At 42.3% G+C, this 554,519-nt stretch overlaps 27 protein-coding genes across 38 annotated transcripts; 13 read left to right on the forward strand and 14 right to left on the reverse strand.

Annotated features, from left to right (window-relative positions):
* Positions 1-2,127: 2,127 nt before the first annotated feature.
* On the forward strand, positions 2,128-9,565 carry aspa (aspartoacylase). The gene is made up of 6 exons (XM_070917791.1): positions 2,128-2,431; positions 4,815-5,010; positions 6,065-6,158; positions 6,291-6,398; positions 8,119-8,228; positions 8,418-9,565. The coding sequence occupies exons 1-6, from the start codon at positions 2,190-2,192 to the stop codon at positions 8,607-8,609; spliced, it is 942 nt and encodes a 313-aa protein (XP_070773892.1). The 5' UTR covers positions 2,128-2,189; the 3' UTR covers positions 8,610-9,565.
* Positions 9,566-13,102: 3,537 nt separating this feature from the next.
* Positions 13,103-135,067, forward strand: abr (ABR activator of RhoGEF and GTPase). Of its 4 annotated transcripts, XM_070916911.1 has the most exons (24): positions 13,103-13,305; positions 13,414-13,889; positions 57,839-58,020; positions 65,969-66,067; positions 68,573-68,758; positions 74,965-75,072; positions 76,501-76,561; positions 81,989-82,041; positions 82,887-83,027; positions 84,310-84,431; positions 86,460-86,628; positions 88,557-88,676; positions 88,968-89,043; positions 89,185-89,289; positions 91,824-91,898; positions 97,488-97,585; positions 97,682-97,813; positions 129,239-129,298; positions 129,667-129,776; positions 130,013-130,152; positions 130,671-130,805; positions 130,980-131,085; positions 131,678-131,831; positions 133,476-135,067. In XM_070916911.1, the coding sequence occupies exons 1-24, from the start codon at positions 13,103-13,105 to the stop codon at positions 133,563-133,565; spliced, it is 3,201 nt and encodes a 1,066-aa protein (XP_070773012.1). In that variant the 3' UTR covers positions 133,566-135,067. The 4 variants fall into 4 exon arrangements, with proteins under 4 accessions (XP_070773012.1, XP_070773011.1, XP_070773013.1 ...); XM_070916910.1 differs by having other exon boundaries at positions 13,103-13,889; XM_070916912.1 differs by lacking the exons at positions 13,103-13,305; positions 13,414-13,889 and adding an exon at positions 31,092-31,152.
* Positions 135,068-142,185: 7,118 nt separating this feature from the next.
* Positions 142,186-144,958, reverse strand: timm22 (translocase of inner mitochondrial membrane 22 homolog (yeast)). Its single transcript, XM_070917843.1, has 4 exons — positions 144,700-144,958; positions 143,873-144,069; positions 142,773-142,845; positions 142,186-142,689 (listed from the first exon to the last, which is right to left on the reverse strand). The coding sequence occupies exons 1-4, from the start codon at positions 144,956-144,958 to the stop codon at positions 142,613-142,615; spliced, it is 606 nt and encodes a 201-aa protein (XP_070773944.1). The 3' UTR covers positions 142,186-142,612.
* A 1,209-nt stretch (positions 144,959-146,167) lies between these two features.
* specc1 (sperm antigen with calponin homology and coiled-coil domains 1) lies at positions 146,168-211,240 on the forward strand. Its single transcript, XM_070917014.1, has 15 exons — positions 146,168-146,214; positions 160,575-160,759; positions 160,877-161,012; positions 180,668-182,235; positions 184,087-184,294; positions 185,081-185,154; positions 186,702-186,877; positions 190,798-190,961; positions 192,186-192,286; positions 192,414-192,489; positions 193,313-193,457; positions 196,118-196,220; positions 206,555-206,671; positions 208,522-208,581; positions 211,151-211,240. Exons 2-15 carry the CDS (start codon positions 160,598-160,600, stop codon positions 211,238-211,240), a joined length of 3,180 nt encoding a protein of 1,059 aa, XP_070773115.1. The 5' UTR covers positions 146,168-146,214; positions 160,575-160,597.
* A 2,409-nt stretch (positions 211,241-213,649) lies between these two features.
* Positions 213,650-220,882, forward strand: adora2b (adenosine A2b receptor). Its single transcript, XM_070917474.1, has 2 exons — positions 213,650-213,972; positions 220,150-220,882. Exons 1-2 carry the CDS (start codon positions 213,653-213,655, stop codon positions 220,880-220,882), a joined length of 1,053 nt encoding a protein of 350 aa, XP_070773575.1. The 5' UTR covers positions 213,650-213,652.
* Positions 220,883-223,443: 2,561 nt separating this feature from the next.
* Positions 223,444-235,684, reverse strand: zswim7 (zinc finger, SWIM-type containing 7). The gene is made up of 5 exons (XM_070918014.1): positions 235,594-235,684; positions 233,902-233,923; positions 232,393-232,495; positions 226,282-226,386; positions 223,444-223,936 (listed from the first exon to the last, which is right to left on the reverse strand). Exons 1-5 carry the CDS (start codon positions 235,667-235,669, stop codon positions 223,826-223,828), a joined length of 417 nt encoding a protein of 138 aa, XP_070774115.1. The 5' UTR covers positions 235,670-235,684; the 3' UTR covers positions 223,444-223,825.
* Positions 235,685-238,731: 3,047 nt separating this feature from the next.
* Positions 238,732-283,098, reverse strand: ncor1 (nuclear receptor corepressor 1). 2 transcript variants are annotated; one of them, XM_070916956.1, is made up of 45 exons: positions 282,988-283,098; positions 280,567-280,661; positions 279,268-279,475; positions 278,708-278,884; positions 277,393-277,506; positions 275,620-275,676; positions 275,412-275,464; positions 274,565-274,631; positions 272,396-272,568; positions 270,996-271,086; positions 270,546-270,724; positions 270,342-270,396; positions 269,767-269,868; positions 262,560-262,690; positions 261,417-261,712; positions 259,156-259,221; positions 257,383-257,519; positions 257,198-257,294; positions 254,991-255,438; positions 254,752-254,875; positions 254,091-254,268; positions 253,231-253,398; positions 250,747-250,913; positions 249,325-249,439; positions 247,811-247,896; positions 247,493-247,661; positions 247,260-247,385; positions 247,087-247,170; positions 246,735-246,985; positions 246,288-246,594; positions 245,774-245,998; positions 245,358-245,558; positions 244,769-244,918; positions 243,642-243,851; positions 242,967-243,102; positions 242,266-242,783; positions 242,029-242,145; positions 241,489-241,637; positions 241,165-241,382; positions 240,927-241,061; positions 240,292-240,395; positions 239,963-240,016; positions 239,665-239,868; positions 239,393-239,569; positions 238,732-239,280 (listed from the first exon to the last, which is right to left on the reverse strand). In XM_070916956.1, the coding sequence occupies exons 1-45, from the start codon at positions 283,096-283,098 to the stop codon at positions 239,063-239,065; spliced, it is 7,248 nt and encodes a 2,415-aa protein (XP_070773057.1). In that variant the 3' UTR covers positions 238,732-239,062. The 2 variants fall into 2 exon arrangements, with proteins under 2 accessions (XP_070773057.1, XP_070773056.1); XM_070916955.1 differs by having other exon boundaries at positions 240,250-240,395.
* Positions 283,099-287,074: 3,976 nt separating this feature from the next.
* Positions 287,075-300,079, forward strand: pigl (phosphatidylinositol glycan anchor biosynthesis, class L). Its single transcript, XM_070917490.1, has 7 exons — positions 287,075-287,333; positions 288,423-288,522; positions 295,191-295,281; positions 296,429-296,496; positions 297,605-297,636; positions 299,125-299,258; positions 299,593-300,079. Exons 1-7 carry the CDS (start codon positions 287,075-287,077, stop codon positions 299,719-299,721), a joined length of 813 nt encoding a protein of 270 aa, XP_070773591.1. The 3' UTR covers positions 299,722-300,079.
* cenpv (centromere protein V) lies at positions 300,006-301,660 on the reverse strand. Of its 2 annotated transcripts, none has more exons than XM_070917492.1 (6): positions 301,559-301,660; positions 301,284-301,402; positions 301,110-301,202; positions 300,810-300,879; positions 300,616-300,730; positions 300,006-300,273 (listed from the first exon to the last, which is right to left on the reverse strand). In XM_070917492.1, the coding sequence occupies exons 3-6, from the start codon at positions 301,199-301,201 to the stop codon at positions 300,119-300,121; spliced, it is 432 nt and encodes a 143-aa protein (XP_070773593.1). In that variant the 5' UTR covers position 301,202; positions 301,284-301,402; positions 301,559-301,660; the 3' UTR covers positions 300,006-300,118. The 2 variants fall into 2 exon arrangements, with proteins under 2 accessions (XP_070773593.1, XP_070773592.1); XM_070917491.1 differs by having other exon boundaries at positions 301,284-301,405; positions 301,559-301,591.
* Positions 301,661-303,779: 2,119 nt separating this feature from the next.
* ubb (ubiquitin B) lies at positions 303,780-310,117 on the forward strand. Of its 2 annotated transcripts, XM_070917928.1 has the most exons (3): positions 303,780-303,860; positions 304,506-305,939; positions 309,410-310,117. In XM_070917928.1, exons 2-3 carry the CDS (start codon positions 304,524-304,526, stop codon positions 310,049-310,051), a joined length of 2,058 nt encoding a protein of 685 aa, XP_070774029.1. In that variant the 5' UTR covers positions 303,780-303,860; positions 304,506-304,523; the 3' UTR covers positions 310,052-310,117. The 2 variants fall into 2 exon arrangements, with proteins under 2 accessions (XP_070774029.1, XP_070774030.1); XM_070917929.1 differs by lacking the exons at positions 303,780-303,860; positions 304,506-305,939 and adding an exon at positions 308,556-308,613 and having other exon boundaries at positions 309,354-310,117.
* A 2,651-nt stretch (positions 310,118-312,768) lies between these two features.
* Positions 312,769-317,761, forward strand: p2rx5 (purinergic receptor P2X, ligand-gated ion channel, 5). Its single transcript, XM_070917930.1, has 12 exons — positions 312,769-313,001; positions 313,753-313,903; positions 314,109-314,180; positions 314,297-314,372; positions 314,757-314,868; positions 315,061-315,141; positions 316,064-316,205; positions 316,651-316,784; positions 316,891-316,984; positions 317,074-317,139; positions 317,296-317,384; positions 317,491-317,761. The coding sequence occupies exons 1-12, from the start codon at positions 312,871-312,873 to the stop codon at positions 317,759-317,761; spliced, it is 1,419 nt and encodes a 472-aa protein (XP_070774031.1). The 5' UTR covers positions 312,769-312,870.
* Positions 317,762-318,934: 1,173 nt separating this feature from the next.
* emc6 (ER membrane protein complex subunit 6) lies at positions 318,935-320,728 on the reverse strand. Of its 2 annotated transcripts, none has more exons than XM_070917779.1 (2): positions 320,575-320,728; positions 318,935-319,725 (listed from the first exon to the last, which is right to left on the reverse strand). In XM_070917779.1, the coding sequence occupies exon 2, from the start codon at positions 319,691-319,693 to the stop codon at positions 319,361-319,363; it is 333 nt and encodes a 110-aa protein (XP_070773880.1). In that variant the 5' UTR covers positions 319,694-319,725; positions 320,575-320,728; the 3' UTR covers positions 318,935-319,360. The 2 variants fall into 2 exon arrangements, with proteins under 2 accessions (XP_070773880.1, XP_070773879.1); XM_070917778.1 differs by having other exon boundaries at positions 318,935-319,728.
* Positions 320,729-321,316: 588 nt separating this feature from the next.
* On the forward strand, positions 321,317-325,040 carry shpk (sedoheptulokinase). Of its 2 annotated transcripts, none has more exons than XM_070917996.1 (7): positions 321,317-321,484; positions 321,562-321,703; positions 322,542-322,716; positions 322,808-322,960; positions 323,190-323,365; positions 323,746-323,946; positions 324,646-325,040. In XM_070917996.1, exons 1-7 carry the CDS (start codon positions 321,317-321,319, stop codon positions 325,038-325,040), a joined length of 1,410 nt encoding a protein of 469 aa, XP_070774097.1. The 2 variants fall into 2 exon arrangements, with proteins under 2 accessions (XP_070774097.1, XP_070774098.1); XM_070917997.1 differs by having other exon boundaries at positions 321,317-321,454.
* A 3,862-nt stretch (positions 325,041-328,902) lies between these two features.
* Positions 328,903-338,220, forward strand: trpv1 (transient receptor potential cation channel, subfamily V, member 1). The gene is made up of 16 exons (XM_070917154.1): positions 328,903-328,919; positions 329,999-330,229; positions 330,400-330,557; positions 330,652-330,804; positions 330,929-331,066; positions 332,919-333,217; positions 333,453-333,629; positions 333,707-333,862; positions 333,949-334,044; positions 334,156-334,226; positions 335,678-335,843; positions 335,933-335,999; positions 336,182-336,513; positions 336,600-336,721; positions 337,708-337,838; positions 337,950-338,220. Exons 2-16 carry the CDS (start codon positions 330,021-330,023, stop codon positions 338,045-338,047), a joined length of 2,373 nt encoding a protein of 790 aa, XP_070773255.1. The 5' UTR covers positions 328,903-328,919; positions 329,999-330,020; the 3' UTR covers positions 338,048-338,220.
* Positions 338,221-340,677: 2,457 nt separating this feature from the next.
* fam222ba (family with sequence similarity 222 member Ba) lies at positions 340,678-367,641 on the reverse strand. Of its 2 annotated transcripts, none has more exons than XM_070917173.1 (3): positions 367,583-367,641; positions 348,450-348,577; positions 340,678-342,710 (listed from the first exon to the last, which is right to left on the reverse strand). In XM_070917173.1, exons 2-3 carry the CDS (start codon positions 348,529-348,531, stop codon positions 340,990-340,992), a joined length of 1,803 nt encoding a protein of 600 aa, XP_070773274.1. In that variant the 5' UTR covers positions 348,532-348,577; positions 367,583-367,641; the 3' UTR covers positions 340,678-340,989. The 2 variants fall into 2 exon arrangements, with proteins under 2 accessions (XP_070773274.1, XP_070773275.1); XM_070917174.1 differs by lacking the exon at positions 367,583-367,641 and adding an exon at positions 366,301-366,588.
* Positions 367,642-372,420: 4,779 nt separating this feature from the next.
* Positions 372,421-378,933, forward strand: eral1 (Era-like 12S mitochondrial rRNA chaperone 1). 2 transcript variants are annotated; one of them, XM_070917367.1, is made up of 11 exons: positions 372,421-372,642; positions 373,512-373,670; positions 373,854-373,981; positions 374,088-374,165; positions 374,254-374,300; positions 374,406-374,467; positions 374,618-374,730; positions 375,908-376,213; positions 376,462-376,611; positions 377,067-377,147; positions 378,419-378,933. In XM_070917367.1, exons 1-11 carry the CDS (start codon positions 372,522-372,524, stop codon positions 378,539-378,541), a joined length of 1,368 nt encoding a protein of 455 aa, XP_070773468.1. In that variant the 5' UTR covers positions 372,421-372,521; the 3' UTR covers positions 378,542-378,933. The 2 variants fall into 2 exon arrangements, with proteins under 2 accessions (XP_070773468.1, XP_070773469.1); XM_070917368.1 differs by having other exon boundaries at positions 372,421-372,627.
* Positions 378,934-385,056: 6,123 nt separating this feature from the next.
* On the reverse strand, positions 385,057-403,510 carry LOC139294976 (flotillin-2a). Of its 2 annotated transcripts, none has more exons than XM_070917008.1 (11): positions 403,376-403,510; positions 399,162-399,243; positions 395,543-395,633; positions 391,766-391,889; positions 391,132-391,250; positions 390,883-390,996; positions 390,627-390,746; positions 390,326-390,540; positions 389,944-390,127; positions 389,283-389,432; positions 385,057-388,333 (listed from the first exon to the last, which is right to left on the reverse strand). In XM_070917008.1, exons 1-11 carry the CDS (start codon positions 403,422-403,424, stop codon positions 388,283-388,285), a joined length of 1,299 nt encoding a protein of 432 aa, XP_070773109.1. In that variant the 5' UTR covers positions 403,425-403,510; the 3' UTR covers positions 385,057-388,282. The 2 variants fall into 2 exon arrangements, with proteins under 2 accessions (XP_070773109.1, XP_070773110.1); XM_070917009.1 differs by lacking the exon at positions 395,543-395,633 and adding an exon at positions 396,159-396,249.
* A 2,766-nt stretch (positions 403,511-406,276) lies between these two features.
* On the forward strand, positions 406,277-412,296 carry LOC139294821 (sodium- and chloride-dependent GABA transporter ine). Its single transcript, XM_070916756.1, has 13 exons — positions 406,277-406,403; positions 406,839-406,973; positions 407,059-407,263; positions 408,381-408,513; positions 408,595-408,729; positions 408,891-408,994; positions 409,102-409,226; positions 410,137-410,249; positions 410,370-410,510; positions 410,615-410,714; positions 410,880-410,980; positions 411,085-411,252; positions 411,383-412,296. Exons 1-13 carry the CDS (start codon positions 406,277-406,279, stop codon positions 411,533-411,535), a joined length of 1,740 nt encoding a protein of 579 aa, XP_070772857.1. The 3' UTR covers positions 411,536-412,296.
* Positions 412,297-413,238: 942 nt separating this feature from the next.
* Positions 413,239-427,606, reverse strand: dhrs11a (dehydrogenase/reductase 11a). The gene is made up of 7 exons (XM_070917729.1): positions 427,284-427,606; positions 415,527-415,736; positions 414,520-414,614; positions 413,925-414,054; positions 413,631-413,723; positions 413,470-413,535; positions 413,239-413,350 (listed from the first exon to the last, which is right to left on the reverse strand). Exons 1-7 carry the CDS (start codon positions 427,413-427,415, stop codon positions 413,309-413,311), a joined length of 768 nt encoding a protein of 255 aa, XP_070773830.1. The 5' UTR covers positions 427,416-427,606; the 3' UTR covers positions 413,239-413,308.
* Positions 427,607-428,478: 872 nt separating this feature from the next.
* On the reverse strand, positions 428,479-436,508 carry ggnbp2 (gametogenetin binding protein 2). The gene is made up of 14 exons (XM_070917142.1): positions 436,437-436,508; positions 435,441-435,566; positions 434,467-434,547; positions 434,068-434,321; positions 433,690-433,788; positions 432,317-432,430; positions 431,998-432,207; positions 431,689-431,863; positions 431,393-431,581; positions 431,140-431,275; positions 430,104-430,229; positions 429,821-429,969; positions 429,524-429,736; positions 428,479-429,229 (listed from the first exon to the last, which is right to left on the reverse strand). The coding sequence occupies exons 2-14, from the start codon at positions 435,531-435,533 to the stop codon at positions 429,026-429,028; spliced, it is 2,043 nt and encodes a 680-aa protein (XP_070773243.1). The 5' UTR covers positions 435,534-435,566; positions 436,437-436,508; the 3' UTR covers positions 428,479-429,025.
* Positions 436,509-436,674: 166 nt separating this feature from the next.
* pigw (phosphatidylinositol glycan anchor biosynthesis, class W) lies at positions 436,675-438,737 on the reverse strand. The gene has a single exon (XM_070917957.1). The coding sequence runs from the start codon at positions 438,735-438,737 to the stop codon at positions 437,250-437,252; it is 1,488 nt and encodes a 495-aa protein (XP_070774058.1). The 3' UTR covers positions 436,675-437,249.
* Positions 438,738-439,924: 1,187 nt separating this feature from the next.
* LOC139295066 (unconventional myosin-XIX) lies at positions 439,925-452,248 on the forward strand. The gene is made up of 24 exons (XM_070917144.1): positions 439,925-439,984; positions 441,619-441,766; positions 442,835-442,983; positions 443,527-443,640; positions 443,804-443,936; positions 444,023-444,092; positions 444,223-444,325; positions 444,413-444,509; positions 444,593-444,669; positions 444,921-445,011; positions 445,226-445,391; positions 445,644-445,717; positions 445,827-445,948; positions 446,096-446,209; positions 446,808-446,984; positions 447,066-447,203; positions 447,318-447,425; positions 447,557-447,627; positions 447,717-447,796; positions 448,943-449,106; positions 449,317-449,446; positions 449,765-449,850; positions 450,423-450,746; positions 450,853-452,248. The coding sequence occupies exons 1-24, from the start codon at positions 439,925-439,927 to the stop codon at positions 450,964-450,966; spliced, it is 2,910 nt and encodes a 969-aa protein (XP_070773245.1). The 3' UTR covers positions 450,967-452,248.
* A 104-nt stretch (positions 452,249-452,352) lies between these two features.
* znhit3 (zinc finger, HIT-type containing 3) lies at positions 452,353-454,401 on the reverse strand. Its single transcript, XM_070917145.1, has 5 exons — positions 454,258-454,401; positions 453,684-453,715; positions 453,490-453,555; positions 452,902-452,979; positions 452,353-452,734 (listed from the first exon to the last, which is right to left on the reverse strand). Exons 1-5 carry the CDS (start codon positions 454,323-454,325, stop codon positions 452,553-452,555), a joined length of 426 nt encoding a protein of 141 aa, XP_070773246.1. The 5' UTR covers positions 454,326-454,401; the 3' UTR covers positions 452,353-452,552.
* A 2,422-nt stretch (positions 454,402-456,823) lies between these two features.
* On the forward strand, positions 456,824-462,401 carry vkorc1l1 (vitamin K epoxide reductase complex, subunit 1-like 1). The gene is made up of 3 exons (XM_070917746.1): positions 456,824-457,047; positions 459,797-459,906; positions 461,638-462,401. Exons 1-3 carry the CDS (start codon positions 456,824-456,826, stop codon positions 461,862-461,864), a joined length of 561 nt encoding a protein of 186 aa, XP_070773847.1. The 3' UTR covers positions 461,865-462,401.
* Positions 462,402-467,120: 4,719 nt separating this feature from the next.
* Positions 467,121-475,612, reverse strand: gusb (glucuronidase, beta). The gene is made up of 12 exons (XM_070917489.1): positions 475,397-475,612; positions 474,591-474,776; positions 474,280-474,461; positions 473,559-473,701; positions 473,180-473,367; positions 472,509-472,646; positions 472,164-472,342; positions 471,676-471,822; positions 471,007-471,091; positions 469,450-469,626; positions 469,141-469,276; positions 467,121-468,047 (listed from the first exon to the last, which is right to left on the reverse strand). The coding sequence occupies exons 1-12, from the start codon at positions 475,610-475,612 to the stop codon at positions 467,896-467,898; spliced, it is 1,929 nt and encodes a 642-aa protein (XP_070773590.1). The 3' UTR covers positions 467,121-467,895.
* Positions 475,613-501,862: 26,250 nt separating this feature from the next.
* Positions 501,863-512,084, reverse strand: ca4a (carbonic anhydrase IV a). Its single transcript, XM_070917817.1, has 9 exons — positions 512,069-512,084; positions 509,557-509,673; positions 505,788-505,832; positions 504,812-504,976; positions 504,569-504,714; positions 503,136-503,228; positions 502,967-503,033; positions 502,715-502,878; positions 501,863-502,042 (listed from the first exon to the last, which is right to left on the reverse strand). Exons 1-9 carry the CDS (start codon positions 512,082-512,084, stop codon positions 501,863-501,865), a joined length of 993 nt encoding a protein of 330 aa, XP_070773918.1.
* Positions 512,085-514,559: 2,475 nt separating this feature from the next.
* On the reverse strand, positions 514,560-541,634 carry mtmr4 (myotubularin related protein 4). Its single transcript, XM_070917160.1, has 19 exons — positions 541,590-541,634; positions 533,351-533,440; positions 528,673-528,789; positions 527,586-527,615; positions 526,910-526,992; positions 525,266-525,432; positions 525,021-525,117; positions 523,446-523,559; positions 523,125-523,324; positions 522,208-522,336; positions 521,414-521,525; positions 520,696-520,891; positions 520,186-520,371; positions 519,613-519,783; positions 518,837-518,991; positions 517,119-518,634; positions 516,846-516,956; positions 516,605-516,693; positions 514,560-514,813 (listed from the first exon to the last, which is right to left on the reverse strand). Exons 1-19 carry the CDS (start codon positions 541,632-541,634, stop codon positions 514,636-514,638), a joined length of 3,786 nt encoding a protein of 1,261 aa, XP_070773261.1. The 3' UTR covers positions 514,560-514,635.
* Between the last annotated feature and the right edge of the window lie 12,885 nt (positions 541,635-554,519).

Raw genomic sequence — 554,519 nt, forward strand, 5'->3', positions numbered from 1 at the left:
AAGCTGGATTTTGAGGAACCAAGCAGAACATGTGAGAGTGCTTTGCCTGAGACCACTGACACGGGGGTGAAAAGGAAAAAGAAACGACTGGGAAACAAAAGCGAGTTGGTGACCCCCGTGGAAAGACCGGAAATTGCAGCTGATGTGGGACATTCTCTGGCTGATGAGGCTGTGGTGATGAAGAAAAGGAAGAAGTGTAAAGACGAGCCATGCCATGTGCTACAAGAGAGTCCACCAAGGAAAGAAGGCAAACAGTTCACCTCTCCTTTGGTTGCAAATTGCAAACATGGTAACAGTGTTGAAGTATCTCATGATGGCAGTACGTCTGACCAAGCAACCAAGAAAACACTGAACATGGTTGCACATGCTTCACCATCTCCAGAGATGCCTGGAAACCAGGCATTATATAAGATCTCATATGATATGAGAGACAAGAAAAAGAAGAAAAAGATGAAATCCACTGATAATGTTTTGCTCGAGGGGAAATCGTTGACCGAGTCTGCTGAGTTAGAGCCCCAACAAAGCGAAACGAAGGAAAAGAAGGAGAGAAATAAGCAATCAACGGTGCCCAATGTCATATCCAGCAGCCCCATGTTATCAGAGACGTCTCTCTCAAAATCTGACATGTCGACTTCAGACAGAATCAAGAAAGAAGAGCACAAAAATGTCAAGCGAAGACTTCATAATCCAAGTGAGGACTTCCTTACAGACTATTAGTATGACCTTTCTGATTGGTTGTGTTTTAGAGTTAAATCAGCAGAGGAATTCTCAACAATCACTGAAACTGATGAAGCTTTCTCAGATGAACAGTGTTACAAGTGAAAATGTGACTTTTTAAAAATGTATACTGTTTTGTATCAAAGCATCTTCATTTACCCAGTTCTCAACCTTTTTGGTGTTGACATGAAATAACAACCTCACCACAACAAACTATGACAATTTTTATTTTCATTTTCCAAAATAAAAGCCCACGGATATGAAATATATGGAGGAAATATGTCACAAGTTTGTGAATTAGAACCACATTAAAAATGTAGTCACTTTCTTTATGAACACACTTTTTTTCTCATACTCTTGAATCATGACACAATTTTCTTCATTTCATTTGATGATAAAATTCCCATTTATTATCTAATGAGTCTTGGCACTGTTGTACAAACCAAGCCTACCAAATCCCCAGTGTGTACTTGTTCTGTTAATGGTGTTGGAAATTTCAATGGTAGCTACCTGTGCACGGGACCTGAGAGTCTGAGCGACTACTGGTGTTTGTTACAGCTGAAACAAAGTTCACCTAAGGCAAGAACTGTTGGTGTTAATATGGCTGATGAGATTAATAGGTGATACTGTTCCACTGCTGCTGTAAAACATTTTCAAGAAAGTAGGTACATTCCCTGGAATTTAATTTGTGATTCTGTTGTGTGTGTGTCTTTTGCAGACTAATATGCAAAATATTTTCAGTTTAATATATTTCAGTTTAATTCAAACGTGTCGTAGTTTAAAATCATCCAGCTTGTCTGATCCCATTTGTGAAGTAAGGGGAATCAATAATGGCATTCAATAAACTCTTGGAACAGTAAGGGTTGGGTTATATGTAAATTATGCTTTACTTAAAACGTGTTTCAATCCTTGGCTGCTGTATAAAGCAGGATTATGTAGCCATACTGTGAAATGGACTGTGTGGAAAGAGAAAAAAAGCTGTCATTGTAATTCAAATCCCCTTTTTCCTGCAATGTAATTTTATTTCCACTGGCAAACATGTCAAAAGGTTTTATTTTGAAGGCCATGCCCGGAAGTAACGTATCCCGCCAGGTCTAGCTTCATATACTTGAATAGACTACCTGTGAATGCTAAAATAATCAGTTTTGATTCTATTTTATTTTGGAAGAAGTTCGCCGGAAACGAAAAGGGCAGTCTTTCCCGCTGGTTTGACAGAAACATGTAAACAAAGGGAGGAACCTCGTTAACTGAAGTTTCGCCTGCAACTCGAGATGTCGTGCACAACTCAGCGCATTTTACGCACGGTGACTGACCACAACAAGCCAGCGGGCACGTTACGTAAGCGCGCAGCCACGCAGGCATTTAAACAGTGAGGCTGAGAAGCTCCAGCTGGAAACTTTTGCCCTGCTCCTGAAGAGCCCCCGAGTCCAGCGTGTCTTCGTCCGGACTCTGCACGGTGTCAGCGCCCCGACATGTCCTCCTACATCAACAGCGTGCGTTTCAACGAGGCCAGGCGGGTGGCGATTTTCGGAGGAACGCACGGGAACGAGATGTCAGGCGTGACGCTCGTGAACCTGTGGGTGAAGAACAGCGCCGAGATACAGAGGAAAGGGGTCGAGACCAAACCGTTCATCACCAACCCGAAGGCTGTGGAGAAGTGCACCAGATACGTGGACACGGACCTGAACCGAGCCTTCAGCCCAGAAAACCTCAGGTAAACGCAGCAGACCTCCGAGCTGTCATGTACAGCGTCGCTGTTGGACGTTGTTGTTTGTGTTGTTGTTGTTGTTGTTCCTGTGTGCTGTCATACATGTTGGATGGAGACTTTCCACAAAACAGATCCTCCTCTAACAACAGACCCTTATTTGATTTGACTTGTTAGGTTTTGAGCTCAATCTGATGAATAAAAAAAACAAAGACGTGCCACATGTGCTGTAAAGTGTGACACTGTCTGAATGGGCTTTGTTTGGACAGTAGCTACAGCTTCTTCTTCTTCTTCTTTTTGCGAATAAAATGACTAAAATCGAGGATCTGACTGGTCCAGCGTTAGATCCTTGACCACAGTTAGTGGAAATATGTTGTGAAATGTAGTGACAGCGCAATTATGTAACGTTATTGACACCGTTGACTACGTGTGTGCGCTCTGCCAGACAAACCCGAGCAAGACATCACAAGCTGTCTTGCTCAGAGAGCACAGGCTCAAGACAATAGAATAAGAAGAGTTTGGATAAACGTGGCCATGCTGATGGGAGAGTGAAGAAAGGGCTCACACTACACTAAAGGGTGGCTTGGACGCATTTACACTTGTTTTCTCCTCGGAATTCCTACAGTCAAACAGTCACGTGGACATTTCCATCAAACTGTTATTATCGCAGGTTGTGTGTTTACCATCAGCCATGCCCCCCCCCCCCCCCCCCCAGTCCCCGTCCCCCCCGTCCCCCCCGTCCCGTGCCCCCCTCTCCGGCCCTCTGCCAATAACAGAGCAGAGCGCCGTGTCCCCTCCTCCCGGACTTGAGCCGACTGTCCGCCAGCAGGAAAAACGTGAGCGGAACGTGACCGAGCTGCGAATGAATTAAGACGGCTATTTTTTTTTGTATTGTTATTGTTATTCGTGCCTCTTCGTGTGCACTACAGCGGAAAAATGGGAGTCTTACGCAAACGCCGGCTCATGTAGTCAGTGTGCATGAACACACACAGCAGCCTATTTACTAATGTGGTTGGATAACAACGTCCTATTCCACTATTCATATATCACCATAGGAATCCCATAATAACAGTCCCGTGGTTAATATAGTGTGTCAGTGGTACCCACTGGGGAAGCTGTATTTACTGTTGTTGTAGTCTTATTACTATAATATGTCTATGTGGGCCTAATCTTTCTCTGTCCTGATACTTTTCCTGTTATGGGGATATTGTCATCTGTATTGTGGATAGTGAGTATGTACAGTTGAGTGACAATAACTGGACTTAAAAGTGTTATTATTACAGACATGTATACCAATATTTTCACTATAGTTGCTTTGTGATGTTGAAGTTCAGTTGCAATGTTTCTGTGATTGCTGAAAATGTAGATTTTGAATGATCTTTAAAGATCTTCAGCTTACAAACTGCTTGGCCTCCCTCAAGGCAACATATAAGGAGATTAACAGCTCATGGTGTCCTTTCCCTCAACTTAAATAGACTGACAACTCTGTTCTTTCACATATTTACTATGTCCGAGTGACCTCTCAGTGGAGGCCGGTGTGTTGGAGACCACTTTATCCGCTGTACACTATATAGTTCACACTCTGCTTGTGTACCAATGCCCCGGCAGTCCAGACAATACCAGATATTTGCTAAAAATGGGGTCAAAAGAGCAGATGTGAGGGAAGCGAGACAATATGGACAGCAGAGGTGCTATTCTACAGTAGCTTTGAGAACGTCCTAGACTGGTGGTTATTTTGCTTTAAAAGAGCTAAGAGAAAAAAAGGGAAGCTCCCATTCTCTGCTCAGAGCGTGTAGAATCTGTCTGTCTGGGGGAAAAAAAGCTTAGCCCGGGGACAAAAAAACTACTTCTCAAGGATCCTTTAGTGGCTTGGAGAGAGTGGATCCCATTTCTTCTGAACGCTCACAAAAGGAACCCACTGAAGCTGAATCCAGCTTTTGTATTCTAGCATTGAACTTAATGGCTACCATGACTGTCTACATTAACCAATTAGGTGGAATCATGGTAATTATCAAGACATCATTTGTAGTTATTAATGTTCTTCTGTTATCCACATAGGACTGTAGTAAATACAAACCATACGTTCAACACAGAAACAAGAAGCTCTTGTTCTTTTCAGCTTTTAACGCATGTTGTACATACATATGTTAACCCCACAGTTACAGTTACAGATTTTTCCACTTATGGCCAACAGTTAGGTGAAAGTGTTACAGGGCATGTAGGACAAGTAGACAGCCTCGTGTAAATCATTAACATGCTTCATAGCTCATTGTTCCTTCAGCAGAATTGTCTGATAAGCTGTGAATGTTTTTTTTTATCGTGTGTGTGTGTGTGTGTGTGTGTGTGTGTGTGTGTGTGTGTGTGTGTGTGTGTGGTTGTGTGTGCTCTGCAGTGCCCTGGGAGGAGATGACCTGCCCTACGAGGTGCAGAGAGCCCAGGAGATCAACAGGATATTTGGACCCAAAGGAAGCCCAGAGGCCTACGATGTTATCTTTGACCTCCACAACACGACGTCCAACATGGGCTGCACTCTGATCCTGGAGAGCTCCAAAGACCACTTCAATCTGCAGATGATGAACTACATCAAGGTGATGGCCTTTACAGGCAAATGTGTGTGTGTGTGGTGTTCAGGAGCATTAGATATGCAACATTAGCTGTTCAAAATCGGTGGTGAGATTTGACACCAGAGCTCAGCAGGAAATGTTCCATGAATATGTTTTATGGCACATGCAGTACAGTATGCAGTTTTTTAAGAAGTAGGATTTTTAGACTCACTTCTCAGAATGAAAGAAAGTAAAAGGTGGGGGTCTCTGGTTTCCTCTCATTTCTGTCTTGTACATCATTGTGTGTGCTTTAAAAGTCAATGTTTTACTAATAGGTCTCTCTGGAGAGGTTCGGTTAACCTATGTTAATGATAAAATAATCAGTGTACCTCTACGTGTTGGACAAACTCATCTAAAGCATCAACCATCCAAATACACCAGAGGAACGCCTGTTTTCTTTGGTCATCATCTGCTTTGAGCCTGGGAAGACTTCTAGAAACACAAAATGCTACACAGAGATACATAGATAGAATATTGACTTCAGAAAGCACCCACTTACAAGTTCAGTCCACGATCATCAAACATCAGATAACAGGCTGAAACATCAGTAATGATGCTTAATCCTTGTGTGGGAAACTGGCTCATAGTGTTGTCTTTTATATCTTAATTCCTCAGAATAGAGAGAGTGTGCAGTACAGTACTCATTACTGTGGCTGGACTTAAACAGGTGGGTGTTGAGTTCATTCAGGCGACTCAGCCTCTACACTGATCCAGAGACTTCACTCAAAACAATGCTGTTTGTGCTGAAAATGATTTTAGCGAACACTAAGACACGCTATCAACTTAAACTTGATTCCTGCACATGCTCATTGCGTGTGTCTGGCTGTTATTGTACATGTCATATTTGTGAGCTGGTGCAGATTCAATTTTCCGTTCCGTCAAGCTGAACCTTGAAGCAGTCACTCACAGTTAGGTCTGCCTGAGACAGTCGGCTGATGTGTAGCTGTGTGACTATATTAAGATGTGTGTGTGTGGGTTTTTTTTTTTATATATATATATCTGCAGCTGAGATCTTGTTTCTGCTGGTTTTGTGTTGCAGAAAGCCATCGCTCCAGCCAGTTGTCTTGTTCTGCTGAATGAACATCCTCTTTTGCAATATTCCACTTCACGCTCTGTTGCCAAGCACCCTGTTGGTGAGTCTCTCAAGTCCAGCCAAATTGCTCTGTGGACAATGGACTTTGTTTAAGATATTCCCAGGGTGTCCGTTCAGCCGCTAGAGAATAGTTTCACATGTGCGAATGTGTCCTCTGGTTGTTTCATTGCAGGTCTGGAAGTGGGTCCTCAGCCTCAAGGTGTTTTGAGGAGTAACATCTTTGAAGCTATGAGGGTAATACTGAAACATGCCTTGGACTTCATCGAACTGTTTAATGAAGGTAGGGCAGGCATACCATAGCACCTTTTTAAAATTTTAAGCTATAACATACAGCGTCCAACAACAGGTCATGTCATAAGCACACATGGCCACTCAACGGGTTCATGTTTTCTAAAGTTTGCAGGATATTCTAAAGTATTAAACTGTCTCTAGAATCTGGGCTTGTGGACGGCTAATATTATGATTCATAATGTGTTATGCAATAGAAAAATAGGTTGTTCACAGCCAGTCTGCCTGTTTGTCAGCATCCTCGTGACGAGAAACATTTTGTGACAAAATGCCCATGGGTGCCCGTCTGATTCATCCAGATATACCTCCGCCCAGATCTCTAAATTTATCTGCATCTGGCTCATACTGCCTCCGCTCTGCCCCCCTTCTCTCCCCGAAGGCACGGAACAGTGTTTGCGATGTTTAGGTGCAAGGCAGCTTGTCCTTCCTCTTTTACGTAAACAAGCGGCCTGTGCCAAGTGTGAGTTGCAGTCTGTTGGTTTCCCCTGACTGGCCTGCTGTTGAATGGCCTGCTTGTTGGGACTTGGTCAGTTTCCATGTCATTAGAGTCTGGCTGCCAATGGCGTGGTAGTCTTCTGTCGTGGGGCCACACTGGTGCTGGTGCTGATGAATGCTCGGGCATGGTGATGAAGCACTCTTCCTGCACTTTGAAGCTGAGCAGCGTGAAGAGCTCGTTTAGCTGTAAGAGATTAGTTGTTACAGTTCTGTACAATAACAGTCACGCAGATTCAGTGAGAAAACTTGTTGTGACTGTTGGAACATTTGTCCTTTTGGCTCTGTGCTGCCGCTTGCATATCAATCCAGCTCAGTGGTCTTACACTGACGTGGTAAAGCGGTTCAGTGAGCACCTAAAGCTCTGCCAGAAACCACTGCACTTCCTGTTTAGTTCCGGAGATTGAATGAGACCACTTTGGCTCGGTGTGGCATTTTCCAGCTTCTTGTTCAACAAACTTAGAACAAATACTATGATGTAGCCAATATAACTATATAAGAAATTACAATCTGCCCGGGAGCACATTCTTTTTTTTATCTGCAATTACGCTCTGCCATGAAAGCCTGCGGAGTCCCATGGACAGAGAGTTTAGGAACCCATCCTTTGTTTCGTGTTATTTTAATGAGAGTTCGCTTCCAAGGCATTAACAAAGAAGCTTCTTTATAAGACTTTAGCAAATGACTCTGATTGAAGTTAGATATTCTTTCTTCTAGCTCAGGTCTTGATCGGAAACGATTTGGAAGAACGTGTCTTTGTTGCCTTTCATATTCTTACACAGAATGTATTTCTCTCCTTGTAGACTAAATTTAATGAGGGTTAGATCATCACTAGATTACAGCTTTTGTTCCTCTGATAAAAAATGATCAGAATATTCATATGATCTGGCATAGACTAACAGTATTCTTCTAATGAAGGGAGGCTCTATCTCTGTCTCTATGGCTGATTGGTCATCTGCTTTTCTTGATATTTTCTTCCTGTATTCTTTTTTTTTCCATTTCTTTTTTTTTTTTTGCTTGTTTCTTTTTCCATTTATCTTCTCTTCCTAAATTGCTTCATTCTTGTGTACACAGTTTTTGCTTCTCGTTGTTGGAAAATGATCGTGTGTCATTGTGCATTATTAAGTCATGTTTTCTGGTCAGTGTCCTCAATAGTCTTTGGAATACAGGATTTTACAGGATGCTTACAATATTGTGGATGTCGTTTTCTCTGTGGTCTTCAGGCATGGAGTTCCCTCCCTGTACAGTGGAAGTTTTCCGGGTCTCGGAGAGGATTGACTACCCCAGAGATGCCAATGGAAACATCATTGCCATGGTGCACCCCAATCTGCAGGTAAAGAATCGTCTGAATTACGGCTGCCTTCACTCTCTAGCCCGTATATCTGACCTATTGAACCTGTAAATATGAGCTATTATGAAAGAGGAAATGAGGCATCTTTGGTTGATGTGAGAATGTATTATTCTAATTTGAGCGACCCACTCAAGTTACTTTCTCTGTGGTTATTGCTTGTTGTTGTTTCAGGACTGTGACTGGGAACCGCTGAACCCCGGTGACCCTATGTTCCAAACATTTGATGGAAAGACCATCCACTACCAAGGCTCAGGCACCGTCTATCCCACTTTTATAAATGAGGCCGCCTATTATGAAAAACAACAGGCATTTGTGACCACTAGGCGAGAAACCTTGGTAGCAAGTTCCATCAGGAAAGCATGAAGAGTTGGATTGTGAGGCTAACAGCGATCATGAATATACGTTAGCCGCAACAACAATCTCTGTATAGATTTTTGCACTTTGTTCCTCACGTAATGACTAGATACCATCTTTTACACACTGATTTAGTTTTCTATGCATTTACTATCAGAAAATCTAATAACTATGCAAAGAACATTTGTGGAGGCTTTGTGAAGAGTCACTGTGAAAGTCTTTGATCTGAAGACTGGTATATTGCTGTGGTAAGTATTTATGATACTGCTGTAATTTTTAAAATATATTTACATTAAATCAACCAAGTTTTTGTAATATTAAAAGGCCAGGCCTAATCATTGATGGCTTATGAATCATTATACAACACTCCTACTACTGCTCAGGACGGCCATTGAGGATCATAACCTGCAACTTTTGACCCAAAACTGTAGTCGTTTGTCTTCTTCTGAAAATATATTTGTAACATCTTTGGGAGGGTGTTCGTGGCCTTTGATTCTACCTACCTGTAACTCCAATGGTTGCATCCGTGGTGCTGTCCTATCGTTGCCTTAATAGAGATTTCAGAGAAAATTGCACAAATAAATTTGGAGTGGAATTTGTAGATTATATGTGTTGGATAACAAGATATTATTTTGATAAGAAATGGCATATGTTCTGTTGTTCTATACAAATGGGATGCAGTTTGAAACATGTTTTATAATAATATATTTGTGTCTATTTTGTATATACGTGTACTGTATGTTTGGTTTTCAGTGATGTATAGGATGTGTTGAGTCTTGGAAAGCGTATGTACTTTCTAATATTTTTACGTCTTTGTTGTCTCGAAGTGCATCGCTGTGGTCTTACAGTAATTCATTTTTCATTCAGCAAAATGTTTGGTAGCACCATTGAAATGATTAGTAAAGTTTACTATCCTTGACGTCCTGTGGAAATTGTCCATTCAATAAATGTAGTACTATGCTGTTTATTGTTTTTGTGTGCCCTTCATTCTGTGTGGCTTTGACTCGTCATGCTCGTTTTGTCATGAAGGGAGGCACCTGCAGCCACAAGAGGGCGTCACATAACCACTGATTAAAGTCCTCCCCATGATGCACTCTGCTCCGGCATAGAACATACTGGAGCAGCCTGTTGCAGACAGTCAGAGCTGGATCTATGGCTCCTCAGTCTGCCCCTGGTGCAGTGCATGTGAACACATTGTAGCCAGCGTGCAGTCATTCAAGGAATTTACCCTTTAACTATTTCAATACCTGTCCCAGAACCAGACCTAAAGCTCAAATATGCCATCCACATTTTAAATTTTGACTATATTACTTCCATTCTATTTTATTCAATATACATGCTCCATTATGTTAACTATATCTGGAAGAATGTCCATATTGAAATTCTTTATGGTGACATTAGGGAGCAGATTTTTTGGGACATTTCTTTTTTTTTTTAAACATCTGTTAATTGACATTTTAGTTAACAAACAAGCAGTAAGCACTGTATTCAAATGATATAAAATATTACAAAAGAGTCCTGACTTCTAATTTTTACTATTATTATAATTTTTTTAACTAAATATTAATTTGAGTATTTAAAATCCTGACCAAAGCTTATTCTCGTTTGTGTCATTTTCAGCAAACCTCTGTGTCTTCTTTAGCACAGAACACACTACTGCCACTGCATTATAACACAACACTGGGTCACTTCTGTCTTGTCTATATACTGTACACAGCATGTTGCAGATTACATGTTGAGACAGATGTGTTTACAGTGACGCATCCTTTTTCAGAGTATACAGTAAATACTGCAGATTGTTCATGTCTTTCATCCTGTTTCTTTGTTGCTTCTCATTCGCAGCAGTGAATTCCCTTCCACAACTAAATTAGACGTTTCAGGCGCCCCGGACATCTGCAATTGAATGGGAGTGAAGCAGGTCGAGAGGTGTGGCGAAACATTTAACAATATGTTCAGCTGTGGTGTTTGAAGGGTTGGATGACGCAAAAATGTGCAAAAACACACAGTATATCATGATGGAGGTGTCATTTAATCTGCAGTACATGCACGCTTGGATCACAACAGTGGTGAGTTTGTCGTTTGATAAATGAGAATGAGATGTAAAGAATGTTGTCTGCCAGCTACGCTCTCTGTGCATTTACCCCGTCATGTCATTATCTTTGGAATGAACTCAGCACTGAGCCAAGAGTCATCAAAACCTTACGTCACCTTTTTGTTTTACTGATATGAAACAATGATATCAGTGAAGTATGAGACGTATGTCTCCAGCTGAGACATACTTCTGCATTCCACAAGCTGACTGTAATGAACACTTGTAAATTAACCAGAAAAGTACATACATTTCCTGCTATATCATGTCAGGCTTGTGATTAGTAATTCAGTTTCATGACTACAGGCTAGTTGTAGCCTTCCTCGTCTATTCATTACAGTAACCCAATCAGGGCTCTCAGGCCTGCAGCAAGTGCTGATCAATGATTCCTCCTGGCTACTGAAAGCTTTTAGGAGAATGACCTCTCAGTTCTGGGCAGGGATCCAAACAGGGAAAATACCAAGCCTCCATCTCTGCCTCCACCCTCTCCTTTCATTCTCTGTCTGTAGTGATAACTTTGTCCTCTGTTGTGAAGCATTACAACTACTGGAAGTCTCCTGCTTGTCTACGCTGTCTGTCTGGTGTGCCACACCAAAGATTATTCTCCAGTGATCAAATAGCATCAATCAAAACATGCAAGAGAATGAGGATGTGTTTATCTATTGTAAGTTATGACATGTGCCTGTATACTGGATGTTTTATGAGTCTGTGGTGGCCAGTGCTATCCTCTATGGCATAGAGGATAGCACTGGCTACCACAGACTCATAGAGTCTATGCTGTTGCATGCTGGGGCAGCAGGCTGAGGGTGGCAGACTCCAACAGACTCAATAAACTGATCCGCAAGGCCAGTGAGGTTGTGGAGGTGGAGCTGGGCTCTCTGACGGTGGTGTCAGAGAGGAGGATGCTGTCCAAGCTGCGGGTCATCTTGGACAATGCCTCACATCCTCTCCATGACGTACTGGTCAGACACAAGAGCACCTTCAGTGGGAGACTCATTCCTCCCAAATGTACAACTGAGCGCCACAGGAAATCATTCCTGCCTGTGGCCATCAGACTGTTCAACTCCTCCCTCTGAGTGTCAGACACTCAGAAGAAACAGACTGGAAATTTGGACCTCACTACTACCTCACTATTATTTATTCTTTAAACGTTCCAGTGCACATACACACACATACATACATATATTTTGTTGTGTATATTTTTTACTTCTATTTTTCACTTTTATATTGTAAATGTGTATATTTTTTATTTTCTATTTCTTATTTTTATATTTTGTACATACTTTAGTCCTAAATGTATGCTACTTTTCTCCTCTTGAATGGGAGCACTGGTACTGTACAATTTCCCCTCAGGAATTTCTGATTCTGATTCTGATCCAATATGCCTGTCCATGCTGTTAAAACCATAAGTGAGGTAATAGACCCACAAATGGACCTGTGTAAACCCAATACAGGAGGCTCCATGAGCCAGGGTTTCTCATTGTCTCATTGAAATAGACCTGAGATAAACTGGCAACCTGTCCAGGCTGTATCCTGCCTCTCGCCCAATGTCAGCTGAGATTGGCTCCAGCCCACCGTGACCCTGCAAAGGATAAGTGGTTGTAGAAAACGGATGGATGGATGGATGGTGTGAAACAGCCTGGTGGTTGATTGATTGTTATCAGAGCGATGAAGAGTGATGGACTCTCACTCGTCCACTGCCTCCACATCTAGTACTTGTTGCATTCACTTGCTATCGGAATTCTTTGGACTATTGAGCATGACAGGGGATATTCTGTGGTACTCAAGTCATATTAGATATTATATCTAGAGATATGAACAGTGTGAACATTTGATGGTAGAATGTTTGTGACATTACTATCATACAGTAATATCTACTCTGTTAAGAATATGAGCTAAATAATTATTGTGTTTCTATGTTCACTTTTGAGGTGTTTTTCTCTAAATGTTTGAGTTACATGAGCAATGTTATTGTTTTTTATTTTCCAACTCAAGCCAAACACACCTGCTTTAAAATCTGGTACAGAGGTGTGCTGCATTCATTTGATTTTCATAAAACAACATATACAACGTAGTTGTCCGAGCAGCACGTGAAGGCAGCATGTCTCAATACAGGAAGTCTTGAAACTTTTCAGCGTTGTGACAAACTTGTTATCCGCTCCTCACACACTCTCAGTGCACACGTACGCCTGCTGTTTGTAGCCTATGTGTGGGAGACTGAAGATGGTCAGAAAGTGCTCAAGTTAATATCGACTGCCTGTTTTTTTTCTTCAATCAGAGGAGGAGAGGAAGGTGGGTACATGCGACAGACTAACTGTCGGCGAAGACACACAACAGTTAGCTTCAACGTTTCTCTCTGACTGTTTCTCACTACGAGACTACGGTTGGCGGTAAGCCTGCTTTGAACATCGATATGTGGGAACAGGAGGAATTTGCGAAACACTGGAGGAATGAATTTCCCGACGGGGAAGTACCCCAAATGGACTTGAACTCTGTAGAGGACATCGAGTCGGAGCTGGAGGCATCTAAAACCAACCTGAAGAGGCTTCAGAAGGCTCTGGCGGAGGAGAAATTCAAGGTGATCTACCTGCAGACCACCATGGCTCGACAGAAGAGGCACGACCCGGAAAGGTTTGAAGGCAAAGATGAAAACTTTAACGCCGACACATTTGTCTTTTCCAAGACGGGGAATATAAGGAAACCGCATCGGCGGGATGATGAGAGCGACGGGCAGAGGACCAAGGTGTCTGACACTGGAGGCGTGAAGCTCCACGCGGCAGGTAACATAGCGGGTATCGCGAGCTCCTTCGGCCGGGAACGGAGCAGGTTCAGCGGCAAGACAGGTAAGCCCGTCCCCATCCCCGTCCCGCCAAAGAAACCCACCTTTCACAGAGGGAACACGGCCACATCTGGCGTCTCTCAGCTGAATGATAACGAGGTGGCCAGCGACCGAGAATATGAAGATGCGGAGCTGAATGAAAATTTCGTTAGGAATAACTTGTTGGCACCAAAGACCGTCGGCAGGGACACCCGGCGGCCTTTCCGCCACAGCAGGGACTTTGACTCCGGCGACGACGGCAGGCTGTCCCCATCCTTCCCGCAGATTCACCGCAGAGCCTCCCGCGGCTCCGGGTGCAGCACCCCTGACAGGAGGAGTGATGGTTACCTGAGCTCCGACCACGACGACTCCTCTTCTGCAGGTAACACGTTTAATGGCAAATGTGCTGTTAATGCTGGTAATAAAACGAGAAATAAGCATATAACGTCACAATATCACTACTTCAAATAGAATAATGTGACATGGCATAACTAACACAACATAACTGTGCAATTAGTGACTGTAGCCTTCAGTCTTGATTCTAGACAGATAAAAACCCTGTTTGAGGATCTGGCTCTTCTGGAGCTAATTCATTTTAAATGTGGCAAGGGCCCTAGACATCTTGACTGTAGCATAGGGAAAGACAAAAGGGAACTAAACCAGCTTAAATATGGCATGTTTTATTTGAGAAAATGTTTCAGCCAATCAAATGCAAGCATTGCATTATTTTTCGATGCCTCTGTGTGCCCACAGCCTCATTCGCTGCCCTGCAATACACAGTCTCTGACAATTGATCAACAATGTTATGTGATTTGTTTGTTTCTGGCTCTTGTTTCCTCCTGCCGTGACTAGCCAGCTTCTCCATTTGGAGCGGACATCATGGAACAAAAGAGAGCCTGCCTATGTTTGGCTGGGGACCAGATTTAAAGTAAACTGAATGCTGAAACCTGACTTAAAGGAACTAACGCCTTACTATTACCACAAAGCCTGCCGCAACATTTTTCTTCAGGTAGCAGCAAAACAGGAAAAATAAGCAACTGCAGTACTGATAAAGAAGTTATTTCCTGTCTAAACCACTGCTCCAGCATCATATTGTTTTTTTGTTAACCATGTAGATTAGTCGGCCCAAAGTGTTGTGTACTTTTGGTAAAGTATGTTAACCAATAACTTGTATGTTGTTGCATTAGTGTAAACTTGTGTTTCCAGTAGTGTACATTAAGTAGTCTATCTAAGAGCCGGACCTGTGGGAACTGGGGTCTGATCTTTGGGAACGGATTTCTCAATTGTAGCTAGGGGCCAAAAATGTTCAGCGTTCAGTTAGATCAGCCCCAAAGGAGCTGCAGGGTAGTTGGGGGTGGCAGCTAAGGGAGCTGAAGCAGTGTTGACACAGACGCAGAGCAAATCCAGTGTTTTGACAGTTGATATCAGTATCATCTTCTTTTTTTTTTGTTTGTGAAAAAACAAACCAGACTTTGGCTGCTGTCATATATTTTAAAATGTGGAGGAGATTGCGTTCGTTGCCATGTAACTCATTATATTATAATCAGATTCAAAGTCTTTCAGCCCGTTCTAACCCTCCTGATAAGATGTCAGGCAGGTGCTGCTTGACGTCATATCCCACGATGTAAACATAACACGTAAATAGTGAGCTGTAGGTACTGATAAGTTGGATTTTGTTATCTTCGGACAGAGCCTGACTAGCTGTTTTCCCCCTGTTCCAGTCTGTGTGCTAAGCTAAGCTAACTGTCTCCTGGCTCCAGTAGTTACTGTACAGATACAGGAGTGGTATTAATCCTCTCATCTAACTCTGGTCTTTAAGGTCTCAGTTCAAAAGGAAAACTCACATCAGTACGGAACAAAAATCAAGGCACTCACCAATGATTTGTTAGTAGTCATAGTTTTAAGACAAAGGGTAGGTACCCTGGTACACACAAGAACTATTTACATCACAGCTTTGGAGAAGAAGAGATCTTAAAGAGAAGAGAGTTAAAGTAATAATATGGAGGCTAGTCCAGGAAGCAGGATTCACACAAATGCTGTGGCATTACTTTGGGACTTCCTCAATAAAATGTGGCAATACTGACTGAGATTGTCTGCATGTCATGAGTTAAGAGTCGATGACTAACTCGGACATGAGAATAGATTTAAGGAAGGCTTTTTGAGCAGAAAAACTGTTTTTTGTGACACATCCTTCTACCCCAGTCTCTGCTACCATTAATATTTGAGGATTATGGGTGGCTCAGTACTACTTGTTTGGCTCATGGTTTCATTCTTTGTGGTCTGTGGATGGCATTTAATGATTAGTATTTGAAGTGAGGATCCCAAAATCTAGAAATATTAGCAGGTAGCAGGATGAGACCTTCAGGTTCAGTGCTTCCTCTCCATAACAGCTAGACACCAGTTCAATGAATACTGACACTAAAGCTTTTTCTTTACACAAAATTGACAAAGGAAGGCACCCAGCCTCTGTTTGAAAGGGAGTCATGATTAGATGTCATATTTGAGGGCAGTCTTTTAAAGACGCACCTTTTGTTGAAATGGAGACACAAGTGTGTGGGAAATGGCTCCAACAGAAAGTTGTTGGACATGACTCAATGTGAGAGCGTTTTATGTCTCAAGAGCTGGTGTCGTATCTAGCATACAAAATCAGATGAGCCAAGAGAAAGCAAACACCTGCACACATAGTTTATCTTCCATTGTAGTGGGTTAGGGGATGTATTTTCCCATAAACCAGTGGGTCAGTAAGGATAAGCACTTACTGCATGTCTCTTAATCTATTCCATCTCTGTTGTCCAACAGGATATTGATGTTGTGCTCAGACAACTGAGATATTTAGTGAGAAGGCTTGAAAAAACAATGGAGGGTGTGTAGAGCTGTGGGAAAAACTAGAAACATTTTTGGGGGGCCTCCTTGGCTGTGAGGTCAAGTTTTTTTAATTGAAGTAAGCAGCAGTTGTCCGGCTGCTTTTCAATTGGCATTATGGGATCCAGTCCTCTCTTACTCCCACGCACACCAGCAGTGGGCCCATGCCAGGGGTCTTGCTCATACTGAAGCCTTTGTGTAACGTGCGTTTGCTGGGAAGAGGTCACCCATCAGGTCATGTGTGTCTGAAGCCATAGGTCTGGCCTCTCTGTGTGGGTCCTGATTCACCTCTGATTCACGGCACAGTGTTGGTCTGAACCTGGAGTCATCCGCTGTTATTTCAAGACTGTTAACCTGAGCTTCATTGTCTTTTGATGATTTTGTTGAAAAAAAACTCACTGAGCGAGTCCGAAAATTGTGAATAGTTTTCACTGGTGTTTTGTTTTGCATTAGTTCAGTCCAGTCATGCCAGCATGCAGCAGACAACTATTAGGAGTGATGGGCAGACTCCAGTTTTCAGCTATGCTAACTATTTAAAGCATTTTAATGGAGTGCAACTAAGAGAAAGAGTGAGGTAGAATGAGAGAGAAAGTGTAACACCTTGTTTATTTTTAGCTCACAGCAACTTTGATCTGCATCGAGAAATATGTTTTTATTTCTGCACAGCTCGCACTAAACTGGGATGACTCACTGTTTAAATGGTGGTAAAGTTTCAGCTGGCAAACTAAACGCGCGTGATAGTTTACTTCAGTTTAGTTCATCTGGTCAATTCAGTAGGTCACTCTGCCAACAGGATGGCCCAGCTGAGAGGACTGTTTCCTCTTCCTCTTACCTATAACACACTTCTCTCACTTATCATCTGGTGGCTCAGAAAACAACGGGGCGAGAAACAAACTCTTTTTGTGCACAAAGTTCAGCACAGTTCACTTGCATTCAAATGTTCAGCAGTTTTTGAAAAGTCTTTGAAATATGAAATCTTGTATAACTGGAGTGAGCGAGGCCTGATAAGAGTCGTCATTTCCAAAGCCTTGCGGGCAACATATGAAGATGAGTCATCGCGTAAATAGTAACGCTAATAAGAGATATTCTGTGGTAACAAGTATTTTGGTTCTGGACTGCGGTCGTATCATTTTGGAATTAAAGTCTTTGGAGTGAAGTCCCTGTCAAAACATACAATTAGGGAACAACATGTTTAATGTTAGCACAGCAGTGTACAGACCGTGTTTGAATAGTCCCAGTAGACCCAAAGTGTAAAAGCACAGATTGTTGTCAGTGTTGTTTACAAGGTGAAATAATGATCAAATCCACTCCGCTCCAATCACCACTTTCTGTTCAAAGGAAGTATTTCATAAGAAATAATTTTCCCCCAAAATGTGACCGGTTTCTACTGTAGTGCTTTTTGGCATAATGAACTGCTGCTGTGATGTCATGAATAAAACTGTATCACCAGGCAGGCTTGGCAACACATGTTGTGTCATCCTGCTAATAGGTTAAATTTTCATGTCTGTGTGTGTTGAAAGCAAAATAAAAAAAAAAGAACATGCTGATTATTTTAATAAGGCTGTTACTATGTTGGCGTTGATAACTAGAACAAACCTGTTCTTGTCACTCAACTGGAGGGCGATTGCTGAATATGACACACATATTTCTCTTTTCCCCTGGGTTGGCTCTTTCTTCCCTCAGATAAGCAGGGCTTGTCCAGGCCCGTCCTGAATAGCATGCGCAGCAGGGAACTATGAGCCTGTCATATTGTTTCCATTTTAACACTCTATGGTGTTAATGGCAGCTCAGACTGTTTGATTTTGTTTGTGCGCATCTCATAAACCTGTGAATTAAAGTGTTCGGCCTCTGAGGCCTCAGTGTGTACCCTTTCTTCTAAGAATGTAGGCAAAACAATCCCCACAAATCAGGGTAAATCTCTCCCAAAACTGCGGCTCATCTGAGTTATTTCTGAGGCAACACTGCTGTAGAACTCCTGTGGTGGTGTGTGGACTCTTTATGGTAGCACATAAACATAAAGGTATAGTTCTCAGAGGATACTACTGTAGTTCTGAAACGTATGAATTGATTATTCGAAATGTTAGGATTTGCTTTTTTTTCAGTTTTATATAATTGAAAATCGTAAATCTTTGGGTTAAGGACTGTTGATCAGACAGAAAAAAGTCACCTTGGGCTCTGGGAAATCCTGATTTTTCATTTTAAAGACTAAATGATGAAGTGATTGACTAATCTGCCCTTAAACTTACAGTATACATCTGTTGAAAACAGGCAGAGCTATGTGGCCACATCATGGTTTAAACACTTTCAAAAGAAGAAAGCTGGCTTTGATAATCGCTTTACTGTTTCAATCACTTTTCAAGCAAAATGCCAAACATTCATTGATAATGAAAACAATAATTGGCTGCAGCCCTTGCATTGTTTTGTGTGTGAGATTGTGATAGATCACACATTCTGCTGCAGTTTTACTTTGATTTATTGCCCCTTTGGAAAGCTTTATTTTAACACTGTGAAGATTCCTTTAATGTTCAAGATTATCTTTGAATATTTTATGGCCACCATTCCTGTATAACATCTACCCCTGTGACCTCCTGTGGAGCCATATTGGGAGCAATGGGACAATTTTTCACATTCTGCAAATCTAAAATCTCCTCAAAGTGAAGGCCGTCAAAGAATCCATGGCTTTAAAGCTGTAAAACTAAAATACTATTTATGGTCTGACTTGTCCCTGTGTTACCTTGGTGATGAATGCGTCGTCTTGGTTGTGCAGGCAGCCAGGCAGACAGGATGTATCTGTGATAGAGGAGGAGGTGTGGGGTTTTGTAGCATCATCGCTTGTTTAGAAGGTGGATGCAGGAGTTGAATATGTGTCTGTGTGTCTAGACCTTAGTTATATATCTGAGGTGTGAAATGCAAGGGCAGGACTTGCAGTGCAAATAAGAGATCTCTTATCCACACATACATCTAGCATAGTATGTACACAGGCACATATACACATGTTACATATATACTTGTATATACTTTGTCCTCTGTTTTCTCTAAATCACTTGTGACTGTTCTATTCATCATAGCAATCTGCAGTTATAAACGTAACCAGACCATGTGAGTGTAACAGAAGTGTGGTTAGCTCTAAAGGGGCGTTTTTCATCATAGCAGGATTTCCCTCACTGCAATCCCAGGTTCAAATAATACTCAGTGTAGTTACTGTCACCCCACATACAACCCTGTGATGTGACCCAATCTTCTGTGGTCTGCTGACGTCAGCAGCCAACTGCTGAAACTGTGAGCAATGAAAGAGGCGGGGGTGCCAGACAAGATGCATGACAGCAATTATGACATTATATGGATTCATTAGATAATGTGACCAATTAAAAAGTGACACATAGTGAGCATTTGGTTTCATCTCTTTATTTCTGACAGTGTCACTTTTGTGGTTGCACCTACTGAGGCAGAAGATATTTTTTCCACAAAGTTGGTGGCTTCATTACAGGACAGCTCCTGTCAACAAATATGAACTCAATGCCATGAAAGTAGAGTGTTGTTAACGGTACCTGATTCCCCACCAGCTTACTGTTTCAGAGACATTTGCACACTGCCCTGTGAACGTGTGTGCGTCCATTCCTAGAATAAACAAAGGCGTGGACCTCCCAGGGGTTTGTGATTAGGCCCATAGCTATCCTGGAGAGGTTTTCACATTAAGAGGAGCAGGGAGAGGCTACAGGCTAGGAGAGGTGACGGTTATCTAGAAACAAAGCTGCGCCCTCCACCCACCAACAAAAGCCCCTGCTACTGTTCCCCTCTCCCCTGAGACGGGGCTGAGCTGGATTACCCCTCACTCACCTTTTCTTGCCCGAGTCAACGCATTTATCAACAAAGATTAGACAAACAAACTGAACCAGCCATCTCACTCACTGCGTTTCAGATTATGGCTCGGGGCGAGGATTTTACACAGACAGGAAACGCAAATGTTCTCAGTTCAAATCAAATTGAGATGAGCAGCTGCATTGTAAAGAGGCGGCTAAGAGTGGTGGTTTTCCTGTCAGTTAACTGATTCATATAGCTCTGCTGCAGCACTGATAAATGAACCAACCACACGTGTGTCCTAGATGAAAGTGACGTCAATAAATAGATCTCACTGGTGATGTGCTTCTGTTGAGGAGAAGCACACTGGCTACCAGGCTAATATGGAAAGTGGGCTAAACACAAATTACATTTAGCTAAAATAACTAACTCCACTGTAACTCCACTATATGACACTACTCTCCCCTGGCCTCCTTACTGAGAGTAGAGGAAGAGACTCATTTCATCCTGTTTTCTCTGAAAGGTTTCCAGTTTCTGTTTTCCCCTCAGTTCTCAGTCCATAAGGGCACTGTGACTCTGACCAGAGCACTAAATATTATGGTTGCTCAGAAAGTGGCTAATATAAGATTTGTTGGTATTTCAAAGCCCCCACTCGTTGTAAGTCTCTCTGGAAAGTAGTCTGAGCTACATGTTTATGACGAAAACTGTAAATGTCATTTGTTCTTGTGCTGTGAGAAGTGAGCTCAGTTCAAAGCACGTTCAATACATTTATGCTTTTCTGTTTGTCGTGGGAATTTCAGGAAAACAGAAGACTGGCAGCAAGGGAGTAGTTCTTGTGGTTTTATTCGGACGGCCCTGACAGCAACTCAGTTGCTCCTGCCCGGCTGACCGTACTGCATCTCAGAGTGGTCTGCTTTTATACGGCATGTACAGCAAGGAATGTGAACACTTGTAAGACATATGTCACTCTCTTTGACAATCATCACCTTGTAGGAAACAAAGCCACAATAAAAGGTAATTACAGACATCTGATAACACACAGCTGAGAATACGTAAAGAAGGCTATAGTCCTTTTGCTAGGGTCAAAGGGTACTACAACAAATCCCTGTGACCATAAATGAACTCTTCAGGGTGGGACACTGTTGTCAATTAATGACATAATCTAGATGCAGCTTGCTACACACACAAATAGCTCAACTTTTTTTATTTTCGACATCTAGCAAAAGGTCCTCTGAAATTAGAGAAAACACCAGGCCACTTCTGATTGGCTGACTGCTATGGCTGCCATGGAGACCCCAGGCCCACTGCATTCTTCTCTCACACACTGTCAGTGGGTGTGCATGGCCACATATATCAGTTCACTACTCCTACCTAATGGTTTTGCAGCTACTCCCACGTAGGCTGGAGGGGGTGTCTATATGCAACTATTTAATTATGCCCCCCCCAAAACTGTTGAGGTTGATGGTTTCAGTTCTTATTCCTGCATGTAGTGTGTGTTCAATATTAAATTATTATGAAGTCAATAATTACATATAAGTAAATAATGCATGTGATCAGTAACAGTACTCAAGTGAACTTGTCATAGCTTGTTTTTGTACACTAGAAAGAGGAGGAAATCGAAATGGTTATCAGATGTTATTGAGAAACGTTGTGCACTAGGCTAGTTTCCTGCCTTGTACACAATTAAGGTTTTTGTTGTTTTCTATCAGTTGTATGTAGCATTGTAGGTCGGTCTCTTGTTTCAGAAGGAAGCTGAATAAAATAGTTGGCCAGTGGGATATTTCAGTTCCTTGTTTAGCTGTTTCATATGATTTCATGGGTATAAGGTTGATGATGTTGACATTTGATAACCACAAGTTCCTAATACTTAGAAGACTTAGTGAGGGAAAACCACAGATTGGTTTGATGCTTAGTTGTCAATGTGCTCTTAACTAGTTTTAAGTCCAGATGAAGTAAAAAAAAAAACAATCTCAAACTATGTAGGATGATAGTGTACTACGATGTCCAGTAAATAAGTTGTGATGGAAGTCCTGGTCTTGTTCTGTCCCTGAATGTCGGCCTCGTCTTCTCCCTGCTGGTGTGTGAAGTTCTCATGGTGACGGTGTCAGATGGCAGCCATGTTCCGACCGGAGGACAAAGTGTCGTGGACCATCACCTCTGTTAAGAGGACTTGGCTCAGACTTTTAGCTTTCATAGCTGTCACAGCAGGACATGTTCTCATGAACAGACTTTTATTTTTGCCCCGAACACAAGGTTATTCTTTCTCAGCGCTACAGGACATCATTTGTCGCCAGCTTTAGTCACTCCTTCCCTTCTGTGTCCTTCTCAAGAAAGCTATTTTTAATGAAACACTGGCTGCCACTGAAGTATAGCGGCTTTAAAACACCTGTACTAAGAACATGAAGGCATTCTGCTGCTCTGGTTGTTATCTTGTGGACATCCTTTCCTACACATCACTTTCACTTCCGCTTATTGCAAGGTGGAAATAGAAACAGATGGACAATTAAACGGATGAATTCAAAGTTTTGTAGAATGGAAACCACTTGGTACTTGCTAACTATGCCACAACATAATATTATAACAGCTTGTTATGTACTACGACAGTCGGGATGGGAAAGCTTGCTTACTGGTTATCTGACTAAGTCAAGAGGAAGGAAAGAAGTGTTTGAGTTTCAGGTCACAGGAGCTCCCTATGTGAGTATTGAGTGTCATTATGTGTGTGATCCCATGTGCAAACACTAACTACAATGAGCCTGCAGGTCTAGGGTTAACACTCCAGTAGAAAGTTGTCTTCCTTTCATTGCTGTTTGCAGTGTTGAGGGACACCCTGGAGGACCAGACACTGTTTGTTTTTTGGTTTGTTAATGCATCATAATTACGGTTTGCTCTCTAATTCTCTAAACTCAGCCCTCATTTCATTGTATACATTGGATTTGTATGTGGTTTGCTCAGCATAAAGAGGGTTTCATGGATCATCGTTGATTCTGATGGCTTCTACTTTTTCAAGATATATGTTGTGTGTGTCACAGCCTCTACACATTCATAGTAGTCACCTGTTGGTTTGTTCTGCAGCTCAATTGGGGTGAGGTGGATGGTAATGCATACCCTCTCTGTAAGGGACAGGAACCAGGCCATGGAATGTTCATAAGACGCTTTATGTTTATGCTGTAATCCATAATGTCAAGGTTTATTTTGGCATTGAAGAAAGTTGCTTGTTTTTATCTTCGAGCAGAACTGTAAAGATGGTAGCAATGTGTGACAAATGACAGTGCCGCAGGTGGTTTTAAACATGTTATAGTGAATCCATACATTTATTAACAAGCTGAAAACAGGCCGATCTGGATGAATGGACTGATCTGCTGCTTATGCCTCGATACTGCAGCTTTCACTCTCTGCTTTGCAGTGAGTGTGCCTCTCATGTGTCAGTGTGTGTGTGTGTGTGTGTGTGTGTGTGTGTGTGTATATGTGTGTGTGTGTGCGCTGTAGTCTGATACAGTTAACCTGACTCGGGAGGTGTGCCAACTGGCCAGCCAATCCCTCTGCAGCTTCAGCATCGAGCTCACTCACCTGTGCCACATTTCATCAGCCACATCAGCTGTGTTTATGGAGCCTATAATCTAATAATCTAATAATCAGAATAGGCACACAATGAATTTCCTTTTTGACTTTGAGCCTTTGAGCATTAATTTGAGGAACTACAAGGAGTTCATGAAAAAAATGTTGAGACTGCTGCTGTTTTTTGTTTTTCACCCCTTCACCACTGTACTCACGTCATTGTCACATACTACATACTATCAAAAGTTACCCCAAAGGTAAACAGCTGAATGGTCCATCATGCAACACTTTTGTGACATCATGCTAGCGAGAGCTTACCCTAACTGTAGGGGATCCAATGGGATTGTGAGATGTTGGGGAGATGGACACAGCACCCTCTTGTGGACATCTGCAACAATGACAGTGGTTATGTTGTGGTGTGTTTGTTTTTAATCTGTAGTGTTTCAGTGTTTGTTTTCTGTTTGTGGTTAGCAGAGCAACAGCAGCAGCTTCATTGCTCCATGTGTGTCTACACAGGATGCCTTCAGGCACAGTATTGAGTTGTAGGTCACCCGTGTTTTGCAGAGGTCAGAGCCTAATGCACAACCACTGTAGTTACGTGCATACTAGGAACTAAAAGTCATGATATCTCAGCCTCTGGTGCTTTGACTTGGACCATCCTTTTTTTTTTATTTGTCTCTTGTGAGTTTAATAACTCTTAATAGGTTCAACACTAAATCGTAGTGTTTTTTATTTTACTGTTATGAGTGTCAGTTCAGAATATTACAGTTTTTTCTAGACCTCCACCATTAATGGGCTGTCCACAGAACTACAACAGACTAATGGTATTGGAAATACAGCTTGTTTGTCCGACACAAATATGTTTTTGCCTTAGTAGCAAGACGCTGAGTCAAGCTCAGTCTACTTCTCAAGCAGACACATTCAAAGTAAATTGTCTTTCAATCATTAATCACAGAGTTTTGAGAGGTTGGTAAACTTCACTAAAAATCAGCCATCATGATCCATCCATTCTCTGGTTCTGCCTTACTGGAAAGTTTGTTGGAATGATAGCTCAGTCAGGCAAAATATTATTTTCCTGTAATAATGGATGGATCTCAAATTCTTACTTATAATCCCTCCCCATCAATTCCTCGTCTAGCTTTATAACATTTCTGTCCACTACACACACTGAGGATCTTCGCTCGAGCCCCTGAACTTGTGTTGACAGAAACTGAACACTAGAGTGCAGTAGTTCTTTATTTGGACATCAGTACCTTCGCTGTAGTCCCTGTCCACCTTATTAATTGTGTGTGTGTGTGTGTGTGTGTGTGTGTGTGTGTGTGTATGTATGTGTGTGTGTGTGACCTGATGGTGGCATTACTATTTATAGGCAGGCACTTGAAGAAATCAGTCAGATCAGAAATCAGTGTCGAGTGGATAGACACGCGGTGTGTTTGTGTTCATTTACACACACTAAGTGTGTAAGTTAGTTAGTGTGTGTAAAAACACTAACTAATGCAGCTGTTCATAGACAGACACTGTTTTCTTATGGAGGAGTCTTATCTCCTCTGGGTTGGTTTCAAAATGCAGACAAGCTCCCCGCTCAAGTGTGTCTGTAAAAAAGAGGATGAATGAAGCTTGTCTGTGCAAGAAACAAACACTAATTACGAGCAAACAGCATAAATAACACTAGACATTTTACGGTGTGTGTTCACATTTGAGTGTGTGTGTGTGTGTGTGTGTGGAGGGGCAGTTCTCCTTATCTGGTCTCTGTCCAATCACAGCATGATTCAGATGATTTCCACATTGACCTCAATAAATCAAAGTGAATTCAGCTGGCATGGAATGCATACTCTCTCTCGCTCTCTCTCTCTCTCATTCACACACGCACGCATGCACGCACGCACGCGCACACACACACACACACACACACACACACACACACTTTCCTCGATCTCTTTGTCCCTTCCTCTGTCCTTCTCCTTGTCACAAACAGGCACATGATTGTGTTTAAGGAAGCTCTATCTTATCACAAATCAGGTTTAATATAGAAACAGCAGACACACAGATATGTCACAGTGGTCGGCCAGACAGGGTCGTTCCACATAATTGGATGGAGAAGGAGTTGGGGGGGGGGGCAAATGAGGTGAGAGGAGATCTCGCCTGCCAGAGCACATGCTGTGTTACTCACACACACACACACACACACACACACAAGCTCTCATGGTTTTCTTCTGTTCGCTGTAGCTCTGTCAATCAGATAGAATAGCTTAATAGTGAAAGCTGGAGATGTGTTGACAATCAAAGCCAGTAAAGAATATTCTTCTTCTAATAACACACATAGGAGTAGAGGGAGAAGGAATGAGAGAATCAAAGACGTAATTGTTGGATGAATGACTCTAAGTGTATTTTCACACTGATAAAACCTAGAATTGATGGAGAAAAACATACAGTGATTATGACAAACACAGAGGACAGACAAATGACTTATTTGTGCAGTTAAGATGAAAACAAAACCCATAGGGCTCATCACACAATTTCACTTAAAAAAAAAAAGAAACTACCAGACAATAACAAACAATAAAAAAAAAAAATGCCCCAGATGATTTCAGGCATTCCCATTTAACAAGCAGACATCATCACTAGTGCACTCCGGGCTTTTTAATAATGCATAGTCACTGCTCGTCCCCGCTGCCATCTCCCCCAACCCCCAAAACAAAAGGACATGTCTGAAAAACATATAGCTCAGGAATATCGTCATCCATCTCCAAGGTGCGTGTTCACACTCGCACACAGCTGAGTGCAAGTGACCATACAAATACAAACATTCATGATCCAGTGTTAGAAAGGAAGTTAAACTTTTGCCAAGTGCCAAATTATTTTGAAAGAAAAATGTGATTTGATACAATTTTTTCCCAAATTTACAACAGTCACATTTCTAACTGTGAATAGTTTTGTCTTTCTGGTGATGACTTCATTTCATCCTCTCTGTCTTTGCCAAGAACAATTTTATTTAGCCTAAATTATTGGTATTTGTGTGCATTCTGTTCCGCTCCAGCGCTTCATTAGGCTTTTTTGAAACCACTCATATGGAAACACGGCGGTCTACTTCCTGTGTGTGCAGCCCCACTCTCTCACTCTCGCGTACACACACTCACAAACTTGTAGTGCTGGAAAACATTTTGAAGTGTGTTGGGGGGGGGGGGGGGGTTGGGCAGGAGCAGGTTGTTACCGGCTTTTAACATTTGCAGTTTACTTTCTCATGTACGAGTCAGTTAGTTAAACGGGGGGGGGGGGGGGGATGCTGCCCCCGAGAGATGGAGTGGGGTGGTGACTGGAAAATTAGTGCTATCAACAGACCACCCCCCCCCCCCCCCCCCCATCATGCCTCCGGCCTGGGGTTGGGGTCGAAATGTTGGGGAAGAGTAAAAGGGGTAGATGTGGGTGGGGTTGGTGGAATGGGGTGGGGCAGGGGTATCTGGGTAGAACAGAGAGGATGGAGGGGTGGGAGAATGGTGGGTGGCAGTTTGATTGGCTGGTGGGCTGCTACACTGCCTAATTATACACACACACACACACACACACTCACACACTCACACACTCACACTGGCCTGGCGAGGACAACCATCTCCCTCCAGACTATATGACAGGAAATTTCAAGTTAAGAGCCTGCAACAGTTTTGCTCAAATAAATGTCTATTTTTTTCTCTTATTGACTGATATAACACAGGAAGAGATCGGCCTACTGTGGCTAAAAGACATTGCATCCATATCTGATTAATATTCTGCACATATTGTGTGTAGATTGTTTCATTCTGTGTAGGCCTAAACTGACACCATGATCTTTTTATCCACTTCTAATTTCGATTCCCTCAGGAATGCATAGAATAAGGCTTATTTACACCTTCAAAAGAAGGCTTTTTAAGGCGGCTTATTGAACAGTTTTTCAGTAGAAACAGTGAACTGAATAATCAGATTTCCTGTGGGGGTAAAATGGTGCAGAAGACCTCTAACTCAAATTTGACTTTGTGAAGCCTAAATATGCCTTTGAGCATCACGCAGTACAGTGGATCGCTCACAGTGGGATGACATGCATGATCAAAGGCAGGTATTGATTTTAGGCTTTTTTTCAGTTGTGGACCATGTGTCTCGCTCTACTGAGTAATGATGTATAGTCCTTTTGATTTCTGTTGGTGTTAATTGCACGCACTCTCATGATTCTTTGCAAACATCCACAAGAGGAGACTGTAAGAGTTGATTTTAGACTCCACCTGACCTGAAGGTGGTCCGACACAATGCACAGTCTTTCCTGGGAAAACCAATTTCAATCTGGAGACGTTTAAAATGATGATAACCTGAAGTCGAGATCTTATCCATCCACGCACTCCAACTGCTCAGCCTCTATGCCAACACACACACACACACACACACACACACACACACACACACACACACACATAGAGTGGAAGACTGTTGCTGAATGTTGACCTTTGTGGAGAATGAACCATTGCTGATGTGTTGAGCTTTGTTGTTGTGTTACAAAGAGCCAGACCATTTCCCCCAACATCTGCAACTAGACAGATACTTCAGCTGCTCTTACCTGAACCAACTGTACAAGCTGGTTGGCTGTGCATGTTGTTTTTCTCCAAATGTGTGTGTGCGCGCGCGTGTGTGTGTGTGTGTGTGTGCGTGTGTGTGTGTGCGTGTGTGTGCGTGTGTGTGCGTGTGTGTGCGTGTGTGTGCGTGTGTGTGTGTGTGTGTGTGAGAAAGGGTTGTAGAGACAGTTAGTAATGGCCCTTTTTACTACACAGCTTGACGGCCTATAAATATTTGATAAATGTAGGTTTGTGACGCTCCAGGAAGACTAACATGCAGCTTGGTTTGCATATACTGTGTGTGTGTGTGTGTGTGTGTGTGTGTTTTCTTTGTTTGGCTCTACCCCTTGAATGATGAGGCATTTAGGAGGGGGAGGTGGGCAGCCCAAAACCCTAGAAGACAGGTACATGTACACGCAGAAATGCACACATTGGTAGAGCTATAGCTGTGTGTGTGTGTGTGTGTGTGTGTGTGTGTGTGTGTGTGTGTGTGTGTGTGTGTGTGTGTGTGTGTGTGTGTGTGTGTGTGTGTGAGAAACACCCCATTGTCCCAGATTTAAGACAAAGGATATGTGAGGCTGTACAGTAGATAAATCTATTTTTGATGAAGTGCCACTCACCAACCCTGTGTTCTTCTCTGCCTGCTGGGCTTTCCCTTTACATTAACCCGTGTGTGTGTGCCCTCGAAACCTTGAGTTTGTGCATGTTTTTGTCATGCCAGTGCGATTTGCCTCCTTCATAATGACACATTTATATTCATTAATAACCCTGGCATACATTAACACATGCAGGCTTACATTAAATGCCGTGACACACCCCCAGAGCTTGTTGTGTGTGTGTGTGTGTGTGTGTGTTTCCTCCAGCTGGCACATAAGAGCTCTGTAACCAGACAAAGAGCGGTGCTCGGGGCCCGGTGCTCTGCCTGCTGAGGGTGGAGGAAGAGGGGGGTGCCCTCCTGTCAGCCTTTGTGTCCTAATTGAAGTTTTTCTGCCTCTCAACCCTCCCGTCTTTCCTCCCCCATGCTGGTTAGAGGAGGATGAAGGGGGGGAGGAGTGGACCTGACAGGGGTTTCATATCGGGCTTTGTTGCCGCTGGCATGATGCTCGTCTCTAATTTCCCTCCTCTGTAGCACATGCGTTCATAACCACAGAGATAGTTGGGCCCGATGAAAAGAAAGGGCGCTGCGTGGTGATGCTCTGTCTCCGCGAACAGGATGCAACAGGAGAGCTAATGTGCTAAACAAGCTAATGTGCCCATTAAAACCTGACAGAGTGATCATTGGAAAATCAATAAAGCAGACTATGAAATTCTTAATTGTGTAATGACAAAATGTTGATTTGTTTGCTTTCCTAACTTGATGAAGGTTGTGCTGTAACCTCATTTTACCTGTATTTCTGTTTGTTGGAGCTTTAAAAAATGTGCTCATCACAGTTGTCCAGTATGTTTTCCATTTTACCAATAAATTCTGTATTTTGTCAGCTGATATATCAGTATTCAGCTCTGTCCAACCATCCTTCTACAGTTGCACAGTTGTTAATGTGTCTCTTTCATGTTTCCTACAGAAGCCTTGACAAAAAACACACACAAACACATTAAACCATACTCAGGACAGGGCAACAAAATCTCTCCTTGAGCTAGTTCCTCCCCACCAGTGTACATATAGAGGAGGTTTTAGAAATCATGATAAATAAGGCATGCAATGGCATTCTCATGTTGCTTTACAGGAGAATTCAAGTCAGTTTTAAAGAGTCTGGAAAATGGTGCTCCTGATCAATGCTTCTGCTTCCAATGTATTGCTTTGTCTTACTTTGGATGGTTCTGAGAACTCAAATACCTGCATGTGCATCTTAACTGGAAATTGTTTGTGGCGTTTTGTAGCGTGTGGTAGTTGCTGTTGCCTGTTTATGTTTGTTATTTGTATTTATTGTTTTATGCTGCCTTCTTGGTCAGTTATCTCTTGAAAAAGAGTTGGAAAAAATGTTGTAATCACAGTGAGACTTGAACCTGGTTAGATAAAGAAAAAGCAAAAGAGGAGAAAAGCAGTGACTCGAGACAAAGATGGAAAATTTAAGAGTCAGGTTTTATAAAGGCACTTAACAAGAAGTCAAGGTAAAGCAAATGAGTTTTAAATTCTATAAAGAGAAAGAGACGGTGAAAGTAGCTTTGGATTTGGCATTCGTTCAATGGCACTTAAAGAGAGAAGGAAAGCGGAGAGACAGAGAATCTGCCAGTTAACTCACATTTGACACAAGCCTCATTGGTACACAGTCATTATTTGCTTCTGAATTCCTGCCTCTGCTCGAAGACGGAGAGAGACATGTCAGCAGTGAGGGAGGGAGAGAGAGCCTGATGAGCCATTCGCGCAGAATCGAGAGAGAGAGAGAGAGGGAGAGAGAGGGAGAGGGAGAGGGAGAGGGAGGGTGGATGGGAATGAGCGAGCAAGCCAAAGAGAGAGAGGGAGTGCTTCTCCCTTCCCCTAGCAACGGTCGGCGGTGGTCGTATCCAGCCTGTTGTTTTCTCTCTCTCTCTCTCTGTCATACACACACAGACACACAAACACTCACTCATACACTCCTTCCTCTGCTCGCTCGCTCGCTCGCTCGCTCGTCTGCCTGTTGGACCCCGGGGTGTCTTTTGACATTTTTTCCAAATGACTCTTTTTGCTTCTTCCTGCGAGATGAAGGCTGTTTTTCAAGGATAAGATAAGAAAAGAGACAACACGAAAAGCAGCAACAGAAAAGGACCAAAGAAATAAGGAAGAAGCAGAGTGACTGAGACAGGGAGAGAAAAGGAGGATGGAGCCCCTCAGTGCTCGTGGCCTGCCCCGGCTCTCCTGGATCGACACCCTCTACAGCAGTACGTATCTCTCCATCCATCTATTTACTCCTCTCCACTCACCGCTCACCGCTTCCCATTTATCTATGCGCTCGTCTTTACCTCTAGCCATTTTACCCAACACCCCCTCCTTCTCCATCTCACGGGCTGCCTGTTCGTGTTACAACCAGAGCTACATGCACACAGAGAACACTTTGCATTTTCCCTGGACTTCCAATTAGTGTGCATCACTGTGGCTGTCCATAACAAGATGGTCAACCCCCCCACCCCCTTCTTTTGCCTACGTTCTCCCATAGTGGTAACAACTCGTGTCTGCTGTTGTCGGGCTAGTTGGCTCAGAAGCAGGTGAAAGCCTGGAGAAATCCAGTGTGGGAGAGTGTGAGTCATGCTTACAACCTGGAGGTAGAACTTTATGTTCCATCCTATCGAGGACACAAGCTGTCTGATGTTGAATTTTTAATCTGCTCTTTATTGTGGTCTTCATGCTGCGCTGGAGACATTGTCATACTGTACGCTGGGTCACTTTGGCGCTGTTTTCAGACCAGGTGTTATGATGAGAAACAACGAGTTAGAAACAATTCCCTCTGCTTTGCCTCCCAAATTTGCCAGACCTTGATTTTTTTTTTTTTTACTGTATATGAGTGCAACTTTTTCTAAAAAAGGATTATTTTTACATAGAGCAGAATATGAACAATGTTTGTTTTTATGCTTTAATTCAGAGCAGTGAGTGTATACCACTTTGCAGCAATTATACACATCCCATCAGGCGCAGCTGTGATTCCCTGTTGCTGTGTGTGTGTGTGTTGGTAGTTTGGGGCACATGACACAGCCTTTTGGGATTTGCTCTGCTGTGTCACCATTGTTACCATGCCTTAATCTGCAGAGAGGGAGTGAATAGGAGAGGAAGAGGGAGACGGGGTGGTGGTGTTTGGGAGTTTAGTGATACAAAAAGAAAGAAACCCAAAGTATAAGTGTGCAGTCAGGAGTGTATTTGGTGGACAGCTGTTACTTAAGTTAAGTTCTTCAGAGCGGTCTAGGGGCTGTCGCAAAGACACTGAAGGCAGCTACATAGGAGTGAAAATATTATTATCACTCTGAACTGTCATCGGCCTGTTAATTTGGTTAATTATGAGCAATCAAGTGATTTTGTACATTACTATGTCTGTGACAGTGTTGCTTAGCACTCATCTTTTTGTTGAATGAGGTGTAAAAATGAGTGATTGCAAGAATTGAGCTACACATATTTTGTATAATGGTGATAAGCTGTTTCGCTTTTAGAAAGAGTTTAAAGGAATAGTTTGACTAGTTGGGAAATACACATTTGCTTTCTTCGCCAAGAGTTAGATGAGAATATTGATACCACAGGTCATAGTGGTCCGTTGAGAGTCTTGTGACTGGAAGGAGGAGGAAATAGCTAGCCTGGGATTTATTGCGCTGGGTGAAGAAATAGTCGCAATGTGTTGTTTTTACACTTCGGTGTACGTACGGGTGAAACAAATGAGATGTATCATTGTAATTAGCGAACTTTAAAAGGCGTTTTTTTTTTTTCTTAAACCTGTTTTCCCTGCTTTCCATCTTCATGCTAAACTAAGCTAATTGCCTGCTGGCTCTAGCTTCATATTTAGTGTACAGACATGAGAGCGCTATTGATCTTACCATCTAACTCTTTGCAAGAAAATGAATTAGCATGTTTTCAAGGATGTCGAACTATTCCGTTTTAAAGTGTCAAGGTTTGTTTTCTTTGTCTGATGGTGTAGCAATGTTTTGTTATACATAAGCCTTTTTATCAGAGACCATTATTTGCCAGTGACAGTGAATGCATCATAACACTGGATTATTTTAGCACTGAATTGCCAGTGAATGCATTAGTCCACTTCTCAAAAAATGGATCAGGTCAGTGTAACTGTATGCTAATGATTTTCTATCACCAGGGACTGTATACTCGGTCTGCGTACTATTTTAATATTGCTATTTTGGTTCTGGCATTGCTGTGAACAGAAACTGAATACATCATAACTTAACACCTGATGTGCTTTAACGCATTTGAGATTCTATGAGAGGCCGGATGTGCACAATAAGAGATAGACTATTAACATTACAACAGGCTCCTTGCACAGTCCTTTTATGCACCTGTCATTTCATCATCCTTTTGCTTTCTCACCATCCTTTATCCTATACTGTGTGTGCCTGTGTGTGCCTTGTATAAAGTAAATTGGTACGTCAAGGGCTGCTGACCCCCTTCCTCCGCTCAGGGGAATAAAAATACACCAGCGCATTTGTGAGCTTTTCGAGGGCTACTGTTGATTTTCTCCCTCAGTACCACCACACTGATCCTGAAACACCCATTCACTAGTTCACAGGCTATAACACATCAGCAGACCTAACTGTGGAAGATGACTCATACCTGGTTGTTAATGGTGTGTGATGACCCAGTCCCACCCTTCCTATAGTGTAGTGTAGTGGATTACCCAACATGAGGCTGTAATTGCATCCTTTCTCATCAGCCACTGAAACTGTGTTAATGACTCAATGTTAAGCAGTGACCACATCCTTAACTCGCTGAGTAAAGTGGGAGTGGATGCTCAAAGCCACAGCCGGCTTGTTCCCCAAAGGACTGAAGTCTCCACTGACTGGCCACAGCTGATCAAGGCAGCTTTTCTGTTCCACTGCGTCTTCTTGTTGTACAGACACTAGTTTAGGTCACGAAACACACACATAAGCATGTGCGTACAAGCTGCAGAAATAAAGAAAGAAAGAAAAAGAAAAGCTGCACATGCTTAAGTAAAGTTGCGGAGCTGTATGCACTCACATCAGTGTAAGCACACAAACGCACTCCCAAACAAAGTCACTGGCCCAGACCTCTCATCAGTCATCCTCTGCCCCATTTGTCCAGTCAGCAGCATAAGTGGTAGACTCCCAGGCGGCTGTTAGTGTTTGTGTGTGTGTGTGTGTGTGTGTGTGTGTGTGTGTGTGCGTGCGTGCGTCTGCGTGTGTGTGTGTCAAATTACAAATACTTCAACACAACCCTCTTATTTTCCCTCTCATCCTTTGCTTTTCCACCTCTTTTTTGTCTTTGTTCTTGTCTTGATCTAAGTAGTTCATAATTTTCTGAGTGTGTCTCCCACACATACACATGAGGTTTATGAGTTTTATTATATTCTGCAGCAGGGTAAAAGGTTTTTTTTGTTTTTTTTTACCCATGATCTGATTTTAGAAGCATTTTGGTGGTGCCATTGTCTGTCTCTAACCAGCCCATCGGCTAGCCCTGGATCATATTGGTTGTTTTATTTCTTTGTTGGTTCAGTTGGTTTATGTACATTGGAAATGGTCTCTAACAGCTCCTTTTTAATGTGTATCTGATGAAAAAGTCTTCATTTGTTCTGCCTAGTTGCACCAAATTTAGATTGATATGTGATGTTGACATGCTCTGCCAGTATTGGCAATATTTTTTTTTTGGAATATCAGATCAGATGTGATCAGCTCTGTGGCGTAGCAGTTTTGTCTACTACAACTGTAGCCACTGAGCTGAGACTCTTTGTTACACAACCTTTTCAGGGCGAGTGGGCTGTCTGGATGGTTGTGAATAAATGGGGACAGTGGTGAACATGAGTTTCTAATACAATGACCATTTTAATTTTAGCACTTTTACCCTAGTTTGCACTTGGTGAAATCACTGAATCACCGACAGGGGCATTTTATTTTCCCTTTTAATTACACATTAAATCCATGAGCTTTCAAGGCCATGTTTGTTCAAGCCCATAACTTCTGTGCCTAAACTGCAGTGTTACTGCCACGTCCACAGTCAGAGTGGCAGACTGACTCTGACTTCTGACTCTTGCAGCCTGTGCTGTAACCTTCAGAGAATTAGGCAGATCTCCTCTCTGGCTTGCTTCGGTGCCACGTGATGCTAAAGCAACATCAAAGGAAAGCTAGATTATGTAAGAGGCAGAATATGGGCATTTTGGCATGGCAAAGCCGAGGTGGCACGTGCACATGTCAAAACGATTTTCCCTAATCCGAGTCACAGTGAGGAAGGCTTGAATATATGTGCAGCTCTGAGGGAGCATTAAAAATAAGTCTATCCTCATTTCTGTACATACATCCTGTCAGTGTTTTTGGGAGTACTTGAGTTTAGCCCAGCAAGCAATGCTGAAATACCACTGTGTAAGTCAGGACGGGCCATTTACCAGTTGCTAAAGGGTTAATGTGTGCTGTATAATCCCTACTTTCTGCTGCCAGCACTTGCAGATAGTAATATGGAATAACATGTTTCTGGTGAGAAGTAATCAGCTGTCTGTCCTGGTGCCATCTAACTAGTGCAGAAAAACATGAATGTAGTTTTGACTCATAGGTCTCTGTTTGGAGTTGATGTGGGACAAATAAGCAGTAACCACCATGGCCAAACATCTAACATACCTGTCAATCAAACAAATACCTCTCTATCATCTTATCGGAGCAAAAACCTTCTAAATCGCTATTGGGACATACACAAAAGAACAACATCAATTCCTCCGCATTTCACCACACAACGATAGGGTTTCCCTGGCTGTCAAACCTTTAGTCTGGTTCCTCTCTGCAACTGTGATGGATGGCTAGCTGGCTAGCTGCCCCTTGGTGACTTCAATCCAGTCCCAGTTCTGTCTCTGTGTGTTTAATGTTTGTAGTTAGTTGGCTGTCACATGGCCTGCCTCAGCAAACAGGGCCACAGCAAAGTGATTCTGGATAGCTTCCCAGCAGAGTGTCGTAGGGGAGTTCGATACAACGAGGGATGTCTCATTTATCACACCCTGCAAAATCTATTTTGACCAAACCACCCACCTCTCTCCCTCTCAGTCTCTCTCTGTCACACTCTTTTTGGATAGCCAATGGCTCTACCCTCAGTGCCAGCAGAAACAAATCCAGATCAATGGGATCTGAAAGTGTTTCCAAACATGTCATTTGTGGTTTGACCACAGAGAAGAACACAACACAAGGCAAAAGGTCCACTCAAACCTCTGGCTCACTGTGAAGATGCCACGTTTTTATTGTTGGTACCAGGTCATAATGTTCGTCGCTTCATTTTACTTTGGCCATTGTCATTGCGCAAAAAGATTGAATATGATATGGAAGTAGGAGTCACTAGTGCAACAACAAGGGGAACTCTTGCTCGCATACAGTAATTTGTGTTTGATGGAAAACATGATAAAACTAAATTAATCATTATCGGGAATCAAACCTTAGATCTCCATGTTTGGAAGATTGTAAATGCTTAATCATACCATTATTAATCAATTCATTGTTGTTAGCACTACTGTTGCTACCACATTGTGGCACAGTAACTATAAAATAGCCACTATGTCTGTCCAATGTGCAGGCAGAGTAAGGTTTTGCTTTTCAGGAATTAAATTGTGTGTTGTGTAATTGAATCTGTTCTGTAGTCAAGCCCTGAATCATTGTCTTCCCACCGTACAAGCTCCCCCATTATCCTGATCAATAGATGAAGCTGTTCCTTCCCTTCACTGTACTGTAGCTATAGAAACAGACATTCGAATCTGTTCTCGCACACACATGCTGAGCGGGAGAAAGACTCTGAGTCAGCCTAAAGCAGTGTAGTTATGTAATACTGGCATCTCTACTGCCTCTTCCATGCCATGCTTCTCTGCTTTGTGCTCAAGCATCTTCCTCCCATCGGGCCTGGTAAGGGGGCTCATGCTTATGTAATCGGCTTCATGTTCACGTCTCCCAAACAGCGAGGAAACGGTTTTGTGATGCTGCTGAGGGAGAACCAAATGCTCAGTGCTTTGAGTGGCTGACAGAGAGAGAGACTGGAAGTACTGATGGCAAAGTAAACATTTTAACTCCAGCAAGACCTAAAACCCCACCTTTATCAACAGATATACCCAAAAGACATACCGACCCATAGATATTATTTCAGGACCATGTCAGGATCCACTTCAGAAGATACACCTACAAACGGCTGAAATAGAGAACAGCATCCTATAATCACTAAGCTGAATCTGTGTATTTGCACACTCTTGGCCCGGTAACATTCTTTTGTCTGGTGTTGTCATTCCTCCACCCAAAAGAAGTGACAAGTTAAGAAGGAAAAAAAAACAAGCTGCCAAAAAGCACTTCACTCAAATCATTTTACACAAGTTTTAGGTGTTTACGTCTGTAATTTGAATTCCTTGTCGCAGCCACATCTGGACCAATCTCAAACTATGTAATGCATTATGAATTGTGCAGCTGTCTTTTGATTGCCATACACAGCATGTGGATATAGACTAGAATTGTATCATTGAGTCAAAAGTATAGATCCTGACCTAATTTCATATTTTTCAGTCTTCATTTGGAATCATGATTAGTCTTGAAAATATTTTTTGGCATTGAATATAAATTTCCTGACGATGCGTACATAACTACAGATGGGCTTCTAACAGAACATATTTTGTATTTCCAATATCTCTGTGGTTTGCAGGTCTACATTGTCGAAACTAAGACACACACAGGTATACACACTTAGAGAGGCCATACACCTGTAGTGAAGCGGCAGCCCCATTAAAGTGTGGATATGGTTAATTTCTCATCGTTTCAAGTGAGTAAGTCCAGCGGAAAGGAGTGAAGGAGAGATTTGGCACTAAGTCATAACATTAACTTCACTGCTTGCTCGCCCACATCGCTGCTGGGGTTGTGCTCCTCTCCTCTGTGCCACGGCCGCCTGCGTTCGTTCAATGACAACCTTGTGAATAATAGATGAAGCTTTTGGCTCAGCTGAGTATGTTGTTGTGGCTCTTTCACACACAGCAAATACGCTAGAGCGAAGACCTCATGAATTACTGGGGCTGAACGATTTGAGGAGGATATCCGAATGCGGATTATCTGACCAATATTGCAACTCTGATATGAAATGCAACTCTTTTCAATAAACTAAATGCCAGGCTGCATAAAACATCATTGTCATTTTTCATTTTACTGCTAGTAAGTGATGTCTGACAGTAAAGAGCTACCTTTTAATGATATGTGACTGGCAAGACAGATCTGCACTTAAGCTGCTTGAGCTAATGTTAGCTTCTAGCTGTAGCTTAAAGTCAGAGCCTATAATATATATATACAAATCTGATAAAGTCTTTACATAATAATGTGATAATACAATATCTAGGTGATTATATGCTTACAAATACTGTATTCAGCATCAATATCCTTATATATTTGAAGAAAAACAACCTAGGTGGCGGATACGCTAGCTGTCTGAAAATGATCCAATGTTATTAGCTTGATTGTTTACCGAGACAAAAACTCTTTAGCTTTGAACAGCTAAAAGACAGTCCACATCTTTTCAAATATCACATGATACAAAATTTCTTCAAGAAAGTATTTTTTGACCGAACATACATAGTATAAACAAATACATACACCAACAGTCAGATGGCGCTAACCAGACAGCAGCCAAGAGTGTGTTTTTTTTTTTTGTTTTTTTTTTTTACTACTAGCTAAAGCTGCTAAAATTTGCCGGGGACAGTTTCCATTTACCCAGCAGGTAAGATTTGCATTTCTTGTTATACATTGTTGATAATGGAGTTCTTGCTGTTTGAACATTTTAATTGTGATTTTACTATGAAAACAAATTGTTCATCCCCAGGCCATCTTTCCACAGAACTGGGTTCGCTTGTGTTTCTTAAATGGCTGCATATATGTGTGCTTTTGTAATGATATTTTTTTGTCGTCTTTTTGACCCCAAATCAACTGTGCAGTCAGTGTTCCGCATAGAAATGAAGAAATTATGGAAACATGGTAGACTGAGCGTGGGTGCTCTTCGCTGGTTTAGCTGAGCTATAATCTAGCTGTAATACCTCAAATAGCAGCATTAACGAGATTCTCCTTTCAATGCCAAATATCTAGTCATCTTCACATGGGTGAAGCTCTGGAAATCCTTTGTTGTGCTTGATGTTAGAGGGTGTGTCATGTGTCTGAGTGTGTTTGTGTTCTGTGAATCTGTGGGGACCTTCACCATGTCCTGAGGGGCTAGAGCTGTGTGTGTGTGTGTGTGTGTGTGGTATGTCACTATGGACAGCAGCCATCCTGTAGGGCTATGGTAACCACCAACCCCTTCTTCTTTTGCCACCCATGCCCCCTTCCCCTCAGCCAATCGGCACAGAGTAACACCACCGTCCCGGCCAATGGTGTGACAGGCGTGTTTACGTGCTCCTGGAAGGCAGGGGCCATGATTAAGCATTCAGGGTAGTCGAGTGAAAGAGAGTGGAGGAAGAAAAAAGAGGGGAGGAGAGGGGGAGACAGGAAAGGGAGATGAGGCCATTATGAGTTGAGAGGGCTGATGGATGCACTCGAGCAACAACCGGTCACCCATACAGACTCAGGTGAGCAAACACATATAGGTCATATATCACCTCAGGTTTTCTTAAATTGAACTCGTACCACATTTCTAAAATCATAGCTATAAATCTCTATAAATGTTTGGTTGCATGTTGACAATGTGTATCAGAAGTACCAAGAATCCATTAACCTGCAGGAAGTCATCTCTCTCCCACTTTGTGTGTTTGTGTGTGTGTATATGTTTACGTGTGTGTGTGTGTGTGTGTGTGTGTCTATCATTAAAGATTAATGGCCCCCAGTAAGGATTGGCCTTCTGGTCTCAGTAGGTCCTCTTTCTGCTGGGGTCAAAGGGGGATGTTCACACTCAGCCTGGTTGTCTTTTTATAGAGACCCTCAGTGAAATAGAAATAGCCAGGCAGGTAGGCGGGTTAATACGTCTGTTGACAGGTGTTTCATGGAAGGTGATGGGACTATATTGGTAGGGAAATTTGGGATAGTATGGAGGGGGGGTGTAATTTCAGGGGAGGCTTAAGTGCTTGTAACCTACACTATAATTGGTTGAAATCTCACATATAGCTGATAGGTGGAGGTAGCAGAGAGATACATGCCTTTTTTTCCTTCCTCTGTAAATGTAAGGGATACTTGATTAACATTTGTGTTCAGTTTATTTTTTATGTTTGCACCCTGTTGTTGTGTTATGTTCTCCCTCTCCCTCTCTGAAATATAAATAGGATGCTGGCACCATTACAGACAATGATTGCCATGGCGAGGCCACTCTTTTAAATCACTGTCCGCTTTTTATTCGCCACTTAAATGTGACCTTTTGTAGATAGACCCAACTCTAAATCAATGGAGGGATATCCACAAGGTCTCTCTCTGGTGTGTGTGTGTGTGTGTGTGTGTGTGTGTGTGTGTGTGTGTGTGTGTGTGTGTGTGTGTGTGTGTGTGTGTGTGTGTGTGTGTGTGTGTGTGTGTGTGTGTGTGTGTGTGTGTGTGTGTGTGTGTGTGTGTGTGTGTGTGTGTGTGTGTGTGCACGCAAGCAATGTGCTGACACACTCATGCCAGATGGCTTTGTGTCTTCTCAGTTTATCAGGCATCATGCTGCATGCCTTCTTACTCTCTTATCTCTTCTGTCACGCTTTCCAATGTCTCGTTCAATAGAAATCTTCTTAAAATAAACCTCTAAAAACAAGGCCAGCCTCACTGTTTGTAAAGTCTGTGCATTCATTTGCATTCAGGATGGTGGGGGACACGTGAGACACCCTGTAGTGGTAAGAGTTGGCTAATGACTGGTGAGCAGAGCATCGCTGCACAACCCTGGGAGAAATAGGCACAGAGGCCCTGTTAGAATAAAGAAAGTTACTGAGAAGTCTCATTTACATTTGGCTGTAGTTTTCTTATATCCCTTATGCAGGTGTTTCTCTTTCTACCTGCACTCCTGCCATCAATGCTCTGGGGACGGAGGAGCTGCCACAACGTGGGATTGTTTTCAGCTTTCTTTTTGGAATAGCAAATGTTTTTTTCTCAACTTTTGACCCAGTCTCATAGACAGCCAAACACCTACTTCCAGAGTTTAGCATTCATTAAAAGTGTGCAGTTATTCCAATTTTGTATTCAAAAGGGTTTTATTTGACAAGCTGGCACTAACTTAACTAAAGTGTTCTGTTTTAAACCAGCAGCCTCTGGTTTTAAAAGCAGTAACTGTTTGGCCCCAGAGGTTTTTAAAGCTTGAAAGTAAAAAGAAGTACATAGATATCTGCTTGGTATGGTGCAATCATGTGCAATAGTTTTCAAGGTTTATAAGTGCTCGCTGATGCGGCAGACTGTTAGCATATTTCTATTTTAACATTTCAAAGTGACCACAGTGATATAATTCAACAGGGTGTCGACTAACTTTGAAAATAACTTGCTTAGCAGCTCTCTGACAAAGGCACCACAAACACTTAGATTCTGAAACTGCCTCCAAAATATCCCCCAACTCTGCTCAAATAAATTATAAAATGGCCTTGTAAGTAGTCAGATCCAACAGAAAGTTTTATGTATTCTCACTTGGAGTGTACTCCCACACACTACCACTTTGTATCTTCATGTCTCTTTTTTGCCTAATTAGTTCCAAGATTAATTCATTCCTTCTTCTTTGTCATAAACTTTTTCATCGATTTTTCTGCCCATTTTTACTCCCATAGGAGCGGAGTCTCTCCTCTTTTCTGCCTTTCATTTGTGGTAACTTTAATGGTGTTATTGTGATGTGAAACATTAACCTGACTGAGCAGCACACCACTGCTCAGGGCGTCCTCTTCTATCTGACACACCTAGAGTGTATAAAACTCGCTGCCTCTAATCTGCATCATATTCATCTAATTGGGCAGGGGAGTGCAATAAATAGACACTACAATCACTGCCAGGGTTGCCCTGAGGGCTATCGACAGCCGCTTGCATTTTAATAGCTTCTCTCGTCGTAGCTCTTTTGTTTCACTGCACGGTTTGATACACTTTCCATTAGCACATGCTCACGAACGAATGCAGAGGGTAGAGCTGCACACTTAGGTGTAGATGCCCACACAGTAGAGCTGCAGTACAGTACATTGCTGTGCTGAACGTGGGTGCGTGTTAGCAGTGAATAGCTCTATAGTACATGTGGAGGATTGATTTCCTTCGTGCCTGCTTACAAACACAAGGAGGGAGGTGCAAGGTGGGAAGTGGGAGATAAAATATGGTGGATTAGTAACGGTTGTGTAGATGTTTGTGTCTTTTTGTGCGTGTGCATGGGTGTGTCTGCACTTGAATGCCACCTCTTGTGTATGTGTGTGCAGACGGATGGAGCTTCGGGCCCCGTGTACGACAGTGGTTGTCCTAATCTATGCAAGCAATGGGTTGTATCCAACCAGTCTGAGCCTTGGGGATTTAAGCTGGCTAATTACAATGTATAGTGGCTGGCTGCCATGGTAACATTGGTTGGTTAGGTTTGCGGGCCGCAGGGACGTGGACGGGGTAACAGCAATTCATGCATGTGGCTCTGCAGCGGAGGGGGTTCTTATCTCTTGCTGCCTACAGGCATATGGCACGTGAAGATATGCAGCTGTAGTAGAATTGTCATTCATTTGAGGTATAAAGAGACAATATGGCCTTTTATCTGACTCCTCTCTGGCAGGGAAGTGCTCTGGATGTGTGCTCACAGGTTGTGGAGTGGATAATGGGCACACATCTTCATTAGCATCATCTCACTACATTTCCAGTGGAATGCATAGGCAGCGGAAAACATTACAAGTCTCACCCGTCTGCCTGTGTTAGATGTCACGTGCTGTTAAAGTTTTGATTTTGGATTGGCAACTCTCCTGTCATCTTCCATTAAAGCGCGAGGCTTTGGATCCATCTCTTCCTTTTTTCCTCTCCGTCTGTGCTTCCTTTCGTCTTCCTTTCTCTCTCCAGTAAGTAATGTGTAGGAGTCCTGCAGCTTATTGACCTTTAAAGTGTTCTCAGCCTGTTTCCTGAGCGCAGTGGTTAGCTGTATCCGAGGAGCCAACCCATTATCATCTTGATCAGACTGGACGAGGGAGAGGGGGAACAAAGACCCCGGCTTAACTGGATGACTCACAGACTTTCAGACCGCAGCTGCTCACAGCTCTTGACACTGGCTTAGTTAACTTATCATTTGGCATTACTTTAACGTCAAGTAGGTAGAAAGTAGCAGGGGAATGTCCCATTTGTTGAAACAGAAGGTGCACACACTGACATTTAACTGTAATTTTGGGTCTGAATCTCTAGAAAGGTCACTGTTGACCTTTCTTCTTGGGTAGTCGTATAATCTGTGGATTATATCTATACAGTAGAATGAGATTAAACTCAATAAAGAATATATTTCATTATTTTGGAAATAAATTAGTATTAATAAGAGGTAAAACTGTCCTATCTCTCTTGTGAAATTGGATTACACTTTAGAATTACTCTCAGAAGTGATCTGATGTCTTTAAATGGAATTGTCGAATTCACTCACAGGCCAATCACGCTTGATGTTCTGGTAGTTATCAGCGTGTGTTGAAGGTGAGCGTGACGCATTCACACCTGTCCATGCTGCAGCGTCCACACATAGACTCTGTAACCTGTATTTATTGCTATTCCTACCTGCCAAATCCTGCATTCATGTGAAATTCATGTACTTGGTTATTTTTAGAGCATTAAGCTCTGAACGCTCTCAGCTTTGCACCCAGCATTGCTTACATCTTCATCATATGCTGTATGTACTGTACAGATCATCAGTGTGATCATGCAGCCTGTAGTGGACTGCTGCTAAGTGAAGCCCATCAGGAAACCGGTCCTCATTAATCACAGTTAAAATAAGTTTAAATAAATGGGCAAATGAGAATGCCTACAACAATGGATGCAGGGCGGGTGTGTAATTTTGTTTAGATGGCGTTATGGGACCATGAGGTTGTTTCTGGGAAATTTTGCTCCTGCTGCTTTTATTCTTGTGTCTCTGTTCATATCAGAGATCTACACATTCATTGCCATTTTTTTGCTCACAAAAAAACAAGAAATACCCTGCAATACTCGTTTGCAATGTTTTGTGAATTAAGGTCTAGTAGTGAATTTAATTTAGTTTTATTTATTGTCCCTTTTGGAAATTGATTCTGCGTCCTCTGCAGTCATCAAACAAATACAACACATCTTTGCAAAGTAGCCTACTTATATGTACGATTTTCCAAAAGCTTCTTCTGTTTTTTGAGCAAATCCCCTACAAAGCTTCACACCGTGGTGCTGCAGTGAGTCATGCAAACTTACTTTAAAAGCTGATATTTTATTAATCAGAATCAGAAATACTTTATTGATCCCCGGGGGAAATTATACAGTACTGGTGCTCCCATTCAAGAGTAGAAAGTAGCATACATTTAGAAATGAGAGTATGTATAAAAAAAATAAGAAATAAAATAAAAAATATACACATTTACAATATTTAGTGAATATACAATAATATATATATACAATAACAATGTATATGTGTATTGCAATATATGTATGTATTGTATTAAAACGCACTCTGCTTAGCAAATCAGATGTTTCATATGTACCGTAGTGGTTTAGAGAATGTCTTGCACATCTTCTCGAATTCAACCCTTGACTATTCTTTGTTGTACTGTAGTCGACTATCAACAGACATCTGTTAACAAAACGCTTCACCAATACCTCAATCATCTGTGAGGTGCTGGTGAGTTTCTTTGTCAAGTACATTTCCAATTTAAGGCTCAAACAACAGGCTTGATTGAAATCTGTGGTTGTGCAACGAGACGTCTCTCTCTGAACATCTGCTATGAATGTAGTTGTGGATGTGTGTGTGTGTGTGTGTGAGTGTGTGCATAAGGAAGAAGGTGGGTGTGTCTGCATATTAATCACTAGCGAAGATGGATTGATCACAGTTGTGATAGCTCCTGGGGGAAGCAGCACGCAGTAAAGAACGCAATCTGTTGCTGCACATCTTCCTCTCTGGCCAGCGGCTGGTTGCTGTCAGACGGCAGGTTTACCTTTTGTCTCCGGATGGTTTTTGTCCTCTGAGCACCTGATGATTCTCGGGTCTAGTTCACAGAAAGAAAACAAAAAAATCTATTCAAAGTGAATGAAGCCGCAATTCTTGTGCAATAATTTTATTCAGAGGTTTCTTTTCTGTCCTTAGAGCTTAAGAGTAGTTAAAACTACTGCAGTTGTTGATTTTGAGTAATGTATATAAAATGTGACCGCTGCATTTTCACATTTAATGTGGCCAAGCTTCAAATACGTCTATGCACTCACCAAAGCTCCCCTCTTCATTTGAGAGCTCTTTATTTGAGGCATCTGCATATGCTGGAATTAAATTGGTTTCCAGTGATGCTGTATAGCTGCTGGTTCTGTCCTCAGAGTCTCATGTCATGTTGCTGCTGGTGAAATACTTACTGTTGATGAGTGAAGTATTGGGCCCGGGCTGTAAAGATAGACCTTCATAAAGGCTTTTAATTTCCCCAGTGTCGCCTCCTGATTGATGAGCGCAGGACAGGACAGGGAGGTGTAAAAGCCTACACGTACACCGTCAACGCACACACAATGACCACACATCTGTCAAGCCACTGATGTACTGTCATGGTGTCATGGCTCCACAGGGCTACAGGCTACACCAGGCAGCACTCTGTCTTTGTGTTTTACTTTCCCTCTCCCTGTCTTTTCTCCCTGTCTTTTATCTGGTCTTCGGAGAATTGGATCTGTTATGGTTGAGCTCACTCACATCTTTTGAGAGCGGCACTGAAGACGCAGAGGAATATCTTGTCAACCACGCAGAACGCACACACACACACACACACACACACACACACACACAGCATATATACAGTAAAGGCGATTGAATAATAAACACATGTACAGACATGTTAAGACTCTCACAGCCACTTTCTCCTTTTAATTACCTCCCCAAAGAAACTTGAAGGTGCACAACAGCCCTTGCTCGTAAACACACATCTCGACTATAAAAAAGGTGTGTGTGTGTGTGCTCAGTCACATGCACCCTATACAGAGGCAGTTTGCAGGGCTGCTTCTTGGTGCCCACACAGTGTTAGCTGGCTGCGGGGCATGATGTAATCCCTCTCCTTCTTAGGAAAAAAAAAAATGCTGAGCAAGGCAGCACATCTCCCTGATTGAATTCTCACACTGCAGCAGCAACTTTTCCCTCCCCTGCCTTTATTAGTTTGCAATTTTGCACTGCCGGTCCAATTTCCTATAGATGGACAAGTGAGAGAGCTGGGAGGACGCCAATATACACTGGGTCCTAAAGAGGCGTCTTTTTTTTTTATCTGTCACAAGGAGTTTCAGCATCTTTCTGCTCATCAGCAAAAATGAATGACCGTTCTACCACAGCTGCATATCTTCTTGTGCCATGTGCCTAACTCCACTGGAGTAAGCAAAGGGTTAAGTGTGGGCAACGTGACAGTAGTTGCTGAGCAAGGGAAAATCAGTGTGCATGTTCTCTCCTCTCACAATGATCAGTGTCCGAACCAGTGACATTTTGGTTCCAAGGCAGCTTCTCTGATCACTGGATTATTGCTACACTGAGGTTACTAATATTCTTATACCAATGTGGATTTTCTTGAATTCTTGAGAACATGACAAGATAATTATACAGGAATATTTTGAAAATGTGATTTTTGAATGGGAAAAGTAAGAAATCAAGACATTCACTTTGCTCTTGTGATTTACTTTTTCAGATTTCTTTTTAGACAAACTATTGGTCGTCACTCATCAATAAACATTCACAAATGTAATGTGAGATTAAGAGACATTCATTTCTTTAATCCATTTGTATAAAGAGGTGTAGTACTCATGTAACATTTTTACTGTATAGCTGCAACAATTGATCGATTTATGAATGAGTCAATTGACAGAACATTTATTGGCAACTATTTGGATGATTGATCAGTTGTTGAAGTCATTTTTTTAACTAATATGCCAAAAATTCACAGTTTCCAGCTTCTGAAATGTGAGGATTTGCTGCATTTCTTTTATTATATGATTGTAAACTGAATATCTTTTGGGTATCTTTGATTTGTTTGAGATTGAAGAAAAATCTAATTGACATTTCTGACAGTATTCTGACATTTCAACAATGAATCAATCAATCAAGAAAATAATTAGCTGCTTAAGTGATAATAAAAATAGTCGTTAGTTCAGGGGACATAAATACTTACTTTATTAGTGCGGACTCATCTGTCGTTAGGTCAACACGTAGTACTGTTACATACACACAATCTGCCGCTGTTGCTTTGTCCAAACCCACACACAGTACTTACATACTGCTGTTGCTACTACATTGTGTATTAGAGTTGATTCAGAGGGAGGCAACGAGGAAATGAGTTATCTCAGCATGCATGTACAGTAGCTGTGTGAGGACGGCTACATTTGCATACCAACATATCCTTGTTTCCCACATAGCAGAATGGTTTGCATTTGATGCAAATTGCTTATGTGATTTTTCTTTTTTTTCTCACAGACACTTTTGTATATGTGTGTGTGCTTTTGTTACCATTCATGTGTGTACATCTGTGTGTCCCTGCAGCTGTACTTGTGTGTTTGTGTGATGGCTGCCTCTGTAGTCCCACTCACCCATAACGTCACTGCGCATACCACTTACCTCCCTCTCAGACACACACATGCACACACAACCCGCTCTTAAAAAAGACAGATAAAAGAAACCCTTTTATGTCTGAGCATAAAGGTGAGGTTACAGAAGCAGCCATTTCTGTTGACTCTGGCCTCGCTTCAACTGAATGCTCAGTGTAGTTAAACAGCTGGAGACTGGCCCGCCCAACATAGCAGCTCTAAGCAGGGGTCTACGCGTGTGATGTCAGCTGTCACCCAGCTGCCCAGTGTGGGTGTGAGGCGATGCAGCACACTAGAGGTCACAATGTTTTAGTTCTTCAATCCCGTCTTCCTTTTTTTCCCCCTTATATTTTTGCTGTGCAGCTTCCTTCCTGGTGAGGAACCAATAGGAGCATGGTAGGAAATTATTATATGTTATGAATAAGTAAACGCTTTGCATAGCTGACACTGCCACTCTGTGAAATTTCAATTCTAAGCTGAGTCTCCGTCCTCTTGTGTCAGCATCCCACCCTCATGCCATAATGATTTTATCCCTTTACCCCAGAATTATTAGAGAACCCTCCTTATTTAACTGCGTTCGACACTAAAACACGCTTAAGATTTTTAGATCATTTGTAGAAGTTTACCCAATCTGTATTTTATTGCGGATGTTTTCTTCCAATAATTGATGAGCAGCAGCAGAAACAGGCATGCAGGCTGTGGCCACGTGAAAGAAGAACAAAACAAAAAGGAAGGCTGAAATGTGAGCCGTAATGCACATATAGATCTGTTATGTTCACAATGATAGATTTCTTCTTTTGTGCTTGGTTCATAATCAGTGTGTGCTTAGCTGGAAGAGAGCAATCCATATCATCCCTGCAGAGGGTTATTGTTTAGCGTGGAGGGGTGGGAGACTGAGGGAGTTTCAAACATCCGAGCAGCAGACGATATTCTCTCTCTCTGGAGCCCTCAGCTAGTTTATGACTCAGGCTGTTCAGTCTTAAAAGTTTCTCTTGTCCTCTGGTATAAATAGTTCAACTCCCCCAGGGACATTGGCTACCTCCTGACGTGGCCAAACAGCTTATTGGCAAGCAGGGAGCATTTGCATCAACCTGGCCGGTTGTCATGGCAGCCTTGGTCCTTGCCATGGAAACGAGGGCCGGTTATTGAGAGTGACAGGTGGATTTAGAGCTGTCCGTCAGGAGAGGTTAACAGTGAGAGTGATGTGAGCTGACATTGGGTGGAGGTCATTGGGTGGGTGAGTGGGTGGCGGGGTAGCAGGGGTGGGACTGCAGATTGAACTGATTGGTTATGCAACAATGTTTGGACTTTATTGCACAGCAGGCATAGTGGACCAACTCTACTGCCACACACACACACACACACACACACACACACACACACACACACACACACACACACACACACACACACACACACACAGCAGTGATTCTCAGGAGGACCTCTGGACTCTCTGCATCACTGGGATCCATTGTTTCTCTGCTGTCACAATCACATCAGAGGGCACTTGTTTATTGATAAAATGCTCTTCATTATGGGTTCTGTCACATTATGGTGTCTAAACACAAGCTTGCCATTCAGCCCTTCACCTCTGACCTCTTTAAAGGATCCCATAGGAGGTTTTATCCCAAATAACATATAGTTTACCTCCAACCGTTATCCAAAGCATATCATGAGTTTTTAGATTTTCTAGGTCTCAGGAAGGGACTTCACTTTGTGTCAGTATATGAAAATCATATTGCAGATACTTGAAACTTGCTTGATATAGACGATCTATCTCAGTGAATATTTAGTCTGCTGCTTTATGTGTCGTCAATGTCAACTTATTGTTGCAAGGCAGCTGCAAGCAGGGAGAACTCTTGGTTGGTGGAGTAGGCTGCTGAAAAGTGTCGCATTTACACGCTATTCTGTCTAAAAACATACAATAACCAAACTGTTCCATTATGAAAAAATAATATAAATTTGGTTTATTTGTATTTCCATTAAAGAGCTTATTGTTCAGCAGCTGACACTCAAATGTCACATTTCAGAGCTTCCTTGAATGCATCAGGGAAGAATACTTGAAGGTGTCATGTGGACATAAATGTCATCAGAGACTGAGGACCACTGTTCTTGGCCAGGCATTTCTGTTATTGCTCTGTACTGTGGGGAGAACATAGGCAGCATTTTGGCATTTTTATCATGTTTCTGATTTGTTTCATTGCATTCACTTTGATCCCTTTTGTAATAAATTTTCTTCCACCACAAGTGGAGCTAGTTGCTCTTAAACTGCTGAGGTAGTTTTCTACTCACAAGGCAGATTTAAACACCTGTCGTGTACACTCAAGACTTATGCAGTCACAGCAATTGCAGATGAGAGTGCTCTGTGTGTGTGTCTATGTGTGTGTATTTGCCCCGTTTGAAAGGTTTTCCGGTGCAAACCGTTCCTTATTAACTGGAGCCTCATTGATCTAACCCCATCATCACACACCAGAGCATAGAGTACTGTATATATCTGTGGTGTGAGAGTGTCTGTGTTTCCTCATGGGCTGCACTAATTTCCCTAAGCATTATGTGGAGTGCAAAGGAGGTCCAGAGAGAGAGCAACATCAAATACATGATGCAGTGTTTGGTATTAAAAGAAATAGTCTGAAACATCAAAAATGAAACCCTTCTAATCTTGGTGATGTATTTTTAACGTCTGGAGCTCTCGGTTTTTTTGTTTTTGTTTATATCCTGTGTGTAACTGGCCATATGGAGATGATGTAATTTCGGTTTCATAACGTGACCTTTTCAGTATTTCAGTATTATAAAACATCAGCGGAAATGTCGGGCTTTGGAGTCAATCCCTCAGAATGAAATATTCTCTCTATATTTGCTTTGACATTTTACACAGAGTGTTAATAGTTATGCAGGGAGAAATCCAACGTAGTGGAGATTAAATATCTCTGCTTCCGGTAGTCTCAATAAATCACATGTTTTGACTAAGGAGTGGGGTGACAATTGGACAACTGGACATGCTATAGATGCACCAGAAAAGTAAATTAAATAGAAATCACTTTTTGTATCTTTTCATTAACACAGATGACAACAAATGTGCCTTGTGTGTAGCTGTTTCACAATACAAACGACATTTTATAGAATAATTGTTCACATAATGTTTTACCTTGAAGAGGGCTGAGATTCAAAGGCAAAAGGGCAGTCAGTCTTCATTTTGTCAGTTGAGACAGCTGTGTTTGTATGTGCGCTAAAATGGCTTTGGTTAGTGGCTGTTCTAAGGTCACAGCAGCAAATGGGAAAACAAGCGGTTCTGCTTTCAAAAGGTAGTGGTAGCAACGTGGCACATCTACAGCTGCTTCGAACCATCCACACCATTAAATCCCCAATTTAATCCAAGCTTTTCTTTCTTTCAGGCATCCTGGCAGGCAGTCCTGCCTCTGTGAGCACATGCAGAATATGAACAGTGTACATGTGATCTTCCTCGTTGCTCTGTGGTCTCCACTGGTGGCATGTTGACCCAGCCTCTCAGTTCAGCTAATGGTGCTGTAATGGCCGTCAGCTCTAGCCCGGCATTTTAGTGCCACTGAAGAAAAATGTCTTTTTGTACATGGGTGGCTCTTAGCTCATTGTGAGTCTGTCCAGTGACTGTCTGTCAGGTCAATCGTTGGGCCCATGGAGGTCAACTTTGTGTCCGTTTGTCAGATACTGAACCCTTGTATATATTCACTCAATATGACCTTATAATTTTTACCTCTGCAACTACATCTGCAGTGCCACTCTCTACTACAGCTGACATTATTTATAATTGCTGCTTACGCATGTCTAGATAGACTTTCTACTGTGTCTGGATGACAATGCATGTGTCTCATTTGCATTTACAAATGAGTCAGTGATGTACCTGGTTCCCCATATTCAAATAGTCCTGTAACAGGTTAATCACAGTTCAGTTTAGCACAGCATGCGTGCTGGATACATAAATGCGTCCTTGGTGAGCTTGATTTGAATAATATCCAAATGTGAAAACTCCACTAATCCGCAGCCCGCTCCACTCCTGCGGCTGGTGGGCCTCAGCGTTTGGTTTGGGCAGTTGCTTTCTGTTGTGTCATTTAAATGTTGAATTACTGAACCAGAGATCCAGTTTTGGTTGGTTCCTCGTCATACAGTGCATGTAGTGTACCTAAAGTTCATGCACATACACCCACATTGATGTTTATGACTGCGTGATCCATAAACCATCACAGGACCCTCTTTATTGGCCAGCTGGGACGTGACGTGACAATATTCAGCGGACAGAGAAACACTTTGATGTACTCATTCAGCATTTTTATAGCTTCCATACAGTAACTGCTCTTTTTGTTGTGTATGAGTTTGTTGCTTCCTCCTAGGCTGTGGGTGTTGTTGAATACAGCATTGTTTCCTTAATTTGAAGGAGTGCTATCTGAGAGGTCCATAACAGTGGAAGTGTTCAACGGTGGAGCGCTCCAAACCAGCTCTCTTATTTTCATCGGCAATACTGTTGAGCCTCTCAGTTTGCGTTGTTGAATTTGAGTTGAAGAAATGGGACCAGCGGGACTTGAGTTGTGACATAACGTTTGCCCGACTGCCTTGGTGACATGGATGACTGCCAGTGAAGGTGTTTAGGTCAGACAACGCTCGCACACAAGCCCAACACACTCATGGCTTTCTTCTTTGATGCTGTGTGTGTCATTCGTTCTCTCTTCTCCAGCGATGGTAAGTCTGGTCGCCCTGCGTTTGTGTAGTTTCTCTGGTCTGTGAATGTGTGTGTGTGTGTGTGTGTGTTTGTGTGCGAACATGTGGATCGATCTCGATGGGTTCACTTCACTGTAGTGATGTGCCAGACCGAGGGTGTATTGATTAACAGGATCTTCCTCCCCTGCAAGTCGACCCTTTTTACCTGGTGTTGTCTCCTGTTTAATCGCATGTCATGTTGAGCATGTCCCTGTTTTAACTCTGTAAAGTGTGTGTGTGTGTGTGTGTGTGTTTAGGGACTGCTCTATTGAACAGTAATAACATGTTAGGGCCGATGAATCCTCTTCACAGAATGATTCCCTCTCCATGGACTGACAGTGCAGCATTGATTTTTCTGTTTGTCACGCACGGGGATTGTCAGGGTGCATTAGCTGACTTAGGCAGCCGACATTTCAGCCTGTCAAGAGTGTGTGCCGATTAACACGTGCACATGTGGACACATGTGAGCGTTGGCAGTGGCAGGGTTTAAAACAACAAAACAGAAATGCAACTGAGTGATGTTTGATGATATTGTGAAATCCAAGCTTCTGCGTAGTCTTTCATGTGCATTTGTATCTTGTCTGGGAAAACCTGTCGTATTGAAGCAGTTTGTCAAAGAGATCTGATGCAAAGCAAGAAAGAATATATTCTCTTTGGAGCCCAGCAACTGTAATATTCAACTTTATTTATAGATTACCAGGAGCAATGTTTAAAAGGAGTGTACAGTGCGTAGATACCAAGACTCCCATTCAGAAGATAATATATTATCTATACCAGTGGTATAGAGACCTGGGGGTGGGGTGGGGGGGGCATCACAAAATAAATCTCAAGGTCCCAAAATGCATAACAGGATAGACATACATATATGCAACATGTGAGGAGGGGTCCCATGTAAACATAGCTTTGTTTTTAGGGGGATGAAAAGTGCAACTTAATGAAACATTCAAAACAGGCACTGGACCACACTGCTGTCAACTTCAGCAGCTGGTTTGATTTCTCTTGCCTGGGCGCATACTCTGCAGACACACACATTTTCTCACACTTTGGTTGAAAAGCTGCATGTTTGCAACCTTTTTGGACAAATGCTGTTCCAACTTGTAGAATGGAAATCCTGTGACCTCAACATTAAAAACAAGAACATATACAATTGCTTACTATCTTAGTTAGTCCAGTAATTCTGTCCTCTGCAGATATTACCTCTGGTCAGCTTTGTCGTATGCTTGTATTTTGAAAAGTGTAATCCGATATTACGCACTGGTGCAGGTATTATGATGTGAGACAGAGCAGATTCAGTGAAGGAGTCAGTCATTTAGTTTAAGGTAAAGCCGGAGCTGCCCGTGTACACATAATTAACCTGTTACTTTAGTTTTATTTACATTAGATTTACAATGCCGACTGTAGTTAAGATGATATACAGTAAAATGATTATGTTCATTTTTAATTATTGAGATAATACTACTACATACTTATTTGTAATGGGGTTAGGGAATACAGGGAATACAGTAGAATGTGGTAGAATGTGGCAGCTTGATGGATTGGCACCACATTTTGTCCTGACACACATGAAGTTGACCCGTTTTTATTTTCTACTGAAACATCTCTACAAGTACTGGATGGATTGCAGTTTCCCTGAGGATGAACTGTAAACTTTGATCTCCTTACCATTCGTCTAGCGCTATCATCTGCAAATAATGTAATTCCCATCAGCCTTTAGGCAAATGCTAGCATGCTAACATGCAAAACTAGGATGAGCATGATGAACATTGTACCTGCCAACATCAACACGCTAGCATAATCGTTGTGAGCATTTAGCTCAAAGCGTCACTGTGTTTTGTATCAACATAAAATGGATTCTCACGGTCATCGCTTCGTTGTTTAGCCTTCCAGCTTTTGAATTTTTGATAGATTGCTACCTTTTCAAATGTACACTCTCTGGTTGTCCTCACTTCCTGGTCTTTAAACAATAAGCTAGCTGACCTGCTTTATTTAATTTCCTCCTTCTCTATATACCTCTCTTCCTCTGTGTTATGTGATGGCTTATATAGTGCAGCCCAGTCAAATCTACAGTAGCATACTGCTGTTTGCCTCTATACTGGGAACACATTTATGACTAGAATTTCACCCGTGAATACCAGTGTTGTTGAAACTTAGTACTGATTTGGGTTTTTTTCCAATTCATGCACTGACAGACCTACAAGAGGTAAAAACCAACTTCATGGTCTGAGAATTTAGGTGTAAGTGTAAGTGCATGCTGTATGTCCCTCATGCAGGGCTCTGCGTTGCCCTTTACAGTGTTCACAGTAACTTCCCCCAGAAGTCCATATTGTAAAGTTACACATCAATGATGAAAAAAACCAATGGAGACTCGTTCTTACCGAGTGCGCCCCTCCTGTGTACTTAATAGAATATATGCTACCATGTGTGAGTAGTCAAACTGAGAATACTGACTTGACTGTAAGTACCCCTCTGTGACGAAGACATGTCAATACAGAAGTGGATTTCAGTGGTTTCTATTTGAAAGTCTGGTAGAGTTGACAAATCAGACCCTGAACACCTTTAAAAAATATTGATGGTTGTGTATCCAGATGATGTACAGTATAGCTGATGGGTCCTGAGACTGATCTATTGAACAATGAAGGTGCTGAGCTTCTACACAGTAGCAGTTTGTGCATCTTAGTATCACCACCAGCATATGTGGCTTTTCCTGCTGTGTTATAATTACTATGTTGTAATTGTGTTACACCACATATGGCTCTAATCTGAGCGTGTCACTGAATACACAACCTTTATGTCTGTCTCCTTGATCTCCTCTGTTCTGTGACTGTTTTGAGTCTTGATCTCGTCACTGAGTGGCTCAGCAGCAGCAGCAGCAGCCAGGCGAAAGAGACATTTTCACAATTGCTCTTTTTCTTTTGTCTGTGCTTCTCTCTCTCTCTCTGTATATCTGTATCTCTGTATCTCTGTCTGTCTTGCATTAATATGGCTAATCAGACATAATGAGTAGAAATAATGACCACTCACACCCCAAATTGCTCGCAGGGAGATTCATTCAAACACAAAACGCCTCTAATGACTCACATTAACAGTTTAACACACAATACATACAAAGCGGACAATGAACCAGCAAATGCATGAGAGCTCAGGCAACTGTGAGTAAGCTAGAAGCACACAGCTTGTGCGTGTGTGTGTGTTTGTGTGCACACTGTAGGCTGAGCTGAGTGTACGTTCAGCCCATTTGCTCTGCTTTGTCTTCACTGCTCCACCTCTGTTCTCTGCTCAGCACAGCAGGGACTGCATTTCTGAATGATTTCTGCTGCCTATTGATGTTTCTGCAAATAGAAATGAATGGCCTACATCTTTGTAAAAGAGGGAGCAGACCTTGGTGCTGGGCTAGACCCGAAGGCTTTGTTGGGTGCAACATGTAGGGCATACTGTGCTGTCCATCCATCCTTCCAGCTCACAGTGGGCTGTGTGGACATTTGAGGATTTGGAGGCATTTTTGAGTGTTATACCATCACGTAAATATCTTAAATGACAAGAGCAGTTCTCTGTTTTGCTCTCATGCTCACACACACACACGCACACACTGACGCAACCAGGATTGGGACAAACTAGTCCGTCAGGAGGCCAGAAGGTGTACAGAGAGGGAACAGATGGAAGAGAGAGGAAAGAGAAAAAACAAATACATGCAACCACACGCTTATTGGAGTAGCAGATCTTTTCTATGGCATGATCACAGCACAGTTGGAGTTCGACAAATTACCATACCTCAGTGTTTTAACCCCATCCTCACCTTTTATGTCTAATGTTCTACTCGTGTCATCTTGCAGCGCTTCAGCACACTCTCGGTCTGCTTCTTTTTTTTTTTTTTTTTTTTACATGCTTCACTAAGTCAGCTGAGACCCAAATGCACTATTTGTCAGCTATTTGCCCAACAGCTACAAATAAACCAGATGGTAGCTGTGACTCTCCGCGGTCCACATACATACTCGCATGCAACTAACAGATGGAGGGATTTTTTTTGATTGGCAGGTGGGTGGTCCTGTGACTCTGGGTTATGGTACGTGTCAGAAGGTGACAGACAGGCGGTGTGGCGGCCACTCTAGGCACCCATCAACATTAGCTTGATGGTGTGTGTCGTCCCAGTGGGGATTGACCCCTGCATGTATTTTCCAATTAGATGTCGTTTGTGGCTTGTTAAGAGTTTTTTCTGGCATTCTTGCACACACGCACAAACACACACACACACACACCCTCTCGAGTGCATGTACAGTATGTCTGTGCAATGGTGGTGAATTGGCACGCATTTGTGTTTTAGAGTGGTGGTTGAGCTCAGCGTAGGTTATATGCAGTCAGAGAGGCTCACCTACGCACCTCCCACATAATTTGCTTTTCAAACATTTGGTTCTGCTTTTACAGCCCACAGCTATATGGCTTTTTGTAATAGTTACACAGGCTTCTCCTATTCCAAGTTATCGTACTGTAATACACTGCACTGTATCAGATAAACAGGTATCCAATCAGGGTAAAAAACAGACATCCTAGAAAATCTATAATCGTTGTAGAAGCATAAGCAGACATCTTTGCTTTCTGTTTGTTTTACTTACTTAAAATGAAGAAAATCCTCCCTTTTTCCATCTGAAATACACCTCTCCTCTCTAATAAGTCATCAGATATAAAAGGTGCCAACCTCACGTTGTTTATGTCTGACACAGGCTTTTTATGTCTCCCCATGCCTTTTTGTTATTCCACTGTTTTCTTCACCAGTGTTCTTTCGAAGGCAGGGCAGGCGTCGTCTCAGAGTCAGCGCTGTTCCCTTCCACTGGAGCTGTCACTGTTACTTAGCCCTGAACGCCAGCGTTGTCTCTGGACATGAATTTTGACCTCAATACCGACACTGAGCCTAATATATACAACTGTGATACCTTAGAAACAATATTAAACATGAATTAAGAAAGATGCATGTGTAATTTTTTGCTTTGTAGCATCCTCGGAACAGTAGTTTGGCCCTGAAGCCAGTTCAGCCATGTAAGACTGTTTCATGCAGTTGATACCATTGAGCTTTACACCAGCGTCAACAGTCCACAGTTAACTGTCAGTCTGTTATTCTGTGTATTCCCATCTTTATTCTTCTTTTAAATATTAAAAATCCACATGCCCTCTGGCTGTATAAACTGTCTCCAGAAATGTCAGCTTTCATTTCACCATTTTGTCTTTGTGTTTTTGTCACATGTGTAGCGCCTGAAATCATCAGAACTTTTAAAATGACGCCTGTACAACATACCTTATTCCCTCTTGGTTTAAGTTATTCCACATTTAATCCCCACACAGCTAACAGAATAAGTGGTGGGTATCAGGAGAATTCAATACTTGAAAACAGCATTGAGGAAATACTAGATTGTTCTCACTTGAGAGTTTGAGTTGTGGTTTGTGAGTCACTGGAGCTCAGCGATGGCTCTGTTCTCTGTGGTGAAATGCTAATCAGCATCTAAATCTCTCTTTTTCTCTTCCTCTCTCTCTCGCTCTCTCTCGCTCTCTCTCTCGCTCTCTCCTCCAGACTTTAACTACAACACAGATGGCTACGAGGGGGACGGAGCGGAGGACGGCAAGTCTCAGGATGGCTCGGAGACGCTGCCCTATATAGATGAATCGCCCACCATGTCGCCCCAGCTGTGCGCACCCCAAGGGCCTGACGGAGAAACGGTCTCCCCCACACCACCAGAGGGCCTGCTGCCAGGGGTGAGAGCGCACACACACACACACACACACACACACACACACACACACACACACACACACACACACACACAGAGGCAGGTACAAACCAGGAGCAGCCCTCCATGGATGTTTCACGCAACATGACGGATGAGCTCAGGTGCAGTTTTCCTCCAGGCAAGTGTCTTGAGTAGAATATCTAAAAATTGTGAAAAGCCTGAAGGTAGTTTTGTAGGCTTTAGTCGATCAACTATAACTAGTGTGTTATTAACAGTGTCTTTTCCCAAAGCATATTTTTATTAGATTAGCAGTTAAGCATCTAAGCAAGTGCAGAATAATCTACATATGTAAAGAGGTAATGTGTAGAATAAACAGTAAGGGGTAGATATGTTACTCAGTCTACACTAAAGTGAACTATTGATTTGAGATCATTTCATTATGATATGAAAAGCTACAGAGACTCGAATTTGCTTGAAATACATAATACAGCTCAGTGATGTGATCACCACATGTATTTATTTATTGATTGGTCAGTCTTATGTTGTTATTGACTGGTAGAGCAGCTGTGAGGAGCAACAGGAGTCCACATGAGATTTTTGTCCAGAGTCACATTATCCTGGTTTGTCCTCTCAAATGAAAATTCTCTACGCTAATTCAAATATCAGATGACGAAGCTTCTTTTTTTCCTGGAAGCTTCTTCTAAAGGATCACATTTTTTTAAGTCTATCTTAATACAATACTCACATTTGTACATTGAAAGAGTTATTGGTCACTGTAATCATTCCCCTGAAGAGATCCAATGTATGTCATGGGGGACAAAATCCACAGTCCCCATTCTGTGGATAGAGCTGCAGTGTATTTTACATTATGAACACATCCTGTTAGGAGTGTAATACAGTTAAAGCTGATATGTCATCAGCCAGCGTTTCTCCTTCACCTGGAATGATTTCACTCCAGGCTCCATCTGTGACAAATGTCTTTCAGTCTTTTCTGGGCTGCTGGTTGTTTCTTCTTGAAGTTAGCCGCCAGATCTTGACCCAGTTTAATTGTTAGCGATTAGCCACGATAGCTGGACTGCCTGCAGCACACTGCAGGTGGCGCATTCACAGCAGCAGGAAATGACCACAGACCCAGATGGGGTTGGGGGGAGTGCCACCAGCACCAACCTGCCAGTTCATGTGTGAATGCAGAATACATTCTCGGACCGTGTTCGTCACACCTTTTTTGTAATTATCATGACGTTTATAAGTTAGCTGTGTGTTTTTTATTTTGGATTTTCAGTGTATTACTGTCTATCTACAGTGCATAATTTAGAATTTAGATACAGTAGGTGGCACTCTTTTCTTTGTTTATTCGGTCCCAGTGGCCATCACTGGGCATGTGAAGAAGAAGACCAACACCTCCTCTGTTTACTTCAAATAAACTTCTGCTGCTAGATTTCCCCAGTTAAGTCCCACCAGGCACCAGGCATTTAGCTGATGCAAAAGCTTTCATGAAATGGAAATACATTGGGTCGTTGTGATATCAGTAGGTCGGTGTTTGCAGTGCTTCCTTCTATGCCTCACGGCTGAGTGTGTATGTGTTTGTATGAATGTGACTTGTGTGTCGTGTGTGTGAGTGGGAGCCGGGGAGGCTCGGCGGGAGTCGCGTTGACCCTGACCTGAACCGACCCTCCCACACAGACCCAAGAAGCTAGCAGGCTTTCACTTCACACATCACAGCAGCTTTGACATGCAGCATGAAAAAGGCTGAATGAGAACTATGTCAGTGGCTGGCTCAGACTTTTGTTATTGAATCTACAGCTTCAGAGGAATCTACCTTGTTTCTCCATTATACATTGAACAGAATTTGCCCCCACTTCCTCCATTTGCTCTTTAAATCAGCCTGCTCTCTCCCATTGGCTGTTTTTTTAATCTCTTTTCCAAGCAGCTATTATCATAGTATTGTAAATACACTGTAGCCTTGATCATTGACCTTCTTCTAAAAGTCATTTATAAATTCTTAAGCTTATTCTGTTGCATTCATTGGGAGTCGCTGTGTAGCCTCAGCTCATGTAAATGAAAACATGTCTCCATCTAGTGGCAAGTTGGGGTGAGAACAGATGAGTCAGGACATTTTGAACATGTTGAAAACCATTTAAAATGTAGCACCATTTGAAAGGAATAGTTCAATGACCTGTTGCTAGAGGTTGTCAGGAATTGAGTAAGCTTTAATGATATTTTCATCAACACAAACCACCATAAAGAAATGCAGTGCAAGTGCTCAATCAGTTTCAAATGCAGTGAATCTGGGGAACGTTAGGTTGCTCTCAAAGATGAAATAAGTCGGTCGCCAAAAGAGAGATTCTTCAGGTGGAGCAAAATAACATTTTGGCTGTAGATTGACTATTTTTACTTAGCTGGGTATGTTAATGGTCTCTTGACCCCTACACTTTAGTAGCAAATTGAGTCAGAGCAGATCATGTCAGACGCTGCTGCCTTGTGGACTCTAAAGGTCTTTCCACTGAGGTCGCCCTCTCCTCACCGCTTCGTTAAGTCGGCCTTTCTTTCCGCTGAGTTTGCACAGGCCTTTCATCTGCTGTCAGGAGAGAGCCAACGCTGGCACCTTCATGCCAAAATGCATTTTTGAACTTAGAGATGTTTCTGTTTGTATTTTGGGATGCTTTAAAACCAGAGTTCCTGTATCTCTGCCTGTGCTGGAAGAGGGATCCCTCGCCTGTTGCTCTGCCTGAGGTTTCTCCTTTAAGGATAACACCCTCTATCCTGTATGAGGCAAATTTGTGATTTTTAGTCTTCTTTGTTTTTTTCCTCTTCTTTTTATCCCCCTTGTTATATTTAAACTTTTTTTCCCACTCTGTCTTTCTTTAGTTCTAGTTTTCTTTCTTATATGATCCATTCTCTGCCCACATTAATGGCTTGTAATGATGGTGACCTAGAAATACAAGCCACAAGCATTAATTTACTCTCATTTATTTTCCCAAAACTCTTCCAAGCCCTTGGCTTGTAAAACAAGTCTGACCTATATAATATAGTTCAGGAGGTTAGCAACCTAGATTTTGCAGGATTTGCTTGCAAGAATGGCACGCGAAGATGAGGTGGGAGCCTGAAGACCAATTCTAAAATCATCGGCCAGAGAAATGGGGTGTGGGGGAATCTAGAGGGTGGTTGACAGTGCAGAAGTGGGTGTCACTCCCTGTGAAGAGGCATCTAAGGGTCAGGAGTGGGGTGAGAGGTTGTGGTGAGTGAACTGTTTTCATTCACAAAAACACACAAACTCAGAGTTGGATCATCACATCTTGATTGTGACCAGTCATTCGCATATTCAGTTTAATTTCCTTTCTAGTATCTGGATTTTCCTAAGAGGTTGTTTTGGGGCATGTGTGTCTTTTTTTTTTTTTTTTTTAAACACTACTTTATATTTTAACCATATGTTCTGCCTGTGCTAAACTGCTGTTCCCCACTGAACTATGTGACCTGTAATTAGAATCAGCCGCAGAAGCAGCACATTAGCTGGTCTCAGCTCCACATCCAAGGCTCTCAAGAAGATCAATAAAGACACAATGGCCACAGTGAAGAGAGAAGGAGACCGAAACGAACTCTGTAACACTCAGTAATGCAAGAAAGAAAGACACTGTGTATTTGAGGAAGTGGCTTTAGCCTGAAGATACGGAAGAAAGAAATAAAGAGACTGAAGCAGACCGACTCTCCCAGCGAAGCACAGACAGAAACAGCCTATGTAGCCATCAAGGAAGTGGCTGGATCGCGTTTGTTGTGAGGGGAGGGGCGGATGTAGAGAGAGGGCAGACCTCATCGACCGAGGTGGAACAGCAGCGCGCACGCACACACACACACACACACACATATATGTAGTACACACATACACACTCACACCAGGAAGCCCAGCAGAGGAAGGGGGTGGGGTTGTGTAGGCGGGGTCCTCTCTCTTTCTCTCTCGGTGTCCAGACGACTTGCTCTGAAGGGAAAACACTGATGTGTCCGGGCAGGCCCTGAAGAAGGGAGTCTCAGGCAGGAAGAGGAGAAGGAGGAGGTGAAAGAAAGGCACAAAAAGAGAGGGAGAATCATGGAGGAGGAAGAGGAGGAGGTGCTGTGCTACTTGGACAGGGTGCTGGAGGAGGAGGAGGTATTTGAATATGGAGATGGGGAGCTGGATCCCATCACTCCGCTACATAGACAGTTCAAGGTGAGACAGCGGCTGGACAGCTGGATGCAGGGAATTCACACACACACACACACACACACACACACACACACACACACACACACATGTATGCACTTATGCGACACGAACACCCTGACCAGGCTTGAAAGCTTGGCTATATATAGCAAAGTGGAAAGTCTTATTGGTGTCTTGGCGTCACTATGTGCTGCTACGTGTGCGTGTGAGCCATCTGTGCTGCAAGAGTGTGTGTGCACAAGTGTGTGTGTGTGTGTGTGTGTGTGTGTGTGTGTGTGTGTGTGTGTGTGTGTGTGTGTGTGTGTGTGTGTGTGTGTGTGTGTGTGTGTGTGTGTGTGTGTGTGTGTGTGTGTGTGTGTGTGTGGTAGTAGTAGTAGTAGTAGATGAACTGACTAAAAGCAGGGCTGCCTGCACTGTTCCCGGTCACTCTTGATATCAGCTCCTTTATCACAGAGGGAGACCAGAGGGCACAATAGAAAAGCACGCAGCATGTTTCTGGTATGAAATGCGTAACTGAGATGTGCACACTCAGGAGCAGGTTGCCATGGAAAAATCCTTTCACCGCTCATGTATTGCTCATCTTGCCCTCTCACCACACAGTAGCTCTTTGTACAGCAGAGGGAAAATATTCCCACTGTTGGAAGAAATAGTTTTCCCCTTCCTTTCCTGTCTTCTTTTTTTCTTTCACCCTGCTGTTGCAGGTTTGTCACAGAAGGAGTAAGCGTTTACACGTCACCAACACACACGTTTACTTTGACAGTAAAATGCATTTCTCTGCATTGTTTAGTTTGCAAGTATCAGGGCAACTACGCAGATCTGGCATCATATCTAACATCTAAAAAAAGCTAAGAAATCTTGTTAGAAGTAGCTCTGGATGTAATTTCATGACATTTATATAAAAAAACAAAATGTCTGGAGATGTGGATTGTGGTGCTTAATAAATGGTGGCAGTACTTGCCTATAAAAGAGGCATCTAAAAGTCTCAAGAGTGACTCATTTCTAGTGCTTTTGTTGTGAGTTTTAGTCACATGGATGATGATGTACGGAAAAGTGTCGCCACCAATCACAGGGAGGTTAAGCATCAATGCTGTCATCAAGTGGGGAGGTGCGTGTGTGTTGATGAACAGGTGCACATGTTTTGCGTTACCACAGAATTTTAATATGCGACTTAGGCTTTTTGTATTCATCAAAACATGAATTGACACAAATATTTCTAATTTCTCTCATAAATGTACTGTATGTTGTGTATTTTATAGGTAAATATCTTAAAGTGGGATGAAGTAATCGTTTCTGCTAAATCTCTACTGTTACTCCAACTAAATCTTAATAATCCTGTAATTAAAGTATATATTGTGCACATAGTGTACATACTGACATGGCTGTACAGTACACCTCCAGTCTTGAGGGATAACATCAGTGTCAGATGGTGGATGTCAGCTGTGATTGGGTTAAAATGATGAGGTCATGGCTCCTGCCTTGTCTTATCAGGTAGAGCTGGTGTGCTGATATGTTTGTAAGGATCTGGTGGTGTTAATAATTAATCTCCCTCTCTGCTCTCATGGCTGTTCTTTGGCCTCCCATATTTTACAATTCAACGTCACTTTGACTTCAATTATCCAGTTTATTGCAGTCTGTCTGCTGTGTGCATGGACGTGTGTCTGTTCAGAGGGCGGCGAAGGCTGAATGACAGCCAGGGAAAGTTTATGATTAACTGTTCGGGTTAGGGTATAATCCATATGGCTATAGATATATGGTTCTAGCTATATTCAAGGTTAATTAAGGAGGAATAATAAAATGAGGATTTCTTCAGTAGCTTTCACACATTTTAATTGTTTTGGTCAACACATTTGTTAATATGCTTTATAAATATAGTGACCTGACCTGAATTTGTTAGATTATATTAACACTACTGTGTGTTTCTGCCATTTACAATCTAGTGTGAATCATGCGGCAGGCGTCATTATGTCATTATGTCATTATTATAAACATATATATATATATATATATAAGAAATATATATATATATATATATAAGAAATATATATATATATATATATATATAAGAAATATATATATATATATATATATATATATATATATGTATACAACAATCGTTATCATCTTCACACCGTCACATAGTGTGTAGTATATTTTATCAATGGCTTGATGACTAGATGAGATGGCACAAGGGATGATACCAAACAGCTGGAATAATTCTGTATACGAAAACCAGTCTGCATGCTGATCTGCATACTGCACAGTTTGAGTTTGTATGGAGGATGTATCCACACAGACCTTTTCATTTCATTTCAAATTTTAATTTCTCAGTCACCTCAGTGTACACTTCCAACACAACAACAATGTAATACACATTCCATGATTGAATGATACAAATCAAATTTAACCTGCCTCCTTCTCAAAATAAGTAACACAAACTGTCCACTGTAGATGGTCTGCCAATACTTTCAACAACCTTTTAACTTTGCACTTTGACTCCACACGTGTGAAACACACATCCTCTTTAATGTAGTAAGTGCAAAACTGAGTTTTAAAATGATATTTTCTTCCATGATCATCACCAGCCGATCTTAACACAAACAACTTGGCTCTAAACATGACGAACAAAGGTTTAAATTCAACGAAATCCTTCAGCTTTATTAGCCTTGATGTGATAAACAGTCTGTTGGTATGGCCCCTTGAATCCACTTATTTATAATTTGTATTGCTCTTTTCTGCTGTGTATATAATGGATATATTGTGTATGTGTTGCCCTAACTCCTCCACACAGTAACTAAGATATGGGAAAATAAGTGAGAAGTACAACATTTCCAGTATATACTTACTTTTGTTTAGAAGAGTAATACTTTTGGACACTTTTGTCTTTATATAAGCTATGTGATGTTTATGGTCTATAATTATACCCAAAATAGACGAATTATTATATTTACTGTACCGAAAATAGACAGTTACAGATATGCGAATCGGGCAGATTGGATGGGTATGATAGAAGCAGAGTAGGGATTTCTGGCACAACTACACCCACTTCTAAGGTGCATGGAGAAGGGAAAGAGTCTGAAGAGGCCAAAACTCCAGTCAGGTCTGGTAATGAGGTTGTTCTTTATTCTACAAGTGTTGCTAGAGTTTTGAACTCTTCAGGATTGGATGGGTATAAAATGGCCAAAGGTCTTGGGCCTGACTTGTCTTTCCCATCCTATATCTCAGTGCTTTCTGCACAATGCATGCTGGGATAGAATTCACCTCACTTCAATAGGGATAAGCAGGAAGATGAATGAATGAATTTAACTGATGCGATATACATACATTATCAGGATGGTGACTCCCCCTGACATCGAAGTCAAAATACAACGTAGGAAGTAAGCCATTTAGATGTTTTTAGAGGAGCGGAGATTCCCAATAAACAGCTGCTGCTCATTCCTACGCACTTCATATGTGTGTTTATTAATCTCGTGTTTACCTGATGTGGAAACTGCAGTAACTGCAGTGGCATCATGCAGGAAGTGAGCTTGAGTCATTTTACTGTAATGTGGCATTGGTTAGAAATTAATCTAAATACAAATAGTTTACCAAAGGATCCTTGGTGTGTGTGTGTGTGTGTGTGTGTGTGTGTGTGTGTGTGTGTGTGTGTGTGTGTGTGTGTGTGTGTGTGTGTGTGTGTGTGTGTGTGTGTGTGTGTGTGTGTGTGTGTGTGTGTGTGTGTGTGTGTGAAATGTAAACATGTATAAAACATTATTACAGTCAGGTCTGTTTTATCTTGCAGGGAGACATAGAGAAAGGACTTGAAATGAAGAAACTGGTGCTGTCCGGTTTCCTGGCCAGCGAGGAGATCTACATTAACCAGCTGGAGGCCCTGCTACTGGTGAGACACACACACACACACACACACACACACAACTTTGACGGGGCGCTTCTATTTTAACCGGCGCAGCTTTTCTAGTCTTTACGGCACTGGTTTAGTGGATCAGGAAACTCACAGACGAATTGCATACAAGTTACGCCAGCCCACGCGATGCCACTCAGCCAATCAAATCTGTGCATTCCAAGCGATAAACATTGTGACTGAATACAGACAGACGAGAGAGGTGAGAGGCGAGTGACAGATGACAAGACAAGTGAACGATTCAGGGAGAGAAGACACCTTAGTTATTGTGAAATTGGTTGAGACTGTGAAGTCAAGATGTGAAACAGTTAACAAAGAAAAAGGGAAACTCAAGCTTCTGCGACACTTTATTTTATTTTTCTAAAATTAAGCACTTTATTTTAAGATGTACAATTTTTCAAAAGGCTTTATTTATTTTCTCTATTTTATTTTTAAATGCAGCCCTTCTTTTACTTAATGAGAGAAGAATATTATACACATCTATAGTATTATATTTCTATATAGTTCAACGTTAAATGACAATAAATATTGTCAAAATGTTTTTGAATTGTACTTTCTTTATTTGATTTGACAGTCAGTTGTTGATTACATGCAGACATTGATACAACTACTAGGCTACTTCAATATATATATATATATATATCACTAAATCACAATGCAAGTCAGACATTATGATGTTCCGAACCTTTGCTTGAGGACATTTTCTCTAACTGGACCTCTTTGAACTTTAGTTGAATACCCCTGCACTAGACAGTGTGTGTAAATATTGGAGTTGCACTGACGATAATCTAACTTTCTTTTAAATGTTCTGACACTTGTTTTTTGGTAATAAAATAGCATGTTAAGTAGCAGCATGCATGTTGCAGTGCTGCTGCTGCAGTGTATTGGTGCAGGCCTGTGTGAACTGTCAGAGCGCTATTGGTGGTTAATGGTCGTACTGAAAGCAGGACTGTTTCCTGAAACACTAACTGAACATGCCCCACCCCCTTGTTAAGCCACACATGTCATATCCTGCCGCTCTGAGCCACATGCTGCACTTTGACCGACCTGTGGTCAGATTGACACACTATAAAGTTGTTTAGTCACACAACAGTTATCAGAATCAGAGTCAGAAATACTTATAGTATGAAACCTCCAGTGTAGTTAGTAGTCAATCAATGAGGTAAACAAAAGACTGCAGTAACACTCCAGTTCTCCCAGTTCCTTCTCTTTCAACCCTCAGTGACGACACAACAAGTCATTATACGATTTGACCAATAGAGAGTTTGTTCCCATCCTTGTCCACTTCCTCAGTAATTGAGAGAATGTCTACAACACACTTTCTGATCGTGCTTTTCTTTTTGATATATTAAGCAGTTTTTAGTTTACACGACCAAATTCAAGGCAAGCCAGGAGTTTTTGACGGGCTTTTGGTAACCCTCTACATCATCTCTTGGTGTTAAAGATTATGGTGGTGAATTTGAAAAAAAAAATCTAGGGAGACTGATGTTGATACATGACAGCCAGCAGTTGCTTGTACTTGGATCTTGTGGTATAACGGCACATACACACTTTCCCAGCATGGCCTGACACTGTATGCACTTGCTCATACAGGGGGCTTATTATTAGTAACTATTTAGATATTGACTTCCTATTCTGTTCTCATTTGTTTGTAGATAAATGTAAAAAGTATAATTTCTAACAACTCTTTAACTGTAAATTGGCGCATGTGTCACTTGATGTATTTGTGCAGCTTTTCACTTTTAAAAATGAGTCAGCCTGTCTGATAAGCCTTCGTACAACCCCTGCAATCAGTGGGAGACTGACTCATCATCAGCCTGAGAGAACTTTTGCTTCCATGACGTGAAAGCCAAGTCCACTCCACACATTTCATTGATATTTTGACAGGACACCAGAACAGAACAGAACAGATGTTATAATGCGTCATAACATTCAACAGACATATTCACTGTCCCCTCTTTTTTAAACTGAGAACACAGATAACAAAACAAAGAGGGGTATAACAGACCTGAGTCCACAAACATTAAATTAACCCAGACTGCCATCATTCCACACATATTTATGATTAACTCAGCTGGCGTGCAGTCTGACTGGTCAGAAACTGCACAGCCGAGAGGAGAGTCACCCAATTGTAGAGCAGAGAGGCTAAGATTACATGCTTATCACTGGGTGACACATAGCAAGATCAGGCACTGGACCAATTAGGCCAGTGATTAGCTAATGAACTGCCCCATATTGTACCCACAATCAAAGCCTTCTCTTAAATTAGACACAACTTTGACCCATTTTATCATAATGTGTGTGTGAAGTAAACTTTCTACCATTGTAAAAGGCCTTATATAACTTATAAAAACAAACAGATATGAGCATAGGAAAACATTTATACAATATTATTATAAACTTTTTTTTGCTTTCCAGTTCGTATATTTACTGTAGCTAACCTTTCCTTGAGCCTGTCCGTTCTCTCTGTGTCCTATCGTCCAGCCCATGCGTCCTCTGAAAGCCACAGCCACGACCTCGCAGCCCGTCCTGACCATCCAGCAGGTAGAGACCATCTTCTACAAAATCCAGGACATTTTTGAGATCCACAAGGAGTTCTACGACGCCCTCTTACCCAACATCCAGCAGTGGGACGAGAAGGTCACCGTGGGACATTTGTTCCAGAAGCTGGTGAGTCTCACGTGGGCCCCCGAAAATTACAGTGTGTGAGTCTTTTCTTCCACTAACCACCATTTGCAGGGTTCATGTAAATGAGTGTTAAAAGGAGAAATGTCAGACTCTGACTATTTGTACCTATGAATCACTCTTCTAAATTAGAGTGTCTGTACGTAAGTGTGTGCGCGTGCCCCTGTGTCTGTGGTCTGAGTGCATTAGCAGAGATGTTGCAGCCTTCGATCCATCACGCTGTCATATTTGCACTGGATTATGTTGCTTAAACAGGCGCTCTCAGTACGTATTGTAACAACACCATTGTTATGTGTGTGGATGTGTTTGTGTATAGAATTAGCAAGGCTCCAGGCCTCAGCTAGTCTCAAAGTGAGTTAGTCCTCCTTCTGTGTCAGATCGTTACATTGTCAGTGGATAATGCAATTTGAACAGGGCTTCTCAGCACATTACATACTGTAAGAGATGGGCATATACAGTGTGTGTGTGTCTTAACATATTTGAGATCCTCATTACATTTGTTTGGCATGCAGTAGGCTGATGCAACATGCTGTAAGAGAGACTTTTTGCAGAGATGTAAGAAACTGGACTTCCAGTCAGAAAAACGAATCCACATAGAAATTTAATTTATAAGGTAATGCACATTTAGTGTGTAAAATCAGTAGTAGAGAGGCGGTAGTCAATAAAATGTGTTAACTTCAGTGGCCAATTTGAATGTCTGAGAGCAATAGTGTAGCTGGTATGACTAAAGTAAGTAAACCCTGGCGCACTGTGTCCTGTTTGTTCACCCTGAGTACGTCCCACTGTGGGAAGGCGGTAACAGAATATTGTGGTTTATAATTTTCCTGGACTGGAAACTAGACAGCCAAGCTCTCTATTTAGAAAAGTGGCAGTGAACTGCTGTAAGCCTCTCCTACCTTCTACCTGACAGTAACAGCGATGTTTTACTCTAAAGTTGGGAGCCTCACAGAACAAAATAATGATTCTTTTTATTATTATGCTCACATACAGTATATAAGCTATTAACAAGGTTCATTTTTATGACGTTCAAATTCTATTTTTTGCCACCCTGCTGTTCAAAATGTAATTACTGTGACTGATCAGGTTGTGATAGAATTCTTAAAAGATAATGGACAATAAATTCTTCGCTACTTTCTCTAGAATCATTCCACAGCAATACATGTCGTGCAGCTATCTTAGCTGAGTGTTGTTGTGGATTTGATGTTAAATTAGTAAGAAAACATAATCATAAATTTACACAGAAAACTCCTTGAGTTTTTAAAAGACATGATACAGCTGCAGTGTCAAACAGTAGTATTGTCAAAAGACAGAAGCTTAGAAATAGCCAACACGCCTTGAACATTGTCTTGGCTCATGTGAATTGACGTACTAGAAATCTCCCATTAAATGTTATGAGATTAACCACATTTTTGGATCAGACATCCCATTATAAGAGATCCTGTGACATTTTGCCAAGCCATGAGCACACTGTTGTTTTGACTAGAGCGCAGGAGTAAATGTCATGCCACCTCAGACAACTAAACTTTGGCATCTATTTTAGTCTGTCAAAAGGAGAAGTTACTGTATGAAGTTGTAAAATATTTCTGGCTCTACTGCCTGTGACTCAGTGTTTGTTTGTGTGAGCTGGCAGCTTTGATTTAGAACCGGAAGTGTTTTTAAATGTAGAACAGCATACAGTAGACTGTGGGTCTGATCTTCTTATCAACGTATAGTATATAATATAGTATAGACCATATATTTGTGGACAAAATCAAGGTGTCACATTGTTTGTTATCATGAGGTCGGATGTAAAGCTCCATTTACATGCACCAGTTCTGTTCATTCACACACCAGTGACTCAGCAACAGATTCCAACCAGCCTTTTGGTTCGACAGATTTAAAAATATCACAACTCTGCATGAATAACTGAGTACATTTCATGCTATCATTATGACTAACCCGATGAAGATGTCTGTCTTATTCTGATATGAAACAGGCCTCTCTGATCTTTCACTTTTGGTTTTCAACATCTCACAGGGTTTCAGGTACATTTTGACGCCTTCCAAACCCATGTCAGCCAGGGTTATTATTAGCAGTAACCCACTATCACTCAAAGATTGCAACTTCCAGTTCACTCAGGGGGTATTTATGACAATTTCAACTCAAAATATCAATTAAAGTTTTAGCTGGTTAGCAAAAAAAAAACAAAAATCTGTAACTACTAACTACTGCAGATTCTCCAGCACTTAACTCATGTATTTACAGCAAGACAGACTATGGTTAGCTAGCTAACTAGCTAACATCTCAATGCAAAACTGACCAGCCGTGCTGGCAAAATAACAATTAACCATGTCTAGTTATGTTGCAATGTACAGACTATGTTTAAAAGCAAAAACGGCTAACTAGAGCTGGCTATCAAACTTCTATACTTTTTTGGTACAAACTGAAATGTGTCAGTAGCACGAGTGTTGAAAACTGTCCTGAAGTACCTGAAGTTAGCATTGAATTTAATTGAATTTTTGGTCAGATTCTTAATATTGTTACTTATTCTTTGTGGTGATGTTTCCTTTTTTAAATTACACTTTTGCTATTTTTTTTAGACAGTGTTCCATATAGATAAAGTTATTTGGTTTACAGCTTTGTGTTCAAAAGTGAACGATTGCATTTCACAAGTTTGGCTTCATCTTTTCAGATATGCTTATTCTCCTCAAAATAAGGTTTTGAAAACAGTATCGTTTTGGTATTGATACTAAAAGTCAGCTATCATAAGTATCAAAACATTTCAAATCATGCCCACCAACTTCTTTCAAAACTTCAAATAAAACTTCTACTGAAAGCCCAAGGGTTAAACTTTTTGTGCAACAATGCATCAGTGTTTTTAATAGAATGATTAATGAAACATTTATTCAATAAAAGATTCTGTTGGACAGTCAGGGGAAAATGTGTTAGCAACTCGGGAGGATGGATTAGAAATGATTCATGAGCTTATGTTTAGTAGCAGAGAAAATGAACGGAGCTCTTGCGCGGAAATGTAATTCTTTTAGTAGTTTAAGTACCCCCCCCCCCCCCCCCCATGGACCACAGGAGTCACACCACCAAGTGACACCTATTAGTGTAGTCATCAGCTCCCATCTGTGCTGTGTATATGTGCGTACATGAGCATGTCATGTGGCAACTAAACATTTAGTCAGAGTGGCAGTGTGAGAGTACAGATGGTGGTGTAATTAGCTGGTGTACTCCCTACTGCTCCTTGTCAGCAGCATGGAGGCCACTGCAGCAACACAGAGGGGACAGGGAATTAAAGCCAGCCGCGGTTCCAGCTTTTCTCACCTTTTTCAGGCAATAAAATGGCTCAGCTGCAGCCTGTGACTGCCAGGATCACTTTTGACCAACCAAATTATCAAAGTCCCTGGAGGCATTAAGTGGGAAGAGTTTCATCTTGCTACGGTCATGGCTCTGAAGAGCTTTTGGGCTACTAAAAACAGGATTTGATCACATTTCTGAAGACGAGCATCCATCTTTTGACACTATAACTGTAATCCATTTATTATGTTATTGTGGTAAGTGTATTTCTGTTTCCCCATGGTGACCTTTTTAGCCATACTAGTGACATGGCTCTATGGATGGTAATGTCAGTGGTCGGTCGGTCCACCACTTTGGTCCAGGCCGAAATATCTCAACAACTTTTCGATGGATTGCCAGGACATTTGGTGCAGACATTCATATCCCCGGCAGGATGAATTGTAATAACTTTGGTGATCCCTGAACCTCATCATCAGGTCAAAATTTGTCCAATACTTTGGTTTATGATGTCACACCGGCAAAACTAATGACATTCCCATCAGCCGCAATTTTACTATGTGTTTAGTGCTTAATAAACAAATGTTAGCATGCTAACACATTAAGATGGTGAACATGGTAATATATCTGCTTTACAACAGTATTTTAGCATTGTGAGAATTTTAGCAGCCTCACAAAGATACTAGTGTGGCTGCAAACTCTTAGTCTTGTTCATTCTTGTCCTCAGGACCCAAAGTTCTACTTTTTAGTCTTGTTACTGGATTGTTGTATTTTATTTAGGATAACATTATGAACAGGGGAAGTCAGAATGTTGCATGATATTTACTTCAGCCCATTTTGGGTCAGGGTGATCCCACTTTGAGATTTGGATTTATAAGCTGTGGCCACACAGAGATGCTAGTTGTTGCACCATTTGAGAGTATGTACTGTGGAGAAATCAGAGTGCTGCACGTACAGTATTTTATTGTGCAATTGATTATATATTGGACTTTCACTCTGCAAGTCAGTTAGCTGTAGTCAAGCATGTGCAGAATACAGATATTGCTAATTGCTAAATATTCATCACGCTGATGCCAAAATACTTGAGAAGTGTTGAGTAGTTGGCTGCTTTCAGTCTTTCACTATATAGCCATTCTTTTCCATTCAGGATTAAAATTGTATTGTGTATGACAGTATTCCCTAATTAATATTGGTAATGGTGTAAACAGCCTGTCCTAAGGCTTAAATGTGTACAAAGAAGAGGAATTAGTTTCTTTTGGCTCCTTGGAAATCCCAGTCTAAGATACAGCTCCATTAGGTTTTGTTAGCAGTCTAAAAGTTTTCTTGCCGTGTTCGTCTTTGTTTCTCTTTTACTGATCATAACCATATGATTAGTGCTTAAACAGAGTGAGGCAGAGCATGCACTATGTGTTGTGTGTTACATTCAGAGCTGTAGAATCATGCAGAAGATATTGTTAGAAACATGGTCATGTCAGTGAGGATTTAAATTATCTACAAGCTCATTTATCAGCTAGAAAGTCAACGCTTTAGTTCTGGTCCCCCCTCTCTCTCTTTCTGTTTCCTTTTTTTCTTTCCCTCTTCATCTTCTCCTTCCCACCTCCACTCTCAAACACGAGCTGTTGTTTTCCCACCCACCACTTTGACCTGTGATCGTGTTGTTTGAAGTGTAGGCACTGTCTTCGGAGTGTTGCTCAAAGTCCTGCGTCGCAGTGACGGATAGAGCTGGAGGGGTTTCGTACCGGTCGCAGCGTGATGAGCGGATGATCATTGTGCTTGCTTTGTACTTTCCAGCCAAGCTGGAAGTCAAAAGTCTCTATCTTTGGAAATTCAGTAATCACACATGGTGGTTTCTCCAAGGTTTTGGTTTGACATAATGAAGTCTCCAAGTATGATGAGATGATATACAGACAGTGACACTTGTTTGGCCGACTTCTTGTCTCCTGGCTAAATGTTTGTGTCAGGATTGTGCCAAGATGACAACATTACAAAATAAATACATTTCATTTTCTCATCTGTTCCTATAAAGAATGTATTGATCTACAACATTATCTTTAAAGTGTCGTATGAGGCTGAATGATTCCCTCGTGTCCTCTCTTGATCCCAACTCTCCCCTTCACACTCTGAGGGGAAGTGGAAGGAGAGGAAATGAAAATCGGAGGAGGAGGGTGGGTTTAAGGACAAAAGTAACAAGTCTTACTCACTTATTCACTCTATTCAGCTGAATCCAATCTCATTGCTTTAATAGGGTGCAGTCAGCTCTTCAGCCTAGCCATTCAAGCATAGCTGTAGCAGGATGCATATTCATGCACTGCTGGCCTGCAGCTTGCCTTACAATGCACATACAGTGCAGCCGAGAGGGGCTGGTGATGAAAGGGACAAGGAAAGAGAAAGAGAAAGTGGCTCTGTTTCAATCAAGAGGACTGCACACAGCCACCGGTGGAGTGGCATTATGGGAATATGAGTATCCTGTGTGCATTGTCTATATGTGTATGACAGTGTGTGTGTGTGTGTGTGTGTGGGGGGGGGGAGTCATTTCATATAGGCTGATAGAGCAAAAGAGGGACTGCAGTGCTCTTTTCAACCCTCCACTTCAGGCAAAATTCTAATGGGAATAGAAATTAATTCCTCTGCCAGAGCTGTATATGAATTTTCTGTGTGACGTGCAAAACTATGGAAGTGATAGTTGAAGGTGAATGCAAGTTGTACTCACTCCACTGTATTTTGGTGTACTGCCATGACAGACTTGTAATAGTAAATGTATTAGACAGTAAACCAGTTGCTCATTGGGTCCCCAGTGTCCTATAAACAGTTCAGATCAAACAGAAGAGAGGTTCATGCCACTATCATTGTCTCTGCTTGTTTCTCCTGTACCTTAATGTCTCTCATTCTCTCCCTCTTTTCACATTCCCCAGGCCAGCCAGTTGGGAGTGTACAAAGCCTTTGTGGACAACTACAAGGTGGCGCTAGAGACGGCGGAGAAATGCAGCCAGGCCAACGGCCAGTTCCAGAAGATATCTGAGGTAAGTTCAAAGATGACTCAAGGAGCGGTTGGAAGGATGTAAGGAAGACATGTCTGAACAGCGAATATGCAGCATTCATTGCATTTTGGGCTTTTGTTTATTTTTATATCGTGAGGATTTGGTGTAATTTTGTCATATAATCAAAGTTGCTGTGTGTTGCATTTTAACATCTTTAAATCCTAATTTTTAGACACTAGTGTAATTACCATGAACGACACAATTGTTGCGAAGCTCGACAGAATGTCATTTCTACACTACATTTTAAATTGTCTGCCACGAGTTAGCTTTCATTCTGAATTTGAATTTCTCTATGACGCAAATACTTGCTACTACAGAAGACAGAAGACATTTCAACACGTCTCAAGCGCCTTTAACTATCACATTAATCCTCTTCAGTAAAGTGAAGGAGAAAACAAATGCACATGGAACGACAGCACAGAGGGGAAGTAAGTCGAGTCGAAACATCCTCTTTTTGACAGGAAGCAACAGCGTTTATGGGAAATGTGTTCTTATTTTGAGGAATACTAGTTTAAAACACAATCAACAGATATATTGATGTTGAAATATGCTACACTTTTACACATTTAATCTTATTAGTGTCTGGGCAGATGAGCAATTCACAACAGAGGGTTTGGACTATTGTATGTCAGCACATAGTTGCAGCAAGGTGGATATATTTAGTATTAAGAGCTGATGAGGAGGACAGGTGTTCTGGGGTGCTAAGACTCCTCCTGTTTGCTTTGAAGGTGTTAATTAACAAAACATCTGTGACATAAGTGACTCCTGATAATGTCAAACCCAGTCTCAGAATACTTAACCACCTCAAAACCTCTATCTACAGAGCATCTAAACTTTAAAGCATAGTCACCTGTGATTTCTAAACATAAAACCCTTCATTTCCTGTTATGTATTTGACCTTTTGCCACCCACTGTTCAGCTCGTGGGACACAAGCATTGTAGAACTTTCATAGACTGCATGAAAAGTTACATTGACATAAACTTAAAATATATATATATTAGATTAGATTATACTCTCGTCTTCTCTGTCATTGTGTTCATTTTCAAAAACAACGCTGTGACACTAATCCAAGTACATGTAGTAGTTTTAGGTTTTAATCAAATTAATATTATGTATGTAATATATAGATAATATTCATATCATGCGGTAGAGGTGTGGTGGTGGTTGTAAATATAATTTGCTGTGAGGTAAATTCGTGAAGGTTGCATGGTAATGCCTCCATCAGCTTCTCAGTCTGCTGCAGTGACCCTATACTTCTTCATTAGTTTTATCAGCCACAGCCAAGCAAGTAGAGAGCTGTGTGTGTGTGTGTGTGTGTGTGCGTGTGCGTGTGCGTGTGCGTGTGCGTGAGCGAGATCGGGTGTGTATAATTAATTCAATTGATCATTCCACTCCTCTGTTTCTTTCAGAACCTCAAAGTAAAAGGTCCTAAAGACTCCAAAGATTGTACCACAACTGTCTCAATGGAGGGTAGGTGTTTGTGTGCACACATGTGTGTGTTCTTGTCTTTTTGTGTGTGTATTTGTGAGTGTGCATGTCTGTCTAGGCTGGCTTGCTGCTTTAAGACTCCGATCCTGCCCCTTCTACTTGTGTATGCAGTGGCGGTCTTTGGGAGGCAAACTGGCACATGTGTGAGCTGTCACACACACACACACACACACACACACACACACACACACACACACACACTGTCTGTCTCTCTCTTTCTCTCTGTCTCTCTCTCTCTCTCTGTCTCTCTCTCTCTCTCTTTCTCTCTCTCTCTCTCTCTCTTTCTCTCTCTCTCTCTCTTTCCCTCTCTGTCTGTCTCTGCCTGAGAAAAGAGGCAGTGAGCAGGAGAACAGAGTGAAGAGAGGAGATGCGGGATATGGAGGTGCTTCTGGTCCTCAGACTGTGTTGTAACTGCACATACGGTAACGACTGCATGACGCGAACTGCTGCCGTTTGACTCAGATAACTTGGAAGTGTTGTTTTTCCTTTTTCCTGTCATTTGTCTATTTGCCAGGATGTCGGTGTTGTTGATTCTATGGTAGATTGGTAGTATACCATGTTTGCTGTGAAGTTGGGACAGTTATTAATGAGCTGTTAGATTGATTTGGGATAGCAGCATATGTGACAGGTATTTGGAGCTTTATGGACTAATGCGCATGATGCACAAATGGTGTCTGTCTGCAGGTGATTTCAGACCTTAAATTGATTTTTTTTCCCTGTGCATTTATGTGCTGTAGCCCACGCAATGAGGTGGTAAAATTAGTTTCTTTTGAAGCGTTGGGGCTTTGAGCTGTGTGGTTGCTGTGTGAGGATCCTCTGGAACAACATACAGAATATAGAGGATGGACCGCTTTTCTTTGTGTGTGTATGTTTGTTTAAACGCAGGGCACGTTTAGTCTGTATGAGGACTGCCGGACCCAGACTGCTCCTGATAGAGAATACTTATCACCAGAGGATCGGAACAAGAGTTTGTGTGTGTGTGTGTGTGTGTGTGTGTGTGTGTGTGTGTGTGTGTGTGTGTGTGTGTGTGTGTGTGTGTGTGTGTGTGTGTGTGTGTGTGTGTGTGTGTGTGTGTGTGTGTGTGTGTGTGTGTGTGTGTGTGTGTGTGCTCAGGGAGCTGGCACATACCTTTACTCTGTTGGTGTCTTGCAAACTTAAGTTGTTTTGGGGGGGATTTGGCTCAACTAAACCAGAGGGGTAGACCTCTTGCTGCAGGGGGAAGAATGACATGTTGTGGGCTGTCCAAATTATGCAATGTTAAGCAAACATGATGAGCAAATGGTGTGGCTTTGTCAGGCTGAGAGAGGGTGGGTGAGTGTGCGTATGTGTGTCAGTTTTCAGCAGCATGTACCTGTGAACTGTTTGTTAATTTATGCATCGTAAATGAGGATAAACCCAAACGTGCTGGTTGTTATAATCACATTTACTGCTGAGACTATACTATATTATACTAAACTACTATATGATGTGTTTGCTGTACCATAGGTTTCTGTGGTAGTGAAGTAGCATGAAACCACTTTCATATTCCCTCAACAATCAGTGTTTGTCAGCACCCAGGGCAGCTGCTTTGATTACTGTTGTTGTGTTGCGATTCCTTAATTACCTGGCGAGGTAGTCGAGGGATTTCTCTAGCTCAACTCTGAAACTGCCGCTTCCTCTTTGTTTTCCCTCCATATTTCTTTCATCGTGCTGTCTTCCTGTCTTCCTACCTGCCTTTTTTCCCTACACTCATCCATCCGTCCATCCTTCTTAGCTTCCGTATGATTTAACTGGACCCCAGCCAAATCAACTGACATGTGCTTTTGCGCATTTCTTTTTCATTGAAATAAGTCCATTTGTCAGGCTTGTTTACATACTGTATAGTAAAGCTCATTGTTTCATCTGCCTACCACCTCCTAATGAATGGATGCAAATAGCAACACAAGTGCTAAATCAAACAAGCATCTGACATCCTGTTTTACATGTAAATGGGGACTGTTGCTCCGCACCGCTACCGCTTTCTCTCTATGCCTTAATCCTTTCCCTGTCTGTCTTTCTGCCTTATTTATTTTCCCTCTCCTATCACTCTCGTTCCGTCCTCCTCGTCCTCCGTCATGGCTCATGCCTGGCATTGGTGGCTGAATGTCTTGCCAAATACTGAGGGCTGAAAGCTGGCACTCCCAGTGTCCTAGCTGTAGACCCGTGTGTGTGTGTGTGTGTGGTGCTTGTTCAAAGACTTGGTCCACACCGTCTATTCCCTTGTTAGCAAAGATGAATCCATGTCCATCAGCCAAGTCGTCACAGCGACCTTGAGAACAGGACCAATCAGAGGCACCTCGCTGTGAAAGGTCATCGACTTCCGATAATCCGCCTCTCTCTCTCTCTCTCTCTCTGCGTCTTCTCATCCTCCCTCGTCCTGACCCTTGACTGGACTTTGAACTTAGCATCTCTGTGCAGGTTCTGTCCTCGTTTGTAAAATACATTTAAATAGGATTCTCTGAAAACATGCAGCCACTGTAAAAATGATCACACATTTATCCTGCATTAGTACTGCAGACACTGAGTAGATTTCATACACATTGGCATCCTGACTATAATCCTTATCCTGTCTTTGATTGTATTCAGGATGTGATGTTTCCCTGTTTCCGCAGAGTAACCAGATTATTCATATCTCAGCGTATATAATTATAATGTTATGTATAGAAGAAAAGGAAAAGAGAGAGAAAGGGAAAGGGTAATTCTGGTATTTTCTGGTTTTTGGGGTCTAAATGAGGCTGCAATGACTGCAATGTAATCCTTACAGCAACTGTGCACGTGAAAAGTACGTCCACTAAAAGCGCTTGTTTTCAGAGATAGACCTTTTTGTTGACAAGTAAGATGACTTACTGACTCCCATTTCCCCCACCATCTTCCTGCAACAACTCACCTCTCGTGAGATTTCAGAGCAAGACTTCTGTTTTTTGGTGAAACAAAAAGGATCTTACTCTTCAACAAAATGGTCTATCTCTGTAGAGATCCCTTAATAATGTTGTCAGACACTGACACACAATCTGAGCCTGTCACTGGCAAGAACAAGCCCTTTTAGTTGACATACTTTTCACGTGCACAGTTGCTCACAAGGACTACGTTGCAGCAGCTGAGGCGATAAACTGGACCAATTCCAAAACTATTAGCCTTTTACACCCCAAAACTTTGTAAAATAGGGCCCAGGTTTAAAACTACTGGAAATCCCCTTTAAGGATGAACTAAGCTAGAATATTCAGGTCTCAAAAGCAGTAAAAGGTGTTATTGAGGTTTCTGGAACCATAATTTGACCTCATCCGGACTGAAATATCTCAACAATTTCCCAAATACAAATTTGTCCTATACTTTTTATTTAATACTTTGGTTTATGATCAAATACCTGCAAAACTAATGACATCTGACATCACAGCTGTACTGTGTTTAATGCTAATTAGCAATGGTTAGCATGTTAACATGCTAAACTGGTGAACATGGAAATTATTATACCTGCTTAACATCAGCATGTTGGCAAAAATACAACTGTGCCTCATCACAGCCTCTCAAAGCAGCTCACATAGCTGTAGACTGAGTTTCCACGTAGAACCAAGGTGTAAGAGTATTTCAGACATGCAAGACAAAGTAGGACATAAATAATCAATACAGCTGTACTAACTTATACAACCAGCTAACATACTCAGAACTTAGATGTACTACACTACTATGATACTTGAATTATACCCAAGGTAACCTGGTGTCACCTAAACTACCTGTCCTTGAGGTGACGTGCACACACATAATTAGAGGCGTTCACAGCCCCTGTAGTCGGTGCTGGTCCTCTAGTTAATCCTCCAGGAGGTAGCAGTATTGGTTCAGTGAACCACGACCATTGGTGGAGGCCGCATTATTAATGACCTGAGAAACTTCAAAGAGCATCAGCAAGAAGAAGATTCTCTTTGGTCTTATACAGTAGTCGTGTATGTATATCTGAGCATATGAGAGTGAGTATAGAGCGTGTATATGACAAGCTTTATCAGTAGATCTGAACATGTTCCCTGTAGGTTTCTGCTCTGGCGCTTTCATTTCTTTTAGTTGAAGGAGGAGAGTACAGAGGAGAGAAGAAGAGAGAGAGAATGTGTCTGCACTACTGTACAGTTGAAGGGAGCAATGTTGGGTGGTTTAAACAGATAAGTGTAACATTCGAGGGGAAGTGTAGCGCTGTTTCTACCTCTCTGTGGGAGCAGTCTGTCTGGGACGACCTGCCCTGCATACAGAAGGCACATCACTTCTCTCTGTCTCACTTGGCTGGCTTTTCTTCCCTTCCATTTAAAAATCAGTTGCTTCAAGTCTTTCACTTTAATAAATGGAGATTAGCTTGATCACTGAGTGGAACACTGTCAGCTGCATTTTTTATGCCTTTGTGGATCTGGTCTGTTTTTATTGCATACCCTTATGTTCTTTTCTTCTTGAGTACATGTGCAGAGCAACATTATTATACATCTTTTTTTTTTTTTTTTTTTTTTTTACAATGCTTCGTGACACCGGTGGCATTATTATTTTGAGACCTTGAGACGTTTTTGGCATTTCATTACATGTCAGCTGGAACCCAGGTCTGACAGAGGAAACCCAGAATAAAAGTCCTCTCTTCTCTTTTTGTACATCTACATGTGTGTTTGCTTCCCTAGGGGTTCTCACATCTGCCATGCCTACTGCACATCTCTTCTGTATATATTTTTTTCCATTTTCTTTCTATCTTTCTCTCTGTCCTATCTGTGGGAGTTTCTCACCTAGAGCTGTCATGTAGGTCAGACTGGCTGCTGTTCACACCACCTCAGCGGCAAAGCCGTCCCTCTGGGAAACCAAGCCAAGTGGGGTGTTGCAGGCTTAAACTGTGATTTAGAGACAGGAACGGTGGCACGTGTCTGTCTTTTTATATATGCATGCTTTTTATATACACATGCATTCATCTGAGCTGTTTATGTTTACATGCGTGTGTTTCAGAGAGACTCCCTTAAAGTCCAGTGTCCAGGCAGGCTGTAGTTTACCTAGTAGCAGCCTAAATATGCAGTGGAAGCAAAGTATTTCAGAACCAATAGGAGGCAGCAGCGTCAACCCGGCGATGGATTGCATGTTAAACAGCCTGCTTACAGACGTGTGTGTGTGTGTGCGCGCGTGTGCGTGCGTGTGCGTACATGCGTGTGTGTCTCCATCCCCTCATTGTGCAGTAACAAACTGCTGCATTCCCCCACACCAACCCAGATCAGATCACCGGTCAGACTATACGTTCTGTGTTTAACTCAGTGGGAGCTGAGTGGGAGTGTTTGTCCTTGAGGAACTGTGTCCTCCTGTGTATGAATGTGTGTGTGTGCGCATGTATAGCCCTGTGTGTAAACAACACTGACTCAGAGCCCTCCTCTTGTCTCTCCACAGCTCTCCTTTACAAGCCGATTGACCGTGTCACCAGAAGCACCCTGGTCCTTCATGTGAGTACACAACTTGCACTTCCACAGCATAAAGGAGGATTTCACCCAAGTTACAGAAATGACAGGACGCTGATTCAGGAGACGTTGCTGCTGACTTTGATGAATGTCATTTTTAGAAACTCCATTCACTGCTATTGTATTGGTGTGGAGACAATAACCACTGAGACAGATATGTCAATAAGTGGGCAAATAATACCAGTGCTGGAAAGTAACTAAGTACATTTACTTAAGTTCTTTACTTAAGAACAATTTTGAAGTACTTGTACTTTTCATGCTACTTTACTTCTACTCCACTACATTTCTAATGGAAATATTAGTGCTCTTTACTCCGCTACATTTATTTGACAGTATTAGTTACTTTTCAGATTAAGAATTATCATTAACAACATATTACACGCTTATGAAATAATACACATTGTTAAGATTACACCAGTGGTCCCAACCCTTTTGGCTTGTGACCCCTTTGCAAAGAAACTGTGTCTGGTTGGAGCCCCTCATCACGTTTCAGATGTTTGTTGCAAAGCTGTCAGAACAACATGTCCAGTCTGTGCATCCAAGGCTCGTGTGTGTGTGTTTCTATAGGTCATGTTCCTGTCATTCATGCAAAGAAAGCTGTGCATGTGCAGTGCAATTATGTTATTAATAAGAAGACAAAATGAAATCAGCGCTTCTGCTTGTGCTTGGATGGATTTTTGTTAGAAAGTGAGAATGGATTTCTAACAATACACAGAATGAGGGCTAAATTACATTAATGTTAAAAGACATTATTACACCAACAGTTTTCACAGGACAACAAAGTCTTATGCGTCTATGTAACTGTGCATGTGTGTGTGCTTGTGTTGCAGGACTTGCTGAAACACACCCCTAAAGACCACCCGGACTTCCCCCTCCTGCAGGACGCTCTGCGGATATCTCAGAACTTCCTCTCCTCCATCAACGAGGAGATCGACCCTCGCAGGACTGCTGTCACCACGCCCAAGGGAGAGGTGTGTGGGATTGTTTGTGTGTGATTATGTGTAAATGAATGCCCTTTTTATGACTTAGAAATTACCTTTTAATTGCCTGCAAATAACTAGATAGAGCCCACATACTGTACTTACTATAATAAACTCTACTATACTATAATACATAGGATAGTTATTGTTATCCCCAGTTCTCTCCAGTTTATCCTGTTTAGCTTGTTACAGCAGTAGCAAGAGCCTAATGTATGGATAACTGACTTTGAAGTTGGGTGCTGTGTCATATGGTGGAAGGCAGCCATTGATACTACTCTATATCTCTATAGTCTTATTTGTAAAAACACATTTCATACAATTAGAAATACTTTACAAATATGATTTAAGTGTGTAAGTGTACTTGATTTAACATTGCACTCCTATAACATTGTCGGACTCACGATGGACAGTTGAATCAAAAAGAAAAGATGCTGCAGAACAAATACCACACATTTCTTCTACCTTGTCATACCCTGGCGCCTACACTACGCCAACGGCTCGGTCGGACATTCAGGTGTGTTATGCTAGTCAAGCTAATGTAGCCTCAAGCCGCTAGCCTCAAGCAGAGATGAGGAGCAGGCTGCAAAGGTTCTCCACACTCTTCTTTTTTTTTTTTTTCGTCTTGGAGACTTCACATGAGGACATTCACCAGACTTCACACAGCTCCCTCTGGACCCACAAAAGGCGTTATACAACTTTTACCACACAAGCGGTAGCTATAATACTCCCCATGACCTGTTAATAGTGTTTGATGTGTAAAATCAGTGGAGGTCCCCTTAGTCTAACAAACGATTTGAATGCATCTCCTTCCTCGTAAAACATTTGCAAAGAAAGAATTTTTAATATTTTTAATCGTGCAATGTTTACATCCAAGTTGTTAGCTTACAGTCGTCTTCTTCTTCACTGCTGTTAGGGTTAGGGTTAGATCAGCGGAATAGCAGGACACTAACACCTGCTCATAAAAGCATTTCTCCTTAGTGCTCTAGAACTCCACAGGGTACATTTAAGTAAAAAACAAACTAAAAGGTTTGCATGCTTCTCTTTTTAAAACAAAGAGTTTTAGTGTCTGTTACTGTAGGGGCATAACGCTGTAAGTGCAACTGTTTTAGCTGTGTAGCTATTATGAGATCAAAATGCACCTGTCCGGCCTTCAGAAACACTGAACAAATGCATACTTTTGAAAAGTGACTGTAGAGCTGGTGTAGTGATTTTAGAGTTGGTGTGTTTTTCCTCGACTTGAAGGAAAAAGAAGTGACATCAGCTTTTCTCCTAGGCCCGTCAGCTAGTGAAGGATGGTTTCTTGGTGGAAGTGTCGGAAAGCTCCAGGAAGGTACGGCACGTCTTCCTCTTCACTGATCTGCTGCTCTGTGCCAAGATGAAGAAGACTTCTGTGGGGTGAGTCCGCTTTACCTTTCCCTCTCCATCCCGAGAATCAAAACAGTGTATGTACCACAGAGCCACTGGAACATGCTGTCCTCTCTATGTTTCTATCTGCATGTCATTCATTTTGCCTTCCACATCAGCACGTCGACCCCCGACAGTGAAACAGAAAGGATGACACCGGCACTTTACGAAAGATCCTGTCTCTCCTTCTGTTCCTGGCTCTGCAAAGCAGGAGGGCTTTTTGAAGCCTCGCTAACAAAGAGAAAGACTAGCAGGCATTTTGCCTCTGGTGTTTTGGAGAGTGAGAGTAAGCCCAAGCAGAGGGTTGTGTGTGTCAGGAAGCAATCTGTTTGAGTGTGATGCTCCGTCTAAAGGCTTGACACATGTCCATAGATTAAGTGTCACATCTACGGGATTGCATGTCGCTCGCTTCGTCAGCGTGGCGGCCGCTGTTAGCCTGATTGGATCTTATTTTGGTTGACATTCACCGTTCGTCTGTGTCATTTGCAGCAACCCCTCACTTGGAGGAACACATAGTGTTGCCATAACTACCAGACCCTGTAAATCAGACTATTATGGTCTAGGGTGTTATCTCAGCGTGCTGCCTACAGGCTACACACACATAGTGTGAGCAGAGCAACCATCCAGAAACTCAATCAGCTTGGGTTAAGTCACTGAGGATCCTTAATCCCCTTGTATCCTGTGATTATCTCTGTTCTATCATTTTGGAATTAGTTATATTTACATTGACTCTGCTGCCACATGCTCCTGAATACGCATTTTATAATTTTCTTTATGTATATTCCATCGCTGCTATTGTTACTAAAGGGCCAGGAGATTGGATATGATGATCTATTATGTATCTGACTGAGCCCCACCCTTTTATTTGTGTATCTGTATGCGATATCTGCAGTGGTGTGTTGATGTGTGACTAGACACTGCTAGGAGTGCACGAATGGAAGGTCTGCAAAACAGAGATTTCCCAAAAGACCAGAGAGCATTGAGATGCAAAGGGTTTGATAATGCAGATGTGGGGGGGGGGTGTACTTGGATGATAAAGAACTGAACAGCCCGTATTTCTGCTGCTGACGTCTGTGAATAAGCTTTGAATGCCAAAAGTGGATCGCTGTTGTTTTTGTTGTGGCTGAACTAAGGTGTACAGTCGAAGGTGTAAAGTTGAAACACATGTATGAAATAATAATAATGTTCACACCCATTTCCCCCTAAAAGCATCCTGTGTATTGCCATCAGAAATGTGCAAGAATCTATTTTAAATTAAACTTTTTGATGCTCTTGAATTAAGATTTTAGACCCAACAAGTGAGAGTTTTGTTTCCAGTGTGGATTCTCATTATCACGCTGCTCAAATTAGCCTTCTGATGAAGGTGTGTGGCACTGGTAATGAGTGTACAGCACCCAGGAATGCTAATGAAGGTCTCATTAGTGACAATGCAAATCAATCTGATAGAAGTAGCACTGTGCTGAGCGTGCATCATTTTCGTTAATATAGCTTTGTGACTTCATGAACAGGCTGAAAATGATTCCTTATTTTCATGTGTTAAGATCAAATTAGTTCTGAGGTAAAACTAGCACGCTTTTGAATGGAAAAGTAATGCATTCATGAGTATGACCTTAAACTGTAGTGCTCTCGATTGGCCAATTAGTGTCATTTATAAGGCTGGTAGGATGTTGCATGTTCTTTTTTTCTTTTCTTTTTTTATAAAACGGTGAATATTTTAACTTTTTTGTTGTAATGATGTGTGTCCATTACAGTAATGTCTTTTTCACCACATCACAGTGACGAATTAAATCATCTCTTATTAGGAACGCTTTGTCAAAATTAGTCTAGAGATATATTAATTATGGCATTTCAAAGCTTCCTTAAATGATGACATGTAGTGACATCTTACCTGGAAACCGTCCATCTGGACAGTTTTGTTTGCTATTCATTTGCAGGTGTTTTTTCACTGCCTCAACTGATTTATTGTATGATTGTTTGACTAATTGTGCTAATTGTGTTCATCCTCTCCCTCATCTGCAGTCGCCATCAGCAGTACGAGTGCAAGTGGTACATCCCTCTGGCGGACCTGACTTTCCAGACCCTCGACGACTCCGACTCTTGCCCCAGTATCCAAGTCCTGCCGGAGCACGAGATCGAGGAGATGAAGATCAAGATCTCAGTCTTAAAGAGCGAGATACAGAAAGAGAAGGTAATCCTGTTGGTTTTTACTGGCATGTGGAGCCAAGTTCAATGTACTCTGATGGCTTAGAATTGCATAGCTCGGGTTTAACACTGAGACAGGGGACTCAAACCGCTGTTAATCTGTATTAATACAAAAGAGTAGATAGAGTGAGAGTTAGTAGATATAATGTAGATGTAAAGCTGGGTCAAACAGGCGAGTGTCTGCTTGGGTGAGTGTGGGATACGAAGGCAGTTTGAAGGTACGTTAGGTCGGGGCACAGCCAGATACCCACTGCTGGGTCGACACATCATTTAACATGAATACCTAGGAATGCTTCCACATTTCACTATGTGTATTGATGGCTGACAGTTAGTTTGACTTTGAAAGCATTTCACAAACATGCATATGTGTAACGTCTTAAAACTTAAAACTAAAAAGCATCTAAGACTGATGCCACAGTGTTCACTCAGAGGACAGAGGAATTCTGGAGCTATTATTGTATGACGTGTTGGGTTCCTTAAATGAATCATTAGCTGGGTTCTTATTGTTCTAAGAAACACAAAGTGACTCAGGAGGGAAGTTTTGATTAATGTGTCCAGTGAAACTTTGATAGCCATCTATGTATTTATCAAGGCATACGCAGACTTTCATGGAAGACTCCCCCTTATCAGTTTTCCTTACTGGAAGCACTGCAGCTTCCTTTTAACTCAGAACTTGTCGTCCACACCTTTGTTTGTCGTAGACAGGGTTGAGGTAAGGTAGGGAAAGTCCTGCAGTTGTGAAATGTGTAAAACAAATACAGACAAAAAGAATACATGTGAAATCCAAACATGTATAATATAGATACTCAGACTGGGGAAAAACATGAAACTCAAAACAGAAATGTTCCTTTTCTCCTGAGTAAAAGTCTAAAAATGTCCCACCTAATCTCCAAATTGTTACTGTGATTTGCACCAGTGATCAAAGCGCTGCCTCACACTTATCCTGCCAAATGTTTGCCATTGCATCAGCCTTTCTCGTCTATTCCTATCAGTGCTGAAACTATGAAACAATAGTAACAGAGGTTGAAAAAAAAGATGCTATAAGCCTCCAACAGTTCCAAGTGTGTACAGTATAAAACCCCCAGGCCCCCCGGCTGAGACACTCTGAAGGCTTCAGGAGCAGAGAGTTCCTGTTATTCCTCTCTCACTGTGTTAAACTCACCCTCCCAGGGCACAGCGAGTGACCACGGCTGGTATTTAGAGTCAGGAGGCCAGAGCAGGCAGAGATTCAGCTGATTGTATCCAGGCTCTGACTCACGGTTTCCTGGTGAGGGCAGGGAGGGTGTGTGTATTTGTTTTCCTTCAATACTGACAAGAAGCTGAGATCCTTGAATTATATATCAAGACTCTCAAAGCACAGCGCTCTCTTTCAGGGGCTGATCTGCAGTCTCTCCTGGAAAATAGCAAGGATTTCAGTAAGCTGATACCAGGCTGACAAGAACAATAAGGACACAGTAGTCATGAATCTATAGGTCTAATTTTAACAGGTCGTTAAAAAATAGTGCATAAACGAGTTAGTTTTATTTCAGAATATACTGATGTTTGACGTTGTTCCTGTTGGATAACAACTTAAAGTTTGATTTCATGTCAGTACAGCATCCAACAAACCACGGGTGTGGATGCACAAACATTCAGTTCACATTATTATCACGCTTCAGTTTGCTTTTATGATTTGAGAGAATTGAGGGTGGAAAGGAACATGCACACAGATGATGATCAACCTTGAATTCAAGGCGACACAATCTTTTAGTGGAGTCAAAGAATCAGACTTCAGGTATCATATTAAAATGAAATTAGCCTCATATTTTGCTGATTTACAGCTATTCCACAAATTCTATATTATAAATATTCTATATGTCTGTTTGATTGTTTGTGTGTGTGTGTGTGTGTGTGTGTGTGTGTGTGTGTGTTTAGAAAGCACCGAAGGGTCAGAGCCGCGTGGAGCGTCTGAGGAAGAAGATGAATGAACAGGAGTCGTGGCTGCTCCTGCACTCCCCCACCATCCCCTTCCGCATCCACAACAAACATGGAAAGGTAATCTGTCCGTCCCGTCCTCTCACTCGCTGCATCCATGTAGCTGCAATGCTCGACTCTCACCACTGGAGGGAGACGTGTACCTTTCGAAAGAGTCCTTTGTAGTCGATCAGATTTAGTCGGATGGTTATAGCTGTTCTAGTGGTTTTTACATACATTTCTGCTTTCTACTTTCTGTACAAAATCTTCAATACTTTTCTAAGACTCTAATGCTCTTTCAGTAATGATTTTAGTGCAGAGGAGATTACCTTGATGTGTTTGTCAACCGTGCTTTTTTCTGTGTGTATCCAGAGCTACCTGTTCCTCCTCTCTTCTGATTACGAGAGGTCAGAGTGGAGGGAAAGCATCCAGAAACTCCAGAAGAAAGGTAACACTGCTTTTGGATATAATTGTTCTATTTCTGTCCTTAGAAAACACTGTGTGCTTCATCTTGAAGTTGTTTAAAACCACTGTTTGCACACTGTACCACAGAAAAGTGAAGGTTTGACCGTAGCTGTGTGTTTTTCAGATCTCCAGTCATGTGTGTTGAGCTCCGTCGAGCTCCAGGTCCTGACCAGCTCCTGTTTCAAACTCCGAACTGTCCACAACATTCCTGTCACCAGTAACAAAGACGGTGAGAAACACTCGCACACAATATCTTCTTTATCCTCGTCCTCTTATGTAACTTTCTCTTGCTTTCTCCTTTTCTTTCCGCAATCACAAACCCACAAAGTCTCCCATTGCTCCTTCCTCTCCTCTCGCTTTGAGTTTAGATTCACACAAAAGCATCTATTACACTCTCAGCACACAAAAAAAAGCCACATAATGAGAGAGGGGGGCCTTGCAGGAGAGAATCTAGGTTACAATATGTTTCTCATCTAGCTCGTAGCACTCAGTGCCACGCAGTGTGTCGGCGGTGGCCTGCGCTGAGCTTCTCAGCTCCTATATGTTTGTTTTTGCTCCGGATCTCCACGTTTCACGTTCGCTTTCAGAGGCTGGTGGTGACATTAAAGCCATCTGGCCGACCTACTCTGATCTCCCCGAATGGCACGTGGGGTTTCTGCTTTCACATGCACACACAATACACAAGCACAACCACAGAGCTGACAAAGAGCTTTCAATACACTGAGAGGCACACTGTCTTAATCTGTCTCACATCATACAGAAAAAAGATCCATGTTTGCTTCTTACACAATGGTATCTTGATGCAAGCCATTATTTTGACATCCAATACCTTTTAAAGTGGTGATCATAGGGATTCTTGCTTTTCATTTTAATTCTGTGTTCTGGTGAACGTCGAGGGAAACAAGAAGTCACTCAGATGTCAGTTGCCAGCTGAACAGTGAAGTATAGTACTGTGACTTTTTTTATTTGAGGGAGAAGTGCTTTTTTCCATTCATGCTCACTACCCAGTTCCTCCTTTAGAAAAAAACATCATATCAATTTACAATTTATTTATTTCTCTCAATTTGTTTCTCTCAAATATGTATAAGTTCAGAGCTCATTGATAAAGTAGTTTGGTTAATAATGTTAACTGCTTTGGCGACTGCAGGAGGTTTTAACTCACATGATAACTCGCTCTGCGGATTTGATTAAACCCTCACCTTTCTGCTTTGTAACAGGTCCGTCATTGTGCTTCAGTTTGTTGATATTTTCCTCTCACACACACACACACACACACACACACACACACACACACACACACACCTACACCTCAGTGACATGTCATGCAGGGAGCACAGTAGGGGTTTAAATGGAGACCAGCTGGTGAAGGAATGTTTCTCATAACTAAGAGGATGGATGATATAGAGACCCTTAAATATTCTCTTTCATTTGACTCCTTTGATAGGATTGTTATCAATTATCACACATTAGTTAATGGATTTCCACAGTTTGTTGTTGAAGTTAGATTATAACTGAAAGAAACAGATCTCAATTTCACTCTAAAAGCTCCACATAGGCCACCTCGAAGCTGAACCTTTGAACCTTCTCCCTGTGAAACGTCCTTGTCGCTTATATACAACACACACACACACACACACACACACACACACACTCACTCACTGACTGCTCTCCTCTCAGCTGCCTGCAGTGGAGCTCCAAACAGTCCCGCAGCCCTCCATCGTAGTTTATTTACCAGGAAACAGCCAGGCTTCACAGGCCTCAACCAAAGCAAGACTGTCTCCCCTTCATGTGGGGGGGGGGGTATATCAGGCCACCCAACAAATGTCCACCCACGAACCTGCATCGGCGGCCAGCTCAGTTGTTATGGCAGAAGCCTGCTTGTTGATGTGAGGTCTGATACCAATCTGACGAAAGGTTGTAATAACAGTTCATTTTCACTTAGTTCTTCAAATAAGTTACTTTCCTCAGCCTTTACTCTGGTGCGCTGCATTCAAGCCTTGGCCAATGTCGTCTAAAGTTTAATGTGTCTCTTTTCAAACACAAATTAGTAACTGGGTGTTGGTAACTCAGTTTTATGTTGATTAGCTGTTCCAAATGATTCCAGACATTGACATTACAGAGTTTAAAAGTGAAGGTTAAGGTGGTGTCTTGACTATGGGCCTGATGCAAGAACATTTCAGTATTATCATCCTAACTCTCTCTTAGGTTTTTCTTCCTGATGAATGCCACTAGTTCTTGAGGAGGTGCACGTTTCATTCCCAAAAAATGCTCCCAAAGAGTACAAAAAGAAGCTGCAGAGCTTCAGATCCTGTGACAGAAATATAGAAAGAATGGTTTGATATGAAGTTAGACGGTCCAGGATTAATGTGAGACAATCATGGAGGTATTAGACAAGAGAATGTTATAGGTACAGTAGCTGATGTTACACTGTACCAGAGGATCTGGACAGAGACCTGCACAAACAGCCTGAGGCAGCTGTTGGAGTGAGAGAACTTTCCAACAACTGAAATGTAGAAGTTACTACCAAAATATTCCAGTGAGATCTGCAGCAGGAATGTGATTGAAATGACATCAGCAGATACAGTAGTGCTCAGTGGGTGATTGCCTTTTTCTTTGTTTCTATCTGTGAATCTATCAATCCACAAGTCATGATTTGCAATGACTGTTTATCTTTGCATTGTTTTCTGAATTACTTTCAAATACAGTATGTCACCATATTCACACTAGGCTCTGGACTAACTGCTCTGTGCGCTTGTTTTCCAGATGAGGAGACTCCTGGCCTGTACGGCTTTCTGCATGTGATCGTCCACTCTGCCAAAGGATTCAAGGAGTCAGCCAGTAAGTCATCCAGAAAAGGCATTTCCCCCCACACACACTTGTGCACACACTCTAGCACAGCATCCCCTCACACATAGTTGCTGTGCATCTATGTGTCTGCCAGCAAAACACATGATCCAGTCAATCACTGCAGTCTACACATGCAGTTTCCATCATGCCGTGGCCCAATGCAGAGATGGCCAGATGGATGGATGGATGGAGGATGAGAGTATAGAAGACAGGAGAGAGTGAAAGAGAGAGTCTCAGAGGAGAAGTGGAAGCCACAGTGGAGTTTCTGTGGTTGTTTTCATTTAGCAGACATCAGAAATGACACATAATCACTCAAGACACAAAAAAGGAAAGAGAGAGAATGTTTAAAATCATGCACAGCAGGAGAGGACAATTTTGAAACTGAACTGCTGGCAAACATAATGCCTGTTGCCTCTGATATTGACAACCTTACACAAATGTTGCTTTGTATTATAATGTGTGCAGATACAGCTGTGTGTGTGTTTTATTATCAGCCGAGTGATGTTGGCAGGACGGTGCAGTTTCAGACGTGTCAGAGTAGTGGACAGCTGGTGCTGCGGTACACTTTGTGCCCTGTTGCACAAGCGCCAGTTCAAATATCAAATATCTGGAAACAGAGACTGAGATGAAGAAATGTGATTTCCTCAGTTACCATGACAGCCTTCAGTATATGAAAGCCAGCCTGCTGGAATTTCCCGGGTAATGGATTGGAAAGCTCTCTCCTCCGAAAGCCTGTTTGATCCTCGATGGAGTGCGGAGAACTGAAGGGTTTAAAAATGAAGAAAGAACGTGTGTGTGTGTGTGTGTAGAGGGAAGTTAGGTAGTTTCACTGATGCAGTTTGATGTCAGTGTGTTCAGTGAAGCGTATAGAGTCAGGGTGTGGCATACAAGCAATGGACGTAGTGTGGGCTAGTTGCTGTGTTGCTATTGTTAAGGGTCACTCGGGTGGTGGTGATGATAATGGCCATTACAGAAGCGTTTATCCTTAAAATACATCAATGTTACACACTCTGTTCAATGGACAAAGAAGCTTTTTAGCTGATGGAATCATTTGTCAAAATAAAATAAAATGTTCCTCTAAATGGGTCGGATGTTAACAAAATGTAATTATCAGGGTTGTAGTGGAGAGTGAATGCACCTCAACTCTTAAAATCTGAAGTAGCATTTACGCACATCCCCCGGGCTGCTTATGTTTAGTTTACGCTCGTTGAAAGTCTTTCTCGCACTTTTTCTTTCGTAAACTCTGGGATCGCTCACACCATCCACTCGTGCCAGGTGAAGAAAACAAGCAAACCCTCCTCTTCACTGAATCCAGCCAAAGAAGTGACTGATTTCTTTGTCAGACAGCATGGATGAAATTATCCTCCGTTAGATAAAAGACCATACGTTTGATTATCTGCCAAGGGTTTAGCTTAAAAGACAATACCAGAATAGCCATAATTAATTCTCATGTATGCACAGTTCTACATCACTTAGTGCTTTTTGTTCACAAGTGTTCACAACTCTCTGTCACAACATACCGGCTGCAGCCACAGTGCACCACTGCTGCCACCAAACACCTGTGTTTGTCGGTAGGAGTGTGCTGTGTGGGTGACTGTGTCTTACATATGTGTGTGTGTGTGTGTGTGTGTGTGTGTGTGTGTGTGTGTGTGTGTGTGTGTTGGTGTGGGGGGGGGGGGGGGGGGGGTAGTTAAGTGTTTTATGTGGGAGTATCCTGGCTGCACCCATGATGCTGAAATGAGAAAGTTTACCCAACGTTTTATTTACCACTACAGCTGTTCATCGCCAGTTAAACATTCAGCTTATTGACGCTTCTATGTTAGCTATGTTGTGCAATTAATACATTTTATTAATATAAACTTTTTACATTGACTAACTTTAATAAATAAATAGAGATTAATTAATTATCGTCCTGTATTGCATTATTAGTCACTTTAAGCATCTTCTGGTTTAAAGTTGGTTCATTGCACATATCAAGCTCAAACGCCATATTTGAGAAATATCTCCACCTCAGTGTGCCTTGAAATGCCCAACTTCTAATTGCGTTGAAGGTCAAAGGCGTGTAACAATTTGTGTCAGGAGTGTGTTGTTTTCACCCCTTTCAGGATGTTTGTAGTATTTCTTAATATCCCTGTAGAGTTCAGATTATTGAACCTGTCCAGCGCTGGCAGAAGTTCTGGGTTTTCTCACATACAGATGATGTGAAAACAGCCCAGAGATCAGAGTTGATGGGAGACATTGTGTTCGAAATACTGTTTCTTCTGCCCATATAATTCCTTCCAATACCACAAATTACTAAAATTACACCATTTCCTCCAGATGGAGCTTAATGATGGGATCAAATTTGCCTTTTTATGTAGATGTTGTGCGGCTATGTTGTTGTGTAATTCTGTCTATGTGTGTGTGTGTGTGTGTGTGTGTTAGAAGTTCGATGTGGTTTCAGTTGCACTGTTGATGTCTCCTCCACTATATGTTCTGGTCAAGGATTTTGTTGCTCTTTTGCATAATAGCATGTGTGTGTACAGTATGTGCTTTCTGTTGATGCATGTGGTAATTATTATCATATCAGAAGGGAAATGTGTAATGACTGGAAATAGCAGTCATTATTCAGTGGTTCAGATTGTTAAGTAGACGCATAATCGTCAGCTGCAGCCTCTTTTTGTTCCTTTTTTATTTTTTGATTAAAAAATCACATAAGCATGTAGTACAATATCTTACTGGAGCTCTGTTATTTATGTCACAATGACCCCCCCCCCTCTCCCCCCAGTGGGAAAGGGCTTTAAATTCAGCCCAGGGCAAAGTAGTCAAACTGGGTCACAGAGGAAGGAGCTGGGAGTTGAGCATCTCCCAAAAACTCTGTTGGAAAGAATAATATCAGTGGAAAACATGACCCAGTAGAGAGGTGCAAAACATGTTCACTTTGTTCTCGGTTTATTTCCGTGTGATGCATTGTTCGCCCCATATATGTATTCAACAGCTGCTGCAACTTCCAAACTGAGCTGCAACAGGTCTTCAAACTGAGAGACATCACAAAGGCACAGTCTGCAGTTAGTTGCATGAGCTTGTCCAACAACACCTAAAGAGATTTAAACTTCATATTCAGTTAAAATTCGATACATATAATTAATAATGGAATAATAGTGCAGTTGCTACCAGACAAAAGAAAGTTATTTTTATAACTCAAACTAGCTGTTTTTTACGCTTCAATCAGAACCAACGTTTTCATCACTCGTCACTGTTCCCATAAAAATGAAGGGCAGAACTCGGCCCGAAGTGTTCACATGTTCTCATGACTCTTGTGTATTCTGCGTGTAATCCAATCCGCCCATGGCTGCATGCATTCCCGTTCATTGTTTGGCATGCTTTTATTAGTTTCTCCTTCTGGATTCCATGAAAACAATTTGATTATGCTCGTTCCCTCCTTATTTTGTTTCTTAAAAGAATATTTTCTCCTGAAGCCTTCAAGCAAAACATACAGACAGTTAGCCGTTCTGGTGGTGGGGCCTTGTAGCTGCAGAGACACTTATTAGTTTAACTGATTATCACTTGTCTCCTAATTCTGTGAACCCGCAGTTTGACCAGGCATTCAACGCGGCCTCGGGCAAAGATTAGCCTCCTGTATAAGAACACACACACACCACACGGGCTGCAGGCCACAGTTAATTGAGATGGAAAGGGATGGTATCCATTAACCCCTGCATTTAAGGGTCAGAGACCCCATGCTGACCAATTTATCCCCCTCATACTTTGAGCCTGATGGTGACCTGCCAGGAAAATGAAAACTCATGGAGTTCCAGGCCTCTTTTAGTCTGTCCTACTTCTCAAAGCCCCCCTGGATCCACTGCGAGGACACAAAAAGACCTCTAAATATGCTCTCCCTGGCCTTGTTTGAATTTTAGGTCTGGGCACATGAACCCATTTCAGATGGAGCGGAAATCAACTTCCAGAGAAAACTGGGAGCTGCTCAGCACTATGAATACACTCTCCTCTTTACCGCGGCTAGATGAAAAAAAAATCTCAGTAGTGTCTCAAACAAATGCCCTCACTACTTTTTTTCTAAATTGAACTCAACAGCTGGTTTTGAGGTCATAAAAAAGTGCCAAACTGAATGTGTGCCTCAGTATAAACTAGCATCAGGATCAGTTTTGATACATCAAAAAAGTCGTCCCCTCTCTTCACTGAAGCAGACTCTGACAGGTAGTTTATGCATTTTCTGGGATGTCAGACCACGAGCTGTTATGCTCCCGTAAGTAGCGGAAGCGTACGATAACTGCTTCGTTTCATACATGCCCCCCAGAATTCCCCTCCGCTGAACTTCCCTCATACCACCGCCGCTAATCTCTTCCTCATTGGGAGTAATTATGCCAGAGCCTTTCAGGATGTTGAGAAAACAAACAAAGAAGGAAAGAAACCAGATGGAATGAGATGCACTGTATATTCCTGTTAGTGATAGCTGAACGTTTGCTCCACTTGGTCATAGCTCACCCAGGTGGTGTCCCTCCGTAACATTAACCAAGGCACAGGTCAGGCTGTTGTTTTTGATGATGCCATTAGTTTTGATGTTGCAGTGTAAACATTTTCTCTGTATGTGTTTATATGCATATGAGATTCAACCAGCCCCCCCTCCCTGCTTCTGTCTCCGGCTCCCTCGCCCAATCTCGGTGACTCTCCTGGTGAAAGGTCGAGCAGTACATCCATCCATCATGCTGTCAGATGGGGGTTAACCCCAGGGTCCAGGCTGCGGGACACACTATAGACACTTTATAGACAGCCGGTAGTGAGGTCTGCAGGAACCGCTCCAGCAGCAACGTGTTGTTCAAGAAACGCATTAACAGACTTAATTGCTCCGTGTAAGAACTGAGTGTGAGCTGATCCCCGGGGAGCCACGGCTGTGGTGTGAGGATGGAAAGAGTGGAGGGGCTGGGATGTGTACGCAGGCAGCAGATTGATGTCTTGTCAGAACAACATATTGACTATTTAAAGCGCTGTTTCACTTTGATGGAACGTAGCCTTTTTTAAATCTATTTTAAGTGCACATTCATTACAAATCTGATCCCAGACTCAGATACTGACTGTCATTGTGAAAACCAAACACTTCTACTTGGAAATAGGTTCAGGTGTGGATGACACTTTTGAATAAGGAATTGTATCTGTTTACATTTCTATTTGACTTATATGATTTTGACTGCTGATGAACTTTGATGGAGATATGCATATGCTACAAAGTGATGTCAGTGAAATGTTGCCTTTAGCACTGAAAGATGTTGATCCAGCTTTGGCAAAATGCAGCACAGAAGCACTTTGATTCCATGGGATGCGCCACTCTCTAGATTGTGAATTTATAAGATGCATGAGTGCAAAGCTGAAAGTAATTTTTTGAAAGCAAAAATAGAAAATATTCACTGGTTGATAAAAATGTGATTCACAGAGGCATGTAAATTGACTCCACAGTCATCATGATATCTCATAAAATGACACACAATGACAAAGCAGTCAAGAAACCTAAATGTTTATTGTTCAGTGGTCAACAAGGCTCCAGTTTTCTTGATGGATCTGTCTACCTTCTGTGTCTCCTCCTAGATCTATACTGCACCCTTGAAGTGGACTCCTATGGATACTTTGTCAGCAAGGCCAAGACCCGTGTCTTCAGAGACACCACAGAGCCGCAGTGGAACGAAGTCAGTCACCAAGACATCTTCTTTTGCTTTACATTGCTCCATTTTGCATCACTGTAAATTGCAAATATTTCATACTCTGTATCTGTCGTTGAATAGGAGTTTGAGATTGAGTTGGAAGGCTCCCAGTACCTGCGGATCCTGTGCTACGAGAAGTGTTACGACAAAAGCATGCTCAACAAGGACGACAACGAGATTGTGGACAAGATCATGGGAAAGGGGCAAGTCCAGGTAAGAGGACAGCTGTTGACAGGCCATCACAGGAACAAGCTGTGCACAGAGAGAAGCGCCTGTGTCCTCTTGGGGACATTTCCCAGCATGTGACTCATTTTAATTAGCTGTCTAGCCTCTGCACACAACGCAGTGGTTTTGTCGTGGTGGCCTCTAACTATGCTGGTTGGATTAATAGTCTGAAAGAGAGTTTATTTAAGGGGGGTTTCCCTTGTCTTGTTGTGAGAAACGTTCCTATAAAAACCCCTCTCAGCCCTGTTAACTAGACCCTGCCTACACAGTGGAATCAGTGGTCTTTCGGTATCGTGGCACAATGCTGTTCTCCACTCTGCGTCGTTGTTTAGGTTTTGCAGAGCAGCCTACGGAAGAGTCATATTTCCATTTTTCCAGAACTTCTTAGGAAAATCTGTTTGGTCAAGAGACGCTTGACTCCTGTCATTTTCCTTGCAATTCAGTCCAATTGCTGCTCCTGCAGTTTCCTCCTCTGTAATTGATGGAGCTTCACCGTCTGAATTTGTGTCAACTCTGAGGGCTTTAGTTGCTCTTGTCATCAATAAATGTCCTCATGTTTTTCTCAAGTGATGTGTCATGTGTCAGTGCCAGAGGTGAGCTTGAAGCAGGTTATTTTTGAAACTCCTTCTGACATGTTTTAACTCCCCAAACTTTACAGAAGGTATAAATCAGTTAAAACATTTCAAGGTTTATTTGCTGCCGTCGCATGTAGAATAATGTTTGGAGTCGCAGGTAAAAACAGTATCGGTGACAAGTTGCACTGGGATCACAAATCTCTTGTCTCACAGAAAGTGGGTCAGACACGAATCACTCACGTAACGTTGCATTTAAAAGGACAGGATGCATCTCAAAAATATCTTATAAACCTTATGTTCTTGAGTGGGTATGTTGTTTTTCCTCAGACATAAGTTCCTGTTGTAGATCTTCTAGTATTTGAATGGAAAAAAACACCGACATATTTGATGTAGCATTTCCTGTTTGTCAACACCACTTTCCATGCTTAATCTCATTCAGTTTGATGAGTGGAGTCCTTGAGTGTTGCCTTTGATGGAGTGTGCAGCGCACAGGCTTACTCTTGTTTTACCGTATCCGATCATATGCATCTTAACGTGTCATTGGGTTTATTCTTACTATAACCTTGGATGTTTCTAAAATATAACATGTATGGAACTCTATGGATAGTTACCAGTCAATCTTTGCCTCTCTGTAGTGTGGTAGAAAATGATTAACCCTTGCCTTGCTCTGTCCGTGTGATTGGGTTAATTGGGTCAGGAGTCGGCTCCTGATGAAAGATGGCCTGACCTATGAGAGGATTAAAAAGAATTGTGCGCATGTATGTATGTGTGCACATGTGTTTCTATGTCTGTGTGTATAGAGAGAGGCAGAAAACGGACTTCATCACAATCATACATTCAGTTAGTTGGTTAGTGTGCCCTTCATTTAAACAGGTGCCACAGATAATTGATTTTGTAATTGGTTTTACCTCTAATCCTCAAGCAGAACCATACAGATGAATAATATATAGTTTGATGCAATTTTCTTAGTGAAAGGGTCCATCTTTTCACATAAGGTACAGTGGTTCATCAATGTTTCAGCACTGCATCTTATATGAAAGTAAAACCCACCCTCTCTGGTGTGGCTGCCAGTCAGAGAGACAAACGCTGCTGCTTCTGCTGGGAACATCCACTTCCAGCCAACAACAGCCAAAAAAACAAATAAATACACCACATGTTCGCTGACTCTGTGAGAAGGGGAAAATAGAGAGGGGGATGGATATGGAGAGAGAGAATGGCATGTTCTATCCCAGACTCTGAGAGGGTGGGAATGGTGTGTGAGTGTGTGTGTACTTTAGAGGGGGTTGTTGGGATTGTGGGTGTGTAGTTGGTAGAGAAAGAAGCGAGCGATTTTGATAGAGAAATTGTCTCCACTGATTACATCAACTGTGTAGAGCTGCAACCATTAGTAATTAATTAAAACCAAAAATGAATTGGCAACTAGTTTGATAATCAAATAATCGTTTGAGGCATTTTTAAAGCAACAATGCCAAATATCTGCTGGTTCCAACTTCTTAGATGTGAAGATTTTCTGCTTGTCTTTGTCATACATGATAGTAAACTATATATCTTTGGGTTCTGGACTGTGGGTCAGACAAAACAAGACATTTGAAGATGTCGCCATGGGAATTCTTACAGGCATTTTTCACTGTTTTACGACATTTTATATTTTTTATCAAAGGCACTGATGGTCCAGGGTTGTGGTGGTAAAACTGAAAAATACATCTTTCAAGTACAACGAAGACACTTTTGCTGTGGATATTGTCGCCATCAATCAATATACAGTCGGCCTGTTAATGTATATCTACACTATAAATGAATGCTGGTCTCATTGTTGCCTCCCTTTACTATCATGAGACTCCGAATGCCAGGACATGTAATCCATGAACCATGAAATGTTTTTTCAAGATAAACTTCACCACCGAAGTTGAACGCTCACTTCCGTCTGGTTTTGGTTTGTCGTCAGTAAAACAAGATGAAACCCTGAGTAAAGAGTAATTCCTCTGACCGCACAGTGTTTATGTGTGGTTTAGTCACGGTGGGACTGATCCATATGACTGAGATCTCATGTCATATGGATATGACAGTATTGTACAACGTTTGCAAAGAATTGGCCAGAGGGACATCAGTCTACTCTGCAGTCCAAAGCGCATACCTAAAGAGACTTTCACTTGGACCCGAGCTGTTTGCGTTCCTGGTGAAGCTGATTTTAGAAAGAGCCTTCACTGTTTTGCTTTCGTCTCCGGAGACCCTCTGATTTATTTAACAAGCTCTTGGAATACTGAGTGACCGTAAATGGGCATATTGGGCTGGAAGTTTTCGTTTTTTTTACCCACTGCTGTTACTTCACTTTGTTACCGATGAGAAAGTTGATCGCCTCTGTCATCAGAAGATGTTGCGATACAGGCCAGATGTTTTATTTTGATTGCCTTTATACACAGGAGGTATATTGTTCGTGATGTCCACCAGTGAGCACATGCGCACACACACACACACACACACACACACAAACACAGTGAAGGAAAAGCATAAGAGAAAGGCGACAGTAGCACACTCATGTTAGCTTGATTGAGTTGCTTGTCCACAGGGGAAAATACCACTATTTATTTCCAGCCCGTCACCCGACTGACGTCCCCCGAGCAGATAACCTCTGATCTCTGAGGTCACGTTGCTAATCCTCCACTAAATGGAAACAATGTCGGGGGTTGCGCTCCCCCCTGTCTCTCAAACTGACAACACAAATGGATTCTTAAATGTCTCCGAGCAGACGATTTGGAAAAAAGATCATTATCAGCTTTCAGTTATTATAGTTCCCAGTTAGAGAAAAGCGCTGCCTCCAGTGTGTGATTTCTTTGGCATGTTGTCACTGATATCTATCCTCTGTAAGCATTGATTGTCCTCTGGCTAAACAAACTTTTTGTACACATGGTGTGACCTCAGGTACAATTGGAAACTTTGATTGTTTTTGCTGTCAGGTGTTGACACTAGATTGTACTCCATTGAGAAAATGGGACATTTTTAATTAAAAACTCATTCAGGATCAGGCTTTGTCATTTTCTGATAATATTTCATTGCCAGTGTGAAGCTTTTCAAATCTCTGGTTGCCTGGATTGTGTCAAGTCTTGCTATAAAAGGACAGCAAGTTCTCAACTGATTATGAGTGGAAAGTGCAAAAAAAAAATCTCCTGGTCTGCCTCATGCACTGAGCAAGTTCTCCCAAGTGACCCTTATGTGCCAGCTGTAGCTTGCAATACTTGTCTTCAGAGGACCAGTTATGTAACTGTTTAGGTTAACAGCCCCAGTGCTTTGTGTAGCACAAATGCGTCAGCAGTGCTTTCATCTGGTAACCCAGCCCTCATGCACCCCATCCCAGCCTCCCCTGGGCTCACCTCTTAGGGCTTTTATTTCTTGACTTATCAGGGGAGAGTGTGTGTTGTCTTTCATACACCCACCAGCACCATCAGTCGTTTAGTCTCTGTCGGCTGTCGCGCTGTTGAGGACTGGTTAGAAAGAGGAAATGGGTTTTCACTTCTCAAGGTCCTAGATTGACGTCCTTGAGGTGGTTTTCTCAGAGCAGAGGTAATCAAATGTGAGGTGAAACTGACAGGCGCATGCTGGTGTTCTGAAAACAACCGGAAGTTAGGTCTTTGGTTAGGTAGTTTGGCCGTCTTATCAACACGATCAGCAGTTGGAGGCAATTCAGGTTCTTTAAAACCCTGAACGCCTCATTGCCGCAATTTGCATCAAAATGCGTACTCCTTCTTAGAGTCATAGCTCAGACAAATCTGAACATACTGACAATGATATACATATTTTTAGATTCAGTGTGACTCACTTCCAGAGGATCATTATGTCTGCTGTGCATCACGAATACATATCCTTAAATCAGCTTTGAAATCATAGGAAAAAGACCCTCCTTATAACTGCAGGACTTGCTTGGGAATCATCATGTTTTTAAGTTTTCTTCAGAATCAAAGGAATCCAGTGATAGTTGTCTGTACGTTCATGGGTTTGTTGCAAACAGGAATTGCTGATAGCTAATTCAGCAAACTTGCATATAGGCACGTTATCAGATGCATATTGGCAGGTTATCAGCGACGCTGCAGCTGCATCTGAGAATCCTATTATTCCCTACATTCAGTCCTGTAATGTAATGTCCCCAGCAAAGGGACACCACCTCAACCTCTCAACCCCCTCCTTCCCCTTGTCCTCCCATCATCCCTAAGACTTGTGCACCTCCCCGCTGGGGGTTTTGTTTTTATTCAGGGGTGAGTGCATGTCAGCCCCCCCCCCCCCCCCCCCCCCCCCCATCGCAGCAGTGGGTCCTTCAATAAGCAGTATCCTGAACGTTTTGAACGTCTTCCCAGAGATAATGGGAGCCAGAGAAAGTTGGGTATTGGGAACAAAAATAGAAAGGGCGATGAAGCTGTTTGTTCCTGGCAGCTCTTAGCTCCCTCTTAGCCGCGGAGCTGGACAGGGGTGCACGCATTAGCCGGCGTTACTGTAACTACGGGTGCAGAGGGGTTGTAAAGTTTGAGGGCGAGCATCTTATCTGCACTCTCATTCCCACTTAACCGAAGCGTTTTCCTCTACATGAAGCATTAGATGCAAAGTTTGACATTTACGTGCTATGCGAAGGGTTTATTGGTGAACGTGCCGTTGTTCGGGGCTAATAGCAGGCTGGCCATCTGGAGAATTGGTGGTGAAGCTTGTGGACCTGTGGCACTCAGCCAGTGCAGGAAGTGCAGGCCTCAAACCCTGATCTAATCTCTCAGCACTCGATCAAACGTCATGCCAACATCAGGCTGTCATGGGAATAAAACATAGCCTGGTGAGTGCATTTAGTAATATGTGCAGTATGTGTAAACCGTGAAGGAAATGTCAGTAGAAAAACAGTGAAATTTGTAAGCAGATGAGGAAACTGGCAACAAAATCAGCTCAAAATGAAGATGTTTTTTTTGGATTCTTTATATTTTATAGTCATCTAAATAAAACTGTTGCATTGTGGCACAGAATTAACACTGACGGGAACACAATTATTTTTTCCTTTCTTTTGTTTTTCATGCCCAGGACTCCCAAATGGTTGGGGGTTTTTTTCTGTGTAATTTCTGTTAAAAAATGTCTTGCCTCTAGGGCGTACAGGGTGGTGGTATTTCATGTAGTATTTGTTTTGAACATGGAGCTCAGTGATTCTAATGAGGGTGTGTGTTTGTGTGTGAGTGTGTTCACGCTTCAGTGTGTAGGTATTAGTATAAATTAGATGGTGTCATCTATTTTGTTTCTGCTCCTTGTCATGTAGGGCTGTGATCTGTCATGTTTCCACCCTACACACCCCCTGCAGCCATACACGCATGCACGCACGCACACACACACACACACACACACACACACACACAGCTGTCAACAACACTAACAGATGGGACTCTGCTGTGTGTGTGTTCGGCCCCCCTGGGGACAAACCAGACTCATATACACACACCAATGGGTGATGGGCTAATGCATTGTAAATGATATCAATAACTTCAGCCTGCTACATTACCTGGTGTTTATTAGCTTGCGTCTCCTTTGTCTGGCTAGATGTGTGTGTTGGGGGGGGGGGGGATGTAGATGGATGGAATGTGTACATTCATTCAATAACAAAGACCGTCCAAACCCTCATTGCTCTTTTGCTCCTGAACCCGCTTATTTTATTCTTTAATGTACCCTATAGTTTCTATGTCTTCGCTATGGTTTTTAATGAGGCTCATTCCTCATATTCTGTCTGTGTTTGAGCATATGGTGCTTTTTTATTGATGAGCCCCAATTAAGCCGACTTCCTCATCAGACGATCCTTGATCAGTGGAGCTGATAGCAGCGTTTTGATGGATTTTTAGTCTTTCCCTGTCATCTCCCCACAAAGAAGCTCCTCCGTCACAACCCTCACTTAGAAAGCCTTTGTTCCCACTTAAAACATCCACTCGCTGCCACTTGGGATATGCATGCCCTAAATAACTACATGCGCTCCTGTCATTCAGCGTTCTTAGATCATGCAAACGTGCAGATACCCACTTTTTTTTCTCTTTGTGAGTAGAATAGGAAAAGCCTCTGACCTGCCAAATCTAGTTTCTGTGTGAGAGTGACGACAAAACAGACACATTTGTCATCCAGCTCGATGCTTTTGTTGGGGTGTTTTTTTGTTGGAATCAGATGTTCTAGGCTGGGAGGAAAAGGCAAGAATGAGTAATTCTGAAGTATTGTTATATTGCCATATTCTTAAAGTTGGTGTGTTGGACTGTCCTGACCTTGTATACAGTTGTATTCCTCACATTCTGATGAAGGCTGTGTACCTAAACATCAGTGGAATGATGTTAATCATGTAGAGCAAGTAGCCTAAATACAGTTGTATTGTGAGCATTAGTTGGTTGCACTTTGACTCGCAGTTCTGCTTTCAGTCTGTGTAGTCTGCTCCATCATTACTCAAATCACTGACCAAAGTATTGTAGGTACAAACTGAAAAACGTTAAATTGCCATGAATGTCTGTACCAAATTTCATGACAATCCATCCAATAGTTGTTGAGACATTCAGGAAAAGCCTAAACTGTCAACCTCATGGTGACACAAGAGGAAAAGTCACCACTAGGCTTCGACTACGAATGTCTACACAAAACTTATTATCTTACAAAATTCTGAATCGAACCAGTTATGAGTAAAGGGATGCCAGAACTGGTTAAAACCTCAGCTGCTGGACTCTGTACAAGTCGGAGGCGTCGATTCAGCCGAGGATAAAGCGTGAACCGTGTAGGAAGAGCAAAGCAGAAAGGCTTTGCTGTAGCTGTTGGATGTCTGGGGACCCCGTGAAAGAATAAAAACAGAATTTAAAAAGGCCATTTAAAGGCCAAAGGATCTCTGTGTGACCTCCTTCACATCTCTCTGTCGCCTTTTCCCTCTCCAACCCATGTATCCGTCTCAGTCTGTCTACAAACACACTGCTCTCCGAAGAACCTTCGAAGATGTCGAGGGGCAAGCCAGTGTTGTAATTTCTCCTCATTATAACATTACATAATGTTTCAGGGAAGCGTTCAGGATTGGCAACAGATGTATGATTTCCTACCATGAACGTGCATATGCAGCACACGTGGAGAGCGCAGAAGAGAAAGAGATGGAGGAGGACAATAGGAATGAGAGCCCCAGATGGTGGCCAATTATGTGATGCTGAGAGTTAAAGTGAGAACAAAGGAGCTCATCACAGCCTGAGAAATGAAATGCTCTCCAGAGAGACACAGTGAATCTCTCCACACATTTACTACCGCCCCTTTGTCTTGTGGAAGAGTCAGGGTTCAGAAATAATTGGAAGCAGTCTGAAGGGAGGGGGGGGGGGGGTCAGCTAATACAAAGAGTGTCATATTTGAACACAGAGGTTGTCCGTTCTACGCTCAGATAAAACCACGAGAGGTGATGAGAGCCTCTCAGTCCGGCTTTAAGAGCTTGAGTTTTTCTGTTTTGACCAATCAGGGTCAGTTATCTTGGTTGTTATTAACATTTCCCAGTGCCTCTCTTATTGTTTCAGCTGCTTAACAGCGTTGGAGCCTGAGACTTGAACAGAATAATGCAGAGGCTCTGCAGTTGGGAGACAAGAGCACAGAGAGAAGCAAGAAGTGGTCATTAATAATGACAAGTAGACTTTTTGTTAACACCCCAACTTCTCGCTGTCTTTGTCACCCTGCTGTGTTTAAAACAATCAGCTCTTATCCAGTTTTCATACTAGGGGACTACTGCTAGCACGCCAACAAAATATACTTTATTCAATATCAAAGGGAAATCACTCTTTCTGTGTTCCCTCTTTTGTGGTCTCTCTGAATCAACAGTTTTTCTTTCGTTGTATCCTGGGACCTTTCCTTGGTCCAGGGCAGCCATCTTTTCTTCCAAATCACATTTAAACTTCACACTCACACATTCCCTGGCTTCTCTCAAGCTGCGGATTTACAGACAACACATGACATTGAGGAAGAGATTCACCTCATCCCTCTCACCACAGTCCCAGTCTGACTCTGTGAGGGGCAAAGCTCATTTCACGCTCGGCTCTGCCTGCCAGCACACTGCGATGCTCAACTCATGGATTGTCTAGGTTTCACCTCAGCTGTGGGCCTTTGAAATCCCTGTGGGGTCAATGCATGAGTGTCCTGTGTGTTAAAGTCTGCATGGAGATGCGCCCCCTGTTTCTGCTCTGTGTTCTTTGATCTATTACCAGGGTTTACCTATTGTTTTAGGCTGGTATTTAAATCTTTATGAATAAATGATCTAAAAATAGTATCAGATCATGTAAATTGCTTTGACATCCGGGGTAGATAGTAAGATAGTAAGATAGTAAAGTCCTCAAAGTGTCATTTATTTTTTGCCTGTTTGCAGAGAATGGCCTCCCTGTTTCAGCAAATGCATGGACCAACAAAATATTGTGTCGTTTAATTTGGAGGACACATCTACGGTCACAGCGCTGGTTTCTGAGTTCTGCCATTTGAACTTCGGGCAGAAATTAGCTGCTTTGTAAAAGATTTGGAGATTATTGTATCCTCAGGTATCCTTTGCTCAGAGATAAAAAAAAAAAAAAAAAAAGGAGTAGTGTGACATTTTGGAAAATACCCTCATTCGCTTTATTTTTCGAGTTATATGAGAAGATCTCTACCACCTTTATATCTATGCCTTAAATATGAAGTTACCAGTAGCCGGTTAGCTTAGCTTAGCATGAAGACTGGAAACAGTGAGAAACAGCTAGCCTGGCATTGTCCAAAGGTAACAAAATCTTCCTACCACCACATCTAGAGCTCCCTAATTAACAGGTTTTTTGAGAGTGGGGTCTATCCCATAAATGTCAAACTATTCCTTTAAAGCAGCCTCCCCTCCACACCTACCTCCTTCGTCCTTGGTTGACCGGTGGGACAGCTCTACAGACTTAGTTACAGAGACACCCCTCGGTGTCTCTCTGCCTTCTTATCTTAATCAGATTTCACATCACTGCCAGAACCAAGTCTTTGACCACCAGATGCGACTGTCTATTTTATCCCCAGAAACCCAGTGAGACCAGAATACTTTCTCCCTCTCCGCCTCCCTCTCCCTTTTCCTCTTGCTGTTGTTGGCAGCCTTCCGGCACATATAAAAGTAAATAGGCCTCAGCAACACACTGTGTCCCAGCATGGAGACCCCGTTCTGGCTTTCAAGTGGCCAGTCGGGGGACCAGAGCTGTTCCTACAGCATTAAGATGTGATGAATATCCATGTGTAGCTGACGTTTGCTCTGAGCTGCTTTTGTTTTGAACCCCACACTACCCCGGGGAAGCTGGTGATCGAGTTGGACAGTTATAAAGCTGTAGCGTTTGCTCAAATGCCACTTTGTTAAAATGCTTTCCTCAGCTGTTTGTTTAGACGTGATGATTGTGCAGGAACTTTGATGCTTTCCACATGGCCATCGCTGGGGTCTGAGATTGAGCAAGCATTTGCCCACTGTGGTTCTGCACCTCATTATGCAGGATGGCTGATGTGCAGTGGGGCTTGTATGAGGTTTGGTTTCTTCTAGGAATTGTAGATATGGTGGGAAGGACAGTGGGGAAGTGGTCAGCACCAGGAATACATGGAATTACAATTATTGGCATGTGCTTTCTTGTTTTATGCTGAAATGCAGCTTTCATCCAAAGTACGTTATAGTATCTGGAGTAAACACAGTTTTAGCATGGTTGGTCTTTGTAGAAATTGGATGTTGGGGTCAGCTATCCAGCAGTATCATTTCAGTATCCTGGTCAAACACTTGAGAAGGACTGATGGGTACTTGTGTTGCAGGGTGTTCTCCCTGTTCACCACAATCCCCCGCTACATCCTGTCCACTGTGTGGCGTTTCACTCGAGACGTTTTTTCCCAGAAGTGTCCGTAAGAATCTGTCCGGTAGTATAGTGTGTCAGAGAGATTACTGACCTGGTTTTCCGTTCTACAACCTCAGGAGAAGCATTGTAAAACATCTGTGGTCCAATGACAACATTTAGTATCAGCAGAAGTGGTTCGGATCTAATGATGTTTAGACGAGATGGAAGAAACAGCAGAAAAACAGCAAATGGTTTGACCCTCACGGTCATACGAGGTTTTGATACTGTGATACTACATTTTATTGTTCATTGTTCATCATGTTGTTAATTTATTGCACATCGCTGTTGAAAATTCCAATAATTTTTGAAAGATGAGCCTCACTCCTGCTGCCTGCCAAGAGCTATGAGTGTGTCTGTGTACTCATTCCTAGGGTGCTCCTTGTCCTTGAGCCCCACAGTCTTTGTTGAAGCACCTATATATCTGTGTGTGTGTATGCCGCAGTAAGCTGTCAGATCTGTCTTCATTCGCTCTGCCTGGCCGATAAAGCCCCAGTAGCTCTCACACTTGTGAAGGTATACAATGCTTCTGCTAGTTGTAAGTGTGAGTGTTCGTAATTTGTAATTATTTTAGATGAAGATGAGCATTTACTAAGCCAGTCAGCTTCACAAATCTTTGGTTGGTATCTAGGGCTTAGCTTGTGTTTCCTCCACGCCATATGAAGATGAAACAGTAGCGGACTCTTAATCAGTAGCTTGAGGTACTGCAGCTGTTATTTTTGGGTTTCTACGTGCAGTTTTTGCATGTTAGAGTGTTGCAGAGGCATCTGCTCGGCTCCCGTAGTGCTCTAACTGTGTTCATGTGTGAGTCTAGAGAGAAAGCCCCTAGCCACAAGCACACACACACTGATTTTTGCCTTCTAGACGGAGAGAAAGATGAGTGGACATGAAGACTGCTGGCTGAGGGAAATACACTTATTAATAGTATTCTTCCCAGGCTTGTAGGGAGATTTAAAGTGAATGCAACATCCCTAAAATAGTGCTTTTAGCCTGTAGCCTTATCTAGACTGTGACCTTTAGCCCTAATGTAAGCATGAGCTGATGTACAGTGGCAGAGATGTGGTCCAGATTTCTCTCTAAACACAGCGGTAGAGTGGGTCAGGAGCAAGTACACAGGAACATCCAGGAAGTGTTTGACAGCTGATTAATAGTGTAGAATAAAGGTTTAGTTTGTGTTAGCTCAATGATTTTTCTTGCTAAAAGCAATTTATTTTGAGTGATTACTGGTTCAATACTAAACTAGTTAAAAAAGCACTTTCCATATAAGTACTATATGGACTTTTGGCATTTCTCATGAGGTGTTTGGGTCAGTAGTTTCAGGTCATAGCTCAAACCTTCGTGTTCATTTTCCCTCTCTTCACATTTCAGCAAGTCGTGATGACCTTTCCATATTCCTTCCACTCCACTTATCAGAGTGGTACAAGGCCTCTCCATGTTTAATGTAAATGCACAAGCAACTGGGCAGTCAGGTAGTATAACACTGAGATGACTGAGCGTTAGTCCCTTTTAGCTTCATGTACAGAATCTACGCTCTGCAAACCCCCAGCTACCTTCAATGGATCAAGTTTTCATGACTTCAGTTATTGCAGAGGCTTTGACTTGTTGTTGAGTCTATGACTTCCCATGACATTATGCTGTTCATATGGCAACAGGACCATGAGCAGTGCCAGGCGTTTGATCCTGCTTTATGACTTCCTGTCCCAGGGCAAGGGAGGGAACAGGAAATGTCCTGTGCAGACTGTGCGCATGAACTCCGAGCTCGCTGTTGTACTAATCGCACAGACCCTTATCTAATTAGTTTTTTGTTTTCATCATGATGTAAACATATAAAGATAATGGTTATAAGGTGGATTCTACGTATTGTTTAACCGTTTTGCAGCCGTATCTTCTTGATTTTCTGACCTGGGGCCTCAGTATTGGGGCGCCCTTTTGCCACCACAAATTAGGCTAATGATGATGTAATTGTTTTCATGTGGAGGAAATGTTTCTAAAGTCCCTCCAGACTCCACGCGCGGATGGTTTAAACTTGTCAGCTGTGTAGAAGATGAGGTCATTGGTCTTGTGTTTATGGCCTCACCAAATCCAGTTCTGGTGCTGCAGAGCAGACTGATGTCACATGGAACATGTCAGGGATCAAAGCATTTCAGCTTGATCTTCTGCCCTTTTCACACATTAAGGAATGTGAGTGTTTAAGTCTATGAGTCAGCCTTGATGTTTCTTCTAATATCAGTCATTTATGCAATCTCTAACTTTGCTTATGCTATTATACAAAACTTGAATAAGGCACAATTTGAAATTAGCCACTTTGAAATACTCCATGACTTAACCGCTGACATATACCGGTTTGAATAACCTTGGAGAACAACACTGTTCTCTCCAGCTCTTAGTGTTTCTCATATGACGAGTGCTCTCTGTGCATCACTTCGCTTGAAGCAGCCTGTTGCATAACCAGCGTGTCGTGCTGAATTCATCTGAGCAATGTTTGTTTTTTTAAACGTCCCCGGCAGAATCATAAAATGTGTTGATCCGGCGGGGGTGTGTACCTGTTCCCTCTGCTGGTCCTGCTTTCAAAGAGCTGAGTGGGTGTTTATGAGGGAGGGCACCTCAAAAGTCTATTTCACAGAGTCACAAATTGTTTGAATTATGTAATATTTGTTGTGTAATAGCCAGGAGATGGATGTGTGCTGTACGTGTGTGTGTGTGTTCCAAGAGCTGCAGAGGAACTGTTTGGGTTGATTGCATCTCTGCTCACTTGTATCGTCTCCTCTCCATCCAGTATAACCTGATGACGCTTCACACAGCCAGTGTGAAGGAGGCAGGTCATCTCTGGTTAGATAGAAGCCACCGTGATCCAGCCCTCGCTAATCTTGCCACTGGCTGCTTGCTATCGATCATTAGACTTGATTAGGTCCTAATCCGTCTTCTTTATCTGCGAATTGGAAGGAGAAAGGGCAGAAAGATCGAGGATCACAGTAGAAGAAAGAAAAGAAGTGACTTAGTGACAGAGTAGTAGTGTGTGGTACATCAGAGAGAAAACGTTTAGCTCCTCCTCATGAGCCTGAGGTGGTTGTCTGTGCTGCCCTGCGAACACTGATCATCATAACAACCCAATCATCAGGGCGCTTGTTAGGAGCTGGAGCTGGTGGATGATGGTGATTGACTAATTGATTTTCCACTTTCAAGTTGATGGCTTCTTCACCTGCTAATGAGGTTTTGACCGTACATTGATTTTTTTTTTTTTTTTTTTTACTTGTTATTGGGGCAAGAAAAGGGGGGGCTGGGATGGTGTGGACACTGCTGTGAATTAGTTACAGAATAGCTGACCCAGTTTTAAAGGAAAAGAAAATGTCAGAGTTTTTTTGATAATGGGGATTTCATGTCCCTCATTAAGGCATGTTCCCAGTTGTTTGCCCATTGTTGAGAAAATACACCACCTCGGTCACATTTTGTGCTAATGATCATTTTGAGAAATTTTAGGCCATGCAGTGCGTTATTTTGTTTTCATAGCTGCTCTGCCCAAAGAAATAGTCAGACATTTTGGGAAATACAGTATGTTTATTCACATTTTTGTAGAGAATTAGGTGAGAAGATTGATACCACTCTCATATATGTACACTGACTAAAAAGCTGCAGCTTGTTAGCTTAGGACAGCTAGCCTGGCTTTGTCCAACTGCAACAAAATCCACCTACTAGCACCTCTAAAGTGGTTTTACAGGGGGTTATGTACTGGACTATTTCCTGGCCAGGCACAGTGACTTCCTGGAGTATCTGCAACCTCACAGTGGCGACAAGACTCCAGTTAACGTTTGAGTTAAAACAGCATGAGCTGGCCTGTCTGCTGCCGGGTTTAGCATCAAACCTCACCTCCTCTTCATCATGATTGGGTGTCCTTGTAGACATGTAGTCATGCTCGAAATTGTTTTTCATCAGCGCTTTTCACTGTAACCTCCAGTTGCGTAATCTCATTTCATGTCATCCGAGATCATCCTGCCACCTCTTCCTCTCTGTTAGCCCGACCAGCCTCCCCCTGCTCGCGTAGTCTTCCAGGTGGCTGCGTCCAGTCGGCCGTGGGTTTACACTTTCGAGTGAATTATTCAAGCAGGTCCGTGGCAGCGTCACCCTGTGAGGCTGCTCTCTCTTCATCACTGGAACTGGGTCACGCTGCTCAGATGTAACACAGCCTTGTCCCAGTCACGCAGAGGGCACAACACGAAGATCAACTTCAGCGTGATGGGTTCATATCCACATCCACAGTTCCAAAGTAGTTGCTGAAACAGAGAAGAATATGTCATAGGACCAGACTTACTTCTTAGCTTTGCCCTATTTACACAGATTAAACTGGTGCCAGGTGTGACTGCAACTGGAAATCTTGTCCGTGTACACAGATTAATAAATCTAAAGCAAAATCCATCAAGCGAGTGCAAGTGCTCTATCCAGAAAAACCTGGACACAGCAATGATGGCTAAACCTGCTGTGGAAAGATTTCTTATCACAATCTCCTCCTTGCAGCTGAGGAAAAAATTAGACCCAGAAACTCAGGATTATGTGATTTCTTGACGTTATGGTGCTTTATGACTAACGAAAAGTCGAAAGTCTCGGAAAATTCCAAAAAGTTATTTTGCTTCACCACTTGGGGTTTCAAAAATGCAAATTTGCCTTGTGCAGCTTCCACTTTATTTTGAATCATGGGTGTTTATTTAAAGCAAACACAAGTTTCGGCTGGGCTCAGATTGGATGCTATGGTGTTTGCCAGGAACGGGTGGATGAGTTGTAATTAAAGAAAGTGCACTGTGTTGTTTAGCTGTAATTACCTCCACCAAGGAGGTTCTGTTGTTTGTCTGTTTGACTGATAAGATTTCTGTTGTTTGGTGAACAAACACACTTTGAGCCAAGGAAAGACACATTTGAATCTTGCTGGTTCACACACACAGAGCGTCAGCTGTCTCGCTCCTCTCTGTGGGAACACCACCTCCGAGTGACTTACATGATAATCAAATCAGAATGAAGAATTATGACAATAAAAAAATCGGAATAAATCTCGAGCAGAGAAATAAACAAAACAATCGGCAATGACAACAAATTAGGTGGAAGTACGTGAATGACACATGGAAAGAAAAGTGAAGAACAGCATGTATAGAGTGTGACCTGAATGCAGGGTTGTCATGCAGAACCTGCAGCGTTACTGCTGCACCATTTAGTCTTGCATCACTCTGCTTCTCAGCCTCTTTCTGTGCTTTGTGTCCTCTCACTCAGTTTGTCTTTCCGTCCTCACCTGCTTCCAATTTACTGATCAGACTCCAAAATACTCTTTACTGAAGAGAACACCAGTTATGAAAGTGTTGCCTGCTGATTTGTGGCTAGATCCTACCTTATCAGTAGGTAAATGTGAAGGCTTTAAATAGCTTTGTCTATTCATATCTTCTCATATCCTGAATGCTTTGCTTTTCCACCCACTCTCTGTCTGAAAGGACACACACACACACACACACACACACCTCTTCTCATCCCAACCACACCCAACAACACACAACAGGCTGGTGCTACATACTAATGAAACCTTCTCCTCGCTCCTTCTCTTTTCCTCCCTCCTCGCTCTCCATCACCATGTTTGTTCCAAAGTGCTTAATAAGTGATGGAGCGGTTAATCTGAGGAAGATGCCCCCCCCAACAGCTCAGATGAAAGAGAAGCAGGAATAATCTGTAGAGGACCCCTAAGGCTGTGATTTCCCACCCTGCCAAACCTCCTCCTGCCTCTGCACTCCCATTTTAGCACTCCCACTGTACCCTGAAGGACCCTCCCTCAAAAGCCCCCCCCAAGACACACACACTCACACACACACACACACACCTCCTTTTTTACTCTATTTCCCCTTCCTCTTGCCTAAGCTCCAGTGAAGGCAGCAGGAAAGATCAAAGAGGTGGACTGGGTCATCCTGTAAACATACTTATAGAGACTGTTCGAATGAAATCTGATTGAATTAACCGCTCACAACACGGCTCGCTGCTGTTGATGTCACCCAGCCCGTCATGGCAGCCAATCGCAGGCCTCAGAGAGACGCACATGATGAAGGCAGCACTTTGTCATTTTTGATGAGTAATTCAAATGAGCCCGAGTCTGCTTCCCCTTTCTTATTGATTTCATCATTTTTCGACACCCAAGTCCCAAATGAACACCTTTGTTCCTCCGTTAGCTGCTTCACAGGGATTAACAGTAAGAGCGTTACAGGGCTGAAGCCAGGAATATCAATGTACACACACACACACACACACACACACACACACACACACACACTTTCAGAGTGAGATTGTGAAGCTGCAGTTCAAAACCCACACAAACAGAAATGTTACTGTGAATCCAGTTTGTGCATGTAGGCTGTAAAAAACAGACCCCTGTGTGTGTTTACCATGACAGTCGAAATACAGGAGGAACAGTCAACAGTCTCTCTGTATTTTGGTGGAGGAAATACTTGCTTTGATAAAAATAATAAGATTGGCATGGCCTCCTTTTAAAAAATTATATCAAACGAGATTAATGTGAAAATCTTTTTTTTTTAAAGTTCTACCCTGGAGCTCATCAAAACTTTTAAAATCTATACTGATACACTCTGAAATGCTCTGTGGAGTTCAAAGCAATTTCCTCTTACTGTATAAATTATCAAAAAAATCCCCCAAATGTTCTGTATTAAAGGAATAGTTCAACATTTTAGGAAATACATTTCTTCTCTCGTGTCTGTGCATTAACTATAGAGCTAGAGCCAGGAGTTGATTAGCTTAGCTTAGCATAAAGACCGCAAACGGGGGGGGAACTGCTAGCCGGACTCGGTCCAAAACTCAAATGACAATTTGTGCTTTTTTTATAGGGAGTTATGTGCTGAAACTCTGAAACTGTCTCAATTTAGTTGTAATTATTGCGCTAATTATTGAGCTTTCCCATAATAAAATGTCAAAATATTATATCCATCCTACAGGTCGGGCAGGACAGGGCAGGACAGGGCAGGACATGCAAACACAGAAAGACCCCAGCTGGGAGCTGGATTTGAGCCCAGGGCATTCTTGCTGTGAGGAGAGCCACTGCTCAGCTTCCTATCCCAAACTCTGAAGATCTTGTTAATGTCAAATATTCCAGTTTTGACTCAGGATTGAATTTGTGGCTAAATGTCTTCTAACATAAAAAGAAATCATTGTGGACTGCTTAGCGTCACGCTCGGTTTGTTTCATATTATAAAGGGGGAGAACAGTGAAGGTCAACTGCGAAACATTAACAGGCAGATGTTTTCAGCCGGTGTACAATGTTCGCTGGATGTTAACAGTCACAGGGGCTCTTTACATGGCCAACACACTGAAACACCATCCCGTCCCATGTACATGGATTCAGAGCTACTCCATATTCATCTCGGTGCGCCGCAGCCGTTAAATTGATCATTAATTTATCTCCGGCTCTTGAAGGCCTCTGTGATTGGCAGAGCAGTGCTGAAGCCTGCAGGCGTGGAGGCCGGAGAATCGCAGAATCAACAGAATCACTGGGCTTGTCAGGGAGCGGCCGCAGTCCCAGATGGAGTTTGGAGTGGAATCCAGGACCTGGTTCAACACTCCCTTCCCCCCCTCTTGTCTGGTCATATGGAGCGGCTTTACGAGGGGCTGTGCCACCCAGCACATGTATAATTAAGAGCCAGGACCGGCCCTGATGTCAGAGCATAAGCACTCAGGGCTGAACCATCTGCTCTCTCACCTTTTCATGTCGTAATCAAATGGTTTTTATCTTAATCTTTGAAGTTAAACTACATTTTCAAAAGTCCATTATTCTGACCAACAGCGGAGTAGTGATTAAACTCCTTGAAACATTTTGCCCTTTTAAAAAATCTGGTGTTGTTGTCCTCGAAGAAAAATAGAAGAGGAATTGGGTCGTTGGTGTGACAGTTGAGGTTGGCCACACTACCACAGCAATGAGTGCTCAGCACCAAACTTGGCACTAAGAATCTCAAGGATTACCACCTTTACTAATTACTCTTTTTTTCCTTTCTTTCATGTGGTCTCCCATTCCCACAAGAACTCTTAATCTTATCTCCCTGTTGGACTCCCTCCTCCTCCCCTGCTTGCATCTTTCCTCGTTTTATCATTCCCATGTCTCCCGAGCTCAAGGCCCCACGCAGTTCATCCTCTCATACAGTTAATTTATCTCTGCAGTACATTTTTATCTACGCGAGGGCCTTTTAGGAAAATAAGGACCCATTATTCCACTCTTCTTAGGCACAGTAAAACCCCATCAACCAACTAAACCAGGGAGCTGAAATAGTTTGCCTCCAACAACATTCAGACAAACATTATCCCGGCACATCGCTATCCTGTTATTATTTAGCATTTAGATGTCACGTATGGAGCACATTTGGGTTTTGGGGAACTGTGGCGGTCTGTGTGCAGCCTGTGTAGAGCTGCTGGGAGTTAGTGTGAGTCCACAGTATTCTGGGTTAACATGTCTGCATGTACAGAATGTGTGTGCGTGTTTTTAATGCCATAAATAGCGCATGAGCTAACACCAGACAGAGTGGAGCACTGGATATATGAATGTACAGTATGTGTCTTCCAGGCCGAGGGAGTGCATTCGTGCATGTGTGCTCACTCCATGATGTTTCTGATGTGATGTGTTGTGAAGTGTTGGACTCTGGATGACCCGGTGGTATAGACGGCTGAAAGCTGCTGCTATACTCTAAAGAGAAGCTGCGCTCTTGTGTGTGACTGTGGGTGTTCGTCGAGTATCTTACCTGGTTCACCGAAATGATCAGTCTCGTGATTGTGGAGGTGGGGGAGGGGGTAACTTTTGACTTTCAGGCTTTCTTGACAGTTTAAAATGAAAGCCAACAGGCCCAAAAAACTTGCATGCATGTGCAGAGCAATGTTAAAATCTGGGAAGAAGATAGTGGCACCATCCTTGAAGTGAGACTATGTATCTTTTGCAGAGCAGAAACCACTGAGGCCACAAGTGACAACATACTGTGACCGACGCACAAGAACACAGCGATATCGACCTAAAGATTAGCTAACATTAGCCTCTGTAAGCTACTGAATTGCTGGACTATCCCTTTAAGGCAATGTAGCTTTCACATGTCTCCACTCTGGTGTTTCCAATGTCCAATTTGGACATTTGATGGTTATGATTTTTTTTTTCTTTTGTCTCTTTGATGGATGCTGTGGTAACAACATGTCTTACACACAAATATAAAAGTGAAGATATACACAGTTAAAACATACCCTTCTATTTCTGTCTTAACCTTCTGTCTCATCTTGCCCCAAAAATATCCCCCGTCTCCTCGTGGGTTTTTATTCCTCCCATTTCCAAAACATGGTTTTCCCAGACATTCTTTCCAAGATGTGACGCATGGAGTGTGTACGTCTCATAGTTACGAACCCTGGGAGTTAAAAATACTCTGTGGTGAGGGTTGGCTTAGGGCCCCCACCTCCTCCTACGTTGTTGGTCACAAAGTCAGACAGGCTGTCCTGCTCACCCTTCCTTTCTGTTCACTGTTTTATCTTCACTGCAGAACACACTAACCCACATGTTTTTACACCACGTTTTTACATACTGTCTCGTGCTATCTGAGGCGCCTCGTGATGACATGATGACCCTGTTTGGGATGTTAAGGTGTGTTCAGAGCCAACATGGACTTAAAAGTAACCACTGAATAGATTCTCTTACACTTTTTCTGCTAGTAACCATTGTCTTAGAGCGAATATAGAACTGACAAATCATAAAATGCTCGTCTAGAATATCAATAATCAATAAACGGTTTATATCTGATTCTTTCCATGAGTTTGAGCGTTGAGGTTGACAAATATAGCAGAGAATAATATTTTGTAGAGGTTTATTTCAGAGCACATATTTATGCATCTCACTTGCCATCCTAGTAAACACAGCTGTGTCCCACTATTTCACTAGATCAAGGAAACTGTGTTACATGCTCCTCGTTTCTTATCTGAACCCCTTTATGAATCACCGTACAATCAGCAGCCATCAGTCTACCCACCAGCAGACACCGACTCTCAGTCTTAACTACCATTCAGCCCAGCAGACAGTCTGTCTCCCTGGTCTGGTTTTAAAACGGTTTAAAATGCAGCCTCGCGTCCGTAACCTTTCCCGAGCCAAACATTTTTCCCCTTGAATTCAAATGGGAAAGGACACTGTGGATGGAGATGGGGTTTGACAGGCATACACAGACTCCCCTGCCCCTATCGATCCATTATACAGAGGAATACGCCTTTTAAGAGCAGCCAGCTCCGGCTGTCCTGTTGAATAAAGATGGTGATTCGCTCTGCGTGTCTCCCAGGATGTGCGAGCGTGCATGTGCATGTGGAAACCAGAGAACTGTAAGAGCATGGTGAGGAGAAGTCGCTACACAGAGAGGCACGATAAAAGGCACACAGACGGAGGAGGAAGAGGAGGAGGAGGAGGAAAAAAGGTGGCTCTTGTCATATTTTGAGAGGCAATGACAATGTAGAGAGGATGTTTTCCACTGTTATAGACATTTTGTCCTCAAATATTTAGTGCTCATTACCTGGCCACTTTTAAAGTCTCTATCTCTTCCTCTTCATCACATTCCTCTCTTTACTCACATCCTCAGTGTGCTGACCAGCTCTGGGAAAGGTTGACAAGGGGTCAAAGCACTGAACAAAACACAGCACAGCGTTTAGGAGTTGCTCCATCCCTCCCTCCTTCACTCTCCCTCTCTCTCCTCTGCCTCTCATTTCTCATTGAGTGTTTATTGTGCCCTCCCCTCGCTCCCCTCCCCTCCCCTCGCCTCCCTCTCTTTGGAGGTGTGTCCATCAACATCTGGAGGAGCCGGGCCACTCAGTGACAACGGGAGCTCATTCACTCCCCCGATCTCCCTCCCTCTCCCCCTCTCTCTCCCTCTCCCCCTCTCTCTCTCTCTCTCTCTCTCTCTCTCTCTCTCTCTCTCTGCCTCGCTCTGGCGCTGTGTATCTGTGTTTGCCGTTGTGGAAGTCAGATTGCAGAACGAGGAGATGTTGGCAGCTGACTGTGGAATGAGCTCACAGAGAGAGGCACCAACGTGGAATTATTATCAGACTTATCAAGGAGACCATGGCAGCATCTTGTCCTCCTCCCGTTCATCCCTCTTTCCTTTTTTGAAGTGAATATCTGACTGCTGTGGGAGACTTTTTTTTGTTTTTTATTTTTTTTTGCTGGTGAATTCCCGGAGCAGCTCTCCAGCACCTGGTCCTGTGATCAGCGAGAGGTTACTTTGGGACCCATCCTCCCCCCTTCTTTGTTGTAAAGAATCGTACTGTGGAAGAGGCTTTGGGATGACGGAGATCCTGGTGCCTGATGTAAACTTGAACTCGGTGTGCGAGCGACTGGAGCAGCACTGCTGCGTGGACCAGAACCAGCACAATCTGTCCAGCCAGCCTCAGACCCCTGTTCTCAAGAGGCACACCAACACCGGGGCCAAGCTATGGGGCCGCGTCCGCAGCAAGCTGCTCAGACAAAAGGTCTCTGGCTGACATATGCACACACGTCACACACACACGCACACACACACACACGTCACACACACACACACACACACACACACACACACACACACACTCTCTCTCTTTTATCATTTGTTCTCGCCTATTTATCACTCAGTGTCACCTCCATCTGTTTGTTCTGCCTCTCTTTTATGCTCAGTGTCTCTCTCCATGTGTGGCGCTCTCTCCCCGGGTGTCTTTCTTTCAGTGCAGAGTTGACGATTGTTCTTATCTGATGGGTCTATTGACTGCAGTGATGTAGTGCTAAATAAAAAGGTGACTAAACTGGGACCTGCTGTAACACAAGCCACAGTAAACATAAAAACATTTTTTAGAAAAGCCTAATTTAGGCTTTTTTTTCCTTCCTTAAATGATTTAATTATCAGTTTGATGCCACTTACTGTGATGCATATTGTAAATATTTGTTACTAAGCCTTATGTCAGCTTTAAAAAGTGATTATACCACAAGCAAGATACGAGAAAGGCTTATTACCTACCTGGATACTGGACTGTGTGATGTAATGTAAACCCCCGTCGCCTCAGAAACCACTGCTGTGATGGATGAGACATCATCAGTTTAACGTGAAATGACAATTTTCTCCCCTTTGTCTCATTCTTGCCACTTTATATTTCACCCTTTCTACATCCACCAATCTCTGTTTATGTCTATCTCTGTCTATTTGCAGATGCTAATGATGAGTAAATGGTATTTCCAATTAAATTGTGTTGGTTGTGAGATGTGTGAGTATCAGATTAGCTCCCCCTGCTGTTCATATGAAGCATTGCCCTCCTCTGGCTGAGTCGATCTAACGCCCCTGGCATTATTGGTCACATTATCCCAAATAACCTCCGAAACATGCGTGTAGCATATTTGCATTATGGTGTGGGTTTTTTTTGTATACAGTTAGCATTGCAAGGATAAAGATTTGACTAAACTTTGACATTTTTCCATTATGTAGCAAATTATCTGCAGTTTCTCCACTCTGTTTTCTTACTCAAACTATTGGAATTTCATTGTGTTTATATGAATTTCTAAGCGTGATCCTGTTTTTGCAGCATTCAAAGGCGGTATGTGGTTGGTTAATAATAATAAACAAATGAGGGTTAGAGAGACGTTTGTCTTTCCTGATTCACTGGAATTTTAGACAAAAGTTAGATGGAAAATGTAGCGATCGCTGTGTGTGCTACTATACAACTGAGGTTCATTCAGAAAGGGCAGTTGTTGTCATTTGGTTAAAACACTCAGGTTGGACTGAATGACCCTTGTGTTGAGGGAGGTTGAGGTGCACGCACACACACACACACACTCACAGGTCTGGTATGGCATAGTTTAAATGCAGGTTCTGGATTGTGACTCAGGCGTCGGGGGGGGGGGGTCGCTGAACGATAGAGAAGAAGCTCATGAGCCTGTTCTGGTTCTATGCATAGCTCTGCACACGCAGCTAAAACTATGACTCATTTTTTATTTCACTGTATGTTCGCTCTTGTTTATTCAGCAGCCCTCCTCATCTTCATCATGAGTGCATCGCCAGCAATTTGAGCTGTAATTTGTGTGCATAATAAACCAGTTCAGGACAAAGAATCCAAGTTGAGAGTCGGCTTGACCTTTGCTTCAATGCTTTCCATTATTCAACAGAGGCCTGAGGAAGGCTGACCACTGTTATACTGAGCGGGATAAAACAGGGATTACAAACTAAGCCCAGACTTTACTGCGTTGACCTGAAAGGTCCCGTATTGATTCCTTCTTCTCCTCTCTGTACACACTCTCCATGTCTTCATGTCAGACAACGTGATTAAGGAGGTTTCTGTATTTCATTGCTGTCCAAATTTGTCAACTTTGCAGTTAGGTGCATGTGATCCCTGCGTAGAAATCCCTGTTCACCAAACTGCTCTGTGGAGTCCCATTCATTCTTTCATTCATTCTGAATGAGGCTTTGAATTTTATGCATACACTCGTGTTGCAGTTTTTCTGCGCTCCGTTGCCTTTTGATCCTATCAGCTCTTATCCCTTTCTTCTCCCCCCGTCCAGCATTTCTGCCTCTACATGGTGGTGAACTCTGTTTGATGGAGGCGATAATGTTAAATGACGATGTCTGCCAGCATCATCTGACACAGTAACGTGACAGGCTGCCTGCGGGTCTTTAAAACAATCTGAAAATGTGTTTTTATATTAAGACAGGGCAGGGTTAATTCTGTGTTTTTCATGACATATATGTTTATAAAAACACATTGTTTCCTGTTAATAGTTGAATCAGCCTTTTCATTATATTAGTAATATAATCAGCTGTGTTCAAGTGCAAATGAATTGCTGTCCCTGGCTTTCTTTTGCGTTGAAATGTATCTTTAACTTGTCTCAAAAATCTTGTCTTGTGAATCTAAAAACGTGCAGATACCAAGTATGAGGAAGAGCGACTTCCAGTGTTTTCAAATAATTATTGAGGGGGGGGCAGGGAAAGCAGACTGTAGGGCATATTGCTTTTTTTTCTGTTTGTGTGCATCTGTGGCATGCATCATGTTATTTACAGCGTGATGAGAGGAATGTGGATGTTAGAGGATGCGTGAAGGTATGGAAGCACACCGGGGAATTGTCCTCCCTCCTTCAGCCTGAAGCGGCACCTAATTAAGACACGGTGTGATGAGATGGGGGCTGGCTGGGAACACTAATTGGACTAGAACCAGACATAATGTATCGTATGTGTCCCGGCCAAAGAACAAATGATGATTAAGGCGTTGCTCGGTTGTGGTCTGGGTTTTTCACAGTGTGTTTAACGTCATGTTCTTTTGGCTGGTGACCTGTCTGCTGGGCAGAGGCAGGTTTTATTTTCTTTGTGGAGTTACGGCCAGCTTAGTGGGGAGAACAATGGAGCTGTCGTGCCGGCTTAGCCAGGAAGAGAATCAGATCCAACCATTATCATCCGCCCTCCGCCTCCCTCATCCCACCTCTCGCCCCCACTACATTTTACCCCACATACGAAATTATGCTCTTCCATTTGAGTGTGTTGATTAGTGCAGATGAGATATTAGGGTTTCATCACTCCTGCGTGCCTAAAATGCCAGCCAGTCCCCTAATGGCCTGTTATATAGGCAACATAAATCTCCGTCTGTCCCCACCGGAGGGCATAGCCCTTTATTGGCCCCAATCCATCCCCCGTGCGCAGGATCTGCGATTGGTTAATGAGCTCCAGGAGGGGAGCGGCAGGTCAGTAAAGCATTCTCAGGTTGATATCCACAATGACCCCCTCTGGTATGAGTTCAGCCCCATCGCTTCTGGCCGTACAGCGGGCCGTATGCAAGGAGGCTTTAATCTCAGCAGGGTGACAACAAGGCATTAATCATGTAATTAGGTGGTGAGAGTTAGGAGATGTGGTCTTCTGGAATGTTCTTCACATGCTTTAACGGTTGTCCGGGCCTCAGGTACTGCCAGGAAAGTTGTGAGGATGACTCGGGGTTACCACATGAATTCAGGGAATTTAGTACATTTATCTGAAATAGTGGAGGGCAGTCCGTTTATGACTTGCTGTGCTGGTTTGTTCCAATAGATGTTGATTTTTTGCATTTTGTAGCTCCTGGAAGCGCTCCAACTTAGTAATCAAAACTCTCTCCCTGAAAAAGTTCATGAATGTTACATCAGAACTGAAGTGAGACCCCTCTGATCGTCCACCGCCACCTGCTTCAAGACTGACTCATCATACTTCACCACTGAGTAAACATACATAGAGATGATCTAATGGCTTACAAATGGTGCATGCCGTCAGTGGTGAAGATCACACATAACCTGGACGGTGAGGTAATGAGCGAGGCCATGACTACGCAACGTCCCCAAAAGGCCGAAGAGTGAAAAACATCGCTGTGGATCTGTCCAAGACAAACACGAGGGGTTCATCAGGGGACAAAAATGTGACATAGATCCCCGTCTCTTGATAGCACATATAAGTTCTGTCACCGCTGCACTAGATTAAATCAGAACTTTGGTGGTTAGTCTGTACGACAATCGAACAAAACAGTGTTCGCGTCTGTGACTTCACCATGTGGGTTTTAAGAGATGAAGGCCTGGGATGGGAGCTGACAGTTATTGGTTAGCGGAGAGTTTTCCTGAAAACATTTTTAGGTGGATATCAATCTTTACTGAGTCAATTCATACTGAACATCATACAACATAGCAACACCATGATGAGGAGATCATAAAAGAATAGAGTGTTTTAAGGAGAAAAAGAAGGAAGTGCTTATATTGAAGTCAAATTCAGAGCATTAAAGGGATGTTTCACTCTCTCTCTGCTCGTGAGTGTATGATAACTCAGTTCTGTGTGCAGGCTGCCGGCAGGGTTGTGTTGCATAAGTGTAGTACGCATCTGTGTGTTGCTGTTTACAGGCCCTATAAGAGAATCACACACTGCCTGCAGAGCTGCGAGACTACTCTGCAAATCACAGCCCTCTGCTGGCTGAAAAGCCCCGCCGATTGGCTCCAACAGGGAAGTGAGGGAAGAAGGCAACATGGCAACTGAGTCAAAGACCTCACATGGCCATGGTGACATCAGCAGCTGTTGAGTAAAGAGTCTCGCTATCACTGATGCACATGTAAACATTATGCTTATGTGATTCGTTTGTCTAAAAATAGTTTGTGCTCCTTGTTCTCTATGAAGCAAATATACTGCAGCGTGATGTGTTTGCTGGGGGGGGGGGGCTCAATCATTGCACAAACAGCTCCTGTAATCCTGCTAAAAACCAGGGAGCCGTGCAGTTTGAGCTACGTTCTAATTAAAGGACTAATAAAAAGCTCTCTGCAGCCGAATGAATATTTAATCAGCCAGAGAGCAGCACTGGAAAACTGTGCTGAAACACAAAGGACAAATTAAACAGAAATTCATTAATTTAGCATATCAAAAGATCAAGTTGTGTTTTGAATATTGTCACCAGCATGCATTAACTCTCCAGCCCGGCAACAATGGGCTAATTAAGTGTGTAGGGATTTTATTATTAAAGGCTTCAAACATCATTTCAGTAGCACAATGTCTTTTGCTGTTCTGCGCTCAGAACACACTTAGTTCGATTTTCTTCTCTTGGATCGACACAATCAGCCCTAGTTGTTAAAGAAATATATATTCATATGTGTGCAGAACAAACAAGTATCCAAACCACGTAATCTAATGCTTAAATCTGGGGTAGCATATGATATTGAAATGAAATGAAGACACATGCAGGATTTATGCTAATGTATAGGCTAGTCAATGATTCCCAGTTGTAACACACAGAAATCCCAAAATAAAGATGTAATGTAAAAACACTGATTGTGCACATATTGCATGTGTGTGTGTTTTTTTCACACACTGCATAGTAGAAATGCTTTCGTGTCTAGTACTCTGATGGATGGATCATACCACCGAGGGGCCTCTGGGCCAAACATGTTCATCGAGGACCTTATGCGTGGTTCTTGCATGGCCACTTGGCAACACATGTGCTCTTTTTCTGACAAACCAAGACCCTGGATAGATATTATTCTGCTGCATGCTCTGAAGCACGTCTCTGAAGCCTCCTGTGTGTTTTGTAGGAAATGTAAACAGCTCCAGAGGGACGAGGACCTCTGACTGTCCCGCTGCGTCAGTCTGTTGCTGCTGTCACTCTCACGCAGGCTGCAGGAGCGTGGCTCACATGTCTCATGGCTACCGAAGGAGGGCAGGATTGTGTTTGTAGAGTGGGGGGGGGAAGTAACTGTCAGCCAGTTCCCGTAGTGTAGTGGTTATCACGTTCGCCTAACACGCGAAAGGTCCTCAGTTCGAAACTGGGCGGGAACAGCACTTTATTTATCTGAAGACAACAGGTGGTGTATTTCTTTTTGAGCAAACTAAATCGAGGAACGAAGGTTTCTGTAGATTGTGTGTGAATGATGGATTTCTTTCTTGTACGCAGTGATTTAATGGTCAATAAAAAGGCAAACTGGTTACTCATAACCACATCTGTGACCAGTTGATTCATTTTATCAGAATAAGCAATTCGTCAAGACTTTTTTTTTTTTTTTTGTGAATGTCTTATTTGTCTTTTTTGTGTCAAACCTTGATTATCAAATTTTCAGAAACACTTTCAAAGGCATGCAAAAGTGTGAACTGACTTCTTGTTCTCCTTCACTGTCGAAATACGAAATAAAGACCATGTGGCAGGCAGGAAAACAGCATGACTTATCTTATCTGCTTTGTTCTGTCCCTGTAGATCAGTCGGGGCAGAGTGCGGGCTGTGTGTACATCCTGGCTCACGGCTGTCTGCTTCTCCTTTTGAAGTTAAGGCTCTTGGTCATGGTATTTCTGCCTGTGTTCTGGCTTGACAGACAGAAAGTCCAACCAGAGGCAGGAAAAGATACTGAGATCAACCATCAATTTTCTGTAGGGCCTACAAGTGGGCCGCATCACATGGCAGCCACATGCCTCCCGTCGCATTCGTATGACTTATTTTGGACGCTCAAACACACGAAAGAGCGATGAGACGAGGGTGAATGTGTGTGAGCATACAGCAGTCAGGTTTAGTCGGCCATACGCAGGGCTGAGAGAAAGTAAACGGGCAGCACTTTATCCAGCTGAGCCCCAAACCTGGTACACACTCAGACGTACATTATGAGCTGCTTACAGACCAATGAGTTCCCATGTAACAGAGCAACATGCTGTCCTCCACACACACACACACACACACACACACACATATATTTATCATGTTCTATATAAGGGAAAAGCTTCAAGTGTGTGCCCCAACTGGAATGCGTACAAATCGGTGTGTGCAGCGGTCGACTAAATTTAAAGTATTTCTTTGCTTTGCTTCGGGCTGTAGTCCGCTCCGGCCGCTGCTCAGCCATATATCCCTGATGGTTTTCACGGTCCTACAAAGAGAGCTTTGCCACTGGAGTGATGTGATCCTAATCGGAACCATATCAGCCTGAGGATGTCTCTTTAAAGAAAAAAACCACAAGACACTTTCTGACTTTTATCTTTTCCTAGACATGTGCATGAATGCGCAAACATATAGTAGATGCTCGAAAGCCCCTTCAAGCATTCCGATGAACGGAAATTAAACTTGAAAGGGGACTAAAGCTATGCCGGTTTGCTCTCTGCGGGTCCTGAAAAGGTCTTCAAATACAGTACATAAGCCAGAGGAGAGGCTTTAAAATATATCCTTAATATTCTTGTGGTGTATCTTATTTGCCTCGAAAAATACTCTTAATTCCTTTGTGTCATTTCCTACTATGTCCACGCAGCCCACCTTCAGAACGTAATTCTCTAAATTCAGTCAGATTTAGACAAATATAACAAGCTTTATTTCTTTATTTTTGTTTTGAATGGGCAAAGAGCCGTCACTCAGGATTAAACCTTAAATCCTCTTGTCCAACTGGACAGTAAGTCACAATTCATTTACAAGAACGGTGTTTCTTGTCATGCAACATTTTGTCCCTAATGCTGAGTGTAACATTTAGTATAAACTAAGTCAGTTTGCCTCCTGCTGCCCTCCTCAACCAAAACGTTTGCAGTCGACCCTTTAAGCCCACTCATTTCCCAGAAAAGGAAAGGGGGGGAACAAGTTCCTCTCTAAGTATTTTTAATAAAAAGGAGTCCAGTTGAGAATACAGTTTCAAGAGGGGTCAATGAGGGTAACCGCAGGATCCTCTTTGTTTTTACAACCCTATTGCAGGACATTCATTTTTAATCAGGTTTTTTAGGAATTAGCAGAGGGTAATAGGAAGGAAATAGGTGGTCCCTCCCACCTATTTCCATCCTGTTTTTATTATTAGTTTTAGTATTTTCAGTGAGTCCGAGGCATTAGAGGAGGCGTCAGCAGTGAGTCGTGGATCCCTGCCCAGTTCTCGTCTTGGCAGTAGCTGTGTAAAGACCCAATTGCAGTGATTACCTGTCCCTCTTCTCAAACTCGAACCCTGCTGGGAAAACAGACTTTAACGATAATAGGAATGCATGAAACCGATGCCAAATGGGCTTTTTACGAGGTAATGAAATACGCTCACTGAGAACTTTTAATGGTTGCAACCTAATGCTGACAATAAGAGAAGTGTGCTGCCCCTGTGCTCACCCAACAATCATTATTTTCCTCTAAGTTGAGCACATCACTATGCAGGGTTGTAATGACATAGCTGTTTAGTGCAGACGCTCAAACAGCCTATAAAAAAAGGCATTAGCTGGTGTGGCCTCACACAGCGGGCACTGACTCCAGAACAACAACAGGCTGCCATCTATCATGCCTCAGAGGGCATCATGGGACTTGAGATCCAGACTTTGAGAATGTGTGCGGTGAAGAAGGCCAAGTGTCTGAGCCAATCTGGAGCCCCTGTTGGACCCCCAAGAGACTGCCGAGGGCATATGTTGGAAACATAAGCGACATCTTTCTTTCCCAAAGTAGACTTTGTGTCTGTGTTAAAGCAGCAGTATCCGGGCAACAGCAGCGCCACTTTGATCTGAGTAAGAGGTTTGAAAAATGGAACGGCTACAAGGTGAACTCTGGACCCAGGTAACATTAATCACAGTCTCAAAGTGCCTTACCTCGCCTTTAAACTTGCAGAGACTGTGTTTGTAGAGTGTGTGTGGAAGCTATTAGCCAGTTCCTGTAGTGTAGTGGTTATCACGTTCGCCTAACACGCGAAAGGTCCTCAGTTCGAAACTGGGCAGGAACAGCAGTGTTTTCTCCTCCGGAAACAGCTGTTGTGTTTCTTTGATAGAGCAGCAAGTGTTGAAGTGACTGTTCATTTGGCTCAGAGACTAAAGCGTCCAGGTAGAGAGCACTTGAGCCAGTACCTGAACCGTCATGAGGATGGCTAGATGTTGAGTAAATACTTGGAGGCAGTTTTCAAATATTATTCATTTCTTACAAGAGTGACTGGTAAAAGGAGCTGTGCATAAATTGAATTATTTACTTCTTGGACCTTCTAGTTCAGTGTGATTCTTGTGTGAAATGCAAAGGGGTAAATCTGAGCCCCCACTACTCCCTCCTCACAGGGGGAATGCGTCACATTTCACTTCGCCATTTGTTTCATTATTTGGAATTTAACGCTACTTCCCATTCAGGGGCGCAGGGCAGCTGTCACTAAGAAGGTGACAGCTGGCTTAATTAACTTAAGAAGTTTTGTTGAAAACCTGTTTTGGTGGCTCCACTCTGGTGTGCTGCCCGATAGTCAAACCCTCAGCTTCCTCTGCCTGAGAGAGAAAACCCTGTCCTGTGGTGGAATCCAGCAAACGGTTTCCTTTTTGGTGACTGTACAGGTGGTGACTCTTGTGTTGTTTCTCAGAATGCTATCATGCAGAAATGTGACTTCTTCATGGGAACAACTGTTATCTGATGATGATGATGATGATGATGAATGTTTTGCTCTGTAGAAAATCCCTGTATGAAATAAGTCATGTGCCCTTATTTGGTCAAAGGCTTTGCAAAAATCTTATCACCCAATGTCTTTCTGTCTCTGTTGTGTCTTTCAGCTGGACCCTCAGACGGTGCAGTCCAAGAACTGGCACATGGACGTCATAGAGATGAACGGGGTGAGACACCACAAGCACTTACGCTGTAAAAGGACTTGTAGCTTACATTGCAACATATATACTGTAAATATTGTGATGGGATGTGTTGTGTTTGGCAAAGGCTGCTCAGTGTCTTTATTCAGCGGTATCTTAACAACACTGGATCCTCCTACATCCCTAAGTGTTGTGTCCTCTGAAGTCCAGAGATTTGTGTACACACAGATTTTTGAAGAATTTAGTTGGTAATATAAAGAGATTTGTTCAGTGTCATAACCTCTAAATCACTATGCAAACAACGACATCAAGTGATTCATGAGGGTCCCAGAGTTCCATTCTGGCTTCTGGGAGCGGTGCAGTTTACTTCAGCTGTGTTGTTTGTTCATCGTCAGATCAAAGTGGAATTCTCCATGAAGTTTACAAGTCGGGACCTCAGCCTGAAGAGAACGCCGTCCAAAAAACAGAGTGGGGTGTTTGGAGTCAAAATCAACGTGGTGACAAAGTAAGTATGATCCTGTAATTTTACCTCAAAGCTCAACTGCCAAACAATAAAAGGAGACTCTACAACTTTATAAACCTCCATTGATTTATAGTTTAGCCCGTAAACAAAATTCCTCTGATATGGATATGGACGGTCAATGAAAAGGCCCAGAATTGTTTCCATGTCTGCCGCGGTAAATCTGTATAACGTCACTCATGTCATCAGAAAAGTGACGTGGCCGCTGCTTATGTCCACAGGCGCGAGCGCTCCAAGGTGCCTTACATTGTCCGCCAGTGCATTGAGGAAGTGGAGAAGAGGGGGATTGACGAAGTGGGAATCTACAGGATCTCAGGGGTGGCCACTGATATCCAGGCCCTCAAAACAGCATTCGACACCAGTAAGACACCGCTCGCTATCCCTCCCATCATCTTGACGGGAGAGCAAACAATATTTTTTTACCACCATTATGGAGTACAGTATGTATGTTACAGTATATAAACCACAAACATATCTGACATATCTAGCAATGTGGTGTGTGCGTAAAGGCCGAATGTTTGGAAGTTTATAAGGTTTAGGTTTAGATGTCGAGGGGGTTTTGTACTCTGTAGGGAAGAGATTTGTGGGAACTGGTCCGTTTGAGCGGAGCAGCAGCTGTCAAGGGTCAAATTTTATGTTGCGTAAGAGTCTCTCAGCGCCGGTCGCGGCTGCTTTTACATCACCAAGATCCAACCGAGCTGAGCCCGGTATCACCTTTCATTTCTGTGTGTGATATTAAGCACGTCTGCATCTGTCTGCTTATCGAGAGATTACATCATTCCTGGAGACAGAGAGGAGACAGCAGCTGTGTTATTGTGAGCCTGTGATAACGTGGTGTGTTCGGCTTCTAATCTGTCTTTGTTTGTGTCTGACCTGCAGATACCAAAGATATCCTGGTGATGCTGAGTGACATGGACATTAACGCCATCGCAGGGACACTGAAGCTGTACTTCAGGGAGCTGCCGGAGCCTCTGCTCACTGACCGCCTCTACCCCGCCTTCATGGAGGGCATAGGTGTGACCTTTAGTCCTGGGATGTGTGTGTGTGTGTGTGTTTGTCTTCAGTGGGCCCTTTTAGAAGGGAGTTTCACAAGGGAGTTAAATGTGCCCAGCTGGAAGAGATAAGAGCTGAAGTTGAAGAGCTGTCTTGCCGTAATTAGATCTGACGTCGTTTTCCTCTCCCTCTCAGCGCTCTCAGACCCGGCAGCCAAGGAGAACTGCATGATGCACCTCCTGCGCTCCCTGCCTGATCCCAACCTCATGACCTTCCTCACTCTGCTGGAGCACCTCAAACGGTACACTCACACAATAACCCTCACACATACACAAAGACACCTACTGATCCCAGTTAGGCCACCTGTAAGTAAAAATGTAACCAAATCTATTCATATAATTCAGAATGTTAAGTTGATTTGTGCACAAACCTTTTATTATCTGTCCTTACTTCTCATACTGTCACGAACGTCATAAAAGTTTCCTCTTCCAAACTTTTCTTTAACCCCTCAAATTCTTGCACCCCAGCGATATATTCATGTTTTCCAAACATGTACATTTACATACAAGATACAAAACAAAGAGGAGAATCTTCCAGGCTGTTCAATAACTCACAGATTCACTCAGCCATCATCTAATCGTCATCTTCACGAGCGTCTCACAAGCAGAGGCTAATTTTCAGTCTGATGCAGGGCTCCTGAAATATGAAACTCTCTGTCTGATTTGGTTAAAATTACATATTAAAGTCCTACCGATCACATTCAAAACAGGCCTAAATCAGTGTTTTATAGTCTTTAGTTTTTTATGTCATAATGTCATGGAAACCCCTGGCTGTCTTTTTTCCACGTATTAACCCCGTCCTCCCCGACTGTCTGCTGGTGTTTGCTCCCACAGGGTGGCTGAGAAGGAGCCCATCAACAAGATGTCCCTCCATAACCTGGCCACCGTGTTCGGCCCCACCCTGCTCAGGCCCTCAGAGTCGGAGATCGCAAAGGGACAGCACATCACCTCTGCCTCTGACATCTGGTCACATGACGTCATGGCACAGGTACCTACACACACTGACTGAAGACAAATAACTGTGTATACATGTTTATCACTCACAAGATGTTTAGACAAAGTTTTATCTTTTAGTTTGACATTTTTTAATGTTCAGACCCAAATTACTCTCTGGTGTCCTCTGTCCCTTTGGCGTTCATGAAACAAGCGCATTGATAGAAACTGAGTAGGCATGCCTCCGAGGGTACGCTGTAGATGGCAGACTGGTGGGTACATGCACATTTCCTCGGTCGCTGCACGTGTTTTCCGGATGAGTTTTACTCCCATGTAGCTAACTGACCCGTGTCACTGCGGTCTACTCTCCCAGCTGTATTTAGGCTGCGGGCCGTCCATTCATCTCTACTGAGAGATGAGTTTCCTGTGCACAAATGTCTTCTCTTGGCAGAATAAACAACATCCAGAGTAAATGATCATAAATGGGGCAGCATGCACATGCAGGAGGCCCCGTCTGTCCATTACAGTGAAGCTGTGTGTTTGTATTGGGGCTTATTTAAATTCTAAATGTTTATTGCATAAGTATACAAAATGACAAATGCCAAAGAAAGATGCTTCCGGCCGCAACATCCTGAATATAATTTCATCTGGGGACGTGAGTGATGGATTCTCCCTCATTTTAATAAGAGTACCCCTCTGGTAATATTAAAGAGAGGGAAACAGTCAGTCCTGAAGACCACAGACTCTCAAAATACATCTTCTCTGAGAAGTAAGAAACGTATTGTAAATTCAATTTTCCTGGTAAGCTGATAGCAGCATTAAACAAACAGTCAATCAAATTAAAATTTCCAGACATATGCCCTTCTGGTGAAACTGATTAAAGGGGAGATTAAGGGAAATTTGTGGAGCAGTGCGGGGGGGGGCATAAAACTGATTCACCTGTTTTAATACATTTTCCAGAGTTTGTCAAAAACAATTGTTCTTGTTTCAACTTTATTTTACCAGATTAGTCACATTGATATCAGGAACGAGTATTTTTTCGTGGGAGCTAAGCAGTTTAGTATGAACTGCAGACAAATATCAATGAACAAAGGCAAAATACAGTCACAGAGAGATAACAGAGCAAAGTGAAACTTCCTACATAAGTGCTGAATTAGGCAGTAGTCCAACATCAAAGCAGCCAGCTCATGAGCCACATCTGCTTAAATATTAACTAGAAATTAAATGGTTCTTAGCTGTCTGCCACATAATCATTTAAAATTCACCACAAGGGACCCAAGTCTTTCCGTTTTAAACCATTCTGTAGTCATTTTTATGTAGAGAGGGGGAAAAAAGCATGAGAAGATATGTCTGTCTGGTTTACATCACGTGGTTGATTTTTAGGAGGAAAAAAAGTCATGAGGAAGCAGAGCCACGTGACCTTAGAGATGAAAAGTCGAAAAACGATGCTACTTTTGACTCCAGAACTTGCCTGAGAATCATCACGTTTTTAAGTTTTCTTCTGTGTCAGAGTAAGCCAGTGATAGTTGTCTGTACATCCATGGATACGCTGCAAACAGGAGCTGCTAAAAGCTAATTCAGCATACTAACCCCTGCATTAGATTGAGGAGTAGACGCAGACAACCAGGATAGTAGTGATTGATTTTGAATGAATTTAAAGGAATTTCTAATCAAACAAGCTTGATTTCTCTCTTCTCAGGTCCAGGTGCTGCTCTATTACCTGCAGCATCCTCCCATCTCCTTTGCCGAACTGAAGCGCAACACGCTCTACTTTTCCACTGACGTTTAATCCCCGCCACCTCCCTCAGGGCGCCGTCAGGAGAGGAGAGAGTGAGAGACTCCATACAAATCTTGGTCCTCCTGCCTCACCTCTCCTCCCAGCAGGCAGCTCATCTCGACTGTACAGCCCCCGCCCCCCTCCCCGACATCCCTCCTGTCTACACCCCCAAAACCGCCCACCCCACCCCCTTCCCACCCCCACCCCCGTCCTGAAAAGAGATGGAGCCGAGCACGTAGGGAGGTGGTGAAGGAGATTTCCTGGTCGTCTAGTAGTCACATGTCATGTCCTGTTTGTAATGTGAGGAGAGCAGAGCCGCCCCTCCCACCGACAAGACGACATGGCATTCTGGGACCACAGTGGGAAAGGTCAGGAAGGGGGGGGTCCGGAGGCCACAGCCTGGCGCGGTGGCACAGGATCACACATGTGAGTGTCGTGGTGTCTTCTAGTGAGCCGGTGTGATGATTTCAGAAACCAGGCGACTCGACCTCCAGCTTTGTTTTCCTGCTCAGAGGCATTCCAGAAAAATGGCATTTATATGTTTAATGATTATGTTCAACAGCTGTATCGTTTCCTTTTTTTTTTTCTCTCCGGTCTTTCTGGCTTTGTGCATATGCGTGGTGGAGGAGGCTGAGGTGTGTGAGTGACGATGTGGATGTACTTGAGTGTGTATGTATGTGTGTGTATGAGTGAGTGTGTGTTTAAAGGGACTATGAGAACTTGTGAGGTTTAGAAGTGGCTGGGAAGCCGTCCTAATAAATGGCTGGTGATGTGTCTCTCTGTACTGACAAACAAGAGAGAACTGCCCTCCCCACTGAGTCTTGGCCAAATTAGCCCTATTTATTTTGAATATATATAATATGTGTGCCTGTACAGTTCTGTGCAACTAGAGAAATGCTCTACGGAGTCTGTTTTTTGAAGTTTATTCAGGTAGTGATGTTATTTTTAGTCAAGATTTTCTTCATTCACCATGTCCATGCTTGGCTAATCTGTACTGAAAAGATCAACAGAAAGTCAATTAATTTCAGATCACTTTGTAGAGGAGAACGGGCACTCTGTGACATGAGGGTTTGTTGGGGAAAAAACACAATGAATGGAACATTTAGCTCTTCTTTTTTTTCTTGTTGTTTCATTGCAAGCCTGTTCCAAGTGTCTTACTGCACCAGTATAATCTGTAGGATGATTTGTGTAGTTGCCCTCATTGCATGTTCAGCTTGTCAATCGAACCAGGCCAGGTAACACAAAGGTAGGTTGTCTCTGCGAGGCCCTCTGCTAAGACTGGCAAACGCCCATCTCTGCTCTGTACAAAGCCAACCTTTCTGCTATCAAGCCTGCGACATATCCTAAAATACTGTAAGCACTGCTAGATGAGTACTATTTGATATTTTTAATATAAGATTAAAATAAAATAAAAAATGTTGTATTTTACTTCCTTTGAGAAGAATTTCAATATACTGTAATATTGAGGCTAAATGTTAATGTGAACTTTTCCCCCCTTTTTTTTAGTAAAATAAAAGTTACCAAAACACTCTCAATTTGTGTCTGTGTCTGTGTTGACATCCAGCACCTGCCGTATCAATGATACCGTCTCTCTGGAAACAGTGGCTCAATAACATAACTGATAATGATAAAAGTGCTACGTCATAACCTTTTCATATCAGCATATTGTAAGATGATGATGATGATGATGATGATTAAATGGAGCGTGTGAAGGTAATAAATACCCCGACTGTCTATCCCAGTTTAAAAACTGCACCGTGTGGTAATGTGCATTTACTCTGCATCATTTCTTGGGGAACACCGCTGTGACTTCCTTCTGTTTGTTTGTTTTTTCCATATGATACTCCTAAACCATTCACTACATCATCTGACACTGACAGATAAAAATGCATCTGAATATTTAAAGCCTCACACCTTTGTACATTGCGCCCTCTGGTGGTTAATTTCACAAACTGTTGAAAGTGACCCCCAATGAAAGTTAAGCACTAGTGGCTGTAAATCTGTTTTACACCGCTCCTGTTAACCCCTGATATGTTGAAATATTTAGGGTAGAAGGGCAAACCTGCTGGATTCTGTATATACAGATTTGTAGCCTATATCTCCCATAAAACCTCCTTTTAGTTCTGCAAACATCAACTCAGTGTTCCAGTGAGGTCCAAACTGAAGGTCTAAGTTAGTCGTTTGGTGTGACTGAACGTCTTTTAGGGAAGTGCATGAAAAGGTTGTAACAGAGAAACACAAGAAAACCTGCAGCCAAGGATATTCTTCATCTCTTAGATGTGTGTGATATTTGCTTGGATGGATTATAAAATGGACACGGATGCTCTTTTACGAAAGGGCCCACTGACTCTTTAGGCCCCCAGGCCTGTTCCCTGTTAAATAAAGTGTTCACCCTTGTTTTACTCCATCAGCATGGATCAAGCTGCACTGCAGGGTTAGGGTTACACAAGAAGCAGGTGTTCACCAAAATAAACCACATTAAAACACTGAGAAATGTTGTGTGATTCATTACAGGGAGAACAGAGTTTGGCCTTCAGTGTTCAATAGATGTTTTCTATCATAAAACACTTCCTCGTGTGAAAACTGCATGAAAATGTGTTGCATTCAGTTTAAGATTGAACTTATTGTGCCCTGACTCCAAATGGAAGGAGAAGGAGACTGTGTCATGTCTGATAGATCTGATCTGATCATGTCTATAGACTGCAAGATCACAGCTACACATCAACATGTACACACAAAGGTTGGACAGTTTAAAGTGGATGTAAATTATCTCTTTCTCAATTGCAATTCTTTATTCAGAGGATAGTTGAGAACATTTCACCAACTACAAAAAAAATAGCCTTGCAGTTACAGAGAGCATTAGAAGTTGAACAGCATGACTTGAAATCCTTCCATTCTCATCACATTTTCAAGAACTATTTACAGTCAAAGATGTGCATCAACATGTTGGGAGACAATAAAAAACAAATGGTTGGGAGACAAAGCAACCTTTTCTTTAGACAGCAGAACTGTGTATCAGATTATTAAAAATGATAATAATAAAAAACAACCCACAACTACAAAGGGTCTATTAACCTATTAACTAAATAAAGTGTGGCTGTGACTGTCGCCCATAAGAAACCCATTTTGACCACACTAGTAAATCTGTGTGTTTGTTGACGAAGTGAATCTCAGTTGTGTTTTCAATTTCAAATTCAGACTTGTTGTGCTGGAGTGAGTGTTGCCGAAGCAGGTTGTAAAAGATGTACAACATAACTATAAAACACATCGCTGCCAACAAATCACGGACAAAATACAAATCACAAGTAGGGATGAAATGAAAATATATGTATTTAGCAGCTGTGAGAAAAATATTAAGAATAATATCTCTCTGTCTGTGTCTCGGTCACGCACACGCGCGTGCGTCGACAAATGTCATGGAAACAGAGCGATGACCCGACAGAGGTCACGTAAGGGCCGCATCCCGTTCTGATTCTTCACTTTGCACTTGGACCGGGACACGAGTTGACCTCCTGCGAGGCCGGACCGTGGACGGCGAGCGAGCTAACTCTTGGAGAGGTGAAGCACTGGAAACAATCGACTGGATCAGCGGATTCTTGTGGGAAACCAAAGAGGATGGAAACGGACCTCAGCGAGGACCACCTGCTGCTGGGGGGCAATGGCCGCGCAGGTGAGACAACTTTTATATCCATTTGATCATTTTACCGCTGAGTCGCCCGGTTTAAAGCTTGAAGTCAGTGGACAGTTGACACCATGTTATTAGGCCTGTTGGAAAAACAGCTTTAGTGTCATTCGACCGTTTCTCCGTGTAAAGTGATTATCTGATGACAGAATGTGTGAGATATGGCGGGACAGCTGTGGAGTGCGTTAACAGCCAGCGTGCTGGTCTGAAAACACTGTCATTGTGGTTTGAGGGCATCACGTCTTCCAGGTTTTGCATCGAAATGAGAAAAAAAAGATGGCGACTGGGCCAAAATTCATAAAATGCTGAGAATTGTATCTTTCTCGCGCACCATGGAGACGATGGAACCAACCAAACTGCAGGTGCCTGTACCAGAGGTCAGAGGTCAGTTAACAACTAATTACAGCGTTAACAGTGTCCTGCACATTTTAACCCTTTCATGCAGGAATTATGACAGCCTCAGTCAGGATTATTGTCCCAAGTGTTTTTATTTCTCTTTAGAAAAATCTAAGAACAAGCACAGTATCATTGTGTGTGTGTGTGTGTGTGTGTGTGTGTGTGTGTGTGTGGCAGGTTGAGGGTGCTGACTCCTCATGGCTTTCCTCACAATTGCCCCTCTGCCTCTTCATACTTACCTGTAGCAGAGAGTGTGTGTGTGTGTGTGTGTGTGTGTGTGTGTGTGGCTGAAAGAGAAACATATTAGAAAGTGCTTTGGATTAAAGCACTGGTGCAAGACACAACCTAAGTCATCACCCCAGGTAACTTTCCCCCGCCAGACGCGTGTTACCTGGGGTAACACAAGAGGAGCTCGTGCGCTTTTACGCAGCCAACAACAACAACAACAACAACAACAGTAACAACAGGGCTTCTCCACAATAACAACAGTCAAAACTGCATGAAAATGTGTTGCATTCAGTTTAAGATTGAACTTATTGTGCCCTGACTCCAAATGGAAGGAGAAGGAGACTGTGTCATGTCTGATAGATCTGATCTGATCATGTCTATAGACTGCGAGCTCCCCAGCCCGACCAGCACAGAGGACGTTGTTACGTTGTCGACTTCTTCTGTGGTGGTGGGTTTGGGAAGCTCCTCACACACGTATACAGGAAGTTATCACCACCTCTTTGCATCTGTTTGGTACTAGTTTGGTCTGCACAGATTTGACTGTTGTTATTGTGGAGAAGCCCTGTTGTTACTGTTGTTGTTGTTGTTGTTGTTGGCTGCATAAAGGCGCACAAGCTCCTCTTGTGTTACCCCAGGTAACACGCATCTGGCGGGGGAAAGTTACCTGGGGTGATGACTTAGGTTGTGTCTTGCACCAGTGCTTTAATCCAAAGCACTTCCTAATGTTTCTCTTTCAGCCACACACACACACACACACACACACACACACACACACACACACACACTCTGCTACAGGTAAGTATGAAGAGGCAGAGGGGCAATTGTGAGGAAAGCCATGAGGAGTCAGCACCCTCAACCTGCCACACACACACACACACACACACAGTGATACTGTGCTTGTTCTTAGATTTTATTTTAACCAAACTGCAGGTGCCTATACCAGAGGTAAGTTAACAACTAATTACAGCATTAACAATGTCCTGCACATTTTTTTCCTAAGTGTTTTTATTTCTCTTTAGGCATGAAAAAAAAAAATTAACTTCATGTTTTTCAAACGTTCATTTTTCAAAGTTCTTCACAGCATGCGTTTGAGTTTTCAACTGAAGAAATATGTATTTAACACACCAATGAATAAAATGGAAATTTTAACAATTGTATTACTCCTTAGTTGTTACTTGATGTTACCAAATTTTATTTCCCTGCAAGGGTCTCCTACTATAGAAGGATTGGCAAGGTATTCCTGAGCTGCTCAGCGTTTCTGACCTTTCGTTGGCCATCTTGGTTTTGAGACATTTGTGTTGCACTTACAACAGCTGGCCAGTGGGTGGCAGTGTATGGGATGACGCACTAGCGTCCACTGTGGTGGTTGATGTGCAACTATACCATTAAAACCCATGCATAAACAAGAAAACAGCTTTTGAATAGCTGTCCACTGTAGTGACCACTATGCGTGAAAGGGGTTAATTTCACTTATTTGATAGTTCAGAGATAATACTGTTATTATTATACTGTTTTCTTGTAGTGTAGATGACTCTACCAGACAAGGTACGGTAAGTTCATACTTACTGACAACATTAACAAAAGTCTCCTGCAAGTCTAATCTCATTCAGCCATACATGTACATATTCCTTACTTGTTTTCTATTTCATAGGGCAGGACTCCTCTGTGTTTTTGGTGTTCCTGGGTCAGCTGAGAGTGGACGTCAACCAACCAATCATCTGGCTCCACAGCAGACCACTGAAACCACTCTCAGCACCCTGCTTGCTTCCATGCACCAAGTACTGTCTGAAGACCCAGTGAATGCAATCACCACTGCCCCCCCACGCCGACCCCCGACACCACCCTCTTCACGCACCAGCCAGGGCGATGAGGAGCTCCCCAGCCCGACCAGCACAGAGGACGTTGTTACGTTGTCGACTTCTTCTGTGGTGGTGGGTTTGGGAAGCTCCTCACACACGTACACAGGAAGTTATCACCACCTCTTTGCATCTGTTTGGTACTAGTTTGGTCTGCACAGATTTGACTGTTGTTATTGTGGAGAAGCCCTGTTGTTACTGTTGTTGTTGTTGTTGTTGTTGTTGTTGTTGGCTGCGTAAAAGCGCACAAGCTCCTCTTGTGTTACCCCAGGTAACACGCGTATGGCGGGGGAAAGTTACCTGGGGTGATGACTTAGGTTGTGTCTTGCACCAGTGCTTTAATCCAAAGCACTTTCTAATATGTTTCTCTTTCAGCCACACACACACACACACACACACACACACACACACACACACTGCTACAGGTAAGTATGAAGAGGCAGAGGGGCAATTGTGAGGAAAGCCATGAGGAGTCAGCGTCCTCAACCTGCCACACACACACACACACACACACAGTGATACTGTGCTTGTTCTTAGATTTTATTTTAACCAAACTGCAGGTGCCTATACCAGAGGTAAGTTAACAACTAATTACAGCATTAACAATGTCCTGCACATTTTAATTTCACTTATTTGATAGTTCAGAGATAATTAATCTTTTCTATTAAGTGCTAAATTATCTCACTCACATGTACATGTACATATTCCTTACTTGTTTTCTATTTCACAGGGCAGGACTCCTCTGTGTTTTTGGTGTTCCTGACCCCCGACACCACCCTCTTCACGCACCAGCCAGGGCGATGAGGAGCTCCCCAGCCCGACCAGCATAGAGGACGTTGTTACGTTGTCGACTTCTTCTGTGCTGGTGGGTTTGGGAAGCTCCTCACACACGTACACAGGAAGTTAACACCACCTCTTTGCATCTGTTGAAAGTATTTTGTTAGTCACATTCAATACAGTGTGTCAGTGTATACTGCGTGTGATGATTCAGAAATCTGACAATGTATGACATCTTGAATAATTGTGAAATAAATATTGTTAGTTATAATTTAGTTTGTATTGATTTTCATTTGACTCAAAGACATTACTGTTACAAGTGTCATTTTTAACTGTGATATTGAATACTTTGGTAAATGTACAGTATTATATGTGATACACATAATATTACATGTTGAAAAACCCTTTAAACTGATGGAAATATTAACTAGCCAGCCATATACCAGGTTTCCACCTAGTCTCGTTTGCACTTTGGATTGAAAGTGCGGGCACATTCTGTTTTAAATGTTACAAACACATAGTGTAGCATGGAGGCTCTCTGAAGTAAAACAACTTTTTCAGTATTCAGATCAGATCAGTAAACACCTTTGTGTTGTGTTTCCTCAGTCTATACAAACTAACACCCTTTTTGGGAAATAATTAATAGTCTGAGCTATTAATTTGTCTATGTTGTTAAATGAAAGTCTTTGCAAAAACAAACAAACATGTTACCTATACTGTAACTACTTGACTCCACTACTTTCAAATTAAAAAAATCCCATGGCCTAATGACTTGGAACAAAATATGTGAATTTGTTTGGGTTGTACTCATAATTTACGAAAACATCTGCCCTGCTGTATATATATAGTAGCTTTGTGAAGGCTCTGTTGGTCCTCCTGAGGCCTGGCTGGCTCTGGAAATGGAAACCCCTAAATAATCTTTTCTCTGTAAACTCTGTGAAATCAAAAGGGGTTCAGATAAATGCTGGGAGAAAATGTGGACAGTATGTTGGTAATCACACTCACATTTTGTGGCCATGCCCAAAATTGAAAGAATACTGGAAGGACGTATTTGACGCTCTTACAGACGTTTTTCAGTATGAGATACCTAAAGATCCTACAATTGCTCTTCGTGGTATATTCCCTGATGGTATTGTTTGCAGAGACAAGAAATATCTACTGCGAGTTATAATAGCAGCAGCCATTAAATGTATCACATTTAGATGGTTGAAACCTGAACCCCCATCATATAATGTCTGGGAGCTGTATGAAATGGAAACAAATCACATATACCTTGCAGCTTCAGAAGCCAAAACTTTTAAGGAGATGGATGCCTTTGTTACTGCAATAAAATAATGTTAGAGTGGGTACATTCTGATTTTTTCTTTATTTAATTTTTATTTAATTTTATTTATTTATTTCATTCTATTTTATTTATATATTATTATTATTTTTGGTCTTAATTATTGTATTATTTGTATCGATGTGGGTCAATTCTATTAATAGCTAAGGTGTAATTTGTCATTATGATGTGTTTTGTATTATGTCCTGTATGTGCTCTCATGTTCAAATAAAAAAACTGTGAAATGTGTACAAGTTCACCACACAATAAAAAGAATCATGGCCGTTATTAAAAGGCAATTTACAATTTTGTGGTCATGGACACTTCAAGAAAAAAGTCCTGAATGCACAAGTTAACAAAAAAAAACATCTTTAATATAAATAATCCTGATGTGGATTAGTTGCTGACAGGTCATACCGATGTTCTACAACAAGAACAGCGTTTATCTGAGTCTGATTGGAGGTGGTCGTGACTCAGAGTGAAGGTGATTTATGTTCAGCATTTCCATCTCATCATAATACCTTCAACACAGAAGCTGAACAAGCAGGCTCTGTTTCATTAGATTCTCCACATGAGGTTGGTTTGCTTTACTCAAACTGTTCATATCATAAAAGACACGAGACACTGGAATATGCCGCTGTACACAAACAGGAACCTGCCACTTCCACCAGACACATCAGGTCTGCTTTCGCAGCAATCCTCCATGTGCAGGCAAGTATTCACAAGGTTGGATTTCTCACAGGGTTCGTCCAGATGTGCATCGATCTCTTGGTCCACAGAGCCACTCTTTAGTGGTTCATCACCGCAAATAATATTCAATGGCAGCTGAGAATGCAGCAAAGCCTCCACATCCCAGGACCCCAGCCTTCAGACCAGCTACAAAGCAGAAAAATAATACATGTGAGGACAAGAGAAATATACCACGTTTAATTTAAAACATAAATACACTGGTCACTTACCACGAAATCCAATGGCTCCTCCAGTTACACACCCGCTGTACACTGCGTTCTTCCAGTCAGATTTGCCTCTGTGCTGCAAATGAAAGACAGGTACAATGTAATGTACTTGAGGTGGAGGGCCAAAAAGGCCCAATGAGGGTCTCCAATTAGAATTACAAGTCAGCATATTGCTCTATCTGAGTGAGTTATTCTATTTTGCAAGCTACATACTGCACATAGCTTTAAAAACAGTGAAGCAGTTTCGCACCAGAGGGCGCTATCACATCATTTTGAGGAGGTTAAAAAGGCAGAACACAAATACCATGAGGTTCCCTAAACCTCTCAAACATTCAACATGGGGATTACAATAACAATATGGGGATTAGCACTTCCTTCAATAGTCATCGCTTTATAATTTCTGCCCGGGTGCCCATCAGAGATCTGTTGAAGCAAGGCTATGTTGCCAAAGAATACATGAGGCCTTGTTAGATTATCCCTGCGCATTTTCACAACATAAAAGCAAATATAATACGGCTCTCAAGTCAATCCGTACACACACAAAAATTATATGAATGATTCATGAAAGATGAGAGCGTAATCACCATTACAAACATCAGTGTTTCAACCTGAAATGACTGTTCCTCTCTGCTGATGTGCCATTTGCCTTCATGATTTTCCAGGATTGTTCCAGTTGATCAAATAATTTTTGTGTTTTTGTGTTTTTTTTTACTGATGCCCCTCTAATTTGACCACAAATTACTTATGTGGTCTTTTGGGTGCTGTGTTAGTAAAATCATGCAACTGTAAAAACTCCCATCACGGCTTGTGTGACCCAGCCTTGTAGCAGCGTTTGTGATTGTATTTAAGATATTTGACGTTTACATTACGTTTACATTATTTTGTCTATTCCCTGTTTTGCTACAGAGAACAAGGGCCATTATGAGATCCTCTTAATCCCCTTTGTGTTGAGCTCCTGTCAGACATTTGGTTCAGTTTAGTTCTCCTGTACAGCAACTACATACAACAACTTCATGTAATCTGTGTGGTTATGACCGTATGTCACCCCACCAGCAGCAGCCCCACGTAATGAAGAGATAATGAAGAGAAGTGGTGTGACCTACTGATTCTATGATGCACTCTGTACAGGAGAACATGGCGCCCACGATGGCGAAGTTCTTGGCGTACGACATCCCCCTCTGGCCCATGTCTTTGAGGACTTCTCGTGCTGTTGGAGTTCTCAGGGGGTCTTTGGGGTCGAAGCCAACATTGGTATCGATGCCAGCTGTGAATACACCAAAAGCTCCTCCGAGGACAAACCCTGTGGAGAACAGAAACACCAACATGAGTGTCTACACAATAAATCACAACCATATTTACGCTTGACTTGAGGAATAAAAGATGCCTACTGTTGAGCTATTCGCCTCTGATCAGAGAAATATTACTGCCCTTGAAGTTATTGATCATGTATGTGTAATGTACAGGAAGCATCATAGTCGGCCTGCAACTGACAATTATTTTTTATTAATCGTTAGATCTATAAAATGTAAAAAAGTTTTTTTTTTTAAAAAGCCCAAAGCCCAAGGTGTCATCTTCAAATAGCCTGTTTTGTCAGACTCACAGTACAATGTATGTAAGTTTATTATCACATAAGACGAAGACAAGCAGCACATACTGATAAATGAGAGGCTGGGGCTAGAGAATGTTTGGCATTTTTGCTTGACAAGTGACCTTAAATTGATTATCAAGTCAGCTAATAATCCCACCTCTGCATTATGGAAATCCCACCCAGGAATCCCAGCGTCCTCTTCAAATCTCCCTCCAGGTGTACAGTGGGGCTTGGAGCTCTGACACCAGATAACTGCACATTAAAATAAATGCAACTGCCTGTCCCCTGAAGCTGGTTAACAAATAACATAAATAATGTTGTCATGTTAGTGTCACTGCTTACCTCCCACACAGGCCAGAACAGACTTGAAGGCGCAGCTCTCCATTCCCCTCTCGATCATCTTCTGCTCGTCGCTTTTAGGAGGCACCGGCAGTGCCCCCATAACGGCGGGGTTCAGGTCCTTCACGGGCCTCTTGTCCCCGATGAGATGGTCGAGAATCGCACTGTACTGAATAGTTGAGCTGTCCATACTCGCACCAGCCGAGGCTGGACCTTGGGAGTCGGAGGTAGCGGCGCTTGCTGCACCCGTGGAGGCGACCATGTTTCTCAATGACAGTGCTTTAGGGAAATGTAGTCGAAGACTAGCGGGTGCAGATTCGTCGTATATGTTGTTGATGTCTGATGATGAAGCATGTCTATGTATATGTATATATATATAAATGTACATAAATAAAAAGTAACATGTGAAGTGATACGCATTTTAAAGCTTTTGTAAAAATGATTTTATTCACTCGTCAAAAAATATATTTAAAAACGTGTCAGCACATTCGACACAAAGTCAATGTGCCAATCCGTCGTCACCAGCAGCACTGCGGTAAGTAGTACCTTCATGGGGGTTATACAATGTTGTTGTAGAAACTTTATGGTCATTTTGGAGGCTGTAGCTGGTGTGTTGTGTTATACATGTGTTTCTGACATTTTTTTCTACCTCACTTATATCAACAGGGGTAGACTAATTATTATGAACAATATTATGGTTTTAATATAAGATGTTAAATCTTATATTTGAAACACCTCTCATTCCTGCATTATATTCTACATTTGTGCCGCTTAAATGTAGGCTACCTATAGATTTTTGCTGCAACTGTGTCAGAGGCGTGATTTCCCCTTTTTAAGTAAAGGGAATGACAAAATCTTACAAAAACGCATGCAATCCAATACAACAGTGCCAAAAACTATTGTCTCCGAAATTGCCATTAAGCTCTCTCAGCAACATAAACCATGTCAACAAACACTAGTTTATAGTAAACTTCATGAAGGTTGCGATGGTAGGATTTTTAATTTTTTTGCTGGACTGTTGTATTTTGTTGAATTAGATAGTGCAAGTGTTTTCATCTTTCGTGTATTTCAGTGTGGTGTACAGTTTTGTTAACATATTTGTTACAGAAGACAGACTATCCCATGTCCAGCTTTCAGGCACAATCCAAACCAGATTCTCAACAATAAAGAAACAGACAATATAAGTAGTTCTGATACATACATTATGATTATGAAGAAAAACATCTCCTTGACACATTTAAATGATCTTGTCATGGAGTGGACACTTGGGAAATACAGGTCTGTGCACTGTATTTTGTTTTTATTTCTATTTTAATTCCTCGCATTCGTTTCTCTGTGGAAAGACTGCATTTCCCAGAAATCACCCCGAGCACTGCGCCAAACTCGCTTCACGCGCTCCACCTACCGGCTCCAGCACAGGCCGGTGGTGACACTTTAATGAGTCGCGTGCGTGAGGCGGCAGCAGCAGCACCAGCATCCTGATCAAACAACAGCAGCACCCGCCGCATTACTGAACAGGTGAGATGAAGCTAGCGGCTAATACTCGTGTATTCCTGACAGTCTACAGCATTTCTTCTGCCTTTCACCATTTTGTTGGGTCAACGTGTGTAAACTTTGCCGTCAAAGCCGTTGTGTTGTCGGTGGACATTAACGAGCTGTCAGAGAGTCGCTCGGGACCAGTTGGTTCGGCCGGTGGACAGCAACGACAAACTGACTTTGATGACAGCTCGCTTGTTAGCAGCATTAACAGTCGCAGCAGACGTCTCTGTCCCCTTAATGTAATGACTAAGTCATTCTGAAGCAGACGTGTCCCTCCTGAGACGACAGCGTCTGTGATAAAATTTGCCGAAGGACACGTTGTTTTCACGCTAATTGAATGTGTCACTGTATGAGAGTCATGTTGGTCAACAGAAAGTCGGACAACAATGGCGTGCACAGGATGTTATTTTACATTTAACGTCAGATATTATCCTGATTTTTTTTCAGTTTACTTGCTAACGTTGCACCATGCGGTGTCGTGAGTTCAACAGGATTCCTACTCGATCAATACTCCCCGTTTGCTTTATAAATATACCTTTTATTGGATCAGTTCTTATTCCATCCCTTTTCCTAAGTAAAAGTTATAATGGGGACCGTTTTATTGTTGCCCAGGCATGTCTGGTAGTGTCATGCTTGAGCTGACAACTATTCAACATGTCACTTATCCTCACCCTTAGAAAAAAAATAGTTTTTTTTAATTATTGGGGTTGTTAATGTTTTATTTAAGTTAGACTACATTTCCAGTTATATTTTCTGTAAATCGTATTATTTTGTTGGCCTAAAAGTACTAAAATTTAAACTCGTTGAGTCTAAAAATCATTATAGAATAAGCACCATGTGTAAGTTTGTTGTTGAGTTCCTTCAGGTTGCTAAAGCCCCCAAATTCTCCCCAGAAATACAGAGGACATGACTTCAGTGTTATCGATGGTAGCTATGGCCTGCACTCGAGCTCTTTTTTTTTACAAAACAAATATTATGTCTTATTGTTACATGACTAGGACCTCAATCACTGGAAGGTTTCTTCTCAGATCTTTATATACAGTAGCTCTGTGCTGTTTGCTCCCTCATAGGATTTTCATACTTTACTTCCTGACACAAACCGGGGCATGTACACGCAGATCAAGTTACAAATGAATTTACCAAATTAGCTGTACTGCTTAGGTTAGGGTTTTTTATGTAAATTTTACATTTTGCGGCCAATGGCAAGTTGCCTTTGGAACCACTTCAGTGCTCTGCAAGCGGTTTTTCTTCACATGATCCGCCAGCCATTTGTTCCTCATTAGATCAGTGCCATGTGAAGCAGTCAAACAAGGGCTTGTTGTGTTAAGTGTAGTTATTTGTGAAAGTTTGTTGTTTATGTCTTTAATAGGTCCTTAAATGCTTAATTATTGCAAACTATCCTGACTAAGCTCCTGTGTGCAATTCTACTCTTGCCACGTAACTTTTACTTGTAAACTACATGACCAAAGTGTTCCAGAGACATCACTGTCTAAAATAGTGATGCTCAAATAACAAACTTTTGCTGTTTTGCTCATGGCTAGCTGTGCAGCATAATTGGGCACCTCAATAATGACAAAAGGGAAAGTGAAGTTGTAAAATATCCTAATTGCAGAGCTTACGTTGTAGTCTTGTGTTTATAGAAGAGGCCAGCCTTGCAGTGGAACGTGCATGGGTTCCTTTGGGAGAAACCAAATGAGCAACAAATGACAGCTTTCACTTTCTTCTGTTCCTTTTGATTATGCCAGGGGAAAGGACAGTTCAAATATGAGCAGCGCACCAGTCATTTATGAGGCGGTCAATGTGAATGTTGTTTGTAGGTAATTACACCCTTTGTTTTTCTCATGGTTAACCATCCAAGAAGGGGAAATAGTCGGAAAACCGTCTTCGGCTTCTGCGCTGTGTTCAGGACAGGCTGTGCTAGACACAAAAAAAGCACCAAGGGAGGCTGGTCTTGTGTCAGTGTCATGATGAGTAGTCAGACTACAGCAAAGTGGATGCATACAGTGACATTCACTGATAGATGTCATGTAAACAGGCTCCTGTATTTTTTAAGTTTTTGTAGACAGGAAAATTACATGAACACATCTGACAACAACCAATGGGATTGCTAAATTTGCAGTCTGTCTTGTTTGAGTTTATTATTGATTTCATGACTTTGTGTTTCTCTTGCCTGGACTCATACATAATATTTCCTTGCAGATCAGGGGGCAGTGAATCTCCCTCGTTTTTGCTGCTCTCATCCTCTGTTCAACTCATTACCCAGGCAGTTCCTGTCATTGGCTTGCTATTTATAGCCAGGGGTTATGTGGGGAGCACCCATGTTCCCATTGTACAGCGGTGGTACGGTTTGTTTTGTTGGACAGAAAATAATGCCTGGTGATCACCCTGAGCACTCTGCTCAATGGGAAGAATGAAATGTATGTGAATGTGTGATGTTCTAAAGGAAATTAAAGGCATCCTCTCCTCGCTGTCCCACACACTCAGGAATATCTCCTACCAGTGCTGGTGCCCTGGATTCACTTTTCTTAACTACGCGCTAAGGGACTGTGAGCAGAAAATTAGCAGCAGCACTGGAGTCTTTCATCCACATGCTGGAGCTGACATTTGTATGAAATGAGTCAGGGAGGGGGTGGGGTAACAACACTTGGAGTGACCTTGTCCAGCTGTGGTAAGAAAGGTGAAAGGCACATACTGCAGTGGTGTAGCCCTCTACATTGTGCGTCAGATGCTTACTTCACTGCCTAGTTGTTCTCTGTGGATGGAGATATAATGACGCATGGGCTCAATATAACTTTCACACTTTTCAAACCTGCAGTGCGCCAATTTAACTGACAAGAAATTAGCCTAGTCTTAAATATGGAAAAGATTAAATGCCCAAAATAACTCTTTGGCATTTAAGCCGATATCATCACTCAGTTCTGTGTAAATTCTTCCTTTTGAAGAGTATGAACTGTTGTTTTTGAGTAGGATTTTGAGTAATAAAGGATTTAGAGAGAGTAATAAAGGATTTAGAGAGAGATTGAAAATGACTATCGCCAAGTTGAGTGAGCATGAAACTTTGGGTGCATGGAGTCATAGGTGGAGGTACCCATCTTTATCAGAACACACAGCACCCCAACTCCACACAATGATGAGCTAGAAGATCAGTTTGCCGAGCTGCACCAATTTGAACCTCTTGGCGGTCCTCCTGAACCTGATGCAACAGCTAGGCCTGTAGGTGCTGGGCTCATAGAGTCCATTAGTTGCTGTGTGTCAGCCTGTAAAGACCTGTCAATCAATGTGGAGTGACAATTCAGTGTTTTGAATTTTGTTAGAAAGGCGACCAGAGTTATATATATGTCCAGACTATTCTGCAAGTGTCTTTACAATGTTTTTATGATGAGATTTCATCCTAGGTGATGACAAGCGGAGTTATACTGTCTCATGGCTAAGTGCACAGTGTGTTACTCCTCTGCCTCTCGTGTGAAAATTCTCAACTGCTGGTTCCCAACAGAAGTGAAATGTTATCAAAAGCGAAGCTGGGGGATTCAGCCATCAACTTTTTATTCTCAGCCGATAGAGGCAGAGGAGGAAAATCCCTGAGGAAGAAAGATAAATAGAGCTATGAATGGACAGAAGGAATACTGTGTATCAATTAAAAGAGAACTGTTAGTCTCTGAAGGTGACGACTGTGAGATGTTTTGTGATGAATGACTCACTGAAGTGAATGAATCACTGAACTTCATACAGTATCTCTCAGCCACACCAACTCAGTGGTCCATTTGCAAATGACTGACTGAATATTGCAGTAAACTCTTGAAAGACAATTCTCTCATTGTGAAATCCATCTCTATTACGGATAATTTTATTAACAATTAGTTCATGAATAATGACCTGATATCACAGTAGCAAAGGCACTTCATGATGTAGCCTGACTTGTAGTTTTGTGATCTGAGGTCAGTTTACCAGAGCACTCTTGTTTGTGTCTTTGAAACTGTGTATTTAGCCTTTATTGCTGTGAATGATGACTCTCTTGTTTGTAACAGGATTAGCTCTCGCCCTCTTCAGCATGAGGATCTTAGGAAAATATTAATATGGTCAGCAGTACATATCTCTGCCTGGTGTGCTCTCTCTCTCACACACACACACACACACACACACACACACACACATTTAGGCAAAAGCACTCGGTGTGATCTGAGAAGAAAGAATTGTTATCTGTCCACAAGAGGCGAGGTCTGGTCTGCGTACAGTTGGAGTGGCACGTCCTTTACCGCAGTGGAGGAGGCTTTAATTGAGGAGATAAGAGGAGATGGGCCGATTGGAGCAGGAATGAGTACTGGCATGGCATTCAGTCAGTCGAATAAATAGAAGCATTCCTATTTCTAACAGAATGTGAGGCTGCTCAGTGTGCTGTCAGCAGGTTGCAGCTATTTTGCGTAGTATTTTCAACTCAATACTTTTGCCTCGCAAAGGCACAGATGGCTCCCAGCCTCCACAGCAGTGCCAGGCTACCTTCCCCTCAGTTATTCTTCTGAAATGTCATCTACCGAAAGGGCAGTGGAGAAAAATATACTGCACTGGCACAGCAATGTTTTCTGCATAATATTGGTGTATACATTAGAGTGAAGGTAACTCCAAGCATCTTTTCCCTCTGGCTCTGTTTTTAGTTCAGGAACGTCCAGGAAACCGGCCGCATACTTGACAAGCATCTCAGTCTAACTCACTGGCTCCAAGGAATGCTAGTGTTTTTGTAAATGGGTCATCTGGGCCACTTCTGAGGTAAAGCAGAGATATGGTCTTTTCACATGAATGTCAGGCTTCTTTTTGCCTCCACTGTAGCATAAGAGCAGAAGTGTGATGTGCAAGTCAAGAATAAGACAGATGATTTGATATTGTCGAGTTATCCAGGTAAACAGGACAAGCCAGTTTAGTGTGACGTTTACTCATGCGCGGGGAGTGTCGTTAAAATGTTTGCCTGGTAGCTGAAAGAGGTCTGACCCATTGTAATCTTCTTTTTGGTCTCTCTTCATACAGGTTACATTGAACACACCCACAGTGTACATCAAATAGCTGTCATGCCACAAGTCCGTGTACTGTTGCAAACTCAACAGACACAGCAGGGATCGCTCCTTCTGGGTGGGACAGTAGTTGGCGCTATGATGTTCCATTGGGGAAAATCACTGAGCTCTGTTGAGTGGTTGTCTTTTCATTCCCTCGCAGTTCTCATGGATGCTATGCTAGTGTTTCTATGGAGTCCGCCCACTCGCTGTACATGTAGCCAGCCAGGCAGACGGGATAGCAGCTGAAGTTTCTATAATGCGGCTCTGACTGACTGTTTATCAGACACGAACTTTGACACCAGCAGAGCAGGAAGTTCGGCCCTCGAGGGAGCCCGGCTCTGAGAGAGATGAAACAGAGGATGAAGCAGATGAAATATGCATGAAGACTGTATCTGTGTCTCAGCTCCTGCTCCTGTATGCCTGGTGAAGCCAGGGCAGAGCAGTTTTTTTGGCTTCAATACCTCAGTAATTCCTTGTTTGGTTAAGAAATTCCACATGTAGAAGATATCAGCAGCAGCACAATTAAAGCAGCTATTTTGATAATTGAATAATAGTTTTTGTCATTTTTAAACAAAAATACCACCAAATACACTACTGTATATAGTGATTTTTATTTTCATAATATTGGTTAATGGGCATAAATAATGCCCATGAGTCAAATTTTCTTATGAAATAGAAAAATATAATATCTAATGTTTTAATATTTTTATGTTAAGTATCTGATATATAAGTTATATCAGAAGTGTAAATGGAGAATTGAACTTCCCAGCCCCTCCTCTTGGATATGAACTGTCATAGTTAATGAGCCAGGATCCACAGTAAGCACTTATTATTTTGAATGTTTGGGATCCCCTGCTGTGTAGACCCAAAAGCCAGCCAAACAACCTATTGATCTATGTCCAGATCAAAGGAAGTCGTAAACTCAGCAGTTTCCTGACTAGCTCCGCTTTCCTCTCATCTCCTCTTGAATTAAAATGTGCTGGTTTAAGCAGCAGCTCTCGTCTTTAGGCTACTTCATATTCAGATGCTGAGAAGTCGTTTTTCTGTGTTTGTTATAGAATGATACTAGAAGGCCTAATAGGGTTCTCATTTTTCTAGCAATATTCCACATCAGCATCACCACACAAAGGCGGATGGCACAATAGTCAATAGCTTCAAACACAATACATACAAACATACACATACCACTTGTGAACTATTGCCTCCTAGCTGTAGGTTCATGGTTCTCCATTCCCAGGGGTGCAATTTGAAACATTTAAAGTCTGTTAATATTTGTACAGCTGTAGGCATTCTGGTGTGTTTGGCAGCTTGGCTTTGCTCACATTCAACTCTCACAAATTGCTACTGACTGCAGAAAACGTCACACATTTGCTGCATTGTTTAGTGCGAAGCTAGGCTGAAACTTCCCCGTTACTGCATTTTTGAAGGAGGTTTTGCGCCCTGTTGCGTACTGGTTTCAGAACCCTCCAGACTAAAGGGGAAACCCAGAGGGAGAGCAGAGACCGTCTCACAGCATGGGACACAGACTAATCCCACACTCTTCCTGTTTCTTTCGCTGAGATAATGACTTTGCACACACCGCTTCCCCAGACCCAGGTGCTGTACAGATGCTTGAGAGCTGCTGACGTGGTCAGGCACAATTAATACATTAATGCATGCATGCACGTAAGCACACATATTTGCCCATCCCACTGCAATATTATTGTTTCATATAAGATTGATATTAAAGTGAAATGGATCTTAATTATACACTACATTGTATGTTTATATAATGTACAGTGAACAGCGATCTGTTCTGGATTCACTCGCTCTAGGGCAGATGTTGGTCAGATGTTCAGCTGCTGTTATGGTAATGTGATATCAGTAGCAGCAGTAGCAACATATCAATATCACAGCAACAGAAAGATAGTATCTGCTTGTGGTTGTAAGTTTATTTTCAGTGTTTTGATACACTATGGTTTGGTATTCAGCTGTTTCATGTCATCATAGTTATATAAGGTTTTTGAAGATAAAAATAACAACCAATTAAATTGTGTTCTCTCATATAAATCCATCTTGAAATCCTCTTGTTGCAGAGCATCAAGACGGCAAAAAACAGTTACCCTCAGATATACTTATATCAGGAAAATTATGGTAGGCTATTTTTTGCATGTGACTGGAGTTTTACACAATAAAAAGTGACTACTGTGACTGTAAATGAAAGACTACTTTATTGAATATTTTCTTATTTTGTCAAATAGTTTTGACATCTTGAAAATGGAGACCTATTCACAGCCTGAAGGTTTTAGTTCACTGTTTTTTATGTTTTAATGGATGTGCCTTTAAATAAAAGAAAATGGGTTAATATTTAATTGTATGGTTATTTTTATGGGGACACCGCATAGCATGGACCAGTGCCACGTACCACATCAAGAGCAAATAGTATAGACTGGAGCCAAAAGATCAATGTTGTGTCCAAATACAGCTGAATCCTCAGAGGTGTTTGGAGCTGACATCATGTTCCACAGTCAGTATTACATGATCTAAATTTCTCTCGGCGTATAAATGCAGCTTGACATTGAATTTGTAAAATAACAGTATCTTTACAATTTAAGCTAATTTTGTATAGCTGTCAGTTTTGGATGGTATAATGAGAATAGGCTGTATTGTCAATGATCATGGAAAAAACAATATTTTAAGCTACACACTCAACTGAATCACCATTATTACACATTTTAGATTTGCTTTCACATCCCATGTGACAGTGTTATGTCTGTGTGGAGAGTCTGACTCAGTGCTCTTTCCTGTGGACGGCAGGAGGAAAAAGGAAGAGAATGAGAAGCAGGCAGCACTTCAGAGCTGTAACGTGCCTGCTAATGGTTTTGTCTGAGAAGTGAGGTATTCGGTGGCCTGTCCATTCAGCTTCTTGTATCACACAATGACAGGAACCCCCTGAGAGCCACCTCACCTAGTGAGCATCCAGCGACATGGCTTTATGTTCCATCATTAGTTCTTAATGTTTGCCCTGTTTCCTGTTTCCTAATTTACTCTCTCTGTAAGGGTTCAGTTTTCATGTATGCAAAAGATCCCATCTGTGAGAGCTTATTCCAGTTGGAAAGTCTCAGAAATGTCCTCATACTCGTAAGTCGGCTGTTTTTATGGCCGAGAAATGGTGGGTATACTGGTAATTTCTGGTCTCTCATTTTGGTGCTTGTGAATTAGTGAGGTGGACATGAAGTGAATGAAGTGGTTCTTTGCTTTTCCTTCGAGTCCATGTTCTATATTGGGACATCTTGGATTGTTATTGTTCTTATACTATGGTCACTTACACTTACAATGGAAAAGTGATGTAGGCTACTTTTTGCTGCACTGGTGACTCCTACAGCTTGGTTGGGGCACCTGTATGTTCTCCGCCCTCCTGGTGAAACTCCTCAGTAGTCGATAAAAAGCAGCGGTGATACCATTTGTATGAGAGTGCTGTCTACATCTTCCTCAGGAAGTAATCATTTTTGTGGCTCTATGGATGGCAACGACAGTCTGTTGGTCGGTTGGTCCACCACTCCAGACTGAAATATGTTGACTGACATTGCCATGAAATTTGTACAGATATTCATGGTCATCCCGACTTTTCATCTAGCGCCACCAGCAGGTCGAAGTTTTCACTTACCCAGTGAAATATTTGGATTGACACAGTTGTTTTACAGTGGACCTTGGTTCCCAGATGATGTATCCTAATAACTTTGTATCCTAATGATTCCCTGACCTTTCATCTTGCACCAACCTTGTGGTGGTGGAAAAGTCATCTAGCGTGGTTTTGAGTGAAATGTCTCGACAGCTATTGCATGGTGGGCTTACCTCGCCTGCCCTTAAGGGATATATTATAATTTGGATTGTTCCACTTCCTTGAGTCTTGGGTCAATATTTTTATTATATTGAATATTGTTCCCATCAGGTATGTTTATCAGCACTGCAGTCATCCATAACGGGTAGACTGAAATAGAAAACAATGTCACATTTGTCTACTATATCTCTATAGATGGCTTTCCTTTGCCCTCCTCTGAAAAAACAAAAGAAAACTGTAGTTAGACTGTATTACAAGAACTATAGTCATGATACATGATTTCAACATACACCTTTTAAACATAGTATTTTCTATGGTCATGGTGTAATCCACAGTTGCCACCCAGGCATATGTGACCACTGGCAGTGAACAATCACAGGAACGGTACAATGTTTTGACAGCATTTAACAAGGCTGCAATCAAGGTAGTGTCTGCCAATGGCAACATTACAGAAGCGGTTTAGTCGAAAGAAAGCAAGTCAAATCATACTCGAAATCTGTACCTGCAGCAGGGTGTGAAACACCATGTGGTTCCTAAAAAGTGCTCTGAACTGTTTCTCAACCCTTTGCTGCGTCCTTTTTAAAACAGCAGTTTTTGTGGTGGTGTAGGGGTGTGGTCAGACCAAGTTCCTCAGCTTACCACTTGCCACAAACTGGGGCCTGTTTCATCCCGGACCAGAGTGCGGTACACTCTCTACCCACATGCTCTACGGCCTTGGCATGCCATACAATGTGGGATCCAAATTAGACCAGCATGGTAGAGTGTAGAAAGCAGACCCCTCCACAAATGATCCACCCTCACATTAAGAAGTGTCTCTGAGACAAAGATTGGCTTTGTCAGTGTTGTTAGCCGCTGTTTGTGCCCAAACAGCTTCACTTTGTAAATAAAGGACATGAGTCGCACATACTGCACAGAAATTTCACTGAAGCAGCACAAGCTTTACACGGCTGTGGTTTTTAATTTAAGAATACAATGGAACAGTTGTGTCTCGCCCACAAACCACAAACACACATGGTCCCAGGTTAAATCAGATTGCAAGCCACTGTCCTGAGAACAAAGTGCAGACACCTGCATTTCAACAGCGGTTTAGGCTGTGTGATCATAATAAGAATCATTACCCTTGTTCAGACAGTGCATGGCCCACTAGTCTCAATGCCACATGTTGGAGAACTGTTCCTCCTCCTCCTCCTGGTTCCTTCTCCCCTTCTTGCTGTCTGTTCTTCACAAGTAAGAAAAAATCTGGAAAAACTGTGAGAGGAGAAAAACATGCTCATGGCTGAGACTCTGTTCCTCTCTTCCTCTTTGTATGAGAGAGAGTGAAAGAGGCAGCGGCGCACAGCACAGCAGTTGGCAGCCTGCAGTACTTCCTCATCCTGACTGCTGCGTTGAGGCAGACAGCCGTTGTTCCTCACCCTTCATTTTCGCCCTCAGACTCTGTCTGTAGAGCTCAGCACAGGACATATATTTTGGTCAGTTGTGCTTCAGGGCACTCAGGCAGAGGGCAGGCTTGAGGACATCATCCAGCACCAAACACGTGAGTGAACTGCACTTCTGTTTTTTAGCATTCTGTTTTTTAGCATTTTCTCTGACACCAATCTGCCATCACCCTCTTTCTGATTCTCCTCTCACTACCATAAGCTCTCAGATGACATTGGAATATGTTGTTTTCTCTTCAGTCATTGTTTTACAGCTTTATTGGAACAATGGAGTTTATTTTGGATTGAAGATGTAATTGGCAACTGTCGGATTGAAATAGGAAAGTTTGAAATAGGAAAAACTGAAGTCATTTTGTATAATAAGTCAGGAAGAAAGTGACTGAGAACATCTGCTGCTGACATTCCTGCCAGGTTTTTCACATTTCTGTCAACCAGTGAAAGTACAATTCTGAAAGGGAAATGTGGCCTATGCTAAGCTTTGCAACCTGTGCAGTACTCCATGCAGGAGTAGTATTTACACAAGCTTTTACAACAGTGGCTAACCAGTGGTTGCTGTATTTAGGCTTATGTTCTGCTTACAGTATGTTATATTTAGGTTTATGTTAACCTCTTAAAAGTTAACGTGCTAACCAATGAGCCAGGCAGGAAAGAACACATGAGAGGATGTGATGCCACACAGTGACGTTCAACCTACCGTCTTATATCCTTTTTTGTTCTCAAATGCACTCACATGATATGATGGTAAAGAAAAACCTTAAGTCAACATAGCTGTAAAGGTTGGTTGACTGGGTGTGCTGTGTTGTGTGTTGCAGTGCTTGGATCTTTTTAATGTTCCTCTCTGTGGATAGAAGGAAAATTATTAATTGTAGCCAAGCAGTGCAGTCACACCTGAATGCACTTTGCCTAATTTGCAGCCAGTCTTTTGCAGGACTGCAGTTTCCCCATCTGATCAATGATTTTTTTAAGGTCTGTGTAAATGCCAGTGACAGGATGAGGGGAGTTCCTAGTGATGTGAGGATGCAACATGGCCCGCCCTGCATTGGACCAGGGCAACCTGCATTTAAGGTCAGAGAATGGTCAGGACTGGTTAGCTCGGCTTTCCCTATGTGATCTGAGGCGATTTGTGGTTGTGGCAAGCTGAGTTGGCCAAGTTACATATTCGTGCAAAGAATGCGAGACAATATTTCCTCTGTGTTATATGGTAGTGGGTTGCAAGGAATAATTATGGGTTCTGTCTGAACATCTGTCCCTATTTTTTGCTGAACAGAAGTTCTACTGCAGGTTGTACCTTTTTTTAAAATGATGACACGTGTGGATATAAAGCATAATATATTTTTAATGTGGAGACAGATGCATTACTGCCATCATGTTTCTTGATTTGATCTGGTTTGGTGAGCTATTTAAATTATGTATGAGTGCTGATCTTTCTTGTGTGATGAAAGCACATGTCCCTCAGGGTTGTATCAGATCAGACGGTGCGTGAGAGATTGTTTCATCAAGGACCAAACTGATGACAGTTCGTCTTGACTCCCAGTGCTTCGTCCTTATCTCCTTTCAGCAGCTCAGTCCAACAGCAACCGTCAGAAATAACCTGAGAAACTCGTCCACCACTCTGTCCCATATTCAGTCTTTACATCCATCTCCCTGTTTTTGGAAGCAATATAATTAAGGCAGATGACAACCTATTACTTAGGGCTGTGGTGACTACAAATTATATTTGGTTTTCTAATTTGGTATTTTTCCATATTATCCATTTTTAGCTTTTTGCCAGCCTTGTTTAAGCCACAATTTCATCATCCTACATGTTTGTTTTGTCAGACCATGCAAGCTGTAGTGCAGCAAAATTCAGTAAAAGTCTGTCATCTTTGTTAGCCGTGTTGCTCGTGTTACACCGAGAGATGTCCAACTCTCACTCTGTGTCTTAACTCTTGGCTAGTTCAAGTTTTCAAATGCAACCAGCTGTCTGTCTCTCAAAGACATTTGGGTTCCTAACTAGGCCGTTGTAAAGTAAGTGGGACATAGTTCTGGCTCCTGAGAGTCGTATCCCTGCAGAGGAATATGGAGAGGTCATATTTGCAGAATTGAGTCCTGCAGTGATCCAGAGAAGGTGAAAACAAAGGGGATTGTTTAGAAGAATTAGACTTGCTTTACAGGAGTTTTGCAATTTTAAAGGCTCATGTTTTCAAATATTTCATTATCACTTCACAGCTGCATGATTTATTTTCTTCCACAAAATGTTTGGTTGTTGTTTAGTTCCCTCCTATTTCGAAAGAGAACATAATAAAGCCTCAAGGGGCACATCCTCAATTTTGCCGCACTTCCTCATTTAGGCTACACAGAGATCAGAGCAGGTCAGGAAACAGGTCAAATGTGTGCTTGGCAATGAGTGGTGCTGTAGCCTTGTAAACTGATCTAAAGGGAGGCGAGCCATAGCAGCTGAGGTGTTAGACTACCAGGCCAGGCAGGAGTTAGTCACAGGATCTTGCCTAGAGAGATCTTAGTATCATATGATGGGCCAGCAGGAAGACACACGCTCTCATGTGTGCATAAAAACAAAGTGCATACAGTGTGTTCTTAATCAGATAAGTCCCTAAGCACCCACAAACATTCTCTAATAAAATAGCAGTGTAACATGTAACAAACATAGGGTGTCTTCTGCTGGGAACATTTTACTGATATGGATCCCCTGTCTCTGCTCCCATTGCCCATCATAACAATATTTGTAGGACTATAATATTGCCGCAGCATCACCTGCTATGAACTCTTGTCTGAACACATGCAACATTTTGGTCATTCCAGCAAATGAAATAAGTATAAATAGTTTATACCTCGCGTATAGCCTTGTTCAGGATTAACTTGTTTCGGTGCATGCCGAGACTACAGGGAATCCCCATTAACAGCAGTGTGGCTCTCAGAGGCAGACGATCAGGTTACCCCCATCCCTGATCAATGACTCAGCCACTCCTGTGGGAGCTACAGAGCTCTTTACCAGTAGACACTTTCCTTGGTTAAGTGCAGTCCTACCTCTTTCCATTTCCTACAGCTACTCTCTGCCCAGATGAGTACATTTCCATCTGGACATCAAATACACACCTTAAACAACTCTCTGTGACCACATCCTGTTGGAGCTGGAAAAATGAATGAATGATCATTGCACTGCTTTTTAACCATATTCCTTACAGAGGAATGACTGCTGCATACTTCCTACTAGATCTGTGGAGATAGTGCTGTGTGGTGGTCAGCGTCACTGGTTTGAACAAATCAGATAAGAGATTTTGTTCTCTCTCCTCCCTCTTGCAGGAAGTAGTTCAATGGTGTTGCTGCTCAGAGGCAACTCTTGGTTTGTGTATTTAGGAACAGCCACAAAATGCCACCAGGCAGTGTCAATTCAGTGTAGTCTCCTTATTCACATGCAAAGGTAATGCCTATTATTCTATGCTTCCCCTTAAGTTTCATGCAGCTGTGGTGCTTGAGGGAGCAATTATAGTTTTGACCCACGTCTATAGCTGGTGTATTGCTTAAAAACACTTGAATTGCAGTGTTAATTTTATATCTATTTCAGTAGTGTTAATTTTCTTCAGAGATTTAGATCTATACTGCCCCACAAAGGAAAGAGGCAGGAACTTCAGCTTTGGGCCAAAATAGATCATTTGTAAATCAATGGATTGATTGTAGTCAGCAAGCTACATGTGGGTGAGGCCAAAGATAAAGTTATAAAAAGTGTGTTTAGAAATGTATTAGTTTTTCTGGGCAGTCAAAAACAGCAATCAGTCAGTCTCATCTTGTTGTTTGTATTTCAGCAGCGCTTACTGGTGCCTCTGGGGCCATGCCAGTGTGGCAGAGTGGTTAAAGAGCGCAACCTTCAATGAGACAATACTGAGCTCTTGTTTTGGAAAAACCTGCCTACCAGCTCCAGGGCAGCTGTTCTGCTGTACTGCAGTGAATGCACAGGCACATTAATGCGTGTGTTGTTTTTCTCCAGGATAACCATTCTTGAGTTTGTCATTCAGCGATTTCCTCTCTTCCCTGGACTTCTCTCAGTTGTAGCTAGCTGACGCGCAGCCATGATGAAAGCGGGCGCCACCAAGGTGGGGCTGCCCAAGCCGGGACTCCAGGAGCGGGCCAAGCAGGCCTCCTTGGCCTCCTCTTACTCCACCACCACCCCCACAGCCATGAAGACCTCCAGATCCTCCAACATGCTGGCCTCAGACCAGCGCCTCAGCAGGGTGAGTCACAAGCACACTGCATTAACATGAGTGATCAAACTGATTATATCCATTCAGAACATTATTATAACATTGTTAGACCTATATTATTGATTCTAACAGCAGATGTGTTTGTAGCTGAAAAGAGCCAGCAGTGATGATGCCTTGACAAAGCCTGCCCTGGGAGCCGCTGCCTCTGGATCCCGGATGAAGAAGACTGTGACCACTGGAGCCATCTCAGATCTTGCCGAGGCCCGTCCTCGCAGCCTATCTGGTAGGTTACTACCACTCTTGTCAGATATCTTTAAATAACCAATTTCAGAAACTTGGTTTGATGTAAAAAAAAAAAAAAAAAAAAAAAGATGCTGCAAAGCGGGGGAAAGAGCTGCAATCCTCACAAATTATGGATCTGATCTTTATTTTGTGTCCGAATTTAGAGATGATCATAGTAAACACTGTGAAAGAAGTGCAACTAACCACTTGTGACCACTAGAGGGCCACAGTACATCACGAAAGCTGCCTGCCACAGCTCCCAGGTGCTGGTGATAACTAGTAGCTTGAGAGATGCTTCTCTTTACCCCTCACTCTTTTTTTCTTGTTTCTCTTTATTCTTGTTGGTTGGCACTGATGAGATGCAGGTGGCTGTGGACTAAGGTTCTTTGGATATTGGTCCAAAACCGAGAGAGTAGACGCATTCATAGTCTGTTCCTCAGACCACGTCTGCTCAGCCGTGTGAACAGCAGGCTTGTTTTGGATGACAAATGAGGAAAAATGAACCTTTTTTCTTCTATCCAAGGACAAGAGAGACAGAAATTGTGTTGGTGTTTTTGGCTGGTCTTTCGATGCTATTTTGCGAGACATGCTTGTGTGTGCTTTTGTACATGTGCAGTAAGTGTTGATATATGTGTTGGTTTAGCATATCGTACTGTATTATGGTCTATGTGTGTTCAAGCATGAGTTACCATTTAAGATACAGAGAAACAGAGAAGTGTGACCATATGCTCTGCTATGATATATGCAAATACTGTATAAGCACACATTATTTTAGACAAACCCTTAAAATGACACTCCACTGAAGACGAGGAGATGTGCATTACATTTTCTTCTCATATATATAATTGTGCACATGAACTCTGAATACAGTTGGGAACGCACCTTAAATACAAAAACAACTAAGCTGGATAAGGTGAGTGTAAGGAGGGGCAGTTATCGCAGTTATAAGTATTTTGTTAATATTATTTTAGTGAAAATTAAGATAATGATGAACAACATTTGCTGCCCATCTTGACCAGGACTCCCTGGCAGAAGAGATATTGTATCTCAATGGGACCTTTCTGGCTAAATAAAGGCTAAATAAAATTAAACGTTGTGTTGTTGATGGTAAACATGATATAATATTTACATAGGGCCATATATTAATGAGGAGTTTGTGTGTCTATTTAACCACCTATCACACCTACATTTAAACTTTATTTAACTTTTGCCCTGCCACTTTAATCCTCTGTTCCCTGTAACTTTACAATATGTATTTCTACACATGACATCTTTGTGGAGATCTTTTAGTTCACATGTAGATGAAGTGTCATACACATGAAAAAAGATGGTGATTCACAGTGCAGTCTTGTTGGCAATGATATTTCCATCTGTGTTCACTTAAGTTGCTGTCTTTACCCTAATAGTCAACACAGTGAAAAGGTGCTTATGTAATTGCTTTACTTGTGTTAATTTGTGTGTTCAGTTGTTTGAGGCTTATATGGCTCTGGTGTTGCATGTGAAAGTCAGAAGAAGGGTGGAGATACCTGACAGACTTAATCTATTTAATAATGTACCTCCAATTATTATGCTTAGAGACATAAGGGACAAATACTGCCGCCTCCTGTATTTGATCAACACATTGCTGTGGTAGGGGATTTGTGGTCCCTGCCAGCCATGTTCATTTCCTGTGAGTGAATCGCACACTTTATTTTATTAGCTTTCCTAGTCACCAAAAATACTGTACATTATCAACAGGACGCTATGTCGCGATCTAAAGTATTTTTATTATCTATTAACTTGTCTTAGTTTTATATTTTGTATGAGCTCGGCACACCACTGGATGAACAGAGCAACTACAAATAGACCTGATAGCAAAACATGTATTACATGCAGGGCAAATATGGCGGTAGATAATGACAGGGATTTGTTTGCAGTAATTAATGTTGTTCGCAGCACATGCCTGGAAAATCCTCTGTGAGAGAGATAGCTGTGTTTGTTTATGGTGGCCCGTCCACAGTGTGTACATGCTGTGCTCTAGTGAAATTCTTCTTCAAAGCGTTGTTGTGCTGAAGCGAAGATAATTGAATTCTACTCGACAAAGACTCCAGAGGAGCTGAGAAACCATGGCCAAGTGAGGCTTTCGGTTCTTTCAAACACAATTAGACCATGATCAGCTTTCATTGGATCGGGCTCTAATTAACCAAAGTTTGGTTTTTCAAAGTGTTTTCACACCCAAGGACAAGAGCAGATTCCCACTTTGTGCCGTTCATGATAAATTCATTACTTTCCACATACTTCCTCTGGCCTAGTTCTTCTTGCCAATTTCTGGTAGCCAACCAAAGTTGAGGACAGGAATGTTGTATAATAATTCTCGGTCATAAAGAAAACCATCTTTTAAATAGGGCAGAGTTGTGATCCTGTTATGTAGCTGCAATTTGCATCAGGCAGAGTGTAAAATAAACTGCCCCTTTATGTTGAGCTTGTTTTGCATTCCGGTTGCTGCGGAAGACGTGCGTATTGTTTTTCCCAGTGAGTGTTTTAGCTTCAAACCAAGTTACTTTTATTTCCTTTTAATGTGCCCAAATCAAAAAATATTGATCATATTTTTGGGGAGTTTTTCCTTATTTGAATTGAGGGTCCAAGGACAGAGTGTGTTGTATCCTTTACAGATTGTAAGTTAAATTGACTTGACTTCGCTTTATTTCATCTAAATAGTTAGAATTTAGAGTTGCTCACTTAATATTTTATAATGAACACTTTTTCTTAATTAAACACCTTCAAAGGTGCACTAACTGGCATATCCTGTTCTTGTGTATAACTATAGGACACCCAGGATGGTGGCTTTTGCTCATTATGAAGTTCCCATCAGGCAAACTGCATTGTTCTACACCTGGGCTGGGAATATGCACCAGTGCACATCAAGATAAATGAGGACAGACAATGAATAGATATGTCAAACAGGTCTCAAAAATCAAGCTAATCAGCAAGAGGAAAATCAAATGTGACACCTGAAAGAGCAGCGATGGTTAACCACGCATACAAGCAGTGACGATCATCATTTAGCCTGCTGCTCTCAATTCACGTCACTGAGCCGGACCTTCAGATTTGTGTGTCCACACACGGGAAATGCCATGATTTGAATATAGATTGGGGTGGTGATCTGTGGTATTTTGAACTCATTGGTGTTGAGATGTAATGCTCTGAGTGTTTGTATTTGTTGATGTGGAAGGGAAGTCTCTGAAGTTGTTTTTGGGTGAAGAGAAGATTCAAAAATTCTGAATTTGCTTCATGACATTTTGGGATAAACATATTCACCGGAATACTGAGATGTATATTCAGGCTTGTGTTAGTGATATTGTCACCCATCAGTGTTGGTTATAAACAGATGAGCTTCTCCCTGGTTGATATGTGAAATTACATATTGACAAGAAGCAATCAGGACTCACTGGGCTCTAAGGCACACTGCAGCAGACCTGTCATCATACCCTTCAAGCAGTAATTGAGTCTTTTCTCAGAGGCCATCCAAGTACACTTTGTGACTAGACCATGAATGCATGACAGAATCCTCGCTGAGTATTGAACACATACTTTCCCTTAAGTTGTGTGGAGTCAGAAAGATTATTAAGCAATGCACCATCATTTGTCCACTCCAGATATGATGCACTCCATTTCTATATAGTATGTCATCTTGTTTCGAACTGCAATTGTACTCACATCCCATTTAGCAAATCAGTGTTAATTAAATGTAGGACTGCAGTGGCGCATCATTTGTTTTCTCACATTTTATCAGAACTGGGTCAGATGTGCCTGAGATAACGTGCATACATAGAAAAGCAAAGAAACAAACAATATAGCATGCTTGTTGTGCTAATCAGTGTCTTTTTGAAAATACTGCAGCACTGTGAGGACATACTGTTATACCACATTTTTGTCATATTTGGATTTGTGCAAGAGTCCAGAAATTGATCTGCGGTACCCTCTTTCCCGGCAAGAAATCAACTGAGATTGCCAACATTAGGCAGCCATTTTTATCATAATCTTTGAAAAGATATTCACGGTGCTCTAATCTCAGTATCCCAGCTATGCAGCTATGGGCTTTGTACTGCGAATGACAGATCCCACTGTAGTCACTATTCCTAGTGATAAAAGGCTTTCCAAAAGACTTCAAAACAAGTCTCAAGCACAAAAAACAAGATTCAAGCACAGTAACTATACTTTTATTAGGCGTTATTAGAACACAATCACAGTAGGTCTGAATGCTGTAAAATAATGTGAAATATACACAAGTTCATGGGACACACACGCACCCACAGTATCAACTAAAAAGGTCAGCTGACTGACAGTCTGACCACGCCCTCGCCTGCCCTCACAGCATGCCGTGCTAATGAGTCAAAACTGTTATTTTTGCTAATGGAGTCTTGCCCCTATCCCAGTTGGCACTTAACCAACTGTACCGTGCTGTCAGACAATGGGTTAAAACCCAGCCTCATCCTGATGACTTATTTAAAACACCTCATCAATAATTCAGTAAAGCTTTCACTAGGAGAGGAGTCCCTGTGGTGTGTGCAAGGAGAGACAGAAGGAGATAAGACTGTCCTGCTCTATAAATAACAAGCCTGATGGGAGTGACTGCAGGGCATAACTTTACAAATGGTCACTTCATTGACAGGCACTTTCCTCTACCTCTCTTTAGTCGATGCTTTCACACTGATCGCTAATGTTTGGGTGAGTAGAGTTGAGCTTAACACAAATTGTCTTTCAGTGAGTCCTTGTCTGATTCAGTGAAGTACACTTGTGTTTTTCTAGCGCTTTAAGAGTCACAGTTGGTAATTCAAGTGCACTGCTTCAGTATCAATCCAACTCTACTGATACTTCTCCTTCTGTAGCATTTGGCGCCCACATACGAAAGTCACAGATAGTTAGGAGATAACTCCTAACAAATTTAGCATTGCATTCCTGTAACAAGAATTCACAATGGAGATTCGGGTGTGTTATGTAGGAGCAGCTAATGTAGCAGCAGGGATGAGGAGCGGGCTACAGAGGTCTCTTCAGCTCACTTCTTTGTAACTCCACACATTTTTTGCATTTTCAAACTCATAGTCTTCCGCCGTAACTGACACTGACTCAAGTGACATCACTTAAGGCATTTTATTGGACCTCACACAGCTTCCTCAGGAGCTACAAAAGGCTTTTTTCACTCCCCAAGACCTATAAATAGACTTAGGTGTGTAAAATCGATGCATTTCCCCTTTAAGGCCCACATTTGTGTGACGTTTAGTGCTACTTGTTGTTTCAGTGGCTATATCTCAGCTGGTAGACTTGAAGTGTCTGCAGAACTGGTATCACAGTGGATAACAATGATTATCATGGAAGATTACATGCAAGATTAAGTGTGATATATTGATTTTTGTAAACATGTACATATATTTGTAATACAAATGAATAGGTTTGAAATATACCCGTAGAACTAATCCATTCGGAGCTCCATCATTAAATGGAATACAAAACTAAAATAAGGGTTGAATCACCTTTTGCCTTTTAGGTAAAAATACTTTTTGACAAGAGTTTGCAGATTTGAAAACACATGCACCTGCCAGTTTCCCTGTGTCTGTGCTGCATACTGTGTCTCTCCTGTGTGACATGTGTCAGCGCAATACTGTCACTTTTTAAATCTCACTCAGTAAGAAGACAAACGTGAATGATCAGGATTAGCTTAGCTTTACCAAGAGGCATCAAGCTCTCTCATGCCACAGCGTTCACTTCTCCGTCCTCCTCACCTGTGAGGGACATTCTACTTGTTTGTAAACATAGAATAGTGACATGTTATCTCACGTCCATCACCTCGACTAACAGTATTGTTGTCATGACTACCACTAGTCAGGGAGATCTGTTACATGCCGTTTACTACACGCTGAAAAAATGCATCTTGTATGTGCTTTTTCTGTTCTTATTGAATGCAAAATACAGCATGCTGAAGATTCACAGAAGACCAAGTGTATTTTTTGCTGTGTCTTTTTCCCAAATATGTATGAATATTCATCAACCAAACACAGGATGTCCTCTTCATTAACCTCCAGCCTCGGCTGTATGAAAGGTCTGCTGTCAGTGACTAATGGAGATGAGGTTTCTCTGACATTATTGCCCATAATCAGCTCATAGCTCTTATCATTTCCTCATAGCAATTCCCTGTCAGGAGAGAGAGAAGATGAACGTATGATGCAAGTGTCACTTAACCTCCGTCAACAGTCACAGTGAAGGATAAACAGAGCAGAGAGACTAAGGTGTGCTAGCAAAATTATGGACTCAGAGTGTATGTGAGTTTTTACTATGCACAACTCAGACACCAGACTCCAGACACCAGTAACATGTGGTCCCAGCAGGACCCTGTCTGTCTGTGTGTGTCAGTGTTTGGGAGGCAGGAGGGGAGAGAGGTATGGTCCTTGAGCTCCTCATATCTGTCAGATGAATTAATCAAACACGCCTCAGTCCACTGGGACGCCTCAGCCTGCATAAGCGCTCAGCCATGACAGACGCACACTGACACGAGCATTAAACACACATACATGCATGTACATGGAGATGGACACACACAAATATGCATGCAAAAATTACCCACACCTTTACCTTTGTAAAGTATGTATGTCCCCCATACTTCCCTGTCCAAGTCTGAATATACTCTACACTATGTACAGTATGATGATGTACTGTGCATACTTTGTAAAAAGGAATATGGCAAGCAGGAATAGCTTTACTCCTATTCACTACAGTGCATCTAAAGGACACACACCTGGCCCCTTTTAGGTTTGTTGACCAGAGTTTTGGCATCAAGTTTGAAATTCCTCTCTCGAGAAGCCTGTGACCCCAGCAAGTCCCCTAAAGATGCAAGACAGAGAGGAATGGTCTTGCCAGATCTTGAAAGGGGCCTGTTGGGCCCACAGAGATGGACGTCCTGTGGTGAGGAGAACATTCTTTGCTGGATTAGAGGCATGTTTGTTTACCAAGGTAGATGTGCTGCTCCAAAATGAGGAGGCAGGGGGAAACATTGAGAAAAGAAGAGGAAAATGTACCAACAGTTTATGCAACATTCATAAGATATGAAAAGGCTTGGAAGCGGCCATGTACAGTATTATATCAAAGAGCTGATTATTCAACCTGACGTGGGCAGAATCGTGCAGCAAACTAGACCTTCCTTACAGCTATTGGAGAGTTTTTTTTAAAAGGCTTTTTTTCTGGCTGGCAGTGAGAGTATTTTGTGCATCAAATACATATTAGTAAAAATACAGCTACAACTTTTAAATGTCCATTGCCTTATTATTCTGCTTATTCATTTTTATTTCCATGGTTCTTTTCAGCAGTGAACACGAAGGAAATAAGCTGGTAGCTCAGAGCTTACGCAACAGAGATGCTCATCCTCCTAAAAATATCTGCTCTTATCTGTGTCAAGTATGGCTTAAAAAATTGATGATGGAGTGAAGATGAATTTTAATTTCTGACAAGTAGTACTTCATACAGATATGTGCCCTTGACTAACTTTTTGGACCAGCACAGCATACTATACCATAGACACTCAGATAACGTGACATAGTTCAGTCTCATTGTATTACTGTAAACTGAGGTCGGATGAGACTTGGCTGTCTCTGCAGGAGGGTACAAATGAAAAATAATTTGTTTGTGTGCGGTTTTAATCCCTGTTGTTTCTTGTAACTGGGTATAACTGTTGTATAGAGGTATTTTTGGCTCATAGATAAATTATATTTGTCTTTTGTTAATTAATTAATGACATCAATTTGCCCGTAATGTAGAAGAGTAGTGTCTGACTCCCTTGTGTTTTGGCCAAAGAGGGGTTCATAATGAGTTTCCTGATAGTTGCACATACGTGCACACCGAAAAACAAAACACTGGAGGATTGGGGACCCAAAAAAGAGACCAGTAAAACTGAAAATGACAAGTCATTCTCCCATCCTCCTTGGTTTCCCCATGTAGCTCCTCCTGCCATCATAAATATTTAACACGTGCATACATTGTGAATGAGAAAGGACCGAAAACAAGCCTTCCTCTCACTAGCACCACACAACCCTACCAAAAGTAGCACATCACCCCTTTATACACATGTAGGCACACTCGCGTACACACTCATGCTTTTGTTTCCTGCTGGGTGCACTGTAGAGAAAATAGTACGGCAAGCCTGGGGTGGCCTCTTATCCTCTAGACCATTCCCCATTTATGAAGACTTTTCTTGGGAAATTGCAGTTGTGATTTTGTGAGGGGGAACAGGTACGGGAGACTCTGTGGGAGGTCCCAGGCTGTTCCCTTACCAAGAAAAGACAAGAGCTGCACTGTCACCCCCTGCCAAAAATACAAATAGTGCCTTTCCTTTCCTCCTGTTCCTCTTTCCTTCCTTCTTCCCTCCACCCTCTTTCTCTTTCTCTCTCACAAGACTCACTCGTCTTCTCAGTACCAGTGAGAGGGACGGTTCATCTCACCATTGTTCAACTGGTATTGGTGAGAGTAAACTGACTGGCAGCAGTGGGAGGAGGTGTGTTAATGTGTGTGTGTGTGTGTGTGTGTGTGTGTGGGGCCTGGGAAGCCACTCCTCCTCTGAGCTGATTCCAGTCATCACAGCAATAATGAAGTGCACACAACGCTGCCTGCCCGCCCGCCTGCCAGTGTGACATACTGTCACCGTTCTGGAGGACACGCACACTTGCACACTTTCACACACACACTCGCAGTCACTCACTGACAGGACACGCAGCCTGCCTCCTCACACATGCACACACACTCACTCAGTCCTGGGAAGGAGTGGAGAAGAGAAAAGACGACCAGAGGGAGGGAAGAATAAGAAGAATTTTATGTCTCTTATGGTTTCCTCTCTGTGTGGCTGACCGGCGCTGGTTGTGGGTGCTGAACAGATACAACAACCCCGACACTCAAACACACACACACCTCTCCCCTGCAGCCACGGATTCTTGGATTAGTCCGCCCCGGCGTGGAGAGTGGGAGTCGCGGAGCGGACCATCATGGGGAACCAGACGGGGAGACAGGAGGAAACAGAGTCAGGTCTGCTTCTGTTGTATCGTGGTTTGCCTCAGCATCAATTGTGCCTCTTTGTCTGTGTCTGTCTTTCTCTTTTGATGTAAAAGGCAAAGACACGCATTTGCTAAATACAATGGATATGAGCTAATCCTCTGTCATGTCATGTCTGAGTACATCTCAGAGACGACAAGTCCTGACTAATGAGATCTGACTAAGATGCACACCAACAGAGCACTGACTGATGAGCACTGATTAATATGCCCTGAAGTTACTGAAGCTGTTTAAACTGGTTAGAAGTCAGCTGTTGCTCTGTTCTTGTGCCATTATTTTTGTGAGCAAGCCCACACTTTTTCCGTGTGTAGTTATGGATCTGGTGTGTTATAGATATTGGGAGTCGCGGGGCGGGGGGGGGGGGGGGGTTCTGAGTGAGATTTGCATGACAGTAAGCATGAGGGAACCTGCCAGAGGAGATGGTATCATCAGTCTCACGCTCACATCCCTCCACTGCCCCGAGCACACTGCGCCTCAGTAGGATTTCCATTTCAAAGTCCCTCTGAACTGCACTCAGCAGCAACTTCACGCTCATCGAAAGACAACCAACCTCTTCCGCAGCTCTGTAACCTCTCTGAATTTCTTTAACGAAACGAGCATTTGCATCTTAATATATGTGTACTCCTCATACTTGTACACATCTATATCAGTACACACAGCGCTTCATCATATGTTCATGCTGTTATATGATTATATTTGCTAACACAATTGTTTCTATTCCAACAAAAATAGACGCTGAATAGACCAGTGGCAGGTGGCTTGCTAGGCCAACAAGCATGGACACACAAACACTCACACAAACACACACACACACACACACACACACACACACACACACACACACACACACACACACCCATGCAATACAGTGGAGTATTTTATCAGTAGTGGGTGTAAAACTGCATCATTTCAAAGCAGTAGTGTGTGTTACTTGGAGATAGAGCACAGTAGGCTCAGATTGGAAGGCAATGTTGCAAGCTGCTGCACGCTTGAAAAGATTAGCTCCCAGTTTCTTCTCCATGCATGCATACACACACTCAGTCAGCGTACAGTGCACAGTTAATACATTATACACAAAACAAAAGATTGTGGAGTGTTGAATCAAAAAGTAGGAACAAATATTACCTTCTTTGATCTCACTAATTATTCTGTAGTTACGAAGCAAAATTTGGCTGCTTGTTGATAAATATTAGTCTCGGTACAAAATAAGTATGAGATGGGTACACATAGGTGCTATATGGAAGGGTATGTGGGGTTAAAAATGAAATGAGTCAGAGGAAAATGATTGCTCAGCCAGTGAAGGAATGCGCCATCACCGTCACACTCCTTATAATCAATCATGTTCTCCAGGCTATGAAAAGTATTTAAACTCCGCTTGGTATAGTGCTCCATGATGCTTGGTCCACCCTCCCACATGAACCTCCATTATTAAATGAAGCAGTCAGCTATATAGTTAATTGATTGACCTGTTATTCTTATAAATCCACTCTCCATTTTCTCAAATGAGCCTCTATAGTAAATGAGAATTGATCAAATCAAATGGCTTGATTTTTTTCTTTTTTGAATTAAGTCTGCTTATGACATGATGCTATAGATCCAAGAGCGCTAAGACCAAGGACACACAGAAGCTCTTGGATCTATTTTACACAAGGCAGTAGTAGTATATTAATAAGTATACAGACTTTTAAACGTTTAATTGAATTTACTGCTTTGCTCTGATAAACAGCAATATAGTGATGGACAAGAACAATGAAGTTCGTACTCCATTCCACCCAGACAGTGAAACGGACAGCTGAGGTTTGTCAGACTTTTAGGCTTGGAAAGTAGAATAACAGTTCTGGTGCTGGAAGTAGGGAAAGAAATGTGGGAACAGGAGGAACTCGTTCGGATTTGATTGATGGTGTTATCACTGAAGTGGCAGGCTAAGGAGTAAGCTGTCTGCTGCAGTGATAAGGGGGTCGTTATCAGAACCAAATCACACTGACGGCTACTACACCAAGCCTTCCTGTCTCCCCGCTGGCTCTCCAGGAGAGCGGCCAAGACCAGAGCCTGCGGTCAGCATGTTGTCGGCTGTTGATGAATTGTCAGTAAAATATAGTCCAATAACACTGGGTCTATTTTCAAGGCTTACAACTCAGTCAGCTGCACCAACTTGGACCCAGGATTAAAGGACAGTTAAAACATGTTTGTGTAGTGAGGTAAAATAGATTGTCGGGACTTTCACATGGTCAAAAATGGAAGATTTCACACACTTTCTCTAGAAGTTTGATTGGGATGCTTGAAGGCAGCAGTAATGTTATAAGATGCTGCCAAAAGTAGGGGATGCTATCAATGTAGCAGTAAGCATGTTGTCATTGGAATAACATTAAGCAACATCAAGTTATTATTTTTTATGGGTGCTGCTACAGAACCTCAGCTCAGACATTCATTATTCATTTTTCTCAAACTTTAACACCATAATTGTGTAATTAAATATGAGTTTAATGATTTTTCTTACATTCTTTAGGACTGTTTTATGTCTGAAATACATGTGATGACTAATAATGTACTTCAACTGTTTACTGGGTGCTTCCACTTGTAGTTTGTGTTCTAGATATTTTTTACTTGACTGCATCTGTTAGGGCAGCATAACCAATGCCTTTGTCACTCTAATTGATACATGGAGTTTTGTAACCTCACGAAATTCCCCGCATAGCTCCGGCCAACGTCAACGTAAGCAGAGGAGTAATCAACCAGAATAACTGAAAACACCTGTGTGCGTGTCCAGAGTCTTTAAAGGTCTTCTTTTTTTCTTTTTTATTGATCTGATCTGCTTACTAGCCCAGATAAGTGCCACTTCAGAGACGGGAAGCCGTGTTTTCATGTTGTGCTGAAGTAGGAAGTTCTGTTTGGCTTCTGCTTGGTGTGCTCTTGTGTTAAGGCAATTTTCATCCTCGAGTTTCACACATAAACCACTCCACTTGGCCTCTTCTCAGACATACAGCGACATCTGTCTTCTTCTTTTCTTCAAACATCGGGATGTTATTGCTTGTTGACATTGTTTTAGCAGCCGCCTTGCTGACAAATATATCACGCGTTGAAAATAAGATCCCAAGACCACCCCTGAGTAGTCTAATTCCCCTCATATGATGTTAGATTGCAGCTGAGAGACAAGACAAAAGAATGTGGAAATTCGTAGATTATTGTGTCATCTCAACACCATATCAGAGCAAATTGACACAGAACGGGGATTCAACATGAGGAAGCACGTTTGTCCCACTTCTGATAGCTGGGACACTTTGAGGAAGTTACATCAGTCATACTTTCCATGGCAGTTAGAAGTTGGTACGGTAAACACGCAGGTCATTCGGCAGTGCTTTGTGTTTGCAGAGGGAGGCGTGTGCTGTTTAAATGTCCTGTCTGTGTAACAGGAGACTACAGCCTGGACATTAAAGCTGGTTTATTGTAGCCTTCAGGCCTGAGCTCCTAAAGATCACTAATTCATGGTAGAACAACAAACAATGCGTGTATGAAATTGACCCCCTGAAAACACTTGGATCTGACATGTAAGCCACTGTGATCAGTGCATACCAAATCAAACTTGCCCTGATGTGGTTTGTGTGTCTGTTAGCAGCTGGCTGTGGTTCATACTCACTCTGGGAACAGTAATCCTGGCCTCTCTGTGGATATAGGTTCTGCTGTCGGCTATGCAGCACTGTTTTCTGTCTTGAGAACAACAGCACAAAGAAAGATCAGACCACTATCACTTTCTCACAGTAAAGTTGGGAACACTGGGTGTCATCTTGTTAATTATGTGCCTTTGTCCAGTCACTCTGGGAAGTGGCATTGTGAAATTCATTAACACATCCTCGCCAAAAGCTGCCATTGGATGCTTGGTGACGTAGTGACTTCTTGCGGGTTGTATGACACAGCTAATATGATGGCTTCGTGCATTTTTGGCTCTTTGGTTCTCCCTAAGGTACAGACTGTCAAGATGGCTTGAATTGTCATGTCAAAGTTTGTGAAAGCACTGCATGAATTTACTTTGTGACTGAGCCGGCTGCCTCTCTGTTGGTTCTGTCTTAAGCTGTGGTCAGTGGAAAGGGAACCACAGTACCTAAGTGTTGCTTGAGATTAGGGGCTGTCTTTTTTTGAAAATCCTTATTTGCAGCTTAATCTTTCCACAGAATGTTTTTCAATCCTTTTTACGGTCAATCCAGGAAAGTAAATCACAAACTCTTAATGCATCTTAAATCTTGTAACATTTATTCTAAGGGTACAGTATAAGGCTAGGATGGAAGCTTCAAACTAAGTTTAGCAATACTCATTACAACCTGTTACCCATCACACACGGTGATCCTATAAACCTGCAATCATGTAAAATGGCATATTATTATTCCTTCAACGAGTCCTGCGTTAAACTGTTTTCCATTCGGAGCAAAAATAAATTCTCCTTCGCAGTTGGCCCGGCTCATGGTCCGCTCTGTTGGATATCTCTGTAGGGTATTGGCTCCATAAGCAGTGTAAAGCAGAGTGGCTCAGCATAAGGATGCTGTGTTAAAAGTCTTAGCATGCAGGCCAGTTGAAATGATTCAATCAAAATGATTAAAGGAGCCAAAGAACCCAGGCCAAGTGGCCCTCTGTGGCTTGCCAGCTCTCATGCTGCACTTCCACGCTGTGCTGCAGAAGAAGCACAGAGCTGTTCACTTTCCAGGCCGAAACAAGCATCTCAGCGTAAACACACAATTAAGTCTTGCATACTGTATGTCTTTTTTTAAAGGCAGGGTGGAAGGTTTGTCTGGTCAGTTGTAGGCACGATTGATTAACATGCCACCTGCTGACACGACAGTCACAGTAATGACTTCAGACTAAGAATGTATTAGGGTGTTTTCACACGTTGGAAATACATAGTGCTTTTAGAAGGCTTCAGTACATTTATTTACTTTTCATTTCAGTCCAGTAATGATTTTTTCTGTTTACTGAGTCCATTAATTCTTATTAGTCTAAAATTACATGAACAATTCTGCATTCAGAGCTAGTCAATGCTTAACAATTTATTGAGTCTTTCCTCCTACCTGCTAATTTCCAGCCTCTTTTTAGACTCAACCACAACCAAAAAAATGTCCTAAAGTTTTCTTATTGTCAAATTAACTTTATACTTGAACTGTGAAGTTATGGGATTAGCAGACAAAAATATAGCTGAAAAAAGACATTTAACCAGCAGGTTTGTTTCATTTTTGAATCGGTGGATTCTGTTATGAACTTATCCCAAGTGAAAATAACCATTCAAATCCACAGTTGTCAGCCGTCTGTAAATCTCCGAAGCTTGATGTTACACTGTATATCTGGTTTACATAGCTGACTATTGCAAACACAGACGCTGGTCTTCTTATAATTAATTAGATTGCCCTTGTTTGACATGGGGCTTTTGTAGTTTTGGGTTATCTGTTTGCTTATTTGTTTATCAGCTTACATATGTTGTCATGTCCCAGACTGGAAGCAAAGTCTGAGATTCCAGCTGCTTTTTGGGAAATATAGGGTCAGATGTTTTCATGCTGTATTCCCAAAACATGTTATTTTTAGTTTTCAGTTATTAGTCCAACTTGTGTTCCGTGATTTTGAAGTTATGTACAGTACCTTATTGTAATGAAAGAGCAATTTTATCCTCAACAAGTGGTGCAGTCCTTTCGAGTGGCACATTGGGCTGCTGTGATGCAGCTTACCGTCCAGGCTAATCTCTGCTCAGTCACTGTGGCAGTCATGGAGCCTCGGTTCTGTCTATCTTCCACTCCAGTAAGAGGAAAGGAATGCCTGTGAGTCCCAGCGTCTGACAGAGGGGCGCCTGTTGACCTATTTCATGCCCTGTCTGTTAGACAACAGGAAGGGCAGAAACACAGACGGCGTTTTCTGTCTCTCCTTTCCACTTCCACCTGACTGAAAAACTGCACACCACACTTCCCTGAACACAGAAGGGAAGACAGAGGAGTGGCAGCGAGAGATTCCCATCCATAACTTGTTTGTGATGGTGACGAAGCCAGTGCGTCATTTCAGGTGCCAACTCTCTTGACACTTGACCACCTGCAGTCATTAATTCATCATGACTCCTCACCCATGACCCCCCCTGTTCCGTAAATTGAAGACTGTGCACTTTGCTCACAATGCACTCTGTCACCTCTTGGCTGGCAGGCAGGCCGGCTGCAGTTAACTGGCTGGTGCTGGACAGCGTCCAGCCACACGGCTCCTGCTGTGATTTGAAAGCTTATCTTCATTAGAAAGAAAGAAAGAAGCCAGCACAGTGCATTACTGTGATCAGGGAGCTGACTTCCCATGAAATAACTGAATGCCTTTGGATTACTGGAAGTCAGTCTGTGTAATTCATTTAGATAATTAGTTAATGTAAACAACACAATAATTTCATATGCTGAGTCTCCTCACTCAGGTTTATTGAAGCTACTGTCTAAATACTGTCATTATACATGAAAAAGTCATAATCTGGAATAATCGATATAGAGTCTTCTTCTGCTGGAGTATAAAACAGTTCGTGAGACACTGAATATAGAAATACTCTCAGTGGCAATGTTCTCTCTCATTGGGAATGATTTTATTCTGTCTCCAAAACTGGTGTTTCGCGGTATTTGCATTCAGCTATTAATAAGAGCTGGTCTCGTCGGACTGCATTAGGATTTATTCCTTGCTAGAGGAGGAAAGCTCCTCAGTGAGCCATTTAACTGCCCATTCCACTCCTTTTCACAGATTTAGTGCTTCTATAGCTATAAATGGTCCTGGACCTGAGCCGGCCTACATCGAAGACGGCACTAAATTAAGACTAAGCAAACTCTTAACCACCTTGGTCTTGGATATTTCAGTTTCGATATTTGAAAGACTGATTTGCAGCTGCACACCTGCAATAGAAAGAATTTTCCTTGAAGACGGTAAGGAAATGAATTCTTGTGCCCACTTGGACCCAAAAAACAGTGCACAGATTTCACTTCATTATAACTGAAGCAATTGTAAGATGCTGTGTCCCAATTACCACCACACCAGTTTCCACACCCTACTGATATTGTTTTGGCTGAATTGTCAGACCACTGTAATGTAGTGTGCAGACTTTGTGATAGGGTGGACATTTCATTAGTAGCTTTATCATTCTCTCCTTTTCAGCAGCAATTAAGAAAGAGGGCGATGTCAATGTCACTCAAAAGGCTTTGCAACATGGGTCCAAAAAACTTGATAGAGCAATGTTATTAACTGGTTTTCTCGTTTACTGTCTTTGTTCTTTTGGCGTTATTGTATTTGGCTTGGTTGTACAATGGAGAAATTGTTGTTATCCATCAGCCACACATGTGGATGCTCTTTTTTTGTTTAATTTATTCATCAAGGAAACAATTAAGCAGGCAATTTAATTTACAGCAGCGCTCTGTAACACGTTAATGCACTTACCCACATTCTCTCCTGGGAGACTTTTACAGGTGGCCACTGAGCAGCTCAACTAGAGCGATTGGAGGTTAAGTGTCTCCTTCAGAGGCAGGGGGCAGAGGCTGTAGTTTTTGATCGTTCAAAATGGTTTTCAGACACTTTAAAGAGACTATTTCTGGTATCTAGTTATTAATAATCCCTGATCTGATCTGATCCAGTACCATGTACAGCCACAAGTTGGCAACTTCAGGTGTCAGTAGTCTATCTGATGTATCCTCCTGCTCTCTCTCTCTCTCTCTCTCTCTCTCTGTCTCTCTGTCTCTCTCTCTCTCTCTCTCTCTCTCTCTCTCTCTCTCTCTCTCTCTCTCTCTCTCTGGCAGAGCCATGTCTTTCCCTGGCTCTGTGTCTGGCAAAGTGGGCACTTGATGATGTGAACATTTAACTTTCAGCAGGTTGCCTAACTGGGGTGGTATTTTTTTATTTCCTAGAGACATGCTGATACACTGTCAGTGGTGGCCAATATCAACTTTATAAAACAATATTGTTTTTGGTTTAATATTGTTTTAATGGCCAACATTTGGCCAAATGTGGACTTGACATTTTTATGATCTTTCTCTCTGGGAGTCACTTCTGTCAATAGAATATAAGCATAGTGTTAAAAAAACACTGGTACCTTGAGGAAGGCATGTCTGCAAAAGTTAAACCTGTCCTGCACCTGCAGTTGTACTACAAAAATGCATATTGGTATTTGTATTGGCTGGGACAGACAAAAACCATCAGTGGAAGTGCATCCTCTGCAATTACTGATAGAGCCAGGACACAGTCTAAATAAGGCTAACTACGATACTGTTCTAGTGGCAGTTTCAGCCTCTTTAGGGTCCTGCTGTCTTGCGTGTGCTGACTCCTGGCATCTAGGCTGGTGTCATTTCTCTGTGCACATGAAGCAGCTGTGGTGATGTCATGGTTAAAGAGGTGGGCGATCTAAAGATGAGTGAGTTCATGTGCTCCATCTGGCTTTTATTCACTAAGAGCAAGAGGAAAACACAATATGAAGGAACAAGTGAAAGGCTGTCCCACGGTCCCACTCCTGGCATCATCCATCCTCATGGGAATGGACTGATTAATCACATCGGACTCCTCTCTCTCTCTCTTTCTCTCTCTCTCTCTCTCTAACAAGGACCTATTGTCCCTCTCTTTATTACACCTATAATGAGAATACAAGTGGCCATAAAATAGGCGTGAGCTCCTAGGTATTTCTGTCTTTTTCTGCCCTGTCTGGTGATGCTTCCTGTAGTGCATAGTAAATAGTCATTTATAACTCACAGTACTGATTTAGTGTTAACATCTTCCATGTGACAGTACATAATTTACGAGTGCATGCTGTCCTTATTCTGTCAGTCATGGGCTCATCCTCTGTGAAGTGCTGAGAAAAGTGACTGTAGGTTTTTAATGGCATGCTGGATCTTTGTCAAGTGCAGGTCTGTCCAGTGTCAAATTCATCTAACTGGTTGGGATGAAGTGCTGCATTTGTTAATGTGAATTTAAATGACGGCATCGCTGCCATCCAAACAGGTTGAAGTTATTTTTAAAGAATGGCTTTCAACAGAGGGCCTCATCCCACTGACATTCAAAACTGATGGAGCTGAGTGTCACTCTGCCATTCTTCATTCTTATATCCCCTGATTTTCTTTCAAATCTGTTTACTTTATAAATACATCTATATGAATCTGTATATTCATGTTTTTTCCATTTATACCGTTGATATGTCTTTACCTCTCCACTTAAAGCACCTCACTTTTGCAACCACCTCTGCACACTCTGGGAATGTTAAACGGCTTTGTACTCCAGAAACGGTGCCAGTGTTGGCAGCTCCTGCCACAGTTGCTAGTTTATTCAATAAGGGGATAGTCTGTGCAAAGTGCCTATCAATGGCAGAGTACTTAAAGAACCCACAGGGATATAGGATTTCCATTCCAAACTAGGCCATTTGTTTGTGGATTTTGTGTGTGCATGCGCTGCTCAGGCTGGTGTGCTGTCTATCTCAGTACACAGGCTGTCTGTCTAGTCTCTGCTCTGTGGGTTTGATGATGGTGCATGCATGTGAGAGACACAGGGCTGTCTTTGTCTGTGCACTGCTTAAGCTGCTTTGTGCCTGAATGCTCCACGTGCACAGGGACCTTTGTCATCCTTTGAAACAAGCAGTCCCCTTGTGTCTGCATCGCTGTTTGCTGATTATCTGAAAACAAACAATAAAACGTTTTCAGGCAGCGCCCTGCTCATGCCGGGCATCAGTAAATACTCTTCATATTTGACAGGGGTCTGGAAAAGGCTCGTGCTATCGACCCACGCTGATGCCTTTTTGAAATGCCACAGCTAAGCTCTGCTGCAGCGATGAATGACCACAGACAGCAACAGACAGACAGTGCCAGGCAGATGCTCCACTGTCCAAACAGAGAACAATATGTGAATAGAGTACAGTGACCAGCGGCATGAAACTGCTGAATAATACAAGTATCTGAATGTGACACGCTGTCTATTCAATTAGTGTCATTACATGATGTTAACAAATACATGGTCCCAGCATGTCTGTGTGCTGATTCCATTAACCTCCCCATTTCAGTGTGTAGTGAGGAAAGTGTTATCTTTGAAACTTTAGTTGCTAATTAAGAATTTCCTGACTGTAAACTGGAATCTATGTTGTATCACCGCTGGCCCACATTTGCAGTCCAAGTGGATCTAAATGCATTTTTCACTCTCAAACTAAATTCGTATCTGATGTGATTTACATCATTCACATTACATTACATTCACATTTTTACTTTGTAAATCATGTTGTGTCATATTCTAATGCTTATATTGTCATTGTCAACATTTCCGTTTTATTTAATCAGAGATTAGTAATGTTGCTTTTTTCAGTTTTCTACTGCTCAGTGGTGAATGTAGGTTATTGTTATTATTTATACTTATGTACAAGGTTTCAAGATTTGAACTTTAAAGGGATGATTTGATAGTTTCATAGTTTGGTATTTAAGAAGCCTTTAAGACTCATGATCTAGGAGTTAGTCTATCGTGTCTATAAGTGTCTTTGTAGCTGAATGAAAAACTTTTCACTTTATATTTACAGTTCTAAATCAGAAAGCTCAAACTGCTTAGGCACTTAGGTATGTACTTTTGTTTTGGTCTGTGTTGCAGGTGCACAAGCAGCCAAGAAGTCTGGTATCCCAGCTCCTAGAGAAATCCCTTCTACCATAACAAGAGACCGCGTCTCTCTGAGGGACCAGCTTAGGAGCTCTACCACTAAGAGGATGGTTTCTAGTGCCAGCACTTCCAGCCTCTCCACCCTGGCCAAGCAGACGCGTAGTTCAACCAAGTCCCGAGGAGATGCAGAGGGCCAGGAAAAGGGCCTTCTGGAGTGCCAGGTGAAAGAGCTGCTGGCTGAGGCCAAGGCTAAAGACTTAGAGATCAGCAGTCTCAGGATGGAGTTGCAGCGCTGCAAAGGTAAAGTCTCCAATGCTTCCTCTTCACCCTCACCCAACTCTGTCTCACACCAAGAGTCTGCTGCAGATCAGGAGCAGCAGCAGATGGCGGAGGCGCTTGTGCTGGTTGGGGAGCTGAGGGAGAAGAACGGGAAGTTTCAGAGAGAGCTGGCAGCGCTCAGGGAGGAGAACCAGGCACTGAAGGAAAAGCTGCTTTGCTTGGAGGCCTCTCCTCTCTCTACTACAAACACAAGCACCCCCTCCAAGCTTTTGGTGAATGGCCTGCCCCCAGACTCCAACTCCTCAGCTCCGCAACAGGACAGCCTCCCTTCTACTGGCAGCCCTCTCAAAACCTCCGTCTCCTCCAGTTCTGACATCACCAAGGACTCACCATCGCCCGACTCCTCAGAGTTTGAGAAGATCCCATCATGTTCAGAATCAGTGAGCAGCGGTGTCAGTGGGGAAGCCGTTGCAGTGGGGGCAGTAACTAATGCGGGGGCGCAGGATGTGTCAGTGCAGAGCCTGACAGAACAGATTCACAAGATGGAGGAGAGCCACCACAGCACAGCTGAGGAGCTGCAGGCGACTCTCCAGGAGCTGGCCGACCAGCAGCAGGTGGTGCAGGAGCTGACTGCTGAGAATGAGCGCATGGCCGAGGAGAAGCGCCTCCTGCAGACCTCACTTCAACAGCAGAGAGAGCGCCTGGAGGTGCTGGCCCAGAAGAACGAGGCGCTGGCTGGCCGACTTCAGGAGCAAGCTCAAGCGCAGGCCCAGAGGGAGGAGGAGCTGGGGAGCCAAGGGCCTCGGCTGGCCGAGCTAGAGCAGAGGTATGCCGAGCTGGTTGAAAGCTCACGGTTCGAACGGGAGAAGCTGGTAGACATCCAGCAGCAGCTGACAGGCAGTCTGCGGGCTCTGGAAGAGGAGCACCAGGAGGCCCAGGGCCAGGTGCGCTTCCTCAGAGAGGAGATGGACAGGCTGCAGGCCCAGCTGGACAGGGAGCTGGAAGCTGGATGTCAGGCAACTCAGGCCGCAGAGGAGCAGAGGGCAACAGCAGACTGTCTCAGACTGGAAAACAGTAGGCTGAAGGCGCAGGTGGACATTGAGAGGCAAAAGGTGGGTGAGCTGAAGGCCATGCAGAGTGCCAGTGACAACACTGAGGTGCAGGACCTGCTGAAAACAGCCCACACTGAGAGAGACAGGCTGGAGGTGGAGCTGACAGAGCTGAGGCAAGAGCTGCTACAGGCCCAGGCTGAGACTGAGCATGTGCGAGCCACAATGTCCAAGGTATGAGGTTACAACTCAATTTCCAACTTGGGATTTATAGTATAATGACTTATTGGACTTCTTTAGGGTCTGTTGTTTAAGTTCAAATTATACTGTGTATATATACACCATAATACACAATGTTAGAGATATTTTGCTGTTTAAGAAATACACTCAGATGGGAATTCAGACAGCACATGAAGTATTAGTATTTAGCACAGAGTACAACATGTTTGTTTGAAGACAAATGTCGTGAGCAAAGATTCAGATACATCTATGTAAAACTGGACAATTCTCTGTTGGTTAGAGAAAGTCACAGTTAAAACTTTTTCCACTTGTTAGCTTCCATTGTGTGGTGTGTGGTGGTGTGTGTACAAACCAGGACTTGAATTATATGTGACACGCTGTGTTCAAGTTTTGTGCTCTTAGTGAGCTCATTAGTTGTGAATGCTTTCGGCACACATTTACTGTAAAATATGAAAAAGCCAAGCAAGCTGTTTACTCGTTTAGAATCTGTTAATTGACTTTTGTTCAGATTCTGTGTCACCACCTATTGAATGTGAACATAAGGACACACATTTTGCTTGATGTTTCAAACATGACATGCTTTACAGCTGATACTTTTCTTCACCACCATAGTACGTGAACTCATGTTCACTCAAATAGTTTTCATATGTTTCTCAGTAGTCACTTTGGTTTTCCCCTTCAACACCACAAAAAACAGAAAGGGCAGAGGCAGCGTGGCTTTGGGGTCATGTTGGTGGTTGTTGACTCCAAAGTGAGGCGTGTCAGCCTCAGCTTAGTGATGCTGTCATTGTTGGACTGTGACTATGGTGCCAACAGTAGGGTGGTCCACCAGTGTGTGACCCTCTGAGTCACGCTCTTGTCCTCTGCCACATGGCTGTGAGGGTGAGGCCGCTCCATAACTCCACTCACAAACATCCTAATATATTAGAGCCACATGGTGTCGGTCCTGCATAGCTACATCATTTACTTATTTTAGTACGCTTTGATCACAGAGATCTGCTTTACAGTGTCATTTCTCATGATGACAGCAGTCATCATGGTACACTGACTTCAGCTTCAGTGCAATTTAATAGTTGGAGCAAAGAATGCAGCGATGCAGTCAGACCTAATCCAGACTGAAGTCTTATTTCCATGAGTCACTGTCACCTTGCATTGTCAGACATAGTTAAGCTCTTGTGTAAACAGCACTGCATAATTGCTATAGCCATTTATTATCATTCACAACCTACTTAAATGTTTACATTTACCCTTATATCTGTCTCACTTTACTTGAAAACCAGAACTTTAAGAACTTTAATTAAGTGACAGATGTGGAAGCTAGGGTGGAAAAATCAATTGTTTTTGTTTTTGTAACAAAAATCAATTGTTTGTACACCCACAATGCAATGTGTACGAATGTGCAGTAGTAGGATGCAAAGTGTTAAGGCTAATTAGACTCACTATGGTTACTTTTTTACTGGTGATGGTAAATAGAAGCAAATAGTTTGTTTTCATCAGACCAGCAGTCAAGCATATCTGATAAATACCATAACATAATTTAGCCTGCTTTAATTATATTTTGGTTAGTTTCCTCACACACACTGCTTGTCTTCTTCATCCAGCCCTTGTGGACACCTACAAATCTTGTCTTGATACAGCATTTTGGTGGAGAGCATCTTTTATCTAAGATAGAGATGTAAAAAAGCACCATCAAGATCAAATGGAAACACTGCACCACACAAATGTCTGGAAGATATCATATATTATCCTATCTTGAGCCAGAGGTTCCATCTAATTAGCACAGGGACAACCCGCAATTACTTTCACATGAAACACTGCCTCTTTGTTTAAACCCCTCATACATAGGCGGAGACCAAATGCCAGCAGGTTCAGGAGCGGGCAGAGAGGAGGGAGCAGGAGCTCAGCAGCCGGGTGACTTCCCTGGAGGAGGCCGGGATCCAGGCTGAGAACCAGGTGAAGGAGCTGAAGGAGACCATCTTTGAACTGGAGGACCAGGTGGAGCAGCAGAGGGCCGTCAACTGCCACACCAACCAAGCCGTCCTGGACATGGAGAGTATGTTCTTCTTCAGTTCTCTGTGGACTCATTTAACCTGCAGTCTTAATTGTAATCAGTCAGTGGCTTTGCACGCTCAAAAACACTTATATACAGTATACTCACACACAAACCAATGCAACGCTCTCTATAAATACCTCAATCACATTACTGCATGGCCACAGTACAACAACACTACATGAAATCTTAAGTATCATGATACAGTGGCGTGGAACATCTGTGCGTAGAGCAGATCTGCCACCACGTCTGCCTTTTCATATCATATCCTCATTTATATAAATAGGGCCATAAAGTTGAAATAATACCTCTTTAAACAGTTCCTACCTTCATGAAGGTAGGATTCATTGCAGGGCTGTTGTATTAGACTGCATTAGTTGAAGCCACATGTACCTTAAAACTAACCTTATAAACTGGCAACTTAGTGTATATGAAAATCAGATGCAAACTGAGGGCACACTGTAACACATCTGTCTCTGACTTGCCATTAGTGCAATTGGCAAATGTTATATGGCTGGATACACTGTAACTTTCCACATGCTGTTTTGAATCATAGCAGATGAGATCGGTCTGATACTAATATTATTGCAGTGATGACAAACATTTCCAGAAAGATCTAATACTGTCCAGAAGTAACTGTTACTTGTAAAGCAGCCTTTATGCTATATATCTGCTGCTGTATCTTCACCACACTGAGCAGTTTAGTTGTGCTGTGTTGAATTAGTGTAATTCTGAGTCTACGGTGACTTGGACCTGCGTTTCTCATAAACCTTGACTTTGTCATTGCAGATCTTGTCAGAAAGCTGGAGGAGCAGAAAGGTGAAGCAGAGCGGCAACTGAAAGTCTTTAGTAGACAGATGAAGGTAAGAAAGCTTCAATATGCAGACACATAAAGCTCCTTTATAACATCTGTGGTGCCCTGATTTGTTTTAAGAAATCAGTAATTAAAGCACAGGCTGAAGGCACGAGACATTTGTAAACAAAACCAAAACATTTCAGGTTGTTTTAACCTGGTGACTCACTTAGCTATTTTGGTCACATGTACACCAGGTAATTGTGACCTGAGATCAGATCTACCTTTGTCAGACAATTGTAATGTACAAGCTCCCCTTCTCTTTTCCTTTCTCTCTGATTCTACCTTCACTTTAATACATAAAAGCATTGCATTGGAAATGAAATACGCTATTTCTGGCATGGCCGGTGGAAGCATTGATGAGGGCTGTAGCGTGACACAGAAGCAGTGGATTTACAGTAGCTATATTGTGGTGAAATGATGAGTGTCTGGAACAGAATGAGAAAACAGATGGACAGTAGAAAAGTGGTTTATGTCCCAGTTGTAGATTGAAAAGTTGGTATGGAAGTTTTGATGCCTTTTATAGCCGTAGAACATATGAAGCCAAGACCATAGCCACTGTCCCCTGTTTTACTGCCGTCCTTCAACCCTACATGGGCGAGCGAGTCATACTCAAAAGTTACATTTTGGGTGGAGTATGTTAAGGTCAGGAAGATGTTCTAGTGCTCAGTTTTTCCTCGTCTATTTGCCAAAATGTTTGACCTCTGAGTCAACTGTCCACCAAGTATTGTTCTAGTAGCATCCAGGTGGGCTGTTCATTCAGGCAGTTATGTTTTTTTTGGCATGCACAGATTTTCTCCATGGTACTCTTCCATGAACGTCACATCTGTTTTGTGTTTTTTCTGTAAAACTGGCATTATCAAGTTAACCAGATACCATTTTCCTGGATTTCACTGTCATGTCCTTGATATTCATTTTGTACAGTGCTCTCTCAGTGATCTTTGGAACTTCCTTTCCTTTCTTTCATGTATCTGATGCCGAAAAAACATTAGAAAAAATGTAAATGTATTACATAGACATGGCCAAAAAAACAAACCTACATGGTACTTATGTTTGCCTTTACATCATTGAATATAGACTTAGATATTTTTTCTTTTACTTCAGCATCAAGGGATGTCCAGTTCTTTTTTCAGTGTCTTTTTTCTACCTCAAACCAAAGAGCACCTGTTGTTTTGCCTCCCTGGTTCAAATCCAGAGTGTTCTCCTTTTTGTTCTTGTCTTGAGGTTGATTTTTAAGTTCTTTCGAGGACTTTAAACAATTCTTTCTTAGTTTTTGTAAAATGTAGTTTTTCCAGCCTAAACTATAAATGCTTTTGCAGTGTGTCCAGTAAATGCACCAGAAAGTACAACTGTTTGTGTATCATTTGTTCATCATTGTTTCATGTGTCTATTATTAGACTTCACTTTAGGACCAATTAATGCTGACATCCAACTAAAGAGTTTACTAAGAGGTCTTGCGTCAGTTGATGATTTCTGTCTCTGTGAATTTTCCTGTATGTGTCTATACTTGCATCTACCTCTACAGTACAGTATATATCCATATGTTTGTGTCTTTAGGATGAAAAAGAAGAGTGGCGTCGGTTCCAGGCAGACCTCCAGACGGCAGTGGTGGTGGCCAACGACATCAAGGTGGAGGCTCAGCAGGAGCTGCGTACTCTCAGGAGGCAGCTGCAGGAGGAACAGGATCGCAGTGCAAAGCTTTCCACAGACATTGAGGCCCTGCAGGGAGTCAGGTACCATCTCCACCATACTCCTTTTTTTCAGTTCCTCCCTGTCCACCAATCCCCTCCCCGGCTCCCCTTGTTTAGCATCAGGCTGCAGTTCCTTTCTCTCTCAACACAACGTGGATATGAGATACCTGCCAGAGTCTTGCCATATCCCCAAATATGTGGTACAAACAGTAATATATTATAATTTTAACTCCCAAGAATCTCTTGCTTAAGAGGTTTTCCAAAATTCCTATCTGCATTTAGTGTAGACATTATTTAGTTCATATCTTGGTGTTTCACAAGATTAAATCGTTGGAGTTTCACATTTTAGGTTCCTGGGATTTGGCAGACTCTGTTGGTAAATTAGCAGTCTCCTGCGGTATTTCCCTCTGTGTATTCTACTCCTTTAAGCTGCTGCCCTCTCTGTCTCCCTCTTCCACACTGACCATTGCCCTATAGTAACATTCAAACCTCACACTCCACAATGAGCTACGGTATATTGATTAGAGGAGATATGATATGAAAAGGCAGACGTGGTGGCAGATCTGCTCTACGCACAGATGTTCCACGCCAATGTATCATGATACTTAAGATTTCATGTAGTGTTGTTGCACTGTGGCCATGCAGTAATGTGATTGATGTATTTATAGAGAGCGTTGCATTGGTTTGTGTGTGAGTATACTGTATATAAGTGTTTTTGAGCGTGCAAATGCCATGGTGTTTTTGACAGTGTTGTCCCCTCTCATTATCATGCCAGGTCAAATACTTCATGTGGCAAAGTGCTTAGATTTGCTACTGTATAGTGCTCTGTTTATCTGTGTGGCCAGTCATGGTGTAATCCTTTAAGCGAGCAAATTATCTCTAAATGATTTCTACTTGAGACATTTTAAGTCTTATTATATCACCTCACAAATCTCATGAGAGGAGTTTTAGTGTATAAGAAATTGTAATATTTGGTTTAAAACCAAATATGTCTTGCTCAAATTTCAATGCAGTCCTTGTGAATTTAGTTCATTGCGTTACCGGTTTTAGACCATGGCTAAATCAGCAAACTTTCCCCCGAGATTAGCTGTTACACTGCGTCCGCTCCCCACCTCCAGCAGCTCCCTGTGATGACCCTGTCAAAGATGTCCCTCTGACAAGCCTCCCTATGTAAAGTCCAGGTGAGTTCCCTGCCCTGTCAGCCCTCTCTCAGCCAGCCTGCCTCTCCCTGCCCTGTGTGCTGCTGCTGCTGCTCACTGACCTTCCTATCTGTGTTTGGCTTCGTGTTGCTGCTTCAGCCTGTCTGACTCTGTCTGTCTTTCCATATGCTGGCTGACTGCACCTTCAGGACTATCTTACCTTTTTGGTTTTTGCTTTGCCTGATTCTTTAAACCTACTGTTTACAAGTAGATGTATCTGGTGCCACCTGCTGTTCTTTGAATGAATAACCCTCCTACCTTTTTTGGTTAAATAGCAGGATGGTCTGCACGGCATGACTGGATTAAACTCATGCTATGCATCATCTGCGTCAGATACATTTGCAAAGCGTCTTCATCACCGGGTGATTTTATACTAGACCTTATGAGTGACATTATTAATCCTAAGAGGTATGCATGGAACAGAGTTTTAAAAAGTGCCAGAAGTGCCCAGAGGTCTGCTTTTCATAATAATAATGTTAGGGAGAAATGTAAGATGTAAGTTTTGCTGCAAATGTACATGTAAATGTTTGAAATAGTCTTCATACAGTAGTTGTATGCAGTACTTCATCTTCCTCCTTCTTTTTCTTTTCAGAATAAGCACCGGAGCCACTTTTGATACCAAGACTGCAGTAGAAGGGCACTAGAGAAGTGCCCTCCACCTCGGCACCACGTGAAGACAGTGTTATTGTTGCACTTATTACCTTTCTGTGTCGTTCAAAATGTAATGTGTTAAACCAGTCTCATTCCAAGCCACAGTGACCAGTGTAGATGCAGTACACAAAGAGTCTGGCTTCCACTTCTCTACATGTCCTTTAGAACCTTTTGAATAATAATTCTGTACTTTTATTTCTCAATGAATGTATTCTTTCTTGTACATTTCTTGACCTGTGTTGAAGGAATGCCATATGTTTGAAAGACTCTCCTTTTTATACTGTGTGAATCTGCTTTGTGCCTTTTTTAGAAAGTTGAGATGGTAGAGGGTAATGACCTGTTACAAAAAGCACCGTGAAAAAAACGCAGGATGACATAGGAAGAAGACGTAAGTATTTAATCAGTGGCAAAGCTGAAACAGTTAAGATTCCCAGCATTCTGCCAGAACCAAGTCAGACTTGTATCATCAAAAGTCCCCATTTCAAGGCACGAGCAACTCAGCAGAATTTAGTCCAGTCCACGTTTGCTGTTCTTACTATTTCTGTTTTGGCCAAAATATTTTGACCTCTGTTTGCTTATTTTAAAACGTGCCGTTTATGATCTGTTGATTAAAACTTAAGTTTTGTCTGGTCCTGTAGTTGGAATAAAACTGAATGCAGTGTATATTTAGCCATTAGATGGCACTATGGGACACACAATTACCATACACGGGTGACATCTATATGGACATACTGGTATCATCTGCTCTGTTACTGTTTGTATGTGTATTTTTGATGATTGCCATATTCTTTTTAAATTTTTCATTCTTTCTGCAAGATGAAATAACCAGGATGATTTTGATGTAAGCCTTGCTGGCAGATCCAGAGCACTGCCAACATTAGATTTTAGGACTGCCACAAACACAGACAGCTGTACCTCAGAGTCATTTTTTACTCTCCTCAAATATACCAAAATGTTGATGACCACTTTAACACAAAGACTGAGAAGACTGTGCTACAGCTTGCTAAAAGGGTCATTTTTCCATTAAAGCACCACTGTCAGATGATGAGTTGAACTCATTTTCTACTTTTCCACTTTTCAGCAAAATTACTGACAAGTCAATATAGAACCAACCACATGGACTTTTTATCTCAGAGTTCACTCTGATACTTCTTCCTTGTTAAGCAATCACTATGTTAAACATATTTAGAGATCTCTTCAGCATCCTTTTTAATGTCTCAGATCCTCAAATGTTGTGATGTCACCCATTTTGAAAGACACGTCACTTATTTCATCTTTGAGCCAAACCCTTACACAATATTCTGCGTTGTTGAAGTATAAATGGCATATTGCAGGATCTCAGGTTCTACTTAAAGTCCAGTTTTTATCAGAGATATTCAATTTTGTTAAAAGCCATATTGTTCTACCAGATAATAAGGTACTGGTGCTCAAAATGTAAACACTCAAAAATACCATCTAGAAAAAGATGAGATGGTAGCAGTGTGATAGGTCAATTTCTGTCTATAGTAAAGCCCTTTAATGAACAATACAGTGAATGTGCTGTTAATTTATTCTGCAAAGAAAGACTTAGAAAGTCTTGTGACTGGTTTTATGCCTGTGAAAGAATACATCAAAGTGTATTGTATGTTTGACTGTTGTCCATTAGGCAAATGAATAAATGAAACTACACCAGTCCAACTGTGGTTGTGTATCTCTTTCAGTCTACACACTCTGGAGGTGAGTTGGGTGCAATGTTTAAGACGGGCATTCCTTTCTTGTCATTCGTTCCTCATCCATCACTGATAGTCCAAATCCCTCACGCTGTAGCCTGGAGTCCAATGTCCACCAGGGCCAATGGGTAGAAAGTGTCTTGATGATTGGACTGCTCAGATTTTGTGTTCCAAATTTAGATCTGGCTATCTGCAACTGGTCATCTGTTATTGACAGTTCTTTAGTTCAAACTATGATCTCATGATGTTGTCAGGTAATCTCGTAAGATAAAGACTAAAGTGAGGGTTTTGAGTCTAATCTTCAGTTCACCAATGCACATGCTGTCTCGTCAGATTCTCCTCTCCCCAGCTGTTTGTATTGTATATGCCTCTACACAGCAACTCTGTTCATTGTGTCTGTTAGGTCCCAAGGTGACGAGGTGAGAGCGTCCGACTCCGAGAACAGCCGTCACTGGTGCGGCATCTCCATGATCCCGACCACACCCACCGACGCCAGCGGAGATGCCGACTCGGAGCCCGGAGCTACTGTCAAATCCCTCATTAAGTCCTTTGATACTGTTGGACAGAGTGAGCACCTCAACACACACACACACACACACACACACACACACACAGACAGGGAATCCCAACACAGCAGTATAATAACTACAGAGGAGAGCAGCTGGTGAGATCTCCAGCGTGGATATCTGTCATTTCTCTGCAGCAAAGTTATGTGCAGTTGTGCCTGAACTGTGTGGCCCGGGCTGACCTCAGCCAGGTTTTTAGAGGGTTTTTCTGTTTTTGTCCATAAAATCATGTGACACTCGTTTATAAAAAAAAAAAAATGATGCATATGTGACTGACGTGGAGGAATTTTCCTTTGAAAGCTTTAGCTACAGCAGCACTGTGGAAATGGTTGCTCTTGTCACATTTTCTCAGACACTTTATCATGTGTCATAGCATATTAAAATGTTAACAGAGAATGTCACATGACAAGTATGTAGAGCTGGTTTCAATACAGTGCTGAAGTTTTAGATATTTTCCTGATAGCTCACTTTGTCATGTAAACATTTCTTTCAACAAAAGTTTGAATAAAAACAAAACTGTTCTTTTCTTGTATACAATGTTGTGTTCACACAAACAGCAATACCAGAACTTTGACTGAATAAATTTCACTTTTAAATGTATAAATCTATACATTGAATAAAAAATGTACACTCAGTGGCCACTTTGTTAGGTACACCTGTACAATCTAATGTTATCCAATACAACAGCCCTGCCATAACATGTAGGGCAGAGGACATAGTGTATAATCAAAGAATAAGTAAACAAGACTGAGAATCTGAAAAAATACTATGGGTACATGACAGTTTTTCATACTTGATACTACAAACAGATTTCAGTGTTTGAATACGCTCTACCGTAGGCCTAACTATCGTTTGCTAAGCATTTGTATGTTATTTTGCTCCTGGTTTTCAATATATGAATATAAATACTCCAGTTCCTTTCTTGCATCTTTTTGCTCTTTGTTTTTTCTCGAGCTATACTGAAGGCATGTTGAAGAGCCACTTTCCATCTGATTTTCATTGCCTCTACCATCTGCCACTGCAAAAAGCCACTTCAATAATGTTTGTGCAAGAGGAACGGCATCCTTCTCCTGTTGTCATCTAATATAATGGCTGCCGGTCTTCTCTGCAGAATTATTATTTACAGTAATTACACTGAAGTCTTAGAATAAATGATGACTGTCATAATTATTTCTTGCTCTTTTGGTACAACAATCAATGGCTCCATTATCTGGTCTGGTTTCAGATGGACCAGGCCACACAGTTCAAATGCATTCCTCCCCGAGAAGCCCGCTGAGTGGGATCCCTGTACGCACCACACCTGCTGCTGCCGTCTCCCCTATCCAGGTATACATCAAGATATTTTACCTTTTTAAAATGTAATATAATGTAATGATAAAAGTACTTCCTATAAGTGAAACTGTTCAAGAGCCCTGATATGATGAGATCCCTGTTCTGTTTTGTGTTCTGTTAGAGACACCCATACATAAAGCCACTGTCAAAGACCCTGGAAAAAAGAATCAACCATGGAGAATTCTCTCATCAGTATGGTATGTGGCACAGATATGGTTTCAGCTGGAAGCCATGGTGTCTAATTGACATGTTTACCCATATTTAATGTAGCAGTCATAGTGGAACAAATGATGGGCAGATCGCAGAGTGCTTTTAATCTCCAGCCGAAGTACTACTATGAATCAGAGCCTTTAGAAATGAGTAAGGCTGAAATGTGGGCTGTAATTAGTCTACACAGAGAGTTAAGTGAATGGATAAATAAAGATATGCAAGCATCCGGCTACTGTTGTTTTTAAGGGTAGATTTATCATTTTGTTCTTAGTAAGTAAATACCGTAAATGTGGTGACTGGGCTCTTAAAATGTCAACAGGTGTTCCAGCTCCGTCCTCGATGAGTTGACTAAGAACAAACATACGTACAGTAACTTTTAAAGTACTGAGCTATTTCAGTAGGACAGCAGATGAAAAGTTTGCATCACTCCCCTGATCTTATTTCACTGTCATTTATGAAACTGAAACGTCACTACTCATTACTTCTCAGGTGTGTCTTTGTACAGACAGTGGCTACAAGACTTGTTCAGGCTATACCGGGGAAATTTTGATTATTTTGAAGACTGGGGTATTTCAAGTCAGGATCCCTGGACTGTACAGTGACATTTCTAAGTAGAGTAAAAACATCTGTAACTTTTTAGAATCCTTCCTAAAGTAAATTTGTTCCATTTCTTTACTTTTTACGTAAAGCATTGTTCAGTGTGATTTGTCAAATGTGCTTTATAAAGTACATTATGATCTGTCTGTTTCTTACTCACTATTCTCATTCTCCTTTGCCTCCCTCTCTTTCCTGCATCCGTCACTCCCCCAGATAAGTTGTCGGGCTGCGGGGAAGACCTGAAACCTACCAGCCTGATGAGGAAGAGCCCTTCTCTGGAGTCTGTAATCAAAACCCCTGCCTCCCTCAGCAGCCGCACAGCATCCTTCAGCTACCACCGAGGCAACAGCAAGCTCAGGTGGGCTTCCCCAAATGATCTCGTCCAATAATTCACTGTGAGATAATTCCACTTGTTTAGCTGTGCAGGTTTCCATGATACTGGTGAAATAATCTTAACCACTTTCCCTACTTTGGAAACAGCAAAACATGTGTTGCCTTTAGTTTAAGAGTACTGACTTCTCTATGTGCAACATAATAGTTGGTTGTAATTTACAGGAAATTAGACAGAAATGCAAATTGAATGTTGTCAAACCAGGTTTGTTCTGAGTTTGTACTTTATTTAACACCCATGCAAACCTGCTCTGGCCATCCAACACATGTTAACAAGCCATTTAGTCTCATATTGAAATTAAATAGCACAGAAATAATCCTGCCATTGTTGTGAAATACTGTAATTCCACTTTTCTCTGAAATGTTAAAAATATCTTAGCACAAATTGTACATTTGTTTAAAAAAATAATTCAGAATAGGGTAAGTAGACTGAGACAAAGTTTTTTTGCAGTGGAATAATGACTTACTGTAAAAACTGTTTCAGTTCTGCTTCTTTTTGCAAAACTTAAGATCCATAATAACAGGTTTTGGTGTTAATGTAACTGTTTCTTAGCATCCTTGTTGGCCTTTTAAATAGCAACATATTGTACTGAAATTCAGTTTTAGATATTTAAGTCCCAGCTGAGAAACTTTTATTACCAAAAGTGTTGACGTGACACACGGCTTTAACACAGTACTGTGTTCACTTATCAGAAAGGGAAGAGGGACAGATGTTAAACAAACATGCTTTCATCTTCTGACTTCTTGGCATTACTGACTGCCATTTTCCCATAAAGACCGCTCCTCTCTGTGTACACACAAAAATGACCAATTGTAGCACTCCATGTGTGCCAGACTCAAGCTCACCTACAACTGCAACAGGTTATACATTTGAGGCAGATGACTCAGCGTTTGACTTTACATTCACATGTTGTCACAGTGAGACGGTTGAAGCAGTCAAATGATTGGGCATCACAGTGGACAACACCCTCAGCTTCAGCCAACATATGTTCTGTTGACATTAATACAAACTACTCTCAGTGATCTAGAAACTAACAACCTGTCTGTCCAGCCTCACCTCTTCCTCCTGTGGTGTCATGATATTACTGAGCTCTCTGCTCTTCACCCTCTGTATTTACAGTATTATTAGTTCCACCAAGAATAACGTTTCAAAGATCACACACAAGGCTGCAAAGATAGCTGATCTGTAGCTGATCTTTTTTTCAGCACCTGTCTGTCTGTTTGTCTGTCTAATCGCTCTCGCATTTGAACATATTTACACATTATTAATGTAAATGCGTGTCACTATATTGCAGACCTTCACGCAGCAGTACAGCAGTAGAAGTACAGTACCGTGTTTGGTATGGTTTTCAGGTTATGATATAGCTGCTGTATCGCTGCCAATGCTCGCACTCTCCGCCTCCGCAGTATTTGTTTGGAGAGGATCGTGCTGCTTTTGGCCTTGCTGTGCCTACAACAGAGAAATAATGAATTTAACAGCAGAGCTGCTGTGACGTGTGAAATGTTTACCATGCTCAGAGCAATGACCGTGTCTCGTGGCCTTCCCATGGCCTCAGCTCCAGCGCAAACCCCAGGGAACAGACCCTCTGAATAATACAGCAGATAGGCATTTAACCAATCTGTTGTACCACTTATAATTTCTATCTTTTTTAATAATCGTGCAGTCAATATACTAGAGGTAGAACCAAATTTGGAGAGAGGCCAAAAAAAAAGACTGTGCTAAAGCTTTATATCCGACTGAACACTGAGCTGTAGATAGTTGGCTTCACTCCAGAGTAATCTTGAGCGAACTCTGAACTCTAACACAAATATACTGAACTGCAGAGAAGCTTCGATCTTGTAATGATAACACAAGATCAAACAATGGAGTTCCCTTTGGTGATGGAAAACAATGTAGGAATGGATTATTTTCGTTCTTTAATACAAGAATGTATTTTCATTTTCTCCATCACGGTACATGGCCGTTATACAGTGTCATCCCGGTGGCATTTCTCTTTTTGTCATCATGCCTCTCTGTTTACTGTATGAGATTTTAAGCTCTATAGTTAATATATGTAGTACAAGTATGTTTCTGGGATCTTGTATGAAATATTTGAGCATTAATTTGTTTACTTCATGGTCTCATTATCAGAATTTGATGCACCATATTTATGATGCGTCACTAGGTAGCCTCACACATTGGTTGCATTGTATGGTGGCTTTCAGCTGTTTTCCCTCTGGAGTCTAAACAGGATGGATATCCTTTTAACTATACTGGTATAAAAAAAAAAAAAACAATATTTACAAAATAGTAGCTGTAAAATTGTAGGTCCCTGAAGCAACCCAATGAGAAATCTGTAAAGAATCATGTGTTTTGACATCAGGGCCTCTTATGATCTAGTTTCAGGGCATGGTGAAATTATTTCCTACAAAGGATTTTTGTCTGGATGCTTACTTAATTGAACACAATCTGACACTGTGAGACTAACAGAACTTCAAAAATTGTAGTATGTATGAAGGTTACTTCATGTCTACGTGCATTGTAATTGTGTGTGGATAATAATAATAACAGTTTTGTGGGGTAATCAAACGCTATGTCCCTCTCTTTCTGTGTGTGTGTGATTACGGTTCGTGTTTCCCTGGTGACAGTGTGGAAAGAAAGGACCCCTTGGCCGCACTGGCGCGGGAGTATGGAGGATCTAAGAGAAACGCTCTTCTGAAGTGGTGCCAGAAGAAAACAGAAGGCTATCCGGTAGGGATCACAGGCCAGAGACCTCTCTCAAATACAAGGCGGGCTCCATTCACTTTCACACCCTGCTCTTCTCTGCATCTGTGTCTGACACTTTTATTTTAGTCTCACACTCTTTTCAGACAGGTTTTCATTTAAAAGTGAGATGACAGCTACCACCCCCACCCCCTTTATATTGCATGGATGCAGCATTGGTCTGTCTATGCCCTCAGGTTCGATAGTTAATTCATTTTTTCAGCCATCACTGAGGTGTTAGACTGTAGTGGCACATTACTGTGTTTGCAGACACACCATTCACCCACCTGTCATCTCACTGGAGATATGAAGTCACTGTGGCACAGGGGTAATGGAAACAATGTTAAACAGACACACTGGATTTATACATGTGTGTATTTATACAGCCCTCCTTGCTTTTATGCATGTCCATTTGTTTATGCATTGTTATTGTGTTGTGTCCCCATCTGTGTTCCCTGTGTCCATGGAGCCAAGTGCTGACAATCACCTGGCTTAGCTGCTCCCCTAATACCCAGTTTAAGGAGCCCATTAAGACCAGTGGGATTAGAGATTTGCCCATGTAATCATCATGTTTATGTGCCAGCATGCCAGCTAGTTAATGCTAAAACCCTTACCACCAGGCAGACTGGTCCCAGCCTGCAAACTCTGGTTTAGGGGAAGAGGAGTCATTTCAGCCCTCTCAGCAGTTTAATGGAAGATTGATGATAGTTATAAACAAAATGGCTCTGTTTGTGTTTAGGGTCAGTCTAATCATATGTAGCTCTGGCTTGACCAAGTATGAAAAAGCATGGGTGATGATAACTGCTAAAATTAGACCCCGCTTTCCCGGTGATAAATGGTCTGAATAACTGGGTGAGTTATCAGATCAATAGGTCTTATTTCTCAGGTGCAATGCTGCTTAGTGTACTTTGAGTCGCCCTCCCTTCATCTGAAGTTGGGTGTTTGGTCACACACTGTGTGTGCTGGTAAAACACACAGCAGATCCTCTGTGATGGAAATATGTGAACCGATGAGATAAAACTGCTGCTGACCAACAGACAGTGTGATGATCTGTCTGATAAGATGCTGGACCTGAATACAGTCTTCACAGACTGCCACGGCTCAGATTGTTTGGATTCACACTCCTTTGTTTGATATGGATCTTTGGGCAGCAGCAGCGTGCTTAAAGACACTGGCTTGTAATGGAAGGCCACTTGTTAGTACCAATATCCACCACCAGCCGGGTGATTATGGAAAAACTGTTTTATTTAAGCAGTTTTCAATTCAAAGTACTACGGAGGAAACTGACAAATGAAAACTGAGACATTTGCTAACAAGAAACATAATTAGATTAGTAGAGGCTTTGATAAAACTTCACAGTTTATCTGTAAAGTAAGGCAACTCATTCAAAACAAAAACTAGTGCAGGGCAAATATTTCCAGTACACAAATTCAAGCTTATGAAAACAAGTGTTTAAAAGGGATTAAAAGGCTAAACAAAGTCAAGCCGTCTGATGTCTTCAGGCAGTTTAGCCTCATAGGAAGACCCAACACCCCTCCCTGCTGTAAGCTGCCCTGAGCAAGAGCACCAGCTAAAGGCTTCAGTTCAGACGCAACACTCAGATCCTTTACTTCAGTAAAAGTAGTAATACCACAGTGTAGAAACAATCCGTCACAAGTAATAGTCCTGCACCCTGAATTGTACTTTTACTAAATGTACAAAATACAATCTGCACATAGTGTTATATTATTAAAGAGCCACAACTAATAATTATTAATTTATTATGTAACTAATAGTATTCAGTTTACTATGACAAAAAGTCGCGACCAGAGAAGGTTTGGTATTTTTGCTTGCTGAACGAGTTAAATGGTTACTGGATTATCAAAATGATTGACAATTCATTTTCTGTTGATCGATTAATCAATGTTATTATTGATTCTTTGTGTAAGCAGCATTTTAAGGTTGCAGCTGGTTAAGGTGGAGGAATGTGAAATGTTGTGGAGTAGAAGTATAAAGTAGCATCAGATGAAAATACTCAAGTACAAGTAGCTCAGCATGACTTAGTACTTTAGTAAATGTGCTTGGTGACGTTCCACCACTGCTTGGATTTAAATGGACTCTGGTTAAATAGTAACCCAAATGGAAGTGCAGATCTCAGTTCAGTTCAGGACAGTTGGGTCTAGCAACATGAAACCCTTAAAGGAGCCTCATTCTCATTTAACTAAGGAACCTATGATCCCTTCACACAAAGGGCTTAGCAACACAGTGTGATTATTTGTATCAGGAATGCAGTAAGAAGATTTGGCTACTAGGAGTGTTTCGGTCTGTGGCATAATCAGTCCCCTCCTGGAGTAACTGTTCCTGATTCGAGCTGCGAAGCCTTTGTGTTTGTGCATTTTCTCCATGTGCACCATGTGCCCAACCTGTAATTGGATTCATTTACAGACTATTAGGCAGTTAACCTTAAAAATGTGTATTTTTAGAACAAGTTTGACTTCCCTGTAATGTATTACCTCAAGGGCATCTGATCATTATGCATATCTATCTATTTGCATATTTAATGAATGTCTCTTTCCAAAGAACTGCTCATATATGAAGGGAATAAAACAATGTTTTGCATGTTTAGCGTTTAACTTAACTTTCTCAACAGATATATACGAGAATGGCTGCCCTTTGAGCTGGTGAATTCCGCTACCTTCCACAGGGTTTTTTTGTTATCTGTGTGACGTATAGTGTTTGTGCATCAGTTACAGGAAGTGGAGTTGAGTGCTCTGTGTTTTTCCTGAAATTCCCACGACACTCTGCACCAAAACATATGTCACCACAGGCTCCTGCTTGAGTGTCATGGCGAGCTGAGGTAAAGAAAAGGTTACTGTCAGAAGACGCGTTAAGCTTCATGTGTCTGGTGAAAGGTCAGACTGTAACAGTGTTATGAGGCCTCCATCCACATGGAGGCCACTAATTACAGGCCTAATGTCCAGAGACTGACTGATCTGTCGCACAGTTCGTACCTCCAGGACAGCAAAGGCACAGAGGCTACGACAATCGCCCGAAGTACAACCACATCCAGGTTCCCGGCCCAGTCTTTCTTTCTCTCTGTCATGCTCGTGTTCTGCTTTGATAAAGGTTAGTGAGGTTTAGTTTCATCAATACTTCCACATGCACTTTGCGGTTCCTCTCTTCTCTGCTGCAGACTAAGGTCAAACAGGTAATAACTCAACACTAATTGGCTCTTTAGTATAGAGTCACCCTGTTGTAATTCATGCTTGGCCTCTTCAGGCTACATAATTAATGGTCACTTTGAAGAGGCAGCTCTGACCATCGCCGTTCACTTTCCATCCTGTCTCTGTTTCCAAGCAGTGGAGTCAGGAAACAAGCTCTTATATCATGCTCATCTGCCAGCGCAGAGCCAGAAAAGCTTCTGTGTGAGACGGGGACAAAGCCGATTGGAGGGTCAGCCCCGTGCCAGTTGTTATTACGGTCCTATTGTCGGTCAAACAGCAGTCTAATTAAAGTGAAACAGAAAACGGGAGCTATTGTTAGCATGCCGGGAGATGATTTGATGTTTAGGTGCAAATAACTGCCGAGGGCACACTCAATCTGTGTGATTGTAGATGGACACAAAGCCTGATGTCACACTTTGCCCGTTTACTATGATCAATAAAGGGCTGAGAGAGATCAGTGCTAATTATCACACAGAGAAGATGAAATTAGACCAGTGTGTCACAGCGGGTGATGCACTAAAAATACTGAAATGACCTAAGTTATTGTTTCATATCAGGGTCACGTGCGCTTTTCTGCTCTTTTAATGCATATACAGTAGGTGACAAAAAAAAACATGATGAAAGCAGTAACCATGACCTACGTGCCTTAAATCACGCGTCCAGTCGAGATGCAAGTGTATGTGGGTGTGTCTATGTAATGGGTGTGAACATGTGTCAGCCCTGTGGATCTGGACAAACTGTGACAGCTAACACCGTTGGTGAAAGAAAAGGGAAAACGTGGCAAATGACATGCATGTAAATACACAAACACACACATAAGAGTAGGATGGCCATGCTATCACTATGGAGAGGAGCCCTTCAACCCCTGAGGGAGAATGTGGTGTGTGAAAGGTTGTGTTGACCCACCAGCTGGCTCCATGCCCGAGTAACGCAGAGGTCCTTAGAGCAGTTAAATACCTGACCTGTGTTAAACTCAAATGTCAGATTCTGGGAAGCACAGATCGATCGGTGAAGACCTTAAGCTGTGTCTGATTGACTCTGCCCTGAGGGAGAGACAGAAGGGGCCTCTCACAGGAAATTGGTATTCACACGGGATCCTGTGCACGTCAGTGCTGGACTGGACACAGACTTGAAACACAAGACCGCTTTTATACAACTTCTGTTACTCTGGTTTTCAAGGCAGTTTGTAAGAGCTGATGTCGTTGTACGGCCACACTCAGCCTGAAACTGGATGTTTTGTGTTTGTGTGCCTAACTTATTCCTGCTCTCCATCTCAAAGTATTTACATTGTTTGAATGGGCATTGTGGTTGGACAGCAAACAGACCACAAGCCAGCTGGACCATTTTCATATCTAATTTTGAAGTTTTCAAAAGCAAAATCTTTTTGTGAAATTACCGTGAATCTTTCCAGCTTAATTGCCACACAGCTGTCGTCTTGTATTCAGGAGCAAAAAGGCTACTTGTTGTGGTTCCATTCCATTTTAGTCAATAAGCAAAGGCTTTCTTGTACGTCTTCTCTGTTGGAAAACACTCTGACCTCTCACTGTATTTTATCAGGCGCTTTGATGTCTTAATTTAGGACAGCTCCGGACACTTTTTAAACTTTTTTTTTCCTCAATTAACCATAGAAGCCAAACAAAAATAAATGCGCTGTTTGTTCAAGACGGGAACAATGAGCAAAGGCTCTGAACATTAGGCTCAGCTGGGCCTGACAGAGCACAGCTCATCCGGCCTCGTCTGGGAAACTCTCACACACGCACACACACACACACACACACACACACACACACACACACACACACACACACACACACACACACACACACACACACACACACACACACACACACAAAGCCATTGAAGAGACAGGAATGGAACCCCAGGTGAGCGTGGAATGAAGGTCAGACATTGAGGAGTAGCCATTACTGTGAGTTCCAATAATGTCAGATTAACAGTAAGTGCTGAGATGCTAATCTAGATCCATTTATATCATCTTAATATTAATACAGGCTATCTCTTATGTTATTATTAGATAGGTGAACATTTTCAATCAAAGTTAGATCTATCATAAATCATCAGTACAGTTTAAAGCAGTTTTGTTCGCGTGCCCTCTTTGACCCGTCGCCCTCCCCTCTTTATCCTGTCCTGTGTGCAGAACAGGTCCATTAAATGGTATGTAGACACAGGCTGAATCTATGCAGAGCAGCCCCCCCACCCCCAGCTCCACCAGCTCTGTGACCTTCCATGTTGCTGTCTTTATCTCCACGGCCCTGCCTGCCTGGGCTTTCAGCCTGTCTTTGCTTATGACTATGATTCATTGCAAGATACATTAGGGTGTTCTCCCCCTCCCTCCCCTCCCTGGCTCTCTCTCCTTGTCCCTCCATTTCAAATGTTCTTTTCTCATTTTTGTCTTCTCCCCCTTTGCTCTCTTTCTTACATTTTTGTTTTTGTTTCTTTCTCGCATCATTATTGGCTGTTTGTCTTCTTGTTGCCCCACTCATTCAGCCGAGGTGAAGTAGAGAGGAAATATACTGAGACGAGCTCATCAGTCAGACGACTCTCTCAGGCTTGATGTCTCCTGCTTTCACCCGTGAGACTGATGGCTTTTTAACAAACCGTGTGTGTGTGTGTGTGTGTGTGTGTGTGTGTGTGTGTGTGTGTGTGTGTGTGTGTGTGTGACAATCACAGCTCGCTGCCTCCTTTGTCTGTGAGTAATAGCTCAATATTGCAGTAATGTTAACCTGGGTGTCAAGTGTCATGGAAGCATGAAGCACTCCATGTTACTGGATGTGACAGCAGTCCAGTAGCATTCACACGTGGCAGCAGAGAGCACACACTCATTTTCTATCGCTGCACACGGTGTTTAACTGTGTGTGTGATGTTTAGTGCCTGGCTCATGTCCAGCTCATCTGTTTATTCAGTTTCTAAATGGTTTACAGCAGAGAGGATATGTTATCCAGGCTGGATGGCACATGTCCTTGGCCTTTAATGTCCTCTGCAGATCATTGATTGACAGAAAAATAAATATCAACGATTTTGATAATTGATGAATCCTTGGTCATTTTTATCTAGGACAAATGAGGATGAGGATTTGCTGCTTTTCTCCCTTTTATATATTTGTATATTTTGATAGTAAGAAATAATCATTAGTTGCAAAATATATCAAATCAGCTATTTTTAAAGTGTGCACCATTGAAAGGCTGAGTGCTGCAGCGTTGGGCCATTCTTCATAAGAGCAGCATGTGTGACATGTTTTGGTGCCTTATGAAAACTTCCAGGCATCATTTTCAGCCGTAATTTAACTATTGATGTTATCATAGATCTTATTTGCTTCCCACTTGGAGGCAGACCAACGCAAATATACTCACATCAACTTGACGTTCTCTCTCTCTTTTTTTTTCTCTCTCTGTCCAGTCCTCTCTCTGTACCGGCCCCTGCTCCTCTCTCATACTCTCTTTCTCTGAGCCCTAAAAAGCGACGGCTCTGCCTTTTGTGCCGAGCGAGACGCTTCCTGTCGCTTGATGCTGTGTTTGCTTTTCTGAGCCGGCTCCCAGAGAGCTGTTGTTGTCCGCTGCTGTTTTAGCATTCATGCCTCTCCCTTTCTTTCTACCCTGAATGAACGACCCCCCCCCCCACCAATCCCTTTCCTCTCCCACTCCCACCCTGAACTCGAACATACCTACCTGCCCTGGCCTGTATTAGGACATGTTTTCTCCTCCACCCCGACACCCAGACACACACTCTCACACACGTACACAAACTGCCCTCTGCAACTTATCAACTCATTTGTTATTGCCTATCTTTGTCTCGGAGTCTCGGGAGGAGGGGGGGGGGGTCTGACTGACCCCCGATCACTCGCTCTATGTGTGTGTGTGTGTGTGTGTGTGTGTGTGTGTCAGTCAGTCATGTATCACACACACACACACACACACACATGCACACAGTGCTAATAGTGCTGCTGCTGGGCCCGCTAGGAGAGAGAAGGGGGAAGCTATGAGAGGAATGTGGGCTGACATGACTGCACAGGTCTGCCCTCCAGACATAATAGACAAGCAGTGACTGATGGAGAGGAGAACCGTGCATCCAAAGACACGTTCAGCCTCTTTTAAACTGTAGATTACCTAAATGTTTTCTGCAGAATAGAGCTCACTCTCGGGGGTGATGTAAAACATTGCTGTTTATTCATAATACATACTGAGATGTATCAAAGTGCTTGTTAAAGGATATAATGATGTTTTTGAAAATATGTTTATTCTCCTGGTGATTGTTTCCCTCATGAAGATAATTAAGATAATGTGACTGAGGCGATTCTTGACCACACACAGATTGTATTTCATGACAGATGACAAACGGTGAACGTGAACAAAGCCTGAGCCCAGGACTACGCATCCTGTTTAGGTCCATTCAGATGAAGCAGCTGCTCCTTCAGATCCCATTGTGACCACAAATGCTCCCTGGATTTCCTTGCTGACTCAGTTTGGACAACAATAATTGGCTACACTTTTCTAACTCATTTTATTTTGTATTTTACCAAATTTATGAAGATTTATGGTACATAGATGCTCACTGGCAGGCTGTAAAGGATATTCAAACTCTACCAATGTCAGATTTAGGGAGACGATTAACGGTGACATAATTAAATATTATAATACTGTATGTTAATATTAACAAAACATTACTTCATATAACAAAACACAACATTTAATAACATTTTACAACTAGTCTACAGCCAAGACAATACTAACATGCTGATGATTAGCAGGTTTAATGTTTACCATGTTCACCAGCTTTGTTTACCATGTTAGCATGCTAACATTTTCTAATTAGCACTAAATGTTGAGGACAGTGGAGGATGATGGGAGTATGGAAAGTATGGGACAAATAGAAATTCTGACCTGCTGCTGGCACTAGATGGGGATTGTTATTAAACAGTTGAAGTTATTACTGGATGGTTTTTACAGGTCATCCTGTGGGAAAGTTGATGTACGGCAATCCATCCAACAACATTTAACTTTCATCCAATGACGACCATGAATGTATGTACAAACTTTCATGGCAATCCATTAAATATTTGTTGACGTATTTCGGTCTGGACCAAAATGGTGGACAGACCGACCAACCGACATCCATAGAGCCACGTCGCTACATGGCTAAAAAGTAGATAGAAATTAGCGAGGAGGCACATTTAGCTAAAGGCACATTTTCCCACCAGTGACCAGTAACGACCATAGCAACCGCCAGGTTACGTCAGTGGGATATTCATTACTGCAGTGACTTAGAGCTGTGATTTTTAATTGTTGTCCTCATGACCCGGAGTTCTGCCGTTTTTCTGCCCTATCAGGTAGTTAATTACATTCACCTGGCGTCACATGTATGGATCAGTCACTGGTGAGATTTATAGAATGAACATCAGCAGGGCTCTGGTCTTCAGGGCCTGGATTAAAGACCACAGGCTTAGAGCAACAGTAAACAAACACATGGCTGCATGTCTAATCTTTAGCATCTGACTATAGCTAATGCTGTGTGTACAGACACACAGATGTACCCAAAGATATTTAATGCTATTCCCTTTTAAACAAGCTGCAGATTTACCTTTCTTACTTTTTGCAGTACAGGGTTTGTTTTCCAGATTCAAAACTATATGTAAAACTATACGTGTGGAAATGGAACAACCCAAGCTCTGGTCTGGGCGGGGGTGGAGGGGTGAGGGTGGATACGTACTCGCCTCTGAATATTTGAGGTTATTATGTTTGCTACATACATTGAAACATAGGCATACAGTCAATGAGGTACAGTATATGGTCAGGGCTAATAGACAGAGGGTGGGACTCTGCATTCTGCATAAAAACACCCTGCTACATGTTTAGATCACCAAGTTATGTGTTTACTATCATCATGTTATATGATTGCTCCATAGGCTACGGTGTCTCTTCAGGCACTGATGGATCTCTTTCTCTTTTTATCAACATGCCAACCTGTCATGTTATAACGAGAAAAGTTTGTTTTAACAAGATACGTCAAGAAGGGTCTGTGTTAACAAGATAAAGTGGTATGTTGTTATGACGACAAACATTTCTTGTAAAAACAGAATAATTAGGTATGTAGTAATAACAAGAAAATATGTCATTATAATATGAAAAATATCTTGTTAGAGCGTGAAAATGATCTTGAAAAAATGCTCAGTTTCTTGTTATAACGAATATTTCTGTGTCATGGTGGCAGTGGTACACTGCTGTATTGAAGAAAATAAATGCATGTCTGCTTTTAGGGCTTTTTACCATTATTTCCACCTGTGCTCGATGGACCTGGATCAGTGTCGAGTTATTCAGGGTTTTCCGCCTCAATGTCTGCCTTAACTCGAAAAATGGCATAGAGAACAACAGAGGACGGAGTACTGTAACTTTCCCAGCTTCAGTGTGTGAATGGGAGGCGTATGGAGGCCTATGACACCTCACAGACACACACCCATGACTCAGGAGAGCCTCCCTGGCTGTGAGCCTTATTCCTAAAGCTCACGAGGGGGATAACAGAGGGAGACACCGGACATAACTCTATCCAACGGGGGAGCCAAACAATGGCCCGGAGGAAGTCTTTCCTCCTAACTCTACACTTATCAGACCTTGAATACGCTGTATAGGGTGTATGGGCTGACGATGCTCTGTGAATCTCACACACACACACACACACACACACACACACACACACACACACACACACACACACACACACACACACACACACACACACACACACATACACACACACAAACACAACAGACTGGACGTGCTGCTATGCATGTTCCTCACCCAGAGGAGAGATCAGAGGGAGCACCAGAGGCTTAGATGGGATCTAAGAAGACGATCCTCCTCACATCTTCCAAAGGAAACACAACCAGGCATTAATGGACTCTAAAAATCCAATAGAAACATTACATTTTAATTTTTACTTAATGGCTGTTTTTTTTTCATGGCCTGTTCCTGTTGTCAAGAGGCTATTAGCTCTCCCACCCACATTATGGGCACTTTATGTCATTTAAGCTCATTATCATTGTGTGACTTTGGCTCATTTGTGACATCTTTGTTTTTTTTCATTGCCTCCTCTCCTTTTCTCTGTCTACAGAATATTGATGTGACCAACTTCAGCAGCAGCTGGAGTGACGGCCTGGCTTTCTGTGCCCTCCTTCACACATATCTGCCGGCCCACATCCCTTACCAGGAACTCATTAGTCAAGATAAGGTAAAGCACTGCAGGAAGACCGCACACACACTCACACTGTGCTAATCTCACAGTCTCAATCTTAACAGGTAGGTCAGTGCAGGTAATAAGTGCAACCTAAGCACACTAAACTGATCGGAAATCAGTGTATTTTTAGAAGAGACACGCTCGTACAACACGTGTCATGCGCACAGACTCTGTCCTCATACCCTTATATTTATTCCTTCCACATTATCTCCAACCCTCCCGTATCCAAATGGCGGCTCACTTGCATACTTGGATTCAGTCATCACTGGGCCGTGACCCACACATACTTATACATCCATATGTGGTCAGATGGTACCAGTACAGTGCAGAGTGTAGATGATACATCTACTACAGCACTTTCTGACTGGTTTGCTGAGAAAAGAGGTGCATTCATTTAGTGAGGTGAATCCTTCTCAGCGGCTTGGCAGAGCTCAGTTTGCCTTAAAGAAAGTAAAGCTGTTAACTCATTGCACTCATTGCACTCAATGTCCTCTCTGATTTGTGAGTAGAGCAAACAAACTGCATGTCCACTCCCCGACATAGACTTGCAGAATTGTGTCTCCTGAAAACACCGCACATAAAGCTACAATAAGTTGTTTGTGGAAAATGTGAACCTGTAAACTGTGAAATGGTCTGCTCATGCCGTGTAGGTCTGAAAGATGCACGTTTGCCAAGAGGAAAATAAAATCTCTGTAATGCTTTGAAGCCATTTTGCCAGGAGTCATTTTTTCCACTGCACATTACAGGCTTCCTTTATATGAAGTTGTATACATTTTATAGGTCTGCCAAAATGTCCACACAGCTGAAAAGATTTATGAATTATGAGGAATTCTGAATATAGCTTTTGTGTAGTCATACTGTATCCTGTGATCCTGAGCGTGGACCAGCAGTGACTGTATAGCTTGGTGTTGACAGCTCTGTAATGTGGACATGCAGGTGGTATATACAGTAGCTCTGCAAACAATATGGTTCCTCTCTGGGGACTGCGGGTCTTTCAGCCTGCTGCAACACTAAAACAATAGACAAACACCTCTGACCAGGCCTGACACGTCCTACGTGACAAATTAGTCGTGTAGGCGTGTGTGCGCGGTCGTGTAACATTGACAGAGACATTGCGAGGCCCATCTCTCTGAATAATTCAATAGACGTGTGTTGGCTTTAATAACTCTTGCTGAGTGACTTTCCCCGAGGCCTAAACACCCAACCTCTTCCCAGTATAATCTGTCCTTCCAATAATCCCATTACCGCCCTCCTTCGCCCTTTGTCATAGATGTTTTTAAGAAAACAAGGTTATAGGTGGACTTACATTTTAGGTGAAAGTGGGGAAATTTGCTCTTTTAAGTAGCTGTCTACAGCTGCAGAACTTATTATTAAGAATTCATGATTTATTCATTCGTCGCCAGGCAGATATGGTTGCAGTGCTTATGAGAGTCACGATTAGCGACTCAAGGACCTCCACTCTCAATTCAAAAGGCAGAAAAGGTTTTACTTGAGGTTGAGAGAGAGAGAGAGCAAGAAGCCCAAGACATTATGTGGGTGAGTTCAAGTTTCTATCAACAGGGCTCACTTACGAGGACGGCTTGTATTCAGTTTATATTAGAGATTTTGTCCAGCGTAGCTTCACACTTATAAACACTTAGATAAACATAATACACTGAAATGCTCACACAAACAAGCTAAGGCTTACACCTGTTTAAGACTGTCTCTTGGGTGTTTGTAGGGGTTTATAAATGTATATGTGGGCTTATTGTTGCTATTTGGACCTCCATGTGTGGTGCTGCAGGGTTGACAGGGTGCAGGGAGTATAACAGGGTCTCAACACCCAATGGTTTGTTTTCCTTCAGGTCCGGAATCTGACCCTGGCTTTCCAGGCCGCCGAGAGCATTGGTATTAAACCCTCCCTGGTGAGTTGAGCTGCCACACACACACACACACACACACACACACACACACACACACACACACAGACACTAAGATAACACAGAGGGACCCTTTGATTAGACAAATTGGAAACAGTGCACTTTGATTTGCCAAACTTTCAGGATGTGAAGCTTCAGAACGACGGTGCCCCACAACCATTTCATCGGACCATTTTTCCTCCTGACAGTCTTGAGCTTAACTCCTTCATATCAGTTACCGAGCCCTTTATTGCTGGATGGCCTCGAGCCAGTGTGCCAGCACTGTGCACTTTGCATCAGGGAAAAACAAACCTAATACATAATTCAGATACAATTTGATCTTGATTAGCTTAGCTGGTTTGTGAAATGGGTGAGTAATAACCAGCTGCTCCACTGAAATATTTAGTCTTTGCGAGCGTTTTGTGAGAAAATCCTTCCGTGTTTTGCCATGAAGTAAACACTCAAAGAGCTCCAATTACTTACATTTACTTCCAGTGAAGCAGCAAAGTGTGCTTATGGTAGCAAATCTGGAGTGAACTGTCCATCTCTTAAAGGAAGAGTTCAGCATTTTGGCGCTTAGCTGAATTCTTGCTGAGAGTTAGATGAGAGATGGATGCTGCTCTCATATCTATCTGTTAACATAGAGCTAGAGCCTGGAGACTGTTAGCTTAGCTTAGCATAAAGACTGGGAGCAGGGGTAACGGCTACCTTGACTCCTTCCAAAGGTTAAAAAGAAATCCGTCTACCAGCACCTCTAAAGCTCTCTAATTAACGTGTTGTATCTCGTTTGTTTAATCCGGACAGATCCGCTAGCAGCTCTGTGAGGTTGTTTTTCCAACTGAGCCCCGCCCGCTTCAAAACATTGAGAAAAGCACAGACACACAAATTCAGAAATCTTTCATGTGCTATAGCCCAAGCTGTTCAAACTTTGGTAGAAACTAGTGTGTTCTTGTAGGATCTCATCTCTCACAGTAAGAAGCTGATTGAAAAAAAAAACTTTTCAGGGCCTTTTAAGTCATAAAGTCATGGGACAAAACAAAATCATTGCATTTTGGCTGCGAATGTCGTAAAACTGTGTCTTAATATGAAACATAAAACAGTCACTTCGCTGCCTACAGGTCATAGAGCAGGAGCTGTAGTTCATAAAAACACATATCCATCATACACACACACACACACACTCAGCCTTTATTGTTTTTATGCTTTCATGCTTTTTCCGGTCTCATTTAAACACACATCACTGCCACTAAGAGTGTGGACCCTGAACGGTTTAATGCTGACCAGGTCAATTGAATTCTTCACGCACACAACTTCCAAGAGGAATAATCTGCCGCCGCCTTACAGCCAGTGGGACTGAGTTTTTCTCCTCAGGCCTGCTTTTATTGGTGTTGTACATTCTGGTGGCACTTTCAATCATTTAAAATGTTTAAATCGGAGACATGTTAAACTGATGTGACCTGTCTCTCTCTCTGCACTTCTGATGACTGCTGCATGTTTTGAGGAGCGGGATAAAACCGATGAATGTAATTGGATGTTTGTTCTTTCTAAAAGCCAAACAAAATAAATTCTCCATTACGTGCTTGTGGCTACAGCATTGGGTGCAGTACACTGACATAGCAAACTTGTTCCCATGTTCCCATTACTGACCCGTCTGCCACTGGCTCTCTCTAGTCTCTACTGACAGACTTCCCTACATTGTTTTCAACTCCTTCTTTCTCTGCTGTATAAACACAACCCTCAGACACTGCCCAGGGAGTAGCTGATCATCCTCCCGTTAGGAGGTTGAGACGTCATGGAAGTGACTGTAGACTGAAGCGTCTGTGTGAATCTGAGCTAACGGGAGCTGCCGTGACGCCGGTGAAAGCCTGGTCCGCTGCCTGACTCATCGCTGTCAGCCGGGATCTGTGTCTGAGCAGCTCCACACAGCTGGTCAGAGTCCTTAGAATGAGAGGAGTTTCATCATGCCGTAGATTACAGTTTTTCTTCGGTTAGCTTAAGCATTTTCTGGAACACTTTTGAGGGCAATCACCACATCATTTTACACTGAGCAGCACAACACATCCATTATTCCTGCAGGAGCCCGTCACTCACTCCAAACATTTAACTCTTGTGTCAGAGGTGAATAACTTCATCAGCATGTGCCTTCAGCATGTTATCATGAAAAAATCTCTTATCGTTTCTAAATGTGGCACTTCAAACATATTTCAGCATATTTGATGACGTTGACGTACCACTATGATGTACCATGATTCTTGATTTTTGGGTTGTATCCACATGGTTGAAATGCACTTACTGTAAGTCGCTTTGGATAAAAGCAGCGGCTAAATAAATGTCATGTAAAAATGTCATGTAAATTGGTTCGGTCAGGCAGTCAAATGTCTAAGGACACTAAAATATCAGTTACTATTGGTGCAGTTTTGACAAAACTGGGACGGATGCTGCATTTTAGCTCCACACTGTTGTCTGATTGGCCTGATGGGGGTGCTGTTTGTAAAGCTCAAAATGACTACAAACTCTGAAACACCATAACTCCTACACCTATCTTCTAAATCGTTGTTCTGTCTGTCCCAAACAGGACATTGAGGAGCTGATGAAGACTGACAGGCCGGACTGGCAGAGCGTCATGCAGTACGTCTCTCAGATCTACAAGTACTTTGAGACCTGACCGGCACTTTCCTGTCAGCACTACATTCACCCTTCCAGACAGGACGCTGCCACCTCAGCCCCCTGCTCACTGCTCACACAAGAGACATGGCTTCAGTTTCTCCAGAGCAGAGAATTCCTCAGTCATGGAGCTGCTGTTTTTCTCATTTCTCAAAGGGACGCTACTGTCAGTGCTGAGGCCCAAATTTACAAGCCCAGCAGTCAGGAAACACATTGCTGTTTCTGAACATGTGCCAAATCTTCTGCCAAAACACAACATATATGAGACTATCTATGCATGGTTAATGTGTAACCTCCTGTCTGAGTGCGCAGTGTGACATCTCCTTCCAGTGAACAACATGCAGTCACAAGGGAACCAGAGTGAACCCAGCTTTTGGTCGATTTTGTCCCTGTTTGCTGAAATGTTGTTTCAAAGAATTGATCACTTCTCATACTGAGTGCGAGTTGTAAACAAGCCAGGGTTGTACTTTACAGAGCAGAGAGTATTTTGAACTGACAGGTTTGAGTTGAACTGAAGCCTTTATATTTTCCACTTTTAATCGTGTGTCCTTCAAAATAGAAATGAGACAAACCCTTGCTGCCATCCGTGATGCGACACTAAAAATGATTTAACTCTACGAGAGTTGCTGAAAAGTTTTGTAGAAATATTTTTTATGAAAACAGATTGATCTCTATGTTTGCATTGTTTACAGCATTAAGGACTGGCTGAATCAAACCATCGTACTGTGCCCTCCTGTTGTCTCCTCACGTTTTGCATCAAGACTCTCTCAGCGACTATGGTACTGCAGCTGCTTTGCAAAATATATACATTTGGCATGCCATGTTAAATTATGAAGGAGAGGATAACTTCTACATGTAAGAGTTGAGGCACAGCACTTTCTCTGTGGTATGATTTAGACAAGCCTCCGTTTGCAGATGCCCTTATGTTTTGGACGATAAAAGTGTTATTTATTTATTTACAAGACATGCATCCAGAAAAGTGAGAATGTGGACCGAAATGTATGCAGTTTTCTATTTATGGATGTCAGATTCGGAGGCCTGTTGGAGGGATATTGTTCAATAAAGGATTGTCAAGTTTTATATTCAGTCGTTCTCTCTTTTCTCATTCTTGAGGTTGTTTGGACACAAAGATGCTCAGTTTAGCTGCCTCTGTGTCGCTGGAGTTGAGGTTAAACTGCTATTCCACTGTGCCCATTAAAGCTCTGTGTCAGGGGGGTAAAACAGGAGAATAATGAGTGCAGAACGGTTTCCTGCTCAGCACATCCCTCCTGTTCTCCTTTCAGCTCATTTCAGCAGCAGCAGCAGCTACTGAAAAGTCAAGTGGATCAATCAAAGGCTTAAATCTGTGAAGGACAAACTTTATAGGCTCTGTTTGGTAAATAGACTGAACCTTTATCACCGTCCTGTTTGATCATGTGGCGAGTGGAGTGATCATCATAGGACACGCCTAATAATAATCACTAATTCTGTCTTCACAAATATCACCCGCCTTCCTTCCACATAAAAACATTACTTCCTACTTTGACTTCATGTCATGCGTTTGCGTCAGCCAGAAGCGGAAGGTAAACAATATTGTGCAAACACTGAAAACTGGAGGCAATCGGGCTTTTGGTTGCTTTTGCCTCCACCGAGGCTCTGGTCTGTGGGGCACAACTCCGCGATTTCGGCCGGATTGAAACCAGATGCGGCCGTGTGTCTGATGTGAGTGGTGCGGGCGGGCGTGCGAGTGTGTGTGTGCTGTACAAACAAGAGCGCATTTACATTAAACGGAAAGCAGGTGGCCCGGAGGCGTCGTTGGATGCTGTTTAATTGGCGCGTAATTACGCACGGCGGACCGGTGACGCTCGCTTGGGATTCCACCCATATCTTGCAGCTTGTAACGGCGTGTGTGTGTGTGTGTTTGTGTGTGTGTGTTTGGGGCGTGGCTTCTGTGTGAAATTGAGTTTTTTCCCCCCATTTTTTTTCTTTCGTGTCTCTCCCCCCACTTCAAAACTGCTGCAGGAGGGGGGGGGGGGAGTTGTGTCACATTCTGCCGGCGCTACAGACCCACAGATGCCGCTGAAACGCTCCACAGATCGGTCGCTGCTGGTGTGAAAACATCCAGAGAAGATGCGCAGGTTCATGAAGGTGAGCGGCAACAGTGTTCCGTGACTTTCTGTCTGTGTTATGGGTGCGCTTCTGCAGGATGGATGCATCACTGCAGCTTTAGTCAACTTTGTGATGCAGGAAAAGTAAATTGCTGTTTTTTTTCCTTTTCAACAGATGGCTGGTTCCGCAGCTCACACTTGTGGAATATTCCTGGATTACAGTAGAAAGACTTCCTTACTCCTCTGGGACTAGAAGCAGCGCTGCGGGCGACCGTCTTCTCCGTGAACAGCCTGCAGGTTTTAGTCCTTGAACACACTTTGCTGAGATGAATCCGTTCTACATCGTGATTGAAGTAGTAATCGCTGTTCTCTCCATATCCGGCAACATACTGGTTTGCTGGGCCGTCGCCATCAACTCCACTCTGAAGAACGCCACCAACTATTTTCTGGTGTCTCTGGCTGTGGCTGATATTCTGGTCGGTTGCCTCGCCATCCCCTTTGCCATAACCATCAGCATCGGCATACATCTGGACTTCTATGGATGCCTCTTTCTGGCGTGTTTTGTCTTGGTACTGACTCAAAGCTCCATCTTCAGTCTTCTTGCTATTGCAATTGACAGATATCTGGCCGTCAAAATTCCTCTGAGGTGAGTGTTCACAATCAGAAATACCTTATTGATCCCGGGGGGGAAATCACACAGTACCTGTGCTCCCATTCAAGAGGAGAAAGTAGCATACTTTTAGAAATAAAAGTTTGAACAAAATATAAAAAATAAGAAATGGAAAATAAAAATATTCACATTTACAATATTTAAGTGAAAAATAAAAGTAAAACATATATACAATAGCAATGTATATGTAGGTATATATATATATGTATATGTAGGTATGTATTGCACAATTGTGTACGACTATATATGTATTGCACTGACACATATGTATTATTTTATCACTGATGTGGAATTCATCTAAACATTCTGTAGTAGTTTTCCCCCCATCTGATAAGATGACACTCATTTTGCTTTCTTCTAATCAATCAAAGTGAATTTAAGTCTTCATTTTAGGGGACCATGTAGGATCTTGGATCCCAGCCACCCATCGATCAGCTGAAAGTGTCCTGGCTGTTTTAATTACTTGTTAATGCACAGTGAGTTCCTTCCATATGATCTTCATAAAATAATGTTCTCAGAGTCGCTAAATAATGACGTGTCTCCCCCTGTGGAAAATAATTGAATTCAGGTGGTGGAAGATCAGTATCAGCTCTGTGATCTGATGAGTCAGTTTCCTGCGGAGGTTAATGCCTTGTGTAAAAATAGCACGGTTAATATCTAAACTTGGAATGATAATCAGATAATACCCCTCTAAACATAATTTAAATCTGGTGTTAGAGACAGACTTGGCAAACGCTTTGAAGTAGGTGTTCTGCAACCTTGATTCAATAATCTAAAGGGTTTAGGTAAAGCCACCTTCGCATACGGTATGGTGGTGACTTTGTGGTGTTTCCGCAGTAGAAACCCAAGAAATCTGTATTTTAGATCATTTCCCTCTGATGATCAGCAGCTAAGTCTTGATGCTGAGCAGGCGTTACATCGGACGCCTCCTGCAGCTCATAAAAAGCTGCGAGGGTCTGTCATGCAGCTGTTTGATGCGACGCTGGATCAATACCCGGCCACGGTGTGTCACTTTCCATTGATCCTGATGGCAAAGGCCACCGGGCTCCACTGTGCAGCCTCTGAGCGTGTCCGCAGTCCGCCTGAAGAAGCTGCTTGCTATTTCCATGAATTGAAGCAAAGCTGTATTATCAGCTGGGGATTGTCTGTCTCCAGGTGGTGGTGTCTGTCATGTCGGGGAGTTGTCAGTTTGCTTTGGGTTTTTGAAGGCAGCTCAGTTCAGTGGATGTTGTGGGCACTGGATGTGGTTTTGGGGGCTGTTCGTGCTATGCTGCTGTGATGTGCTGTCATTTCCATTAGGCTCAAACACTGGCAAGAAAGGGCAGTTTGACACTAGTATGGGATGAAAGTTGTCTGCCACCAACCAAGTGGCTTGTTAAAAATTCCCATTTGTGCTTCTATTTCTGACCTACGGCCGGAAACCAAACCTTAACGCATCTCATTCTACCTCCTCAGGCTGAAAACACTGACTTTAAATCAGCAACGCGCGCATGACATTCTCTGTGAAAAAGTTTTCAACATGACTTCTGAAAGCCCGGCTCCCACCCTCACAACACACACGTGATAGTAAAACCAGTGTGTGCATGTTTAGCTCAAATTACATGTCCATGGTGATGGCTGGCGTGTGAGAGTTTGGTCAGTCCGCAGGCCTGTGGGGCCGCGATTCTCTCTCCGATAAAAGTGTTTTCACAGATGGTTCAAGTGGAAGTGAAAAGCCAGAGCCAGATGTTTGAAACCCCTTGAGATGACAGAGCCGCACACCCACTCAACGCTCTCTTCAAGCCCCCGTCTTCCCTGTTTGCACTTCTCAGTCAAAGACCCTCTGGCTGTTTTGTCCCTCTGTCCTGTTGGAGCTTTCAAATGACCTTTAGCACATCATAGACTTCACAGGATCGTCCACACCCACCCACACCCGCAGCGCCGTCTCTCTGTGGTCAGGGACAGTAAGCATCATCTCGCCTCGGGCTGCTGGTTCAACAGATTTCAGCTTCATCATTTCAACGGACAGTTTAAGAGTCTTCCTGTCTTTGTTTGAGAGCATGCAGGGGTGTAGCGGGCGTGGTGTCATCCTTGATGTAAATGCTGCTTTAGCGTTTCACAAAGAAAGAAGAATGTGGAAAAGTTAAAGCAGAATCAGAGTTGAAGGACCAGGAAAGGCTCTGTTGATGGCTGGACTTCCCACAACTGAGCCACATTTATCACTGAATATAATAATGACGGAGCACGGGGTCCAGGTGGAAATATGCTTCAAGATGCAGAAATACAACAACAAACGCTGAGTCCTGAAATGGCCTGGGATCAGCTGTGGAGACTAGAGGACAATGAAGTGCAGTGTGGTGTAAAAATATGTCTGATAAACAAAAACACTGGACTAGACTGACGACACGTCCCCACCACAATATCTAATTTAAAGTAATAGTTTGGCATTTACATATATTTGCTTTTTTTTGCTGAGAGATGGATGAGAAGATTGATACCACTCTCATGTCTGTGCGCTAAATATGAAGCTACAGCCAGGAGACAGTTAGCGTAGCTTAGCATGGAAGCAAGCTAGCCCGACTCAGTCCAAAGGTCATAAGCACCAGCTCCAGCACCTCTAAAGCTCACTCATTTACACATTTTATCTTGTTTGTTTAATCTGCACTAAAAACAGTTTTATGGCCAGTTATGTGCTGGAACTCTCTCTTTCCGTGTGCAGTGAAGTTAACTGTCTCTGTAAAACCACAAGTTGTTTTCACACGGAGGTTTGTGTGCTGACCACAGCCTCCATTTTCTGAGATCTGAATCTGAATGTTTCTGAATCAACAAGGACCGAATTGAGACATACAAGTGTAATTGTTGAGTTGACAGCAAGACACACTGTTGCACTCTGGGATAGCAAGTCCATCTTCTGTATTTACCTTTCCCTCTTCTGTCAAAACGACGCTTGCATCGCACCGTGAAAGCTTTACAAATTCAAATCAGTTTTATTCTCGACTTGCCATTACCATGTTACACAACTTGTTTTTAAAGAGACACTCACAAATACAATTCATAATGCAAATGCTGTTTAGATCTGTTTGCATACGCGCCGGCAGGCTGGGTGACAACCCTGTGTTGTCAGTGTGAACGGCCACCTGTTAGATTGTGTTTGAAGCAGGACTGCGGACACTGCCGGACGTTCAAGCGGATGTTGTGAGAGTTCAGAGTGTGTGTGTGTGTGTGTGTGTGTGTGTGTGTGTGTGTGTGTGTGTGTGTGTGTGTGTGTGTGTGTGTGTGTGTGTGTGTGTGTGTGTGTGTGTGTGTGTGTGTGTGTGTGGCCTGGCTGAGGTCTGTGGCCCCAGGCGGAAGCACAGCGACAGAGAGAAGAGAAGGGATGTATGGAGAATGGAGCCGGGGAAGAAAGCAAAACAAAGATAGATGCCAGCGTGCTGTCGTCATGCCAGAACTAATCCATTCAGCCGCTCGCCCGTTCCCTGCCTCCAAACAGAAAGAGAGAGTGGGAGGCGGCGTGCAGGAGGTGGACCCTCTGGGAAACGGACCCTGTGCGGCCTGCTGTATTTGTGATTGACAGATAGACAGAGGGGAGTAGAGGATGGAGAGACGTGGAGACGTGAAGTACGCAGGTCATCGTGAGCTCTGAAGTCCTCCCTCTGTGGGCAGAGTGCTGTATTATTCATGGCCCCCGGGGCGACCCACTCGCCTCCCTGCGGGGGGGGGTGGCAGGACAGAGGGTGGCCTCGCACACCACTGATGAATAATTGACTGTTGGGATTATTATAATTATTATAGCACAGGGCTGCTCAGAGGTAGCCTGGGCTAATGATTAAGAACTTTCATTTTACTAGCAAATTGTCTGTGTCTGACTTTGATGGCATTCACTTCCCGCCTGTGCCATCAAAGTCGGAGGCATTCGCTGCTATTTGAACCCACTTCCTCAGCCTGGCTTCACTCTCATCTCCAGCAATGAATTCAACATCAGGTTTTTCTTAAAGGATGTGAGAGTCTAACAGTCCACGAGTACGGTGAAGTGAAACAGACAGCAGACAGAGGAGGCGACGCAGAGCAGGTCGGGCTGAGGAGGTCACAGGTAGTGCTGTGTGTTTTTTGAATTGAAGACCATGCTTCATAAAGGATCACAGTGCACTTAACACTTACATACTTGAAAGCAATGGGTTCACATTTTTCTGGTCAGTTGTTCCTCCGGTGCATACGGACTGTGGGGTGGTCCCTTCCAACTCTAACGTGACTCAGAATGCTGAGTCCTCGTATTGGCTTCAGTTTCACTCAGAACGAGGGCTGTGGATCTCTTTGTCACACAGGCATGTGAGTGCTGTTTAAAAAACCAACAATCCTATCCTGTCCTTTAACATGTTGATAAATATTTTATTATCACAAACAAGTGGACAATCTTTAGAAAACGTTGACAATTAAATGATTAGTAAAAGTTCACACAACAACTAATTTATCATTTACAAATGACGCATCAGCAATAACTTGGCTAATGGCTTGTGAATGACATGACAGATTAATATATAAGAAATGACTTATTTACAAATGATTATTCCATCATGAACTAATAGTTTATGATGGTCATTATAAAGTCAAAAGTCACATTTGAAGTTCTGGTATGGTGTGATCATGTGCTGTGTAGCTGTAGAGATGGATTATTTGTGGCATCTCCAGCTCAGTGTGTGTGTGTGTGTGTGTGTGTGTGAGTCATTACCACGCGGCTGCACGCCTGAATCACTTTGAGGAAACAACTCATTTTGCTTCAAGCGCAGTTCATATGACGGGGACAGTCAGGACGACACTGGTGTGAGTCAGCCCTGCATCTCCACACACAGCCTCTCTGCACCTGCTGTTCATGGTTTCATATCATGCTTCAGTGAGGCGATGGCTTCATGGGAAACATGCTGGATCAGTGTAAATCAATACTCCACATTCATCCCTTTATCAATAGTGAAAAACACGACACGGAACCAGTTTAACAGTTTAGGCGTCAAACTACATAACAGTACAAAGGTGAGACAGCCACAACAAGTGAAGACCAAAATGAAGTCTATCGCTGTTGTTTCGTCGACTCTTTTCATTTTCAGCTCTTCGTGCTGTGTCGATGTGGTCTGTGGAAGTCCCTCGCTTGCTGGATCTGAACCTATACACAAACTCGTGAACCCGCCTCACACCACAAGCGAGGCACGTGTCATTTTAGCAATATGTCTGTTGTACAAATTCGAGCGAAGCAGGATGTGAGATGCTGTCAGAGATAGCAGCGGACTTAATACTTTCATTCAGCAGCTGATAATGTGCTCAGCAGTTAAATAGTCTGTTAGTGACGCACTGGGACCATATTTCCATGGAAAGTAGAAATTACATGGAAAAGCAGTATGGGGTGTAACTCCCTTTAGCTATTTACGTTTATCTTTTTTTTGTTGTTGTCGTGTTTACAAGCCCTTTACTTTTTTTAATTGAATTTGGGGTGTAGTTTCCACAGAGCACATATATCCTCCCCCAGCCCACATGTCAGGATGAGAGGATGCACTGGGATGGGAAGGGTTCAGTCATTAGGATTTTGTGTGTTCAAACCAATTGGAAGCAAAGTGCACCAGCGTGAAACTCCGACATTAGGAGGTCAGGTCCGTCGTTAGGATGGTTTGTCTTGTCAGCAAACCAAACGCCCCAAACGTCAGTGTCAAAATGACTTTGGTAGCTTTTTCCAATAAAAAGACAGCTGAGCCCTATTTTTGTTTAGACGTGCGTAATTGAATCTTTTTGTATTTTGTTGTGTGTGTTTTCGGCCATGCTGGCTGGATGGCTCTATGGATAGAAATGTCAGTCAGTCACTCAAAATATGTGGTGTGAAATTTGGCTCAAATCCTTTCAGGACTGTCAACAACAAACAACTTTGCGATCAATAGCACAATAGCTTTGAGCTTTTTGGGGATTTTGAGGCTTCAAGAAAATGAAATAAAGATGCAGGTATGTAACAATCATGAGAGGCACACGGGCTAATATTCACATCATACAATTGGGGAAAAAAACTTGCTCGTGTACTGTAAGGTTTCATTCACGTCTTCACTGTGTTCCTATTTTACACTCGTAGTGTGACATTTGTCCAAAATGTCCACATTGGGGACATTATTAAGGCCGTAACCTCTGCTGTGTTTTCTCCAGGTACAAGGAGTTGATGACAGGAAAGACCGCCAGAGAGATCATCGCTATTTTATGGATCCTCTCCTTTGTCATTGGCCTCATCCCTTTCTTTGGCTGGAACTTGAAGTACCCGAGCTGCGGGAACGGCAGCTCTGGGGAGGACAACACTACAAGCGCTGGCCTCATGGAGGGGCTGAGGGGCAGAGGAGACTTACTGCGGAGCTGCGAGCTCCAGTGCTTCTTCGAGAGTGTGGTGGACATGCACTACATGGTCTACTTTAACTTCTTTGTGTGTGTGCTGCTGCCGCTGCTCATCATGCTGGGCATCTACATGAAGATCTTCACCGTGGCCAGGAAGCAGCTGAGACAGATCGAGCTCAAGTGTGTGGGCAACGGGGACAACCATAACCACGGGCTGCTGCAGAAGGAGATCCGAGCTGCCAAATCCCTCTCCATCATAGTGGGACTGTTCGCCATCTGCTGGCTGCCTGTCCACATCCTCAACTGCCTCACGCTGTTTTACGAGGAGCTGAAGAAGCCGGACGTTGTCATGTACGTGGCTATCATTCTGTCTCATGCCAACTCCGCGGTCAACCCCATCATCTACGCTTACCGCATTCAGGACTTCAGGAACACCTTCCGCAAGATCCTGGCCCAACACTTCCTGTGCCGCAGGGAGGAGCTGTACCTCAGCTCCAATGGCAGCAGACGCAACAGAGACCAGATCCACATGACCATCGACCCTCTGCTATAGAGAGCGTTGTGGCAGAGGAGGAGTATTATCTGTGTCAACTCCCGTTGGTTCAGTCTTGAATTTTATTTTTCTCACTGAGGTTTCTAATGTTTACAGAACAAGGGTGTGATATGTGAAGATGGACTGATGTCAGACGCGCCCTGAATGTGGACATTTATTTATGAACTGTGCCGAGTGTCAGTCAAGCAGTGAAACGTTGAATGAGTCTTACAGAACTTTCGTATTGTGAAGGATTTTTTGATTTTAAAAAATCATGTTGAAGCTAACTGGATTTGTAGGACTGTGAATAGGATCCAAACGTTGCTACGTTCTAAAATGCTATTTATCATTCTGAACCCACCCTGTTACGACTCCTAACACTCCTGCTATTTTATATTGTCAACACTCAGTGCCACTGTGTATTAATTTATTTATTACAAGACCTTATCTTTGAGAATGTAAAGATCAAAAAACTTTGTGTGGCTAGATCTGTACTTGTGGACCTAGAAAGGTACAATAGTAGTAGTCTACATCCGTGGTTATCTTTGGCTGGTGACCCTTAAAGATGAATTCCTACTCATGACCATCACAGGCTCAATATGCAGGAAGAAGTACAGATTTCTTTTGTCAAGACTTTTGTATAGTAGAGCTGTTCTCGAGCTGCTGCTTCAACTAAGTGCCAGTGTTTGCAAGTGTTCCTGTCGCTGCACCAGTAAATCCTCCACAAAATGGCGGGATCACAGACGACAGGGACTCTCATACATATTAAAAAACGCCAAAAGCTAAATTAGAAGAAAAGGGGGGAAACGCAATCATAAACAAGAAAAACAGAAATGCTTACCCATGCTAACCCATGAGTCATCTCTCGTAGCCACAGGGGGCACACGATTATCTTGACCCCTGTGGCCAAGAGCCAGAGGAAGGCTTTGCTTTTTTGTAGCTATTAGATGAACAGCATGCTGTGATTGAATCACGCAGACCCACACATAAGAAGCAGTTCAGCAAAACACACCTGCCGTGGTGCTCCATATCATTTCCATGTTAACAAGACAAAAGCTCAGGAAGTGGGAAGCTGATTGTACCCTTTATAGAAATATGACCTCTGCAGAGAGCATTTTCAGCGTGAAGTGAAGACATACTGTAAGTAGACAACGTCAAATTTGATACTTCAAATGCAATTTACGTCATTCCTCATCATCCAAGCGTCTGGTACACATGTATTTAGTGGCTTCCATAACATGAAGCACCATTGTTTGGATTCAGTTGGATGTACATGAATGTCACTTGCCTCAGGAGTCCAGCTGACAACCCATTTCCCCTCAGACAGTCTCAGCTGGGATCCTGAGGCTCTCATCTGCCCTGTTAGCACAGTCAGTCCTCCACAAGCTGCTGAAGTCACTGACTGAACTGACATGAGTCGTTTCATTTGAGAGAACAATACAGTACACAGGGTGACGTCTCTCAAATACGTTGCGCTGAGGGTTCATTTTAATCAATCTCCCAGTGAGCCGACACTCCTTACTCTTCAGTGCTGGCAAATATGTTGAACCCAAATAGATAATATTTGTGAAGTAACACTAATGAAATGTTCTCTGAGAGGCAAATTCTCACTTCTTTGCACCCGATGGTGCTCGTATGCAGCGTCACAGTTTGAGGCCACACAGCTGCGGCGCTGCTTTCCAAATCGTAGTCAAATCTTAAAGCACCTGATGCTTTGCCTCTTTTCTGAAGGGGTGTGCTGGTTACCATTGTTGTGCATGTTCCTGTTGAGCTTATAAAACTGAAGACAGGGGCGAGAGCTGATTAATCACACACACAAAAAAGAGCTTGGTGAATTCAATCAGAGCAGAGTCTTTGTTTGGAGTGTCGTAATTTATGTGAAGAAAAAAAAGAAAAGAAAAAAAAGAGGGTGAATGTGGTCACCTGAGAGCCATCACTACACAAACACATTGCACTGACATTTTAGATTTAGATCCTGTTTGGTGTTCATCTGTGGTGTTGAACCATGTCGTGTTAGTGTTGAACAAGTGTTCTTCAGTCGAGCGCTTGCCTCCACTGCTTCACTATCATCCCTCATTTGCTGTCGTGTCCAGTGTACCACCTCTGACTCAAACTTCAAGGGCTAAAATACAGGAGTGTGCCAAAGTTTTAGTACATTCCAATGGAGACATCTATACTGTAACTGCACTGTAACGTTGTATTATTGTCTTTGATGTGTAACAATAAGTACTGTAGGTGTCCGGCTTTCTACAAGCTATTGATTGATGTCAAACTATTGCCTTCATTTGCGATTTAAAAGGTAAGACGGACAATAACAAGTTGATCTAGTTCAACATTCCTGCCTTTCATTCCGAAGTACCTACCTGTCTTTGTGCTGTAGTGTCGTTACTAATCAGGAAAAACACCCACTGTGGTCAAGCTGATGTTCAACCTTTCCAGAGGCCATTCTTTCTTTCATTCAACAAAACTACAACTGCGAACTGATACTGCTATTTCACATGATGCAATCTGTATGTATGGTGAATTATTTTGTTAATAAAGGCAATGTTTATATTGTTACAGATCAGTCTTTATTCCTGAAATGAAATCATGTGGCCGTTTATATTTACAAATGACACATTGGAAAAGTTCTTCATGTTTTTAAAATGTTTCTGAATCAACTCGAGCACGCAGACACTCACTACTACCCTGACTGATGTGGCTTCAGATAAAAAGAACCTAAAAATAAGGCCGCTCATATTCAATGAACAGATGTCGTTTCCCTGGAAACAGATGAGAGCTCTTCCAAAAGAAAAAATAAATAAGGCAACATCTGGTGTCTTTCAGAGAGATGCATGAAAGAGCAGAAACCATAGTGGTGTTCCCGATCCTCTCGGCAGTGACTTAAAGTGTCCATTCAAAACATCGGCTCTCGTCCAAGAGGGTCTAAGAGGGTCCACCTGCTGAACTGAACATACCCGGGTGTCACAGGGTTGCTGTCCCGCTGAGCAGCGTGGACATCTGCTGATCAGACACGCTCTCCTGCTGAGTCACACCCGTGGCCTGACACAGGTAGACGGCCAGGATGTGTTTGCACTGGGAGAAAAGAGCACAGAAGACAGATTCATTACATTAACAAAGGCACCGATGTGATCAATGGCGTGGAAATGAAGCCCTAATGACACTTCAGTCATTTAAATTCAGAGATCTCGTGTAAACACCAGACTAGAAAGGAGCTGCTTGGCTCTGACCTGCTGGGAATTTTCCACTGAGTAATCTTCAATCTGAGAGCAACAGTCACAAAGCAAATGCCAGAACAAGTTCCAATATTTATATCAAATTATAAACATTTCTAACAAGGAAAAGAACATGTGATTAAGAGGGATGCGAGTGTGTATTATTTTCCAAATGGAGTGTTTGCGCGGTGATTAAGACGTAACTCCAGCAACTAAATGTGTGTGTTGATGGAAAAAAGCGCTGCAATTTGTGTGCATGTGTCACCGAACACACTCGTTAATATCAACATTAACATGTTAATCATTGACTTGTTTTCTCCCTCAGCCTATTCCATACATTATGAATGAGATTTCCTCCGCACAAACACGCCTGTTGGATTAGTGTTTACATAAACGATGAGGCAAAGTCAAAGTGTGGTGAAAAGGACAAAGGTACAGATGTGTGTTTACTAGCTTCTCCTGTGGACTCATGGCTGTCTGCTGTTGGCGGGAGAGCTCCTTTATCTGTCCTCTGACCTAGTTGTCAGAGCAGCATGGCCCTGGTTTGGGCTCATGCAGTCGTGTTGGAATCTGCAGAGCCCCTGAATGAACAGAGTGGCTCCAGCGGGGGAGGACTGCAGACTGCGTGGTCGACCTCAGAGTCTCCTGAGTGTCGTAGGGTTTTGACTTTGTGACGGGGGAGTTATGTTCAGTTTGATGAGGCAGTGAATAGTTTTATTTTTCTGTCTTCAGTGTGTTTTTCATGGGCAATGATATCAGTGGTGCTGATGCGCTCATGGTGAGTCTCCACGGTCTGTTGCAGATCTTGGTTTCTCATACTGATTTAGCAGCATCCCCCGGGGAAACAAGTCTTCCTGATACTTGGAGCAGGAGCGCAGGCCGCTTGTTTGCAGATATTTTTGTAGGCAAACAGTCAGAGTGAGGCAGCTCTCAGTGACCAGACAAGAACAAGACTTGACCACAATACATCTGTTACACACATTTCAACGTGTGTTTCCTCTCACTTTTGACTGGGCGTCGTTTTTTTTTCTCCAGGATACATGCCTGACTGACAAGACACAATGGCTGTGAGATGGCGTTCATGTGTCTGTGTGTAAATATGCTACTGTGTGCACTGTGTAACATATATACCGTGTTCCTGAGTTGCCGTTCATACAGAGTTCAACCCCAGCAGGACTCTGCGTATCTACATTAGTGTTTGTCTTCTTCTGCTTTGGATCAAGTACTTATGGGAATGTTTTCAAAAAAGGCATAATTTCCCACCGGGGATGGGGTGGGGGATGTCTCCCTCACTTTTCAAAATCCTATATTTATATTAGCCGCTCACTAAACTCTCTCTCAACTGTATCTTCTTACTGTCCAGTTGTCCAATTCAAGATAAGAGATGTTAAAAATGTTGATATGTTGTGCTCACAGAGATAAGCTTTCAGAGCGAAATTATTGGGGTCTTTTAGTGTTTCGCCTGCCAGGCCACATAAAGGTTACTCCCCTAACGTCTGATAGGCAGATTGTACCCGCAGGCAACACTTAATCTCTATTTCATCACAGTCAATATTATCCTAAAACAATGCTGCAATTGAACATCAATCTGATATTAAATGTTAGACATGGCAGTAAAGGACAGTGCTCTTTTGAGGGAAGAAAAATTGAACGAAATTTAGTAATTTAGTAGGGTCAGTGTATTGAAAATACAGCAATGTACACAGCATTTTCTATTTCTTTTTTTTTATGAAATATTTATATAATTATTAAATATCTAAAAGGCCCAGAACAGCCTCTAAGAACCTCTGACTTTTTATGAGTTTCTGGACAGATGCCTCATGACTTTTTGTGATACAATTACTTTGAAGAAAATAAAAATGTTAACAAAATATTTTTTTCATTTAACACAGGTGGTGAATAGCTTTTTTTTTCACTTACTTCCTTCAGTTTGTCAGAAATTCAAAATCACCACATTTGGAGATACATGGTTTTTACTGAACAGGAAGTGTATGGAAATTGTAATCTGAAACGCAACTAAAGCTGTCAGACAAATGTAGTGGAGTGGAAAGTACAATATTTGTCTCTGAGATGTAGTGAAGTAGAAGTAGGAAGTTGCATGAAATGGAAATACTCAAGTTAAGTACCAGTACCTCAAATTCATACTTAAATACAGTACCTGAGTATATGCACTGCGTGGTGTGTAACAGTTTGTTTGAGACTCACCAGCGGGCCCTCATTCCTGCGGAGCACGGTGTAGGCGAAGGCCGGGCACGGGCAGTAGTGACAGGACACAAAGCACGTGTACAAATGGCCCGAGCCTCCCATTACCTGCAACAGATTCATGCAAAGTGCATTTAAATATGTGGCAACGCTTGTGTGTATTGACCTTATTTAAAAGATCATACGCACAGAAAAGTGTGACCTGCTTCTTTCTGAGGGAGGACATTCACCTATCAAGTATGATCACAATGCTGTTTGTATTGGCGACTAGATGCTTGAGGTGCAGCTGAGAAGTGGAGACAGTGAAGACACGATGGAAAACAAGCCCTTTACTGCATCCACTAGTCCAGACATGACTGAGCTCCAACAATCAGAGTAGTGAAGACATGGACATCTGTCTTTCTTTTCTTTTTTTACTCACAATCTCCTCCACAACCTTTGTCATCGACTAAATCAAGTTTTTTTTCCTGTTTCATTTTTTACAACACTGAATCACAGTGCAGAATCATTCTGTTTTGACAATAACCAAAAAACAACAACTCTTAAATGTCAAAGTGAAAACTAATCTCTTTTTTGAATTTTCTTTGTAATTTTCAAATAATATCTATAATTTATACTTGTGAATTTGAAACTTTTTGTCCTGACGTTTACACAGCAGAGAGACGAGACTAGTGATGATGTCATCTGGAGACAAGCCCCGCTGCTGCTTCATGTATGAAACCAAACTGTTGTGACAGCAGCATATCTTCTAATTCACAGCAGTAAGCCCTCCTTTCAAATAAACTGATTTGGGTGGAATATCTCAAAGCCCAGTCGGCCACTGTTTCAGTGTCACTATACCAGCTGATGTCACCTGAAGACGTCATGATCTCAAGTCTCCTTTCCAGCTTGCAGAGTCCCTTAAGATACTGACTTTAGAACCAGAATCACTGGAATATCCCAACTTGCTTTTGGGTGGACTCTCCTTTTCAATGTTTCATAGAAGTGACAGAACGGTGGTTGGTTGAAGGTGAGGTTGCTTCCATCAACCTCATCATTTCACATTAGTTATTTGGAGGAGACGAGATAGAAACAATGCATTTTTAAATAACCCGTATGTGGAGTCTAATGGCCTCGGCTGACAGGACCTCCTGTCCACAGTGCTGGCGCTCACTCCCAGCTACAGACAGTGATTTAAGGCTCATCCTCATGCACATGACACATGAAGACATTAAGTTGGTGGATTAGCTTGACATGTCACAATAACTAATGCATTCCAAGATGGCAGAGCAGGCTCCATTATTCTCCACAGCTTCGATAAATTACCTTTCCCTGTGACCTACAAATGTAAAAACCTCTCATTTCTTCAATGTGACACTTCATTATAAATAAGGCACAAAAGAGACAGTTACATGGACTTAAAGCACCTTAATAAAGATGAATAAAGCCCCATGCACAGCAGGATCAGGATGGAAACACTAAGACTGTGAAAACCAAGCCAAGGACTGCTACAGTTTCTAAAGAGCCAAGTTTATTGAAAACCAGCTCACACTTGGGCCCTTTTTGTTGTCTGCTGTCATCATAGATTATGTGGCTCTGCTGCAGCTCACACTGCAAAGCTGGCAACTAACATCCTCAAGACACCCCGAACTGTAGGCTTCCACTGCCTGGCAGGGATCCAGGTTTCCTCCAAACGACACTATACTTGAAGATCTGCCATTCAGTCGCTGCAGAAGGAACGGTGAGAGTTAAAGCCTCAGCTGAGCTCCGGCTCCGTCTCGGCCTGAAATGCTGGCTCTCACGGGAATAATTCTCTGGAAGCCGCCATGAGCCAGAGGGCCAGGAGTTTGGACGGCCCTCCACACCACAAACAAAGCTTCAGGGAAATGTAAAGCTCTGGGAAGTCATTGAGACACACAACCCCTGTATCAGGAGAATGGTTTGGCAAACTAATGCCACTGGAGAAAAGTTAAAATACTTTGAGAGCCCTTTCAGCTGCCTTTTCTTACGACCAGGAACTGACATTAGCACAGCATCATCACAACTGTCCCTTTCACCACCTTATGAAGTCAGTCTTGCGCTGTTGGCCACAGACTAACAGGATATCTGATCAGCGATGTCAAACATGATCTGAGGCACAGAAAAATACATCCCTGGTATATTTTTTATTCTACTGCATCCTGCAACTGTACTGCACAGATCCTAACTGAGAAGATCTCAAAACAAGATATTTTAGTCTGTATAATGTCTACAAAAAGTCTTCAAATTGCCCGTTTTGTTCAACCAAGAGTCCAAAACCCAGAAATATTCAATTTATAATTATGCAAAACAGAAAAAAGCAGCAAATCCTCATATTTGATGAAGCTGGAGCCTGCAAAATCTAATTAAATGTCTAATAATGTCTTCAACTATTTTCATTACTGTTGAGAATACGCAACTCGCATTGCCTACGAAAAGGTCACTAAGCGTTAAGAATGAGATAAGGTAAAAAAATCCCAGCAGTGAAATGCCACGCTCTCATGAGTTATTCATTCCTTTTGAGGAAAGGGGAATAACCACGACAACATGAGAAACTCAATTGTGTCCCACGGAAACAGAGTATTAACAGGAAATGACAAAAAAAAAAGGCAGAATTGTTAATTCATCAACTATTTCAGCATCTCTCTGACACAGTGCCTAGTCAGCACGCAAGTCGCAGCACTTCCAGTAAACTCAATACATGGGCCCGAGGATTCTCTGGAAACCACTTAAGAGAACTAATCTCTGCTTTGTTAAGATTGTTCTTTATAATATGTTGAGAAAAATCTGCTCTCTCGTCCTCTTCCCGCCTTACAGGAAATTTGTTAAGTGTGTTGACAAGTGGATGACTGCAGTGAGGTGTTATAGCAAAATGTCGTCACAGCCTTCACACTCCTCCAGAGATTTAACAACGTTCTTCTAGCATGCTGCCCAAATATGGTCTACCTATCTGAGGGGAAACATACAGCCCTCTGACCACAGCAGACATGGCTGTCATGACTCGACCTCTGACATCTTCACCTACTGTCCTCTGACTTTGCCAGCCATGTTCTGGGTTCATATATTTAGGTGGGAAGATCTTGGTTGGTTTTCAATAGCTGCCCACTGAAGCACTTACTTTAAGTTTAAACTGAGAGAGCCGGAGAGCGGGGTAAGCTAAATATTTGTGGCACAGCTTTGAGGCAGCATTTGACACTGTGTAAACTGAAGTCCCACTTAATGCATCACTAACTGTTACAACATAAAACAGACCTGCCAAGATCGCAGGAGCAACACTCAATACTGCTAATGCGACAAAGACAAGAGAAAGGAGAATGTAATGGGATTACTAACATGCTGTTTATCTCATCTCAAAGCCTGTACCTCGAAGGGAAAGCTCCAGGAATCTTTCACTTGGACAAATCTGAGTAGCTTGACGGGTAGAAATCAACACCCTAATTATTCCATCATATATATTCCATATTCCATCAAATGTACACCCTGAAGATTTACTCTCTCATTACAGTCACCACTGCTCGGTGTGTTGGTCGGAAAGATTAAACGTTTGCCCTTGAAAACCACAGTTTACTGAAATATCCTGGATTATTTAAAGAAATGTCCTGTTACATGTTGTCATATTTGAACACCACTCTCATGTCAGTGCAGTAAATATAAAGCTACAGCCAGCAGACAGCTTAGCTTAGCTAAGACTGGTTGTTCCCCCCTGTTGCGTAACACGAGAGTGGTATCATTCTTCACATCTAAGACTCTGTAAGACAGAAGAAGTATCTACCAAAAACTACTCCCTTAACGATTATCTTATCCGCCATTAATCTACAGCAGTACTACAGTTGGTGAGTGGCAGCCTGCGTCTGTATGTGTGATTGATGTCGAAACAGTTGCAGAGCAGCGAGTAAACAGTGGGGCAATAAAGCAGAGCGCAGAGGGAGACATGAGTGTCCTTCCCACAGGTTCAGACACAAGTCACAGACACAGTCTACTTGTGTCACTTCCACTGAGCATTTAAGTGATTATTATTTGTTCCCAACTAACAAAATACTGCCATGAAACACTGCAAGAATGAAATGACATTGGTCTGGACAGACTAGGACTGCAACTAACAATTATTTTCAGTATTGATTCATCTGTCAATTACTTCCTCAATGAATCGATTCATCGTTTAGTCTATGAGATGTAAAAAGAGTTGTGAAAAATGCCCATCACAACTTCCCGGACTTTCGCGGAGCCCAAAGTCACGTCTTTAAACTGCTTGTTATGTTCATCAATATTTCAAAACCAAAACATATTTCGTTTATTATCATATGATATATCAAATGAACATGACTGATTGATTGATATATGGCAAAGACGAGTAGCAGATCCTCATATATGAGAAGCAATGTATCAATTATCAAAACAGACTATTTGATTAATTGACCGACTGATACAGCGTTAAAGCCTCAGTTAGTGCAGTACAGAACAAAATGTTTTTTAATCACCGACCTCAGTGTATGCATGTTAATCAGAAAAATCTAAATATCACAATGTGCCAAAAATATTTGGGAAATCAGACAAATGTATGAAATATATGTTAAATGTATATTCATATTTATGTTTTGTACTGTGAGTACAAAATACTTAGTTTCTTTTCTAATTAGAACAAAAATAAAAAACACTTCATTAATCTCTTATTCTCTACCGGACAGTAACAACCAGAGAACAAGAACAAAACAGATCAAGATCATATTTGAAAAGAACCGTATTTTCCAGAAGAGAACAAAAATAGACTATTATTATTAATTATTTTCAATACATGCTGCTGGACCACAAACATCAGACGGCCTGGAGGGAAATGAAGTGAAACAATTAAGACACCAACAATTGAGTTGAAAGTGTCCCAACAGAGCAGAATCCATGTCTTTATTTAGCTGCATTGTATTTTACGGTTCCTTTCATAAAACTGTTTTTGCAGGAGCCTGAAGGAGTTTACAGGAAATTTGGGTCACAATGACCACAACCTCCGTAGACTGACTTGTTTCTCCCACCACAAGTCACTTTGTGTCCTATTGAGATTACCTCTCAAGTTTGAGGACAGGGTGACTCAGGTCAGTTTTCAGAGCATGCAGAAATAGCATTTCTTCTTTGGTATTAAGTTATTTGGTAACATCGGTAATATCATTTTTGTGCAGTGCTTTTAAAAATATGAGGATCTAAGATCTCAATCGAGTAGCCTCTCCATTATGGAACAAATAGTGAGTGAAGTTCTATTTGTAAGGTTTGTAGTGACATGTTTGCCATGAAATATTATAATATAACCCACCATTAATATAAATGTGTCCATCCCTCAGTGCCTCTACTGAACGATTATAAAATGTCAGGATTAGCTTGGCATACAACATTGTGTGTATTTGTGTGATCCATGCCGGGACTTGCAAACCGGATGTGACACAGGATTCAATTCAATTAAGATCAAACAACTGACTGAAGTGATTTATTTTGTCCTTCTTTAAAACACCCTGCATCAAAAAACTGCAAACTACAAATACTGTGTACAAAATGTGCATAACATCAACTCACGTCCTTTCTTGGTGAGAACACTGTGGCACTGAACACTGATTGAAAATGTTTTGACTGATGAAAGACTGGCTGATTGAGGGCGCTTCACAGGCCCAGAGATCACAAATAAGATTGTTAAGAAGTTTGAATCACAGTATCTTTAGAGATAAAACATTATAGGCCAGGTTCTCTGACCCTAAGACAAAGTACAATGAAGATACCCACTGAACTCATCTTTAGTCTTGCACTTTCTTCTGGTTTGAAAAAATAAAACGATCGCCTGTGCTGATTATCTTGTGGATCCAGATGGCAAATATCTATTTACAAATTGTTATTAAACTGATTGTGTGCTCCTTTGGTGAGAAAACAGTGTGAACAATGCAATCGACTAGTTTTTGATTCAGAGAAATGAGAATGCTCCTGCACACATTAGTTATGTAGCTCCGACAAGTTGGAAATTGTTTTGCTGTGGAAGAATGAAGATATTAAGGCAATGACTTGATGTTAAAATGCAAAGCAGTAATTTGTAGTATATAAGACTACTGTTTGTAAAGTTACAGAGTTGACAGACGCATGACAGACCTGGAATGCTTTGCGTCCACTGGGAGACGACAGACAGGTGACTGAACACTGGTCAACAAGGTCCAAAGCCTGAAGCGCACAAGGCCCGAAGACGAACTTCAGCCTGAAAGACGAGAGTAGGAAAATGTGAGAGGCAAGTGAAAGACGTAAAGACATCTTCAACATGTTAAATGTCAAATTAGACCAATTTATTTATTAACACTCAGTCAGTGTGTGTGTGTGTGTGTGTGTGTGTGTGTGTGTGTGAGCGTGTATTATTCATGTTGCGAGGACATAAATCTGTTTAAACACAAGTCCCAACCACGTAAATCAGTGAACACTTGGTTTAAGGCTAGGTTAAGGTTAGGCAAGTAGTGGTTATGGTTAGGGTGAGTCTCCAGGAAATGAAAGTAAGTCAATGTAATGACCTACTTCTAATGAAGTGGTGGAAACATGACTGTGTGTGTGTGTGTGTAGTGTGAGACTTGTGTGCTTCTCTTTAAAAAGGCATGTTTTGTCAGCCCCCTGTGGAGTCGACTTTTGTGGCTACTGGTAGAAGTACCTTTTACCGTCACTTCTTCCCTGTATGACTGATGAATCCTCACACACATGAATCTAGAATGAAGCTCTTGCTCTGTAATTTTAGGGGACTCACATCAAAACCTTATATCTAAAGTTCATGCTTCAGAGGGCAAAAAGTATTATTGTTCAGTTTGTAGCTCTGCTTAATAATCCAAGATATAGTCTTTTATCCTTCACTAAAAACTCTACCAGTGTAGAACACACTGTGACTGGTTTGAAATCAAAATACATACACTATGGATAATATACTCTACTATAAACATATATCACAATAGGGAAAAAGGATGCAAAATACCATTTAAGATAATCACATTGATGTTCAATGCTATAAGCAGTGATCCCGTAATGCTTTTCTAATGTAAAACAAAAACTACATTTGTCACTAAATGTATTAGTGTTTAATTACATTTTACTTACAATCATTAATGTGGACAACAGAATTTTGCCTACGAGGAAGAGATGAGACAAACATAAATATAAAAATGGAATGATGTCTGCTTGTGAATTACCAGAGTGTGATGAAGAGCCCTTAAACCAGAGAGGCTTCCTGACAAACAGACAGGATGTGGCCATGTTGACCCAGACAGTGAGCACCCGTTCACTCTCAGTAACTCAAAACATTATGCCAGGAAATGTCTCAGTAAAGACACAGAGCAGCATCATGACACTGTGTCTCAGTGCTACGTCACTTTGGTAAATCCAGACTGTAAAAATGCCTCCCTCCTCCTCCTCAGTGTGGTTTCTACACTTCACACCCACTCAGACTCAGTCATGTGCAGACCTTTTTACTTAGATCATAACTCAGACAGGGTAACTTGATAGATAGCCTTAAAGTCAAAAACGGATTTGAGTGACAGCAAAATAATGTAATTGGTGGCAGAGTTAGTAATACATAGGTGTGATGGAAGTTGATGGGTAATGGGAAAGAAGAAGAAGATTGATACTTACGCAATAAGCAGGTCATCCGGAACTGCAAAAAAGAGAAATTGGAAATATAAAAAAAGTAATTTTTTTTTGTTTTGTTTTTTGTGGAAAATATCTTCAAAAATGCTTATGAGCCACTGGAGAACTATGCCCAGACATGAATGCCTGCTGTTTTCTTTTTGTGATGCAGTATACTACTGTTACACTGCATGCAATTAGTAATTACTTTTCAGGTACTATTAAGGTTTCACACACACACAAAATATTTTCTGTTCACACTGGCCACTGTTAATGGTAACATTTGTAAGTAACAGTCCATACTTTTGTTTTTATCACATATTTTCACATTGTGGTAATGGAACCTTTCGGTAAAGGATATGACTACTTTTCTATCCACTCCTAATGATCCAATAACAGTCTGGAGGGTAGAAAGGAAAGCTGCTGGCCAAACAGTTGTGGGTTCAAGTCTGTTTCAGATAATAAGGGTAAAAAAGACCAACTGCTGAGATGGCCTTGGGCAAGGCACTGCCTTGACGGGCTCTGTGTCAACTATTCAGACCTGCAGTATTGTTTAGTCCCTAAATGTGACTTCAGTATACAAATTAAACCAGCTCTTCCTGAAACCAAGGCTGTTCTTTAGTTTGGTAGTTAAAAAAATGACCAAGTACAGATAAACCACAATCGTTGACTAATGGTAATAAAAGTCCACTGAGGCATACCGAGCAACTGTTGGATTTAGGGCTTGGCAGGAGGTAATCCTTTATGGACAATACACACAAAACTTTGTTGTAGGTTTTTTGTGGCATAACATTGTCATATTTTATGTCCTGTCAGACAAAAACTGGTGAGGTAATTAATGTTCAATAACTGTAATGTTATCTGTCAGTTTGAGAGCCTAGTGATGAAGACGGGTTAGTGATAGTCTCATCGTGTAGGACATGTTGTTCCTAAAACTTCCAATGGGCCTTTTTCACAGCAACATATAATGGCTCAGTTCCATTTGAGTGTCCCAATAAGTCATTCAAGTGACCCTTTTTACAGCACAGGTATCAGTAATAAAATATATGAGGGCTGAATTCTATTTAGCTGCTTCTGTCTCAGGGTCATGGCTTACTGGGACACATGAACAGACCATTAATATTATTGCGTACCACCTCAAAATGTCTGCTGTGAAAAGGCCTATGCCAGGAGCCTGGAAGTAAACACCTAAATGGAAGAGCCATTATTAATGTTGTAAATTACACCTGTACCTTTCCTGCAAAATGTCTGTTGTGGAAAAGGTCTTTTCAGGTGAGTAAGCCTATACTATAGTATATATAATAACATTACGTGTGCTGTCTAGAGAAAAGACTATAGTCTAAATGTAGAAGTGTGATGCAGTAGCGCCTCCTACAGCCTAAGTATTAAACTACATTGCTATATAACGCTGGAGCAACATCAAGTCAAAATGTACCAAATGCTACATTAACGTCACTGTGGAGCATAGTAACGACAGCTTCATTGTAATTAATGGGAAACAAAAGTTAACTATGCCTTCCTGACAAAGGAAGTTAACGTTAAGAAAGTTAACGTCAGGTTTGCTCAGAAAGTGAAGCGAGTTTGTCACATTCTGCTATTACCAACTGTTAAGTTAGCTAGTAATGCTACAGCTACTTTACATTAAAACAGTCCAGGGTCAGCTGTCACGTTTATCTCTTTTTACTAATTTCGTCTTACTTTGAGACGTTTCCCGGTATGTTTTTTGAATATCTCGGAAAAGCTGTTCGGCCACTGCAGGTAAAAATGAAGGCATTTTTCAGACCGTTTTGTTTCAGGAAGTCGTCGCCTCCGCTAGCCAATAGGATACGACCAAAATATTACGACTTCCGGCTCCGACGTTTGTGTCCATTCCAAAATAAAAGGCCCAACATAACTCAAACTCGTCTCTTGTATTTGCTGGAGACCTCTGCATTAGAATACTTTACAAACTGATGAGGTGGAGGTTATTTTCATGTTCCTGCTACCACGGAGGCACATATTGCATTTTAATCATAGGGTAATGACATTAGCTACTAAAACAGTGTCAAGACCCATAATTCTGATATTGACTCTCCTCAGTGTTTCATTGATAAAGTAGTATATTGCAGGTGTCAGGAGACATGAGATCAGCAGGAATAACCCTCTCACATGGAGGACATTTAGCACATGCATGGCAGTAAAAGCACAGGTGTAATCAATAACCACTTGTGTGTGCCTCCAGGGTCCTGCTACTGAGCATGCTGAGTCACTCACATGGCTTACTAATAACATTAATTATGGCTCTGTTCCATTCAAGCTGTCATGCCTGAATGGAACAGAGCCATAATTAATGTTATTAGTAACAACTGTGCTCATATTCTGTGAAACCGACCTATACAAGAGCTCTGACACTGCCACACCTATACGGAAAGCTTGACTGCAGTAAGCTTCTTGAACCCATCATGAACCGAATGAGTAAAGAAAAGAATCACCAACATCTTCATTTAACACACAGAATATGTAGTTGCAGGCCTGCTGTAAAGTAAAGCCATGATGTACCTCAACAGCTGATTTTTCTTATGGCTCATGTTTAAATGTATGGCTTGAAAGGTTAACCTGACAACAGTAAAATTGGGATGAAGTGTGATTAGCTGTTTTCTATGTAATTGTAGAACACTTCTATAACATCTGTTTAATGGTAATTCTATGAAGTTCTTTGCCTCATTCACTCACATTCAATTTAAGTCTGAGAATCATTATTAAAAAGGCTGAGATGTCAGTAATATTTTACAAAATTACATGACATTTTCTTTTTTTGGGATAAACTACAAGCTGCAATTCCTGACACCATAATGTTTTTTCCATTTTATATTACATTAATTCACAAATAAATGAAAATGAACCTGAAGAGTTTGGTGCACCTCAGTCAATGAGAATTATGACTAGGACACAAGGACATTGTGGTCAATAAACAGATGGCACACCTATTAAGGACCAGTGGTGGAGAACTGATCCACTTTATTTGATTGGTCTGAACTCTTGTAATAGCCTACTAAGAGACATTGTGCGATACAAACATTGCATTTCAACATCATAGGATACACGGGTTTTCAAGTCTCAATTTCAAAAAGACAAAAAAAAAAAAGTCACCACTGTGTGTGTTTGATAAAGAGCTGAAAAGATGCTCCAATTCTTTTTCGGCTTCATGTCGGATTTCTTTAAGATTCAAGTTTGTAAACTTTTTTTGTCATTGCCTTTGTAAACACATAACATCCCATCTTAACAGGATGAATAACAAAGATGTTGAAAATGACAGAAAATAAAAATCTGAACATGTGCTATGACAAATGATTCAAAATCAAAATGAAAGGAACAAAGGAAACATCAAGTTTAGAGCAGAATGGATTTGTTAACTGAGCAAAGTGAAAGCTGAAAAAAGCCAAAATATGGTATTATTTCACATATCTAAAAAAAAGACTTGAAAGGAACATTTCTGCCATTTATGAAGTTGACCTAGTATAATTCATATTCAAAGCTTTATGCCTTTGTTGACTGACACAATGAAAGCAGAGATTAAGTGGTCACGGTTTTGAATCACCATGACAGCAAACTTCTTTAACATTTAACGGTACCATACACTTAAAACTGTAACTGTGATGCAAGTGTCACACTACAAAATCATGTACCAGCTACAAGAACAGACAGGAAGTCAAAACATCCAGAATTCTGTGAGTGGTGGGAAAAACTTAAAGCACATCTTAGTATACTCCTGTGCTGGAGGTTGAATAAGTTACACAGCAGGTAGTATGCTTTTTTTTTTGTCAAAAGCTACAAAGCAAAAAAGTGCAACAATGGTGCAGACCATTCTTTATGTTTGGTTAGTTTTGTCTTTTTGTGTAATAGAAAGACAATTTACAGAGTTCAGATTTTTGTCAGGACAGTATCAAAAAAAAAAAGGAAAAAAGAAAAAAAAAAAAAAGAGGGACTACAGAAACAAATACAAACATCAAACACCAACGTATATCTCTGAGAAAATTAGTTAAAGCTGCCTTCTTTCTCAAGTCACAAGGCATGGCAAAACCCGACATACTTTTTTTTTTACCATGACAACGTTGCAGAGCAGATCATTCTGGACAGGTTGGAAACTGCAGAGAGAGACAGCTACATGTGACACTCCATGGCTCTATTGAAAAAAAATAAAAATAAATGAAATAAAAAACATTGGCTCACTTTCATTATTCAGACGGGGTCCAGGAGTAGTCATAAGGATATCTTTACCGGCAAAATTAAGCTTATATCAGACTTTTCACCTTTCTGCTATGACACCAGTGTTCTCAACTTGTTTTGAAGACATTTCTCTGTCTAGAACGGGGTGAGAAGTTACCTCTACCATCTGATAGTTACAATCCATGCATCATCTCCACTATGTGGAAAAGACAGGCATCAAATATCAATGCTGTTTGAAATGTTAGTCTGTGTTTTGTTTCATCCTCGAATGTCCACAATGTTCAGGCTCTGGTGGTGCTTGGTGGATGGCGCGCAGGGGGGCACAATCTCTGTGCTCCACTCATGGTCATGTACAAACCAAAAGTCTCTCTTAGCATCGCTATGGTAAAAATAGAAGAGTGGGTGTCAGGTGGCGTGGGGTGGGGGTGGACTGGGAGAGACCAACTGTGATAATAAAGATTACACCCCTACTCTTCCCATTTAAAGTGGATCAATTTAAAAGCGACATTAAAATAAGAAATCAAGTTAAGAAAAACACTGCAAAAGGTTACTCTATTTACATACAATGATTTTCTTAAAGACAGGGTATATCTTTACAGAAATCAAACAAAATTCAGAAATAGTCTCTTATGTTGTTTCTTTTTACATATTAAGTTCTTCATCTTCACTATAGCTCACGTCGTCCCCTCAGTCGAGTTTTCTTTATTTCCCCGACAGGCTGGGTGAGTGCTTCCGGACCAAAAGCGAGTCTTGTTCTGGAGAGCCCTGCCTGTCACAGACTGCTGCTTGTACTCGTAGCTAACAGCCAGGGGGCGCCATAGCACCAAAAATAAAAAGGACACCACCCCATCTACTTCTCACACTCGCCAGTGAGCGAGGTTAGTTCGGGGAAAAGGGGGGTGAACAGACAAGCCTCAGCGCAGGTCTCTCTTCTGGTTTTTGGGGCTGTAGCGAGCAGGGCTCAGTCGTCGCTGTCAGACAGGGTCTCGTATTGCTCTGACAGCAGAGACTGCCACACACGCTGCTGGGCCACCGGGGCTCCAGCTGTAGGTGCCTGCTGTTGCTGCTGCTGCTGCTGCTGCTGCTGCTGGCTCTGTATGGCGGGGGAAGCTATAGAGGTGGGTGGCGTGCTGCTCAGTATGCGCATGGTCAGCGGGTTGTAGGGGAACTGCATGGATCCTGAGCAGAGAAGGAGAGAAAGTGAAAAAGATGTGAATAAACTGGCTCCAGGTATTTCTGTCTCTGATTTTACTGGGAGACAGGTTTTGATAGCAGAGGCGGGACCGCTCACCTGTGGATGAGGGCCGGTCGTCCCAGCTCCATTGGGGTTGGGCTTGGGCTTGTCTGTGATAATCTCCCTCGGAGTGGACGGAGGACACTGAAGAGGGACGCTCCCCTCCTGCGTAGGCCTGACCCAGGTTAGGTGACTTTGATTTCCGGCTGTTGGCTTTGCCCTGCTTCTGCTTCCCTGTGGATTCAAAACAGGCAGAATGTGTAAATTAGCAACGTGTTGAACACAAGATCCCCTCTGAACATAATTCTTGGAATGTAATTCATGCCTACCCATACTGGGTGATGGGTTGGCCTCCTGGCGGGCGTCACTGCCTGAGCCCGGTGTGTTGTTGATGGCACACTGAGACCCTACTCCTCCCTGGTGCTCCTCCTGTCTCTCCTCTAAGTTGCCCATCAAGGCTTTGCGGATGATGTCCTCCAGGCCCAGGTTACTGGCTGGGTCACTAAAGGAGTGATTCCTGGGGTTGATGCTGCCTACAAATCACAACACAACAACACTTACAATGAGAAAGGAGACGTCAACTGGATTGAACTGTGACGTGTCTGAGCGAGTTTCACTGCTACTTACTGGAGCTGGTAACAGCAGGCAAGTTGAAAATCTCTGTGCCTGGTTGTGCGCTTCCTGCAAGACAATTATTAGCTGTTGAAAAAATGTCTGACAAGAAACGGAGTTAAAGGTGATACACCAAGTCAAGTTGTACCTATGTTATCACATGCTTACTGAGCTTAGAAATTAGAAGAAATTCATAAATTAAACATCAATGTCTTGCATGCACACATATTAACAGAGTCTGATCCGTCATCTGATGCATGAATGTTAGTTTCGAGGAGGAGGATAAGAGAGGACCCACTTACCAACATCAGAATCACCGACACCAGAGTTGGAGTTCAACTTACGAAAGATCTCCTGCTTCTTGGATTTCACCATTGGTGAGGTGTTCTCCAGCTTGGTGAAGAAGGAAGGCAGATAGCTGACACTTCCCGGGGATCGTGAGTCACTCCTTGAACCAGACAAAGGTCAAAGAGTCAGCAAACAGCAAAGCAGCAAAGGGGTAACTGGGGCAACAAGCCTTTGGCACTAGGCACTTTCAGCCTCACTGGATGCAAACGACTGCTGACGGGGGGAACACACTGCCTGCTGGCATCCATACAAGAAATTGATTTACAGTCTAATACAGTCAGGCATCACATGTCAGGGTGCTGACAGGATAGACTAACTTTAGCAATGTGTAGATCAAGTGTAGAAATACTGGTTATGTAATATTCACAACATTATTACAGGTGACAAGACATTCATATCTCAATTAACATATACAAGTTGCACAAAGAAAAAAATCATCTCTCTCTCATCTACATTTTATTGTAATCAACTACTATGTTAATTAACCTAATGGTGTCAGCTACTATAGTCCTACAACGTTTAATGTCAATTCTGAATCCATTTTCAGCTGTATTACGATATGAACTGGCTTGTTGGGCTGACAGCTTCAAACTTCCTGCTGTCATGTACCCAAACTGTGGAGATCCTCTACCTGATCTCTGAGTTGTCAGCCTCTCGCCTCTGCGGCGGGGCCTCCTGTTTGTCCATGCCTTGGTAGCTCTGTGGTGGAGAGATGGGTTCATAGTTCTCCATCTGCCTGCCGCCTCGCTCTGGAGATTTACCAGGCCTGGAGACAAAGAGAGACATAGAGAGACAAAAGTCAGACAGATGATGAGTAATAAATTAGACTCACTCTGATTATTTCAGGGTTAACTGGCTGGTCCATGTACCTGGCTCTGGGCTTGTCAGGGGCATTCTCTGGGGAAACTCTGCTGGAGGGTCTCTGGTGGTGTGGGGCCTGGACCTGATTCTCAGGACTGTAGCGGTTGGAAACCTTGGCTCGACTTGAAGAGGACATGGGTGGCACCACGCTCTGGAATGTGGCTGAAGCTGAGGAGGAGACCGGAGGAGGGTCCTGATTCCGTGCGAAGTCCTGGGTTATGATATGCTGCATGACAGGGAGTGACCACGAAATCAGGTTAATTAGGTATGAGGTATTGTGGAAAATCTGGTATGTGCTGCACTACTTTTTCAGAATCTCCAACTTTTCGTACCGAAATGTGGTCTGCCAAAGTCATAACCCGGTGAGTCTTGGGGACCTGGGAGTAGCTGTCGGCCTGGGAGGAGGGGGGCTGCTGGGGACTGGGCTGTGGTGGCTCCCCTGATTGCCGGTAACGACTCATGTCGTAGGCCCGCATGCCAGCTGGTAAAGGTTGACCAGGGACAGAGCGTTGTTGTTTTAGAGAGAGTCAGGGTGTGGTGAGGAGAGATCAGACAGGGAGGAGTTAATACGCTGTTTGCCAACAGCAACTGATCTACATTTGTTTGCAGGAATAACTTCAAGTGGAGTCTGGTGACGAGACTGGTACAGAGGTGTCTGACAGTCTCAAATGACAAGGTCAGTGGGTTAAGTCATTCAAGCTATGGTATGTTTACTCCACTTGACTAGCAGCTAAATATAGCCTTCATAGCCAAATGTGTTACATGTAGTCTCTGACCTGAAGCACAAAATCTTTGAATAAATTGAAACATTATTCAGTATTACTTCCTCCTCTAAAAATGTATATGCTCAAACTGAGCTGGTGTGTTCATACCTGCTGCCTGTTGTTGCCCTTCTTCTGGTTTGTCTTGTTGCGGTTGGACTGGGGAACTAGCAGGACTAATCACCTCAATGGCTCCTCCACCGGTGTTGTCATATCGACTGGATGACACTGCAGGACAAGTATGGACTAAGAGTTACTATTTATGCTACGCGAAGGAGGTTTGATCATGTTCTACTCTAAGAAAAATATTACATTTAATCCTAATCCACATGTATCCAACACACTCACAGCTGCTGGACGAGTCAGAGCTCTGAGAGCCTCGCTCTCGTGAGTCTTTGTCCGAGGCTATCTGCCGCGTGATGATGACATCAATGAAGTTAGCGGCTGTGATAGTTGTCTTTCCACGAGTCCGAAGCTCTTCTTCGATGCGGGACTTTGAGCTTTGAGTGCCCTTATCCTTACCCCCGACTCCAGGACCCTCAGAGTAAGCTGAATGGGGCTTACCCCCTGGCAGAGACATACCACCATACGGTGACTGCATGGATCGCCTTTCTGCCTCCTGCTGCTGCTGCTGCTGCTGCTGCTGCTGCTGCTGCTGCTGCTGCTGCTCGGAGAGGCTGGCTGCACGTCGAGCTGCAGCAGACGAAGACATGTCGTCATCCCGTTCATGTTTGCTCTCCTTCACCTTGGCCACGTCCATTTGCGGGGCAGAGGCTGCGGCGTCCACCAGAGCAGCCAGAGCATCAGCTGCAGTACTGTAGCGAGAGCTAGTCTGTGCCACTGCTGTCGCTGCTGCTGAATGGGGCCTGAAGAGAATATAAAGAGATGAAGGCATCAACCATATTTCACCAGGGTTCACTTAAAAGACATGTCATTTGTCTGACTAATGCATCTGAAGTCTACTGTCCAGATGTTTAAACTACAGATACAGACATGTAGTGTAAGGGGGCTGATGTGAATGTTAGGTTGTGAGTTAGGTTAAGGCTTACATTAGAGAGGTGATGACACTCTTGCCCTGGAAGATACTAGGCCGCTGCTGAACCACCACATCCTGCGTCCTGAGCGAGGGAGAAGGGGAGTGCAGATAACCTCGACTCCCTGGTCGCCCTGGCTGCTCTGGTCCACCTGATATACACACATACACGAAACATTCAAGATAAAGTGCCCAAGAGCATGTGCTGTCTAACAATCATGACTGTATTACGCTACTTTATGCACCCATTCTATACAGCACTGTTTTGTAGCATACCCAATAACAGCAACACAAGGTTTTACCCTTGTGTCCATATTGTTGTGCAATATAAATAAATATATAATTGTGTGAAAAATGCAGTGCAGAGTAGGTTTCCAGGATGTGCTATATTTAACAAATTGGATCAATGAAACATACAAAATGAGAGATATTGTTCTGTGAACGTTGTATCAGTGATTTTTGGTCAGGGCAAACTTTAGTAGACAAAGAGAGGAAATTTATCAGGTACTTATTTTGTGTTATGGAATTCTACGCTTTGTACGGAATCGATGATAACTAATGACAGCAGTCTTATATGACCTGGTAACCGTTTGCTCAGTCGAGATCAACACAGATTTCCTATACTAAAAAGGGATATAACCATTATGAATTTGAATTGTAATTTTCACAACTCTGCTGCAACACAACTCACCTCCGCGCATGTATTCATTGGTTCGCTCCCGCTCCCGTTCCCTGTCCCGCTCCCGTTCTCGCATTTCCCGTTCCCGTTCCCGTTCCCTCTCCCGCTGCTCCCGTTCTCTTTCCTTTTCTCTCTCTTTCTCCTGCTGCTCCCGGTCACGCTCCCTCTCCCGTTCCCTCTCTGCACTGGCAGCAGCGGCGGCAGCAAGATGGGCTTGGTGGCCTGGGGACAACAATGACAGACATCACACACACACACAGAGGATTTATACACACACTACACACAAGGTCTCAGCAGGATGGATCAGGCTTCCTTTAGAAATCTGAACCATATGGCCTTGTTGACAAGTCCTGAATCTATCACAGCACAATCATGGTAATATTCTGTCAGGAATATTACCATATTTTACCATTTCAGACATAACTATGACTGCAACAGACCACACAGGGTTCATTACAGTGCTGCGGCTTTAGTTGCATGTACACTTTGGATATTCATAATGCCTTTAAACTGTGTCAAATTACAATCAAGACATTTAAATACGACCTTGATCTCAAATGGAGTGAAACATAAATACGACTTTGCATTCCAATGTGGAAAAGAAAACAACTGTAGATCAGGTCACTTTTCACTGTGACTGAGCTCATCACCATTTAGCCTTAGCAGTTGTTGTTTTTTGGGTTACTCTAGTGAACTTGAGTCATATACATATTACAAGAGTGTTGAGTTAAGATAACATGGCTGAGAATTACAAGACATTACAGAGTTTCAAGTGCAGACATAAAAAACAATTGTTAATCTTGACCATTCAAGAGAAGCAGGGTAAAAACAATTTATATCACATTTCAATCATTTGTTGTGCCCCTAAAAATGATCTATTAAGGAGCACACCTCCTATAGGTAAAAAGGAAAATCACATTATTGCCGTGCAACAGTCAGTTTTTGTGAGAAATCCCTCCCAGTATCATTGCAGTCAGACTCGACTTGATCTGTGAATGGACAGGCAGAACTGACCTTTGACACCTCATGCCAGTGCAGGGCTGCACTCTTACAGAGGTGTGAGGGAACATGGAGGTCGCGGCAAGGCAGGTAAGGGAACACGGGATGTAGGGATAGGGAAGGGAGGGAGGGGTCCTCACCTGGCGATATGGAGGTTGGGTTGAAAGCCCTATGAGGGAAAGGGGGCTGAGCTCCAGGGAGGTAGGCGATGCGTTCCAAAGTGGGAGTACCTGTTCCCCCAGGGTGAGGCAACAGGATAGTTGGAGGCATCTGGGCTAGATCAATAATCCCTTTTACAGACAGAAGCAAAGGGCCAGCGGTGAACAACAAGAACTGATCCATCAATTTCTGAATGTATGAACACCGTATACACTTAGCTGTAACCCATCACCATCATCCGTTAGTGCTCCCAAATACAGATTGATCAGTAAGCAACAGGGCTGCAAAAGGAGTGGAATAGTGGTCAACTTGTAAGAGGCAACCACTCAGCAAATGGAGATTTGGATGACCATACCCAATTGATAAATTGAGTAGTAGCCGAATCAGTTGCAGCCCCAATATGAAGAGCAAATCAGAAAAATTTGACCAGGTCATTTGCTTCTGGGCGTCTGGAAAAGGTAGCCACTACTTCACAAGCACACAGTCTGCATACTACAGCCCCTCCCGCCCACGGCCTCTACCCTGCCTGTTGTGGCAGGTGAAAGAGGGTCAGCTGGTGGAGGTCCGTACCTCGAGCTCCGGCTGGGTAAGGGATAGCGACGGGCTGTTCCCGTGGTGACAAGCCTCGGGCCATGTCAGGTCGAGGGATGACTTGCATCTGCTGGGAGGTGATATAATCGTTGAGGATGGTCTGTCGCGTGTTCTCCATGGTGTACAGCTGGTAGGTGTTGTGGTAGCCTGTTGGAGATGGCTGCCGGGGGAACATAAACGCTGTAGCAGAAGAAGGAAAAAACAAAACATATGAAAAGAAGGCTTACAGATACTGATCGCAACTGCTGACGTCAATAGCTGAAAAATACCCTGAACATGTAGTGCCTATGAATTAGATGGGCTGGGTTGCTTTCGTCAATTTACTCAAAATCAAGGCTATCATTGTTCTGTTTGTAGTTATGGTGGAATCGGTGGAAAGGATTTAAACACTGTACCAGGATCCAGCACTCTGTGGAAGGCCATGGTGGGGTCGAGATGTGGAGGCAGGTGGGCTCGGTACACTTCCCCAGGAACAACGGGCCGGTGGTGGGGGTCGAAGGGGCTGTGAGAGGCTACAGGGTCACCACCCGAAACTGGGGACTTAGCTGGGACACTGTCCCTCTGTGTCGGGGTCATGGCACTCTTTCTTTCATGCGCAGATTTTGCAGAGCTCATAGCACCTTTGTAGGAGAAAGGAGCACACAAGGTTCATCTATTTAATCAATGCTTAGTTACACAACAACTTAATGTCACCTCATGACAATACATCTGTTACAGGAGTAAATGTTGACCCAGTGCCCTCAGCACTGGCTGCACATTACTTATTACTAATTAACATACTTTTTCTAGCAAATAAAATGTCTAATTCAACTTTGTGTAACACTCTTGAAACCATAGTGTTAGGCAAGCAATGAATGGCTGAGAACATGAGGTTCCACAGTTTGTGAATAAAAAGGTTATGGAATATACCCTCTGGTGTACGTCCCAGCATGGGCGACCCTCGGGACCCGGGATTGGTGCTGTAATTAACAGGGGTCCTGCGAGCGTTGGCGTCCTCATACATGCCCGGGCTCAGCTGGGATTTGTTAGCCTCTTGGTGTGTGGAGCGCAGGACAGAGGTAGTGGAGTTGACCACAGTGTGGCGTACTGCTTTGTTCTCCTCATATTTGGCTCGTTCCATGGCCTCCAGCTGGGGCATGCTGTGGGGATGCTTAGTGGGACTGGTGATTAGGGACTTGACGTTGTGCTTGATAGTAGACTGGTTGTGAGGATGAATCTGGTAAATGAACAACGGGTCAGTCATCATTTCATCATCAATATCATTGTTTGCGCTCACCATGTATATATCTTTGATTATACATATTCCAAAAGGTTTAAGGTAAAATAATTCATAAAAGCCATAAAATGCTGTCTTACCTGAGACATGGAGCCCTCCATACCCCTCCTGTCTGACATGTCAGGAGTCTTGCAGAGTTCCTGGCCAGACTGATCTTGTCGGGGGATTTCGTGAATGGAGCGTCCCATCTCTTTGATAGTATTGACTCCCTCATAGGGCTTGCCCTTACCAATACCCCCCTCGAAGGAGCGTATCGGTGGGCTCTCTCGCTTTATCTGTTTTCCATATTTCATGGCGTCTTCATAGGTCTCTGCAGCAGTTCTAGGTGTTCCTGGAAAGATTTGAAAAGTATTTCAGGCTTTTCTCATTATTTGATGCTATTAGTAACCGTGAGTGATTTATGGGGATGTGGCAAGCTTTACAATTAGCTACCTTGCATGATGGATCCAGTAATCAATGGTCTTTCCTTAGAATCTCCATGTAGACCATCTCTGGGCAAGGCTCTGCTAATCAACCCTGAGAAACAAACAAGCACCGTCACTCTCCTGATACAAAAGAGACAAACCAGGTCACACAGAGTATACTCATTAACACACAGGCAGTACCTTCGAATGGAGCGCCCTCCCTGCCAGGGTGAGCCCTGCCCATGGGTCCCTCCATCATGTCGTAAGTGCGTTTCAGCTCATGGCCTGTTCTGGGGCTGCGGGTGTTTTCCCTGGGGTTCTTAATAGCTTTTGGACACAAAAAAATCATGAGTTTGCGTGCTAAGAAATACTCAACAATTATTTGGTATATCAATAATAATAATAATAATAATAATAATAATAATAGCACTTACCATCATAGGAGAGGATGTGACCACTCTTGCCTTCATAGATGACATGACCTTTAGCCAGCTGTTCTCCCCTGGCCTTGTCTGGGCTGCTCAGGTCCTCTGTGGCCAGCTTTGTGATTGTGCCCTTCAGGAGGTCAGCAGCAATGCTAGACTGGGGCAGGGCTGGTGTGCCCTATTTCGGAAGAGCAAAGATATAATGCAACATAAAAAGCAAAAACACATATCCTTAAATATATGACCAAAGAAAAGGTCCATCTTCCTCTCTGTCATTTATCACAGCTTCTATTATGTAAATAGCCTTAAAAAAAATCCATTAATTACCTGAGTGATTGATCCTCTGAAAGCCAGACCCTCGCCCACCTTTGCTGGGTTGCCCCTTCCGTCCTGCATGGATGGAACTGCAGCTCCTAGAGAGTTGAACCAAAAGTGTGACTTTGGTAGCAATACTGGTTTAAGTGTCAATATTTCAAATCTAAAAACACACAGCAAAAAAAGTATATTTCCACAGGTGACTTTGTTGTCACATAGCTTCCCAGTGCTTGAATGATAGCAAAAACAACATAATCTTTCAGGCAAAGCATCTTCATCTCTTTTGAGAGTTGTGAATATGTAAAGTGACACTACGAAAACTAGATTAAGGTCTGGAAAACAACCAGTCCTAAAATCCAGGTATGTCACAGTGCCTGATTTACAGGGTCGCTACTCTACAGGACAGTTGTTTCTATTGGTGTGGTATGTTGTGGTAGGAATACCTCTGATCAGAGACCAAAGAGAGACAGTGTGTGGGAAGCTCAAAGGTCAACTGTGAAGAAATTTCTCAAGCATACCGAGGAGGAATGGCTTTTTATCCTGACTAGCACCTCAGTTTCTGTCGGTTCTGGACTAACAAAATGGGTCCAAAAGGACAAAAGGTCCAAAGCATGTTTTAATCATCAACCTTTCATGGTCAATATGTCCTTAATTGTCCTAACAATCTCATTCCACAAAGTAACATATTATGCAACGTGGCTCAGTCAACATTTGGTGGCACAGGGAATTGGACTGAACAAAATATGACAAATATGAACCTTATCCACACAGGCCTACGTGGAGATATTAATAGGGAGCTTGTCGGTATTTAACTTAAGACAAAATATGTATAAATGTTCTGGCAATGTATTCATTAACTGTAATAAGCTTCCTCCACAATACATTTGCTTTGCTCTTCTCTTCTTAAGAGAGCGGGTAAGAGGCGCCCCTCTGGACTGAGGATGAATGTTAAGTAGCGAGATGCAAAATAAGTGTGAGCATGACGGACAGGAATAGGAATAGGAATCAAATGCAATGGTGACAGCTTCAAGATTGCAACAGTAACAGGTTCAGAGAAGACACTGCTTCACAAAGTGGATGCAACCCTGGTTGACAATATTCATGTGATCTCAGATTAAAAAGGTTATTCTGGTTGCCATGGTCTGTCTCTCTTTATGGATGGATGGATGGATGAATTTTCACAACTTTACTTTTTTTTAGTCATTACAGCAAATGGCAAAAAGCATACAGCAGATTTTAAGTGTACCATTATTGGTCAATCTATTTTTAATGTTTGAATATGGCAAAAAAGCCATTATACAATAAAAGCTTGCTTTAGCCAAATGTTATGATGTAGACTGATAAAACCGTACGGCCTTCAAAATATAGTAATCCCTCAGGTGTCATTAAACTAGGTGGGGTTGGCACTTAATGTCGGTCTAAAGCTGCATACAAGCCTATTGTGTGTATGTCATGTTTGATTTTATTTAATATTGTCTGAACTGCACAATGAAAATATGGTGCAGCAATGTGATCTGTCGTCCTACCAGGCTTGTTAGGATCCTGCTGCCGAGGCAGACCCAGAGAGATGGAGCCCACGGTGCTCTTAGTCCCCTCTGGCCCATAGACAGCATGGGACGGCAGGTATGTGCCAGGAGTTCCCTGGGAAAACAGGATCAAAGGACACATTTCAATGTCAGGTCACTGTGTTCATGAAAACAAAACAGTGGTATTGATAATCTTTTTTGTGCTACAGTTATTCATTTATAAGCTGTAGTATATGTGATAACAGCTAATAAAGAAATCATTAAGTCTCAATGTTTCTGACTAATTCACCTTTACAGCAAACATCTGTGCTGACTGTTACCTAGACATCACACTGTATGCACTTCAACACATAAGAGGCCTGCTCCATTTCTGTAGGGCTGAGCTACCAAGATTCCAAGTTTCATAAATTCTTTCTGGTTGAAAATGGATGAGAAATTGATTACAGTAATTCGAAGTCTCTTCCAATTTTCTTTGACAGACTGAAAAACTAAATGTCTAGAAAATAACACAGAAAAAAGACCTGCATCCATTGATGAGCTGCATCCATTTCTGTGTCCCTGATCTATGGTAATTCTATTGAAAACGTTCCGTTTCTTTTTAATTTATGCTCCCTAGTAAGCACTGATGTAATATTTAACACCGATGGGCCCAAACTAATGAAATATACATGATTTTCTAAAACACGGTAGCGAACCTTCCTGGGTCAAAGCTTCTCACAGACTCATCATAGTTCAGAATATCAACCAAATTGCTTGTGACATGCTGCTTGTACTAGCAAAGTCAACCCAACAACATGTGCCTATTGAGGTTCAGGGTTGAGGTCTGGGTTACGCATTGTTTTAGATTAGTACTAAGAATCCTAAAACCCCTTGGGTCACTGTTTTGGGGAGAATAACTTAAGAATGTGCACTTTATTAGGATGGTATAACTTGACACATACAAAACTGCATTAAGTTTTCCTTTGATAGATGGGTAAATCAAATACGCAATTGATACAACAGTGTTTGGTGTGTCATGGTATCATTATCAACCCCAGATGTGTTGATTCTAAGTGACAGCTCACATGAAACTAATGATTAAAAAGGTGCCCAGTGGATTTGTCTTCTAAACAAATAGAAGTTGTGTTTACATTCAGTTACTCACCAAAAGGCAGTGTGTGTATCCTTGAGCTCTAACTTATGTGTAGAAAGAATTTCCTTCCTCATGAAACATTTACCAAAACAGATTTTTGACTTTTCGAGTATTTTAAATCCAGCATTGTTTACATTCATGTTTACTAGCTGGAGTCATCTTCTTCCCTGTCTGTCTGTCATCCCTTCCCTTGTCTTGTCTGTGTGTGTCAGTGGTGTAGAAAAGTAAGAGGAGGGTTGCTCCACTGGGTTCACCAATAGACCAATAACATCACCCCCCTGAGGTCTTACCTGGGAGATGGAGCCTCCTTGGATGAAAGAGGGCTTGTCCGTGGGCTTGGTGGTTGGAATGAGCGGAGGGGGAGAGGGAATGTTGGGAGGTCGACTGGGTCTGCTGAAAGTCACGCGGACTCCATCTGGCATACTCTGGACCAGCTGGTTGGGGGCAGGGTGGAGGACTGGTGGAAATATGAAAAAATAACAAAAATATTCATATCAGGCGACGTATTACTAGCCAACATTTTTGCCTTAAATACTTACATAAACAGCAAAAAGTTTTAAACTTTCTTCATACAGAAATCACAAAACAACTAATATGAGCTCATGCAGTAAGCTAGACCTGTCCTCTAAATGTCTTCTGCCTGCCAGACACCACAACTTCAACCCACCCAACATAAGGGTTCCATTAAGCTCCATTTCCCATCAGACAGCATGATAAAATATTCAGCTTCGTTCTGACTCCAGTGAGTGGAGAAGTAAGCACTGAAGACCTCATTAATTAGCCTGTCCTCAGCTTGAGGTAACCTTGGCCCATGCCTGCTGTCTGCTTTTCCGTCTCTTGGGAGAGCCGAGTAGACGAAATGGATCATAACACACAAATGGACACACAAGACCGGGAGTAACCTTGCATGCAGGGAGCCGTGCCTCGTGCTCTGCACTCTACAAAATCAAAAATGCAAATGGCTGTGTGAGAGTTCCACCAGTGGGCATGGATGTCATCATCCTGCTGGCTCATACAGAGACAGATAAGAAAACAAGCCACTCTATGACGAATTTATAAATCCCTGTCGCAGGGAGACAAACATTAACATTCATGGTGCAGCTCACTAACAGGGACAATAATCTTATTTGTCAGGATATGAGAAATATGTTTTCTCCAACAAGAAAACTATCGTAGTCAAACTTTGTCCAAATGTCATTTCCAACAACAGCAGTAGACATTTTCACAAGGAATGTTTTCTGTTTTCCGTTGACCGCAGCCCTTTGCCTTCCTAAAGCAGAAGCCGTCCTTTACTGCTGCCCTCTAACCATAATTCTGTAAATATAGTAAATGAATGCAGGTTTACGAAATAATGAAAAACTAAAATCAGCAAGCTGAATCAACATCATTCTTGTTGTTGACCCTACTCCTGTCTCCCTTCACACATTACTTTGCTCTAGTATCACTATATATTTCTTGCAAATATCTGAAAATTATCCTGCATGCACAAAATCTAGGGTGATCCACCTTATGCAGATTTCAATCAGTGTCCCAACAGCAATAACCAATCCTGTTTTGGAGGAGCATAATGTCTGTGATGGCCATCAGTCTACACATGTATAGAAGAAGTTTCATTGTGGAATTCAACTGATGTACAAGTCAAAACTCAACACACACATAGTGAATTTAAGTGAAAGTGGAGATGGTGATGTTGGATGCACTGTAGTGATAAAACTAAGCCTAGCTTGTTTGGAGGTCATGGCTAACAAAAGTTATATTTCATTTTATGATTCCAAGATTCATAATCTATCATAACCACATACAGAGCATACAAAGTGTAATGTTATGTTATTCTATAAAATAAAACTGTAATGATGGCAACTTTTGACTGGCAGTGATTCACACAACAGCTCAGCCTCTTTTTCAGACAAGAATGTAGCACAAGGGCCAAGATTAGGGGTCAATGAAGTGCGCTAGTCTTTTCTCTGTGCACTGGTGGACAGACCAAAAATATCTGACTCATGCATTGACGTACTCGCTGCAGTTATAAAATGACCAGCCTGCTCTCTACTATGTGATTATACCAGAAAGAGCCGGCTCATGCTTGTTTGACCTCTACTGTACTGGTACACGTGTACAAGTGCACAGTGCATTTCCCTCGTGCAGGGATCCGGGCTCTGAGTGGCCTAAAAAGCACATGTCCATGATGCTACCTACAACACACAATGAGTTTGGATATCCACCTGAGCACTTAATAAAACAAACATGAACTTTACTGCCATAGGTTTCAAAATGTATTTCTCATGTCAGCTAAACATTGACTAAATACATCCAGTACGTGGTAAAACCCCAATGTGGGTACATATACCTTTGGACGAGAGAAAATTCAACCTGACTTATCTAATGCACAAGTGCTCTAAACACTGTCAAACCCAGACTTGTGACAGGATTAAAAGCTCCACATCAGTCGTCCTCTGCTCCAACTTTAACCTCAAATAAAGACAATCAAGCAATTGTATATACAGATATAAAAACAGGCTATCACAACGGCCTGTAAGAGAATAAAATATAAATATTAAAACATGTCAAACTGAAATATAAGAGTGGCTGGAACATAAAGAATACTGCATTTATTTCAATCCAAACTATATAACATTCGATTGCCTACAGAGACGAAAAAGTGCCTCCATTTGTCAAACACAATGGGAGTCAGGCAAGTCTAGTTTGTATCAGCAAAGGAAGGGAGGAGGCAAGAAGGGAGGGGAGGAGGAGGAGGTGAAGATGTGTGCTTTTACCTGGTGGCACACTGTAGCGGGAGGCATTGGGGGCGTTGGGGTCAGGCTGGGGTGAGGCCCTGCTCAGCTCCCTGGGGGAGAGTCTGTAGGGAGAGCCTGGCTGACCAGAGTGGGCCTCCTGGTCCAGAGCCAGCTTCATGTCATAAGGCATGTAGGGTAAGGGCTTACCTGCAGTACACAGGCATAAAGGACAAAGGGAAGACAACCACTATTAAAACAAGAACTCAATGCCAGTGAGCATTGAGCTGACCTAGAATGGACGGGCCCGTACAACTAATACCGCCACCTGGACACACACCTGCTGAAACCTATGTAATACATATCTTGGTGTCAAAGCTCAGCAGCTTACTGACAGCTGCTCTATTCTTCACAGCACTCAGACTAAAAGGTGGTAAAAGCTTTGCAAAAATCAAGCCGTAATGCAGTCTGCCTAGTGACTTTGACGCACCTTCAGAAGCTAAGTGGCTGAACTCTGTCTGACTGCCCAGAAGCAGCAAGTGTCCTACTCTGACACGCTCAAGTCAGACAACTTAAAAAAAAAAAAAAACATCACAGCCCCCGTATTCATCCAAAGGCATTTCAAGAGGAACATCGATGCAGACTTCAGCTCCGAGTTTGCATCAAATGTAAAACAGGGTCAGCTAACTTTTTTTCTTGGCTCAGGCTGAACCACATTATGACAGTCCAGATCACCCTCAAACATTTCCTTTTTTGTAACTGCACAAAAATGAATGGGGCCTAAAAAATGCATTAGCTATAAATAGTCCACTGCTAGCAGCGACAGAGAACAAGGCTGACGAAGAGATGAACAGGAGGAAGGAGAGATGAGGACAGAATGAGGATAGTTTTGGTCGTCTTACCATCTCTGTCTAGTATGGTGGGGCTGCGGGTGATGAAGGGAGGTCGGCGCTCCAGGTCTCCCTGATCCTGCCTCTGCCTCTCCTCTTGGTGCGCTGACTCATGCACCGCCTTGATTTGGTGTTGCAACATGGCAAATCCACTGATGGGCACACCACCAGGGCCAAAAGGACCAGGCACCTAGATAAGTTAAGGAGGAAAAAGGTCCAGATGAGTTGGAATGCCCGATATGAACTAAGTGCGATATTGACCAATTTGCCTGAATACTGAAGCATTGTACAGAGAGCACTGACCAAACTTCAAATAAAAAAATGCATTCTCTGCATATGTTGGAACTTTTGCTTTCAAATGACATATTTGATGAACATAAAAGTACGACTCTATACTTCTTACAAATCAAGACCTTGGTAGACAAATGATTCAGATTCACAGATCACAAAACAGTGGCCGTGTCAGTACAACACATATACTAACACATGTAACACATTGAGCTGTTGGGTTCATACTACACAGTTATTAAAAGGCTGACAGTATGAAACACCTATAGTTTCTGATCGCATCACATTGCTCATAATGACCGATGTGGGAAATGTGTGGGCACGCTTTCAACCTGCTAGCTGCCTCTGTGCCAGTCTACATGATCAACCTGAAACTGTGACTAACCATAGGTGGTATGGCGGCTGCCCGCTGCTGCAGCTGCTGGATGTTGAGTTGGGCTTGCTTGGGTGACGACACCAGCACAGAGCCTGGAGGGTTGAGCAGTGAAGGCTTTTCCATGGAGAATATTCTGCAGAGCACAATGTTTATGTCACACTCAAATCCATGAACAGTCCTGTTCTTGTAAACCCCACAAGCTGCACATACAACATGAGAACACAAAGACAGTGATTGTGAAAACACACCTCTGTCTTTCAGGCTCTGCTTCCACATCCTCGTCAGCACTGCAGGTGGCGCTGGAGTCATTATCTGAGTGGAGCTCCCTCTGCCTCTCGCCATGATCTCCCTTTTCTCCTCTCTCCTTGATCTCAGGCTCCATCTTGACCTGAATCTCTCCAGTCTTCATGTCCACATCCTGAGGTTCAGTTTTGGGATGCACTGAGCCTGCGTAGGAAGACATCCTGGCCTTTTCCTCATGAGAGCCAGTCTCACTCTCTGGGCTTTTCTCTTCCTTGACACAGAGTTCCCCGTATGAAGGCTCCAGGGCCTTTCCATTACTGGCCTGACCTTTGTCCTGGTCAGAGCACGAAGCATCTCCTCCAGCGCTGTCTGCCCTCTTAGAGTCTCCAGACTTTGAGGAGTCAGCCTGAGAGGGGGAGGGGGCACTCTCTGTATCAGAGCTGTTGTCACCACCTGAGGAAGCATGAGACGTATTAATTAAATTAGTATGAGTGAATTAGTGCAATGCACACAATGCATGAAACTCACAAGACTTTTATGCCAATTTTAATGCCATTTAGGAAAAAAGGGCAACAAATATAACCAAATTATGACAATGAAAATAAACATAGACCAACATAAATCTCCCTACTGGAGTGATTTATCGTGTAGATACTCGGGGGACCAAGTGTATCATGAACGTGAAACAAGTGAATGAATCAATGAATGACCCAAAAGACCGCAAAAACTAGAATGTATCCATTGTCACGTTTTGCTTGGGCACCCACGTAATTGCCCGTTCCCACTGTATCTAATCTAAGACCAGTTTTTGTTTATTTATGATCTTGCTTTATAACAGTAAAGTTTGTTTATACTAAGTCCAAGGCCTTAAAGATACAAGAAAACAGCCTTTCAAAATACAAACTAATCATCCGTTCCTTCCACGCTTGAGTATCTTTAAGTATCAAAAACTGTGTAAAGATAAAGTATGTCAAACAAGAAACTGAACAAAATGCAATTTTAAGTGATAAAATCATGAATTCATATGTGGAAATCATTCATTCTTAAGAAACTGCGTATTTAAAAAAATCTGGCTGCCTCTGTTGGTTTGCATATCGTCTACCGCTGCAGTTGTTGCCATGGAGATGGTATTCCAGATATTATGTCTATGCAAAAACAATTTGCATGTGCATTATATGTATCAAATCAAAATCAGAGAAGAAGCATTACTAAACATCCAAATGTTTGTACACTTTAATGGAGCTGCACTAATGCCTCCTCTGGCCTTATGTGCTCTACTGTCTGATGTGTATAATGTGAAATCCAAAGGCTGTAGATCACCAAGACCTCGAAACAGCAGTTTGGGTTTCCACGGGACGACGACAAAGTCAAATAAACATTGAAGAAAACCTTGTGACATCCCGCTGTCGCCACTGCTATCTTGTGAGCTGGAGACTGTATACATTTTATATACACGTCATCTAAGCAACAATTCTCCAACAAAAAAGACATTGAATCACTTTGCTATTGAAAAAACTAAATGATTTTGCAAAACAGCACTATTCAGTGCTAATTAGGCAAAATTCATTATAATCTATTTCTATACGAAGCACGTTATTGTTTCTATAGTGGGCTGCCTTCACCGTGTAATGCCAGAAAAGATAGCGACCTCTGGAGAGGAGGGAGGCGGGTAGACAGGCAGGCTTGCGGGATCAAACAAGTGGACCCGCACTTTGTGTTCAAAGAGCAGGCTTTGTTGAGTCTTCAAAGCCAAGAACTGTTATGCAACAGGCGCCCATGTAGTCAGAATTAGTTCATATCTTTTATCTCCACCTCTCCCACCCCTTGCTTTTTTTCATTTGATCCTTTTTTTCCCTCTCATTAAAACTACAGTCAGTAGAGAGCAAGCACATTGCCATCAACTCAAGTGAAATCCTTACATGACAATTCAGAGGGCATTTTGGATCAGGCTTCCCAGCTTTGCACTGCACTTATCACTGCGTTCTTTCTCTACATTCTCTCTTAACACTTGGTAACATCAGGCATGAAGCTCCACAGCTCATAGGCAAGGGCAAAAATTGGATCCGCCTGCTGTGCGTCTTTCACCCAGGTTGCCCTAGGACGTGTCCTGACCTCAGATAAACAGGAAGTCCAAAACAAATATATCTTGGCGTATGTGTGTGTCTGTGCGTTTAATGATGAGCACATGCTTCCTATCATCCATCTCTCTGACCTTCACTGTCATCTGCATTGTCCTCATCATCATCATCGGGTGATGCTGTGGCTAGACCTTCACCTTGGGACCTATCAGCACGAGCCCGCCTTGTATCCTGGGAGACAGAAAGACACAAAGTAGCATTTAGCATTCATACACTACAGCTCAATGACAGAACAGAAAGCAGATAGCAAATTGCTTACCTGCTTATGCTGCTGGAGCAAGTTGTCCAGGTTGTGACGTCTCTTATAATTGAAATAGAAGTTCTTGCACTGTGCCTCGCTTTTGGTGCCCACCATTTTGGCAATGGCTGTCCAGTTTCGCCCATGCTCAACTAGCCCTAGCACAGGACAAAGGGAGACAAATCAGAATTATCAAGGTTTACAACCTTTAAACACTTGATAGAATACAAATTAATAAGGTTGAAATCACTTGTCATGTATGATGATGGCAACATAAATCCCCATTACTGCTCCAGTTAAATGAGGGAAAGAGGGCAATGGGACTGTTCAGAGTGCCTCATATCATATTTTGAGTTACTTAAACTTGCAGACAATCAAAAAAGGTAAGGCAGGATAGTCTTGTATATTTTGTGACATACAGTAGACACCTGGACACAGCATTTACTAAACACGTCCCATACACAAGCTACGCAACTAGCTCCTTTGTTTTGACCACTATGGTAACTTCATTGAGCACAGCAGAGCAGAGCATTGCACACAACACATTCAACAAGAGATATTTCTCACAAGTTTACGATTTACCACCTTAACACACGACAGACAGTAAATAGAATGAGAGAGAAATAACCGCACATTTAACTTCTTCAGTGCTGCCAGCTCTAACAAGACCGCTGTTTTTTCAATTCCTGGATCAGCATAAAACTTAAAATGTGTCATAAATAAGATAATAATAAGATATCAGTCTTACAGTATTACCATGACAACAATCTACCTGTTTGTATTGTGTAAATATCCTTGACGAAAGTCCTTGACTAATAGATTGTTGGTTTGGTAGATACTTGGCATATATATAATAATAAATGTCATAAGGATTAACTCTCAAGATAATGCAGTATAACTGAAATAAAAGGCCACCTTTGTGCTCTTCATAGAGCTGAGTTCCTATTCCCTCCGTGAAAACGTCTGAATTGACTACCAGGCCTGGGGTGTGTTAGCCTAGTATTAACACAGAGACTTGTGCTTGCATGACCAGCCATGTGTGCAGCATAGCATAAAAGTGATTTCTGGACCTGCTTTGTCATATGACTAGAAGAGGTCGTGGAGGTCTCTTTTAGGTACACTAATCCACAGACATATCTAGCATTCAGTCTGGATGCCTGAGGAGATCATAGCAGCAATGTATTTTTGTTAGGGGGGAAGCAAATCTCTAATACCCACCCAAGAGTGTATTAATTAATCCACATTAATCCTTTTATTTACTCGCCCCAGTCTATGGGTCTTGACACTCAAGAAAGCCCACATAAGATCCTATAACGACAAAGCCGAGCAAAAAGGGGGCACACTTGAATGGCGTATGACCTGACATAATGTTTTTTGAGGATCTGATAAAGTTTTTGAATGTGAATAATAGATAGGGATCTTTAGAGGAAGCTGCAGCTGTCACGCTCTGTTGCTTCATGGATGGCCTTAATAGATCACTTCTGAGAAGCTAGCAGGGCAGTGCAGCTAAAAGAAGAAAAAAAAAATGCCTGAAACCCGTCATGGGTCTCTGCCAGCCAGTAAAAGCACCAGCACAAGTTTCTATTAGTGTGAACGCATGTGCACATTCATTCCTGAGTGCATGTAAGGAACGGCCAGGGCGAGGCAACATCAGATAATCAGAAGAGGAAAAGAGAAAGACAGGGAAGGGGGAAAACGAGGAAAGATCATAAAAAGCAGAGCAGCCACAGCAACGCAGAGAAAGAGAGGAAGGACAGAGAGCAGAAGCGAGAGAGAAATGAATTAAAACACTACCTTTTTTGGCGACCTCCATCTCCTCCTCGGTCCAGCGAGAAGTTTCTCCGGTTTCACCAGCACCAGCTAAATCACAAAGAAAAAAGACACAGCCCCATCAGCACTGACAGAAAGAGAGAGAGAGAGAGACGGAGGGTGGGAGGGAGACAGATAGAGAGAGAGTGGCAGTCCTCTCTTCAGCCGTCTCCTTCTCATGGCCACTAATCTAATAATCTGTTTACATTCAGGGGCTGCTGAGACCCGCTCCCTCACTTACTCTCTTGCTCTAGCTCACTCTCCTCCTCTCACACTCTCATTCTCTCTCTCTTTCTCTCCCCTTCCCCACAACCCAGAACAAGCCCTCCCCCTCTCTAATCCACAAGGGGAGGGCCTTGGTCAGCTGATGTAGCGCCAGACAGTGGAGTTGAGAGCCCTGCCTCCCTCTTTGGGAAATGGCCTTGGATGGAGACAAACAGACAGATAGAACAGCCAGCCCCAAACCCTCCCACCCCTTCCACTGTGACACTGTGAATCACACACACACACACACACACACACACACACACACACACACACACACACACACACACACACACACACACACACACACACACACACACACACACACACACACACACACACACACACACACACACACACACCTTCTTGCCTCGGCTTGGCTACACAGTCCCCCCCGACAAAATTCACAGAAGTGCACAGTTAGTGTGGAGGGGGCAGAGTGAACTCTAGCCCACTCTCCTCCATGGCACACACTGAGACTGTGTAAACATTTGGACTAATATAGCAGCAGATGTACCCTTGACATTAACAGGAAGCTTGCCCCACCACCCCCCACCTCGAAGACGAGGAGATCAATTCTCACTGTTAAGACGGTTCCTACCAAAGGTCCCCCGGCCATGCAGTCTGTTACACTTAGTTAAACAAATGTCTACTGGACTAGGCTTCCTTTTCCCGTGACAAAACTCACATGTTCTCCCCGTGACACTTTAGGCCCCTCTAGGGTGGTCATTAATCTCGGGCTATGAAAACAGCCATGGCGTCTGCCTACAGTGTAGCATCTCACCTACTGACATACACATACACTATGCCCCACGGCTTCAAACAAGATCGAACCCCCACCGTTGGTCCCCACTGAATCAGCAGCTTCCTCAACTTGCCTGGCTGGCACCACTTCAATTGGGCAGACTGACAGATAGCTACCCTTTAGCACCCAGCCCACTTACTTCTAAGAAGCACCAAAGCTGCAGGGGTTACTACAGAGCAAGCAAACAGATGTAGTCCAGTAGATGTAGTCACTAAGGGAGATTACAGTTGACACAGTCCTACGTAAACCATGATACGCCCAGAACAGGGCCAGAAAGGTCAGAGGGTTGAGAGGATGGAAGGACACACTGCAGACTGTTAGTTAATCACATTATACAGCAGACCTTGCATAACTCAGACTGTTGACAGAGGTAGAGCTCAACAGACAGCAGAGGGAGCAGGTGGCGGAGAAGCACAGCACACTTACAAAACTGTGAATTAATGATACAGATTAACGCCACTAGAGCTTAACACACAGGGACTTGAACACCTGAAATTCTGAGCTACCATTGTCGGAGTGACAGACTTCAAAAGGGTGGAAGAGTGCGTGACTGAGTGCCATGACAACAGCTCTACCAGAGCGGCACATTGCCATGGTGATGGATGAACTTCATACAGCTTCCTGAGTGGAATGCAATGCAGGACAGAGTCTGTCTGACACTTGGCATTGAGCGCCTGAAACTACTGAACCAACTGTCCACTTTCAGGCTATAAACAGCTGATGAATCGACACATTTTAGGAGGGAGAAAGCCAGCAGAGCTATATTCTGAAATGTCTCTAAAAGTGTATTGGTGTGTGCTATTCAATTCTCCCAGCTCATAATACAAAGAGCTGACAGTATGAACACTGTGCCTTATGCCAGGCCAGTCAGTGCCAACACCTGATTATTCATGGGAGAAAAATAATGTTATGTTTTAGCCTGCTATGACATTTAAGAGGCTAAATGGGATGCCAGAGAATGGACACTGTGGTCACTTTACAGTTAATGTTGATTGCATAAATTGCTGTATGCTTTTTGGTATGTTGTATTAACTCAATAAATGGCCAACATTAAAATCAAGAAAAAAAACAGCATTTTAAAGGATTCCTATGTGATTCCTCTTTGCAAAATGTTCAGTACCAAGCCAAAAAAAAATGATTTCAACAATCTCCAGAGAGCATCCCCAAGAGGATTCACCTTTATTAGCATCCATGGAAGCCATTAGAGTCTGGGGTTTTGCAGGCTCCTTCATGGCCTTCTGCGCTGGATCAAGTTTAGGGAGCTGCGGAGGATCTGGCAAGGCAGGGTCAGTGGCAGGGGGAGGTGCTTCCTCAGCCGCCACAGATGCAGCCTCATTGGCCATGGAGCGTGTGGTGATCCTTCCCTTACGGCGGCCCTGGCTATTGGCAGTCTTCCTGCCACGCGGCGTGTTTTGCTCCTTTCCGTCCTCGTCCTCCCCACCGTCACACTTGTCTTTGTCCTTGCCAATGTCCCTGTGGTTTTGGAGGGGGAAAACACAGCTTTAGAGACTGTTGGTACAGCAAATATCTATTCCCTTTTGACTCAGCAATATCAGGAACTTTTTGTAATCTGTTCTTTTCCTCCATGTCTAAACACACAAGAAAAGAATATTAAAATTTGTCGACACTCAAGTTGGACCAACTTGTTAACAAGTTAGCGAGGTTTCATGTCTGTTAGCCATGTGCCAATACAGACACTGCAATCCCCCTTACAAGCCTTCTTTATGAACATGCATCACTCCACCAAGGGCGTGGGGATGTGAAACTGTCCCATCACTGCGTCATTTGTGATGGTCATTAATTTATGAGACAATATAAAACAATGCAATCCAAAAAAACAGACTTCATTCTGTTTATCACATGATTATAACAGGCAACTCCATAAGACTAATTGCCAGCTTTGTGAATTCTTCACACCACTGTTCATTCCTATTCAGTGTCAATAGGTTAGGCTCAGGAAGGACTGCTTCATTAATAGCACAAGCTACAGTCATGTCTCTTGTTTATAGGTTGGAAGGATATTTCTGATATACACAGCTGTAACTGTACAGGGTTGCTGGACTATCAACTGTGAAATGTTTACTATTAGGCTTTCAAATACCAGCCTGTCTTTTAAATAAGAGCATTAAAAAGAAATCAAGCTGCATATAATGACAGCAATAACTAACTGGAATATAATGTAATACATTTAACTAACAAACCTTTCCCAAAATCGTCACAGCATATGGACCCCTGACTGACACCAAGAAGAAGGGAGATTTACCTGCAGGGCCGTAACGGACTAGAGAGACATCAGGACAAACAACTATTCACAACTCACCTAGAATCCTCCTTTTCATCTTTCTCTTCCTCGTCCTTCTTTTCCTCGTCCTCTTTTTTCTCGGACTTCTCAGATTTGTCCTCTTCGTTTTTGTCGTCTGACTTGTCTTCTTGTGAGGGACGTGTTATTTGCTGAAGACAAAACACAAGGGGAAAATATTTAGCTGTTTCTCCTTGAAACATTAAGAAAAAGGTCAATGTGTAGATGAGTAAGAGTGATTTAGGGTTGCTAGAAATAAGTGCAAATCAAAAATACGTTTCAATCCATAATATCAAAACTTTCATTCAGAAAAACCTAACCTGGAATACATTTTAAAACATAATTCAAACAACCACAACAAGCACTCATTTGTTTTGTTTTTTCTAACAAAGGGCCATATCCTAATGCATATTTCACCAGTCTGATGCTACATTACTATGGTACAGAATATACCCCATACTTTAGCTTTATACCTGCCTCATACCCTTACCTACACCCTCCTGATATTTTTACACATTTCCTACATTGGCCCTGTGAGCCCAGAGGACCATCTTAAGTTGTACAACAAAAGATGGGCATAAATAGTATGTTTAAATATTCAGTGTGACAGCAAACAGACCAGGTCAGGTGAATGGCAGAAAGGTATGCTGCCAACTGGTTAGTACATTTACTACATTTGAAACAAACAATACAACAAATATAAAGACTAGAGATAAAACTAAAGAGTAAAGTTAGAAGAGGAAATGCCTAGTTGTACACCCTGTGCAGTTTAAGTTCACATTATACAACATCTGCAGAAACACAAGAGACACAAACAAATCACATTGCAGATACTGTTCACTGATCTGTCTGCCTTAATTACAAAATGAAGAAATCTGGAGTGTGGCCAGTTCTCACGCCTCATTTGTCTCAGTAAACCCCTCAAAGTAAAAAAGGCTTGGCCATGACACTCATTATCAACTTCATATCACACTGCAAAATAAAAAAAGACAATTTTAGTATTTGAAATTGAAAAGGGGAGAGGTTTAGATAGATACGGCCTACAAGAGTAGGGTGAAAACACAATTCAAAAGTGAATTTTCAAAACGGGTCCGTGATTGAGGACAGAGCAACATTCTTTATCATCACTGCTGGCGCGGTAACCACAGAGTGCTTCCTCTTGCCTGTTCCCTGAAAGCGCTGTGCTGGAACAAGTCTGGCTATGCCAAGCCAAACATCCCATGCTGGTACCAGATGGGGCCAAGGAATGTGCTTCACTCAATGGTAAAGGCAAAAGATATGGACTGAGGCAAAGAGGGGGACGACAGGGGTACGACACAAAAAAGAAACAGGGTTGTGGCCATCTGTCTATTTTACAACAACGTGGTTCTGCCCACAAGGAGCCTGGCTGCCATATCATACAGTAATGTCTGATACAGGAGTGCTTAACAACTCCACAAAAACAGAAAGGCAGAAAAGCAACTGTCACAGCAGTTTGAATTAGCGGCTGCTCTTGCCAGCTCTGACCAGACACAGCCAATAATCAGAGGGATTTTGCCTTCTAGTAGTGGAGCTACATGACTAGCAAAATCAAGTCTACAGTATTTGAAAGAAAACTGCATGTGATGCCATCTCAAGTTCAACTCATATACTGTTCAGTCCACAGCCTCCCCTTGATGTGCCTTAAAGCAAACACAAAACAACACTTAAAAATGTGATTCACGGTTGATGCCATCGCTGTTAGCTGCTCATTTGTCAAGTTTACAATCTACTTTTGCATTTACAGGGGTCTCATGGTGCCATCTACAGTGTTTCGACCCATATTTAAAATATTGTAGCTAAAATAGCATAGGCATATAGTACCAATATTTTGGAAGTGGTATGGTGGTTCTACTGTTCAGTATGATGATGCAGCTGCACTGCTCGATTCTTTAAGGAAATCCCTGCAGATTCAGTGCTCAGATTGCAGGCTGATGTATGCAGAGAGGACCACGTCAAACTTGGATTAGGACTTAAACCCTTGACTCATTTTCTGCCTGCAGTAGCCTGCAAAGCATGTTTTTGGCACTTGACAATTCAGAGACCTTTTGCAGAGGAGACCAGGCTGTTTTAGGCCAGAGTTATTCTCCCCATACATGTCCTTCAGTAAGATGCTGTTCTGGTTGAGTCAGGGAGCGCTTGTGTTTGCTTTGGAGGTGGTCAGAGAGCCATGGCATTCCTGCCTCTTCTCCCAAACTGCGTAAAGAGCCTCTACACAGATGTTCTCCAAAAGTCAATGAGGCCCTGTGGTTCTGTGGTTCTTCAGTGTTTTTAAATGAAGCTCTTTCCTGACCTGGCTTGAATATTTTGAGAGTTTTAATTTCTCCCCTCTTTTGCTGATTCACAAGTGCTGTTTGATTTAGGAAATGACAGAGCCACAAGTCAATCTTCCCTTTCCTACCACAGAACTTAGGCCACCAGAGGAATCTCTCACTGTTGCTTCAAGCAATTTCACTGCAGGAATAGGAAATGAAAAATCTACTGAATTATTACTATGCATCCCCTCTATCGTTGCAATTCATTACAGTTATTGCCATCATCCAGGGACACAATTACTCAGAAATTATGTCTCTTGAAACATTTTAGTAACGGAAGGACATAAAAATGAAAACATACATTTAACAGAAACATTTTCCCCCATATATAGCTTGCATTCATTTGGAATAAAATGCACTAAATAACCGATGGTAACAATAATTCCAGAGCAATCATGGTGGAACAATTTTCTTTTTTAGTCAAAAATTACTAAAATTAAAAAATTAAAAATTAAAAAAAATAAAAAGGAGGGGAAAGACTTCTCATCATTGGTGCTGCAAACCAATGAAATTTACTTGACTGCTTGATAAAGTTTACAGCCAAGCAATTAAGAAAGGGGCTCTCAAGGACCATGTTGCCCTTATGGACCCCCATAGCAAAGAACAGAGAACATGACAACAAATACAATACATATTTGTTCAGCTTGTATACGTGCTGCTGTAGCCAGGAGATGGATACATTATGTTTACAAGAGAATCTGTCTACTCTATTCTATAAGCTTTACTTTGCTTACCAGAACAGGAATATTAACATCTTCATTGATGAAACATTTTGCATCTTTACAGTTGTCAAAACACCACACAAACACATGCTCCATACTTTTGTCAGAATGTGTTGCGTTAGCAAGGTAAACAATAAAATGTTGCCTGTGTTTTTGTACATCAGATGACAGCAAATTAAGGGATCACTGTACTAAAAGTGGATTTTTGCAGCATTGCAAAGGAAGCTGTAATTCCAGCCTTGGCCTTCTCTCGCAGTACACACTCCTTGATTCACATTCATCTTTTTATTTTTATTTATTGGTTATGGGCAAAGTCACACCTCTAAAATATGATTAAACAGCATCCTGGTGAACCAATGCTCTAAGACAACTACCACATTACTGCAACTTTATGCTGTGTGAGCTTCCCAACAAACTAGAATAATAAAAAATACTTTTTTCTCTCCATAGTGAAACCCTGGAAGGTCACTGAAATAAATGTGAAAGTTAAAGCATCAATATATAACATTATCCCTGAGTGACTACACCCCCTTCACTGTAGATAAATAATAGTGCAAACACTGGCAGGGCTGCTTAAAGAAACAAATATTATGTTGTAGTTTACTGTGGAAAGTTTATTGTAAAGTTCAGACTTCTGCTGTGTTTTTGTCAGAGCAAGAAGACGCTCAGACACAACCAGGTAGTCAAGTTCTACTTTTAAAAATAAACAACGAAGTGGTTGCAGACATAGTGGGGGGTGTAGCCTGTGTAGGCTTCCACAAGAGTGCATACTGTGAGAATGATTGTTGTCTTTTTGTGTGTGTTCAAGCTGAGTCATAATACTCATTTAGATCAGACTTGCAGTTATTAAGATCCAGCTGACATGGGGGACATTCACTGTTTGAACCACACTTGCTCAAGAAATGTTATAAAGCTGTCAGTCTGTCAAACGCCTAATACACTGCACTATAAAATATGACATTAAAAACAAATTCCTACATTTTCTCTACCTCATAACATAAATACATATGTACATGCATTCCACACAGCCTTGGCTTGACAGTTAAATTTAAACCATGTCTGCACATGTCCTAGAAAAACTACCCTAAAATAGCTGAGTTTGACTGCCTACAAGCTTCAAGTAAATATGTAGGCTAAGAAGCAAACTGCCCGAGCAACAGAGCAATAAAAAAATACGACACAGAAAAAACGAGAAGATACAGGACAAGGGAAATAAACGGAGTGTGTGTCAACTGAAAAGCAAAAACTGTGGTTTCAAAGCTAGTGACATACCTGCAAGCTCATTTGCTGGTCATAAAAAACCCTTTTCTCTGCTGTGAGCCACAGCTTACTGGTGTTGCAAATGTGAGTTTACCCTCCAGTACTTCCATAGCGGTGGTAACGGTAGCAGTAGAGGGGCAGGACAGCACCATAGCAGAGCTCCTTAGAAGGGCTGCCGGGCCACCGCACGGCCGCACATATTCCGGGAAAGCGTGTCATCAGGCCGCTTAAGCCGCCCAAAGAATTGTCCATCTCACATGCACGCACTAATCTATGCAGGGTCACTCAAGGTAATCCCTGCCGAGCACTCCTCTTTGATTGGCACTCACAGCAGCACAGTGAGTTTTTTGGGCCTGTCAGATGGCTGGGCTGTACCAACTCAGCTATTTCAGAGAGGGGTGGCTTTCTCTCTCTCTCTCTCTTTCTCTCAGAGGAACAGAAGAAAGAGGAAATGGAAAACGAAAAAAAAAAAACACAACAGCACACACTCAGCGGATAAGCTGCCAGCGCTGACTCTGTCTCGCTGACGGTTTTTTCACTCAGTTTCACTCACTCGCCCTACATTCCACTGCTCTTGCTTTTGCTCACTCTGTCCTCTTCCTTCCTTCTCTAATGACTCACTCCAACTGCAGTTGTTAAGTCACACCAGTAGCTTGGTAAAATCCACTACATCCTGATGTGTATTACTCCAAATGGCAAAAAAAAAAAAAAAAGGATTGTCCCTATATTCTCAACAACCACAAGATGGCTTGGAAAAAGCTCTGGAGCCATTTAATTAATTCAAGACAATGATAGAGACCATCTTACGCACACTTTTAGTGACAACCCACGGAAAATAAAAAAGGTTTGTATGTGTTCCTATCCCACTAAAATTGTGCAAGTGTAAAAACAATATTGTAGGAACACAGAGATAGCGTTTACCTCAATCAGCTGTCATGAGTTCACAAGCTGCAATGCAGAAAGACATTTATTGCTGCTGGTGGGCCCATACTGTGAGCCAAAAACTAAAAGGTTAGCTAGAGGTGATCACCCATGAAGAACTTGTACCAGTCACTTCAGAGTGTTCAAGATGTAATCATGAACTCTCGCGCGCAATGTAACTCCTCCTATTTGCAGAAACAGACTACAATCAACCCACTGTGTTACACAGCAGACGTACTCGACACAGAGACAGAATGTCCTGTACAAGGACTGTGGCATCAGTGAAGTCGGGAAAAGCCCAGTAAGGAGGAAACATCCACCCGAATAAGTGAAATCAATATTTAATGTCAGCGAACAGAGGGTTGTGAGATGGTGCATCTTTTTGTACTGGATTTTAGTGCAATTATATAAAGCCAAGAACAACAATCTGTGTACAACAACATAACTCCATAGCTGTCACTTTGTAGTTTTCACTTTGGCATCTGCAAAGATCACATTCCAGGTTTGACAGTGATTGCACACTGAGGCTTTAAAAGGAAGAGATGGCTCCAGTTTTTCTCTATGCTTCATACTGTGGCAAATACATCTTTGTGCATCCGAGATACCAACAGGAACAAGCATGTCTTGAGATGAAACCAGCTTCTTCTACATTATTAAACAAATATGGAAATATTTGACTTCTCGGAATTATTTGCCTTTGATTTTTGTGATACATGTGTCTTGTTTATGCTCCTTTTTCTTATATATTTTTATATATTTGTTGTAGTATTACATATTCAATTAGAACATGTGTGTCCCAAGTTTTCCTATGCACTGAATGTGCTGGCCTGACCTTTTGTCTCCACCGTGCGTTCGGAGTATAAGCTGAATCTGTATCTATATCTACATCTATAGGAGCAGAACACAGTAAATCATGATTGTGCGAGTGTGTAGTTTTGAAACAGGGCTGCAGCTAACATTTCTTTTTATTATCGATTCATCTGCTGATTCTTTTCTTGATTAATTGAGTACTTGTTTTGTCAAAAAAGAGTGAAAATGCTTGTCACAATTTTCTAGCCCGAATTTTCAAGCCGAAGTAAAGCAGCAAATCCCCACAACTGAGGAGTTGAAACCAATGAATGCTGGGCATTTTGCTGGAAAAAAATACATTTTCAAAATAGTTTCCAATTATTTTTCCGTCTATATACTAATCAATTAATCAATTCATTGTTTCTCAAAAATCCAATGAAACAGGAGTGATAGTCTATACTTACAACAGAGGCCCTAACATACCAGACAACAACTGTTGGATAGATTCAAATGAAGAGACAACTCTGCAGCTGGTTTATTTTCCATACAGTGCAGCCATTTCAGGACAGCCCAGAGTCTCAGCTGTACATGGGCAGACTTGGTTCAACTTTCATCAGGCTCAAAACCTTGCCTAATGATACAATGATATGACACTTTTTCCAGAATGTTTGCACACTCCTATTTATATAAATTAAATGCTCTATTTAATCTTTATTTGACTGTATCTGGTGAAGCACAGATGTTGCATCTTTTCCAGATAATGTTGATGTATCTTTGGGAGAATTGTCACACAAGCAAGTCCCACTGTAGCCATATTACAATAATCCAATGCTTATAATTCAAGAAAAGGTGGGGAGTTCCCACTTCAGGCTTTTTCGTTCACTCTGACCCATAAATAACACCAACGTAGGGACCAAATCCTAAGCATTCTATACTAGGGAGAGGTGTGCGGTATCCTGTGTGATATATGTGTAGATGTACATCTGTCACACACAAAATGTGCTGACAGTCTGATGAGACTTGAGACATGAAACAGGTGTGGCATAACAGTACACAGAAGTATTGCTCTTCTTGATTTAAATTTGAATTGAGCTTAAACGTCTTCAATTTTAAAGCTACGAAGACAAAGAAGACACAACCAGCATCTTGTCAACCACAGAAGGACAAACTGTAAACACATATTTAATAAAGTCTCAGGTTTACCTGGTTCCTTCCTCTCCGTCTTCCATAGTTTCGCCTCACCAGCGTCTTGTAGTTGTGGTTCTTCTTGGTCAAGTAGTAGTAAAGGACACAGTCAGCAACACACTGAAACAAGAAATGGCATGTTATATATTTTATATATATATATTTTAGTTCTAGCAAAGTTTGTCATCATCAAGATGCAACATTTATTGGATTATATAGGACCAATGGGTGAAGGATTGTGTGGACCCACAGAGTACAGAGTTTTTAACATTTGTGTTCATTATAAATGGGAAAAACACTTCTCTATCTTACATGATAGACCAGGATAAGCAGTTCTAAAGAGTTTTCAAATAAATGCTTAAATAATCACTGCTGAACACTTCATTACTGGGTCTCAATTACAACACTGAAAATGTTATAAGTTTATATTTTACTATGAAAAAGTGATCACATAGAGCTTCAAGGTCTTGATTCCCAATAGTCTTCAGACTTCAGGAGAGTTTGTCTTTAATGGCCCCAAAAATATCATTAACATGAAATCCTGCTATATGTTCCAAAAATGCACATGTCTGAAAATACAAGCAGCAGTTTACCTTTCTCTCCAGATAGGAGGCAATCAGGCCAAAGTTCTTGGGGTGTTGGACAAACCTGGAAAGAGATGCCAGCCGTTACACATGTGCCAAAGCCAAAAGTTCACTGTGGCATGAAGGTTTATCAACCATATTTGCACGACAGACTTACAGAGACAAAACGTGACACGGACATCTTGTGCTGCCATCAAAACAAAAACAACTCACTTCTCCTTAAAGATCTCCTTTTCGTGTTCGGTCCAAACATTCATGAACTGCCGGGCTTTGTACACCTTCATTGGGTCATCCATCAGGCCGTTCATGTTGATAAACTTCACTCGCCTCTGCTCAGAGTCGAACATCATGGGAGGGATGACTGACAGCTGCCTCATCTGCTTCTCGTTATTCTGTGGAACATGGGGCAGGGAAAGTGGCCACAGTTACTCAAGTTAAAAAGGGCCCACCTCGTTCAATAAACCGTCTTTCTGCTTATGGAAATCCCTTCCTTTGTGATTTATGTAGATTATATGTATTCAGGAAGTGAAATGCTATAAAGACCTCTCCCTCTCCAAAAGCACAAACTGTGACACTTGTATTTGGGCTGTTGTCATCTAGGTATGTAGTTACATGTGTAATACAATGTAATATATTCAAAGAGGCACTCCAGATGGTACCCACCTCCTGCTCAGAAAGGCCGTCTATGATTTCAGAAATCTCATGCTCGCTTCTTGCGATTGTTGCAGAAAGGCCCGTTCCTCTTTGTCCAACCCTACGCAAAAAAGGGACATGGTGTGTTAAAAATGTTTAACATTTTAAATGTCACATTTGCATGCTGTGCAAAGACAATATCAGTTACGTTCCATTCTTTTCACAGGAAATAAAATGTCTGAGCTTTTGTGACTTATTACAGTTGTTTCTTTTCCAACCAAAACCAGAGTAAAATTGTTAAACAGAATCATTGTTCCCCCTGTTAATGAATAAAAGAGTCTCTCTGACCAGCTATTACTTGCTTCCTCCTTCACGGTCTACCAGTCTGCATAAACAGTGCTGACATGCAAACTCTTACTGACTTTACTGACTCTTTCTGATGTCAATGAAAGCTCAAAACGTCAGCGCCAGATGTTGGACCCTGACCCTGTCTCCCACCCAGACAGCCAGTGTCTCTGCCCAAAGTAGGACACCACACACCACCTAGTGTCCTGCATCGAGGTGATAGCTGAACAGACATCTTAAAATGACGACAATTGTTAATGTATGTAATTGATGTCTGGGTGTAGCTCGTCAGCATCATTAACGCATCAAATGATTGCCAGAATGATTACACTCTAGTCCCTCCATCTTTGATCACCTCCTTCACTGTTTTAGACACAATGTGTGTACTTCAGTCATGTGCTGAGCAATTTGAGGCAACATGCACAACCTACTGCTTGCAAAAAAGGCCACTGCTGTATGAAATACAAGCAAAAGCTCATTTTCCATTTTAAGCTTCCATTTTGTCCAATCTGGGAGAAAAATCAGCGCGTTACCGTATTAAATAAAAACCGTGCTGGGCAATAAAACCGTAACAATAGATATGAATGTCCTTCCACCAGCCAACTATGTGTCTGTATTAGAGATGCAACAAATACTAGATTAACTGATCAACAGAAAACTAATCTGACTAATCGAATTGATCAATTTTAAGTAATATTTTGAGCATACATGCCAAAAGAAATAACTGGTTCCATCTTGGAAAATATAAATATTTGCTGGGTTTAAATATGTAAACTGGGGCTCACAGAGATTTTGATGGACATTTTTCACAATTATTTGACTTTTGCAGATATATCAATTAACCAGCTAATTAATTATAAAATCATCTGATTTTTGGTTAATGAAAATTAGTTGCAGCCTTAAACCTGTATAAAGACAAGGTCCACCCTTTCCAGTGTAAACCAATATGCACTATGGAATAGATGAGGAAGACTGCAAAGCAAAACTGAAACTGAAACAAGAACCAATCATCAGCCAAACGTACATTGTAACATATCAAGGGTGTAATGTCACGATGTTGACCAGTCACAGGTGAAGGCCATTACCTCTGGAAGCGCTCCTGCTGCTCTCTCTGCTTGCGGATCTCAGGGAATTGCCTCTCATAGTACTCCCGTGTTCTGCTCTCCTTGGCTTTGCGTCTGGGGTTGTTCTCCATTCGCTCCACCTTCTTCTCCCACGCTTCCATCAGTTGGTCATAGCGCTGGCAGATCTTCTGTTCCTGTGCACACAGCATGGAAAATGCTTTATCAGGAGTGGGTGTCCATCACTACACTAAACGCCAAAATACGTACTTGCCAATGCAATAAGCCAGAAGATCCACAAGGAATATATATCAGATATCATGAGGGAGCTGATAATTTCATATTCCCAAATAACATCCATCACCTGCATCTACATTGTATTCTGTACAGTAGATGTAACACATTTCTAGGTCACTGAGCAGAAGAGGCAAAGCAGATGCAAATAATGGAAACACAAATACTAAAATCTAACTGTCGGGCTTCCTCTAATTCCTACAGTCTGTAGGTGAACATGAATGTATTAGTGCATGTTTTGAAACACACCTGTCAGTGACATAAGTGTTGCAGTTTATCTTTGAAAGACAACATTAAAACAAAAGTAAACACAACTACAGAGAGGCTGCAGAAACTTGAACTGAGAGCAGAGTTGATAGAGTACATGCTGTTCAGGAACTGGCTGAGTTTGTTGTGGGTTTGTGTCTACCTTTCACGTTGCTTAATTCAGTGTCCTGACCCAGGCACAGTTTGTTCTGATGTAACTATTCTTCTCACAAATAGCTTTCAAAAGCTTCTTACAATGTGTATTACAGAAGCTTACTTTTCAGGCCACATGTACATGTATTGTATATGTATTTATGTATTTAATTATTTATTCAGATGTATTTCCAATTGGTCTGGTAAATGATACATCTACAGGAGAAAGGGCACGAAATATCTGGTTTTTACTGCTAAAACGAACACTTTTACTGTATCAAAAAACTAATTTAACTCATTTCCAGAAGTGTAAGAGTTAAAATGTTTAGTGAAGATATGGAAAGATTCCTGTATTGGGAGGACAATACAGCCTCGTTTCCACTCTCTGCAGCGAGGGACAAACAATTCACCTTCCTCTTGGCACGAGGCCATGTGCACTCTGCCATTGTTTCAGAGTCCAAAAGGTCCGTCTGACCCTGACAGGGAACAGCCAGAGAAAGGTGGGACAGACTGAGCCATTGCAATACAAAAAAGAATCAAGTGTTTCAACATGGGGTGATTGAAATATTTAAATCACTGGTTACTGATAAGAAAGACAGAGAGGGTGTCTTGGCCAGCGTATTTCTCAGATCTGTTCTTTGATGTGACAATATTTATTATTATACTGCATATAAAAGTTCTCTGTCCACACAATACTTTTCAACAAACAGGGGAAACCAAGGCGTTTCCTGTACTGTAAATACATCAGTGCATTATTTTTATTGGCCATGCTAGTAATGTGGCTCGAGGGATGGCAACGTCGGTCAGCCAGTTCATCACTTTGGTTGAGACTGAAATATCTCAACAACTATTGGATGGATTGCCATGAAATTTGGTTCAGGCCCTTAACTTTCACCATCAGGTCAAAATTTCAATTTGTCCAATACTTGCAAAACTAATGACATTAAGCCTCAGCTGAACCCCCACAATTCCTATATTTCACACTACATGCATAGAGACCTAGTATTAGAAGAATTTATTATTATTTTATAAAAATCACCATTAAATGTTCAGTGAGCAGCAGTATTTAACATACTGTCTGGACATCCAAACAACAGACTTTTGTTTTCTGAATGGAGATTCACAGCAAAAGTATGTAGTTAAATTGCTCATGTGGAATTTTAAGACTGTGCGCTCTCTAAGACTCTGCAATGCATGGCCTTGTGTTTGCCTTCTGCATTTTAAGTATGCAAAATGCAAAAAGTTCAACAAACTGCTGTTTGTTGATTTTCTGCAAAGTGTGTCAATATTCTGTAGCTTTAAGTAAACAGGGAAGATACCACAAAAGCTTTAATGATCCCAATAATATTTCCCCTGGTCAGCTGAGGTCATCCGAGTGCTGGTATGATATGACTATTACTCTGACCATAGGAATGGGTGGCGGCGCTAATGTTGTGTCCAGAGCACTGACACAAACACCTGGAACTTCCACCATGCTTTCCTAACAGCAGGGACACTTACCCTTTGTTTACGAGCATGGTTCCTCCTCTTAAAAAACAAAATCAGCTTCTTCCTCATGACTTGGTTGCTAAAAGAGAACAACACTTGTTCAGTGAAATGAATACAATACTTTATTAGCAAAATTATTGTGGTATTTACCAGAAAGCACACAATGTTGCGTAACATATAAAACAGTAATGCCCTACAAGAAACTTATTATTTCAGCAGAAAAGCAAGAGTTAAGTAGTTCCTTTAGCTAGTACAAGTGTACATTTGCATCTTTAAGAGATAGAGCTTTCCAACACCCACACCAAAAACATCATGGACATTTGGTTTAATTTTACGGTGGCAGGTAGAAAATACTGGGAACTCTTCTGTTTACACATGATTGTGGGTGTGAGGAGAGAATAGCGAGAGGGCTGACCCTGAGAGTGTGGCCTGTACAGCAGATTCACACAGAGGGAGTCTGGTCCTGATAAAAGACTGAGCCAGATGGGCCGCTCTCATGGTGCACACTGATATGGGTTTGATCCTGCACAGCCTGGCCTTCAACCCCCAACACAAGCCTACTTTAAAACATGCCTAACGCAGACACAAGTGCATTCTTTCACTTCCTTTCTCTATCACTATCTGCTTGGTGTTGGTAAGGCAACTCAAGCGGGTGACTCAGCAATCAGATTAGACAGAATTATCAGCTGGGTTTATCTAGCTGAGGTCAGCATTACCCCTAGCACCTTCCTCAGCTGAGATGTTTCCAAACCTGTTAGTGTGGTAAGCAACATGTCTGCTGCAATGTTCTCGCACTTCTCGTCGGCAAGGCCGACAGATGTTCATGAGATGGATCTATGGAACAAACATAGATACTCACGTCTTGATGTTGTCATGGTACACCTTTGTGTCTGACGGCTGGTTGTACAGGGGCTAAGAAGGGAAACAACAGACCAGGAACAGGTAGTGGATTAATCATTAGCTATTAGGCAAGCAGTAATATCTAAGTTCCTACTGAGCTAGTGTTACCTTGTCCTCAAATCTCATGCAAGGGCAAAAAAAATACAATAAACCATTAAACCACATACCAGCTCAACCTTAGGACCAAGACCTTCCAGTATTTTATGGGCCTCTTCAGCTTTTTTCTAGAAAAAAAAGAGCAAAAGTTCAGATCTTAATTACAGGGTCCACAAAAAGTAAAGAGAAACAATTTGAGCGTATTCAAAAAGGAAATCTGGAAAAACTTCCCACCTGACAGTCTATATCATGTGTGTGTGTTATACTCTTAGACATTTTCGTGGGTACAGCCTAACAGAAGCTTCAATTAACACAGCAGCACACAACATGTGGCCATGCATTGGTTAAAACATTTTTACAGCAATTTCGATTTTCGATAAGTTACTGATCAAGGGAGTGATCTGGAGGTCTATCATAAAAATAAAAGGGCAAAGAGTCAGGAAAACCATAAACTCAAAATAAACCTTCAGTCCTGATTAAAGAAAAAATTTGCTTGTTTGATCATTTTTAGATGCATTTAATTTGCTCTTGATTGCTAAATTGATCAATTGGAGAAGTGAGCAGCTGCACCTGCCTGAAAGAAGTGATACACGGTCCAAGAAAAAAAAAACTAAAATAAAACAGAACAAAGAATGTTACTGCTGCAGCATAATTAATAGGTTTGGCAACAACATTTTTCCAGGATCAGTGCAGACTGTCTGCTTATTCAAGATCATCAGAATTATACTGAATAATTCCCCTTTCATAAGCCTACATCTACAGACTGAGACAAACAACCACAGCTGCCAGACGAAATGCTGTGTGTGCACAGTACTGGAGCAGCTTTACAGCCTAAAGGGTTAATGGCTGATTGAGAAGGAAGGCGTGTCTCAGCACTCTCCTACCACAACATTGTCTGACAGACTTGAACTACAGTGACCTCCATAAACACACACTCACTAACTTCCCTATTGTTCAACTGAAAAACAGATAATGAGGCCTGCCTTTGCCCTTGACTTTAGTTGTTTTGTTTGTTTTTTTTAATTAGGAAATATCTGACAAAGTAACACTGCAGTAAAAACATGGTTACTTTCAAACAATAAAAAAACCACAGGATGTTTCAACAGCAGGCTAGCTTGAATATTATTTCTGAAAATGAAAACATCCCTATGACAAATACTTCGACAGAGGTGGGGATACTCGAGCAAACATTCAAGTCATATCTTGTCATGTCCACCACCTTTTTTTTTTTTCTTTTTTTTTTTAAATAGCACTACTAAAGACGTTCCGACAAAATCACATTGCATTTCCTTTATCTGCTCCATCATAAAAGCCTCCCACTGGTTTGCAGGCAGACAACTTAAATGTAAAGCAGCAGCAGCAGCAGGAAACGTTCAGTTTGCAACAGCAGCAACTTAACACAGTTCAGATACGGCTGAAAGCAATCAGTAGTATCAGTAAAATAGGGCTAATATAATACAGGCACATAAGAGTGAAACTTAACTCCAAACCACAGAGATTCAGTAAGAGGCTACAGAAAGTACTGAGAGACAGACTTAAAGACACGAGTTCAGCCATCAGTTTAGCATAAAATGGCTTGGTTTGAGGGAAGAGACTGTCACTGGTTAGGCGTGGTCGCCATGGTTATCCCCTGCTGTGAGGAGGCAGTGGAAACGCATGTGTTCTGAGCTTGGTGTGCCCGGACCGGTGGAAAAAAACAAAAGTAACTTCTTCCAGCTTTGAGGATACACAGAGACGACAGATAACAAACTGCAATTGTTTAGAACACAAACAAAAAGGACTGAGGAGAACTGAGGAGCACTAATGTTGTCAGTGTGTCTTGGTGTTTGCAGCAGATGACTAACCCTGTTCTCATCGTAGATGATCTGGACTATGCTGCGGTGCTTGTGCTCCACTGGGGGAGGGGTCACTGGCTTTTCTGGCTCCACTGGCTTAGCTGCTTCCTCCTCCAGTTGTTGCTAAGAGACAACACCAACACAACATTTTGACCAATCGCACACAAGCAAGAGAAAACACACAAAATACACACAGGAAAATATGGGGGGGGGGCTCCTTTTTTCTATATATGACCCGATTAAACATGTTGGTTTGTATGGTTTTATCTGTATTCGTTTTCATCTGGAAAAAATGGTGGAAAACACTGACACATGTCCACTGTGTTGATCTGATATCTGAGGCCCATGCAGGCCAATTATTCTCTACAGAACTGGAGGTTTCTACCATTGAGGCCAATGCTGGACTGGTGAGTGCTTGGGAGGTCAATGTTTATAAGGTTGTGTAAACTACCAGGTTACAGGGACGAGATCAGGAGTTCCCGAAATACCTCAAATAAACAAATAAAAATCCCTGAAAATCATGAGAAAATGCAGACTGAAAAAAAAAAAACTGACAAGTACTCTCTCCGAGTGAAGATCAGCTTACATTCCTATCTAATGAGCCGAAATTCCAAAACAAGATAGCAGGAGAAAAACAGCCACAAACTAGATGAAAAACAAGTTAATCAAGATAGAAAGAAAGAATAAATAAATAAGCCTCTAGAAATCCTGTTTTTGAGAGCACGTTATTGAGACACACAGTAGATGGTGGGCACAAGCTTAGCCATAGATCTGTCTACGTATCCTATAGTCCAGGTGGACTGCTTTCAAACACTGTTGATGCAGACAAAGTAAAACCTGGAGCTCTGTGAGCTGATTAAAACTCCTCTCTGAGAAGACAACTAGCCTGCAGGGCTTAGCAGGAGCCTCCTCACCTGTTAGCAGAGCCTGTTAACATTGTCAACATCAAAGCTGGATTTTGCCAAAGCTACAAATAAAGCTGACTGAGATGACAATAATTACAATGATCTATTAACAATATTTCTATTCAGATTGTAGCAGGATTGAACTGTCACTAAATAAACAATTCAAATCACAACAGATACCAAAGTGAGTACAATCCCTTTCAGGTGAAGCCACTGTCAAAGCTGCTCTTTCAAAATGTAATTATTCCACTAAAGATAAATCAAGTACAAGACCTTTACAACTTCCACTGCGGTGGTTTACAATTACACATCATTTTATGAAAGCAATAAGCAATTTAAGCTTATTAAATGTTTTCTTATACAACATCCATTGTGTTTGATGCATGTGCAGAGATAAAGGGTTTTACTTGCTAACCAACCTGCTTTTTCTTCAGCTTGAAAATCTGCTGCTCCACTTTAGCAATCTCTCTGTCCACACGGTCCATACTCTGAATCAGCTCCTCCTTGGATAGTTTGGAGGGAGAAGCATCCTGTTCTTCCCCCATGTGTAGTGCATGTCCTCCTGGGGACTCCACTTTGACAGTGAACTGAGATTCCTGGCAAAAAAAACAACAAGGTTCACTGAGCTTAAAAAAACTACAGCAGAGGATCTGTACAAAACCAAATGATTCCATTCAGTCCCCGTGGCCAATGAGGCGATGTCAGAAAAGGTCCTATCTTTTGGTGGGGACTGTATCGATCTAAAACTATTATACACAAACACATTCTGACATAATAAATCACAGAGAGGAGTCAGAAGTTCTTTCTCATTATGAGGAGAGGGCTATGACAGTTCACAGCAGCTGTAAATCAAGTTGTAGTTCAACTACAGAAGTGTCACCTGACTAACTCAGTTTGTTGCTGTATAGGCAAAAACACAACTGAGACCAAATATGGCTTCTTGGTTTGCAGAAGGGAGGTGAAGAGGAACAGCGCCCACCTTTTTGACCTCCACACTGGCTCTAAGACTGTCCTGTACTGTATGGGTTAAGGGCAGGACAATACCCCCAGCAGTGGGGGGGGTGCGGGTGATGTGGGCCTCAGCAACAGTCTCCATGCGAGGGCGTTTAGCCTCCAAGGCCTCATGCTCAGGCTGGGCTGTGATGGAGTGAAACTGCTGTTCGTAACCATGGCGTCTCTCTGGAGGCCTGAAGAACAGAAGTAAACAAGAAATTTACAGACATATCAGAAGCTACATCCGGCAGTCTGGATGTATGTTTCCCAAACTGTAATCTGGGGAAAGCGTCCCTGAGGGAGTGCAAAAGGAAAAACAAGTCTGAAATACAGACCCTGATATTAAAAGAATTTAAAAAACCCTCATCTGGACGGCACATATGAGGATGCAGTTATCATCTGTCAGATATTTAGGCAGCAGGCCGGATATTTGAAGTGAAGCCCAGAGCTTTCCATAAGCGCCGGCTGCCGGCCAAACAGCCGACTACTCATGGGGTCCAGGCGGCTACTTTATTATATTCATTTTTGATTCTAATAAAATAGTTTTGATAAGCAAATTGAGAGTCATTATGCGTGTACATTTTACGAACACTAGCCACCATTTCAAAACAATGCGGCCATGATGATAGAGAGTCGTGCCCGCCCTCCACGTGAGTACAAAACGGTGGGTCGTCTTCAGTGTTAAACGTTACATATTAGCAAAATAATTGATGACAAAACCCATTAAAAGTTGCATCGATTGCACAGATAGGGGACATCCTCATTAGACGGTGGCAGCAACCTGATAATTGTGCAATAAGCATTAAAAAAGCGCTGCATTTTCCATATATGTCACACAGATGTTTATGGGCTTAAAGAATGAACGAATGAATGAATTATCTTTATTTACATTGTGCTTTTTACAGCAGAGCCATCTCTAAGACGCATTGCAAACACACACGAAAACAGACAATGGCGTCACAGTAACAGGCCTGTGTCATATGAGGAAGATGTCAGCTGCTCAGCCTCACACTGTAATCTTATAGTTTAAAATGTCGAGAACGCTTTTGTATTTTTTGTTATTGACCAATTATGCAAACTAATGTCAGATGCCCAAAATCATGTTTTAAAAACAAAATATGATGTGTTGAAAATTCCTGCAGTTATATATGAGCAAGGGTCAGCGTACATAATGAAATAGAGGCATTAGAAGGTGCCAGAGGCCACCAAATTCTAGCTTATACGAACAACATTTTTAGCTAGCTGGCTACTCTATATCCTTGTGGAAAGCCCTGGAAGCCCTTACCTTTCAGTTCCAGGGTGGAATTCAGACAGTAAAGATGGTCTTCTCCGACCCTGTGGATCTTGCATGTGAGTCCGATAGTCTGGGACGGAGAAATCCTGAAGGCAAAAAGTACATACCACAAACAACTTTATAAAGCAATCTGATCAGGGTCACGACAGTATGAAAGGGTGGGAGTCTGGTGTAAAGCAATGGACAGATCTGCTGACCAAAAGAAAAGAAAAAAAAACTACATCATGCATTATCTGACTATAACAATGCACTTCACAGATGCAGAGAGGCAAAGTCCTGTCTACACCGGACAACACATCCATCTGAGGCAACAGATAGGCTTCAGTTTTAAATCAATACAGCTGTCTACACTGGCTGCTTCATTCACATTTTAGACACTGTGTAACTGGGACCTGAAGCATCATTTTAGGTGTCAACTTGCACAAGTAACGACACCAATTATGTATTGGGCAGTGAGCGCTGTTAAAAGTTGTCTGAGGGGCGTCCTGGTGGCCTCTGGGTTTATGGCACTGACCATTTAATTGCAACGTCCCCAGTTCAAGGCCAGCTGGGGATCTTTGTTGCACGTCACCCCCCCTCTCACCCACCTCATTTCCTGTAAGCTCTCTCTGCTGTACTCAATCTAATAAAAGGCAGGATTCCCAATGAACTCAGTGGGCATTTTTAGACCGACATAGACACAATGTCAGCATTTGGAGGTCTAATTGCTAAATATCAAAAAGAGGAGGCGGTGCCCATGTAGCTTAGAATAAGAACAGAATACCACAGTATCAGGTCTAAGCTTACCAGAAAGATGAAAGAAAAAATATATAATCAACGTAATAGTATAGTAGGGCTGGACCACGGGTGAGGCAAGACTTCGCCCCTCTTTCAAACATCTCATCAGTCAGCGCACAATGTAATTACAGAAACCTGTAGCACTGCTCCTATCTGGCTGATTAAAATGCATTTTGTTGATGTCAAGAACATTGATTAAAACCTTTTTAATACCCTAAAGCTTTTATCAAAAAGTTATTGGGTAAAGAACACATAAATGTTATCAGCCCAGTGTGACCTCCAAACAAACCAGAACAAGCAAATGCAGTTACAGGGAACATTTCCAAACTCCTGTTCCCCCCCCCCCAGATTTAAGCAAACAATCCAAATGCCCAGAAATGTACCCCTCACCGTTTTCTGTGAAAGTAAGCTTCTAAGAAGTATGTCATCCACAATGGCTAACAAACATTATCCAATATTCGCAACAGACAAATGAACATGAAACTGGAAAGTGAGCTGCAATTAAATACTATACAAACTTTATAGAGCTGTGTAATTAGGGTTAGGACTGAACTGAAGTGTTCAGTATTGAGACCATGATTATCATGATTATTTATTCATCTTAATTACATTTCACTTTGACAAAAAACTCTTACAGTTTAATACATACACCTCTAAACATGCCTCAGTTGTACAAATATTAAAAGACAATGTCTTTCTTCACATGAAGATAGTTACTTATTAGAGTTAAAATATTAATGAAACCAGATTCAATAAAAAAAACATTTACACTAATAACAATGCCACAACAGCAAGCAAGTAAAATCAGATACATTTAACTTGCAGGTTGTCTACAGCATTTTCACTACAGCTGCAGCTGGGTTTGGGCAACTGAGAGCCCTTAGGCTAAAGCCACAACGAACAAGGCGAGCTAGACGGCACCGCCACCTCCAACTCATTTTCTGTTGAAGCTGCAAATCAGTCGTGAAGAGGTCAGCGGATGCATGTTACCTTTTCAGATTAACTGTCAACACAGGTCCAGCCCAAAAGCCTTGTTTAGCAAATATCTTTGAACTTCTCCCAGGACTGCCCCACAACATGCTCATAGATTTAATACAGGTAAACTCTTGTTAGTCCCCTTATCTTCAAATTTTACTAGTTACTTTGTTTTTGCACTTCACTGGAACAATCTCTTCATCCAGGCAATCATCAGTAATGCTGAATTTAAAGTCTGAACCTAGCCTCACTGGTCTTTTCTTGTCTATCTCACCAGAGCCCCAAATCACAAAAAAAAGGAATAATCCTTATTTCGAATGCTAGCGGGCCTCTCACTTACCACACATGGAACTGCTGGGTGACTTCCCTGACCATGTATGAAAGAGAAAGTACTAAAACCGCATGCAGCTCTGACTGTAAATGAAAACATATATAGCAATAGTCCAACTCCAGCCCAATACTTTTAATAGAAAATCAGGCTCAATCTGGCTCAAATCCTCCATCAGGAATGGTTCCAACACAACAATCACAATGTATTATCTTGAATTAAATCCTGGCCCAGTGATGGTTAGAGGGCCATAGTAAAGGTTCAGCTCTAAGTAGACATACTACAAATGTGACTGTTAGCTCAAATACAACAATACAGAAGGAAGGTTTTACCTGTTGGTGGCGCGTGCTGCTGAAGGTGTACTGGACAGAATGTGGTGGGTATCGGCTCTGCTCGCTGCTGAAGCTCCCCTGGCTGGGGGGGTAGCCCGAGCTACTGGACATCCTGGCTCAGTGCTAGCGGGCTGCTGCTGCTTCACGGATCAGAGATTTTAGCTAGACCATGTTCGGAGACACAAACCACCTGCGCCAAGACAAAAACATAAAATACTTTTTTTTAAAGTCACATTTTAGACATTAAGATGAATATATCAAAGCCTCTTAAATGTATTTCTGCCTGAGAAATAATCTAAGAAGAGAATCAGCCAACTAAGATGAAATCATACTAAGTTAGATTGACGTGCCACAAATCTTGACGATAGTACAGTGGTTAAAACACTGATCGTATTTGTCCAACCAAGTCAGTGCAGTCTGTTTCCATGCAGGAGAGTGTAGGCCTAAAGAACTACCCTGCTGGTATCATCTCTTGCTGCCAGTGTAGGTAATAAAGTTAGGATAAAATCCAAAATACACCACTAAGCTCTTGCTTTACCTTGCAGGTGTGTTAATCTAAGTGAAGGCTTTTAAACAAAAAGTGCAAGGATGATCTTGAACTGGTACATAAAAAAAAAAGTATGCTGTAGATAACAGTATTTCTGTGGGTGGAAGGAACAGGGGCCTGTTTTGTGTCAAAAACAGATGACGGAGTTAACTTGATTTGATTGTTGATAATTTGTTATTAGCCAGACGTTTTTTAAAGCCGTCTATAATGTATGTGGAACTGAAAAAGCTCAGACCTGCAAAAATGCAGGATTATTCAGAGTCGGCAGCATTATCAGCCAAAACCTTTTGAATCCCCTCCGTCCATCAAGCATTCAGATCTTCCCCAACCTTAACGGAGTTTTGTAAATTACAAATAATCCAGTGTTATTCTTAATTTGAACACATTTTACTTGAATTTATTCAAGTCAGACTGAATTACGATCAATTGTTCATGCAATTTCATCTCTTGAACAATCTGTTGTTTATCAAAGGGATTGGTAGGGTGTGTCCTTGCATAGTTATTTTTTTCAGATCTTAATTAACTTCTGCTGTGCAGCTGTGGTAAAAAGGTGTCATCTCTAAACTTACATGTCATGCCAACCAATCACATGAGCAGTGATCAAGGTTTCAGGTTGACATTATTTCAGAATAACATCTAATTGTTATCTAATATAATTAGATGTGGATTTCTTTGTTAATCTTGGATAAGATAAACAAAGCAATCCTCCACTTGTGTTAAGCAATGCATGAAGAACTGGACCCGGGACAGAGCCAAGAGGCATTGTAACACTTTTTGAAGAATGTCTGCTCTCTAAAAAAAGAAAACTTGATATCACACCTGATATCTCAGGACTTTGCAACTGAACAAACACAAAACTAGATTTTGTGATTTTGATTTATGAGTTAAAAAAAAAGTGCAACCAAACACACACGCAGGAAAAGTTTCTGCATGTTGGTTTCGAACAAACACGTCACTGGATTTCTTTGGGCTCTTTTTGTCATCCTATACAGGGATCCATCCATGTTCTGGTTGCTCTATCATTTTTACTCTAGGTCTGCAAGAGTTACAGCTTGACCACCATGCCAAGACATAATGATGCTAACCTCAGGGTTGGAAAAGCTACAACCATTGCCACCATAACCAGGGTGGGAAGCTGTTATTTTATTTTTTTCAATCCACAGGCCACTTTCACAATCACCCTTTCACAATCTGAGAAATTATACTAAAAACATCACCAGTGTCTTGACAAAGTGACTACCAACTGCATTGACTGCAGCTGGTAGATGTTTGGGCTGTTTTTACAATGAACTAAAGAGCTATTTTTATATTTATCATTTCCTATTTAAAATGACCTTTGTAAACCATAACAGCAGTAACAAAAAGGTTGTTATGCCCCATGTCTTCGACACAAAGCCAAAACCAAAGACGGGAATGTATGAATCTGGTTACTAAATGTATATGAGGCTATGTCTCATTTTCAGCAACACCTTTAGTTTTGAGCCAAACTAAGGGAGAACCAATAAGCTTGAAGCAAATTGTCAAATTTGAGAGGCAAAAATACATGTCAAAATGCAAAGGGCATATGATCTGAAACAGCACCCAGCAGCACTACAGCTGCCTCAAAATATTACAACCACCAAGCACCTTTTATGTTTTACTTTTACTGTTCTGTTACTCTAAACTTAACTTTACATAGTCTTGTCAAACCTGAGTTGAGCTGATACACCAAAACAACGATCAGTGAAACAGGAAAACATTTTTGGATTTTGTCATCGTTGAAGTGAGGCCTTGCTCCTTAGCAAATCTTCTACATTTTGTAGTATTGCAAACATATTATTTGCTCCTATGTGCTCACAATGAAAAAGAAAAACAGACCTCCTGGGTTCAAGCCTGTGTCACAGCATCCTCCCTCTTTAGCAAGATATTAAATCCCTGAATCTTTTTTATTACTCAAACCATCTGAGTAAGCAGGATGACATTAATGCTTGATGTTGCAGCCCGAGTTAGTGATCTGACTATCTATAACTTGTTTTTCAATTAACTTGCAAAGAGATCCATGATGGGAATCATTTAATTTACTTTACAGTATAAGCTGTATCCCTGTCTCATCTCTTTCAACATGCAGCACGAATGTAAAGAAACTGAGGCTACAGTACATTCGCTCCTGGGTGTTCCCCTTCCTCTGTCGTTTCCATTTCCACAGATTTTATTGTATTTTCCGGCGAGTATTTTAATGTTTAACGAGTAACGTTAGAGGCATGCAGTTTCAGGTTACAAAAATTACACAGCTTTCATCGTTTCACGATGAACTTCTTAGTGAAGTTAATTTTAGAAAGCAATGATTCATACACTGGTCTCTCTTATGATTCCCACACAAACCTAGCAGCCATGGTGAACTTCATGGCCTCATACAAAGCCTAGCAGAGAGGAACACTGCTGCTGTTTGCTGTTATTGTTGTCTTTTAACACCATACTGTCATGTACACGCAATTGGATTTGTAGCTTATCTTGGGGGATGGGTCTATTTCCACAACAGAGAGCTTTTCCGGAAATGCACCAAAAACATGCACAATAATAAGCGTCAACTTAAAAGTATATGCTACTTTAGCACTTCGGGGTGGTAACACGTCGTTTAAGATGTTGTTGTTGTCGCTAGCTAGCTAACTTAGCCTGTATTTCACCTTTGAATTCCCAACCACGTCGCCATCTTGCAAGGCAGATTTTCAGCGTAGACCGGGGCGCATAAATAGCGTGCTAATTAGACATGTTGCTTTGCTACATATTAGCGATCTGTACTCACCTCATATTTAGAAAATATACCGATGGCAGAGAAAGGTATCCCTGGGCAGAATTATGTGTCAATGGTTGATTGTAAATCCGCGGGTTATGAGCAGTGGGCGACTGGACAGACTGAAGGCTGCGCCGCATTTGTCGGTCGATGTCCTAACAGGGTAAAATAAATTGTCCCTACTTGGTTAAATCAACAGGGTACTGGCATGCCTCACATCTGTGTACGTACAAAGAAAATGATAAGCGGAAAATGTACAAAGTAAATAGACTGTTATGTCACTTTTCGAATAAATATCAAACATTTTCAATTTGGATTTTTATATACCTGCAAGGATAATGCAGTGTGACAACAAACTCTTCCCCTCAAACACTGTAATGTTCCTGGTATTTATAATTTTCACTTTTCAAAAACACAAATTTCGTTTGATTTACATACCTTTCATCCACATGTTCCAGGTCCTCTATATTCAAATACGCCATAAAATTATTCTGAATCATAATAATTTCTTTATTCTCCTAATAAATTGATTTAAACTCAAATGAACTGAGAAAGCGACAGTGACTCCAAGTGAGTAAAATACACTACTGCGAGGCTAAAAGTGGGCAGCTATTGCTTTGTTGGACTTAGTTATGATACTTCTTGCATTCATTGAGTAATAGGTAACGTTAGATATATCAGACAGACTGCCTATATGTCTTTACACGTGGAACCCTTTGCATGTTAGAGGTTTGTCTTTACACGGAGTGTTTACGTTAACGGTCAAAATAATGAACGTTTACCTGGTTTTCTTCATAGTTTTATCCTATCTGGTTTGGATAAAATGCATTTACTATCGACATCGGCGAACTTTGGTGAAGTCGTTGAAACATATAATGAACATTTTATCAAGCAGAGAAACAAACGGGGCTGATATCAGAGCTCTGATTGTAACTGCGCACCCGGATGATGAATGTATGTTCTTCGCGCCAACGATTATACGACTCGTTGAATTAAATGCCAGCGTTCATTTGCTGTGTTTATCTGAAGGTACGGTGACAGCACACTATTGTTTGCATAAATAACGTTAATAAGTCAATGTAAAGTTATAGAGATAGAATTATTAATCCCGTGCCTTGCTGCTAGCCAACGTTAGCTAGTTTTACTTACTTAATTTACTCATGTGACTCAACAGACAATAGTTTGCAAAATAGAAAAGTAAGATTGCCTTTAAAGACAGTGATATAGAAACTCTCCCAAAACAGTGTCGTGGCTTCATCAATCGTTGAGCAAAACATCACATACATACTCTATATAGTTACAATTTTTGTATTTCCATTATCAGTTTCATTTAAAGATGATTGCGCTGAGTCAGATTAAATAACTGACAGCATTATGCTGATCGATGCGTTTTACTTGTGAATTTTGAGTGACTCAATCACTCTCTACTGTCAACTATTGTAAGAGTTAAGAAAGCCGGCCTGGCTTTTTCCAGGGCGTTTGGAATGACTTCTTAAGGCCAAGGGTTGTTGAATTTTAGGTCAAATGTGAAAATCAAGAAGGGTAAATCTAAACTCACACAAATTTGAGTTTCAGGGTTTTCAACAGCAGCTAGCCTGTCTAGGAAATGCTTAACAATGTTGATGTCCATCTTGTTAAAAGTCAAAATAGACAAGGGCTTCTTAGATGAACTAAAGGCACTTTCACTTCCTGAAAAATGATGAGCCACATAAAAACATGGAAGTGCAAATGAAATCTTTCCAAAGTAAAACATTTGTCACCCAGCCCACTCAATTTTCAAAAGGTGGCATTGCTTGTACTAAATGAAGTAGAGAGTTTTGTTCTCCTGTATCTCAGTGTTTGGTACCTACAAACCTGATAGTGGTTATTTATTTAAAGTTATTAAAGGCTTTTCACATCTGTGCAGCACTGTATTTGATTTAGATCCATCATAACTGATGTTAGATGACCATTATTACCATTATTACATAGCTGAAGAAAATATGATATTTCAGAATCATTAAGAATGTTTCAAGTTGCACCTCGACAGAATCTACTGACAAAATTTAGACTTGTATTTACATTTTCCTTTCATTACGGTACATGTATAGCCTAATTTCTCCTCCAAATATTATACAGGAAACTACTACAATCAAGGAGCTCAACGTAAACAAGAACTTCTCAACAGCTGTGCCGTGTTGGGGATCCCGGACTCCAGAATCACCATAGTAAACCATAAGTAAGCAGCCGTCTGCACGAAACATACAGAACATTTCAGTTGTGTGCCTTTAATGGGGAAAACACTGAGTTTGTGTTGGCTAGTAAGAATGTGCACTGTTGAAAATTCAGATTTGTGTGTTAAACATGTTTGTATTGTACATGTCATTGCTGACTGAATTGTTAGCTAAACAATCATTTAACAAAATGTACGTATGCTGCCTTCAGTTCACGAGTCAGGTGTCTGCATGTCTGCCTGTTGGAGCCTATCAGTCCCTCCCCGCCACCCAGTGTCTATCAGAACAAATAGAGAGTAGACCGCAAATCACACCCATCCATTCTGAGCTGATGTAGCCCGGCCTGATGTATTACCTCAGTGTCACAGGCGAAGTAAATGTGTAGGCAGTGATAGGTCTGCCCTGTGGAACACAGAGCCCCCTAAAATGCTTTCAAATTTCAAACTGACATCTATATGCCCATCTATCTGTCTATAGTATATATCTCTTAAAAGTATAGTAAAGCAAGTTTTGAAATTATAATTAAATTAGTTTTGTTTGTTACTAACTTATTGTACTGTTAAGTTAAATAAAATAAAGTTGGTGGAACTATGATATTTGATTTTGCCTGTAATGTTTGCACCACTGAGCTGTCTATCAAGCTGTTTGAGCAGTCTTGATCGATAAGTCAATGTCAACGATCCCTAAAATAGTACATTTGCATATATATTTGGACTATAGGGCTGGTTAATTATTATTTTTCTGAGATAATTTCCTCACTGTTTCACTTCTAAATTAAACTGTTATATATTTTTGAGCTATCCAAATACAGTCCGTCTTTCATGAGCAGCCAGAAGATTTACTGACACGAAGCATCAGACTAGCATGGTCAATTTTTAGGGTTACATATCAAAGTGTCTGTTGGCTTTTTAATAGTGTTTCTTGTATTGGAAAACTTCTGAACTTATATGCTTCTCCGAGGCAGAGGATGAAATGAAGGGTGCCACTCTGTGTCCGTGGATCCCCTGCAATTTTCTTGTGCAGCTCTGTAGGGAAATTAGTGGTAAGAAAATAGTTGCACATTCCAACGTTTTGTTGCAGGAACACGACGCCCCAAAGAACATTTCTGGCTTTCGTTTGCTAGCTCTCATTCATCTTCGAGTACTAGAAAAGCAAATACATAATAAGGAGTTTTGACAGCAAATGAAAATGCATCACTTTACTGAATGAAATATTTGTAATTTTGTCACCAGGGAATGCCATGAATGATAGAAACAGATATAGTTCTTTCAGTGTGGCTGTAAATGCCTCCAAGTTAAAACAGACTTCACTCCTAACCATTGTCATTTCACACTCAAAGCGGTGAGCAGAAGTTCAAACTGTATTGTGGTTCAAATTCGTCTTCTGTTTTCTCCTACATTTTGTTTTGTTGTTGATGCAGCTGTAAGACTTTCAGTCTCCTGGCTGTGGCCATTGGCAAGGTCAAGTTACAGAGAAAGTAGTGGCAAAAGGTGATGTTGAAAGGGGGGATTTTTTCCCTGCAGCTTCCTTTGAAAATGTTTTGCGTTTCTAAGAACCTCTGAGCTGCCTACATGTGAGTCTCTACATGTTGGCTCACCAGGAGAGCTGCATGAACTCTGGCACCAACCTGGAACTCACAGTAATATGCTGGCAGCCTGCCCGGTTGTCTGCCCTAGAGAACATTGTTGATGTGTGTGTGCAGTCACACACACAGACTTCACCTTTTTATCATCTTGTGCACACAGAATAGAGCTGAACTTTGATCTCAGTGCTGTCTGCACTTCTGCTGAACTGGAGTGTAGCCCATTTTCCCTTTCTGTGTATTCTGTTGTTTGCCCAAAACACACACCTAATCAGCACTTTGAGAGCCCCACTCACTCATAACCAAGCTCTCTCGCTCTGCTCCACCCCTCCTCCTCCTCCTCCTCCTCCTCCTCCTCCTCCTCCTCCTCTTGTCCATGTCTGCTGAAGCCAACTGCCAAGGACTGTGGGATACATTTTGGCAATGCTCTGAGCACTGCTAATGTAGGTCATTCCAAGCTGTTTTTCTCTGTGTCTGAACATGGCTAGCCACACTTTGGCTTTGCTCTTAACCTTCTCTGCCCAAGTATGTGCAGATGTACATCCTTGACTTGACCCCTCCCTGTTTTTCGTACTGGTCATATTTATTGTGCACAAAGAAAGAACAAGATTCAGAGCAAAAAAAGGTGTCCAATCTTTTTTTCCTGTTTATGACTCGAATAGAGTAGAAACTAGAACATTTGAATAGAAACATTTACACTCAGTTGCCAGTTTATTAGATGCACCGAGCTAAAACAAATGCAGTCTAGTACAGCAGCCCTGCCATAAACTGTTTTGTTTAATGTCTGTAACTTGTGGTGCTGTTTAACTGTCTTGCATTATACTTGTGTTTATCCTCATTGATATAAATTGGATGGACAAAAGAAAAGAAAAGAAGAAATTTGAAAAAAGAATTTGATTTGCACCTAAATGAAAAATCATTTTCTATCTGTGCTATATAGATGGAGTTCACAGGACCACTACACACAGAGTGTGTGATTTCATATACTGCAATTCCATATCAGTCTTCTCCAAACTATTGATATTAACAGGACTCTTTTTTTTTTCTCCTTTACCACCAGCCCATGCTATGTACTGTAGCATTGTAACTTTTCATCATTGTTGTGTAAAAAGGAGCTTGGGACAAATGATTCAAGGGCCTTTGAATTTCCCAAATAGCTTGTACATCATAGTCCAAGTGTTTTGAAGGCAAACAATTGCAAAGTTCAATTTCATAACTTATTATTTCCTACATTTTCTCACACTGACAACTGCTTTGGTATTAAGCTACCAAGCTGTTGTCAGTGAGGAAACTGTAGATGGATACGGAACAAAATATGGATGGGTGGATGTGGGTCGATATAGTAAGCATATCTTGTCTTCTGCTGTTTTTCTAGTTGTGAAACAATGGTCCTGTAAGCCTCAGTGGTTTGGGTGATGACTGTTGTATAGAACTACAGAGACTAAATCACTGTTTGTCTGGCTTTCCTACAAACGTGTGCAGCGTTTAGATAATGGGCTTCATAAGATGGAGGTGAGTGTAGCTCATATACAGTAGTTGCGGTACTGATCTCCAGACAAATCTCTAGTGTTTAGGAGGCTTTCACTGAAGTCATCAAAGATAATGTCAAGCCTAAAACAAGCACAAGAGCCAAAGGACAAAACCTAGAGCAAATCCTCAGAGTTTGTGGGTTCAAGATATTTGCCTTGAGTTTGCATGCCAAGTTGGATATTATTTCTTGTGTGCCTTGGAAAGTCAGACAACTTGGGCTTCAGCTCACTTGTTTGCTTTGTCGTTCCAGTTTTTTTGGTCTTGTAATGACACTTCAAATCCTGTCTTGGTTCAAATAAATGTAATCCAGGCAGTGTATTCATATGAGACCAATTGAAAATCACATTGTAATAAAATTTAAAGGTTCCCTGTGGAGTTGTTGACCTCTGGTAGTGCTTTTGTTAGTGTTTTTCTATGAGTGGGTCCCTGTTTTGTTTATCTTGCGCACATGAGGACCCACATGCATGTGTGTACACACAAGTGACACAATACACATTACTGCAAATGGTTTCACACTATTCTACTAATCCACAGGTGGCAGTAACACGCCAAGTTAAGTAGCAATGTGCCAGCAAAGTCAGTGTAGAGGAAGACTGCTGGCAAGTTAACGTGGATGTAAACAATACTGGATTTAAAATGTTTTATGAGGAAGGAACACATTTGTGTCAAGGATACAGTTGTCAGTACCAGACTAGATGAATGTTGGTATGTCATTTTTGCAGTATGGGCTGTGTCTATGTACTACCATCTCATTCATCAGGGTAGTGTGGTGCACTGTATCCACTGGACTTTTGTTTCATGATGACAGATCTGGATGAGACTTGCTCACTCACAACTACAGCCTATGGAATAACAGGAATAACACGTGAATTCTGTTTTAAAATAGGATTTTCCCTTTAATGCTCACTGAATAGGACAGCTGTGTTGACAGTATCTGGGGCCCCAGTGCATGTTGGGGCCTTTGTGATCAAGCTCGATCTGAGCACGCTCTGCTGCCTCTCCACTTGCACTGGCTTGACCTCTGTCTGCTCCCTGCACTCGATTATATCTGCTCACTGCACAAATCCAACCATCCCACTCCTTCATTACATTATCCATCAGACTGAACTGAAGCAACTCTCCATCTCCCCCACCTCATTTCTCTCTAGCTTATAACAACTTGACTGTCCATGATAGCATGCTTCAGATTTACTTTAGTTCAATAAATCTACTCAGAAGTAAATTACAAACTGAACGCTTTTGTTTTTGATTGGATTAGTGTAATTCTCTGTTTGCATGTAAACAGAGAGCTCAGCACTAGTTTTTGGAAAGAAAAGCCACATTTGCTGCAGTAACACCCTATCCCCACACAAGGTTTAAATATACATTGATCAGTGGTAAAAATAGCCCTAGGTGATTTATAAGCACATGGCAGGGTGCAGTAAATAGTGGTGAGATGTTCCAGCGTTGCCACTGACCTCTGGCTGTGCTTTTATCCTAGATACATTTGTCACCAGCACACACTGGCCTCTGCATAGTCAAACAGTTAGTTTTCCCATTTACTGAGTCCTGCAGCCAGCAACAAACTGTAATTTTGTCACATTAGATTGCTCCTTTTCTGCACAACTTACTTTCAAAACAACACCAACAGCAATTTCCATGGTTAACAGCATTATTTCCATGGTTATTTTCATGACAGTTTATTACCTAAACACAAGTGGATACTGGCAAAACCTGCAACCGCAAATGTCTCTGAATCATTGTGAAACAACATCCGTCTATTGGTGTTGTTACTATAGTTGTAACTGCCTTATTACAGTGGGATATTGTGGGCGTACTGTCAGTTTGTAGTGGCATCTCAGCCATTCCCGGCAGGACATATAATCTGACTATGTGGACAGAAGTCTGGCAGTTTCACAGGCCTGTGGTCCATGTGACCAGACTAAACAAGCCCTCTCTCTCTCTCTCTCACACACACACACACATGCGCACACACACACTCACAGAATCCCCTTACTGGGCCAAAGTTCAACAACTGCATACAGATGCCTGCAAGCAATTAGACATCCACATGCAAAGCTACAAAGGGGGAGCTGTGGAGGTTACTCTAGGACATTTTGCACTGTTGCCAAGGCGAAGCTGACACTTAAGAAAGGTCAGGTGTCTTGTATCTTTTGTTCACCACCACCCCTCCCCCCAACGGGGTTGTGCTTAGCTGCAGTTGTCATGCTGTAAGGCAAAATTTCTAAAATAATAAATGAATAAATGCAACAGTGAGAAATGCAGCATTAAAAACGCAGATAGTGCTAGAGTGTAGCCAAGTTGCGAACTCATTATGATATTTCAGTAATTAATATTCATGCACTTTGGCCAAACTCTCACAAAATACTTGATCATATTTTGTTAGCTCTCTAAAACAGACCAAAATTAGGACATGAGGCTTGTGTATTAATTTAGGCAGTATTTAACATTTAAATGGTTTAAATATATGTTCTATTTCACAGCACCGTCCTACTGAGGCAAAAACACACACACACACACACCGCCCTTAAGATATGTCCCTGGTATCAAAGTGTCACAGCGGTGCATTCACTCAATGACAGACAGTTTTAAACTATCTCTGAACCCCCGACCCTCCACCTCTCCTCCCTGTGACATAGCCGACCCCCGCCCCTTACCCTGAAGCCTGACCCTCACATCACCGGCAGCCAATAGATTTGTGGCCTAATCCATCACTTCCCTCTCCAAGCTCAACTGTCCCGGCTCATTGTTAGCAACGAAGGGGAGGGGAACAACTGTTGACACACCTACCCCCACTTTATGCACTTATATATACATATGCATGCCACTCACACCACCCATGTGCTACCCCAAGTATACAACAACACGTCACGTCATTGGTCTTCCTGCTTATCTCGTCTAACCAAGCACTCCACAGTTTGGTATTTCAAACTGTCGCGCAGTCATGTCAGTTTCCTTTGTTGGTTGTGATTTTGATAAACTGGTATACAAACTGGATCTGCTCCACTTGAACCCTCGGGACTGTCTGCGTTTATTTTTACCACTTTTCTCCCTTTATTTTTTGGCTGGTTTCTCTTGAGTGCAAGCGGAATGTTGAACAACCATAGAAAACAATGCTTTTATTTTGTAAACTGAAGGGAAAAAAATCTGTTATTATTTCTGAAAAAAAGGGAGTCTCTGCATGTTTAGTAGGCAGAGACCATGGGCAGGCCAAGTTTGATGTTTGCTCCGTGTTGTTTCCAGGCTGCAGTTTCAGATGAACATGATGCTAAGGGCCCTCCGACCCTTAACCCCCAGGCCTTCCCAGCACTCCCTCGTGTTTGCATTCCACAACAGCCTTTTTGCAAATGCTGAGTTGAATCTGCATCGTGCAGAAAACTGGTGCTTGGAAAGGAAGAAGACTGCTCAGCCTAAGAAACACCCAGCATGCTTATGTTGTGTGGAATGCTCTTGACTTTCAGTTACATTCAGGTTACAATGCAGTCCCATATCTCTGTAAAACACTGTTCTAGTATTACTGTAACTGGGTAGATAACCAGAGCCCCTTTCTTTTCCCTCCAGAAAACTTCCTGACAACCCCAAAGCAGAATGGAGCATCTCATTGGTCTCTTCTGTAATTGTGAAGCACATAAGAGCTCACGCCTTCAACATGGTATGCTCAGCTCTGTGCTTAATTCTTGCCTTTGAAAGCAGTGGCTTTTCTGTCATTTCCTGTTTGATGTGAACACACAATTTCTCTGCCATTCTGTGTACAAAATCCATGTATTGTTTTGTTTTATACCATATGTTTTGGCACCACAGCTTTCTAGCTCATTATCCCAGTTTCACTGTGGTCTGTGTAATAATCCAGTCAGCCGCCGTCTTGTTTTGTCCAACTCAGACTGTGTTTTGAGCCTCCCTAAATATGAGGGGAAATGGCCTCTGCTGCAGTAGAAAGTTTGGATTCAATCTCCGAATTTACACAGAGATTCTTATCTTCCCCAGCGCAGTGCCGCACTATTAGCTAATGGGAATGTGGCAAATTTAGAATCAATGAATTTTCATCTGGTTTAACTCAACAAGGGCAGAAATAGTCAAATGCTCCGACAAACAGAAAGTACAGCAGCAATGACAAAAAGCCCCACAGTTCTTTAGAGAAGTTGATTACACACAGCTGGATTCTTCTATCCTGTAGTTGCTGATCTCTTTTTTCTTATCAAAGACGACAAACACACCGTCTCCTCCCATCCTGTTAGGCTCAGCAGCAAGACCAAAAAGTAGGCTAGAGAATCATCGTCTCTAACAAATATATATGCAGCATAAACGCACAAAAATAACAAACACGTCGATGTGACAAGTAGTTCACTTTTCCTGCTCTTAAACTGAATAATATTACCTCCCTGGTCTGACACCATGCCATCCCCTCGCTTCTCCATATTCAAGCCAGCAAGATTCAAAGTTCATGTTACTTATAAATTGTGGTTGGGAGCTTAAATTTGTACTTGATTGCAAAGACATAGTCATGGTAGAATACGCCTCTGCATAGCAAATGCCAAGTCTTTAGTCAAGCACTTTTTCTTTCCCTTTGACCTGATTTTTTTTTTTCACTTGCTTCCTCTGGTGTGCAAGCATGCACACAGAAAAAGGCTTTTAAATATCAGTTGTCAGCTGCCAAGCAGCTCCACAGTCAGACACAGAAACCCTTCCACTAACCCAAGAAAAATCTCTTCCTCTGTTTTTTCCTCCGTTTATTTAAATACACTTTTAGATAACCAGATTCTGGCTTTCCACCCACACAGTGAGATATTTTGTTGTTTCAGGTGCTGACCTTCGATGGAAGAGGAGTGAGCAGCCATGCCAATCACGTAGCCATCCATAAAGCTGTGAGGTACTGACTGAACTTCAAGGCTTTGCCATCAGACTTAAAGATGCCGTCCTCTGAGATATTATGTGGCTTACACATGCACACAGAAACCAGCCCACTCCACAATCATAAAACACCGTCCAGGAAAATGCAGAACATTTAGACTCACATCAACATCCATCTTTCCAAATGTTTTCCCCACAAAGATGCACCCACACACACACACACCATGTTTTTCAGAATTGGTCTGTTACATAGCTGAGAGGTCATCCAAACAGAGTCCTCAGAGGCACTCGGCTTTGCTCCCAGAGAGCAGTAGTAAATCCTGTCCCTGAAGTGGTGAGGTGGGAGGGCAGCTCTGGTTTGGAGAGACCAACCAAGCAAGTTGCATCAGACTGTTGGTTTAAAAAAAAAAAAAAAAAGTGTTTTGCACTATGAAGTGTTCGTTGCTGCCCCCATACTGCACCGATGCCTTAATTGTCTTCCGTGTTAGTCATGGCCTTTTCCCGTCGCTGAGCCTATATGGCTCTCCGTCAATCTGTGGGCCTCATCTGTTGATAAGATGTGAGCTCTCCAAATCACATCTCATGATTCCCATTAGGCTGGAACCCAGAGGAGACGTGCACTAGTTTCACATAGCTCCGAATCTCCATGGTTTTGTTTTTGTCAACATGTTCACAGCTATTGCGCAGGGAAATGCAAGTTTAGAGGAAAAACTTGGCCGTGCTCCCACCAAGACTTGAAGACGAGTTACTGTGGTAACAGTAGAATATGAAATGGAGAATCATGTTGTTGCTACACTGAAAAAAAAAAAACCTCCAGCACTCAATACAACATGACCCAAACACATACAATGGTAGATATTTAGCAGTAGCTTGGCTGCAGCACTGTGTGGGGTTTTCTGTGAGCTTACTTACTTAAGTAATTGACTTCTTACCCATTTGTGTTGTAATCAATCTAATCAAAAACTCTAATCTTAGTTACATATTGGCAAGTAGAAACATCACACTGTGGCCATATCTTGTAGAGGCTACCAACACAAACCCTGTCAGTAAAGGTGTATCTCTTTGACAATAATGTTTGCGTACTTGACATTTTCAATAGGTAACATTCTTCTTTTCTCCACCTGCAGCCATCTCGCTTACACTGGACAAGTACCCAATGGTAAGTTTGAGGTTTATATTTGTGCACTATATTTTATATATTTGTGTATCAGACGTCGGATTTACCAGTCTCTCTCAGAAAAGATGTCAGTAAAAGTAGAGGAACTTAATCCCAGTTGTGAAGCACGATGATAATAAGTACACATGTCCAGACAAAAGTTGTATTAATTATGAAGCTTCAAGTAGCACTACATTGAAGATACAGAAAGACAGAAGTGACTTCCTCACATGAGAGGCACCTCATCTCCAGTCTGCATTTTTCCACATTGGGAGCCCTGGAAAGTGCTGTAAACACCAGCTCAGACTTTGTAATTTGTTGATGTACAGCGCCCTCTTCTGTTTCAAAGGGTTGCCTGACTCTTGTGTCTCCTCTACCCATTTTGGTCTGCTGGTGGCAGCAGGAGGCCAGTTGGATATCAGGAACACCAGTTGCAGTACAAATGCTTGCTTTTCCAACGGTTTTCCCTCAAACCACATATGATGGTTTCATTCCAGATGTTCAGTTTTAAACTCTGTGTTATTGGCAGATGTTAAAATCCCTACATCTTTACTATCCAGACATAATGAAAATGTTTGCCAATTTGTCTTTTGATTTCAACTGCTTCTGAAAGGTCTCACGATGAAGCTCGTGGGGAATTTCAGAATGTGAAAGGAAAAGTAGGACAGAGAGGGGGCGACAGGCTGAGAGCTCATTACTTTGCTAGTTTGGTAAACATTGAGGCCCACAGAGCACACACACATTAATGTTTGAGTCGACAGCATGATAAGAAACAAGCATAGCAGGCCCGTGTAGTTAATCATATATGAGATCTCAACGGTAGCTGGAGAATGACAGGAAGGCATTATCATCCCAGCCCTGGGGCCACAGCAAGCACACTTTATTTAGGACAAAAACACTTCAGTCTGCCTGGCCCTCTTTAGCCTGCAGTGAGCAATCTTTAAAACAGCCGGTGTGTTATTAATCATGCTCTCTGGTTATTTATTACCAGACATTTACACCTCACCTGTTTGACTGGCCTTACTGAAGCCTCGAGGGGAGGCGGGAGAGAATTAGGCCCAACGTGATCGCAATAAGCCTCTTCACTTGGCTGTGCAGCAAGACTCATGGCTCACTACCAAAAGCTTTAACCCTTTTGTGGCCCACAAAGTCCTGCTTACAGTTGAACATTTCGGTACCATATTAACAATCTGTGCTCTGTAATATAATGTGATATTTTTGTAGTGGGTTTCCTGACGATACTACATCAAAACGATGTCACATAGGCACTTATAGCCCATACAGTCATTCTCACATTCTCAATTAACACAACCTACAGCTATGACACAAATGCTACACAGGAGCAACAGTCTAAGCATTAAAAAAAAAGAAGCATTGTATTACATTGTTATGAAACAGAACAACCTGAGAGAATGGCCTAGTTAACTGTCTGCTGCTGTAGTGAGCGTTTAACATATTAACAGCTAACTGGGTCTCTGTGGGTCCTCCCAGACTGCTGTTTTCTCTCCCTGGTGACTGTTGGCCTCCTCAGGAAGTACATCTCCTTCCTGGACCTTCCCCTCAGCTGGATGCTGCCCTCGTGTTTCCGCTGTATTATAGGCTCACAGGGCTACAGGCAAGCCAAGGTAAGCCTCCAAATAGACAGTTTGCTGGCAAGATGTGTCACTTTCTACTATTAGAGGGCACACGTTTTTAGCCCATGGTAATGAGGGTGCATACAGTATATGTGCTGAAGAAGCCAGAGTGGAGACAAGGTTTGTAAAAAGAGATGAGACAGCAAAGTGAGGAGTTGAGGATTGAAATGATCGTAGCGTATATGAGCTCATATACTACAAAGAAATAAATACATTTAAACTAAGCATCAGATTTTGACCACTATTGGCTGTTAATTGAGATCCTACAATATCAGTTATATAACATTTATATAACTTCTCAGACACAGCTCTCTTTTCTTTTCAGGAGGCCATGTTTTGTCATCGCACTCAACTCCTGTGGTTTCGTTACCTCTACATCGCCTTCTCCCGGTACATGTTCGTAAACACATTCCAAATGATCCCACAAGGACCAAAGAACCTGAAGATCTATTAAGTTAATGTCACCCAGATCCAGACGCACTGATTGTTACTCTGTTAGGTGTCCCGCTGCCTAACCACTCCAATACTGTGGTGGGAGTGAATTTAGCAATACTGTGGTGGGAGTGAATTTAGCAGCTGTTTACAAATGTGATGAGCTGTGTTGCTCACAGTGAATTAAGATTCCTTCAACACTTTATTGGCTAAAGTGGCCTGAATATTTTTCTGTAAGCACTTTCCATAACTAAAGCTGACAATACTTTTGAAATAACAGAAACTTCTTCTGCCGTTTTGCTACTGAAACAGCTTTATTGTTTTACACTGTATAAAACAACACTAGGGTTGCTGAAAATACTGTACAGTATTTCTGGTATACTGCTGATTAAAAACAGTTTGATTCTTGTATGGCAGTGTTATTTTGTTTCTCTCAGCTGGGCGTCTGCTGCAGGTTTAGACATGTCTCTGATGCTCTTGTGAGCTTGCATGCTTTCTTCCCATTTCTCCCCACAAAACTTCTCCACAGTGACACTGCGGACGGTACCTGGATCCAGACAGTGTGGAGCAACACCTGAGGAGAACAGCAAAGGAGAGCTCATTGATTTGCATATGAACAAACAAAACAGCCCATTGTCTCCAGCACATTTCACTCACAACTTGGCTTTACTGGCTCAATAATGCAAATTATTAGGCGTCATGGGTGGTTTCCTGATATCACTGTTATCCAACATAGATCTTTTATCTCCCATTGTGAACATAACATTTCTGTTTTCCACAATTACAATAAATATAGGGCATTAAAGAGCAGACCGGGTTGGTTAGTTTGGAGTGAACACAACAGAGTTGGTTTGGAGTAAACAGCAGGATGACGAAATAAGTGTGACTGTCTTGTGTCAGCGGCTGGGGGTCATACCATATCCATCAGGGTTGGAGCGTGGAGAGTAGAAACTTTGAACTCCACAGGTTTTACAGAAGGTGTGTTTAGCAACGTGTGTGTTAAACGTGTACGTGGTCAGATGATCTGACCCCTGGGAAGGAGCACAAAACATGACTCAGTTAAAATGCTTTTATGATTTTTAAGTTAAATTGCATCAAATCTTTTACTACCTGTAAGAGTGTGAAGTGGGTTTTTGGAACAATGAAATGATGGTTTTGTTTCTTTGTGCAAATGCTACAGCTGGAGAAACAGACATAAATCGGTTTGTATTCATTTGCTAAAAAGTGTAAAGCAACAAAATTCTAAGACGAAAGTTTTGGGATGAATATACATGTTTTTACCCAAACTTAAATATGTAGCTTCTGTGCCAGAATGACTACTAGTTAATTTTAGGTTTAAAATCATACATGTCTTGTTTTGTAGTGCAAACATAGATAATGAGACAATATCATTGAATTTAATATACGTACTTGCACTGGAAAACATGGAGGTCTGGGGAACTCTGGACTTCAAATCTAACAGCCCCACAGTGGCAGCCGCCTGTATGTCTAACAAGATCCATTCTGTAGGTAAAAAGAAAATAACAAATTACCTTGATGTATACATGTGCTCATATTTGAGTATTTAGGGATAGTAAGCCTTACTTTAGTCACTCTGATGTCAACAAGAAAAATAACAGGGATGAATCAACCCAACTCATTAAGTTCTTGTGAAACCTGTTGACGTGGAACTGGACGTCCCACCCAAAACAGTTCCAATCACCCTGCTGAAGAAAACACAATGACCCAAGTCAAAGTCCATCACTGATAAGAGCTACATTTACATTAAAAGCTTCTCAGCTAGTTACGCTGTTGACCCATTCACAGCTATTGATGTGGCCATTGAATATGTCAATTCAATTCAATTCAAAGGTGGGTACCTCTAAGAAAAGCCATCGTCAAGTATTGAGTCCTGAGCCGTGGACACTTTCATTTCATGTGATAAATAGTATCAGCTTCTACAGTACTCGGCTAGGCCTATGTCCTGCTTGAAAGATAGTTTTTCCTGGAACACTTGATTATTCCAAGCAAGGGGCCGTGCCAAGTACAGCAGACTAGCACAAACACATTCCTCAGAGGTTGAACTAGTTCAGCCAGAAGCCCAGCTCTGTGTTGGAAAGCACTGACGTGGTGTCACGGGCTGGGTGTCATATGACAGGCTGCTGGAGGGGAGGGGTAAGGGAATGTTGTGACCCAAATACATAAATTAGGACTCTCCCAGCTGTATCATATCTATGGCCCCAAAATAGAATCCCAGTGGTCTACAGACCCCCATCTGAGCTTTTGCGCTTTGATTTAACAGATTTAATTTGATTTACAGTGCCACAGTTGTCTCTAATAATGGTGGAGCTAAAAGTGGGGAGTCAAATCACTGATCAGTAGCCTACATGAAGCTGCCAGTAATTAAGTTACACAGAAATCTATAAATCTTTTACTATCTTGCCAGGGTCCTGTGTTGGTTGTGATTAACTCTGGAGACCACTGACCTAAATCTCAAATATACAATATGTTTAATGAGCTGGGTTACTTAAGTCCAGGAACATATCACAAAAACTCACCGTACTAAATGAAAAATCCTTGTCTGACTGACTTTAATGATACACTCTACTGCTATTTCACACAATCTTTAATCAGTGTTTAACTTGTGAGAATTTTCCAGTATCACAGGGGCGTTGACGTCTTGCCAGGCACAGTTAGACTTTCGCTCACGCCCTGTCTTGTGACTTTGACAATACAATGAATAATAAACAGAAACTAGTGTCTTGGAAGGAAAAAAGTGTTGTGAGGCTTTAGCACTGTGTGAGCATTGTGCTAACACTGTACATGATCTGCATGTGAGGTTTTTTTTTTCCACTACTGCTATAAAAATGTATCTCATAGGACTGGTGACATGATAATCTGCTCTCTGTACAGTATGTGCATCATGATAAGTAGAATTATGACACATATCCAATTGCCACCCCGCAGCCTTCACTTTACAACAACTGCACTATCATTTGAACATATGTATTTTCAGTGATGACACCTAGATAAAAAAGAACCCAAATGACATCTGGCAGAACACTTGAGGTCGTCTAAATAAGACGTGTATCCTTGGGCCAACCAAATAAGGTCTCTCTGGGTCTCAAACATCACTTGTTTCAGTATTTAGGTCATGATCATACATCCTGGTCATTGTGTGCTGGCCAGATAACCAGCATCAGCAAATTCAAATGATCAAATTACATATTTTGCATCTATGTTCAGATTGGCTATACGTTATGAATGCATTCTTGAATAAACCTGATGTGGATATGAAATGCCAGTGAATGAAATAAGGTGGATAAAGGAGGTCAGTTAGCAGTTCTCTTCCTCTTGCCCTCAAATACTTTATCCTGCTGTCACAACAGCCGGTACCACATGTTTACCAAGCACGTTTCCATCTGCTAACAGGCACGTTTGACGGAGATCAACAGAGCTCCTGTCTGCACACGTCCCTCTTGCGTGCCACATAAATGCATAGTCATTCAGACTTGAGTTCCTAATATAACAATGTGTATGAGATTCTGTATTGTAGAAAGAGGGAATATGGTAAAAAATAAAATAAAAATAAAAATGGAATACAGAATATGGTAAAAAAAAAAAATTAAAAAAAAGTCCATGTATGTGTTATATACCGAGAATTACACGATACTTTGTATATTTAGGTCTTGTATAATTCTTGAATAGGTCGGTGTTATAATCCCTTAGTCATATCATCAGACATTACATACTGTAACACAGCAACCAATCGCTGGTCAAACAAACAATTGTACAGTCCAATCAGAGGCTCGAGGAAGGATCCTGTTGCTATGGTTGTTCTAGCAAATTCTGGAGCCAGAGAGATATTATTCCGCCGCGGAGGATATGTCAAAATATTATTTTCAAGCAAACTATTTTGACCGATCATTTACTTTTATGAGTAAATGTAGTGTTATTAAATACAATGATACGATAAAAGGAAATACTATAGCTTGAAATAGTGCGCTTCGAATTAGCGGGAACTATTTTCAAATGCGCACGGATATTGACAGATGACGTACGCAGACTCCAGTATATAATACAGTGTTTGTCTCTCAGCCCCAATACTACTCTCCAGCGTAGATCCAGCGGGAGATACCCACACTAAGGCAGAATTCAAAGTTTTTACTGCGTTTCTCTATAGTAAGTCAACGTTTTATCTTCTTTCAAACTATAGTGTCATTATATAAAGTATTTGTAGAGTGGGTGTTCTTAGTCTCTTGTTTTGTTACCAGTGCCACGGTTTACAGCTTAGCTTGAGACCATTGTTGTAAATGTTAATGATGCCTCAAATTGATGGTATAGCTTCAGTAAAAATAAGTGGTTTACTACATTTTTTTTTTTTAGCCTTACACATTACTTACGAGTTCGTCTATTTCGACGAAGCTGTAACGCAGTAGTGGTTAGCTAATGTTAGCTGTAGCAATGACTCAACATTTCCAGTATCGTCCATTAGCGGGTGACGTTAGCTGAACAAAAGGAAGGTCAATATGATCTCAAAATGGCGCTCCGACTGGAATGGCTGCTGAGCTGCCGACAGTTGAGAGCTTCATATAAACATTTTCTTCTTTTCTAACACTTAAATATAACAGTATAACAATATAACAGTCAGTATTTTTAGCTTGAGCGACTTAAAGGTCAACTTTAACTTAACTAATAGGTTAATGCCAGCGCTACGTCTTTAGTGTATAAGGAGTAAGACATACTTTACTTAGTTACTACTTAATGATTTTGTTTGCTGTTAACATTTTTAAATTTATTATAAGTGATTTATTTGATTTATCTCAGTTCTGCGTAGGTGTAAACATGCAGATCTTTGTGAAGACCCTCACTGGTAAGACCATCACCCTCGAGGTCGAGCCTAGTGACACCATTGAGAATGTGAAGGCCAAGATCCAGGACAAGGAAGGCATTCCCCCTGATCAGCAGAGGCTGATCTTTGCCGGCAAGCAGCTTGAAGACGGCCGCACCCTCTCCGACTACAACATCCAGAAAGAATCCACCCTCCATCTTGTCCTGCGTCTGAGGGGTGGCATGCAGATTTTCGTTAAGACCCTCACTGGCAAGACCATCACCCTCGAGGTTGAGCCTAGTGACACCATTGAGAATGTGAAGGCCAAGATCCAGGACAAGGAAGGCATTCCCCCTGATCAGCAGAGGCTGATCTTTGCTGGCAAGCAGCTTGAAGACGGCCGCACCCTCTCTGACTACAACATCCAGAAAGAATCCACCCTCCATCTTGTCCTGCGTCTGAGGGGTGGCATGCAGATTTTCGTTAAGACCCTCACTGGCAAGACCATCACCCTGGAGGTCGAGCCCAGTGACACCATTGAAAATGTGAAGGCTAAAATCCAGGACAAGGAAGGCATTCCCCCTGATCAGCAGAGGCTGATCTTTGCCGGCAAGCAGCTGGAAGATGGCCGCACCCTCTCTGACTACAACATCCAGAAAGAATCCACCCTCCATCTTGTCCTGCGTCTGAGGGGTGGCATGCAGATCTTTGTGAAGACACTCACTGGTAAGACCATCACCCTCGAGGTTGAGCCCAGCGACACTATTGAGAATGTCAAGGCCAAGATCCAGGATAAGGAAGGCATTCCCCCTGATCAGCAGAGACTGATCTTTGCCGGCAAGCAGCTGGAAGACGGCCGCACCCTCTCTGACTACAACATCCAGAAAGAGTCCACCCTCCATCTTGTCCTGCGTCTGAGGGGTGGCATGCAGATCTTTGTCAAGACCCTCACTGGCAAGACCATCACCCTGGAGGTCGAGCCCAGTGACACCATTGAGAACGTGAAAGCCAAGATTCAGGACAAGGAAGGCATTCCCCCTGATCAGCAGAGGCTGATCTTTGCCGGCAAGCAGCTGGAAGATGGCCGTACCCTCTCTGACTACAACATCCAGAAAGAATCCACCCTCCATCTTGTCCTGCGTCTGAGGGGTGGCATGCAGATCTTTGTCAAGACCCTCACTGGCAAGACCATCACCCTGGAGGTCGAGCCCAGTGACACCATTGAGAACGTGAAGGCCAAGATCCAGGACAAGGAAGGCATTCCCCCTGATCAGCAGAGGCTGATCTTTGCCGGCAAGCAGCTGGAAGACGGCCGCACCCTCTCTGACTACAACATCCAGAAAGAATCCACCCTCCATCTTGTCCTGCGTCTGAGGGGTGGCATGCAGATCTTTGTCAAGACCCTCACTGGCAAGACCATCACCCTGGAGGTCGAGCCCAGTGACACCATTGAGAACGTGAAGGCCAAGATCCAGGACAAGGAAGGCATTCCCCCTGATCAGCAGAGGCTGATCTTTGCCGGCAAGCAGCTGGAAGATGGCCGCACCCTCTCTGACTACAACATCCAGAAAGAATCCACCCTCCATCTTGTCCTGCGTCTGAGGGGTGGGCAGTGAAGTGATTAATGATTCCATGTTCTTAACCTTATTTCCTTTAAAAAAAAACACAACAAAAAAACATGCTATACATGCTGAATTATTGAAAATGTTACACATGACAAAGGTGTTAATCTTAACATGACCAAAAGTTTGATGCACATCACTTAATAAAGGATTAAACTGAACTTTCTGGTGTTGTTCATTTTTGGTGTAAATCCACTGTTCAGATCCATAATGTCAGCAGTACATAAGCCGATTAGGTAAAACACTACTGTCAACACAGTTATAAGGAGAAATGGCAAAAAAAGTGTGGCTTTATCAGTAATGCAAATGTTGCAGAGCCATAATTTTACTTATGAGCTAAAGGTGTAATGAACTGGCTGAAACTGCTTAACATGAGCAGTAATTGGAATACAACAGTTGGAAAGCATATATACACTGGATAACTAGTCTATTTAAACAGGAAAATGGCATGCATTAGAAACTATTTTGAGGCTCAACTAGTATAGTTTTAGTATTTAAGAAAATCTTCTAAATATAACCTTGGAGTCTTGAGTCATTGGGAGCAGTAATATTCATTATTTTAATATAAATCAAATGAAAGCAATGCCATAGTCATTCTTATTAAGTTAATAAGATTGTGTACTGTACTGAGTTATCAAAGTTGTGTATTTAATCTTTATGTAAAAGTACTAAAATGTGGACATCAAATGTCTTTTTATCGTTAAAGCTAATAGAAAACACCAATATCTGATGAATCAGATTTCCCTGCCCATACTCTGTTCAGTGTGGCCAGCTTTACAATTCCGTACGTCATTTCTACCATCACAAACATGACTAGTTGTATGGTGTATGAGAGGAGCATAATGTGTAGAAAGGTAATTAAACCAGAATTTGTATAAATCATCAGTGTTGATATTTTTACTGAAGGAGGTCAAGCACAATATCTCCAAGTAGATCATAATAGGCCTCCAATTTAGTAAGATGCCAATTTAGACCAGAAGATTTTCATGGCAGATTTTTATATGGTGTATACATGTATGTAGGTTTGTACTCTGTAGATGTGGAAATTAATAATGGGTAACTTAAAACTATAATCAGGCTCCAACTTAGTGAATGAAAGGCTATACTCCTGCAAAGGGTTTATAGAGGCGGAGGTCAGCTTTGGAGTCTACAGAACACTGGAAAGGTAGAAGGAATTTCTATTAATGGGGATGTGGCGCCATCTATTGTCAAGCAAGAGGTTAACATGTTTCATAGAGAAAAGATGAGGGGGAAAAGGCAAACTAATCAGAAGAGTTGATCTTAACCAATGGGTCTAAAAATGGGAATTGAAGACCAGCAGTGGAGGAGGACATATACTAAAATCACATAAAGGGGATTAGGGTGTGCTCTGTAGCTGGTACCAGAACGTTGGCATACAAGGAGGCAGACAAGTGGGAAACAGGAAAATATGATTAACTTTAAAGCCTTTTGTCCAAACAGGCAGCAGTTGACAGTGTGTGCTTGTGTGATCCAAGAGCGAAAAGGGTGAACATTTTTGAATAACTGAGGAATAAAATGTGCAGCATGTTCATATCAGATTCCAGTACAAACATACCAGAGATTGTCTTATGTCCTGGGCGTTAGCAGGCTGAAAGGAGCCCAATGTCTCTCACCATGCTGAGGCAGGGTAGTTTGGCATGGCATAAAAAACACTATGTGTTAAAACAGGAAACTGGAAAACATCACAGAGAACCAGCAGCAGAAAATGTATTCACAGAATGCATGTTTTTCTATGTGCAGCCTGATATATGAATGAGGTGAACGTGTAATGACCTTTGTGCATATAGTGACAACTCGGATATAAATGCGGCCCTCAACCATGTTGCCTACAATTGAACCCACCAGAAAGGCTCAGGTCAGAGATGACACTATAGTCTCCAGCGAGGAAAGTAGTGTGGCTTATGAATGGCACAGGGATTGTTCCCTGGTATTTACCATCTAATCCAAAATTAAATAGGCTCAACACTGTTATCTGATAATCGGGTGTCAGCTGTTTATCCTGCCAGAGGCATTTATCTCATAGCACTCCTGACTTGACAATCTGCTTTCAGTTTGTGCATCAAGATCGGGAGAATGTATGACAAAGAATTCACGAAACATGCTACTTATTAAATTCAACCAACACCATATACAGTACATTTCACAGGGCAGCTATCTCTAACAGAAAGCAGTTCAAAACGGCAAAGTAAAATCTAGTATATAATGTAGGCCTATCCTATAATCTTTGGATGATTGTCAGACCCAGAGTTGGACAAATAAGTAACAAGCACTTGACCTTTTTATTGAACTAAAACCATGAATGGTTTATTTACGCTAGAAATTTGAACTATTTTCAATTGCGGATGAATATCCCTCGATGACGTGTCTCCAGTATAAATTATCCTGTTCCCCTGGCAACTGTACAGTCAGAGGGAGGTGTCACTGAGGAAAACAGCAGTAACACAGCACACTGGAACAAATTGTAAGTACAATCGTTCGTTTGAAAAATACATGTTAATAGAGATGCTTCAGATTTTCTGCTGCTCTACTATATTTTAACTGCTGTCGCTTTCGTTTCCTTTTTAGCAGCTAGCTAACCGCTTCATAAACAATGAATGTAAAGGCTAGCTAGCAACCTCAAAACAACGTTTCTTCAATGAATATTGTAACCTAGTTAACATACGTTACGAATGACGTTCTATGTTTATATTTACTTAATCAATCGTCAAGTTTAACAATGATGTGAAAGACATTTGCTAACGTTAACTAGTAACAACGGCACAGCATTTCTAGCTGTATCGTCCATTAGCGGGTAGCGTTAGCTGAACAAAACGAAGGCAAACAACAATAGCTTATTTTAAAATGGCGCTGGTGCTAGAATCACCGGCTTCCTACCAGTATGTTCAAGTGATGCAGAAGGATTTAGCTCACTTATATCCCTCATGGTAACTTAAAATAATAAGTGATGGCCCGAATAATGGGGGCTTTACATACAAAACATATGTATAAAGCAATTTAAGAATTAATCTATACCTCTGACAGGAAGAAGTAAACTAAATGGCCAAATATTAAAATGTAGATGAAAGATGTTGTATTCAAAACAAGGTACATGGTAGGCTGTTCAAATGTATGGCTTGTTTTATCTTTAAAGCATACAAGGTAATTTTTGCTGTAGGCCTTGTTACATTATACTGTATTGCTAATATGGCATCTTTTTCACAGGTGTAAACATGCAGATCTTTGTGAAGACACTCACTGGTAAGACCATCACCCTTGAGGTTGAGCCCAGTGACACTATTGAGAATGTCAAGGCCAAGATCCAGGACAAGGAAGGCATTCCCCCTGATCAGCAGAGGCTGATCTTTGCCGGCAAGCAGCTGGAAGACGGCCGCACCCTCTCTGACTACAACATCCAGAAAGAATCCACCCTCCATCTTGTCCTGCGTCTGAGGGGTGGCATGCAGATCTTTGTCAAGACCCTCACTGGCAAGACCATCACCCTGGAGGTCGAGCCCAGTGACACCATTGAGAACGTGAAGGCCAAGATCCAGGACAAGGAAGGCATTCCCCCTGATCAGCAGAGGCTGATCTTTGCCGGAAAACAGCTGGAAGATGGCCGCACCCTCTCTGACTACAACATCCAGAAAGAATCCACCCTCCATCTTGTCCTGCGTCTGAGGGGTGGCATGCAGATCTTTGTCAAGACCCTCACTGGCAAGACCATCACCCTGGAGGTCGAGCCCAGTGACACCATTGAGAACGTGAAGGCCAAGATCCAGGACAAGGAAGGCATTCCCCCTGATCAGCAGAGGCTGATCTTTGCCGGCAAGCAGCTGGAAGATGGCCGTACCCTCTCTGACTACAACATCCAGAAAGAATCCACCCTCCATCTTGTCCTGCGTCTGAGGGGTGGTCAATAAATGATTTCATGCTTTTACTTGATAACATGACAACCTAACCCAATAAAAGATGAGAGATGGAATGTATATGGTTTTTTTTCTTTCTTTTGCACACATCATATGAAGGCTAGAAGAGCCAAAAGCACTGAAATTATTTTTGAAATACTTATTTTATAGTATTTTCAGCTTAATGGATGCAGTTATGGGATTTGCCTAGAAAATGAAAGTGATTTAGTGAGACTGTGTAGTTTGGAAGCTTACTGCTTTTGACCTTTACACTCAGCCGTCATCCTTAGGTTATTCTGGAAAACAAAAAGGTATCATAGTTCATGGCAAATTGACAGGACAAAGTATGTTGTAATTGTTCAGTAGAATCTGATTTTATTAATTAATGATGAGCGTAACCCTAAAAATAAAATGACACCATTCTTCCTGGAGTCCTGTGAGCGGTCTGTAACATGGTTTACCCGGGAATAAAGAAGTGAGTGAGAACCCTTTCTACTGCCCACATTGAGAAGAAGTCGACTAACTTAAAACGAAACTGAAACCTGAAGTTTTGCCACTACAAAGACTGTAAGACCTAATGGGTTTTCAAATATTGCCCTGTTAAAATCTAGTTGCCATTATACGTTCGTTAGTGTGGATGCTACATTAAAATGGAAATTTATATACAAATGTTTTATTTGATTTGGGTTGGATTCATATAATTTAGAATTGAATGAACTAGAAGCACAAAGGTTACTATGATTATGATATGTGCTTTTATATAATTCCATGTTAGAATTGAAAGTGCAGTATTACTGACGACCAATATCATCTCATAAATCACATCCTGGCAACAGGGAAACCTTGTGCTTCAAGGGTCGACGTCCTATTGAACATCTTACAGGAATTCAAATGTGACTGTATTCATAGGCAATTGAATGAAGAGTGAAATGTCACATGGAGCCACTAGAGGTCACTAGCTCACTGGTCATTCTCCCACCCTCTGGTTCCTTGAAGTTGCAGTTACACTGTACAAATCTGTGGTTGAAAGTGGGACTCCTTGTCTAATAGTCCCCCTTTCAAACTGGTTGTTTAGTTAATTATGATTTTTTTTTAAATCTAACAGGATATAGGTTATGATCCAAAGCAGCTCCTTTGCAGATATAGTAGTCACAGCCATAGTACTGATTCAGGAGCAGATACCCAAAGTAGAGGGTTCTTCTGGCCAGTGGTTTGGTGTGAAACCAGGGTCCTAAATCAGCCATAAATATATCCAGCATCTCTGTTTATGGCAGTAATAATGAAGTGTTTCATGGAAAGCAAAGGTGCAATGGTGCAATATCATTAAAGAGACAGGGGAAGGAAAGATGAGATTAATCCCAATGGGGAGATTAGGCTGTTGCAGCAAAACAGTAGAATAAAAAGTGGATAATGAGCATATAATCATATGTTGAAGAATACCAGTGGATGACAATTTATTGGACCAGAAAGGAAAAGGTTAAATAAATTATATATGCTGTGAAAATATACTGAGGATAAATATATGTAGTAAAATAAAAGCTATTACAACATACATACAAGATACATAAAAAAAATATGGGAGGTGTGACAGATGCACAGAAATGCACAGGCTATGTGATGTGCATAATGTGTGCCTTCCTCAGGGGAACTGCACCAATTTTACACATCAAAGTCTGTTTACAGGTTTCAGGGAGTACTACTGCATATTTGAAAAAGTTGTATAAAGCCTGTGTGGGTCTGGGGGGGGGGGGGGGCTAATGGCTCGAGGCTACATTAGCCACTACTAGCACAACACACCTGAATCTCTGACTGAACTGTCCGTGGTCAAGTGGCCCTGTAGGTAATGTAGGCACCAGGTTTTGACAAGGAAAAAGAATGAGTGAAAACCCATATCTTTGGTTCTGCTGCATCACTTTTGATCCCTTTTTTAAAGAAAACCTGTCCATTGTGGGTGCGATAATGTGTAAATCACCAGTGTAAATTTTGCACAAATGTGCCTGGTGATGTACAGATAACCTGCAGCCTCACTCTCACTACTGGAGCTGTGTCCATTTTCCCTCATAGCCTATTATTTAGTTGGAAATGTGTCATTTGCTATGGCAAATACCTCAGATGTACCATAGTTTTCATACTTGAACACAGCAGAATAATACATCCACAAACCCTTAAACAGGATTTTGTTTTTAAAATATATTTTTGATTCTTTAAAAAAGTAGGATGACACTTCCACCATATTTCATCCTGGTCAGTGAGATGGGGGGGGGGGGTCAGCTATCCCCTTCCCGTGCTAATGCTATACCATTAGATGGGACAATATTACCAGATGTTTCTGCACAGCTGTCTGCTGCCATTAACACACGGTGATCATAACATGTGGGTATACTACACAAAGAAGAATATATATGTGTGATGCAGATTTATCTACATGGCCAACCCCCAACCCCCCACCTTTGCACGGCACAGCATGTAGCATTGCCCCCCCCCCCCAGTAAAAAATAATAGCTGTAACCTTATTTTTAGAGTAGCACACATTAGAAACTCACTGTGGATTTGCAGATCTGTGAGTGATCTGTCACTAGTACCATTACGTTCCCCCAAAGTTTTGTGAGGCTTCAAAGTTTGATGTCAGAGAAAATGTATTTGATATAAAAACCAAGCATGATATCAACATTTCCTCCACGTGTTTCGCGGTGGCCTTTCGGAGCAGACGGGGTTGGCTGCCCCGCAGCCCCTCTCCCGGTGGCTCTGCCCGCTGCGTGACCAGCGCAGCAGTTGTATATATCAGCTGGGAGGCTGGGCGCTGCTGTCTCACTCGGGTTTGCCGTGCGGGAGGAATGGCGGGCTGGGGAGTCTTCTTCGTCTCTCTCCTCAACTACAAGACAGAGAAATATGTCATCGCCGAGAACAGGAAGATCGGGATATTATTTCGACTCTACCAGCTGGCCGTGCTGGGATACATAATCGGGTGAGGTGCAGCGCGCGGCCCCCTTTTAATGCCTGGAATAAAGTAACCTTTTAGAAAGTGATTCCACACAGTTAAAAATAGTTGAGCTTGTCAAAAGTGTGTGGACTTTGTTCCTGTTGTTAAAGAGGCCGCGACGAAGAGATCTGCCTGTTGTTAAAACTTGCTGTGTCCCGGGAAGGGTTGGTGTTGGTGAATTCATTAATGTCTGAAATTGCTGTAGAGGCAGGGAGTTCTCCTCTCCCACCCCTCACTGCGTGATGTCACGCTGATGTATGTGGGAGAAATGATGAAAAGCTGAGCAGGTGACTGTGGCAGTATGGTTAAGGGTTAATGGCATCTGGTTTGACCTTTAAAACGCACTTGTTTGTTATATGACGAATTTAGTGGCTGCAGGGTGGTTCTGTAATCGCATTTGGCTCTGTGGCATGTGTGCTGTGGCTCAGAGAGGGGGCCGCTCAGCTTTATTGTCATGTCAGGTCTGAGACTTTGAGGTCTTTTAGTGCATTTTCCTCAGACGCTGCTGTCACCTGCAGATGCAAAATAGTTCATGTGTATTGACACGTTGACATTACTCCTTTTATCTGACACATGCTGGTGAACGCACTTAACATGAGATCACAAATGCTATACAGCACCTATGCTGACATGATGAAAAAAAGCCCCCCCCAAAAAAAGAGAATGATATTGTTAAACGTATTCAGCGTAAGGCTCTAAAACACAGTGACTTCTGGCGTTTGGATGAATGTCTCAGGTGGGTGTTTGTGGTGAAGAAAGGTTACCAGGAGAGAGAAGAGGCCATCCAGACCTCAGTCATCACCAAGCTCAAAGGTGTCACACTGACCAACAGCTCGGAGACGGGGCTTCACCTGTGGAGTGCTGAGGATTACGTCATACCCCCCAATGTGAGTCAGCCAATCAATCAATCAATCAATCAATCTATCTATCTATCTGTCTAGATTATGAGGCTATTGAGCGTCTGCTTTAGTGGATGTCGTTAGCCTCGGTTTCTGTCTCAACAGATTTATCAATAGTGAACTTCTCGGAAGTGTAATTTGTTTAACCTTTTGCTTCTCGATCTCACAGCCTGGATCTAATTTTATTTTGTAGGGTGAGCAGGTGTTCTTCATAGTAACAAATTACATAGAGACCCCCAATCAGAGGCTGGGGATGTGTGCTGAGGTGAGCATACAGAGGAATTTCATTATTAGCACTTTTAAATGTGTTTTTCTCCCAACCTAAGATCTTAAAATGACTGCAGTTACACTGTATCCAGCAGCGTTTATTCTGTCTCACAGAGTTTCAAGGTGCCGAATGGACGATGTCAAAGTGATGATGACTGCATGGAGGGGGAGACTGTAATAGCTGGCCATGGTGAGGATCATTTGTTGTGCTGCAGTCATGTGAAAATGGTTTTTAGCTTTTAGCCTCAATTATATATTCACCATATATTCATAGCTTTAGATCTTTGATATAGGTCACTAACAATGTGTTCTGTATGATGAAGAAATAATAGTTGCATCTCATTTTACAGGTGTGGTCTTTCTTATATACTAATGTCATGGTTTGGCCACTACTTTCAACTCGATGCTATCACAAAGTTATGACATTTAAATGACTCTTTTATATGTTTTTATCTCAACAATATTCTCTAATTCACACATATTATTCATGATTCATCACACAACAGTACGCACAATACCGAAAGTACTCCAATTTGTCTTATTTTGGAATAAACTCTCTTTATGCTCCACCCAGCCAAGAATCTTTTGCTCTCTCCATCAGGAATCAAGACCGGCTTGTGTTTAAACAGCACTGGGACCTGTCAGATTCACGCCTGGTGTCCTGTTGAATACAGCAAGAGACCCACGTGAGACCCTTCCTCTCTTGCAGAACTTTGGAAATGTGCCATTTTGTGCTACTACACTGACACTCACTCTGATCCCTCACAGGGACCGAGATATTTCACAGGTTCTATTTATTACTGACGCAGCCTGTCAGCTCCACTTGTTGTTTTTTTTTTTTTTTTTTTCACACAGCTGCCTGTCTCTTTCATTTCCAGAGAGCCCTTACTGAGTGAAGCAGAAAACTTCACCATCTACATCAAGAACTTCATCAGGTTTCCAAAGTTTGAATTCTCCAAGTAAGTGGCCGTAAGTGGTGCTGACTGCTGCTGTGCCTATGGTTTCAAGGCATGGTGACATAGCTGGGAGAGTAAGCTGAGGGGTATACATGTTCCAATGGCTGCTTGAAATAGCTTTAGGGTGCAGAGAGCCTTCTATTTATACCTGCCTGTGCATTTCACTCAGTGAGACGGTGAAACAGTCATCGGAGACGTCCTTGACAGCGGGCCTTGCCCTGGACAGGTGTCAGATCAGATGGGGGCTAGCCCGGTGAGCCGTGTTGCCGACCTCTCCGCTGTTGTCTGTTCAAGTCCTGCAGGAAAGCAGAGAGATGCCACGAGCCACTGCTAATTCATCAGTCAGGCTCTTATTCTAATTACGCAGCCATCTCTCGTATGTTTCCTCACAAATCTATGATATGCTCATGCTTAATGGGCTGGTAATATAAATCCCTCATAATGGGTGGTACTCGAAATGGCTGGCAACACTCCACTGCGTCTTACAGTATGGCACATCCGGTTACACTCTTAGAGCCAGAGGGTGTAATGGTGCGGGTTGATTGACATACACATCCTGTTCGTGCTGCTGTCGGTGTGTGTGTGTGTGTAGAGGAAAACCTTCGAGCAACATAATAAAACTCATTCAGTCAAGGTTAGATATCAAGTACTGCCAATCTTGACGACTTCTATATATCTAAGCTTACAGTTCAGTCAAAGCCAATATGAGAAGTTAGGTTGAGTCTTACTCTGTTTCTGCTGCCATATGTGAAAACCTGATAAGTCCAACTTTGGTGATTTTCATCTTTTAACTTAAGAAGGTGTTTTTTTTCTGGGTTCCATGATCAAACTCCTCAACATTTGATGTTTAATGTGAAAACAATTACTTTCCATAGATCCTGAAAACTGACATATGACGTGTTTCGTCTCTGCTGTGACCTCTTAGGTCCAACGTCCTTGAAACCGCTGATGACAGATACCTGAAAAGATGCTCCTACGACAGTGAGAACCATCCGTACTGCCCCATCTTCCGTCTCGGAGAGCTGGTCAGCTGGACTGGACATGACTTCCAGGACATGGCTGTTAAGGTACAAAGTGTAATAATGTGCCAATTAAGACTGTGTGTGGGAGTGATTTCAGTTCCTGGCTTCCTCACTGTAATTTGATAATAAACCATAATAGACCATCACTTTTATGAATGATGGAAATGCATTTTAACTGCTTGTGATTGCAACTGTAGAAAAACACACTGGAACTTGCAATCTTACCTATTATTGACAAGAATGGGTGGCAGCCATGTTGAAAGGAATCAGAACAAAAGCCTGTCTTCATTACTGATTACTGATGATGATGGCAGATGTCTTGAGGAGATTATGAGGGTGAAGAGGGAGGGCTAACTGTTCTGCTACTGCAACACACTGCAACAGGTCTTTAAAGGACGACGGGTAACAAGACCTGAACTAGAGTTTAGAGTCTAAAAGAAACAAACATGATGTGTGTCAGTATAGCAAAGTGTCTGTTTTTGTCCGTCAGGGTGGGTCTGTTGGTATTCTTATCGAGTGGATCTGTGACCTGGATAAGGACTCCTCACAGTGTAATCCACACTACAGCTTCACCCGTTTGGACATGAACTTGAACAGCTCGGTCACATCAGGATACAACTTCAGGTATGTCCTCTCAGGCATTTAACAAGAAATAAATCTGTCAGCCCTCAGCCTCCACTCTACTCTCTGTGCCTGACCTGTTTGATTCAACTGATTGTTTCCCCTCCAGATATGCCCGGTATTACAAGGATGAAAATGGGGAAACCTACCGCACTTTGTACAAAGTGTATGGGATTCGCTTCGATATAATGATCAATGGCCAGGTACAGCAGTGATATGAGCTGTTTTTTTCTAAAGGAAGAACATCATTCTGGTAATAGACGTGCAGTGACTGCCTGTTATTGTTTTGCAGGCTGGGAAATTCAGTATTGTTCCAACAATAATTACCATTGGTTCGGGCGTTGCTCTGCTGGGTGCAGTGAGTAATTTACTAAAATATGATGTTGATGCGTCAGAGGATAATTGGTGTGTGCATATTGCAGTGCCACTAGAGGGTGATGGATGATCACCAGTAACGGAAATAAGGATTCTCTGCAGCTTGTGAAAATCCACTTGATTTTCTTTTTTCTTTCAGGGAGCCTTCGCATGTGATATGATACTTCTGTACATGATGAACACAAGCTCCTTCTACCGAGAGAGGAAATTTGAAATCATCAACTTCAAGTATGACTAACTGTATTTACACAAACTTGATGATGGCGCCTTTTAAGTTGTCCAAACCTTGATCACCACATTCACCGGCACATCTCTCTCATACTATACGTAATAGGAAAGACCGGACCAAACAGAAGGATGGGAAGGCAGGACACCGGGAGAGGAGATCCAGGAAACCAGCTGCAGAGAAAGGGGCCGCCAACTCCATCACAAACCCAGAGGACACTGAACCCACTATGGGGTCTTCTCCCACTGTAGAGAGGCAGCTGCCTGTGGACAAACGGGGTCCCACCATTCCACGCAACACTGGACAGCGATACTCTGCCCTTGTCTCTCCCCAAGGTGCAGAGCAAAGGCATCACATCACTTTCTCCTCGCACAATTAAGTCTGCAGGCAGCGCAAGACAAATCACCTGCAGTGGTCTCAGTTAGGTTGCAAGAGGTTGAAGCAAAAGTCGGACTGATGTCCACTTCTCACCTACTGGGACTGACTGCTGGCATGTCACTAGCTTGAGTGGTGCTTGCCCTGACTGGAGATACGTTGGCCCAGAGAAATGTTAATGCTCTGCAAGTGGGCCAGGATGCTGATGTCGAAATACACAGAAAGGTGGTTGTCAGTGGCTGGGTCAGGATCCAAAGGTATGTGGGAGATTACAACAGGTCCATAAATAATGATATGAAAAAGTACTGTGATAATGTTGCTATTACTAGAGTGGTTCATCTAAGACTTAAAAGAAATTACCAAAAATTTGCCAGTTACTGCTTGACAAATGCAAAGAATGAATTGTCTTTGTTTCATGTTATAAAAATCAATACTTTTTTAGCTGTTGATCAGACTAATTAAGCATAAGTCTTTATTTTTGCCATTTTAAGGACTAAGTTATAAAAATATAAATAACACATCAAAAATAAGACATTATAAATTCTTTGAAAATTGAAAAATGCATATTATGCCAATATTTCACTGTGGACCTCAAATATAAGTCTGGATTAGGCAAAATAAACATTGTCAATAAATAAAACGTAAAAAGATTTCTGCTAAATCAGTCTGCAAACTAGCTTCTAAGTGAAATGTCTGTCATTAGATAAATTTTTTGTGAGCATGGATTCAAAGAGAAAAAAATGAAATCAAAGAAAATGTGTGAATGGTCTTAATTGTTGGTATTTCAGCTGGATGCATCATGTACCTGTGTTGTGACAGGAATTTGAGTGTACTGTTAAACACTGCCTATGCGTTTCCTCCTTTATGTTGAGATGGCTGTGCTGATTGTGACGTTGACACCGGCCATGCAATGGCTTCAAAACAATCTTATGCACAATATAATGTACTTGTGAAGCTGTGGAATGCAGTCGTGATGTGAGTGGACAAGTTCACTGCTTATGTACTGGCTGATTGTTAATGAATGGTGCAAGATGTTGAAGTGCATGTACTCCTTCCTCCCTCCTGTTTGTTCTTCCTGTTTCTATGTATTGAATGGAAACAAATTTACTTGTCATGTTGATTTCATGTCAACATATGACACTGTCTGGCAAGCCGATGAATAATGTATACAAACAAGTTGCACAGAGATATTTATTACAATCAGTAATCAGATTTGTTATAATTTAATCATAGTATTATACATGAAATGCGATGCCAAGGGCTTACACCTTGTTAGGATGTAATATGCTTTGATCTATGTTACACTACAATCTACATTATTATAACTGCTCTTATCCTGGTACGGGTGATACTGAGCACAGAGCAGGAGTTAAAGGTGAAATAAGTTCATAGTCACTGCTAAGTGTGGACCAGGAAGGATAAGAGGACAGTTTATTCTGCATGCTATAATTACTGACACATCGTCTGTTTAATCAACTGTTCAAAAATGGAAAAATCTCAAGTTTTTCACTAAAGGCTTATCTACAAACAGCAGGGCAGACACTATTATTGATTTACGAAATATTAGATGGGATTAATTCAGAGTTGTTTGTGGGAGATTATTTTAGTACACATGCACCATTCCGTAGAGGAAAGTCCAGAACAGGACGTAAGTGAAAAGACCTCCGACAAGGCCCCCAGTGAAGAGCAGCCGCCGCGATTTAAAGCATTTGTTCCACCTCCTTCCTGCCTTGAGAATGAGCAGCAGGGAGAGGAGGAATGCAGAGAGGACATAGAAAATAAAGCCATACAGTCCAGTCAGTCCGAGGATGCCAGCTGTTGCTCCGGACAGAGCGGATACAGAGGTGCGGCAGTAGTCCAGCACGGCTGCGTTGCCCCTCACAGCTACTTCACTGATGAACTGTGGTCCCTCGCGCTTGGCTACAACTCCTGCCATCTTGGCTCTGGTCAGCAGGTCACAGGTAGGTGCTGCTGATCCAGGAGAGATTCAGACATGTTTACAATACAACACAGATACATTTACTCAAATACTGTACATAAGTAGTTTTCAAACACTTAAATGAATGGTAATGTATACTTCACTACAACTCGGAGGCAAATATTGTAGTTTTTACTTTCACAAAACCTGTGAGATAATGAAATGTGATGGTTTGATACAGACTGAACAACCCAACAGAAAATAACGTCGTTAAACTCAACTCCACCTCAACAAGTTACATGAAAGAATCTGCTTACGCATTACTGTATCAGTAATATTAATAATACAATGACTTAGACTGACAGGGGGTTATTTTTACATTGTCTCAGTGCTTAGTCCACCAATACTAAGCAAGGCCATGACTACATTAGAAAAACTAATTTGTACCGGCTTTACAGATATCGATAGGTCTAAGGTTACCGTAATGCATTCATTATACATTTCAGCAGATTAACCACTACGAGAAAAAGAGGACAAAATCAAAAAAGCCCCCTAATATGGAGTGACAAAGACAAAAAGAAAAGCTGTCAGTCAGCCTTGGGCGATGTTAGCTTAGCTACTGACCACAATAAAGCAAAGAAGCTAATACCTACATTTAAAGCCTTGCTCTGGTGACAGAAACAGGCACATAAGACACCAAAAAGAGAAAAGCGGACGAGACTCTAGTCATTGTAGCCTCATAATTAAACTAAACAATACTGCATGACTTTAGGTAATGTAACTGCACGTTAAATTGCTTTATTTTAACATTCTTATCTTTAAAAAATGGGCTAACGTGCTAGCATTATTAGCTAGCTCTCCAGGGTGCTAGCTGACGGTAACTGATGACAGACTCTCACCGGAAATAAACACAGGGACTCGTCGACTCCTCACAGCGCGATTACAAAAAGCATCACCTGTAAGAGTAACTTCGCTTGAATATTAGATTGTTTTTAAAGAATGTCAGCTGATGTGACACGGTAACAGCACATTCATTCTCGTCTGGATGACACTCCTAGACAAGTCAGCCATGCTCCTTCGCAGAGCATTGTGGGAACAGCGCATAAATCAGAGGGGGCCGACGATGTGGTGCGTTCCTAGTGCTTTACAGAGTAGGAAATTCCCAATTTATAATATGGAAAATGACCTTCCCTTCTAGGTATAGGTGTCACCCTGTTTCAGAAAGCCGCTTTAGAGAAAACTCGTTTAACCCGCTTTCTGAAACGGACCCCTAAATGAAATGCAGGCAGTGTTTATTTAGTTACATCATTATAGACACTATTGTTTGACAAGTCGTTGTGTATCATCAGTGAAAATTTAATTAGATAGTAATGGCGTTATAATGACCTTCAAAGTTAAGGCCAGTAAGTCAATAACTCAACAATTATGATGTTGATTTCTTGCTCAGACTTTTTAACATGATTTTCCCCCACTATTTTAATAATGCGATAATGGAACACATCGGTTGGGAGTATTTACAAAGCTAAAAACACAATTTTCCGGCTTCTTACTTTGCCTCCAACGCCTCAGCGTTGCCTTTGCCTTGTCGCGATGATGTCGTACTACAGCTGAGTTACAAAGCACACCATGCCATCAGGAGTAATGTCGACCTATATCCTGGGTGTAGACGTGGGAACCACGTCGGTAAAAGCCGTTTTATTAGAAACTGGCTCCAGATCGGTGGCTGCGAGTCAGACATTGCCAACTACGTCTGATATAATCGACAATAGCGGGATAAAGGTGAGTGCGCTCGCGTGCCACACCACTTACGTTGCAGCTCAGTAATATTAACTCACTGCTGTGTGTTTGTCTCGCGTGTAACCTGGCTGTGTTTCCACGACACGCAGGCGAAAGAGCAGGATACTGGCCGGATCATAGGCACTCTGAACCGGTGCATCGGCCTGCTGCCCGGAGACAAACTGCAGCATGTCAGCAGCATCGGGCTGTCCGGGCAGATGCACGGGGTTTTATTCTGGAAAGCAAAGAGCGGTGAGACTACTTCTACCTGCCTGCCTGAATGCATGTATATGCATTTCATAACACGTGTGGTCAATTGTGTAACAACGGCTGTGATACATGAGCAGTTTGAACAGTTTGAGCAGTGAAGAAACTTCTTCATTCTTTGATTTAAAAAATAATAATAAAACATTTTACACTTCAAATGAATTAGAGAGGAAATAGCGAGAGATAGTAAAGAGAGATTATTTTCAGAGCAAGTTGGTCTGATGGTCCTGGCCCCCAAAATGTAGAAAAATCTGCAAAACACTTGTAATTCCAACCGGAATATGTACTTATGCAGGTGAAGTATAAAAAAAAACCCAATTTCATCTAGGAAATTTTGAATGTGTTGTTCAGAAAGTGTTACAACCGAAGCAAACAAGTTTCTCTATGTACTTTGTTACTGTAATAAGTGTGATTCTTCTAGATAAAGTTAAGAAAAATCGGATACGTACAGTGTATGACTCTTTATTATCCCGTCTGTCTTTAGAGACTTGTCTTTGATTTGGACAACAGTTCCCATAATGTTTAATCAGACCACAGGCTTTAGAAAAACATTCACTAGTTACAATTACATTGATTGCCCAGTCTGTTCAAACAGTACACTGAAATCAGGAGGATTTCTTCTAATAACTCCTCTTTTAAACAGAAAAGAGGAGTTATTATAACTATGTTGCCCTCTGCTGGTTGTATCCAAAACCTGATATGAAAGTAGGTTTGTAATCATAGAACATCTACTGGGATGTTTTTGCATCCAAACAAAACCACTGAGTCAGATTTAACTTATTTTGTCTGCTGTATTTCGTCCGTGTCTCTCACCCCCTCGCAGGTTGTGATTGGTCCAACAGGGACTTCTTCACTGCCAGGGACACCAGTCAGCTGATCACCTGGCAGGATGGGCGCTGCAGCAGTAACTTCCTGTCCTCACTTCCAAAACCAGACTCACATCTCAGCGTAGCCGCGGGATTTGGCTGTGCAACAATCTTCTGGCTCATGAAACACAGGTCAGAATACAATTGTAGAGCCCACTGCACCACTTGGTTTTGTCATGTACGAAAGTGAACTGAAGTGAAAAGACGTGTGCTTTCACTGCAGGCCCGAGTTCCTTGAGGACTTCACAGTTGCGGGTACCATCCAGGACTATGTGGTGTCCATGCTGTGTGGTTTAGACGGGTGTGTGATGACCCCTCAGAATGCAGCCAGCTGGGGCTTCTTCAACACTTCCTCCAACCAGTGGAACATAGACATGTATGTGAAGCGCAGAACATCCTGTTTTAATAACACCTCAGTTCTGTGCTAGAGTTGGCAGAGCGAGTGTTCAAGTTCAAGTACTAAATGCATGAAATGTTCTGTTGTTTGTGCACGCTTGGTGTTAAACCACTAAACACATTGTGCACTTCATTACAAGCTTGCAGTGTCAGAGTTGTTAAGCGTAACCTACTTAACAAGAAACTGTGTGTGTGTGTGCATGCTCTAGTCTGAAGGGTGCCGGCTTCCCTTTGCGCCTGCTTCCTCAGTGTTCGCCATCTGGTGGCTTGGTGGGACAGACGTGCGCTGCCTGGCATGGCATCCCCGCTGGCACGCCAGTAGGGGGCGCCCTGGGAGACTTCCAATGCTCTGTCTACTCCTGCATGAGCGCGCGGACAGATGCAGGTGAAACAGGAAGTCCAGCCATCCCTCTCAGGCTAGGATCACACTTAATGCAGCGTTACTCTGTGACAGTTCATGCACTTGAGATAAAAGACTCTAGTGATAATGCTTCAATTGACTATAGTTAACTCTCTTAGGTTTTCGTAATGAAAACATTTAGATGGAAATATGAGAATAATTTCACTTATGCTGCATTTATGTAAAAATACCAAGTGCTATTAACCAGAGTTTAACATATTTGAATAAAAATACAACAATACTCTAGAATAAAGAAAGTATACAGCAGTAAATACCCATATCTTCAAAACAATTGCATTATGCACCATGTGTAATCCCACAGTCAGTCTTTGATGACAGTTTGTACCTTTCTCCGAATTTCGCAGTTCTCAACATAAGCACGTCGGCCCAGCTGACCTTCTCCATGCCAGCTGACTTCAGACCTCCAGATTCTCCTGAGCCGGCCTCCTCCATCTCCTACTTCCCTTACTTTGACAACTTGTACTTGGCGGTGGCAGCTTCACTCAACGGAGGGAATGTACTGGCCACTTTTGTGGAGATGCTCACTGCCTGGATGAAGGAGCTTGGTATGTAGTTTTAGCCACGCTAGTAGCATGGTTCAAGGGGTTGGCATGGCAAGGGGTTTGTTCCAGACTAAAATATCACGTCAACTCTTGGGACGGATCGCCGTGATATTTTGGTGTAGACATTCATGGTTCACAGATGATGAACGCTAATTACTTTGGAGACCCCCTGAGATTTTTACTTTAACGCCAACATGAGGTCGACATATGTGGTTTTGTGTTAAGTTTCTCAACAGCTATTGGATTGATTGCATGTTAGCATGCTGACGTTAGCATTTTGCTCAAAGCAGCGCATAGAGCTGCAAGCATGGCTGAAGACTCTTGGTCATGTTCAAACTTTAATTCTGGAAATAACCACGCAAGAAGTGAGTCAGCCTGGTTAGATGTGTACCGAGCCAATCGGCACACATTTAAATGATAAATGCCGCCTCTCCAAAACTATTAAAACAGGGCCGTGTAGATGCAAAATGACTGTAATCTGCGTGATGCATTTCAAACACCAGCTGTACTTAAAAACACACTTGCAGATCAACCACTAAACTGCTCTGGCCTAAAATTGAAAGCAGCATCAATGGCAGCCCAGAGGCAATTTCATTGTTCATTTGATTGATCACAGTAAATTGATGCCAAAATGACTCATAGATCATTGCCAGTAAATGTGTTTCATCCAAATGTTAAATGGCTCCTCTTCATCCCTCACAGGCGCAGAGTTGAGTGATTCGTGCTTATATGAGAAGCTGATTCGTTGCGCCCTGAATCAGGAAACGAGTGACCTGAGGGTGAGTCCTACCATCCTTGGAGAGAGACACAACCCTCTCTGCCTGGGTCAAGTGACCAACATCTCCACTACCAATCTCTCCCTGGGTCATTTGACCAGGGCGCTGTGCCGCGGAGTCCTGGACAACATCACCTCCATGATGCCCGCTGAGCGTCTGCAGCAGGCAGGGGTCAGCAGGATTGTGGCCAGTGGGAGCGCCATCGCCCGCAATGAGGTGCTAAAGCAGGAGGTGGAGAAGGCGTTCCCTCAGCCGGTGGTTTACGGACAAAACGCGGACTCTGCTGTCGGAGTGGCCATGGTCCTCTATGATCTGCTTTGAATGAGAGTTTTGATCCACAGGGGAGTCCCTGTCTGTTTACATGAATAATGGAGAGTTTTGCACACTTTTACCTTTTAAAGAATGGTATCGCTTTGTTTAAGGAACAATCAGGCAAACTGAAATGCTACAACATATTTTGCTCTGTGAAACTAAAAGCAAAAATGTATCCTGTGGCTCACTATGTGCAGTGAGGAGTTTTAGGACCAAAAGATTGAAGCTACCAAATGACTCAAACTAGCTGGTGAGTGCAGCTGCAAATCCCCCTTCAAGCATTTAATTTCACTGTGACGGAACAAGCTGTGCTGGACATTTCTGGGTCTGTCTTATTGTTCTTTAGTAGTAAATGTTTTCAGACAACATGATGCACCGTCACAGATGTAGTAATAATAGAATGCAACAAGTTCTTGCTCATTCCCTGCATGTTGCCGAAAGGCAGAATCTAAAATTCCTGAAGTGGATATAAATCACAGCGCTGCTGGAATGCTTTGAAGATCACAGATTAATGATCACAGATTTATGATCGTAGTATTTGACGGTGGACCATTTCTTTAGATAAAACCATGTCTTGTCATGACATGGTTTTATCAGTAAAGCCAGCGAGATGAGGTGTAGCAACTATTAACATATTAGCATTCAAGCAGAAAATTGTCTATCAAGAAAATGCCTTTCTTTCTCTTGACTTTAAGTCTTAATCTTCCGTTTAGAGTTTCTGCTACTCACAGAGTGGGTAAATGTCCTTGATTTTTGTCAGTTTTTAATGTTGATTTTGCTTTAAGTACTTGTCAGCTTTGTTTTCAAGAAGGTGATCTTAATTTTATCAGCAGCTGTAGAATTTGCCTTACCTCTGCTGGTGCTTCCTGTCATGATCCAGTGTAGTAAGAATAAGGGAGATCAAAGTGACAATGAATGAGAAAGGAGACGTATTTGGTCTGAACTGTCCAGATAGGCAACTCAATGCTGGTATTTACACAAATTTAAAAGTTGTATGTATGAAAAAAGAAATGAGCTTGCGTAGCTTCCAGATTTTGCCTCAGATGAGGGTCGATGCAGATCATGACAAACCAGCATTTCACATGAAATCAGCAACACTGTTGATCATTTTCTATAATAATGAGTGAATACCAGTTAATACAGTCGTGACTGAAAAACGCACAACATTAGTGTTATTAGTATTAATTATTCTAGAATAATATTTTGTTGAAATTGTTATTTTTCTCTCAACGGGCCAGTAGTTCACACCTGATTATGGTACAAATAAAGCAGTATTAATAATTCCTTTTTTGTCTCAAATCATTTTGAATGTCACTGAATTTTAATAATAATATTAATATTATATTATTTTTAATATACAGTGGGGCAAAAAAGTATTTAGTCAGCCACCAATTGTGCAAGTTCTCCCACTTAAAAAGATGAGAGAGGCCTGTAATTTTCATCACAGGTACACTTCAACTATGAGAGACAGAATGGGGGGAAAGAATCCAGGAAATCACATTGTAGGATTTTTAATGAATTAATTGGTAAATTCCTCGGTAAAATAAGTATTTGGTCACCTACAAACAAGCAAGATTTCTGGCTCTCACAGACCTGTAACTTCTTCTTTAAGAGGCTCCTCTGTCCTCCACTCGTTACCTGTATTAATGGCACCTGTTTGAACTCTTTATCAGTATAAAAGACACCTGTCCACAACCTCAAACAGTCAGACTCCAAACTCCACTATGGCCAAGGCCAAAGAGCTGTCAAAGGACACCAGAAACAAAATTGTAGACCTGCACCAGGCTGGGAAGACTGAATCTGCAATAGGTAAGCAGCTTGGTGTGAAGAAATCAACTATGGGAGCAATTATTAGAAAATGGAAGACATACAAGACCACTGATAATCTCCCTCGATCTGGGGCTCCACGCAAGATCTCACCCCGTGGGGTCAAAATGATCACGAGAACGGTGAGCAAAAATCCCAGAACCACACGGGGGGACCTAGTGAATGACCTGCAGAGAGCTGGGACCAAAGTAACAAAGGCTACCATCAGTAACACACTACGCCGCCAGGGACTCAAATCCTGCAGTGCCAGACGTGTCCCCCTGCTTAAGCCAGTACTTGTCCAGGCCCGTCTGAAGTTTGCTAGAGAGCATTTGGATGATCCATAAGAGGATTGGGAGAATTTCATATGGTCAGATGAAACCAAAATAGAACTTTTTGGTAACAACTCAACTTGTCGTGTTTGGAGGAGAAAGAATGCTGAGATGCATCCAAAGAACACCATACCTACTGTGAAGCACGGGGGTGGAAACATCATGCTTTGGGGCTGTTTTTCTGCAAAGGGACCAGGACGACTGATCCGTGTAAAGGAAAGAATGAATGGGGCCATGTATCGTGAGATTTTGAGTGAAAACCTCCTTCCATCAGCAAGGGCATTGAAGATGAAACGTGGCTGGGTCTTTCAGCATGACAATGATCCCAAACACACCGCCCGGGCAACGAAGGAGTGGCTTCGTAAGAAGCATTTCAAGGTCCTGGAGTGGCCTAGCCAGTCTCCAGATCTCAACCCCATAGAAAATCTTTGGAGGGAGTTGAAAGTCCGTGTTGCCCAGCGACAGCCCCAAAACATCACTGCTCTAGAGGGGGTCTGCATGGAGGAATGGGCCAAAATACCAGCAACAGTGTGTGAAAACCTTGTGAAGACTTACAGAAAACGTTTGACCTCTGTCATTGCCAACAAAGGGTATATAACAAAGTATTGAGATGAACTTTTGTTATTGACCAAATACTTATTTTCCACCATAATTTGCAAATAAATTCTTTAAAAATCAGACAATGTGATTTTTTTGGATTTTTTTTTCTCATTTTGTCTCTCATAGTTGAGGTATACCTATGATGAAAATTGGAGATCTCATCTGTTAAGTGGGAGAACTTGCACAATTGGTGGCTGACTAAATACTTTTTTGCCCCACTGTATTCTACTTCTTGAGTGAGTCACCAGGATCCTATTCTGGTGCATGGACTCAGTTGTGAATGGAAAGCCTTATCTTTGCATAAAAAGACACTGATACTGAAAAATCCAGTTAAACATTGGGGGTGAGGCTCCAGGCTGTGCAATACCAGAGATAAAGTGTTGTTTGGTCTGGTGCCTCTGTGTGTGACATTTTAAATACTTGAATCACACTGCCGACAGTAACCATCTCGCTGTGTGAAGAAGGCCTGGCTCCCCTGTTGATCTGTGAAAAAAGGAAGTGATCTTAAGAGAGGAAATCGTCTCATGAGGGCAGATCTACAGCTCGTGCTGGTAGGCAGAAGCTCTGCGACCACACACTCAGTCACAGGACTGAAACCTCTCGAGTTATGTGAAACACAGGAAGCACATCAGCAGCATAATGGACTGGAAAAAAAAGGAGACTCGCTTTAGAAATATTAAGTGACAGAAAAACCTGAGTGAGAAAAGTAGCATTTCCGAAGGGTAAGTTATTAATTTATGATATAATATTCATTACAATATATCGACCTCATTTTCTTGTCGTAGGAATAAACAGCTCAGTCGCTCCTCTGTGATTAACTCATGAAGTTAATCAGTTAAGCAGCTTGGTTCATGCCAGATAATACACTGATTCCTTTGTGGTGTTTTTTGCTGTCTTGGCTTGATCAGAGATGGTCAATACAGCATCCTCTTAAGCACTCAAGGCTCCAGTAATGTGCTCTGATATTCTCTAGGGCGTGTCACGTTATCTCCCTCTGGCTTGTTCCTGGTTATCTCACCCCCGTTACGTTAGGAGGAACATCTTGGGACGCAGCACAATAATGCTGCATATCTGTGCAGAGGCATTCCACTGTGTACTTCTGTTTTTGACTCGAAGATCCACAAACTGGAACAGGAAGATTTAACTTCTGGTGAGTCAAATGATGTGTTATGGTTGTGTTTTATATAATTCGATTGCTTCTGGTCCTGAAGAATATTGTGAAACATCTGTCGTATCATGAGCAAAATCCTCTGTTTGTACATTCTCATAACATGCTATTGTGATCTGTTGTCATATATTTTGTACACTTGAACATGCAGCCATGCAGACATTTAAAAAGATGCTTGTTTTGTGCTTGTTTTATGAGATGTAATGAGGGTATGGAAAAGAATGGCCACAAATCAATAAGTACATAACATGGCATGGGGTGGAAGAAGAAGCTTCAGCCCACACAACTGAACAACAAAGGGCTTTTAGAATACTGTACTTATAGTTGTGTCAATGAAAACAGATGTTTAATTCATGTACGACAAAATAATTGAACTAAAGAATACATTCATGTTTCACTGGGAAATCTTTTTTGATAAGATATGCATACTTCTTTGTTTTTCCATTCTTTCTTTCTTGCCGTGCTATATATTCCTCTTGATAAGATCACAGAGTTTCCACTGAGTCGTTTCAATTCCCCATTCCCTGACTGAAAAGGGGAACAAGAAGCCACCAAAGACTTGGTCCCATCATCCTCAACACGTCTACCTTTTAGATCTAAATATCTTTCATTCCATTCCAGGAATATTTTCATTTCATTTTCTCACTGATTCTGATTCTGTGTAAAGTGTACTGCATATGATTGGATTATTCTGCAAAGAAGTGGTTCCCAGATCAAGTGTGTGTGGCCACAGCTGTCATGGAAATCTTCCTCTAAATACACTCCTTTGTTGGTCACTGGGGGTGCAACATCACATGTCACATTGTGCCCTTAAAGGCCAGTGAGGTGATCCCCTGTGGTAAACATGATTCAGACCCTGCTGATACAAACACATAGTAACTCATGTTAAAGCACCAATGCTTGCATTGTTTACAGCAGTGGCTTTCAACTGCCTTTGGCTTGTGACCATTTAAAAAAACAGCTGCTCTAAATGGGAATCTGTGCTTGAAGAGAACTGCTTTACCACATGTGCAACTTCACCGAATCTGTTGGTTGTTGTCTTGTGCTGTGTTTCTATGCAGACCGCTGGAGCAAGAGGTGAGGATGGACAAGTCAGAGATGTTCGGCTTCTCTCTGGAGGCAGACAACAGGACGGAGGCGGAGAAGTCACGGCAGAAAGCGACAAAGAAGGACGGGCTGGTTTCTGCCCTGGGGTTGGGCCAGGAGTCGCCCAAGGCTCCCATGGACACCGATTACCAGGAGGAAATGGAGGCGGCCAAGCCTCAAATCAGATTCAATCTCAACTTTGACAAGTGAGCCTCTCCATGCAAAGACACAGGGATCTCTGCCTTTTTTCATTCTCATCATACCATGGGCGCTGTGTGTTATCAAGCCCCACAGTGTTGATTAATGTGGAGTGTGAAGCTGCTTGACCTTTTGACCCACATGAATCTTTTTTAACACCGTTATTTGTTGTTTTTAGAGGGATTCGAGGTGAGGAGGAGCACAGCAGGGAGAGAGACAGCAAAACATTTAACATCGATAGGTTGTTTGAAGCAGTGGCAAACAGGGACGTCGAAAAGCTGGGCTGCCTGCATCCGTACCTGCGCCAGAACATGAAGAAACTCTCAGACTCTTTGTGTGAGTGTGAGACCCACAATGCAACAGCTGCACCAGACAGTAAGCTGTCTGGTACCCGTGTGGTAACTCCCTGAATGTGCTGTTACACCCGCAGATCAGTCCTATGGTAAAACCGCCCTGATGAAGGCTCTGCTGCACCTCAAAGACGGCAAGAACGAGACGGTGGAACTGTTAATTGACATTTCAGAGAAGATGGGCGACATTAAAGAGTTTGTGAATTCAGCCTACACCAACAGCTACTACAAAGGTCAGCTGTGTATGAAGCAGAACTGCTGTCAGAATGAACGTTTACATTATTAACATTATTGGTGTCTTTCATCAAACACAGACAATGTGACTGACTTTCTGGTATGTGTTGGTGTGTGACTCAGGCCAGACAGCCCTCCATATAGCCATTGAGAGGAGGACTATTTCCTATGTGAAGCTGCTGGTCAGTAAAGGAGCAGACGTCCATGCCAAAGCCTGCGGAATATTCTTCAAGCCTCACGACGGCCCCAACTTCTACTTTGGTGAGTCCATGCTGCTGCAGGGGGGAGCACCCACCTCTGGAGCCTCACACAAAGATCCTCTATTGACAGGAGTCACATATTACCACTTTTATCACTGAGTGAAAAACTTTTATTTGAGTTTCACAGCATCTTATTTGCTAAACCTTGACAATGAGTAACTTAGAGCAATACAATACATTTTCATTATTTCTAAGTTAGTCATTTTGATGATTAAACTTTACTTAATTTTAATTTAAGGTGAAAAATAAAGACAGTACATCACTACTGAATTAGCATTGTGACTATTACAGGATCATAGCAGAGGTGTGATCTTTTCCTGAGCATAATATAACACACCAACTGTTTATTGGCACATTTCTCCCATTCACAGGACAACACCACCACCAACTGCTGATACGTAATACTACATGTGTGCATAGGTATCCTCATACAGGGTCCTGTTCCAAGAGGCAGGGAGTTAAAGCCCAGAATACTCTGGAATGAGTCTGAACTGATGTTTAGATGGTGCAAAGTTATCTAGATACCTCAGTCGCCCTACTTCTCAGAAAAGACCAGAGTACAGACAAGACAAGGACCTATTCACCAAAACATGGCTCTACTGCACCACTAGTGGTCAAAAGTTCCACATGGTACCTGAAATATTCAAACAAGTTGTCTATTTTATTAAAGTTTATTTAAAGATCCCCTCCAGAAAATATGCTGCTGTGAATAATAATTTGTGTCTGATATATTCTGTCCACAAAAAAAGTGAAATGACCTTGTTAAACAATTCGTAAAATTACATCTGATCCCTTTTCCTCTTGAAAAATCCAGATTCTATGAATATTCAAATATTTCTCTTTTCAAAAGTTTAACTGCTGGACACAAGATGCGTCCTACTTCCCTGGAAAGTCCATTCTCAGTGTACGTGTTTGTGTTTCCACATCACAAACCAATTGTATGAAAATTGTTAGGGTGGGAGGGGTGGTCAGAAAAAGGGGAGGGTATTATAATTTTTATTTTACTGAAGTGAGAGTTGTTTGACTTTTTTGGGAGAGCAGGGGAGGTTTTTTTTCTTTCCCCATATTCGTGTTTAATTCAGCCTTGCTTATCATATAAAAATAAGATCAAAATGGTTACATAAAAATGCTATCGTGTATGCCATGGTATGGCTGTTTACAGTTTAGAACCTTACTAAAATGATCCGCAGGTGCATTTTCCACCCTTGAGCGATCCGAACATACTTTAGCGTTCATTCTTTCACAGTTGACAAAACTGCAACCAAGCTTTCTCTATATATTTCACTTTGCATATAAAACCAAACTCCCTAATGCGTACAACAAGAGCCTACTGGTCCTGCAGCATGGGCTGGAGTATTTGGTAAAATCAGGGTACATCAGCTTGAATTCTTTATGCTTTTTTTTCTTTTTTTTAGCACCTTAATACTGTTCAGTTATTTAAAGTTATTTGTGGGAGGGTGTTGCAGTTCTTTTTGTAAATCAAGGGAGGGTCCCAAAGAAAGTCATTTTTGTAGAGTCCCTAAATTGCATACTGGACCATGATTGGCTTCCAAACTAGCTCATATGAACACGTGACAACCTCCTGGTGTCATACATGCTCACACATCACTCTGCACAGTGAAGCTCAAACATCCACGTTAAGTAACAATAAGCAAAACACATTTTTGAGAGGAGGGGGACTTTAACGATAAATTAATTTTTGTGGCATCAGTCTAAAAGGTCTGCTGTGAAAGGTCGTGCTTGTACTGTGATGGATTGAATGTGGCCACGAGTTTGCATTTATGCATTTAAGTCAGTTATATAGGGAGAACAGCTGTAAATGAACAGAGTCTTTCTCTCTGTGTCGTCCACAGGCGAGCTGCCTCTGTCTCTGGCCGCCTGCACCAACCAGCCCGACGTGGTGGACTTCCTCATGGAGAACGAGTGCCAACGAGCGGACACTAAGCTGACCGACTCTCTGGGCAACACGGTGCTGCACGCCCTGGTGGTGGTGGCTGACAACTCCAAGGATAACACAGAGTTCATCACTAACATGTACGACCGCATCCTCAAGACCACTGCCAAACTGCACCCCAAGCTGAAGCTGGAGGACATCGAGAACGATAAGGGGCTGACGCCCCTCAAAATGGCTGCCAAGACTGGCAAGATCGGGGTAAACACTAGAAGTTGATATAAGAAGTCCTGCAGAGTCAGACACAGCCAGATAGAAAGGCTATGGGGGCCCAGGGCCAAAAATGTACTATCGGCCCACAGCTCCACTGACTCCACTGAAAAGTAGTGTTTTGGTGGGCCCTGTGAGTTTCTAGATTGGGGTCTTGGGTAGAGTCACAGACAAGTCTACAATTTCAGTCTTGTTTTGCTCTGACTTGTCTTTCATTTGTCTGCAGCTTTTTTCGCACATCCTGAAACGGGAATTCCAGGAGAGTCACACCAAACATTTGTCCCGTAAATTCACGGAGTGGGTTTACGGGCCCGTCCACTGCTCCCTGTATGACCTGGCCTCCGTGGACTCGTACGAGGACAACTCAGTCATGGAGATCCTGGTCTACGGCAGTGACATTCCTGTGAGTCCCAGCGTTATGAGCCCAGTCAGAGCAGCTGCTGTTGTTATTCTGTGCTCAAACATCTGTTCTCCTCTCAGAACCGTCACGAGATGCTCCAGAGGGAGCCTCTGAGCCGGCTGCTGGAGCACAAGTGGAAGACGTTTGCAGGTCGAATGTTTTTTTTCAACTTCCTGGTCTACTTCCTGTACCTGATCATCTTCACTGTTGTAGCCTACAATAAGAAGGAAGGAAAGGTGAGCTGGCTGCTACAAACTGTGTGGTTGATCTGTGTCGCTGTCCCAGGCAGACCTGTGCTGATGTTGCTTATGTTTCCCCACAGCCACCGTTCCCCCTCGAACGCACCACAATGGGCTACCTGTATGTTTCAGGCCAGCTACTGATGGCGCTGGCAAACTGCTATTTCTTTTTCATAGGGGTATGTAGGTGACTTTGTGCTTTAAATGAACATCCAGTGGGTCGTATCACCACCTTGTGGAAGTTGTGTCCCAGCAATATGATTTATCAAAAACCTTATCTAAATCCCTAGATCGTAGACATGAGGAGGAAACGCCCAAAGCTGCAGACGTTGCTGATTGATGGATATTATGAGATTCTTTTGTAAGTAGTAATGCACATTTCCCAGTCAAAATTAAAGGTTCTCCTTACAGGTTTCCTGTAAACAAACAAGTTATGTTTACATTCAGTGTAAAACCTTTTTTAAATATTTCAAATCATGCATGTTTACATCTAAGTTTGTTAGTTAGCAGTCTTCTTCCCTGCCTTTGCTGACGTCTTGCTACGCTTGTTTGTGCATTACTGCCACCAACTGTCGAATATGTATTGCGTCACCCATGCATGCGTGTGCTCACAAAAAAACTCCACAGGGGCACCTTTAAACTGCAGTCTATTCTAACATCAACTAGTACACTATGTGTGGATGAAAGAGAAACTCAACACCAGGCTGAAAACAGTGTTTCACTGCTCTCTGCCCCCTGGAGATTTCTGGTCTGTTTCCCCTGTGTGTGGTCTGAAATGTGCTCTGTGGCACTTTGATCATGCCCAACAGTGATGTAACGGTGTACTGACACACCCTGTAGTACACCTTCACATCACTGCTACAAGCTGAGAAGTTAAACCACTAGAGGTCAGCAACAAAAACAAGATTTTCAGGGGGTGTTAAAGTGCTTGCATGACATTGTATTAATCAGAAAAATTGGGTAGAATAATTTTTACTTAAAAAGGTTTACATACAGTGCCTATAAAAAGTACCCCCCCCCTCCAGAATTTGTACAGAACAAGAATTTTCTTAGCTGCAGTCGAGCCAGAGAAAAGGACCTTTATTTGATATCTTGACAGTTTAGGGAGTTACTCATCATTCAACAGCACAATGCTTGACAGACATGTATGTGAACCCCAGCATCGCATCTTCTAGTATATTGGTCACTTAACGCCAAAAATGATGAACATTGGGACGCTAAAATAACACATTGATATACTGTATGTGCTGATGTATTTTTGGGGGCATATTGGACTCGGAGTTTATAGATATAGATAGACTGTGAATAATTTATACTGCAGTGGTATGCTATACCTATATATCCATGCAATTTCTGTTGCATTTATTATAGTGCTTGTCACCTTTTGGAGTGTTCCTTTGTCTTCATGGTGTAAGTTTTGCCACCATACTGACTCACCAAAGGTGTGACCTTCCAGATACACTTTAATTTTATGTATTAATTTATTTGTACCACATTCAATTGAAACCCTTTCACTACACACCGGTGATCTCAATATAACAAATGTTGTGACTTCTAAAACCACCCGGCTGCACCAGTGATAATTCCTGTCCTCTTAAAAGGGGGTGAATACTTCCACAAACAAGTATTTTGTATTTTAGATTTGTAATTAATTCAGATCCCTTTGTACAGATCTGCTGTCACTTTTGACATTAAAGAGACATTTTCTGTTGATCAATGTCACAAAGGTTTACATATACTATATATTAAAATTGTTATAATTTACAATCATAAAGCTGTGCAGGATCACAGTGGCTTCTCTGCTATTGATAGTTTTGTGCAGGGCGTCCTCTTCCTGGTCTCAGCTGGGCTGTATCTGTCCGGGCGACCGGAGTACCTCGGCTTCCTGGTACTGTGTCTTGCTCTCAGCTGGGTGAACCTGCTGTACTTCTCCCGGGGTGACATACACATGGGCATCTACAGCATCATGATACAGAAGGTAGTCCACACGGGTCGCACCGCACCACAGTGAATATCACAGTGAACGACCTGATCCCTGAAGCCTCTTGTCTCTTCTCTTCTTTGTAGATGATCCTCAGCGATATCCTGCGCTTTCTTTTTGTCTATGTCGTCTTCCTCTTTGGATTTTCAGCAGGTATTTCTCCTCTGTAAATGAAAAGATTCATTCAAACTGACATCTGCTGCTCTCCCAAAATGCTTGAGCCTGAACAAATAAAGGGCATGTTGAGATATAAACTTGTAATAACACTGCTACTGTCAACATGCCATGAATTGAGGTTGTACTGTATGTAATCTGCTTCCTCTCTCCTGTCATAGCGGTGGTCACCCTGCTCATAGAGCCTCCTAAAAGAAACGCCACTGAAATTCCGAAGAAGACGCGTCTCTATGGTCCCATTGACGAGGATGAGGAGTGTGTAAAACCCACCTTCAGAAGCATCTCCTACACCACGCTGCAGCTCTTCAAGTTCACCATTGGCATGGGCGACATGGAGTTCACCCAGGGCTACCAGTACAAGGAGATCTTCTATGTGCTCCTCATCGGCTACATCATTCTCACCTACATCCTGCTGCTCAACATGCTCATCGCCCTCATGAACCGCACCGTGGAGAAGACCGCCATGGAGAGCACCAGCATCTGGAAGCTACAGGTGAGGCTTCCAGGAGGGCTCTGTGGTGGAGGGAGCATCTATTGAAGGCAGCAGTGGTTTGCTGAAGTGCTGTGACTGCTTTTCAGAGGGCTATCACTATCCTGGACATGGAGAAAAGGCTGCCTTGCTGTCTGAGGAAGAGTCTTCGCTGTGGGGTGGAGAAAAACCTTGGCACTGCTCTTGGAGATGACCGTCGCCGGTGTTTCAGGTTTGCTTCTTTCAGTTCAGGGACAATATAATCAGTGACTGACACGTTTTTTAGTCAAATGCACCACTAAAGCACATATAAACCGCATTTTCAGCCCAGCTACCAGTGCGGCTCTAGGGATGGCAATGAAATGTACGGACATTCATGTTCCCCAGAAAATCACTCCTACTGACTTTGTTTATCCCCTGACTTTTCCTCCAGTGCCGCCATGTGGTTGGTTTCCATGAAATTGAGTACAGACATCATGTCCCCTTCAGAGTGAATTGTAATAACTTTGGTGATTCCTTAACCTTTCATCTAGCACCATCATCAGGTCAAAATGTGTGTGTGCCCAATACTTCTCTGACCAAATACCTGCAAAACTAATGGCATTCCCATCAGCATCAGCTACACTTTGTGCCTAGTACTAATTAGCAATTGCTACCATGCTAACAAGCTAAACTAAGATGGTGAACACTGTAAACATTATAGCTGCTAAACATCAGCACGTTAGCATCGTCATTGTGAGCATGTAAGATTGCTAAATGCATTTGGCAAAAACATTTAGCTCAAAGCGCCGCACCACAAGACACTAAATCTGCATGTGTGTCCATAGAGGGACTGGGAGAGACACAGTATTTAAGTTGGCATCGGACCTATATTTTTGGCTGGTATGGTCAGTTTTTAGATTTGTTTGTGAGGCACAGTAGTGAAGACAGGGTCTCACAAACAAGTTTCATCTCTTTTACATCTCAACTCTCAGGAGTAAAAAATCCCTTGCACCAAAACTGTTCCACCTCTACAGGCTGATCCTCCGAGGTTTAGCAAGTAATATCAATAAAGCAGACACAAAGGTTTAGGCTTGAAGATTTAACAAAAGATGCAGCTGTGTGAGCAGTATCGATTGTGTGTACACTGTGTTCTTCACTAATTTGCCTTCTCTGACAGCTGATTGATGCGTCACACAGCAGACAGTAATTGGAGCATGTGTCCTCTTGTCGTCTCAGAGTGGAGGAAGTCAACTGGAACAAATGGAACATCAACCTGGGCAAAATCAATGAGGATCCTGGCTGCTGGGATCGCGCCCAACAGCCTGCCTCAGACACCTTGCTGAACACACCAAACAGAGCAAGCAGAGGTGCAGAAACACAAGACTCAAAGTTTCTAGATTAGAGCAGGCTTTTTAGGCATGTTATTTGTGCCAGGAAAGTAATCCATGTCTAGTAACATTTCCTCCTTTTGTCCACAGGGAGGAGCTGGAGAGGCTTCTTCACAGAGGGCAGTCGTCGGCGTCAGTGGCAGACATATCAGACCACGGAGACGAGTCTGAATACCACATCGGTCTAAAAGACAACAGAGAGCTTCACTCTGGCTGCGCAGCCTGACCGACCTGAGCAGCGAGGCACTCAAACCTAAAGACAGTTTTCAGTTTCAGTTCCCCAAGAAATGTAACTGCAGAATGTGTAAACTGCCTTTCAGACTGACTAATACTCCAATGTCAGCTGAATATTAAATTTAGTCTTTGAGGAAATATTTCACTGTGGAAGGTATTGTAGATATTTGTTCATCTGACTGTCATAATGGTGTAAAAAAAAAGAAGAAAAAAGTATAATTTATCAAAGCTGAACGCTGCTTAACTGTTAAGGAAATCATGCATTTGAAATACGTTAAACATTTAATCCAAAGGCTTCTGCACATGCTGTTTCTGCCACCACCTGAACAGGATGTGCATCCTCTCTGCACAAAGGCCATGACCTGCCAGCACCTCTGGCACCGCTCACAATCCTTCATGGAGTAATGCTGATCACTAAGGTGCTGATCCTGCCCCCCCCCCCACTGTGTGCCCTTTATACAAGTCCCATTTTCATCACAGCCAGACAAGCTAAATCTTCTGCAGCCAGATAGTCCTGCGGATTTCACAGCGTGCTTTGTCTACTCTACTTCCTGTTTCTACTTGGCAGAGGGAGGCTCGGGTAAATGGCATGAAAGCACAGCAATTGGTGCAACAATGACCACCTACAGCACCAGCTGTCGCAGTTACAAATTATATGTGGTTTAGGTGGGACTTTTGAACCGTTCAGCCACTTGTAAGGCTGATTACGTGTGAATAGTAACCTACCTGAAGTTACTGTCTCTCTCGACAGACTGAGCTCATGCAGAATGAATGGGGGCAGGAGAAAACCGCACTCCTGTTGTCAGCGACAGTTTAAATGAATGTTGCAGATAGTCCAAACAACGGTTCAGACTCATTTCAAAGCATAAATTAGAACTTTATTTTATTATTACAATATTACAAAAAGAGTAGCACAACTCTCACGTTCTTGCCTCTTATCTGTCGTACAGAATGACACAAAAGAAAGGCTTATGGACCTTCTTCAATTTCACAGCAATAGTACAAGAAACAAAGAAGAAAATAAAATTTAAATAACAAGCAAATCAAGTATTATAAATAGTCACAACCGCAAACTGAAGCTTTGAAACTTGGAAAAGAAATGTTACAGCTCAGTAACTACACATTGCTAAAATATATAATTACAAAATATTACTCCTTTTCTTGCTTTCCATAATAAAGAATCTCTAAGGAATTGCTCTGTCTATTCAACAAAACTTCATTAAAATAAAAAGACCAGAAAAAAAAAGAAACTGAAACAAAATTGCTGTTTCCGTGTATCCTTACCGTCTAGTTTCTCCTTATTATTTGGGGTTTTCATTAAAACCATGCTCATTTTCAAGGGAAGTCCAAGGACCAAACACTTAAGGCTTTTTAAGGGCTGTTAGGGAGTTAGGTGAACAAAACATGGGCGTCATTGTGTTTATACACACACACACTCGCACTCACCCTTCACTCTACCCACATCAGCAGGCAACATTCACACACAATCATTAAACTTTAAAGTTACAGTAGTCTAGTAGGTAAGCCAGTGTACAATAAAATAAACAATGCATTTGCTGTTTCACTTTAAAACTTAAAAGTCAGTTTTGTTTACCTCAAAGTGATCTTGCAAGTGATCAATTTGGTCTTTTCGATCAGACTTCACATCAGAATCAGTAGCAACTACACATAACTTAATTCACTTAAGTTCCTGCGGTCAGGATCAAAACTCTGGTTGGGCTCGTAGTACGATTCTACACGACGTTAGTAACACTATTATTTCTTCTACTCCAGAGTTTTGTCTTCATAACTAACCCATCCCCCCTTCAATACCCGCAAAACAAATAATCTCAACATTCAAGTAATACATTTGTCATGGTTACAAAAAACGATCTGAAAAGGAAACAAACATGAAATGGCACATCTTCATAACAGTGTGTTCTTGTTAACCTGACTTTGGCCATTTTAAGGTATGAGAGTTCATCTTTCATGACTTTTTCTGCACACTTTCACAATCTTGTTGCCAAACCTTCCTGGCATTGACAAAAAGTTTTTTTAGACACCTGAATTCAATGCAGCATTTTCAGCAGGACAGAGCGTCGCCTTTTCAACATATTTGCCCACTGCTGGATCTTTACTATGTACAAACAACCTGATTACATGCTTCCTTAACTGACGGAGAGGAATCAATCTTGAATAGTCCTATTATACAAATAAATAATTACATTTAAAAAGCATAAAACCTCATGTGTACGTGTGCATATCGCAAGGTTTTTCAGCTGTACTTTGTAGTCTCCAGTGTCTGATGGCTTTGCACTGAAACAAGATCATCACTCTCTCTTCTGTCCTCAAATGATTGGGTTTAATCTTGAAGCTACTATGAGATTTGAACGTTAGCGCCAAAATGAAAATTAGTCACTTATCTAATAAAGCCAGTCAGAGCCGAAGATTCCCGACATGACCCTGTAAAAAAAAACATCCATCAGTGGACGTTGCTGTTTTTCAGGGAGGGATCTATCTGTTTCTCGTCTTTCTTACATGCATAAGAAAACTTCAACGATAGTTCTGAAGTAGAAATAACACAGGATCTGTTCAGATCCAGGCACACAGACAATAGAGGAAGGAGGAGGGAATGACACACACAGTACAGATGTGTATACACACGCACATGAAACAGTTCCCTAAAGTGCCAGGTAAAAGCACTCATTAACAAAAATAAAAGCAGCAATTGATCACTTGCAAGATTTATTTCAAAAGAACAAAAGAACCCTACTGTTCTTCATTAAATATATTAATTTACCCTCTTTAACATTAGCGGTCATTTGTTTAAGTTATCAATTTTGTTTTATTCATGTGTTTCCTTTCTTAAGACTAAACAAAGGGGTTTTGATAACTGTTGTGTAGACAAGGCCATAGCTTATCTGTACCCTGGGTGCTGGATGAGAGCGGTTCTGCCATCCCCAACCTCTGGACCTACCCTGCTCAGAGGAGGCCTGTGCATCTTGCCCATCAACCCTAGATTCTGATCGCGGAAGTAGGGCGTCTGGAAGTCCCCACCCAAGTAATCTGCCGTTTGCATCAGATTAGTCTGGGTGGAGGAGGAGGAGATGGAGGAGCTCGTTCCGAGCCTGTATTGGGGGGCCCCAGGGGGCCCGCAGTCTAGCGTGGTGCACCCCCCTGGGCCCGCACCGTGGAATGGCATGGCTATGTCCTGAGACCCAGAGCTGTCACTGTTGGGTGTGGGTAGAATGCTGCTGTTCCAAATGTGGGACTGGAAGTAGTGACCATTAGTGTAGTGGGCCATGGGACCGGGCATGCAGTTGTTGTTGACAGGGGGAGAGGGGGTGGGCCTCTCTACGGGAGGTTTCAGTGTGTAAGGCTGACCCACACAAACCTCTGCAGGGTAGCCCATGCCCTTAAAATGGAAGGCGGGGTCCCTGGAAGGCTGCTTGCAGAGGTGGGTCCCACCGTTCTGAATGTGGGGTACATGAGCCAACTGGTGCTGATTCCAAGAGCGCATCTTCTGCTGCTGCGTGTTATGTTGTAGCTGTTGGTGCTGCTGATTCTGTTGTGGATGCAGATGCTGCTGCAGGTGGTGCTGCTGCTGCTGCTTGAGATCAGTGTGGTTGGAAGGCAAGTGGTTCATAGCAGCCACGCTGTGTGGGGGGTGCGCTCCCACTGGGGCGGTGGCTTTCTCTTGAGGGCCAATAATGCAGTTGGGTGGGGGGAAGCCTGGGGTGGCAGGGTTGCTGTGCATGGACACCCTGGAGCAGGCGCTGATAAGCAGGTTGCGACTTATGGGGCTGGGGTTGGCGATCTGGCCCTCGCACATGGAGGTGGCTCCTGCACCTTGGGCCCGAGCTTGGCAGAACTGGTTGATCTGATGCACAATGGTGCTCAGGTCGGCCTGGTGGCCCTGGTGCAGCCCAGCAGCCATGGAGAGTGGAATGGTTGAGGTAGAGACGGTAACATTAGGCGGTGCGTCGCCATCCAGCAGCTTTCTGCTCCCCTGCAAGCCAAGTGGCGGCTGCTGCTGAAGGTGCTGCTGCTGAAGCATGACGGTAGGGGGCCCCTGTAGGTGGCCAAGGGCTGGGTGTTGAGACAGAGTCTGGAGTCTGGGTGGGCCCTGAGGGTGCTGGGCCATGGGGGGAGGGTGTCTGAGGCTCTGGGTGTGACCCTGCTGCTGAGGGAGGGGCATCTGTAGAGTCTGAGGCGGTTCCTGTGGTTGAAGGGGTAAGCTCTGCTGGAGCCGGGGAAGGTTCAGCAGAGGTGGGTGGTGGTTTAAAGTGCTGGTTGAAGCCACTTGGTAGCGTCCGGTGGGAGGGTTCATGATGACTTCAGGATGCAAGCGAGCCCGGCTGCCGTCAAAATCTTTTAGGATGCCTTTAACTGTGGGCACCTTGACGATGGCGAGGAGGCCTGTCTTGGCACTGGCCTGAGAGGAAGGGTAAGGGCTGTAGCGCTGGCCTGACGTATCCAGCCCGTTGACTGTGCGGCGCACGTGGTTTCGCTGGGGGACCTTGACGCTGTTGGGGAAGATCTTGATGGTAAGGGGGTTGTTGGCAACCTTCTTAGCATATGCATCCAATTCTGCAGGGGTTGGAAACGGAGCGGATCTCATCCTTTGTGTGGTGTCCCCTGAGGTGGAGGACAAGACAGGTCAGAGGTGAGGCAGGGAGAGAAAGCGAGAAGAGACAGAATTGGGGGGGACGAAGAGAGACGGGAGAGAGGCACAATGAGAGAGACAACTTAACCCAGGTAGAAGTGTATATGGCACAAAAGAGCACATCAGTTGTAATCTGAGCAGCTGAGAGGAACCTGATTTGGACAGAGCGCTCATATTCCATACCTCGCTGTTTTTCCAAAACCCTCACAGCTGCCATCTCATGAGGACAAAGAGAGAGATTTCTAATCTCATTCTCAGCTGAATTACTGCGGCCGACACATTCCCAGCCTAAAATCTAATTTTGTGGTGGCCTTAATTGACGTAGCATCCGGCCAAACAATAAGTACGCATCTCAGGGGTTGAATCACCAACTAAACAAAGAATGAGCAAGGCAGTGACGGTCTCCTGTGGCTGCTTTGGTGGTGGTGGGTGGGGGGGGGGGTGGGGGTGGGGAGGTTTAGACGCAGAGAGCAGAGCTCCATGACAGCAGACAAGTAATCAGACACAGCAGCAGCGTCTCTGATCTGCGGGAACACCTCCCAGGCCTCAGCTCGCAGACATTTGTTACACCTGTTAAGCACCATGGCTAAATTTAACAATGCTGGAGTGACAATGTGAACATGATTGTGTGTTTGTGCATGTGTGAGCGTGAGGGTGTGTTTCTTTTGTGAGCCCTTTTGAAATGTGCGACAGGATCGTGCAGGTGTTGGCTAATGTGTCAGTGTCTTGTACATAACGTGCCCGCTTTCAGTCTGGGTGGATGTGAACGCATGTTTCATTTGAACGCAACGTGCTCACTTCCACTTTCTTCATTAACACAATAAAAGTCGGTGATAATTATGAGAATGACAGGCTTGTCTCCCTGCTTTCCTCCGTCTCACTGTCCCCATCACCTCAGCCCCGCCAGTCTGACCTACTTACGCAGCTTTCGGACTGATGGACGCGAGTTAAGCTGATCTGTGGGAAGGATCACTAGTCCGACTAGTTACTGAGCTACATTTAATTTACTCTTTTATTATTACTGAGGACAGGTAAAATAGATGGCGTCATTACAGCATACAGGCCCCGTCTCTCTGTTGAGTGAGCAGTAATTTGAAATGTCTGAATTGCTGGCAGAGGTCTGTGGTTTCACGCGGCCGTGGCCATTATGCTCAGTCTCACAGCAGACAGACTGGGCTTGAGGGATGAGGCACAGAGCTGAACTGCGAGCTCTGACACGGCGGCACCGAGAATCGTGCCAACTGGCTAATTAATTCCCGCTTTATTTGTGAACAGGAAACAATGGGCAGCGATGTGCAGGGCCGGTATGGGGCGGCACACAGGGGGCTGCTGTGACGAAGTGTTCAGCCTGCTGATGGCAGCCCTCATTAATGCAGGGGTCTGGGCCAAGGAACTGGAGCTCGACACCCGCCATCACTGAGGCCTAATGTCTGTCGCTGAATAAATGCCAGGGTGAGCAAACACAGATAAACGAACACTTACACACAAGCTCACAGACACGCTGAGGATGGACTTCACCTGTCAAACACAGGTAATGATTAATGCCCTTGTTGGAAATGATGTTTCATATAGTGACATTAAGGCAGACTAAATAAAAATAAAGGCAGGTTGATTAAAACAACTAACGTACCCAGTTTTCAGGGTATCAACAGGTTACATTTAGCATACAACACATACCATTTTAAGCGAAAAAATTACACTTGCAACTTGTTTTCTATCAGTACTCAAGATATATTTAGAGACTGTGAGATTCTGCCACGGCCTCCTTGGTCTGCAACTGTTGTCAAAACCTCAAGTCAACGTAGCAGTAGAAAGGGTTGTAAGTAGGTGGGAAGAGAGTACCATCAGCTGTTGAAATGAATAAAACATCCATTATCATTTCATATAAGACTAAGACCTTCTGGATAAAACCAGGATTGTGGATGGTGTGAATGAATGTTAAAGACCATGGTAACTTTAAATGTGACAACATCTTTCAGAGGTTTTGCGATGTGTTGGGAGGGGTGCAGACAAGCTGTGTGGGGAAATGAGGGTGCATACTGAGCCAACATGGAAGGGTGAACTTCCTTCACCCTTCATGCAAGACTGACTGATCTAAACAGTCACATGTCAAGAGCTTCAACAGAGACAAGAACAACTTTTGGTTTCTGTACAGGTTTCTAACTGGGGTCAGACTGTCACATTCAAGTCATAAATTTCACCAACTGCACACATGAATGTGTCTTAATAATATGAAAATTAATATTTAGGAGAATATCCATAATATAATACCTGAAATGATAAATTCATATAAATGTGTATAATGTCACATTGTTAATTAGGGAAATTAAAGTTTTAAAGCTAGAGGGAAATAAAGCTTTCACTTCCTTTTAGATTGAGAAATATAGCAAGAAAAACTGCAGCCAGCATGTAACTGTGTACAGTGTTATTTCCTTTGCCACCGGCACTTGTGTAATGAGTTTTAAGTTGTAAGACTCAGGCAAGTAGCAAAGAAAGTAATGTCAACGTCTGGAAACTGACCAATCCATTCAATTGGAAAAGGGATTATACATTGTTAACAAAGCTTAGACAGGCATTTTGGGATTTAAAAAAAAAAGCAAATCAGAATTAAGAGTTTAACAGAACTGCTGTAAAATGTGTAATGAAATCAGTAAATGATTGTTTAGAGTCGTTTCCCCCTAACAGTGGATAAAATCGACCTCTTGCTGTTCACGTCTGTTTAAGGGTTCTGGCAGCTGTTGATTATGAGTTCTAGTGAGCAAGTGTAGCTTATTAGCACTTCAACCTTAACCTGAAACCTGGATTAGTTTGAAATGCTGAAAGCATCAAGGGAGGGTTAATGAGGATATGAGTGAAGATTGTAGGCGGCTGCGAGCATATCATCTCTCAGATCTCCAGCTAAGCACATTCCCAGGGAGGGAGCAGGGGAAAGAGGCCAGTCTGGCCATGCGTTAATTACCCCGCTGCTAGCTAGCTAGCTAGAACACAAGTGCACAGTCAGCAGGCACTAATTAGGGTTTCTTTTATTCAAACTACTGTTTTTATTGAACAAGGTTTAAGCAGCGGGGGGCAGGGGCTCATGCTGCTGTAAATTGCAATTTTCACACAAGAGCAGGAAATTAGGTCTGAAGCTTCGGCGTCAAATTAGACATGTGAATTTGGTTTCCCACGTGACGCCACCTCCTTACATTTTTAAAGACATTTGAGCAGAGCATCCCATGCTGATAGATCAAGACCTTTGAAAAATGAAAAATATTATACGGAGAGGAAGAAAAGATGGTTGCTTTTGATCTCAGTAGGGACTGAGATGTGAAAATCAGCCAAGTGGCCCAGCTGTACTCACTGTTTGTTCTGCCTGTAAGAACTGAGGACCAAGGGCCACTTTGTGGTACTTGAGTCACCCTGCCTGGAGTATGAGCCGGGTTTCTTTGTGACCTGCCGTCTCTTTGTGTACCTGACCTACTCCTCTGACAGCCTTTACATTTCACAGCCATCATCTGTTAACAGTCACTCCCTGATGATAAATAGAGCAGCTGCTCCGGCCTTGCCTCTGACAGCAACCTGCGAGCTCGTAACTTGAAATGGCTCTCCTATGTACAGATTCACCCGCAGGAGAGGAGGTAGAGCACGGAGAGCCTGGCGATCTGGAGCTCTTGGTGAAAATGGAGGGAGGGGATAGTGTCAAGGACGAGATTCTATAACACAAGACTCAGTATTAGAGTGCACCGAGTAGCTGAAAGGACAGACAAATGGGAACACAAAGTGGAGCTAATTATGTAAACTCTCCATCTGAGCCTATCTTTCTGTGGGAACTTGTCAGTGTATTGAATAAAGATTTCAAGTGACAACTAGTCTGTGAATTTCACCTAAAAGCAGTCAAGCACATCTCTCATGGAGTTAAGCTGTCAAATGATCTTCCATGCCTGGTAAACGATGGGGCTCTGCAGAGACAACGAGTCCTGTCGACAGCCAGGAGGGAGATGGCAGAGTGTTATTTGAGGGTTGAGGCCTGGTTCTGGCTGTGTGGCAGTGCACAGGGAACTGGAAACACAGCAACTGCAAAAACTGCAGACATGCAGAAGGCGATCTACAGGGGCTGGATAGTAGGCAGCAAGGCCACCAGAGAGCGCACAGATTTTGTTCACTTTTTCATATGGCACTTTGATAAAAAGGATTTAGTCTAAATGAAAAACAGCTCCATGGCTTTTGATGTAACACCGTGTCTGTTAATGATACTTTGAAGAGCAGATGAAAAGGAAAAGCATTTTAAGAGAATGATGAGGAGAGAAAAAAAAATAGATTGAAATTACACTTCTAGGCCCGGCCGCGCAGCGAGAAGCACGCTTCATCTCCGAAATGGATTACAGCATTGGGCAGAAAAAACAAATTGAACTCCAGTTGCGCCTCATGCTCTGATGTGTCTTAGCGTGTCACATAAAGGAAGAGCAGAGAAACAGTGTGGCTGATGGCTGCACCATGTCACAAGCCTGCCTGAGTGAGGCAACAGACGTTGGCACTTAGCAGACTCCCTCACGCTTGCTGATCTCCTGGGGGTTGGCTGATTACTGTGATTCTGAAATTACAGTCTTGATGAGCTGGAGCGTTTTACAACAAAAAAAAACTGCTGCAGAAATGGGTCAAGCTGGAGCCGAGTTTCCACTCTGAGAGAAACAGGCAAGAGGAAAAGGAGGTGTAGACTTTTTATGATTGAATAAATAAAGCTGACCAGCTGGATGGGCCATAATCAATGTCTGGGAAGGGATTGATGCTTTGAGTATATCTAAAAAGCTTGCTGTAGGAGAGCAAGAAACTGACAGCATATGCAAGTATGACTGTGTGCATCATTGAGACCACACATTGTTACAAAATGTGAATGTACATATGAATGTATCTAAACAGTGACATAGGATCATTTACATGTTTAAAAACAGTGAAATGTCAGTTCAAAATGTGTTCAGGGTGAAAAGACAACAGCTCTGACTTATTGTTACCATTCACATTCATCAATTTGTCATACATTAATCTCACTGGTCAGAGCCACTTAGTCTTAGCTCTCACCAGTGATTGCTGACTCCAACTCTCCATTCGCGCTGCTGCCCCTCACACCGTGAAGAGAGTCCAAGTTTGTCAGCAGTTGTGAAATTCAAACACATTGAACGAACTGGGCCAGCTCCGACTGGTCTGCCGTTAAAACCGGGGCAGCAGATTGCCTCTTAAATTCACGCACATGATGAGATCATCAGGGCAAAAACCACTCAGCCGCAATCTGTTTGTGAGTCTGACAGTAACCGACTCTTCCTGATGGTGAAAAGTAACCAAGATGGTCAAATCTAACACATGAATGTGGCAACAGTGTTGCAGTACGCACACAGGGTCGCACGTTTGTGGCAGACAGACTCTTCGGTGGCGATGAGGGAGGGAGGGAGGGAGGGGGCCAGTTCACTGTTCATCAGCAAATTAATGGCCCAGTTCATCCTAATTTCCCTTGAAGACAGATCTATGGTCTTGGAGCACAAAAATATTCATCTCTCTCGTTCTGGTTTTAACACAGAGCTGCAGAAGAGAACCAGGCCAGGGTTGGCATGGGTATCTGAGGAGGGGCGGGCAGCCGGATTGTAACAGCTTGGTTTGTTGTGTGGGATGGTGGTGGTAGTTAATATTGTGTGTGTGTGTGTGTGTGTGTGTGTGTGTGTCCCGAACTCAGTACTTACATTTCTGAAGTCCAGTGTTCATCTGCGTGTGGGGGAGAAGCTGGAGGGGGAGGTCACCTGGCCCTGGCAGACAGGCCAGCATTTCACACAGACACTAATGCAACATGGGACACACACTTCTCCTCACACTGCAGAGAGAGAGAGAGAGAGAGAGAGAGAGAGAGAGAGAGAGAGAGAGAGAGAGAGAGAGAGAGAGAGAGAGAGAGGTCAGCAGTCAGACATAACTGCAAGGCAGCACATGGTGCGTGGTGATACAGAGGCTGGGTCCAGACTAATGGAACTCTGTGGCCGATCCCCGGAGGCACCAGGCTGAGGGAGACATAGTTACCTTTCAATTAGAAACTGATTCACACCTGGAGCATCAGGTAAGGTGACATTTGATGCCAATAACAACTTCAATTAAACATCAAACAGCTGAAGTAAAACGGGCAGACTGGGCCTGAGGGGCTGGCAGCTTTAAATCGACTCAGTCCCTCCTCCTCCTCGCCCTGCATGTTAGTCAGCTAGTTGGACCCTGCTACCTGCGCTTTACCTCTCCGCCTCCACCAGACCATGGCGGAGGAAATTAATGACTCCTGTACACTTGAAAAGAACACACTCGAGAGGCCGGGCGCTGACAAGTTAGTCTCTGATCGATACTGCAGTCCTCAAGACCTCAAAGAGGCCTTTATTTTGGGGACATTAAACAATGGAGCCGGCTGAGGCTGTGGTGGAAAGGAATGAATAAAAAAGGGCTACAGCTCCAATAAATGCCTGCCACTTTGTGCAATAACCTGATGTAATAGAGAGGGAGAAAACGTTAGCCATGCTCCACTTGGCTTACTGCTGTATTCAAAAACACCACAGATGCTTGCTTAATCAGCACTGAAGAACAGTCAGGGAGCAAATTAAGTCTACAGAGTCCATGCCCTCCCCTTTTGCTGCGTGGAATCAGAGGAGGGCGGCAAGTGTGCACAGACAAACAGCGTCTATGAGAGAGGCAATTACCCACAAAACAACCTTGGCATGCCTGTCTGCCGCAGGGTGATGGCTTAAAAGTGTCTTCCCCCCTGCAGGGAGAAGAGACAAGTGGAGGAAAGAGTGACAAAGCGAGAGAGAAAGGTGGAAAGAGAGATAGACGGGTGGTGGGTTCGGGGTGGCGGGGGGCGGGGGCTGAACTTGCTTTAAAAAGTAGGAGCTCAAAAAGGTCAGGATGACAGCTCATTTAAATCCTCCCAGCGAGAGGAGAAAAAACAAGCCTTAATGAAGCTGCCAGTTCTACACAGATACCTGAGAGCATTGCACCTTGGGATGCCGCAGGGGCAGGGCGGCAGGGGGGGGATCAAGGGAGAAAAGGGTAGAGAGAGAGAGGGGGAGACAGGTGGGTGGCAGAGCTGCAGTCTTGAGACAAATCTGTGGATTTGGGGGTGTTTTGCGCCATTGATGCTGCGTCACCCTTTCTGTTGCCCAGCCTCCCACTCCGCTCATCCTCCTCCCTTTCCCCTGCGTTCTGATTTACAGCCTGGACCACCATATGGCAGCAATCCCTGCCCTCGATTCAGCGTGTCACCATGCATTAACTTTAATTGGCCTGATATGTTATTCTTTTCCCTCGGCCTTGGAAGGATTTTAGGTACATAGCGCCTTGATGTCAGCAGGCAAGATTTCCAGCTCTCTCTCATTTATCCGGGTGCCAAGATTTCACACAAAGATAACAGCAATCTCTTTGACAACAGGCAGGTTTGGGGTGGAGGAAAACTAAATCAAATCAAATACAACCGTGCCTTTGCTAGGGGTTTCAAAAGCGAAACGGTGGCAGGAGAGTGAAATGATGTGGGGAGGGGGAAAAAAAACAACACCAGCATAAACTGTCAGTTCATTTGTTATAAGAACACACACATCAACACACTACAGGCAAAAAACAGCCAACAGGCCATCAGCCCATCCCCTTCCTGCCTCCCCCACAGCGCCCCTGAATGTCAGAAAACCGTGCAGTGGGGAGTGCTGCGGCAAAGGTCAGCCTATGGTAATGCCCCAGCTGACACTCTGCTTTGCAGCGCCGAGCAGGAGGAGATGAAACCCAAAAGACAGAAGCCTGACGTCTACTGACTCGCCGATCAGCACTGCTGCCACAGTGACTTCAAATATACATCACACGCCAAACGCCACTGCTTTCTACAAAGGCACCCGCCCCCACAGAGGCTTTTTTTCCAACACATGGACTATTTGTATCAGGAGCAGGATGACTACACCTGATAGAGTAAATGTCCAGACAGGGAGGGAGCTCGCTACAGTTGGTCGTAATGGGCACACGACTAGCTCGGCTGCTGGTCCTAATTGCCCTCTGACCAACACGCAGGGGGCGGGGGTTTAGCATGGTTCAGGACTAGGGCTTGACTCACCCACCCAGGCCAATAGGTGTCTACCCCAATGGCTTAGTATCCTTTGTAATATAGAGACACAGCCCCTCCTGTCCTGAGTAGAAACAGAGTTGCGTCTGTGGAGGCCAAGCCGAGCCAGCTGGGCAGGCCTGTAGAGCAGGGATCGGCTTGGTGGAGTTTAGCCAGGCGTCTCACACTATCAGCCCCGTGCAGACAGACACCACGGGGTTCTCAGAGTATTAGGGGGGCCCCCGTGACTCGGCAAGTCTCCACCAGCTACTTATAGAACCGTAATAAAAGTGTGCGAATAACTGTGCGGCTTTCATTATAGACAAATAAAGACGAGCAGACAAAGCAGGACTTGAGCGAGTGATGTGCATGGCTTGTGTCATGTGTCAAATTGCTCCCATAAAAGCTGACCTATATTTTCTTTTCATTCCTCCGTGGGGAGGCAAAAAAAGAAAGCCATCTGAAAGCAAAAAAAAGTGCAAAGAAGAGAAGAAGGAACAGGATAGACGGAAGCCATTTAGGAAATTAGACCAGCTGACTGCATTTATGCTGAATCTTTTGATCAATATCCTCCTCATCAACTAGGACTATAAAACTGTGTTTGTTCGAAAATTGTGAATTGCATCAGGCTAATTGCATAGGAAATCATCTATTAAAATATCGCATGAGGAAAAGAGAGGATTGTGCAAGAAAAAAAAGCTCATTAGAAGGAGGCGCATACAACAATATTAGTGGAGAGAAATAATAAAGAAATCAAAAAACAAGGTGAGAAAGTATGTTTGGTTGCTGGTTGAGTATCAACAGCTTTTTTATACCAATTAAAAGCAAAAGCAATTAGCAGAACCAAGTCACCATGTTGTACATTGCTTGTGCTAACGGCTGAAGGAGGAGAGTAGAGGAGAAAGCAGGCTGCTGTTATTTTAATTGCATGTTTACCCCCAGGTTATGGGTCTGAAATAGAGCCAAGAAAAAAAATGTTGCAGTAGAAATTCAATGCAACTTCACTGTGTTGATTCTCTCAGGGACAGAGAGAGTGAAATTACTTTTCTTTGCAAGCCGAGTCGCTGAATAGGAGGTAAAGAAAGAAAAGGAGGAGGAAGAGGAGAACAGCTTTTTACCCTTGAATACCAAGCCAAAGTGTTCTGTCGAAAGAAAGGGGGGGGGGGCGGGGGGCTTGGCTCTTGAACACGTTAGGAAGAAATGACACATCTGTATGGCCTTCATTAGCCCATCAGGTTTTACAAACAACAGAGGTAGAAGATTTCTGTTGCTAGCAGAGGGCTGCGGGCACGTTAGTCTATGACAGGCTGGTTCGCGGTCTCACACAATGGATCCTGATGACTACAGCACATCCTGAGGCGTTTGGGACGGCCCGTTTGCTTTTCCAGTCAGCAGAGAGACCCCCTGTCAACCCGGACTGTTATCTCACACCAAAAGGGAGAGGGGCGAGATAGCGAGCAGAGGGTGAAAACGAAGAGACAACCAACCAAAACCCAACTCACACTCAAATCGAGAGTCTGTAAAATAGTGGTTTCCAAGTTGCGAGACATGGGGTGTCAGGGACGAAACTGTCAAACAGGGAAAGTGCTGCAGTAGTGTGGGAGAGAGGAAGACAGCTTCTTGAAACTACTCTTCTTTCGAGGGAGCGAGGGGTCTGTGAAACAACTGGAAGGCTGTGTGAACGCTCAGTAACTAACTGACGAAAAAGTGACAGTTCCCTGAGGTGAGGTGGTGGATATGGAGCGGAGAGAGACAGCATGCCCCTAGAATAATGCACAGTCCACAGCTGGATCGGCTAAATCTTTGCATACGTGTCAGATACAGAGAGTTGGTTCCACAATGAGAACACAGGCTCTTAGAGGAGCTGTGTCCCAGGAAACACACTTCCAAAGTATGAGGCCTCTTCTTAGCAGAGTGACCTCACTCTAGTTTGGACGCTTCGGCCCGGCCTCTTGGAAGACATCCACGGCTCCTCACAGTGGAGAGAATGACAGTAATGGTGGCGAGATGAGAGGATGAGAAGATATTGGGCAGGGAGTGTCCTGGCCTGGCTGTCTTTGCCAGACCTATGTCATGGCCATCACCCGTCTGCCACGTCAGCAGTGCGGCGTATTAAGCCAGCCACGGTCCATTCTTCAACTTAGGGTCAGTTTCACTAACAGCCACTTAAGCCCACTTGGCTTCCTGAAGAGCTCTACAAATGTGGAAGGTTGAGCTAAGTGTGCTCAGTCATGTCAAGCCTGGCCAAGGTCAGGCGGGCAAACAGAAGGTGCTGGCAGTGCCGCATGGCGTGGCATCATGAATGCCAAAATGCCTGGGCCCCTGGCTGTGCTGTTTGACAGACACGTTTACACCTGATAGAAAACGCAGTGTGGATGGCCTGCCAAAACAAGAGGGGATCCAAAGTGAGGGGTGCCAGCCTAGTTATTTATTTATCTGCTGCAAATCCTTCCAGAGTGCAGCCAGAAGCTGGGCATGCCTCAATGAGGAATAAGCCAGCCTACTCTCCGACATGACAGTCTTAAACCACTCGAGGGAGGGGAAAAAAAAGAAGAAGAAAAAAAAGATCTGACATGTATTAAAAGAAAAGGAAAGCAAAGATCTCAGGGAGCAGCTCTACAGAGTGGACTTGATTTACTCACACTCCTAATACATTTCAAACTAATTAATGTTTAACACATGAAATGAGTCAAATTAATCAGAGGCTGTTTAAAATCATCCATGACAATGTTCTTTCTCAGCACTGCAATTAAATCAGTTGACTTGGTAGTTGGACTAAAAGAAATGTTAAAAGGACTAAGAGTCTACAGCCGTGCTAGTGAGGATGTAGCTCAACTAAATGCTAACATCAGCATGCTAACATGCTCACAATCACAATTCCAATGTTTAGCAGGTTTACCATGTGCATCATCAGTCTGTAATCACAGGTCATGTGATTACAGAATAAAAACTAAAAAGAAAAAGAAATGCATAAAATAGTGAACCCTGTAAATCCAATTAGTATGTACAATATATTCTAAACCACCAAAAAATACCATAAGAGAATCATCTGGTAAATATAACAATAAATGCATGAAATTCTGTCCAGCACCTAGTATTTATTGCATTTGGATATGTGTGCTTTTGTAAACTTTTTGTTAATTAGCACTAAACACAAAGCACAGCTGAGGCTGATGGGAATGCAATTACTTTTGCAAGTATTTGGTCATAAACCAAAGGATTTGGCAAATTAAAAATTTGACCCAATGTTGGTGCTAGATGAAAAGTTATTACAATGACTCCCTGAGGGGAGCATGAATTCCTGTACCAAATTTCAAGGCAATCCATCCAATAGTTGTTGAGGCAGTTCACTTAAAACCACAAATGTGAACCTGCTAGTGGCACTAGAGGAAAGGTCTGAGAATCGCCAAAGTCATTAGCCGTCAATATCTCAACAAAATTTTGTGCCAATCTATCAACTAAATGTTGAAGTATTTCATTGGGTAAGTGAAACCTTTGACCTGTTAGTGGCGCTGGATGAAAAGTCAAGGGATCACCAAAGTCTGGGGATCAAAAATGTCCATACTAAAGTTCATGTCAATAGTTGTTGAGATATTTCAGTCTGGACCAACGGCGGATGGACCAAAAGACCAACATTGCCATCCCAAGAGCCACACTACACTAGCCAACAGTGGAGAAGCATAGGAATGCAAGAAAGCACCACAGAGGAGAATCTTTATCTTCTGGAGAAACTTCTGGTGACCATCAGATCACACAACTGAGAGACTTCGCTCGTACATACGAGAGCAACACTGCTCCTTTCATTTCCTCAGGGGTGCCACATCGGTGTTATCTGCACCTATCCCCATATCGCACCAGACAACAATGTGCTGAGTCACATACTGCCGTGTCAGATGCCAGACTGTGGGGTTTGGTACAGGACTACGAAAGCATGGTTAGAACAGAGATACACAGATACTACACAACCGTAAATCTACTATCTGTGTGTGTGTGTGTGTGTGTGTGTGTGTGTGTGTGTGTGTGTGTTAGGGTATGTGCAGTGATAGGAATCGTCAGACTTTTTCAAGTTGCTTGCTTGTGTGAATGCTCAGTTATAAATTGCATAGTTGTGGTACAGGCAGGATGAGGAAACCTAAACAAACAGATGAGCCTGTGTTGAACTGATCTGCTGCCAAGATTTTCAATGTACAATGAAATATGCATCCAATATGAACTACATGTCCTGCTCTGTAGACCAAAATGACAAGAGCCATGTCATTCTGACATCACATTTTTGATATATTCCCCAACTTGTACAAAATAATTGTTCTGAAAATACACTGCGGTTGAGAGTATGCAATTAGCCTTCTACAATAAATTCCTTTCAGGCCTGAAGCAGAAATGGGCCCAGTTACCTGTCAGAGGTTTAAAAGCTGACTTTTGAGCGTGTTCTAACTATCTGACTGTAAGTCAGCCAGGCCTTCTCCCTGTTTAGTGGGAAATAACTCAATGTTCTGAAAGCTAAAGCGCAGCAGCATTGTTCCAGCTGGCGGAAAACGGGGAAATGAAGATGGAGTGGTTTGATTTCATTTGTTAGCAGGTGCATCCATTTTGTGTCCTTCCCCACACCCACCTCGCCTCTCTCAGTCAAAGCGCTTATCAGAAATTGGACACCCCAGTGACAAATTGAGCCTGCGATTAAAGGGAGAAAGAGGAAAGCTTTGTTAAGTGCTGCTGATTGGGATCCCAGGCTGCCCTCACACATCAGAGGTGTGTGTGTGTGTGTGTGCGTGTGCATGCATGCATGTATGTATGCTTGGTACGGAGCCAATAGCAGAGCTGACACCACCACCACTACGTCTCCCATTTTCCCCTCTCTCCAGGTGTTCCCACGGCTTACATTTCTGCTCCTAGTACTCAGCAAACAAAACCAAATCAATGCAGCTGTTCCCCCATCTCTTCCTCCCTCTCTCACGCACACACACACACACACACATATATATATATACAGTACATGCATAGGAAACTACACAGGTAAACCTACATATACACCAGTGATTTCCTCCTGCAGGAATAATGACCTCCTCTAGTATTTCCTGCGTCTTCTTATTGACATGTTCGCTGTGTTTAACAGAGAAAAAACGTGAAGTCTCAGTGCGTTTGTCCCACCCAGACCCATATTATTGACCCAGCATTAACCAGCCCTGGCCTATTTGCGAGCGTGGCTAGGCTGATTTAAGAGGGGGGTCAGAGCAGCTCTGCTAGGCAGCACAGTGCGAGCGCTGACTCTCACAAATCATCCTAAAAGGGCTTAACGCACAAAAACAGCTTCCAGTGTTACACAGGCCTGCTGTGAGAGATTTATCCACTGTGCCATACTAACTGGCCTCTCTCCCATATGAGCTATATATATATATATATAAATATATATATGTGTGTGTGTTTGTGTGTGTGTGTATATATATGTATATACACCAATTCACACACAAAAAGAAAAATCCCTAATTAGACTTATGCCTGGTGCAGCTCTGCAGGAGGACTCACTGAAACAATTTTTACTATTCTGCATTAAAAACATAATCTTGTTTACCATTAGTCCTCTTATTTATTGCTGACGCGTTGCTCACATGCTGTTGGTTTAAACACCTTAATGTCTTAACTGTGACTTGTAATATAATGAAAGGGTGAGTGGTGTCTACATTTGTAAAAATACCATAAAAATACAATAACTATGAACACTAAAAAGAATTTTAGTAAGCCAGAGTTTCATCTTTAACTGTGTGTTATTTCATATGCAGTGTTGTTAGTTTATAAAGCTCCTGTGGCTTAATGTTTCAGATGTTATGGCGGATCTTTTTAATGCGGGCCAAAGAAATGATTCTATGGAGGCACATTGGTTCAGTTAGTATGAGTGGATTACTGAGTTGGTCTAGTGGATGCAAAGAACTGGTGGAAATATCCAGCTGCATAGAGGAGTGCAGCCATACAAGTCAAAAACAAATGCCTACATGCCGATTCCAAACCCCACTGTGTACTTGTTCGATAAAAGCTGCTCCGTCTCCGTACTGTGTCTATGGAAGGTTGGGAAGGTCAGCCGCCTCCATGGCAGCTCTGACATTCAGTCTGGCCCTCCAGCGAGACCAAACGAGTCCCCCTCGCATCTACAGAGCAGCCAAGGAATAAAAAGAGATCTTTCTCCACCAGACAGGGTTGTGTGAGATGTATTTCCTCTTGGCCCCTGGCGACACACAAGACATTTGTGGTCTCTCCTTCATCTCCTGTGTGAGAGAGCCTCTCTGCCCCCAGTTCTCTCTCCAGCAGACACCGGCTCAGGGCACCGGGCGGCCAGCTGGTGACTCTGCGGAGAGCCGGGCAAACACAAGGCCCGGCACGGCAAACATCTCACCTCTGTGTCTGCATGGGAACATCTGGGCCTCCCGGGCTCACAGGGCCCTCTGTCTGTCCGCCTGTCTGACTGTGAGCCTCCACATACTGCTGGTGTGTACTAGTGTTGTCATGGCACCAGAATTTTTTACTTCGACATTGGTACTGGTTTAATATACAAAAACAATCACTACAATACCAAAGCAAACAAGCCAAATGTCACATAACAACCACAGCACTATTTTATGATGATTAAATGATTTAGCAGGTTTCTAAAGGAGGGATTTATGGTCGTCGAAGTTGTCGCAGCGCGTGGATGTGCACCTCTGAATTTTTGTAACTAGGCGACGCACAACGCCTGTGAAACTAGACTGGCCGAGCAGGTACGTCATTTCAAGCACCTCTACGACCCCTTTCATGAGAGACCACAGGGACAGCCACACAATTCTACTCATGGAGAGAGTCTGCCACCACATTTAATAGATAAAAACCAGATACATTCTTCCTCAGCAACAACAAGCTCTAGTGCAGGGTGCCGCTATGTTGGTTTATGACGATCTTCCACCTGTTTCTTATTCTACGGCCCCTGGCGATTCGGAGAATACTGCAGCGGATTGCCCGTTAAGCATAAACGCCTCCGTGCAATCTCAAAGCTCACGCGACATCTACGGAGGCCTGCTCACGTGAGCATAAACAAGGCTTTAGCATCTTAAGAACAGGAGGTCTGATATGTTGGGATGCAGTTTTGTCAAGCAGTTTATGTGGATTGAGATTAAATTCAAAATGGCAACACGGCTGGGTATCGAACCTCAATCCTTTTTGGCACAGACCAAAATTTGTATATATATAAGTGTCAAGTACCACAAGCTAGCATCAAAAGTCTGGTCAGATTTGTTTTCATCAGATAGTTCCTGATTTAAAAGGCCAATTACACACCATTTAATTTCGGAAAAGTTTTTGTACAGATGTTCATGTTTAGACAACCATTGATACCGGAACTCATGTATCATATTTACATACAGAACATTTCAAACAATACCCAGCCCTAGATTTAACTGGCACTGACTAAAGTATCAATACTAAAACGAATCTTTAACAAACTACTTTTTTTCCCATTGTAATAACACTAGAGTGTGTGTGTGTGTGTGTGTGTGTGTGTGTGTGTGTGTGTGTGTGTGTGTGTGTGTGTGTGGCTTGTCCTGAATGCAGAAAGCTAAACTCAAAATATTCAATCTCTTCTTCTAGCCTGTACCACTGAGATAGAGTTGTATGAGTAATAGAGTTGGCCCAGATGATAAAAACTCTTTTTGCTATGGCTCTCTGTCTCTTGCTTTCTTGCATCATGCCCGCTCATACAGATCTCCTGCGGCCGTCCAATGATTCAAGAATGATGAGGCATGCTCAAAGGTCTACGCCATTGAGCACAGCATTAATGCACCCAGCAGCAAATTTTTTGCCATCGACCCCCGTTCCCTGCAATAAGGACAGAGCCATCAATCAGGCCCAGATAGCCGACACTAGACACGGGCTGATGAAGTAGGGGACTTTGGAGCTAATGACAAATGGATCTCTCAGATATGGTCACAGTATACTATGACAGTCCGCCGAGAACACTTGACCTTTAGCAAAATCCTGAGCCACTTTTTGCCAACACTGTGCAATGCAAAAAGGGAGAATATGCAAACTGCTGCTGCAGTTAAGAAAGTGTGGTTATTGTGTGAGAACTCCTGGGTCCAGCTGAGTCTCGGCCCCGTCACTCTCAGAGCTGCTCCTGACCGGCCCAGCCCTCCTGTTCTCACACCAAAGCTCTGGGAGTGACCTTCAGAAGGCCTGATAGTCCTGCTAATTGGGGTCTCTCACAGCAATCCTGGAGGAGACAATGACACAGGTAATCTAGAGCAGGCTCAGCCTGGCTGCAGCTGTGCACTGAGCTTGCCAACACATCATCATATCAGGGCCACTTCCTATCAGTGTGATCAGCACTCAGAATGAAAGAGGGAAGAAAATGTACAGGAAGTCATCCTGTAAAAACAAGATACTGAGAGCCTTTATGTAAGGAAAGAGTCACTGAACTGGTTTTTAAGAATGCACTTAAGAGTAAAAGACAGACTTTTCTGAAGGAATTAAAGGACATACAGTGAACCTGGTCACCATTTTGAAGAAGGGTTGTGATAGATCCAGTGAATGAGACTTCGAGCGAGGGTTGCCATGAATAGAAAGGTCTGCATTTAATTTGCTAATCCATCATTCCAATTGTACTCGGTAACAAAGGGAGAGGAGAGCGGTGGGGCATTCAGAGGCAATGGAGCATGCTGAGGGGTGCGTGTGTGGTTCTCCATGGAGCCAGAGAGGCCGTGGCCCTTGGCCCTAAAAGCCCGGCCAGCGCTGGGGAGAATGGGATCTGATGAGCTCAACGCAGGCAAGACTAATCCCCTCATGTCCAAAGAATTGTTTAACTATGTTTGACTGATTAACCCAAACCCCTCGATTCCACTTACAATCTATTTGTTCAATCAAGTCTCCTGCGCTCATCATGCTGCAGTGTGTGGGTGGTGATGGCGAGGGAGAAAAAGAAAGAGAGAAAGAACGAGGGAGAGAGAGAGAGAGAAACAAAGGGGGCTGCAAAACAATCCACTTGGAGGAAGCATACAGAAGTCAAAAGGACAGCTTTTTTGTTCTACTTGCAATTCTCCAAATGCACATAGCACATGAGTTCCTGCGAACCAGCTGTTGCGAACATTCAAAGGTCAGAGAACTCTTTGCCTTGAGAGATTTCAAGTAGAAAGTCAGCCGTGGTGTGTTAGCATACTGCACTGGCATTCTGGTTTTTACCAGCTTCATGGGAAAAGGGAATTTAAAGGCACTCTCCCCTGCGTGGAAAAGAGGTTGCCAGGAAGATTAACCCAGCTTCCTTTTATAGCCTCTGACAAGAGGTTAAATCACACATTACACTGCCTGAAATGTCTGCTAGTAATTAGATCAAGAATATTACTCTCTCTTCTTTCCCCTTCGCACACTGCAGCTGATCAAAGCCTAATGATGGTGTCAGTGCCATTGGCAGTGCTGGCTGGGTAAATCTCCCCATCGGGATGGCAATCTGTCAGGGCCGCGAGCCCCGCTAAACAGCACAGGACATGAGTACAATGGTGCTTGACACAAAGCAGACTAAATTAACCATATCTTTTACCAACAAGCTATCCATCAGTGGCGCACCATTAAAATTCACAGTAATGACTAAATGCGTCTTTGCTTTGAGTTTAGGACGGCGTGTTTACATGTACACAGTCAGATATTGGTGACATCTGTGAGTTTTATCCCAATAACAGTGAAACCCACCACCAGCGTGTCTGCTGTCTTTCCACGCCAGAGCAGATCTAAGCAGCACCTGGTCCCTTGATGGGGTGAGGGGGCTACTGGCTATTAATTACAGAAAGCCGACACGCAGAGCAGGCAAACCCTCGCAATGAGACCCTGGGACGTCAGATACACAGCAAGACGAATGCTCCTCTGTCACACAGCAACATGACCAGCCTCGGGACTCTTTACACACGAGTACTTTCAAGTATGCCTTTCAAATTGTGGCCCACCCTTCTTCCCCTGCCCCCACCCCATCCTCCTCTCTATCTCAATCACATTCTGCGGATGTTACACTACTTCAGGGGATATTTTCTGACTAATGCAAAATGGTTGTGCAGTAGCATGATAAAAGTTGACATTTTCCTTTTCTAATTCAATGCTTCCTTTGTAAACAACCTTGCCTTTCTGTGTGTGCACGGGCTGCAAACGCATCACACATAATGGTCAATTTCATCATTTGCTCTCAAACTCAACGGCTGCAAACAAAAGGGGGAAATGGCAGGAGATATGCCAATCATTTATCGCTGAAAGATGTCTGACAAAAGAGGCCCTAAAAACCTGACAGCTTTTCTTTTCCACGTCAGTCCCCTGCACAACCACCTCCTGAAAAAACGGCCCCAGACAACAGACTCCCGCAAGAGGTCTGACCCCAATCTTAACCCTATACAGGTGGCACGGCGCTAACACAGGAAGCAGGAGTGCTATTCACAGGATGCACGGAGAAAAAAACGTTGTTCTCACCCTCAGAGATCAATTAGACAGGCACAAAGACAGCTCAATACCAGTAAAGAGTATTCTAACGTGCTGAAAAGCAAATCCCCTTGAACACATTAATGGTAAAGAGTCGTTCTCAGCGTAGACTAAAAGCATCTGGTTAAGGGGGGTTTGAGAGTCACGATGTTAGATAAAACTCTATAACTGGGTAGCAACATTAGATTATGCTGTGAAGGCTGTTAATCTTTAAATGTTGTCACAAATGTAACAGTTGCGGTTCAAAGTTTAAAAAGCATATTTTAAAGAAAAAAAGGATATGCTCCTGTTGTGTGACCAACAATCTTCATAACAAAAACCCTGCTATGATAATCTCAAAGCACAAATACATTAATGTCAAGCGGGATCCACCCGTTCAGGAGAATAATGTAACTCCTGTCCGATTGCTGCTCCGTTAGCCCAACTACAGAGTTGAACTATGAACTGTGACTACAGCCAACCCCCCCCCCCCCCCCCCCCCCCCCCCGCAGAGCGGCAACTGCATCTCTGCACATTCCAGGAAACACAGCCAGCTGAAGACAGCAAATACACCAGAGAGGAGGAGACATAAACAACGTAAGCTAGTTTGAGAGCAGCGCCGATGTTTACTGTCTCACTAAGTGCATTTCATCCTCACTGCTTTCACAGCAGCAGTATTTCAGCATGCAGCACAGAGGGGCTTGCTGATGCCACAGGTCTGTGTACAGAGGGCTCAGTCACAGGCTGGAGAGACTGTTTGGACAATGTAGGTCTCAGACACACCACCTGTCTGGAATAACGATTCAGTTCAGCCGCTACAAAACACCCTCTGGCTCCTTTATAGTGGCGGTTCAATAAAAAACTAACTTGACTGTTTTTGGAGTGTTACTGTTGAAAACCAAAGAGGAATGTCTGCCTTGTTTGACTTGGTACATTGCTATCAGGGAGAAAGGTCTGCATTTGCTTCAAACAGGCACTGAATGACATGCCAGAGATTAGCCTCTGAAGGTCACAGTCTTAGCCTATCCTTTCAGCCCCTTTTCACAACACAACCCCGGGCCCTTTTGAACAACAGGAAGAATGTCATCTGGTTACTTTTCAAGGCACGGAGATACCATTCAATGTGGCCAACAATGGCTGCAAACAGGACCAGAGGGTTAGGAGGTTATAAAGGGCCCCATTCTAAGCGCTGCTCGATCTCCAGTACACTGCACGCACACAGGAAAAAAAAAACCACACACCCACACACTGAGGCCTGGAGAAGTGCTGCAACCGATGATAAACCGAGGGGGGTCATGGCAAAGTGCCGCGCACTGACCGCTCTCTCAGCTCAGCCTCCGTCCACCCGGACCAAGCCTCCGAGCCTCGCCTGCTTCGTCAGGTATTCAGATACACTCACTGCTTTGTCTTAACTGTGTGATACCCTAAACTCTATCCTGCAGGTTATTGTGCATTGCCAAAGGTTACAAAGAGCAAAAGACACTCTTTTTTATTACCAATTTCACACAGCTACTCTCTTGGCAAGAAAATAACAAAAAACAGGGATTTTAAATGCCTCACATACATGACTTTCAGTGTATTCTTATTGCAAGAGGGGATGTAAGATAACAAGGCTTACGGTTACAGGCCAGAATTATGAAACCATGTAACTGAAATTCTGCATTCCTCTAAAAACACTATACCCTGTGTTAACAAAAAGACCTTAACAAAATCTGCAATTATTCAGGTTGTTGGGCTTGTCCCAAAAAGACTCTTAGACTACAGCCAGAGCTGAAATCCTTCACCAATTTAGTCTCTAATGAACCCTCTGAAATATTAAAAATAAAGCCCAATTAGCCGACAGCATTTTACTCTCCTCCCTCTATAATCCTCTAGCTTAGCCTTATCTAATGTCTGCGCCAACTATGACACTTTGAGCTCACTCTCCCTCTATCCCCTCCACTTGATATCCCCTACAGCTTTATTGGTGCTTTGTTATGGCATTCTTTCTGACCCCATAGACTGGGTCAGACTCTGAGCCTCTCTGGTGGTGGCTAATGATGCCCTGTTATGTACAGTTGGCATGGACGTTGGAAAACTGCAGCAATAACCACTGACATGCTAATGGCATCTATTAGGATTACTTAAGAGTGATATGGGACTCGCCTGGCAACCTCTCATTACAGAGGACTTGGTATTGGGGGTGGAGAGTGTCAGTGGAGGGTCAGTGATCCGATCGAGACGGCCTTATCTTGTGCCATAAACAGATAACAGTATCTGCCCTGCTCTTCTGCTGTTCCTGTGAGATGGAGGTGGATAAACAAACCCTGTCGCCTCCAGTGCCTCCAACAAGCCTGATCACACAGATGCTGTCCTAAACCAAGCCTTGTTCCTGCTGCCGCTATGACAGCTGCTTCTGCCGTGAATGTCACCGGGAGGCTTAGATTATACCCTGATTGCCCTCAAGATGAAGACACAACAATTTCAGAGAGCCCTTTGGTCTTGGTGTTTGTAACGTCAGGTTGCAGCACTCCCTGGCTTAAGGCCACGGGTTCGCTGATTACGCAAACTATCCAGCAAGAGCAGGGCTTTTTGCCCTAATTGGACCTGCCTGCTAACATGCAAATCCATGCAAAAAAAAAAAAGTCATGAAGAACACAAAAATGTAGCAAACAAAGTGTATCTTTAAATCAGGCCTATCGCCTGTAGTCATTTGGCGCAACATAAAACAACCCATGTGAACCAAACTAAAAACCGTGTAACAGCTGACCCACAGCCTGAGCCCTGCAGGTCAGTCCCTTGTTCCCAGAGGTATCCAGAAGTTGCCCATGATGTCCTAAACACCTGATCTGGATGTATCATGTGGCCGCAGTTCTTTACTCACAGCCTGACCTGCGTTTGACCCTCACACTGGGTCTTCTGACTTTGCACACTCACACAAAGGCTACCAAACATCTGCTCCCTGTCTGAAACCAGACTCATGCAGCTGAGAAGACGTCGGGTCGCCTCACACAAAGTCTCTCCAAGTTGTGGGTGGTTGAGTGTGAGCTGACAGCTGCCCTGGTTACTGCAGGAATGAAAGGTGGAGCAGGCTGGCAGGCTACTGGGGGACTGAAAGGTGGGGCAGGCTGGCAGATCACTGGTACCTGGGAAATCTCTGCCCTGCTGTCCGGGACGGGGGGGGGGGGGGGGCAGCCTCATTTAGCAAATGGATGCTATTCAATAAATGCTGCTCATCTAAAAACGGTCGAGGTGAGGAAAATAAAAATCTGCTATGCACATAAAATTCACAGACAACACCTGCAGGAGATTTAACATACACAGGCCCCCGCTGGAATATGAAAAGGAACAAATGGATGGCATACGCTACGGTTACACATTTCCAATTCAAGTACCATCTCTAAAATGCTACATCAAATGACCGGCTTTGAATAAACCAAAATGAGCATCAGCCAAGTGGCTCGTTCCAGCACAGAAAATCATTGCATCAAAAAATATGCTGGTTAGCTGAGCCATTTCACAGTCAACAATCACAGAATCAGGACTGTTACTAATCAATGTATTTTAATGAGCTCCCTGTGAATCCCAACAACTGCTGAAACATAAAAGCTGCTCAAGTTCTCTGGTTCACTCTTTGTACCTTGTGATCTGTTATTCATAGTCTTGCTCTGTAGTCTCTAAGAAATAAAAGCAGAGCTTTGATGTTATCCTCTTATTACTGCTGTCTGAGACAAGCCTAATAGTTAGGAATCAGATTGTTTGGCTGTCACATGGAGAAACTTCTGCAACGCAACACATCCAGGACTCAGTGTAAGGTACTCGCTCACCAATATCTGCTTTGCCATTAGCTTACAAGAGGAAAGTTTGATACTATTAGTATCTAGAAAACACATCTACTCACTACTTAAAAGCTTCCACTCAACTTACACAAAGCTTACATTGGCAGTGTGTATGTTCTATATACAGTATTTCTTGTGCAAAGGTTGAAGCTCGTCTACATGCAGCTGCAGACTGAGAGGCTACAGCAGCCAAGATGCTACACAAGTATTTTAGAGGAAATTACCCTCTCCTCTATACGCAATGTAAATCAATACATTCCAATATATTTCTCAGTGGTTGGCTGAAAAAAAAAAAACCCACAGCAAACTTGCTTCCCTGTCAGTTTGCCCTCAGCAAAGACTCTGGGTTTGCGGTGACAGGTCAAAGAGTCAGCACATGACTCACGGGCAGAGGAGGAGAGCCACTCTGAAAAGCCACTCAGAGATCTAATTAACACATGCATTCAAGTGGTATTTCAATTTGGCAGAATGCTGTAATTTTCTACAATGCTGACCAGCATGACATGAACTAATGAACCAGGCGCTCCTGACATTCAGGCTTATCTGCCGCCGCTATAAGTCAGGGAGGCAAACACACGTATCATTTTCAGACTTAAATAGAAGTAAATACATGTTCGAGGGCACACACAGACATTCACATCTACTGCACCAAAGTCAAACTTTTACTTCAGAAATTGAGCTGTAAACTGCAAAACCTACATATGTACTGTTGTTGGCCTTTGCATCACAAGATCTCACAGTAACTTTGAAGCATTTTACTCTCATTCTTCTTGTCAGACTGCTGTCATTAGAGGCGAGCTGCATTTTACAGATGGGGAGAGGCCTTACAGTCATTTGTTTTTAAGACCTAATTAATCTTCATTGTGCTGGGAAACATAGCACCCCAATGCAAAAAGGGTTCCCACTACACGATAATTGCAGAGAGTCTAGGGGGCTGAGTTTCCCAGACAACAAGGTCTGAAATTTAATTATCCGCTCTTTGGAAAATGTAGGGGGAAGAAAGCTACATCGCAAAACTGCACTTTTGGGCAAGTAATGTCAGCCTCTTGTTAGAGTCAGCAGAGGCTGTCAGTGAGCACATCCTCCCTGCTGTCACAAACAAAACAGCCTCACCTTTGTCATGGTAAAGAGAAGATAATGGGGTTTTTTTTGTTTAACTTCAAAATGGATAGACAAAACAGTCTTTATCTCTCCACAACATTTTCATCATCTTACCATGTGCAGAGTGAACCCGATCACTTCCATAGTCCAGCCAGCCACAGAAGTGTTGCTTTACTGCGGTATGCTTTTTTTTTTTTTAAATCATATCCGTCAAGCTCTCCATGACATTATAGACCGACTATGAAGCCAGACTCACAGCAGCCAAACACAACACGCACCGGCTGTGGCAACATTAACATTCCGCCGTGTAAAGATCAGGCTCGGAGGGGGGGAGAAACATCGATAGGATCCCATTAGTTAAGTGTGCCCTTAGGATACCCGAAATCTGATCAGAGACGGACCTTTTCCTTCCAGACACGAACCATTAGGCGTTATGGCAAAAAAGAAAAAGCTGCTCTCCTCCTCTGAAACTACTCCTCCTGCACTCCTCCGCCGCCTCCTCCTCCTCCTCCTCCTCCTCCTCCACCTCCTCAGTGGTCGAGGTTGTGCGGCAGGATCAGGATGAGCCCGGTGACGTCAACCTTTTGTTATCACCTTTAACACTTGCCTTTGCAGGTGGAAACACTTTCCTCTGCCGGTATAATAAGAGCTGCTATTTGTAGACACGCCGGCGAGCGGGGAGCGTACACGTCTGTATCACGGGTGAAGACGGCTTGACACTCTGCATGTGGATACATATGCACGCGTGTCCTAATGAGCGCATCAGATATCAGCAGTGGGAGACAACTCAGTGACAGCTACAGCACAGCACTTTGAAAGCACAAGATAACTTCCTACTTCACCCGACACCTGGGCTTCTTCCAGGAAAGGAACTTGTCGTTTCTCTTGATATCACATGAATGAGAATCATAATGATGAAGATACAACCACGATGACGATTTGGCCGGCAAATTGAGCACTACTTAACCCTCTCTGGTTGTTGTCACATTGCAAAAAAAAAACAAACAAACAAACAAACAAACAGAAAACCAACTAGCTAACCAGCTCAACAACACATTTCATTCAGTTAACACCTGCATTTAAACAAGAATTCACTGCTCCTTTGGTAAGTGAATAAAATATTTTTGGGTCGTAAAAGACAGTTGAGCAGTGAGGGTTTGCAGTGGATATACAGACAATACAGGGGAGCAGTACAGTAGCTATAAACCTGCATGTTTGGCAGCCAGTGTGCCAGCTGACTGCCCAGGCTCCTGGCTAGCTAACCTAGCCAGTCAGGTCTGAAACATACACAGTCCCATTGTTGCCTTCTCAAGCTTTCCTAATATCAGTGCCACAACATGAGAGGATGTCACACAGCACCAGGCAGCAAGCGTGTTATTAAGATACAACTACTTACTCTCCGTTTACCTCTGCGAAAGGCATCGTTTAGTACGTCGCCATGGTTTAAAACGGACAGATTTTCTCCCGTTGCCCTGCGCTGCCGAATCACTGCTGCTGCTGCTGTCTGCGGCAGCAACTTCCAACGCATGCGCAGTAGCTGGGGCCGTTCCAGACTGCGCTGTGCGCTGCGCAGGACAGCCGAGTGGTTTAAAGGTATAGTCAGTGTGAAATTCAATTGGACGGCTAAATACTTACGTTTGCCATGTGGAAGGGGAAACTAGTGAACTAACACAAACTAGTTGTCGATGTTTAATCACTGTGCCATTTGTACAACATCAAAATATATATAAAACTCTTGTTTAGCTGCCCTTTATTGTCTGTCATCAGAGTTGGATAAGAAGCTCTGGCAAAGGCAAAGGTGTTACAATTTGAATAATTTTATATGCAAAATAATAGCAATGATAAAAATGTCATGGGGTGTTGTGGTGCTCAGTTAGCTGCATATGATCTGACTAGTGGTGGAATATAACTAAACATATTTAGTTAAATACTGTACTGAAGAACAATTTTGAGGCACTTAAATTGGGAATTTCTATTCTATGCTTCTACTCCACTATATTTCAGAGGGAAGTATTGTATATTTGCAGCTATAGTCACTATTTGCTTTGAATATTGAGATTTGCAATCAGTTTATAACATATGATACATTGTTATTTGATTATTTGATTGATTAAACTGCCCAAAAAATATACATTAAGTAGTTAAAGTCGGCTCCACCTCGACCAGTTATGACATTAAAAGGCTGCTTACATGTTAATGCACTAATGATAATAATAATGCCATAATAGTACTTTCAATAGAGTACTTTCAGTTTTGATATTTCAGTACATTTTGCCAACTGTACGTCCATACAAAATTTAATGCAGGTCTTGTAAATGAGTATATATACATTGTGGTATTGTGAGGACCTGAATACTTATTCTACAACTGAATGTGACTGTGATTTAAAGTTGAATAACCCAAAACCTGGGGTATATAATCTACAATTAGTTTTTTAACAAATAGTAATTATCTTCTCATTGCACTTAGTTCACATGATAAATGTGAGAAAAGTGTATTTTCTCCAGATCAATTCCTGCACCGCTGTGTTCCCCTCATGATCCACACACAGGTGCACAGAACAGGGAACTTAATTATCACAACCTTTGAAGATGAGAGTGCATGGTGAATTTTTGGGTTGTAATAAAGTAATGATGTAGCGTTTTAATTAGTAAGCAATAATGGGCTGACGTATTCAGGGGGAAAAAACAACTAAAAGTGTTAGTAAGGTTCTGGGCACCACGAGCCTCCAGAGCAGCTGTAAAGTCATTTTGGCATAAATCTTTAACACACTCTGTTTGATTATCGTCATTTTTCTTGCATCAACATCTTTGTTTCACCCTCCAGAAATACAGCTTGTCCGTGCCTTTCACTGGCCCAGATGTAATACTCGTCCAGTACACTGGTGCAAGCTTTGCCTTGAGCTGCATTACCCTGGCATTTTGCATCATTGTGCTCCTCACATATTGTATTATGAATCGTGTTGAGGAAGATAAAACCAAGCGAGAAGACTCCACAGTCAATAGTGTCACATGCTTTGTGATTTGATGAAAGGTTCTATTTGTGTAGCCTGATGTGTATAGCTCCCTAATCAAAGACTTATATTTCTGTGACAACTAAAATAAATTACTCCATTACAGCCGCCCACCTGCCCTCTCCACAGTATTGATACCATTTTATTACCAGAGAGAGACAGATGGACAACACAGAAGATTGTGGCAAGTTATGGCCAGAGAATGTGTGCTCGTGGCCATGTAATGCCATGTCACGTTAGAAGCTGCACAAAAGTAATCAAATAAGATGATTAGAGACAAATTACACATGTTCAACTCCACAAACATTTCTGATATAAAGCATTGTGAAGGATAACTCCATGGCCTGGCTTCCAGTACGGACTGTGCGTATTACAATACTCCAGCCAATTTAGGCCTGCAAGCTTCGCTTCCCCCATCAGCAAGTGAAAGAGGGGAGAATTTGGTCTGAAAGCCCAATCACACACAGCGCTCTGAGTTCAGCAGGTGGGGAAGTAGCCGCAGCAGGCTCCATCAGGCAATAATACAAAGTTAATGATGCAGAATGGTGTCTTTCTCCATACCAAAGAAGACGTCAATACAGGATGCTTAAGAATGCTGTTCCTAATTACGCTTTTTAAATTCACCACTGACGTGATTGATGATTTCAAAGAGAGGCATTATTGATCCACTTCACAGACAAGTCACATCGATTGCAAGTCTAGAATGAATAAAAGTTTTTTTCCCCTTTATCTCCCCCACTGAGAGAGAGATTGTACAATCAGAGCATCAGTGTGACCTATATGGGTAGTTTGGGAGCTAAATCACCTCTTTTAAGAAGCAGCCTGAGCAAGGACGTATGGAGCAGTGATTGCTGAATCAAGGGACCTTGGGGGACCTTCAGGGCATCACGTAAGACGTGGCAGTTAAATCTCGCTGCTTTCTCATTTGTCAAATGTGGAAATTCATCCATCCATTCATTAATCTGTGGGATCCTTTACAAATCGGCTATCTGCGTTGGAGTACTCAGCGTGAAAACTTCAGGAGCGGCTGTTTTATAGACAGTCAGCCAGCTGTGCAGCATCACGCCTCTCACTGCAATCAGCGGTGATGGGAGTGATGGATGCTCTGACGCACTGACAGATTGTTTTTCCCCACCTCTGCTCCTTGTTGACATGCCCCATGGCTCGTGCTTATTATTCCATGAACTCTGTTATTCCTCATGACCCACGAGACCTTCCTATTAGTGCAGAAGCTGCCAGTTATTGCACGTCTAATTCCAGCTTGTGTTGTTAGCAAATCAACGAGAGGTTGCCAGAGCGAAACCTGATGTGGCGGAGGGTCTGTGTCTGACATCACCTGGTTCAGCGGCTTCAAAAATTCTGCATATTCAGGGGGATTTGACCTGTTCCCTGTCAATATAAAGTGTTCTGTTAGAATTACAGAAAACAAGATTGATTAGGAATCACCAGCACACTGAATTGCAGCAGCAGAGGGAGGTTTTCCATCACACCATGCTGAATCTCATTGGCAAGTGCACTTCAAGTGGTAAAGTGGGCTACAGCTTATGATTAAATGGTCTGCAGGCGAAGCCTTTTTGTCTTTTTTTTTTTTTTAGAGAGAGAGAGAGAGCTCTTTCTGAAGGCCAAAGTTAATGCAGTCATAGAAAGAACTCTGATACACTCCCACGTGAAATGGCCATGTGAGGAAAGCCCGGAGGGAGAAAAGGCCTTGAATGAATTTGAGAGTGAGAGAGTGAGAGAGAGAGAGAGAGAGAGAGAGAGAGAGAGAGAGTGGGAGGGAGGCAGATAGAGAGAAAGTTCAAACATTACTGATCCTCAAATATCCTTTTGGTTTCTGGTTCAATTGGAATTCAGCAGTAAGTGTCTGCTAAAAGCTCCATTTTTGTTGCCCTTCCATTGCTGCTGCGCTTTTAGAGTTAGATGATGACAGATTGTGAGCTACCTGATATCCTTCATCATCCTCCCCAGTGGAGGTGTTTGTTCCGCCCCGAGCAAGTCCTCGAGGACTAACAAACAGCCGGCGTGTTTGATGGACTATCGGGAGACATCTGCTCTGCCTGGCTTTGCCATACAGAATGAAAACAACATGTTACAGTAATCAATCAATATGCAAACTGTGTCCTTTTAGTCTGATGATTAACCTTACAGACTCCACGGTTATCAAGTCATTATATCAGCTTGTCATTGTGAATTAGCACTGAAGAGTTACCGGGTGTGAGCGTGTGAGCATGCAGTGTTTTCCTCAGGTTGGCATATTGCTTTAAGCACGGATGCTCAATACATCCTTGACAACATTGTCACAACTGTGCTTCAAGCACCCTCATGGGACAAGCTCTGTTTTGTGTACTCAAGGGACAAAAGGGAGAGAAAAAGTCTGCACAGTACAATCTGATTTGTGGTTGTAGGCGCACCATCCCTCACAAAGTAATCTAGAGAATATCACCAGAGCCAAAAGATCCTTTGAGGGCTGTCATCCATTTTAAACTGCGAGTTGCTCATGTCGGCAGATGTGTTTGTGCATTGTGATGAGCTGATTTTGAAATTGCCATTGGCTGATTTTAGCCTCTTAATATCCTACCTGCTGTAGACAGGTGGTTCCCCAAAAGGGGCCCCAGGGGTCTCCCGGGAGTTACAGAGGGTTTACTGCTAAATGACGTATGGCTGTTATTTTGTTTAGTTATTGTACATATCCATTTACATGTAAATGGAAAATAACCATGTGATTGTTATACCATTATAAAATGGTTTCAAAACCTATAGCACAGCTTTGACAGCTGAATGATTTCCCCTCTCTCTTTAGTTCCTCTAAATGCTCTTTCCTTGGTGCTTTACTCTTGTGCAATCATTTTGTGGTCACTTAGACCCTGATACATCATTTTTGATTTGGAAACAAAAGCTCATTCTACGAGTGCAGTCTTTGTTGAGTCACTCTAGACAGGAGTGTAGGTAAACATCAACATGTACATGTAATAAAGTCAGTCAAAAGACAAAACCCATTTAAACAGGGGTCCGTGGTCAAATTGGTATTTGACTTTAAAAGCTTTGAGGGCCACCACTCTTAGACTAACGTGAGTCTTACAGTTGGTACAGATAATAGGATGAAGGAACATGTTGCAGTTGACATGTTGGTCACTAGGGGGCGGCGTAGCCTCCACCTGAACCTCTGTGAGGACGTTCTTCAGAGCGGAAGACGTGTCTCGTTTGGCCAAAGAAACATGGTGTCACCCTGCAGGCAATGTGAATGTAAACAAGCGGCTCACCTCTGAAATGATAAATACTGTCATATCCGCCGAAATACAACAGTGACTGTCATCAAAGCTCAATGGCTTTCAGGGTGTGTGGTCGCTTCTTCAGAGACTCCGCCGTCCTCTCCACGCGGGTCGTCGTGTCTGCTCGTCACGAAAGTGCGTCATGGCTTCTCACGTCGGGTCAGTCCCAAACAGGTCTCTCTGTTGCTCATTTTATTTTTATGTTTTAACAACCCTCTGGGTTGCTAATAAAGCATGTGATACATAAAATACGAAACTGAGAAAAGATGACCTTCATCTCAGTAGCGTACACTGACGTTTTGAGGGAGCAGGTCGACGAAACAAACCAGGGCACCGCTTTGACTGATGCTAATAAGGGAATAAAAATGCTGTGATGCTGCTTTTAGTGTCCCTCATCATCGGCGGTGTCATCCTGGACGATGTGTGCAGTAGCAGATAGGCAGAGTACATGACAGACAATGACAACATATGAGGGCGACACACCCACTAGTATAAACACAACAAGTCATTTATTTTCATGAAATTCTCCATTTTAAGCCTCCTACATACAAGCTTGATTTTGTGACATCACAGCTGCTATGGAAGCCAATCATGATCCAGGTGCGATGTGGAAACTTGAAACCTCCAGGTGACACACACTGAGAATAGACTTTACTGTAAAGTAGGAGACATCTTGTATCCAGCAGTTAACCTGTTGAGACGAACAATGTTTAAATATTTACACAATCTGCATTTTCCAGTGAGGGAGAAGGTGAAGATGTAATTTGAAGAATTTCTAATGAGGTAATAAGGTGGTGTAAGTCTTAAAACATGTCTCAGTTTTCTTGGGTAAAACCCTGTAAGGCATTAACAGTAAAGTTTCTGTGGTTCCCAGAGGACTACTCAATCACTCCAGCACTGGAATGAGACGAGTGAGTTTATGAGGAGGACCGTCTGAATGCTTTATCATGCTGTGTCATATTAACATCCGAGTAAGCAGAACGAGTCAGTTACCTTGCAGCCCTGCTGGCAGTGACGTGATGGAGATGTTGATGTCTTAACAGGAAACGCTGCCTGCTGCCGAGGACGGGGGAACGGATTTAACTTCACTCCTGCTTGTTTTATTACATCAGAGGCATTTCTCAACAGACTGAAGAAAGGCAAAGCAGCAGAGACAGACGGCAGTTTTCAGCGCCTTCCAGCCTCAGTTCCGCCGGACAGCGGTAATCAGACCACTTTTAGACAGTTTTACATCCCTAAACTCATCTGATCATTCTGACCCAGCCTTTTTACAAATTCTGCTGACCAATCCTGCCACCAATCTGATGTTCTAGTTCCTTTTTTTACTGCTGTCATATTGACCTTTATTCTCGGTCTAGTCATTCATTTTGTCTGTGTGTTTTCAGGTGAACAATTATCTTTGTTACTGAGACATCCAGATCAGCCTGACAACTCAAAGGTTTTGAAAGTGGCCATAATAGGTGCCCCAAATGCTGGGAAGTCTACGTTGTCCAATCAGCTCCTAGGCAGAAAGGTATCTGTCATAGCTGTCTGCCTTTTAAACCTGCACACTATAATGAATCTGTTTCTGAGGAGGAAGGTGGTGCTCAGTTTGTAAAGTCAATGGCTATTCCTTAAAGGTGTTTGCTGTGTCCAAGAAAGTACACACTACGCGGTCACGAGCCCTGGGCGTCCTAACAGAGGATGACACACAGATAGTAAGAGCTTTTTCACATCTTTTCTGTTATGATTGATTAATGCCATTCAAAAGCCGAAAGTCAACACAAATGTGTTTATGTTTCATAGATTCTGCTGGACACTCCTGGTCTCACCACGCTGTCAAAGGTCAAAAGGTGCCTTTCTTTTTTTAGATTTTTGGTATTTTATATATAAGTCTGTAGTCTACATGCAATATTATTGTACAGTGTAACATATGAACGGACCCTCTGTTTCCACAGACACCAGCTGGAGAAGTCTTTGCTCGTGGATCCCTGGAACACAGTCAAAGAAGCGGACCTAAGTATGATATCAATTCACTCCGAGCCTTTTATTAGTCGAACCTGAGCTGCAGTTTTCTTTTTGATGCTTTTCGTATAACCGATTTACCGGCAAGAGTGAAACATAGTGCTGAGTTTCAAGGGCTTATAACTGGAACTTTATCCTTTCTCAGTGGTAGTCATGGTGGATGTGGCAGACAGATGGATGTGCAACAGACTTGACTTCGAGGTGCTCAAATGTCTGGCCCAGCACCCTGACATCCCTGCAATCCTGATCCTCAATAAGGTATTCTTGCCCAGAATAATATACACTGGTTACACTACCGTCAGGCATTCTTCACACCAAGAGAAACTTTGGTTCTGTATTTCACTAATACATATGCAGTGATGTAGCTGGAAGCAAAGTGTAATTTAGAAATCTTTATGATTTATTTCTAAATCTATTTTGTTTGTGTAACTGAGATAAATTCCAAACCTCAGCAAGTGTTGTTACTGCATTCTGGCTTTGTAATGTCCCTTTGACTCCAGTTCCTGCAGCTTTCCTTGGTAATCTACTCAAGCTCCGGGCTCCAGAACCCATGGTTCAAATCACCGCACTCCCACACACTGAAAAAACGGCTGACCAGTCACAGCTAAAATAAGATAGCATGGCCCAATAACATGCTATTATATAGAGCGTGCATTAAAATGATCTTTCTCAGGAGATAAGTCCTAAACAAGCAGCAGGGAACATTATAGCAACAGCACAGTAGCAAAGAACGTTATGTGGTTAATCATATACGGATGTATCACTACAGGTGAGCATGCTTCAAAAGTGCCTAATGCCCAGCTCAGGGTGACTGGGTCTGTCTGGTCCGAGTGGGAGCCAGGAGCATGTCGCAAAGGAGACGTGCATGCCACACACACAGTTCCATAGGAAGACAACGGATGGTGTCACGTTTTTGGTGACTCTTTCAGTGTGATTGCCACCCTGGGGGCTCCACTATGATCCAAATGAAATTGAACTTGGCGAGTGTTGCAGGGTTTAAATACAGCGCCGGGTGCAAATGCCGGAATAGTCATTGGATCTGGAGGTCCGTCCAGCCACGCCAGAATGATGGTTTGATACCATTTTTTTTACAGAGAAAAACATGGTTTACACCCTAAACCAAACAATACAAAGACAGGATGGAGTTTTTCTCAAAACACATAGGAAGTATGAATGAAGAGGTGCGAGTGACAACTTTCATACATTTCTTTATACCTGAGGAAGATTCTTGTCTGATCAAAGGACAAGCTAGTCAGTATTTTTAGTAGATCAGTTTATTGTTGGTTTTGGTCTTTTCGTGGGATCTGTTGACATCTGTTGACAGTAAGAAAAAGGTTGAATATCATAAGACTTTCCTTGAATGCTACCCAAAATGCTTCAAAGAAATGTTCATCTGCCACACATTTATCTACATTGATGCTCCTCTGTTTTGAAGGTAGACCTGGTTGAGGCTAAGGACAGGCTGCTGGATATCACAGCAGAGTTGACATGTGGAATAGTGAATGGACGCAGAATGCGGATCAGGCCAGTGATCAAGCCTCCGTGGGCTGAAAAGAGGCCAGAGAGGGATTCAGAGGTATCGCTTGGTGAGGACAATGCAGGACCTGAGGGCGGCGCTGAGCCGAACTCTGTGCTGAGCAAAGAGCAGCTGAAGGAGCTGAGGAGCCAGCAGGGCTGGCCTCACTTCAAGGACGTCTTCATGCTGTCGTCTGTGGATGGAGAGGACGTGGACACGCTGAAGGTACACGTTAATATTATTAACTAAAGTGATCCATCCCACTGTAAAACCAAATGAACACTCGCTCATAATAAAAAACACACCATCATAGTACATTTAAGCTATGTTTGAAAGTATTAGATTGACAAGATGGTTTTAGTTCAGCATTAGTTTTTCACAACATCTCGTTTTTTACTTTTGTATTAATTAGCTCTTGTTTTATTTTTATTTCATGATAATAGCCATGCTTTTATTTCATTTCTGTCTCGTAGAGCTACTTTATGGTTGCGGCCAAGCCAGGATCGTGGCAGTACCACAGTGAGGTCCTGACCGACCAGAGTCCAGAGGAAGTCTGCACCAACATCATCCGAGAGAAGCTTCTGGAGTATCTGCCCCAGGAAGTACCCTATACCATGACACAGGTGACTAATGAACCCATATTGCAGGGACACTTTAAGTCACACATGATGATTAACTGACAGCTAACTGACTACACGCATCACAGCTCACTGCACTGATTCTGTGGCTTATTTAAAGCCCTTCGTACTCGCTGTCACTCACATGCTGACGTGTGTTGATGCAGCTGGTGGCCTCCACCTGCTTCACGTATGCACCCTGGAGGGCCATTATGTATACGTCATTCCCATTTTGGCATTATTTTCATTGTTCTCTGCATGTTGTTTATCATGCTGGTCTGAACAAAAATTAGGCAAACAGCTGATATCCCTGTCAGGCTCATCTGGAGGACATCTTTAATACACATGCAAAGAATTCTGGGATATGTAGTAATGGCCACGGCTCAAAGCCAACAGCTGACATCTCCACTTATTGACTTACCTGGAGCACATTGTTAACATTTGAATGTCTCTGTTTTCAGTCTGTTGAACTCTGGCAAGATGGAGAAAACTGTGAGCTCGATATTTCTGTAAAACTTTACGCCAAGAAAGAAACTCACATGGTAAGTGCTCTCTACACATTTATGGGTTTTTGAGACAGGTGTCGTGTAAAGTATCTGTTCGGCCAATTATGAGCTTTGACTCATCTGTAAACATCCTGTATGTCCAGCTGCTAAGTCTTGGGTTAGTTTAACATTCTTTATTTTATTTGGCTTTTTTATTGTTTATACCTACCTCATGTGTTTTTGTGTTTTATGTGACAATGCTGCTGCAATTTCACCTTGGGATTAATGAAGTGCTCTATCTAATGATGCTGATTTGTGTCACCTTTGGCTTCCAATGCCAAGTGACAAATATCAAAGTCATACATTGTTATTACAATCAGGATGCTCAAATTAATGCTTTACAGTTATTTTTTTTTTTACAATAATTAGATGTAATGTGAATGCCGCACAAACAAACTACTGTGTATGAAACACCACAGTTTTAAACATCCCTGATGTCCAAGATGCTGGAGGACGTTAAATCTTTCCCTCCATGACACCTGTAGCCTCTCTGATGGCTTCTGATATTTATTTGCCGTTCCCCCCCCATACCTCCAGATTTCCCTTTTCCTTGTGTTTTTAACTTGTAAATATTTGAGGAGCCTTTCTAAACCATGCATATTTAATGTCAAAGCATATTTGAAGCTACATCTGTGGTGCTGAAATGTTTCAAGGCCAATGACCTCCAAGAGGAGCGACTCACACAACACCTTTCTTTAGCTTTTACATTCAGCAGAGGAATGACTGCAGATATGTAGTTCAGATAGACCTCACAGGGACGACTGGCCAAAGAAACTGAGTCTAATTTATTTTATGAATAGTTCCTGGTACAAAGCCCCCCTGCCCTGTTTTCTTTGACTAAATCTAAAATGACATTTTCTTTGAGATTGAGAGCTTGGTGGAGTCTTTTAGATGAAAAACAAGCCTCAAACACAAAGCCTCAGTGAGGGCTAAAATACACTGAATTTGTGAGTTTGTAGGTATGTAAATTAATTATCAATATAAGAAAATGCATAATGGACAAACTATTTTATGAAAGAATGTTTTAATCTTTGCCAAGTTCTTTTTCACATTCAGATTTTTGTTATTTCTTGTCAAATAGCCGTATGGATGGATCAGCCACCTTAATACCTTCTAATATCTTTTGCTGTTATATCTACAGATAGACATGAGTTTATGTCTCTTAAACCCATGTTATCAAATGGGATTGTTTTTCCTGCAGCAAAATAAAACCCATGGCTCTGTCTATTCACTGGTGCCTGATGTTGCTGTATTTCTTGCGTCTGTAGAGGATGGTGATTGGCACAGCCGGCCAGATGGTAGCACGGATCGCCCGAGAGGCCGGTGAGGACTTGAGCCGGGTCTTCCTGAGAGAAGTAAAGCTGAAGCTCTCAGTCAAGCTGAGGAAGTGAAGAGGATGGAAGGACTTCAGTGTTGAAATCCTGAAGAGACAGGTGGAAACAGATCCTGCTGGATTTGAGAGGACTCTTCTTGCAAAGGACAGACCTAGAGAGTCGAACAGAGGATAAGATCTCAGCATGAGTCAGACGTGGAGCTGTGAGGTGGCGTAGTCCCTGTTTAAAGGACAGAGATTGTACTCCTCTGCATCAGCAGCATCCTTTCATGCCGACTCATAAGACATTATTAAAGATTTTTATGTTAAGATGTTGTCTATAAGATGCTGTTTTTATAGTGGTGAAAAACTGGGAGGGGTGCCCCAACTTTGAAGAAATTTAACATATCTAAATCAGTGAAGTGGAGAAGATATGTCTATTAAAAGCAGCTGACAAGCTGCAGAATATACCGTAATGAATTATTGGTATTTATTTAGCAATGATGATATTTTAGGCAACAAACATGACACAGACTCTCATCAAATGGATGTTTTGACACAAGTTTGTGTTCATGGCTCAGCAGGTTTGGCGAGCTGTGAAAAGGCCTATGGTTTATCTTTGGCTCTCAGAGCCTTTTACTTGGCGGGCGCTTCGCGCCTAGTGGAACCTGCACAGTCATGTTCACTCTAATGTCCCTGATGTACCATCCACCCCGTTCCCTCCACTCCCACATCACTTTAGCCTTCTCCACTGCCTTTGAAGTGTGGCCATCCATCCCTGCGACTATCACTTTTTGTTCCGCTGCTTTCTTCCCTTTTCCTCTCTCCTCCTCCCTGCCCCCCTCCCCCTCCCTATGCTTTTTTGGCTCTTATAAAGCCCAGCTCTGCCCCCGAGGGCTGAATTGTCTCCCTAATGGATGGCAAAATGGAGCACTAACCTGATGCTAAAATGGGTCAGATAATGGTGATTGGATTCATTCCTGCTGCCTGTGAGTTAACTCGACGGTTACTCTATCCGGGGCATCTTGATGAATAACCAGCTAGTGGCCTAAAGCAAGGGCGACAGGAGGGAGAGAGAGAGGGAGGGAGGGAGAGGCCTTGAATGTCTTACAGAAGCTGTGTCAGCCCCTCAAGCTCTCCCTGCTCTCTGCAACGGCTGCTTCCCAGTGATTAGACAAGCCGGTTGCGCAGCAGAGATCACCACTTAGACAAGCCAACTGCTGCTTGAAAATATTATAGCTGATGTACGTCAGCCAACACATTAAAGTAATCCCTCAAAACACAAGATATCTCGAATGCTTGTACCCTGCTTTAGATGTGTTTTTTATCTTATCATATGAATAATGAGATACTAATTTGTTTGGGAGCCAAAAGCTTTATTTTACATGCATCCACAATCTCATTCTGGGATCAAAAGATGTCCTCCAGAAGCTCATGAATAACTCATCAGTCAGCAACGTTTTCCATCCTCCCGGTCCAGATGACAGTGAGCGAGGGCCATATAACCCTTACCATTGCTAAAACTCAGTAATGGTAACGGTTTGACAGCCCTCCTCTGCAGAGCGCCAGAGAGTCCGTTAGGCCTGAGCGTGTGCTGATAGCGCCGGAGGGGGAATGACACCCTGGATAGTACATCATCTATACTGTAGTGTCTTTTTAATAAACTTACAGTATAAGATGATATCCTGTCCAGGGTACAAGACTTAACTGTTCGCAGCGAGCCTCGGCTGTGTTTGTGACCTGCAAGGCAAGAGACGACTCATCAGTGATGCACACAGTGAAGGTCAGCCAATGAAAATGTTAATCATATGGTAAAGATGCTATTTTCTTTTTTTTTTCTTTTTTTAAAAAGGCTAAAGTGTACTGTAAAACAAGATGTGTTTTTAAAAAACCCTGCACCAACACCATCTCTGTCACCTGCTGCAGAGCCACGCAGCCCAGCGCGGCCTCCTCTCTGGGACCTACTCACCTCTTTGCAGGTCTTTTATGGCTCGCAGACACTTTCCTTCATGGCTCCATGTGCGGCTCACAGGCTCCTGACTGCGCTGCTCGCTGGGCTCCTGGCACTTAAAGGCCCCCGGCTCATTAGCATACTGTGATGACATCTGGGTGGACCAGGCAGCACAGGGTGAACCTTTTCCTTATCTGGTGCTGACCTGATTGCCTCTGTCCAATGATTGCCCACACCCTTATTACGCCCGGCCGGACTTTGCAGAGAAACTACACATGAATCCCGTTTTCATTTTGACTGCATATACATATCATTTAAAATGAGGACAGTCGACAGGAACATTCATTGATATCATAGGAAAAAGTTCATTCATTTCCCATTTCCAATAGTTTATAATGTCATTTTGTACCAGAGTTGTTGTTCAAACATGAATCAGTTTGACTTGTAGACAGCAATATGAATGTTTTCCCAGGAGCTCTCAATATTTCTCATATTTCTCTCTAAATATTCCTCATGTCCAAACCACACTACAGAATTTAGCTTTGACCTTTCGTGGTCATGAGTTTACTAACAAGAACCCAAAAACAGAATTTCCTTGTCATTTATTAAAAAGCTCGGAGCTTTATCTCACAATGCGGCAATACATCTAACATTCAGCATCTCTTAAATCCTCTGGATCTCATAGCTCTTGGATTTATGGTTTCATGGGTTTTAATGTAATACTACCGTATGTCAGCTGATGTCATGTTATCTGACTTATTAAACTCTTTTTTTTTTTTCATATGCGTAGCTAGCTTCCAGGATATGGAGAGCTGAGATCTGTTTTTTATTGGATGTGTCATAGAGACACCACACATCAAATGATGGCTAGACTGCGATAGAGCAGGTACTAGTTTGCTGTAGTTTGTCTTTAATCCCTGACAGTTTGTTTACATCCCTTAAAAATAGACTGTCTTTGTAAAGAAAATTAGTCTTTGCTTCTGCTAGAAACTCTGGACTCAATTCAAATCCCAAAGTTGCTGCAACAGCTTGTTAAGTAATAATTGAACAAGATCATGTGGTCATGTAGTGCACAATGTACACAAGAATACACAGTAGAGCCTCCTCTTTTTCAGGTATCGAGTATAGTGATTTCTCAAGCAACGCTGATGAATGTACCTGCACCAACACCAAATCATTAACATAGAAATATTCACAGCACGCTCACATCTCAGCTCACCACCACACCACTGTGCTAAGGTCAGGTTCATTCATCACAGTTAGTGTGGTGTGATACAATGATCCAGTAATTCAATTCAGTCACTGCACTGTTGTTTATGGATGCTGTGTATGACTTGCAACATGTTGTTTAGGAAGGTCCGGGTTAGGTGGGACATGGCGGTTACCATGGTAACACACTCCCTAGTTAGGGTGTGGGAGGTCCTCCTGTAGGCACAGATAAAGATGGAGGTAGGACTATCTGGGTGGTTTGGTTTCACTCCAGCTCTTTATCTGCAGCAGAAATGCCACACGTCTCCTACAAGTTTCCATTTGCGTTCATAGATAAGTTTTTTTATTCTTCATGGTGCAACACGCCGTCTGTGTCCGGAGTCATCAGGGGAAACTTGTTGGCGGTTTGATTAAACTGTTTGTTGTTAGGTGAGGAGGAGAAAAGTTTTCACTTAAAATGTAAGCAAGTGCAATCTTAATGCCATTACGTGGGGTTAACCACCCTAACCCCCCCCCCCCCCCCTCATTTCTCTACCACATTTTTCTGGCTTTGTCCAGTCTCACCCCCACACTCCCTCGCTCTCCTCATCCCCCCTACCCCTGTCTAACAAAACCCCACTGGCTCAGATCAGAGCAAAGTACAACACTGTGGAAAAGGGTTTTTATATAAGCAGACTAATTAAGAGAAGAAAGAGCAAAGGGAGAGACACATTATGAAAGACTTTCATTTTGATCATCCTCCAGGGGAAAACAATGTCTGGAGGGTTTTGAGAAAAAAAAACCTATTTGAACCTTTTTATCCACCTGTCAGTAACTGAGGTAGTTCATGTTTCCATTTCAGAGGTATGAAACATCTGGCCAGGAGTTATGTGAGCCAGCAGGAAGGCCCCCACTCAGAGCTGCACATTTGGGTTAATTGGCACAACAGTTACAACTTTAAAGCTTCTGAACATAATATCCAGGAAATGAATGACTGTGGGACATGAGTGTGGCAGGTAAAGCTGTGCACTTATTTTATGCATTATGCATTAAGTTGTATCAAACCATGGCATGTGCATATAGAGGATGAGCAATGGTGGAATATAGTACATTTACTCAAGTCCTGTACTTAAGCGCAATTTTGAGATATCTGTACTTTGCTTGAGTATTTTCATTTGATGAAACTTTATACTACAATGCAGAGGGAAATAATGTACTTTTTACTCCACTGCAGCCATCTGATAACTAAAATTCACAACCTGTGTAGCTTGTGACATCTCACAAAGAGGCAAGGATCGGTAAAAAGTCCCAAAAATTAATATACATTTGTGTAGCATAACATTGTTTTTTCTTCGTTCCTCTCCAATTAATCATCTCACGACCCCTGCCATTTATCTGGTGGCCCTTTGGAAGGGGCCCGACCCCTTTGTTGGGAACGGTATGCCTAACTGCACATAAAGTAGTTCAAACTAGCTCCCCCTCGAGCAGCTACTACAATAAAACACTGCTTACACATTAATGCACCGGTTTTAATCTGATCATTTCATATATAATAAATATTTCAGACACGGGACATTTCTCAGCCGAATGAGTACTTTTACTTTTCTTTTGATTCATGGAGTACATTTTGCTGATAATACTTCTGTACTTTTACTTAAGTAGAAGTAGAAGTAGCAGGGAGTATTTTTTACATTATTGTAGGTCAGAAAGAAAAGAACTGTGCATGAAGGAAGGGACATGTAGGCCATGAGCAAGCCAGTGTTTTCTAAATGAAGAGTTTGTGTGTGTGTGTGTGTGTGTGTGTGTGTGTGTGTGTGTGTGTGTGTGTGTGTGTGTGTGTGTGTGTATGGAATGAAGCAAAGATTAAGGACTTCAAAGATAAATTGGAGCATCAGGCCTCTCTTTGGATCTTTTTTTTCATTTAGGATAGGTTATTTAATATTACTAGCCTGGAAATACTGGGTGAAATCTGATGTTTTGAAACTCTAAAGAAAGTCATCTACAAGGAAATGCAAAGTGCAATCATTGTTCGTGTGCTGGGTAGCGACACATTGAAGTCTGGGCCACGTGCTCTAAAATGAATCTGAATCCAAAATGACACAGTGAGTCAGAGGTAAGATCACAGACATTATTTATGTAGATAAAGAGTTTCATTATCGTTATGTGGCAATACAACCCAACATATAACTTTAACACATCACTCCAGTAAGTTTCTAGGTTTCCAGTCACTTCCAGTTTGATTTTCCTACAGTACATAGATTATTTGAAATTAACAACTACCTGGAAGATAAAAAATCACCTTGCAAAAGATCTGAAACACATGGCATCATCTTGGAAAACTGTTTGCAGTACTGGAAAGTAAATTGGCTTAGACATGAAAAAACACACCCTAATAACTGCCTCCACACCCACAGTGCTACACAATCAGCTTCTAATCAGTTATAGGAATAAATGTGTTATTATGATTATTGTTAGTAGTAGTTAGTAGTACTTTAGTGTTACTGGCAGTTTTTTAATTTTTTAAGTTATTATATATTAACAACAGTAGTATTGGAGTGTGTTGCTGCAGCATCTGTGTGATGTGAGATGACTGCCCTCTTCAGGTTGAATGTGGACTGGCAGTCAGTTGTGTCATCCATCAGCTGTCCAGATCAGCTGTGGGGGGGGGGGTTAGTTGGGGGGGGGGGCATGTAAGTTAATGTTATCTGGAGACATACTAACTCCAGATAACAAAAGTCTGACATCAAGCCGTTCATTTCATTTTCTTCATTTATAAGGACAACACAGCCAGCTCATTCTCAGCTGTAGTCCTTTGGCAAGATGCTCTTCAACTGATGAAGCGACTAAGATTAAGAACTACAAACATGGCACAGCGAGACGCCAAAAGGACAACAATAGCGACAAAGTCGGCTCTCGCAAGATAGGACATAAATCATGCAGAAGAAGGGGAGGCAGCCGAATACTGTTACAATAATATAGTGATGAGATTTCAGTATATGTAGCCATGCACTGAAATATGAGCACAAATGAGCAACAATATTAAAAACCACCGTAAGTGTGGAATGATAACTGCATTCAGGCTTGCATGGTTCTGCTACTGAAGTTGTTTGGCAGCTTCTCATATACCTTTTATGACACATTGACAGTCCCAATATCAATATAACCTTTTACTAACGGTTAGTCATACTCATTAAATATGGAAAACATTTTGAGGGTATGTTTTTACCACTTTGTCACGATTATCTCACCAGCATCCAGACCTCTGGCCTCTGATAATGAGGATGTCCAGATTATTGAGGACACATCTGCTCCTGCTGACCCGAAGCTTTTTTATCTCTGCCTCCCTGTTCATTTTGCAGGAACAGCACACGGTATATTGTGATGTGATGAAAATCTTTGAGTGAGCAATCCTTCCTAATTTAATATTCTGTAACAGACAGACAGCGAGGCCAACAGGAAGTGGTATAACATTTATTACAGGGCGGCACACAACACGCAGTAACATGAACACATGCTTGAAATGCCATGCTGGATCATCAGTTTTCCAAAGGCCAGTGTTACAAGAGAAGATAAATCCACAATATAATTCTAACAGAGATTATAGATTATTTCCATGATAGACAACAGATGGACATGTTTCAGGTGAAGACAAGAGTTAAGGCATAGGTCTATAGTATTTGGTCTTTAACCACATTCTCCTCTAAAATGCCACTTGGAGCAATAGAAAGTTGCCTCTCCTCTGATTAGACAATGCAAATCAAGAAATTATTTTGTTTGGCACACAATATAATGGCCACAATGATTAAAGAAAATACTTTAAGAGGTCCAGATTCCAAAGGAAAAGCTGCAACATGTCGACGTAACGCTACATTTACATTTATCATCTAACTAGATATACTGTATATCTGTGTTCCCTTGTACGTTTGCAGCACAGCACGTCATAAAGTACATCGAAGAGAAAAAGTGGAAACATATTCTACAAGTTAGTTTCTGTCTGACAGTAAATGCATGATAGAATGTCCCATCAGTATGATTAATAGTCAACAAACGGCACATTTAAGTATGAATGAACTCTTCATTATTTAACAAAGGCACTGTGCACATAAACTAAATCTACTTTTCTCAACAACAGGGTCATTATAAAGTATAATCCTACAGCAAGTTAATAATCCTTTAATCTTTGCAGTCTGGAAACTCACTATTGATTGATTGTTGTGGATTCACCTTTCAAACTGCCAAATGATTCTGCAACTGTTCCATGTCTCTGCTTCAGTGTATTCAGAAACTGAACTGGGCGGGTTAGTTTTGCGTTTCCAGATCAGCTGCTGTGTTTTTCCAGCCTAATGACTGCCGGGACCAGTGCAGACTTTCAATCAGGTGTATAAAAGGTTCCATGTTGATGTCTGAGTGAAGACGAAAACCGCCAATCATCTATTGTGCAGCCGACTTAAAAATGACATTTGTCTGAATCTCACTCATCTGTGGCCCTACCAGACCACGCTGAAGAGTGAACTTCTGGAGGGCTCTGCCAGGCTGCAGTGAATTATCACAGTTTGGAAATGGGACAGTGTATGCATGATCAGGTGATCTTTGTCATGTTTGAATGACTAATGACTGATATTAGATGCTAATTAAGCTCTTGTTACACAGCCGGGCAGTGTTCTCAACAACACTTACAGCAAGTACGAGAGAACTTGGAGGGAAACGAAAAACATCCATGTCAAAAACAGAAACAAGTTGAAAGTTGCTCAGACCAAATAAGCCACAAGCCTCAAGTTTATTCACAGAAAAGAAAGAAAATGGTGCGACTATGACAACTCCAGGATGGTCAGCGGCAATACAACAACATGTAAAAAGGTCACAGATTCTGAAAAGTGGTTAATGATCATTCACAATGTGATTTACCAGCAGCAAAACACGTCATTGAAAAAAAGGGCAGCCCAACCTAACTGTGTGCACAGTAAGGAGGTCGGAGAATGTGGCAAAACAACACCGAGGTCAAAACGAGAATATGAAGTTTAAATTTATAACAGGCTCATTTAGTACAAAGAGTAACTCGACATGGGTTAAAATCCTGCTGAGATCCTGCCATCGAGAGGCTGAAACTTGTTGCACACGGTCTCCTCGCGTCACAAGTGATGATTGGCTGTCACCTGGTCGTCAATGGTTAAATGATTGGAACAGACTACAAGTAGTAATTAGATTGACCTGATCAGCAACCAACAAGCAAATGCAGCAGGAAAAGTCAGAGGTCCAACTGCTCGACATTACATTTACCAGACTGACCACCACCCGAGCACAAACACCATGTAGAGCGTTTACAACCTTACGACATGCTTATTTTCCAGCTTAATGAGCTATGGACCGACTGAACGTGACATCAAACTTTCTGCAGTCTGCAAAAAGCAAACGTTTGAACCGACATGTGAGAAACGCGTTACCACGTCTGAGAAGGAGGAGGACTATCGGTTCTTCTCGGGAGGAGGAAAGAGGGACAGAAGTAACAAAAAGAGTAATAAAGAAATGTTCAGTAAGCCTGGCAGGCGTCCAGGCAGTCTTTTAAGGCTAATCTTCTCTAAGTATGGCTTTGTATTATGTGTTCGCTTAGCGTTTATATCTTACGTGTCCAAACACGCGACAAAAGTGAAGAGTTAACACTACTGTTAGTATAAGCGGATGTTATGAGAACAGGGAACTATATCTAAACATCATCCATCTATAAACACAGTGATATACTCGGACGTAAATCCAACTAAAGCCAAACCACTGTCCTAAGGTTTGGGCACTTGAGTGGTGAACAGGCACTGCACATCAGAACAAGAAGACACGCAACATGACGATATACCGGGAGGTCAGAATTATCGAACAAGTGATTCAAATATCATTGACACTGTAAGATACTGTAAATGTTACAATCACAGTGGGTGAGGATCTGGTGAGCCTTAAGTGTAACAGCGGTTTGGTTATCCATCAAGTTCTCTCTGAGTTAGCGATGAGTCTAATTCATCGAGAGTTTTAAGCTGCCTATTTCACACTGTGCTCAGTCTACTTCACTAATTGGGCTTTAGCATTGGACAAAAGACTAGTGAAGAGGCAGGAGCTGGGATGCTTTGCTCTCCTCCCAAGGTGATGAAAATACTAACACCAGACAGAGAAGCTGTGCCCTCCAAACTTCAGGCAGAAACCTACACAGCTCTGGAGAAGAGAACAATATTCAGATTTATCCTTAAATGTTTTAGACTCTTTCCAGCATCTACTACTGAAGGCTGTGGTGTTTTGCCGTCTATCAATAATTTTTAACACAACCAGAGTTCCAACTATGACTTTTGTCTCTCAATAATACCCAGCTCTGCTTTGGATGACTTATAGGACTGAACAGGACTGCAGCATATAATCCTGGCTAACTAGTGCAGTGTGAGAAGAATCAATGTGTCTAAAACAAAACCTAAAACACAACAGAAGATACATACAGTCTGGTCCTTTAGAAGTAAGGCCCCAGCTTCTTTTCCTTTAGAAAATTAAAAACCTCTTAAAAATATAAAAAAAAAACCTCTTGGTTGGTGTCAAGTGTTTCTGGTCAAAGGCAGTTGCATAAGGGGTCAGAGGCTGAAAAACTGATTTTCATGCTTGAGGCAGATATATGTCGAAGGATTCAAAGTAAGGAGTCTGTGGCCTGATTCATCACATGGCTGTTTGGCACTGTGGGCCGATCATCTTCTGGAGCAGAGGGATCTGTGGATCAGAGGACACAAGGATTAGCTGGAGCGTAAAAAACATAAGGGCCTAGCTCACGGTGCTGTCACACACTCTACAGCTAAGGATACACAAGAACATGTACGTTTTTTGGCTTTCTTATGGACACATTAAAACTACAGCACCCCCTGATGGCCAATCATGGCTAACAACAGGCTGTTGGCATTTTGGGAGCCTATCTACATCCAATTATGGTTATTCAGTTATTTTGAGTTATGACCATTTAGAAGTATCATGTTTCTGTAACGCCAACTACAGACAGAATGGCATCAAATTTTGTAGAATTACTCTCAGTCAGTATGTACGTGTGTTGACTAAATTAGGTTGCAATTGCAAGGTGCATTTTAACATTACAACTATCAATAATAGCCTCCCTGGTGCGTCACACAACAACCTATTCAAATATGGGGCGCCCCAGTAGCTCACCGGCTAGCTCATCCAAATATGTTATGTACAAAACTCTTAAAGCTGAATTAGCTAAATCATTGCCTGTTCACTCAATAAGAACTTTTATACTTTGGTCATATGTGGGTGGTAAAATTCTCCATGTGGCTTCCCAGGTTGCTCCCAGACTGCACTGCATTATTGTGCTATTTTGTTGGAAAGTCCCTAAAGATGCATGGAGGCTGCAGCTTGGCAAGATGGAGAATTGTTGAGCGTTGGCAGGTGTTTGTGCTCTTTTAAGTTCCCTCAGGTCAGCTGTTGTAATGTTTCATTCCACTGAAAAACTAATTTCTAGCAAATATATTTTATATAACAGTATTATGAGGCTGCTTTGTATTCTAGAAGACGAAGTTCAAGCACTCAAGGCTTCCTCAGTATATAGCTGACCCTGAAGATAGCATAGCAGAAGTAAGGATGTAAGAGTAAGACTGACAAGATGATGATGAAGTATAGGAACTCTTGTGAAGAACAGTGCCACTCTCACCTTAGTCAGATCCACCCCGGTGAGGGCGTTGACGGACACAGGGAGTTCAGCTAATAGACGGTTCACCTCTCCAGTCACGCGGCTGCCTTCTCCACTCAGGATGACGATCTCATTGGTCTTAGACAGGGGCGCAGCCACCTTACTGGCAATCTGACAAAACACAGTGAGGAGCATCTGTTTGTTATATCACTGACGAAACACTCCTCAGAAAGAATTTGACATAAAACGTATTCCATTCATTCTGTTCCCTCTGATTTGTCCCGTTGTTCTCCCTACCAATATGTAACTAAAGTATTGGTACCAAAGTCATCTGTCTCTAATAGATAGCTCAAACACCATGTATTGACAGTGGCAGATCGTTTCTCTTCCCGTGGGACTTATCTGATGGTGAAGACTAGTTTGCTGATGTTTGAGAATAAAAATATATAGCAAGTTCAAAATATTAAAACATGTTTTAGTAATGCCAACTGCCTTGGATAATCTTTTACCGAGTGTGTTTAATTGTTGGCATTCACATGGAAAAGGCTGTTTGAAGAGGACAGAGATGACTTTAGACACTCTAGTGGTGATGTCACTGGGTAATCAGACCAATAAACCAAACTCCCCATATGGAGTTTTTTTTTCTCTTTAAACCAGTGGTGTGTAATTGTGTATCACTGACCTTGGGTAGAGCCTCCAGGACCAAAGCTGTCTTGGCAGCCTCACCGTACTGCTGGTAGGCTTCAGCTTTCAGCCTCATCTTCTCGGCCTCTGCCTTCCCCACCGCTTCAATGGAGGCGGCCTCTGCCTCACCGATGAAGCGGATCTTCTCGGCTTCTGCCTGCGCCGTCAACACCTTCTTTGTCCTAGGGTGGGGTTAGAGAAGCATTCAAAGGATTGCTTAGTGTGTTCTTTCATTAGCAGTTAGTCATGTACTGTTCTGCAATGTCTGAAAAAAAGGTAAAAAATAAGCATTTTTCCAACTCATTGTATGGAGACTTTAAGACTTAAATGATGATGCCCTGTGCACTGTGGTGGCACTGGTCGGTGTGGGACCCACTCACTTTTGTCCCTCAGCCAGCTGCTGCATCTTGTAGGCTTCAGCCTCGGCAGGTCTCTTCACAGTGGCGATCAGCTCCTTGTCAGTGCGGTCAATCTCCTTCTCCTCAATAGTGATCTGCTTCTTCCTCTGCACCACCTCAATCTCAATCTCCTCCAGACGGATCTTCTGCTGCTCTTTGGCCGCCTGCAGCTCATACGCCAGCTGAGCCTCTGCTTTCTAGAGGGGCAGGAGGTTTTATTAATGCTTTACTCTCATGTTTGATTGTTGTCTACATATTCAACCAAAGCTATACAACTCGATACCTTTGTGTTCACTTCCTGATTAAAGGAAGCCTTCTGCATTTCCAGCTCTCGTTTGGAGTCGGCCATTTTCGTGTCAGCTAGGAACTTCACATCCATCATTTCTTTCTTACACTCAGCTTCCTGTAAAAGACAGTGTGCAAAAGATAATGACAAAGATTGATTAGGAGCAGTTTGCCGGTTTCCTAATGTGATAGCTAATAGCAATTAGCCATTGCTCTTGTTTGTAGTTTAAATTTCCTCTTAAAGCTCCTCTTACCCTGATGCCAGCATCTCTCTCTGCCTCTGCCACTCCGATGTCTGCATCCCTCTGTACGGCAGCGGTCTGAGTTTTGCCCAGTGAGCTCAGGTACTCCACTTTATCATATACATCCTGACAGGAGGAAAAAGAAATACGCAGGTGCAGAATGGCAAGTTAATACATGATTCTAATTCAAAAGAAACAGGAAACAGGTGTTCTAAAGATAAATGCAGAATGAAGTGAGCTTGACGTCTCCATGTTTCACACCTTGATGGTGAAGCTGAGGATCTCGATGCCCATGCGGCCGACATCAGGTGCTGCCACCTCCCGCACCAGAGTGGCAAATTTGTCTCTGTCTTGGTAAATCTGCTCAACAGTCAAGGTGCCTGAAAGGATGGAAACAGTGGTTAGTGCCTTCCCATTCAAATGGTCACTTATACAGTCATTATTAACTGACGAACTACATTTTACCAGAATGAAAATTAAACTGGAGCCAGCTGAGTCAGAAACTAAACCTGCCTCTTGGCAATTGGCCATTTTACTCCACAACCACCTTTCTGGTAAAATTGCCTCACACAGCTCCAAATCTTGGTGAGGTTCTTACCTCATACTGAACAAAACATTAGAAACCAGAATCATTTCAATTACAGCCATTTAAAATCTTCTGGTAGCAAAGAATGTCCATGTTGTGATTGTGTCATTTCCTGGTGGCTTATCTTGCCACATGTTTTGACTGGAGATATTGCCAAAAGAAACATAAAAAGTTAAAGAAAAAAGCCATTTTGTCTGTGTCTCCCTTAATCCTTCTCCTTCACTACTTTCCTAGAATATAAGCAAAGCTTTAAAAACAAAACAAAACAAAAATCAAGGGGTGATAATGCAGTTTTGAGAGACTACCCACCAAGGATGGCGCGCAGGTGACCCTCGAGGGTTTGCAGGATGACACTCTTGATCTCCACGACTGACTTCCCCAGGAACTGCTCGCAGGCATAACCCAGCAGTTCATTTTCTGTCATCACCTTCACCTGGTGCCAACGTGGACAAAGATCGTCAGCTGAACACACATCCACAAACACAAGCACAAATACAAATACAGGCACATATGGGTGTGGCACACATGAAAACATGACAGATGCTAGCTTTTGTGGTATCATCCAACAATCCTTTTCAACCTGACCAGTTACCACACATCATTCTTTTCTTTTCACTTTTTACACCATCAGTAATGTATAGAAAACAGCTGCAAGTACAAAAGAAAGTATAACATTTAAAATGGGAAATAAACACACAAATAGAATTTGAGAAAAACCTTACTGGTTTGCAATGCTTTAGAGTCATGGATGCATAAAGGTTGGGTTGTTTTGAAGAACTGTTTGGGTGCAAGGGCATCAAACTTATAGTCATGCATCATTGCTATTGATTTGGCAAAAATCCTTAAACTGTTTAAATTCTTATTTATACAGGAACACTATAGACTATAAACACAATACTCAATCAGCAGGCTGGTGCTGGGGATGGAGGGCTGCATAAACTCAGGGCTGATCATAATTGTAATCTTTCCTGATTAAACAAGGCTTTAGAAAATATTGCTCAATACTGACATGGAGTGATTTATATAATCAATTTCCAGTTCAAGTTCCTGCTGAGTTTATGTTTCACAAAAAAACAACACGTGCAGAATTATATCCCAATGCTTCTTCATTTTCATTACATATGCTTCTTCATTATATTGTCAATACACCATACTAGCTATGCATGTACAGTGTCAATATCAGAAGATGCAGACATAAATGTGACCTCACACCCATTCCTTTTGGGCTTATATTGACAAGCAAAGTATGTACTTGTAATGAAAACGCTACTCTAAAACTTAAGGCACGAGGATATATTACCCGTTATTGAAGTTCTACTTTCAAGTGATAATTACACTGAAGGAAACATGTAAGATATATTCATGGTAATGCAGTGCCAATCACAATTCAGCTATCTACTGTATGTTCTTGTTACAAGGTCAAAAACAATGAACAGAATCATTTACAATTGAAGGAATGAAATGAGGAAAAAGGAACATTAGTGGGACAATTCACAATAAAACTAAACAAACTGAAAATCAACAGAAATGACCTGAGGTCTACAAAATCAACATAAGAGCAATCAGTGACAGTAAGAGAGGTCGCTTATACAGTCAAGAAATAAAAAAGGGTTGGGGTGATGTTGTACTCCACTGGAGCTGTAAGAAAAGAGAGTGAGCTGGGTCCTTAGGCGAGAGGTCTGCACATGGTTTTGTTTTGCAACATGCACTCATACCACGAATGAGGGCGACACAAAGTCAGGGAGGATGGACGTCATTCCAAGGAAACACATGTCTGAAAACAGAAAAGGCTGCAAGCCAGCCACACAACCACACACAGGTCAGCTAAAACAGACAGCAGGGGGAGCCGCTCTGTGGCCCACACTGGAATGAAGACTTTGTTTGTAATTGCCCTTAACTCCTGACCTCCTACCCCAAACACCCCCCCCCCCCCCCCCCCCCCCCCCCCACCCCACCATCTCCCTCATGACAACACCCTGCCTCCTGCTTCCTCCAAACTTGTTATGCTCTTTCAGGAAATGTGATAGGAAAAGAATGGTGTCCAAACTTTCTCTAACAATTATTTCTTCAGCTCATGTTGTTCCTCAAAGGCCAAAAATGTATTTATTTATTTTAATCTTTATTATTATTTATTTTTTTAAACCTTTAATTGTTTTTTCTGCCAACTGAACAGTAGGCAGTCAAAGTAAACAATAACACTCCTAATGAAAGTCACATGGCAAAATGTGATTGAAATGTGTGATTTATAGCCAATTGGCACAGTGAAGTTAAAACAATATAACCTAGATTAACATACTGCTCTGGTTTTCTTTTACTGAATTACGTGATGCCTGCCTCTTAGTCTAAACATACGTGTCTTTTATTTAAGAAGGACACACAACTCCTGTTGCCATGGGACACAGCCACAACCCACAATGGCTTTGGCTTAGATTGTACCAATCAAACAGTGGCATGATGAGCCTCTCCACGAAGTGAACTGTGTGAGAGTGAGGGGCTGTTCAGCTCCAGACAGTGGGCTCATTGTCAGCATGCATGTAGGAAAACACAGGAGAGGAATACTGGCATGACTGTGGCCAAAATACAGAACTGATAATGAGGCATCTTCTTTCAAACACGAAAAGAAATGGTGGCATGCGGAAAAGAAAAAGGGAAATGAATAAGAGCAGAACATTATGTACAAACAGAAATGCTGAACACAGTGGTGTATTGAGTTCTTAAAGAGAAAATCCACCATAAAAAATTCCCCCTTGTTGTAGAGATATTCCCATGCAATCGCAGTGCATGCCTTCTTTCATTCACTGTGATAGAGAGTAGAGGGTTTGTAGTGGAGATAGCTTTGCTTGATGTTCATGTTACTGCAATCACTGAGCCTTTCCTCAACTGGCCTAATGTTCTGTTCACTATAAGCAATCGCCACCTGCAACAGAAAGCTCAAGCTCTTGCATCCTCTATGACCATGTGGTACCTCTGCAGTCACCACCACCATCCCGACATATAGTTTGGTTATGGCGTAACCTACGGCTTTGCTGAGGTTGCTATGGTAGAACCTAATGCAGAACCTGCTTCAGACGAGGAATACTTGCCCCTCCCCCATTCAGTCCTACAGCTTGTGTAGAATGCTGTCGACCAAGAGAAAGGACCACATTATTACAATACTTGACATCAATTCTAGACTACCAAGCTTTTACTGCTGAAGCGTTGCATGGTCACACTCCTGCTTTATATCTACGATTTGTTGAGCCCCCTGAATGCTGAAAATTGTTTGTTCATAGTTTATTTTTCACTATTGTATTTTAGTTTGCTTGTAATCTGCCACATCTTTGTTTTTACACTGGAAAACATTTTGAAGAACTTTGCAACACTGAAAAGTGCTATAAATTATTAGATTATTATGTAATTAGTGTCCATGTCTTTATGCTGCTAACATTTATTGTGTATGCGTAGTTACCCAAATGGATTGTGGAGTAGATATTGAGCTATTTCAAGGTGGATTTTCTATTTAACTTCTCAAAGTTAGCACTGAACAGGATCAAACAACCAAATAACAGACACAAACACAAAAAAAAAACCCACATTGACACTAAAATGCACATCAGGCTCTACACAGAGCCCTTCTCCTGTCACACTAGGACCAAGTTCAGACTGAAAATAACACTGTGTCAACAAAATGCAAGGCGCTGTATTGGTGTGTGTGTGTGTGTGTGTGTTGCTACAGGTACCAGTGACATGATAACTGAATTGTGCCAATTCTGTGGTCTCAATGAAATGAATACGGGGGCTGCGTACTTTTGACACAGTGCTACTGTCAGTCTGAATGCAGGCTTGGTCAGATATGTTTAAGTAGGTGTATTCTGCCTAGTTATGAAGGTAAATCATGCAGACAACAATTTGACCCAACATCTGTATGTACATCTATCTTAGTGTCTTAATCAAAAATACAGGTGTGCATCTTAACTTGAGCCCTCTGTATGAAATAGCACCTCTGCTGTGATTATGGCGTGATGCCAGAGAAAAAGAGGTTGGGAGGGGGGATGTGTGGGACAGTGGAGTCTGAACTGGCATTCCCAGAAAAGTGTGGTGATTTACCTGAGCCACCCCAGTGACAGTAATAGCTACACCCTCCGCTGTCTCTACATCCTCACACTTGGGCTGCAGGGTCATAATCTCAAGCGTTATCCTGTGAAGAATGTGGAAAAATATAAAACAAAAATTGACATGTTCGGAGGGAAAGCAAATGAAGGGAAGGGCCAGAACACAAGGAAAAAAACAGGACAAAGTGAAACCATTCACCCAAGGACTCCAGATCACTAACAACGGAGCAAAATGAGATGCTATCCAGATATGAAACCTTGTACGATTTAGGTTTTTTGGTCATATTTTTTTTCTCCAAATGCAGCATTATTTAAATAGCTCAATTTATATTTTGCATTGGGTTCCTCAAATCCTCTTTTTAGTCAGTTCAATAGCCTTCATTTATTGACCCCGTTGCTAAAGGTGACAAGAGTTCAGCTTTGTGGTGAAGTCCAAGTTAGTGACAGCTGATTGTCTCCCTTCCACTGCCGAAGAAAAAAGCCACGAAGATGAGAAAAACAAACACACATAGACAACGTTAGCTTGTTAGTTGAACCATTGTCCTGGGTCTTCCTTTGGTCTCGATTACCAGCCACTGCTTTTTTTTCTTCGGCCTTTTGAAATGCATTACCTGAGCCACCCCTGTCACATCCAGGGGAACACCCTCCGAAGTTTCGATATTCTCACAGCGACAGAGGATGGTCATAACCTCCAGAGACATTCTACGCAGGCAGGCAGGCAGGCGGGAAGTGCAGAGGCAAAACAGTAAGTTGGACAACAGCTGTTAGGAATGTCAGTAACCAAGGTCAAGAGGAAGAGGGAAGGGGTAAAAGACACAACCTGACCTCCTGATTTGCTGGTTTTAGCCCTGAAGGTTGTTTCATGTAAGATATGGTGCTGATGACACAGCTACAACACAGCTTCGCTCGTCTCCGTCTGTTAATACATGTTTAAATAAACTGGACAACTCAAGTCAGTGCTGAAAGGATTCTTGATCCCAGTGCCTCTCCAAGATTACACTTGTATGGAGATTACACAGGAATGTCCTCTAAAAACAATCATTATCCTCCACTTCAATACCAGTCCAGCTGGACTGTTTAAGTGAGATTATGTTTCAGGGCTGACAAAAACAGCCAGAGCTGTTCTTTTGCAATAAATACTGACTTGGATTCATTGTTGTCAGGGTCAAAAGGCATGGGAAACTGACTGCAGCAACACTTGGAAGAGGAGACTCTCTGGTTAAAAGCTCCACCTCCTACTCCTTTCCAGAAGAATTGGATCAATGAGTCACAGGCCTGGACATTAACATGATTACTGCATCACGAGCGGGAAGCCACACTGCCTCCCCCTGTTTTTATAATACTGTCCAGCTACTAGCTTATGCACACAGGGCTTTCAGCTGAAGCGGTCACTACTCTGGAGAGGAGCAAGAACATCTCTCCAGGTTTTAATCATCCAAGAAAGCATCTCAAATGTTGACCAAGCTGCACATGACCAACATGCAGAACAAAAACAGACGAGAAAGGATTCCTGGGACAGCCTGTCTCTAAATGGGGATTTATAAATCCAGCCATGCATTAACTTTTTTTACTGTTGAGGTCTCCCATTACGTTTCCCATTACGTTTCCTAGCAACTAAAGACAAAGAGCAGCACTTCACAGGAAATGGGTAACCTGAGGGAGACACACAAGGGCTGAGACAGGGTAACATTGACACCACACAAAGCAAAGCATGTTAGCAAACAGGCAGGTTTTGTAACAGATAAGACGTTTTTGGAAAAAAAAAACCACACACATCACGCAATTGAGGCTTTTAAGAGAAAAATAAATACACTTCAATTTTGGGCTGTCTGGCTAAGTCTAAATTTGGGATCACTCAGACATGAAACAGTGTCAAGGTAACTGGGCCACATGACAGCCCAGACTCCGTAGACAGTTTAATTGCAAACAAAAGCTGCTTCACTGACATTACATCAGTGACTTTGAACCCAGTGCCACACCTGTTTTACACATTTTAGAGTAGGTGGCTTAAAGCTTTACGATATGTTAAAAAGGTCAAACATACAGTTTGCGAGTCCACAAAGTCTATCTGAGTCCTTTTGAGTGTCAGCTGCAGGTTTCGTCTCTTAATCAAAACCAGACTTTATTAAGATCAAACAAACGATTCTGTTTTCCAAATGAATAACATATGCAAATTATTTTCAGTTTCATGGTACTTTTTTGCTGCAGAGTCAGTGGGTCAGAATGAGAGCTCAATACACTACAAGGCCAACCATTTTTTTTGTATAGTTTTGTAAATATTATGTTTGTAACTTTCCCTGCCCTCACCAGTATGTACCATGTGTTTATCTTTCCAGCGTTTTCTCAGAAGCTGGTTCGTTGGAGCTGCATTTAAAAGCAGCGGACAGTGGTGAGCCGCTATGTTTACACATTTGGTAAACATTAGGTTTTAATATTGATGTTGTTTGCCTCAATTTAATCAATTAAACAAATAGGTTATTCTTCACTGAACTGTATAAGAGTAGGAAAGAGAATTCATCAGTTCTTCTTGTCCTAATATAAAATAACTTTTCAGGGTGTCTGCAGTTTTACAAAGCTAAAAAAAATGAAAAAACACACCCGTGGATTAATACGCATTTGGTGTCTTTGAGGGTATTTATAGGACCAGGACAATGTATATGTGATTGACTCAAAATAAACCACAGTGCTCATGTTCATCATTATGAAGGAACGTGTCATCCAGTGCACCAGTGTGGCTCACTGATGTGTTTTCAACTATTTTTGGCCAACATTGCAACTCTACGGCACAGAGGAATAAGCTGCATGTATTTCAGGCTTTGGCTACACAGACACAATACTTATTAGCAGGATTAGTTCATTGTTGGTTTGTTCTTGTCATTGGATTTGTTGACATTGAGGAAAAACATAGAAGTTGTGCGTGAAGTTGACACATGGCCTGAGGCTACTCCTTGAGAAAAGCTCATGGAGTGTCCAAAATGGAAAGACATCACCTGCCGAGGAGCATGTGCGTGCTTAATAAATGTAATGACAAGCTCAATAGATTTTGATACATCTTGTTCCACACATTGGAGATTCTGGCCTAATGACAGCATTAGAAGAAAGGTTAGGAGGTCACCAAAACATTAGGAAACATCCTCTAAAGTTAAATATTTATACTAAATTTCATGGCAATTTGAACACTAGCTGTCCAGATATCTCCCCCTGGACAAAATGGATGGACAGATAGACAAATCAATGTACCCTTACACATCAATAGTAGGGCACAAAGGAGACAAAATATTCATAGGTAATGGACAAGTCTTATTGTGGTTAGTAATGCATATGTAAAAAATATTTAGCAATGTTTTGCATATTGTGGTAAAGAGACAAATGTGTGCACATTGTGGCCTAGTTTCTCTTTCATATTATGTGGAAGGGCCTGTTGATTCTTTATCGTGCATAAGACGCCTGCAGGGTTACATAATCTGTTATTGAACCTGTTGTGTGGACCTGCAGATACCCTGTTCTTAAAAGCTTCCTGACTGAGTCTGAGCACTGTGCCATCTAAGACTGAATGGCGCTAAAGGACATTTAAGCATTTCCTTTGGTTTGGAGCCAGAGCAGACAGGTCTTACCTCTGGATGTCAGAGATGAGCCACCAGGCCCAAGACCAGCCTCCCACAACATATGTCTTCTGATCTGAGCCACAGCAGCCACCTTTGAACACAGATGAAATGGACGTCACATGGTTACAATCAACACAGAAAAAAAAACTGTAGTAGCCATTAGGCTACATTACAGCAGCAATTTGATTTGGATTGTTTAGATCTTTAAAAGCGGCTTTAACCGATATTTCATACTAACAATGTATTAAATGACAACGTGAAAGGGATCACTCGGAGTGGTGAACCTACAGAGAGTTAGTTTCAGCTCATTGTTTAGCTGTCTGACCCACAACTTTACTGTTTTGGTTCACTCTCAATGCTCTCATAGCATCATTTTCAGCTGTACAAGGCAGCTATTTTCAGCAAAAACAGCTCTAAAAACCAAATGTACACTACCTGCCCAGCATCAAACAGCAGACAGACACAGTTAGACACTAGCTGGTGAACATAGTGGAGCATTTAGCAGCTAAAGAGCCAGACATTTTCCTCAGGAGTTGGTGGAGACCAAAAACAGAGCAAAGAGAGTGAATATTGGACTTTCATTCATCAGGTGGCCAAAACATGACTCAAAATGAATGCTAATGTTGCCCCAAAACTACTGAATGTATACACACGCAACTGTTTACTAACAAGTGTGCCATGTTAAATTAAAAGGTGAAGTTGATGATCAATGTTGTGTTGTTGTGTTTCCGCAGGCCACTAGTAGCCAAAAACATGAGTTACAGCAGGCTTCATATCACCAGCTAACAGACACAAAAAAACCCACCTTAACTGACTGCTTTCTTAGAAAGTTACAGTATTCTGTGTGCAGTTTATCCATGTCATCCACACATGATGCATGCATCTACACAAAGCACTTAAATGCATACAACAGTTCATTGGAAGGAATACATTTATAACAATACATATAATACATAGTCCTATATGTAACTGTAGCTGCAGATTTGGCTTTACACCCAAAGTAGCATAAAGGTATTGAGAAAGATACAGATCAGATCAGACAGTGACCCAGTTTTCATGTTCTGCAAGTGGTTTCTTAGGAAGATGATCACGTGCTGTTCAGCAAGTCATAAAAACAAGCTCCACTCCATCATCCAACCGCAGCCCTCACGTTTGTTCCTCTGGTGTTGCACTCGGTACATTCTCTTCATCTCTGCCTTCACTTTCAGTCTCTTTTGATGCAACCTCTCTCCCGCTCCCAGGTTCTTGTGATCTACTGTGTCACAACAGCAAGACACGCCTGTGTGTTCTCAGTGTAATGCTTCATTCTGACCCACACTGACTTCCTTGGTAAATGCCATGAGCACATGGTGCAGCATGTGGTTTATTTTATTGTGTTGGTTCATGTGATTTAGTGCAAACCATTTATCCAACTCATACATCATAATAAACTGTCCTGACGATGCTCAAAATTACCATCTGACACAAACCCTTTCTACACAATACACTACACACACTGTATAATTTTCCTGTGGGGACGTTTAGTGCATGCAGAAACATCTGATTCAAAATATCATGTGCCATTAACCTCCCAACACAACACTGTATAAATTATAGTAACAATAGTTGAAAAGTGAATGTGAGATCATTCCAGATAAGATGCAAGTTAGGTTAAGCAACGCATATTGCTCCCACTCAATGGCTCCAGTCTGATAGTTTAATCTCGAGTGTTTAGTGTGACATTCCCAGCTGTCACACGGTAACCGACAGATAGAGGAGGGGGAGGAGCTGGAATATCTTTACTGACACATACTCCCCAGCAACCAAAAACAGAGACCCTCACACACACAGCTTAGGTTTTTAACATCTCAATCAACAGGTTTACTCTTTTTAGGGTCATATTGTGAAACTTCAAGTCTATAAGGAGAAATCTCACCCTCCGGCACAGTAGCCTCTTACATTTCCCCTTCTTCACATTATACAATTAGTGCATTTTGTTGGTGTAACTGAACACAATATCCCACAGGAAGCAGTAGCGTTATAATGCACAGAACAGGAAAAGGACACAGAGTACTTGTGAAACTGAGCAATACTCTCAACTTGAGTTCATATTGATGACTTATTGAGTAAGTCTGTCATGCAGGTCTTTATGTTTCCACATTTTCCCTCAGCCTTGCCTAAAACAATTCAATATCCAAACAAATTAAACATGTAGTGCTTAAATATAAATTATTCTTGAATCCTGAAACTCTGAAATATAGGCTGGCCTCAAACAGAATGTATACCATGAAACTGTCTTTTTGGGCTCAGTTGCTCAGTTACGACATACTCGAATTCACACAGATCAGAAGTGCTGTTTTAATGAAGGACTGTTGGCGGTACAGGCTTTTACTATTAAAATCCAGCTGACTCCTGCCAAATGCCAAGTGGTAACAGGCCGAAGATCTATAGAAATGCTTGGAGCAACACACCATTTTAGCCCGAGCGGCTCCAGTCCACCACCAGCATAACTGAGATTCCTGACAGCATTCATGCCACAGAGGAGGGGGGAAGGGCTGCATGTGAATGAATGAGAATTTACACAAGCTAAAAAAGAAATCCTGTCATCATCTTAAGTTTTCTTGATGCAGAGTTTTGTTCTTAAAAGTAGGGCAAGCCTTTACTCACAACATGCAAGATAAGGCAGCGTTATTTCATGTTTTGCCTTTCACATTAGGCCAAAAAAGGAAATTCTAATTTGGAACACAAACTCCTAAAGACAAAGAGGATCATTTGTTTTCACATTTGACGAATGAATCGGTCTTGAAATCAGGATGTGCAGCTCAGGTTTCACTCACCTCTGCTACCAACAAACTTTTAAGAGTGTCAGTCACCACATAGAGGAACTATGTGGTGAGTGACACTCTTGTTGTCTTTGTTCACAATGGAAAATCCCATGCACTGTCTTTTTGAAGTGAGTTATACAGGAAAGTTGCCCCAACAGATTCTGTTATAGAAGTGTGCTGGGAATCTTTGATGCAATAAACTGCCAAACCACATTTACAAATTAAGGCAATTTTTTTCCCTCGATTTTCAAACCGAGACAAAGGTCATTAATCCCTGTAAGTGGGGCCTGACATCCACCAGGGATCAATATCAGATCAATGAAGAATGCAGTGACATGACACATTTCAATTTCATTAATTGTCATTACTTGACAACATAGAAATTTGTGGCACTCTGGGTAGAATGAGTGTCACATGCTCAGCTGTCAGTTTCCTTAAATCTGTTGGACCAAAACTTTGACACAAAAGGGGGCCCTGGCCACTGAGTTTTTATATGAGGGGCCCCTGGGATTAAGAAAAGTCTTGGGTGTCCTGTGTCAGGGGTAACGTTATTAGAAACATCAGCTGATAGTGTGGAACCAGTAGAGTTTATCAGCGTTTCCCCTGTAATTAATTAATTTAGCTGTATTCCTTCTGCAGCAGAGAGCCACCATATCCTCCCACCACTGTCCAAGAAAAAGAGACATAAAATATACTCATTAGACCAGCTTCCCTACATCTCAATTCCTATAGTTAGTCCTATAATGGCTGCTTTACCTTAATAAAATGCCCAAGTGAAAGCGGTGTCATGAGCAAACGTTACACTTAGGAAAAAAAGAAAATAAGAACAGATGCAAAACCAATCTAATCCCAACCACTAAAATGTAGAGACATCAGTTGAACTCGCATTACAGCAGTGACATAATACGTTTTAGAAGAATAGTAAAACAGAGGAAACAGGTGGATTTATTATGAGAACATAACATATATTTCTGAGGGGAAACGTACAGAAACGTTAACGTTACGTTGGTGCGATACGGCGGATACTGTGGCTCGTCTCTCAATTGCCATTTAGTGCCAAACAAAACACATATTTTCCCAGATACATAAACACTTACCAACATTTGGGAAAAAGAACAAGGAAATTTGCCTTTTTTACCCACGGTGGTTGAGGTGGACTTGTCAACTGCTGACGTTAACGTTAGCTAAAGCACAGCAAATGGTTAGGCGATTAGTTGTCCGTTACACGTAATGTTAGCTTCTGACGCACTGTTTAATACATATATGAATTACACTTCGAATAAAGGTTAGGAGAGTTATTACTCGAGTTAAATTGTTTTCCAGTGTATTCTCAATAAGCACTTCATGGAGCCTGACGACCCAGGAAGAAACCAAAGGAGCTAACATTAAAACACATTGTCGAAAAAGCGTTAACGTTACCTGAAACCACAAGGGCCTCATTTGGTCCAACGGTGTGGCAGTTTCCCATTTTACTGAGAGAAAAAACGCGTATCCAAATCTACTCGACGCATACAATCCTAATTTGGCTAATAAACAGTTTTCCCCCGTTTTTTCCACCAACTCTCAATTATCAATGCTTTTTTTTTTCAACTGGGCAGTCGAGAAATGGGTGTGTCACGTCGACTATAATAAGATGTGACGCTTCCGCCCACGACTTTCAAAATAAAAAATGATGTTGACGAACACGTGTTGATGTAATCGTTTTGATTTTATTTTGAAGGTTACACTGGCATGCTTCTGTCATCGTTTTGTTGCCACTTGACTCAGCCGATCAGATACCCCTCCCCTCTGTAGTGCCCCTCCTCCACAGCAGAGGGCTACAACATCATAATAATGAAATAGGCGTGGTTGTTTAAATTTCCTCTCACGTAGTAACCTAAACAAGAACAACTGTAATTTTCCTGGGAGAGACATGTGTTTGTGGTAGTCAGCCTGAGAGAGAGTGCCACTAATAGCACCTTAGCAGTTGCCTCTGCATGCATGGTGAACTAGCTGACAAACTCTAGGGTGGGGTGGCAGAACCTGGTCCTGACCTTGGCAGAGTCAAAGCGCTGGACTGGCTTTGATCAGTCAGATGATTCTTGATGATTGCTAATTTGTGGCTGTTGTCAAACCAAACAATGCGTCCTCGGACACATTTGTGACACATGATAGTTCTTCTTTTTTGATGTTTCATAGTTCCGTATATTGTCGACGTGAACATAGTCACAATCACCATCTACTCCATATCTGTGCCCTCACGATGTTGTCATGTTTTTCCATATGGCCGACAGATGGTTGTGTGAGTGCTACTGCTGCAATACAAAAGGACAAGACGTGCTCTAGGGCAGGTACTGACTGGGACTAGCCCTGGACCACAAGCCATACTTGTTAAAGCTGCATTCACAAACATTCCTGGAATAGCATCAAATCCTGCTGCACTCTACAGGGCTGGCAGGAGCCTCGGGCTAACGTAAGGCCTCAATGAGGGTGGTGGTGAGAACAACCAGGACACCTGTTCAGTGAGAAGGCAACAGAAGAAAGCCACGGACAGTTTCCAAACGTCTTATTTGTCTTCAAAAATAAGTTTTCCCATACACTGGAGTATTGGAATACAGCACTAAATTCAAACCCCACACCCCAAGGCGCCAGTAATCTGATGTGCCCAGTCCATCCAGCAGGGGGCCCACAGACACAAACCACCAAGCTGTCACAGAGAGCATGTAGCAGAATCTCTCCTATACAAGCTAAACAACAAATGCCTTTTTGAGTTTTCTGCTTTTCTTCACATTGTACGGATGCTAACATCAACCTGCTTCTTTAAACTCAGCGTTTTGTTCCAAGTTAGATTTTTTTTCTTTTGGTATTATGATGTTCAGCAGCCAAACAGGTATGTTGGCACCCTCTCCTGTGCACTGTTAGGGCAACACTATGTGGCTCAAACATGATAAGAACATGAGAAGAAGATTTTTAGATCTGGGTACCGAATGGGCCTGCCTGATTGTCGTCCTGTTATTCTACAGACCTTCCAAAATGTCTACTGCTGTAGTGGCACAGAGACTGAAACTGGCATGTTTTTCGACCTGTGATGTACATCCCTTTCTTTTCTTCGTTAGCTGTGTTTCCTCTTTAACCCAACTCCTTAGGGGACGCTTCATATTGGTTTCTTTTCAGCTGCCTTTATGTGACCCAGTAAATCTTGCCTGTCCATCTTACCCCCAAAACCTCAGTGTTTATATACCATGTATATTGATACTGTTGTCAGTAGACTCTATGTCTATCTATCTATCTATATTCATGTTGTGTTCATGTTGTCAGTTGTTTGTATATTGTGTAATGTTGATCTTCCATAAGTGATATGGGATAATACAGGAAATCAGTAAATATCCAACTGGGACATGAGCCTAATTGCAAAGACAAGTGCAAATGAAAAAGGCTGGTTAATAAAAGCTCTTTAGAAAGCTGCTGTGTGGCTGTGCTTGTTGTTTTTCTTCATGGTTGCATATTCTAAGAGCCACTAGCCATATCTCTGCTTGTGATAAAGGTTATTGCCATAGGAATATGATTTGTATGACCATGATGACCCCACCTGGCATATGTGTTACAGCACGTGTTGCTCAGAGCAAATTATCCATGAGGCTCATTTCATGTGTGGCACACTGCACATGTGTAACAAACTAGTCATAAAAGGCTCTGTCTCACTGGGGAGCTTTGGATTTCTTGTTGATGTGAAGAGTTTGGTGTTAAAGAGGCAGAGCTTGTGGAATCCATGAAACGTTGGAAATATGTTAGAAAGTAATCATATATGATACAAATGATTTCATAGTTAAGTTATGTCTCTGACTGAGCTTCTTAACTGCATAGATAATAATTGTTGACCCTGTCAGCTTTGTCAAAAATATTTAAAAAAACAAAACGTTGTATGATTTGATGATGCAAAATTGGGAATTTACTTTCTTAGTGCACAATTAATGTGCAAAAGGTCAGAATAATGTAAAAAAGTTGAAGAGTTAGATTGAGTTTTACTTTGTTGAAAATGATTTATTTGGACATCAACATAGTAAGTAATGTTGTCTGTATTATCACGTATTGTATATTGTTCAAAATAAAAAATCTGCTAATTTCTCTAACCCTTGTGCATTTTATATGTTATTCGAAACTCTGATGAGTTTTATGACACCATTTAAACTTTTCCCTCTTTGTGAGCCTCTGGGCTGCTGCATGCTGGAGTACTTCTGCTAAGCTAATCATTAAGGATAATAAAAAGGAAGGTTATATCCAGCCAACCTGTCCATGGAGCTCGGGCCCAGACGCGCGACAGTGGTGACACGGGGAGCAGACATGGAGCAACAGTTCAACAGACCAACATGGAGCCGGCAGATAGAGTTCACCCTGGCTGGCATCGGCTGTGCTGTGGGTCTGGGCAACGTTTGGAGGTTCCCTTATCTCTGCTACAGGAGTGGAGGAGGTGAGAAACCAAGCTGACATTTCCTCCTCAAACAGAACTATGAAACAGACCACCCTCTGTAGATATACACGGGTCTCAAAACGGGGTCCAAAGGTTAACAAACTGTACTGTTAGTGAGCCCTACTAGGAACTCTTTGCAATTACGTCACTGTGCATTTCATGTAAGAATAAGTGTTACAAGCCTGTACTGTACTCATGACATGTACAGTTGGAATAACATTGGTTTACAATACAATATAATAATGATATAACATTTTATGGAAGGATACCTCAGCTGACTATTACAAATGACCCAAGATATGAGGAGGAAAACGCAAGTGCAGGATGACTTTCACAAAGGTTAAAGATTAGAGGATACCATAAAACTAACTCAATCAAAACCTCCTTTGCCAGCAAAATGTGTGTGACCGTTGACTTACCATCACTTCCTGCCAGGTGCCTTTCTGGTGCCATACCTGTTTATGCTGCTGGTGTTGGGAATCCCTCTGCTCTACATGGAGCTGACTGTGGGTCAGTACACAAGGAGAGGGCCTGTCCATGCTCTGGCTAATGTCTGCCCGCTGTTAAAAGGTACTCTCAGTCACTGAAAGGTGTCCAAACTGAAAAATGGACATTTGTCTGACAGCAAAAAAACAGTATTCTTGTCTGTCCTCAGGAGTGGGCATGGCATCAGTGGCCATCTCCTTCATCATGTGCACCTACTACAATGTCGTCATCACCTGGGCCCTCTATTATCTCTTCAGCTCCTTCCAGGCACCGCTACCCTGGCAGTCCTGCAACAACACCTGGAACACACAAAACTGTACCAATCATGCCACCAACAGCAGCTACTCCTCCACAGCTAGCCAGGAGTTCTTCAAGTATGTTTCACTGTGTGGGAGAAACCAGTGCTGGTTCTCAGCTTTATAAAACCAGAGTAGATAATGGTCAGATCAAAGCAGGACTACAAAATCCTGGTAGCTTGACAAGAGGCGGGGCTGTTTCCACAACTCTAACTCTGGTGATTATATCAGAGGTGAAAAAAACCCTAATTGATGTAATACGCAACGTAAAATTGAATTGAAACCAGTCATGTGTCGTGTGAGGGATATCAGTCAGTGAAGGTTAGTGATAAGAGCAAACAGATAGAATATCTTGAGCAAGTGTGCAAAATGTTAAGTCAGTTTGTCTAATATAAAATGTTTGTACCTAACTGTGTAACTTCCTTGTTCATTGTGGATAAGAGTGAAACCTTTTTTTTTAGTTGGTTTATTCATCAACCTGTTTAACTGCGGTTTGTGCATAAATGTGGAAATGGAATGTAAGTCTAAGTTTATGTAAGCTACATGGGATGTGTCAGCCAAGCAATGATTGTTGAATATCAGTGAATGCCACAACTCCACAGTGATTGCTTAGGAAGTTATTCATTCGTCAAAATGAAGGGAGGACAGCTTGTTTGGGTTGCAGTTACAGGGCGGCTCTTGATGGACAAACACATTCAGAGGGTGTTGTGTGGTGTTGAGTTTATTTGTTTGAGGATAAAGAGGTCACAGACACAGAGGTCAACATGTTATGTCATGTGAGAATTTATGATATATGCAGTGTTGGGTGAGCAGAGATGTGAGAAATGAGCTTCAGAGATGTAATTAACACAGCGTGGGCATGAACTATTCATAATATGTATGGTGCTGGTTGTCATGTCTGCGCAGTGTAAACGTCATCAGTGTTTTTATCAATGCAAAGTAAAGTTGAGGCAGATGCGAATATCATCGACACAGCAACCAGTATGGATCAGAAACATTAAAAGGACAAAAATGGAACCACATGTTAACGCTTCCCTGCCCATTGTCCATCTGATTGCAATGACTACTTTATTATAGCAGGAAATCATTTTGGAGCCATCTGTTAGTGGCTAGAGGTATAATGTCAAGATTAACGTAATAGTCTCTGAGCATTAATTACCTTTTACCTTTCCTCTTTTCTTGGGCTTCTTTGAAGATATAAGATGCTGGAGCAGACAAGTGGAGTAGAGGAAGCAGGAGTGCTCCGGTGGGAGCTTTTCCTGAGTCTCCTACTGGCTTGGATCCTCATTTACTTTTGCATCTTTAAGGGGGTGAAATCAACAGGCAAGGTGAGTGAAGAGAGAGAGAGAGACAAGGAGTGAGACAGATGGACAGACAGTGAATAACGACCCATTTGTTTCTGTTTGCAGGTGGTGTACTTCACAGCTCTGTTCCCGTATGTTATCCTGATTGCCCTGCTGATCAATAATACGCAGCTTCCTGGAGCGTTAGATGGAATAACCTTCTTCATTGTGCCGGAATGGGACAAGCTGCTCTCAGTGGAGGTATGACAGAGGAAGAAAGAGAGGGGAAGAGGAACTGCAAATAGTAACTGGTTCTGTTTCACACAGGATAGCAGTTAACAGTTAAAAGATTAATACTTGTATTCATATTGGCATTGGTGATTGATTGGTTGGCGATCAGTGAACATCCCTCTGTGTTGCAGGTGTGGGTGAATGCTGCAGCTCAGATCTTTAACTCCATTGGGATTGGTTTCGGCTCCCTCTTGGCCATGTCCAGCTACAACTCCTTCAACAACAACGTTCTGAAGTAATAATCCTCTCACCTTCGTTTAATTTTCCCCCTCAGTGGTGGCAGTAATGATCTCTCGGCAGTGAGAAAGCGAGATAAAAAGACATCTTCTTCTTCCCCCACAGGGACACCCTGACTATAGCCATCATCAACTCCCTCACCAGTATCCTGGCAGGCTTTGTTATTTTCTCTGCCTTTGGATACATGTCTCATCTGCAGGGCATTCCTGTCAGCGATCTGGCCGTGGATGGTAAGAAAACACAACAACTACATCTCTCATATCTCTCTCTATAAGATATCTCACTAATATCTGCAGCTCCAGGGGGCTTTTACTTCAGATTCTTTTGATTTCACTTTGGTTTAGTCAGTGTCACTCAACAAACAGGCCATGACAGGTGTCAGAGGTCATTCTTTATTGGAAAGTGAAACCAGAGCTACGATCCAATGAAATATAAGTCGCAATAGCTAATCAAAACCATGATGATACAACAAAGGAGAGATTCAATTGAAAAAGGCCAAGTAACATGAATACAGCCTCTTACTCTTACAGTGTAGACGAGCCTGTCACAGTCTACGCCCTCTAGAGAAAGTACTTGAGCGGACAGGACAAGGCTTCAGATCCCTGCAGGGTGGAAATATGTGTTTTTACAGATTGTAATGCAGTCATCAGTTCAGTTCAGTGCAACTTAATTCCTCCCTGTATGGACACGTTCTTCCCTGTTTGCAGCAGCTCACCACCCAGATCAACAGAGACACACACACAGTAGATATGAAAAGAAAGACAAATACTGCTAATCACAAAACTAAAAACAATAAAAGGCCATAAGATAAAACAATATATGTAGAATTTGCAATAAACACATTGATAAATAACAAAAAATGCAAATTTCAAATGCATGCAGTCTAGCTATGGACTTTCCCATCTTCCCATTGATTGTACAAACAGCTCACATTTAAAAGATACATTTTGATTTTAAGACCTTTATATATTTTCACTCACTGAGTGGTCGTTCTAGACATGTTGATAAATTCTCCATATTTTGCTCTTTCCATCACAATTTTCATGATTTCACGTCGCATGCCCTTCTTCAGAATGATCGTGATTTACTGTTTCTATCAGCAGTGCTACTCTGACATCTTGTGTGTGTTTGTGTCTCTAGGTCCAGGACTGGTTTATGTTGTTTACCCACAAGCCTTTGCCAACATGCCAGTGGCTCAGCTCTGGGCTGTGGTGTTCTTCTTCATGCTGCTTTGCCTTGGACTGGACAGTGAGGTAGTTAATGGGGAAAACACTACAACGTCAGGGATAATCCACGGTCTGGTTATTGCACTAATCCTTAAGAGCTACAATTCAGGAATTCTTTGTTTTGTTTTTTTTGTTCTTTTTTGGCAGTTTGCGATGGTGGAAGTGCTGGTGACCAGTCTCATGGATGAATTTTATCAACAGCTGATCACATTTTTCAAGCGGAAGGAGCTGTTTATTCTTGCGGTTTGTGGCGCAGCTTGCCTTCTTGGAATTCCTTGTGTCATGCAGGTACAGACAGTCATTTACACGATGCATTTTAACCGAATTAAGACCAAATCATAAGATCCTTTGTCTCACTTACCTGCTGTCCTAAAGAGTGTGTCTCTCTTCAGGTGGGAATCTATGTCTTCCAGCTGATGGACCATTACACTGCCATAGTGTCCATCATGTTTCTTGCATGCTTTGAGGTTATAGCCATCTGTTGGTGTTATGGTGAGGATCCATGTTCAATTGCGTTTCTTTTCTCAGTGGCAAGTTAATGTGATGATGCGCATCATTTTAAGGCTATACATCTGTACATATCCGCCTATCTCTGTGCCAAAGTCTGTCTACATGCAAATAAAATATGTGTTTACTGAAGTAGCTTTCCATGTGCAGGAGTGACTCGACTTTCAGACAACCTAGAAGAGATGACTGGAAAAAGAGCAAACATCTTCTTCGTAGTGTGTTGGCTAGTAGTTGCTCCTGTGCTGATCACTGTAAGTCAACAGGCTTTTTTCACCAACATGATTCAGACTGAAGCAAAACTCAGATCCATCTAAACGCATCACAACTAAACTTTAAATGTTTCTTCTTGTGGCAGGTTATCCTGATTTTCTCCATCATCCAGTTCAAACCAGCCCGCTATGAGGACTATGTCTTCCCTCCCTGGGCTCAGGGGGTCGGCTGGGTCATTGCCATGGCCTCCATCATCTGGATTCCTTTGGGTGCCATCCACACATTGTGGGTGCTCCCTGGCTCATTCATGCAGGTGACGAACATTTACCATTTGCTTTTCTTCAGTCACAGACATTGCAGGTAGTAACCCATGTACATGTGTTGCCATATCACGATCATGTAAAATCAAACTGTGTGTTATAATTGGTACATTTCTCCTATAGAAACTGAAGCTGTCCATCACACCATATGCCCTCAATAAAATGTCAAAAATGCCCTATTACGAGAGGGGAGGAAGAGACGGAGATCCAGCCATAGCAGTCATCAGCTCCAACATCCATCTACCTGAAAAACCTCCGATTCAGACAACCTTCTGATACCTCTGTGCTCTGCACAATCATAATGTTCACTAGCCACCAAGAGTGGCAGATTCTAAGCTCAGGTTAATCATAAATTAATATTATTATTATTATTGTGTTTGCCATTAGTTTTAAATCTTAAACAAACTTCTGGTAAGAAAATCAAACAGACTTATACTTCAAGAATTATTTACATGATTGTGAAAATGTGTTGCTGCAGATCTGCCATGCAGATATATCAAATTGGCCATTTTTGTGAACCCAGGAATTTAATTTGTCAGATTTTGTTGAACATTTTTAATGTGATAAGATGTTGTGGAATGACGGTGTTTAGAATGTGTTATCGTTGTGTACTTTTTTAATAGCTGGCCAACACTTTCTCTGTTGTGACAGAGCTCCAAAGGACAAGGGGGGTGCTCTGGACTTCACCCACTCCCTCATTTGTGGCTTTTACTTTGCTAAGGGTGCCATCTTTTGGCCATGTCTGTTGATGCAATTATGAGTGTAGGTAAATCTGAGAGCAGATACTGTAAGTAGATTTAGGACATACAAGTACAAGTAAAGCCACTATTTAACATTCACAGTTCAAACAGCTTAACTTTTGTATTGAACCACTTCTCTTAAAAACATAAACCACGGTGGACCAATTCATTGAGGCGGACTCGTTTATTAGGTCAAATGCAACACGCACTGCTGATAAAAAATTATATATGGTGGTTGACAGAGGAGTACATGGGTCATGCAACTCTTTGTCATGTAAGGTGTGATAAAAACCTGTCACAAAGTCCACAGCTTGTGTCTTATTTTTGCAAAACAAATTGACTGTGAAAGTCTGTCTGGTGAACATAACACAAAGCATAACTTACTTCTGGGCAATCCTTTTTATTTATTCATTTAAGGAGAAATTTCCACTGAAAGGTACACATTTCTAGGGTATACATGTGCATGGAGTTAGTTTCGTCTCCTACATAAGTTGCCAGTGTTTCCTTCTTATAATTCCTCATAAATGAATCCAAAGTGCAGAACAACTGAAATTACACAGGCATAAAGATTGAATTGTAGAAACCCATGCGCTTAAACAGACAAGGGCATCTCTCGTTTATACTTTTCCTGGTTCCTTATATGGGGTTGAAAACTGGATAGGTCCAAACAAGGGTAACTGAATGTGTTTGTGAAAACATATGGTGAGTAAAGATGGAAGGATGGTTAGTTACAGTGAGTACGACATAGCACTGTCTATGGTTAGTGAGTATGGGACCACATCTATCTCTAATCAAAAGTTAAAATATTTATAAAAAAAATTTAAACACACAAAAAATGGTCATTCTTATAAACAGCAATTACTCTTTCCATTTATTTTCAAAAAGATATGTCATATGACCTACAAAAACAAAACAAAAAACACATGTGCAATCAATGGCATACTCTTCCCTCTGAAGTGATGGTCATGCAGGTGACCACACAGCACAGCAGCAACTCCCTCCTTTGTTATTTGTTCCTACTGTAGTTTGGAGTCGGCTCAGCTGAGGACTGGGCTCAACAATTCACAAATACCAGGTTGCTGCATTCAGTAGTATTTTCATAGTGGTTTACAAAGTCCACACCCCTCATTTCCTCGCACAGCCTCCTTAAGGCTCCAGCCCTCTTTGACCACGTCCCTGCAGACCCCACACAGCTGTAGTTGATTTGTTTTACCCTCCACCCCCTCCCCCTCCCCCCTTGCCCAGCAGAGGTCGCTAAGGAGTCACCATGGCTGCTGTCTGTCTTCTCCTGCAGCTTCCTGTGTCACTGCTATGACACTTGCTCTACTGGCCTCATCTGCACATCTCCGATCTGATGACAAAGACGAGGCAGATCAATACAGATTCATCAGTCATTCATCATCACCATTCATCGCTGATGCATTTGAAGGTATAGAAGCCAGAGAGAAAGAAAGAAAGAAAAATAGATACCTGGACATGAGGAGGGGCACTGAGGACAAATGTGACTGCACTGGCTATGTCTTCTGCTTTCAAACACTGAAAAGTGGAGAAAAGAAGTATTACTGATGCATCAGCACGCGGGTATTTTCACTTTGTGAATTACATCTGTTGACTCAAATGCGCACTCTTACTTTCATACTCTCATACACTGCAGCTGCTTTCTCTGGATCACTGTTGTGGTGCCGGAAGGCAAACTCAGTCTCCACTATTCCAGGAGATATACACTGCAGGGGAGGCAAAGGCATTAGAATTTAACTGCTTACTGTTTACACACCAGATACATACACAGACAAAACATGCTTTCCCAAACTCATTTTAAAGTTAGGGCAGCCTGTACGTAGACTCATTATTATGTGATCCAATATGCGAACGACAGCACGTGCCAAAAAAGAACGTGCACACTCTGATGGTGACAACTAACTTACTGTGGCTCTGATGTGAGTGTTTGCTTCTCTGAGCTCTTGCCGTATCCCCTCAGTCAAAGCAGTCACAGCGTATTTAGTGGCACAGTAGAAATGCTCATCAGCGCTTGGCACCACTCGGTGCCCACCCATACTGTAACAGGTAGAAGAAGAGATAAAGACGCATGAGCTAGTAACCACAATTTGTAGTTCAACCTTGATTTAAGACCAAATTGAGGTTTTTAAATGCCTCTACTTTCTCACTTATACAGCAAGTTAAGCTTATTCGTATGGTTTCACATCATATACAGTGTCTCGACTGGCTTTACACACCCAGAACAGTTCCCAAAAATAGACAGTTGAATCAGTTAATAGATACAGAAAATTCACAGGATTATAATGAGTCCAATACTATATTAATGGCTCACTTAGTAAAAATTAAGATACACATTCAATATTACTTCTTCACATTGTTCCAGGTCCAACAGGGGCCAGGTGGAGCTCACAGTTGGCTGTACTTAATGCCTGCCAGATTACAATCACCTTGAACAAACTGGCTGAGGTATTTCCAGATGAATCTATACATTTGCATAAGTTCGAAGGCGGCTGTATAGCTTACCTGTTAATATTGATGATGTGGCCATCGTCCACATTCCTCTCCTTCATTGATTTGTATGCCTCACGGGTGCAGATAGACAAGGCTAGGACATTCACCTGCAGGTGAAGACAACAACTGAAACCATTTATATATCGGTCAATGTATGTTTCTATCAATCTATATATTATATCCACTGTATTCAAATAAGGAAAGGAGCTAAATTCATGTTGTGTGGGAAAAAAAATGTACTTAGTTAATGTCATTTGCAGAACGTAATTGTGATTTATTGTTAAGTCCCATTTAAGAATGTGATGTGGTGAAACTGTATCAGTTGAGCTGACTGATGTTCACTGGGTCACTGTGTTAGACCATCTGAACCTGCTGCTCCTGTCCAGCTTGTGGCCTCTAAGCTGCTCCCGTAGTGACATTGATAGACGGCAGGTTAAAGCCAACGTGGTGGCAAGATAGGGGGAAGTGACCAAACAAGGTCAGCGTACAGATTAAACACAGGCTAAAAATACACTGCTGTACACATTCACTTGGGCTGCCATGACAACAGATGGACGAACGTTATGAATGCTTTGGAGCAGGGGGTCTTCAGTGGTCAAGAGCTCAATGAATCAGAATGTCCCAACAAGAGAAATAGTGCTGGCTTTCATTAGCGGGCCTCTGCTGTGCCAGGGCTTCTCCTCAGAGCCAATGAAGCAGCCTCTGTGAGGGGAGGGGATCAGTGTGTGTGTGTGTGTGTGTGTGTGTGTGTGTGTGTGTGTGTGTGTGTGTGTGTGTGTGTGTGTGTGCAGATCCATGTACCCACACATTTCTACTTTAACTCTTAATATTTGAACTACACAGGCTCTACAAACACAGGGCTTCCACTCATACTGGAAAACCATTTCAGCTCCTCCCTCTGCTTTGCTGTTTGAGTAGAGGAACCATAAAATCAATATAACAAACAGAAGGGAGTGATTATAACCATCCCTATTCTAAATAAATATATATTTATATTTGTGTGTTTGTGATCCACCCACGTCGATCATGTTCCTCCAGCCCTCTGTCTTTCCGCTGAGCAAGGGCTCATTGTGGGCCAGTCCAGCATTGTTGATGCATACGTCCACGCCCTTGTGCAGCGTCTTGATGGCTGAAAACATGGACAGGATCTCCTCCTCGTTGGACAGGTCACACTTGTAAGGAATCAGTGTGCCACTGTAGCCTGCACTCTGACATTCTGCTGCCAGCTTCTGAAAAACACAAATCAGACCCATTTCAACAACATATTTGTTAGAGGATACTAAACACTACGAGTTGCCATATAAGTGGCCATAAACGGAGACTGAGACACTGTTAGGTAAGAGCTAGAAATGATTAACCTGCAGCACCATAATTAAGATCCCATGATAAACACCCTACCCACTCAGACACTGAGAAAGCAGTGAGAACATGTAACCATAAAATCAACCCCACATCAGTTGAGGGCCAGCGGTAACCTGATGGCACCAGTGTAGCCAAAACCACTCCAGTCTGTGTATGTTTCTTTCCTGATAATAATAAGCACTTTCACTGAAACTCCGCTTTCTAACAAAATCCAAATCATGACCCCGGATGAGAAGAAGCAAGCTTTGCACTGATGGGATGCCTCCTCCTTCGGGATACAGCTGGGCTGAGCTATCTGCAGGCTGAGCCGGCTACACTCCAACCAGGTCAGCTGGCGGTCCACCACTGTGGGGTTTGATACAAACTGACACAGATCCCCCTGCCAGGCACAGCTGCACCAGTCACCTGATGTCTCGCTCTGGGTGCCAGTCTGACAGGAGGGGGCGTGGGTGATAAGGGCGGGGCTGGTGGTAGACAGAGATGATGCATGGCTCTGTGCAACACTCTGCCTGTGAGAGCGTCTGTGCAGCCACAAAGATGACATGTTTAGAAAGGTCTTATTCAATACAGGAACATGAGGTTGCATTCAGATATTTCCAGTGCAGCTCTAATGGAGCCGGACTGGTCCCTTCAGTCCTGGCCAGGCACACAGTTAACAGACTTGCACAAAACCCCAAACAAATAAAGACATAATCACACTTCAGTTTCCTTCAAAAGTCCTTCTGTACTCGGATCTTGAGCACTGAAGCTTGCTTTATAGGCAGAGCAAAGCATCTTGTAAAGATAATAAGTACTTATTCATAGCTCACAATGTTGAGCACTTTTTTTGTGAAGCAACTAATCCCAGAGAAGAGGCAGCATGATTTGATGCTTCACAGGTACCTGACATTTCATGACAGCTTACAGGCAGAATATAAATGTTGGTAATCATCATATGTAGTAGTGTGGATCACTGTGACTATTTTGTGGCATTCTCTGTTAAACGTCTGATACCTGGACATAAGTACTACAGTATATCTGCTGATCGTGGCAGCCACTGCAGCCACTCCTCAAGGAAACTAAGTATACTTGTGAAGCCTGCTTTTTATAATCACGATGAAATTGGATTGAGGGATCATTTTGGCTTTTTTCTAACAAAATGTGTAATAGAGAGAACGCATCCTATCTCACACTTGGAGTGTGCAGATTTCCCTGCTCTTCCTCTAAGCTGTTTAACTCGGATTATCCAGAGAGAAGGCATTACCCGAATAAAGCTGTCAAAAAGCTAAAACACTGAAAACGTGTCTCCTCTGTAAAACTACAACCAAGTCGTGCTGTAGACAGGTGAACCACTACCTTCTGTCTATTACATTCAACGTGAAGCTGTGATCACTGGTCTGTTCGGCTGCAGTTAAGAATGCAGCAAAGTTGAGTGTCTGAACTGCCTTCAGACCATAGATCTTCACTTCACACTCGCATGAATCCCTGGAGGGAATCAGGCAGACAGACTGGTGGAGAGGCTTTTCTTCATTCAGAAAGGAGGTTAACGTAAAGGGGAAGTCAGCCTTTTGTTAAGAAAGGGAGAATTAGTTGTGTTACTGAGGTTTAAGTGGCAGCAGCAGAGCAAACAGGCTGTGATCACAGTCCAACTACAGGAAGTCTCAGGCTGTGAATCTCTTCATGTTTGTGTGTGTATGTGGGTGAGTTCTGGCACCAGCTGTACTGCCATGGCCAGCACCAGCCCTCACACTGGCCACGCCTACAGCAGTGGCACTACAGCACGCCGCCCCACAGATAAGCAACCCGGGCTTGAAAATGCAGCAGCAACATAGTTGGCAAATGCACTCTACACATGATTCATTCATCACAATCCAAACTGAAACTGGATATCTGCAGGTTAAGCACGTTTGGCATCACACTTTTAAAAGACAGCGGTGATAAACGAGAGTGAGAAAACCACTAGACATATCTAAGTCACACGCTCACGCACAGCAGTGCTGCTAAATGAGCCTGGGGGAAAACGTAAAATAAAACTGAAGCCAAGTTTGTTTGAGGGCAAGGTGTACTGGAGGTGCACAGGGCACGCCCCAAATCGATCAAATGCAGCATCAGAATCCAATAAACCAAAATGTAAACATCTCATGACATGTAATTATTTTTCTCTAGCAATGCAGCATTCACGTTCACGACTTGGGGCACTAATTTTATTTCTCCAGCTTGTGCCTGTTTTTCTTTGGACAATATTGACAAAAAAAACCCATAAATGTTTTACATGTACAAACCTTTTTTCATATCACCTGTATTATCAGTTACTTTCATATGGTTTTGTTCCGGGGCGCTTATGGAAGATTGCACATGCGTACACAGAGCTCTGTAACTCAAATAAAATCATTGTTTGCTATTACCCAGACAGACTTGATAAGACTAATGCTGAAAGATAAAAAATTCTTACAATTCAAAAGACAAATAATGTTACAACAGGTCATAAAGCCATTACATGTTACAGTAATGGCTATACAAACACCCACGCAGTTCTCTCAGACACATGTGTACATGCTTACATGGTCACATTCATGGCCTGTAACCCCTGCAGGGGGGCTGTTATATAAGGTCTACAATGCAAGGGACATTATTGTTCCACACCGTGTTCATCAATCATTCACCCACTCACGTGGAACTGGTGTAAATGGATCAGCAAAATGACTCGCTAGAGAAGGGGAAAGAGATAAAAATAAAAGATGCCAAAGCACTAAAGGCAGACAAGCTTTAAGTGGTGAGCCAGATCAATAGCACAAGGCAGCAGCCATGTGCAGAGAGAGGGATGAGAAATTAGATTTGACTCAGGTTGACTCAGGAGGTCTCCCAGACAAAAGAGGGACTGTGTTATCGACCACTGTGCCTCCTCTTATTCTCTGAAAAGACTGGTAGACTGTTAAAAAAAAAAAATGTAACGCAGCCATAAAAAAAGCCAGTAACCCTTCTCGTCTTAATCCTTCCTGTCCCGTCATTTAAGTACCTGTGACACACTAAACAATTTTGCCTGTCAAAATGCATTTTCATCCTCATTACTGAGGCTGTTGTCCAGTAATACACAAAAAGTGTGCAGACGGCGGGAGGAAGAGAGGGAGGGTTGGCAGCCAGGAAGTGAAACAGAAGAAGAGTTAGAAAGAGGAGACTAAATCTGAAGCATACTGCATTAAAGCTAAACACACTGCATTCAGATTTCAGTATGTTTTAAAAGAGCAGCTTCAAGGCAAAACCAACCCCATAGATGAATTCACGTAAAACTAATTTAGCGCTATCATCTTCACAAGTGTAATCACTGAAATATAAGCACAACATATATATATAGGCCATATAATTTCACTAGGAGCTACTCCACAATAAGAAACTAATAATTTAATTGATATTGATATTAACAAGGAGGTCTCTGAGGAACACATCCTATTTATTCTGCTAAGCCCTATCACTCATTATCCAGCTGAACTACTATTGGGTGACATAAAATTCAAGTTTAGCCTGCGCACCATCACACCGAGTGTGGGGTCAAAGGTGACAGTAGGCTGTATAATAGGATTGCAGCAGGGCAGAAGCGATGGTTGTGCAATTATCTCTTCTTCACACAATGAAAGGCTGCCACCAAAAGGTCTAAAGGTTGAACAAGGCAGTTTTTACAGTTCTTACTATCCTTCCTTCAGGATAGTCCCATGAAGACAAGGAGATAAGAAAAATAATGACACTCTTTGTTAGTAACTACACTCATTGACAGACTCAGGGAATAACCATGGGGCAGTTTAGGAAGTCTAGCAGCACTTAAATAATGTCACAAGTATTGGTGTAAATAGCTTGAAATCTAAATATGGTGCCTTTTGATGAGTACATTTTTAACAAATTACAAGTGCATGACAACTGATATGGTGATGTGGCACCAATGGAGAAAGCTTTTATGACCCTGACAGGCTAAAGACAGAGCAGGCTGCCAGGTGTTGAGTAACAGACTGGTACAACCAGTGTGGTGGAATTTTACTTTTCCAAACAAAGAGATAAAAACCAGGCGAGGGCAGCAGCAGATCTTTATTCTAAATAAGTCAGTAAACAGTGTGAGGATGGCCTTTCTGTCAGCAATACTTCAGTACTAGATTAACTACAGAGAGCAGCCTTTATTCATATATTCACATGGGCATCATATGATAGAAAATGGCTCTCCAGTTCTCTTGTTTATAGTTGAAACATGCTGAGGGGTGAAGCTTCCTTCTAGTGAACCAGCATGCATCACGTGCCTCCTCTATCTCATGTGATGGGTTATTCCTGCACCTGATGCTGGTCATCGGTACAACAACTTTGCTCTCACCACAGGCCTGAGGGCGGCCCGGAGCTAGCTCTGAGCCACAGTATTATGCATGCTAAGTTTATGATAACCTGAGCCCAGAGCAGACAACAAAAACAGACATAGGAGAGTCTCATGGAGACAGTGTTGATCCGACGCGTCCAAAATGAAAGCTTTCAAACAGGGCCAGCCTCAGCGGGCTCTATTCAGCATGTGAGCTTAGAGCAGCCATAAAATGTTTCCAATATCAAACAAACACCCAGCAACAAATCCAATTTGGCCTCTGTCGAAGCGAAAACAATCCAATTTGCATTCTTTCTCGTCAACCCCTTCCCATTTTTGGAAATACTGAACTTGGTGAACTCAAATTATCTCCGTGTTTGCGTTGTGGATTCATAAAATCCTTTCACCACAAAGTGCTTTCTTTCACTCTGCCACAAATATACATTCAATTACAAGTGCTTCTGCAGTTGCACTTAGCGTTTACATGACGTCTTCCTCCCTCACACACACACAAACATACACACAGACAGACTGTACGCACATAGAGGCGCTTTCTAACAAGTCTTCAACAGGCCAGGACAGGACAGGAAGCGCCCCACCCATCATAGCAGGAGGCACAGGGAGGGAATGTCAATGCCAGTAAACCTTACACCTTGAAAGATGATAAGCACAGAGAGGACAGCACAGTGGTGGTCCAGGCAGAATGGCTCATAGGGGTCACTGAGCCGTCTAGACCAATCAGACTGTATGAGACCCCAGTGATCTAGCATAGAAAGTAACTAAGAACACTCCGGACATAAGAGCTTTAAATCATTTATTGAACGGTGTGAAGAAGTTTGACTGATTTAATATGCACTAATACTAGTTGTATTACAGTAATACTGCATTGCAGTAAGAAATCCTCTTTGCTTGTGAGTTACGGACAAAGTAGTGGGTATATCGCAGCAGATTTTAGTAGAAACTACAGCCAGACTAAATGAATAGAACTGAGATCTTAATATGTGAATCCACCTGCTCTTGAGGGGGCATCAATCCATCACTCTCCTATTGTACTGGCTATTTCTATGCTGAAGTGTTACACAAATTTCTCATGCTCAAATTGCTTGCACAGACAGGTGTTTTAAAACTAATTTCAAGCTGAAAATGGACTGAGCTGAGGTTGGAAGTGTTCGTACACGTGGGACCATTACAGAGATAAAAGAGACTGATTTCTTATCTTACCTACCCTTATTTCATAAATCTTTGTCTACATACCCATATGGCATATACAACAAAACAATCTGCTGTTTTGGGAGGATTCATATAAGAGGAAATGCTGTTATTTGTTGTGTTGGTGAGAATGTTGCTCCTCTTGGGGGCAGAATCCATGGAAACGTGATGGATTATTAGTTAGGTATAAGTCTTTGTCAGCTCGCGGGCTCAAGTGGAAAATGTACAGTCAGTGGAAAAGCTTTTTGCAAGGGTAAGACAAATGCTTGTGAGCCGAAGAAGCTATGAGGTAACTCGATGAGCTCAGGAGAAAATTGACACGGGTAATCAAACAGCAAGTGTGCAGGTGAAGACAGCAGTGCTGTGATTTCTCTCATAGCCAATGACAAGTGATGCAACAAAAAGCACAGTGTTAAAACGTAATGATTGGACTATTCATAGATATTGTATTTAATGTGCATAGGCTACATGGGGTTCTGCAATGCTAAATGGGTTTGGGAAATATTGAAACAAGCATCTAACTCTACATTGTGCACATCACAAATGTCACTAAAATTACAAAAACATGAAAAAATAGACAATAGAGAAAAATATCTAAAAGGAGAATCAGGACACAGACTAAAAGAGAGATAGACACACAAAGTGAGGCAGAGGGTGTGAGACAAAGAGAGTAAAGCTGTCTGACCTGACCCACTTCAAATCCTTTCTGGAGTGAAATCTATTCACTGTGAAATAACAGGACGCGCTGTCCAGACACAACCTACAGGAGGTGGCTGAGACAGCTTCAGATTTGCAGACAGAGAGACACTGATTGACTTTTATTGTGTCACCTCAGCTTTTGAAGCATGACTGAGCACCTTTTACCTCCTCCAGAATGGGCACCAAATCGAAGCTGGTCAGCCAAGGTCTTAAATGAACTGTCTGGCTCACATGCCAAGGGTTTCCAGTTTTCATTTAGAATTTACTCACTCAAATAAAAGATGCTTAGGCTAGTGAAAAAACCCCAAAAGCTAGTCTGATACAAGCTCACTGGGAAAAAAAGGCGTGTTGGTCAGTTTTAACAAAGTCTTGAATATAACCAATGTATTGAAATGTCATTATCTTGAAAGGCCTCTGCACTGACGGTCCATATCGTCACTTATGCTCCTGAGTTTGAGTTTTATTTATTTCTGAGCACAATCATTTGACAGAAGATCGTCTTTTATGCAGAGTCTCTTCCCAATCTCTAGCAAACACAGGGTCTCTGTATGCCAACAACAAATCTGTTTAGCACTGAAAACCCAGAAATTATGATTGCTAAATTTATCTGATCTAAAATTGCAGCAGCCAAAGCTTTGAATTTTGACAGATGCCTCTATTGTGGGTAGCCTCAAAGCACCCATGAAATGTCAGCTTCACTGTACCGGTTTTAAATGGACTTACAATACAAATAGATTTATTATCTAGAAGCGGATGTTCTGTCTGTATTTAACCTTGATTGAAACAAGTGTGACTTTTTGCAGCAAGGATAGCAAAGTAATTCTGCCCTGCAAGAATCCCATTTTAAATGAATGAATCATTCAGAGATGTGCTATTTATAGATTGTAGATATACGATTTTATTGACCAGTTAAGGGACACGGCCCTTCTTTCTGGGTCGTGATAAAAAGCCACATCCATTTATTTGTGATGAATTATTTCATACGAGCTCTATGAATTAGGTTTTGTTGTTTCTTGTCAGCTTGCATATAGTACAACACAAACTATACTTTCCAGGAATCATTAGATGCATAGGCGACCACTGAATTTGATTGATTATGTGACAGACCCCACCCCATCCCAACCTCTCCTCCCCCAGAGCAGCAGCACTGACACTAGTCTCTACATCAGCCCTGACCTGCACATAATGAAAAAAACAAAAAAAATCTAACTTATGGCTATCTTGTATTTACAAGGTGTGGACATGCACTTAATGACACTCACAATGGCAACCAGGTTACGGGAGATTCAGATAGCAAATACTGTTTTACATTTCATTACAACTAGTTGCATTTGTGAAATTAAGCTCAGCAAATAAAGATAAAGTCACTTATTCTAAATCCATGGTAGGTGTTGCAGCTATATGGAATTTCCCTCTAACCCTTAAATCTAATATTTGTGTTTTGAAATGGGGGGGTTGTTTGAGTTGTGGTGATCAGCAACAGGAGTTCATACTCCCATAACTGTGTATTTACATCGTGCTAGGTAAGCAGATATAACCCAACATATGGGTTATGTGGGCCAGAGCGCTTTAGAGGTGCAAGTAAAAAAAAAGCCTTATTCAAGGCATCGTCATGTTCTTCTGAGTCAGAGGTGAGCTCAGACTTACAATCCAATCTCACATACATGTTTTATTTGTTTCACAGCGATCTCACCACTGAAATCAGATTCTGCGGTGCTTGGCTGAAATGAAAACGTGCATACATAAGGCTCTCAATGGCACACTTGAGGCCACTTTTAAACATTTTATAACCTCAAAGAATACACTGTGTGTACTGTGAAGACATTTGTCTTCAGGCAAAATAAAAGCTTCTTCCACTGGTCTTAAAAGGGTTTCACAAGAGTTAATGAGAAGCTGTGTTGCTGCTACTTGGATGCAGCCCTGTCGTCTCCATTCCTGCTCAGAGCCCATGGTGACCACACGTCTCCCCTTCAGCTTGCTGCTCCCCCACTGCCTACTCTATAGTCTCACAGACAACAAAACAATACTGCAGCCACAACTCTCCGCTCTGCTTTCGCCGTGTTTTGTTTACACAGAAAAACAGAAACCTGTTACATTTGAATGCATTTCCCACTTTCATCATTGTTTCATCTGGTTTACTATAAGTGAGAATATTGCTGCTGGGAAATATGGACCCTAAAAGCTTTATTTACCCCTAAGTAAAGAAATAAACACCAAAAGGGAAGTCAAGAACAATTGCTTAGTGATGGACACTTGCATCCCCCACTAGCAGCATGCCAGGTTTGGCACAACTACAGCAAGAACCCAGTTTACATAGCAGAGAGAGTACAATACTGGCTTTGTCCCTCAACTCACACAGACAACTCTCCAAGGTCTTGTACAAGTGATGAAATCGGTCATAGCATGGGAGAGATGGAAACCTGTCGCTCTATACCACCTGAGATCTCTCGTTTGGCCAAATATTTAGTTAGTTGAACCTAAGCTTTGGTTTCATGTATCATAATCCATAACAAACATTAGTTAAGATTGCTCTGGCTGTGTAATGCTGACTGACGTTTGTGTTATATGAAAACACTATAAAGATTCTAAATGTTGTGACCTTGTTTTTGTCTTGCACAAGTCACAGACGGGGGCTGAAACAAGCTGCTTCAGTTAACTATTGACAGGAGGGGCCATGTGACCAGAGTATGAATGGAGGGAGGCTATCTATTGCTCAACTCACACTCACTGTATGCACGTATGGGCATGGGTGTGTGTGTGTAATCAAGGTGGAGAAATGCTTGTATGTAAGAAACAAGACCTAACTGAAAAAAGGAAGTTTTTCTGTTTTTCTTCTTTTTCATGAAAGAGAAATAAAAATATACATTTTGAAATTACTTACATGCCTGCATGTAATTCATGCTTTCACAACACCATCAAGCAGAGTCCCTGAAACTGATGTTGCTCTAACACCTTTACCAAACCATGTTATTGAAAACTGTAAATGGTGCAGCAGCAGAAATGGGTATAACAGCCAGTACTGTATAGCACACTATAGGCCATAGTCACTTGGTGAGAAAGGTGTGAGATGAGTAATTAATCGAACTAAACCCCTGTCAATGTTTGTGTCTTTTCACAGCTTGACTCTGGGGTATTGCAGGTCATCAAGTTTGGTGTAACTCAGTATTGCATGAAGGACCCCTTGTTGAGAAATGCAGGTTGAACCGGAAGGTGGTTGCCTTTGCCACAACTCTTACTGTCGACCGTGAACCATGGCAAGATGCACCTTGTTCACTCCTCAACCAACCACTTTCCCAACTTTGTGAATGAGTTACAACTCACTTCATACTGATTTAATAAACTTCATATAGATTAAATTAGCTAAAATGGACCATTGCCTAACAGCATGAGGATATATCTATTTAATGAATATTGGCCAACTACACTAGGGGGCAACTAAATATTTGAAAAAAGTAAAGGTTCATACAACTGCCACCATAAAATGTTACTGTGTTGAAACGAGGATGTACTGCTGTTCGACACCTAAATTGTCAACAACCACAGGCACGCCAAGCTACAGTAACCTGCTTTAAAAAACAACAACCATATAGCTATCTAAAAGGTGGCTAAACGTAGATGTAGTAGGCCTTCTACAGCCCAGTGCTGGAAGATAGGACAAGTGTGGAGTGAGGAGAGTGAGGCTTAATGATTGGCTGACAAGATAAGCAAGGCACAGTGCCTTGTGGCTTATGGTTAGACAAGAGTTAGTGGGGAGGAGCCGCTGACACCTGCACTGGAGGAGGCGTAAACCAAAAGTGTGTCACAGAAGTTGGATGGCGACCGCTGCATTTAACAGTTTTACTTCCCCTCACATGCTTGCCTTCAGAATTAATTTATTTTTTAATTACAGCCATAAATCCACTGGTTCAATATCTTGACGACAAATCCATGTGCAGTTCAAACATAATCACCACTGGCACTAATTACTTTCATAGTCGCTATGAGAGCAGGACTTAAATAATGTTTGGGCTTGTCTTTTATTATCATAGTGGGTGTGATTTAGGCTCTCTGTTATACAGATAATTGAGCATTGACCTAAAAAATGTGATGTGTGTCGGATCATGTTTGTCCTAAACCACATCAGAAATTACTATTGCTGCACTAAGTCTAGGTGGGACAAATGAAATGAAAAGGAGTTTATCAATGGAACAGTTTGTAAACTGAGATTCACATGGCTTGGGTTGTTGTAAATCGATTTTAGAAAATATATTCATGGTTATAGGGAAGGTAGAATTTGGGTCATTTTTATCAGGATCTTTTTATTTTTTTGGTAAGCCTATTGTTTGAGAGGCAGTAGAAAGAGCGAAAAACCTATGATCGAGAAAGACATTCTTATAAACTCTAAACAACACTGAAACATTTACAGTGTCCCACAAGACTGGGGACACTCCTGAAAGTCCCATGGCCATCCTCGGACACCTCTTTAGAAACTGCTGCGAGGTAACTTGACTCTACCTGAGCAGTCTGACCCACTAGTTACTGTCCCTTGCAATGGTCTGTTGTTAGGAGGTACCTGACCTTTGACCTCTCTGGAGAAGGTCAACCAAAAGAAAGTGAATTTTCCAGCAAAGGATTAATAACAGAGATTACAACAGATTAGGGGTGTGGTGGGATCTACAGAGTCATGCTGGTTTATTAGCATCACATTTGCCTCATTTGGTGGTACTGTATACTTTTCTCAGAGTGGAGTAGAAGACCAGAGTACAATAATATTCCTGTAATATTCCTATGGGAACAATAACTAGCCGGAATTTAGCAATGGTTTAACTATAAACCTCTTGTGATGCCACTGTTCCCATAGTCTATAGTTATTTTGGATATAATATTAGGAAAATATGTTATTCTTGTCAAACTATTAGGATTAATGGTGCACTTTTATTCAATTTAATTGGTTACCTAACATAACATCATGTCAGACTTGTTCATTTCAACAAACAAAGCTGCAACGTCTGCGTTACCTACATTTCACAAATACAGTGTCCATATAGCTTTAACGTTGGGGGCTAAAGGTTTCTAGCTGAAGTTGTAAAGCTAATGTTAGCTAGCAGTTAACGTTAGTTAGCTAGTTTGTTGTTGCTGTAACAGAGCTAGCTTCTCCTGTGAGTCGGACCGACTTATTTCACAGCTGTTCACAATGTTGTTAAATTAAATTGCCCACCTCTATTTTGTCGACATTCCTGGCACAGCCGACAACCCTCATGCCTTGCTGGACCAGTGCCCGGGCTACAGCCGCTCCAATCCCCACCGAGGCTCCGGTCACCAGGGCCACTCTGCCTTTCCACCGCTCCATCTCCCCCGTACTGTCTACACCGGTACTGTACACGAAACAACAGCTCCCGTGCTGTACCTCTGCCTGCTTAGTTCAAGCTGTCACAACTGCAGCTATCAGTTTTCTGTGCGATTAATTCAAATTGAGGGATGCAGCAGCTACAGCCTCCTGTCTCAGTCTGTGCACCATCCAGGACAGCGGCGGGCAGTGTGCCTAAGCCCGGATCCATGCGCTTCTCTGGATGAAATATGAAGAGCTGTGGCGTGTGGAAATGTTTGGTTCACATCACCTCCCACTTTGTTTTTGAGCCCTGAAGCCTGGAGCGCTCTCCCGGTGTGGTTATCTACCGCCACCTACTGGAAGATCTAAAATAACACAGTAAGTGTTTCACATGCTGCCTTCAGGTGTTCCCCGAAATCAAAAGGTTCCAATACAACCGACATTTTAAAAGATTTCTTCAGAACCAAAATACTAAAGGATTAAAACAGAAACTTATACCGACGATACTTACACATATTATGTGTATGAATATGTTTAATTTAACATCCCGGTTAGTTAACTAGCTTAACTGACAGTGACATTTCGGCTACTGTGAACGTAGCAATGTCTCTCCACACTTGCTGTGGAATAAATCTGAGTATTTGTTTCATAATTCACTTACATTTATAGTAAATTACACAAAGGATTAATTATTAATATATACATCTAGTACCTGGCAATAAATGATCAACGGTAAATAAGATACCTATTCCTCTCGAAACTTTGTATCAGTTTGATACTAAAGGCCATATTTAGCCACAGCCTATTTAGTTTAATATTTTTCAGTACTACAGTAGTGACGTTGGAAGTTTTCTTTGCAAGGACTAATACTAGTCCCAGCCTATGTCAAACTTCAGTGGAGATATTCATTGAACAATGTTCTAAACTCAGGACTAGGCCTACTACTGGTCTGGTGAATTGACTGTGTTTAATTGGTAAAGGCCAGGCCAAAGTGGCTCACAGAATAATATTTATCTATCTTCTAGGATCAAAACTTACATTAACTCTTGTAAGGTCAACAAAAAAACAACAAATGTATAATGCATATTAATAAATATTCTTTATTTAGTAAATTTTGCACATTGCGCTCTTAACATGACACCCAAATCCTTATTACAAATGGATGTTTATTCTCTGTAAAATCTTTATATTTAGAATTTCTGTACACATTTAATGGTACAACCTTTACCAATACACTGAAGTGTCACCAAAGATTAACAAAATAGAAAAAAAAAAGGAAACATAAAATAAGACTCCTAAAATTTAACCCTAATGTCACAGTTTGCAAAGCTCGATTACTGATTCCACTGTGCTCTTACCCAATGACCCTACAGAAGACTAACAACAAATAGCTAGGCTTGGTCAAAGAGAACAATTACAAGTGAGAAAGTGGCCAAGAAATGAGATGGAAAAGTGTGTTGGTGTACAAGTGCAAAAGAGAGACAGATGACCAACAGAAAGTAACAATCACGTTTACTTTAAAGAAGAAGTGACTGAACAATACACCAAATGTACTTCAGAATGATCTTTTCTGAAGGTGTTGCAGTAGTGGTCACGAGTGTTTTTCCCAAGGGAAGATGTTATTAATGCAGTTAGTTGACACTGGTGGTGGCAAACCACTTTCCACAGACTGGCTTACTCCGCTCAGTGGCACGGCAGTAGTTGGTGAATTTCTCTTTCAGGAGCTGTCGGTACTGGTGGCGGTTGTTGTAGAAGGACTGGTTTCTTTCTAAAAATGCCTGGATTTCATCCTCTGTCAGACAGTTCTCTTCATCTGAAGTCACTTCTGAATCATCCTGTATTAAGAACACAACCGGAGCGCAGGTTACAGTGTGGTTCAATATAAAGAAAACACAAGCTCTTTATTTTGTTTCAAAGCAGAAACTACAGACCTTTCATACAGCAAACTTTTTTACTTACATGTGCAGGGCCCTGCCACTGTGCATAATGGCTCACTAGCATGGCTTACTGGCAAAGCTAAAAAGCTATCATTAATGTTATATCTGTGCTCGTCTACTATAACAAGTCCAAATTGTCTCCCTTGAGCAAGGTCTATTTTTTGAGTATTTTAAACTACATTTGTCACTTACCAGAAGTTCCACGAGACTTATGTTTGCCTCTGGAGGGCTTGCATGAAGGCGTAGGTTCTTTTGATGTGCTGCCCATGGTAACCGTAGTGCAATGCTGGCAAATGTATCACCACATAAGGAGGAAAAGATTTCTTTGGTTCGGCAAGTGTGCGATAATGGTTGACTGTGGCCTGTTGTGTTCCCATCTGACGTACAACCTTCACCTTTTTGCCCCTGTGGAAATGTGCATACTTTAGTTGATACACAGCGTTAAATATTCTGCAAACAGCACATGAATTCTGCAGGTTGTCCTCTCACCTGATTGTTGCATAAACCCTTGCCCTTCCTTTTCTTCTTTTTACTCTTGCATTGAGTGTTTTCCTCAGAGTGTGGCCAGCAGTCCACACAACTGTCTATTCCATCCTCCTCCTTGTCTTCAGCACAGTGATGGGCATTTGAGTCCTCTCCTGCAGATGGTGAACAAAAACACACTGAGAAAAGAAAAAAAAAAAAGACTCGAGGCACTATACTGTACATTTAAAAGACCCTGAAATGGTTCCTGTTTTAAGTCCTCAGCATCTTGGAGCTGCTCAGACCAGACCTGCTTCGTCATGGTTGCATATTCCCTCGGAGCAGGCAATGTCAGAACCTTCTCTCGATCCTGTCTCACTGCCCTCGATACTTGAGGAGTAGCCGCAGTCACTACCATTGCTGTGGGGGGACAAATCTGGAGAAACAGGTGGAAAAATGAATTTTTAGAAGCTCATTATCTCATTAACAGTCTTAACAATAGTCTTGTCTTGTTAATGCAGTAACCTCCAGAGATACACGTTCATGGCCTGTGGGGCTGTCGATTTTAATTCAAAATTCCTTACTTCCAAACTTACATTTTTTCCCCACGTTTCAATGAAACTGTAATGACCTGTTCAAATTCGAAATATACAGTCTATAAGCATTTGAAGTCGTTTGCCTTGTGGTCCAGCAGCGGACGCTTTTAAAATTTACTATCAGCTTGACCTATTGCATGCCCTATTGACCTACCAGTAAACTAAGCTAATGAATGAAATGGAGGACACTAGTGAGCAAAGCTGTGCTGATCCGATAATCACCGACACCAGAGCATCTGAGAGGCAGTGTGTGCAAGTATTTTGGGTCCTACACCGTATATGGCAAATAAAGATAAGGCTGTTCTGACTTTGTAAAAAGCAGCTGCCTTACAATACAACCACAACAGATCTGAGGACTCTCCTGCTAGCTTGCAACCCAGGTGAGGCACCAGAAACGAGTGGAACAATGTCAACTGTACAACCTTGTCTGACTGCCTACTTTTCGCCACACTCATCCTCAGGCTTCTCACCAGAAGCTCGTAAAAAGGCCATCACCGATGAGATAGTAAGACTTATATGAAGGAAGGATATGCGGCCCATTGGCATTGTTTCAGGAGGTTTTCAGGATAATGACAGAACTGGAGCCACAATACAAAATTCAAAGTTACACCAGAGATACATCATGCATGAGAAAATCTATGGACTATTCTATAATGGGTGTGGGGCTTTACAGTATATGGATTGCATTCAAAAAAATTTTTTGAACTTGACTGTTAAAAAATGGCAGCCCTCGTCTGTGTACATTTTTACCCTGTTTGGTGTTGTCTGGGCAGCTGCAGGAAGTGCTTCCATTGGTGGCGACGCTCTCATCACATCCAGCCTCCTCCTCATCATCATCATGGCTACCACAGCCCTTGCAAGAGCCCTCCACAGACTCAAGAGAACCCTGCAACACACCAAAATGGGCTGGTCTTAAATAAAGGCAAACTGATGTGTAGCTGCAGATGAACACCGACACCTTAAATAATGTGCAACGGGAGCTTCAGTGTTGGTGGAGGATTACCTCATCCACATTCTTCTCCTTGTCCTCTGCCTCCTGTTCAGATATGTCAAAGCCGCACTTGTTTTTGCGTCGATTTTTACGCTTTTGCCTCTTTTTCTCCTGCTTCAGCTCTTTGGCCCTCTCCTCCTCCGACAGTTCCTCAACAAACTGCTCTAGCCGGCTGATGCCCTGCATCTTCTCCACTGCCATCTAGGGGCATGGTAATAGATACATTAGCACTAAGCCATAATGCATTTATCATCTGATAAATGAGTTTGAAAGTTTGAACCATACACACTGGCTTAGAAGTTGTGTACCTCAAAACTTTTGCGCAGTGCATCAATGCCCAAATGGAACAATATCTGCCAGGTCTGCTCCTCTGCTCGTAGTTTCTGCCAGATCCTGTGCAGCCGCTCATAGAGGTGAATGCCCAGACAGGTCAGGACTTCTTCTTGTGCAATGTCAATGGTCTTGGCATGTCTCTCTCTGCGTCTTAAAAGAAAATCATCAACTGAATGTATAAATACATTGAAAGGAACATGGCATGATAGAAAATGACTCGAATGAAACGGACCACATCAATGAAAGGGAGCTCTGTGGTATTCACTGTTTAAACCTGTACTTACTCATAGCCTCCTGCAAACTCAGGCTCTGCTCGGCCAAGCAGGTGAGCGATGAAGTCAGTCTCACAGCACACATGGATGTGGCGTTCGTGGGGGCAACAGCATAGTCCCTCATACAAGGCAGCACAATACCCCTTCTCTTTACTGCAGTCCAACTCCCCCACCAGGATGTTATATGCCCTCAGCACTTTATTCTTACAGTCAGTGCAAAACCTGCAGACAAGAAAGAAATACACAGTTAATCCACTTCTTTTTAAACCTCTAACACGACGTTTAGGAAAAAAGCATTTTGGAAATAAAGGCTATGATAGTCACCAATTACCTGTGTTTACGCAAGTATGTCTCCAGTGTCTCTAAGAGACAAGCGCTGTCAATGAGGACCACCTCATCCCTGCAATCCTGAGACATCAGTTCCCACACGTCCATCCAGCAACCCCTGTAGGAAAATATAAATCTATTATAGCTATGCCATCGCAATGTAGTTATCCGCTCTTGTAACCTGCAATAACTGACACACCTTTTAAGCTAATATGGTGAAATTGTTAGCAACAGTTGCCTATTTACACACCCAGCAGATATAAAGCAGCATTAGCATTCATTAAGAGTTGTGTTTCTGGCAACCTAGCAAATATAAGTAATAAGTATTCACTCTAATCTTGGCCCTGGTGTTGGGCTCCACCAACTCCTGAGGGAAGTATCTGGCTCATTAGCTACTAAATTCTACTAATGTCCACAGTCTGGCTTAAAAGAATGCAACTGTTGCTGTCCCCCAGCATTGCATAAGGATTGCTAACAGAAAGAAGTATCCAAATGTTACAGCAGAAGTGGCAGGATATGGATATGTGGTAATGCTTTGGTTCAAATGACAGTATAATCATCCGTTTTAGATAGAAAAACGTCAATTGGTTTGTTTCCCAAACTTGAATCCACACTAAACCATCATCTACTGAGAGGTCTTGGATTTTTATTGAAACCAACTCAAGATAAGTAACTGAGATCTGTTGTGGGATCTGTTAATAGAGAGCAACAGTAGTACATACAGGTAACTGTGTCTCCTAACTGCAGACCTTTTCTATAGCACTGCCTGGCCAGAGGTATTAAAGTTTGTATATCTTAGATCTACAAAATGTTACATTCACCACATTATATGAGTCTTGGTAAAAACCACAACCACAGTCGAAAGCTGTACACATCAACAAGCTTTAATGACCACACTGAGTCAACTCCCTAGAAAGCCTCAAATACCCAGTGTTGGTTTCTGTCTAATTTTATGTTTGTCAGTCAAAATACTCACAGACTTTCCAAACTGAAGCTTCTGTTTATACATAGTATCAACTATCACAGCGGTACATTTACATGATACACAGCGATGACCGGCCTAAAACAGAAACCTTCTGGAAGCTGGAGAAAGAGCTTAACTCAGTCTTTTCTGGCTTGTGTCTAAAAACTGGCCAAAGGGAAATAAGATGCAACATGTCATCTTCTCAAAACTTACCACTCTCTTTGTGCCCCCTTCACTATAGTTTGATAGACTACAACTGAAACACACTGGTCCTTCCAGCAGGGAAGAGTTACTATTTCACCTCTCAAATGTAGTCTCTTAACACTAACATCCTGAATGTTGTTTAGAGAAAAAAAAACGACCAATACAGCAGTTTGATGAGGAAAACAGATGAAAATAGTCATATTACTCACCCCAAAGGTTTAGGTTTGTGTGTGTCTAAGGAGTGTAACTGGCAGCGTTTGTTCTTTTTACTTTTTGGAATGGCATCAATCATGTCATTCAACTTTGATCTGTAAAAAAAACAAAAAAAAAACCTTTTTATAAAATCCCAGTCAAGTTTTCAACAGTTACTAAAATAAAACAGTACATCCATTTGCTACATCTGACACTAAATAAGAAAAGAAACAATACTGTGTGTCAGTACCTAAGATAACTCAGAGCATGTGCATAGTTTGAAATTAAGCCTACTAAAGAACTACAACTAAATTCAATGAAAAACTTCTCTTCTGGTACATGGTATGATCGATTTGGCGGTGAAAATGAAAGAAAAACATTTCCCTGTATCTTACCCATGGACGTAGAAGAGGGTGTAGAGCTTCTTTACGTCTGCTAAACAGGCCTTGGTGACAGAGAGCATGCCTGTGGGTTTCACTGTGAGGGGCTCCACGGCCGGGTTCCCTGATTCCACTAAATGTGAGAAGAGGCGCTCCACACTTCGTCTGCAGCCCACGCATGGCACCAGCTGAGATAATGCACTGTACACCTCTCTGGATGTCACCATCAGGGCGATATTCAAGTCCTGTTGCTTCAACTTGGAGTGATACTAAAGGCCAAGAATGAGAATACAGTTGTTACTACTTTGTTGGCAAGTCAAGTCGGCTCCTCTTATGTACACAACGGTAGGAAAAGAGCAAAAATGCACATGCTTTCATACATTTTAATAGGGGGCACTGTGTTAAATCACTCACCTCAGAGAATTGTTTCCAATGGGAGATGTTTATTTCGTGGCTGTCAATATCCATGACACTGTCAGAAAACTCCATCACCATCTGACAACAAGAGGTAATAAACCATAGTCAATGTACATTATATAAATTCTCAAAGAAATCACTTCAGCCATGCTGATAATTGTGACCATGTCTCTGAGAATGTCCTGTGTCACTGCTTACATTATCAATGTGTCACTTTTTAGGCAAACAGTATCAAATGCCCTTAATCAAGTCAAGGTCGTCTTCATGGTTGTGTCAGTTTATACCATCGCCACAAAAACATTCTTGATGCTGATTGGCTGGTAGGTGTCCATTTTTTACCTGAAACAAACACTATAGACGGACACCTAACTCAGGTTTTTTATGATACGAAATGAATGCGCCAGTTTGACTGGCTATTGCAACAGTACTAAGGCTTCAGTGCCTGTTTAGCTAAAGAGCTTAAGAACACAGCAGTTAGGTGTAGACAATAACCTTCAAGGTGTACAACTAATATGTCCTGTATTAATAAAAAAAACATGGACTTTACTTTGTCATTATCAATATTGCATCTACAGCACCACAACATGTTAAGTTGGTCAAAATGGTTGAATACTTTGTGGTGACTTTGCATAAAGTGCGTCATCTCTCATCCCTAAATGGCCATATTAATGTAATTATGTGTCTAAACCTTAAGCTTTCTTTATTCAGCTGTCAAATAAATTGTGCAACAAGGTTAGAAAAACTGAAGTTTGTTGCTCTGGTTGGTTCAGGACAAACATTTCCAACATTTTGGTAATGATCAGTTCTTGGTAAGAACTAAGCCTTTGCTTCTGGACATTAAATCAGTCAGAGAACTGATGTGGAGTGCTAACACCAGACCCAAAGAGGCTTATAGTTGAGTTAGCCACTTAACACCCGTGATCTTCATAGACGTTCTCCTTGTGGTCATACATATGGGATAGCTTATTTACCGTGAGAGTATCATCGATATACAGGGGAATCTGTCTGGCGAGAAATGGGTAGTCCTCTTCCCCTTCCCTGCAAACTGCTACCAGACGTGCCATGACTTCTTCCAGTTTGGTTCTGGTGCAGCTTGCCTGCAGGTGACACACAAGAGACCGACTGACCACATTTGACATCGGCACACGCTACACCAAGCTAATGCTAATCTATTGCAGGTCATCGCGGGCTAACTACAACACCAACTTGTCACTACAATAAAAGCTATGTTACAGACTACCAGACACTAAAACATGGTACAAAATGCCAGCCATTTACTGACGTTGAAACGTCTGATTTAACGTTACTAAGACTGTTGCCTTACAAACAGATTCGTCTTGACCCAGATTTAACAAGCTAAGTTAGCAAAACAACATGAGGAATGGGAGTTTGGTGGGAGAAAATGGTACGATGTTTTAGTTTGTAAAATCTGTTTGCAGCTGTTTTGGCTGAAATTATATTATTAAAATTAAAATTATTTTTATATAAGTTATAAGGACGGGTTTAATAACACGAACATCTATCTGCTGGCCAGGATAAAACAGTAACCGGCGGCTAGCCAGTTACCGTTAGCTTGCTAGCTAATTTAATTTGCCAGTACGATTATAGAAATTGAGGAAGTCAGTTCGAGTAGTGTTTGCGCAATGTCTTCAAGCGATTATTATACAATTAAATGTTGAATACCTTAAGAAATAATAAATATGTAGTAGTGGTGATATAGACTGTCTACGCCCTGTCGATGCCAGCAAACTTGGCTAGCTAACTTACTAGTTAGCATCGCTGTCCTACAAAGCTAACGTTAGCAAGCTTGGATACGGCTAATGTAAAGTTAAACTGGGTGACTGGCTACTTAGCGACTGTCACTTTCATCGGCTTCTCTTACTAACATTTGAAACATTGACCATTATCTGTAAGCTTGACACAATTACAGGACATCTGACTAAAACCAATCATTCTTCTTTACTTACCCGCTTCTGTAAGTTCCCCTTAAAAAAAAATAAACAAGTGCGACAGTGAGTGAGGCTGCTACGGTGGCGGAATCTTCATTACTGATTTGACCTTTGCCCTTAGCACGTAATAGTTGACGTTGTAATGCGTGTGGCCTCCAGGGGGCGCTTTATGGGTATATTTTCAGAAGGAAAAAATATTCATTCATACAAGTAAAGCGGTTATAAATCCAGTTTGTTTGAAATGAATAAGTGAGCCTTAAGGATTTCCACTTCTAATTTTTATTTGCTTGTTCCATCAGTTTTATATACATGATTATACATAGAGAATGAATTCGATTTTAACCCTTACATTGTGTTGGGAGTTTGGTGCATGGATTGTAATGATGATGAATAAGACTGTTGCTTTTAAGTGTGACTAATTAAATTACGTATAGATGAGATTTGAGCAGAATGTTATTTGATAAACTAACACCTCCCAAAAAAAAGGTGCTGCACTGACTTATGAAATAAGCAGGCAAATAACAAATAGGAAATAAAAAAAAATAAGAAAAGACAGCAGATGTGTACAACACTTAACACCATGTCTGGTTTCACTGTATATTGTAGTCCAAATCCTCACTTATTCAGAGACACCATTTTATCAAGACATGTATTTATGTATTTGCATAAATAAATATATCAAGTACAATAGTATCTTCGGTATTACAGATCATATATCATATCACACATTAAATCTTCCCAGTGTTTTTATTTGTCCTGAATTTCAATGTCTGTCACTCCAGCCCCACAAAATACACTAAATGAACCTTGTAGTTTTACAAATGTAAATGTTTACCAGAATTTTACTGTAATTCCACAAAGATGTAAAACATATATTACAAAGCAATTGATGAACATGTATGACAGCAAAACACACACAGATATTAAACTGCTACAACGAAGTGTGTCCACTAGGGAGTTGGTCAATCCTGTCATGATATTTGCAAGTAAGAAAAATAACAGCTGATTCCTGCTGACAGCTTGAACAAGGCAGAGTCTTTCAATTTCACCTGCCTTTTTGTCAGACACCGAGTCTGATTGTTTTTTACACAAATTCCATGATGTGGGTACAACGTGACAGCCTGATGTTTTTTTGGAAAACAGTAAAACCATGTCAGCTATACCAAGGCAGGACATAAAAAACAAAGACTGAGCAACACTCCAGAGGCAGAAGGGTAAATTAGCTAGGCAGCGAGACACTGGCTCCACAAGTGTCTGACATGTCCACAAAGCAGTATACAGGACACAACTTCCCAACAAGAGGTTAGAAAGGGCTTTGAGCCACTGTCTAACCTGGGATCTTGGTTGCATCACATAGAGTCCGACCTGAACTCCTGCCATGTAGATGGCAACATAACCCACTACAGAGAATATGCCCTCCTTGTTAGCATGCAGAAAATCTTTTTCTCTGTCATTGTTGTGGATAATGAAAGTCTTCAGCCCTGATGTCTCCAGAGTGAACTGATAAAATCCGCTGATCAGAAAGGCAAGGACCCACGACTTACTGGCTGGTACAACAGCCAAAAGCATAGAAGCCACAACTCTGACGATGGCCAGCGTGAAGAAGAAATTCCAGTGGACACCATATTCTGTCACATGCTCCTGGTAACCGGTCATTTTGACACTCACTAGCCTTACCATACCCAGAACAACTAGGGGCCAGACAGCCAGGAGCTGCTTTGTGATATGATTCATCTTGGATCCTGAGATGTTCTTCCTCCGTGCCTCTGGACAGACAAGGGCATTTGCAAAGACATACGCCCCAACCCCAAAGTCCATAACACCTGTCCCATAGGTTTCTGTTTTAGCATAACGTCTTGGGAAGACACTAAAATCTACAGCAAGAATGCTGATGGCTGTTTTCACATTTACAAACACTCGAAAGACAGTCACAAAGGGAACCTGGTTGACTTGAACGTGACTCTGGAGGAAGGCGCTGATAGTGTTCTGTGGGTGGCGAGCAGGAGGATGACTGTTGATACGGTAGACGTAGCACAACACACAAGCCGAAACAAAGGTTAAGCTCAGGATGACCTGGTGGAGAACGCTGCTCAGAACGGTGCATGACAGGACGAGGGGTAGAATAAGCACAGAGAAGTCTAGAAGCAGGTGAGACATCAGTGGAAGTGGCAGTGTCCCTTTGGCCAGATGGTAGAGGATCAGAACCAGTCCTCTGTTGATGAGGCATAGTGGGGTGAGAAATGAGCCCAGTGCCACCTCCTGCAGACTGGTCCCATTGAGATTACTGACAAACGCTTCCTTCAGTTCCCTCTGAGACATGGCCTGCAAACATTCAAATTCATGTTTTACTACAGGAGATAAACAGCACAGAATTTAGAGACACATATATATGAATGTGCTCAATACACTGGAAAATGAAACAACATTCAGGACACTATGGCAGCACCCACAGCGAATTTACAGGGCTATGGGTACACTCTGATCTAGAGGTATAAAATATCACCTAATTGCATAAATCATTAGACTCTTGATACACTGATTTTCAGCTAAAGCATTCTTCGTTTGTTGGCCTTGACTTAACTGTACAAAAGGACTTTGTAAACTGCTCTTCAGGATGAATTTTCATTTTTGAACTTTCCTACAAAGTATCTCTAACGTTAGCACTCACCACGAATGGAGTCCGGTTCTCTGATCTATACTACGACGTTTGAAAACGTCACCAAGGCAGTTGTTTGTCTAGCTAATAGTACTCACCACGGGGTCTGTTCGGCGTAGGAAATGCAGATTCACAAAAATACCTGTTTTACAACATACCTATTTACAGTTGCCTGCTGTCCCAGGCCTAACCCAACCATGATGCCTTCAGTATCATGAGAGCTCGGGAGCTCATTTCCGTATTCGGTCTCATGACGCATTCACAACAGCTCGGATTTCTCGCAACTTCCAACCTAACAGGAGCGTATATAGTATTTTAAAAACATTTTCAGAAAAATAGTATTAGTACTAACCTTAGTATAAGTATAAAATCTATATGACGGTAAAAGAGCTCTGGTTATGATAAATATAGGATGACCACATGTTAGAGTCTCGACTTTTGGATACACAAAAGGATAACTAGATATAAATTGTAAATATAAAGAATTTTAAGTCCTGTTCAGTGTCATTAAAATAAATAAATCCTAAGGCTATGAGGTTCTAAAAAAAGAGTGATTTCTAATCTCATCGTAAAAAACCTTACCCGAATAAATCCCAGTGGTGGACAGCTGGGTCCGTGAAGCATCAGGAAGAGGGCGGGAATAACTGTGCGGTTTGGGGGTTTGGGAGGCAGTCGGACAGGCAGCAGGCACGGGAAGTTGTCCTTGAGGAATTTCTGACAGTAATGGAAAATATTGAGGTTCAGGACTCCGGAGTAGAATAACTAGAACTCATTTTAATTAGATTAAAGTCATAGTTCTTATCAAAGTTTTCGGCTGTTTTTTACAGACACGAAGGAAACGGTAAAATCAATGAGTTCTGCGGACAACAGACGTAAAGTTGGAGCTGGATACAGAAATGGAGGGGGAACGGTAAGTTAGCACACGGGGAACACCGCTCACAATTTCACAACAAGTGGTTTCTCCTTTTGGTTTATAAAATGTAGAAGGTATACGTTTAACTTAACCTGGAGTACCTTTACCAATCTCTCTGATTGGTTGGTTCGTATTCAAACGTTTTGAATGCGTACCTGTGACCGAGCAAAAGTAACGTTAATGTGCCAGATGAAAATAGTCCCCACTACATGTGTTGTACGTAACAACGCATTTCTGCTTTGCTTGAGAAAAGGTAACAGACACAGTAAGGAATGTGACTGAAGACTGTCAAACTGGTGTGGGCCACTTTTAAATGAGCTCGAAGCAGCAGTTATTTCAGTAAATGTCATCGTATAGTCGTGGTTTACACACGCTGCTGTAACGTTTTGCATCTATCGGTGGCTCAACACATTAAGATAGATAGATTGGGGTAGTTGCCAGTTTGCCAGTACATACGACAACATCCATTAAATTGACAGATTTGTGACTGGAGTTTGGTATGAGACCAGCAGACAAGGACGAGGGCTGCTCAAACAGGCACAATACTGAAGAAATCACTTTGTTCAAGTGTTGTTCATTATCTAACGTTACAGATATGATATTTGTACGTGCATTACTTGTTCTTCAACCCCTTACTGCTTTTTAAAATTATAATAAAACTGCTATAACATGGGACTTTTAGTTTGAAATGTATTGTACGTGTTAGCTATATGTCAACTGAATGTATATTATTATTCGTGTAGTATTAAGTATTAAATTAAGACTGTTTACATGGTTTCAATGGCCTTACAGAGTGATGGGATGTAGGCTACCTGCTGTAGGATTAATTCTGTCTGCACAAATTTAGTACCTCAGGCTGTTGACAGTTGTCAGACAGGCTGCAGGTCCAGGCCATGTGATCTTGGCAGGATAAAGCAGAATTCCATTTGTCAGTCTGAAGTGACTGTGACTGAATGAATTACACATGGCACATTGAAGTGTATCTGCACAAATACACGGAGCAATTGCTCATGCAAGACAATGGGGTGTTTTCGGTCTCTAAAATGAACCATGCCAATGAAAGTAGTATGATGTATTATGTTTGACAGCTTTGTCAAAGCCAAGAATAAAAACATGAACATTTAATTGCATAAAAGATGGAGTATGAAGTGCCTCATAGCTCAAGAAAGTTTGACAGATTGCATGGACCCACTGAATGTTGGATATTTGATGCACAAAATAAGATCTATTTTGCTGTACTGCTATGAGAATGGAGCTAGGAAATGTGCCCTTATTTTGAAAATGCTACCTCTGCCTTGAATGGCACGTCATGATGACATCAGAGGTTTGGGCCCAGCTGTCTGGTTTCTGACTTCTGGAGAGCACTGTTAGTTTTAAATACATGCCCTAGATTGCGGGAATAACAAACACAATATGCACACAAACATAATCCTCCTCTCCCTGGCTTTTATTTCATCATCTAGCACATTTCTATCCATTATGTTCAAAAATGTGAGTTTCTTTTCAAATGTTCTTCTTTTTTTTTAATATTGTTCCCACACATAGGCATTTACTTGGCATGACCTTGTAAGTCAATAACATAATATCCTTTCTGTGAGTGTTCGCCTCACGTTTTTGCCTCATTCACATAGGTGAAAGGATGCGCCCAGAAAGCCCGTTCTCCTCACCCGTCCCTAAATGATTCACTGGAGGGAGAGGTTCAGGCCTTCCTCACTGATGAAGACCTACTCCACACTTATGATGACCTCACCAAAGTCAACCCTGTGACCCCAACAACAGGTAACAAATAGGGCTATAACGTCACTGGGGCCTGTAGAGTCTCAAAATCACTTGATGCTGTAAACATGACGTGTGATGGGGCTTGGTGCTAGTAGTGCATTTTATATATTATATATTTATACATTTTGGGTAGTTTTGATCAACTAAGTACCCCTCCCACTTAATATGATGGCATAAATCTGAAAATATGTACCGTTGCATGTCAGTGAGTGCTGAGTGTTTGATTTGTTGCATAAACCTTGTCTTTATTTACAAATACGCAGCCAGTGTGACGTGATGTTTTCCAGCTCATGTCACCTTGGATTGCAGCATTTACTGTGTATTATTTAATCACGTCGAGATAAAACTTGCAGGGATGATAAAAAACAAAATATATTAATGCATGAATGATTGCTGTGCTACCAAAATGCTGCAGTATACACAATGATAGGGAACGAGTTTCACTCAAGTGAGTGAACCAAGGGCATGATTCACTTTGCTGGCAGACACATGCCTCCCCCCAAAAAAACAATAATTCTTGTGTTCCTTATGCGTTTCTAATACGGTTGGGCCACATAGATAATTATGGAGCATAATATCTTAAAGTTTCTATGTGTAACATTTTTTAAAAGTCATTTTTACTCTCCATCGTTTGTCTTGACATAAAAATGCAGCGTCATTGGCAATATGTGAGAAAAGGCCAGAAAAGGCCAACGGATACTCTGATAATCTGATCTGATAATACTGTGAAGATTTTAGTTTATATTTCAGACAGAAATATAACAGTACACCTTATTAACAGCAGAGGTCAGGATAACTGCATGGAGTTGCACTTGGACTGATTATGCTGCATTTGTTATAGGGATCATGTCATTTTAAATGGAGTTGTATTTTTATATATATATCTATATATATATATAGATATATATATATATCTATATATATATAAACACATATATTTGCCATTTGAATGCTGCTGTCTTCTGGTGTTCTCTTGTTCCTGCCTCTGATGGTTATCGTCTGTAAAATATTGTCTTGCCTGTTTTTTCCTGTTAGTGCCTAATGCTATTTAATGTTTTTCTCTGGCAGTGCTGAAATGTCTGCAGGCCAGGTACAGTGTGAAGGTGTTTTACACCCATGCTGGCTGCACCTTGGTGGCTCTCAACCCCTTCCAGCCAATCCCAGACCTCTACTCTCTAGATGTGATGAAGGAGTATCACAGTGCTGCTCAGCCCCAGGTATTTACAAAGTCACAGCTGTCTCTCACTGTAATTCAGCTAAGGTTTGTATATTTCTCTATCAAATACATTTTTAATAATGTTGGGGAAAGATTGATGGTGGTGCAAGCAGGCGTGTGGATGGTCAGGGTGGGTGGCTGGATTGGAGGGTTGGGGTTGCGGTGGGTGCATTGTTTGGCTTTTTCAGCCGGCCGTCTCCTGGACTTTTCAGGATTAAATCATGTACTAATGCAGACGTTCAGATATGACCCAACTGGTACTACGAGTCAACAACGATCAATATGTCATCATCAGGTCTGATGTTTACCAACTTTGCAGAGTTTTAAAGTGCACAAAACCTCAACCGAGCTGTTTTGTGGACATTTAACCTGCTTCCAGCATAAATCCCTGATTCCTCGCCTGCCTCCTTTTTTTTAAAGAACCACTTCAAAGTCAAACTCATTAACCTCTGGAACCTCTTGAAGGCCCTGAGGGCTCTTACAACAAGGCCCTGCAGTCACGAATGACCAGCTTCTCAATGAGTCTGTGTATTTTCGTCAACAGGAGTCCAAACCACATATCTTTATTGTGGCGGAAGAAGCCTACAGGAATGTTCAGGGCCAGCTGGAGCCAGTGAACCAATCCTTGGTGGTCAGCGGGGAGAGCGGTGCAGGAAAGGTAAACCAACTACTACTACATCAATCAGGGGTACCAGTTGCTTTGTTGCTCACAGATTACTGATTTCTGGGGAAAACACCACTGCAATGAGCAGGTCTCAAAGTAGGGAAGATGGAACAGGAGGAAACAATCTTTAGTGGACCAATGATTTATTTCTTTATAGACATGGACGTCTCGTTGCCTGATGAAGTACTATGCCACTGTGGCGGCCTCCTCCTCGGTGGCGAAGAGTCAGTACACAGTGGAGAGGATAGAGAGGAGGGTGCTGGACTCCAACCCCATCATGGAAGCTTTTGGTGAGACAACTGATCGTTTGTGTCTCGTTAATGTGAAAATAACCACTGTAGAGAGTCACTGAGTTGACACTTTCTCCTCCACGTAGGCAATGCCTGTACGCTACGGAACAACAACAGCAGTCGCTTTGGAAAGTACATCCAGCTGCAGCTAGACAGGTACTTACAACTGAGCCTGCTGCACTTCCTCATCATTACGGGGGATAGCATCAGCTCGCTTTCCCAAAGTGAACAATAGATCAAGTTGTTGGTCTGCTTAACATGTTCAACATGTTATTTTTACATGAAGGTGTCAGCTGTTAGTGGGGGCGTCAGTGCAGACATATTTGCTAGAGAAGACCAGGGTGGCCTGCCAACCGGCTAGTGAGAGGAACTTCCACATCTTTTACCAGGTGAGTTAACATGAACCTCATATGGCATTTTTGTCAAATATTAACACATTCATGTGTAATTCTGTTGTAATTGTAAATGTTTTGCAGATGATGAAAGGGGCTACAGATGAGCAGAGGAAGGAGTGGAAGATGCCTCATGGCCAACAATTTCTGTGGCTGCCAAATTCAGAAAAAACAGTTGATGGTTGGTCTTTGTTTTTCATGTGGATTTAGGTATTTTTTTTTGTGATTCTCAGAAGTAACTGCTGTTCATTTAATATTTTATAGAGGATTGCTTTCACGAGACTGTCGAGGCAATGGTTCATCTGGGCATTCATTCAGAAAGGCAGAGACAAATATTCAGGGTAAGTTATTCATCATCAGTAACCCTTTACTTTAACCTCCTATTTAGCATTTATAAACACTGTATGAACATTAGTTACAAATTATTTATTTAATGTTTCTACACTGTTTATAAATGCTGAATAGGGGATGGGGGGATAAAGTAAAGTGTTGGCTAATCATCAACTCTAGTTTTGTGTAGTGCATTTTATGATTACTGTCTTCCTCTATAAGCATAGAATTTGATTTCTCTCTTTGTTGTAATGCATTGCAGATATTAGCAGGGATTCTGCAGTTGGGGAATGTGAATTTCTCCTCGTCAATGGATGAATCACAAGCTTGTAACCTAGATGAACAGTCCAAAGGTATTGGATATGATTAAGTTTATATATTTAACTCTTATCAATCACTTCCCGTTACTGAGTGCTTAAAATCTCCATTATGTAGAAACATAAGGCTGACATAAATACAAACAGATGCTCAAGGGATTTATTCTGAAAGATCTCATACAGGTTGTACTTTCATGCTTTTCACAGCAATCAACAAACATGAAGTTTGAACATGAACATTGTGTTTTAGACTTCTTGCAGAGGGCTGCTGAGCTGCTGTGTGTCCCCGCTGAAGAGCTTCAGATGTGTTTAAGAGTGAGGACGTTGAAGGCCGGGAAGCAGAGCGTGCTCAAGCCCTGTTCCCAGGCAGAGTGCAGCATGAGGAGAGACTGCCTGGCTAAGGCCATCTACGCCCAGTAAGAATGAGGATTTGATCCTCAAATAACACAGCGATTTGTCAGATAATGTGATAATGTCATGTGAAAAGGGCTGGTCATCGTCCCGTGACTCAGATGTCACCAAACACTCCTTTCCACCACACACTCAAATGTGCAGCCATCATGCCTTCTTGTTTACAATAAACTGTGAGGAAGGTATACCTGTTAATCACTGTTTATATTTATAGGCTCTCTAGCTGTTGGAGTAAGTGTGTCCCCTTTTTCCGACAGGTTATTTGACTGGCTGGTTACATTCATCAACAACAGCATATGTGCAGACAAATCCATGTGGTGCAACTTCATAGGTAAAAGCATTATTATCTTCTTACTTCACTGAATGCACGTCTGTTTGTAATTTTTGCCCCAGTTTCTTTTAATAAACTCTCACGGTCCTCTCCTGTCTGTGATCTCCAGGAGTTCTAGATGTGTATGGGTTTGAGTGTTTCCACATCAATAACCTGGAGCAGTTGTGCATCAACTACGCCAATGAAAAACTGCAGCAGCACTTTGTGGCTCATTATCTCAGAGCTCAGCAGGTAGCGTACCATCAGTTTTCTGTTTCCATGCGGAGATCTCAGCAGAGCCGTAGTTCCTCTGATTGTGTCGACATTCAGGAAAACCGAACAACTTGTCGTACTTTTTTTTTTGACTTGAATATTTATGTTTACCTCTGCTTCTTCCAGGAGGAATATGTGTCAGAGGGGTTGCAGTGGTCCTTTGTCAAATACCAAGACAACCAGAGCTGTCTGGATCTTATAGAGGGAAGCCCTGTCAGTGTGTTTTCTCTTCTTAATGAGGTATGCTGGTCATTTTCTTGTTTGTTTTATTGTTGTGTTTTAATTATATATATTTTGATTATAATATATATATGTTTTATTAATAAAAAGAATAACCATAAGAATGACTGTAAGACTAAGAATATATAACTTGCTATTATTGTTTGTGGGCACATTCACAAGGCAATATAATACAAAGCCAACCATCTCTTGATTTTACCCACAAGGCAATAATATGGGACAAAACCAAAATAAATGCATCCTCCATATCATCAATACAGAAAATGACATTTTTGATCATTTTCTAAACCCCATCTGAAAAGGTTGTAATTCAAAATACTGAATACACCTGTCTTCAAGGATGGGGTATATAAAACATGTCTTCCCAGTAGAGCTGAAATTCATGAGGAATTTCATTTACTTTTATAAAGAAAAGTATGGATTTATCCTCTTACATTGAAGCCAATTGTAATCACATACAAGTAATACGGCACACAAGTCATTTTCCTCCAGCCCTTGTAACCCTTTGTTTCCCTGCAGAAGGGATTGCAGTCATTTTCTCGGTTAATAAGTACATTGATTTATTATAGTAAGTAAGTAACTTTTGACATACCTATAGGAGAGTCGTCTTAATCGAGCCTCAGATGCAAAGACGTTCAGGATTCGTTTGGAGAAGGAGCTCTGTGGTAATGCCAACATCAGCTGGGATAAATTCAGCAAGGAGCCCCACTTCACTGTGGCCCATTACGCCGGCAAAGTCACCTACCAGATACAGGGGATGGTGGAGAAAAACAAGGTGTGTAAGAAAAGCTTTTTGATCGTGTTCAGAAAGTTGACCACACATCCATCCACTCATCTGCTGGATTTTGTGTTTCAGGACCCAGTGCCACAAGAGCTCATCCACCTGCTTCAGAAGTCTGACAACCTCCTGCTTCACCAGATCTTCACTGACAAGGACACTGAGAACACCACTACCAAGGGGCTCAGTAAAGTTACTGTGGTCTCCAAGTTCAAGGTGGGAGCCAACGAAAGCTGTCATCACCAGGGTTATAGTAGCTTGTTGGGGCCTGTAGAGTTCCTCCTAGGAGGGTTTCGTCATGGCACTGATGATGTTAACATCTGATTATAGAACTCTCTGGAGAGCCTGATGAGGATCCTCCACACCACAACTCCTCACTACACCCGCTGCATCAAACCAAACCCAGACTGCAAGCCGCTGACCTTCAAGAAGGAGGAGGTAGATGTTCTGCACACACATTTAATACGGTTCTCTCTTTCAGCAGTACCTCGATGACAACAATGGGAGGCAATGCCTTCTGTTTTCATAGAAGGGAAAGGTTTTGATGGATGTTTCCTGTCTGCTGTCAGGTTATCATGCAGTTGGAGGCCTGTGGGATTGTGGAGACTATTCATATTAGTGCTGCTGGCTTTCCAATAAGGTAAAACTCTTCCTTTGTTAACTCTTAATCTTTATGTATTGCTTTGTTTCTCTTGGATGTTTGGCTGACTCGTCATTTTTGTTGTACAGAATTCCGTTCAAAGGCTTCATGCAACGTTATGGACTGATTGCAAAATATTCAAATTTCAAGTCAGGGAGTCGTTGTGTTGGTAAGTACAGTTTATTGTGGTATTCTTTCAAGGTCGATTTTTGCTTGTTTACTGTGGAGTGATTTTATTTCCTCTCTGGTTAATTCTCCTTGTCCCTCTTAGTCAATTTGATCCTGAGTTCTCTACTCTCCTTGGGACTTTTCCATTTGGTGTATAAAAACAGGACTTTCTAACAAAATTTGCAACTTCTTATGAACTTTCCAGGTAAATGCATGCACCTCTGACTACCTGAGCTTGCTTTGCATGTTGTTTCATGTTTCTTTACTTATTCCTGATCATTGTGTGCTTAAACTTACATTCATCTTAACCCACTGTTCAGCTGCTTTTTAGCTACGCTAGCGGCATGGCTCTAAGGATGGCGATGTGGGTCTGTCTGTCGGTTAGTCTGTCCGACATTCTTGGCCCACAGAGGATGAGTCCTACTTTGGCAATCCCCTTACTTTTCTTCTAGCATCACCATGAGGTTGACATTTGAGGGTTTTAGTGAAATGTCTTGAATACTATTGGATGGATTGCCATGAAATTTGGTACAGATATTCATGTTCCCCTCAGGATGAATTGTAATGAATATGTTGACCACCACGACGTCAAAATTGTAATTTGTCCAGTACTTGCTCCAACTTTGTTTATGACCAAATAGCTGCAAAACTAATGACCTCAGCTGTACTTTGTGTTTAGTGCTAATTAGCGTTAGCATGATAACATGCTGAACTAAGATGGTAAACATGGTAAACATTATACTTACTAAACATAAGCATGTCAATATTGTCATTGTGAGCATGTTAGCATGCTGACGTCAGCATTTGGCTCAAAGCTCCGCTGTGTACAGTACAGCCCCATAGAGCTGCTAGCATGGCTGCAGACTCTTAAGTCCTTTTGCATGAATGTTCAAGGAACCTGCTCACTAATCCTGAATGCTATCTGGTTTGAAAGATGTATTAAATTTACAGTAATCAGATCAGCGTCTGTGGAAACTGCTGTTGATTCTTCTGGATTTCTCTGTGCTCACACGCTTGGCCACTTGCACTGTTAAGCAATTACTGCTGTATGTGGTAACAGTGAATCTGACAGTTGGAGTGCTGCTCTGCCCTTACTTGAATCATGTCTCTAGTGCTTCACTCTAATCCTAATTCCTCTCTGTGTCAGATATGGAGGCTGACAGCAACGCCATTCTTCGGCAAGAGGTGGAGAAGCTCCTCAGTGTCGTGTTACAACACAAGGAGTGTGACCCCTCGCACAACCTTGACAGTGAAAAACACAGTTCGTGGGTGCACTGCGGAAGGACTAAAGTTTTTCTCACCCAGTTGATGGTCAGTCATTTATATACACAGGCATCCTCACACATACTTTTAATAACTAAGTACAAAAATTCCTGGGAAATAATTGGCAAATTTACTACATAATGCCAAGAATTTCTTTTTCAGTTTGGTCATTGTTTCAGTTTCCTATCAGGACTGTAAAACAGATAAGGGCCCTGGTCTTTTTTTGGAGTACTGACCTGCCTGACTGTTGTCTCACAGCTAAATTTGCTGGAGGAACAGAGGAAGAAGATCCTGTCTCAGTGTGCCTTCTCCATTCAGTGCTGCTGGCTGCGATACCAGCGCCACAGACGCCACGCCTATCAGCAGTCTGCTACTCTGATCCAAGCAGGTAAACTCTTAATGCCCAGCAGGTAGTGCTGAGCGGAATCAGTAGAGCTCCGTGGCCTCGCTCCCACTGAGAGTCTGCAGGCTTTGACCTGACTGTCTGGCCAACAGGGACCAGCTGGCAGAGTCTGTACACCATGTATGCAGGCTGACACTGTTTATCCCTTCAGAGTCTGATTAACTGTTAATGACAGATATTCTTTTGATACTTCCTTCTGAATGGGAGTGCATAAACATTTCTCTCCACAATGCACAGATTAAACTTGCAGACTGAATGGCTTGGTTAGATGTTGATGGGTGAATGTGTTCATGCCTCCTGCAGCGGTGCGGTCGTGGCTGGTCAGGAGGCGGGTCCAGAGATGGAGCAGAGCAGCTGCACTCATCCAGAACACCTGGAGGGAGTGGCGGGTGAGATTTGGAAAGAACACATCATATCAAGAACATGTCGTATCTTACGTTTTCTTGCCCATTCTTCATGGCTCTGTTAAAGCTGCACAAGCTTGGAACTCTACCCCAGCTTATATTACAGAACTGGACACATACTGTTTATTTAGAGCTCATTTAAAGAACTGATGATTAGCATCATTTTTGGCAACACTAAAAATGCATGTCCTTTTATTGTGACCTTGCTTTTATTGTGCAAGAGTGATTTATGTATTTTATGTACTGCATGTGCTTTTTATGTCTGTGTACTGTATGCTTCTGCTTTGCATGTTTCCCTAATAATACAGCCCGATGTTGTCTTATTTAGTGCATCTTTGTACTCCACCGACTTTATAACTACCAACCATTTTCCGAAAAGCAAACCACAAAGTGCAATGCAAAATCACTCCAGGGACTACAGATAAAACAAAGCCTTGTGGCTGACTGTGGCGAATTTACAGCAATGTTTATTAATGTGCACTGTCCCTGTTAAATAAACAAATAAATAAACGTGAGTTATGGATTATATGTAAATTACTGTTTCATTTTTGTGGCAGGCACTATTGAAATCGTTGGCTGAGGCAGAACTGGATGATGCAAAGGACTTTGTGGAGGAGGACGTGCCACCATTGAACCCTGTCATCAGGGAGCGGGGCTCGGTACAGCTCTCCACCATCCAGGAGCCTGTCACGGTGCGAGGGTGGCCCATGGGCCTGGCTCTGGCCTCTGCCCCGTCCATCACCGTGTCTCTGACAGCCACAGGCTTCCAGAAGATGATGTCTGTGATGGCCTCCCTCAACCTGCCCTCTAGGAGAGGGGAGTATAAGGTGGAGACCAACCAGTACACGAAGGGGCTCGCCTCCATACGGGCTCAGCCCAAGGTGAGGGCACATCACACAAGTCCTGTTAGATCTCCTTTGAAGTTTTTATCATCCAGATGATTTTTCTGATTGGTCATTTGAGATGAAACTTTTCTTTTCTACTCAGGGATCTGTCAAGCTGCACTATCAGCGATCTCCACTCCTCTACGCTGACAGGCAACCAGACATGAAGACTGACGTGACAGGGTTCAACGAGATCCTGCTAGAGAAAACTTTGTAAGAGTTCCCTTTTTGCAGAAGATTAAAAGCTGATTTCAGGGACACAGGAACAATCTGACACAGAGGTGCTTTTGCAGTGAAGCAGCTGCTCTTCCATAATCTGACAAAGAGGGAACAACCTGGTATTTTAAGCTGCCATTTTGTTAAATGTGTTTGTCTTTAAAGTGATCACTTACTCTAGCTCTAATTAACTTTTTCAAGAATGCCAAAGTTTATGTTGCTCATCTGAGATGAGACACGTAAGGTTTTGTTAACCATTTGTGGAATATGTGTCATGTGTCCCACATATAAGAAACAATGAATGGGGTGTGAGTCATGATTAAGACGATGTCACTGCAGGACAAGACAAACACAATATTAGCACCTGTATGTTTTTGCCTCATATTTGCCTCTTTGGGACATCTGACTGTTGATCAGAGTATTGGCCTTTGACAAGTGCCTTTCTTAAAATCTGAACTCAAATCACAAATGGGCTGTTAGTATTGTATTTATTTAAGGGCGACTATTTGCGCAGATTTCATAGATATGTTTTGGGTGTAAAAACACATTTGTTGATTCAGATGCACATATGATTGCAGATGTACAACCAGCATTTCTTTTATGTGTGATTTATGCTGGGGGGAAAAAAAGTAATTAAGCAAGTATTGCACATGTAAAGCACATATTGCACATTAAAACCACACACCTGCTCACATACAGCAACAACTGGACAAGCAGACACATCACTTATGTGAAACAGGGACTGGATGAATGCAGGTTTATTCAAATTGCTGCTTTGTTTGATGAAGGGGCTTTATACTATGCACATGTGAAAAATGTTTGACTAAACCACTTTCAATGTTGATTTTAATCTGCTGCAGTCCAAAGCATCAATGCAGGTACTGTATTAACATACCAAAGTCTTTTCACACTAGTGATTTGTGTGGGAGAACAAACTATTATAGCCATCAAGTTTTATTATATTCATTATTTTAATATTCAAAACATCTTTTTGCTATGTTACAAAAAACACTCATGTAACAACTGTTTATCCTCATTGCTTTTTCTCCAACACATTAAGTACAGTGACAGCTCTGTTGACTCCTTATGTCTTCATTTGCTTGCTAAATAATTCCTTTTTAATGTAACATTTTCCAGCTATAGATTCACTGAAATCAGTCAGTATGAGTCAGTATAACTGTTTAGAATTTGAAATTTGTATACTTTTGTCAGTACCAAGGGATCAATGTACAACAACTTGAATTATGTTAATATTTAAGTGACTGTTTTGTTGAAATAAATGTCAGTGTTATAAAACTTTACCTCAAATGTTGTTAACATGTGATCAGCCATTACACACACGACTTTAGTTAACTTCACTGTAAAGCCTTTAGTGTTGGAATAGATATTGTTTGAAACATCGCCGCATTTATTTGAACACAATATACATCCTGTAGCATGACAAGGCACAGCACAGGAAGTTAAATCAACAAAAATTACAGTAAAACCACAACATGTGTGGCACAGTGTGGCATTTTATATAAAAAAAAAAGGCAGCCCCCACCCCAAAAAGTGATCTGGTAGGTATGATTTTACAAATCATCAGCTTCACAGGAATGATAGCTTTTCTTTTTCTACAATTTTCAAACACTGATCTGAAAATTCAACAAACAGAGGCTCCTGCATGGCAGCCTTCATCGCGTCATCTTTGCTATTTGCACTGTCAACGGAGCGTAACAACTGTCTCAGATGTGGGTTGCAAAGAAGGTCTCTTATCTCTTTTGACTGTCCTGTAGAGGAAATAAGGAAACATGAATTATCATCTGACTGAAAACTTAATTCAGTAAATACAAGTAGAAGGAGGAACATTTGACATGTGATGCTGCTGCCAATAGTGTGACGGAAAACTGGGTTGAAAAGGGTTAAGAGCATACAAGAGGTAATGTTGGATTAATACCTAACAGCTGGAGCCTCTGCAGAGGCACTTTGTCAACAATGTCACTTTCATGCAGAAGATCCTCAACAGTCCACGGCTCTGCAAAGAAGTGCAGAAAGTGCACACAGGGCATCAGAAAATTGTGAAGACTGAACTATGCTGGTATTTCAATCACTTCATCTCAGCCTGTTTGCTGTGACTTCATCTACTAAACACAATTGTGACAACTTTAAGTCTCACAAATATATCTATCCAGTAGGTTCAGCTTGTCCTACCCACACTCTACTTCAGTGTAATATGGACATTAAAATGCACAGCATAGCTGTTGGACATTAAGCATTATAGATATAATAGTAATATTGTTTCAAAGATGTTTCTATCTACAGTAATTGTTCACAATTCTCATGACTAAATTAATAAGGTAAATCTCACCGAAATCTAAAATCAGCATGAGATGATGAGCACCCTTTAACATGAATTTTACTTTTTGAATGGTCCATGTTGCCCACCCCACCGATTGTAATACATCTGATTTGTGCTCTTGCTGGCTGATATGGGCACACTACACAAAGAAACAGAATCACAGGAATGAAAGATATAGCATCATACCGGTGTTGAGAGCATCCTTAGCTTCAGGTTCAATATGTGCTGGCTGCTCAACGGGAAGGCAAGTGTCTATGGACAAAAGTTAGAGAAGAAATTAGATGGTGAATCAGTAGACGATGAGCAGCGTCATATTTCCTCCAAGTATGTCAAAACATCCCATAACTACATCATTAAAATACTGAGATCAAGCACTTTACCTTTATGTCTCTTGTAACAGCCAAGTGAACAACTGTGAGAGAAAAACAATTATCAAATTCTAATTTATCTGGGATCATAATAATAACCTCCGTGCAATACTGAAACGGTATGACCTTCGTGGGCTGCCGTCACATGTGGTGTTGATGTCCAAAATATGTTTTCACGTGTAGACACTACTTACTAAGTACTCACTACTAAGTCAATACCATAGTCTGTAAATGTGCTCTTTTCTCTATTTTGAATTTACAAGCGTTCCCATGTTTTAAAGTAATGGGAACCAGTGTCATGTTTTATAGACAATGCTACGTTAAGTGACTGCACTGTAACGTTAGTCGCTACGTAGGTTTAGCTCTTGGTGGTTAAGGCTGCTACATTTGATATTTTAAGTTAAATCCTAGATACTTACTCATCTACCGGAACAACAGAACATTTTCTTCCACAAAATTGGAATTGTTCTCTTTTCTCAAATGACTTTTTTAATGTTGACTAGCAACGTAAAAAAAAACCTAGCCAAACAAACAAATTGGAAGCTAACTGGAGGCTAGCTTGCAACAGTTATTTAAAGTCACTTACTATCTTATTTTGCAGGCTGGACATCTGTATTTCGGTGTATGTTCGCTGCACACGCTGCATATCTGCATCTTGGCGGGTAGAAAAAATAACTGACGAACAAATTGGCCACTTTGCTAGCAGCGCATACATGTGTTAAGACCAGGACAGAAGTTACATCAATTCCGGTTGAGCAATCATTCCTTCAAAGTAAAAGCTGGTGAATTCATCTAAAATTCAGCCAGCAGTCGGAGACTGACAAAATCTATACACTGGTAAGTATTGGCGAGCCTCTGAATTACACTTTAACTTTTCATTCATCATTTATTTATGTAACTTTTCAACCACTGCAGTCTATATATTTTGAATTGCACTGCTGTTTAAATAGTCTTCATTATTCGGTTAAAGACACTGGTTGAGAAATTCATAGACAGAAGGAAGAAAATTGAGTCCATTGATCATGTAAGGCAAAATGAGAAGGAGGGAGGGATAGATTCTGGAGACACCATACAAACACAAAACAGTGATAAACCTGTAATGCAGCCTACTACAGAACTAAACCGGTTGTATCAGATTGAATTTTTTTTTATAATCAGTTATGAGCAGTAGAAATAAAACAATCCATCGTCCAATCCTTGTTAACATCAGTTTTTATTGAATCAAAATACAGTATAATATATTCAGCATCCACATAAAGAACTATATCTATATATGTTTATCAAGCACACACCACTGACCTATATACCTCAACACAAACTATTGTTGCACAGCTGTAACTTGAGAGTAGCAGGTCTTGTTACAGGGTAGAGTATGGAATGGAGAGCTGTTTCGTGACTGATTAAAGGACATATTCCCGGTGTCACAGCACTACATTGGGTCAAGAAGGGCAGAGACACTTGGCCACGGTCAACATTAGAAATCCAACTTGTGTCCAGATCTGTGAGGAAATCACAATGAAATGGTCATCACAAATCATATCCTGCAACTGTGGTTATTATTTTTTGATCATCTTCAGATTATATTGTACATTATTATATGTCCATCACTATTTCCCAAAGCCCATGTTGACATAACCTGCTTGCTTGTTTTGTCTGATCCACAGTCCAAAAGCCAATGATATTCAATTTACAATGATACACAACTATTATAGACAATTATCTAAATTGTCACAGATTAATCTTGCTGACTAACATTTTCAGCTCTTTTTGAGTTATGAGCATGGTTTAGGATATAAACAGAATAGGTGGAAGAAAAACATGATTGATTCATATGGGTCTACCTATCAGAGTGACCTAATAGGTGGAACAAAGCACACTTGAATGTTCAAGCATAGATTACAACGATCCTGACTGTGAGCACAAAAGCAGGCGTTGTTAGCCTCACATTTATGGCAGTTAACTGCTTGAGAAGTCTAATCTGCACTGGATGTCCTGAGTTATGTAAATATTCAAGCAGGAGGTAGTTTTTTCTACCACAAAGGCCGATTGCTGAACAAATAAAGGGGTTTCAGCTATGACTAAATCCTATTTTCAGACTACAGAGGCATATCGTTACCTGTAAACACCGAGGAAAGCCATCAAGACGACGAGCTCTTGGTTCTCCTGCGTTTCATTTCGCTGTTGTGAAATTTTTCTGCTATCTTCCTCTCGTGTCCTGCGGGGCAATGGCGGTTTGTGTTGAGCTCGATTTCTCTCTTAGTTCTCCCTTTGCCACAAGCATGACACGAGTATTCGAGCAGATTGTAATAGTCATATTGATCGTAATATGCTTCCTCGAAGGAAACAAATCTTTCCATGTCTGTCGCCATTTGGAATACGGAATGCAGCGGTTTGCACCAGACGAGTCCGAGAGCAAGTAAACAGATGATGTCACCCTGTGTTTATATACATGCAGCCACGTGATCATGGCTCTGCCACACTGTACGTTTGACTGAGGAAATATGCACTATATGCTATAGGAAACATTGCTATTTCTAATTTGTTATATGTTGTTTCACTTCGTAGGTTGTTTTTTTTGTCAATGCATGTTCATGTCTCATGAATCTGTGCTTTTGTTTAGTTTTGTTTTCTTGTTTCGTGAATGTCTGAACAGGTGTGTTATGTGTATGTATGATAAATTAAACAACATATCAAATCAATGTTTGAAATCAAAATAGTTAATAATTGTGATAACAACGTTGTTAACGCGCCATTGTTTTTTGGGGAAAGTAAGTTTAGGGACCTTTAGTGACTGAAATGTGTGAAACTATACATATAATATAAGTTATGGTAATAAGTCACATTGCATATAGTGAGGTTACTCGTACTTGTAGGATATGTATCCATTTATAGAAATAAAATGCACAAACCACAATGAACATTACGCTCAACAGTAACTCTTATATGAGATTAAAAAAAAATACTGCGCGTTGTTAGAAACATCTGTACTGTTCATTTGCATATTAGGTGACTACAGTGTGTCCGCATAGAAAGCCATGGCCGGTGTTTGTGTAGTGTTTTGTTCCCCGGCACAGTGGCCCGCCCCTGACGGTGTGGCACGTCCTGACGCTTTTCCACGTCGCAGTTCTGTCTCACAGGCGAGCTCGCTGCGTATGTATGCGTGTCTCCAGCTAGGCCAGAGAATGATGGCGGCGCCCGTCCTGAGAGTGTCCACCCCTCGGTGGGAAAGAATAGCTAGGCTTCTTGTTTGCCTGCTGGGCATACTGTTGTCTCTATATGCCTTTCACGTCGAGAGGGAAAAGGCTCGGGATCCGAGTTATAAGGCTATGTGCGACGTCAGCAGCTCCATCAGCTGTTCAAAAGTGTTCAGCTCAAGGTAATTTGAATTCAGCAAAGAGCGCTCAATGAAGCTGTCTGCTATTGTGGCAATCTGGGAAGGGCTCCGCGGTTCAAACTGTCAAATGCACTCAGCTAGCTAACATTTGCCGGCTGCCCACTACCGCTAAGGCTAACTGCAAACTATAACTGCTGGCGTGCTGCGAGCTGGCTCTTAGTTCAATAACCTGTCTGAAATAAGTTAACTTTCAGCTTATTATTCAATAAGAACATCATTAGCTATCTAGCTCGATGAAGCTAACTTCGCTAACGGTTAGCTAACGCAACCCATTTCTTAACGTTATACTTCTTAGCCAGTTAGCTATCAACAGAGCCGTCAGCATTGTGAAATAATCATTCGATAAGTTTCTGATTGCTAATGTTAGCTGGTCGTACTGGATGCTCTCCGAGTATGTGAGGGAAACACATCTGTAACACCAACTTTAGCACAAAAGTTGACGATAGGTTGTTGAGACTAACGTTGTTGTATGTGTGTTGTTGCTGTATGAAGCCATTCATTCCGCCGACCAAAACTAGGATATTTGATGGTTAGCTGGCTTAATGTTGATCATTTTGGCTAACGTAACATTTTAACCCAGTAGCTAGCACTCACGTTAACTGTCATGCTGCTGTCATTAGCTGTCATGCTAATGTCACTGGGTACCAGTCAGTCCAAGGGGTTAAACCCTACTCCCTAGCGCCGCTACCTAAAGGGACAGTGCACAGAGGTGCTCCAGAGGTCAGTGGAGGGGACTGTACCAATGTTACCTCAAAGTTTCATCCATTGTTACCATATAGATAACTTGCCACAGCTACGAAGATAAAGCTGCTCCAAGAGTTTTACTTCAGCTGTGTGTCCATCAGAAATAAATCTGAGTTGGTTTACTCCCATGGGTTTGCAAGCAATCATTCATTTGAAATAATAATTAAAATAATCCCTCTATATTCTTAAGGTCACACTTGTATAAAGCCAATTTTGTGAAGTTGGTTTACAGTGGGCATTCAACTATCAACAAATCAAGTTAACCCCGCCTGTTGAATCTCACAGAATGAGATACTTTGCAGGCCCTGAACAAATACTCGCAGCGTAACAGGAATGCAACCTGTCTAGGAGTTATTACACATTTGTAAGACGCATGAGTGAATTCTGTCTGAGTATTGGAGACAGTCTTGCCTTTGTTGCCTAAACTAAGCTGTGAAGACTCAGTTGTTACAAATAGGGAAGTGATGACTAAATGAAAGACATAATTTCTTCCATCTAAACGAAGAATCATAGCCTAGTCTAATCTCTAATGCTATCAATGGCTATAAAGTCATTACCGTATATTTAGTGGTGCAGCATATTGTATTGTGTATGTATGTTTAATTGCCTGTGTTGTGCCTGCCTGCAATGCTTATTTGTTGAAGATAAAGCCTTGAAACACTAGCCAGAATGCCCGCTGGAGTGAAAATAATGGAAAGCGTGACAGTCCGCAATGTGAGAAAACACAATTTATCATACACAAGGAGAAGAAGCAAAGTGGTTATGAATTGAGATTACTAAACATATTGCACACTAAAAGATACATGCATTTCTATTATATTAAAATGGTAACATGCTCTTGTGCGTACTTGAACTTGTTCCAACTCTTACTATCATTCTTCCAAAATATTTCATTGCATAGTAGTTATACATAAACAAGTATGCAAATAGATCAGTGACAGTGTATATTTATACGTTTTCAAGTCGTCTTCTGGTCTTCTACGCTGGAACTCTGGAACTTACTCATTGATTAATTGGATGTATTTTTTCATATCACATCTGTCATATGGTAGGAGTACCCAACTCACATTCACTACATTCAACATGTTGCACAGGCACACTGAAAAACTTTGTATTACTATAAAAAAGAGTAATATGTTTACTGAACATATAGAACAAGTTGAACATTCCCACTGAGTGAAACTACTGTTTTTAATTAAGCAAAATGACTGCACATCTATCTCATACATTTGGTTATGGCTTTCTTTGAAAGAAATCTATCAGCACATAAAAATGTAGAAATTTGCCATAAATAGATTCTCACCAAACTTAAGATGGCTTTACAGAAAACGCTTCAGTTTTAACAGGGCACAAACTGGCATGAGACCTAATGTGTTGCATAGGTTTAAAGTTAACGGAATGGTATTAATAGGTAGGGACGAGAAAATATTTCACCAGCACCAGTGGTTATGCCATATTGCAGGTAAATGAAATGTCAACCTCTTGAGACAGTACTTAAAGAGTTCTTAAAATCAGACAAACTCAATAAAGGGGTTGCCTTTTATGGGCTCTCATCTGTCATGCACACTGAGGTACTCAAGTCATGTCAATGTGATTGCCCATTGCAGTAAAGAAATGCTTTTTGTTTTTCAGCATTTGTATTCTCCTAAAAAGTCCACATGGGTTTTGTCAATAAATTGACTAGTTGACGAAATTGACATGTTGTTGAAAAAACAATTAATCGAGAAAATAATCAGCAGATTCATTTATAATGAAAATAATCGTTTGTTGCAGCTCTAGTTTACTGAACACTAAAAGTACTTGTATATGATAATTTGCATCTTCTCAAACACAATTTTGCTAATAAGCAAACCTCACCCAGCCGGTATGATTACTGTGTACTGTTTTTTCTTACAGTTAATCTGTTTAGTTTGCTACAGAGTTCCTCTCTAGACTCCTGAGATAAAATTGTAACTGCAGTCTTTGCTGATGCTTTTGTGTGGTTTAGGTGGGGTCGAGGATTTGGACTCTTGGGCTCAATTTTTGGAAATGACAGTGCACTGAACCAACCTAACAGTGTGTACGGGATCGTCTTTTATGCCTTTCAGCTTCTACTAGGTAAGATGTCATTTTATTCAAATCTCCCTAGTCATTGTGCTAGCAACTAGTGCTGACTCCACACACTGCCTTCCTCTGTCATGACTATATCTGACTAAACCTGACTCACATGACACTGACATGATATGTAGTGGCCATGTATACATATAATTATATAGTTAAATGGGAGGCTTATACTTTTTGAAACTCGCTCTACTGAACTACAATCAGTATTTTGTGTTTTTTGGACTAATGAATTTAAGACTGCAGAGATAACATATAAGTGTACTAACAGTAAGAATAAGCAAGGTGATCAAAGGTCCTTGATTGCTGTTCTACAGATAGTGACTCTTATTACTGCTAGATAGTCCCAGTCTAATTATGGCCCTGATAGTTCAGAGTGATCATACATATTTCTCCTTATGTGACTTGACCCCCCCCCCCCCCCCCCCCCTTTGGTCACCTTCAGTCACATTCTCCTCCCCTCAGTATATTGGTGGTGTTGCTGACTCAGTCATGCTGGTTTGACATGTTTGGCTGCCGAGTGGCCTGTAGGCTTGTCTGGCCACCTGGCGCTGGCACAGAACAAGAGGTCCTTTTAGCCACAGCAGTTACCACTCATTTGACTAGCACAATAGCAGCCCAGTTAAGCCAAACTGCTGCAGTGGGTCAAGATTTCCATATTAAAGCCAAGATCATGCAGTTTCTGAACTTTCGTCACTCTCACGGCCTTGGACCATCCAATATTTGTGAGTAGGCAGGACTCCAGAATCTGCACAACCAAGGCTTTATTTATTTATTTTTTCTATTATTATTAATATGGAAAAAATATCGTGATATAGTACATTGTTTTTGGATAATCCAGCAAATACTTCATATTAATGCATAAATCATAGAAATAAAAATATAATGTGTCCATAAAGCAGGCCTGCTCATTGATTTGCAACATTACCGACAATGGTCTAATACACCCAGAGATATTAATAGGCAACATCCTTAACAACTGACAATCTTCCCCTAGAAGATAACATATTGTCAGAATGTGTTCTGGTTATTTCTCATGTTAAAAGACCTCTCATGTACTATCTCAACTTTATAAATGTCTGGTAGTGATTGGTGTTACCACCTGCATGAACCCCCCAGTGGTGGAAGAAGTACTTGGATGTTTTACTTAAGTAAAAGTAGCAATAACACAGTGTAGAAATACTGTTACAAGGAAAAGTCCAGCATTCTAAATCTTACTTAACTAAAAGTATTGCAGAATGGGCCATTTCAGAATAGTGAATATTAATATGTGCAGACACACCAGAAACTGTGTGGCTGGGTGTTTTGCAAGAGAAACCAGGACCTTACTATTTCAGCTTAGGTATGGAAGAGCCAACACTTTAATGTTCATGTCAGATTGAAAGGGAAGACGTGCCTAATGACGAGCTACATGAAGTAATCAGAAGAGAATCCTCATCTGTTGTTTAGCAGTAATTGTTACAAACCTAATGCAATATCACAAGCACAGACACTTAAGAAACGTAGCCTTAGAACTCTGACTGCACCTCATGTGACAACAGAATAATGTGACCAGTCTGTTCAGTGTTCGGATGAACGTCATCACGAGGATACTAACATAAATAGAAAACTGTCTGAACTGGCTGAAAGCTCTGAGAAAAGAACAGAGTGTTCAGGTTGCTTGTATGTTCCACGGTTGTGTTTTTTATGGTTCTTTGCCTAAGCTTTAGTTTGTGTTTCTTGCCGTAGGAATGACTGTCAGTGCAATGGCCGCCCTTATTCTCATGACGACATCCATCTTGTCGGTGGTGGGCTCGCTCTACCTGGGCTACATCCTCTACTTTGTCCTAAAGGACTTCTGCATCATCTGCATCACCACATATGCGCTGAACTTCATTCTCTTTATTCTCAACTACAAGCGACTGGTTTACTTGAATGAGGCCTGGAAGCAGCAGCTCCAGGCCAAGCAGGACTAAGCTGTTGAGAACGGCAAGAAAAATATGATAAACAAACAACAACAAAAAAAAAGAAATGTGACCTCTGAACATTTGACTTGCCACCAGGAGACCTTGCTTCCAAACAATGTTTATTCTGCTGTGTGTTCAAAAAAAATGAAGAAATTTAACTTAAATGTTGGGCCTGACATCTCAATGTTGCAAACACGGAAGGATTTGTAAGTGAAAGATGATTTTTCTTTTAATTTCTTTTTCCTTGTTTAACATTGTACTCACTTAAGGAAGGGGCTGGCTGTGTGTGTGTATGTGGGGAAACGCATCAAGCCGAGCAAGCAGAGGCAGAACGCCACAATACAGAGCGATGGAGGACAGCTCTCTTTTGAACAAAAAGGATCGCAGAATGGAAGAAAAACGGGACATTAAAGGGGTTTACTTGAAATGTTAGAAAGGTCCTATAACTGCACAGCAGATCTGCACTAAAACTCGGAGCCCAAAGGGTCCCAAAATGAGAAAACACTCATTAGGTTATCGTACAGTTTGCAGATAAGGTTCTATGGCGTGGGGTGGGGGGGCAAAACGGTTAACATTTATACAGATTAGTTTTGTTTTTTTTCATGTTTACACTTTGTAGTATGTTTCTTTTCGAAGAGGACCACTAATAATAAACACAGGACAATGTGAGATATTGTGTGTAGATCAGTCAGATTGTTTGTTTTGCAATTCTGTAAATAGCTGCTGAGCAATATTCCAGGCTAGATTGTGATTTAGTGTATTGTGTTTTAGACACAAACCTTTAAGGAAAGAAAAAAACAAAAACACCAACAAAACGGGAGAAAACGACAGTGAATCTGGAACAAAAAGCGATCAAGGTCACGGTCGGGTGGATGAGTCTGAAGATGTGCTCGGGACATCTTCCGTCCTGTAATCCTGGTCAGGCATGCAGTTCAGAGTTGTGTGGGTTTCTTTGTTGTAAGTGGTTATTGTTTCATCCGAAGCCACCGACAGAAGTCTTTTAAACAGAACTATAGGTTACTTTCACCAAGTTTGCATAAAAGGCACCCTCACTCTTTTATTTTTGTGTGTCATTGTGTGAAAAGCATTCCTGACCACCACGCAAGTGGGATCCATAAAGACTTATGTGCCTAAAGGAGTGTTAAGGTGAATTACCTTTCCTTTTTTTTTTTTCTTTTTTTTTCTGTTTTGGGTGGGGGGGTTGGGGGGGTAAATGTCATGTTAACACCAGTTTTCCTCGTTTTATTGTCACAGGTCCAAGGCTTTATTTTTATGATCACAATTTTGTAAATTAAGATACCAGTGAAGTGTTTCTCCCTCCCTAATAGAGTCTCATGAGGTAGCAAAGGCTGCTACACTGTGATTGTCTGCCCAAGTGTAGAGCGGCCTGGTGGCAGAGGCATCTCTTATCTTGCTGTCTCAGTTGCGTTGATGCTCCTCTGGCTTTTGCTCACTGTCCAGCCTGTATACATTTGATGTCAATTGAACAGTAACGGTGATCTTGTCGAGCTGAGTTACAGTTCATTTGCAGGGTGTGAACAAAACTTGGAAAAATGTTTGTTGACATGAGCGACGGAAGGGTAACAAAGTGTAAGATTCTGTCAGACAACAAAACAGTATGTTAAGCCATATGTGGGGTTTGTGGGATTGTTGCTCCAGTAGGAAAAATATCCAGGTTGCTGATGGTTTTCTGCAGACACTTTTCATTAAGTGGTCGATCTAAAATAGCAAGGTTTGTACAGAGAGAGATCACTGTATGGGGAAAAGCAGCCACAGCTTGTAGTGGCTCCTCTAGAAATCCACAGTATTGTCAGTTCAGTTCAGCACCAAGTGACAGAGTAGGACCATTTCCATCCAGAATCCACTGATTACAAGTAGTGTCCTACTTGTCAGATGCATGGTACACTATCTCCTGGCTTTAAACACATGTTGGCCATCGGACAATCTCACACTCACTGTCAAAGATGTAGAACAGTCGTAGTAATAACTGTAATAATGTGATTCATCTGTGGTGTTTAAACCAGCTTGTTAATAGTCTCCATGCCCCTTCAAGTTCTCCTCCTTTTTTCTGTCGGGTGAGGGCAACTGCCAGGAAAGTCTTTTCGTTGACACGCTTCCTGTGATAATGTATGAAGGCTTCAGTTGTGTGTGTGAAAATGGAAATTGAGATGATACTTTTACCCCCCCCCCCCCCCCCGGATATTGTCAAACTGTTGTCTGTTCATGCATGTTGTAACCCATTTACTACTTATCATATGTAGGCTGTGTCACATCACTGGTGCCCATTTTCCAAAGTATAAGGGTGTTTTATATTTGAACTACTTTGTTACTATGTTCCCGGCAGACAGTTTCCATTCATGGCACTATGAGATGATATATATCACTTAATCCTTGAAGATCATTTACATGTTCACTATGTCAATATTTGTCTGTGGCAGCAAAACCAGAGATATCATTTATTATTCCACACATTCTTCTTCCTTGTCAAAACCTGGTGCCTACATTACCCACAATGCCACTTGGCCGCTGACACTTCAGTCGGAGGTTCGGTGTGTTATGCTAATGTAGCCTCAAGCCTTCACACCCACAGATTTTTCAGACCCAACTGATGCTGACTCAAATTAAGCAAATTTCCAATTTTTGTAAGTGGATTTTCATGTCATACAGAAGAGAGTGGGCACTAATGGCTGCCTGGAAGAGAAACTATGGTTTGCTTTGGAAAATGGTTGGCAGTTAATGTTATGATTGGTAGTAAACTGGCAGGACATGCAAGCCCCAGTAGTCATTTTAACAAACTGTCTGGTAGAATCATTTAAATGTTCGCATCATTTGTTAGCAAGTCATCTTTAAGATCTTCCTTATACAGTATTGCCTTGTCAGGCTTACATCAGGTTCTTTTTCATCTCAACTCAGAATGAGATTAACAGCCACACTGTTTTGTCTTTGTCCTGTTTCTGGGAAAGCCTACATATAAGACAAGTCTCATATGGATTCACTTGCGCACTTCAAATTTTTTTTATTTAGAGACGTCAAACTGACATAACTTGCTAGTTTTCGCAGCAACAACTATGGGCCCTGTGAGTATCTACCATTGAATGACAAGTGTACAGTAGGTAGCTTACTAGTACGTTCATGATTCCAGTCATATGCAAGCCTATTACACTAGTTGTGTGCTGTTACTCTAAAGAGATGGGTGAGGAGTTTGGATGTTGAGTCAAAGGTTTGAAATATTTGGTTGGTAAAAAGGATCACCGTGCTGTGTGATGATTTAATGTCAAAAGAAGGTCAAAAAGATCGATACTGCATTCTCATGAATATTCATTTAGGCCCTGAGGTATAACTGCCATGTTAGTTGCATCACCAATGCCAACAAAAGTGCCTTCTGTTTGATCACTAGGCCTTGAGCCAAAGACGAGCAACAGTAATAGCCTTGTAAAATGAAAGAATGGTAACTGTAACGGGCACTAATGCTTGCCTTCCTTAAAATGTAATTGATAAATTGGTAATTCCCAAAGATTTGATATCCAGTATCGGTGCAAAAACCCTTTCAGAAATTGCCAGACAAAATGCCCTGTCAAATCAATGGCCATTCCTTTTTCCCTTCCTGAGCTCCACTATATGATTATCATCTTTATTTTGTCTAGCTAGGACATGTTTGTTAGCTAAGAATACACTCTGTTTAAACTACATGATTGTAATGTTCCTTTTTCATCATTAATTATGCCCTTTAGCTGTATAGACTGTTAACATTCTGGGTTATTTTACTTTTAAAAAAAAGTCGAGGGGTTGGAGGGCTAGGAATCCATGTGTCAGCATAAAATGTTTATTAAATTTCTTTGTGGAGGAAAACTTACTGGGTTTGCTTCTGTATTGCCAAATATGTTTTAAAATGCTGTATTTTCTTACATGGAAAAGTGTTACATGAATGGTAGGAGGGTGCAAAAAAAAGAATCTGTTTAAATCCAGCTTACTTTAAGGGAAAACTGTGGAAAAGGTTGACGAGAACATTTTTAATTGTGTCATTGTCATGTGGAAATGATCTACCATTAAAACATTCCCTCTGAAACGACCTGTCACGAAAAGTTCTTTGAATGATAAACACATAGTAAGAGTGACTAAACTAAAGGGGGATCACTGCTTAATTTAATACGATTTTGTTACTATGACATTAACGGATAGGTTTCAAGTCTGTCTTAACAGACTACAAACAATAGTCAGGTGTCCAGATGAATATTGAAACAGGTTTTGTTTGCTGTAATCATTCCTCCTCCTGTTCATACTGGCCCGTTAAGAGGCCCCCTCCTAATGTGCTTCTAGAGGAAGTGATGGGGGGCAAAATCCTAAGTCCTCCTCCTGTTTGTAAAAATTAATTCCAAAGTTGATCTAAAGTTCATCAGGCTTCAGCACTGTGAGTTACACAAATCAAGTGAGTATCTTATCGAAGTGTTTTTAGCACTAAATGTCCTCTTTGTGTTAGCATTTAGCTAAAGTCATTTTCCTAAATCAGGCAATGGTTGGATTTTAGTACTTTGATTATCAATCTTTATGTTTAAGTTCTTATTTTAACATTTAACATGTTCTCATCATGGTTTTCTGAAAGCTGATAGATTTAATACATGTTCAGATTCAGTAACTGAAATCAATACTGGATGCAGATGCAGGGAAATGCTATCGAACGCCGAGCTTATACGACAGGATATTAAAAAGCAGTATGTGAACGTATACAGTATCTCTCCAGTTGCTGAGCGAGCCATGTGTCTAAACCTTAAGGGCTGAATGTGGATCAGTCACGTCTGGCTGATACTCCGTTCCTTTAGGCCAGTATCAGTGCTGATACAGATTCAGTTTATTGGAAGTTAAGTTGTTGAAAGAGAATTGTGTTTAATGACACACTAATCTTTAGTTGTGCAACTATTAATGTTTAAACAGCAATTACAGCTGGACCAGATCCAAGGAAGCATTATGAATACTTGGGGAAAAAAGGACCTCAAAAGGCAGTTTTTATTGCTTTTCATATATGTTTGGTTGTGAGATAGATTTTATAAAATGTCTACGTCTTGTGCATGCTTGAAAGAAATCTAAAGCAGAGTGTAAATATTCAGTATTTGTTCAGCTGTAACACAAAGGTCAGTCATGTGATGAGGGTACGAGCAGCGTCACCGACAGTCTGATTGTCATGCCACCATCAACATTCAACACATCACTTAACCCTTTAGGTGTGTGTTGGGTAAAAAGAAATACAGTTTACATATAGAGTACATGTTTTGTCTTTAATATTTTATTTTAATAAGTTTTTTCCCATCCTGATTTTCATATATAAAACACGTTAGAAGCAGCATTGTGATTCACATTAACATTACATGTATTTGTATCCTTGAAAATAGCTAAAATACAGTCAGATTGGTTGCACAATGCAAAGAAATGACAGATGCCTCCAACACAGTTGTTACATCAAACTGCTAAAACATTCATTTTAGAAACTCTGTCCTCAAACACATAATACATACATCACATCACAAAATAAGAGGGCATGGTGTGGTAACTCCCTTCTATTTGTGTCTTTGTAATGTGACGTGCTTTCTCTGCCAGGTGTACTCATATCATATGTGGAGGAAAGGTCAGAGCTAATCACTGATGAAGAAGATATTGATTGGTTTTCGACCTTTTTATGACATTAATGGAAAGCACCACCTCACAAATCTGTCAGAATATCTTGTCACAGCTGAGTTAATTGTTACACTCAGGTGTATCTGAAAGAAAACCATATCACAATTATAATTAAATGTGAATGTGCACCCTTGTTGAGGCACTAGAGGCTAATTTTTTTACAAAAATGTTATGTTCTGAAAATGTTCCAGATTGCTGGAAAACCCCAGATTACAGCGTCAGTGGTTTGGTTGACATTGCAGACCACAGGAATAGCACAGCTAAATTGTGTTTCATGGTGGTTTGACCTTTTGTTCACAAAGAAGTTCAAGAAACCGACTTTTACCAGCATTTTTCCTGTCCTGGACTAGGTTCATGTGCCAAGTGGAGGGTGTCAGAATGAGCAGGGGTACTTGGTCCAAGGAGGTAGTCTGCCCGTTTCATTTGCCAGTCTCCAGTACCGCTCCTTCAGGATGAATGCTGCTGCTTTAGGTTGCCTCTGCCTGCTGAAAATGCCCTTCTTGTTCCCCACCACACGGGTGATCCCTGCAGACACAAGAGGCATCAACAAGAACCTCGTCATGCACAGAGCGCAAAAACAGAAGCCTTTAGTCAGTTCAATATGCAGACTGATTTTTTTAAATTTTTGAGTAAACTGCTTTGTAAATGCCAACAGCAAGAACGCTACATCTATAGATAAAGGTATAAGTAGTTAGAAGTGGGCAAAAATAGCTCTGTCATCTGATGTTCTGATTAGTCAGTCCAAGGGACAAGGGGGCCGAGAAAGAAATCAGTGCCACGGCCACACCTCCTGTAGGCCATTTCTACACCATTTGTACAGACAGGGCTGTTTCTGGACATTCTGCTGCCCTTGGCGAGACGTCCACTGGCACCTCTGGGGTATTGATCTTTTCATTGTAATAAATAAGGTTTTATTTTTATTATTTTAAATGTAACTTTTTTTCAACTTCACTCAACTTCTGGTCCGTTTCATCTTGCCAACATCGTCTGTCAATTAGTAATTTTACTGTACATGCACAATAGTCCGTTATGACTTATCCTGGTTTAGTCATGTTCGGAAAATGTTATGTAACATAAGAAACTAGAAAAAACATTTTCACAATCTCCTCCTCCTCCACATTTGAGAAGCTAGAACCAGTGAATTTTGTCATTTTTCATTAATTGATTATCAGAATGGATTAATTTTCTGTCCATCTAACTAACTGTTGCACCTGTACTCGCTGTACCTTACTTTACTTTAATTTCAGGGTGTAGATGATCGTTTGTTAAACATACTGACTATTACATGACTAGACTTGATGGTGCACCTGAGCACATGATCTATTATGAATCTTCCTGGTGGAGGTGAGGTGTTGACAGCGAGCATCAGCCCTAAAAGAGTGTCCTTCTGCCTGTAGTCTCAGTGTTTTGTGCGCATTAAATGTCAGTGTGACTTTTTTCATCTTCTCGCTTGCCTCTGCCTAAAAACGTCCCTGTCTATAGCAATAACAGAACCCTCAATGTACTGTAGTCATGTAGGGAAATAAATATAAATAGCACACAGCATACTGGTGTATAAACTGGGAGAGGTGACAGCAGTTCTGGTTCTGCAGGTTCTTATGATCTGCAGCTGCAGTACCTTGGGCAGTCATGAAGTCGGCAAAGTTCCAGATGAGTTCACCAATGACATACTGACTCCTTTTCTGGTCAAACACACTGTGGTAGCTCTGCAGGACCACCTTCTGGTACTCCTCAGTAAACATCACAAGTGGATCCTGGAGAGTGAAAAGACAGCTTCTTACCCCGGGCATTAACATTAAATACATTAAATGTGCTGCAATCAGAATCTCTTAAGACACGTGTGGAGAAACAGGTTTCGCAAAATCGGAAATTCATTGCTGGTGCACTACAGTCGGGTAATCTGATGCGTGTGTATGTGAATCCTCACATTGTGAAGTCCTGGCACGGCATCTGCTCCATATTCGCTCTGGATGATGGGCTTCTGGTACTTTCCATACCAGTTCTCAAACTGAGTGTTGAGCTGGATGGGGATGACCTCTATGTGGCCTGGATCATGGTACCAGGAGAAGTAACTGTTCACGCAGATTACATCCACATAGGGAGCCTTGGGACCAGAGAAAAGACAGAATGTGACTTGAAGAGATACACGTCCATGACTTTCCTTCTGTTTGATCAGTTTTTTTTTTTCAAACATAAATAACAAATAAAGGCTGTGATAACAACCTCTTTTTGTACATTGATTTATTCATTCATAATCAAGCAAGGCTCTTTCTAGTAATTATCTGTTATGAGGCAAAATATGAACCATTATTCCCATAACACGAAAATGAATGTTGTAGCCACGTTTACCATCTTTTCCAATATTGAAAATTAAATTCAGAGGTACTGTATTCACCCAGGCTACAGCTGGCTGCAAACTAACCAGTGCCTTCAAGCAACTACCTACACCCTGGAAGAGATTCCTCACAGCACAGGAATGTGAACAATTCTGAGGTCAACAACTCAACAACAACAACGGGCCAACACGAGCTTCAGAATTCAAACAGATGACCCTCTGAAGCTCAGCAGGATACCTTCACTTAACTTAACTCATTCTGCCAAAGTCTGAACAGTTTCCGTCATTTCACATATTATATTTCTGTCTGAGTTGTTTAGTCTGTGCCCTTCTCACTGGTTTGACATGGGTGGAGCTGATGACAGTTATGGGGTTGTTTGTTTGTGTTGCCAGCAATCTGTCAATCAAATCTTACTGTTATTGCATTTTTTCCCCAGAGGTTAACTTTGATTGTTGCTTATTTAGTCATGAATATTTAATGTTACAGAAAATACTTTTCAATTGCAATTTTTCAAGGGCTTTAAAATGTTTTTGTTGTTGTCCCTTGATGCACAATTCAGGCCATGTCAGCAGGATCAAAAATGATAATATCAAGCATATGTTGCATTTGATATTTGATCTAAACAAATTAAAAGTTTCAGTATCTGACCTTAAAATGGGAGTTGTTAGTATCTCACAAGTTCTGCTTGTAGGCAGCAAACCTTTTTTCTTTTTTTTAGTTTAGTTAAATGAGTTTTGAGGAGTAACAGCAGACTGAAAGGCAGTGTTCTGTTTCTCTCCCTTGGTTGGAAGTTTCTGGTGTTTTTCACCTCTGAAAACTGATGGGTGCGGTTGGGTGTGGCCAGAAGTGTGCTCTGTTGCACATGTAATCCCACAAACACTCTGGAGTACACATTACATCACTGCAGCGAGGTGAGAAGTTAGCAAAAGCAAGATTTTCAGTTGGTGCTAAATTGCTCTTCAAGCTACAACAAAAACTTTTAACATTGCAAAAGAAAAAAAAAAAAAAAAGAAATCAGGTATTGACATCACTTGCATCAGTACAAAATAATTACAACTAATGCTTCAAATAATAAATATGACAAACAATCAATGTGCTTTTCACTTTGGCATATTGATGACATTGAAGTGAGTACTGTAAAAACTCACCCCTTTGTCCCTGGCATAGTTACTGGCTGTGATATAAGTGACGGGCCGGATAGGGTCCAGAGCTTTGGTATGTTTTATCAATGTCCTGTAAGACAAACAAAAAGCACCCTTGATTACACTGCAAGTTTGTTATGATTACAATGTTAGATAATCACTACTATTTCACAAAACACTTCTGTTGTATACATGTGTAATCTGAAGAAACTGCTTAAGTCTGTTACACTTTGTTCCACACACACACACACACACACACACACACACACACACACACACACACACACACACACACACACACACACACACACACACACACACACACACACACACACACACACACACACACACACACACACACACTTGACTTGATGGGTGGGGTAGTTAGGCAGTCGAGAATTTGTCTGCCCCGTTTGTCTTCCTGAAGCCTCAAGCTACTACTGAGCTCTTGCTGTTCAGGGCAGCTTCATGATCTTACTGCCTGACACACATACAGACAGTTTAAAGCTCTATCTATCTCTATCAAATACAGTTAAGAATGTCAACAACAAGGCACAGATGAGGGACATACAGGTGAAGGAGCAGATAGGTTATCAGTCAGTTTGTGTATGAATGAATATTTGACGCGTGGATCCGTTCAGTACTTCACATCTAAACAAATTGACGGGTACTCACTTGAAATAGTATTCAGCCGGAGGCATCTCTGCAGCCGGCTCATTGGCTACTGACCACATGACCACAGATGGATGGTTCTTGTCCCGACGCACAAGCTCGTCCATGACAGCCAGGTGATGGGTCAGGGAGGCGTTCCCGAAACTGCGGCTACATCGACAAGGCACAAAAAAAAGGGGACATGTTTCAGGTTTACTGTCTCAAAACCAGCCCACGAGACGAAGCTAACACTCCGTCAACATATGCATGCAAGAACAGGGAGGACACACCTGACTTGTAACAGTGTTAGACAGGGACAAGTTTGTTGCTCCAATTTAACAAGGCTATCAAGAGTAGTGGTGATGGACGCCACACGTCTGTCAAGTCTGTCCTCCGTCTCTGTCCTGTTTCTGAGTGGTCAACAGGGTGAACAGGTCACTGTTCACCCTGTTGACCACTCTGAACCGTCAAACACACCCAAAGGTCACGAAGACGTGAGCTGTGACGCTTACATGTCTTTGATGCCCACCCCCGGGCACTCGTCTATCACCACGATGCCATGGCGGTCACACATCTGTAGGATCTCCTCAGCATAGGGGTAGTGGCTGGTGCGGAACGAGTTGGCCCCCAACCACTTCAATAAGTTAAAGTCCTTGACAATCAGGGGCCAGTCCAAGCCTTTACCTCGAATCTACAACAAGGTAAACAGAGGTAGGGAGGACTGGATTATTGAACTGGATCCACTTTTTCTACCAAATTTCCTGTTTGTTGTCAGAAATGTCTCATGAGACTGAGACAGATATGCTGCTTCAAAGGGTCTTTTGATAATGCTTTTGCTTCCCTCTAGTGGTACTCACATCAGCGTCCTCGTGTTTATTGACTCCATGGAAATAGAAGGGCTTGTTGTTGATGAGGAACTGGGTGCTGGTAACGTTGACTGTGCGGATGCCAAATGGTAGAGTATACACATCCTCATTGGCTGCCACTAAGCGAACCTAGATGTTAAAGTGCAGAAGTCAGGAAAAAAAAAATGTCTCGCATCTCTTTCAGAAGACACTGTAAATGGAAGACATTGTGCTGAATACCCACTACTGCTTTATCATATCACACATCTACATCCAAATTCAGTCTCTCCACTTAACAGGAAATTACTCGTAGGGGCGGCTCTAGATGCACCTCATCTTCTCCATTACTATCTGGCAAACCAATTACAGTACCTTGTTAAATGGATCCACTCTAACCCGGCTCATAAGTCTTGGATTACATTAGAACAAGCAGGAAGCAACAACATTAAAATGTCTCCCTTTATTGATTCAAAAATCCCCTCGTTTCCTCAACTCTGACAGCCTGGTGGAAAACCTTTAAAACTAGCAAATCACAAACGACTCCTTGCATTTACGCCTCCCTCTGGCACAACCCTGACTTTCAGCTCAACAGATCTCCCCTTCACTTCAACACGTGGGAACTAAAAGGAATCCCACATCTCCAACACCCATTTCATGACATGTACGTGAACATGTTGTCTCACCTCCAGAGAGTAAAGATAACCTGGATTCTCGTGCATCAGATACGGCCACCACAGCTTGACGTCAACTACTTTGAGCACTCCAGATGGCTCGCTGGAGGAGGCCAAACAGTGGCCATCTTTGTCTATCAAAGTGACCGTCAGGGTGGCTGTGGCATCACCTTGGACTGATACCTTGTATTTGACTAGACCTGAAACACAGGGGAAACAACACTGTGAACAGCGTAACATAAAAAAGACATGAACAATCAGAAACCCGTCTCTTCGCTCAATAAAGCTACATGTGATTTTTGTAAACTGCCAGTTTAATCTCTTCCAAATGCTTTGGTGCAAATGATTATTTGAAAATGTGTAAATGAGTGGTATCACTGTATTCATTTACCAATGTTATCCACAAAGTCAGTCACAACAGTGATGTCATCCACATAAGCCTTAGGAGTGGTATACAGCAAGACAGGACGATGTATACCAGCATAGTTGAAGAAATCAAAGTAGATGTTTTGCACAAAAAAGCCTTCAGGATACCTGTTGAGCAATTACATGTCTTCATTATCTCACTGACTCACATTTTAAACTCACCCAAACACTACAGCAAACTAGAAAAGGCTACATTCTCTGAATGAAAAAAAATCTGTTAAAAACACTGGAAATCGCAAGTGGAGCTTTCCAAATGTATTTGTATGGCAGCAAGAGTTGAAATGAAAGCACCTAAAAGTAGTTGAAGAGTCAGTTGAGGTGTAAGTAACCAAGATGAGGTGAAATATCACTTCAGTTAAGGTGTAAGTGGTGAAAGCAGTTGAAGGGATGTCACCATTCTAACACGGCACAATGCACACTAACGTTAAAATCTGTAAAAACAAGATATTAACTTTATTACTTTCTCAAAAACTGAAAGGGAAAGTTTTGTGATTTGTTTAACGTTTGAATTAGCTTGAAAAACTTGTAGGTTTGAAAAATCTGCCCTTTAATTCCCATTATAAAAGAAGTTATAAATGATTTTAAACATGTGAATCGGAGCAAATCAAAGCGTTGCTTCAGAGAAGTGAGCAAACAAATGAATTTAAGCTTTCGTATTCATTAAAAAACTAAAACAATGAGGTTACTTGGTGCGGTCATCCATGTACTGGACGATTCCTGGAGGAAGACTCTCCAGAGTCAGCGTGTTGTTGACAGCGATGGTGATCCTGCACGGCATAGTTGGGTCCTTGCGGATTAAACTGCCTATCTCAGCCTCAAAAGGAAGATGGCCGCCCTTATGCTCCGTCACTTTCACCCCGTTCACCCACTGCAAGACAATGATTCCAAATGAGCTTGATCGCATTATTACAAGATGTGGGTTTCAAGGGGTGAGTGTCATATATCCAAAATGCAATAAGTCATGCAGGTGACTTATTTTTGTATTTGTGACACTCACCACTACTGAATAATAGTGAGCACTTCCCACTCTCAGAACCACTCTCGTTCCTTCATCAGCGACCCAGCGGGCGGGCACCACCACCTCTCGCTCATACCACACCCAGCCAATGAAATCCCTCAGTGTGGGGTCCTGGGTGATGTCATTGTAGCTGGCAGGAACTGGCATGTCAATCACTGGGCCAGTCTAGGGAAAATAAGACAACAAAATAGACAATATTTACTTATATAAGTAATAATAAACACCAACAATAACAACATGATAACAGGGAGTTACAAATGACTGTATTTGTCTTCATTTTATTATGGTTGTTTTTTTTGGGATATACTGGATACTTTTACGTCTTTAAAATTACACAATCTGAGAAGGAGAAAGAGTAGACTTTGCTTTGGGAACACTCTCCAGTGGTATTATAATTATGTTTCAATAAGCTATGTGAACTTGAGAGTGTTAAACTTACATTACGTTGGTCATATGATGATAAATAATCATCTTAATTCACAGTCTTCATCTTCTGTGGCGTGATGCTCGGCTGTAAGTTTCTGCAGACCTGTTGTATGCTATGTATTGGCTGGATGATTATTCAGGGTTCTGATTTACAGTATCAGTCTGAAATGTACCCTTTTGCAGATCACTGCCAGTGACTATGATTAGAGTCGATAGATAGATATAGGTGAGGGGCCTTTTCAAAAACTTTTCTAACTTTCAAACAAGTGACCTGCTTCATTTTGTCAGAGTTGCTGTTAAATCAAGTCTTTGTTTTTATTTATACTGTACTGTCCACTGTTAGCTACTGTCCTGCTCACCTCTGCCAGGCGACTTTTGTACCATGCCCTCTCGAAGCCCTGGTTCCTGTTTGGAGACTTGTCAGCCCTGAAGCCCCACAGCCCGTTCAGCTCCTTCACCTCTCTGGAGGAAGACTCCCGGGGGAAGAGCATGCCGGAGTCCAGCAGACACACCGCGTCAAACACGGCAAACAGGCACAGGGCCCGGAGAACCGCGAGCCCGCCAGGTAACACCATCCTGAGCAAGTCGCGTCAGTGACGACGCGGTTTTGCTGCTGATTCAGTCACATTACTTATTCTGCAGTCACGTGACCGCAGAGCAGCTTTTTATTTGCTGCCTTCGCTTACTGTCGGACATTTCTCGATTAGGCGGTGAACTCAACATGGCTACACGTTATCATTAAAAAGACAAACAAAAAAGTGACATAATGACATAATTATACCCGATCCAATCATTTGTTTATTGTGTGTTTTATTATTCAATATTGTTAATGTTTCTGGAAGTTGTACTTCACAGGAAGCATCTTAAGACGATACATGAAGGCAGCGTTGTGTCTTCCTTTCCCACCGAATTAAAAGCCAGGGACCAAATGTCAGGGTCGTCACAAACAGAATTAATAATCCATAACAAGAGGGAACTAATACTGTGTTCTTAGGCCACATTATTTTTTACATCCCCCTTTTTTTTTTAAGTCATCATACACTGATGCGACAGTGACTAAACGACACAAGATGGCGCCAGACACCCGCACAGGCAGAGCGCAGAAGCATCAGTTCACCGACTGTGTGAAAGTGGGCAATAACCTGCACATCCCCAGATTTCCTTTCAGCACATGGATTAACCTTCTAAGGGACCCTGGGCTAGAAAATGAGCTTTGGGCTCCCTGTGACCCCTTGTTTGTGGAAATTATGGTTAAACACAAATTTATTCAGGAACGTGCACCATATAATAAAGCAGTACCCACTGAGTTGATAATGTGCTTTAGTGGTGTACATTCACAAACAAATTTGCAATGAATGAAATTACCACACACTGTTTATCCAGCCCTGACTGTGGATGCTGAATAAGCTGGGCGGATACTTTGGGATCTGAGGAGATGTGTACCGCAAAACTCCATTCAAAACTATCCACTTCTTCACAAACATAGTGATAGTAATGTTTATATCTGCCAATTTATGAGGCAGTGGTTGATGTCTTGTGTCCACGTCGGGCTCAGTTTTGCGTCAGTTGCAGGTTGTAGTGTAAAATCACAAAGGCTCGAGATGCTCTGGTGGCCTAGGGGTTTAAGGCTCTGACCATGAACTGCAGCGTCCCTTGATTGGGTCTTCCCGCTTGGGGACATTTGTTGCTTGTCATTCCCCATCTGTTTCTCCCCTCATTTTCTGTAATCTCTCAACAGTGAATTTGTTAATAAAGGAGTAAAATTTTAACTGCACTTTTGTCTTCCCAGCATTGTTGTATAGTTTTTATTACTGGTGCTACACAGCAAGTGTATCTGAAGAGAATGGTGCGTAGTGAAGGTCAGGTTAACCCACTTCAAAGGTTCAGAACTGTGTAACCGAATTTCTGCAGATTTTTGAGAACAGGATTATGACACTGAAACATAACAGTTGTATTGTAGATTTTTTATTTTAGTCTGTTTTTTGACATAAGGACAAACCCGTAACAAAAGCGGTAGCAACATTTTCAAGTATTTGTTGTAGCTTTTCAGTTTTGAAGGTTTTCTGGGATGTTAGCCCCATTGCACACGTGAAGTTCTGTTGAGAGCCACTGAATTGAATAAATGTGTTCAAAGTGTTACGTACAGTAAGTCTTCAGTTGTAGTTTTTGACAATGAACTGGATGTGTCAAGTTGATGTTGAACACTTTAGTCTCACTCAGTGGAACCACACATGCTTCAATCCAGTTTTGGTTTGCATGGGACGTTGGCTTATGTCTGATCCAGGTATATTTCCCATCTCTGATTGCCACAGACTGATGTGTACTTTCTTTTCCCACATAACTTCTTAATCCCAGAGGGACTGAAAGGCACAGTACTTTCTCTGTATTTCTTTTTCTTTTTACTTCTGATTTACGTCTGCCATTTTCTTTAACCCTATGACCCCCTGGTTCCCCTCCAAAATGTTTTGTTCTGATTCATTCTAGGGGAGCATGCTTTCTCATTAAATCAAAACATTTCACATTGACCAAGTGACATACCGGAGTTGGAACACTCTACTCCCAAGACACTGAGCTAATCAACTGAATTTAATGTTGGATTTATTTATTTTTTTTGTTAAAGTTATGCTGTCAAAGTATAATTTACTGTGCATCTAAAGCACAAACAAGGCAGGTTTGTAATGTAAAGTGCTTCACAGAGTGACAAACCCATCCAAACAATCCATAACGCTGCCATCTGCCTGAATTAATGAAAGGTTAATGGTGAGTTCAGTGTTAATTTCCTGTGCGAAGTCTGTCCCAAGTCATTTTCCCACCAATTCATTTGGGATCTTTAAATCTATTTTTGGATCTATTCCTGTGGTTCCCACCCCATGTCAGTGATGTCTGGTTCAACATACCTATCCCTGGATTACAGATTCCTGCGGCAAAAATCTAGTTTAAAGTTTCAAGAAGTATTCAAGTTTATAACCACAATCTGATAAAAGTGTTGTCCTTCGCTGTAAAAGGTAAAAAAAACAAAACAAAAAAACTTTAATGATAAAGTAGTAACCATCATGGCTTGCATTTCTTTAAGTGGCAAATCCTGCGCATTTCCAACTGCTATGCGCATTTCTGTATAGCTCTAATGACACCGGTTGGTTCTAAAATGCTTCACAGAGCAACAAATGACTTGACTCTCAGTTGCCACCCACAACCTGTTTGGATCACTCTTGTCGTTCCACCAGGCTTCACAGGAAGCTGCTCTCTTCTGCAGGCTCCTGCTCTCACTTTTGCAGCATGACATTTTTCCACATTGCTTTGACTCCTTCCCACCAACTCAGTCACGTCTTCAGATTTTTGTCGCAGGAGTGAAAGCACATCTCTACATTTCTACCTCAAACCAAACCTCACTGACTTATAGCCCTTTAAGAAAAGAAAAGAATCAAGTGGTGTATTGGATTTTCACCCATGCACGTGTTTGTTTTCCCACATATTTACCATCTTTGCAGCCTCTCTGAGACAGAGACATGCAGCCAAAAAAGCCCTCACAATGCTCAGAGGAGCCGTGGGTTCCGAAAAGAAGTCGCAACCTTGACCGAGAAAAAAAGCTGACAGAGGTCATGGCCACGTCTGACCGCAATGAGGCAAGGACGGCTTAGCTTTTGGCAAACATGTCAACCCATCAGATCACTTTGTTGTCTAAAAATCCTCTCTGTCCTTTACAGCCTGTCAAATTGTCATTGTTGTCACTTGCATTTACATTTAACGAGGCAGCCTGTGATTGTGGGATCAACATGAACGGATGTATATTGCTGGTCGCTTTTGTTACTGTACGTTGCACTGATTAAACAGGTATTATCACAGGATCATGTTTCTACCTTATTTAGAGTGTGGTTAACTAGTTGTGAATCAAATATAAAAACACGCTATAAGAGGAGCTCATCAGTCGTCATCTTTCTGACATTCAGAGTACAAGTTATTTTAGGTTCTGCTGCAGCTAATTACACATGACCTTGTTTCATTCCCCCCATCTCACTCTGTCATTTTATTTTCATAGTTGACCTGCTGTTAAACTTGTTCCTACATTTTGTTATGAATAAGTTTGTTGGTCGGCAAAAAATAAAAAGCAGTCGGCAGTAAAAAACGGTTTTGAAAGGGTGTTCATCCATGCATTATTGATAAGTAAACGAGGGGGAGCGAGAAATATAGGGGGCGAGAAAGAGAGAATAAAGGGGGGCACAAGTCCCCAAAGCCAGAGTTTTTGCTGATCTGCTTTTCACGAGGCCTGCTGCGCCCCTGTTGCCACCACATCAGTGGAGAAAGGCAACACTGACGTGTTCAGTTGTGGGGAGTAGTAACAGCCTCAGATCTGACATGCTCGGATTGATCAGCGAGATAAGTGCAGAGTGCAGCAGTATAAAAGTAGAGCAGTCTGCCCCAAGGTGCAAAATGCAACCAGCACAGTACATTCTGTGTCAGTTACATTGATATGATAGTTTAATGTCCTTATCTCAGTCTGTATTTTGTTCAGACGTAGTTAAAAGTCAGACATGTTATATCCGCTGATAACATCCACAAGTAGATTAGATATCGGCCGTGTTTCTTCATTGATGGCTTGCATTCAGTTTTGAGAATGAACTGTGGTAGAACATAATTACAAATCTTAACAGCGATTTATCTGGTGGAGTATGTAAACAGTCATGATATCCATCTACCAAACAGCAAGTAGTCCAGTCATCTTTTGCTTTTGCAGTCAGGGGCAACTTTTGAAAAAGCTTTTAATTCATGCTACCACACCGTTTTAACTCGTCTTAATCCTGGTTCAACCGTGTAAAGAACTTTGTGACTTTGTTTTGGAAAGTGCTCTATGAATAAAGTTCTGTTATGGTTTAAGGTGGTCTAGCAATTTGTGTTGTCCATTTATTTAAAACATGTCTAATAATAGTAGTCCACTGTTTAACAGATTAACAGAAACAGACTGCTGCTAATGAACTGGTTCCAATGCAGTGCGGATGTACTTGTGTGTTTCCTATAGTGTTCTCTGCATCCTGTCTCTTCTCATTGTCCAGAGTGTCCACTTGGATAAACATGTCTGCTTGGTGGCACATCTGATAAGGACCCTGAATCATGTGGCTCTGCCCCTGAACTCTTCAAACTAGCTTGTCAGTATATTACTCTAAATCCTCTGATTGACAGGATATCCCTCAAATGGATCTGTGGGGATTTCATGGGAGATTTTAAGGAAATAAAATGCTAAATAAAGGGAAGAAGGGATTTTCATTTTGCACTGTGCCTTTATGTCTTACTCGCCAATGTCAGTCAGAGCAGAAGGAAGGAGGGTTTTCTTTAGCCTCTCTGCTAGAACCACAAGTTGTGCCCAGTGAACATGTGTTACAAGGTGAAACCGGTCATTGAGACAGCTTGCTGTGTGCTTTCTTCCTCCACATCGTCTGTCCAGGCAGTAAAGTCCTTAGTTCAACACAAACGGGTTGTGTTGCAACGCCTGAAGTGTTTCCAGCAACCTGTAATTACTGTATCTAGACTGTCCAGTACAATAAACGGCATAATAAAACCTAAAGAGAGAATAAAGTTCTCTTGTCATGTAGTAAAATACTGAGCACATGTATCTATATTAAAATACTGAACACATCTATATTAATAGATTATGAAGTGAGTTGAATGGGTGTGTAAATGTGTTGCTAAAAGAGGGTGCGATGCAGGAAGCAGTTGGAATTCAGTCAGGTGTGATAGGTTCGACGGTCTTTGATGTGACCTTCTAGCAGCTAAAACAAACATTTTAATGGCAGAGATTTGGCAGGAGTCCATAGAAGAGATGAAGTTAGCTTCTTCTTGAAGTTGTTACATTATTCACTGTAGATATAATATTCATAGTGTCATCATGTTTCTGCATAAAGATTAAATTGCTATGTGCTGACTTGACATATTCCAGGTCTTTTATTGTGCATTTTTTTGAAATTATATCATGCACCATTGTCTGCCTCCAGAGATACGAGTGTGGGGCAAAGGGAGGAAGCCCAAATAAGGGTGTAGCTGCATTGAGGGTCCTGGGAGGCTCAGTCAGATAGCAGTAGTGGCAGATTGGCTGTGTGGGCGCATGCATGACAGAGTAGGAAGTCATCCCTTAAATCCTGCTGCGCCTCCCTCTGTGCCAAGGTTTCACACTGCCAAAGCCCCGGCTGTGATCAGGAGCCTGCAGAACCGCCACCACCTCAGCGGAGATCTGCTGCTCTCTCCTCTACGTTTTATTAACGGCTACTTTCCTGCAGTAAAGCTGAGCGTGAGGAGGTTATTCCTGTTTCAGCTGCGTGATTATACTGCTGGGACCACCAAGTGTCTGTCAGAGCTGGCACTTATATTGGAACCCAGGATTTTTATCCTGCAATTGATCTGTTGTGAATGAAAAAATGTAAAAAAAAAAAAAAACCATCTCCTGCACATGACATAACAGCAGACTGGTGCAGGCTGCTCCCAGTGGACACAGTAACACAGATGTATGACACCATAATGGTGTGTGAGGCGTGAGAGCCGCAGCTGCACAGGCACACAGACGTCGATCGATTTTTAATTCCAATTCCCAACCGCCTCCCTTCCCAGGGTGAAGAAGATACACTGCATGATGGCAGCTGACCCCGAGAAACAGGGTTATTTTTAGAGAGAATAGTTATGGATTACAACATTTTCAATATCTCAGCAAAATTCCAGGCAAAACGACATCAGTGTCCTGTTTGTGCACAATCTTGTTTTCACAGCCACCTGTGAAGGTGAGGGACACCACCAGCTAAAGATTAACTGTTTCACCGCGGCACGTTAATGGTCATCACAGGTCAGGTGGCTGGGGCTGTGGAGGGAAACGTAATAGCTGTCATGGGAGCAGGGCAGAGCAGAGGTCAGCGACCTTTCCTGTGCATTTGGACGCCTCATCACTTTTAGTGACAGGAAGCAGGTGTACTACTATTAGCTGCTCATATTTTTGTGCCATACTTGGTTGATTAATTATTATTCAAATGAGTAAATGAGGAATTGTTTGCATTAGAATCAAAGCACTGCGGATATTTTAAAGAACTGCAGCACATGTTACTCTGTTGTCTACATCTGCTCTGTTCTCACATGTGGTACACTTGCTTGAAATGCATTCACTTTGCTCTTCTCTTATGAACAGAGTTACTGGTTTGTTTACATGCACACGGATCGGAGCGGGTGATTTCTCCCCATCTTTGTCCTCTCTGTGCCAGAGTGACAATGGTGCATGAGAGAGGGAGACTGAGCCGGAGGGAGGAGGGAGAGGAGGAGGATGAGAGAGAGGAAGAGTAAAGACAGGGAGCAGGCATTCCTCGTGTCTTCTCTCACTGTTCTCATGTGGAAATTTGAGTGTTGAATAATTCATAGCCGGTGGGAGGTGAATAATGAATATGTGCAAGTGATTAAAGGACGCATGCTGATGAGCTGGAGAGAGCGAGCGAGAGAGAGGAGGGCTTCCCCCGCTGTGAGCTCTCACCTGCTTCAGCAACAGAAAACAGAAAGGGGGAACAAATGAAAATGCTCCAGTAGAGGAGCTAAAATAGCATGCATACATTTACAAAGCGTCACTCTTATCCACGTGCTCTGCTTGATGCATTTGTTTGCTCCGAAGCTCTCTGAATGCCACAAAACTGTGTAAATGGAGTGAAAAGGAGAACCCATGTTTAAATAATCCATCGCTGCAGCATCACGCAGGACTGTGTCTGCATGCTGGGGTTTCCTATGCAGGGAGGGGTGGGAGTGGGAGCCGGTGCATCTGGGGTTTATCTCCCTCTCCCTAACACACTCTCTGTTTTAGCATGTGTGTGTGTGTGCATGTAAATTATTCTCTGTGAAGCTGTGCATGTGTCTACGCTGACACATCTCAGCCCATGCATGTGTGGTTGCTTTTTTGTGGAACGTGGGCCATTGGCTCCAGTGTTAAAAGTAACTCCTCCACATCCACCCACGCAACACCCACTGTTACGCACAACTATTCTAAATATACACCTCACATGTATGTGAAGAAGCAACACGCCCCCGGGCAAGACAAAGGAGCACGCTGTGCTTTTACTTATTAAAGCCGTGTAGGAGGGATGTGCATGAGTGGTGGAGGTTATAACCTGACAGTTTCATTGAAGCTGGGGCAAAACACCAGGGAGCAACTACGCATGGGAAGAGCAGAGGCTGGTGTGTGATGTGTGCTGTTAAGACTTTATTTTCTTGTATGTGAACGTGTGCAGCAGCATGTATTGTGACAAATCGGTGGGTGTGTGGCAATGCAAGTGAAATGATCTGTGCTTATTGAAGGCAACGCTGAGGGTTTCCCTTTTTAATGACACCAAGCAGCCGGGAGTCCGTTCAGCAGGTGCCGCAGGAATAATTCCTCCTGACGACACGCACACAATGAAAGAATATGTGGGTGTTAAGGCTCTCAGACCTGGAATAAAGGTTGTGTGAAAATAGCTGCAGTAAATGAAATGAGCCATAAACAGATTTTAGACTACTTTTAAAAGCAAGTTGTTTTTAAAAGGTGATTAAAAGCTTATAAATTTGTATTTTGATTACTTGTAAGTTATTATTTCTGTGTGGACAAAAAAGCTGCTGTGGAAAATCTTACATCAAGATTTGACTAATGTCTGCCATCTTGAAAGTTTAATTGGCGTGTAGGATCCCTTTAAAACTCTGTTATCTTTAGATCAGCATTAATCAGTTTTATCTGCTTTATGGCCACTCAGGGGCAGAAACCACAACAACGGACCTAGTAATAAACTATGTGAATAGTTTACCTGGCCTGAAACTATGAACCCATACATCTACTGATGGTCTGTCCTATCTATGCTTAAATACCTTTTATGCTTTTGTTTGGTTTGGTTTGGTTTGTTTGTTTGTTTGTTTTTTTCGGTTTATTGTGATCTGTCTGTTTCAGATGTTGATGTCGATGTTGAGGTTTTGTTTTCTTGTTTCTTTCCAGCATTCCTCATATAACACAAGTTATACGTTATATTAACGTACACACCACCCCTGTACCCCCTGCGTTACATTAACGCACCCACCCCCTACTGGACACTTTATTTGGTCACTGCACTGTTTGTTATTTATCTTATCTCATTGTTTTACCTTTATATTTTTACATATTTGTTGTCAGCACCATCAGACCACGGCAAATTCCTTGTAATGTATGTTACTTGACAATAAAGAGTTTCTGATTCTGATTCTTCTCTTTTTGTACATATTGATATCTTGAGATGATATCTTATGTCAATGTCTGATGAATAAAGTGTTAAAAAGAATAAGAAAGAAATCCACAGCAAGCAGGACATCCCACACACACACACACACACACACACACACATTTTGACATGTTATGGCCTTATGAAGTAGCTATGGCTAACGTGTTAGCAAACTGCGACACAAAGCAACATTAGATGTGTCTCTGACCACCTGATGAATGTAAGTCCACTGTTCTCTCTCCTTTCAGCTCTGTTTTGGTTTCCACCAACTCCTGTTCACCAGCTCGTCTCTGCCTTCTCCTGCATGGCGTTTGGTGCTGGGCAGGTCGCGTACAGAGGCTATGAACGGCTGCCTGATGCCGAAAACAAGGTGGATAGGTTTTTTTTCACAGAAGACATTTTGAAATGTCACTGTAGGAAAAGCACAGCTGTAAATAATAAATTGACATGATGGCTGAATTTAGCTGCTTTGGTTTCAGGGTCCTGGTATTGAGCATGCTGGGACACTTGGATAGAATAGAGCAACAATGTTAATGGTATTAGTAACATGCTTTTCCTACTATGAAAATAAAATGTCTGCCGAAAAAAGAAGCCTACATGACAGCAGTGAGACTGAACCCAAACAGTAATGTTTGAGGAGCTCTGTACAGCTGAGGCGAGCTGCAGGTCGGCTGATAATTCTCCGTGGGTTCATTGACTTCTTTAACATTACACACAGTCATTTGACCCTTTGTTCATATGGAAATATTGATAAGTGCAGCTTTAAGGCCATGGCTAAAACCCGCAGTGTGTGGCTTGTTTTCCAGTGTGTGTTCTAAGTGGTGCTGCCTTGACAGAGCAGAGGGCCATGCTTCTGGTGAGGGTCAGTGTTCCCCAGAGTGGAGCAGCCTCCTGGGGTCTTCAGCTGGGAAAATAAATCAATGTTCCCTCTCTCCTCGTCTTGAATCATCAAAGCTGGCTGACACAGCTCTCCAGTCACATTCCTTAACATGACCTGAAGGGGGGAAAAAATACAACTGACAAGTTAGTGATTTCACAAGAAAAGGCTGAATGGATTGTAGTGATATAATACAAGGAAGGATAACGGGCACACGCCTCAGAAAAAGCTCTGTGTCATCATGATTAAATTTCCTCATACTTACCATAGCTGTGCCATTTGTCACACATCTCTATGCTGTTGACATCATTTGTTATTAGAGGAGGGGTAATCTGGAGAAGTTCTGATCAGTGTTTGGCTCTTACACACAATCAAACACTCAGCTTCCTCTTCCTGCTTGTGGGGGGATTGAATGTGAGGCGGGCACTGCGGGAGAGAGTTCACAAAGAGACAGACACGGAGGATGTCTGGGGGACCATTTCTCGTGAAACCACACACACACACACACACACACACACACACACACACACACACACACATTCCTTGGAAACGGTGCATGCCACAGACTTAAGGTCTCAGTATTCAGGGGCCCACGTGACAGCAGGTGTTGACTTGGAGCCACAGCAATCAGCTAAGTGAGCGAGCTCCTCTCTCCGATAAGAGGCCGCATCTCTCAGCACGTTTAGATGCTAAGAATGACCACCTGATAGTGGCGTCTATGACGCAGCTCCTTCAAGGTGACATGGTAAACCCATGTGTATTTTCCTGCAAGAATAAATAGTAATCTGTCAGAAACTTCCATGTATTTGGGTAATAGGTGGAATATAACCACTTGACCAAAAAAAAGAACGAAAGATCAAGAAAAAAAGAATTACCTGGCATATTTCAAAGGAATAGTTAGACATTTTGGGAAATAAGCTTGTGTTGTCACTGTTAGGTTGCCAGGAACTCACAGTGCCCAGCCGCTGTTCACAAAGAAACAGTTACAGTGAATAACTCATTGGTGATGTGGTTCTAGGGGTGGTCGAACCATTTTTGTCCAGACTGAAATATCAATTGTTGGATGGATTGCCATGAAATCTGGTGCAGACATTCATGGTTCCCAGAGGACGAATCCTAATGAGTATTCTTCCAGTGCCACTGTGAGGTTGACATTGTGGTTTTAAGTGAAATGTCTACTATTGGATAGATTGTCATGAAATTTGCTTCACACATGAATGTCTTTAGACAGCTTTAGAGATAGAGTCAGGGTCAGTGGCGTGTGGTCCATTAAGGGCGTTGGGGCGCCGCCCCTCCTGCAATTCCAATTGTGAAATACATATTTTAATGAAAAATCGTTAATGTTATTGTTGTGTGTGTGTGTGTGTGTTTAAGTTGTCACTCTCACATAAATCATACATTATAACAGAAATGTGCGATGACAAATAGAAAAGCGCTGCCTACAGTCTCATCACACTTAACTCCGCCCGACAGCGGTATGTGTGTAATATGTTCGGCTTTCCCTGGTGGCCCCTGATTGGTTGACACGGCACCGGAAAATAACTGGATCTGGAACTGAAGAAATGTTGCCAAATTGGGCGATTTTCCTCCCATTTAGGTGGCTGTAGGATGGTTTCATGTCGGTAAAAATGAGCTTGGGTGGGTTGACAAAATGGTGCCAAGATTTAGTTGCCCGGGGTATCAGGGTAGTTGTTTCCCCCTGATTCCAGTCTTTATGCTACGCTAAGCTAATCACCTTCTGGCTTGAGCTCCATACTAAGCACACAAACATGAGAATGGTATCGATCTTCATATCTAACTCAGTATGAAAATATATTTTTAAAAAGAAAATGCATCCCAAAATGTCAAACAATTTCTTTAAGATAGTTTGCGGATTTCCAAACCAAAAAATGTATGCCTATATTTTAATACAGTAATATAGTTGACCCATTTTTTTGTTGTTGTTGAAATCAATACATTAGCTCTTGGGATAAAACCTTTTCCTGGAGCTATACGTGTCACTTTTCAGCAAAAATACCCTTGCGATGTGGTCACATTCTCTCATACACCTCCACGGAGGTTGGCTTCCTGTATCGCAGCATTTATTGTTATTGGCATCGATGCAACAAATTATTTCCCAGCTCTTTTCTTGTGCTTGCGATAAGAAACTTAATCAGTGTTTATGATCATATCAACACAGAGGGGCTGCTCTTCAGAAGTCGGTGCCAGTACACTGCTGTGACACCAGCCAGCTCCAGCATGCAGCAGGCTGAAGGTCTTTGCTGAGTGGTAAAAGTCATGCATGGCGGCATGTTGCAGACTAACTCACTGACTACCTGTCTAGCTTGACTCAGTGGCTCCATTCTCCCTCCCTCTGTATCCTGGTGTTCTAAGAATGGTTGTGTGCCATGACGTGAGACAGTTTTGTTTCCCATTGTCCCGGGGTGGACAAGGAGTCTCTACTTTTCCCCCTTGGAGACTTTTTGAGGCTGTGTCACACAAACTGTATGATGGAATATAGAGCACGTAGCCATGGATTCACTACAACATTAGTCGTCTGAAAAACTCTGGGAAAGTAACGCGGAGAGATTTCTCATTATGCTTAGATTTAGTGACCGCGTCACCTGAAGGATGTGCAGCACTGCGTTCCCTGCCCAGGTTTCCAGCTCACTGACACGCCCTGACAGATATTAGAAGAGAGTGATGTTTTCAGAAAATGCTTCTGTGCCAAGTCAGCGCCTCAAAATAAGTTTTCTCCATTAAAAAGTTTGCCAGAAGTTATACAACCCTACAGGAAGATGTCCACAGAGATATACAGCAAAAAGTCAGAAACACTGGAAGGAAACGAAGGCAAACTATGATGCTGTTCAACACACATAAATATAATAAATACAAAACATTCAGTGAAAATTCTCAAGTTATCACCCAGCAGAAACAATATCCTAGTTAGACATTATTTGACCCATATACAGGGACAGTATAAGAATAACATATATATATATATCATGTGCAAACACTACCAAACATGTGTAGAAAAATCTGTGACGCAGGCTTGAAGTCAAAACATTTGGACACAGATACGGTACAGGACGGTATGGACGGTTTGACGAAGCGGACCTTGAAAAACTGAAATCAACAATGGCTCTATCTGACAAGACGACATGCTGGTCACCACTTATCTTCACCTTGAAGACATGGAAGGAAATGTATGCGTTATGTTTGCAACAAACTAGGTCGTCCTATATATAGAGAGGGACTGATTCTTTTTGGAGCACGGACTCAATCCTGATCCCCCTCACCTGCTCTGTCTATAGGCCGTGTGGACTCACACGTGGGTGTATGATGTGGTCAGGCCAACATGGGGGTTTGAGGTTGGAGGTCTAGGGAAAGCTTACTATTGAATGTGCTGTGGCAGCGGTGGGAAGAGGACAGTAATCATGAGAAAGTCAAGGCCTTGTTCATAGACCACCCACAATAAACAAACCAGGGTGAAACATCTGGAACTGCCTGTAACATCAGCGAAGGTTTGAGGCTGCAAGTACAACAGTCCTGTAAAATACTTCATCAGATTTGACCTTTCATAAACTGCTCTTACTCAGTTGTAAAAAAAAAAAAAAAAAAAATGACATACCATAATTTTAATTATCCTACACTTCCTGTCAGGTGTCAGTTTCCCATACATGCAGTGACCTAATTGAAGAACATAAAATCAGCAGATGATGTATTGTTTTCCTTATCTCCAGTTCTCTAACTCATCCTCTTCCCCCTACAACTGAAAACAAACAAGATTCTGGGTGCCTATCTCACATCCTCCCCCTGGGCTGGGTGTGTGTGATGTCACTGTCCCTCACCCTGCGCCCCTATAGAGAGTCATCGCCTATGTCATCCTGTGTGGGCTCAGGACGCGACCCGGTCCCTCCTCGTACAATGTGTGTGAGACCTGTGGGTCGGGGTCGGTAGTTCAGGTCCGCACCGTATGTCAGCGTCAAAACAAACACTATGAGAATGAGACAATGTTTGGGTGAGCGTGAAAATGGAACAACTCACCTTGGTGTCAAACCCCGTATGTGTGGGAGGGCTCATGCTCAGGGTAAAAGATGAATCTGCCATTGCAGATTCATGTGAGGGTTATATCCTAATATGACATACATTACAATGTTTATAATTGTAACTAATGACTTAGGTAATGGTTAATCTATGGTCTAAAGTATTAATGCTTTAGGAACCTTTTGAGTTTCCTGGTTGTGAAAAGTCTCAGGCAACTTTATTTTTCTTTTTTTTTCCTTTAGTGCTTTAATTAATCAGGAGGACCCCTTCAATGGACCGCTTGATCACTCGCTGAGCGCATGTCATCCGAACCAAAATCCATCCTTCACTTACAGCTGCAGTTCTGATGGCTTATTAGAAAGCCCATAACTCTTTATTGATGGTTTACTGACATTTATAACCACAGACTTAATGGCTTATTAGAAAGTCATTAAGTCATTCATGAAAGGTCATATCTCACTTTATATGTCAGGCCTGCAGTTATAAATGTTACTACATTGCAGTGGTGGAATGTACTAAATGAAGTACTGTACAAATATGAGGTACTTTTACTTTACTTGAGTACTTCCTTCTCATCTCAGTTACTTCTACTCCACTACATATCAGAGTGAATTATTGTACTTTTTACTGCAATACATTTATCTGACAGCAATTAGTTACAAGTTACTTTACAAATTAAGATTTGTGCACATAAAACATATGAAGTATTTATAAAATATGATGTTTTGTACAGTGAAAACAATTAATCCTTTACTTTTAAAACACATTTTCCTAATTATACTCACATACTTTTATTTAAGTAACATTGTCAATGCTGAACTTTTACTTGTAACAGAGTATTTTCACAGTGTGATATTAGTACTACTACTTTTACTTTTACTCCACCACTGCTACATTGTTAATAAATGTTTCTTCCACTACGATAATTCATCATATCTGAGGTTTGAATATTAAAAGGTCTTTAATAAATAGATTCAGATCAGGGTGGCATGTGCTTTGAAGGGGTCTTTCTGGATAATTAACTAAAGAGCGACATAAAAAGGCAAAGCAAGTTATGCTGGAGGTGGATAAACACCAACCAAAAGTATATTTTCCACCATTTTTGTTGAGACATTTCGCTCAAAACTACAAATGTCAACCTCATAGTGGCACTCAAAGAAAAGTTCCAACAAATTCATTAGGATTCATCTTCTGGGGACCATGAATGTCTGTGCAGAATTACATGGCAATCCACTGAATAGCTGTTGAGGTATTTCAGTCTGGACCAAAGACCGACAGGCCGACATCACCACCCATAGAGCCATGTCGGTACCATGGCTAAAAATGCCTTATTATTGCTCTATAAAGCATGAATTAATTATCAATTAAACATTAGTAAAAGCCATTCAAAAAGCCTTATTACAAAGTGGCACAGACCTTTTTTCCATGTTTCATAAGCTGACGCCAGAGAGAGCACACAGTCTCTGCTAACGCCACTTACTCTCTGTGGAGGTGTATTTCTCAGTGAAGTGCACAAATCTGAAAAAAATGATCATGTGATTGAATTCTAAAAAGCTGGTGGCTTATCAGGAAATGAAGTGGGGAACCAGAGGCTGCAGGGCAGGTTGGCAGCCTCCCTGCTGTGGGAATTGATCTAGACAAGGATAGTGGGTAAACACAAATGTTCCTTGTCTCACAGGCAATTAAGCTCATCTAATTAAGAATTCCATCTATAGTGAAACTGAAATTTAATGAGCTGCTTAAGATGCCTCAGGTCTATCTACGTGACCTGTTTTACATCACTGTCAGCAAAGTTGTTTCATCAGAGATGGTGATGATGTGGACGACCGTTGCAACAATTCGCTGCTCCGTTTACTGATGCAGAGGCTGCTTGCTTACTATACATTGATGATATCTTCATCGCAGTCAAAGGTCGTGGCCGGGGCGGATGAGGCACAAATAATGTCCCCCACAGTGGCGCCCCTGTTTTTATAAATAAACAACATCTCATTTCTTCCAGCCAGTGACAAAATCTCATCCCATTCAGGAGAATAATTCACGGCAGGATGTGTGAATGATAAATATTAATAATCCAGGGCCCGATGTTTTGAGAGCCGCTCATCTGGGAGAGAATTCAGGACCAGAAAAACCCAAACATGCTTCAACAAACGCCGACACGACTGTGGGAAAATATTAGATATGACAGATTCAGGAAAAATGATACATTTGTATGGGTGACCACTGAATGGTTTTAGTTGGTTGTTTAGTTGTTGATGTAGTCGTATGTATGAAATGTGCATGCATAAAATGACAATCAAAAGCAAAGCATTACCAGCTTTGTCTTTCCTGAAACTGCATCACATCATTCAGGTGTAAAAGCATTTGTATGCAATATCTTATAAATGATGCCAATTATATTGTATGGATTATTAGATGCTTCAGAATGAGCATTTTCAGTATTGTCTTTTATATTATTTATGAAGTTCAAAGTTCATTATTGACCTTGGAAACAACAGTTGACAAAATAATCAACACTACAAGGTCCATTTAGTGGCTGTTCTGGAGCTTTTGATCATATATAGTATTACATTCTTCAAATGCTCAGGAAAAAAAGGGAAATTTCCATGTCTACACTTCCATGACAACTGGGCAACTGCTGAGGAAGATCATGTGATGTGATGGAAAGCTCCACAGCTGCATCATTTATATTCATAGGTTTTAATACTTTTTCAAATGTAATTTGTATTGTTTATGTACATATTTTACATATACATACTTGGCTACCTGGCTAAAAGGTGAGTGACGGTTATTTATGGACTTAACATGTATGTTTGCATCTGTTTGTCCTGGTCTGGCCCTGTGTGCACACGTTACTGTGCCTCCACCCACGATTGTATCAACAGTATACTGTAGAAAGGGCAAAGGAGCTCCACTTCTGGATGGATGGAGCAGGGTGTCCCTTTAGAGATGTTCATCATCTGAATAAGTCATGGTAAAATACATATATATATATCCTCTCTGTATCCTTCATTCCTCTTTTGCCCTGTGTAAACTGTGTGAGATTAAAGATAGAAACTGCAAAGTGATCCTGGTATGTCAACACAAGCTCGTGTCAAATCGAGCGGAGCTGCTCTCTGTTCTGAGGGTATGTCTCCTGTAAAATCCCTGTATTCTCACTCACTGCTTTAGAGTCTTCCTGCAGGAACGTTTCCTTCCCCCCCCCCCAGCGGTGATGTATATCACACAGTCACTGTTCTACACCAGTAAGACATGCTCAAGGCTTCGATGTCTTATTGGGTTTGCGTGATCCGAGAGATCCCCCGATCAACAGCCACGCAGCTATCTGATGCTGACAAAAGCTGTCATCTGAGCAGCACCATTCAGGGCAGAATGAGGACACCCACTTGCAGCCGATCACACAGGCAAACAAACAAATGTGGCTGGGGGTATGAGGAGAGGGTGGAAGAGGCTTCACCCTGCTGGGGTGCCTGCGGACTCCTTTGAAAACTTCTCCGCTTCTCGTCTCAAAACAGCACAAAGTCAGCAGAAGCAAGGGAAAGAGAAGCCACTTGTCCCCTTCAGGCCGGCCAGGAAAAAGGCTGAATGAACTTAAAGCAGACATCTGAGAGGCTCGCAGTGTCCCAAACTGCACAGCAGAGGAATCAACTGCCAAGAGCCCGCTGGACAGACAGGAGGACTGGGAGTGTGAAGGATTGATTTGTGGCGATAGTCATTTGATACGCACCAATAACAGCATCATGTGTGCCTTGCTAACAACACATCATGGGTGTCAATCTCATACTTCAGCCTTATGCAATCCACCACAACTGTGTTTGTACACAGAGTAGTAGGGCCATTGGCTCCTTGTATGCACACATGCAGTGCACTTGTGTGTGCGTGCGTTTGTGTGAATGATTGACTTGGCCTCGGACACACTCAGTAATGCCACCCTCCAAATCCTGCCGATGCATTCCCTTTGAAACCGGAGTGCCTGTCTAATTCAGCGTAAAATTGAAGACGGTGAATGTGATCTGCACCTCTGGGCCGCAGCACACGGACGCCCCTGAACCTCCTCCAGCGGTGAAACGAGTGATGAGGAAGCTGTCTCTTGTTTTAATGGGTCACCGCGGCCCTAATGACGACCCGCTGAAAGTCCACTAACAGGAAGAAAAAGGGAGGGAAGTCTTTGATATTTCCTCTTTCCTTCCTCTGTTGTAAAGGCGTCAGAGGTGAGGGTTTGCTCACTCTGCCCAGCGTATGGGTTTGGCAGCCAATGAGCCCCTAATCCGGCCACGGCTCCCTTGGGAAAGGTGGTGAGGTGGTGTAACAATATATGGAAGATATTTCACCAGCTTCTGGAAAGGTCGGAGCACTTTGCCACAGAGAGGAGAGGTGACTCAGCTGTCCCTTTGACCTGCAGCAAACTTTTCATTACAGTACATTACAAGGGATTCACATGAAATGATGCAGCATGTAATCCAGCTTTACTGTTTAATTAATTCATTTTATCTCATTGATATCATTTCCCACTGCTGCTGATTCACATTAAAAGCGTTTCACTGGCTTTTATTGTGAAGCAGTAACAGGAAATGTAGATACTGTAGTGGGATATATACATACATATGTGTTCTTTGATATCCTTGGGATCTGGACAATAATTCAAAATACATTTTGTGAGTCTGAGCTGTGCTTGTTTGGGCTGAAGAGGTTAAAAGTATGTATTCTTGATGATACTTGAGAACGTTAAGCATGTAGATATGTCTTTAATTTATTTTTTAGTGTTTTGAAATGTCCAGTGCTAAAAGACTCCATGTTAACTGCTTAAATACAATAACCACTGGAACAATCATGAAGTCAGTCAGTTGTTTCCGGAGGCATAATGGAACAAGCAATTGTGTGATGTCCTCTGTTTTAAAAGGGTTGCACAGTTACACGAGCAATTTCTTAGGAAGGTGACACAGTATGATTGACTTAGATTAGAAAGAAGTGAAGCAACATCTATCTGAAATTCAGTGATGACGCACTGAAAATCTATCTATGTTATAAGCCTTATGGTGAACCTAGATTTCATAATTAGTCTCTTTAATTGTTCAGGGAGGCTATTTGAGAAGCTGCTCATTTTCGATGAAAACTGGCATTTATAAAGCTAATAACACAACTTGCTCATTGCTACAGCTACAGTAAGAAAAAGTATAAAGATGCAAAGGATGTAGAAAATAAGTGTCAATATGTTGAAGACTAGTAGATTTACAGGTTAACAAATATTTAGACGCCCAGACTGACACATTTAATGTACGATTTTTAAATGTGAGTCTGCACATGGTTAGATTCCGATTTGAGTGACTTTTAGTAAGAACATTTAAAAAAAAGTTGTTTTTTTTGTTGTTGAATTTCCTAGAATAATCAGGATTATACTGGAGCTCAAGTTTCAAACGTTTTCTTATCTTCAAGATGTTTTATTATAACAATCATTACGAGACACTCATTTTTACAGTATGGATGGTTGAGTATTCATATGACTTTAAAACTGTCAAAATTTCCATTTGACATGAATTAGACAGTGAAGTTTAAACTGCATTATACTGTTGGATACGACTACACTATAGATACATACGGCTTACCCTTAATTACTGTCTTTGTTTTCCAGGTGGAAGCACTGGGAGCGGGAGCTTTGACAAATCCTTTGTCATGCTGTTGCCAGGAAGACCATGTTTCAGAGGACAACAAAGAAACAAAGCAGGAAGCTCAGAGTTCCTTTTTTCTGAGGAAATTCGTTTGGTAACAGAATTTCTACAAGAGTACCTTAAGACCTTAAGATGAGTGAGACCTCATGTAACGAAGGCCTGAATGTTCATTTGCCCTGTGTGTGACCCTTTCAGATGACACTGCTGTCACAGGTTAACCTCTGGCTGTAGACTCCAGCACACTTCACTGCTGAATCACAAAGCATTAAATTATGTATCAAATAAAGTTAAAGTGCCAAATAAAGCTCTTCCGTTCAATATTATGTATAAATCAAAAACATTATCATCCAACCCTGCAGCTCTACTGAGCTTGTTAGCGTCTTTTAGCTCATTGTTTTAGTTTTATGCTGCCAAATTTACTATTTACTATTGTTATAGTAAATGTAAAAAGGTGATTGTTTGCTAACATAATGTATATATATATATATATATATATATATATTGTCTGTCAGCTTGTTGTGTAGTTGATCTGCCCCTATGTTGTTTATCATATCAGACTGATGAATAAACTCAGTCAAATATCATATAAATGAGTTTAAGACATGTATTAGCTGATAAACAGGAATATATGTATCACGCCTGAGCAGATTGACTGTACACATGTACAGAGTACCATAAAGCGCGGCAGCAGAGAAAACAAGCACACAGCAGTTCACAGACACTGTGTAGGCTGTAACACCATTTATTTATTTCATATCATTTCAACACACTAACGTCTTACTGCTTATTTAGCCATGTGTGGGTGATAAAACCTGGAGCTGGCATGTTGACCAATTGATAACTAATTTATTGCTCTCCTTGAAAAGACTGTTAGCTGAATATTATGTGTGCCCTCAAAGTGATTTAGGGAGTAAATACACTTTCATCTGATAAGTCACACATTAGAGTCACAGACAGCAAAAGTGGCTTTAAGACAATGATGAAAGGCTGGTAAAAAAATACTTGATACGTGATGTGACGTTAATTAAAAGTAATAATCAACAGTCTCTCGTACCATGTTCACTGGTCCTGACTGTTTTTGAGCTTTAGAAAAACAATGCATACGAATACTGGAAGTTATTGTTGAATACACAAAGTTATGTGTGTTCACATCAGTTTGTACTGAGCACAACTGAACAGAGCTCTGCACAGCTACAGTCAAGGACGTCTCCGTCTCCTGTCTCTTGTCCTCTCATCCTGCAGTTGTCTGTCTGTCTGTCTGCATGTGGTGGCTGGCTGCGTCTCCTTCCTTCAAAAATATAAATATTAGTTGAAAAGAACAAACTGTATTTTTTTTTTCTGCCCCTGCATCAAACATTTGTTTGATGGTCGACCAAAGCGTGGCCCTTTTTAGCCTTTTTTTTCTCCCCCCAGTGAGGCTTTATTTGCATTCAAAAAGCAGCAGCGCTGTGCGACGGGGGAGGGAGGGAAGTGGGTACGAGGCTGAGTGCCAGGGGTGGATGGAGGGTGGGAGGTGGATGGTGGATGGTGGGGGTTTTGTGGTGGTGGACCAGCAGACAGCAGCCTTCCACTGTCATTGTGACTGGTCAGGATGACTCATGATTCAATTCAATTTAACAAATGGAAAATGAGAATGACCCCCGCTTCCTCACGGAGTCTGGGTGAACAGGGTGTGCCGCCAACCAGAACAAAAATTGTGGTTCCAGTAGAAGGGTGGATGGATTGTATTTACAGTCACAGGTACAGAATCGAGCTTGTGTATTATCACATCCTCATCTGTGGTTTGGGGAATTCAAATGGCAACTATTGCTAAGCGTAGTCTTTGGACGGGATGTGTGAGCTTGACCCAAAATTTGGCAGGATCTCTGTGGCCTTTGACACTTAATAATGAATAAGGTTATTGAGAATATACTGTATTAACTGGTGATCAATACATTGTCACAGTTCTGATTTCTCAGCAGTTCTTCAGGAAAACCTGCCATAAAACTGGTTCAGCCGGGAATGTAGGGTCAACTTGAAGCCTCACATCAGTTTTCTCTTTTAACAAGACCCCTCACCGCCTGCAGTGGCCTGTGCCCCCCAGAACAATGAAGCCAAATAACATTGTTGTCAAAAATAGAACGACTTCACCATGTTTGCCTCAGGCTCTTTGTGAGCGCTGGTACTTAAGTACCTTTGTTTCTGTGAGAAGGGGACTGTCTTTCGCCCCAGCCTGAGCCTTCTTCCTGTTGATTGACGCCACCTCAGTCCAAGTCTGCACTCAGGTCACAATGGAGTGTCACTTTCACAACAAAAGTGTAATGATATCAGCTTCCTCGCAGTTAACTTTGTGCATATATTCATATATTCTCCCCATGCAATCTCCTTGAGGACAGACATTCAACAGTATCTCTTGTTTATTTTACTTTGGCCTTGGGTGCACATTTACTTTGATAGCGTTTACATGAGGGTAACTTATCATATCTTTGCTTTGGCACTCACACAATGCCAGCACTTACCTCATAGGTCTATGAGCAGCAGCGTGTAACCTTTTAAATAATCAGAGTTTACTGATGGAAAAGGAGCATATAACTTGCTTCTTTTCAATTCTGCACACCCTCAGACTAATAGGCACCCAGGATGGCCTCTCTCTCTCTCTCACACACACACACACACACACACACACACAAAGGACACACATTTCTATTGTGTAGTACCATCTTATCAATGTGTGCACATTAAAAGCTACCCTGAAACCAGAGACCATGTGACAACTGGAGGTGACACGCCACGTTCATTTCTGTAAGATTCCTTCCAGTGTAGTTCCTCTGCTACAGGTCCAGGTTTATGAAGCTGAGGAAACCACTTTCATCAGGTTCAAGACAATTTACAGGATAGGTTTTCAAGTGTGTCTTAAAACTATACTCACGTGCCCAGATGTACATTGAAAGGGTTTTGGTAGTTTTTGGTGGGTTCCTCCTGTTCACACTGGCTGATTCCAATGTAAGAGATGGGAGACAAAATCCACAGTCCTTCTTCTGTGTAAAAGTGCAGTTAAAAGTTAAAAGTTTTTATAGCTAAATTCCCTCTTTGTTTCCCGAGACAGTATTCCACTAGACAGATGTTGTACATGAGGACATATTCGTGAATATTGTTTTACAGACTTGGAAAATGTGAACCTATCCTTTAAAGTTTCTGACTTTGGAAGGGGGCTAAATCGTTTGTGTTCACAATTACTGACTGAAATCCCCCCCTGACTCTAAAGGTGAATTTAGTGAACTATTAGTGTTGCGGGGCTTGCTTCCATATCTGTGCATCCACCTCTCTTGTGCCCCCATGAACTACTGTCTACACTGGGCCAGACTAATCCAGATCTCTTTCCCAAAACTGCTGCTCCTAAAAGGGATTACAGCGGTTAACCTCGCTTTAGCTGACTCTCACTGACCGGCCTCAGAGCCAGGTCTGTCTACTTTACTGACTCCGCTTTCATCGACCCGACACTGGGGGCAGCGAGCCGCCTCGGCAGCAGCGGATCTCCGATCGCCTCCTAACTAGATGCCACGGTGCTCCTGGAACACCTCAGAGGACTGGAGTACTGATCAGGATCCAAACAAGGCTCGTAGATAAAGACGTCACAGCTGCTGCGTTGATTTTGTCCACAGTGACCTCTGACCTCCCCTGCGATTGAAACTCAAGTGTTGCTGAGAGGAAGAATGAAGCTTTTGAAAAGGCTATTTGAAGCCAGTGATTTACTCATTGTCCCACTGAGATCAAACAGCTTCAAGTCGCTTCACATTCTTTCTCATCGTTTATCACGGCGCTGGATGTAAACTGATGTCAGCCGCTGTGTATAAATGACAGGATATCATCCCCACTGATGGGAAGTGTATGCTAATGGCCGTAACAGTGTCTGTGCTGTGATAAGTAGGCTCCTAAAAAGACATTAGCAGTTAATGGTCCCCTGCTGTGTTTGTGTCATTTTTCTTGAATGAAAGCCATTGTGTGCTAAACTTTGAAGGACAAAGCAACGTTCTGCTCACGGCCTATCTCTCCTGAGTTTAATTTAGGAGGAAATGAAAGTTTGGCCCTTTTCGATTGCTTCCTCCAGATTCTTATCCCTGTAAAAACAAGAGCAGCGGGAGCCGTTGTCGGCGGCTAACTGCTGCTACATTACCTGGCAGGAGAGGGGTTGTTTTTCACCGCTGGCTAACGTTACATTGTGACCGCCGTAGTTGGCAGACGCCTCTGTGAGTTATTTCACTGGCAGCACGATAACTGGGTTAGCAGGTGTATCAATTGGATTAGAGTAAAGTTGATTGGGCCACAAATATCTCTTGGTGACAGCTTGGCGTCGAGGCGTAGACATTGCAGCGTCCATCAGGGGACTTGCGTAGGATTCATTTCGAGCTTGAGGTGCAGGAAGAGCATCACATGGGGAGGCAATAAAGGTGACACTGTTTGTTTTTCTCTAGACCACATGGACAAAGAGCAGCCCAGTGACCTTTAGCTGCGGAGGGCTATCTGATGGGCCGCCGTGTGCGTTTCAGGGAGGGTCACATTCAATATGAGGATGCCTCTGGTTTCTCCCGGGGAGAATGGCGCCCTTTGTCCCAGAGACCCCCAGGGACATGGGTCACTTGAGGGGAGATGCAGGAGTTAGTGAGCTTGTATGGGTGCTGTCCTGTTGACTAGAAGACCAAGGTACCGCTGCTAGATATTAAGCACCCCCCCCCCCTTTGATCCCCTGTCTGTCCTGATGCTTAACTGAAGTAGCAGTGGAGACCTGAGCAGGGGGAATCAACGGGAGGCTTTCATTCACGCTTTTGTCTATACCTTCTCTCTGTCTCCATGCATGTCTCTGTGAGAGGCTGCTGTCTTCGGAAGTCTGTCCATCACAATAAGCCTTTTGATTCCTTAATGACGGGGGGAGAAAAAAACTAAAGAAAGGGGAAGGGGAGGGGTGGGGGCATAAAGCACCTTGAAAGTGGATGAAGTTTGAAAAAGCACCTGCAATCTGTCTTGGAGGCCCCGTAAGAAAAAGAAAGGCGTGTGTTGTCTCATAGATTTGAGTGTGTTTGTGTTACTCCTCTAGCTTTGATCGTGGGCTGCCTCTACAACATGAAGAGCAAGTCAATTAGAAAAGGATTAAGGGATTGAGATCCGTGAGCGCCCTCCGAGTCTCCCGACGGGCCGAAGGGGAGTCGGACAGGACAGTGAGAAGCTTGTCCGTGTGTCTGAGCTAGCAGACAAACACCAGAGCCAACGGAGTCTGTTCTACTATCAGTTTTCACAGTGTAGAGATGCGGGGGCCTGACTGACACTGAGGCTGAATGCTCAGTTCATGTAGCTTGAATTGCGCTCGTGCAAGCAGAAGACGCAGTCATTAAAAAGTAAGTCGTTTATTCTTTTGTTCAGTCGGAACACATTCTCCATATTATTTAGACACTTTCAAGCATTACAACCTGACAATCTCATACACTTAAGCACATCATAAGTAAACTCGATTGGTCACGAACAACTTGATGCTTCATATATGGGTTTGCAATCAGTACTATAGAAACTTTGCATACATAAATAACAATAACTGTGCGTCTCAATATCAATTTACACATTCAGTACATAAATACATGTGTACAATGACACAGCATAGAAATATAACTTGATGCCTTATGAAACAATGGAAAATATACAGATTCCTTGCTCGATCATCGCGGTACATCTCGCTGGAAAATTGCACAGATCTCTCACTTGGATACATAACGAGTCCTCCGGAATAAATGAGCGAGAACCCAGTGGGGTGTAATTCACAGTCGATAACATTCAGTGCATCTGAGACCCTGTAATACAAGCCATGAACACAGTCACATGTTCTCAAGATAAGCTCACTGAACTTCACGGGTCAAAACTGGGAAATGGGAGTGACAGAGGTGTGTGTGTATGAATTTGGCGAGTATGTTCTCTTTTTTTGCGGGCGCAGCTTCACTCCAGCAGCCACGTACATGTAACTCATAACAAACACCTGGAACATCAAGACATGCGGGTTCATGCGTGTGTTTGAGATGCATGGAAATAATTGGCATCGATTTGAGAAGAGAAGTGACATTTTATATGCTGGTTGATGAAGCGTTGCTGTGTCCTCACGCCTCCCTCTTCCCCCTGAAACCGAGCTGTCACACGTCACCATTAGCATTAGCATCTCTGCATCTTCATCTTTGTCTCAGGTGTTAGTACCCTGTGACTCTGGGGTTGGGGCGGGGGGGTAGACTGCAGCTCTGCTCTCAGAACAGCATGCAGTTGTTCCCGTGGGGAAAGGCAAACCCCCCCCCCCCCCCCCCCCCCCGTCCCACCTCTCTTTCCCAGACCAACTGCTGACTGAGTGGCTGTGCAGGGTTCACCTGACGGCCGCACTGTGTGCTCCTGGACTTGGAAAGAAAAGCCAAACTGCTGACTCCATTGACCGCTGGCTTTGAAATGGAGCTTGTTTTTTTGTGACTCAGTTCTGCTATTAATAGCTCCATGCTGTTCACATGCCCCGCTCAGAACAACACATCACGTGCTAGTGTCATGGGCACCCAGAGCACAAACCATCGGCGACTCGCACTGACATTAGCAGAGACTAAATTTACCTGACATTGGACAAGGCGGATGAGGTCTAAAGTGTACGAGGATGTGTGTGCGTGCTGGTGTTTATAGGATGATGCTGTGAAAAGAAGGGCATGACTAAGATCTGGTGTTGAGTTTCAATTCAGTTGTCACTTCAAGTGCTCCTGCTTTATGGCACATTCATAATGCTGAAATAAGACCTACTGCTTCACTATGCATGCATGAATGCTGATAGAACCCTTACGACACCTTTCGTAAGCTGCTCCTCGAGCACCTTTGTCATTTGTGTCGTGAGGGGGGAACGCCAGGTGAGTCATGCCTGCACTACGACGTGGCCGATCATCTTAGCGGCCATGCGATGAAGATGTGAAACCAGGGTTCAGATGAGGAGTGATACAGAACTTATTGTGTTCATGGATGTCGCAGTGCAGCATGAGATGCCTCGCCCTAGTTGGGCCGGGACAGTCCCAAGGCCGTGGCGATGGCGGCCACGAGGAGGGCGGAGCTGGCCAGGATTACTGCGCCTCCCGACCGGAACACCTGCCGGCCGTTCAGGGGCTGGACCGGCCTGAAGGTCCCCACCATCGGCTTCCCATCGTGGAATTTGAGCTCAGAGAACGCCCGCAGCTGGAGGAACAGAAGAAAAACACAAACGTTTGAGGAAAGAAATCATTAAGGTACCTAACTAAGTACATTTACTCATGTACTGTACAGTATCGAAGTACTTGTATTTGCATTTGATGCTACTTTATACTTTTCACTGCACTACCTTTATCTGACAGCTATAATTACAAGTTACTTTACAGATTAAGAATTTACATAAAAAATGTATGATATCTTATAAAATACAATCCATTGTTAAAGATTAAACCAGTGGACCTTACAAAAAACACTGTCTGGTTGGGACCCCTCATTTGGGACATTTCAGATGTCTTGGGGTTGTTAGCAGCTCCAGTGAAGAGACATTTCCCATTTAAATTCTCCTGTGTTTTCATTTAAATAACTGTTAAATATAGAATCCAATAGTTCACAAAAAACTAGAAAAGTTACAGTAATAAATAAATAAATACAAACTTGTATAGCACAACCTCGTCAATCATCTCACGAGTATTTATTAGATTGTCGTCTAAGATTGTTTTCCTTAAGGACAGGATCTAAGTACTTCACCCACCACTGTTCAGGAAAACGTCTTTAATGGCTGTAGTATTAATAGAAAATCAGAAACTGTATTTAAAGAAAAAAACCCCAAAAAACAAATTCACTTGCATTCCACCAAAATGTTTGTTTTTTAATCCTAACCTGATCCATGCTCAGAGGGATGGGATTCTCAAACAAAGTCCAAATCACCGCCTCAGTGCACCCTGGGGTGGTCAGAGAGCCCTTATAGCGGTAATAGGTGGTCAGGTTCTGCTCCGATGGAATTAGTTGTGCCAAGGAGACGGGCTGCAGAGATGTGTTGCCATCTGAAAACAGAAAAGCCAGGGATGAGACATTAGCAGCTCTGCTGTGCAGCCATGCTTTTAGCTGGTCGTATTGAACTTCAGTACTTACTTGTTGCTGTGATGCTCTGCAGAGCGTTGATGATGGGGTCATACTTTCGGTTTGCACTATTTGACCTCTGAAAATGGAAATATACACATTTCAGCACGTTTCATTTCAACTTGAGGCCCGCTCTGTGATGGACGTTTGATTTTAACAACACAGGATTCAAAATGATTACCTCGTAGAAAAACCCGAGGACTGCAACTCCCTCTGGGTCTGATAGTGCTGTCGTCAGATCAGTGTACTGGTGCTTCATGTGAACAATGTGCAGCTGTAGAGGAAATATAACTGATGTTACCACTTTGTCACAAAGTCATTTTTACAGTGTTATAAACATTTATACAGTAGATTTCATGCTCTAACTACAGAAGCAGATATCTAGTCAGTTTGAGTTAATAGACTTCTTGATTGTGCTCTCATGTGGAATTCGTCTTTGGCTTCAAAGCAAAGCGCACATGATGTAATAAATACACTTAAAAACTTCCTCTGCCATGGGTTAGAATACATAAGATAAAAACAATAAATTAATAAGTGGGCCATAATAATAAACGGTTGGGATGAAAGTGCTAAAACAATAAATGAATCAGCTATTCATCAAAAACGTGCCCTAAAGGACTTGGAGATAAAAATAAAAAGCTTTCCTAAGCAATCTAACAATCACTAATGAATCACCAAATGAATTGGTGGAACCATAAAAACGAGAGGACTGCTGATGTTGTATACTTTTCTTATTGTCCACAAATTCCATGAAAAGACCAAAAGCAAGAATGATTCTACCAACAAGTGTGTGTATGTGAAGTGTGATATATCCATCCATATCCATTGTTTCAGAAAACACAACGATGATCATCACACTGGCTGACATGTTCCTTCACTATGATGAACACACACACAGTCTGGTTTATTTTGAGTCACCCCTTCATACACCGTCATGCTGCTGTAAATACTCACTGGCACACCAGAAAATAGTCCGCAACAAATTCACTATTTACTCCTGTTTGAGGGACATGCTGAAAGCCACAATGTACAGCTGTTTTAAGAAAAGTACGGAGCCTTTTTTTAAAAATGAGACTATATATCTGTGACCTGTTTTTAAAAATGTATGCCTTCAGTAGGAATGAATGGGCTTGAGGCTGAGTGCCACAGGGCAGGAGGGGAGTATTCAAAGGACTAAAGCACTTTTTAGCTTTTGTCTTGGGATTCGTTGACTATTTCAATTTAAATTCACAGTATATTCACATGCATATTAGAAAGGTTTAATTTATAGAGAAAATTATCGGTCTGTTTTACTCCTGTGTTTCCAGCTATGATGTGTGAACAAACCTTTAACAGCTTAGATTAATAACTTCATTTGTTTTCATTGTGCTTATAAAGTTGTTACGTGCCATACTTTTTCTCTATGAAAGATAACAACATGATTTGTGATTTTAGGTTTTAACATTATATATGCCTGTTTAATGTCTTGAATGTGAATGAAATGTATATTTATCCTGCTGCCTTCATGTGATCCAGATCATCACATCAGTTATTCTTCATCCACCGTCACTCTCTCACAGTAACAGCTGACCATGTTAGAGACAGGCAGTGTGTGTGTTTTGTACAGTAAGGTACCTCCATGGGATACTGCTCCCCATCGATGGTGTGTTCGGAGCCGGGCCCTCCGTTGTTGCCCCAGTGCAGGTGGAACTGCACGGCCTTGTACCTGTCCGGCAGGCCTCCACCTGAGACGGTGCTCAGGTGAGGAACTCCGACCTGAACTGGAGAGGACACACGCACACGAAGAGCATAAAGAGTTCACACAAACAGCTTCAAAGCACAGATAGCTATTTGATGCTTCGTGGAAAACATGCTCACCCGAGTGGCCGTTGTTCTTGATGGTGCCTCTGAAGGTCTGCTGGTAGTTGTCGAACTGGAGAGGAGTCAGCCGCTCGTCTTTCAAAGTCTTTCTGGTGACGACGTTGATGGGTGACTGGTATTTTCCCGCACAGTCGCTGTTGGCGTGGTTCCACTTGTCTGGCACTAAAACAAGAAAAATATCCAAGTTAAACAAGTTGGACTGATCGCTCTCCGTTCAACGGTCTCTTTGGTGTATTTTAATTTGGTTTTAGAGCCGCTCATAGCACTGAGACATCACTTCTCAGGGTTTGTAATGATCTTCTATTAGCAGCTGACAGTGCTTTATTGAGCATTGGATAGGCATATTGGGTAATGTCTTGGATTGTTTTTTATTCCCATCTCTCTGACAGGACATCTTGTGTGACTGTAACTAATGCATGGAGTACCACAGGGATCAGTCCTTGGTCCTTTACTGGTTCTCAGATCTAAGAAATCAGAAGTTGTTGTCAGACTGGGTGTGGGTTCAGACTCTTCAGTTCATCAGATCTCTTCACACTTAGAATCCTTGCCTTCGTTGCCTCATTGCAGAAATCTCAGTGTCACATTTTGATTGACAAGTGAACAACAAAATTCAATCTTTTTTTTTTTTTTATCTGCAAAGCGCATTACTGTAACTCTCTTTATCCAAACTTTGGCTGTTTCAGATGCCGGCTGCATCAGCAAGACAACTCACAAGAGCCAATTGAAGATTGCATATAACCCCAATTTTAACATCTCAACATTGGGTGCCTGTACCTCTTAGAGTAGATTTTAAGATCTTAATGATCACCAACACTATAAAGCATGAACAGGCTCCAGACGATATTTCTGACTTGCTAACCCCCATACGAGCCAGAGATCCTCTGGTAGGTCTCTATAATTCCTATTACATTCCCAAAAACCAGAGAATGTTACAAAAAAAAAAGTTACACTTTTTGTATTCAAATAAGCTTACCATTGCACTGATGATCACAGGTGAACTGGGACTGATAGCACCAATCTGAAACACAGAAAATGAAGTCAATTTAGTCCAGACACACACTGGATGCCAATGACAGAGTCAGTCATTGCAACACGTCAGTGCAGTTCCCTGCATTGCTAACCTCTGCACGACACCGGCCAGCCTCAGACTATTGTGAGAGCAGAATGGGATGTTTCTTCTTATGTTATACATTGACTACAACTGTCCAGCTACATTTTATGTGTATTTACAAATGTGACCTCTTATTAGTTTATTATTTTTTTTCCTTACGGCAAACAGCGAATTGTTCTCCTATTGGTTTAAGTCAGCTGTTATTCCCGGCCATACAAAAACCCCTAATACACAGGAATTGTCTTCCTATTCACAAAAAAGCTGGCGTTTGTGCTTTATCTTTCCGTGCTATCAGGATAAACACAGTGCCCAATCTTTTGCATCAGCGAGGTCCCGTTCTCACATGTTTGTCTGGGGGTTTATTAATATTTCACAATTGGTTTGCACGTTTCCAGCCCATGCTCGGAGACAAATATCTGCAGCTATCTCACAAATCAAATATTTATGAAAAACACACATGCCATTGAAAAAACTGCGGGGAGGGTCTCCCGCCCTGGTATATGTTTGTGAAGGAAGTCAGTGCTTGGTTTCTTTGCCATGTTGGTAAGCCTTTTCCTCCTGCTCCTGCGTGATAATGGGTACTGAAAATAAACCAAGCAGGGGGGCAAACATTTGGGGGGATTCAGATTGCATTTACTCATGCCATCATGCACTATACTGGTCAGAGCAAATAAAGAGATGCTCATTTCTTTGATTTATCTTTGCATGTTTCATATTCTTCTGGCAGGATTTGCATGTGTGTGAGTGGAGCGTGAACACCGCAGAAGAAAACTCTGAAATTTCTAATTACTCTGTGACTACATCCTGGATGCTTAAAAGAGGGTATTAAAAGATTATGTTTAAGCTCAAACCTTGACTCACTTTTTCCTGCTGCATGGTTTGACAGCATGGGCGGTAGATGTGAGAATGTGTCACTTTCTGCCCTCAGAAGTCTGCGTTGAGGCCGCAGCTAAAATCTGACATATCACAGGAGCATTCAGGACTGCAGCTGTGTGAGTCCTATACGATGCTGCCGTTACATCTGAGGACTGTGTGATAAAACCTGTCAGTCATCAGCCGTGGCCAAGATAGAAGATGCTTTTCATAGAAACGTTCTCCCGATAAAAAGTTTAATTTCAGCCAAATAATGTTTGCCCATGTTTTGTCTGTGAGCAGCGATGGAAAGTAATTAAGTAGCCTACATTTACTCAAGTACTGTACTTAAGTAGAAATGAGGTCACTTTATACTTCTACTCCACTACATTTCAGAGGAAAATGATTTTACTTTTTACTGCACTACATTTCTTTGGCAGCCATAGTCACTTAATCACACAAAACATCTGATGAGCTTATAGAATATGATGTACTGTTATATATTAAACTAACAAAGTAGTTAAAGTTAGTTCTGCCTGCACCTGCTACAGCAATACAAACAGAAATAACAATCTGTTAATATATAATGATATAACACTAACAGGAGCTTTTGAGCATTGAGTACTTCTACTTCTGATACTTTGAGTAGGCTGCATTTGGCTAAAAATACTTTTTAAAATACTACTTTTACTGAAGTAATATTTTGTATATTGTTTTGTAAATTAGTAAATTATTCTGACCTAACTAAAGAATCGCTGTAAGCAGAAACATCTATTTTTATGGCTCATCGTCACTTCGTTTTGACCTCGGCCAATCAGATTTCGGTCCGCACAACTTTCGACCAATCGGTGCCCGGCTTTGATCTTTTGTGCGACGCAGAGCGAATGGACAATATGAGTGGGTTTCTGAATGAGATCTGAGAGCTCTGCCAAGAGAGCAAGCTGAGGAAACTGTCCAGAGGGAAACAAAAGGCAGCGAAAGGAAAACAAACGGGCCGCGTCTGCCTGCACGTCGGCCGGAGAGAGAGAGCGTAATGTGGATACGCGCTGCTCGTTTCATGCCATTGTGTGGAGCCAGACATAAACTGAGCGCTGCACGGCCTCTGCGCTTCAAAAGAAACTATGCCGTGCCAATCCCTGTACCCCCCACAGTCCCTGTACCCCCCTCAGTCCCTGTACCCCCCTCATGTGCCAAAGCGGATCTCCTAGAATACAGAAAAGGCAGAATTTGACTGTTCTCATCAGCCCCACCCCCCACCTTTTTTTTCCCGCCACGAACACACAGCACATGTTTCTCTCATGCGGACGTCTTGGCCTCTGCGCATCCAGCTGCAGGTCTCCGTGGCGGGAAATACACCGACGGTCTATCCGGACGACGCGCTGCAGCTCGCCGCTGCGCTCCGGGTGAGTGAGACCGAGCGCAGGGTGCTCCTCCCGGACACGGACTGAACGAGCGCGCTGAGCGGCGCGTCAGAATAACCCCCCCCCACAAAAAAAAAATGAGCCGCAGTGAGTCTAATAGTTTCAAACACAAACTAAAGATAAAGATACACATTTATACCACAGGAAGTTTTTGATTAAAAGCGTTGGAGTGACAAACTGTTCTGGGCTGCGATCAAGCCAATTACAGGAAACCATACTCTCTGCTTTATTCCCCCTAAATGATTGCGTTTGTCTCTGAGGGGGCTTAAAGGACCTCTTGAGTTTCCCTAAATGAATTGCAAAGCCTGCTTTGATCACATCTGATAATTGGAGACATTGGCGGCGCGCAGCTCGACGCGTCTCTCTGCGGCAGCGGGGACGCAAACCGTCTGTCACCGGCTCAGCGTGGACCCGAGCAGGTGCGCGAGAGAGAGAGCGAGAGAGAGAGAGAGAGAGAGAGAGCGAGAGAGAGAGAGAGAGAGAGAGAAAGAGAGAGAGAGAGAGAGAGAGAGAGAAAGAGAGAGAGAGAGAGAGAGAGAGAGAGAGAGAGAGAGAAAGAGAGAGAGAGAGAGAGAGAGAGGTGTCCGAGCCACAGAGGCACCGAGGGAATGTGAGCTCGGCCCGATGGTCTGCCTGCACTCAGGCTCAGCTGGTACTGGATCTCTGCGTCACATCATGCCCTTGAACAGGGAGCTCAGTTGTGAACATGCAAGTTGTAGATGAGCGCGTCAGAGTGATGGACAGGGCGTGTGTGTGTGTGTGTGTGTGTGTGTGTGTGTGTGTGTGTTTGCGGTGAGCAGAGCGTCATGCAGGCAGTTTTGGTGCGGCTCAGGTGCGGGGGGGACCCTCTCTTTCATCTGGGGCGCTGTGGCTCTTTGGTGACTCCGTTTTTTTTTTCTCTGCTGAACATCTTTCTTAATCTATTTGTGGATTTATGTTTTTTTAGATTCTTGCGATTCCGCAATACATCAACTTTCTAACTGCGTGAAGTGACTGGCACGGTTGGAAAAAAAATGGTAAAAACGCAACTTCACCCTGCTGGCAGCTTTCTGGTGTATTAATTGACTTATTGTTTAGTGTTATTAGGAATTAAATAGCTTAGGCCACATTAATCAGATATTAATAACCTATCAATTGCATGCTTAGATGTAAAATAACCCCACAGAAATACAAGAAACAGCAACATATTAGAAGAGAGGAAAAAAACCAACATGTCCTCTCCTGGTAATATTAGAGGATTGATATCTCATTATTCAGTTACCTGTCGTAGTTCCTGGATAATATCAGGAGCTGTGCAGTAAATCAAATATAAAAATATTAAGAAAATATTTCCCAGCTATGAATGAAAGCAGACTCACCTCCTGCTCCTGTGCAGGTAGTCCAGAGGGAGGCCAGCAGAACGGGCAGGATGAGCTGCTGCATGTCGGAGCGTCTCTGACTCGGCCGAGGGAAGGCGACACAATGACTTGGTTTTTCTAATGTGATCGCATTCTTGTAGGGGGTCTCATACTTATCTATCACCATACCCCGACAGGAAAGAAACAGTGGCCCCTCCCCCTTCGGGCATCGACTCTAATAGAGCTCTACACCGATAAGAGGAGGGGGGGGGGGGGGGGGGGGTATCAATGGGCTCCTGGTGAGCAGGAGCCATATCTAATGCTGTCACCACCGTCACACTTCCTGGTGATTTGAGAAGTAATTGTTGCACTGCGGGAAATCAGGGGGAGTTAATCATCAATGCGGGCAGCTCAGTGCTCCACAGGTAACTGGAGGTGGCCTCAGAGGAATAAGTGCGAGGAAAGAAAGTTATCATTAACATTAGTCACCCCCCCCCCCCCCCCCCCCCATATCTGCCCTTGTTCCATTACATTCAAGGTTAGAAAAATCATTGCATGTCACCCTGCCAGTACCATACATCTCGTCCTCTGCATCATGATGCCACATGATGTTTAAACTAATGACATTCAAACCCAAAACTCCATGTTTCTTTTTTTTCTTTTTTATGTCTGTTATGTCATCAAATGGAAATATTATAGAAGTCTTGGGCATCATTTTGTCAGTGATGACAAGTGTTCAAATCATTTACTCAAGTTAAAGTAGCACACTAAAAAAATAATACTGTAATTACAATTACAAGTCCTGCATTCAAAGTATTATCAACAAAATATAGTATCAAAAATAAAAGTAGTCATTATGCAGAATGGCCCCTGTCTATATTATAATTTTATTGGATCATTATTATTATATATTATTATATTATATATCATATTACATATATCAATATCTAATGTTGTAGTTGGCGAAGGTGGGGCTAATTATAACAAATCTATAATAATGCATCACGTTTCATAAACTGATCATGTTTTAATCTGAAAAGTAACTACAGCTGTCAGATAAATGTAACAATATAGAAATATAAAACAATAACAGAAACACTCAAGTACAAGTACCTCAAAAACTTATGTACAGTACTTGAGTAAATGTACTTAGTTACTTTTCACCACTGTATTTTATGCTCTTTGTCATTCAGACTGACTTATTTGGTGTCTATCTAAAATTTGGGATCCACACACACACACACACACACACACACACAGCTTCACCTGAGAGCCGCCCATCTAGAAGAGGACATCAGGTGAAATCTTTAAAAAGGTTTATTTTCCAGCCTAGTTCACCATGTCCAGAAAAACCTGTCCAGTCAGTGCAAAGCTTTGCAAAAAAACTCAACATCTCTCTTCAAGTTTCCCACAGAAAAGTTGGAGCTGTCACCTTTATTTTGATTCACCGAGTGGAAACCTAGAATACCGAGGCTTGAATTATTGATCATGCTGAGTGAGTCCAGTGAGGGACACAGGCAGAAGTTCCTCCTAAAAAAACACGAAATTAGCTTGCTTTGCTCTTCCTGAAGACTTTTGCCAGCAATGGGAAATGGGCATGATGGTGTGTGATGATGTCTCGGTTTCATAGATTACGTGTGTGTGTGGTGGGGCATGAGGGAAAAACATCATGCATAACAATGTGAGTTTCACTCCCTTTCCCTTAAATCAACTTCACTCTTAGAAAGGAAGTGACTGTTGTTTTTTACATTAGGGAGGAACTTTACTCATCCTTTACCAGAAAAAAGGGAGAAATGAGGAAATCCATAACTGTGATGCAAAGATCTCCTGATTTGGTTTTCTAAAAGTGTTGTTGCAGAAGTGCCTACTTGTATTTCTCTTGATGGAAAAGCGCCATCTGGTGGACAAATGGAAGGAAGCGTTGGTGTTTGTTTGTTTTTTTCCATTAATGTGTTTTCCCATGCTGGAAGAAGTTTTCAGATTCTTTACTTTAAGTCCCCCTTGATCCAAAAATGTGTTTACTTCTTGTCACTTCACTTGGATGTTTGAGCGGGAGAAGGAGCAGCTTACTCTAACTTTATATACTTTTGGGTCATTTCATTTACTGTAAATCATATTTCTTGCTCATTATAGTTATATATATATATATATATATATATATAGTTTTTAAAATCTTATCAAAACACCCTATAATGAGTAGGGTAAGACGCACAGTGTTTCCCCCTGACATGTAGTGGAGCAAAAGCATAAAGTAGCAGAAAAAGGAAATACTCAGATTAGTACAGTACTTGATGTACTTTGTGTTTCCCACCTCTGATTTTCAGAAGCCTCTATGAAATGATTCAGAGCACGAACTCACCAACACAGAGTATGACACAATTAAATGTGAGTATAAATAATAAATGACGCCACGTCTGATAATCCTTCTCATGTCACCACGGGTCCATCTGTCGGCCTGTGGTGACATTCAGCCTCTTGTTGTTCTTGGCAGTTCAGCCAAAGTTACAGAGCTGCAGTCAAAGGATTTGGACACTGACATGTGTTTGCATTGATTTGGCTCTGTACTCCAGCGCACTGGTTTTAAGGGAAAATATAGTGCTGAATTTCTTTCTTGAAACAATCACATTTCTGTCACTCTTCGGTTTGAGCTTTGTGTTTTTGTCTTTTTATTTTTTTTCTCATCCACTTCACCTTCTATCATTTACCAGGTCGTTTACCAGTGGTGGAAAGACTTAAGTACCCTTTTGAGGTACTTTATTTAGTATTTCCATTTTCTGCTACTTTATATTTCTACTCCACTACATTTATTTGACAGCTTACTAGTTACGGTCAGTTGAAGATTTTACATTAAGAAATGTTTGATAAGATGATCAAATTTCAACACGCTGTCAAAGATTAAATCAGAGGTTCTCAACCTTTTCAGTTTCTGACCTCTAACAAAAGTGTCTATGAGGTCTATGAGTTGTTTCACCAAAGTTTCTGTCTCAGCTGCTCGGATATTTTCATTTAAATTATTGTTTAAGGCAAAAAGAGGTAATGAGTACTTTTACTAATTACATTTTGCTGATACTACTTGTGTAGTCAAGTAGGGAATTGAACGCAATATTTTTACTTGAAAGAGTATTTCAACACTGCTGTATTAGTACTTTTACTTCAGTAAAAGATCTGAATACTTTTCCACCACTGTCGTTTACAGTGCATTTGAGCCTCTGAATGGATCAGTTGACTGTCCGTCTACAACAGATTTCTTCTGATTTTTCAGCCTCACGATTGGCTGCTTTACTGGCATCGGCACTAAAGCCTCATCACTTTGGACACTTTGGTCTTAATAAGAGAGAATAAGAATCCAAATGTCACCTGGACTCGTCTCTAGACTCTGTAAATACTTCACCAGAGCTACATGAAAATAAGCAAGCTTGGGCACAGATCCATGATATAATCTTTTATTTTAACCCATGGGATTTAACTTTTACAGTGCATTTCTTTACAACAATTATTCATTAAGTGACAGGTTTTAGCCACCACTACGGATCAGATAACTATGTATGTTACATTTCTGAGTTCCTCTTAAAGATTTCGACTTCATCAACACCGTGTGGAAAAAAAAAATCCCAAATATTACACAATGGATAACCACGCAGGTTAACCAACTCAGTGACATCCGACCATCCATTGAAACCGGTTAGCCTCGTTATCAAACTGAAACCGTCTGTTAATCTGTAGTTGTCTTGGTGTTATTAAGCAGCTAACTATCTGTACCATTAAATCATACAGAGAGGTGGCCAATTAGAAACCTGCTGCCATCTGTAAGAAAGAAAAAGGCTTTAAAAATAGACAGAACAAAATATGGCACTATTGTCTCAAGGAACGACCAGTAGACACAAACACATTTTTTTTTTTTTTTTTTTAAAAAGGGGACTGTGGCCAAACTCCCCTAAACAGAACAAGAAACTCAGTTTCAGTCTTTACTGCCAGTTAACAATCTGAGGAGGACTCATCAGTCAGATGGACGTCGAGCTTTATGCAAGCCATTCATTCACAAACACCTCCGCAAAAAAACCCTTTTGGAAACCACACAGAATACCCACAGTAACTCCAAATGACATTTCCTCACATCAGAAGAAGACATCACAGAAATCTGCAGCGCTATTGTGTTCTCTTCCTCTTAACTTAACAAGCACACGTCCCACGAAACAAAACAACGCGCAGCATTGCACCAATCTGTCCACACATCCCTCAGAATGTCTAATGTTGCAACATGGCTATACTGGAGAAAAGCATTGATAAGAGACAGAACCACATTGACTGTGCATATACAGAATTTTGAAAACACATTGCAGCAATGAACACATACACGACCCACCAAATGCACAGGAACATAAACTCGATCCAGTTACCCATCACATATTACATTCAAGCTCCAAGAAAAAGATGCGATGACAAAGTAAACAGCAGATTTCTCCCTTTTACACACGTTTGGTCTCAAATTCCCTCAAATACACAACAGCTAGTAGTGCACAAAATAAGAATACAAAATTAGACTTTTAAATACTGTAGCAGCAATTCTTTTCTTTTAAAGTTGAAAGCCTCCAGTAGTACAGGTAAAGGCTTTGGAGTCCCCGACACGTGGAAGGGTGAGCGATTGTCCTCTGGAGTGCGAGACAGTGTCTGTAAGGAGGGTGCAGGTGTTTGGTACTAAAGGTGGGTGACTCTGTTGGGATGGACAGGTTAGAGGTGTGTCTCGAGCAGGGCACCGCTAGAGGGCTGAGCCACATGGAGGCACTGGACGCTGCAGCGCTCCAGGCTGAAAATGTCTTTGACCAGGAGGGGGTTTGTTCTGTAGGAAAACCTCCCCTGCTGACACGCCTCCGTCTCAGACTTTCCCCTTTCTTCTTCTCCCACCTCTCACACAGTCTCCAAGTGCATCTCCGTTTCCAAACCGAGCCTCCCAAAGAGTAACAATTCTTCCTCATCTCCCCCCCCCCCCCCCCCCCCCGCAGCCAAAACCACAGCAGGTCGGGGTTACAACGGGGCACTCAGCTCATCAGTCCAAAACGAGCAGGACAGAGCCGAGGCGGGCCATGCTACGCTTCGCTTCTCTCAGCTGGAGGCTGCGGCGATGGCCTTCTTGAGCTGCTGGCTGCGGATCTCGCGGGTGCGCGACACCAGGAGCAGGTCGTGGCAGGTGTTGCAGACCAACACCGGGTCATACAGCTGCTGGTCTGGGATGGGCAGCTTCAGATGACAACAGTCTTTACAGAACACATTGCCACAGTTCCTGAAGATGAGGAGCACACAGAAAGTAAGGATACTTTTACTACAGAGTAACAGTTCTGTGGTCTGCATTTTAATCAGCAGCCTGGCTTCAGAACAAAAAGTGTAGGAATAGAATAGTTTAGGGATTTCAACTACACCAATAAGTAACCTTCCATGCCTACAGAGTATTTTTCAAGCAGTGCGTTACCCACATAAACTCAGTCTTTACCCCCCCCCCACAATGACATGGGAATCAAATGGGAGTCGTCTAAGCTCATTGCTAAATATAAAGCTAGCAGTGTGTTCTAGCTCTCAGCTGAAAGCTCTGGCCAGTGACAGTGATGCCGTCATCCCCGGGTGGAGGCTCTTAGTACAAATGTTTCCAGGCTTTGGCTACTGAACTAACTGTTTCCACACAGTGACTGCCAATACTCTGAGAGAAAAACTACTATTTAATTATTCTATTTAACACTTATTCAACCTCTCCTGTGTAGGCTTTAAATCAGTTTCCCATATACAGAATGTATCTAACAGTTACCTACATGTACTGTAGCATCCATGCTGTCCATCCCTTGTATTTTCAGAGTGATGCTCTGTCTGTTGATATGAGTTTCTTTCCAGTTTGAAACAACTGTCTCGGTTTTTCAGCGGAGCATATAAATAATTCTCTGGCTAACCAAGAGCCTTTCATTCTGAAACCATGGGCTGAAACCAAAGCTCGGTTTATTGCCTTGAAAACACAAAGCAGAGTGTGTCTTTGAATCGCAGGCTGCTGCTTTGGCAGAACTGTGCTGCAACTGAAGAGCGGAACAGCAGGAGTTTAAAATGTAGTAAGCTCTCCTGAACAAAATGTTCATTAGAGCTGATGCTTTTGATTAGTGAATACACAAATCAGGACATTGTTAAAGCTGATCTTGAAGCAGCTACCGTTGAAAAGAGTAGAAGAAGATATTAAGGCCTAAAAATTGAAAGGAATAGCTGGGAAACACTTTGGGAAAGACACTTTTTTACTTTATTGTTGAGAGTTAGATGACAAGATTGATTCCACTCATGTTTGTACGGCAAATATGAAGCTGGAGCCAGCAGCCTGTTAGCTTAGCTTAGCATGAAGACTGGAAACATTTAAAAACAGCTAGCCTGGCTCTGCTCAGAGGCAACAAAAACTGCCTACCAGCACTGCTGAAGCTTGCTGCGCCCGGCCAAGAAATAACCCAGCACATTTTTACACTGACACTAGATAGCCAGGCTAGCTGTGTCCCCCCGTTTTTAGTCTTTTGTAGTCAAGCTAACTGGCTACTGGCTGTAGCTTCATATTTAGCGTAGAGTGGTATCAATCTTCTTATCTAACTCTCAGCAAGAAAGTGAATAAATGTATTTCCCAAAATGTCAAACTGTTCCTTAAAAATGAAACTTTTGAGACTATGGTGAGAGATCTCCTTCATAATGAACGAGAGGGACTTTGATTTGATTACCAGATTCTTGAATGTTTCTTGCTTTTCAATATTTCATATTGTTAAACAAATGGGTTTTTGACACTTCTACTTGTTAGTCAGAAAAAATTAAGACATTTTAAGTCATTATTTTTGGGTATTGGTAACTTCTGATGACATTATTATCTACATTTTGTAAACTATTTATTGATTAAAAATATAAATTGTTTTTTCTGAATTTATCAACTTATGAAGATGATATTGATGATATTTTTGTGCAAGACAGCTGTTCAGTCTGTGATTGATTTCTCTTCTACCTTATGTGTGATACTTAGAGTGTTCTTGTGTTTATTAATGTGAGAAAACCACAGTGAAGCCCCCACCTGCAGTGGTGACGTCTCTTGGCTATCCAGAACTCACAGTCACAGTTGAAACAATGGGAGGCCATGTGGTCGGGCACCCACCTTGTGACCTACACACACACACACAGAAAGAGACATCTCTATTAGAACAGTGTGCTGTAATTAGAGGTGCTCCTAGCCATACAGGTGAGGGGGGGGTGGGGAAGGTGAGGAAGTAGAGACAGATGCTATATTAGACGATAAATCCCTAAAGGACGCCGACCTCTGTGTCCTTGCGCTCCACTCGATCCCAGCTGCCCTCAGACAGACGGTCCTCACTGTGGGTCGACAGAGAATCCTCCTCGTTACTGTTGTCTGACTCACGCAGACACGTCTAAAAACAGAGAGAAAAGTCAAGGTCAGAAGGCAGACAGGAATGAAGGAAGAGAGACAACCTCGTGAGGATAATCAAAAGTAAATATCTATAAACGCTGCAGACAGAAAAACGCTTCTTGCATAGGTCTGTCTGGCATTAATCACTGAAAAAGTTACTCACAATGTCATCCTCGTAGTCGACGTCTGGCTCTGAGGGAGGGGTGCTGTACTGTTTACTCTCCAGCCTCATCTGCAGCTGTCGCACCTGCTGCCGCAGCACCTCCACCTCCTGCTTGTAGCCGGCCTCGATCTGCCGCAGTCTCTGCTGCACGGCGTCCATTGGCACCGGCAGCCCGTCGTCATCGAGGTAAGCTGGGGCCTGGGGAGGGGGAGGGGAGCCGGAAGCGGAGGGCGAGGAGTATGACACCGGCAGGAGCTGATGGCCTGCCAGGGAGTAGCTGTTGAGGGCGGCAGCAGCAGCAGCAGCAGCGGGCCCACACAGGCCGGTGTAGCCGGCACTTCTGGCAGCAGACAGCCACCCGGGCTGCAGAGGGCTGCTGGGACAACAAAGAGCCTCTCTGCGGCAGCACTGGGAACCATTGGCAATGGCGAAGCCCTGGGAGCGGAGCAGCTTACTGGCGAGCCGGCGGCTCTGGTAAGTGTTGGGCTGCAAGGCCCGGGTGATGCCAGAGTGACTGGCACTGCTGCAGGCAGACTGGACTAGACCCTGGACACTCTCCCAGTGGGAGCTGAGCAGGGACAGGTCTGAGAGCTGGCTCTGGGAGATCAGATGGCGAGCTGCGACCTGGGTGTAGTCTACAGGAGCTGCTGCAACTGTTAACACGCGCTCTCTTCCTTTCACTACATCTGTCCTCATGTCCTCTTTCTCCTTCTGGGGTTGAACCTGGGGCTGTGACTGGGGCTGTGACTCGGGCTGTGACTCGGGCTGTGACTCGGGCTGCTCCTCGTAATTAAAATGATTCTGGGAAAGATCACGGCCCACTGTGGGAGGCAGGACGGGGGAGAGTTCTCCCTCACCTGTGAGAGTCTCAGTGGAGTCCTCCATGGGAAGGAGTGGGGTCAGCCGCTTCAGAGCCAGCAGGCCTGCAGATTCTGGGAGGCCGTCAGTGTGGCCGTTAAGCGGCGAGGTGGGTGTGGTGGCTGCAGGCTGGGTGCCGTTGCAGGGGAGAGGTAAGCACGGCTCTGATTTATGAGTGGGTGATGTGGGGCTCTCAGCAGTCCTACAGGGGCTCTCAGCCTCCAGCGGAGGTGGTGGGAGAGGAGGGTTAGTGATCTGAGGCAAAGCCTGTTGGAGGACAGGAGTGGGGAAGGGAGTGTGAGCGACTGCGGCGTCCTTACTGAGAGGGACGGGGGGAAGGGGCGGAGAGGGCAGGGGCTGTGTGGTGAGACAGGGCTCCTCCGGTGCGTCTTCACAGCTCTCTGCACCCGGGCCATCCTCTGGGGTCTTGGCAGGACTCTGATGTAGAGGTTCCCCTTCACTGCTGTCCAGTCCAGCGTCAGGTATGACCTCGTCAGAAATGTCTGCAGAGGTTTCTTCTGTGGCTGGGGAGGGCTCCGGCGCAGAGCGACCCTCCTGGCAGTGCTTATTGAGATTGGGGTCACTGGATGTACGAGTCAGAGGTACCCCGTTCTCAAAAGCTGACAGCAGGTTGTCCATGGATCGGGTCTTGGGAAGTCTGTAAATCAGAAATACATAAAGATTTATTTTTTCCACATGTGCAGAAAACCCAATGATGCAATTCTCAGTTTGGGACTCTAGAGGGCAGTCTGACTCTCCGCAACACATCAATTTTAAATTAATGTAAATCTCTATTCAGGGATGGCCGAGAACAGTAAGTACAGACACTGAGTAACAGATCAGATTTGCATCAAACACACCTGTCCAGGGAACGTGAGGTGAGCTCGTCTCCTGTGACACTCGGGGGGAGGTAGAGCTCCATAGAGTCGTCCACAGCGGTGCAGGGGGAGGAGGTGGGCAGGTAGACAGCTGTCCACAGCTGTAATGCCCGTGTGTGGCAGACTGGCTGCAGCACCTGGCAGACAAACAGGTGACGAGGACAATCCCAGAAGGTCAATATCCAGAAATGATGGTGCCTATCACTCAATCAGAGCTGCTCTTCCATTGCTGCATTTATTTCTATGCTTTTCTTAGAAATCATTCACAGAGAATCAGGGTGGCAGAGGATTAAGTTTAAGTTTAAGTTAAGAGTCAAGGTTGTGCTTTAAGTCTTTGATGAAAGACAGTTTGGGGATGAATGTGAATATTCAGTCATACTATGCATTAATCAGCATTTATATAGACACACCTATGTGTTTTTAAAAAAACATCTATTTTAACTTCCTCCTATGGACAGGTGTTAGGATTAGGGTTTCACTACAAACATTAAATACAGTGCATCTGGTGCTTGTGCATAATTGTATGTTGCAGTTCCAATGCGATTGCTATAAATCCTTAAATATCCTCCAATACCACTGTTCCATTATCAAGTCACCTTCTCCTCAATTATTGCAAAGTTTAGTGACTAACAGTAGGAGGTAATCTCCTCTTGTTACTGTATTTAACTGGCGGCTCTCAAACAAAAAAAACATGAATAATAGTACAATAGTAATCACATAAATAAATGCGGAAGGACACTGTAAAAAGTGGCAGGTACCATATCATGACTGGGGATATAGAGGAAGTTCTGGAAGTTCTTGTTTCCGCTGCGAAGCAGGGACCAGACAGAGCAGGTGCGTTTATAGATGTTCCTCGCCTCCCTCTCGCGAGCGTTGTTACACAGGAAGGTGCCATAAAGACACGAGTACGTATGCTGCACCAACTTGACCTGGAAACAGGTGGAAGACGGAACAACGGCAATGATTTACATTCTTTATGGTTTGATAGCGCTCTAATTCTAACAGCTGATTGATAGGAAACATTATCACCTGACCACAAGATTAGCTGTGGTTATAAAATGACAGTGTTGGTTTCAATTCTCATTGCCTGCAACATTTTCACGGCAATGGCTCAAGGATTCTAATATAATATATAAAGTATAATGGTATGTAAAAAAAATACGACATAAAAAATGACTTCATTTCATGTGTGCTCTGTCTTTAAAGCTGGTTTCATGTAATGCACAGCAAAATGTCTCCCACACTTTGAGGTTTATTGGTGAAACAAAAAAAAAATGTATACAGTCATTAGAAAGACAGAGAGAAGTGAAGAGTGCTGTACGACCACCCACCAGGAAGGCCTCGTTGAACTCAAACAGGCAGGGGAACTGTTTGAGCAGCTGGTGAACACAGTCCAGCCACTGCAGGAAGACGGGACACTGCTCGCTCACATCGTCAGCGTTCTCCTGGTGGCCACAGCGGTCCCCAAACTTATGACCGTAGTCCAGCCACTCCGTCTCTACAAGCAGCTGGAAACCCTGCGGATGACACGGTGGTCAGAACTGAAGATAATAATAGTTAATAGTGCAACAACGTAACCAGCGTCATTGTTATTGTTATTCCACACATTCTCCTTCCTTTTCAATACCTTGAGCCTATATTACCCAGAATGCAACTGGGCTGCTGATAGTTTGGTCAGAGATTTGGGTGTGTCATGCTAGTAGAGGCTAATGTAGCCTCAAGCTGCTAGCCTCAAGCAGAGATGGAGCAGACTACAGAGGTCTGGTAAGCTCACTTCTTTCTAACGCCACACCTTCAGATGTTTTTTCAAACTTGCAGTCTTGGACCGTGGAGACTCTCACCTCTAATGTCCTGTAGTAGGGGTCCAGCAGGATCTTGGCGAGGGCTACAATCTGGGGTGTGCGGTCCCATCCGTCTGAACAGTGCACCAGGACAGGACGGCCGTCCCTCTCCACCGCTGAACACACCAGAGTGGCTGCCTTGAGCATGACAGACAGGTGCTGCAGCCAGCGGGTGCTCTCAAGTGACGAAAGCCAGCTGAAAACACCAGAAGGGACTGATTAGATCATTACAAATCTATATGGAACCTGTCCCAACTGATGGAGTGATCTGGAGCCTAGATACTGCATACATACATCAGCTTCAGCTACTTAGGGTTAACTCAGACTGGGTTACGAGGCTGATGGGGTTAGGAGGAGGCAGCCTCTGACCTATATCTCTGGAGGCTTCTCTGCGTCATTTCACACCTCCATCAGAATAACAAGCCTTAAAATAACATGGTGTGACATCATAGTAGCTGGCTTAACCTATGTTCAGTACATACAACCACACACAGCTGGTGAAAACACACAGATGTAAACTCTGAAACAGAAACACATAACACACGTATCGCCGTGTACAGACAGACAGCTGGCCAGCACAGCAGGAATGGGACTGTGGCAGGGTTCCCATCTCTGCGTGGTGTTGCCTTACCGTGAGGCCATCAAAACAGGGGAGGGCGAGGGAGGCACAAACGAAGACAGAGCCGCACAGAGAGAAAGGTCAAACAGATCGACTTACTTTCCTGGATCCGGGATCTGACTGCAGACGGTCCTCAGAGCCTGGAAGCTGTTCCGGATGGCGTGGATGTTAGCCATTCCCATGAACATCACCTCACAGTTGGGGTAGTACTCTGATGAAGGTCAAAACACATAAACAATGCTTAGCTTGTAAGATACAGTAGCAGTCTGCAGTCACTGGTGGCAGTAATTATTTGTTTACTGAATATCATATGTCAGACTGGACATTCACATTAAATGCATGAGCAAGGCGCCGTGCAGAGAAAGGCTTCTGCTTACAATCTAGGACAGAGCAACAGTTACGGAGCTACATTAGCATTTATTTCAAGACATCTGTCTGGTCAATATCGACTCTCTTTTTAGCTCTGTTTTGGTCTCCCTCTCCTGAGAATGTGGCTCTTTAGCTGCTAGATGTTTTGACTTTTTCCAACAGCTAGTTTCCATCTTTGTCTGTCTGCCATTCGTTCTAGGCAGGTAGTGTACAGTCGGTTTATGCTTCTGGAAATATGGTGTATGAGAGCGGAATTAGCGGGCCGTAAAACAAAAGGTCAAAGACTAAAAAGCTCGGTAGAGTTGATGGGAACTGCATAGTTGTGTACTAAATCTTAGAGGGTATGTCACTTTGATCCATTCTTAATATAAAGATTCAGATGAGTGCAGTTTTAAGTTACTTCTCATGAAGTTTCTTCTGCCTGTTTGTACTGCTGAGCAGAATCAGAAGCATGTTTGCATGTTGTACAATATGCAAAATTCATTGAACTGTTTCAGGCTTTTCAGATGTTTGGCCGCACTCACCTTCACATTCGCAGCCTCCACCCTTGGCTCGGTTGGCCACTGCCGCGGTGTATGAGCGAGCATCCAGGATCAGCAGCTTCTGTGGCACAGTGTTGTTATCGCAGCCAGAGCCGCCCGTCAGTGAGGAGTCTGGAAAAATGACAGAGAGATGATTTATATCATTATATTTTATCGAGTGGACAGTGTTGTTGAGAATCAAAGTGGCGGGGAGAGGAAGAGAGGGAACGTGTGAAAGGAGGAGGTCGGAATCAGAGAAGTGATTAACGGAAACTGACTCTTATTTGTAACCTACTGAAAATCAATATTTCCTCCTGATGACACAACCGCAGTGTTGCTATTGGTAACGATCACAAGTCAAGAGACCTGCTTTTAACAGCCTTCACGGAGAAAGACAAGTAATTACTCTGAGGCTGCAACTGAACTACTTCTCTCTGCACTCAGTCAGTGTTGTGCTGCCACTCACTTTCCAGCCTGTCGTTGTATACCCAGAAAAGGAATTCAAAGACCCTTTTAGACGTGCACGTCACTCTGAAATATTGGTATCATCTTAGAAAACAGAGTTTTCTGTTACTTAGTCTGATTATAATGCTGTAATATTAATGGATACTACACACGCTTATCTTTTAAAATGGGAGCAGGAGAAGGAGCATACATGTGATTTAATGTTACTCAATTCACTATAAATTGTTGACAATGTATTTGCTGAACGAGCCCAGTGCATGGAGGCAGAATTGAAAATGGTGTGGCACTTGTTAGTCCACTTTGGAAGTAAGGTAAATGAATGAGACATATAAATAATGGAAATGATCTTCTTCTTCTAAGTCATAAAAGGACATTTTCACAGATGACCGGCCTGAGTTTGAATGCATTCTTTGGAGCGCATGCATGAATCGGCACATATAAATCAACTGCTTTACCAAAATCACTATCGCAGGAGTCAGGAGCTTCCCCACGCTGTCGGCAGGCTGGTGCTCCACAGGTACCCTTGGCTCCGGCGTCCATATGGCAGGCCTTGGCGATGGATGTTACCAGGTACTCGTCATCTGTGTTTCTCCAGCCCCACCAGCTGATCTCAGGCTGGCTGCAACGGGCAATCACTGCCCCGTTCTTCTGGTGCCTGAAATTCAAGGTTATTGAGTCACTAAAGTCAAACACAGATATCAGAAAGGAACGAGCTCTTCGTTGCAAATCGGTGAAAATGCGATACTGTACGTATGACTGTGCGTTAGTAAACCCACCTGTAGACCACCACGGGGATCCTCTTCCAGGATCTGAAGGAAGCCACACTCTCCAGCTCCTTGTCAGTGATCCATATTGGAACCAAAAGCTTCTGCGGGTAGCTGGAGCACAGCCTGAGGACAAGAAGGACAAGACGCAGTATTTAATCTTGAGGAAGATTAAATGCAGTTTATATTGCTGCAAACATTATACAGCAAGTACACTAGACTGACTTAAGAGAACTGTGCAACAAGAGTTTTTCAGTGAGAAAAAAAACAGAGTGCTTTGAGCTGCAGCAAACAACATTCTTAGACAGACACAAGTGTTCTGGTTTTCAGGGTCACTACTGCATCACAAACTCTCAGCTCTGGCAGAGAACAAATCAGAGTGCTACTACCCGACTCCATCTGTCTCTGGTCTCCTCCTCCTCTCCCATGATACTTTCTGTAATTTCTATTCACCTGCTGACTGTCTAAGCAGGAGGGAGGGGGAGACAGAGACAGTGTGTGTGCGTGTGTGTGTGAGAGTGAGAGAGAGAGAAAGGGAAAGTGAAATACTGTGCTGAGTCATGGACCTCAGCAGGCTGCGGCTTGTTTAATTAGCCAGTTGTCCTGTGTGTCTGTCTCCCTCAGCAGGAAGTGCTCTCTTGGGCCCTCTGAGCAGACTGACCCTTTTTTTTTGTAGCGTTTATTTGCTCAGAAATCAAAGGAGACGGTACAATACTGCATTATTTCGGCTTGAGTGAGTGCTACAATGTTATTTATTTGTGTGTGTATGTTAAAGACTGGAATTGGCGAGAGTGCTGCTGGCCTGAGAGGTCAGAGACAAAGTATGCACATTGACCCATATTGCTGAAGGCATTTAAAAAGGAAAACTGCACTTGCATCCACTGCAAATCTTTTGAGCATTAAATATGCACCTCCTGTAGGCTTGAAAGAATACTCAGAAAATGTGTGGGTTCATTCATGAAAAATGGCAGCTGCAGTCAGCTTGGGTTCACAGTAGTTACTATGGACACCAATGGCAATCCAGACTCACGGCAAATATGTCAAAATATATCAAAATGTCTATAGAAAGGTCTCAAGCCATGTCCCCACTGTTGATCTGCTTCTACCTAATCCTTGTTTCACCAATAAATCGTTAAATACATCCAGGAGAGGTTCAAATCTATGAGGAGGCGACAAACCTGACTACTGTCCCCCTGAAAGTAACTTTAATTCATCACAAATTTAAAACTCCCATTTCCTGACAGAGTTCTGACACACAGTGCTGAGATGTGCCAACACACACACACGCGCGCACGCACACGCACACGCACACACACACACACACACACACACACACACACACACACACACACACACACACACACGCGCGCTGTTGGTCACACAATCTGTTCAGCTTTGGTGACATTGTGTTTACAGTGTTTCTAGTCCTTCCTGATTCCTTCCTGACAGCTCTCAGTAAGCTCTTTGAAACATCATTCACTCTCTAAACGACCATCATGACTCTTTACAGTTACAGTGTTGTTCAGCTTTTTGCCGCGACACAGGTGTCATGCTATTTATTGCCCTGGTTAAGTATCTGTGACATACTTGTAGTTGCAGTTTATGTCTGACACTCTCCAGACGTTCTGTGTGTCGAAGCCCATCCTCTTGACCTCCATTTCCATTCTCTGACGCACGTGATCACCTGCACCCACAGAGAGGGAGGAAATTATTTTAGGAAAATCTATATTTCAACAATAAAAAAATCCTAATTGAGGCCTAATTGTTCTTCTTTAAAGTTTAGTCTTGATTGGGTTGTGTGTGCGTGTGTGTGTGTGTGTGTGTGGGTGGACCTGGGCGGCAGAGATGAACATGCTGGTCTTCATCATCAGCACTGCCTCCGAGGCACCAGGCATGATAGGCCAGGGCGAACAGGTCTTCCAGCCGGGACGGGTGAGCTATGGCCCGGATCAGACGTTTGACCCACTCCTGGCATTGCTTGAATGTTGCAAAGTGGCATCTGCGGAGGAGCCAACGTAAAGATTAGAAAGATCAATCAATTTTGTCACATGCAATCATAGAATCTCAGCCTTTAAATCGGGGTAATAATGTGGCTGCATGATGATGAGGAAGCAAGACGCTGCTGACACATCTGCTGCTGAGAATCTGAAGGCTCCACTGAACTTTACAGATGTCCATGAACAGAGGAGAATTCATTCAGTCTGCTGTGGTCTTTTTTACTTTAAACTGTTTTTAAGCAAGTGTAAACATTCTTAGTGCAGTTGTACATTTGCCATCTGTCTGTTCTTGGCAAATGTCGTTGTAGCTATCAAAAATGAAATGAATCACCAAATGCAACAGCTCCATTTGAACAAATGCTAAACAGCATACCCTGATCACTTTAAAGAGAAGTCCAAATAACAATAAATATGACGTCTATCTGCATCATCCCTTTTATATTCAGTATTCAATACAACAGATTATAATATAATCTAAAGAAAATGTACAACATAATACTTCAGAACAACAGCCTATATCATTCTTTTCTGCTTTTCAACCCATGTTTCAGTGATAGGCTGACTGATTCTACTCGTCTCTCACAAAATATATAAAAAACATACTGCACATTAAGGCTGCAAGTAATGATTTTTTTTTTGGATTATTGATTACACTGCGATATCATTTTTAAATGATTAATTGATCATTAGGTTAGAGTATAAACTTCCAAGCTCAAGGTGACGTCTTAAAAGTGTTGTTCGACCAATAGTAAAAGTCCAAAATGGAAAGATGTTCAATTTACAATGTTTTAAAAACGCAGCAAAGCCTCACATTTCAGGTAGCTGGACCGGTAGTTGTTTGATGTTCCTCCATGATAAATGACATAAACATCAATCAATTGCAAAACTCAATTACTTTAAATCGACTTAATTTAACTACTTGTTTCAGCATACAAAATACTGAAATCAAAACAGCTGGACATAACATCTGTCGTCCTGCCAACACAAATGCCAAACAAAAGAGAAGTCATAAACAGGAAGTATAAAATAAACATGCGTCAACAACAACTGAATGTTTACTTCAAACCACTAATAATGACAACTCTGAGGTAACACCTGAGCATCAGAATACTGTATTTCCACCCTGTAACTAACTTTACATTGGCAGGGATAACCCTGTGTAACTGTGAGGACACGCTCTCTGTAATCACACGTGTCATTAAGTAATTCAGGAGGAGACAAGGGACAGAGAAGCTAAAATAGCACTAGAATTATATGAACATCATTTCATTACTACTGGAAGAGTTGCAACCGCCATTTTTAAATCTGGAAATATTGATTAGCGCTTAAGGTTGGTACTGTGTGATATAAATTGCCTCCTCACGGCCAGACAGAATTGAACTATTGTATTATTCATTCAAATGCGTACCAGACCACTGTACTGTATTTACTCTGGTTAATAACAGCACCAATCTGCCTGCAGGGCTCGGCTCTCCTTACCTGACAACTTTGGAGTCTTTGCAGATGATGTGCAGCTGGAACATATCTCTACTCTCCACACCCTCGATCAGCCTGAGAGGCACCTGAAGGGGGAGACAGAGAGCGATGTGTGTGATCAGCCTGATGGCCTGTTGTCAGAGAGGACAGTACATCTGCAAAGAGGTTACCACCCTCTGGTCTAGCACAGGCTGAATCCAGGCTAGATAGTACAGCTTCAACCACACAGCAGAGAAGAAGGCCTCTGCGGTATTTTAACTTTGTCTCTTGCCCTCTGGTATGATACAAACTAGCAGCTATAAACCTGGCGTTGTCCACAGGATTCTCTCTTCTGCTTTCGAAGCTTTAAAGATATCCTGTGGACTGAGGTGTTAACAAAAGCGCTGCCAAGATTTACAAAATCCCCCACGCAACTTCACTTTTGGTCAGGCCTTCACGAAACAGCGCTTTGTGGACCTTGTATGAATGGTAAAATACTATTTCATGTCTTAAAGCAAAAAATAATACTTGCATAGTCAGCCAACACACTGGACCACAATTATTTTGCTCACAATAAATCCAGTGTTACCACAAAGTTGAATGTAAATTACACTTTGTCCTCACTGTAAGCGTTTAAAGTGAAGAAGAACTGGATGACTCAAGCTGCCTAGACTGTGGTGTTTTATCATATGGTACTCACAGATATCTCATTGTCCATACCTGGGTAGGTCTAAAACACAGTGACACCATGGAGCACACACAGAGAGAGAGAAGAAGGGAGGGGAGACACAAGACAGGAGGAAATGGAAAAACTATTAAACCAAAAAAAAAGAAATTCAGGAGACAAAAGGAAATGAAGAGTTAAAAGGAAAGACAACATCAAAGCGGTCGAAAGGTGAAAGATAACTGAGTGGATCATGGAGTGTACTACTAGCAGCACATGACCGAGCCAAATGGAAATCATGGAGAGAAAGACAAACATGGACGGGAGCAAAGGGCAACAAAACAGCTTAGAAGTGGGAGGTGGGTGAAGGGGGGTGTGGGTGAGAGGTTGTGGCTTGTTGGCATTCATACAGAGTTCATCAGTGCTGCTGGGGTCAAGGCAGGACTCCGCCCAGTAGGAAACCAGCTCAATAGGGACTGATTGCGTTAATCTGACTCTCCTCTGCTAAAGTAAGTCAAGGTGAAGAGGTGTCCTGAACGTCCTGGTGGTCTGCTCTCACCTCCTCCTCCTTTTCAAAATCCCTGTCATCTTTTCCAGAAGCTGAATCCTTCTGGAAAAGTTGACAGGGATTTGGGATGGAGGGGGAATTTCGCTGCCAGCGAATGCAAACAATTGGCCTGTTTGTGTTTTTAGCAAGGCCTGACGTCAGCAGGAGCGAGCTGGTGGACATCAGTGCCAGTGGGGGCTGGGCCTTTGGAGCCTAGATGTCACATTAAACGTCTCCTGCCTGAAGATCAGAGGGCCCGCCACTCTTGTGGTACAAGCAACGTCATGCCAACTACGCCAAGATATGATTAAAACCACTTTACGGGTACCCCGTGTATAATACTCGTAGGTTTATTTGCCTTGTTAGCACAATTATGTGTTTATATAATGTATATGAGGGAAAAGGGAGATGCCTATGTGCGTCCAAACTGCACAGTATAGCCTCCTCTCTCCTGCTATTGGCTTCTGTAATGACATGGCAGCAGTAAAGATCACGACGACACTCGTGCCAGTTGGACTGAAGTGAAACTCTACTTCGGCGGTTCTTCTGTGTTTATTGTCTGTAACGTGCACTCACGTTGATGACAGAGTCCTTGAACTTGATGTGGAGCCTGTAGTTAGAAATGGCAATGATGGCTTCATCGGCATGGCCAAGATATTCCACCCCTTCCCCCTGAAGAACTGGGAATGGCACCTGTAGAGACACAAAACAACCAGACTGTTGAAGTTTAAGCAGCAAACACCAGGCTTTATTATGTCTACTGGCAGTATAATCATAACATCCACATTTCTAAAAGTGTCTACAGCCATGCAAGCAGCTCTGTGAGGCTGCACTTAGGCACGGTGGTGCTTTGAGCTAAATGCTAACATGGCAATCCTGACATGTAGATGTCTAACATGTTCATCATCTTAGTTGAGCATGTCTGTACAAAATCTTGGGTCATTTCACTGGGTACATAAACTTTCCCCTGCAGGTAGCACTAGAGGAAAAGTCAGGGGTTCATCAAAGTCACCATGAATGTGTGTACAAATAAAGTATCAAACAGTTATTGAGATATTTCAGTCTGGACTAAAGTGGTGGACCAACCATTCGATCGCTGGTCCCCCACAAAATGGACAGACATTGCCATCCCTACAGCCACACTTAAAAAAACAAACACATTTTTTTGTTGTTTACGTCTTTGATTGTTATATGTTCTAATTTTGAATAACTTCATAATAATCATAATTTGTATGAAGACAAAAAATTAAACACTGATGGACGTGAGACGTTTGGCTTTTTTTTTTTTTTTAAACAGAAAAAAGGTTTTGTTTATGTTCCCCAAAAGGGAAAATCAATTGAATCATTAATGTAAACAATACTGAAACTCAAGTATCATAATGGCACTGGGGTTGAAAATTTTCAAACAATATCCAAAACTAAATGTACAGTTCATGCTCGCACTGTCCTGCCTACTAGAAACCACTAGTGACATTACGGATATGACAAAAAGAGGGAGATGAGGGAAACAGTGTGCACGTGTAGCTGTCCAATTAGCACATAGTAGTTTTACAGAAGGATCTTTGTGAGCGCAGAGGGCTTGTTGGTGAGCCTGAATGAGCAGGCAGACAAGAGGCAGGGCCGGGAGGGAGACTGTCTGCACCAGTGCTGACAGTACAGTGAGCGATCCCAAACTGTCCATTAACATTCTTACTTGTGCCCATTATATTACAGGCACAGCCAAGCCCAGGCTTTGGCTGCAACGAGACCCCTACATTAAGATAATTGGTTCCCAACAGAGGTTAATAGAAAACATTTTTCAATTCACTCTGAGGCAGGGCATTAGCTTTAAAAGCCGACCACGTGGAAGAGACACACAGCTACAGTTGCCAACTTCTAAATGACGTCTCAATTCATATGAAGATGGAGGCGTCCGACCACTTCCAGAGAGCTCGATATCACAATGACTCTGGTAAATGTTACTGTACTGTTTACTGTAGCTGCTTTTCCAGGGGATATAAAAATGATGAATTCAGGGAACAATAAGAGCTTTATGACTGCTGTTGATCAGGAGGATTTAAGCTATAACAGTATGTGCAGAGATCAAATAATTTTCAGTCACCTCGTATAAAACAATCCTCCTGGCTGATGTGAAAAACAGTAAAATCTGTTGGGAGACATTTTACCACTCGGACATCACTCTCTCTCATCGGACAAATTGAGGATTGTGTTACGCCAACTCCTTCCTCATTTACACGACCTCTTCACACTTGAGCTTCTCTTAGTCATCACTTCTGTGTGATTGCCTGCATGCGCTGATGTTAGTTAGTTCTGGCTTCTTTAATATAATCAGTCACTGGGGACCACAAACTGTGACTCGGGTCTCGTTGTTTAGTTGCTGGTAGTGAGGACAACAGTGTTGCTTAGAGACAACATTACCTCATCCTGCATTAGCATGCACTGCTGAGTCACGCAGAGGAGGACCCACTGGTGCATGTTAAAAGAGGACATGCAGCAGGACAGATGGGGGATTATGGTAAGATGTCAGAAAATCAGGCTTACTTGAAACAACATTAGCCAACACGCTTAAAAGCACAGCCTTAGTTAGTGCGCAGAACACACAAGCTGGATGTGACTGACAGACCCATAAACACAAGTCAACATCTACTCAGTCAGCTTATGTTTTACGGCTCATGACAATACATATAATAAATCTGAAATTAAACAAAACTACTGTAAAAGCAATATTGTCGATTGGCAAGAGATCAAAAGCTGTCAGGGCATCAGAGTGTTGATGACTGTTGGTCTAGAGAGCTTATGTTAAAAAAAAATAAATAAATTGAAACCCATGACATTTATCACTGCACCTGCTGTTGCTCATCGCTAACTGAATATGTGTGCGTGAGCCGGGACAGGAAGCATGATGAGGGAAAGAGTACAGCTTAACCTGGGAAATGGAGCACGTAGTACTCTGCACTCAGACACCAACAGAGCCAAATATAGGCTGCAGGCCCCCTGGCACCCTGCACTAGGACTTTTAATAAGTGGAATATCTAAAAACCGACGGTACAATTTCGCATGCATTTAGAAATGTTTCAACTCTGTAACTTGACCAACTTTAAAGTGACAGGTGCACAAACACAGCTGCCACTCAAACAAGGCTGAAAACTCTGAAATAGTCGACTGTGACAGAACAAAGCTGTGGAAACAGTTCTACCATATGAAAAGGAGAGAAAAAAGGAAAGCCTAATCTAAAGCATTTGTGCATTCGCCATGAGTCAGGGGATATAGCCAATTTGCATTAAATATGGCCTCAACGGCAGCAGAAATGGTTGAGATGAGAACGTGCAGCTACTGAGTCTGTGTGCCACTCTGCTGTGAAAGAGACCCAACATGTTCTGCTGAGAGTGCTATAGTTAACATGCTGCACAGACTGGGCGCTGCATTAAACAAGCTGCGCTCCAAAAGTAGGTGCATGAGTCACCGGCAGCCAGCAAGTGCAGCAGAAGATACTGTGTCACGTTTCCTCTATGAAGCCTTCAGCAGCAGAAAGATTAAAAAAAAAAGAGAGAGAGAGAGAGAGAAAGAGCCCTGTGAATAACACTCTCTGACTTATGAGTCGTGACTTCCGGTTCAAGCAGCCTGCCTGTGAGGACAAGCACGTGCTCACACACACACACACACACACACACACACACACACACACACACACACACACACACACACTGCAAACATGCACCACGGCATGCACGCACACAGCAGGAAAGGCAGCAGGGCATTAAATACGGTGGGGTAGGGAATGCCCGTAATTTGCCTGCGGGAAAGCTGTGGTAAGAGACATCAGCTGTCAGTGAAACTATCATGGGAGTGCCTGCACACAAAGAAAAACACAAAAGCAGAGACACAATGAGTGACTGCATGTGTGAATGCAGGGGGAGGGGAAGTATAAGAGTGCAGAAACATTGAAAATGTTGCAAGGTGACTAAAATGTGACCAGTCTTTAGTACAGAGACAGCTATATGCCTTCTGTCTCCTCACATTAAAATACAGCCACATGAACTTTGTTGGACACGGTTGTGTTACAGATCCACTGACGTCTTCTCACTCTGCTCAGCAGGAAATAAAGAAACCTACCAGGACCTTTGACACACAAAGTCATTTGATGCACAGTCATTTAATAATAATAATAAAACAATAAAAAACACTTTTGAACAGGTTGATACTCTCCCACAGTTCATTGGAATGGAAACATGCTTCAATCGAAAACCATGAAAACAGAAACAGAACGTGACCCCAGGCTGGGTAAACCCCTCCACCTTCCCTTTGCCCAGTTCTCCAGACACACGATGCTCAGCTCCATTAACCACCAGACCGCCAGAGCGCACAGACTCAACACCATGGAGGGCACAGCGCAAGTTGCCCATCACAATTTTGCTCCTGGCAGCTTCATTGAGGAATAGGAATAGACAAATCCCTCTCACCTCAGTCACCTAAACGCCTATTAGCCGCCCTGTTCTTTATCCTCTGCAGTGACTTCTGCTTTTTTGAGGAACGGTGTGGCATACAGCCCTACGACAGAGATGGACCTCTACAAGTGAAATCTAAGTTGAACATAAATGATTTGATCATCTATTTAAGAACACATGTAGCACATTCTTTAGCCCTTTCATACTTTACATACAAAAGCTTTGTCAACATTTTCAACTTCCTGCTCTCAAAACTTTCCCTCTGTTCTTGTTAAGGCCTTACATAAATATATACCCTTATTTTGAGGCAGACTAATTCAGAATCTCTCTTCTAAATAAATACTGAAGAAAATGTTTCTCTTTTAGAAGTATGATGCCTTATCAGCAGAGAGCGTGGGTAGCGACTCCATTCAAATGCAAATATTCTGTTATCCACAAAGTTGCCTAATTATCTTTTTCCTGTGTTGAAGACTGATAAAAGGATGGCAGAACAATAAATTGCTCTTCTAGGCCGATGTCATCACCAATCCTTCAGTGTCTGGCCTCAAGCCTGCCGAGTTGTGACTCTTGCAGTAATATCTTGGCAATCACACTCTCTGGCGGCCCGAGCTTCATCAGTTTCAGAGGAACGCTCTGGTGCCACGCCAGGAGCCAGGATTGAAGAGGAGGTCATAATCTTGAAGTGCCACATTTGGTCTTTTCACCAGCTCCTGGTCGTCTACTCCACAGACATGTAGCTGGGTGTCAGAGCAGACGGGACTGCTCTGGAGCAGAAGTTGTCAAGGGTTGATGAAAACTGTTCTGCTCACCTGAAGGCTTTCATCCTCCTTCACCAGCTCCTTCTGGGGGAACAGGTCCTTGGCCTTGATATACTCCAGACTGGGAGGCCCGTCTTCACCCTGTCAGACACAAACACAATTCAGAGGTGATCAGTAGAATACTCCTGTCATCATTTAGGTCGACTCAGCAGGGTGGGAACACAAACAAACCCCTGCTCCAATGCAGTTTAAGAACAATATAGCAATGTCAGACCACGAGAAAGAGCACTGGGTGGGCCATCGCCAAAAAAAATTAAAATCCTTGTGTAAAATCAGACCCAAAGTTAACATTCTCAGTGTTCTTGTATTGAGCATTTATCAAGGTGGTTAGCCTCTGATGCAAGATGCATGCCAGGTGGAATTTCACAATTCCCAGCAGCTAACTCACAGGCGTCACGTAGGAGATTAAATATTGACTACGAGAGATCCAAAATATCCTTCAAATAGGGAGCACATGACCTTGTGTTAGGTCAATGATGCAAGCTATTTAAAATGTTCACCACTCGATCCCAAACAGCATTTTCCCTGGTTGATCAATAATAATGCAACATTTACATATTTATATTCCGTTTGTTATTCCATGTGCAAATGATAGACTGTACTGGGCATCATATATCAAAAACCTAGACTTTGTGACTGGGTGTTACAGTCTTGTTCAAACACAGATAGTGGGGCTTAGTAAAATATTTCACACACTCGACCAGTTTTTCATGAGTCATGCACTGACATTAACCAAACCTTTCTATCACCGTATAAGAGGACCATGTAAACTAAATTTCAAGTTACATTTCTAAAAAGGTGGCTGATAGATTAAACATCCAAATGCAGTCTTATCAAGTGCACACCTGTTATAATGGATGGATGGCTGGCTAAAATTAGACTGCAGCACCTCAAGAAGCAGCAGAGATGAGAACGAGAGAGGAACAAAGAGGGCTGTCAACCCTGTCCTTGCAGTGCCAGTGCCCCTCTCAGAATGAGGAAACACACACATGTAGGTCATACAGACAGAAAGGGTAGAACGTAATCAAATGATGAAATTGAAGAACATGCCCATGCCCTTTATTCTCTTTTTCATTTAATAAGTTCAAGTATACACATAAAGTGCATTTACATGTATACTAATATCGCAATTGTGAGTCTTTTCCTGGTTTTGATCATATTTGTGATGTGATGCTTACATGGAACATGGAGCCACTCTGCTCCCTGAATACATTATCCAGGTTTAGGATTGTGTACTATGAGAAGTGCATGTCTTTCACTCTACATCTCTCTGTGATTTCTGCAGAAGTCTGACTCACAGGAAGGAGACTGTTGTTATGAGTCTGCCATTGGCCGACTACTTCAGTCGGCATTCTGCTCCCCCTCTGCTATCTGTGTATTAGAGTTTTGCAAGGGCACCGTCTCTGCATCCTAGGCTTAATGCCACCAAAGACAATTGTGATTGGTTTTTAAACAAACAAGCCAGAGCTTTTTTTTCCCCCTACACCAGAATGATAAGTTGTTCAGCGCTAAAACAAAGTGTGGAGAGTCTGGCTACGCTTCTGCAGCGAGAGAATGAACCCAGTCTGGTTTCTGGCTGACTCAACACTGCTACCTATGCTACTCTGCTGGATTTGGCTTCTCCACCTGAGTACGACCGTATGTTGATGCTGTTCCTTAATGAAAACAGCAATGGAGTCCTGAAGGGGGACCAGGGGGAGGCAGAATGTAGTCACGGGTGGGGTTTTTTTCCAGTGGACTACATCTATTGACTCAGGTTGGTCTCTAATAACAGACTTGTGTCCCAGGACAAACGACACAGCAAAACGTAATACATTATAGCAGGAAACCCCCTGATGTCTCACCATGCAAACCTCCTACCATGTTTACAGTCATTACATCTGTCATCCAAAGGTCCAAGCTGGTGATTAAACCACATGATAACATACCACCCATTGGGCTATCTGGTAACAGATGGAGATGGTGTTCCTACAGTGATAACCCCTCCTCTACAAGTCACCAACTTGTCACCATCTGATTTCAAAAAGGCATAGATCACAAAAATCGTTTCAGTCATATTTTGCCAAATCTTTGCTTTAAATGTGAGTATTTGATGCTTTTCTTTGTCATACATGAGTAAACTTGTTGTTGTTGTTCGGACAAAACAAGGAATTTTAGATGTTTTTAAATGTAAAGGACATTTTCCACTATTTTTTGACATCTTATAGACAAAACGATTAACCAAGAAAATAATAGGCAGCTCAATGGATAATGAAAATAATTGATAGTTCCAGTCCTAAATTTAAGTCTAGCAAGGACATTGGTGTCAATGTCTTAATGGTCCTTGGGCAAGTTTGTATTGGAGGCTTACTATGGGAAGTCTGTCTGTGGGAGAGATTAACAGGATAAGTCACTACACAAAGCCAGTCCACCTTCTACTTCTACACCATAAATTGTAATAAGTGGCAGTGCTGATGGCACCCATGGAGGTGGGTGTCAAGGCTGCGCCACACCGAGATGTCTACACTCCTTAAAAGACGCTCCAATGTTAAGTATTGTGGGCTCCATTTCCTCCACATGATGCCTTTAAGTAGCGTCGTAGTTAGATAGTCTAAATTAGCAGATTTTGTTGTGTTACATATTTGTAGCGGTTTATAAACAAGAGAAAGCAGATACAGTGAATATCTTCTCTTAATAAGGTGACTCAATTGTATTACTGTTAATGTTGGATTTCATTTACATGTAGCTGCCAGCAATGGTGGCTTTGCTGCCATGATTATTTGTTCACACTAGTTTTTAAACAAGTGGAAGATATAGTTTCTGTCAGAAATTCCCGATATCTCGGCTACAGGTCTAAACAATATGACGTGAATGTGACATAACGAACCGAGCTACTAAGCATTTCACCAAATCTCACTGTGAAATACTGCATTTAAAGCTCGAACTGTGGTGTCTCTCTCTGAGGAACAAGGTACCAGAACTAAGAGCCTCAATTTCAGACCGGTAAACTTGTCTGAACTCCTCCAAATCCCTCTGCAATGCAACCCCACTAATCTCCTGATCTTTGACCCGAGTCAGCCTTCAGCATCAGACTGATGAGGCAGCTGTGCATCATCAATTTTACTTATTTTCACCTGAGAATGAGTAGACCATGACAGTGGTCGTAAGTCAGGGGCATCCAGTGAGGGTCAGGCCATTACAGGTTGATCTCGCACACTGTTGCTGGGCAGTCTGAAGCACCAGCCAGCCAGCCAGCCAGGCACAGACTTGTTTGGTTTTTTTTAAAAAAGGGAATAAAGTTTACTGTGGCGTGCCAGAGAGCCGTCATAAATTACTGGAGAAGTTATATCGTTATACAACCTCCCCCTACGAAATTCAATGCTAATAAATTGAGAGGAACATGCAATCAATCTTTACACAGACGCAAAGTCAATAATCCATCCACTCCCATGGTTGCTGTATGTCTTGTGCTACACTACCTGGTAAATACTTGGCACCATTTACTCAATTCTCTTATGGAGTAGCCCTGACGTTGCACTCCTCTGAGAGGCCTGCTAGAACACAGTGTACCTTAAAGGCAAAAAAAACTGCTGACTAAAAGTTGTGTAGATGTTGTATTGCTCCATAAATTCATGACACCCACTATATACACAGACTGGCTTATACTGATGCATTGGTGCTAAACATACTTGAAGATACTACACTTCAAATTGTTTACCTGTTAGTTATTATGGCAGTATCAAGAGACAACAAAGGACAGAAAATGTCAAGGAGAGTAAAACACAGACTGAACTACATTACAACACAGACATCAGTGTAGCAGCATGTGGAGGAAGAAAAGCAAGTGAAACCTGTCCTGCAGACAACCTTGATATTTCAGCTTCACAAGTCCCTTTACATGGCAGAAAACACTTAATCAATGTCATTATATTTACACAAACACATGCAGTGTGGCACTTCTGTTTTCTGATATTTGGTCCGTTGCATTGTGTCCACAACCAGACAGACAATCAGCTTACAGAAGATTAAAGGAAAAGAGAAATGCTCTCACTTCCAACCGACTCACAAAGATGGAGCACAGCTTGTCCTGTGCCCGACACGTTTTTTGCTTCGTCACTGCTGCGAGCCTGCGCACCCTCCCCCACCTTTGTCCAACCAGCAATCAAAAAGCTGGAGCTGACAGGCATGCGCGCATACACACACACGCCTCCATGCATTTCTCAAATATTAATGTCAGAGTGGAGAACACATGTAAAGTCTTGATAACATGTATTGCTGTAACAGTGATAGTATGAGCTAGCAGCTGACTAGACAGCCCTGATACAGCAGGTTAATAGTGTTTGTGTGGAGGTGAAAACTAATTTTTAATGCACCAAAATAAGGTTTTAATCGTCTGGGGTAAGCATGCATGAAAAACTCTCGTCTTCCACAGATTTCTGCATGTGTGTGAATAGATGAATGACAACACAAAGGTAGAATAGGTAGAGAGATTGAAAAATACACGGGCATTATTCATGAATAAGTGTCTGGTTGCCATGGATACAACAACCTCTTTTTGGAGGCCCTTTCTCTCTAAAGCTTTTGGAAACAATCTGCTGTCTTTACTCATCAGATTATTTACTTAATCTGGCCGGGGCTTTGTCCTAGAGTTGTGCAGATTAGAGAATCACTACATGATGCAGAGGTGACCTCCTAAATATGTTGGGAACATGTACTTGTATGTCTGCTTTTGAGTGTCCAGGTATGTGCTGTTTTGGACATATTAAATGAGGCAGACACAGCCTGGCACATTATTCGAAATATGAAGAATGACCCCAAAGGAGGTGTCAGGTATGAAAAGGACGAGGGAGGATGGATACAGAGGTCAGAAGGATAGGATGGAATGAAAAGCAGCAAATATGAAATGAAATACAAACAAGACAAATATATTATTAGGGTAATAATAGGTCAAGATCAAAGAGTTTGAAAAGATTCGTCATACTCTGCCAAGTATGACGAATCTTTTCAAATTCCTTTCTCTTTCTGCCTGTCCTCTCTCAGACTAAGTTAATATTTCATAGACCACTGTGTTCTAAATGATCACTCCCATTTTAGTCTTGGGCTGTACTCCTGGAGCTGAGGAAGACTAGGCAGGGGCGGCGTTTTCTATAAGTAAGGAGATTTCATCTGAAACATACAAAGTTGCAGTATCACTCTGCAGCACATGGAGAGGTGACCGTTTAAGATATGTTTAGCATACTTGCCCTTCTTAGGAAACAAAATACATAAAAAGGAACATGTAGCAAATGTAATGAACTGGTTGAAAATAGTCAAAACATTAGCATGAGCAGCAAAATAATAACAAGCAAGGATAATGTGTCATTGAGAAAGCAGCTTAAACTGGATTACAATTCAACAGACAGTAAACACAGAAGAAACAAGAAGACTTGATCTTTGTGCAGGTATGTAGAGACAAAGACACTGAGAAAACAGCACCAAATGTCAGCTCAGAGCCAGTTATCCTCTTATTTGAATACTGTTCTCCTCAGTCAAAAATACAACCTGCTCTGTCTCTTATTGTTGCATTTTGTCCTCTGTCAGGACACTGTGGTCATGACAGCTTCGTCAGTGTCATAACACATTGACTGTGCCACCTACTGTGTAGTTCTTCGGTGCCAGGCAGAGTAGTAAGACCCAATGCCAGACCCATCACAGGTACCAAAGAGGGTGCAACAAGGTATACAGCCTAAAGCACATCCCCAAAAAGCTTTTGGCTGTACTTACACCCTTGATTCATTTAGCTAGTGGATATAATAGAATCTGAGTCGTGGAAAAATCTTGACCAATTCAATTAGGCTTTTTATAGTTCCATTTGCTGTAGACAACATATCGCTGATGGAGATAAACATGATACATTGGAGATAGAGGCAACAGTAACTGGAGATGTTTTTTTCCATTGTTGGATCACAACAATGGTCATGATGATGAAAACTTAGCTGCAGCCCTCTTCCACAGGAGAAGGCTGACAGAGCTGTGGTCCACTTAAGTAACAGAGGACGGTGATACTAAATTATACAGACACTGACGCAGAAGAAGCACTGCCAGCTGAGCTGCACCACAGACATATTAAAGAGAGATCATAAACTGTGTAACGCCTGGCCCTGTCTGGTCACTAAGAAACGAGGAGAGGAAGCAGCAGCTGCCCTTCCTGATCCACACGCTAACTTTATGACCAATGCTTTCTCTGGAAGAGACAGTGATTGTTGTTGAAAATGTTGTGATGTTAGCATCACATTGTGCAATGCTATAATGCAAGAAATCCTTCAATACTGTCTAGACATAGTAGGTCTGTGCACTGAATCTGTATAGTGCAGCACAACACATGGACTTTATGCTGGTATAATTTTAACTGATATCCATTTAGTGTACCTTCTGCCTATTGCTACCGCCTGATTTTTAGCAATGCTAGCGGCAGGGCTCTATGTATGGCAATGTCAGTCTCTTGGTCAGTAAGTCAGTTTGTGTGTCCACCACTTTGATCAAGACTGAAATATCTCAACTAATTATTGGATGGATTGCCATGACATTTTTTAGAGACATTCATGGTCCCCAAAGGATGCATCCTAATGACTTTGGTGATCCACTGACTTCTCTTCTGGAGCCACGAGCAAGTCAAAGTCACTTATCCAGTGAAATAGCTCCACACCTGCTGAATAGATTGTCTATACAACATTTTGTGCCATTCATGGTTGCCAGATGATGAATTGTAGCCTAATTACTTTGTTGATCTCCTGACTTTTCCTCTAGCGTCACCTTGAGGATGATATTTGTGGTTTTGAGTAGACAGATTGCTGTGATACTTGGTACACACATTTATGTTCCCCTCTCAGGATGAATTGAAATATTTTTTGGTGATCCCTTTACGTTCCATATAGGTCCATCATCAGGTAAACATTTTTATTTGTAAAATACTTTCAATTAAGACCAAACACCTGCTAATTAGCAAATGTTAGCATGCTAACACGCTAAACTAAGATGGTGAACATGGTAAACATTATACCTGCTAAACATCAGCATATTAGCATTGTCATTGTGAACATGTTAGCATGCTGATGTTAGCACTTAGCTCAAAGAAGCGCTGTGCCTAAGCACAGCCTCACAAAGCTGTTAACATGCTGAAGACTCTTAGAGTGTGTTCGAAATCGCATACTAAATCAGTATGTACTGCATTCTAAATTAACAATTTCTCACATACACAAAATCCACAGAAAACATTAGTATGCGATTTCGAACACAGTCTTAGTCTCGTTAGAGAATATATAGCTTAGATTACTGGTAATCACATCTATGTTTTTACTGAGTGTAAACTTTTTTTTAACCATTTCAGTAAGTGCTATACAAATGAGCACTGCTGAGGTTTGAGCAATAGCTTTCAACCTAATGACACATGATTCAATGGATATTTTTTACTATTAAAAAAGATCCTGACCCAGTTACCAGAAACTAGTTTTGTCAGCCTTAGATCTCTAAGAATATTACAGCAAAACAAAATGTATTTATTAGTGGACCAATAATTTGGGATGGCTGGCAGGTGAATGTGAAAGATTTTAGTGTTTAGTTGAAAATGAGACTGTGAACAACAGTGAAAGGTCAGAGGTTAACTTGTGAACCATAAGCGAATTTAGGAACCTCCTGGGCTTAAAGACCGCCCCGTGTTGTTCCTAAACCGTCAACCTTTTCACCACTTAAGACGCAAACTAAGAGAAACAACTGTTCTACTTCAGTCATTGTCCTACATCATCTGCTCATCCCAATAGCACAAACTGCTCAATGCAGGTGCTCCACTGCAGTGAACACACTTCACCACTCAATGTGCTCGCTCTCAGCAGCACACACATTTTACACGTCTTACTCCTGACAGGCCCTCTCTCTCCTCCCTGCCAATCAACATACCGGCAGCTCAAAGCCCTTTATACAACAGAGGTGAGTGATGAGCGTAATAAAGTAGCTTTATCATCAAACGCATGCGAAGACACTGAGCTAATTGAATTATTTGTATGTGGAGTGTAGAGTCTGTGTTGGTTACTTACTAATAACCGCAGCGCTCACGTGTATCGACCAACCCCCCCCCCCCCCCCCCCCATCCCCCACTTACTGGCCGGCAGGCACACACAAGCAGGCGAGGTACGGAGGGGAGGGCTTTGATACACACCCATCACAAACCAGACTCACAGACAAAAACGTACACCCAAATAAAAGCCTGTGGACTTACAAAGCAGTTGAGCATGGAGCAGGACACCCTGCCTGCGAGGCTCATGTCGAGGAGAGGCAGGGCTGTGCCTGAATGACACACAGCCTATAGAGCAGCAGCACGACCAGTGCACGAGGAGCCGGCATAACCATTCTTCTCCCAGCCGGAGCCTCTCCACCCCTCTTCCACTCCGAACCCCTCTGCCTGCCGCCCCTCTGCCCCCCCCACCCCACCTTTTGCGCGTTCCCCCTTCTCAAGAGGTGCTATGGGACAACACGCCAGTCCCGGCTCTCATTCAGGAACCCACCCCACCCCCCCACCGCTCCCAAAGTGGGGAGAGAGAGCACGCTGGTGTCTGAAGACAGCCCCTGTTGCACTGCTGAGAGAGGGAGGATAGTCCATAAAGATCAACAAGAGCAGCAGTCCACACGGTCAGCTGAGTCACAACTGAGGAAAAAGCTGAAGTGATGAAATGACTGCAGATGCGCCTTCTCAACTGTAGCGAACAGATGGGGGCAAACTGGAAGAAGAGAGAGCAGGAGAGAAAGGAAGACAGAGGGAACTGCCGGATGCTAAGCTCCACCCTCTGCATGCGCATCTACCTCCCTCTCTCACATTCACATGCTCACATTTCTCCCTCTGTCTCCCTGTCATCCCTTACTCCTCCCCCACTCCCTCCTTGTTCACCCTTCACCGACATCTCCTCATAAATATGCTTTTCCCTAAGCAACAAGGTGGTAGAGCCTAGAGTGTACCGCCGGCAAACCAGAAGATGCTCCGACTGCCATGCATGCACCATCTGACATCAACCGCGGTATAATGTGACTCTTTTCCCACATGCACACACTGCATGCTAGCAGCTGTGTGCACAGGCTATACTGTGGTTGGACGGTGTCCCATCACAAAACCTTTGCACTGGCAGCAATTGATCTAGTGCGGGAAGCAAATGTGTGGCAGAGGACAGAGGAGGGAGGGTATTGAGGAGAGCGAGTCTATGCGGAGATCTCCAGTGACACAGCATTCTACAGACACAAATTCAGTCTCCGAGTGTCTTCTTGGCACTGTCCGACACAAGTGCAGTACATCTTTGCAGTGAACAGTGCTTTGCTGCAGCACCTTTCTGTGCTTAAAATCAGGGAAGGTCACTGGATGTATATGGCGTATACGGTGTCACGTATACTACAGGGGGACGCACAGCCCTCCCCCCTCTCTTACCCCAACCTCCTCCCTGGCAGAGTCGTGACAGCTACTTGCCTTCAGCTGTGTGACCCCACATTATGTAACACGTATAACGTAGTACACGCAGCATAGGCTGGATGCACAACGCAGCACTATTGAAATAGGATTTATTTTACTAAGGGAGGTGCTGTAATGTCATTTTAACAGGATGGATTATCATAGGGGGTGAGCTCATTGTAATGATTTATTGTAGATGTAATTCATCTAAAGAAACAATCTAAACAAAGTATATTTTTCCACTTGACTCCAGTGTTAGGTATATCAGAGGTCTGACAATTCAAATCTAGCTCCAACACACACGTTTCAACTGCTTTGTAGAGCTACCACTCATACTTCGTCAACAAGGTGACCTGATATTGAAGCATTTGAGGTTGAGCTGCACACATTTTACCCATGCCTGGATACTGGACAGTGTTTGACAGTTAATATACAAGTAACACTATATAAGTAACTGCAGAAATAAAATGCTGGAGAGCTGTTATACTGGTTGTACTGGTAGATGTGTATTCCACCCCCCAGGCTAACAAAGACTGAATTAGCAGCAGGAAGCACATATTATCATTACAACTCGGAAGCTTTTCTAAATATACGACATGGCTTCGTATTTAATGCACTATTAGCTACAATATGTCCAGAATAATGTGTATAATTACGAAATGAGCACAACTAATGCTTTCACTCTTGTATCTCTATAATCCTAACTATGCATAAAGTGCCTCTGTCCAGAGGGTCATGAATGCAGTAGGAAGGATATTTATCATTTTCATAAAATTACAGCCATCAGGAAGCTGTAGAACCTGCATCTTCTTTTAGCACAAGCAGGCCAACAAAAATGACACTAACACTGAATTTACAAACGATCTAGGTTTCTGCTGGATTAAAAATACAGATACCATTGTAACTATACCTTACTATACTATAACTATACTATAGGACATCCCCCAGCAAAAAAAAAAATCCAGTATGGCTAAATGTTACAAATCACATATCACGAGGATGTCGTTATATAACATAAGACATTTCAGCATATCATTCAAGCTCATGGCTTCAATATATTTTCCCTGCACATCCATCAGATGCTGCTCGAGGTGCTGTTTCTACTCTAGGTCTTCAGCTACTGTAAATGAAAAGTGAAACTAGTTGTAATTGCATTAGTGTTTGATTAGAAAATAATTTGGCTGTTTAGTTTTCACATTATAGATGTACTCATTTTACCCAAATTGTTTTCAGCAAAAAAAGCTTTTTTTTAATCCTGCTTCAGTTTTATAAATCATGTGGTTGTCTGCAAGCAGGACATATATACAACTGTTCAGCGGGAGAAATTACTAATTTTATAGCATCCACCAACATATTGCACTCAGAATAATTACTTGTTTCTAGGTTATCCTATTCTATACAGCATACTCAAGGATTTTATAGATCCAAATTCACAAACGTCACTATTTTCGAATGCCTAGTGTGAATTACCTTTAAACTTGTATCTGTAGTATTTCTATATCTTAAAAAGGGAGAGCCTTGTGCTGCAGGAGGCGTAATGCATTGCACTCGTGTGCAGTATGACTTCCATCTCATCAGGTAAATGGACCCATGCATCTGCTGCTATAAAATGCACTTACACAAATCAAGCAGAACCTTACCGAGAATCATTTTCATGTCACATGGTGAACCTGTGACTTGTTTCATTTATTTCCCTCGAGCGAAAAGAAGAAGTGAAATTAAAGTGCATTATGCATTGCAGCTAAGTCCAAACATACCAGCTTTACAACAACATCCTTACTGGTATATGTGTTTAATTGTTTGTCAGTGCACAAACGTGTGTGTGAGCTGTCACTGTGAGTGAGAGGCAGAAGAATGTACACTGTAGAAGCTAAACCAGCTTCTCTGTCTTGTGATGTCGTGTGACAAAAAAAAAATCAGTCAGCACCGCAGTCTGAAGTGTTAAGACTTCTCATATCCCAGACAAGTGCAACCTCATCAAGTTTCAAGGCTTTCCCTTGATGAGATTAGCGAGACTATTAAAGAAGATTTTCTAACTCTTTATTCAGACTTTCACTATAACCTCAGCAGGTATACCACTGTAAAAGGAACTATGTTAAGATGGAGCGTAATTTGTGTGAATCAACCTGTAAAATGTATAAAATACTTTTGTTTATTTTCTATTTTAACAGTGAACCTTTGAAAACATAAAGCTCAGGCTTTCAAATAATTTCCAATTCATCCTTAAAAAGAACAAAAGCTGGATGCACATTTTAGGAATTTCTGAATATTGCAGCCTAATTTAAGATGAGTGGGTCCACAGTCCCAAACACTGGGCTTCAAGTTCCTCCTCTCTGCCTGCCCGGCCCCACCCAAACCAGGCGCAAAGTGAGCACCAGATTTGGCCTCTTGTGTCTCAGGTTTTATTTTAGGAAAGGAGGGCAGCAAGTCACCAATGCAGAGTGTCAGCCTACATGTTGACACACAGCTATAGAAGTAGGATATGAATAACACATGAAGCATTAGGAGGGGTGTCTATACGGAGTTAACATCTATTCAAACGCTTTTAAGTGTCTGTAAATGCATATCAATGCATACAGTTATGTTTGCATGCATTTTACCATTTAAAACCTGCAACTATTCTGCAATCTGCAATTCCAATAATGCTGTAGGTACAATGATTGCAGCATATCGGTCCTATATGCAAAAAGTGTTTTGTTACAGTAATCTGTGGCAACTCTGACCTTTCAGCCTGCAGTAGGATTTAGCTTAATATAATGCATTCAAAGCATTAAAATGCAGGCTGTGCAATATGTTGACTACAAGTGCTCACTCATAACTTTTTTGTACTTTTTTTTTTCCATTGGCTGTCGGGCGTCCATCAAAAACTGAATATCAGAACATCTAAAAACATACAGTAGTTCTGGTCAACAGGCTCTGATAAAAAGACATACAGCAGTTAACAAAACAACATTTTTGAATTGAATGAAAAGGAGGAAAAGGGAACAAGGCACTGACTTCAGGAACCACAGGAGGGTCAAACAGTGCTGGAGGCAAAAGTCCCTTCAAGGAGAGCTACAGTCAAATCATTAACAACAACCTGAAATGAACCCTCTGGCTTTAACTACAACCCTAACCCGGGGCTTCTGGCATCTACTCAGTTTTGAAAAAGTACACATGCAGGGTGACTTAATCCTTATGTAAGCAGGTAACATTATACAGTGACACAGAAAAGGCCATCTTTGCATTGGTGCTGGCACACAAACTTCTCTTACTAGCTCTGCACAACCCCACCAAGGTAGCATTACAATGCATTGTGGGTACAGAGGGCAGGGTAAAACAACCCCATTGTCCTCGTTTCCATGCTCGCATTATCCTGCTTACAATACGCCAGCATGAGTGGACGACAGTATGAACTCAATACTTCCCGTTTTGTTTCAGCGAAAAAGGCTGGAGGCTGGGAAGCAATTAACCACTGCTTCACAAGACAGGATTAAAAGGATCATATTACCTGTGGAACAAACTGCTGGAGCGAATGTCTCCCAGTCCCACCTGAGAAAATAACCCGTAGATCAACAACAACTGAGAACAGATCAAATATCATTAGCTGTGGCCACACAGCAACTTGAAGATGACCCACTAATGTAGTTCTTCTAAAAATAACAACTGCATATTCATGTTGCACACATACTACCAATGTCTGTGCATCTGTCAATCATTGACCAACTTAACTTCAAACAGATTTTGCTGGTCTCAGTGATTGAACTTCTCACCTGTTGCAGTGACTGGAGGGTGCGTTTAGTACACCTTACATCACTGTTGTCACAAGTGCAACACAGCACAATTCAGACCCCACCCAACCACACCCAAAGTGCAACACACAGAGCAAGGAGAGGTCACTGAAAAGATGCTTTTCAGTGAATGTACGCAAATGAACTTCAACACAGGACTAGCTGAGGTCTGCATTCTCATTTTACGTGCCTCGATGGGCACATTATTTGTTCACCGGCCTCGCCATCAATTAAGCCCAGAGCTCGACCGCGTGTCCCATAAAAAGGCTGAGAGCTGGGCAGTTGGCCACAGTGGCATTCTGTGGACCCAGTTGACCAGAACCTCGGGACACACATCCTCCTGTTACACTTCCTATTTCTGTCCCATAAAAGCTGCACCCATTAGTTTCAAGAGGAATTTGTCACTCATCTGGTCACTGCTTCCCCCGACCTGAAAGCACCGTCTATCCCGGCTGAAGTATATGTGCTGTGAGTTCACTGACAAAGAGCAAAGGGACGGGCCACCATGTGCCCGGGGTTCTCCCCAAAATTGCTGAGTATAATGGTGCTATCAATTTCAAAAGGCGTATTGCAACATACAGTGTTTTCTACATTCTATGCTAAAATTGCAGAAAAATGTGCATTTAACATCTAATTTTAGATGCCCCGTATGTCTATGAACATTCCTTAACCTCAGAGAAATGGAGCATTTCAGTCTAATATACTGTACACACTGGTCAAAACATATTGTGCATATGTGTAATTACTGTAAAATAAAATACACAGGCTTGCATGGCTCACTTGAAATGTAAGTAGAGTTGTGACCTACAAAAAGTCTTGCATCTTGCATGTCATATTTACAATGCTCCAGTATAATTACAACCTTCAGGCCCACGACTGCAGCATGATTAGACAAACCACTGCTTGTCTCACGTACAGCAAAATCTGAGACTCAGCATTCCCAAGAAACATCTGATCCAAACAAAAGTGCAAGTAGCAACTTGAAGCAGCACAATTACTTCTCCATCTATTTGCCCCAGTTACTTTCATGATAATGTAACATAATACAAACACCATTTAGTCTTAGTTTTACCTCAGAGCTGAGTAGCCAGTAGCATCCACTAGAGGGCAATCAGCAGATAAATGGACTGACCCCAATTCAGTACTTCTGTAGGAGAGTGATGCCTTTGTCATCTTGGACTCATTTAGCTGATGTTCACTATTCAGTACGACGGTCACTAAGCATGTTGGGGTTCAGTGTCTTGCTAAAGGACACACACATTCAATACTTTGAAATGTCTCATTACCATGAGCTTCTCCATGAGAGCAGGAGGTTAACAGGGTCTGGATGTGCAAAACACAGAGTTGTACAGAAGACACGTGGCAGGGAGCTACATCAAAGACTTGTAACATCTGTTACCTGCTACACAGCACTTTTACTGAAGCAGCAGCACGTTCTTCAATGAAACAAACAATGCAATAAAGTCGTAACCCTGCTGAGGAAAGTCCTGCTGGGGTGAAGAGACATGCTGCCTGAGGACGATCTCATTTAATTCCCTCAAATTGTTGTCCCACAAATCCCAGTTCAGTGCTGACTATGGCTAAATTGTTAAATCCAGTTATTGTTTGTTGAATCCAACAGATCCCACCCTCAGTCTGAGCAGGCGCCGTGAACAACCAGTAGGAGTTGCTAAGGCAACGACAATTACATGATCCCTCACTGGCTTCCCACCCAAAAATATGGCCAAATGTGATTGTGACTGATGCCTCTGTGATGGAGAATATGTCCCCTTTTTAAAGCGAGGTTGATCACTAATCAAAATTAGTCTTGCCTATTATGATCTAAAGAACACAATTGTTTTTTCTATTACACCTGCATTTAACAAACAAGAGTACAGACTACTTCATTGCTGAAGTGGAGGTTTTCAGCGAAATGTAATGATTCTGTATTTCTGATAGATGAATATCATAAAGTATCATATATAGAAACTGCTGTATGACAAAAAAATAAAAGAAATGTAAACTGTAAACTTTTCTGAATTGGAAAATGGAAACATTGTTTAAATTAACTTGTAGAATTAACTGTGCAGCCCTGAACCACATGTGTGGTGACAAACCATCGCATTCAGTTGTTAAACATGTTGCGACACCCCGCGCTTCATTAAGGCCTGTAAGAGTATTGTGCCATTTCCTGTGTGTGAGTAAAAACGTCCCATGTTGTCATTTTCCCTCCAGAAAGCATGTAGGGAGTTCAGAGCAGCACATAGTTTCATAGCAATCAGGAATCTACAGCAGATTATATATAAACATATACCATCCCCTCCCCAATAGTGTGATTGGCTCACCATGCTGCCAGCCAGTGCTGTGGACAGTTGGTCTGGGCGCTCCTCTTCAGATCCCTCCCTCTCCTCCTGTCTACTGGGCTCTGCCGTGCCAGCGATGGCTCCTGCCAACGTAAAAAACACACTACCTTCAGACATGGGGTGTGTGTGTGTGTGTGTGTGTGTGTGTGTGTGTGTGTGTGTGTGCGGGTGGTTGTGGAGTGTGTGATTGCGTAAAAAGGGCCGGATTCCTTGGTCTAAAGTACAGCAAGCAGAATGAAAGCTGGCACTAAAATCGCGATACCATCGCAAAATCCCCACAATTCAACAGCTCTCAGAAGAGTGTGGGGGCATAGAGTGATGGTAAAACTTGCTGGCTGGGACAAGAAGTACTCCGTACAAATCAGGTCGAGCCAATGTAAACACACTCCACACATGCAGTGCTGCAGACAGACATGCAGGCACATGTGTGACGCCACGACGGAAACCTTGGAGCTCATCACCTGACCTGACCTGATGGGAGAAACCCAACATTCCTCATGAGATTATCAGCTGCCAAACAGATAGCTGTAGGAGAAGCAGACAGCCAACGTGGACAAACTCCACCACTTTTCTACACACCCAACAAGCCAAAAGGTGCTCCAGCTGAGTTGGCACACTGAGGTGGATATCCCGGTCACAGCAAAACAGCAAAATAATTCTTATTCTGGATATCTGAACAGTGCTGTGCATTGCTACAGTGGCTGCACATGTAATAAAGTTTAAACATTGCCATTAAATGAAGACAGAGGGAAATAATGACCTTGACTTGATTCACTAAATAACTGCATGAAAAGTAACACTGACATTTCACTGCCTTCTCTTCCTGTGCATATGGAAGCTCAGTCAGGAAGCTCTGTGCAAGTTTACTATAAAAGAGAGTAACACACACACAGGCAGCTAGACAAAACATGGACAAAGTGTTCACTTCCTTGTGTTTACAGTATTACTAGACTTAACTACAATATCTTCATTACAAGGACACAACTTGAAACTGGATCGAAGTTCTCACTGTCTCACTTCCCTACACTTATTTTCTTTCAGACACACCCCCTTTTGCACACAGCTCAACAAAAAGAAAAAAAAATACTACTCTCAACTCACAAAATACTATTCCCAAAGTTGACTTCTCTTACCTGTACAAAGTGCTGAATCTGCTAACTTTTTGTTGAAACTTTTGTCTACCTGTTAGGGTTGAATTAAAGCTCAATGCCTTGCAAAGTAGCAGCAGTCTCCGTCTCCCAAACACTTACTGGTTGTAATCCAGTGCATGACATACGTCCCTCCCTCCCTCCCTCCCTCTCTCGCTCACTCTGTCTGTCTCTATTGCTTACTCTTTCTCCCTCCCACTCTGTAAGCGCCAGGCTTCTCAAAGTGAAAGAAGCCATACTACAGGCCACAGACTCACCCACCTCCACTCATGACTCATTTTATCAAAAGGGATGGCTTTCATCACTAATCGCTCATGAATATAGAAAACATCACATGTAGACAACCAGTCATAATTGCTTTCAAAAAGGTACAATATCACGCTCTGAGCAGCATGAGTCACCTATTGACTCAATAAAAATAGTGTCAGACAATTTAACTATACAAAAAGAATGTGCACTGAAAATGCGATGCGATGTAAGTTAACTAAAGTCTTCACAGCAATCTGACATATTATTGCCCTATAACGTGATGGCTTACATGTTAGCTAACAATTGCCTATTTATTTTTCTATTCTTTAATTGCCTGGCGTTGTGTTTCTGGCCACCTGGTGAATCTAAGTCCAACACTCACTCTCCTTTTGGCTCTGATTTGGACTCAATATCTGGCTCTTTAGGTAGATGTTCACATGCTAGCTTAGTAGCAGCTAGTGTACAGTGTGTTAATCAGAGCTTGTCGGCTGAAAACAGCTGCCTGCTGCTGCTGCTGCTGGAAACCAGGCTGATGAGAGAGATGAGACTGAAGCATACAGTGCGTTTGTGGGCTGTGAAACCAAAACAATGAGCCAAAGGGACTAAAAAGCTGGGCAGCTCTGCATGTTAGCCCCCCCATTAGTGCACTTTATGAATAATCATCCAGTATTCAAAATATGTGCAAATATTTCTTTATTTCTCAAACAACTGCTAAGGCGCCATGTTTCGCTCCGGTTAGCAAGTGTTGTAAGCAAAATTTGAAAGTGAAAAGCATTGTAAGTATATTTATTTTGTCAAGGCGAGTACACAATTTGGTGGATTAAGAGGCGAAGTAATGTATAATCCAAAACTCAAAATTCTGCTGCAGTTTGGATGTCATATTTACAGTGGGATATGTTAACACAAATGTCGTCAGGAAAACAAAACAGATATTCCACATACAGTAGGGCATAACTACCACACCTTCCTCAGCATTATGCATGCTTACGCACGTCAAATCCTGTCTTCAGATACATCGTCATTGTTACTGTTGTGTACATGACATTAATCCATTAAACTAACAAGTATTGGCCATTTTAAGGCCACGTCATTTTGTTGCCAAAACGTTTTGTCAAACACAAACCTTTGTCTAAATAAAATACAGTCTAAAACTGGCAAAATGTGATTAAAACCAGGAACTGTCTGATCAAAGAATAAGTACAAAAAAATACGACTCTGAGCAAGCATTCAATGCCAGCTATGGTCACATTTGGGTCAATGCAAAAAAAGGTTTGAGGTTTAATGCACAAGTCAAACTTCTACACATACGCCAGTTAAGTGAGAGGACTGAGGAGTTAAGAACTTGCAGTAATGATAAGACTGGAGAGTGTGGACTTGACTAAGAAGGAAGGGAGAGGGTCTGGGGAAGAGATACGAGTCTTAATGTCCTCTGATGAAGACATGCTTTTTGTCAAAAAAACGATAGTTGCTTCACGTGACTAAAAGTTATAAGACTTCATCCCTCCAGATTGATTCTTAGTGTCCATCAGAACTTTAGAGAGGTCGGTCGCAGATTTAGGAGAGAATATCTGGTTGGTAAGAGGTGACCTACTGAGTACAGCGTGAGATATCCAGTAAAGCAAATGGTATTAGACTGTATTAGATTCAGCTAGGCGTACCTAATAAAGTGGCAGAGTTCATATAAAAATGTACCATAAAAACACCACTGAAAAAATATCATTATTTTCCTCATTCAGTTGTGTTCAATGTGTTCAATGCAGTAGCTTCGTCTTCACATTTAATTTGATCACAATGACACCTCTTAATTATAAAAAAGAAAAGTGTCACTGTGATGATACAGCCACACAATCCAGTGGTGGTTACAATAAATGCCAAAGCAGACAGTACTTCAGTTAGCGATATGGAAATTAGACTTAGTTAGCAAAGGCTAAATGAAGTGCAGAGTGGGGGCAACAGAGATATTAAGTAACAAGGAGAAATAATCAAAGCAATTGTCAAATATTTAGCCTTCAGAAATATGATAGCGATTAAGCCTTTGGATGAATTTAGTTTCTTTTCCTCCTCGGGAGTATGAAATACACTCCAGTGCAGTGGGGGATTCCGAGGTGCTTTCCTCGGACCATAAAAACAATCGATCTAGAAATTTCCAGCATTACCGGTAATATTGTCAGCTTCACTAGAACAGTGAATAACAGGTGCTCTGTTTGACTCGTGACAACACAACAGGTGTGAGCGTATTATACCAGGAACAAAGTTGAAAGACATGTAAGGTGAAAGTGAAAGTAGACCACAGCCTCACTACAGGCTGGCACTGTGCTAGAAGGCGACTAGTTTAGACAAACCGAAAGTGTGCGTGTGTATGTGCGGTGTTTGCAAACGTTAGCATCATGCTAGCTGCCGGGATAGCAACATTACTAGAGGCTGGTGTGTAAAATTCGTTATTCTGGCAACAGAAAACGACAAAACGACTTAAGGTTCAACACGTCCAACACAAGCCTGACAGCTCGAGGACATGTCACACACGACACATTCTTTGGAAGTTACTTAATTTTAAAAAAGAAATCGAGTTACTCACTCAGAAAGAATCAGCTGACACAACGGTGACTCAGTAGACTACACGACTTCCGCATTCTTGTGTGATGACACAAGCGCTAGCCAATAGTCAAGAAGGAAACTGAACATTCTATACCAATGGCGCTACAGAATTCGTGCCGGCCAATGAGGATTTACAATGATCCGGCGTGTGAATCGTACACACCCACAGCAGAGCCAATCAGGTGCCACAAAAGTCCTAAAACGCACCAATAGAAAATCACAGCGCGGCACAAACTGGATGCACACATACACAGTGCGGTACGTGCGCATAGCCACACATAGTTATACCAGGCATAGTCCGGCAGGGGTTGAAAATATTCTGTACAATTAAAAAAAATAGGTTTAATTTTTTTCAAAACTGAAATGAGTAGAATCATAGCTGTCAACGATTGAAACGCTATTCCCCAAATGAACTTCAGTAAAAGAGAGACACATGAAAGTGAGGTTGAAACAAATTTTAAAAGGTCATAGAAAAAGTAAATTCAGAAAAATGTGTTTCAAGGGTTTTAATGTGGATCCAGCCAGCTCAACCCCCTCTGCTTAGACGGCACTGATTGTCAAGCTGAAACAATTAGTTGATTTTTTTTAATTGATTTTATTTTATTTAATTGATCAATAGAAAATTAATTCACAACCATTTTAATAGTTGAGTAATCATCAAAACACGCCAAATGTTCTCTGGTTCCAGCTTCTCCAATGTGATTATTTGCTGTTTTTGTTGTCATTAATAAATTAAATTATAAATAAACTGAATGTCTTTGGGTCCGGGACTGTTGGGTGGACAAAACAAGCAATCTGAATATGTTATGTTGGACTCTGGGAACTGGTGGTGGGCATATTTGACATTTTCTGACATTTGCTGGACAAAACGATGAAGTGATTAATCCAAAAATAATTGACGGATTAATCATCAACGAAAATAATCATTAGCTGCAGGCAGCCCTGGTCTAATCACTTCTTGTTTTGAAATTTCATTCGAACCACTTCAGTTCAAAGTGACAATTAACTGCATGATCCTTTTCCTTTCTCCTGGAGCCCCCTGACACAGACAGCACGTGTATACATTCATCTGACGTGCCTGTGCAGTTCACAGCAATGTAGCTGGGGTCAGACACTATTTTAGTTCATCTGCCTTGTCTGCAACAGCCCGGACCTGACCTCATATGCTCTCTGATACCAGTTAAAGTGTCCCTCAAAGTCTCACCTCACCCACTGTCTTTGCTGCAATCAATGACTAAAATAAAATAAAATGTGTAATCTCTAAGAATAATAATTAAATGAGAGTAGAAAGTTCTGGCTTCACTTGCTGATCTTACAGTACTCTTTCTGTTATGGCAGTTTAAATAAATATTGCTCCCTCTGCTGGTGGAAGTCAGAAACCAGAGAGGAACCTCAGAGGGACTAGTGTGAGACAGAATTGTCTCTCAGTTTTCACCCTCAACACTACCACCGCTGTACTTCTGTTTCACTCCCTGCTGTTCTTTACATTCTGATTGCATGGTCTTAGTTTTGAGCCGTGATTAGTTATATTACAAAAAAGGATAGTTCTTCACCTGAGCTTATTGCATGTTGCAGGTATCCTAGCCTAGCCTAGTGGGTGTAGTATCTGTA

Source organism: Enoplosus armatus, chromosome 13 (assembly GCF_043641665.1).
Source record: "Enoplosus armatus isolate fEnoArm2 chromosome 13, fEnoArm2.hap1, whole genome shotgun sequence".
Classification (NCBI taxonomy): Eukaryota; Metazoa; Chordata; class Actinopteri; order Centrarchiformes; family Enoplosidae; genus Enoplosus; species Enoplosus armatus.

Excerpts from the sequence above, each read along its gene's own strand:
- cenpv (XM_070917492.1), bottom strand. The coding sequence starts at position 301,201 with ATGGATCTTGTTAGACATACAGGCGGCTGCCACTGTGGGGCTGTTAGA. Across the intron at positions 300,880-301,109 it reads CTCCATGTTTTCCAGTGCAA|CTGTAGCATTTGCACAAAGA; the intron begins GTACGTATATTA and ends CTGTTTCTCCAG. Across the intron at positions 300,731-300,809 it reads CCCACTTCACACTCTTACAG|GGGTCAGATCATCTGACCAC; the intron begins GTAGTAAAAGAT and ends GCTCCTTCCCAG.
- emc6 (XM_070917779.1), bottom strand. The coding sequence starts at position 319,693 with ATGGCAGGAGTTGTAGCCAAGCGCGAGGGACCACAGTTCATCAGTGAA.
- znhit3 (XM_070917145.1), bottom strand. The coding sequence starts at position 454,325 with ATGCAGATATGCAGCGTGTGCAGCGAACATACACCGAAATACAGATGT. Across the intron at positions 453,716-454,257 it reads CCAGCCTGCAAAATAAGATA|TTGTTCACTTGGCTGTTACA; the intron begins GTAAGTGACTTT and ends TTTCTCTCACAG. Across the intron at positions 453,556-453,683 it reads CTGTTACAAGAGACATAAAG|ACACTTGCCTTCCCGTTGAG; the intron begins GTAAAGTGCTTG and ends TTTTGTCCATAG.
- ca4a (XM_070917817.1), bottom strand. Across the intron at positions 503,229-504,568 it reads GGGAGCAGTATCCCATGGAG|CTGCACATTGTTCACATGAA; the intron begins GTACCTTACTGT and ends TTTCCTCTACAG. Across the intron at positions 503,034-503,135 it reads TCCTCGGGTTTTTCTACGAG|AGGTCAAATAGTGCAAACCG; the intron begins GTAATCATTTTG and ends TTCCATTTTCAG.
- eral1 (XM_070917367.1), top strand. The coding sequence starts at position 372,522 with ATGGCTTTCAGGGTGTGTGGTCGCTTCTTCAGAGACTCCGCCGTCCTC. Across the intron at positions 376,214-376,461 it reads AGGACGTGGACACGCTGAAG|AGCTACTTTATGGTTGCGGC; the intron begins GTACACGTTAAT and ends TCTGTCTCGTAG. Across the intron at positions 376,612-377,066 it reads TACCCTATACCATGACACAG|TCTGTTGAACTCTGGCAAGA; the intron begins GTGACTAATGAA and ends CTCTGTTTTCAG.
- zswim7 (XM_070918014.1), bottom strand. The coding sequence starts at position 235,669 with ATGCCTTCATTTTTACCTGCAGTGGCCGAACAGCTTTTCCGAGATATT. Across the intron at positions 233,924-235,593 it reads ATACCGGGAAACGTCTCAAA|TTCCGGATGACCTGCTTATT; the intron begins GTAAGACGAAAT and ends TCTTTTTTGCAG. Across the intron at positions 232,496-233,901 it reads CCGGATGACCTGCTTATTGC|GCTGAAGTTCGTCTTCGGGC; the intron begins GTAAGTATCAAT and ends CTCGTCTTTCAG.
- dhrs11a (XM_070917729.1), bottom strand. The coding sequence starts at position 427,415 with ATGGAGCGGTGGAAAGGCAGAGTGGCCCTGGTGACCGGAGCCTCGGTG. Across the intron at positions 414,615-415,526 it reads GCTGGAGGAACATGATCGAC|GTGAATGTCCTAGCCTTGTC; the intron begins GTGGGTGGATCA and ends CTTCACCTGCAG. Across the intron at positions 413,351-413,469 it reads GTGCCCCTCCTCATGTCCAG|ATCGGAGATGTGCAGATGAG; the intron begins GTATCTATTTTT and ends CTTTGTCATCAG.
- trpv1 (XM_070917154.1), top strand. The coding sequence starts at position 330,021 with ATGGACAAGTCAGAGATGTTCGGCTTCTCTCTGGAGGCAGACAACAGG. Across the intron at positions 333,218-333,452 it reads CCAAGACTGGCAAGATCGGG|CTTTTTTCGCACATCCTGAA; the intron begins GTAAACACTAGA and ends ATTTGTCTGCAG. Across the intron at positions 336,514-336,599 it reads CCAGCATCTGGAAGCTACAG|AGGGCTATCACTATCCTGGA; the intron begins GTGAGGCTTCCA and ends ACTGCTTTTCAG.
- timm22 (XM_070917843.1), bottom strand. The coding sequence starts at position 144,958 with ATGGTCGCCTCCACGGGTGCAGCAAGCGCCGCTACCTCCGACTCCCAA. Across the intron at positions 144,070-144,699 it reads TGTTCTGGCCTGTGTGGGAG|GGTTTGTCCTCGGAGGAGCT; the intron begins GTAAGCAGTGAC and ends TGTTCTCCACAG. Across the intron at positions 142,690-142,772 it reads AGGAGCCATTGGATTTCGTG|CTGGTCTGAAGGCTGGGGTC; the intron begins GTAAGTGACCAG and ends TCTGCTTTGTAG.
- pigw (XM_070917957.1), bottom strand. The coding sequence starts at position 438,737 with ATGTCTCAGAGGGAACTGAAGGAAGCGTTTGTCAGTAATCTCAATGGG.
- adora2b (XM_070917474.1), top strand. The coding sequence starts at position 213,653 with ATGAATCCGTTCTACATCGTGATTGAAGTAGTAATCGCTGTTCTCTCC. Across the intron at positions 213,973-220,149 it reads GCCGTCAAAATTCCTCTGAG|GTACAAGGAGTTGATGACAG; the intron begins GTGAGTGTTCAC and ends TGTTTTCTCCAG.
- p2rx5 (XM_070917930.1), top strand. The coding sequence starts at position 312,871 with ATGGCGGGCTGGGGAGTCTTCTTCGTCTCTCTCCTCAACTACAAGACA. Across the intron at positions 314,373-314,756 it reads GACTGTAATAGCTGGCCATG|CCAAGAATCTTTTGCTCTCT; the intron begins GTGAGGATCATT and ends TGCTCCACCCAG. Across the intron at positions 314,869-315,060 it reads GAATACAGCAAGAGACCCAC|AGAGCCCTTACTGAGTGAAG; the intron begins GTGAGACCCTTC and ends TTTCATTTCCAG.
- aspa (XM_070917791.1), top strand. The coding sequence starts at position 2,190 with ATGTCCTCCTACATCAACAGCGTGCGTTTCAACGAGGCCAGGCGGGTG. Across the intron at positions 6,159-6,290 it reads TGTTGCCAAGCACCCTGTTG|GTCTGGAAGTGGGTCCTCAG; the intron begins GTGAGTCTCTCA and ends GTTTCATTGCAG. Across the intron at positions 6,399-8,118 it reads CATCGAACTGTTTAATGAAG|GCATGGAGTTCCCTCCCTGT; the intron begins GTAGGGCAGGCA and ends TGTGGTCTTCAG.
- gusb (XM_070917489.1), bottom strand. The coding sequence starts at position 475,612 with ATGGTGTTACCTGGCGGGCTCGCGGTTCTCCGGGCCCTGTGCCTGTTT. Across the intron at positions 472,343-472,508 it reads ATAAACACGAGGACGCTGAT|ATTCGAGGTAAAGGCTTGGA; the intron begins GTGAGTACCACT and ends ACCTTGTTGTAG. Across the intron at positions 469,277-469,449 it reads CCGTGCCAGGACTTCACAAT|GATCCACTTGTGATGTTTAC; the intron begins GTGAGGATTCAC and ends TTCACTCTCCAG.
- ggnbp2 (XM_070917142.1), bottom strand. The coding sequence starts at position 435,533 with ATGGCACGTCTGGTAGCAGTTTGCAGGGAAGGGGAAGAGGACTACCCA. Across the intron at positions 434,548-435,440 it reads ATATCGATGATACTCTCACG|ATGGTGATGGAGTTTTCTGA; the intron begins GTAAATAAGCTA and ends TCTTGTTGTCAG. Across the intron at positions 429,230-429,523 it reads TAAGTCTCGTGGAACTTCTG|GATGATTCAGAAGTGACTTC; the intron begins GTAAGTGACAAA and ends TTCTTAATACAG.
- pigl (XM_070917490.1), top strand. The coding sequence starts at position 287,075 with ATGAACGTTTACCTGGTTTTCTTCATAGTTTTATCCTATCTGGTTTGG. Across the intron at positions 295,282-296,428 it reads GAGCTCACGCCTTCAACATG|GTGCTGACCTTCGATGGAAG; the intron begins GTATGCTCAGCT and ends TTGTTGTTTCAG. Across the intron at positions 297,637-299,124 it reads CACTGGACAAGTACCCAATG|ACTGCTGTTTTCTCTCCCTG; the intron begins GTAAGTTTGAGG and ends GGGTCCTCCCAG.
- ubb (XM_070917928.1), top strand. The coding sequence starts at position 304,524 with ATGCAGATCTTTGTGAAGACCCTCACTGGTAAGACCATCACCCTCGAG. Across the intron at positions 305,940-309,409 it reads GCAAGACCATCACCCTGGAG|GTTGAGCCCAGTGACACTAT; the intron begins GTCGAGCCCAGT and ends ATCACCCTTGAG.
- shpk (XM_070917996.1), top strand. The coding sequence starts at position 321,317 with ATGTCGACCTATATCCTGGGTGTAGACGTGGGAACCACGTCGGTAAAA. Across the intron at positions 322,717-322,807 it reads TTCTGGCTCATGAAACACAG|GCCCGAGTTCCTTGAGGACT; the intron begins GTCAGAATACAA and ends CTTTCACTGCAG. Across the intron at positions 323,947-324,645 it reads TGCCTGGATGAAGGAGCTTG|GCGCAGAGTTGAGTGATTCG; the intron begins GTATGTAGTTTT and ends CATCCCTCACAG.
- LOC139294821 (XM_070916756.1), top strand. The coding sequence starts at position 406,277 with ATGGAGCAACAGTTCAACAGACCAACATGGAGCCGGCAGATAGAGTTC. Across the intron at positions 406,974-407,058 it reads TGTCTGCCCGCTGTTAAAAG|GAGTGGGCATGGCATCAGTG; the intron begins GTACTCTCAGTC and ends GTCTGTCCTCAG. Across the intron at positions 410,981-411,084 it reads TTGCTCCTGTGCTGATCACT|GTTATCCTGATTTTCTCCAT; the intron begins GTAAGTCAACAG and ends TTCTTGTGGCAG.
- vkorc1l1 (XM_070917746.1), top strand. The coding sequence starts at position 456,824 with ATGTATGCGTGTCTCCAGCTAGGCCAGAGAATGATGGCGGCGCCCGTC. Across the intron at positions 457,048-459,796 it reads TCAAAAGTGTTCAGCTCAAG|GTGGGGTCGAGGATTTGGAC; the intron begins GTAATTTGAATT and ends TGTGTGGTTTAG. Across the intron at positions 459,907-461,637 it reads TGCCTTTCAGCTTCTACTAG|GAATGACTGTCAGTGCAATG; the intron begins GTAAGATGTCAT and ends TTCTTGCCGTAG.
- LOC139294976 (XM_070917008.1), bottom strand. The coding sequence starts at position 403,424 with ATGGGAAACTGCCACACCGTTGGACCAAATGAGGCCCTTGTGGTTTCA. Across the intron at positions 390,541-390,626 it reads ATCAGGAAGTGAACACAAAG|AAAGCAGAGGCTCAGCTGGC; the intron begins GTATCGAGTTGT and ends CTGCCCCTCTAG. Across the intron at positions 388,334-389,282 it reads CCGGGGTGGATCTGACTAAG|ATCCCTCTGCTCCAGAAGAT; the intron begins GTGAGAGTGGCA and ends TCTGATCCACAG.
- specc1 (XM_070917014.1), top strand. The coding sequence starts at position 160,598 with ATGATGAAAGCGGGCGCCACCAAGGTGGGGCTGCCCAAGCCGGGACTC. Across the intron at positions 160,760-160,876 it reads CAGACCAGCGCCTCAGCAGG|CTGAAAAGAGCCAGCAGTGA; the intron begins GTGAGTCACAAG and ends ATGTGTTTGTAG. Across the intron at positions 184,295-185,080 it reads AGCCGTCCTGGACATGGAGA|ATCTTGTCAGAAAGCTGGAG; the intron begins GTATGTTCTTCT and ends TTGTCATTGCAG.
- LOC139295066 (XM_070917144.1), top strand. The coding sequence starts at position 439,925 with ATGAGTTCTGCGGACAACAGACGTAAAGTTGGAGCTGGATACAGAAAT. Across the intron at positions 444,326-444,412 it reads ACTTCCACATCTTTTACCAG|ATGATGAAAGGGGCTACAGA; the intron begins GTGAGTTAACAT and ends AATGTTTTGCAG. Across the intron at positions 445,012-445,225 it reads CCTAGATGAACAGTCCAAAG|ACTTCTTGCAGAGGGCTGCT; the intron begins GTATTGGATATG and ends ATTGTGTTTTAG.
- mtmr4 (XM_070917160.1), bottom strand. The coding sequence starts at position 541,634 with ATGAGCCTCGCAGGCAGGGTGTCCTGCTCCATGCTCAACTGCTTT. Across the intron at positions 522,337-523,124 it reads CTCCTGCGATAGTGATTTTG|ACTCCTCACTGACGGGCGGC; the intron begins GTAAAGCAGTTG and ends TCATTTTTCCAG. Across the intron at positions 518,635-518,836 it reads ACCTCACGTTCCCTGGACAG|ACTTCCCAAGACCCGATCCA; the intron begins GTGTGTTTGATG and ends TCTGATTTACAG.
- fam222ba (XM_070917173.1), bottom strand. The coding sequence starts at position 348,531 with ATGCTGGCCTGTCTGCCAGGGCCAGGTGACCTCCCCCTCCAGCTTCTC. Across the intron at positions 342,711-348,449 it reads GAACACTGGACTTCAGAAAT|GGGACACCACACAAAGGATG; the intron begins GTAAGTACTGAG and ends CCTCCACCTCAG.
- ncor1 (XM_070916955.1), bottom strand. The coding sequence starts at position 283,098 with ATGTCCAGTAGCTCGGGCTACCCCCCCAGCCAGGGGAGCTTCAGCAGC. Across the intron at positions 275,465-275,619 it reads TTGGTCCTAAGGTTGAGCTG|CCCCTGTACAACCAGCCGTC; the intron begins GTATGTGGTTTA and ends TTCCCTTCTTAG. Across the intron at positions 274,632-275,411 it reads TACCATGACAACATCAAGAC|CAACCAAGTCATGAGGAAGA; the intron begins GTGAGTATCTAT and ends GTTCTCTTTTAG.
- abr (XM_070916910.1), top strand. The coding sequence starts at position 13,103 with ATGTGGGAACAGGAGGAATTTGCGAAACACTGGAGGAATGAATTTCCC. Across the intron at positions 75,073-76,500 it reads AGTTCCAGAAGATATCTGAG|AACCTCAAAGTAAAAGGTCC; the intron begins GTAAGTTCAAAG and ends TGTTTCTTTCAG. Across the intron at positions 97,586-97,681 it reads CAGAGCCGCAGTGGAACGAA|GAGTTTGAGATTGAGTTGGA; the intron begins GTCAGTCACCAA and ends GTCGTTGAATAG.